The following is a 576,716-nucleotide window of genomic DNA, read 5'->3' as shown; positions in this document are numbered from 1 at the left end:
ATAAGAAAAACAATTCGAGGATGCCTGCATGCTTGGAAAGCAGTTCCCTTTGAATGATTTGTCTTTCTCTGTAAGAAAAATCATTACAAAAGACCGCAGCGCCCACGCCACAAAGTCAGTAGCTTGCACCGGAGATGCCCACTGGCCTTGCCTACACTAGTTTGATTTTTTTTGCACAGAAGCAGGATTTTTTTGTAAGGTTTAAACTTTCAGCACCCTGGACAGCTTTGTGGCTCGACATGGCGTCGGACTCGCCTAACATAAGCTCGCCTGGGGCTTCAGGCATAAAGCATTGCAAGAAGAGGCAAGAAAATGGTTCTTTCACTTCTTACTATACTATAACTCTCCAAGTGTTTATCCATAGGCTCAGCATACTGTGATTCTGAGCAAATCACTTACAGCCTGATTCATGTACAGGCCGTTTTGCGTGGCCCTAATAGCGAATCATAGCGACTCGCTATTGAGGACACGCAAAACGGCATTCATGTAGGAATTGCTAATGAAATAGCGATTCCTACATGTTCTTTATTTGCGAGTAGCAATTTGCTACTCGCAAAAACTCCCCATTCATTCCTATGGGCCAAGAGGCCCATAGGAATGAATGGGGAGTATCCCTTATTTGCGAGTAGCAATTTGCTACTCGCAAATAAGATAGCGATTTTAAGGGTGCCAGGGGTGTCCAAAGGACGCCCTGTAGCACCCCTAAAATGCACATTTGAACAGGTGTTGCGCACACACATGTCCAAAGGACATGTGTGTGTGCAACATGCAACTTAGAAAAATGCTTTTAAAAGCATTTCTCTGAGTTTTTGCTATTTACCGAGAGGTCAGACCTCTCGGTAAATAGCGGCCCCAAAAGTGCTAAATCGCAATTTCTTGATGTGTCATGAATAGCATTTGAGGAATCTCTAATAGAGATTCCTTAAATGCTATTCCTCGCATATTTGCGACTTCTTAAATAGCGATTTTTGCTTTTGGTATCATGAATACCAAATGCAAAAATCGCACTCGCAAATCTGGCCCTTTTGCGAGCGCTATTGGCTACATGAATCAGGCTGTTAATCTCCCCGTGCCTAACAAATTAACGTGTCCATCTGTAACGCAACTGCTGCTCGTGTAAAGCACTCTGATACAGTATGGGCTCGTATGCACCTTACACTGAGGGTACAAGTGCACCTCACAGTGAGGGCACATATTCACCTTATAGTAAGGGTAAAAGGGCACCTTACATCGGGAGTACATGTAAATGTTACTCCCAAACACCTTATAGCGAGAGCAAATATATATCTAATTTCCTGAGCATGTTACACGTCTGAGTGAGGCAGCATACACGGTGATCGACCTTGCACACCTGGTGACAAGGTACATAACATACCTTGCGAAGGCACACACTGATCCTATAACCACACCGTCGATACAACTCATAATGGTCGAACATACACACCTCATAGGTAGCACAAAGATATGAATGCTTTATAATGAGAAGGCACGCACCTTATACCCACACCAGCTATGCAACTCAGTGAGGGAATATATACATTTCAAAGTGAGAAGGCTGCCACACTTTGAGAGGACACGTGCATCTTATAAGGACACGCCCTAGACACCTTATGGCGAGAGAACATGTAACAGTCCAGGCATGAGACAGTGGGCACGCTTATCCACGTCATAATGAGAGCACCCGTCTCTTGTGCACCACACGTAAACCTAGCACTAGAGAGCACACGTATATCTAACATTGAGAGCATGTATACATCTTAATGCGAGGGGCACCCACACTCCTCAAAGAGGGGGGCGTTTACTGCTGGGAGTGGGGGCTCATACAAGGCCCCCCCCCCTCCCAACTGGCCACCCTTGAACGACGGATGTGCCACTTTCACAGAATAAAAGGCCCATGGCGGGCTCGGGGCCCCAATTATTTGTTATTGGCCTGAGTGCTGCAGGAGAGCAGACGCGGCCGATGACCTTCGACCCCTGTGGTTTCAGCAGAGGTCACGTAGTCACCCCGGCCACAAGATCAATAGTTTCTTCTGACCCAGGCAGGCGGCCTTAAAGGGACAGGCGCCCTTTGTTGTTTCACGGACAGGGGTCTCACACTGGGTGTGCAATGGCACACTCCGACCAGGCACACTCAGGCTCACTCCCTATGTATTGGGCACACTGCGCCATACCTCAATACTGGTGGTGGCACTAAAACCCTTCTACATTTCTATACATAGATACATCCGGGCGCTCTTTAGGCCACAATGACACGTCCGCGGGCATTCTGGCACAGCCGAGACCACTGTGTAACAGGCAGGGTCACAGGGCTAGTGTGGGAGGGTAACAGGCCGGGACACAAGGCTTGATTGGAGGGGTAACAGGCAGGACTCAAGGCTTGTTTGGAAGGGTAACAGGCAGGGACACAAGGCTTGCTTGGGAGGGTAACAGGCAGGGACACAAGGCTTGCTTGGAAGGGTAACAGGCAGGGACACAAGGCTTGCTTGGGAGGGTAACAGGCAGGGACACAAGGCATGATTGGAGGGGTAACAGGCAGGGACTCAAGGCTTGTTTGGAAGGGTAACAGGCAGGGACACAAGGCTTGCTTGGGAGGGTAACAGGCAGGGACACAAGGCTTGCTTGGAAGGGTAACAGGCAGGGACACAAGGCTTGTTTGGAAGGGTAACAGGCAGGGACACAATGCTTGTTTGGAAGGGTAACAGGCAGGGACACAAGGCTTGATTGGAGGGGTAACAGGCAGGGACACAAGGCTTGCTTGGGAGGGTAACAGGCAGGACTCAAGGCTTGTTTGGAAGGGTAACAGGCAGGGACACAAGGCTTGCTTGGGAGGGTAACAGGCAGGGACACACGGCTTGATTGGAGGGGTAACAGGCAGGACCCAAGGCTTGTTTGGAAGGGTAACAGGCAGGGACACAAGGCTTGCTTGGGAGGGTAACAGGCAGGGACACAAGGCATGATTGGAGGGGTAACAGGCAGGGACTCAAGGCTTGTTTGGAAGGGTAACAGGCAGGGACACAAAGCTTGCTTGGGAGGGTAACAGGCAGGGACACAAGGCTTGCTTGGAAGGGTAACAGGCAGGGACACAAGGCTTGTTTGGGAGGGTAACAGGCAGGGACACAATGCTTGTTTGGAAGGGTAACAGGCAGGGACACAAGGCTTGATTGGAGGGGTAACAGGCAGGGACACAAGGCGTGCTTGGGAGGGTAACAGGCAGGGACACAATGCTTGTTTGGAAGGGTAACAGGCAGGGACACAAGGCTTGATTGGAGGGGTAACAGGCAGGGACTCAAGGCTTGTTTGGAAGGGTAACAGGCAGGGACACAAGGCTTGCTTGGGAGGGTAACAGGCAGGGACACAAGGCTTGCTTGGAAGGGTAACAGGCAGGGACACAAGGCTTGCTTGGGAGGGTAACAGGCAGGGACACAATGCTTGTTTGGAAGGAATACAGGCAGCGACTGAAGGCTTGCTTGGGAGGGTAACAGGCAGGGACACAAGGCTTGTTTGGAAGGGTAACAGGCAGAGACTGAAGGCGTGCTTGGAAGGGTAACAGGCAGGGACACAAGGCTTGTTTGGTAGGATAACAGGCAGGGACACAAGGCGTGTTTGGAAGGGTAACAGGCAGGGACACAAGGCTTGTTTGGAAGGGTAACAGGCAGCGACTGAAGGCGTGCTTGGAGGGTAACAGGCAGGGACTCAAGGCTTGTTTGGAAGGGTAACAGGCAGCGACTGAAGGCGTGCTTGGAAGGGTAACAGGCAGGGACTCAAGACTTGCTTGGGAGGGTAACAGGCAGGGACACAAGGCTTGTTTGGAAGGGTAACAGGCAGCGACTGAAGGCGTGCTTGGAAGGGTAACAGGCAGGGACTCAAGGCTTGTTTGGGAGGGTAACAGGCAGGGACACAAGGCTTGTTTGGAAGGGTAACAGGCAGCGAATGAAGGCGCGCTTGGAAGGGTAACAGGCAGGGACTCAAGGTTTGCTTGGGAGGGTAACAGGCAGGGACACAAGGCTTGTTTCGAAGGGTAACAGGCAGCGACTGAAGGCGTGCTTGGAAGGGTAACAGGTAAGGACACAAGGCTTGTTTGGTAGGGTAACAGACAGGGACACAAGGCGTGTTTGGAAGGGTAACAGGCAGGGACACAAGGCTTGTTTGGAAGGGTAACAGGCAGGGACACAAGGCTTGCTTGGGAGGGTAACAGGCAGGGACACAAGGCTTGTTTGGAAGGGTAACAGGCAGCGACTGAAGGCGTGCTTGGAAGGGTAACAGGCAGGGACACAAGGCTTGATTGGAGGGGTAACAGGCAGGGACACAAGGCTTGTTTGGAAGGGTAACAGGCAGGGACACAAGGCTTGCTTGGGAGGGTAACAGGCATGGACACAAGGCTTGTTTGGAAGGGTAACAGGCAGCGACTGAAGGCGTGCTTGGAAGGGTAACAGGCAGGGAGACAAGGCTTGTTTGGTAGGGTAACAGGCAGGGACACAAGGCGTGTTTGGAAGGGTAACAGGCAGGGACACAAGGCTTGTTTGGAAGGGTAACAGGCAGGGACTCAAGGCTTGTTTGGAAGGGTAACAGGCAGGGACACAAGGCTTGCTTGGGAGGGTAACAGGCATGGACTCAAGGCTTGTTTGGGAGGGTAACAGGCAGGGACTCAAGGCTTGTTTGGAAGGGTAACAGGCAGGGACACAAGGCTTGCTTGGGAGGGTAACAGGCAGGGACACAAGGCTTGTTTGGAAGGGTAACAGGCAGCGAATGAAGGCTTGCTTGGGAGGGTAACAGGCAGGGACACAAGGCTTGCTTGGGAGGGTAACAGGCAGGGACACAAGGCTTGTTTGGAAGGGTAACAGGCAGGGACACAAGGCTTGCTTGGGAGGGTAACAGGCAGCGACTGAAGGCTTGCTTGGGAGGGTAACAGGCAGGGACACAAGGCTTTTTTGGGAGGGTAACAGACAGGGACACAAGGCTTGCTTGGGAGGGTAATAGGCAGGGACACAACGCTTGTTTAGAAGGGTAACAGGCAGCGACTGAAGGCTTGCTTGGGAGGGTAACAGGCAGGGACACAATGCTTGTTTGGAAGGTTAACAGGCAGGGACACAATGCTTGTTTGGGAGGGTAACAGGCAGGGACACAAGGCTTGCTTGGGAGGGTAACAGGCATGGACACAAGGCTTGTTTGGGAGGGTAACAGGCAGGGACACAAGGCTTGCTTGCGAGGGTAACAGGCAGGGACACAATGCTTGTTTGGAAGGGTAACAGGCAGCGACTGAAGGCTTGCTTGGGAGGATAACAGGCAGGGACTCAAGGCTTGCTTGGGAGGGTAACAGGCAGGGACACAAGGCTTGCTTGGGAGGGTAACAGGCAGGAACACAAGGCTTGCTTGGGAGGGTAACAGGCAGGGACACGAGGCGTGTTTGGAAGGGTAACAGGCAGGGACTCAAGGCTTGCTTGGGAGAGTAACAGGCAGGGACACGAGGCGTGTTTGGAAGGGTAACAGGCAGGGACACAAGACGTGTTTGGAAGGGTAACAGGCAGGGACACAAGGCTTGTTTGGGAGGGTAACAGGCATGGACTCAAGGCTTGTTTGGGAGGGTAACAGGCAGGGACACGAGGCGTGTTTGGAAGGGTAACAGGCAGGGACACAAGGCTTGCTTGGGAGGGTAATAGGCAGGGACACAAGGCTTGTTTGGGAGGGTAACAGGCAGGGACACAAGGCTTTCTTGGGAGGGTAACAGGCAGGGACACAAGGCTTGCTTGGGAGGGTAACAGGCAGGGACACAAGGCGTGTTTGGAAGGGTAACAGGCAGGGACACAAGGCTTGCTTGGAAGGGTAACAGGCAGGGACACAAGGCTTGCTTGGGAGGGTAACAGGCAGGGACACAAGGCTTGTTTGGAAGGGTAACAGGCAGGGACACAAGGCCTGCTTGGGAGGGTAACAGGCAGGGACACAAGGCTTGTTTGGAAGGGTAACAGGCAGGGGCACAAGGCTTGCTTGGGAGGGTAACATGCAGGGACTCAAGGCTTGCTTGGGAGGGTAACAGGCAGGGACACAAGGCTTGTTTGGAAGGGTAACAGGCAGGGACACAAGGCTTGCTTGGGAGGGTAACAGGCAGGGACTCAAGGCTTGCTTGGGAGGGCAACAAGCAGGCACACAAGGCTTGTTTGGAAAGGTAACAGGCAGGGACACAAGGCTTGCTTGGGCGGGTAACAGGCAGGGACTCAAGGCTTGCTTGGGAGGGTAACAGGCAGGGACACAAGGCTTGCTTGGGAGGGTAACAGGCAGGGACACGAGGCTTGTTTGGAAGGGTAACAGGCAGCGACTGAAGGCGTGCTTGGAAGGGTAACAGGTAGGGACACAAGGCTTGTTTGGTAGGGTAACAGGCAGGGACACAAGGCGTGTTTGGAAGGGTAACAGGCAGGGACACAAGGCTTGTTTGGAAGGGTAACAGGCAGGGACACAAGGCTTGTTTGGAAGGGTAACAGGCAGGGACACAAGGCTTGCTTGGGAGGGTAACAGGCAGGGACACAAGGCTTGTTTGGAAGGGTAACAGGCAGCGACTGAAGGCGTGCTTGGAAGGGTAACAGGCAGGGACACAAGGCTTGATTGGAAGGGTAACAGGCAGGGACACAAGGCTTGTTTGGAAGGGTAACAGGCAGGGACACAAGGCTTGCTTGGGAGGGTAACAGGCAGGGACACAAGGCTTGTTTGGAAGGGTAACAGGCAGAGACTGAAGGCGTGCTTGGAAGGGTAACAGGCAGGGACACAAGGCTTGTTTGGTAGGGTAACAGGCAGGGACACAAGGCGTGTTTGGAAGGGTAACAGGCAGTGACACAAGGCTTGTTTGGAAGGGTAACATGCAGGGACTCAAGGCTTGTTTGGAAGGATAACAGGCAGGGACCCAAGGCTTGTTTGGAAGGGTAACAGGCAGGGACACAAGGCTTGCTTGGGAGGGTAACAGGCAGGGACTCAAGGCTCGTTTGGGAGGGTAACAGGCAGGGACTCAAGGCTTGTTTGGAAGGGTAACAGGCAGGGACACAAGGCTTGCTTGGGAGGGTAACAGGCAGGGACACGAGGCTTGTTTGGAAGGGTAACAGGCAGCGACTTAAGGCTTTCTTGGGAGGGTAACAGGCAGGGACACAAGGCTTGCTTGGGAGGGTAACAGGCAGGGACACAAGGCTTGTTTGGAAGGGTAACAGGCATGGACACAAGGCTTGCTTGGGAGGGTAACAGGCAGCGACTGAAGGCTTGCTTGGGAGGGTAACAGGCAGGGACAGAAGGCTTGTTTGGGAGGGTAACAGGCAGGGACACAAGGCTTGCTTGGGAGGGTAATAGGCAGGGGCACAATGCTTGTTTAGAAGCGTAACAGGCAGCGACTGAAGGCTTGCTTGGGAGGGTAACAGGCAGGGACACAAGGCTTGTTTGGAAGGTTAACAGGCAGGGACACAAGGCTTGTTTGGGAGGGTAACAGGCAGGGACAGAAGGCTTGCTTGGGAGGGTAACAGGCAGGGACACAAGGCTTGTTTGGGAGAGTAACAGGCAGGGACACAAGGCTTGCTTGGGACGGTAACAGGCAGGGAACCAATGCTTGTTTGGAAGGGTAACAGGCAGCGACTGAAGGCTTGCTTGGGAGGGTAACAGGCAGGGACACAAGGCTTGCTTGGGATGGTAACAGGCAGGGACACGAGGCGTGTTTGGAAGGGTAACAGGCAGGGACTCAAGGCTTGCCTCGGAGGGTAACAGGCAGGGACACGAGGCGTGTTTGGAAGGGTAACAGGCAGGGACACAAGGTGTGTTTGGAAGGGTAACAGGCAGGGACACAAGGCTTGTTTGGGAGGGTAACAGGCAGGGACACAAGGCTTGTTTGGGAGGGTAACAGGCAGTGACTCAAGAATTGTTTGGGAGGGTAACAGGCAGGGACACGAGGCGTGTTTGGAAGGGTAACAGGCAGGGACACAAGGCTTGCTTGGGAGGGTAATAGGCAAAGACACAAGGCTTGTTTGGGAGGGTAACAGGCAGGGACACAAGGCTTGCTTGGGAGGGTAACAGGCAGGGACACAAGGCATGCTTGGGAGGGTAACAGGCAGGGACACAAGGCTTGATTGGGAGGGTAACAGGCAGGGACACAAGGCGTGTTTGGAAGGGTAACAGGCAGGGACACAAGGCTTGTTTGGAAGGGTAACAGGCAGGGACACAAGGCTTGCTTGGGAGGGTAACAGGCAGGGACACAAGGCTTGTTTGGAAGGGTAACAGGCAGGGACACAAGGCTTGCTTGGGAGGGTAACAGGCAGGGACACAAGGCTTGTTTGAAAGGGTAACATGCAGGGGCACAAGGCTTGCTTGGGAGGGTAACAGGCAGGGACATAAGGCTTGTTTGGAAGGGTAACAGGCAGGGACTCAAGGCTTGCTTGGGAGGGTAACAGGCAGGGACACAAGGCTTGTTTGGAAGGGTAACAGGCAGGGACACAAGGCTTGCTTGGGAGGGTAACAGGCAGGGACTCAAGGCTTGCTTGGGAGGGTAACAGGCAGGGACTGAAGGCGTGTTTGGAAGGGTAACAGGCCGGGACACAAGGCTTGTTTGGTAGGGTAACAGGCAGCGGCTGAAGGCTTGCTTGGGAGGGTAACAGTCAGGGACACAAGGCTTGTTTGGAAGGTTAACAGGCAGGGACACAAGGCTTGTTTGGGAGGGTAACAGGCAGGGGCACAAGGCTTGTTTGGGAGGGTAACAGGCAGGGACACAAGGCTTGCTTGGGAGGGTAACAGGCAGGGACACAATGCTGGTTTGGAAGGGTAACAGGCAGCGACTGAAGGCTTGCTTGGGAGGGTAACAGGCAGGGACACAAGGCTTGTTTGGAAGGGTAACAGGCAGCGACTGAAGGCGTGCTTGGAAGGGTAACAGGCAGGGACTCAAGGCTTGCTTGGGAGGGTAACAGGCAGGGACACAAGGCTTGTTTGGAAGGGTAACAGGCAGCGACTGAAGGCGTGCTTGGAAGGGTAACAGGCAGGGACACAAGGCTTGTTTGGTAGGATAACAGGTAGGGACACAAGGCGTGTTTGGAAGGGTAACAGGCAGGGACACAAGGCTTGTTTGGAAGGGTAACAGGCAGCGACTGAAGGCGTGCTTGGAAGGGTAACAGGCAGGGACTCAAGGCTTGTTTGGAAGGGTAACAGGCAGCGACTGAAGGCGTGCTTGGAAGGGTAACAGGCAGGGACTCAAGACTTGCTTGGGAGGGTAACAGGCAGGGACACAAGGCTTGTTTGGAAGGGTAACAGGCAGCGACTGAAGGCGTGCTTGGAAGGGTAACAGGCAGGGACTCAAGGCTTGCTTGGGAGGGTAACAGGCAGGGACACAAGGCTTGTTTGGAAGGGTAACAGGCAGCGAATGAAGGCGCGCTTGGAAGGGTAACAGGCAGGGACTCAAGGCTTGCTTGGGAGGGTAACAGGCAGGGACACAAGGCTTGTTTGGAAGGGTAACAGGCAGCGACTGAAGGCGTGCTTGGAAGGGTAACAGGTAGGGACACAAGGCTTGTTTGGTAGGGTAACAGGCAGGGACCCAAGGCGTGTTTGGAAGGGTAACAGGCAGGGACACAAGGCTTGTTTGGAAGGGTAACAGGCAGGGACACAAGGCTTGCTTGGGAGGGTAACAGGCAGGGACACAAGGCTTGTTTGGAAGGGTAACAGGCAGCGACTGAAGGCGTGCTTGGAAGGGTAACAGGCAGGGACACAAGGCTTGATTGGAGGGGTAACAGGCAGGGACACAAGGCTTGTTTAGAAGGGTAACAGGCAGGGACACAAGGCTTGCTTGGGAGGGTAACAGGCATGGACACAAGGCTTGTTTGGAAGGGTAACAGGCAGCGACTGAAGGCGTGCTTGGAAGGGTAACAGGCAGGGAGACAAGGCTTGTTTGGTAGGGTAACAGGCAGGGACACAAGGCGTGTTTGGATGGGTAACAGGCAGGGACACAAGGCTTGTTTGGAAGGGTAACAGGCAGGGACTCAAGGCTTGTTTGGAAGCGTAACAGGCAGGGACACAAGGCTTGCTTGGGAGGGTAACAGGCAGCGACTGAAGGCTTGCTTGGGAGGGTAACAGGCAGGGACACAAGGCTTGTTTGGAAGGGTAACAGGCAGCGACTGAAGGCGTGCTTGGAAGGGTAACAGGCAGGGACACAAGGCTTGTTTGGTAGGATAACAGGTAGGGACACAAGGCGTGTTTGGAAGGGTAACAGGCAGGGACACAAGGCTTGTTTGGAAGGGTAACAGGCAGCGACTGAAGGCGTGCTTGGAAGGGTAACAGGCAGGGACTCAAGGCTTGTTTGGAAGGGTAACAGGCAGCGACTGAAGGCGTGCTTGGAAGGGTAACAGGCAGGGACTCAAGACTTGCTTGGGAGGGTAACAGGCAGGGACACAAGGCTTGTTTGGAAGGGTAACAGGCAGCGACTGAAGGCGTGCTTGGAAGGGTAACAGGCAGGGACTCAAGGCTTGCTTGGGAGGGTAACAGGCAGGGACACAAGGCTTGTTTGGAAGGGTAACAGGCAGCGAATGAAGGCGCGCTTGGAAGGGTAACAGGCAGGGACTCAAGGCTTGCTTGGGAGGGTAACAGGCAGGGACACAAGGCTTGTTTGGAAGGGTAACAGGCAGCGACTGAAGGCGTGCTTGGAAGGGTAACAGGTAGGGACACAAGGCTTGTTTGGTAGGGTAACAGGCAGGGACCCAAGGCGTGTTTGGAAGGGTAACAGGCAGGGACACAAGGCTTGTTTGGAAGGGTAACAGGCAGGGACACAAGGCTTGCTTGGGAGGGTAACAGGCAGGGACACAAGGCTTGTTTGGAAGGGTAACAGGCAGCGACTGAAGGCGTGCTTGGAAGGGTAACAGGCAGGGACACAAGGCTTGATTGGAGGGGTAACAGGCAGGGACACAAGGCTTGTTTAGAAGGGTAACAGGCAGGGACACAAGGCTTGCTTGGGAGGGTAACAGGCATGGACACAAGGCTTGTTTGGAAGGGTAACAGGCAGCGACTGAAGGCGTGCTTGGAAGGGTAACAGGCAGGGAGACAAGGCTTGTTTGGTAGGGTAACAGGCAGGGACACAAGGCGTGTTTGGATGGGTAACAGGCAGGGACACAAGGCTTGTTTGGAAGGGTAACAGGCAGGGACTCAAGGCTTGTTTGGAAGCGTAACAGGCAGGGACACAAGGCTTGCTTGGGAGGGTAACAGGCATGGACTCAAGGCTTGTTTGGGAGGGTAACAGGCAGGGACTCAAGGCTTGTTTGGAAGGGTAACAGGCAGGGACACAAGGCTTGCTTGGGAGGGTAACAGGCAGGGACACAAGGCTTGTTTGGAAGGGTAACAGGCAGCGACTGAAGGCTTGCTTGGGAGGGTAACAGGCAGGGACACAAGGCTTGCTTGGGAGGGTAACAGGCAGGGACACAAGGCTTGTTTGGAAGGATAACAGGCAGGGACACAAGGCTTGCTTGGGAGGGTAACAGGCAGCGACTGAAGGCTTGCTTGGGAGGGTAACAGGCAGGGACACAAGGCTTGTTTGGGAGGGTAACAGACAGGGACACAAGGCTTGCTTGGGAGGGTAATAGGCAGGGAAACAATGCTTGTTTAGAAGGGTAACAGGCAGCGACTGAAGGCTTGCTTGGGAGGGTAACAGGCAGGGACACAATGCTTGTTTGGAAGGTTAACAGGCAGGGACACAAGGCTTGTTTGGGACGGTAACAGGCAGGGACACAAGGCTTGCTTGGGAGGGTAACAGGCATGGACACAAGGCTTGTTTGGGAGGGTAACAGGCAGGGACACAAGGCTTGCTTGCGAGGGTAACAGGCAGGGACACAATGCTTGTTTGGAAGGGTAACAGGCAGAGACTGAAGGCTTGCTTGGGAGGGTAACAGGCAGGGACTCAAGGCTTGCTTGGGAGGGTAACAGGCAGGGACACAAGGCTTGCTTGGGAGGGTAACAGGCAGGAACACAAGGCTTGCTTGGGAGGGTAACAGGCAGGGACACAAGGCGTGTTTGGAAGGGTAACAGGCAGGGACTCAAGGCTTGCTTGGGAGAGTAACAGGCAGGGACACGAGGCATGTTTGGAAGGGTAACAGGCAGGGACACAAGACGTGTTTGGAAGGGTAACAGGCAGGGACACAAGGCTTGTTTGGGAGGGTAACAGGCAGGGACACAAGGCTTGTTTGGGAGGGTAACAGGCATGGACTCAAGGCTTGTTTGGGAGGGTAACAGGCAGGGACACGAGGCGGGTTTGGAAGGGTAACAGGCAGGGACACAAGGCTTGCTTGGGAGGGTAATAGGCAGGGACACAAGGCTTGTTTGGGAGGGTAACAGGCAGGGACACAAGGCTTTCTTGGGAGGGTAACAGGCAGGGACACAAGGCTTGCTTGGGAGGGTTACAGGCAGGGACACAAGGCTTGCTTGGGAGGGTAACAGGCAGGGACACAAGGCTTGCTTGGGAGGGTAACAGGCAGGAACACAAGGCTTGCTTGGGAGGGTAACAGGCAGGGACACAAGGCGTGTTTGGAAGGGTAACAGGCAGGGACTCAAGGCTTGCTTGGGAGAGTAACAGGCAGGGACACGAGGCGTGTTTGGAAGGGTAACAGGCAGGGACACAAGACGTGTTTGGAAGGGTAACAGGCAGGGACACAAGGCTTGTTTGGGAGGGTAACAGGCAGGGACACAAGGCTTGTTTGGGAGGGTAACAGGCATGGACTCAAGGCTTGTTTGGGAGGGTAACAGGCAGGGACACGAGGCGTGTTTGGAAGGGTAATAGGCAGGGACACAAGGCTTGCTTGGGAGGGTAATAGGCAGGGAAACAAGGCTTGTTTGGGAGGGTAACAGGCAGGGACACAAGGCTTTCTTGGGAGGGTAACAGGCAGGGACACAAGGCTTGCTTGGGAGGGTAACAGGCAGGGACACAAGGCTTGCTTGGGAGGGTAACAGGCAGGGACACAAGGCGTGTTTGGAAGGGTAACAGGCAGGGACACAAGGCTTGTTTGGTAGGGGACATGTTTGGGCCCTCAGTTACCTCGTTACATGTAATACCCCCAAGCAGCATTGTCTCCCCACCCGCTTTCCACAGTGACACCCTGAGACCACAGGTAATTTCGGCTGTTACCGACCGGTATTAGGATTCCTACATCTGGCCCTGAATCCCTTCTGCACTACGGAGACATTACACCTCAAAATATGTCCATGATTTTTACACAGATCCCTTGTGTTTCCATAGCCAGATATCCAGTCACCCATCCCCCACTACCTCCCGGAGCAGAACATTCAGAGGGCTCATGGTTGGCCTGCGACCCTGGTCCCTCCTGGCACCTCAGCATCTTTAGGTGAGGGACCCTGTCAAGGGTCTGTCCCACCCTAGCGAAATTCTGGTTCAAAGCTCTTATGCCAGGTCTGGTGGTTCAGTGGACTAATGCATTTACTGTGTTTGACCTCATGGTCACAGGTTCAAATCCCGGAGGGTCCACTCAGCCTTTCATCCTTCTGAGATCAATAAAATGAGCACCATTGAGTTGGGTAAAGATAAACATCTATTATTCAGCGCCAAAATACCCTTGGCTGAACGTGCAGTTTACAAAATACACACGTTACGCAAGCATCCTTGCGCTCCTGCCTCTACCTGTGGACAATCAACCTCACAGGAAGTCTTTGTTCTAAAAAATCATGCAGAAGGCCTGCTCACTCCAGAGCAACTCAACCTGGGCCACCCCCCACACCATCGAAGAGCCAGTCTGGGCAACTGGGCCATGCATTGGTCTCTTCGCACAGACTGCATCGTCCAACCCACAAAGGGTCAATTTCCCAAAAGCACCAATGGGCATTTGTAGAGGTGGGTAATGGGCCATGGAGAGCGGCTGTCCCAACCCCCACTAATTGCACTTCTATAACGAAAGCTACAAGCATCCCCGTTGAGGTACCAATGACACTGTTTTCGTATATATAGAGGTGTTCCCGCCAACCATTAACTCACCCCACCCGAATACGACAAAAGGGGCTTGTTATACTTGACAACTCGTGCAAGACAGAAAGAAAGTTAAAACTCAGCAACCACATTATCCTAAAAAGAAAATACTCTGCATCTAAAAGAGGGCTGGGTGGGTGTGACAAAGCCAGCATTCCCACCTGAAGCAACCGCTGTCCTGTGCTGCGGGTCTCCGGCAACCTGGGGCAGCAACGGCGTCTTCAGGCGAGGAGACAGGCAAAAGCACGAGCCTCGCCCATCTCATGTTTAGTCGCACCTGCGGCCACGACCATCGACACCCCACACCATCGCGAGATCACCACACGACCGGGTGGTGAAGAACCAGGTTATTTAAGACCCGGCGGCGCCAGGGGCACGCCCAAAGTCTTCGGGTATCACCTGTCTTAGAAAACAGAGACACCGAAACTTCTTGGTGGCGTCAAAGATCGAATTTATTGGCTGCAGCCAGTAACAGAAGTCCTAGAAGTCAACACGGTATGAGTTCTCAGGAGACTGCTCAACTTTACAAAGCAAGTCATCCCTTTTTATGCCAAAAATCACATTCCAGACAAATACCTTACATTTACAAACTGTCCAATCACATGTATCCACACCAGAGGTATCGCATGACGGTAAAACCCACTTTTCAGTTGTCCAGCCCATGATCAATCATCAGTCAAACCCAACATTCTTTTTCGGACAGGTCGAACGAACCCATAATAAAAAAGGCACATCCCCATCGTAAATAGATCATAAAGAAAGGAGCAGAAACAGGTGAGAGTAGGATAAGGCATATTTGTGTGCAATAAAGTTTTACGATGTCCTGTGCTTTGCGCCTCAATCTTGATCAGCTACTGGGAAAGGAACTGGCCTAACAAGGTTGGCTTCAGGCAAGAGGGTCAGTTCGCTCAGGTCATTCAGAAGTCAGCTAAAGTGTACGTGTTCTAAAGACTCGTTCGGCCGTAGTCATCGGCCTATGTGAGGGCAACCACAAAATGGCTGCCATACACAAAATGGAACCCAAGGGTTCAGAACGAAATCCCTAAATACGTAGTGAATCCATCGGTCTAACGTGATGAAAACACTCATACTTGTCGTACTAACTAGTTACGGTTCGCTACTATCAAATTCGTAACGAAACCATGATCTTTATGGAACGGGTTCAGAATTCACGGAACCTCAGACCCTCCTTTTGCCCTTACATAGGCAATAACCTACACTCACGTCAATCTGAGTCCAGGTCTATATTCATCAGATCATCGAGATGTTGCTGGAGCATAATCCTATTACTTAGTACCCCTCTTGGGACAGGTCTCCTTACACACGTAGTAGCACAGAGGCCACATATAGCAGGAGCGCACTGCACACAAAGACAGAACAGGAAAAGAATCACTAAAGCCATCCCAATGATCATCAGAATCTTCCATCCCCAGGTCGATAACAGTTCCCAGAACCATCCAATCAACGACCAATCTCCTTTATCCACATGTATAGATTCAGAGATCTTATGCAACTTGGAAATGGCCTGGTATACCGTAGGAGCATTGTCTGGTATGAAAACGCAGCAACTTGATTGGATAACTTTACATACCCCACCTCGATCTGCAAGTATGACATCTAACGCAACTCTGTTCTGGAGCTCAGCAGTCAAGTTACTAAGGGCACCGGCAGTTTCAACTACGGTGGACTCAACCACTCTCGTCAATTGCCGTAGGTTCCTGCTGTTAGCCATAGGTCCCCAAAACGGCAGAAAACCCTTCAAAAAATCTCCTAATTCTTGTCTTGCAGTATCTTCCTTACTGAATACACCTCTAACAATTCTCGTCTTGTGGTAATCTGCCGCAGCTGTATATGTAGGAGGCAACAAGAACGAAACAAAACATGTGCCCGAGAAATCAGGGGGCAACCATGTGTACGCTCTATCGTAACAGACAAAATAGGTACCCTTAGCTGCTAGAAACGATGGGGAAGTCTGGGACGCAAAGACATACGTCTCAGTGCAGATACTCTTCCCTAACTGAGCTCTCGGATTCTTGCCATTACCTTGCAGACAAAGATGACCCTGATGGGGTACGATCCAAATCGGAGAGGATCTTTTCGCTCGCTGGTTCTCACTCAGACTAACTCCATATCCAGTTACGTTCCATCCAATATACGCTAGTGTCTCATCTCTCGGGATTGTCTCATAGGAACCAACTCCTCTAATCATATCGACTATTCCCTTAACTAGAGCACTATTCTTTGGATTGTCTTTCACAGAACGTAGAGGATAGACTTCACGAGCATAGATGAACATCAATTCAATTCAATTTATTTATTATGTTTTGGCTCTCAAAAGAGGGCCACATAAAATACATAATACAAATACACAAATGGAAATAGATTAGAATACATAGAAAACCCAAAGACAGTTTACAACAATTAACATCGGACAAGATAATCAGCAGCAAACACCTCCATATTTCATTAATAAATAGCTAAAAAACCTTTAAAAAAATTAAAAATTTGGAAGCAAAACATTTCATTAGGGGGGAAATACAAAGCCTGTAAAAAGATATTCGCATTAAAAATGCCTAGTTGAAGACAAATCGACTTTAACCATTTCAACCGCAAAGAGCACAATGCAGGACATAAAAACAACACATGAGTTCGATCCTGTACGGCCATATTACATAGATTACATGTCGAAGAAGATCCATACCATTTTGATAAAAGGAGATTTAAAGGTAATAAATCATGTCTTAGGAGAAACCATAGTCTTCGAACTCCATGTGGAATATTCCATGTCACATACGGTTGAGCAAGCTTTATAGAATAAGTACTAAGAAGGAGATCACATCCCCTCTTTTTTTGAAGGGCATTCTTATCCAATTTAAAACAGAGTTCCCACGAAGCCTGTTTCAGCAGGGATTTTAGCTGAGTCTGGGAATTTGTAAAAAGAGTACTTTCATCCAACTCTAAAAGTATCACAGCTTTTCTAAAATTCCTAACTATTTGAGAAAACTCTTTAAAGTTGCCCAACAATTCTCCTTTAAGAAGAGCTCTCAATGATCCCGGTTCTCCTCTGGCCAAACTGGCCACCCATCTAACTAAAGCACACAATCCCTGAACCCAGCTACTCCTAAGGCCGAATTCAAGCCTACATGCCGCCAGCGAACAAGCTGTGTCAAGAGTAGATAAAGATCTTAGTAATTTTCCTTCAACTGTGTGACAGAAACCCCAATGCTTCAGCTCTACAAGTTCTATTCCATATAGAAGCGTTGCAGGAATTTTTGCCCTAAACACCTCCAGTAAACACGCAAAATGTCTTTTCCCTGTAGCAAAGTAAAGGGAACACAAACCTTTGCCATGTGCAAGTGCTTTACGTGAGTTATGATCAATATGGGGCTTCTCACTCAAATTGGCCGAAATTATTTTACCTAAAAAAGTATAAGATCTAACTACCTCTAATTTCTGACCACCAATGGACCATCCAAAATTTTCTGACCTGGATTTCTTCTTTCCTGAAATGCACATAATTTTGCTTTTAGAAGCATTTATCCTCATAAAATGGGACTCAGCGAATAAATGTAGAGCCTGCAGACGATTAGCCAAACCCTTAGGTGTTAGATCAAGTATGAAGATATCGTCTGCATACAGCAAACAGGAGATAGAAGAGCCCCCCACAACCGGGGCAATGCCCGCACAAGCAGACAGAGAAGCTTGGAGATCAGCAATGTACAGGGAGAACAATAGTGGGGCCAAAAGGCAACCCTGTTTAAGTCCATTCAAAGATGGGATTAGTTGAGAAAGACCCTTTTCTCCACCTTGAAGCACACGACACCAGGTATCCGTATGAAGAGACCGTACAAGATCCAATAAATGAGACGGCATACCCAGTGCTGCTAATTTTCTCCACAGTGTAAGACGATCTACTTTGTCAAACGCTGTGGAGAAATCAATAAAAGCCGCAAACACCCCCCCCCCCCTCGAACATGTATGTATTTGTCCGAGATCACCTGAAGGGCGGTGAGATTATCTAGTGTGCCGTGCCCTTTGCGGAAACCAGTCTGTTCCAATGGTAAAATGTTATTTATTTCAACCCAGTCATTAATTAATATTAAAAGACACTTTGCAAAAACTTTTCCGATTGAATCAAGGAGGGCTATCAAACGGTAATTCGTAGGCTTGTCCCTATCTCCCTTCTTAAATAGTGGGACCAGTATGTTTCCCCTCCAAGAAGCAGGCACCATTTTAGAGATGAAGCAAGATCTAAACAATGGGAAAAGTATCTTACTCCATAGAGTCGGATCCTGCTTCAGAACCGATATGGGTAACTCATCAGGTCCCATTGCTCCCGAGGAGCGCATGTTCTTAATAGCCATTGCGATAGTTTTCTCCGAAGGGGAGTCAATAGGAAGCTCAACTTCTTGAACAAACCCACTATCCTCTACCATTGTGCCATTCACAGCATATAGCTTTGAGATAAAAGAGGTCCATACCTCTTCAGAAATGGGGATAGGAAGAGGGCTAGCTCTTACTCCACATCCCTTGCCAATTATAGACCAAAATTCTCTAGCCTTACCATGCACAACGGCCTCCCTTAAACTTATCCACAGTGAGTCTTCTTTTTCTTTTTTAAGTTTCATTCTCAGTCTACTTCTCCTTCTTTTTACCAGAGATATTTTATTTGCTAATTCACTAGATCTACATAGAAATTGCTCCCGCACTAATTTATTTATTTCCTTATTTAGGGGGAGCATTGCACTAGGATAAGAGAACTTTTTCCTAGGAGGACAAGACTTTTTTGCAACCAAGGTAATCTCCCTCATAAATTTTTCAAAGTGCATAATTTCAGAACCCTGCCAGTCACTTAATTCTAGTATGGTTTTACGAAGAATATTCTGCACACCCTTCTTGGCACTTGGATTCCAAAAACATCTACCCGAGACTTTATGAAAATTAACACCTTTGTTATAAAATGACCAGGTATCAGAGGGAGGAGGTTGTAAAGAGATGCTTATACTAATCACATTGTGGTCACTCAATGTTGTTGGTGATACCATTAGATCCTGGACAAGCGAGTCAATACCATAATCAGAAATCACATAATCTAGAATTGACTCGCTATGAGCGGACCTATGAGTAAATTTAGCAGGGAAATCAGAGGGGAGCCTACCGTTTAAAATAAGCCCCTCCACCGCAAACAGTTCTTCCAACAATATCTTCCCTCTTTTGTTAGTTTTTATTTTATCTGGGAAGAGTGATTGTGGAATGAGGTAGGCCTCTTCTTTAGATCTGTTTCTAAATAAATCCATGCTTGAATTAGAAACTTTACAATTCAAATCCCCAACTAATATTACTTCAGGGGATGGATATACCTCTTTAATCTGTTTAATATAAAGAAACACTTGCTTCAATAAAATATTTAAAAAACACAGTTGATGGACAGAATGTAGAACAATGTCATACATTCACCCCAGTACAAGGATCTGGGCCTAAATCCATCGTTTTTTTGCACTCCACACCACCCTGGGTTAGACACTGGCTATATGCAAATCAGCTCTGACCCTGTGCCTCATGGGAACAGTCCAGTCCGAACTACCAAGCCATGTCTTTCCCAGACCGGAATCAAGCATCCAAGGACCGGTTTCTGGCTATCAGCCTTCATCAGCCTGGATAGCTTGACTCCAGTGGTGTGGAGAGCCTGGGACTCACGTCTGAGCATCCCCAGCACACTCAGGGTGAAATTGCAAAAAACACAGTTGATGGACGGAATGTAGAACAATGTCATACATTCACCCCAGTACAAGGATCTGGGCCTAAATCCATCGTTTTTTGCACTCCACACCACCCTGGGTTAGACACTGGCTATATGCAAATCAGCTCTGACCCTGTGCCTCATGGGAACAGTCCAGTCCGAACTACCAAGCCATGTCTTTCCCAGACCGGAATCAAGCATCCAAGGACCGGTTTCTGGCTATCAGCCTTCATCAGCCTGGATAGCTTGACTCCAGTGGTGTGGAGAGCCTGGGACTCACGTCTGAGCATCCCCAGCACACTCAGGGTGAAATTGCAAAAAACACAGTTGATGGACAGAATGTAGAACAATGTCATACATTCACCCCAGTACAAGGATCTGGGCCTAAATCCATCGTTTTTTTGCACTCCACACCACCCTGGGTTAGACACTGGCTATATGCAAATCAGCTCTGACCCTGTGCCTCATGGGAACAGTCCAGTCCGAACTACCAGACCGGAATCAAGCATCCAAGGACCGGTTTCTGGCTATCAGCCTTCATCAGCCTGGATAGCTTGACTCCAGTGGTGTGGAGAGCCTGGGAGGTCCTTGGATGCAAAAAAACGATGGATTTAGGCCCAGATCCTTGTACTGGGGAGAATGTATGACATTGTTCTACATTCTGTCCATCAACTGTGTTTTTTGCAATTTTCACCCCGAGTGGGCTGGGTATGCTCAGACGTGAGTCCCAGGCTCTCCACACCACTGGAGTCAAGCTATCCAGGCTGATGAAGGCTGATAGCCAGAAACCGGTCCTTGGATGCTTGATTCCGGTCTGGGAAAGACATGGCTTGGTAGTTCGGACTGGACTGTTCCCATGAGGCACAGGGTCAGAGCTGATTTGCATATAGCCAGTGTCTAACCCAGGGTGGTGTGGAGTGCAAAAAAACGATGGATTTAGGCCCAGATCCTTGTACTGGGGAGAATGTATGACATTGTTCTACATTCTGTCCATCAACTGTGTTTTTTGCAATTTTCACCCCGAGTGGGCTGGGTATGCTCAGACGTGAGTCCCAGGCTCTCCACACCACTGGAGTCAAGCTATCCAGGCTGATGAAGGCTGATAGCCAGAAACCGGTCCTTGGATGCTTGATTCCGGTCTGGGAAAGACATGGCTTGGTAGTTCGGACTGGACTGTTCCCATGAGGCACAGGGTCAGAGCTGATTTGCATATAGCCAGTGTCTAACCCAGGGTGGTGTGGAGTGCAAAAAAACGATGGATTTAGGCCCAGATCCTTGTACTGGGGAGAATGTATGACATTGTTCTACATTCTGTCCATCAACTGTGTTTTTTGCAATTTTCACCCCGAGTGGGATGGGTATGCTCAGACGTGAGTCCCAGGCTCTCCACACCACTGGAGTCAAGCTATCCAGGCTGATGAAGGCTGATAGCCAGAAACCGGTCCTTGGATGCTTGATTCCGGTCTGGGAAAGACATGGCTTGGTAGTTCGGACTGGACTGTTCCCATGAGGCACAGGGTCAGAGCTGATTTGCATATAGCCAGTGTCTAACCCAGGGTGGTGTGGAGTGCAAAAAAACGATGGATTTAGGCCCAGATCCTTGTACTGGGGAGAATGTATGACATTGTTCTACATTCTGTCCATCAACTGTGTTTTTTGCAATTTTCACCCCGAGTGGGTTGGGTATGCTCAGACGTGAGTCTGTGGTAAATAAATAATTAATTACCGGTTCTATTTTTGACTATAATCAATAAACAGGTAGCTCAATAAATAAGAGTCAAGATTCGAGGTAGCTGGAGTTAACAGGCTTTAATCAGGCATAAAAGGACTGGAACAGGACAGTCTGCATGGGAATGGGATGGCAGGGCCCGGCAGCTGCCGGGGCAGGATCTGGGAATGGCTAGCAAACTTTAATAACAGTGCACAATATTTATAGTTAAACAAATACATTGTATTCAATACAGTAGGTGTAGCAGTAGGCGGAGTTTGTAGCAGTCGCGAAAGATAAGGGCAGAAATGATGTAACAAGAAGGCGTGTACAGGGCGTATACATAGACATGTGATGCAAACGTAACAGAATATGTCATAAACGGGGCGGAAACATGGAGGGGGCTACCTGAGCAGCTGGGACCTCTAACCTAGTGGTGCGCGCAAACTGACAATGACGTGTTACTAGGGAGAACTGGGGGCTATGACTTCTGTGCTAGAAGAGGAGACTAAAGTCTGGAGTGTCAGAGCGACATGTACCTAAAGCCTATCTAGTATCTCGTGTTTAGAGAACATGTTGATAGAATCCAAGAGTTATCAGGGCAAAGGCTAACAGACACTAAGACTGGTGCATGCATAATTCTACATGTAGTGTGTGTGCGAGGAATATTCTATGAATATTAATACAGTATTTCTCTTACATGGAGACATAAAGGCTAGACCATGACGGAAACTATTGATGTGATTCAGTAGCTTAGGAATGCAGAGAAGGAGGGCTGGACTGATAACTAGAATCATAACATACTCTTGGCAGACTGGGAGGCAGAGCCAGGCCGAGCCGGGCACTGCGAGGCATGAAGTAAGTGAAGGGTCAGGGATACAGGTGGGGGCTGTATCGCTCCTCGGAGAGTGTTCAGGAGACAGGAGCTGAATCTGAGTCCGGGCCCTTTTGAGGCCTAGAAACGGGGACAATTCAATGAATTAACGTGCACACTGTAAAACGTGGCAACGTAGCTTTACATAGGCCTGATATTCGTTGCTTTCACGAAGACTGGAAACTGGCATACTAGAGATGGACACAACTGTAATTGCGTCTTTAATCGATCAGAGGGGAATACATGCATATCGATCATGCACATATGGCATAACATGGGGAACACGTAGGCACATACAACATGGCAAAATTTACTTTTCCACATTCCCTCCTTGTGCCCTACGTTTCCATCAGGAAACATCTATATTCATGATACCATCTATCATTTCATATAGCATCATTTGCTCGTCTCGAATTGTCTTGGAACGGGACTTAGGACTAGGAATACAAGAGGTAGCACAAATGCCGCAAATCGCATGGCCACATTGTATACAGAGGCAGCAACTGAATATGATCATTACTGCAATACCTAGAAATGACAATACTTTCCATCCCCAGGCAGATATATTACTCCAGAGCCAACCGGACCATGTCCAGGTGCCTGGATTCTGGTGTAACTGATGGGCAATTTTATGAAGTCTGGTTATAGCTGAATAAACAGACGGCGCGTTATTAGGAATGAAAATGCAGCAACTAGATCCGATGACTCTACATGCTCCTCCTCTATCGGCCAGTATGACGTCAAGAACGAGACGATTTTGGAGCACGACAAATCTCATAGCAGATTGCTCTTCGGTTAAGTTACCTAGAGCAGAAGTAGTCTCATTCACTACTGCTTCAAGGGTTCTGGTTAATCTACGTATTAACTTACTATTCTGGACAGGTCCTATAAAGAAGAAGAAACCTTTATTGAAATCTTGATATTGTTCTAGAGCAGTTTCAGTTTGATCGACAATTGGGGACTCGATCTCCCTTCTATGTCTGACGTGTACTAGATGCGTGTTTCTGTGATAATCTGATGGGGCTAGAAAAACTGGTGGCAGTAGGAAGGCAATGTAACATGTTCCATCCCAATCGAGGGGCAGACGAACATATGCGGTCTGACCACAAACAAAATAAGAATGACGTGAGGTTTTGAAAATAGATTTCCCACTGTCACTGTACTCGACAGTAGTAGTACAATCACTATGTCCTACATGTGCGGAACCATTCTTTCTGACACATAATTCGCCTTTGACTGGTAGTACTGAAATAGCAGGCAAATCTGGAGTAGTATCAGACTGAACATTCAGGACCATAAAATTCGAAGAATAATTACCTAAATTATAAACTTCATTTTCTAGATCTAACCCTGTTCTATGGGAGAGACCGTGCTTGTCTGGAAAACATGTTCTATTCAGAAGGGACATATCATTTGAGGAGGACGTTAAAGTGGACCATGCTCCACACGAACCATTATGTGAAAACGGATAAGGAAAGAGTGGCAGAACTCCCTTCGGTGTCTGGAAAGGGGGGAGTCGACCACACACCCAACAATTAGTGGCATTGCTGGTCTGGTGTGAATAGTGTAACATTCTGATGAATGTGTTATTTCTCATAGCAAGACGATAGGATAACTCGTGAGGAGGCAGATCACTAAATGTGTGCTCTACTGTAGCATTAGCAAACTTATTTACATGAGAAATTGGAAAACATAAATGCAATGCATAACTTGTGCAGGTAACCATCAAACTTAGAAACAATAGAAAACTTAGAAAAATGATACATCTGATAGAGTTTTGACTAACTCTCTCACTATGGGGGTCTATCTCATACATGTCAGATACCTGTCTAACCGTTTCACCCGAGGGGGACTTAGACAATTAAACTGGCTGACTTATTTTACTAGACCGGAGTTTTAATTTATACTCCTGCTGCGGAGTTTTCTCTAACAGAGGAACTTTTAATTCGGGATTGAGAATACTGTCTGAATTAGAATCTGGTTCCAGGCAGTCTTTAATGATGGAACAGTCTTTGGAATTGTCATTAAAAGTCTTTTTCCGGACTCCATGAAATTTCTTGATATGCGACAGATGGACCCAACCCTTGCGGCCTTCCAACTTCACGGCCGTACGGGTGGTCAGAAGGACTAGTCTCGGCTCCTTCCAGCGAGGCTCCAGCGGACTTGAACGATCAAAATTCCGGACCAACACGAGGTCGCCTGGAATGACCTCATGTGGTTTCACTTCAGTATTGTCTGGAAATGCAGCGGCAACCTGTGAACGACAAGAGTGTAGGGCAGACATCAAGGAAGCTAGGTAATCTGTCAACATATTACTGGAAACATCTGTAATACTGCGGGGTCTAGGTGTACCCCACATATTTGGGGGGCGGCCGAATACGACCTCATAAGGGGACAGACCTGATCTGGAATGTGCAACCATCCGCATGAAGAATAGAGCAACTGGCAGGGCAACTAGCCAGTCTACACCTTTCTCTTTACATGTCTTAGCAATACGGACTTTCAGAGTTTGATTATGTCTCTCTACGAGACCGGCTGCTTCTGGATGGCGCACACAATGGAACTTCCACTGGTACCCTAACAAAAGGGAAACATGCTTCATTAACTCGGATGAGAATGGCTGGCCGTTATCAGAATACACGACCCTAGGGAGTCCATAACGGGGGAAGAATTCACGAACCAACTGCTTGGCAGTTGTCGCTGCTGTGTAATCTGGAACTGGATATGCTTCTGTCCACCTGGACAAAGCGCATACAACTACAAGAACATACTTGAAACCTCGACATCGCTCCATCTGAATATAATCCATCTGGAGGACTTCAAAAGGGTGGTCAGGGGGCTGGAATCCACCTTGTTCCACCGGGACACTTTTACCTGGATTGAACTGACAACATATCATACAGGTACGGACTTTCTGCTTGGCTGCAGCTCGTAAGTGCTTGTTGAACCAGAGGTTCTGTATACTGTCTAACATGGATTTTTCTCCTAGATGTGCTGGACTATGTGCGGTATTGATAATGACTTGAACCATAGAGTCGGGGAGAAACCATGTGGCTTTTCCCTTCGTCACCCATCCCTGATCTGTCTGGACCCCTCCTTGTTCGGACCATTTCTTGATTTCTTCGGGAGTAGCATGTAACTGTATGTCTATGACATCTTGTGTAGGGTCCTTAACTGTCATACAAGTAGTCGGATCTGGAGTGAGTGTCTGTGTCGTGTTAACTGGAATGTCTGGAGTCTGAGCTGTAAGCTTGGCTGTTCGATCTGCTAGATCGTTACCTTGGGAAATAATATCAGTAACTTTCGTATGTGCCTTGCACTTCATGATAGCGATGGCTGTCGGTAAATGTATTGCATCTAACAGAGCTTGAATGAGGAGACCATGCTGAATCTTGGTTCCATGAGAAGTCATGAAACCTCTCTCCTGCCAGAGCACTCCGAAGTCGTGTACAACTCCGAATGCGTAACGTGAATCTGTGTATATGTTTACTTTCAGGTTCTTGGCACGTATGCAGGCTTGGGTCAGAGCGACTAGCTCTGCTGCTTGAGCAGACAGGGTGTCAATACGGTGTGTTTCAATAACTTCGGTGTCAGTAGTCACTGCATACGCGGCTACTAGTTCTCCTGTACTAGTTCTCATACATGAACCATCCACATAAAGTGTCAGGTCGGGATTAGGTAATGCAATGTCTGTCAGGTCTTGTCTTGGCTTGGTCATAGTGTTAATGACTTCCACACAGTCATGTGTGGCAGGATTTGGAGTAACTGACGGTAACAGTGTAGCAGGATTTAGAACGTTGCAGCGTCTGATTTCTATGTGTGGCTGGAACAGTGTCAGTTCATAACCTGTTAAACGTGCAATGGTCAAATGCTGAGTCTGTGTTCGGTTTAAAAGAACTTCCACGGAGTGTGGAACTTGTACTGTCAGGGAGTGTCCTAATACTATGGAATCACTTTGTCTGATTGCTAGAGCTGTGGCTGCAACTGACTTGAGGCATGCAGGCAAAGCCTGGGCTACTGGATCTAATGTGCTCGAAAAATAAGCACAGGGCTTGTACTGTCCTGCTTGATCTTGTGTGAGAACAGATAATGCAGTACCATCACGTTCTGTGACAAAAAGTGTAAAAGGCTTACTGTAGTTCGGTGTAGCCAGAACAGGTGCTTGGCATAAGGCTTTGTTTAATTCATTAAAACTAAGTGTATGTTCCTGGGTCCAAGGGAGGACAGTCGATACGGCTGCCTCCTGTGTCGTTAACTGTATCAGTGGCTTGGCTAGAAATGCATACTGAGGAATCCATTGTCTGCAATAAGAAGTGAGGCCAATAAAAGCACGTACCTCCTTCTGTGTCTTGGGCTGTGGAAGACTCGCTATTAACTGGATACAGTCTGGTGTCAACTGCCTACCCCACTTGGACAGTAAGTGGCCTAAGTAGATCACTTGCTGGACACAGAACTGGAGCTTCGAAGGGGACACCTTGTGCCCCATCTCGGCTAGGAAATACAGAACTGTAAGTGACGCTCGCTCGCAGTCACGTTCAGAACGGGCTGTGATCAGTAGATCATCGACATACTGGAGCAGGGCAGTGTCAGTTGGCATGTGAATATTGTCTAGTTGTCTTTTAAGTGCTTGACTATAAATACTAGGACTCTCTGTGAAACCTTGAGGAGCTCGTGTGAATTTATAGCTCCTTCCATTTAAACAAAAACCAAAAAGGTACTGGCTGTCTGGATGAATGGGAACACTGAAAAATTCATTCTTGAGGTCTATTACAGTAAAAAATGTAGCTTCAGAATCAATAGCTGTCAATAAGGATGAAATATCTGGGACTACTGGATACTGGGGTATGATACATTTATTAAGTTCTCGAAGGTCAATCACTAATCGATATACTGGAGGTGCATTTGGATCAGTACGTTTCATGACTGGAATGATAGGAGAATTACATACATTGGAGTCAGTTTCTACAACCACTCCTTGAGCAATAAGCTCGTCAATAATTTTGGATAAGGCTGCTACAGCCTCAGGTGGCAATCTGTACTGTCTGATTCGTGGCAAGACTATACCTTGCTTGAGAGTCACACGATGGGGTGTGATTCGCATAAAACCTACATCAGTTGGACCTTGCGCCCATAAATGCTGTGGAACATTCAGTAATCTTGGATCAAAATCACGTAATACATAGTGACCTTTAAAGTCTCTCAAAAACAATCGGACTCCTTCTGGAGAACAGCAAATTACTGCACCTAATTCCTTCAATGTTTTAATGCCTAACAGATTTTCTGGACATGATTTCGTAAGTAACAAATCAGTAGTTCGGGACAATGGACCAACTTCTAGGGAAACTGGCTTTGAAAATTCGTTAATAATAGGCTTTCCTGAAAATCCAAGAGAAACATTTTTAGAGCCTGAGAGCGGAGCCCCTGGAACCTCGTCATGACTGATAGTAGTCCTACTTGCCCCTGTATCAATCAAAAACTTTCTGTCTTTCCCTAATACTTGACTGTGCACATAGGGACCCTCTTGATCTACAGGTATCTCGATGAGAGGCAAGCCTACCTCCCTCTCTAGGCTGTTTCATGAATACTGTTGATACTCTGGATACTCTGTCTGGGCATACTGGTACATCTGTTGTGAAACATGCTGTGTTGCAGCAATAGGCTGCGGTACTGGAACTGTCTGTTGTGCATTCTGTGGTGGCTGAGAAGTCTGTGAAACTTGCTCTTGTCTAGGCGGACGTGGTCTTTCTTTAGTCTTACCAGTTGCTATGTTGTGTTTCAGAACTGCACACTCGTTTATAAAATGACCTGGCTGTTTACAATAATTGCATGTCCCCTTAACGGGAGCTGCAGGATGACTGGCTTGATTCGGACCCCTCTTCTGACTGTCTTGTGGAACAGATTGTGCAACTAGTACCTTCATTTTCGTATCTTTCATACGTCTCCTTTCGTGTTCTTGCTCTTCCCTGATTCTATTCTGGTGATACTGGAGCATCTGAAGCATTTGTGACGGGGTACTAGCTTGCCAGGTACTTTCGACTTTCAAAACTCGATTTTTAACTTGTGGACTTGAATTCTCGACTAGTTTAGTAACAAAAAGATGAGGGTATGACTCGCTACCTGTCTTTAAACCACTGTTGATAATGAACATTTTTTCGAATCTAGAATAAAAATCACTAGTATCTTCATCCTGTTTCTGTTTGCATGCTGAGATTGTATCCCAATCTTCCTTTTTCGTGGCTAGTAACCGTGGCAAAACTTGAATCAATAACTCTGGTAATTCTTTACATTTGTCCCCAAGACCGGTACCTGGTACTCGTATTTTATCTTCAGCTTCTAGAGCTGTCCAATCAATCTTTTTCTCTCCCACCTCCCATTCTTTTTCCTTGAGTTTTTCATATACCCCTGCGGGCAACAGGACCTTTAACATTTTAATGATATCTGGATACGTGTATTCTCCCATACGGAGCATGTCTTTTAATTCGCGATGGAACCCTGCTGGATCTTTGTCATGACAGGGAATTAATTTCTTCATCTCTAAGAGTTCCATCTTTGTGATAGGGGTGTAAACAAATACTCGTTGCATTTCACCACCCGCTGTCCTAACTGGGTGTACTTCTCGTAACGGATGCTGTCTATCTATGTAAAATGGTTTACTTTCTGGAGGTGAGACGTGAACAAAATGCGGATTCAGAAACGTTCTATATTTGTGGCGCTGTTCTAGAATGACACTAATTAAATCGGTACCAAGACCTCTCCATCTATACTGGAGTAACTCGTTCAGAACATCATGTAACGGACCTGGATCAGAATGTTGTCCCTCATACAGTGTAATGAGGTGCTGGATCATATACATACCCACCAGTCGCTGCTCGGCTGGGGGCAGTTTCAGAAACATTTGTGCCACTATTTCGTCTGGAAAAGTGGTAGAATCAGTAATCCATCGGACTGCTGATCGGGCTAGTTCTTGTTCATGCATGGTACTAAGTTCACTATAACCGATTCGTGATTTCAGAATGTGATCGGTAGCTTGAAATACTTGCTCGAGAGAACCTTGTTCTGGTGCTGGAGGAGGAAAAACTTTCTTGTGTTCTAGGCGTGAATGTCGGTCGGGAAGTCTAGTTCTACCTACATACGCTATTCTGGCGGTATTTTCGTCTTCTACCTCTTCAGTATCAGTGTTGTCTTCTTTCTCGCTTACTTGTGCTGCTTTACGATTGTCGTGTAACCTTATTATTTCCTTACGAATTTTCTTGTACATACTCTCTATACTACTGAGTGTCTTGTGTCTACCCTCGGCTATATTATCACTCCACCTTGTCAGAACTTTCATTTCGGTCGGATCTTTAGTCGGACAATCTTGTTCCCTTATTAAACAATTAATTAAAAATTTTAATAGCATGAGCTGAGTCTCAGCTTTCCTTAGAGACATGATTTCGCCAATACTTTCTGGATCGTCTCCTGTACGGATGAAACGATATATTCTGTCCAGATCTTCTTTCATATTCGGTAGGGTGTCCAAATACTCGGTCACCCGTCTTACGCGCAATGAATATATAACCATATTATCATCGCCTGGGACTGGATCATAACGGCATTCGGTAAGAGCTCGCTTGATATCTGCAACGGACTGATGTTTGGGCGTACGCTGTAACGCACGTTCATGTAACTCGACTAATGTTACACGTTTGTGTGGCGGCGGGGTACCAGGAGGACCTCCCCCCGCGGCCCCTAAACTGGAATCGTCGACTGATACTCTTCGTGCTGGCAGAGTGACCGATGTAGCGGGAATTTGTACTATGGGCTGGACCGGGGGTACCGTAACAGGTGCTGTAACAGGTGCCCCGGTGGCTGGAAGAACAGGAATTACATTATTTACAGGAGCTGGCGGAGCAGGATTTGCATATTCTGGGACTGTGTCGTCCAAATAGGACGAGAGAAAAATATCAGCTGCGGTCGGTTTGTGACGTAGCTTAATCGGAACTAATGGCGGCGGAAAATTACATGGTGCTTCCGGGGTTGCTTTCGGCAAGCCCTCGGCAAGAAGAGGATACATACCCTTAATGAGGGCATTTCTCTGTCTGTCTGACTGTTCGGCTTTAACTCGTTCACCTACTTCGATCAATTCCCTTTCTTGGGCTCTTTCTGAGGATTCTCTACTTAATTCTGACTTTCTGATTTCTTTTTCGGTTCTTTTGTGAGATTCTTTGCGCCATAACTCGATGGCATCTTTCTGGGACTGTCTTGATTTCTTTTTCCATAATGCTTCTTCTACTCGCATGATGCACTCGGCATCCCATGTACCTGACACGGGCCATCTATACTTTTCTTCTAATTCCTTGGTGTACTCTACCCATAAATCTAGATATAATATGCCATGCTTATGATACATAAAATGACCTGGACTGTCCCTAGGCGGGACAGGAACTGCTTCCTCGAGCAGACCTTTTCTAGTTCTTAACTGACGTAACTTCGTGAACAGAGGCATAACTAAGGCTGGAGTCTGGACACAATTACAATACACGATAAACACAATAATAATAACTGAAACAAATCACTCATACCACGACATTGAAAACACATGAAATAACATTTAAAAATAACGGTTCGGACAGAATACTACCTGAAATACTGAGAACAGAACACATGGAAATACTGAGAACAGAACACATGAATTTCTCGAGAACAGAACAGAACCTACTGGAATGACTAGATGCACTGTTAAAACAGTACGAAACTTACCGGTCCCATAAAGAGACACGTCAGGACCCGCATCCACCTAAGTGGACACTTCGTGTTGGATCTGTGTACCCAAACCCACGGACCAGAGACAAATTAATTGACCCTGTCTAGATACTACCCCAGCAACGGTACTCACCGGGCAGCAAGAACGGAAGGCCTCGGACTGGACTGGACTGCTACGACGACGGACGGACGAACTTCGGACTTCAGTTACAGGTGGGCCTCCGGATACCTCGGACCTTGGACTCTCGGCTTGGGCTCTGGTCGGGACTCGCCGCGTTCCTCCACCGCCTCGTCTGGACGCTGGACCGCAACCTCCGTCTCCTCCGTGGGCCTGAGGGATACTTGAAGCAGAAATATCTGCACGTGCACGGTATGGTTCCGTCACGGCTGCAGAGGATCAGGGGGCCTGCGTGGCTTCTCCGGCGCGTGGTGAAAGGGCAAGTCCCTATTCGGGCGCCATTATGTGGTAAATAAATAATTAATTACCGGTTCTATTTTTGACTATAATCAATAAACAGGTAGCTCAATAAATAAGAGTCAAGATTCGAGGTAGCTGGAGTTAACAGGCTTTAATCAGGCATAAAAGGACTGGAACAGGACAGCCTGCATGGGAATGGGATGGCAGGGCCCGGCAGCTGCCGGGGCAGGATCTGGGAATGGCTAGCAAACTTTAATAACAGTGCACAATATTTATAGTTAAACAAATACATTGTATTCAATACAGTAGGTGTAGCAGTAGGCGGAGTTTGTAGCAGTCGCGAAAGATAAGGGCAGAAATGATGTAACAAGAAGGCGTGTACAGGGCGTATACATAGACATGTGATGCAAACGTAACAGAATATGTCATAAACGGGGCGGAAACATGGAGGGGGCTACCTGAGCAGCTGGGACCTCTAACCTAGTGGTGCGCGCAAACTGACAATGACGTGTTACTAGGGAGAACTGGGGGCTATGACTTCTGTGCTAGAAGAGGAGACTAAAGTCTGGAGTGTCAGAGCGACATGTACCTAAAGCCTATCTAGTATCTCGTGTTTAGAGAACATGTTGATAGAATCCAAGAGTTATCAGGGCAAAGGCTAACAGACACTAAGACTGGTGCATGCATAATTCTACATGTAGTGTGTGTGCGAGGAATATTCTATGAATATTAATACAGTATTTCTCTTACATGGAGACATAAAGGCTAGACCATGACGGAAACTATTGATGTGATTCAGTAGCTTAGGAATGCAGAGAAGGAGGGCTGGACTGATAACTAGAATCATAACATACTCTTGGCAGACTGGGAGGCAGAGCCAGGCCGAGCCGGGCACTGCGAGGCATGAAGTAAGTGAAGGGTCAGGGATACAGGTGGGGGCTGTATCGCTCCTCGGAGAGTGTTCAGGAGACAGGTGCTGAATCTGAGTCCGGGCCCTTTTGAGGCCTAGAAACGGGGACAATTCAATGAATTAACGTGCACACTGTAAAACGTGGCAACGTAGCTTTACATAGGCCTGATATTCGTTGCTTTCACGAAGACTGGAAACTGGCATACTAGAGATGGACACAACTGTAATTGCGTCTTTAATCGATCAGAGGGGAATACATGCATATCGATCATGCACATATGGCATAACATGGGGAACACGTAGGCACATACAACATGGCAAAATTTACTTTTCCACAAGTCCCAGGCTCTCCACACCACTGGAGTCAAGCTATCCAGGCTGATGAAGGCTGATAGCCAGAAACCGGTCCTTGGATGCTTGATTCCGGTCTGGGAAAGACATGGCTTGGTAGTTCGGACTGGACTGTTCCCATGAGGCACAGGGTCAGAGCTGATTTGCATATAGCCAGTGTCTAACCCAGGGTGGTGTGGAGTGCAAAAAAACGATGGATTTAGGCCCAGATCCTTGTACTGGGGAGAATGTATGACATTGTTCTACATTCTGTCCATCAACTGTGTTTTTTGCAATTTTCACCCCGAGTGGGCTGGGTATGCTCAGACGTGAGTCCCAGGCTCTCCACACCACTGGAGTCAAGCTATCCAGGCTGATGAAGGCTGATAGCCAGAAACCGGTCCTTGGATGCTTGATTCCGGTCTGGGAAACACATGGCTTGGTAGTTCGGACTGGACTGTTCCCATGAGGCACAGGGTCAGAGCTGATTTGCATATAGCCAGTGTCTAACCCAGGGTGGTGTGGAGTGCAAAAAAACGATGGATTTAGGCCCAGATCCTTGTACTGGGGAGAATGTATGACATTGTTCTACATTCTGTCCATCAACTGTGTTTTTTGCAATTTTCACCCCGAGTGGGCTGGGTATGCTCAGACGTGAGTCCCAGGCTCTCCACACCACTGGAGTCAAGCTATCCAGGCTGATGAAGGCTGATAGCCAGAAACCGGTCCTTGGATGCTTGATTCCGGTCTGGGAAAGACATGGCTTGGTAGTTCGGACTGGACTGTTCCCATGAGGCACAGGGTCAGAGCTGATTTGCATATAGCCAGTGTCTAACCCAGGGTGGTGTGGAGTGCAAAAAAACGATGGATTTAGGCCCAGATCCTTGTACTGGGGAGAATGTATGACATTGTTCTACATTCTGTCCATCAACTGTGTTTTTTGCAATTTTCACCCCGGGTGGGCTGGGTATGCTCAGACGTGAGTCCCAGGCTCTCCACACCACTGGAGTCAAGCTATCCAGGCTGATGAAGGCTGATAGTCAGAAACCGGTCCTTGGATGCTTGATTCCGGTCTGGGAAAGACATGGCTTGGTAGTTCGGACTGGACTGTTCCCATGAGGCACAGGGTCAGAGCTGATTTGCATATAGCCAGTGTCTAACCCAGGGTGGTGTAGGGTGCAAAAAAACGATGGATTTAGGCCCAGATCCTTGTACTGGGGAGAATGTATGACATTGTTCTACATTCTGTCCATCAACTGTGTTTTTTGCAATTTTCACCCCGAGTGGGCTGGGTATGCTCAGACGTGAGTCCCAGGCTCTCCACACCACTGGAGTCAAGCTATCCAGGCTGATGAAGGCTGATAGCCAGAAACCGGTCCTTGGATGCTTGATTCCGGTCTGGGAAAGACATGGCTTGGTAGTTCGGACTGGACTGTTCCCACGAGGCACAGGGTCAGAGCTGATTTGCATATAGCCAGTGTCTAACCCAGGGTGGCGTGGAGTGCAAAAAAACGATGGATTTCGGCCCAGATCCTTGTACTGGGGAGAATGTATGACATTGTTCTACATTCTGTCCATCAACTGTGTTTTTTGCAATTTTCACCCCGAGTAGGCTGGGTATGCTCAGACGTGAGTCCCAGGCTCTCCACACCACTGGAGTCAAGCTATCCAGGCTGATGAAGGCTGATAGCCAGAAACCGGTCCTTGGATGCTTGATTCCGGTCTGGGAAAGACATGGCTTGGTAGTTCGGACTGGACTGTTCCCATGAGGCACAGGGTCAGAGCTGATTTGCATATAGCCAGTGTCTAACCCAGGGTGGTGTGGAGTGCAAAAAAACGATGGATTTAGGCCCAGATCCTTGTACTGGGGAGAATGTATGACATTGTTCTACATTCTGTCCATCAACTGTGTTTTTTGCAATTTTCACCCCGAGTGGGCTGGGTATGCTCAGACGTGAGTCCCAGGCTCTCCACACCACTGGAGTCAAGCTATCCAGGCTGATGAAGGCTGATAGCCAGAAACCGGTCCTTGGATGCTTGATTCCGGTCTGGGAAAGACATGGCTTGGTAGTTCGGACTGGACTGTTCCCATGAGGCACAGGGTCAGAGCTGATTTGCATATAGCCAGTGTCTAACCCAGGGTGGTGTGGAGTACAAAAAAACGATGGATTTAGGCCCAGATCCTTGTACTGGGGAGAATGTATGACATTGTTCTACATTCTGTCCATCAACTGTGTTTTTTGCAATTTTCAGTAAAATATTAAAACATTCTTCGGGGGGAATGTAAGCATTAATAATTACAATAGAATGCTTATTGCCAATACTATCAAGATTACCTATTGTAATTGCTTGACAGAGATTAATTTGATCAACATAATGGGAAAATTTCCACTGCAATCTATTAGACAAAAAACAAGCAATTCCCCCTTTTGCGTGCCCTTTCTTTGACGGGGAGGCCGCAGCCTCAAGCACAAAATAGTCTTTCCCTGCACATAAATTATTAACACACCATGTTTCTTGGATGCAGATCACGTTAGCCTCCAGAGAAAACAAAAACTCTAGTTTCTCTGGGCTATTATGTATCCCGGCTGCATTCCAAGATATAATTTTCAATTTATTGTTAAAGATGTTGAAACAATTTGGGGTTGTCTGTGATTTTATTTGACAAGGCACCAGGAAGCCAATTCCACCGTTGAATGTCCTCTACAACAAGAGAATTCTGATTTAACGGAGGTGGCAAAACCTGGGAAACCAAACGTTTGCCTTTTGACACCCAGATCTTTAAGTCATAGAAAGAAGGAAGGGTCCCGTCTTGCCCATTGCCCTGTTGAGCAAACCCATTTTGGGGTAAATTAACCTTTCCTAAAGAGAAGATAGGTAAAACATCAATTCCTCTACATTGGAAATTCTCAACCTGTTGTAGTATAAGGTTTACAATAATTATAGAATAGAATTTCACCCTTATACTTGACACATTGTCTCCACCTAACAAGGTAAACAAATCAATATCGCTCGATTGAATACGTTTTAAACTCTCGAAATCTTTAAAACAATTGAGCAACCATGTCCTGTTTAAATGCAGGTCAGAATCAAACAATGGCAAAAAGTCCACAATCAGAGTATCAACATAGATCTTTGATACTTTTGTCAGAGAATGTTGAGAACATACAGCAACATCTTCTGGTAACAAGAAAGGAGAAGCTCGAGGGTTAAGAGCCCCTGATACAACCGGAATAGGTCCTATCACCTCCGCTGTTGGAGGAAAAAACAACCTTCCTCCACCATCAGGGGGATGGACTCCCACAGAAGCGAGAGATCCATTAGAAAGAACTCTTTCTCCCAAGGCAGAGGCGAGAATATCAGCATCCGGAATCAGGGACCCCGTTATAGACTCACTAACAATATCATCGTTACCAGCTAAAGCATTAGGATCTTGAAAAATTATTTGCCTCTGTCTTTTCTTCCTGTATTTGCGCACTGGTTTCCTTTTTTTTTCCTTTGTTCTTTCTATGCCTATCACTTTTTTCTTTTTCTTCTTTTTCTTTTATTTATTTATTTTATTTTGAAAGTTTTATATAGCGCGAACAAGATCTTTGCAGATAACAGAGCGCTTTACACAGGCAGGTGGAAGGGTAGGGGAACAAGGGGCATAGTAGGGAGGTAGATCATCAAATTAATGTACATAGCAAAAATATTACATATAGTACAAGTATGAGGTAGCATGACATAGTTGGAGCGTAGGTCATCAAAACAATGTAAATAATACAGAAATAGAGAAAAATACAGATATGAGGGAGAAAGAATCTAAGCACTTTAGTCTAATACAAGTCAAAAACACACGTGTATAGGCATATATAGGCTATATAATAGTATAATACTGGTAATACTGATCAACGCATTGTAAATCAAACGTAATTGTTCAAGTGTATTTAGCCATAAGGATATTTTTGACTTCTTTCTTAAAAAGAAGGGAGGAGGAGATGAGCCTGGTTTCAGGAGGAAGTGCGTTCCAGATCCTAGGCGCCATTCCTGAGAAGGAGCGTTTGTAAGTTTTTTCCTTCCGGAATCTTCGCGGTGTCAGCAGAAGATTGTTTGTACTTCTGGTAGTTCTGGACCCGCCGGAAATTGTCAACTTATGAGTGAGGTAGCTGGGTGATTTCAGGTGTATAGCCTTGTGTGTCATGCAGGCAATTTTCAACTGAATTCTGGCTTCAAGAGGCAGCCAGTTCAAGGATTTAAAGTCAGGGGAGATATGCGAATGTTTTTTTGATCCAGTGATGAGTCTTGCTGCCGCGTTTAGTGATGCTCTGAGGGGTGCAGTTGTAGTTAGGGGGAGGCCGCAGAGGGCCACGCTGCCGTAGTCTATGCGAGGGATGACTAGTGCTTGTACTGCGGTTTGGAAGTCTTTTTCTGGGAGGAAGGGTTTGAGTTTCCACAAGGTATTTATTTGGAAGTTCGCCCCCTTAGTTGCCTTGCTGATATGCTCCTGCATGTTGAGGTTGGTGTCAAGTGTTATGCCTAAGGATTTTGCTGAGTCCACGATGGTCGGTTGGACATTGAGTGCTGTTAGGTGCTTAAGCCATGTTTGTGCGGAAGATATTTTCGTGGGAGGTGAGATTAGGAGGAACTCAGTCTTCATAGCATTGAGTTTGAGGTGGTTATTGGCCAGCCAAGATTGGTTGCTTCTGATCGTTGAATTCAGACTCAGAATGTCTTTGGGGGATTGTAACTTGAGATATAATTGAGTGTCATCGGCGTACATGTGAAAGTGTACATTGGATGCTTGTAGCAGGGTGGTGAGAGGTTCCATAACTAGGTTGAACAGAGTAGGTGATAGGCATGATCCTTGAGGGACACCTAACGATACCGGTACTGGGGAGGACATCAAGTTTTTGCTCTTGAATTTTTGAGACCGGTTGTGTAGAAAGGAAGTGAACCAACGAAGCACAGTCCCAGAGAAGCCCATTCTTGTCTTTAGGAGTTCGAGTAAGTTCTCATGTTTCACTGTTTCGAATGTTTCTTTTCCTTTTTCATTTTCTTCATCCTGAGGCCCTTTTTTTCTGGCACAAAAATTGGGAATAACTCATTTCCAGCTTTTAAATCTGGAACAATCATACTTTCTTCCTCTATTTCGAGGTCGGAAACCTTTACACAATTAAATGCGGAAGAAGTAGGTATTCCAGTGGAATCATTTTCTTGGACTACCACTGGAATATTTAGGCCTGAATTTCCCGCAGGAGCTTTACCTGAATTTCCCGCAGGAGCTTTACCACCCTCCATTGCCCCCTGCGAACCCGCCTCAGAAGCCGGATCAGAAACCTTTTCCGGGGCTTTTAGCAACATAGCATGCAATATTTTTGTAACTGAATCCAGAATGCAATCAGAGCTTCCAACAAATTTGCCCAATAATAGTAGTATAGAAGCCAATAAGTGTTCCAGAGCAATCAAGGATTCAGAAATAGGTTTTTCATCTGTATGATACCCAGAGGGAGCAAGAGGGCAAATGCCTGACAAATTGAGCACAGGGGTCCTAGAGACATTAAGTAGTGAAGACATGTCTTGAGAGTTTATGGAGGGAGTACTACTGTACAATAATAGTCCAGAGGGAGTAGCGCCTGCTGGAGACTTAATAGCCTCTGATAGTTTCAGACTACCACCATCCAAGTAACGACCACAGAGCTCTAGGTCAATACTTGACAAAGAAGATTCACCCTTAGCACCCACCTCAGGACGCAAACCTCCAATCGGAACATTAGGCACAGTAACTTTAAGAGCTGGTGTCGTATTATTATATTGCTCTCCCTCAGAATTTGGTACACAGTGCCTAATGTCCCTATTTATCTCAGAGTGCACAGGGCAATTCTTCACAACAGACCGTGCATGGGTGGAATCCTTCACAACCAGAGAGGATTCCATTTTATCTACCACCATTGCAGGACCCACAGGTGGAAGTGTATCAAAGCCTACAGTTGCATCAGCCGGCAAAACCTTATCAATGGGTTTTACCCACAATTTCAAAAGCTGGCATTGTCCCTTCAATAGAAAGTTATTAGCAGACTTATTTCTCAGGGGGTTGGATCTTGTCTTTACACAAGACCTTCCCCCCAATAATCTTCCAGAGCGAAGTTTCTTTGCCGTCATCCTTAACAAATACAAAAATGAGCAATTAAGACTTAAAAACCACAAAGAATGTAAATATCAATAAGATTAGTCCATAAAAAAAATAAAAAAAGAAACAATGAATTTGAATTTGAATTTTAAATTATTTATATAGCGCACGTTCACCAGCGGTTTCATGACGCTACAACTTACAGATATCAGGGCGAGAGTGGCAGAAACTAAGTTAAGAGAAATCAGGACTGCTAGTATACTAATTAAAAGATTTAGTAAACAGATGAGCTTTGAGCTGTTTCCGGAATTGCGGATAGAGAGTTAGGGCTCTAAGCTCTGGAGGGAGGGAATTCCAAATGAGTGGAGCAAGGGTCGCAAACTTCGATCCTCCCCATTTCTTCCTCCGGAACCGCGGGACTGTGAGAAGAGCTTTAGTGGATGAGCGCAGTTCCCTAGTAGGTACATAAGGGATGATCTCAGATGAGATAAAAGCCGGTGCCGTGCCCAGTCGTGCCTGGAAGGTAATAGAGGCAAGCTTGAACTGGACACGTTCACGTACTGGGAGCCAATGTAAAGATTTGAGGAGGGGAGTGACATGGTGGAACTTTGGCAATTTAAACACCAGCCGTGCCGCCTGGTTCTGGATCTGCTGCAAACGCCTTAAACTATATGCAGGTATACTTGCATATAGTGCGTTGCCGTAATCCAGGCGGGAAATGACCATTGCCAGGGTGATCAGTTTCAGAGCGTCAAAAGAAAAAAAACGGGACACCTTGCGTATAGTGCGCAATGAAAGAAAAGAAGAAGACACCACAGAACTAACCTGGGAGTGAAGGGTGAGCTGGGAATTAAGTTTAATGCCTAATGTTTTTACTGAGGTGGAGGGGACAGGTGGGGAACCTAAGGAAGGGGGCCAAAACAAAGAAGACCAGGGATGGATGAACCACCCGTCAACACCAGCTCGGTCTTGTCTGGGTTGAGTTTCAGATGGTTGTGGTTCATCCAGTCCCGGATATGAATCATAATAGATTGGAAATTAAGAACAGAAGCAGGGGAAGAGGACAGATTGAAGACAAGTTGGAGGTCATCCGCGTAATTAAATACGTTGACCTCCATTTGCTGCAGTGAAAAAATAAGAGGGGCGATGTAGAGGTTAAACAAAAGGGGTGAAAGGGAAGAGCCTTGGGGGACCCCGCACTGAACTTTCCGGAAGTCCGCAGAAAAATCACCCAGGCGAACCGCCTGGGTGCGGTCCCTCAGGAAGGAGGATAACCATACCAGGGCGGTACCCCCGATCCCCGCCGCCTTGATACGGGATAGTAAGATGGTATGATCAACCGTGTCAAAGGCGGCTGAGAGATCGAGGAGGACCAAAGCCTGGGTCTGGTTAGTGTCCATTCCCTCCCTGAGGTTGTCAAGGACCGAAAGTACCACGGACTCCGTAGAGTGTGCGGGGCGGAAACCGGCCTGGCGGGGAGCTAACACCCCATACATCTCCACGAAAGAGCTCAAAGCGCAGGTGACATGGCGCTCGAGCACTTTTGCCAAGAATGGCAGGAGGGAAATGGGGCGATAGTTGGCGGGGACTGAGGGGTCTGCGCCCGGCTTCTTCAGGATAGGGACAATAACTGCTGTTTTAAGTGAGATGGGTACAAAACCCTGAGAGAGAGAGCTATTGAGGAGATGAAGGGGGGGGGTCTGGGCAAGTGATAAAAATGTGACGGAGGATGTGAGCAGGGCAAGGGTCTAAGGGGGAGCCGGATTTAACAAGGGGGATTATTGAAGCCAGGGATTCCTTGGTCAAGGGAGGGAGGGCACCGAGTTGTCCCTTGGGAGGAGGACACTGAGGATCTACAAAAGTAGGAGAAGGAAGAGGAATGTTGGCTTTGATGGTGGCGATTTTCTGGATGAAAAAGTTGTTTAGGGAGTGACAGAGTTCCTGGGAGGGGGTGGGCTTCAGGGTAGTTCTGTCAGAGAATGCCAGGTTATGCACAATCGAGAAAATTTCCCTTGATTGGTTCTCAGCTGCGAGAACATTAGAGGAGAAATAGGCTGTTTTAGCCGCCAAGATAGCCTTTTTATATTGAGTCAAGATGTTAATGAACTCCAATCGGAGTGAGGGGCAATAGTTTCTCCTCCAGGCACGCTCCGCTCGGCGTACCGCTAATTTGGTGGTCTTGAGCTCTTCATTGAACCACAGGTTAGCATCCTTCTCCCGCTTTGAGGTGACCTGCTTCAGAGGGGCAATGGAGTCGCAACCTGAAGAAAGCCACTGATCAATGAACGTAGCCTGGGAGAGAGTGGATAAACCTTGTAGGGAGGGGTAGGAAGCGGTGAGTAAGGCGGATAAGTTGTCGGGGTATACTCGCCCCCAAGCACGGACCCAGACATTCTTAGGAAGTGAGGGCTTAACCGGGGGGTGGGTGGGAAGGGCAAATGAAATCAGATGATGGTCCGACCACGTGCAGGGTGAAATGGAAAGGGATTTTACGGGACAATTCAAGGACCAAATCTGGTCCAGGATATGTCCTTTGACATGGGTAGGGGAGTGAATATGGGATATAAAGTTGAGAGATTGAAGGGTGTCTGAAAAATCTTTTGAGGAAGGGCATTCAGTGGGGTCTGAAGGCCAAAAATTGAAATCACCCAAAAGCAAAATGGAGGAGTTATTGACCGTGATTGTGGCCAATACATCCAAAAAATTGGGGAGAAACGATAAAGGGGATTGAGGGGGACGGTAGATAAGTACGCAGGTGAGAGGGGGCGTAATAGCAGTGGTGCGGATAGCCAGGTATTCCGTAGTGGCAATATCTGGCAGAGAGAGACTTTGAAAAGGGAAGTCAGCCCGGGCGATGACCGCTACGCCACCTCCAGCCCTACCATTAAGGCGATCCGCACGTATAGCATAATATGGGGCTGGAAGAGTGGCCAATAGAACGGGGAGAGAGTGTTCGGAAAACCAGGTTTCTGTTAAAAAGAGAAGGTCTGGTGCATGAAGTTCCAGCAGTACCGACAGTTCATGCAAGTGGGCTACTGCGGACCGGGTGTTCAGATAGTAGACCGAAAGGGCTATAGTGGTTCCAAGATTGACATCACCCCCAAGGGGGTTGGGGGGAATGTGATGAGGGGGGGGGGGGTGGCGGAAGAGAGGGCAGGAGACAGGCCAAGGGAAAAAATGCGGGAACAGGTAGTGGAGGCTAGAGGCCATGGGCCCTGGAGACAGTGGAGTTGAGCGGGGGAATAGGTGATGCCTTGGGCAGAGTAACGTGCCCCTAGCCCCGGCAGGCCGCGGACGGGCGCAGACGGGCTTGACTTGTGCGCGACTTTGGCGCGAAGTCGGCGCTCCCGCTGCGCTCGTCCGCTGCGCTTGCTCCAGGTCGTCATTTATGTCGGCTTGCCGTGAGCCACTAGTCCGCTGACCTGCACGGGGGAGAGGCAGGGCGGAAGTGGTGCAGGACCAGACAGGAAGTGTCGCTCATGGGCTGACCCTCCGCTCAAACGGTGAAGGTGTATCTGGAGAAGTAATCCTGCCAGAGACAATGTCGAATCCGTCAATATATACCACATGAAGTGCAGCTTCAAAACATATAGCATTAAATTGTTCGAATTAAAAAGACAATAACTTGGCCCAGCCCAGTCTACCTCAGTCACCGAGGGCCACAGAGGGCCCGCCCTTTGCCCGGGCTTCGCCCCGGGCGTCCCGCGAGGGAGTGGTGACGTAGTTTATATGCGCCTCCTGGCGCTTGCAGGTATCGCGCACCCCAGCAGGGCTGCTGGGAAATGCAGTCCAGCCCCTCGCCGGTCTCCACTCGGCGGCTCCCGCTTAGGTTGACAAAAAAGCGGCAGAGCGGCGGGAGACTGGCGGGCGGGTTCACAAAAAGCTGCAAGGGACACTGTAAATTACTGGAAGCAGTTGGCAACACAGGCAGCAGTTCGGTGCTTCGACAAACAGGAAGAAGGTAACCCACTTACAGCAGTGGTGACGTAGTTTATATGCGCCTCCTGGCGCTTGCAGGTATCGCGCACCCCAGCAGGGCTGCTGGGAAATGCAGTTCAGCCCCTCGCCGGTCTCCACTCGGCGGCTCCCGCTTAGGTTGACATAAAAGCGGCAGAGCGGCGGGAGACTGGCGGGCGGGTTCACAAAAAGCTGCAAGGGACACTGTAAATTACTGGAAGCAGTTGGCAACACAGGCAGCAGTTCGGTGCTTCGACAAACAGGAAGAAGGTAACCCACTTACAGCAGTGGTGACGTAGTTTATATGCGCCACCTGGCGCTTGCAGGTATCGCGCACCCCAGCAGGGCTGCTGGGAAATGCAGTCCAACCCCTCGCCGGTCTCCACTCGGCGGCTCCCGCTTAGGTTGACAAAAAAGCGGCAGAGCGGCGGGAGACTGGCGGGCGGGTTCACAAAAAGCTGCAAGGGACACTGTAAATTACTGGAAGCAGTTGGCAACACAGGCAGCAGTTCGGTGCTTCGACAAACAGGAAGAAGGTAACCCGACTAACTGTTGAACATCGTTCTGTATGCCCACACAGAACCATTATAGCTGAATGGCAGGACCAGATAAGGAATACCTTTATCAGTATTATGAGGCATAAGGCCACATACCCAACAGTTAGTCGTGTTCACTACCAGCTGGTGTTGGTGCAAAAGCTGAACAAAGGAGTTATTAACAAATTCCAATCTTCTAACGGATTCATGTTCAGGCAGAGGATGAAAAGAATGCGAAGAAACAGTAGAAGAAGGTATGGGTTGTGTAGTGGGTGCAAACGTCACTTGAAAAGAGAATACAATATATCCCATCAAAAACATCATCAAGCTAAGTAACATAAGACATAATATTAGGAAACACTTTCTACTCATAATTCGACACATTTTGCTCTTAAAACTCATTTCTTGAACAGGTCTCTCCATCTTGAAAAACTCCATCCTCTAACCGTGCTGTTCGCGGTGGTTGGGTGTTCCGTGCTCAGGAATGCATCTGCCAGTCCAGGGAATGCCCTAGGACCAACCAGAACCTCAACCTTGTGTCTTCGGTTTGCACTCCTAAGTCTTTGCACCGCGACCTTACAGCTGAACCCAGATGGCGGTTCGAAAAAACAAAAATCGGTCAAAACAGTTTCTCAGATGGGAGAGCTGAATTTTCAAAAGTAGCAAAGAAAATAATTTTACTTTGGTAGTCCCACGACTCTTGGTCGCAAATTATAACGGCCTTTACCAGGCAATGTCTGATCACGAAACAAGAGTTCAGGCTCAGTAGTGTCTAATCTTTGAGACACAGGCACAGCTTCTTGAAGGACATTGTCATTTTCTTTCTCGGAGCCTTTCCACACCAATTCAGCGTCGCTAAATGGTGCGAACTTCGGCACCCTTTCAGTCTCTGAATCTGCAATACCTTCACGGACCCACTGGTCGTACGGCAGAGGCAACGGCACCCTCTTACAATGTACGCCGTGGATCCAGTTCTTTTTCCCGAAAACTTTCACTGGGGTCCTTGTAGACAGCAGGACTTGGTGTGGGCCGGTCCAGCGGGGCTGCTCATTCTTGGTTCGCTGAAAGTTCTTTATCGTAATCTAGTCACCAGGATTGAGGGTGTGACCTGGATCCACAGAAGCTGGCGGCAATTTATCATGAACCTGTTGATGTAAGACACGTAATTTAGTCGTCAAGTCATACAGGTAGTCCACTAACATAGGGTATTCAATGTCACTAAACTTCGTTGGCCTCGGCTCTCTCCAAATATTCGCCGGACGGCCAAAAACTATCTCATAGGGACTAAGGCCAATCCGGGAATGCACTGTAGTTCTAGTTGACAAAAGTGCCAACGGCAAAGCATCTGGCCATTGAAGACCAGAACTCGCCTGAATCTTAGCCAGTTTTAACTTTAACGTGCCATTATAGCACTCAACTAAACCAGCTGATTGGGGATGATTTGCAGCGTGACATTTTTGGTGAATTCCCAACCCTTCACACACTCTCTTCATCACCTTCCCCACAAACTCACTTCCATTATCACTCCACACCATCCTTGGCAACCCGAACCTAGGGAAATATTCTTTGACCAGGACTTTAGCGGTGGACGAGGCAGTATTATCTTTTAGGGGGTATGCTTCTACCCATCTAGAAAAGGCGCAAACAACTACAAGGACATACTTTAAATTATTGCACCTTTCCATGTGGATGAAATCCAATTGCAAAACCTCGAACGGATACGTCGGAAGAGCAAAGTGACCAGCTGGAGTTGGAGTTCCCTTGCCAGGATTATACATCAGACACACCATGCAATTCTTGACCACATTCTCCGCACACTTGGGAATTCCAGCATTCTGCCACACTGGAGCCAACAACTTACAAATCTCTTTCACACTGATGTGAGACAGACCATGCGCCATAGTAACCACTGCAAGCACGTACGCATCTGGCAACATCCATCTTTGGTGTTCTTACAATTCCACCCAACAACCAGTCGCATCCAATCTACCCGTAGTTTCTCTCCATACGCTCTTCTCACTTTCAGTAGCTTCTGCCTGTATCGATTTCACACTCTCAATCGTATCTTCGCACATTCCACCAGCCATAACCCATCTCGCTGGTCCTGCAACATACAGACGGCTCATCATATCCTTCACTGTTTCCTTCGCAACTTCATCCGCAAATGCATTACCACGGCCAACATCATCCGTAACCTTCCGATGAGCGCTACACTTCACAATCGCAACTTGCTTCGGCAAAGTAAGTGACTCGAGAAGCTCATTCACCAATTGTCCATGCTGAATCTTAGTCCCATGGGATGTGAGGAATCCCCTTTCTTTCCACAAACGTCCGAAACTGTGAGCAACACCAAACGCATACTGACTATCGGTATACACGTTCACTCTCTTTCCTTCCGACAACACACACGCTCTAGTCAATGCAATCAACTCTGCTGCTTGCGCAGAATTCTGTGGTATACGTGCTGTCTCGACAACTGTATTTAAAGTTGTGATAGCATACGCTGCAGTCGTCTCACCATTCGGAAGCTTAAAACACGAACCATCAACCCACAGCGTACCATCCACATTCTCAAAAGGAGAGTCTTTAAGATCCACTCTAGCTTTTGTTTCTTCCTCTGTGCGAAGAAAACAATCATGCTGTTCTTGGACATCCGTCTCTGTAGAGATCGGCAATAACGTAGCTGGGTTCAACACGTTACATCTTCCGATATGAACGTGGCTAGCCAACAGTGTCAACTCGTAACCTGAAAGACGTGCACTAGTAAGGTGCTGTGTCTTGGTCCTGTTTAATAAGGTATCCACTGCATGTGGAACCATCCCAATCAGCGTATTATCCAACACCAAACCAGCAGACTGTCGAATAGAAACGGCAGCTGCGGCTGTAGCTCTCAAACAACTCGGCAGTGCTTTAGCAACTGGATCTAACGTTGATGAGAAATACGCGCATGGACGCTGCTTGTCTCCAAAAGATTGTGTCAACACTGATAACGCACATCCCTCTCTCTCGTGCACATACAACGTAAAAGGCTTGCTATAGTCTGGAGTACCCAACACAGGAGCCGAACACAATGCATCACGTAATTCTGAAAAACTTTTCTGACAATCGTCAGACCACGGGAGAGGATTCGGTGTATCTTTACAAGTCAATGCCAACAGAGGTTTGGCCAGCAAAGAAAAATTCGGTATCCACTGTCTACAATATGACGTGATACCCAAGAAAGCACGCACCTCTCTCTGCGTATTTGGCACAGTCATTCGCGCAATCGCTTGAATTCGTTCTGGGGTCAACCTTCTTCCCTCCTTTGACAAGAGATGACCTAAGTAGGTCACTTCTTGTCGACAATACTGCAACTTAGAAGGTGACACTTTATGATGCAAGTCCGACAAATGTCGCAACAAAGAAATAGTAGCTTCTTTACAAGTTTTCTCATCATCAGCGGCCACTAACAGATCATCCACATACTGAATAAGAGCAGCACCAGCAGGCAACACAAGAGTATCAAGCTGAGTCTTTAAAGCTTGGCTATAAATAGAAGGACTTTCACAATAGCCTTGGGGAGCTCTCTTAAACCGGAAGCTTCGGCCTCCTAAAGAGAAGCCAAAAATATCTCTACTTTCCTCAGCAATTGGAATACTGAAGAAAGCATTTTTCAAGTCGATGACTGAAAACCAAGCAGCTGAAGCAGGAATCAAAGTCCCAAAGCAGTAATATCCGGAACAACTGGAAACTGTGGTACGACGATCTTGTTAACCTCTCTAAGATCGATCACAAACCTGTAAACAGGCGGCTGAGAAGAGTCAGTACGTTTCAAGACAGGCAAAACAGGACTGTTACACACATTACCTCTCGTTTCTTCAATCACATCTTTCTCAATCAAATCCTAGATGATCGCTAAAAGCGCTCTTTCACCATCGCTAGAAATCCGATATTGGGTAATACGTGGCAATTTGACGTTCGCTTTAAGCGTTACAACGTAAGGTGGGATCTCCAAAAGACCCACATCATTAGGACCAGTAGCCCAAAGAGTATCAGGGAGAGAACATAATTCCGGTGGAAGCCTATCTTTAGACAAATACATCGGAGAGATCACTCTCTTACCCAATGTAAGCTGTACTCCCGCAGGAGAACAACGTAATGTTGCATGCATCCTTTTCAACAAATCCAACCCCAACAAATTCTCGCCACAACCTGTTGTTAAAATGAGGGGTGCTTCTAATTCACAAGGCCCTATAGAAAGAGACAAAGGACTAGAAACTGGATAACGAACTGGGGCGCCAGAGAATCCTACCGAAACATTCGTTAAGCCAGACAAAGGTGCGCCAGGGAGTTTAGAGTGCATGATAGAACTCTTCGCTGCACCAGTATCCAAACGAAAAGGCTCTACCACACCCAATGTGGCTACTGCAACATAAGGCCCACTCTGATCTACTGGAACCGACACTACTCCCTCTCTTTGTCTATGGCTGTCCTAGCAATCATTATAATCAGCATTCTCACTCTCAACATAATAGTCATCAGCATAGTACTGAGTCGACCGACAGGATGCAATTTTCTGTTGGTCAAAGCAATTCATAGAATTTTGCGGAGGAAAGGAACGTTCGTTCTGAGGAAAAGTACCACGTCCTCTACCCCTAGAAGTTTGCTGAAAACCACCATGACCTCTCGGGGCCGGCATACCACTCGCACGTTGTCGCAAAACAGGGCACTCATTTTTATAATGACCTTCCTCCTTAAATACGCACACTGATTCAAACCCAAGGGTGGTCTTGGAGGGAAATACCCAACGTTCTGTTGCGACCTCTGAAATGGCGGAGGTTGCTGAAATTGTGGGCGTTGCTGTGAATCTTGCTGATTCGAGCGAGGCGGGTACGCCTGCTGCAAAAGAACCTTTGTCTTTAAGGGGCAGATTTATGAAGGCCTTGCGCCGCTGGTGCGTCACTTTTTCCCATGTTAAAAATGACGCACCGGCGGCGCAAGGCCTTTATAAATCTACCCCTAAGTCTTTAGTCTTTTTCTCTACTCTATCTTTCTCATCCTTATCCCTATTCTCATAGTACTGTGCAGTCGCCAATATCTGGGCCGACGAAGAAACAGCCCAAGAACTTTCAGAATCTTTCAACTTATTACACAGTTCAGGAAGTAAGTTAAAGACGAACTTATCTACGAACAATCTTTGCCCACCTTCCGTACTCATATCCTGGCCACTATGATCGATAAACGTCTCTTCAAACCTAGTGAAGAAGTCAGATACACTCTCGTCCTTCTTCTGCTTACATGCTGCTAACTTGTCCCAATTGACTCGCAACGCAGGCATCATCGTCTTCATAAGATTTATAATTTTGCCAGGTAGTTCTGCCACTAGAGCCTCAGGCTTAACACCACCAACCTGTCTAGCATCTGCAGCAGCGATATTCACCCATGAATCACCTAACTCAATCGCATGATCCTCATGACGAATTTTCGCCCACAGAGGTTGAGGTACCACGTTACCCAACAACATATCTATATCGGCTAAATTCATGATGCATGCGTCAACTGTCTGAGACAACTCCTTGTAATAACCAGCCGGATTTTTACGGGGGTCAGGTAAAGACTGCTTAAGAGCCAAAACCTCTGCTCTCTTCCAAGGCACATGTACCCATACTCTTTGAAAATGAGCCGGTACGGCATCAATGTTAAGAGCGGCATCAGCCTGAACTGCTTCCTTCCATACAGGAGGAACTGTCTCGCTTTTCGTCTAACAGAGGAATCAGGTTCGTACAATGTCTGAGACGGAAGGCTAGATCTAAAAGCTAGTATAGTCTCTACGGCATCCGTAATATCAGATTCCACTATCATCCCTTTAGAAAAATCCGACTGAACATCGAGTAGTTCCTGCAGGATCAAACCCAAATCATTATCCTCCCATTCCTGACGCAGAAACATACACATCATATTAAAAACATACCTCTGCTTAGGCGGTTCCCACTGAAAGAAAACATCCATAACCGCTGGCAAACTATACCTTGAGGCATTTATAATCCATTTACGGGCCAACAAATCCAACACTGTCCGTTCCTTCGGAAATAGGAAGCGGACTACGACTCTGTTTACGTTCCGAAACAGGGGTCATATTCAGTGACCCAAACAAAGGAGACAAGAGATTAGAAACAGTCTCTGTCATTCGTTTTCGAACAGAAGGAGAAGAAGCAGTCATAAGAACAGGAGAATAAGTATTTTGAGGCAAAGAAGGTGTAGGAAGAAGAACAGTAGGAGTCTCAGATGCCGAAACGGAAGGCAAAGGAGTTTGAGGCAAAGCTGGTAGTAAAGCTGGTGACCCTAGAGCGGGTTGCGCAGGAGGAGGTAAAACCACCTGTGGAGTACCAGGTGGCTGAGCAACAGCAGGAGGTTGAACAACAAAGGGTGGAACAACCGGTGGTAATGGAGGCGCAGTAGCACCTTGTACATAAGGAGGTGGTAATCTCAGTAAATGAGACATCAAAGGATCTTTTTCAAGCTCTTCAGTCACTTTCGGAGGAGAAGACGACAAGGCCGGATAACATTTATCTATGGCCATGCAACGTTGCCTATCTGACACCTCAATTGCATTATCTTCTTCATTTTCCTTAAACTGCGTAGCAGCTTGCATTATCGATAACCCCTTTTCTTTCTTATCTCTTTTAGCTTGTTTTATTTCTCGTTGTCTGGCTTCTTTACGCCAAAGGCGAAAGGAGTCAAACATTGCCGGCCGGGCTTTCTTCTTAAACAATTTCGTTTCTAAATTATCTAAAATCTCGGTATCAAAACTACCATGCTGGGGCCATCTTAAGACACCATCTTTCCTAGTGTAGCAAACCCATACTTCATTAAACGTAATGGGGCCCACGCCGTGTTTAGAATAGAGCTCATAAGTCGGAGTTCCAACCGGAGGTATCAAACATGAATCCTCCAATCGGGAATCCCTATTGCAACCACAACCAAACCAAGTACCAAATTTGCTACGATTAGGCATCTTTGCTCACTAATCGAGCTTCAAACTTCAAGGGATTATCTCTTACCGATACACTCGTAAATATACAAGACCCTCGGCTTTGGAAATTGCAATTTTCAAATCAAAACTAAGGACCAAACAAACTAAGAACCAAAGAACCAAAAACTAAGGACTGGGAGCGACCCACTTATACTTAACTGAGGTATCAGTCACGCCACCAGAAGATCCGTCTATCGTCTCGCCATACAAAGCATCACAAATGGGTCCAAGACAGGGCGACAGTCAGGGCAGCAGTCCTTCGTAGCCGTCAGGAAAGCGGGAAGCCTCGCAGAAAAGACCTTCAGTCCACATTCGACATGCCGGGGTCGATGAAGTGGTGGCCGTCCTCCAGAATTTCCTCACGAAGCTCCTCACGATCTTCAGGCTTGGACCGGTACCGCTGAAGTCGCCCAACGTTGGGCGCCAACTGAAGAACCGGGTTATTTAAGACCCGGCGGCGCCAGGGGCACGCCCAAAGTCTTCGGGTATCACCTGTCTTAGAACACAGAGACACGGAAACTTCTTGGTGGCGTCAAAGATCGAATTTATTGGCTGCAGCCAGTAACAGAAGTCCTAGAAGTCAACACGGTATGAGTTCTCAGGAGACTGCTCAACTTTACAAAGCAAGTCATCCCTTTTTATGCCAAAAATCACATTCCAGACAAATACCTTACATTTACAAACTGTCCAATCACATGTATCCACACCAGAGGTATCGCATGACGGTAAAACCCACTTTTCAGTTGTCCAGCCCATGATCAATCATCGGTCAAACCCAACATTCTTTTTCGGACAGGTCGAACGAACCCATAATAAAAAAGGCACATCCCCATCGTAAATAGACCATAAAGAAAGGAGCAGAAACATGTGAGAGTAGGATAAGGCATATTTGTGTGCAATAAAGTTTTACGATGTCCTGTGCTTTGCGCCTCAATCTTGATCAGCTACTGGGAAAGGAACTGGCCTAACAAGGTTGGCTTCAGGCAAGAGGGTCAGTTCGCTCAGGTCATTCAGAAGTCAGCTAAAGTGTACGTGTGCTAAAGACTCGTTCGGCCGTAGTCATCGGCCTATGTGAGGGCAGCCACAAAATGGCTGCCATACACAAAATGGAACCCAAGGGTTCAGAACGAAATCCCTAAATACGTAGTGAATACATCAGTCTAACGTGATGAAAACACTCATACTTGTTGTACTAACTAGTTACGGTTCGCTACTATCAAATTCGTAACGAAACCATGACCTTTATGGAACGGGTTCAGAATTCACAGAACCTCAGACCCTCCTTTTGCCCTTACATAGGCAATAACCTACACTCACGTCAATCTGATTCCAGGTCTATATTCATCAGATCATCGAGATGTTGCTGGAGCATAATCCTATTACTTAGTACCTCTCTTGGGACAGGTCTCCTTACACACGTAGTAGCACAGAGGCCACATATATGTCAGTGGGGAAAGGGATAGACAAGATAACTGGCCACACCTCCCTAAGAGGGGATGTTTAGCTCAGTGGCCTGTCATCTTGCAAGACGCCCGGCCTGCAATGGCTCCCCCATAAATGTCAGCTCCCACCATATGGGGGCGAGCCTCAGGATCAAGGCCGGACTGGCCATACCAGGCATCAGGGGTTTCCCTGTGAGGCTGGAAGGGTCGGGGGCTGTGCAGTAGTTTTAAGAGCACTGCAACGTTCTTGTATATCCAGCAATTTTCAGGCCACAATAAAAGTGCCAAGTTAACTCTGGTGATTAATGCACTGCCTGGAGAGAGATGGGAGTTTTGTCTAGTGGCGGTTTTGACTCGTCTAAAGTAGCGCAGAGGGTTAATATGCCTGCTGCAAAGAACATGTACCATGCACATGAAAGAACAATATTTTATGTGCATAGCTCAGTGGGGGACTGCTTTTGTCACAACAATTATTTTGTTACTGTGGGGTTCATAAGTTACAATCGTAATCTAGCACAGTGAGCTATGAACTGCCATCAAAGAGCTGCATGTAAGCTGCATGGTACAGGTTAAAAAGTTATGTTTTGTTTGCCCAGTCTTTCATTATCCTAATGTTCCTAAAAACGTTTGTTTGGGTATAAATAAAATCTAATTATTAAAGTCAGCCCTAACCGCTGTGTTATATTCTGAATCCTGAGTTTGTGCATCTCCAGACCAAACACTCTTAAAAAAAGCCTACTAGTATTGATGAAGTGAATCTTACACCGTAGTCCTCTTTGACTTATGTACCATTTTCTATACAATGATTTACACACATATGATTCATGTATGTGTGTGTGATGTAAAATGCTTCGGCACCCTCCGCTGGTATGAGAGGGGCTGGGAAAAAAATGAAATACATGTGAGAGAGGGGCTGTGGAGAGATCAGAGGCACTGTTGGGGGGTAATAGTGAGGGGATCTTTGAAGAGCTCCAATAAAGATTGTTGTATCCTGGTGCACAGTAAGGTCATCATTTACTATGCTTTAAAAGCTAATACATTTGAATATATAATGACAAATGTGTTGTAGAATGCAGCATTTTCCCCCAAATTTTCTTGGGGGGAGAATACCCCAAACCCTACTTTGTAGTGGTCAGGCTCGCTCACTGCACTCGCTATGCATCATACAGGGACTGGTCTGACAAGATTTGCCAGGCTGCTTTGGGATACCAGTCTGACCCTGCCGTAGACACTCATTCACGACATTGAACTCTCTGGCACAGGCTGACACTCCGATGAAGACTGTGGCTTCCTTTATATAACTCCGGCTGTCTAAACACATAGTATCCTGGCCCTCCAGGAACACCCTGGAATTTTCCCGCCCACTATGGAAGGAAATCGCCAAACACACTTGGTACAATTCCTATAGTGCTCATTACCATCCTACGTCTCCCCAGGCACTGAAGGAGAAGGGGAGAGATAAGAACGAGGCCCCACGAAAATAAAGGGTGGAAAAAAGAAAAAGGGTAAGAAGCCAGCATTGTGCCTGGGGACTGATTTGCATATGGCTGGGTTCACACTGGAATGGCACGGGGAGCAAAAAAACAATGGATGTAGGCCCAGATCTCTGTACTGGTGTGAATGTATGACATTGTTCTGCATTCTGTCCATCAGCTGTTCTTTTTACAAAGGGGTAAGAAGCCAGCATTGTGCCTGTGGTAAGAAGCCAGCATTGTGCTTGAGGTAAGAAGACAGCATTGTGCCTGTGGTAAGAAGCCAACATTGTGCCTGGGGTAAGAAGCCAGCATTGTGCCTGGGGTAAGAAGCCAGCATTGTGCCTGGGGTAAGAAGCCCGCATTGTGCCTGGGGACTGATTTGCATATGGCTGGGTTCACACTGGAATGGCATGGGGAGCAAAAAAACAATGGATGTAGGCCCAGATCTCTGTACTGGTGTGAATGTATGACATTGTTCTGCATTCTGTCCATCAGCTGTTCTTTTTGCAAAGGGGTAAGAAGCCAGCATTGTGCCTGTGGTAAGAAGCCAGCATTGTGCTTGGGGTAAGAAACCAGCATTGTGCCTGGGGTAAGAAGCCAGCATTATGCTTGGGGTAGGAAGCCAGCATAGTGCCTGGGGTAAGAAGCCAGCATTGTGCTTGGGACAGGAAGCCAGCATTGTGCTTGGGGTAAGAAGCCAGCATTGTGCATGTGGTTAGAAACCAGCATTGTGCCTGGGGAAGAAGCCAGAATTGTGCCTGGGGAATAAGCCAGAATTGTGCCTGGGGTAAGAAGCCAGAATTGTGCCTGTGGTAAGAAGCCAGCAGTGTGCTTGGGGTAAGAAGCCATAATTGTGCTTGGGACAGGAAGCCAGCATTGTGCTTGGGGTAAGAAGCCAGCATTGTGCATGTGGTAAGAAGCCAGCATTGTGCTTGGGGTAAGAAGCCAGCAGTGTGCCTGGGGTAAAAAGCCAGCATTGTGCTTGGGGTAAGGAGCCAGAATTGTGCCTGGGGTTAGAAGCCAGCATTATACTTTGAGTAATAAGCCGGCATTGTGCTTGGGGTAAGAAGCCAGCATTGTGCTTGAAGTAAGAAGCCGGCATTGTGCCTGGGGTAAAAAGCCAGCATTATGCTTGGGGTAAGAAGCCGGCATTGTGCTTGGGGTAAGAAGCAAGCATTGTGCCTGGGGTAAGGAGCGGGCATTGTGCCTGGGGTAAGAAGCCAGCATTATACTTGGGGTAAGAACCCGGCATTGTGCTTGGGGTAAGAAGCCAGATTGTGCTTGGGGTAAGAAGCCGGCATTGTGCCTGGGGTAAGAAGCCAGCATTGTGCTTGGGGTAAGAAGCCGGCATTGTGCTTGGGGTAAGAAGCCAGCATTGTGGCTGGGGTAAGAAGCCGGCATTGTACCTGGGGTAAGAAGCCGGCTTTGTGCTTGGGGTAAGAAGCCAGCATTGTGCTTGGGGTAAGAAGCCAACATTGTGCTTGGGGTAAGAAACCAGCATTGTGCTTGGGGTAAGAAGCCAACAGTGTGCCTGGGGTAAGAAGCCAGAATTGTGCCTGTGGTAAGAAGCCAGCAGTGTGCTTGGGGTAAGAAGCCATCATTGTGCTTGGGACAGGAAGCCAGCATTGTGCTTGGGGTAAGAAGCCAGCATTGTGCCTGTGATAAGAAGCCGGCATTGTGCTTGGGGTAAGAAGCCAGCATTGTGCCTGGGGTAAGAAGCCAGCATTGTGCTTGGGGTAAGAAGCCAGCATTGTGGCTGGGGTAAGAAGCCGGCATTGTACCTGGGGTAAGAAGCCGGCTTTGTGCTTGGGGTAAGAAGCCAGCATTGTACCTGGGGTAAGAAGCCGGCTTTGTGCTTGGGGTAAGAAGCCAGCATTGTGCTTGGGGTAAGAAGCCAACATTGTGCCTGGGGTAAGAAGCCAGAATTGTGCCTGTGGTAAGAAGCCAGCAGTGTGCTTGGGGTAAGAAGCCATCATTGTGCTTGGGACAGGAAGCCAGCATTGTGCTTGGGGTAAGAAGCCAGCATTGTGCCTGTGGTAAGAAGCCGGCATTGTGCTTGGGGTAAGAAGCCAGCATTGTGCCTGGGGTAAGAAGCCAGCATTGTGCTTGGTGTAAGCAGCCAGAATTGTGCCTGGGGTTAGAAGCCAGCATTATACTTTGAGTAATAAGCCGGCATTGTGCTTGGAGTAAGAAGCCAGCATTGTGCTTGAGGTAAGAAGCTGGCATTGTGCCTGGGGTGAAAAGCCAGGATTATGCTTGGGGTAAGAAGCCGGCATTGTGCTTGGGGTAAGAAGCAACCATTGTGCCTGGGGTAAGGAGCGGGCATTGTGCCTGGGGTAAGAAGCCAGCATTATACTTGGGGTAAGAAGCCGGCATTGTGCTTGGGGTAAGAAGCCAGATTGTGCTTGGGGTAAGAAGCCGGCATTGTGCCTGGGGTAAGAAGCCAGCATTGTGCTTGGGGTAAGAAGCCGGCATTGTGCTTGGGGTAAGAAGCCAGCATTGTGGCTGGGGTAAGAAGCCAGCATTGTACCTGGGGTAAGAAGCCGGCTTTGTGCTTGGGGTAAGAAGCCAGCATTGTGCTTGGGGTAAGAAGCCAACATTGTGCTTGGGGTAAGAAACCAGCATTGTGCTTGGGGTAAGAAGCCGGCATTGTGCTTGGGGTAAGGAGCCGGCATAGTGCCTGGGGTAAGAAGCTGGCATTATGCCTGGGGTAAGAATCCGGCTTTGTGATTGATGTAAGAAGCCAGCATTGTGCCTGGGGTAAGAAGCCGGCATTGTGCCTTTGGTAAGAAGCCGGCATTGTGCCTGGGGTAAGAAGCCGGCATTATGACTGGGGTAAGAAGCCAGCATTGTGCCAGGGGTAAGAAGACAGCATTGTGCTTGGGGTAAGAAGCCAGCATTGTGTCTGGGGTAAGAAGCCAGCATTGTGCCAGGGGTAAGAAGCCAGCATTGTGCTTGGGTTAAGAAGCCAGCATTGTGCTTGGGGTAAGAAGCCAACATTGTGCCTGGGGTAAGAAGCCAGAATTGTGCTTGGGGTAAGAAGCCATCATTGTGCTTGGGGTAAGAAGCCAGCATTGTACCTGGGGTATGAAGCCTGCAATGTGCTTGAGGTAAGAAGCCAGCATTGTGCCTGATGTAAGAAGCCAGTATTGTGCCAGGGGTAAGAAGCCAGCATTGTGCTGGGGTAAGAAGCCAGCATTGTACCTGAGGTAAGAAGCCAGCATTTTGCCTGGATTAAGAAGCCGGCGTTGTGCCTGTGGTAAGATGCCGTTATTGTGCGTGGGGTAAGAAGCTGGCATTGTGCCTGGGGTGGGAAGCCAGCATTGTGCCTGGGGTAAGAAGCCAGCATTGTGCTTGGGGTAACAAGCCAGCATTGTGCTTGGGGTAAGAAGCTTTTTTTTTTTTATTATTTTTAGAAAAACAAGTGCCACCCCCACCAATTTTCAGTGCTCTTTACTGCGAGCAAACAAATCAAGAAATGAATCACCGATCTGTTTGGTATATTTATTTTTACCTGTTGTTCAAGAAGTTCAACGTATAAGCGTAAACGAGTTGTCCGAGGAAGACACTCAACATATAACCAATACTAGACAAAAAAGAATATATATAACAAAATTCACGAAAACAATTTCGAACAAGGGAAAACACACAATTAGTGTAATACATATTTCATAGTGAATGGTCATTTAGCAACATTCATTTCATAGTGAATGATCATTTAACATTCATTAGATTGATCGGAACATTTGCTCATCCAAAAACAATATGTACTCAATGAAGGAGACACGTTCAAGGAAAACAATGGAAGAATGCAGACGAATTAATCAAATAGCCAGTGGAACCAAGAAAACAATTATGTATTCTCTGTGCATTCCTCCAATGATGCCGACGCGTTTCGAGACCGTGAGACAAGTTAACGGACTCTCATCAGGGCTCATTCAATCTGGATCTAAAAGTGTGTGTTAAAAACAAAAACAAAAAAGAGAGCGACATGTCACCATTGTGTTCAGTACCCGGGTGACTGCCCCCACTGCCCCTCTAGGCCCTTTTAATACCTGAAAGTGGCTCCGGAGGCCTGATCTCGGGGATCTGTGTACACCAAAACTTGTAGTGGGACCTTGTTATCTGTAAGATAACATAGAACTTAAAATGCCGTCAGGCATTGCATATTCATTAAATACACACGCGGGGAGACCCGCGAAACATCAAGAAAGAAATCATCGTATTCATACCTAGGACAGTGCCGAGATTACTCCCTGCCCCTTTCTTATTTCAAACGTCCCGTCATTCCTTCTTTGGACCTGTGGAGTGCGAACCAAAGTAGCCGCATTAGGCTATTGTACCAACTCACAAATTAAGGTAGCGCAAACGATATTTACAAAAACAAAGATTTAGCAGCCGCCTACCTGGAGACTCAGCGTTTTGTCAGTGGTCTCAGGTAAATGGGCGTGCTGTTCGTTCTGGTGGAGGCAAGAGAGCGTAGCATTGTATTAAAAGCCTGCCAGTAGTCATACTGTTTGTGTTTCAGGCGGGGTGAGTTTTTAAATCTAAGATGTTAAGTGCAAGTTTACCTTAGCTTCAGTTTCTGTGGATCTCAACCAAATCAATAATCCTTCGTGCGTTAAGGTGAAGCAGGTAGTGGCAAAGTGGCATTTAATCCCATATATATGTCTGTAGCCTGTCAAACAAAGGCGGAAGACTCGTCAGTAAACGTCTCCATTTGCGCATATAAAGCGTAACATTGAGTGTTGTGTGGAGCACTCACCAGCTCAGTAGGCGCTCCGTTGTCAGTCTATTCAGGTTCGATTCCGAATCAGTACTGCCATGTTTGGGGCGGAGTTATAAACCTTTATTTAGCGCTTAGAATTCTGGGACATGTAGTTTGAAAGAGGTAAACAGGATTAAAGCCTCGATACTTCAGACATGGTGTTTAATCCAGTTTGGGCACTGTTAAATCGCATAATTAAGTACGCCTCCTTTCGCAGGAGGGTTTCCTCGATATCAACAAGACCTTTTTTAGTGGGCATTGTATACAACACAGTCCAGGAGAAATCAGTTTCTGTATGTGATTTGTCAAGAAAGTGTTGGACCATTGGGGCACTGAGCACTTTATTTTTGATACGAGATCGATGCTGTGTTATCCTGGTGTTCACCTGCTGGTTGGTCTTCCCTATGTACAATTTAGGGCAACCGCAGGTGATGGCGTACACAACATTTTTGGTCCTGCAGTTGGAGAACCCTTTATTGGTCCATTTTACCTGCTTGTGTTGAAATTCAGAACCTTCTAGGCAGGACCCACAGGACACGCAATTACCACATTTGTGGTGCCCCTCAACTGGTTTGAGGCCCCATTTGGATAAGAGGTCTTGCTTGGGTTTGGATGTGGCAATGTCGGCACGTACCAAGTGTTGGCCGATACTTCTGTTTTTTCTGTAGGCAAAAATCGGCCTGGGGAAGGGACACTCCAGTTCTTCCAATAGGTGCCAATTCTTTAGGACCATTTGTCTGACGCGATGTGTGTCAGGACCAAAAGTTGTGACACAGACCATCTGTTCTAGTTCATTTTTTGTTTTATTCTGCAGTAAGCTTTCTCTTGGTGTATATCGAGCCCTTTTATATGAATGTTTGAGCATCTTTTTGGGGTACCCACGAGTAATCATTTCATCACAGAACTTTTCAGCGTGATGGTCAAAATCCTCCAGACTTGAACAGTTTCTCCGTATGCGGAGTAGTTGTCCGTATGGTAGGTTACTTTTCAAATTGCGCGGGTGGGCACTCCGGTGATGGAGGATGGTGTTTTTGTCCGTTTTTTTGCGATAGAGTGAGGATTTAAGGCGCCCCTCTGGACAGGTGATTTGGACGTCCAAAAACGTCATCACAGTTTTGCTCTGTTCAAGGGAAAATGTAATATCCTGGTGTTTATTATTAAGCCAATGGTGGAAGGACATCAACTCGGCGTGGCTCCCCTGCCACAGGAGCCACACGTCGTCGATGTACCGTAGCCACTGCTTAATGTGTTTCTGGAAGGGATTGTTGTTTTCAATGAACATTTGTTCATATTGTGCCATGTACAGAATGGCTACCTCCGGCGCATAAGGACAGCCCATGGCTGTCCCTTTGATTTGCATGTAGAATTGGTCATTGAATCGGAAGTAGTTCTTTTTCAATGTCAATTCAGCCAGTTTTACAATGAATTGAGTTGGTACTCTATGGGGTCGTTCTCTGGTGTCCAAATACATCTCTATCACCTCAAGCGCCTCGTCTTGAGGGATCTGTGTATATAAGGACGTCACGTCCATTGTGACCATAATTTCAGATTCGGAATCGAATTCCATGCCCTCAACTTTAGCTAAAAAATCCGTAGTGTCCTTGAGATAGGACCTTACCCCACTGACAAAGGGTTTTAAGAAAAAATCAATGTATTTGGAAATAGGCTCCAAACACGAGTCACAGCCCGAGACGATCGGTCGTCCCGGGGGGTCAGTCAGGTTTTTATGGATCTTCGGGAGGAGGTACAAGACAGGGGTTCTAGGGAACTTCTTCCCTGTGACTCGTGTTTGGAGCCTATTTCCAAATACATTGATTTTTTCTTAAAACCCTTTGTCAGTGGGGTAAGGTCCTATCTCAAGGACACTACGGATTTTTTAGCTAAAGTTGAGGGCATGGAATTCGATTCCGAATCTGAAATTATGGTCACAATGGACGTGACGTCCTTATATACACAGATCCCTCAAGACGAGGCGCTTGAGGTGATAGAGATGTATTTGGACACCAGAGAACGACCCCATAGAGTACCAACTCAATTCATTGTAAAACTGGCTGAATTGACATTGAAAAAGAACTACTTCCGATTCAATGACCAATTCTACATGCAAATCAAAGGGACAGCCATGGGCTGTCCTTATGCGCCGGAGGTAGCCATTCTGTACATGGCACAATATGAACAAATGTTCATTGAAAACAACAATCCCTTCCAGAAACACATTAAGCAGTGGCTACGGTACATCGACGACGTGTGGCTCCTGTGGCAGGGGAGCCACGCCGAGTTGATGTCCTTCCACCATTGGCTTAATAATAAACACCAGGATATTACATTTTCCCTTGAACAGAGCAAAACTGTGATGACGTTTTTGGACGTCCAAATCACCTGTCCAGAGGGGCGCCTTAAATCCTCACTCTATCGCAAAAAAACGGACAAAAACACCATCCTCCATCACCGGAGTGCCCACCCGCGCAATTTGAAAAGTAACCTACCATACGGACAACTACTCCGCATACGGAGAAACTGTTCAAGTCTGGAGGATTTTGACCATCACGCTGAAAAGTTCTGTGATGAAATGATTACTCGTGGGTACCCCAAAAAGATGCTCAAACATTCATATAAAAGGGCTCGATATACACCAAGAGAAAGCTTACTGCAGAATAAAACAAAAAATGAACTAGAACAGATGGTCTGTGTCACAACTTTTGGTCCTGACACACATCGCGTCAGACAAATGGTCCTAAAGAATTGGCACCTATTGGAAGAACTGGAGTGTCCCTTCCCCAGGCCGATTTTTGCCTACAGAAAAAACAGAAGTATCGGCCAACACTTGGTACGTGCCGACATTGCCACATCCAAACCCAAGCAAGACCTCTTATCCAAATGGGGCCTCAAACCAGTTGAGGGGCACCACAAATGTGGTAATTGCGTGTCCTGTGGGTCCTGCCTAGAAGGTTCTGAATTTCAACACAAGCAGGTAAAATGGACCAATAAAGGGTTCTCCAACTGCAGGACCAAAAATGTTGTGTACGCCATCACCTGCGGTTGCCCTAAATTGTACATAGGGAAGACCAACCAGCAGGTGAACACCAGGATAACACAGCATCGATCTCGTATCAAAAATAAAGTGCTCAGTGCCCCAATGGTCCAACACTTTCTTGACAAATCACATACAGAAACTGATTTCTCCTGGACTGTGTTGTATACAATGCCCACTAAAAAAGGTCTTGTTGATATCGAGGAAACCCTCCTGCGAAAGGAGGCGTACTTAATTATGCGATTTAACAGTGCCCAAACTGGATTAAACACCATGTCTGAAGTATCGAGGCTTTAATCCTGTTTACCTCTTTCAAACTACATGTCCCAGAATTCTAAGCGCTAAATAAAGGTTTATAACTCCGCCCCAAACATGGCAGTACTGATTCGGAATCGAACCTGAATAGACTGACAACGGAGCGCCTACTGAGCTGGTGAGTGCTCCACACAACACTCAATGTTACGCTTTATATGCGCAAATGGAGACGTTTACTGACGAGTCTTCCGCCTTTGTTTGACAGGCTACAGACATATATATGGGATTAAATGCCACTTTGCCACTACCTGCTTCACCTTAACGCACGAAGGATTATTGATTTGGTTGAGATCCACAGAAACTGAAGCTAAGGTAAACTTGCACTTAACATCTTAGATTTAAAAACTCACCCCGCCTGAAACACAAACAGTATGACTACTGGCAGGCTTTTAATACAATGCTACGCTCTCTTGCCTCCACCAGAACGAACAGCACGCCCATTTACCTGAGACCACTGACAAAACGCTGAGTCTCCAGGTAGGCGGCTGCTAAATCTTTGTTTTTGTAAATATCGTTTGCGCTACCTTAATTTGTGAGTTGGTACAATAGCCTAATGCGGCTACTTTGGTTCGCACTCCACAGGTCCAAAGAAGGAATGACGGGACGTTTGAAATAAGAAAGGGGCAGGGAGTAATCTCGGCACTGTCCTAGGTATGAATACGATGATTTCTTTCTTGATGTTTCGCGGGTCTCCCCGCGTGTGTATTTAATGAATATGCAATGCCTGACGGCATTTTAAGTTCTATGTTATCTTACAGATAACAAGGTCCCACTACAAGTTTTGGTGTACACAGATCCCCGAGATCAGGCCTCCGGAGCCACTTTCAGGTATTAAAAGGGCCTAGAGGGGCAGTGGGGGCAGTCACCCGGGTACTGAACACAATGGTGACATGTCGCTCTCTTTTTTGTTTTTGTTTTTAACACACACTTTTAGATCCAGATTGAATGAGCCCTGATGAGAGTCCGTTAACTTGTCTCACGGTCTCGAAACGCGTCGGCATCATTGGAGGAATGCACAGAGAATACATAATTGTTTTCTTGGTTCCATTGGCTATTTGATTAATTCGTCTGCATTCTTCCATTGTTTTCCTTGAACGTGTCTCCTTCATTGAGTACATATTGTTTTTGGATGAGCAAATGTTCCGATCAATCTAATGAATGTTAAATGATCATTCACTATGAAATGAATGTTGCTAAATGACCATTCACTATGAAATATGTATTACACTAATTGTGTGTTTTCCCTTGTTCGAAATTGTTTTCGTGAATTTTGTTATATATATTCTTTTTTGTCTAGTATTGGTTATATGTTGAGTGTCTTCCTCGGACAACTCGTTTACGCTTATACGTTGAACTTCTTGAACAACAGGTAAAAATAAATATACCAAACAGATCGGTGATTCATTTCTTGATTTGTTTGCTCGCAGTAAAGAGCACTGAAAATTGGTGGGGGTGGCACTTGTTTTTCTAAAAATATACACGGTCCAGCCTACCCCACGTCCCGGGACCTATCTCCTTAACTTTCAACATGGGGTAAGAAGCTGGCATTATGCGTGGGATAAGAAGCCAGCATTATGCTTGGGGTAAGAAGCCAGCATTGTGCCTGGATGAAGAAGCCGGCATTGTGCGTGTAGTAAGATGCAGTTATTGTGCTTGGGGTAAGAAGTCTGCATGGATGTATGATGTTACAACGCATGCTTTTACCACGCATGCTGTTACAACGCAAGTATTACAACGCAAACCTTTACAACGCATAGCGCTTTGGGGTGCTGGATAGTGAATAGTTTAATTCACTATTTCAACTCCAGTCCCCGTGGACACTAGGGAAGGTGTTGGATAGTAAATTAAATCTATTCCCTATCCTAGAGCGCCCCCCCCAGCGCAATGCGTTGTAATGGTTTTTGTTGTAAAACCTGCGTTGTAAAAGCACTGCGTTGTAAAAGTTTCGTTGTAAAGGATGTTTCCCAGTCTGCATTGTGCCTGGGGTAAGAAGCTGGCATTGTGTCTTGGGTAAGAAGCTGGCATTGCACCTGGGGTAAGCAGTCAGCATTGTGCCTGGGGTAAGAAACCAGCATTGTGCTTGGGGTAAGAAGCCACTGGATTCAAGATAGCTTGGCTGATGAGGGTTATGAACCCAAAACCGGTCCCAGGATGTTTGTTTCCAGGCCAGGGAGAGTGTGGCTCAAATGGTTAGAGCGGCAGACCCTAATGCAGAGGTCTGGCCCGGGACCAGGGTTCAATACCCGCCTCGGCGGGTCTTGGGCTCAATTTCCTCGGACCTGATAATTCTCTCCTCGGTGCCTATTCTAATCATGGGTCCCACTCTGCGACTCTGGGCAATAGCTTGTTTAATCTCCACAACAGCCCCAAAAGCGCTGGGATGCCTGGTTTCACCCTGGGGGTGCCCAGGATTGGACACTCACAGGGAAAACCAGGAAGGGTTCCTAAGCGGTATACGGACAGCACCGGGACACTACCTCAGGGAAGTAGCTCTGCGCTCTATAAATACTGGTACATTACCATTTACATTTACATTTGGGCGGGACTGTTCCCATGAGGCACAGGGTCAGACTGATTTGCATATGGCCATGTCTGAACTGGGGTGGTGGAGTGAGCTAAAGAATGATGATGGATTAAACCCAGATCAGTTGACTGGGGGTGAGTGTTTGATTTGCTCAAACGCTCCGTCCATCATCCCCTTCGGTATCGTGGGGTAAGAAGCCAGCATTGTGCTTGGGGTGGTCTGCAGCAAATCACTATTATTAACATGGAAGGAGGAAAGATTAGGCTTTGGGGGCTGGGTTCAAGGCACAGAAGAAGGGGTTTGGGAAACATGAGAATTCAAAGTGAGAGCAGCAACATCTTGAAGGAATATGCAGGGGCGGCTCCTCCGAAATGGTGGAGGAGTGTTGCACCAATAGTCAGCGAAAAAAATTAAATGATAATAAAACAATATTGTCTTGGGTGAGGCAGGACCGGATAATGGCAGGGAGGAGTGGTAGGTGCACTGTAAAGTGCCCATGTCGATTTCTCTGGGTGTCTTAGGCCGGCCAGACAGACATGCGCACTTAGGTTTCTCCAACCCAACTGTGGAGAAACAGTACAGATGCCCAGGTACTGCTTGAGCGGCAAACCAGGCCACTCAGACCAATTCCGGCACCCTCTCATGCTATGGAGAGCAGCACTGGAATTGAGTGGGTAGCCTCTGCTGATGTCCTATGGACTGCTGGGACACCGTCAGGCGCGCGCGAGCAGAAGAGCACCCAAGCAGCCGGCAGCGGCAGAACTGGTTCATTTTTTTTCTCATTTTATTGTTTTCCTAATCCCCGTCCCCACCCTTCCCCCACTTGAGTTTTGCGGCGCACACCGCTGGAAATATGGCTCAACAGAGAATTCAAAATCATGATAGGCAGTTCGCGATACGCCCGGACAGAGGGATCACACCCAGCACACCACCACCTGAAAAAAACACTTTCCTATGCCACCCTTCCAGTGCAGGTCCTCCACCTAGGCGGGAGTCGAGGAGAGGCCTCTGACGTCCCATTTGTGCAAGAAGTGTGCACTGCAGGGGGTTGCCCACATAATTTTTGATCTATACAACTGGCTGGCAAGGTCTGGAATTGGAACCGGTTGCCACGATACAGATTCACAAGCATCCGACATGAGCAGGACCTAACTGAAGACTCACTCCATTCCAACAGTCCCGACCTCCACCTAGGACGTCCAAGGCACCTGCCCTATGATTAGAATCCAACCAAGTCTGCTCAGAACCAAGCCATAGCCACCCTGTTGACTGAAGCACAAGCCTGCAATGGACGCGCACACCCAGAAGACCAGAAAATCATGCCCATGACTGTGGGAGCTGCCAAGGCAAGAACCTGTTTCCTAGTCTCTCATACTAACCACCAGGTGCCTCATGGTCTAGCGGCATCAGAACATCAAATCAACTAATGCATCCACTCCAAGGATCTTTATTTTTTTTTTATAACTCTTTTTATTGAAAAGAAAGAGAGACATTACAAAAAGGAAAGAAAATTAAATCTCAGGTGAGCACATTACATTTCCAACACATGAGTTATGAGGCAAAGTACAAATTAAATATGACAACATTTAGCGCAGGGATCATAGAGGGTCTTGTGCCTCTGGGACTAGTATTGGCATAGGTGGTTCACAGATCTCCCCTCTATAACTGTTCCAAGGGGTCCAGATTTTACCCCACTTCTTAGGGCATCCCCATGCCACATAAACCGCTTTTTCTCTGATCATGCACCAGTCATGGTCCTCTCCCCATTTGGTGACTCGGGCGGCTGACTAGCTCCACAGAGCTGAGCTATATTCCGTTTAGCCACCATATATGCCAACGTCACCCACTGTTTCTGATATGCATTGAAATCTGTAGGCTCCCACACGTTCAACAAACACCTCCGGGCCTCCGGTCGTATCTCCACACCCATAGCTCCTCTCAGCTCATCATGGATCTTCGTCCAGTATAACTGTATCTCAACACAATGCCAGAGAGTATGCATTAGAGTGCCGATTTCTCCACACTTTCTCTTGCACTCTCAGCTATCAGCCTGTCCCATTCGCACCAAACTGGGTCCAGCTATATAGGACCTAAGGAGTATCTTCAGTTGCACCAGGCGAAGTCGCATCTGGCTGGCAACTACTTTAGGAGAGGAGGCCGCCTCCGTCCAATCCTCATCATCTAGTTCTAAACCATGTGCACACCATTGAGGTCTAATCCGCACCAGCGGGTTCTCCATATTGTTAATCAGTTTCCTGTATATCAGGGAAATGGTTTTTTGGGGAATAAACCCATCCCCAAGGATCTGGTTTTAAACCCAAGATCACAGGTTTGAATCCCGGCTGTCCACACAGCATTTCGTCTTGCTGAGGATGGTACAATGAGTACCACTGAGTTGGGGAACAATAAACCTCTGTTATCTGTTAAGAGATTCCAGAGACCCCTGGGTGAATGTGTACTCTTTACTCGCCTGTTCTGGCAGAAAATTGGCAATTTAGACCACAGGTGGCCCTTATACCCGAGCTATTGAAGGACCCCAAAGCCAGGTGAAAAACTTGGCCGCAATAGACGGCCTTGAAAATTATGTCAAGTTTTATCCCACCACATTCACTCACATTATCCAGTATGCACTATTCAAGATTGTTCTGTGAAAGACTTAGGTGAGACTCACTATGGAAGCTCAGATGAAGATGCAGGCGGGGATGTTCTTCTGTAGGGATCCAGCAGAGGTGTTAGGGAAAAGGATGTCCCACAATGTGACATTGGACAGGAGTTGCCGGCCTGAATGTTCTCTAAGTTACTGTACGCAGGATGGTCTGTGGTTTGGGCTTCACTATTGTTGGACAAGGGAGTTATGGGAACAAAACTGTTGACTGTCCAGAGGAAGCGGCACTGGGATTATATCCTCCTTGCGAGAATCTCTAGTCCCTCATAATCTTGGGGCTCGACTATCGTTGTCAGAAAATTTGTTTGGACTTCTGTATTATGTCTGTTTAGGACTTGGCAGATAGAGCTGGCGGCGAGGGTGAACTTGGCCATAAGAAAGGGTTTTGAGGAGGGCCCAGTAGGACCTCCTCCCTTCATGTAGAGTTGGCCTTCTGGGGCAGCCGGGCCATAGGCCCTGATCTGGAAATCTTTACTAAAAATAATGGCAATGAGCTCTACAGTCGCGATGCCACCTTTAGCAGTCTCTGAACAGTGCACGGTCCGACAGGCCCAGTGGCACCTGTGTTAATAGGGCCTCCCTTTCAAAACTAAGTTCACCTTAATGCAGGGAAGTGAGCTCACCAGGCAGAATGTCCACCCATGCATTTATCCTTGTTAAGAACTTATACTTCTCTGCTTGTACCTCCACAAGCCATCTCAGCTCTGCCCAACTGACCCTGGCCACCGTCCCATGGATCTACAAGACCACGGCCGGAGGAAGATCCTTCTCCAACTCGCTGCGAAGACCTGGAACTCCCTGCCTCTGCACCTCAGGCAATCACTGTCACTGCCGCAATTCAGGGAGGACCTCAAGACCTGGATCTTCGAATAAACCGCAACTCCCCCTCAACCCAGTGCCTTTAGCCGCTGTACCCTTGACGTACATATCAAATCAGCATAGTGTTCACCAGGAGCTAGGTTAGGGTGGGAACTCCCTTTGGATAAAAGGAGGAGCCTTCATCAGGCAGAGACTGGCATACTGCGATGTAGCGCTACTATCAGAACTGGCACCTGCTCAGAAGTGGAGCAGGAACCCTTTCATGAGGAACAATAATAAAATAAAATAAACTCGGGGGGGGGGGGGCGATAGAGTGCTACGTGCCAATGTAATCACATCCAGGCATATAGCTGGTAAATGAGGACACTCCATGGCACACACGCGCCCACTCTCCCCACCAAGCCAGCACACACCACCAAGCTGCCATGTGTTTGCAACCACCCTACGGAGCCTTGCCACTCTTGTGGCACCCATTGGCACGCTCTGCCATCCACTAAACTCCCTCCAGCACTCCTGATCTTGAAATTACACACTGCTGCCGCCTGGTTTTCTCTGGCAAAAAATAACACTCTCTAGCCTCCACGCCTCAGCTTGGATGTTTGAGTGAGGATGTAATACACTTTACCTCTACAGGTACCGAACCCATCTGAGTATTTTACTCGGCCCTTTCCTGCCACCACAGTCATCCAATAAATTGCAGCAGGGGCCAATGCGACAGGGGACAGGCGATGAGACTCAATTCAGCGCAAACCACACAATTCATTGTTACAACGACACGGCACAATAACCCTGACATTGCAAAGCCAATACATAGGCACATTGCCAGAAAGATGAGTGGCTAATATCACCGGCGAGGCTCGTGACAGGCCACACCCCCAGAAATGCCAATGGGGTCAGATTGATCAATGCCAGCCTCTACCCCAGCCTCACTGGTGTTTCCGAGATGCCAGCCTGTAGAAATATTCCCCCTGTAGCGCCAGCCTTCAGTTCAGCCTCTGTGCCCAGGGCTGGGGGCCTCTTCACCCACCCCTGAGCCTCACCGTCCTCGCCTGGGCACCTCACTGTCAGGAAGTTCAAAGCGTCTCGCGGTCGGAGCGGAGCCCACATTAGCGGCTCTCTTGAAGGCCATCTTGAGCGGAGATGCTTTCAGCCGCCGCATTAGGCCTGGTGCTTGTTAGTGGGGCTCGAAGCACTTCCCTCGCCTGCACGCGCTGCTTCAGACTTCTAGCGGGAAAGGAGCACGAGGCCCGGCCTGTGTTCAGACAAAGGAAAGTCGTCGCCACTGAAGTTACCGCGACTCTAAGACAGGACTCCAGGCTATTAGCGGCATAAAAAAAGGCCCACCGACCTTAGAAAAAAAAGTATCAACTACTTGAGAACCAGTGGCTCAAGTGCTGTCAAAAGCAACACTGACTCGAGCACAAAGGAAACTGCAACTGACTCATTACATCACTAATGTATGGATGATTTTCACTGGGGCTAGACCCTTTTGGAACCACTGAAGTTCACACAGACTCGCTGAGAGCGCAAGGCTCGCGACTCCATTAAAAGGCTGGTTCGGGCCTAGAGGCTGTGGGCGCTATTAAAAGCCTCAGCCACGCAAGTCTTATAGATGCTTGTGTCAAATATTTCAAGAACACTTGTTCAGCCATAAATGTTGTCAGCACCATTAGGTTCCAGCGACTACGTACGGGCTTAGATATGGCCTGGGCATCATTAAGAGTCCAAGCGATGCTCGCTTGGGCCTCCATAAGCACTTGCAATGCAGGATCTAAGGCTCCCTTCGAGGCGCAGCGGAACACCTTAATGAAGAGGCTGCTCTTTGTGCCTTGGTGGCAGCTCCGTGCCACTGGAGGGGTGATGATAGCCCTTCAAGCCTGCTAAGAGGCAGATCCATGGCATGCTATACCTTTCCATCAGGCCTCCTTCAACTCTTGCATCCTGGAGTGGCTTTTAGCTGAGAAGCCCATTATTGCCTTTAATCTGGCGGCTGGATGACTTGGGAGAGGCCATTAATGGTCTAATGATGCCTTCCGCCCCTTCCTTCCCAGGTAAGTGGCCAGCATCGAAGACCTCAGTCACCAGCCCGCCATACCTTGAGAGTACCAGCGACAGCCGAGTCCCAGAGGTTCTTTTCAGTGCCGCAGGACTCTCTTCTCTGAGTGATTCAGAGGATGGCTTTCAAAGTCCTATAGGATGGATATTATATCTGGACTCAAGCCGCAAGAGATAGAATTCCACCCTGGCCACAGTTAGTCTCCCTATAGTTTATTGTACAGCAGAGGAAAAGGCCAAGATTTGATCCCTTGAGCGGTATTGTTGGTCCTCCCTCCTTTGGCAGCTCTTCTGCATGTCCTGTAGGTGAGGCCATCACTTGCCTACAGCTGCAGAGACCTCCTTGCTAGTCGCGGCTTACTATGAGGTGAGGCACTGCACAATGCATGTCCTGATGGATGAGGGTTCCCCTGTGAAGATGGCGATATTCGGTGCCTATAACGGGCTGTGCCCCTCACATAACTTCTCTAAAGGAGACAGCAGGGCCTCGGGCCTGTGTACATGTGCACGGTTGGACAGGACGTAAGGCGAATCTTCCTTAAATGTGTCACCCTGCTTTCTACATTAATTGCTCAGATTAGCTAGTTATCCCAATCTGGGCCTTGTGTAACAAGCATTTGCAATGCAATAGGTCTCGCATTAGGAAAGTTTGAGCCATTGGTATTGTAAATTACATTTTTTTTATTTATGTGTTGGTTGTGAAAATAGCTAAAGTAATAGCTTTGTCATTTACAATGCCAATAGTTTTAAGTTTCACAAATGTGACACCTATAGCATTTGTAATGCAATATGTGTTGTATTTTCACGAAACTCCAAGAACAGAAGTGAAATATTAACTTTTTTTGTGACATTTATAAGACAGACGTCATTGTTGTTCGAGTACTTTACGCTGGCACACCTCTTAAAATTATGCAGAGTACGCATGATCTGTATTAGCCGCAGTAAGATTGTTTTTAATGAAAAGTGAAATCGAACTATTGTAAATAGCAGCTTTTGAAACTGAATAAAATTGTTAAATACATAATGGTTGGACAAGACCCTCTGCAGCGTTTTAAATCATATTTACTAACATAGAACTGGAAGATGCTGCCAGAAAGAGCATTTGAAACCAACACCTACAAATTATAATGTAACCTGAATGTATTGCCTTAAATCATTCAGTGCCAGGGGCCACTTTGGCAATGTGTGCTTTTTGAGACCAAACATTTTTGGGGGTTTTAGCTCTTTTTTTTACGTCGGTGAGGGTCTGACATCTCCCGCAACATCATAAGACAACATGACAAAACAACACAGGCATTGACAAGGCCAAAACGCCAGACCTGCTGGCTTTGCCAATGATTGTTTATTACAAGGCACCCTAAAAAATAACAGGTATAACTTTTAATGTATCCCCTGAAAAATGGTTTTGTTAAGCAACAAACCCCAAATACAAACCACACTATTCTGAACCAACATAAGTAACCCGCCGAGGTATTAGATTGCATAAATCAGCTTTCAGAATCTCGGGTCCCTCCTTGGTGACGTTGAGTACCCGATTCAAGCAAGCAGAAAATAAAATGATGCATTCAAACACCTAGTTGCTAGATTCAAATGGACATGTGGTTTCTCCCTATGGTTAATCCCACTCTATTTAAACTTATAAGGGTCTTTGTGCAACACATTTAAGATGAAATGTGAGCCCCACGCGAATATACATTAACAATGGAGTACATACCGTCCTCCGTGCTGTACGGTACCGGGCCTCGCCCTCGAGCCTGCAAATTATAACTGTGTGACCCGCCCCCGCCCCCCATATTACAATGAAAGCTACTCAACGTAATTAAAAGCTGATGCTTCCAGAAAGCTTTTTAATCTGGGCATTTGAATAAAAAACAAGGTTGGCGAGACGCGCAAACACTTCCCTGTGCAGTTGCCATGGAAATACAAGCCAGGAAGCCAGGGATCTCATAATGCGTCGTGAAATAAAAATATATATTCGGGGGAGGGGGCTTCCTCGGGAGAATTCCAGTGTCCAGCTGCTGCTTGCCTTTGTTAATCCAGTCGTTTATTGTTCTGACGGCGCCTCTGCGTTAATCACACAAAAAACATATAAAGCCGCGAGGCCTCGGGTCCTCCCACACAAAAGCTGTCAGTATAGCGAGACTGCGAATTGAGAGGCGGGTGAAGAAACACTGACATCAAATGTATGCCCGAAAGAGATATAGGCAAGAGGCTCCGTGCGCGAGGCCCATTGAAAAAAATACATAAATAAATAAATAGCACCTTCGGGTAAAGTCCGCGCTATATAAAAATGCATAACTAACTTAAAATATAAATAACGCAAATCACCGCCGTCACTTTGCCGGCCTGCGACCAGGAAGTCAGGCAGGCTGGCGCGACAACCGGAAACAGGAAGTAGGAGGGCGGGAGCCTACCCCGCCTCCCACGGAAGAGCCGGAAGAGCCGCGATTGGTTGCAGCACCGGAGCAGGCAGGAGCCTACCCTGCGCCCCGGTGCCGAAGAATGGAGGAAGAGTCCTGCTGCCGGTGAGTGGGGCTTCGCTTTGTGGCTGGCCTGCGAGGGCGGGAGGGGGGCATGTGTGGGCGCGCGCGCGGCGGCGGCCTGTGTATGTGTGTGAGCGTGCGTGTGTCTTGGAGTCTGTGTGTATGCGTGTGTGACTGTGGGGGAGGAGGAGGAGGGGGTTGCCTGTCTGGGTGCCTGCGTGTCTGTGTAAGTGTAAGTGCGAGTGCGCGCGCGTGTGTGTGTGTGTGTGTGTGTCTGTGTCTGTCTGTGTGCATGCATGCATGCGCGTTAGGCTGGGAGTATGGGAGGGCGGCGCAGGACGGAACGTGCGCGTTCGCGCACACCAATCCAGCCTGGACAAACTCGTGCACCTTCTCGTCCGTCCTTCCCTCGAGACAGCTAACTATACGTCTCCAACCCTGGACGCATCCTTTGGATGCTAATTCCAGGGCAAGACCTAAAAAGGAGTTTAAAAAAGGCGGGATTTTGCACCCAAAACCCCTTCGTGCACAGGTCCATGATGGAGCAGCAATGCAGTTCTCCATTTTCCCTCAGGCTAAGCACAGTTCTCTATGGCACCTCAGAACTGATGACTGCAACCTATAGTCATGAAGCTTATGCCACCCTTTTTGAGGGTCTCACTCCTCGCTGGGGAGTTCAAACCACATCCAGGCGGAGAAAAGGGACTGTGCTCTGACTCGCGTGTTCTCCGGCTCTAGCTCCTCAGTCCAGAGGCGGCTCGGGGTGTGCTAGCCCTTTGTTATGAATACTGAGGTTCAGGAGATATTCCAGTCGTAATGCTGACTACTCTTGGGGTGAGACCAGAACTAGCAAAATGCTGGTCAAAATACGACAATGTCCCTACTATCTAAGAATGTACTGGGCATGCGTTAATACTTCGCGGTCTCCGCCTGTACATCTCTTTCCTCTTGGTCTCAATGTACTGAGGTAGGACATTTCATTCATAGGATCTGAGTCTGAGTTACATCTCCATGGTCTCTCTGTACAGCACACCTCTATGACCCTGGAATCAATATACGGAAGTAGCCCATTGCATTCATAAGGTCCAAGTGTTACATCTCTACGGCCTCCTTTGTGTATACTTGTGTGACTTGGCCCTTTCCCCCCCCCAACTTTTTTGCTTTTTGCCCCCCCTAATTTGAAATGTCTCCCCCATGGTAATAAACCTGTATAGGCCATGTGTGGTGTGAGACACCTTGTTAATATGTAATGTCATGCAATGGTGTGAGCGCTTGGCAATTTCCCCCATTGTAAAATGTACCCTGGTGAAATGTTGTGTTTTTAAAATGGCTGCCATGGCTGTGCGTTGTGCCACCTGACTGCAGGAGGTTAGCAGTCTAGTTGTTAGGTACCCAGCCACCCCTGCATTTGGAGGGAAATCCTGGCACCCAGGGTGCTCTACTCCTCCCTCTGAGCCAGTTAGAACTAGTTCGCCTGTCTGAGGTGGGTTAGCGGTCTAGTTGTCTGGTACCCAGCAATCCCAGCATTTGGAGGGACCTTCTAGAAGCTTCCAGCCTTTCTGGTACAGGGAGAGCAGTAGAGATGTGATGAGGAGAGACAGACCTGGGACAGGAATGTGAGGGGACCTGCTGCCAGGGGATACCGCCACTTGGGCCTGTGTGCTGGACCCTGCACCCATCCAGAACCCCCCTACTGTCCCCAGGGCTAGTGGAACCTCACTGCAGGAGTTCAGGCTGCTGTGTAGGAGGAGGGCCACGCTGCAGTGGGGATGGTGAAAGCCTACCACCCTGTTTTGATGATGCCCCCACTACCTGCTGACCTGGCCCAGTAGTGCCTACTGCTCTGTCCCCGGGACCTTGAAGAAGGAGGGCCCTCCTAGGTCCCTGAAGCTGCCGGGACCTTGCGCCACGCAAGCGCTGCACCCAGAAGCGCCTGGAAGGGAAGGAGCACCTTGGACCCCCCAGGAGGTGAGAAGAGTTACCCTGGGGCTTGCTGCTTGGACTGTCCGCCCCCCTTTCGCTGTGCGCCTGGAAGTGTTGTACCTAGGGGAAGCGCTGTGTGCTAAAGCGCTGTGCCTGGAAGAAGCGTTGTGTGCCTGCAAAGAGCTAACCTTGCCCAGGACTGTTGCAGCCTGCTGTGCCCTTGAAAGCGCTAGCCTGAAGGAGACTGCTTGTGTCCCCAGAGCGCTGTGACCAAGACTGCCCTGCTGATTGCCTACTAAGCGCTATAATCTGGGAGCGATGTACCTGCTAAGCACTGTGTTGCATGATCCTACAGCGCTGTGTGAGGAAGATTGTGCCCTCAAGGAGCTGCGGGCCGGGAGAGTTTCTGCCTGTTGTGCCCCTGTCAAGCGCTATACTGCCTGGGACTGCAAGAAGCATTGAGCCTCCAAGCGCTGGGGCTTGAGAAGCTGCTTGCCCCCACCTCCAAGGAGAAACCTGCCAAAACAGCCGAAGCCCGGTGAGTGTGGGCGACGTTAGACTGTGGGGAGGGTGGAAAGGGCAAAGGGGCACAGGGTCGGTGCTCGCCCCCCCCCCGACTGACCGGAACTCTGTGGGCCCTTAATTCTTGAAAGTAGAGTCCCAGGATACAGGGACTCCGAAGGTGGAACTGCGATGGTGGGGCATTAAGGGCGCCTATTAGGTACTGTGGATCTTGCCCTTCATGCCAGTGTGGAGTGCCCTAGGGAGTCCATTAGAGGCCTGTAGGTACTCCTAGTGCAGGGTGGGGATGCCTATGCCCCCCCCTGGTTTTGCACCTAATGTAGGGGCCGGATGGTGCCCATGGAAAATGTGATACAGGCCTGGTTCATATGTTAATGATGACAATGCACTGCCTGATGTTTGTGTTGCAGGTTGGGGGCTAAGGAGTCATGTTCCCCAGGTTACCTTTGATGCCTAGTGTGTATACCTAAGGTTTTATTGAATGCAAGGTGCCTACTTACCTGATGAAATGGTTATCTTCCTGGCCTAATGTGGTGTTGCCGGTTGCTATTTTTATTGATGCCCCTGGAAGAGTTCAAGCATCACAAGCTCCGCCTGATGTTTTATGCCCGCAGGTTGAGGGTGGAGTAAAACCCTGATGTGCCCTTTTAGTACAGGTGTCCTGCCCCTATGCTGGCCTGACGTGTCATTCCAGGCCCCTGGTTATATCCTATGTTAAAGAGCAAGCCATGCTGCTTTATTACAGGTGCTCCTGTCTGTGATCATGTGCTGTGGTGCTATGAAGTTTTTCCCTTACAGGGGTCGGGTTGGAGTTATAGTGCACAGTGTGTACTTATGCTAATGTTGTATTTTGCAAATTATAGCCTACTACTAAGGATGAGAGCCTGAGTTGGCCCCGTCGTATTGTCCCCAGGTTTAATGTCAATTCAATCACATTCTTTTCATTCCAGCCATGGACTTACGGACTGAACCTCTTTCCCATTGTCCCCCTTGTAAATAATCCTCCTTGATACACTTGGCTCTGGCGCCAATTGGCGCCCTGTTGTGATTACCACTGTTTTGCATTTTTTGCCTTGCAGGTTGGAGAGATACTAAACTACTTAATTTTCCAACTCAAACTGGTGTCCTGCCTCTTTTGTGGTGTGCCTGGTGTGTCGTCTGTGGGTACTGTGTGAGTGCTTCACATGTCCTCCAAAGTTTGGCCTGCCCGCTTGGTTCCGTGCTACCCCCCCTGGAGATTTGGTAACCCCATTTCTTACACACACCTCTTTCAACTTGGTCCCAAAGTACTGATGTGGCCCATTTCACCATGGTCTGGGTAGTTGTCAAGTCTCTATGGGGCATATGTAGGTTGGCGTTTGCGAACCGCAAACGGCGTTTTGGTATGTAGGTGCACATTAGCAAAATAAGGAATCGCAAAAATTGTGATTCCTTATTTTGCTCAAGCATTTAAGGAATTGCAATTTTGCGATTCCTTAAATGCTATGTAGGAGTGAATTTTAAAATGCGATTTTGGCTTAAGGAATCGCAAAATTCCACCTACTCCAAGTAGCTGGTATTTTGCGATTTCCTTTCAAAATGCATTTTAAAAAAAAATTCAAAGTGCCATGTGGCGCACAGACATGCCCTCTTGTCCTTTGGACACCCTGGCACCCTTGGAATTGCGATTCTCAAATTGCGATTTTCTCATAGAAAATCGCAATTTGAGAATGTATCTCCATTCATTTCTATAGGCCTCTTAGCCCAGAGGAATGAATGGGACACTCATTACTTAATTGTGATTCACAATTTGCTAATCGCAATTAAGGAATGTTAGAGATTTGCAAAAAAACTGCGAATTTTTACCTACATTCCATTTTGCTATTCTCAAATAGAGATTCCTTAAAAATCGCTATTCGGGAATCGCAAAATGGAAATTACCTACATATGCCCCTAAGTCTCCTCTCTGTACAACACCTCCATTTGAGCTTGGTCCCAATGTACTGATGTAGGCCATTTCAGCGTGATGATGTGAGTAAGTTTACATCTCTGCTGTCTTCTCGCTGTAGAATACATCTCTTTGTACTTGATCTCAATGTACGGGTGAAGCTCAATTCAAGGGTATATCCTGAGTAAGTTGTAAGTCTCTGTGGTCTTCGTTCACTGCCTACACCTCATTCATCATCATCTCAAAGTACTGACGTAGCCCATTTTACTGTGTTATGTGTCCAAGGTCTCCGTCCATACAATGTACCTCTCCGTGGTCAAGGGTTGGATTGGGTTTAGAAATCGGCACGGGCTTGCAAAAAAAAAGTTGGCCCACATTTGCATATTGCCTTCCCGCAAAACACTGCTTCAGCGAAGTTTTATATACACCTGAAAACAAGTCAGGACACTTCTGCTCAGGCCCCCTGCCCCCGCTCAGTATGCACACATTAATTGGCCGGCCCAGCGAGAGAAAAGGAGTGACACCTCTGCCTGTTTATAAAATGGAGGTAATGGATGCCAGTCTGCCTCCAGAAAGGCCACTCAGAGCCCCACTGGGCCGCTGGCCTCATCTGAACACACCAGACACAGCCCAAATCGGCCCCCAGGCTGCCAAAAAAAGCAGCCCACAGCTGGAACTTTGATACCGGGCCCTCGGCCATTGCTCGAGTGCCCGCCTTACCAATCCGACCCTGCTGTGGTCTCTATTTAGTCAAGTAGCCTGCTTTACTGGAATAGTCTGGGAAGGTGTTACACCTCTAAGGTCTCAACTCTGGACAATACATCTCTTTGCCTTTGGTCTCTATGTACTGATGTTGCTCATTTCACTGGTAGAGTCTTACTAGGGGTCCAGCCTCATCTCCATAACATATATCGCTGTCAACTAGGTCTCTGTGCATTTTGTCGCTTGTATTTTCTGTGTACACGTTACATCTTGACTCTGTACAATACACCTCCATTGTCTAAGGGCCATATGTATCAAGCCTTTTTCCCGTTTGCAGATGGGCAGATTTTCAGAATCAGCCAGTTTGCGAATTGGAAAAAGCCTTTTGGGATGTATCATCCCAAAAGTCCATTGCAAAATAGATAATTGCAAAATTTGCGATTCTCTATTTTGCGAATGCAATTAAGGAATTGCAAATTGCGATTCCTTAAATGCAGTTCTGGAAGCACCAGAAATTTGCTATTTGGCCTTAAGGAATTGCAAATTGCCACCAACTTCAAGTTGGTGGTATTTGCGATTTTCTTTAAAAAAGCACTTTTTGATTTTTTTAAAGTGCCATATGTCGCAAATACATGCCCTTAGGTCATGTATGTGCGCAAAATGTGCACACATGCATATTTCAGGGGTGCAACAGGGTGTCCTCTAAGCATCCTTGCAACCTTGAAATTGCATTCTCAATTTGCGATTTTCTATTTGGTAATCGCAAATTGAGAAGGTCTTCCCATTCATTCCTATGGGCCTCCTAGCCCTTAGGAATGAATGGGAAGGTATTCCTTAATTGCAAATCTCAATTTGTGATTCGCAAATAAGGAATATTTAGGATTCGCAAAATTTTTAGCAAATCCTAAATACATTGCATTTTGTGATTCTCTAATTGCGATTTGCTAACAATCGCAATTTGAGAATCGCAAAACTCTTTTTTGATACATATGGCCCTAAGTCTTTATGTATGGAGCCTCTGGCATCACCTTTCTATGCACTCTCCCCCACATGCATCATTGTAGGATTTTGCACTTCCTAAATTGCGAAAATTAAGGAATCGCAATTTAGGAAATGCAAAATCCTATGCATCAAGAAATCCTAAAAGTTTTTAGGATTTCTTAATTTTCGGAAATTGCGATTCCTTAATTGCGAATCGCAATTAAGGAATGGCATTACATTGATTCCTATGGGCCTAGAGGCCCATAGGAATCAATGCCTTTTTGCTAATTTTTATTTTGCTAATGCAATTTTGATGATGCATTGCAAGGGTGCAGAGGGGGGTCCAAAGGACCCCCCCCCCCCTGCACCCCTGAAATGTATTTTAAAGTGCATGTTTCACACACACATGTCCTAAGGACATGTGTGTGTGTGTAACATGACACTTTCAAAAATGCATTTTTGTGCTTTTTTAAAGATTTTCGCAAATTAACACGAGGGTCAACCTCGTGTTAATTTGCACTTCCTATTTCAAAATTCACATTTTTAAAAAAATGGATGCATTGCATTTAAGGAATTGCACAAATGCGATTCCTTAAATGCAATTGCATTTTTAAGAAATGCAAAAAAAGCGAATTTTGACAAATAGTTTAATGCATCCCAAAAATGTATTTAGGAAGCGCAAACGGCCGAATTTACCGATTCGCACCGTTTGCACTTCCTAAATAGGTTGATGCATGTGCCCGTATGTCTCTATGGTAACTGCCCTCTGGAAAATACACATCTTCTCACCTAGATATATATCTGATTTCAGTCTATGGTGTTATTTATATATGTCAGCATAGATGGAGACACCTTATTTGTATCTGTGATAAGTATTTGTAGTCCCATTTCTGTACAATGTCTTTCTGTCCCCTGTGTATATATGTATTGAATCTCCAATGTAAGTGCTAAGTCTATGGAATCATCATCCCGTAGAATACATCGCTGTCCCATACGTCTTATTGTAGTGTCTCCCTGCTCTCGTCTGTGTAGTCTTGTCTAGCTGTACAATACATCTCTGTGATCTTAGTCACTGTATATTAGGCATGGGTGTTATCTGTTTAAGTTATATGTATATCTGGTATCCCCCTGAAAATACCTCTCTGTTTTAAATATTTTAAATGTTTTATGACTTTAGGTTGAAATGCCTGTATATTTTCTGTTAATTGTCTTTTAAGTTACATTTTTCCTTGTAAATTGCATGTATGACATGGATTTGTGTGTTGGTTTTCAAGGAGGCTGCATTCAAATCTTCAAGGTCCCTCTATTTGCTCATGTCATGTGCTCTCTGTGTATTAAACCTTTAGGGTATTCTGGGAAAGCTCTAATGTAAGGATTCCGCACACGGTGAATAAAACAATGAGGGATGTATACTCAAAAGACATATAGCAATGTAAGAGAGGGACACCAGGCAGCAAAATCGGTGCACGTCACTTTCCTGCGAATTACAATTAAAAAGAACATTAAAGCACAATCCAATGGTTTGCATTGCTCGGAGCCAATATGGAATAATATACAATTCATTTAATAATGAGGCCTCCACCACAGAATTATTTTTGATATTTTAATGATTCTCTTGCCAGATGTTCTTATTTGTCGTTTCTTAGGGATTCAACATTTATTTAGCTATCACATGAATTTCCATACTTGTCTAGCAACACAAGTTGTACTGGAACCACCATAGATTTGTCCTATACATTTCCATTAGACAACCTGAAAAACACACAATGGATGGAAAACCTAGACAACACCTTCCTTACGCAACTAGGTTTTTCTCTAGTACCAGATCTCGATCTTCAAAAGTAAATTTGCGCATGTTTCTAGACATATCAATGTTTTTTACCTAGACAACATTTTTTCAACACGCCTCTTTACCTTAGTTTTGAGTACCATTCACACACTCTCGCCGACTTGTACAGCGTCTCTTCTATTGGGCCATGAGGAGTCCTCCAATATATCCAAAACAACTTCTGGTTTGCAAACTTCCAATCCGATCTTTCACTTAATGCCAAAAGAATGACCTCCTTCAATACCCGACTCCACCTTTCCATTGCCTTTGGGGTTTTACACTCAGCACTTGGTGTGGCATCCTTTTAGAAGGGATTTGCAATTGATTACTATTGGTATTTTCAAATTTGTGAATATCAATGGGAGGGGCAATTAAAAAGGAGAGAGGCAAAAAGTGTTCAGTGCTAACAAGTTTGCAAATGTGTGATGAACTGGCATAACATTTGTCAGATGTTAGGAAGGATCAGTTTTCTATTCGTATTATAAGTTTTGTGCCATTCCAAAATAGGGGGTATGGGTAAGATGTGGTACGAGGGTAGGCATCATTAAAGCTGCTTGATACATCTATGGCAAGTGTGGCAGGTAGTTAGGAAGTAATACCCAGTGCAGGTATATTACGTTAAAAATATGTTTGATGTACCAATAACTTTCACGTTGTTTTAGGGATATGCATAACGTCTGATGGGGATATACCACATTTAACCTTCTTTTAGTATTTTAAGTTTGTGCAGATCCTCCAAGGTGGGCAGAGTTAAAAACGGGGGTGCAAAAAGTGTTCGTTTTCTAATATGACTGGTACTGTGTGACGAATCTGCACAGCATGTAGCGGAAGCCTGGAAGGGTTGGCTTTGACTGGTATGTCAATTTTTGTGCCAGTCCATCACGTGGGTGGGCAATAACATTTTCATTTGCTTATAACTGTAGCATTGTTTGATGAATCTACATCACATGTGGTGGGCAGTTGGCAAATTACACCCAGTGCAGGTATTTCTAGTTTTGTGCAGATCCAATCGGAGAGTGGGATTTAAAGAGGGATCGCCAGAGTTATGTCGAATCACTCTTTATCCCAAAGAATTTAAAGACCAGTTCGTAAATTTTTATTTAGGTGCTTAAACAAGATTAGAGATCAGCCACATATGTCCTCTCCGAGCTCAGGACAATTCCCAAATGGGATACAACAGTTCTTGTAAATTCACTGAAGTACAATAAGGAGTCCTTCTAGTAATTAGCAATTCTTCAATGTGCTCATCTTTATTCCATTCTTTAAAAGTGAAGTCTTCAATCAGATTGATCTAACCAACTTTAGCCGACACGTTTCCTCAGGCGTAGTATCGTCTTGACTTCCTCAGGGCTAGAAAATAGTACAACCATTCCGTAGGTCAATTTCCTTCATAACATGTGGGTATTATTCCACAACACCAATACAGAAGAGAAAATTGAAGCAATACTAGAAGGACCCATCATTATGATTCGGTGTGATTGAAGAACTGTTTTCTTTGAGATAAAGAGGGGGTAAAAACATTTTTCACTTACTAATAACTTAGGCACCGCCTGATGGATTTGAAAGAAATTTGGCCAATACATATCATGTTTATCTTACTCCTGGTTTTGTCACTTTCAAGCAGGCCGATTGTGGGGGGTAAGATTTTAAGAGTGGGTTAAAGAAGTCCTTAACTGCTAATACATTTGGCACTGGTTGATCAATCCACACACAATTTTGCAGGCATGTAGAGGTTTTAGTTAACTGTTGGTTTTTTCAAGATTTGAAGTTTTGAGCATATCTGTCTTGGTGGGGGCAAAGATAAAAGGGAGTTTCATTCTCTACAAACTTTATCAGTGTTAAATTAATCTGGATGAAATTTGGGAGCTGAGAAATTAAGCCCGGTGCAAGGCCTGGCAGGCCTTGCAACCAACCCAGCAGTATACAGTCGAAGGTGGCAGGGTACGGGGCCCGACCGAAGGCTGTACACAGAGAAGAATGGGTACAAGGGGCGACACGGGCAATGCAGGTTGTGCTGCTTGGATAAGGCGTGTACAGGGCCTAGCCATGCAACCAAAGGTTGTGCATTGAATGGTTGGGAGGGATGCCAGGCTGCAAGCCCAGCTGCACATGGCCTCTGGGGTTGAAATTCAGATACATCTTAAAAAAAGAAAATTCACTGGAGAAAAACTAAAGATAATATGTTTCTGGCTTAAATTCGACAAACAACTGAAATTCACCAGATAGGGTTAGCAATGCACACAGCACATGGCATAACATGGCATCCACCATGCTCAAGAGAACAACATGGCACCAGGGCAGGTGATGAGAGTTCTGGTATATGTCGCATTCATAGTTAACCACAGCAGGCAAATTTCAGTTTAGAATACATACATTTAGAAAGGTTGATTAAAAAAAATATTCTGCCATTAACTGTTAAAACAGAACTTGAAGTTCAAAGCTCCTTTTTTCAGCCAAACAAAAGTGGATCTCAAAGTCAATATCTGGATGGTATATGAATGCATTTCTGCATTGTTGCTACAAGTGAATAGTTTGTGGTGTTCAGTTACAGGTGGTATAGAAAGACAGTTAATGAAGTGTCCTGTTTGTATAGTTGCAAAACTTGTATAGTTACACAGTGTAATTTGTATAGGTATGCTGTAGCACTACCCAGTATGAACACACTTGAGTGCACAGTATAGGTACATAGTTTGTAGAATCACACAGTTGGTACAGTTGCAGAGGTGGTATAGTAACACAATCGGTAACAAAAGTGGGGTGCTTTATGAAAAGGGACTAGTTTATATATGCATGTGCCAGGTGTGTCGGCCACTGGGTGGTACAAGGCGTGGTGTAGGTACAGGTAGAGTGGTTTGAATAGTAACATTGTTTAGGTATAGTTAGTTAGTGTCGACATACTCTGCATACTTTACATAGTTTAATTACTCTTTATGTCCGGTTACACAGCTGTGCCTGCGAGTGTAGTTATGCAGTGAGTACAGGCGCACACCTTGCACTGTTAACACAGTTTACTTACGCTTTATAACGGTTACACAGCTATGCTTGAGAGTATAGTTATGCAGTGAGTACAGGCGAACACCTTCTACAGTTACACAGTTTACTTACGCTTTATACATGGTTACATTGCTGTGCCTGCGAGTATAGTTATGTAGTGAGTACTGGCGCACACCTTGCACTGTTACACAGTTTACTTAGGCTTTATACACAGTTTTGCCTGCGAGTGTAGTTATGAAGTGAGTACAGGCGCACACCTTGCACAGTTATAGAGTTTACTTATGCTTTATACACAATTACACAGCTGTGCCTGCGAGTGCAGTCATGCAGTGAGTACAGACATCGCTAGCATGGGAGACCCTAGTCCAAGAGCTGAGGGACAGTGCAGACACAAGAGAAGATGACGACGAAATGCTACATGGGGAGCCCTCAGGAGAGACAAGGGCGGACGCCGCACAAACACCGGACACACACACCTAAGCACGGTTTCCAAGATCCTACTTATTCCAACTCGACTGCGATCACGAACATGACACGTTGGCACAGACACCAGGGACACGGGGAGGGAAATGGGAGAAAACAGTTAAAATGAATCGTTACTGCGAAGGGAACTACTACACCACCGCGGGAGGAGGGGATGCAGTGGGAGCAACTCACACAAAAGCGGAGGGGGTTGAATCACTATGGCACCTGTGACTAATGGTTGAACACCATGATACGTGTCTATACGCCGCCCAGCCTCCGGGATGTGAGTTGTAAGGCAGTGTACATAGTGGGTGGAGATACGGACGTGGATTACGACCCTAAGATCTGACTGAAATGTGTGTGAAGTGACCCGAATTACCTCTGCAATAAAAATTATTTTACAAAAAAAATGCAGTGAGTACAGACACACCCCTTACACAGTTACAGAGTTTCACACAGCGTCGGATTAGTAAGGCGGGCACTCGGGCAATGCCCGAGGGGCCGGTGCCCGAGCTCCAGCTGTGGGCTTTTTTTTAGCAGCCTGTGGGGTCGATTTGGGCAGTTTCTGCATTGTTCAATGCCGCCATAGGCCCAGTGGATGCCTGAGTGGCCTGTGAAGTGAGTACAGGCGGACTTCTTGCACAGTTACAGAGTTTACTTACGCTTTATATCCGGTTACACAGCCGTGCCTGCGAGTGTAGTTATGAAGTGAGTTCAGGCGGACCCCTTGCACAGTTACAGAGTTTACTTACGCATTATATACGGTTACACAGTCGTGCCTGCAAGTGTAGTTATGAAGTGAGTACAAGCGCACACCTTTCACAGTTACAGAGTTTACTTACGCTTTACATATGGTTACACAGCCGTGCCTGCGAGTGTAGTTATGAAGTGAGTACAGGCGCACACCTTGCATTGTTACAGAGTTTACTTATGCTTTATATACAGTTACACAGCCGTGCCTGCGAGTGTAGACATGCAGTGAGTACAGTCGCACCCTTTGCACAGTTACACAGTTTACTTTTGCTTTAAATCCGGTTCTACGGCTGTGCCTGTCAATATAGTTATGCAGTGAGTACATGCGCACACCTTGCATAGTTACACAGTTTACTTACGCTTTATATCCGGTTACACAGCTGTGCCTGCGAGTGTAGTAATGCAGTGAGTACAGTCACAAACCTTGCACAGTTACACAGCTTACTTTCGCTTTAAATCTGTTACACAGCTGTGCCTGTGAATATAGTTATGCAGTGAGTACAGTCGCACACCTTGCACAGTTACACAGCTTATTTTCGCTTTATATCCGGTTACACGGCTGTGCCTGTGAATATAGTTATGCAGGGAGTACAGGTGCACACCTTGCATAGTTACACAGCATAGGCGGACAGCAGTGATTTGCGGTTACTATAACTGGTCAGTAAGCACAGTTACAGATGGGGTAGCTATCCTTGTGACGCCGGCACAGTTACAGATGGGGTAGCTATCCTTGTGACGTCGGCACAGTTACAGATGGGGTAGCTATCCTTGTGACGTTGGCACAGTTACAGCTAAGGTAGCTATGCTTGTGATGTCGGCACATTTACAGATGGGGTAGCTATCCTTGTGACGTCGGCCCAGTCACACATGGGGTAGCTATCCTTGTGACGTTGGCACAGTCACAGACGGGGTAAATATCCTTGTGATGTCGGCACATTCACGGATGGGGTAGCTATCCTTGTGACATCGGCACAGTCACAGACGGGGTAGCTATCCTTGTGACGTCGGCACAGTCACAGATGTGGTAGCTATCCTTGTGACGTTGGCACAGTTTCAGATGGGGTAGCTATCCTTGTGATGTCAGCACAGTCACAGACGGGGTAGCTATCCTTGTGATGCCGGCACAGTTACAAATGGGGTAGCTATCCTTGTGACACCGGCACAGTTACAGATGGGGTAGCTATCCTTGTGACGCCGGCACAGTCACAGATGGGGTAGCTCTCCTTGTCACGTCAGCACAGTTACAGATGGGGTAGCTCTCCTTGTGTTGCCAGCACAGTCACAGATGGGGTAGCTATCCTTGTGACGTCGGCATAGTTACAGATGGGGTAGCTATCATTGTGACGTCGGCACAGTCACAGATGGGGTAGCTATCCTTGTGACGTCAGCACAGTCACAGATGGGGCAGCTAACCTTGTGACGTCGACACAGTCACAGATGGTGTAGCTATCCTTGTGACGTTGGCACAGTCACAGATGGAGTAGCTATCCTTGTGTCGTTGGCACAGTCACAGATGGGGTAGCTATCCTTGTGACGTCGGCACAGTCACAGATGGGGTAGCTATCCTTGTGACGTCAGCATAGTCACAGATGGGGTAGCTGTCCTTGTGACGTCGGCACAGTTACAGAAGGGGTAGCTATCCTTGTGACGTCGGCACAGGTACAGATGGGGTCGCTATACTTTTGACGTCAGCACAGTTACAGATGGGGAGCTATCCTTGTGATGTCGGCACAGTTACAGGTGGGGTAGCTATCCTTGTGACGTCAGCACAGTTACAGATGGAGTAGCTATCCTTGTGACGTCGGCACAGTTACAGATGGGGTAGCTATCCTTGTGATGTCAGCACAGTTACAGCTGGGGTAGCTATCCTTGTGACGTCGGCACAGTTACAGATGGGGTAGCTATCCTTGTAACGTCAGTACAGTTACAGACGGGGTAGCTATCCTTGTGACGTCGGCACAGTTACAGATGGGGTAGCTATCGTTGTGACGTCAGCACAGTTACAGACAGGGTAGCTATCCTCGTGACGTCGACACAGTTACAGATGGGGTAGCTATCCTCGTGACGTCAGCACAGTCACAGACGGGTTAGCTATCCTCATGACGTCGGCACAGTTACAGATGGGGTAGCTATCGTTGTGACGTCGGCACAGATACAGATGAGGTAGCTATGCTTGTGACGTCAGCACAGTTACAGATGGGTAGCTATCCTTGTGGCGTCAGCACAGTTACAGATGGGGTAGCTATCCTTGTGACATTAGCTCAGTTACAGATGGGGTAGCTATCCTTGTGACGTCGGCACAGCTACAGATGCGATTGCTATCCTTGTGACGTCCGCACAGTTACAGATGGTGTAACTACTCATGTAGCATCAACACAGTTACAGATGGGGTAGATATCCTTGTGACATGTTAATGTTAACGTTATTTTGGAATTTATAAAGCGCAAACTATCGCTCCGAAAGGAGCATCCTGGCGCTATAGAGAGGGGGAGGTCAACAGAAGTGAGATCTATATGGCAACGAGTACATAAGCATCTGACAGATTAAAAAGCCAAGTTTTAAGTTGGTTGCGAAAAGACGTTTCCTGATCAAGTAGCTTTAGCTCCTTTGGCATCCCATTCCATGCCCTAGAGGCCAAGACACTGAGGGTTTTTCCCCCTTTAGTTTTAAGGTGAAAGGCGGGGACATTGGCTAAGTTACAGCCTGCTGATCTCAGAACTCTTGTGGGACAATAGTGGGAGTATCTTTTAATAAGATATTTGGGGATATTTTGTTACAGATGGGGTAGCTATCCTTGTGACGTCGGCACAGTTACAGATGGGGTAGCTATCCTTGTGACGTAGGTACAGTTACAGATGGGGTAGCTATGCTTGTGACGTCAGCACAGTTACAGACGGAGTAGCTATCCTTGTGACGTCGGCACAGTTACAGATGGGGTAGCTATCCTTGTGACTCAGCACAATTACATATGGGGTAGCTATCCTTGGGACGTCGGCACAGTTACAGACGGGGTAGCTATCCAGTTACAGACGGGGTAGCTATGCTAGTGATGTCAGCACAGTTACAGACGTGGTAGCTATCATTGTGACATCAGCACAGTTACAGACGGAGTAGCTATCCTTGTGACATCGGCACAGTTACAGATGGGGTAGCTATCCTTGTGACTCAGCATAGTTACATATGGGGTAGCTATCCTTGTGACGTCGGCACAGTTACAGACGGGGTAGCTATCCTTGTGACGTCGTCACAGTTACAGACGGGGTAGCTATCCTTGTGACGTTGGCACAGTTACAGACGGGGTAGCTATCCTTGTGACGTCAGCACAGTTACAGACGGGGTAGCTATCCTTGTGACGTCTGCACAGTTACAGACGGGGTAGCTATCCTTGTGACGTCGGCACAGTCACAGATGGGGTACCTATCCTTGTGACGTCGGCACAGTCACAGATGGAGTAGCTATCCTTGTGACGTCGGCACAGTCACAGATGGAGTAGCTATCCTTGTGACGTCGCCACAGTCACAGATGGAGTAGCTATCCTTGTGACGTCGGCACAGTCACAGATGGAGTAGCTATCCTTGTGACGTCGCCACAGTCACAGATGGAGTAGCTATCCTTGTGACGTCTGCACAGTTACAGATGGGGTAGCTATCCTTGTGACGTCGGCACAGTTACAGATGGGGTAGTTATCCTTGTGACGTCAGCACGGTTACAGATGGGGTAGATATCCTTGTGATGTCAGCACAGTTACAGATGGAGTAGCTATCCTTGTGACGTTGTCACAGTTACTGATGGGGTAGCTATCCTTGTGACGTCGGCACAGTCACAGATGGAGTAGCTATCCTTGTGACGCCACCACAGTTACAGATGGGGTAGCTATCCTTGTGATGTCGGCACAGTTACAGATGGGGTGGCTATCCTTGTGAGGTCGGCACAGTTACAGATGGGGTCGCTATCCTTGTGAGGTCGGCACAGTTACAGATGGGGTCGCTATCCTTGTGAGGTCAGCACAGTTACAGATGGGGCCGCTATCCTTGTGACGTCGGCACAGTTACAGATAGGGTAGCTATCCTTGTGACATCGGCACAGTTACAGATGGGGTAGCTATCCTTGTGACGTCGGCACAGTAACAGATGGGGTAGCTATCCTTGTGACGTCTTCACAGTTACAGATGGGGTAGATATCCCTGTGACGCCGGCACAGTTACAGATGCGGTAGCTATCCTTGTGACGTCAGCACAGTTACAGATGGGGTAGCTATCCTTGTGACGTCGGCACAGTTACAGATGGGGTAGCTATCCTTGTGACGTCTTCACAGTTACAGATGGGGTAGCTATCCTTTTGACTTCGGCACAGTTACAGATGCGGTAGCTATCCTTGTGACGTCAGCACAGTTACTGATGGGGTAGCTATCCTTGTGACGTCGGCACAGTCACAGATGGAGTAGCTATCCTTGTGACGTCAGCACAGTTACAGATGGGGTAGCTATCCTTTTGACTTCGGCACAGTTACAGATGGGGTAGCTATCCTTGTGACGTCAGCACGGTTACAGATGGGGTAGATATTCCTGTGACCTCGGCACAGTTACAGATGGGGTAGCTCTCCTTGTGACGTCAGCACGGTTACAGATGGGCTAGATATCCCTGTGACGTGGGCACAGTCACAGATGGTGTAGCTATCCTTGTGACGTCAGCACAGTTACACAGATAGTACAGTCACTCGTCCTCCTCCGGCCTGGAGCTCCTTAAAGGGCCAGGTGCAGTCAGTGGAGCCTCTAACCTCACAGGAGATCAACCCAGCATCCCCAGGCTTCCCTTAACTATGATGTGTTTGTCAAATATATCTTCAGAAACAATTTATTGAGAGGGAAACACTTTGAAAACGTATCACGGTCCATTTGCGATGCATTATTCAGCCCAGCAAGAGCAAATTAGCCCTAATGTAACTCCGTTAATCTGCATACAGATGAATGCGAGTCATATATAATGTTATCAGAGTGATTAACGGGCTGTGGGCACTGACAGGCGCTCAGGGAGCAGGAGGGGAGGGATGTGAGCTGCAAGAAGGAGCCAGAGATCCTTCGATGCAAACACCTCCCTCTCTGGCTTAGGGCAAAGCAAGGACCCCCTGTGCTACTGAGAATATTTCCTCCATTCTTAGAGCACCACAGGCCGCCTTCACCCCGAGTTTATTCATGCATTTGTGTATAGCGCAAACTTTACCCGAATGTGTCAGAGTGCTTTACCATAGAGCAGGGCCGGACTGGCCATAGCGGGCACTGGGCAATCCCCCGGTGGGCTGCACGGGCGGGGGCCGGTTTTGGGCCCCTGGGGGCCGTTTTTGTTACAGGACCGTTTTTGCAGCAAAAACGGCCGAAAACCGGCCCAGCAAAGAGCTCGGCGGCACCTCCAACCCCCCCGAGGGGGGAGGGGGTGCCGGCCGAGCACTTTGCCAGGGCCGGTTGTTGTTCCCAGTCCGGCCTGCCATAGAGCCAGTTACATTACAAAAGGATTTCAGAGTACATAAATAACATAAAAGATACAAACAGATAAACTCTAAAATCACATAGGAATGGTTGTGAGTACATAAGTCCACTACAGATACTAGTGGTTAGAGTTAAATATATACAAGTTGCAAATTCGCTCAAGATTACTTTTTAAGAACCAATTATGGTTGGACAATTATATATTACATATTTACAGAGCATGATCTTCTCGCCGTCGTTCAGCCAGGCCTTCAGGGTGCTGTTACACTCACAGGTGGTGATCTTGGGCCTGGAGCTGGGGATGGCTGTAGGGGTAGGAGGCAGGGCCGGACTGGCATTAGCGGGCACCTGCGTTTTCACCGGTAGGCTGCAAGGGTGGGGCCCAGTGGGGGCTGTTTTCGTTAACAGGGTTCGGCAATATCGGCCCCCTGTAACAAAATAGGCCTTAATCGGCCCTCGCAAAAACTGCTCGGCTGCACCCCCTCACCCCAAGTGGGGGCAGCTGAGCAGTTTGCCAGGGCCGGTTTCTGTTCCCGGTCCGGCCTGGTAGAAGGTCGGTGGTGGTGGATGGAGGTGGCAAGCAGGATCCCGGGGCTGAGCTTGAGCTCGTGCTGGGCTACAGCTGTGGGAAGGAGGAGGACCCTCATGGCAGGCGGATCCGTGCCACAAGTTCGGTCTTACGCCGGGCTCAAGCACCCACTGCGCCCTGGGTCCTGACCTCCACGCCACAGGGTCAGTCCTCGAGGCACCCCTGAGGGGGGTCTCTTGCTACTCCATCGCTCCTGCCACTAGTCTCAGGCTCCGGGCCTCTCTCGGCAGCAAGTCTTCAGTGACGATGGGTCTCGCTCTGCCGCTAGTCACAGCCCTTCTCCGCCAACTTAAGGGCCGCACTTGTCTCCGTGGCCGTCGGATGCTGACTGCCCAAACCAAGCAAACACAAGGAGATGATGGACAGAGCGCTGAAACTTTTCAGACACTCACCACTAGTCACAGATCTTGGTTGAATCCATCATCGATCTTTAGCTCACTTCGCCACCCCAGTTCAGACCCAGCCATATGCAAATCAGTCTTGTGCCTAGGCCTCATGGGAACAGTCCAGCCCGAACTGCCAAGCCAGGTCTTCCCTGGACCGGAAACTAGCATCCTGGGACTGCCCAAACCAGCACTGTTTGTTGCTCTGGACATGGCACTGAGCACTGGGGGTCCAGAGCGGTTCCATCGGAGCTCACCAGTGCTCCCTGTGCCCTTATCGCCCGCGGTATTGCATCGGATGGGGGACTCCAGAAGGAGCTCTCCCTGTGAACCTCCCGCCGGAGCACCGGAAGCTCATCTATGCAGTGAAACAGGGCACCCTGGTATATGGCTTTTTACTGTGCAGTAAATTCCAGTGTTAGATTTCATGGCCAACCATGGTTGTGAACAGTGCACTGATTGCCACAGTAAGGGTCTAGGAGGAGCCATGGATGCATACAGGGTACTAGGAGGAACCATGGATGCATACAGGGTATAGGAGGAACCATGCATGCATACAGGGTATAGGAGGAACCATGCATGCATACAGGGTATAGGAGGAACCATGGATGCATACAGGGTATAGGGGGAACCATGGATGCATACAGGGTATAGGGGGAACCATGGATGCATACAGGGTATAGGGGGAACCATGGATGCATACAGGGTATAGGAGGACCCATGGATGCATACATGGTATAGGTGGAACCATGGATGCATACAGGGTATTAGGAGGAACCATGGATGTGTACAGTGCAGTGAATCACTTCTTAAGTGTATGTGTTGAGCCGCTTTTGTGAGTAGTACGCTCACTCCCAGAGTCACTGCCTTATTTTACAGAATCAACGTCTGTGACTTTTGTAAAGACTTTACGTTTTTAATCCCCTTGAATGATGTAGATAGCGCGGGGACATTCCGTTGGAGTAACCAGGTGCTCTATAAGCTGTATAATAATAATAATATACCACCCTGCACGATAGAGGGTTAAGTTGACATCTCGGAATGCACTGCTATCTCTTTACCGCCCCTTGTCTGTACCCTTCGAGTGTACAACCCTAGTGTTATCTCTCTTGTCCTCCTCCCCTGTAGCTTTCAGGTCAGCCTTCCTCCCACTTTTCACCTTCCTGAATAGCACTGTTGCTGAGGCAAAGCTGGTTGTATTCAGCCATGGCTGTGTCAATGGCTCTGACCTATGCTCTGGTTGTTATAGGTTTGTACCACAATTTGGGCAAGCTTGTCTTCCTATGCTCCTCTTCTTACTCCTTTAGTTACGACTCAAGGTTCGCACGCATAGAAGTTCTAACACTAGAAAGTTTGGAGAAGGCAGATAGAAGACGGACTCTTCACCGCCCTCAGGTCACCCCACCACAAATCATCATCCACGTAGCCCTTGTCATTCTCTACCAGAAATGTCCTACTCTGTTCCTCCAGGTCCTTGCTAATTGAGGTGGAATGGATCAACCTTCCCTTTAGTTTCGTTGTTTTGATGGGGACGTAGAGCCGGGGGTCTTCTGGATCACAAATACTGGGGCGAATCCCCCATGCTATGTGACTCATTTTGGTGCCAGTCACCTTCGACATCAGCGAGAACCCCACCAACAAATGGTCCAATCTGGTATAAAATGTATGCACAGTGGAATGGAATGTGAAGTCCAGAACATCCGGGTGATGAACTCACCAGGCGTCCACCAGATCTACAGAGGAGAGCCATTGTTTACTGTCTTCGCTGAGGGATCCTGAGCTGTCCACCCGCAACAACAACCTATCTTTGACGATTATCGATTACAATATTTGGGATGCCCGTCCCCTACATCTATAACATAACATGTGTATTTGTAAAGAGCACGTTCACCCAAGGGTATCTTGGCACTGAAAAACAGATGTTTATTGTTATCCGACTCAATGGTACTCATTTTATCGACCTCCGAAGGATGAAAGCCTGAGTGGACCCACCGGGATGTTAACCTGTGACCATGAGGTTGTACACAGGCCCCTGCAGTAGATGCATTAGTCCACTGAGCCACCAGACCCGGCTCATGTATCTCATAGGATGACTAGAATATCCCCAACAGTGGTACAAACTCACTTCTCCAGGCCTGAGTTGGGGGCATAAATGCTTTATAGAGGGCTGTTTCTTCTTGGTATCCCCCAGAGTTTCTACTCTTCCAATAACCTGAACATGTTCTGTCTTCATCTTACAAGCTTAGCTCACTTCCTTGCACTGTTCCCCCAGCACTCCCTGAAATCTTATGCTTCTGTGCTGTTACTTCTCACTCTTCCCTGCTGCTTTTTGCCTACTGCTGGCCCTTCTCGACCACTTCTTGCAGTGTGAATTTCTTGCCACTTCTCTCCTCTTGCTTGATGCTTCGCCTTGCACACCAGCCCTTTTCTCATCAGTGTTTTTAACCACTGCCTTCCCTTCCTCTTTTCAGCATCTGTTTCTTCAACCTTCAGCTTTTCCTCCCAACTACTCTACCTACCTTAACTCCCAACCTTCCTATATCTCTGCCATTCTACTTTTGCTGTCTGCACTCCTGAGTTTCCCCTGCTGCCCTCCTGATGGCATTAGTTAGCCAAGAGAGGAACTTCTGACATGTTGGCCTCAACCCTGAGTTAGCTTCCTGTTTCGCTTGGCAGGTATGATGCCTATTCCGGAATGTGCCTCCTTTTAACCTTGAAGATATAAATATATATTGTCATGGTACATATATGTGGAGCTATATATGTTGTATTTAGGGGAATTTTATATAGCGCAAACTAGACCCGATATATTGGGTATCAGAGCACTTTAAATAGCACCAGTTTCCTAAAACAAGCACACATTCATTTTTCTTAGGCACGGGGAGATTAAGGGCCCGATGTAGGCAATTTCGATTTACCTACTCTTAAATACCGAATCATACCGATTCGGTATTTAAGAGTAGGTAAATTTGAAGTAGGCAGATGTAGGCAATTTTTCTTTTTAAATTACCGAATCTGTATGATTCGGTATTTACCGATTCGGTAAATACCGAATCAGTATTTGCCATTGATTCCTATGGGCCTTGAAGCCCATAGGAATCAATGACAAATACCGATTCGGTAATTACCGAATCGGTAAATACCGAATCCTGCCAGGGGGAACGGGGTGTCACTTTGACACCCTGTAGCACCCCAATGTCAGGCTTGTGTGCCATGTGGCACACATACATGCCCTAAGGGCATGTCTGTGTGTCACATGGCACAGGTGTACATGCACAGATGTGCATGTACACCTGAATTCGTTATTTACCATGCAATAGTATTACATGGTAAATAACGAATTCTGAGGGGCCTGTGGCACTGTTTAAAGCGCCACCTACATCTGCCTTTACAGATTCGGTATTTTTACCGAGTCTGTATTTACCAATTCGGTAATTTTACAGATTCGGTAAATACAGATTCGGTAAAAATACAGATTCTGTAAATACATGCCCCCTACATTGGAAAAGGCATTTACCGGTCGGTAACGGCCGAATTCGGCCGATACCGACCGGTAAATGACTACCTACATCGGGCCCCAAGTGATTTGCCCAGAATCGCAGGATGTTGAGCGTCGTAGTCGAGATTCGGACCCGGTTCCCTTGCTTCGACGTCGACAGCTGTAACCGTAAGGCAGCATCCTCGCCCCACATATAGAAGCTTACCTTCACTATATATTTTTCCTCTATATTTTCGACATGATAGTTTGTCCCATGATATTCGTGTTTTCGATATTCTGTCTAAATACTGCATCACTGTTCCTATTTTTTATTCCTACCCACCTGAAACCCTTGTCATTGTACTATCCGGGAATTAGATGAGACTGCACGCTGCTGTTCATCAACTATGAGGGTATAGTGCCATGAAGCAGAGCATACCAGCTTTAAAGCTTTGACTGTATCGGTTGCTCATTTTATAAGAACCTCAACTTTAGTTTTAGTTCTATACTGTAGATGGGCTGGGCCGCCAGGATAGCTGGACAGCCTGTCTTCCCCTCCGCCACTACCACAGGGTTGCTAGCTGGGCGAGGTTGGTAGTCGAGTGTGGTTGCTACTCTAGTCACAGGATCTGCTCACTATGTGATCTTGAGAGAGTTGCAATGCTTGGCTCAAATGAAGAGTGAAGATTATGTCCTTACACACATGGTGCAATAATACATAATAAGTCCATATCAGAAACACTACAGCGCCTAGAGGATAAGGCGGTAGATACCATTAATGACCAATTTTAAAAGTTTATGCAATGGAGGTTTGCTGTTCCTCAACAGGGTGATGCCTAGAAGATACCCGCCAACACCATGGATAATGGTATGGGAGTCAGGCACTGTTAAGAGGAGGAGAGGGGATCGAGTAGGATCCCACTCAGTCGGAACTAGGGTCCTCACCCACCCAGCGAGCTAGGCGTCTTGCTTCATCATATGGACCTGCTCCTTGTTGAGTCGGCGCTGCAATAAACATGTTGACCTTAGGAGATGAGCATAGCTTGTACTGAACCTAGAAGCCAGGAAAGCTGCAACTCCACACGTTTTTAGTCAAGGGGATAACCGACCTGAATAAAAGTATTATTTGGATTATCCGACTTGTTTTAACCACACACTTCACTGTATCTACACTTCACGGGACACACATCCCCACTTCATCATATGGCTAGGAACAAAAGATCTCCGATAAAGAGCCCATTTATGGGAGCCCGTTGGGTATCGCAGCGTCGACCCAACGAGGAGCAGGTCCATAAAAAGGCATAATATTGGGAATTATCTTGTATACATAAATGTAGGCTCATTTAGCAGAGGACTAGAGTGAACAACTAACACTAAAGCATCCTTTACAAAACAATTTTACAAGTAGATACTAACAGGTCGTCAAAGCACCTTTAGTTAGGAAACCCACAGACCCACACCTCCTGGGATGAGCAAAGCAGGTATCACTGATTGGACGAGAGCCATTGCAGGGGCCCATTGGCCCATTTCAGTAACTTAAGTCTCAGTTGGAGGACCCGTATGGGAAAAATCTACTCTGAATGTATGCACAGAATGAATTGTGTCCAAAATCTGTTTCTAATGTGTCCATGGAAGGAACTAACAAAAACAATGTCAGTTTCACTTCTGAGTACATATTTATTTATTTTATTTAATGCAATATTATATAGTACGAACATTACCTGAAGGTGTCAGAGCGCTTTACAAAAGAACCAGTTGCATTACTTAAGGACTTTGGAGTACATGAGTTACATAAAAGATACAGACAGAAAAAATTGCAAATGTACAAGTTGTAAAGTAACTCAAGGAAGAGATACAAACAGATAAACTCTAAAATCACATAGTAAGTACAAAGGTCTACTACATATACTAGGGGTTAGAGTTATACATATATATACAAATTGCAAATTCACTCAGGATTACATTTTAACAGCGATTAGGCTTGGACAATTATATGTAACATATTTACAGAGCAGGAAGCTCTTGCCATCGTTCAGCCAGGTGTTCAGAAGGTGTTGCACTCAAGGGTGTTGGTCTTGGGTCTAGTGGGAACCCCGAGTTGGAGATGTCCATAGGGGTAGGAGGCCGGATGGTTGTTGGGGAAGCAGCATGCTGGATCTACGGACTGATCTTGAGGTCATGCTGGGCGCTCAAGGGCAGGCGGAACTATGCCATGAAGTCAGGTCTCCCGCCTGGCTCAAGCACCCGCAGTGAGGCCCCGGCAGGCCCAGCACGCGAAAACCACATATAGGCATTGTAAGCTGCTGGCGCCATGTTTAAGTCAGGCAGATCGTGTCTAGGCACCCCCGCTGCAATTCTCAGCTCCCCAGGCTCCTAAACCTCAATTATGGGAATTTTGCCTCCAGACTGTCCTCTTCACTAAAAGGGGGTCACTCGCGCTGGCAATCTGCAAGCTCCTACTAGCAGGATTACACGAGGCATCAGGCGGGCGCGAACACCAACACAGTCGTTCTGCCGCCCGCACCTACGGATTCCATGATTTCTCCTTACCGCCATCCTCCGCTATTCCAAATCTGAAGAGGCTCTTTGATGCAGTCGGGCAGCCTCACCCCTTTCAATTATGCTATCTTCTACAGCGTGTCTGCCGCCATTTTGGAGTCAGGCACGGCCAGGCATGAGTCCGTATTACCGCCGTTGTAAGCTTGGGGCTGGTTGACCTGTCTAGTAAATTGCTCCCGCTGCCGCTTGCTCAAATCAAGACTATGACGTGCGTCCCCTCCTCACCGGTTGTACAGTATTGCGCTCTCCCTAGGACCATGTGAGCGCGCCAAAGACTCTCCACGAGCTCCACCAGACACGGTCAGAAGCTGCTCCGATCCTGAAGCATAGCCTCCCGCACATAGCTCCTCCTGAGAGACCCGAAAGGATTGCGAGCGCCACAGGATTTTTCCCCTTTGCTCCGGTAATGCGCCTGGGGAATTAGAGACTCCTCCGTCCTCCGGACTCAGCAGTCGCCATTTTGCGTCGCACAGACGCAACTCTTACGGAGCCCCAGGGAGTCTCCAAAAGGGGTCTTTCCCTAGCTTGGATGGCCCTCGCTCAGCCTCATGTGGACGTAATGCACATTAAGGTTGACATTTTAACACTTTGTGGCGGGTTTGCGCCACAAAAGTGACAAAATCCCGGCACAAAGTGTTGTCTTCGGATTTATTTTCATAGTGTGTTCCAAATGAGAATCTCCATGAATTGGTTAACTTGAAAGACTTGGCCACTGGAATTACTCTGCATTGACACATTTGTTCAAATGTATTTGCATTAAAGCATGTTTTATTAAAACCTCTGTTGTGCCTTACCAAAGTAACGCCTGGATGTACGAAGTTTGAAGAGTGAAACTTTAAACAGGCCACTGGGGACCCCACTGTCTGTAGGGCCAAATCTGACTGAGAGAACAGAATGGGAACACATAGTCATTATCATTACAGATACCAATGTAAATGGACAATGCAATCAATCAAATAAAGTTTAAGAGATAAACTGTCCACACGAAACTAACAATAAAGATACATGTCATTGTTAGTAACAAAAACAAAATGTTATAATCCAGTAAGATATTGTAAGATGTAATTGTGGGAGGGAGCACTTACCCAACCTGGAAGTCCTGTGGTGAGCTGGCTGGGAGCAGAGGGCAGTGGAGGCCCTAGAGAGAAGAAAGGCAAAACCAGCAAAGGAAGGAAAGGGAGGAAAGAATAGAAAACAGTGGGAGAAATAAAAGAGGGAGGAATAAATGAGGAAGAGGAGGGACCAATGAGAAGGAATTTTCCCAGGGCTGAGGGACGTCACATAGAGCAGAAGAGAAAAGGAGAGGATCTTGGGACACATGGCAAGCAATGAGAAAGAAGATCTACAAAAAACATCCAAGCAGCAACCAGTGCAGAGGAGTGGGAAGCTGCAGACGAGAAGAACTTGGAAGGTCCCGCATAGTCGAGGAAGGCTGTGGCTTTACTGGGTAGGTGTCTGGGCCAGGCAACAATGCATGGCTTCAGAAAGCATCATGGGAGAAATGGGGAAGTGGCATACTGGAATCCAAAACGAGTCAACGGGAAGGCCTGGTTGTCTCCTTAGAGTCTAGAGGTGGCATGGTTGAAACAAAAACAAGGGGGCATATTAACAAGAGAAGCCCAGGTTAGATGTCCTGCACATCTAACCTGGGTTTTTTTGGAATTCTATAACGCATATCAGCAAGCCCATTATCGGCGTTTTAGCAGCAGTTTCCTAACCCTAAAAAGGCGATCATTTTAACGAGGTTCTTGCTAATATGCCCCAAGGTTACCTAGATCAACGCCCTGATACAGTCACAGGTTTTGAGGATGAGACAAAAGATTGACACGTGTTGGTAAAGGAATAAGTAAATCAACAAGAATCAGAGATTATATTTAAATTCCTTTATTTTTGGGTGTGCATTAAACTACAGTTATCTTTTTCTTTTGGGGATCTTTGCAAGACTAGAGCCCAGAAGTAGAAGCTTCTCAGATTATATGGAAATACAAGAAAAGATAAGCGCGGACAGTCTTTAAGACAGAAGTAGGGGGGAGATGAGAAGTATAAAAAGTAATTTCTAGAATTCACTTAGGCACATACTTACCCACTTTTTTTTCCTTTAGGAACATCGGCTCAAAGAATGAGAGAGAAGTCATACCTACAAGGAGAGACAAATACGTGTCTTTAGATCTCAGGACAACATGGACATATACCACTGAAATACAAGTAATGTTCAATGCAATGGACCTAACGGATAATAAAAAAGTGTCTGCTGATAATGTCTAGAACTGACCAATTTTGTATATCCAACCTTTTAATCATTAAACGTTATTATACTAAAATCATAAGACTGAAAACAAGAGGATAAATCAAATCAAGTCCATCCTACAAGCATTTACAAAAAAGAATAATAAAGCAATCTCTAAGACTACTCCTTCTAAGTTCAGTTAACTTAAGAATCTAAATGCAGAACTAACAGTGACGAGAAAAAACGGTCCCAAATGTTTTACCCTACAACATTTTAAAGGGAGGACAGAGCAGCACCACCATCATTAAATAATTTAAGAGCAAGTAAAAGTAGACCACATACAGTGTTAAATTTCATAAGATTAAGAGAGACATGTTAAAACCTCTAAAAATAGGTATTAAGAGACATCTGTATGATAACAGAATCTTTCAATAATAAGACAGTACCTTTATAGGACGTAATATGCAATTTAAAACAGCATGTACAAAGGTTTCTTTTCCCAAGCAGTGCAAATAAGTAAAGGCCGCGGCATGAGATCTTATTTTTAATGCTAGTAGTATAGGACGAAGAAATCGCACTCTTTGTGCAGTGTAAAATGTGCAAAAAGGGCAAAGTGCTTTGTTCTGCTGGAAATTCACAGTGACAGCGAGGGAGAGACAAGAACCACATGACTTTTACTGAAAAGGCTATCAGAAAGTGTATAGTTTGGGGACTAAACTGTGTCAGAAGGAACTTGTGCCTCTCCTTTACAATGACCTGTAAGTAAAGTGCAGAGCATACCGGAAAAACCCTAAGGGTGTTGTCTAACCCTCTCACTCTAATCTCTGCCCGTGACCTTTGTACTTTTTGATTAAAGAGCGCTTTCGTTTGAGTTCAGGGAATAGTCGCCAAATTATCTGGGTTAAGATAAAATGTTGGGGCACCAAGTCTTCAAAACTCTTTTTAATGTACTTAAGCCATGGAATATCCAGAGATTTGTCCAGCTTCAGAAAATCGTGTACGTTTGTTCTGCATACATGGGCTTCTGGGTTTTCCTAGATTCTGTGCCATAACAAAAGTGGTTGTAGCTTGATATGTTCTTCTATATATTCAAGCCCAACTTCTTCATGGCAAAAGGCAGTCTGGGTAGAAGGTGGAACTGCCAGGAGTCTTCTTATAAACGTATTCTCCATAATTTGCAGAGATTTTCCACTCATATACCCCATAAGCCCATGCCGAATGTGGCGATAGACTGGCATTTACTTTGAAAAATACAAAGCATTTCTCTAGGTGGATTATGCCCTAAAAACTGCTTCCACTGCTCTTTGGAATTGCATGGCTCTTACATTCAGGAGAAATTTCCAGTTAACATCTATGTCGATCAGAATTACTAAATATGTAAAATGTACAGTTTTCATGATTTCTTCCCCAACAAGTAAAAACTTTTTGGTCTTGGCTAGTTTGGGGCCGCATTTCATTACAAAGGACTTAGTTTGATTTGTTTTTAGCCCTAAACTACTCATAAAACTATTAAAAGCATATAGTAAAATCTGGAGACCATTAGCAGTTCGTGCAATGAGAATGGCATCGTCTGCATAAAGCAGCACAGGAATTTCTCTCTCGTTAATCTTTGGCAGGTCCTTCCCAGCTGTTAACAGGTGCCCACGCAGAGAATTAAAATAAATTAGAAAGAGAAAAGGTGCCAAGACACAGCAGTGTCTAACCCCATTAATTGATGGGAAGTCCTCAGATAAATCTCCGTACCTACGGTATCATACTCTGGCTGTAGTATGTTCATGTAGCCTACTGAGTAGGGAGGTTATTGTGTTGTCAATGCCTAATTGGAGCATTATGGACCACAACATTGGGCGGTCTACCATATCAAAGGCACATGTTAGGTCCATGAATGTGAGATGGTCACATTTTTTTGAGAAAAGGTTGTGCTGGGGCTTGAAGGTTTGAATGTTAATTCTTTGGAATAATTCCAATAAATTCCCATAAGTTAGTGCGGAACATATTTATTGACACATCAAAGTGAACAGCCAACACGTGTTTCACCTGGCCTGGGGCTTCTTCAGGGCTGTATTGTTCAGTGCAAGTTAAAACAAAGTGTTATGGTGGTGTAGTAGAGTGAGAAAGAGTATAGAACAGACGTGAGTCGTTGTGTGAGGGCAGATAGACAGTAGAGACAGGAGAAGGGAAAAAGGACGGAGAAAAAGGAAAAAGGAGAAGTGACAAAAGAAGAGAAAGAGAAAAGGGGACAAAGAAAGGAAGTGGGTGAGAGGATGGAAAGGAAGTGGAATGGAGAAGGGAAAAGACACGAAAAAGTGTGAGGAGGGTTGAGGAGGTTTTGGATGTGAGGGAGATGTTCAGAATGATTTAGGGTGAAATGGAGATGATCAAGGAGAGAGTGAGATGGATTGTAGTGTTAGCAGAAGTGAATTTATAAAAGTATACATATGTACAATAATTTGATTAACATAATTCAAGAGGCACAGTTGACAGATTTGGCATATTGGAAAAAATGAATTCCAAGGAAACCATGAGTGAATAACACATTAAAAATGGCAAGCAATTGAATATATACAACAAAAGTAAAAAGCATAATAGTATACACCGTACAATATTAATTGCCACCAAAAGACGAAAAAGCCCAATAATTTAAAGAAAACAGGTAATCAATAATTAATCCAAGAGTGATAAACCAATAGTCAAATCATCCAAATATATATCAATATAAGTATATAGATAGTGAAATCATTATATGTTAAGAATGCACATTAGAATGAGGTCAATTGAATATAATAAAAGTTCAGACAATCATACAAAACATTTTATAAATAGGTATTGATCAATTCGAAAACATGTATCACATTTATTTTGGCCTTGTATACATTTGGACGATCAGGGAAAAATGTAAAGATTGTTCAACGTTGTCCAGGCCTGAATGAAAACCAAACTTCTAGGTCTCAGAGCCCGCGTGACTCTATAGTCACTCTATAGTCCAACTTTCCAATTTGGGCAATAATATCCTTCCTAGGATCTCAACTGTGCTATCTAGGAGGGATATCGGGCAATAGCAGTGGGGCCGACTCCTATCGCCTTTCTTTTTTTAAAATTGGGACGGTAATAGCCTCCTGCCAGGTCTTAACCAGAGGTCCTGTAATTGCGCTTCTTATAACACGTGTTATTGAGGGTGCCCAGAGCAACACCATTTGTACACGTATGCTGGGTTTGCAATGGAAGCACTGGCTCTTAGATAATAAGTGTTCCCCAGCCCTTCAACACTTAATCAGAGCAAAGTGAGTTGTCAAAGCAAATTAAGGCTTTGGGCCATTGTTAAAACTGTGAACATTTTCAGAACATACCTAGGTTTGTGCAAGTGCTGCAAAGGTATATTATTTTAAATATATATGATGTCTGCCTCAAATCCCAGTGTTCTTGCTCACTGCTTAAATAACCCCCCAGTACCTGATAGTGGCCGTCTTTAGACAATCTGATCAAATTAAGAGAGATTCCATAAATATAACATAATTCAGCCAACTTAATCCTTGTCTGGTTCACAAATGTTAACTGCATATACAATGATAAAACATGAAGAATACTTTTACAATTATATATTTTATGAAGTTTTTAAGAATAATGTAACTTTTATGCAATTTTCCCTTTTTCTAAATAGTGTATGTAATATTGTTATGGTTTTAACTAACTGAACAATAAATACATAAATAAATAAAAGAACTGCATTTACATACGTTTAGTGAAATGATCTGAGTCGAAAAAGTTAGTTTCGGGGTTCAATAAACTGGAGATATATTTGACTGTAGATGATTCATTCAAGTGTGACAAGGAACTCAAGCTTAACTCCTGGGGTAAACGCTCCAACACACACTGTGCTGGACATATATTCAGAGTCTGTGATAGTGTGTGTCCTTCAAATGTTTTACAAACTACAGGAGGCTCCAAGAATAAAGTAGGATATGCAACATGTTGCAATAAGAATCAACTTTACATGGTATGCCATCAAAAGTTGTGCGATTGTACAACCACTGTATTAATGATTAAATCAAACCACTGAAAGGTGATTGGAAGAATGCTTACACTAAGTCTAACCACTGGCAATCACTCAGGGTAGCATTCTTTTGTCCACCATGCCACCTCAATTTGGACCCAGCCATATGCAAATCAGCCTTGGCCCTGTTTCAATCGGAACAGTCCAGTCTGATCTAGCAGGCCAGGTCCTCACTGAACCAGAAAGCAAGCAGCCCAAGACCAGTTTTGCCCTGATTGGGGTTCGTCAGTCGGATGTAGTTTGATTTCAGCGACATAGTGAGCACTGGACCCATGTCTGGTCATGTCCATGCAAATTAGAGCGATTCAGCAAACACACGAAAGATGATGTGAGGAATACTTGCAATAAGGCGAACCACTGGTAACCGCTCGGGCAGCATTCCAACCCATCATTCTTTTGCTCATCATAGCACTTCAGTTTGGACCCACCCATTCAGTGGGAGCTGGTTCCTACCTATCAAGTAGGAAACCTCAAAGCAGATTAAGAATTTCCCACTGGCCTAAACATAAAAAAATAAGTAGTCAAAAGGTGGTTTAAATCATCTTCTAGTAAAAATCCTTCTAACTGGTTGTTCTTGTGAAAACTGGAGATTTTACATCTTTAATTGAAAATTATGGAAGCAAATTCCGACAGAAATACCCCTCTTATCAGTTAAACAACTAATAAAGCTTCACTGAGAGGCTTCTTGATACAAGTGTGGTGCTGGTACTGCTAACCCGTAACACAAATTCTCCGAATTCGCTTTCTGCCTTTGTCCTACACTACTAAGAAGCAGACAAGGCTGTCATAGAGAAACAACATTTGCCTATAAGCTAGATTTGCAGGCTGTGGGAGAATGTTCTCTTCTGTTCAGACTGGCTTCCTACAGGTCCACATAGGTTTCTGATTGATGGGATGTCCAAACAGTGTCTTTGGTCTCCATTTATGAAAACCACAGAGTGTCCTTCCTTTGAGGTCTGTATTATACACATGAGGCAACAGGGAGTGCACCGGTTTTGAAATCCGCTTAGTATCACTTGGTGGAGGTGGTATATTATTGCATGGAAAAACTGATCGAAACCCTGTTTGAGTCTGAAATCCAGGTCAAGTGAGCACTCTGCGGCTGTGTAGCTTTTTCATGATTATTTGGTTGATTCTGATGGCTACCGAGATTTGTATTTCCTTACTCCTGGTGTTACTTCTCTGGATACCATGACAAGTGTTAGAGTAGTTCTACCAGTGTTGTTTTGACATCAGCTTAGAAGACTTAAGCTGTCCAGTTTGAATTTGTCCCTCACATTGCCCAAAACTTATTTACCATATTCTTCAAGAAAACAAGCCTTTAAATCTTCTTCTTAACTTGTCACATTTCCTGTGTGTTAGACCTGTAGGCCCTTTGGGTGGTCCCTCCTATTATTTATTTATTTTGTCCCTTTTAGTGTTGTCCTAGGGGGTGGGTGCTACCTTGCCCCCATAATTTTATTGAGGCCTAGATGGTGGCTGGAAACTGCCACAACTGATTACCTCAGGGACTGGCCCATAGACTTATATGTGGGATCTAGAACCTTCTGGCCAATTCTGGACACTTGGGACTAGGGGTATAAAAGGCCAACTTGAGGGCGGCCATTTTGTCATACAGTGAGAGAGCTAGGTGGAGTATTGGCTGAGGCGCCAGGGGGGTAGGATACTCAGAGGGTTGACTTCCTTTTTAAGGGTTGCCTCCTTACTGTTGTCACCGCTCCCCCTTCCTGCAGACCTGACCCTGCTTAGATTGCGCACCTGATGACCCTGGACAGGAAGTCCTCTCGAGTTAAGAAGGACTAACCCCTAGCCTGGGGTGAACTTGAGAGACTTTAGGGGAGTTGAGTTGAGTGGAAGTCAGCCCCGCTGTTCAGTACCTGAGAACTGACTAGAACCTTGAGAAACTCTGCAAGGTTAGAGAAGGGACTGAGGGAACTAGCTACCCCCCCCCCTTCGTGTCCACCTACCGCCTGCGCTTGCCTCACCTGACCTCCCCTCACCTGTGTTTAGGAGTGCGGCTGGGAAGTCTTCTTCCACACTTGGAAAACCTGGTGGAGAGCAGCGTGACCACCGGGGTGTGATCCGCCTGTCCCACAGCCCAACTCTGACTGAGTGACCAGGGACAGTGGTGGTTCCTGGCTGTGGAGGTGGGAAGTTGGCCGGTGACGGAGACGGCCGGAGGCTGCTGAGGTAGCGTGGCAGAGCAAGTGGCAGGGTGAAACTGAGGAGGAGCGATTCTGCGCAAGCCTGGTGCAGCGTTCACTATCCTAGAAAGGGGGCAGAGTGGTAACGAGAAAATAACTGCGAACACGCAGGTCCGGATGAGGGCCACTGGCTGCCTGAGGAGAAGGGGGCGGCATCTGTCTAAAGCCGCTACTCTCCCGCGCCTGCTCAGTGTCGCAGTTTGCCAGGGAGTCGACGGAAGCGGCCCGAAGTAAAGCTAGGCGGAAGAGAAACCAGCGGAGCCACTAACCCAGTGTGACCTCCCCTCGGTGCCGGCTTGGTTGTAATTCGGCCTGGCATGCGAGAGAGGCGATGCTGGGGAGAGAGAGACTGGCGGAGAGCTCCGGTCTTCTGCAACTGCAAGGGGACGGCTGAAACAATCCAAAACACTGTCGGCCACAAGTAAGGAGGGAACTAGGGGCTGCTGAGGGACCTGGGATCATCAGCTAAAGGTCCTGGAAGGGAGACCGCCCCCCCCCCCCCCATTTGGATACTGGAAGCACTGTCGTGCTGGCCGGGGAAGCCGAACTGGCAAGTCAGGGAAACTGAGACTAGGAAGCCACCTGGTCTCGTACTAATGTTGAACAAGTAAAGTAAAGTAGGGTGTAAAAGCGGAATCGAGACAATTGAACCATTATAATCCTGATACTGACTGAGTTTGATGCTTATCCTTTTTCTTTCAGAGGGGGAAGGGGAAAAAAATCTGGCATTTCCGTGACAATCACCTGATTCAATTTAATTAAGCAAGTTGTAGTAGTTGATCTTCCATCTGAATACGTGGGAATACTACCCTGTTCCTTTGAAGGTGAAAGAGTCTTTCTTCTTAGGGTGCCATTTCAAAGCAACCAAGAAACTGCCTTAGTGTAAAGAACATAATGCACTTGTTGAACCCATTGAGTTTGAGGAACGATGTATTGTTGAGTTAACTGTGGGAAAGGTACTTGATGTAAGCAGCGCCAAACAGACTGATGGAATAAGAAAGCGTAAAAAGAACTTTTATAAAAGTGAACCGTATTTTTCTAAAATTGGTGTAGCGTGATTTTTGAGTGGATGGGCGCTGGGTTCCTGTGAGGGTGCGACGCAAGCTTAACACTTTTGTCTTTGGAAGGATCTTCCTACTCTGTGTCAGGCTACCCTATGTGGACTGGTAATCCCAGGTCCAACACTGTGCATTCAAAGACGGGGGTCAAATGTCAAGCTATCTTCCGAGGGAGCTTGATGTTTACTTTTCTTTCTCTAGCTTCAAAGAGATGATTCCATTTTGCTCTACTAAAATCCATTCAATATACTCCACTCCAATCTATCCCACTCCACTACAATCTACCTCACTCCACCCCACTCTTTCCCAATCTACCTCACTCCAATCTACTTCAATATTTCCCACTCCACTCTACCCAAATATATCCTACTTCACTCTACCCCAATCTACCTCGATCTACCCTACCCCTGTCTACCCCACTCCAATCTACCCCAATTCAATCTACCCCAATCTACTCTGCCCTACACCACTAACTTTTAGCCATGCTGAGCAGCAGCCACAATGGTGTAAACCATGGCTAAAACACCTTGCCAAAGAAAATAGCTCTTTAGGCGAAACATGTTGGCTTTACCAATGCTTGTGTTCCAATATGATCCTGGCTGGGTGCTGACTTGAGTCTCCCGCTTAGATGCAAATGCAATGGAAGGGAAACAAAGACACACAGCTTGTTATCACTTCACATGTACTTGAGAGAGGCATGATTTCAACGTTGTTCAGTCCCATTATATTAAAGATATGAATGCACTGTAAGAATGTCAGATGTGTTGGTCTGTTCCAATATTTCATCAAGCAAGTTAAATATCACAATTGTATTTCTTTTATAGTGCTACTCATCCCAATGCAGGGTGTCAGAATGTTTTACATAACATACATTGAGAATAAATCATGTAAGTGTGTAAATCAATGCACAAGATGTGTTACATATGAGAAGGTGTAGGAGCCCCATGTCTTTCACAGCTCACTGTGCTGCTATATTAGAAGGATTACAATTTATGAACTGCAAGTAACAAAAAGATCTCTGTGTTAAAAGCAGTAACCCATTTACCTATCTACATAAAATTAAAACCTGCCATGTACATGTTATATGATGTGCTTTGTAGGTGACACATTAACCTTCTATACTACTTAGATTCAAATTTGGGACTAGAAAACACAGATCATTCGAGAAAAAGTCTTAACTTCTAGAGTTATCATACCATTAATATTACTTCCTGAGATTTACTGAGCACACAAAGATCTCTGCAGCAGGTGCCTTAACCCCATTAGATATTTTAAAACGAAGACTTTGCAACCAAGTAAGCAGAACAGATCTGCTGCCATGTTTCTCCTTGTTGCCAATTTCTTTGTGGCAGAGTTTTAAAAAAATGTATTCGTTGAGGCCCAGATTTTGGGTTGGAGTTGCGCCACATTTTTGTCTCAACCCCAAAAGAAAAATCTCATTTGTTAAATCTCAATGCACTTAAATGTACTCATGATAGACCTGCTAAACATATGTGTGAGGTCTTAGTAGCTTCACTCGCAAAAAGTGGGGCGGGGCCAATTTCTCTACCCTGGCTCCAACCTTTTGGAACTCACTCCCTGACCACCTCCGCTCTGCCACTCAGTATCTCCCCTTTCGCAGAGATCTGAAAACGTTCCTCTTCAGCCAGGCTTTCCTCACTTAATCTCCCTCAAAATTCCCTTCACCTCTCCCTGGTCTTTCCCCCTCAGCTGCCGATCCCCCCAGCGCCAAGAAACCGCAAGGTGTACGCTGCGCTCTAGAAGTATTTTAAATTAGAAATTAGAAATTAGTAACTGATGCCACTTCTTGTGAGGTCACTTCCTGTGAGGCCATGTGCGATGTCACGTGCTGTTATGTCACATGCCCTGATGTCATTTGCATACTGCCTAACTTTGTTAGTCCCCCCACTTCTTTTTGTAGGCCTTGTACCTTGCACAAGACTCTTCCGAGTTTTACTTAGAGTATGGATTATCAGACGTGCTAGACAAATTCTGTTCAGCAATCAGTAAATAGAGCACTGACAGTCACCTTCTTTTTTATTTACTAGGCAGTTAAAGCGTAACGTGCAAATCCTAGATGAAGCTAAGCCCTCTGGTTCAGGCCCTACTCACCGGAGTTGGGGACGAAACCGCGAGACGCTAAAGCCAAATCAGACAAATAGCCACATGTGGATGCCAAGGGGAAGTTATCTAAAAAATACTTACAAGACCATGCTTGCAGTGCTGTAAATACCAAGCCCAGCAAATTGCCTCACAATGTCGACATGAGTACAGATATCGATAATGACACCGATCTATAGCATCACTCTCATGGTCATAAGTCAAAATCACAAAATCGGAAAACAACAAGGGATATTGAACAATGGGGCATATTATCAAGAACTGCGATAAAATTATCGCTGCTTTAGCGGCAGGAAACTGACGCTAAAACGGCAATAATGGGCTTGATAATATGTCCTTGTGAATTCCCATAGCAGCCCAGGTTCTGGTGTTAACCTGGGCTGCGGGAATTCACAAGGGCATATTATCAAGCCCATTATCGCCGTTTTAGCGGCAATTTCCTGTCGCTAAAGTGGCGATAATTTTTATCGCAGTTCTTGATAATATGCCCCAATATTCTGTAGAGAAATTGAACCATATTCTGAAGAGACCAATTCCAATCAAAATCCTTTAACAATTGATTCACATGTAATAATGAATCTGAGATCATCAGATTGTACCAAGTCTAGAGTACGTCCACTCCTGCCTGCAGAAAGTGTTCAACAAGGTGGTTCGGAATCACTTTCGAGCAGAAGGACTGAGTCGAAGTTGCGGAAACCCCGAATATTGACCCACACATGCTGACATTCGTTTAAAAATATGCACGTGACCTGAAAAAGGGCATAGATAGATCTTGGCATGCACGCCAAGATAAATTATTGGACATCTCGGGCCCACTCACCAAAATCTTGGAAATAGCCCTTCAAGTAAAAGAGACGGGAACAGTAATAGAATCTGACCTTCTAGCTGGATTTTTGCCAGTTGGAGAATGCTGAGAGCACTGCTCAGTACTAATGAAGATTAGTTCTAAAGAAGATTTTGCACCAGTAGGTCCCATTGCAAGGAGTCTACTGTATGGGATGGTTTTGTTAAGGACCTGAACATATTTGTGAATGCATTCACAGCCCTAGACAAGGCCCAGCTGTCTCTAAAGAGTGTTTTCCAACCTGGCCTTTTTTTCAGGGCCGGGCAAAGCAGGGGACATTCGCTGGGTTGACAGTAATATGAAGGTCTTCAGAGACGCTAGGCTCCAGAAAGAGAGGCAGCGGCCAAGATGAATCCAGATGGGGAGCTTTCTTCACCATCAGATTGACAGACAACCAAGGTAAATACAGTAGAGGAGGTTACTGGGGAAACTATCAACCCACTATGGGAATTTAATTTACAGGTACAAATATTTCCCGTATCAAAGATGATGGGGGCGGGTAAGATGTTTTCTTCACGACTAGATGAAGTTATCTCAAGATGCATGAGTTATAGACACTGTTCAGGGTTTCAAATTGGAATTCTATCAAACCCTGTATCAGAGGTGGGTACCCACACAGCTGTATTTTTTGCAACAAGAGACAAATTGATGTCAATAGATGTCAAGATGCAGGAACTGTGGCACAAATACACTTTAAGCCTCATTAACTCACGCCACAGAGGCTTTTACAGCAACATATTTCAGATCAAACAGAAACGTGCAGGTTACAGGGCAGTATTGAACCTCAAAGATTTCGGTCACTTGGTATTCTACAGACATTTCAAGATGGAGAGTATCCATCTTTTGAAAAAACAAGACTGGACTGTACATTTGGACCTCAAAAACGCCTACTTAACAGTACATATTTTTGTGCCCCAAATGCGATTCCTATAGTTTCAATGGATACATCAATGGTACAAATATTTAGTACTGCTGTCGGCCTCTCGTCAGCGCTTAGGTGTTTCACCAAGATAATGAGGCCCGTAGTAGAAAGGTGGGCTTTCACCCGATAGTGAACCTAGATGATCTGATTATCATGGCAAAAGAGCAGTCACAAGTGCTGCCTCATCCTACATGGACATTACATCTGTTGCAAGACTGGGGTTTGTCATAAACAAAAACAAAATCTGTTTTGAGTCCAGCTCAGTGAATAGAGTTTCTGTGGTTTCAAGCGGATTCCCACAAAGAGCAACCAAAACTACCAAAACAGAAGATAAAACACATTAAGAGACAGTTACGGTCTGCTTTGAACATTCAGACTGTGACTTTGAGATTAATAGAGTGGATAGAGGGGCTTTTGGCATCCTCAATCCATGCTATATTCTCAGGTCCGCTTCATTAAAGAGTTCAACAGCAGCTAAACATTCAACACCCATGCAAAGGATTAGCGTACACAGATCAAATCTCGAGCAAGGCCAAAGCAGGAATGATGCGGTGGATGGAACACATGGAAGCCTGGAATGACAAAGCCATCTACGGCTTCCAATCAGAGGTTGTGATCAAATTTGACGCCAGCATATGGGGTTGGGGAGCCATATGCGGCAATATATCTACAAGAGGTTGATGATCGCAAATAGAGTTAGAGCTCCCCACCACTGTTTGGAACTATTAGCATGGTCCTTTGTTGCCTCAGAAGACAATTGCTGTATACTGCTCCGGATGAATATTATCTCAGAAGTGAAATATATCAACAAGTGGAGGGGAACACCAACACGAATTTTCAGCACTTTCGCCTGCAACACAGGATCTCTGTAGTGGCAGAATACATTCTAGGACGAAGGAATGTAGTAGCGGTTTGTAATTGCAGGTTCCTGCTGGATCCCAGAGACAGTAGGTTGCATCTGCAAGTATTTCAATCTATACAACAGAAACAGGGTCCATGCAGAAAAGATCTTTTGCATTCCAGTTAAACAGACAGGTGGGGCAGTTTTACAGCTGGAGACCAGCTCTGTTAGCAAAGGCAACATATGCGTTCATGCAAGACTGGACTACAAGTCTTCACTATGCCTTTACCTCGTTCATCATAATCCCTCGGGTAGGGGCTCAATTGAGTAGACAAAAAGAGAATCTAGTGGTAGTGGCTCAGATTTGGAGAGCAAACCACGGTTCCCAGTACTATTGGAAATGTCTTGGTATTTTCTGATTGCATTGCCGGTGTGTCTGGAAATCCTGGGAGACCCACAGAGGGAATCGCATCCGTAGGTTATAAAGATCAGATGGCACTTGTGGCATGGAAATTTCCAGTCAGTGATAGCAAGTGCCAAGATTTTCAAGCCAAACTATGTTTTACATCAAAAAGGTTTGGGCATCCTCCACTCAAAAGAGAGATTCTGCTTCATGGACAAGGTGGATGTGTTGGTGCAATGAACTGTATGTGGATCCCATGAGGGAAGACTGCATTAGATAAACAATGTTTTATCCCAGTTGGCTTTGGACAGACTGGCTAACATTTTGGTAAACAATTTTTGATCAGCCATTTCTACAGGACATAAGCTGATAGAATGTAATCCGTCTGAATATCATCCATTAATATGGAAATTGAAGAAAGAGATCAGATTAATCCAGTGGTTAATTTGTAAAAAAAAAAAGTGCTAGAGCTCTCGTCAGGAGACAGAAAGCACCAGTCCATTTCTCCTGTAAGCACCGCCTAAAACAGAGCCATTAAAGTGAGAAGAGGATGTGGTGTAATGGCTAGAGCCAGATATCAACTGGGGGGTGGATCATTTGTCCTGCGTAACAGATTTTAACACCAACTCTGAACCCAGATCTATTAAAGTAATTTTTCAATCTGGATACACGCGTTTTTTATAAAGAAACCCCTCTGTGAGATTCACCATGAAACCCCCAGGATTACTGATCACTACTGCTCTAACCAGGGGTTACCTCCGGGTGGAGGAAGCATAACCACTAACCCAATGATGATGCTGTCACGTCCCTAAGGGGTAAGGCGGAGAATCAAGATATACCGACACCACCGACCTCCGTACGTGAATGAGGGTTTTTTTATCGGTGCAGAGCACGAAAACTGAAAAAACCCTAGTTACGCAGGACAAGTGATCCACCCCCCAGTTGATATTTGGATATACAAACGAGGAAGCCGTGTGGATCACATTTTCTTCCTTCTCCCTCCTTTTGATTTGGTAATGGCTAGAGCTGCTGATTTTGGAGCTGGGGAACCAGGTTCGAGTCTCAGCATTGACTGAACACCCTGAGATTCTGGGTAAATCACTAAATCTCCCCATGCCTACCATAAATAAATGTGCTGTTAACTGGTGCTCATGAAAAGGATGTATGACATTACAACGCATGCTTTTACCACGCATGCCTTTACAACGTGGTTTTTACAACGCATAGTGCTTTGGGGCGCTGGATAGTGAATTGTTTAATTTACTATTCCAACTCCAGTCCCCGTGGATAGTTGGGAAGGTGTTGGATAGTAAATTAAACCTATTCCCTATCCTAGAGCGCCCCCCAGTGCAATGCGTTGTAATGGTTTGCGTTGTAAAAGTTGCGTCGTAAAGGCACTGCGTGGTAAAAGTTGCGTTGTAAAGGATGTTTCCCTCATGAAAAGCATCGGTGTTGATGATTATGTGCCAGTGCTGAGCACCGGAAACCACTGGCTTCAATTAGGCAGTAGGTTAACCAATCTGTCAAAACCAAGATACAATATTCTGTGGGATATAAATATTGCAATTTTTAGAACAATTGACAGATAATTCGGATTTAGCAAAAAAAAGCTGTTGGCTAAGTTGATTATATATCTGAACGCTGTATTTAGCAGGCATAGTATACTCTACTGAGGGAATTTCTTTCCGCATTTTCAATTGTACAAAGACCCTTTTTAAATGTATCTTTTAGCTGGCTTTCTCAGAAGATTCTAGGTTGTGCGTAGCGAAATGTTTGAAAGCATATGAGGATAGTTCTAGGGAATTTTGATAGTCTATGAGTCAATTACTCATTGCTTTACAGAATCAATTTAAACAGGTTATTTAAGCCACACGTTCCAGGTTGGTTAAATGGAGCATGTCAGAACCTGGCATAGATGTCAGCAGGTTTGGAGCATATTTGGCAAGAGGAGGCATTGCTTCCATGTCCTATTTGTCGAGTTCGAAACTGGAGGATATCATGAAGGATGTGGATTAGTCTTCAGACTCAATTTTTTTTTGGAATGTTATTATAATCTAATTGTTATTGTGGCAACTGTAAAGGTGGAACACCTTTAAACAAGTATAATCCGAGCTTCCAGTCCTGCCAGAGAATAAAAAATGTCCTAACTACTGCATCAAGAATTTTCAATTGTTTTAAGGACAAGCAGGAAAGGATTATCCGACACGAGAAGTGCTTACTGCGGTTGATAACGTTGTCAATAGCATAGATTGATGAATATATTTATAGAAGTGTCTATAAAAGATATTCTTAACCACCCTTACTGATGCAAAGTGAGACGTAGCTTAGGAACAACTTCTGTTTTTTCTAGTCAAGATCTGAACAGAATCTGAACAGGAAGAAAACTGAGAGAAAAAGAAACAGATACACAGCTCCAGAAGGCGTCTATGTAAGTTCAGGACTCGTAAGTAATCCCTCAAAAGTTATACGCTGTTAGAAATTGAAGAGTTATTAAACAAGGAAATTGACTTAGTCAAAACTTCATGTTAAAAAGAAAGAGGCAGCAAGAGGGTGGCTCTCAGTTTTGGGGGTACAGATCCACAGAGATTGATGGACAGACTGATGATGGGTTATTAGTATTTATGCAACATGGATTTTGTGTTTATTTACTTTGTTTTTGGCTGCTGTTTTGAAGTCAGTTATGAAAACGAAGCATAATCATCACATCTGTGCCCTTAATAGAATTGAAAATTCTTGACAAGATAGCTCGATATTGTTAGGCCTGGCATCTTTTGCTGTGTTTTCCTTTTTGCTTTCTGACCTCCTGGTTTTGATCTGCTTTTGCTGTTTTAGTGTCTCTGTGCACTTTCCCACTGCTGTTTAGTGTTAAAGTGCAAGTGCTCCTATTGTAAATAGTGGTATGGATTGGTGTTTCCATGATTGGCATATTTGATTTACTAGTAAGTCCCTAGTAAAGTGCAGTGAGGGTGCCGGGGCCAGTAATCAAATGCTGCTAGTTGTGCCACCCACACAAACAGCCCTGTAAAGGCTTCTCAGACCTGCCACAGCAGTGTCTGCACGCAGTTTGTAACTGCCATGTTGACCTGGCAAGTGCACCCACTTGCCAGATCATAATCTTCCCTTTTCTTTCATGTAAGTCACCCTTAAGGTAGGCCCAAGGTACCCCTGAGGGCAGGGTGCTGTGCATATTAAAGGTAGGACATGTACTGGTGTGTGTAACATGTCCTGGTAGTGAAATACTGTGTATTTCGTTTTTCACTAAATACAGATTATCTGTCCCTTAGGACAGAATGGGAGTTTACTTATAACATCTTATAAGCATAACTTCCCATTGGGACAAGATAGGGAAATGGAGTATAGTATGCCTGGACTCAGAATGCAAAAATGCATCTTTTAGTAAAGATGATTTTTATGTTCTGTGTTTGAAATTACAATTTTTAGAAAGTAGGTATTTTCTTACTGAGCCGTCCTGTGTGCCTCTGCTGGGTTTGTGCATTCACTGTCTGGCTTTGGAGTGACAGGAGCTGTGAAGTGCATTCAATTCAGACAGCCACTTGGGGTGGTGTTGAGGTGTGTCCTGCCTTTGCTGGATGAGTCAGGGCTGGGCTGAATAGACCTGGGCTGCATTTAGAGTAGTGAGAGGAGATTTCCTTGCACTTGAATGGGCCTGGCCTGCTTTATTTGTATTTGTATTGAATTTATGAATTGCCACAATCACCCCCAGAGGGGTATCTCCGTGCTGCAAGAGAAGAGTGTGCCAAGTCAGGGCGATCAGCAACAGAAGAGTTCTGTCTTCAGGAGTTTCCCAAAGAGAAGAAGGTTGTTGCACTTACGCAGCTCCAGTGAGTTCCAGTATTTCGGAGTCAAAAAGGCAAAGGTTTTGCCCCCAGTGCGAAGTTTTCTATAGCGGGGGACAACAAGCAGACCTTTTCCCTCAGAGCGGAGAGATCTGCCTGGATGGTAGAACTTACGTTTATCCGCCAGATAGCTAGGGCTTCCACCATGAAGTGCTTTGTAGGCTAAACAGTAAACCTTAAACTTAATTCTCTAGAGAATGGGAATCCAATGATGCTTCCTCAGCCGTAGTCGAGAAGAAGTTCTAAGAGGCATGTTGAGAGCGAGGCGAGCTGCTGTATTCTGAATCACCTGTAATTTATTCAGAAGGGATTCATTGGCCAAAGCAAGGAAAGCATTGCAATAATCAAGATGGCTAACAACCAAGGCCTGGATCAGGGTTCTACGGACTGATAAAAGAAGCATCTGGAACACTTTGCGGAGAAAACTCAGCATATGGTAGCAGGTGCCTGAGGTGGCCAAGACTTGATCTTTCATAGAAAGCTAGTCGTCAAGTCGAATGCCGAGGTTTTTACTATCCGCTTCGGAATAGGAACTGGACCCAACACAACAGGCCACCAGTTGGGGGACCAGTTAATTTGAGCGGTGCCAAATAGAAGAATCTTGTTTTTGGCAGAATTCAACCGGAGGAACTTTTCAGTCATCCAATCAGATATGGCTAGCATGCCCTCCGTGAAGAGATGTTTGGTCGAATCTATCTCATTATCAAAGGAGAGGAGCAGTTGGGTGTCGTCTGCATAGGAATAGGGGGTAAACCCATATTCTCTTATGATTTTTGCAAGGGGAGGCCACATAAATATTGAACAGGGTGGGGCTAAGGCAAGACCCTTGTGTGATCCCTTTAGTGAGCTTCAGAGTGCGAGACCGGAAGTGATCCAGATTGACAGTTTGAGTACACAGAACCAGAAAGTTAGCAAGCCACTTCAGCGCTTGACCTTGTATTCCAATCTCACTCAGTCTGTGGATAAGCTTCTGGTGAGAGACGGTATCAAAGGCAGCTGTCAAGTCCAACAGAACAAGCAGCACTGCCTTGTTATTATCCAGGGCCAGTTTATTGTGGTCTGTAACTCCTATGAGAGTGGTTTCAGTAGAGTGGTAGGGTCTGAAACCCGACTGAGAGGGATCAAGTTTGCCTTGCAATTCGAGATATCCCATAAGCTTATAGTTTATGTACCCTTCTAACAGTTTGCTCATGAGTGAGAGGAGCGAGATAGGACCGTAATTGGCCAGCATTTCGGCGGGTGCCTGTGCTTTTTTCCGAATCTGTAGCACTTGTGCCGCCTTCCATTCAAGTGGAAGGTCCCTTCACTCATAGAGGCATTTAAGATGGAGCAGATGGAGGGGGCTTGTTGTTTGGCAAGTGAGGCAAACAAATAGGCTAGAAAGATGTCAAGTAGAGAACCAGATTTAGCAGTTCTCAGCATTGCTTCGACTTGAGGTATCTGCAGAGTAGGAAAATGCCCCAAGCAGGCATCCTTCATTCCCAGGGAGGAAGACAGAAGGTTAGGGTCCTCCAATGGTATTGGATCGTTGGGAAATTGGCCATATATTAATTCGATTTTTTTCTTCGAAATAATCAGCAATATTGCAGCAAAGCACCTGGGAGGGAGGAATTTGCTGGGTACAGGCTGAAGGATTAGTAAAGGGATTGAGAACTTAGTAAAGTTCCTTAGTTGAGTTGTCAGCCTGATTTAGACTTAAAATAATGCGGGCTTTCTGCGCCTTGTTAATATTCTTGTGGTAGCTTGCAAGGGCTGCATTATGGGTGGATTTATCATTCCCCATTTGATTTGTGTGCCATATTTTTTCCAATTTTTTCCAATTCGATTTTTCTCTTCACAAATCAGGGGAGTACCAGGCAGCATGTTTCTTCTGAGTAAGAACATGTTGTTGCTTAAGCGATGCTAGTGTGTCAGTAACTGAAGTGATGGCCTCATAGAAAACCCTAAGTCTCGTGTCCATATCCATAGGTTCTTCAAATGAGGGGGGTACAAAGCCTTTTCCAAAGATATCAGGCGTAATCTTGTGCCGTTGTCTTCTGAAGTTACGTGGATAATAGGAGGAGCGGCAACTCACCTGGAGGCCATTAATCTGAAAATAAATCAGGGAGTGATCTGACTAGATTACTTGGCTGGGGGGATCTCGGCGGATATTCGTGGCAAATTGGTAAGAATGATGTCCAAGGTATGGCCGGCTGAGTGGGTAGGTCCTGCATTAATCTTTACTGGACCTAGTGAGGCCATATCCGCATCGATATCTGCACTGTCTTCATAATGAATGTTAACATCCCCTAGCAACAGAAAGTGTTTGGAAGAAATGGTGTGAGGGGCAAGTTTCTCCATCATTTTGAGGGTAAGATCTTTGAGAGGGCCCGGGGGCCAATAGATGAGTGCGCCCTTTACGCAATGCTGGGGAGTAAGTTCAATCTTAAAAAGACATAGGGGCATATTATCAAGGACGGGCGATACATTATCGCAGCTTTTATCGGCAGGAAACTGCCGATAAAGGGGCGATAATGGGCTTGATAATATGCTCTATGAATCCCTATCGAAGCCCATGTTAGATGTGAAGACATCTAACATGGGCTTCGATAGGAATTCATAGAGTATATTATCAAGCCCATTATCGCCGCTTTATCGGCAGTTTCCTGCCGATAAAAGCGGCGATAATGTATCGCCCGTCCTTGATAATATGCCCCATAGTTCCATGCCTCTGTCAGAGGTGGAGTCAATGATGGATGCTTTCAATGCTTCTTTATATATGATAGCAACACCTACTCCCACTTTACTTTCCCTGTCCCGTCTGAGTGTACAGTACTTTTCTGGGAGGTCTAAGGTGATAGCTGGTGTAGAGGAGGGTTTCAGCCACGTTTCCATTGGGAAGCCTAAATCAGGAGAATCGAAGTGTATTAGGTCCCACAGATCAGTAGCGTGCTTAGGCAGGAATCTAACATTAGCTAGAAGCCCACTCCAACTGGGAGTATAGTTTGAGGTTTTAGGACTAATAAGGTGATGGGGAGGGGTGTCCCCCAGTGACTGCTTGTTGTTACTATTGTTGCAGGCCCTTAACTCTAGAGCAAACTGACTTTCCAGGCAGCTGTGGAAGTGGCAGCATTTACAAGAAAATGGTCCCTCGAGATTTAAAAAGGGAATCATTGTATGGCATGGGACAAGCCTGGAAGTGACCAACTGCCCGACCTGTTTGAGTTGAGCAGCCGAGTAGGTAAGCCTGGAAACACTAGCTGGATCGCGATGGGCAGGGTTCCTGGCTCCTGGCGACGACTGGGCGCGGACGGGCGCAGATGGGTTTGCCTTTAGACAATGCTGTCTCCACCTCCTGCCGGGAACCTGGGCCAGAGAGGACAAAACTTGTTTGGACTAGGTAAAGACACTCTCTGCCTAAGAGAACAAAGAGAAACTGAGTACAAATATTGGAGCCCAGAACTCACTGGAATCAAGGAACCTGTCAAGAAGAAGAGCTGGAAGAGCTGCCAGGAGCAGTACTGCCCCTTTACTGTGTTGTTGCTTTGTTGGGTTGGCCTGCAGTTGCTGCCTCTGCCTTGGGCAGTGAAAGTGAGTTTACAACGGGGTATACCCTAAGAACTCTCTGACCTGGGTCAGTTAAGGTAAGTATATATGCAGTGGTCAGGGTCTATAGATTATAACAAAGAATGTATCATGGAAACCATTAAATTAATAAATTATTTTAAGATTGCTTCTGTGCAGTACAGAACCATTTATTCAAACATTTTGATGGTCGATGTACTCGATAATATTAAAAAAAAGTTCAATATACAAAAAGACCAATTGCTTTATTGGGTCAAACACATATTGAGGGACAGAAGTCTCAGTAGAAATGTTATAGAAACTTTCTTGTGGGTTCAATTCACATATATTATCTACACAGTAACATTACGACGCGCTCAAAGTGACAAGGAAAGGAGACAGTTAAGTGGGATGGGTGTGGTTGGGTCAAGGTGAGGACTGGGTAAAGGATATTGTGACCTTACTACAATCACAGTGGTATTCAATGCAACCTTTACAGACTAATTTTGTTCATTAGTTCCAAATGACTCTTTAACATAGGATCTGTGTTAATCCATGGGTTGCTTCCTATGTTAAGAGAATAAGTGCAATCCGGTCTACGTTTCGACCCCTGGATTAAGGGTTGATTGAAGCCTCATGCTGGGGTCTTCTTCAGGACTTAAAGGTGCAGGAGCGCTTATTGTTGGGCCGTCCAGTGGCCTAACGGGGTAGGACCATCATCGGTTCCTCTGCGATTAGAATTGACTGGGACATCTGGGGCTTTCCAACTGATCAGTACATTTTTATTTCCGCTTCTTGGCTCCTCCAAATGCGTTAAATATTCGTGGGGTCTGCTTTAGTTCCTCAGGACTCCATCAGAGCGGGTGCATTCAGCAGCTCTGCCCGGCCGCGAGTGAGCTACTAATGAACAAAATGAAGCAATTGGTCTTTTTGTATATTGAACTTTTTTTGAATATTATCGAGTACATCGACCATCAAAATGTTTGAATAAATGGTTCTGTACTGCACAGAAGCAATCTTAAAATAATTTATTAATTTAATGGTTTCCATGATACATTCTTTGTTATAATCTATAGACCCTGACCACTGCATATATACTTAATGGGCAGTGAAAGGACTGGACTGAACTTTCTGTGCTTGAAGTAGAGCTCGCCTCCTGTTCTAAATTCTCAGGGACCGCAAAGACTTCACCGACCTCTGGGTACCGCCTCTGGAAGCGTGGTTTTAGTTGCCATGGAGGGGGGGAAGCAGCCAACTTCGTCAGCGACTCTATCACTAGCTCTGTGTTCTGAAAGCACCGCAGAGGGCACCACCGCATCTCGCAATGCAACCCTGGTCTCACCGACGACCAACGCCACTGCCAGCCGCTGCTTCCACCATGACTTGCGGGCACCGCACTCCGCACTGTTTACAAGTCTGCCGACACCACGACCGAGGCGGTCAGACGGAACTGTTGGATTCTGTTGTTTTCAGTATCGCAGTAAAACCAGACGGAGCCACCGACTCCAAGGAAATGCATTTTCAGTGTCGTTCTTGCAAAGTGCATATTTTTAAGTATTGTATGTTGGATTTTTATCATTCTGGTCTTGTTTTAAATATACAAAGTATTGGATATGTTTCTAAACTGTGTGGTGTCCTTTTGTAGTGTTTTCACTGTATCACTGTTGGTTACGTGCAAATGCTTTACAGACTGCCTCTGAGATAAGCCTGGCTGCTCGTGCCAAGCTACCAAGGGGGGGAGCACGGGTTATTTTCTCTTACTGCGACTAGGAAGAAGGGTCCCTACTTGGACACAGGTGCAAACCATTGCCAAACTAGAGACTCCCATTTCTATCAGATGTTTTTTTATTTGTGGTTGATAATTCTCACACTTAAGACTGCTGAATAGGTGCAATAAAACAGGAACACTAGAAAGTTAAAAAGATATACACAAAACCAGTACAAGCGATGGAAACTGAAATAACACGGATCCCGGTGCGTTCAAAGATCAAAGGCCAGGCAGACTGAGCTCCACTCATATCTGGTTTAGAAATAATTGCCCGAATTGACAAATTCCCCCATTGCCTTCGTGATTATCATTTATTTTCATTAGCTGCTGAAGGATGATGGGGGAAGGGGAGAAAGAAGACCTTTTTTTCCCTTCTGATTGAATCTATTGATTAGTATCTGTTCTCATTAACATGTTGATTAACCAGTGAGAGAGAAAACAGAGGGTTGCAGAGCAGCGAGCGCACAGACGATGGCGGAGGGAGAGGCCCCGGTCGCAGAGGATCCGGCCGCGGAGGTAGGTGAGGGGAACCGCCGGGGAGCGACCGTCCAAGCACGGGGGACAGATCAGGCTGGGGTGGGAGGATTTGAACATCCCGGGGACGGGAATAAACAGCACAGAGGGTGTGGATGGATGGATGGATAAACATTAGTGCACGAGGCAGGGCTGGAGGAGAGGGAATCCAAGCCCTGGGACGCGCGACCCGTAGAGAGATGAGGCCGTGGGGTGGAGAGGGCGCGGAGAGGACCACGGGGCATCCCTGGAGGTCACAGGAGAGGGGACAGGCCCGGCATGACCTGGACGCACAACACTGGAAAGTGCACAGAGAGGGAATGGACCAAGGGGCTGAGAGGATCATATCGGCCCCGAGAGAGGCGAGATCAGAGCACAGCACAGCATGGCACAGAAACACAGCATCGCAGGGACCTGGCACAGAGAAGAGCAGAGCACAGCCGGGAAGACAGCCCTGGTACCCACAGGAAAGCAGCGCAGCACGGCACATAAACACAGCATCACAGGGGCCTGGCACAGACAAGAGCAGAGCACAGCCAGGAAGACAGTCCTGGTACCCAGAGGGGCCTCTGGGACAGAGATGGACAACACAATCCCGGAACAGAGCTCGACGAGGAGCAAAGCGCCACGAAGCCGAAGGCGGCCCCGAGCAAGAGAAGAGGATACAGAGTCAAAGCACTGCCAAGTAACAGAGTCCGGCTCTGTCACGTGACACGAGGGCAGAGTGTCTGAGAGGGCCCAGTACCAAAGCGCAGCACAAGCCCAGGACACACAGGAAGGGTCCGAGGAGCCCAGGGAGAGGCGCAGCGACGTCTATTAGGGTCGCAGGAACGCGCATGGGAACATGAGCAAGGCTCAGGCTGCCTCCACAACAGAGCATGGAGAGAAGGACCTGGGAAGAAGAACAGGGCAAAGGAGGGCCCATGGAAGGAGCATAGCAGTGGCCGGGAACAGAGCACAGCAGGGGCCGGGAACAGACAACAGCAGGGCACGGGCCTAGGAACAGACAACAGCAGGGCCCATGGACAGAGCACAGCAGGGCCTGGGAACAGAGCACAGCAGGGGCCGGGAACAGACAACAGCAGGGCACGGGCCTAGGAACAGAGCACAGCAGGGCCCATGGACAGAGCACAGCAGGGCCTGGGAACGGAGCACAGCAGGGGCCGGGAACAGACAACAGCAGGGCACGGGCCTAGGAACAGAGCACAGCAGGGCCCATGGACAGAGCACAGCAGGGCCTGGGAACAGAGCACAGCAGGGGCCGGGAACAGACAACAGCAGGGCACGGGCCTAGGAACAGAGCACAGCAGGGCCCATGGACAGAGCACAGCAGGGCCTGGGAACGGAGCACAGCAGGGGCCGGGAACAGACAACAGCAGGGCACGGGCCTAGGAACAGAGCACAGCAGGGCCCATGGACAGAGCACAGCAGGGCCTGGGAACAGAGCACAGCAGGGGCCGGGAACAGACAACAGCAGGGCACGGGCCTAGGAACAGAGCACAGCAGGGCCCATGGACAGAGCACAGCAGGGCCTGGGAACAGAGCACAGCAGGGGCCGGGAACGGAGCACAGCAGGGCCCATGGACAGAGCACAGCAGGGCCTGGGAACGGAGCACAGCAGTGGCCGGGAACAGAGCACAGCAGGGCACGGGCCTAGGAACAGAGCACAGCAGGGCCCATGGACAGAGCACAGCAGGGCCTGGGAACAGAGCACAGCAGGGGCCGGGAACAGACAACAGCAGGGCACGGGCCTAGGAACAGACAACAGCAGGGCCCATGGACAGAGCACAGCAGGGCCTGGGAACAGAGCACAGCAGGGGCCGGGAACAGACAACAGCAGGGCACGGGCCTAGGAACAGAGCACAGCAGGGCCCATGGACAGAGCACAGCAGGGCCTGGGAACAGAGCACAGCAGGGGCCGGGAACAGACAACAGCAGGGCACGGGCCTAGGAACAGAGCAGAGCAGGGCCCATGGACAGAGCACAGCAGGGCCTGGGAACGGAGCACAGCAGGGGCCGGGAACAGACAACAGCAGGGCACGGGCCTAGGAACAGAGCACAGCAGGGCCCATGGACAGAGCACAGCAGGGCCTGGGAACAGAGCACAGCAGGGTCCGGGAACAGACAACAGCAGGGCACGGGCCTAGGAACAGAGCACAGCAGGGCCCATGGACAGAGCACAGCAGGGCCTGGGAACAGAGCACAGCAGGGGCCGGGAACGGAGCACAGCAGGGCCCATGGACAGAGCACAGCAGGGCCTGGGAACGGAGCATGGCAGGACCAGTGAACAGAGCACAGCAGGGCCTCGGAACGGAGCACAGCAGGGCCTGAGAACAGAGCACAGCAGGGCCCATGGACAGAGCACAGCAGGGCCTGGGAACGGAGCACGGCAGGACCAGTGAACAGAGCACAGCAGGGCCTGGGAACGGAGCACAGCAGGGCCTGGGAACAGAGCAAAGCAGGGCCCATGGACAGAGCACAGCAGGGCCTGGGAACGGAGCACGGCAGGGCCCATGGACAGAGCACAGCAGGGCCGGGGAACGGAGCACAGCAGGGCCTGGGAACAGAGCACCGCAGGGCCTGGGAACAGAGCACAGCAGGGCCTGGGAACGGAGCACAGCAGGGCCTGGGAACAGAGCACCGCAGGGCCTGGGAACAGAGCACAGCAGGGCCTGGGAACGGAGCACAGGAGGGCCCATGGACAGAGCACAGCAGGGCCTGGGAACGGAGCACAGCAGGGCCTGGGAACAGAGCACCGCAGGGCCTGGGAACAGAGCACAGCAAGGCCTGGGAACAGAGCACAGCAGGGCCTGGGAACAGAGCACAGCAGGCCTGGGAACCGAGCACAGCAGGGGCCGGGAACGGAGCACAGTGGGTCCTGTGAACAGAGCACAGCGGGGCCTGTGAACAGAGCACAGCGGGGCCTGGGAACAAAGCACAGCAGGGCCTGTGAACAGAGCACAGCGGGGCCTGGGAACAGAGCACAGCAGGGCCTGGGAACAGAGCACAGCAGGGCCTGGGAACAGAGCACAGCAGTACCCATGGACAGAGCACAGCAGGGCCTGGGAACGGAGCACACCGGGGCCTGGGAACAGAGCACAGCAGGGTCCATGGACAGAGCACAGCAAGGCCCGGGCCTGGGAACAGAGCACAGCAGGGCCTGGGAACAGAACACAGCAGGGTCCATGGACAGAGCACAGCAGTGCCTGGGAAGAGAGCACAACAGGGCCTAGGAGCAGAGCACGCAGGGCTGGGAACAGAGCACCGCAGGGCCTGGGGGCAGAGCACTACAGGGCCTGGGAACAGAGCACAGCAGGGCCTGGGAACAGAGCACTGCAGGCAGGGGCGGCCTAGGCATGTGCAAGCTGTGCACCTGCACAGGGCCACCAAACCCCAGGGGCCACCATGCCAATATACATCCCTAATATAATAATCCTCTGAGGATGGATACATATTTGCCTGGCGGCCCCTGCCAGGGATTTGGCGGCCTCCAGCTCTGTTCCACTTCCAAGCACCCTGACCCCCCCCCACCCCTCTTCAATGGCCTCCGCGCTCCACCCTGCCCGGACCCCCTCTTCCGGGGCCCCCTACCTATGCTCCTTGCCCAGGGCCGCCATGAGCCTAGAGCCGCCCCTGCTGCAGGGCCCATGGACAGATCACAGAAGGACCCAGGCCTAGGTACAGAGCACAGCAGGGCCTGGGTACAGAGCTGAGGAAGGTACAAGAACAAAGCACTGCAGGGCCTGTGAATAGAGCACAGCAGGCCCGGGCCTGGGAACAGAGCACAGCAAGGTCCATGGACAGAGCACAGCAAGGCCCGGGCGTGGCAACAGAGCACAGCAGGGTCCATGGACAGAGCACAGCAGGGCCTGGGAACAGAACACAGCAGGGCCTGGGAACAGAACACAGCAGGGTCCATGGACAGAGCACAGCAGTGCCTGGGAACGGAGCACAGCGGGGCCTGTGAACAGAGCACAACGGGGCCTGGGAATAGAGCAAAGCGGGGCCTGGGAACAGAGCACAGCAGGGCCATGGACAGAGCACAGCAGTGCCTGGGAACGGAGCACAGCGGGGCCTGTGAACAGAGCACAACGGGGCTTGGGAATAGAGCAAAGCGGGGCCTGGGAACAGAGCACAGCAGGGCCATGGACAGAGCACAGCAGGGCCTGGGAACAGAACACAGCAGGGCCTGTGAACAGAGCACAGCAGGGCCTGGGAACAGAGCACAGCAGGGCCCATGGACAGAGCACAGCAGGGCCTGGGAACGTAGCACAGCAGGGCCTGGGAACAGAGCACCGCAGGGCCATGGACAGAGCACAGCAGGGCCTGGGACCAAAACACAGCAGGGCCTGTGAACAGAGCACAGCAGGGCCTGGGAACAGAGCACAGCAGGGCCCATGGACAGAGCACAGCAGGGCCTGGGAACGGAGCACAGCAGGGCCTGGGAACAGAGCACAGCAGGGCCTGGGAACAGAACACAGCAGGGCCTGTGAACAGAGCACAGCAGGGCCTGGGAACAGAGCACAGCAGGGCCCATGGACAGAGCACAGCAGGGCCTGGGAACGGAGCACAGCAGGGCCTGGGAACGGAGCACAGCAGGGCCTGGGAACAGAGCACCGCAGGGCCTGGGAACAGAGTACAGCAGGGCCTGGGAAGAGAGCACAACAGGGCCTGGGAGCAGAGCACCGCAGGGCTGGGAACAGAGCACAGCAGGGCCTGGGAACAGAGCACAGTGGGGCCTGTGAACAGAGCACAGCGGGGCCTGGGAACAGATCACAGCGGGCCTGGGAACAGAGCAAAGCAGGGCCCATGGACAGAGCACAGCAGGGCCTGGGAACAGAGCACAGCAGGGCCTGGGAACAGAACACAGCAGGGCCTGTGAACAGAGCACAGCAGGGCCTGGGAACAGAGCACAGCAGGGCCCATGGACAGAGCACAGCAGGGCCTGGGAACGGAGCACAGCAGGGCCTGGGAACAGAGCACAGCAGGGCCTGGGAACAGAACACAGCAGGGCCTGTGAACAGAGCACAGCAGGGCCTGGGAACAGAGCACAGCAGGGCCCATGGACAGAGCACAGCAGGGCCTGGGAACGGAGCACAGCAGGGCCTGGGAACGGAGCACAGCAGGGCCTGGGAACAGAGCACCGCAGGGCCTGGGAACAGAGTACAGCAGGGCCTGGGAAGAGAGCACAACAGGGCCTGGGAGCAGAGCACCGCAGGGCTGGGAACAGAGCACAGCAGGGCCTGGGAACAGAGCACAGTGGGGCCTGTGAACAGAGCACAGCGGGCCTGGGAACAGAGCAAAGCAGGGCCCATGGACAGAGCACAGCAGGGCCTGGGAACGGAGCACAGCAGGGCCTGGGAACGGAGCACAGCAGGGCCTGTGAACAGAGCACAGCGGAGCCTGGGAACAGTGCACAGCAGGGCCTGAGAACAGAGCAAAGGAGGGCCTAGGAACAGAGAACACCAGGGCCCGTGAACAGAGCACAACAGGGCCCGGAACAGAGCACAGCAGGGCCCGGAAACAGAGCACAGCAGGGCCTGGGAACAGAACACAGCAGGGTCTGGGATCAGAGCACAGCAGGGTCTGGGATCAGAGCACAGCAGGGCCTGGGAACAGAACACAGCAGGGTCTGGGATCAGAGCACAGCAGGGTCTGGGATCAGAGCACAGCAGGGCCTGGGGACAGAGAACACCCGGGCCAGTGAACAGAGCACAGCAGAGCCCGAGAAAAGAGCACAGCAAGGCCCTGGAACAGAGCAGAGCAAGGCCCTGAAATAGAGCACAGCAGGGCCTGAGAACAGAGCACAGCAAGGATGTGGAACAGAGCACAGCAAGGCCTGGGAACGGAGCACAGCAGGGCCTGAGAACAGAGCACAGCAAGGCCCTGGGACAGAGCACAGCAATGCCCAGGATCAGAGCACAGGAGGGTACAAGAACAGAGCACTGAAAGGCCCAAGAAGCACAGAGCACGGCAGGGCCAGGAAACAGAGCACTGTAGGGTGTCTGGACAGAGCACAGCAGGGCACAGAGCACAGCAGGGCCAGGGAACGGAGCACAGCAGGGCCTGAGAACAGAGCACAGCAGGGCCAAGAAACAGAGCACCATCGGGCCCGGGAACAGAGCACCACAGTGCCCATGTACAGAGCACAGCAGGGCCCTGGAACAGAGCACAGTAGGACCTGGGAACAAAGTACGGCAGAGCCCGGGAACAGAGCACCGCAGGACCCGAGAACAGAGCACAGCAGGGCCTGAAACTGAGCACAGCAGGGCCTGGGAACAGAGCAAACCAGGGCCTGGGAACAGAGCATAGCAGATCCTGGGAGCAGAGCACAGCAGGGCCTGAGAACAGTGCCCAGGAGGGCACTGGACTAGAGAATACCAGGGCCCAGGAACAGAGCACAGCAGGGCCTGGGAACAGAGCACAGCAGGGCCTGGGAACAGAACACAGCAGGGTCTGGGATAAGAGCACAGCAGGGCCTGAGAACAGAGCACAGGTGGGCCTGGGAACAGAGAACACCAGGGCCCGTGAACAGAGCACAACAAGGCCCGGAACAGAGCACAGCAGGGCCCGGAAACGGAGCACAGCAGGGTCTGGGATCAGAGCACAGCAGGGCCTGGGAACAGAGCACAGCAGGGCCTGGGAACAGAGCACAGCAGGGCCTGTGAACAGAGAACAGCACAGCAGGGCCTGGGAACAGAGCACAGCAGGGCCCGTGAACAGAGAACAGCAGGGACCCAGAACAGAGAACAGCAGGGCCTGAGAACAGAGCAAGGCAGAGCCTGGAAACAGAGCACAGCAGGGCCTGAGAACAGAGCCCAGGAGGGCACTGGAACAGGGAATACCAGGGCCCAAGAACAGAGCACGGCAGAGCCCGGGCCTGGGGACAGAGCACAGCAGGGCCTGGGAACAGAGCACAGCAGGGTCTGGGAACAGAGCACAGCGGGGCCTGGGAACAGAGCACAGCGGGCCTGGGAACAGAGCAAAGGAGGGCCTGGGAACAGAGAACACCAGGGCCCGTGAACAGAGCACAACAGGGCCCGGAAACAGAGCACAGCAGGGTCTGGGATCAGAGCACAGCAGGGTCTGGGATCAGAGCACAGCAGGGTCTGGGATCAGAGCACAGCAGGGTCTGGGATCAGAGCACAGCCGGGCCTGGGAACAGAGCACAGCCAGGCCTGGGAACAGAGCACAGCAGGGTCTGGGATCAGAGCACAGCAGGGTCTGGGATCAGAGCACAGCAGGGCCTGGGAACAGAGAACACCAGGGCCCGTGAACAGAGCACAGCAGGGACCCAGAACAGAGCACAGCAGTGCCTGGGAACAGAGCACAGCAGTGCCTGGGAACAGAGCACAGCAAGGCCCTGGAACAGAGTACAGCAGGGCCTGAGAACAGAGAACTGCAAGGCCCTGGAACAGAGCACAGCAGGGCCTGAGAACAGAGCACAGCAGGGCCCTGGAACAGAGCACAGCAGGGCCTGGGAACAGAGTACAGCAGGGCCCATGGACAGAGCACAGCAGGGCCTGGGAACAGAGCACAGCAGGGCCCATGGACAGAGCACAGCAGGGCCTGGGAACAGAGCACAGCAGGGCCTGGGAACAGAGCACAGCAGGGCCCATGGACAGAGCCCTGCAGGGCCTGGGAACAGAGCACAGCAGGGCCCATGGACAGAGCTCAGCAGGGCCTGGGAACAGAGCACAGCAGGGCCCGGGAACAGAGCACAGCAGGGCCCGGGAACAGAGCACAGCAGGGCCCGGGAACAGAGCACAGCAGGTCCTGGGATCAGAGCACAGCAGGGCCCAGGAACAGAGCCGAGCATGGCCAGGGAACAGAGCACAGCAAGGCTTGAGAACAGAGCACAGCGGGGCCTGGGAACAGAGCACAACAGGGCCCAGGAACAGAGCCCAGCAGAGTCCAGCAACAGAGTCCAGCAAGGCCCAGGAAAATAGACTAGAAGGGCACAGGAACAAAGCAGGGCCCAGACACAGGGCACAGGAGGCAGAGGAAAGGAACACGAGGGGGCAGAGGGACAGATCACGAGGGCAGAAGAACAGATCAAAAGAGGACAGAGAAACAGATCCTAGCAGCGCCCAGGAACAGATCACAGCAGGGCCCAGGAGCAGAGCCCAGCAGGACCGGAGTAACCAGCTTGCCAGAGCCCAGGAACAGAAGGCAGCAGAGCTCATGAAAGGGGCACCGCAGAGCCCAGGCAGAAAAGGCTGCGGTACCCAGGGGCATGGCTCAGCAAGGTCCAGGGAGAGAGCACAGCAGGGCACAACAAAGGGGGGACACTGGCGAGGCCCAGAGCTCAAAGGGCCCAGGAACAGAGGGCGAGGGCCCCAGATCACAGCACTGCAGGCCCCAAACCTTCATTTGACAATAAATGTTCCAAAGTTGTCTGAGGTGAGTGAGTGAGTGGAATGGGTGGCTCGTGTGATGAAGCAGCGAGTGTGGGTACCGTGATCACTCGCTGGGGGCATGAGATGTCCTCCAGGAGCAGAGGAGGTGAGGCTGTGGGGTGTTTATAGGTAGGAAGTGTAATTTAAGAGGTGAAGTGCTGTAGTGTTGGGCAGTGCTGGGGTGGTGGGTGGATAGGAGGGGTCTGTTTTATGTACTGGGCCTCCCTTGGGAGTACAGTTTTCATGGGCTGTCTGGGGTCAATGTATGAGGGGTGCTTCTGAAGCAGAATGGGGGGAGTGTTCATTTGTACTCCTGGCGCTCTGGGGCAGGTAGTGCCAGAGCTGTGGCGTGGCGGTGCGTGTGGGTGAAGGCGTCAGCTTTGGATGCAGAAGAGTGATTTACCGGGGTGCTTTGAGGAGTGTGAGAGAAAGGAGGGTGTGGAATACGAGCTTGTGTGAGGATGAGCTGTGCTTTGTGGCAGGGGGTGAAGGAGGCCGAGTGTCTGTGCGTGAGATGTCTGCTGCCTGTGCAGGGGGGTGGGGGCGTCAGAATAGAGCTGGCAGTGGCTGAGGAGAAGCTTACTTGGAGGCAGCGTGTGGGAGGGTGGGAATTATCGATGTGTGTATGTGGCTGTCTGTAAGGAGATGTGTGGAGGGTGTCTGAATGTGGGGGCGTGGCTTGGAGCAGCAGAAGTGCTGGCAGAGACTGTGAGGCTGCCATCCTGACACTCATATATCGCGTCGTGAAATCAGAACTACAAGTCCCAGACGCAGAGCATAAGTCCTCCACTAGACGAGCTGCTCAACCTCCAGGGAATCTGGAGAGCTCGAATGTTGGCTGTGTATGGTATTGTATTGTATTGTATTGTATTGTAATTGCATTTATTTAGCGCTTACTACCCCTGATGAGGTGTTGTAGCGCTTTTCGGCGAGTAGCACATAGACCCATATTAATCAATCAATCATGCCATTTGTATAGCGCACTACTCACCCGGGAGGGTCTCAAGGCGCTTGGGGGGAGGGGTATGCTACTGCTCGAACAGCCAGGTCTTGAGTTGTTTCCTGAAGGCGAGATGGTCCTGGGTCAGCCGAAGGTGGATGGGGAGGGAGTTCCAAGTCTTGGCAGCCAGGTAAGAGAAAGATCTTCCTCCGGCGGTGGCTCTTCGGATGCGTGGTACGGCTGCGAGGGCGAGGCTGGTGGACCGTAGCTGGCGGGTGGGCGTGTAGAAGGTCAGGCGGTCGTTGAGGTACTTGGGGCCCAGGTCATGGAGAGACTTGTGTGCGTGGGTGAGGAGCCGAAACGTGATCCTCTTGTTGACGGGGAGCCAGTGCAGGTTCATCAGGTGGCTGGAGATGTGGCTGCGTCGGGGGACATCCAGGATGAGTCGGGCGGAGGCGTTCTGGATGCGCTGGAGTCTTTTCTGTAGCTTGGCTGTGGTTCTGGCGTAGAGGGCATTTCCGTAGTCCAGTCGGCTGGTGACGAGTGCCTGGGTGACAGTCTTCCTGGTCTCGGTCGGGATCCAGCGGAAGATCTTGCGAAGCATACGCAGGGTGTTGAAGCACGATGAGGAGACGGCGTTGACTTGTCTGGTCATCGAGAGGGAGGGGTCCAGGATGAAGCCCAGGTTGCGTGCGTGGTCGGTTGGCTTGGCTGCGGTGCCCAGGGCTGGGGGCCACCAGGAGTCGTCCCAGGCGGAGGGCGAAGATCCCAGGATGAGGACTTCCGTCTTGTCCGAGTTCAGTTTCAGGCGGCTGTCCTTCATCCACTCGGCGACGTCTTTCATCCCTTCGTGTAGGCATGTTCTGGCGGTGTCGGGGTCTCTGGTGAGGGAGAGGATCAGCTGGGTGTCGTCGGCATAAGAGATGATGTTGAGGTTGTGCTGGCGTGCGATGGCTGCGAGAGGTTTCATGTAGATGTTGAAGAGGGTGGGGCTGAGTGAAGATCCTTGCGGGACGCCGCAGATGACTTCGGTGGCCTCGGAGCGAAACGGGGGGAGGCGGACTCTTTGTGTTCTTCCGGCGAGGAACGAGATGATCCACTCCAGTGCCTTCTCTTGGATACCGATGTTGCTGAGGCGCTGGACTAGGGTGCGGTGGCAGACCGTGTCGAACGCAGCGGAGAGGTCCAGGAGGATGAGGGCCACTGTTTCCCCCTTGTCGAGCAGGGTCCGGATGTCGCCGGTGGCTGCGATGAGGGCGGTCTCGGTGCTGTGGTTGGCTCTGAAGCCGGACTGCGAGGGGTCGAGGGATCCGTTCGTCTCGAGGAAGGCGGTCAGCTGTCTGTTGACGATCTTCTCGATGACTTTAGCAGGAAAAGGGAGGAGCGAGATGGGGCGGAAGTTTTTGAGGTCGGTGGGGTCCGCTGTAGGTTTCTTCAGGAGGGCGCTGATCTCGGCGTGCTTCCAGCTCTCCGGGAAGGTGGCGGTGTTGAAGGAGGCGTTGATGATGTTCCGGAGTTGGGGTGCGATGGTGGAGTCGGCCTTGTTGAAGACGTGGTGTGGGCAGGGGTCGGTCGGTGATCCGGAATGGATGGTGTTCATCGTGCGGGCTGTGTCTTCGGTGGTCACCGTGGTCCATGTGCGAAGGGTGGCGGTGGGGGGCGTTGGTTCGACGGTTGGGTGCGTGGGTGGGGCGCCGAAGCTGTTGTGGATGTCGGCGATCTTGCGGTGGAAGAACGAGGCGAGGGAGTCGCAGAGGTCTTGTGACGGAGTGATGTCGTTGGTGCCGGTGCTGGGGTTGGAGAACTCCTTGACGATAGTGAAGAGCTCTTTGCTGTCGTGGGCGTTGTTGTCCAGTCGTTCCTTCAGGGATTTCTTCTTGGTGGTGCGGATGAGCTGGTGGTTCTTGCGGGTATCGTGTTTGAGGGCGGTCATGTTGTCGGTGGTCCGGTCGAGGAGCCAGGCTTTCTCGAGGGTGCGGCAGGTCTTCTTGGAGTCCTTGAGGTCGTCGGTGAACCAGGATGCCTTATTGCTTCTGGGTCTGCTGGGAGGGTTCTTTAGTGGCGCGAGGTCGTCGGCGCAGGCGGTCAGCCACTGTGTGAAGTTGCGGACTGCTTTGTTGGGGTCCGTAGTGTTGGCGGGTGGGCTCTGGCTGAGGGAGGTGGTGAGCTGGTCTGCGGTGATCTTGCTCCAATTCCTGTGAGGTACCTGTTGCGGGTGGTGGTGGGTCGTGGATTTTTTGAAGCTGAAGTGGACGCAGCTGTGGTCGGTCCAGTGGAGTCCGGTGGCGTGGCTGAAGGTGATGTACTTGCTGGAAGAGAAGACGGGATCAAGCGTGTGGCCGGCGTAGTGGGTGGGGGTGTTGACCAGTTGCTTGAGTCCGAGGTTGGCGAGGTTTTCCAGCAGGGCGGTGGTGTTGCAGTCCTTGTTGTTCTCCAGGTGGAAGTTGAGGTCCCCGAGGAGGATGTAGTCAGTGGAGGGGAGGGCGTGCGGGCTGATGAAGTCTGTGATGTCTTCGCTGAATTGTGTGCGTGGTCCCGGGGGTCTGGAGACAAGGGTGCCTCTGAGGGTCGTCTTAGGGTCGGTGTGAATCTGGAAGTGAAGATGTTCGGCTGCGGCGAAGGAGTCGTTGGCGTCGGTCGTGATGCGGATGGTGTTCCTGTGGACGATGGCGATGCCACCTCCGGTCTGGTTGATGCGGTCCCTCCTGATGATCTTGTACCCGTCCGGGATGGCGATGTCGGGTGCAGAGGAGGCGTTCATCCAGGTTTCCGTGAGGAAGGCGACGTCCGGTAATGTAGCGTCGAGGAGGTTCCAGAGTTCCACGGCGTGTCTGTGGACGGAGCGGGTGTTGATCAGGATGCACTTGAGGTGGTTGCTGCTGGTGTTTGTCTTGGCGGGTGCGGGGCAGGTTCGGAGGCAGGTGAACTTGCAGGTGCAGCAGGTGAAGGGTCCGTGGGTGCGTCTCGGGGTGGCTCGGCAGCAGGCGTGGGTCCTGCCGGCATTGAGTGCATTGAGAGTGGCGGCGTCGTAGGTCAGTCGGGTCGTCTTGCCTCGGCGGGGAGGGCCAGGGGTCCTGGCGCTGGGCGTGGGCCAGGCGCGGACGGGCGCAGACAGGCTTACCTTTGGCGCACCTTCGGCGCTCAATCGGTGCTCCCGTTGCACGTGTCCGCTGCGCGGTCGCTCTGGGGGCGTCTTAAGTAGGGAGCCGGGAGGGAGGAGCAGCTGGGTGGCGGGAGCGGGGCGGCGAATGGAATCACAGGGGGGCGGGGCCGCAGGGAGGCAGCGGCGGGAAATTCCAAGAAGCAGCGGGCAGCGGGAAATTCCCAGGAGCAGCGGGAAATTCCCAGGAGCAGCGGGCAGCGAGCGAAGGAATCTGCAGGCAGGAGGCGGCAAAGGCAGGCAGGAGCGGCAGCAGTGAGTGGGGCGACCAAGCCCTGTGGAGGGCTGAGCGGTCACCCATAGAGGATTAGTGTTGAATTAGTATCGGGAAATGTCCCTTATGAGGTTGTGTGACTGGTCCATGCAGATGTGGTCCACTTGGGAAGCTCAGCTGTGAAAGTTGTGAGGTCACGCCTCTGTTTTGTTTGCTTTGCGGTGCCCTTTTAGAGCCGATGGGTGAGTATTTGAAATGCCTCTAGGATGTGTGGATGGAAAGCAGAGTGGCTGTGAGGTGTGAGGTGTTTTCCCATCTGAGGTGTGCTTCTGGAGCAGGGGTAGGAGTGACCAGGTGTCTCTGCACGTGGTGGCTTTGAGTGTAGAGGAGCACAGGTCACGTGCCCCTGTGTGTGTGAAACGAGATGCCCTCTAGGGGCAGTGCGAGGGGGCAGGAAAGGGTGCTCAGGGGGCAGAAGGACTCTGCGAGGTGCCTGTGTGTATGAGATGGACCCTAACAGCAGACGGGGTGAAGGCTGCGGGGTCCTGTTCTGAACATCAGTGGGGTTGGGGTGGTGAGGGTTCCTTGCATGTGGGTGCTTTGAAGCAGCAGCCTGTGAGATGACTGTCTGATGTTGATGTATTTTGGGTTAGAGGAGGAAGCTATGAGGTGTCTGCAGAAGGGAACAGGGACTAGTGGCAGCGAAACTGTGTAGGAGATTCTAGAGCCTGTGAGGTGCAGTTATGTGTGTGGTTGTTGGAAACAGAGAGGGGAAGAGGTCTTGTGTATGAATGTGATCTGAGTGGAGAGATGCTAGAGTCTGTGAGGTGTGTGTGAGTTGTTCTTTGAAAGCAGAGAGGGTTAGAGGTGTTGTGTATGAATGTGATCTGAGTGGAGAGATGGTAGAGTCTGTGGAGTGTGTGTGAGTGTGCGTGTGAGTTGTTCTTTGGAAGCAGAGAGGGGTAGAGGTGTTGTATATGAATGTGATCTGAGTGGAGAGATGGTAGAGTCTGTGGGGTGTGTGTGAGTGTGCGTGTGAGTTGTTCTTTGGAAGCAGAGAGGGGTAGAGGCGTTGTGTATGAATGTGATCTGAGTGGAGAGATGCTAGAGTCTGTGAGGTGTGTGTGAGTGTGCGTGTGTGTGTGTGTGTGTTGTTCTTTGGAAGCAGAGAGAGGTAGAGGTGTTGTGTATGAATCAGATCTGAGTGGAGAGATGCTAGAGTCTTTGAGGTGTGTGTGAATGTGAGGGTGTGTGTGTGTGTGAGTTGTTCTTTGGAAGCAGAGATGGGAGAGGTGTTGTGTATGAATGTGATCTGAGTGGAGAGATGCTAGAGTCTGTGAGGTATGTGTGAGTGTGCGTGTGAGTTGTTCTTTAGAAGCAGAGAGGGATAGAGGTGTTGTGTATGAATGTGATCTGAGTGGAGAGATGGTAGAGTCTGTGGGGTGTGTGTGAGTGTGCGTGTGAGTTGTTCTTTAGAAGCAGAGAGGGATAGAGGTGTTGTGTATGAATGTGATCTGAGTGGAGAGATGGTAGAGTCTGTGGGGTGTGTGTGAGTGTGCGTGTGAGTTGTTCTTTGGAAGCAGAGAGGGGTAGAGGTGTTGTGTATGAATGTGATCTGAGTGGAGAGATGCTAGAGTCTGTGAGGTGTGTGTGAGTGTGCGTGTGTGTGTGTGTGTGTGTGTTGTTCTTTGGAAGCAGAGAGGTAGAGGTGTTGTGTATGAATCTGATCTCAGTGGAGAGATGCTAGAGTCTTTGAGGTGTGTGTGAATGTGAGGGTGTGTGTGTGTGTGTGTGTGTGTGTGTGTGTGTGTGTGTGTGAGTTGTTCTTTGGAAGAAGAGAGGGGTAGAGGTGTTGTGTATGAATATGATCTGAGTGGAGAGATGCTAAAGTCTGTGAGGTGTGTGTGAGTGTGAGTGTGTGTGTGTGTGAGTTGTTCTTCGGAAGCAGAGAGGAGTAGAGGTGTTGTGTATGAATGTGATCTGAGTGGAGAGATGGTAGAGTCTGTGGGGTGTGTGTGAGTGTGCGTGTGTGTTGTTCGTTGGAAGCAGAGATGGGAGAGGTGTTGTGTATGAATGTGATCTGAGTGGAGAGATGGTAGAGTCTGTGGGGTGTGTGTGAGTGTGCATGTGTGTTGTTCGTTGGAAGCAGAGAGGGGAGAGGTGTTGTGTATGAATGTGATCTGAGTGGAGAGATGGTAGAATCTGTGGAATGTGTGTGTGAGTGTGCGTGTGAGTTGTTCGTTGGAAGCAGAGAGGGGTAGAGGTGTTGTGTATGAATGTGATCTGAGTGGAGAGATGCTAGAGTCTGTGAGGTGTGTGTGAGTGTGAGTGTGTGTGTGTGTGAGTTGTTCTTCGGAAGCAGAGAGGAGTAGAGGTGTTGTGTATGAATGTGATCTGAGTGGAGAGATGGTAGAGTCTGTGGGGTGTGTGTGAGTGTGCGTGTGTGTTGTTCGTTGGAAGCAGAGATGGGAGAGGTGTTGTGTATGAATGTGATCTGAGTGGAGAGATGGTAGAGTCTGTGGGGTGTGTGTGAGTGTGCATGTGTGTTGTTCGTTGGAAGCAGAGAGGGGAGAGGTGTTGTGTATGAATGTGATCTGAGTGGAGAGATGGTAGAATCTGTGGAATGTGTGTGTGAGTGTGCGTGTGAGTTGTTCTTTGGAAGCAGAGAGGGGTAGAAGTGTTGTGTATGAATGTGATCTGAGTGGAGAGATGTTAGAGTCTGTGAGGTGTGTGTGTGAGTGTGTGTGTGTGTGTGTTGTTCGTTGGAAGCAGAGAGGGGAGAGGTGTTGTGTATGAATGTGATCTGAGTGGAGAGATGTTAGAGTCTGTGAGGTGTGTGTGTGAGTGTGTGTGTGTGTGAGTTGTTCTTTGGAAGCAGAGAGGGGTAGAGGTGTTGTGTATGAATGTGATCTGAGTGGAGAGATGTTAGAGTCTGTGAGGTGTGTGTGTGAGTGTGTGTGTGTGTGAGTTGTTCTTTGGAAGCAGAGAGGGGTAGAGGTGTTGTGTATGAATGTGATCTGAGTGGAGAGGTTGCTCTTTGGAAGCAGAGAGGGTAGAGGTGTTGTGTATGAATGTGATCTGAGTGGAGAGATGGTAGAGTCTGTGGGGTGTGTGTGAGTGTGCGTGTGTGTTGTTCGTTGGAAGCAAAGATGGGAGAGGTGTTGTGTATGAATGTAATCTGAGTGGAGAGATGGTAGAGTCTGTGGGGTGTGTGTGAGTGTGCGTGTGTGTTGTTCATTGGAAGCAGAGAGGGGAGAGGTGTTGTGTATGAATGTGATCTGAGTGGAGAGATGGTAGAATCTGGAAAGTGTGTGTGAAATTGCGTGTTAGTTGTTCTTTGGAAGCAGAGAGGGGTAGAGGTGTTGTGTATGAATGTGATCTGAGTGGAGAGATGCTAGAGTCTGTGAGGGGTGTGTGTGAGAGTTGTTCTTTGGAAGCAGAGAGGGGTAGAGGTGTTGTGTATGAATGTGATATGAGTGGAGAGATGGTAGAGTCTGTTAGGTGTGTGTGTGAGTGTGCGTGTGAGTTGTTCTTTGGAAGCAGAGAGGGGTAGAGGTGTTGTGTATGAATGTGATCTGAGTGGAGAGGTTGCTCTTTGGAAGCAGAGAGGGTAGAGGTGTTGTGTATGAATGTGATATGAGTGGAGAGATGGTAGAGTCTGTGGGGTGTGTGTGAGTGTGCGTGTGTGTGTGTGTGTGTGTGTGTGTTGTTCTTTGGGAGCATAGAGGGTAGAGGTGTTATGTATGAATGTGACCTGAGTGGAGAAAGGGTAGAGTCTGTGAGGTGTGTGTGTGTGAGTGTGTGTGTGTGTTGCTCTTTGGAAGCAGAGAGGGTAGAGGTGTTGTGTATGAATGTAATCTGAGTGGAGAGATGGTAGAGTCTGTGAGGTGTGAGTGTGCGTGTGAGTTGTTCTTTGGAAGCAGAGAGGGGTAGAGTTGTTGTGTATGAATGTGATCTGAGTGGAGAGGTTGCTCTTTGGAAGCAGAGAGGGTAGAGGTGTTGTGTATGAATGTGATCTGCTAGGAGAGGTTGCTCTTTGGAAGCAGAGAGGGTAGAGGTGTGTATGAATGTGATCTGAGGGGAGAGATGGTAGAGTCTGTGGGGTGTGTGTGTGTGTGTGTGTGTGTGTTTGTGTGTTGTTCTTTGGGAGCAGAGAGGGGTAGAGGTGTTGTGTATGAATGTGACCTGAGTGGAGAAAGGGTAGAGTCTGTGAGGTGTGTGTGTGAGTGTGTGTGTGTGTTGCTCTTTGGAAACAGAGAGGGGAGAGGTGTTGTGTATGAATGTGATATGAGTGGGGAGATGGTAGAGTCTGTGAGGTGTGTGTCTGAGTGTGCGTGTGAGTTGTTCTTTGGAAGCAGAGAGGGGTAGATGTGTTGTGTATGAATGTGATCTGAGTGGAGAGATGCTAGAGTCTGTGAGGGGTGTGTGAGTTGTTCTTTGAAAGCAGAGAGGGTTAGAGGTGTTGTGTATGAATGTGATCTGAGTGGAGAGATGCTAGAGTCTGTGAGGGGTGTGTGTGAGAGTTGTTCTTTGGAAGCAGAGAGGGGAGAGGTGTTGTGTATGAATGTGATATGAGTGGAGAGATGCTAGAGTCTGTGAGGTGTGTGTGTGAGTGTGTGTGTGTGTTGCCCTTCGGAAGCAGAGAGGGGAGAGGTGTGTGTATGAATGTGATTTGAGTGGAGAGATGCTAGTCTGTGAGGTGTGTGTGAGTGTGTGTGTGTGTGTGTGTGTGTTGTTCGTTGGAAGCAGAGCGGGGAGAGGTGTGTGTATGAATGTGATCGGAGTGGAGAGATGCTGGAGTCTATAAGGTGCAGCTGAGTGTGTACAGAGGTGGGCTGGGGCACTGAGCTGTGTCTGTGTACTCTGGCAGGAGAGAGGGGAAGAGGCTGTGAGGCGTCAGGTAGAGGAGGAGCTGGAGACACTCATCTGCTTGTGCGTGAGGTGTACTCTATGGGCATTGAGCAGGACTCTGTCAGACGTCTGTTTAAGTTTGTTCTTTGTGAGGGCTCTTAGTTTTGGAGCAGAGAGAGAGGCTGAAGTTGGCAGGCGTCTGCACAATACCCGCTCTGGTAGCAGAGGCGACTTGAGGCTAAGGGGTGTCTTTAGGTGGAGTGCTATTGGGGCTCAAGGGTCGCAGTTGTGGGGGATCTGTATAGGGTGCACTTTCAGTGTATGAGGTATTTAACGTATAGGGCTGTGCGTACTCTCCTCTCACCACCCACACCCCGGGCACACTTTCCTTTCACTGTCCCCTCTCCCTCCCTACATCCTATTACTGACCACCTCTCCTGTCATTGTGGACCTCTTCTGTCACTCGCCCCCTAACCTGTGACTGTCCACCTTGCACGTCACAGCTGACCTCTCCCGTCACTGATGATTGCCACCAATCCAATTCTGTCACTCAACAAATAAACAATCACTGGCCATCTCCTATTGGTCGCCACCTATAGGGCTCATGTCAACAATCTTTCCCAAACCACAGAATCATTGGATCTGTTTTAGTTCTGTTTAGCTCCAGCCGTGATGGATTCATCGAGCTGGCTATCTGATCCCAGCAAAAACCGAGGTTAACTGAGGACGGGTCAGAACCAGGCGTAAGTGAGAATACCAGCTGGGTGTCAGCCGTGTAGGTGGTTATTGATAATCCAAAAGGCATGCTAATGGTTGCAGGTAGATGTTAAATAAGATGGGGCTGATTGAGAACCCCTGCGGGACCCCGAAAGAGACAGGCCAAATGTTCAATACACAGTCTATATCAAAAACCTGAAATGTATGCCCCTTTAGAACAGGAAACATCCTTTACAACGCAACTTTTACCACGCAGTGCTATTACAATGCAGGTTTTACAACGAAAACCATTACAACGCATTGCGCTGAGGGGCGCTCTAGGATAGGGAATAGATTTAATTTACTATCCAACACCTTCCCTAGTGTCCACGGGGACTGGAGTTGGAATAGTAAATAAAACTATTCACTATCCAGCACCCCAAAGCGCTATGCGTTGTAATGGTATGCGTTGTAAAAACTGCATTGTAACAGCATGCGTGGTAAAAGCATGCGTTGTAACGTCATACATCCCTTTAGAATGGAACCAACCCCGTCCAAGGCGTGCCCTCTGACACCAGCCTTACCAACCCTGGCCAGAGTCCAGAAGTGTGGGGTGGGCAACAGTGTCAAAGGCTGCACTGAGATCCTGGAGGCCTCTTCCACCACCCCCAAAAAGATGGTCGCCGTGACTTGTCTGGGACAAAAGCCAGTTTGCGTTTGGTGAAAAAAAGAGTTGGTTTCCATAAAGTCAGAAAGACCTCTATTGACCTGTATTTCTGCCCCCTTACTAAAAGCTGGTAGAAGTGAGATAGGGCGGAAGTTTCCCGAGCTGGTAGGGTCCAGGTTGAGTTTCTTTAAGATGGCTTTGAACATGGCATGCTTGCAGGGCTGAGGCACAATTCCCCATTCCAGACACAAGTTCACCATTTCAAGCAGAATGGGGGGATATTATGATGCTCAAGAGCAATGAACCTGGGAAGAGCCGGGTCGAGGGAAGATCATGATTTGATTTTGCTAAAAATGGCAGTCACTTCCTCGAATGAGAGGGGAGGGAATTGGGAAAGGATAGAAGGACAACTTTCCCTGCTGTTGTTGTAAAAGGTGACATTTTCACATCCAAGATTGTATTCAAAGGACTGATAGATATCAATAATGTTTGAGTCAAAGAAAGAGGCCAGAGCATTTCACCTATTGGTTGAAGGTTCAGCTACAGGTGCCTAGGAAGAGGAGTCTAAAAACATTTTGGTTATTTCAAACATTTCTCTGGGGGAGTTACTGGCCTTATTTATTCTGGTTTCAAAATGGGATGCCTGGGAGAGACATATTCTGGAGTAGTCAACCCTAACTTTCTCACTATATATGTTTTTTAGTTTTATTGATGATAATATCCAACACTCTGGCACCCTACATTTATCCCAGACTACACCAAAGAGTTAAAGACTATGTCTTCAGTACTCCAATCCCAATACAGCTGCACTCCGCTTCCATGCAAACCTGCATCATCTCCACTACTAGCTTCATCGCCAACCTCGCTTCATCACCAACCTCGGCTCTTCCTCTGTCCATCAGTCTGCCACAGACTGGCTTCTTCTGAGCCCTGGTCTGTGCTGCAAAGAGGACTCCCCTGTCCCTCCTTCTTGGTCCTTTTTCTGACCCTCACTTTTGTAAATGGTCTTGAAATATTTTATAATGCATTGCATCATTTCGGATGCACTTTCCTATATATTGTCAAAGACCCAAAACTTTGCGAACCAGGTGAATGGCTCTGATTGTGCAGTGCATGGGCGAAAGAAGGGTGTTGGCAGTTGTGTCATCTATTACATGTTGCCTCTCATAACCCTTGTATGAATGTTTAACTTTATGGTCAAGTGGCAGCTGGCCATTTGAGGGGGGCAACATTCCAGAAGGGTAGTGACTAGACTGGGAAGTGCAATCCTCTTGAAAACCTGGCTGCCTCTTCCTTTAGTAGCTCATCTATTACAGCTTCATGTCGAGCGGGATGCCCAGATAGTGTGCTGCACACATTTAGCAGGAAACCATGATCGTGCTTATGAAAAGCAACGGATAGATTTGCAAGCAGCCTTAAGCGAACCAGTTGGGGTTGTATCTTTAGCGGTACTGGCGTTGTAGATTACGGAAAGAGGCAGAACGTCATGGCTCTTATGAACTGCAAATGACTGCTGATGGGTCGCATTTTCTTTGGCGATCACATGTACAACACTCCGCTCCTTCTTCAGTACGCCTTCAAGGACATCTGTACATGCATGCATTGTTCAGGGTGCTGGTGCTGGGGCACCGTGAGCTACCAGAGCTCCAATTTTATGCTATTTTTCTCAGGCCCGTGACTGGGTGGTGAGGAGGATGTGCGTGCCTTGCAGCAGTAACTCATCCTATTTTTCTCTCTTAGAACCAATTAGCCTGCGTGTGATTAAGGCTGCTCCCTAAGAGCCTCATTTTCTACCTTTGATAAAGACAAAGACAAGGAATCCAAGTGGATTTATCGGCTTTGACGCCTCTACCAGAGGGATGGAGGCTCTCTCTGTGCTGGATGGGCAGAGCAGGGGTTAGCAAAGCGGCTGAGGGAACTGGGCCTTCTGTGGCAATAGTGTGGGGAAAAGCCCCGCACAGAAGCACCGCGGGCACCATCAGAGGTAACCGCTAAGATCACGGAAGGCATTTCCACAGGCTGAGTTAAGGCTGCAGCCACAGGGCTCCACATTCTGACAATGATATTGCAGAAGGTAGGCATGCACAAAGTATACACATGCAGGGATTTGGAAAGTGCTTGTTTGAGCCACCTTGTTGTTACAAGAGGCTTTCAGGTTTCAATTTTCAAAGTCTTGGAAATTGTAATTCTTCAAAAGATCAAGCTGTTTGTTAGCGTATTTTCTGCATTAATGTCTTCTTTACAGCACCTGCATGTTGTACACTTCAGGGCAGGTTTGCAACAGGAGGGGTGGGGTGTTTGCTAGGTGCAACCCTCACAACAGTCTAATAAGAAGGCACATAAGAGAAGAATCCAGGAAGAGGGGAAATATAGTAGCCCACCTATGATGTGGTAGTTACCTGAAGCTTTGTGTATCGAAAGCATTACTCAGTTCCATCTTGAAGAGATAGGGGTTAGTTTGTGCTGGCAATTGGCCAAGACTACTGTAGAGTAAAGGCCCCTAGCACAGGGGTGGCCTTAGGCATGTGCAAGCTGTGCACCTGCACAGGGCTGCCAAACCCCAGGGGCCGCCACGCCAATATATATCCTTAATATAATAATCAGCTGAGGATGGATACATATGTGCGTGGCGGCCCCTGGCAGGGATTTGGCTGCCTCCGGCTCTGTTCCACTTCCAAACACCCAGACCCCCCCCCCTCTTCCAGGGCCCCGCCCGGACCCCCTCTTCCGGGGCCCCCTACCTATGCTCCCTGCCCAGGGACGCCATGAGCCTAGAGCCACCCCTGCCCGGCACCTTGAATAAATGAATGAATAAAGGCATTTAATATAGCGCACAGCTACTCAGAAGAGTCTCCCGGCGCATCAAAGGCCCCTGGAATAAACCTTAGTGATGTGTATCCTTGTTGGTTACCTCTAAACTGGCTGGACAGTTTGGAAGGTTTGATTTGACCTCAAACATCTGGTAGATTTGGAGTGACGAGTCCGCTTACATTAGTATCCTGCTTCTTAGACACAGTAGGCCTTATGCCTGGCGTACCGTGTTTTGTAAGCTGTAAGTTCTGAAAGGTTCTACGACTCATTCCGAATCACAGATAGAGAGTGGCGTAAAAGGGGAATCGCCTCCTGTGACACTAGCTATAATTCTAGATGTTCTTTTATTCGCATTTAATGCATTGTTTGTGTCCCAATTATTTATTGTGATTTTTTTTTCTCTACAAACATTGTAAAGATTTTAATTAATCGTACAATAAAAGTACTCATGAGTATGATCGTGAGTAACTGCTTCCTAATAGCGAGTTGCAATGGCATGTATAGGTGGTTTGTGACCTGCAAGTGTGGTCACAAACCACTGACCAGATGCAGGCGCCCAGGTAGGAATGGGATCTGACTTGCAAAGTGGGGGCTGTCCCGATGAATTGTTTCCGGCAGACAGCCTCGTGGGGTGCACTCAGTATTCTGAACAACGACATGCTACCCCCACAGTCTTCCCAAAAGGTAAACTTTGTTGTCAAAGGCAGTGCCTTTCCCTTTAAGAGATACAGGCTTTTTTGTTGTGTTTTTTAACCCCTTGGGCGCGGCCGCAATTCTGCGCCTGTGCGGCCATTTTAATGAGTGGGCGGGATCATGATGGCCCCCAGCCGTCATCAGCACACGCCCACCGTGATGCATGACGGACGGGGGGCGTTATCAGCATGGAAGGGGTTAAGAAGCTTTCTGTTTGGTAGTGCCAAAGCAGCAGGTATGGAAATCCACTGTCGCTTGAAGGCCAATATCTCTCAAGAAGCCACAAATAGCAACACACCTAATTAATATTCTTCAGATAAATTGTGAAGCTACCTCTTCGTACATAGGCCAGAACACCAGCTACATCAGTGTTCGCAAACCAGTCGCTGTGGAATATGAACATCTGGGTTTGCGAACAATGATTAGTACATCAGGGCTCTCTCCTGGGCAGAATGTAATCTGGTCAGATGTAGCTGTCATTTCTGCCCGGAAGGCCACAATCCTTTGACTTGTAGATTGGGCAGAAGGGAGGAGATGTTGGCAGCACATTTTAAATCTGGAAAGGCCCTGAAACTGACACCCACAGGAGCAATATATTATCTCAAAGCAGGAAATGAGTAGCTAAAGGAAGGTAGAGCAATGACCTTGGCAGCCCGACTCAGAGCCCTCCTTCATCTAGGGTAGCCATACAGGACGCAGTCCCAAAATAGATTCCGCCCTGCACTCAGACGCGCACACAGTCACACACCATACACAAAGTATATGTGCTCGCTCTTCCACACATAATCCATTTGTGTGGAAATGAGGTTCAGGGTGCCTGATAGGCCTTTCACAAATAGGAGTCTGGTAGCTATCTGCAGATAATAGATAAAAGAAAAGTTTGCCTCTTGGTGCCAGTGTCTTTATACCCGGACATGGGGGCAGTAGCCAGTCTTTTAATGAATAGTGCACTGTGGGATAGTTTGCAGTAAGGCAAGCATGATGTGCTGCAAAAGGATGTAGGTTTGCCCTTGGGAACTTTTTCCTTATTGGTTGAGGAGTGTCCAGGAGCTGGCTAGTGGATGCTACACAAGTGGCACCTCATAGCCCGCTCATCAGAACATATTTGGACCTGTGAATGAGGGGAAGAGGACTGAACCACTGTGACCTGTGTCGAGACCTCGTGGGCTGGACCTGCACCCAATTGTACCCAGAGCTGAGACGTGGACTCCAGCATCAGTTGCCTGACCTCCTTTGTGGCGAAAGTGTGGCAACAAGCTGCAAGAGGTCTTTTTCATGGTGTGAGCCACTGGCAGGTAGCAGCTGGACCTGGACTGGACACTGCTCAGGGCCGGACTGGCCGTAGCGGGCACTGGGCGTTTCCCCAGTGGGTCGCCAGGGAGGGGGGCGGGTTTTTGTCCCCTGGGGGCCATTTTTGTTACCGGGGGTCGGCAATATCGGCCCCATGTAACAAAACCGGCCAAAACCGGCTGTAGCAAACAGCTTGGCCACACCTCCTCCCCCCTGGAGGGGGGGCGAGCAGTTTGCCAGGGCAGGTTTCAGTTCCCAGTCCAGCCCTGCTCATGGCCTCTGGTGAATTAATTCTGAGCCACTAAATGCTGTCCCCAAGGTCTTTGGAGCCTTGGAAGAGACCACGAGGAACTGCTCCAGAAAATCTAAATAGTTGGCACATTTTTGGTCTTTCAAGATCCTTGGAGCTTCAGTATGAACCTCTGAGAAAAAATGTCCGATTTCGAGTGCGCTTTGTTAGTTACGGCATCCAGGCTTGCCCAGCTGGAGGATGTTGAGCTCCAAGAAAGAGAGTAAGTCCAAAGGTAGAAAGCTTGACCTGGCAAAGGCATGAAGAGTATCTGATGGACGAGAGGCCTTCTGTGGGCATGAAATTAAAATTGCCCCGCTCATGGTTTTTCATGCCAAAACCTACAGCCTCAGCCGGACCTTGGCCAACAACTATCAGATTTCCAGAGGACGTGACCCGATACAATTTGCAACCCTGCCTGCCTGAAGTATTTTGACATCTATAAATTAAGACTAAGCCAGAAGGCAAAGATTTTCCATGAGACGACCAGCATGGCATCTCTGACCACAGCTCCATCGCGTTTGGTCTGAAATTGCACCTAGGCCCCAGTCAGATTTTGAAGCGGGAGAGGTCCTGACACCACTACCCACAGGAACACTATATCATCTCAAAGCAGAACTGGGGAGAGGAAGGAATGGACAAAGGGCACCGAACAGCAGTGACCTGGGCAGCCTGGCTTAGAACCCACCTTCATCTAGTGTAGCTATATACACATGCAATCCCAAAACAGATTCCACCCTGCACTCAAAGAGTCGTGTACACAGCAACCGGCCATAGACAAACTATGCGTACTTGCTCTTCTCCACATAACGCATTTATATGGGAACCCGGTTCAGGGGGTCCGTTAGGCCTTTCAAAAGAAGCTGCAGGTAGCCATTTGAAGATGACTGATAAAAAAAATGTGGCCCTTCATCATAATCCGTGCTGCTAAACTCTTTAAGCCCAGACATGGAAGTCAGTAGCCGCTCCCTTAAGAAAGGGAGGACGTGTTCTTTGGATCCACCAGTGACATTGACAATTGGCTTTATTCATTTTGATCCATTTAACAAGGAAGTCTCTCAGTGAACATGCATGATTGTCAGACTCACTGGGAGTGTAAAATCCTAAACCTGCTACTGCTGTTCTGGGAATAAGATAGGGCAGGGGTGCACGCTCCACACTCTAATGGTGTACTGCCTACTAGTGTACCTAGATCCACGGTAGACAGCTTGTCAGTCTGGTAGTTGGTGGTACCATGCGGCCAAACAGCTAGAGCGTTGGACCTCGAAGATGGGAACGGGTTCGAGTCTCGCAGGGACACTCAAAATTCTGTGATTTTGGGCACATCAATTACTCTCCCCGCTCTTAACAAAATGGATGTGTCCATCTGTAACGCAACTGATGCTCATGAAAAGCGCTCTGATACCTTCTGGTCTAGTTTGCGCTATATAGAACTTCCAACAAGACAAAACTGATGCAGCTGGCTTTGAATATGGTGAGGGATGGCAAAGGGCGGAAGTTGCGTTCCCTCAAGGTAGAATGATGTGATGATGTCTCTTTAGGCCCTTGATGAGGTGTGTCTGCAGCGCGTAGGATATCCATTCATAGGAACCCGAGTGGAGCCCGGGCTGAAGGGAGCAGGTCATAGCTACCAACAACATGCGGGAGTACAAGACTTAAGAAGCAGCTCTAAAATTGCTTTCTGGAAGGAATAGTTCACCTTCTTCGGTAGGGCTGGCATCTGACCATCTTGGTATTTTTTGGGGGGTGTTGCTTAGGGTAAGGTTGGTGTGCCTGGTGAATCGAAGTGACTTGAAGTTAGAGAACGTTGAGGGTTTCACGTTGAGGGTTTCAATCTGTCCAGGTTCCTTTCATTGAGCCTGGTTAGACAGGTTCTCGCTTGTTGTTTTTGGTGAACATCAGGAATGCTGAGTTTCATTTGGTGCTGCATGTCCACGTCTGGGTGAGGGGCAGGCAGTGTTTGGGTGATCTAAAGCTGTGCTCGTTAGCATCAGTGATAAGTAAGCAATTTAATTAACAGGTATGATGCTGGTTTTAGAAATTACATGTTATTTATTTACTCAGTGCCTCTTCTGTGATCCTATGTTGATGAGAGCTGTCATTCTGCCCCGCTCCATGGTTGTAAAATTGCAGTCCTTCTTGTATTTTTGCAAAATGTCCCGGTTTTTGATTCTCTAGATCTGGGGTCACCCCAGGCTGCTGTTCCAAGGGGGCTAAATCAAGCCTTCTGCACTGAGGATGCTATTTGTGGCTATAAATGGCTGCCTTCCTATGCGCTGCTCCACCCTGCAGTACCAGGCCTGAAGTTCGTGCCGTGTCTGCGCCTGACATATTATATTATTGGATAAAGAGGAGCGGGCCTCTCCATTTTTCTCTCCACCCCCAGCAGAAGTCGCTCCACGCCGTTTCTTTCATCCCAGCAGGGCTCGCCTCCTCCCGGCTGAGGGTGGGTGCTGGACACGGCCCGTGTTTGGGGTTTCCGTGGGCTTGTTCTCCGGGTCTGGGCCCCCGCGGCCCCTGCAGGGGCGGGAGGGCTCTCTCTCGGCCTGCACGGACGTGGCTTGTGGTTTCGCCTCGACTCACACACACCGCCGTGAGGCCGCCCGCGCCGGGCCGCATCTGTTGATCTCTGCTTGGAAATCGATCCCCGGGCAGCGGATCGATAAGGAGCTAGAGGGGGCGCGGGGACAGGGGCGGCCGGATGAGACCGACCGGGGCTGGGAGCCCAGACAGGCACCGCCGCGGGCCCTAGTTAAAGGACTGAGGGCCCCACGGAGCCTGGGGGAGGATGGATGTGACCTAACGGCCAGAGCTGCGGACCTGGGAGCAGGGGAACCGGGTTCGAGCCTCGGCTCAGCATCCTGTGATTCTGGGCGAATCACTTCATTTCCCCTGCCAAAAAATGAACGTGTCCTTCTGTAACGTAACTGGTGCTCTCGTAAAGCGCTCGAATACCTTCGGGTCGAGTTGGCGCTATATTAATCTGCAAAAAAAAAAAAACTCTTCCCACAGAGGCAGCTATGTGGGCTCCACGCCCCACGACCTCATTATGAGGCCGAGGGCCCCTCAAAGTCTCTTCAAAAAGAGCCCCTGGAGTTTATCGGGAACCCCTTAAAGCGGCTACAGAGACAGCGGATGAGCCCGGGCGACTCGGATTTAATGCCGAGCACAGCCCTTTTTTGCGTGGACATTCGGGCCCTCAAAGCAGCTGCAGACACAACCAGCTCAGGGGAAACAGTCCAGGCCCGCAGACTTCATGATTAGGTATTGGGGGCTCTCGTAGGAGCCGCAGAGACAGGGGCCCTCCAGAGATGGGGGGCGGGCATGTCAGGACCTCCACCCCATAGGGTCTTGAAGCCCTCAGAACGGACGGTCCTGACGGGGTGGGGCACACCGACTTCCTTATAGGTCTGGGGGCCCTCGGGCAGGCAGGAGCTCCAGGCAGGTGCGACCCTCGGTCCTTGGCATCCGGCCATTGAACCCTCAAAGCAGCTCGAGGGGGCCCTCTGGAGCTGGGGGGCCAGGCACGGGCGAGCCCCGCCCTCATTGAGCGGCCTCGGGACCCTCAGCAGCTGCAGAGAGAGGCCGCTCTGCTCCAGGGGCCCCTGTGGAGTGTGGGGGGCCAGGCACGGGCGAGGCTAGTGCCCAGTGTTGTAACGAAACTTGAAGGGGATGGGGGGCTGCAAGGCAGGTGCCCCCCCCCCTCCAGACACACTCACGAGCTCTCAAGCCAGGGCACTGTACTGAGCCCCCCCCCCCCAGCTCCCCCACCCTTCGCGGGAGCCTATGTTACTCACTGCTGGTGCCTCTCATGTTAGTTTCTTCGTGTCCCGCCCCCCGGGACCACCTCTAAGATCCTACAAAAGATGCCGGATCAGAGGGGCTCTGTTACCGGCCCCCTGGGGACCCCCAGCCTGGGCGCAGCCCTCCGGCCTGAGGGCCTGGGCTGCGCGTCTCACTCGGGAGTCTATTTAAAGGATCGCTCCTTTAATCCTCCCTCTGTCGCCGCCTTTAACTCGTCACGCGGAATTACTGGGGTTATTACAACGCACGATAGGCTTATAATACAACGCACCACAGGCGTATAATACAACGCACCACAGGCTTATAATACAACGCACCACAGGCTTATAATACAACGCACCACAGGCTTATAATACAACGCACCACAGGCTTATAATACAACGCACGACAGGCTTCTATTTCCCTAAAAAAAATGGTGCTGTATTTATGTGTAAAAAGCAAAAACAATCAGCGCCACGGAGGGCGCTACATCCCTCTAGGCGCTGGGAACGAACAGTGCCCGGAATTTTCTTTCTCGAGCACGAACCCTGATGTACAGGTGCCCAGCGGGCTTTCACCGACTGTACTGAAGCACGGACCAGCCGTGCCCCCCCCCCAACCCCCCTGCCAAGCAGTAACACAAGCACTGCACACCAACTCTGTGGTGCACTCACAGTGCTGTGCGTACTGTGTAACACGTGCTGTGCTCTCTCATACAACCTTCTCTGCTGTTATACTGTGCTCGGCTGTGCGCGCTCTGAGTGTGCACTGCCTGCTTGTATTCTGTGCACCGTCACACGTCTTGTGTTGAGGAATCTGTACTGCACATAAAACACCACACTGTAAGTAGAGTTTTGCATAATGATAAGGAGTGCGGCTTGTGCATGTGATGTGTTTCGTGGATTGTATGCGTGCTTTGTATTTTATATGACGTTGTATTGTGTTCTATTGTGGTGCACTGCCTGCTCTGTGTGTATTGTGCTGCCTTCCCTGGGATGAACATTGAACTTTGTGGTGCAATGAAAAATTAAAGTGTGCCGGTTTGTGCTGCCTTCCGCCGGTCCCCGCTCGCACCAGGTAAAGGGCTTTACATTTCACGCCCCCTACAGCCCCTTCAATAAGAGTCCCCCCGTAGGCGTCGCCACAACCCTACGTCTCAATGTGTGTTTCACTCACTCTGATGCCTTTACCCGCAGAACCGGAGATCCCGCCTCTTATCCAGTACCTACGCACACAGTGAGATTTCGGAAAAAGGCCAAAATATATATTTTTCTTATTTCGTATAAAAAATAATAATTTTGAAAAGGCTCCCTTATCCGCTCGAATCGGGACTTGTGCGAGCAGGGCCTTGTTTCACAATCATCCCTTCACTGTGACGAGCCGCCGGGTGCCTCTGCCGGGCCCTACTCGTGTGATCGCATCTCACGGCGGTAGGAGAGAGGCTCACACGGTTGAGGGGATTCGTGCCGCTGCAGCAGCCGTGTGTACCCTCCAGGCTACCCTGCCTCCCGTCCCTCCGAGTCCGAGGGCGGGTGATAAACTACCCCCGTATTCATACTTCGATTTAAGCCTCAAGTCTGAGTCATCAAGCGCTATGGTATAATCACGGCGCTATAGTCACTGCGCGCTCTAGTTCTAAAACAAATGGAAAACCGGGCTTTTCAGGGTCCTTTTTTCTGCGGGGCCTGAATTGTAAGGACAAAAACGCCACGAAACCCCATAAAGGCGCAGGAAACCAACCATCGCCACAAATAACCCTAGTCAAGAACAGCTATGCCCGAAAGCAAATCGGTACCCAAAAAGAAACTTTACAGAATAACACCCTCAAAATAAGGACAGCCATAAAACACCATAATATAGAATATTCTTTACCTCAGATCCTCAAAGAAAGGTATGCGCGCGAAAGTAACACCTCTAGAAACGTGTCAGACCCCCCCCCCCCCCCCCCACCCCCTGATAAACTGCTGAGTCTTAACCCGCAGAACGCCAGACCCAGAAACAAAAAATACGGAATCCCCACCCGAGCAAAAAAAAAAACCTCTAAATACATGATCTTTAAATAAAGCACTCCAAAAATATTACAAGGTTCTGGTAAATAAAGATTTAAAGACTGCCTAAAATAAGAACACGGCAAAATACCCCCCCCCCCGAAAAAAATATGAATCACCCAAAACAATACATTGCCAAATAACTATCCGAAATTGTCCTAAGAAACGACTGAGAAAGGGACATTAAAAAGGCCACAGAACAGTTCTGAAGACGAACCGCCCACAATACCCTGCAAGAGGGCTTGAAACATAAGATTAGAAAAAACAGGAGACTCCACGTAAAAATTAGAAAGAGCTAAAAAAGAAACCCCTAAGCAAGAACAGCCCGAAAAAGACTTATTAAGAACTGCTAAAAGATAAAGGCCCCAAAAAGCGTCGATAAAAACTACTCGCGCAAATAAATACTCAAAATGGATCAACAACAAAACACCTCGTTAAAAAGTACTGGCAAAGAAAGAAATCGGGACAGCCATGCAAAGAACACCTCTCCCAAAAAATAAAACGCCCAAAGACAATACTCGCTTTATAGAGAACCCTGAAAAATAATAAAACCCAAATGGGAACCGCCAAAAAAAGGCCCCCAGAAAGAGCGCCCAAAACCCAGCCTCCACGTAAAAAAAAAACCGATTTTCCCCTTAAACAGTCACATCAAAGTCAAAACATATATGGGAACCCCGGGTCCCCATAAACCCGGCAGAATACGAGCCCCCACCACCAGGGAAAATACATGGGCTGGTGACGTGTCTGGCCGGCACATTATTATCCGGGACTTTATTACAATATTCTGTTCATCCCGTCATAGTAAATTGAAGAGCTCTTGGCCAAACCTAATCCCGACCAATTTGGAGCGGATAATGTCCGTTCTATTTATTAAGAAGGATAAAGGGCGGGAAGTGACGCCGCTCGCACTTCCGCCGTCAGGAACCCGACCCGCGCCGGGAAAGGGGCTTTAATCCGATTTTCCCGCTGCCATTTCCTTCTTGTGCGAGGTGAAGGGTGCGGGGGTTCGACTTAAATAATGTTTATTGCGCCAAATCGTGTTAGCGGGGCCTGGCTCGGCCCCTCCCAGGGAGGGCACCTTATCATATCTGTGAGATCTCTCACCGGCCCGGGCGAATCCAAGGCCTTTCATTAGCGCTGATGGAGGCCGCTGCCCGGGAGGGAGCGACAGGCAGTGATGGAGGAGGCAGGCATGCCTGATGCCGCCAGGGCACATACATGACGTGGAGGGTGTGCATGTGATGAGGACTCTCTACTGCCCACAGTGCACACATATAATGTGGTACATGTGTATGCATGTGATCAGACATGTCTGCCACCAGTGCACACATATGACGTGGTGTGTGTGTATGCATGTGATCATGCCTGTCTCCTGCCACCAGTGCACACATATGACGTGGTGGGTGTGTATGTGATCAGGCCTGTCTGCTGCCACCAGTGCACACATATGACGTGTGGGTGTGTATATGATCTGGCATGTCTGCTGCCACCAGTGCACACATATGACGTGGTGGGTGTGTATGTATGTGATCATGCCTGTCTCCTGCCACCAGTGCACACATATGACGTGGTGGTTGTGTATGCATGTGATCAGACTTGTCTGCTGCCGCCAGTGCACACATATGACGTGGTGGGTGTGTATATGATCTGGCATGTTTGCTGCCACCAGTGCACACATATGACGTCGTGGGTGTGTATGTATGTGATCAGGCATGTCTGCCACCAGTGCACACATATGTCGTGGTGAGTGTGTATGCATGTGATCTGGCATGTCTGCTGCCACCAGTGCACACATATGATGTGGTGGGTGTGTATGTGATCTGGCATGTCTGCTGCCACCAGTGCACACATATGACGTGGTGGGTGTGTATATGATCTGGCATGTCTGCTGCCACCAGTGCACACATATGACGTGGTGGGTGTGTATATGATCTGGCATGTCTGCTGCCACCAGTGCACACATATGACGTGGTGGGTGTGTATATGATCTGGCATGTCTGCTGCAGCCAGTGCACACATATGATGTGGTGGGTGTGTATGTGAACTGGCATGTCTGCTGCCACCAGTGCACACATATGATGTGGTGGGTGTGTATGGGATCTGGCATGTCTGCTGCCACCAGTGCACACATATGACGTGGTGAGTGTGTATGCATGTGATCTGGCATGTCTGCTGCCACCAGTGCACACATATGATGTGGTGGGTGTGTATGTGATCTGGCATGTCTGCTGCCACCAGTGCACACATATGATGTGGTGGGTGTGTATGTGATCTGGCATGTCTGCTGCCACCAGTGCACACATATGACGTGGTGAGTGGGTATGCATGTGATCTGGCATGTCTGCTGCCACCAGTGCACATATATGATGTGGTGGGTGTGTATGTGATCTGGCATGCCTGCTGCCACCAGTGCACACATATGATGTGGTGGGTGTGTATATGATCTGGCATGTCTGCTGCCACCAGTGCACATATATGATGTGGTGGGTGTGTATGTGATCTGGCATGTCTGCTGCCACCAGTGCACACGTATGATGTGGTGGGTGTGTATGTATGTGATCAGGCATGTCTGCTGCCACCAGTGCACACATATGATGTGGTGGGTGTGTATGTATGTGATCAGGCCTGTCTGCTGCCACCAGTGCACACATTTGAAGTGGTGGGTGTGTATATGATCTGGCATGTCTGCTGCCACCAGTGCACACAAATGACGTGGTGGGTGTGTATATGATCTGGCATGTCTGCTGCCACCAGTGCACACATATGACGTGGTGGGTGTGTATGTATGTGATCAGGCTTGTCTGCTGCAGCCAGTGCACACATATGATGTGGTGCGTGTGTATGCATGTGATCTGGCATGTCTGCTGCCACCAGTGCACACATATGAAGTGGTGGGTGTGTATGTGATCTGGCATGTCTGCTGCCACCAGTGCACACATATGACGTGGTGGGTGTGTATGTATGTGATCTGGCATGTCTGCTGCCACCAGTGCACACATATGAAGTGGTGGGTGTGTATATGATCAGGCCTTTCTGCTGCAGCCAGTGCACACATATGACGTGGTGGGTGTGTAAATGATCTGGCCTGTCTGCTGCAGCCAGTGCACACATATGACGTGGTGGGTGTGTATATGATCTGGCATGTCTGCTGCCACCAGTGCACACATATGACGTGGTGGGTGTGTATGTATGTGATCAGGCCTGTCTGCTGCAGCCAGTGCACACATATGACGTGGTGGGTGTGTATATTGAGGTACTGGGTTTTTCAGAACCGGTACTTAACCGGTAACCCAGTGGTGTCAGGGAAACACACCCAGAGACCTCGAGTCCTTTTCCCTATTCAGACCACAGAAACTCAGAGTCTTCTAGGTGAAGTCAAGGATCGATTTTATTGGCTGCAACCAAGGTAACACGTGTCCTAGAAGTACAACACACAGGAAGTATATTCTCAGGAGACTGCTTCAATTTACAAAGTCAGGCTTCTCTTCTTATACAGATTTTTAAGCTTCAGGCAAACATTCTTGGCTTTTACGGTATATCATTGACATATTTTAAATACAAAAGGAAAGCAGAGTCATGATGACATGTCCATATTTCACTTCGTCCAGCCCACAACAAATCACCCGGCAAGGCCCAACATTTCATCAGATATCGTCGGACCCCTAATAAAAACGGGCACCTCCCCATCATAAAGCAAGTGAAGCAAAAAGAGCAAAGACAGATGCGAGCAAGATACGGCAGGTGTGTGTGCGATGGAAAGGTTTTATGGCTTGTTGAGCCTTGATGCTATCTTGTTCGGCCACTGGGAGGGGAACTGACCTAACAGGTCCGGCCTGGGGCAATGGTTCTAACTTGCACGGGTCATAGGAAAGTCGATTAAGGTGTACGTGTCCTTCTGGGATCGAATTCAGCTGGATTATAAGCCTATGTAAAGGGCAACTCACAAAATAGCTGCCATACATAAAATGGAAGCCGAGGGTTCTGAACGAAAATGACGATTTCGAGGTGAAATCGTCACTTGAATATGCTGAAAATGCTTGTACATGATGTGCTCGTCATTCTCGGTCTTTTGATACTAAATTCGTCATGTTACGATGAAGTTTTATTCTCGAGTCCAGAATAATTACACGAGTCCAGAATTTTCAGAACCACAAACCCTCCTTTTGCCCTTACATAGGCAATTAATCTATCCTCATGCTAATCTGAGTCCAGATCTATATCCCTAAAGTCATTGAGATGTTGCTGTAACATCATTCTAGTACTTAGTTCATCTCTTGATACAGGCTTCCTTACACACGATGTAACACAGAGGCCACATATTGCAGGAGCACACTGTACGCACAGACAGAACAGGAAAAGAATGGCTAAGACCATCCCAATGACCATCAGAATTTTCCATCCCCAACTGGATATCAGTTCCCAGAACCATCCCATTAACGACCAATCTCCTTTATCCACATGAATAGATTTGGATATCTTATGCAGTTTGGAGATGGCCTGGTACACTGTTGGAGCGTTATCTGGGATGAAAACACAGCAACTTGATTGGATCAATCTACATACCCCACCTCGGTCTGCAAGTATGACATCTAGAGCGACCCTATTCTGAATGGTCATAAGTCGATCCGACTGGAGCTCAGCAGTCAGGTTACTAAGGGCACCAGCAGTTTCAATCACGGTGGACTCAACTACCCTTGTCAATTGCCTTATGTTCCTGCTGTTAGCCATGGATCCCCAGAACGGCAGAAAACCCTTTGCAAAGTCCCCAAACTCTTGACCTGCAGTGTCTTCTTTGCTCAAAGACACCTCTAACTACCCTTGTCCTGTGGTAGTCTGCCGCTGCTGTGTAGGTGGGAGGCAACAGGAATGAGACAAAACATGAGCCCGAAAAGTCAGGGGGCAACCATGTATAGGCTCTATCATGGCAGATGAAATAAGTACCCTTAGCGGCTAAAAACGCAGGGGAAGTCTGAGACCCAAAAACATACGTTTCTGTACAGACACTCTTCCCTAACTGAGCTCTGGGATTCTTGCCAGTACCTTGCAGACATAGGTGACCCTGATGGGGTACAATCCAGATCGGGGGCGGTCCCTTAGCTTGCTGTTTCTCACTCAGAGTAGCTTCATATCCGGTCACGTTCCAATTTATATACGCAAATACCTCATCGTCCGGGGTATTTTCATAAGAGATTTCTCCCTTAATCATGTCGACTATACCCTTAACCAGAGCACTATTCTTGGGATTATCCTTTACAGAACGTAGGGGGTGGACTTCACGTGCGTATATGAACATTGTTCTGTATGCCCACACAGAACCATTATGGCTGAAAGGCAGAACCAGATAAGGGATACCTTTATCTGTTGTGTGAGGCATAAGGCCACACACCCAACAGTTAGTCGTGTTCATTACTAGTTGGTGTTGGTGCAGCAGCTGAACAAAGGAGTTATTAATGAACTCTAACCTTCTATTGGATTCATGGTCGGGAAGAAGGTGGAAAGAATGAGAGGAAACAGTAGGAGGAGGTATGGGCGATGCAGTGGGTGCAAATGTTACACGAAAGGAGAATAAAACATAACTTATCAAAAATATCATCATACTCAGTAACATACAAATGCACAATATTAAGAAGCTTTTCTTTGTCATCACTTTACATAATTTGTGTTTAAAGTTCGTTGGTTTGGCAGGTCTCTCCACATCGGGAAACTCCGTCCTCTCTAAAGTGCTGCCCCCGATGGCAGATTGATTCTGCTAAAGAATGCTTCTGTCAGTCTAGGGCAACTCCCTTGGACCAACCAGAACCGCCGACCTAACGTCGTCAGCTGCACTCCAAAGACTTTAAGCAATCGCGGCCCTAGCAGCGGAACCCGGATGGCGGTTCGAAAAACAAAAATAAGCAAGTTTCTCAGATGGAAGAGCTGCACTTTCAAAAATAGTACTTGGGAGGAAAAAGATGTATTTATTTGTCCATAGGTCTTGGTCTTAAATTGTAAAAAAGGAAAAAGAAATCACTTTTATTAGTTCGTATTTCTCGGTCTCAAATTGTATCTTTGTTTTCCCGGTACTGTTTGGTCGAGGAACAAGAGTTCAGGTTCTGTAGTGTCTACTCGCTTGGATGGTGATACTGCTGATTGTAAAATACCATCACTCTCTTGTTCAGTCAGTGTTCCTTTTACACGTGCATCGCTGAAAGGTAGGAAACGAGGCACGAGTTCTGTTTCTGAGTCCCCAACACCCTCCTGGACCCACTGGTCATACGGCAGAGAAAAAGGGATTCTTTTACAATGGACCCCGTGGATCCAGTGCTTCTTCCCCTCCACTCGGACAGCCGATCTTGTGGAGAGAAGAACGAGGTGCGGTCCGGTCCACCTGGGCTGGTCGTTCTTTGTCCTCTGGAAGTTTCTTACCAGCACCCAGGATCCAGGATTTATAGCATGTCCTGGAGTCTCAGAGAACGGAGGCAGGGTGTCGTGTACCTGTTGATGCAAAACACGCCATTTAGCCGTCAATTCGTACAGGTAGTCAAGCAAAACAGGGTGTTCGAGCTCGCTGAACTTAGTGGGTCTAGGCACTCCCCATATATTGGCCGGGCGGCCAAAGACAATTTCGTAAGAGCTAAGTTTCACTCGCGAATGCACAGTCATTCTGGTGGATAGGAGTGCTAAAGGGAGAGCGTCAGGCCATTTAAGACCTGTGCTCGCTTGGATTTTGGCCAATTTAAGTTTAAGCGTGCCATTGTAACATTCTACTAGTCCAGCTGATTGGGGGTGATTTGCAGCGTGGAACTTCTGCCGCATGCCTAGCCCTCCACATACATTCTTCATCACACGACCCACAAATTCACTTCCATTATCAGACCAGACCATTCTAGGCATTCCGAATCTAGGGAAGTACTCTTTCACAAGGGCTTTCGCTGTGGATAAGGCAGTATTGTCTTTTAAGGGATATGCTTCTACCCATTTTGAGAAAGCACAAACAACAACGAGTACGTATTTTTAATTGTTGCACCTCTCCATGTGGATGAAATCTAGCTGCAAAACCTCAAACGGATACGTAGGAGGTGCAAAATGACCAGCTGGAGTTGGGGTTCCCCTACCGGGATTGTGTTGCAGACACACCATGCAATTCTTGACCAGATTCTCTGCACACTTGGGAATTCCTGAATTTTGCCATACTGGAGCCAACAACTTGCAAATCCCTTTCACGCTGATGTGAGCCATTCCATGAGCCATTGTAACTACTGCAAGCACGTACGCATCGGGTAACAACCATCTCTGATGCTCTGACAATTCAATCCAACAACCATTTGCATCCATTCTACCCGTACTTTCTCTCCACACGCTCAACTCCTTCTCCGTAGCCTCAGCTTGAATAGACTTCACACTCTCTATCGTGTCTTCACACATTCCAATATCACCAATCCATCTTGCAGGGCCTGCAACATACATTCGGCTCATTACATTTCTTGCAGTTTCTTTCGCGATTTCGTCAGCAAATGCATTTCCACGACCAACATCATTGGTCACTTTCTTGTGCGCACTACATTTCACAATCGTCACTTGCAAAGGCAAGGTCAGTGATTCAAGAAGCTCATTCACCAACTGACCATGCTGAATCTTAGCTCCATGCGAAGTCAGGAACCCACGTTCTTTCCACAATCGTCCAAAACTGTGAGCCACTCCAAATGCATACTGACTGTCGGTATAGACAGTCACTTTCATTCCTTTTGACAACACACACGCTCTTGTAAGCGCAATCAATTCTGCTGCTTGAGCTGAATTATGTGGAATACGTGCAGCTTCAACAATTGTGTGCAAAGTCGTGACAGCATATGCTGCAGTCGTATCACCATTCGGGAGCTTGAAACATGAACCATCCACCCACAACGTACCATCACATTCGGCAAGAGGAGTGTCTAGGAGATCTATTCTCCCTTTCGTTTCTTCTTCTGTCTTAAGGAAACAATCATGCTGTTCTGAAGCATCTAATTCCTCTACAATTGGCAACAACGTAGCTGGGTTAAGTGTATTGCATCTCTGTATGTGCACATGACTTGCTAATAATGTTAATTCGTAACCTGACAATCGAGCACTAGTTAAGTGCTGTGTCTTGGTTCTATTTAACAATATGTCTACTGCATGCGGAACCATAACGATCAAGGTGTTATTCATCACTAAACCAGCAGACTGTCGAATAGAAGCAGCTGCCGCCACTGTGGCTCTTAAACAACTTGGCAATGATTTAGCTACCGGATCCAAAGTTGACGAAAAATACGCACATGGACGCTGTTTGTCTCCAAACAACTGTGTCAGTACTGATAATGCACAACCTTGTCTCTCGTGGACATACAATGTAAAGGGCTTACTGTAGTTGGGGGTACCTAACACAGGAGCCGGACATAGTGCATCACGCAGTTCAGAAAAACTTTTCTGGCACTCTTCAGACCAAGGAACGGGCTTGGGTGTATCTTTACACGTTAATGCCACCAAAGGATTGGCCAATAACGAAAAATTTGGAATCCACTGTCTACAGTATGATGTAATACCCAAGAAAGCATGTACTTCTCTCTGGGTTCTTGGCACACTCAATTTCGCTATTGCCTGAATTCTTTCTGGGGTCAGTTTCCTTCCCTCCTTCGACAAGAGATGACCTAAGTAGGTCACATCTTGTCGACAATATTGCAGTTTGGAAAGTGACACCTTGTGATGCAAATCACACAGATGATGCAACAATGACAACGTGGCTTTCTTACATATTTCCTCAGTATCTGCAGCGACAAGTAAATCATCCACATATTGGATAAGAGTAGCACCATCAGGTAAAACAATCGTATCAAGTTGTGTCTTTAAAGCTTGACTGTATATGGATGGACTTTCACAGTAGCCCTGGGCAGCGCGTTTAAAGCAGAAGCTTCGTCCTCTATCCCTGCTTTCCTCAGCAATGGGGATGCTGAAGAAAGCATTCTTCACGTCAATCACCGAAAACCATGTTGCAGAAGCTGGAATCATAGTCAACAATGCAGTAATGTCGGGGACAACTGGAAATTGTGGCACAACTATTTTGTTCACCTCTCTCAGATCGATCACAAATCTGTACACAGGTGGCTGTGAGGGATCAGTTCGTTTTAAAACAGGCAGAATGGGACTATTGCAAACGTTACCTTTTGTCTCTTCAATGACATCTTTTTCAATCAGATCGTAAACGATCGCTAGCAAAGCTTTTTCACCTTCACTAGAGATTCTGTGTTGGGGAATTCGTGGCATTTTAACGTTGGCTTTCAATGTTACAACATATGGTGGTATTTCTAAAAGACCCACATCATTAGGACCAGTAGCCCAAAGAATATCTGCCGGAAGTTTATCCCTCGCCGAATACATTGGAGAAACCACTTTCTTACCTAGAGTAAGTTGTACTCCTGAAGGAGAACAATACAAAGTCGCATACAATCTTTTTAACAGATCTAATCCCAACAAGTTTTCACCACAACCTGTTCTCAGAATAAGGGGTGCTTCTAATTCACAAGGACCAACAGAAAGAGTCAAAGGGTCAGAAATCGGATTTCTAACTGGGGCGCCAGAAAAACCTACAGAAACATTCGTTTCGCCAGACAAAGGTGCGCCAGGGAGTTTGGAGTGCATAATAGAACTCTTTGTAGCACCAGTATCCAACAGAAAAGGTTCTGACACACCTGATGTAATCACCTCAACGTATGGTCCACTCTGATCTACTGGAACTGAAACAACTCCCTCTCTTTGTCCATGGCTGTCCTAGCAATCATTACCTTCCCAATGCTCATCTTCTGTATAGTAATCATCAACATAGTATTGAGCTGTCCTGTCAGATGCGTTATTCTGCTGATCGAATTTATTCATAGAATTTGGGGGTGGAAGGGGACGTGCGTTCTGGGGGACGTTTCCACGTCCTCTACCTCGAGGCGCTTGCTGAACACCACGACCTCTTGTGTTTGAACCACCATTTGCGCGCTGTAATAAAATAGGGCAATTATACTTGAAATGACCCTCTTCTTTGCAATATGAACATTGGTTGGGGCCTACAGGGACACGTGGCTGAGTATACTCGGCTCTTTGTGAGTTTCTCTGGTACTGTTGAGGCTGCTGAAAATTACTCTGATAGTTATTCTGACCACCATTGTTTTGACCACCACCACCACGTGGCGGATATGCTTGCTGTAACAAAACCTTCGTTTTCAGCTCTTCAGTTTTCTTCTCCGCTCTATCTTTCTCATCTTTGTCTCTATTTTCGTAATACTGGGCAGTAGCCAATATCTGTGCAGAAGAGGAAACTGCCCAAGAACTTTCCGAATCTTTTAACTTTTTACACAACTCTGAAAGCAGATTGTGCACGAATGTATCGACAAATAAACGCTGACCACCTTCTGTGGTCATATCTTGACCACTGTGGTCGACAAAAGTTTCTTCAAAAATTGTGAAGAAATTAGACACCGTTTCATCTTTCTTCTGCTTACATGCAGACAATTTATCCCAGTTTACGCGTATTGCAGGCATTATCGTTTTCATGTAATTAATAATCCTACCGGGGAGTTCTGCTACTAAAGGCTCAGGCTTAGCACCACCAATTTGTAAGGCATCTGCAGCAGTAATATTAGCCCATGAATCACCTAACTCCTGATCATGATCTGTATGACGAATCTTTCCCCATAAGGGCTGTGGAACAACGTTCCCAAATAACATATCGATGTCGGCTAAATTCATTATACATGACCCAGCAGTTTGTGACAACTCTTTGTAATACCCTGCAGGATTTTTACGCGGATCAGGTAATGTCTGTTTAAGGGCCAAAACTTCAGATCGCTTCCAAGGGACATGTACCCACACACGCTGAAAGTGTGGCAGAATAGGTGGGTTGGCAGTTGCGTCACCCTCTCTCCATTGAGGGGGAACCTCTCTCATGGGGTACTGCCGCGCCTTTTTCCTACCGGATGTATCGCGCTCAGATTGTGATCCAGAAGTGTTCCCTTTACTTCGATATGACAGCAATATCTCAACTGCTCTCTCGACATCGAGACCTACAATCATGCCCTCTCCAAACTTGAACCGTACACGACATAACTCTTGCGGGTTGCATTCCAGATCATTGTCTTCCAAATCCTCACAGAGGAAAACACACATTTGTTCAAAAACATATCTCTGCGTCGGTGCTTCCCACTGACGGAAGACTTCCATGACAGACTCTACATCATACTTTACAGTATCCATAATCCATTTGTGCGCTAATCGATTCAGTAAATCTCTCTCTCTATAATCAGGCAGTTGACTCCGCAACTGTCTTCGTTTCGGGTTAGGGGTCGTATCAGGCGACCCAAGAAAAGGTGAGAAAAGATTAGTGACAGTGCTGGTCATTCTCTGTCGAATGGAAGGAGAAACTGAAGGAAGAACAGGTGGAAAAACAGGGTGAGATAAGGCAGAAGTTGAGGCAATAGCAGAGGGAGCATTAGGAGAAATAGAAGGTGCATTAGGCAGAATCGTAGAGGGAGCATTAGGAGAAGTAGATTTGTTCGGTGTGCCTTGAGGAGGCTGCACCAGAGGGACAGAAGCCAGCTGAATAGTAGCTGGTGAGTGCTGTAGAGGAGCAGGCATGACAACTACAGGGGGCGCAACTAAAGGTTGCGGAGGTGCTGTGGCATTTTGTGCATAGGGCGGTGGCGAACTTAACAAGTGTGCCATTAACGGATCTTTTTCAGGCTCTTTCGCTGCATCTTGCTTAAGAGGCGGCAAAACTGGATAACATTTATCTACCACCATTTTACGTTGCCTGTGCAACTGCTCACTCATCTGTTCTTCTTCATTGTCTTTAAACTGCATAGCAGCTTGCATTACCGAAATACCTCTTTCTCTCTTATTTTTCTTCTCCAATTTAATTTCCTTTTGTTTGGCCTCCTTACGCCATAGGCGGAAAGAGTCAAACATTGCCGGCCGGGCTTTCTTCTTGAAAAGTTTAACTTCAAGGTTATCTAAGATTTCGGTATCAAAGCTACCATATTGGGGCCATTTTAAAACACCATCTTTTCTGGTGTATTTGATCCATACTTCATTGTATGTGATGGGGCCTACTCCATGTTTCACGTATAATTCATATGTTGGAGTTCCAATCGGAGGAACCGGACACGAGTCCTCCAATCAGGAGTCCCTATTATTACAACCAAGACAAAACAAATTTCCAAGTCTAAGACCAGGCATCTTCGCTCTCTAGTCTAGTTCCAAACTTCAAAGGATTTATCGATTACGATGTTTCTCGTGAATACACGAGTCCCTCGGTTTTGGTGCTTGCAAGTACCAAACAAAACGATCCCAAAGGATACCCAAGACTAAGACCAACTAAGGACTGGGAGACGCTCCACTTATACTTAACTGAGATATCGATGACGTCACCAGAAGACTCGTCTCAGTGTTTCGCTCTACCAAACTTCAAGGGGTCCAAATCAGGGCGATAGCCAGGGCAGCAGTCTTCTGTAGCCATCGGGAAGCGGGGAACCTCGCAGCAAAGACCTTCGGACCACGTCGACATGCAGGGGTCGATGAAGTGGTTGGCCGTCCTCCGGAATTTTCACACGAAGCTCCTCACGAACCTCTGGCTGGACTGGTACCGCTGGAATCGCCCCAGACGTTGGGTGCCAACTGAGGTACTGGGTTTTTCAGAACCGGTACTTATCCGGTAACCCAGTGATGTCAGGGAAACACACCCAGAGACCTCGAGTCCTTTTCCTGATTCAGACCACAGAAACTCAGAGTCTTCTAGGTGAAGTCAAGGATCGATTTTTTTGGCTGCAACCAAGGTAACAAGTGTCCTAGAAGTACAACACACGGGAAGTATATTCTCAGGAGACTGCTTCAATTTACAAAGTCAGGCTTCTCTTCTTATACAGATTTTTAAGCTTCAGGCAAACATTCTTGGCTTTTACGGTATATCATTGACATATTTTAAATACAAAAGGAAAGCAGAGTCATGATGACATGTCCATATTTCACTACGTCCAGCCCACAACAAATCACCCGGCAAGGCCCAACATTTCATCAGATATCGTCGGACCCCTATTAAAAACGGGCACCTCCCCATCATAAAGAAAGTGAAGCAAAAAGAGCAAAGACAGATGCGAGCAAGATACGGCAGGTGTGTGTGCGATGGAAAGGTTTTATGGCTTGTTAAGCCTTGATGCTATCTTGTTCGGCCACTGGGAGGGGAACTGACCTAACAAGTCCGGCCTGGGGCAATGGTTCTAACTTGCACGGGTCATAGGAAAGTTGATTAAGGTGTACGTGTCCTTCTGGGATCGAATTCAGCTGGATTATAAGCCTATGTAAAGGGCAACTCACAAAATGGCTGCCATACATAAAATGGAAGCCGAGGGTTCTGAACGAAAATGACGATTTCGAGGTGAAATCGTCACTTGAATATGCTGAAAATGCTTGTACATGATGTACTCATCATTCTCGGTCTTTTGATACTAAATTCGTCATGTTATGATGAAGTTTTATTCTCGAGTCCAGAATTTTCAGAACCACAATATGATCTGGCATGTCTGCTGCCACCAGTGCACACATATGACGTGGTGGGTGTGTATGTATGTGCTCAGGCCTGTCTGCTGCAGCCAGTGCACACATATGATGTGGTGGGTGTGTATGCATGTGATCAGGTGCAGCCAGTGCACACCACATGTATGAAGTGGTGTGTATGGATGTGATCAGATATGTCTACTGCCGCCAGTGCACACATAGAGGAAAACAGGCGGTGGCTGCTGCTGCAGTGCACATGTGACATTCCAGTTTCTACTGCTGCTGTCAGTGCAACAATGAGTACAGAGTATCTGTTACTAGTACAGAAGTATATAATTTGCAGTCTCTGCTGCTGTCAGTACTGAAGTAAGTAACTTGTCTCTTTCTATACTCACTCCAGCAGAAGAGAATAAAATTACTTCTTTGTGTACTGACAGCAGCGGCAAAATAACTTAAGTCTCTGCTGCTGTCAGTACCTAAAAAAGTAACAAAGTCTCAGCTGCTGGTGTCAGCACAGAAATAAGTAACTGAGTGTCTACTACTGCTGTTGGTACAGCAAAAGCTGGCAGTCTCTGCTGTCAGTGCAGAAAAAAGTAACTGACTGTGTCTGCTGCTGTCAGTACAGAAATGAGTAACTGACAGTCTCTGCTGTCAGTACAGAAATGAGTAACTAACAGTCTCGGCTGCTGCTCTCAGTACAGAAATGAGTAACCAGCAGTCTCTGCTGTCAGTGCAGAAATGAGTAACTGACAGTCTCTGCTCTCAGTACCGAAATGAGTAACTGACAGTCTCTGCTCTCAATACAGAAATGAGTAACTGACAGTCTCTGCTCTCAGTACAGAAATGAGTCACTGACAGTCTCTGCTGTCAGTACAGAAATGAGAAACTGACAGTCTCTGCTGCTGTCAGCGCAGAAATGAGTAACTGACAGTCTCTGCTCTCAGGAAGGAAATGAGTAACTGACAGTCTGCTGTCAGTACAGAAATGAGTAACTGACAGTCTCTGCTGCTGTCAGTACAGAAATGAGTAACTGACAGTCTCTGCTCTCAGTACAGAAATGAGTAACTGACAGTCTATGCTCTCAGTACAGAAATGAGTAACTGACAGTCTCTGCTGTCAGTACAGAAATGAGTAACTGACAGTCTCTGCTGCTGTTAGTACAGAAATGAGTAACTGACAGTCTCTGCTCTCAGTACAGAAATGAGTAACTGACAGTTTCTGCTCTCAGTACAGAAATGAGTAACTGACAGTCTCTGCTGCTGTCAGTACAGAAATGAGTAACTGACAGTCTCTGCTCTCAGTACAGAAATGAGTAACTGACAGTCTCTGCTGTCAGTACAGAAATGAGTAACTGACAGTCTCTGCTGCTGTCAGTACAGAGATGAGTAACTGACAGTCTCTGCTGTCAGTACAGAGATGAGTAACTGACAGTCTCTGCTGACATTAAAGAGATGAGTAACTGACAGGCTGACAGTATAGAGATGAGTAACTGACAGTCTCTGCTGACATTACAGAGATGAGTAACTGACAGTCTCTGCTGACATTAAAGAGCTGAGTAACTGACAGTCTCTGCTGACAGTACAGAGATAAGTAACTGACAGTCTCTGCTGACATTACAGAGATGAGTAACTGACAGTCTCTGCTGACATTACAGAGATGAGTAACTGACAGTCTCTGCTGACAGTACAGAGATGAGTAACTGACAGTCTCTGCTGTCAGTAAACAAATGAGTAACTGACAGTCTCAGCTGTCAGTACAGAACTGAGTAAATGACAGTAAATGACAGTCTCTGCTGACAGTACAGAGATGAGTAACTGACAGTCTCTGCTGTCAGTACAGAAATGAGTAACTGACAGTCTCTGCTCTCAGTACAGAAATGAGTAACTGACAGTCTCTGCTGCTGTCAGTACAGAAATGAGTAACTGACAGTCTCTGCTCTCAGTACAGAAATGAGTAACTGACAGTCTCTGCTGTCAGTACAGAAATGAGTAACTGACAGTCTCTGCTGCTGTCAGTACAGAGATGAGTAACTGACAGTCTCTGCTGTCAGTACAGAGATGAGTAACTGACAGTCTCTGCTGACATTAAAGAGATGAGTAACTGACAGGCTGACAGTATAGAGATGAGTAACTGACAGTCTCTGCTGACATTACAGAGATGAGTAACTGACAGTCTCTGCTGACATTACAGAGCTGAGTAACTGACAGTCTCTGCTGACAGTACAGAGATAAGTAACTGACAGTCTCTGCTGACATTACAGAGATGAGTAACTGACAGTCTCTGCTGACATTGCAGAGATGAGTAACTGACAGTCTCTGCTGACAGTACAGAGATGAGTAACTGACAGTCTCTGCTGTCAGTAAACAAATGAGTAACTGACAGTCTCAGCTGTCAGTACAGAACTGAGTAAATGACAGTAAATGACAGTCTCTGCTGACAGTACAGAGATGAGTAACTGACAGTCTCTGCTGTCAGTACAGAAATGAGAAACTGACAGTCTCAGCTGTCAGTACAGAAATGAGTAACTGACAGTCTCTGCTGTCAGTATAGAGATGAGTAACTGACAGTCTCTGCTGTCAGTAAAGAAATGAGTAACTGACAGTACAGAGATGAGTAACTGACAGTACAGAGATGAGTTACTGACAGTCTGATGACATTACCGAGATGAGTAACTGACAGTCTCTGCTGACAGTACAGAGATGAGTAACTGACAGTCTCTGCTGACATTACAGAGATGAGTAACTGACAGTCTCTGCTGACAGTACAGAGATGAGTAACTGACAGGCTGTGCTGACAGTACAGAGATGAGTAACTGACAGTCTCTGCTGACAGTACAGAGATGAGTAACTGACAATCTCTGCTGACATTACAGAGATGAGTAACTGACAGTCTCTGCTGACATTACAGAGATGAGTAACTGACAGTCTCTGCTGACATTACAGAGCTGAGTAACTGACAGTCTCTGCTGACAGTACAGAGATGAGTAACTGCCAGTCTCTGCTGTCAGAAAACAAATGAGCAACTGACAGTCTCTGCTGCTGTCAGTACCGAAAAAAAGTAGCTGAGTCACTGCTGCTGCGGTCAGTACAGAGATGAGTAACTGACAGTCCCTGCTGCTGCATCAGGGCAGAAATACTACTAACTCTGCTTCGGCCATAGAGAAATAAATGAATGTGTCAGTCTGTTGCTGTCAGTGCAGAAATACGTCTTTGACACCTAGTCTGTGCTGCTGGTACAGAAGCAAGGGGCAGTCTCTGCTGGTAACATCCAGACGGTACTGCTGCTGTCGGTACAGAAACAATGAACTGCTGCCAGTACATAAATAAACAAGTCACGAACGCTGCTGCGGTCATTCCAGGGATGAGTGACCCGGAGGTGAGAGGGTGCTGGGGTCAGATGGGAACAGAGCCTGGAGCCGCCGATAGTAACATGCGTCCTCGCGCTCGGAGTGACATACATATCGCGATAGCAACGTGACTGGGAGCGCACTGGGGACACTGACCCTTCATCTCTGGGATTCCAGCAATGCCCCAGAACTGTCAGTTACCTCAATATTAATCTACAGACACCCGGAAGTTAGAATGTGTGTGGATCCGCAGAGCCAGCTACACCCCCCAAGATAAGTCCAGTGTTAGGGGCGGTGAGTGGACTGGTTCCAGGGGGAATCATGTCACCGCTCGGATACCTATGGATATACACATACTTCACATGTGTGCGCATGGACACGCGTAACTCCGGGGCTGGGGCACAGAAGCACTCACCGAGGCAGGAGGCGTGACGTGCTGGGCCCGGGATCGATCACATCGACCCTGGATTTCTATCGATCCTGGTTTTCCGCTTCCGCCCGTGACGTGTTGATTTGTGTCCCTGTAAACCGAATTATCGATCACGCGTGTGCGTGGTATGAACACACAGGCCTGCAGACACGAGGGTGGCGACAGAGAAAACGGACAAAGAGCCAGGTGAAGACGGACAAGGGCAGGGGGGGGGTGGATACATACAGAAAACCGAGTAGAGCAGAGACTGGCAGGGAAAGAAAGGGCAGCACAGACAGATGGACGGACAGGGACAGACAGACTGAAAGGGAGGAGCAGGGAGTGGGGAAGAGAGGACGAGTGCCGGGTGGGGCCAGCGCCAGGTCGAAGGGCCACAAAGGTCACGTCTATAGGTGCACCATTATAGAAACTATAGAATGAGACCCGAACTTGCGGCTGTGTCGCGAGGAAAGACAGAATGCCTTGGCCAACAGGTGTGTAGTGTCCTAGCATGGACACGTTCTAGTGTTCAAGTGTCTGTATTACACTTTACACCCACCCACCACAGACGTCATGGTGTCACATGACGCTGGCAATAAAAGGGGCCGAGCGCACGTGCTCGGGGCCATTCCCACTACCCTCATCTGGTGTCTGTGTCAGGTCATTGCTGCGCCTAGCATGCGGGCCCAGGGCCCTCCACCACAAATCCTACAATGGCGACGAGGCCGGTAGTGCAGCCCATGCGTGCCACTACCCTCGGCTAAACGAAAAGGAAAAGGGGAAGAGAGCTGCCCGTCTAGAGGGCATCCCCTGTGGCGAGGCGCAACGCGCCGTGAGGCCGGTAGGCACGTCGGCGCCATACAGCAAGCCGACCGGAGCCCACCCGCGTCGACCGCCACCACCGAGTGCCACCAAGCAGCTGCGGACCGCCCAGAGCCCACCTGCGACGGCCGCGAGGCTTACGACCCCCACCGGAGAGGTACCCGGGCCGGGCGGAGCCCACCCGCCGCGACCGCGACGGAGCATCTGGCCTGCCGGCCGAAGGTGAGCCCCACGGGCGAAGTGCCCGCAATAAACTGTGCCACTGAATAAGCAGGACCAGCGGAGCCTACCCGCGGCCTGCCCGAGTCGTCCCCCGCCCCCGCCGCGTGTGTGCTTGGAAGCGGCAGGGGCTCACAGACTAATGACCGCGTGAAAACAAGGGCGGCCGGACCCGCAATCACCGAAGACTACGAGGGGGAGGGAGCGGAGTAGCTAACCGCCTCCCAACCCCCCTCGCAACGTCATCCGGGCCAGCGGAGCCCACCCGTGGCCCGCCGGTAGTGCCCACCCCGAAGGGAGACTCTGCGGCGCCGGCGGAGCCCACCCGCGGCACCCACAACAAAGGAGAGACTCTGCAGCGCCAGCGGAGCCCACCCGCGGCCTGCCGGCTGCACCCCCAATGACGAAGAACACTGCGGAGCCAGCGGAGCCTACCCGCGGCCTGCGAGGGAAATTGCAAGTCTCCGCCGCGCAGCGTGTGGGAGGAAAAGCTGCTGCGGCGGGAGACCGGAAAGTGGAGCCTGCAGCAGCCGGTAAATAAGCAGAGCCGGCGGAGCCTACCCGCGGCCTGCCTCAAGTGACCGGAGCCTCATCAGCATTTCCAACACGGGCAGAGCCGACGGAGCCTACCCGCGGTCTGCCTCAGGCGCCCCCCGCTCAGGGAAGAGTGACCGGAGCATCGCGCTCTCCCACCAGAGCGAGAAGCATCAATGCACACCCCCCCCCCCCCCCCCCCCCGCCCGAGCGAGGACTGCAGAAAGCTGCCGCTTTTGAAAAGGAAGGAAGAAAAGGAGAGATCTGAGTGGCACGTTTGCCACCGTGGAAAAGAAGGAAGCATATCCATGTGGCCTGTTGCCACAGTTAAGAGTAGAAGGAGAAGTCAGTGCGAAGCAACGTCCTCACAGAGAAACAACTAAGGAAAGACAGAGAGGACTGCAGAAAGCTGCCGCGGGCCGGGAGGGCTGAGGAAAGTGAAGGCAGGACAGGCGCCGGCAACAGGAGTGTGCCCCCACCTCCTCGTTTCCCCGGCGGGACAATAAAATGCCTATAAATGGCCAGCGCTGCCAAAATGCCTATAAACTGCCAGCGCTGCCAAAGTGAAGCTCACACCCCAAACTGGGCAAAGCACTGAGCCGTCTTCCCTGCACACCACTTGCCCAGTTGGACACTGAAAGCCTGCCACCCACTCCCTGAACAAACAAACTAAAACAAGGAAGGGACTCACCTGGAAGACAGCATGAGGCCAGGGTCCCAGCAACAGCTCCAGCTTCCCCTGTGCACTGAGAGACTGAAACAGTAGAGTGCACCTTAGGGAAGACAAGCCCACAAGACAGGCTGCTACCAAGAATCCAGCTTCACCGCCACCCAGTGGCCAAAAGCTAAAAGTGCACCTGCCTCCACAAAGACTAAAACAAGCATTGCACAACGCAAGAAAACTCACGCAGCAAGTAAGTTCTCCACAGCGCAAGTGACAGCGAAAGCGTCTAAACTTCCGCAGCAAGAAAGCATCCAACCTCTCACTCAGCATTTAACTGCGCAACAGCGCCAGCGACACCCACACACACCAGCAAGGAGTCGGCGACTGCCACTTCCAACGCGACGTGGGAAAAGGCACCAATGCCTCACAAAGCATCCAAGCACTGACGTCTGGAGGAAACGACTGCCAAGCACTAAAAGAACGTCCAGGGAAACGACTGCCGCGACCAAAGGACGGAGAGAGCAGCGACGCCTTGTGGCCACAGGCGCTCACCGCATCATCAACTACTCCCGCCAACGGTCCAAAGCATCAAGTACCCGACGACAGCCAAAGCAGCAAGTACCCAACGTCACGCCACAGGCGTCCCAGAACCCTGAACAGTAAGTGCGCAAACAACGCGCCACGTGGCGACGCACAGCCACCGCAAGCAGAAAGAAGAATGCATGCAGCGCCATCGCCCAGAACAATCTTCGCGAGCGGTCGCCCATCAAGTGCCGACCCGCGACAGATCCATGGCGCCTCCCAGGGGCCGATCCCCAGAATGATCGCCCATCAAGTGCTGACCCACAACGGGTCCCCCAGGAACTGTTGTGGCGCAAAGTCCGACAGGACGACCGAAAGCAACCTGCCAGGCATCGGCAGAAGTGGACCACCAACCGGTCCAGGACGTTCAACCATGAACAGGTCTCCAAACATGGACCCCCGAACGTCACCCACAACCATCAAGAAAAGAAAGCATCAAGAAAAGAAGGTTCGCGACACCAACTCTGGCTGCTGAGGAAGAAGGAGAAAGTGTCCCCGACGAGGACAAGACCAGGGGTACACATGCAGGGTGCGCGCACTGCATGGAGGACCCAGGCCAGAAGAGAAGACACAAGTTTGGTCCAAGTGATGTCGCGATGCAGAAGGAAGAAAAGGTGAGATCTGAGTGGCACGTTTGCCACCGTGAAAAGGAAAGAAGAAAAGGAGAGATCTGAGTGGCACGTTTGCCACTGCGAAAAGGAAGGAAGGAAAGGAGAGATCTGAGTGGCACATATGCCACTGTGAAAAGGAAGGAAGAAAAGGAGAGATCTGAGTGGCACGTTTGCCACCGTGAAAAGGAAGGAAGAAAAGGAGAGATCTGAGTGGCACGTTTGCCACCGTGAAAAGGAAGGAAGAAAAGGAGAGATCTGAGTGGCACGTTTGCCACCGTGGAAAAGAAGGAAGCATATCCATGTGGCCTGTTGCCACAGTTAAGAGTAGAAGGAGAAGTCAGTGCGAAGCAACGTCCTCACAGAGAAACAACTAAGGAAAGACAGAGAGGAGTGCAGGAAGACGAAGACCGCTCACTCCCGAAGAGAAGTAAGGTGACCAGTGCCAGGACAACGGTGAGAGGAACACGAGGCCGGAAGAACACCAGTGGCAAAGAAGACCAGCTGACAGGCGATGTTTCCGCACACTCTGGGTCTGCGGAGAGGAGCAAGCGAGACCGTTAGTGACATCCACCTTTGGGGTCACACGGACACTGGACACATGCCAGCCGTGGTGACCCAGGGGCAGAGGCCTCTGGGACGCAGTCCCCGCGACGAGAGACGGTCCTCCGACGCCCATCCGTAAGGTCCGGGGAGGGCGAAGACGTCGCAAACAAAGACAGAAACCAACAGCTACCTTGGGACGAGGCTGCGGAATCTGAGGTGAGACACATCGTCTCTTCCATACCCCCACTGACGGCGGCGCAGGAACAACTGATGTGGACACATCCAGCCCAGCGCGAATCCGAGAAGAGGACCTCAAGGATATCCCGTGGCAGGGGAACACCGACGAGAGGGGTCATCCTAGTGAGAGGGATGCCTTGCAACGGATCTGCCTTTTGCCAAGTAGGACACAGACTACAAATAAAGCTAAGGCCAAGGCCGGAAATCGTGCATCATTCCCCGGCGAACCACAAGAACTCTAACTGCACCCGTCGCCATGGAAGTGACAAAAGAAGGACTGTGAGGACAATTTGGTCGCAGAGTCATCAACAGACTGTTTCCATCGAGCACCACAAACCGGTGCCACTGTGAACTGATGTTACCCGCAACAGGTTGAACACCATCTGTGATTACAAGCAGCGGCGGATTGAAAGACACTGCGGCAGCTGAACGCTTTACTGCATCCTGATACGTGTTATTTTCCCCACAGGTTGATTTCTGAATGTGGGTCTTTGCAATTAAAAAATGGGAGGGATGTAGTGTCCTAGCATGGACACGTTCTAGTGTTCAAGTGTCTGTATTACACTTTACACCCACCCACCACAGACGTCATGGTGTCACATGACGCTGGCAATAAAAGGGGCCGAGCGCACGTGCTCGGGGCCATTCCCACTACCCTCATCTGGTGTCTGTGTCAGGTCATTGCTGCGCCTAGCATGCGGGCCCAGGGCCCTCCACCACAAATCCTACAAGGTGCACGCGAACCATGCCAGTGACCCGAAATGTATGGCAGGCTGTAGGGTGTGCCGGGGGCCACAGTCCGGGCCTTACACCCTATGGGCGGTTATCACAGGGTGTGTTGTGCTCCTGTTCTTGTTTTTCGTGCATTTTAACAAACCGCGTTTAAGGATACTTCACTGCATAGGGCTGCATTTTACTGTTTTGCACTTTCATTAACTTCCCGTACCTAGTGAGTGTTCTGCCGCAGTGTTGCTTCTGTACCGAGAATGTGTCGTGCTGTACTCTGTGTAACCTGCTGTATATCTTCCGTGTGGCCTTCCACGGCACAGGGTTGTGTTTCACGTGGTGTGTGTGTCACTGTCGCACTCCCCAGCACTGCGCTCCTCTGCATTGTGATGCTTGGTGTTCAGTTTTCCTGCGTGTTTTGTTTTTCCAGCGTGTCCCGCTTTGCGCGGTTGTACTGGTTTTAAATGATTCTGTTGCACTCTGTGGGGGCTGTGTCTTCGGATGTTTGTCCCTGTGGGGACTGTGTCTTCGGATGTTTGTCCCTGTGGGGGCTGTGTCTTCAGATGTTTGTCCCTGTGGGGACTGTGTCTTCGGTTGTTTGTCCCTGTGGGGGCTGTGTCTTCGGATGTTTGTCCCTGTGGGGGCTGTGTCTTCAGATGTTTGTCCCTGTGGGGGCTGTGTCTTCGGTTGTTTGTCCCTGTGGGGGTTGTTTGTCCCTGTGGGGACTGTGTCTTCGGTTGTTTGTCCCTGTGGGGGCTGTGTCTTCAGATGTTTGTCCCTGTGGGGGCTGTGTCTTCGGATGTTTTCCCTGTGGGGGCTGTGTCTTCGGTTGTTTGTCCCTGTGGGGACTGTGTCTTCGGATGTTTGTCCCTGTGGGGGCTGTGTCTTCAGATGTTTGTCCCTGTGGGGACTGTGTCTTCGGTTGTTTGTCCCTGTGGGGGCTGTGTCTTCGGATGTTTGTCCCTGTGGGGGCTGTGTCTTCAGATGTTTGTCCCTGTGGGGGCTGTGTCTTCGGTTGTTTGTCCCTGTGGGGGTTGTTTGTCCCTGTGGGGGCTGTGTCTTCGGTTGTTTGTCCCTGTGGGGGCTGTGTCTTCGGATGTTTGTCCCTGTGGGGGCTGTGTCTTCAGATGTTTGTCCCTGTGGGGACTGTGTCTTCGGATGTTTGTCCCTGTGGGGGCTGTGTCTTCGGATGTTTGTCCCTGTGGGGGCTGTGTCTTCAGATGTTTGTCCCTGTGGGGGCTGTGTCTTCGGATGTTTTCCCTGTGGGGGCTGTGTCTTCGGTTGTTTGTCCCTGTGGGGGCTGTGTCTTCAGATGTTTGTCCCTGTGGGGGCTGTGTCTTCGGATGTTTTCCCTGTGGGGGCTGTGTCTTCGGTTGTTTGTCCCTGTGGGGGTTGTTTGTCCCTGTGGGGGCTGTGTCTTCGGTTGTTTGTCCCTGTGGGGGCTGTGTCTTCGGATGTTTGTCCCTGTGGGGGCTGTGTCTTCGGATGTTTGTCTGGCAGTGAACGGGGCCCTGTTCTCAGACACGGGGTCTGTTGTGTGCTGATGACGCAACGAAGGGTCTGTGTACACTACAGACGTGTGCCCATGTGCGCAGCTTCTTTTGTACAAATCTTCGAATCCAAATCATGTCAGGGGTGTCTCGTGAAGCACTCGGCAGCCCCACCTGTCTCGAGGGTCCCCCACATGACGTTGGTGTAAAGCGCCTCGGGTCAGTTTCAAGCAGATCACAAGGCCCCTTTAAAAAGACCTGTATTGGCAAGTAGCCATGTACGTGAAATGACTCGGGGCCTTCGGTGTGTGTGTTTGTGTTTCTGTGTGTGGGTGTTTTTAGCCGAGAGTGCCATGTCTTCCCACTGTGAGGGTTGGGAGGAAGGGGGCAAACAGCCATGGACACGTTGGAGGGGAGTGGGGTGCGTGAGTAGAGAAACACCCACGTAAATGCCCCAAGGGGGACCCATACCTTCACAACATTTAAGAACTGTAAAGACTCCAAGCCTTCCAAAATCACCAAAAATGTGACCCCATGATATACAAAAAAAAAATAATTTTTACCCCGTCTGTTTTCGGAAGAAATTGATTGTGCGCGGAGGTCATCACAGCCAGGCGATTTTCTTATATTAAAAAAAACGCCTTTTTGTTCACATTTACAGTGAACCTCTGCCATTTCACTGCGCCGTGTTAGAACTTTAGTGAAACGTGTAATTTCCTTTTCGTAGTGTTGGGAGAGACTGGCGGCAGAGAAGGAAACGCAGGTTTCGAGTGCGTTTTTAACATTGTTGAACAGATCACGGTGTATCTTACCTTCGAAACCCAACGCGAAAATCAGCTGGACTTGAAAAATAGCGTTTCTAAAAAAAATAATATTAATAACAGGCTTGTTAAAGGTACCTGCTCGCCCCCCTTGCCGCTATGAAATTATTTTGTAATTGACATTTAATCTGTTGAAATTATAAATTGTATCCCATAGGCAAAAACATTACTTTATTCGATGTATATATATATATATATATATATATATATATATATATATATATATATATATATATATATATATATATATATATATATATATATATATATATATATTAACAATTATATGTTATATACCCGTAGGATTGAGAAGCAGCAGAAAAGAAGTTCCTGCTTTTGCTGGACAGTTTGGAGTACAAATGTGTGTTTTTATCAGGGAGGGTCCTGCCCCCCCCCCCCTCGCCCTCTCAACTTATATTCCACTTAAAAAAAATTCCGAGCAGAGGCATCATTGAAATAAATAGTATTTCAGAGAAATCTGCGGAATGTCCAATCTCTTTAATACAATTGGCACTTTAAATGAAATTAAAAGCTAATGTCCCATTTCCTCCTCGCCTCCCATAAGACACCGGTCACACCTAATGCCCCCCACCCTCCCCACGGGCACCTACACACTCAAGGCGCCCCGGTGTACTGTTTCTTTTAATGGCAGCGAAATGTATTTAAATGTATTCAGCGGAGGGACCCGTGTCGCTGCCAAACAGCAAATGAATCAATAAAAAGCGATTAATCAACTAAGGGGTGTTTTAAACTCTGCTCAGAAGGGGCTAAAAAGCAAATTAATGAGGGGAAATGCGTTAAGTATTTTAATATGCTCATATACAGTGTCTCAATAAGTGCGGGGGTGGAGGGGGGGCAAATCAGGCAACATCCTTCTCTTTCCGCCCCGTGACATTTACAAATACATATTTACGTATTTATTAATGTTGCATTTCTCCAAATCATTCCCAGACATCGCAATTGGATTTTTTTTCTGCTCCCGAGAAGGAATTATGATGAATAATCAGAATATATCCATTTCTGTCTTTGGTCCTTTCAGGCATCTTTCATTATTATAATGTTAGCGTGTCCGGGCGGGATGGGATTTGAATCGATTTCTTTTAAGCACGCGCCGGGACGCCGAGCGCCTCGATGTTTCTGAATATGTCTGGGAGCGGGGAACGTCGTTAGCAAAAGTTCGGCCCCATTTTGCGGTGTGGACAAATGCCCTCGCCTTTCCCGGGCGACTTCGGATCGTTGCGCGGACGGGGCAGAGGCCCCAACAATTTGTAAAAATAGATACATATATATGTATGAAAACCTGAAAGTTGACGAACCTAACCTTCTCTGCCGAGAGACTCGGGGAAATGGGACCTTCCGGTGATTTAATATATATAAACCCATTAAAAATAAGGATTTGGGGCGCTTGCCGAAGCGAATGCAAATTCAATCATTTATTTTGGACCTCTCTAGCGGTTGAGGCATTTTAGTAGAATTGGGTACTCTCAATTAGATCATCAGAGACTCTTAAAAATAATTTTACCGGCCTATTAGTACTACCGTAAAACGTTTTTTGTTTATTTTTTTAAGACGAGGGTATTACAAAAATATATATATATATTTAATTGGGTATGGAAATGTTTGCAGCACTTTTGGTTATTTCTTTGTTGAAGATACTCCGCGGGCACTGTCTCTTCTGCTCAGATTTGTAGTGTGGACTTTTCGTTTTACGCCGAACTCCCTGTTTTGTGCCCCTGTGCCGGTTATTTTTAAGTGTGTCATTGAATACGCTTTTCGGCCTCTCGGCTGCCTCCCCCGCCAGTACATTCAAGCACATTGGAGACCTCGGGGTCTTCTCGGCGCTGCCAGGGCCCTGAGATGTTTCCCTGAATCGGCGGCACCCGGACGCGTGTATTTAAAGTCCCCCCTCAGCACCACACTGAGCGGACAGCTCCTTGGAGACACACGCTCGCACCCACAGGCGTGTAAAAGTGACATGTGTCTGTACACGACGGACTCACCCACAGGCGTGTAAAGGTGACATGTGTCTGTACACGACGGACGCACCCACAGGCGTGTAAAGGTGACATGTGTCTGTACACGACGGACGCACCCACAGACGTGTAAAGGTGACATGTGTCTGTACACGACGGCCACACCCACAATCGTGTAAAGGTGACATGTGTCTGTACACGACGGCCGCACCCACAGGCGTGTAAAGGTGACATGTGTCTGTACACGACGGCCGCACCCACAGACGTGTAAAGGTGACATGTGTCTGTACACGACAGCCGCACCCACAATCGTGTAAAGGTGACATGTGTCTGTACACGACGGCCGCACCCACAGACGTGTAAAGGTGACATGTGTCTGTACACGACGGCCGCACCCACAGGCGTGTAAAGGTGACATGTGTCTGTACACGACGGCCACACCCACAATCGTGTAAAGGTGACATGTGTCTGTACACGACGGCCGCACCCACAGGCGTGTAAAGGTGACATGTGTCTGTACACGACGGCCGCACCCACAGGCGTGTAAAGGTGACATGTGTCTGTACACGACGGCCGCACCCACAATCGTGTAAAGGTGACATGTGTCTGTACACGACGGCCGCACCCACAGGCGTGTAAAGGTGACATGTGTCTGTACACGACGGCCGCACCCACAATCGTGTAAAGGTGACATGTGTCTGTACACGACGGCCGCACCCACAGGCGTGTAAAGGTGACATGTGTCTGTACACGACGGCCGCACCCACAGGCGTGTAAAGGTGACATGTGTCTGTACACGACGGCCGCACCCACAATCGTGTAAAGGTGACATGTGTCTGTACACGACGGCCGCACCCACAGGCGTGTAAAGGTGACATGTGTCTGTACACGACGGCCGCACCCACAATCGTGTAAAGGTGACATGTGTCTGTACACGACGGCCGCACCCACAGGCGTGTAAAGGTGACATGTGTCTGTACACGACGGCCGCACCCACAATCGTGTAAAGGTGACATGTGTCTGTACACGACGGCCGCACCCACAGACGTGTAAAGGTGACATGTGTCTGTACACGACGGCCGCACCCACAATCGTGTAAAGGTGACATGTGTCTGTACACGACGGCCGCACCCACAGACGTGTAAAGGTGACATGTGTCTGTACACGACGGACGCACCCACAGGCGTGTAAAGGTGACATGTGTCTGTACACGACGGCCGCACCCACAATCATGTAAAGGTGACATGTGTCTGTACACGACGGCCGCACCCACAGACGTGTAAAGGTGACATGTGTCTGTACACGACGGCCGCACCCACAGGCGTGTAAAGGTGACATGTGTCTGTACACGACGGCCGCACCCACAGGCGTGTAAAGGTGACATGTGTCTGTACACGACGGCCGCACCCACAGGCGTGTAAAGGTGACATGTGTCTGTACACGACGGCCGCACCCACAGGCGTGTAAAGGTGACATGTGTCTGTACACGACGGCCGCACCCACAGGCGTGTAAAGGTGACATGTGTCTGTACACGACGGCCGCACCCACAATCATGTAAAGGTGACATGTGTCTGTACACGACGGCCGCACCCACAGACGTGTAAAGGTGACATGTGTCTGTACACGACGGCCGCACCCACAGGCGTGTAAAGGTGACATGTGTCTGTACACGACGGCCGCACCCACAATCGTGTAAAAGTGACATGCTTCACACTGGCGCGAGCAGGGTGTGTGTGAGGTCAGCTTCACACAGTCCTGGTCAAGTTGTGAAGCCAAGATAGAAAATAACAGCTTTCTTGGCTACCAGGACTATAAACCGGAACACACAGGGCCAGAATATCCCCTCCCCTAGCATCAACTACTGACAAACAGAGGGCCTGCACCCCCGCTGGACAGATGGGGCAAAAAGACCCGCCACCACCCGCGTGGATAACCGGCACCACCACGAGGTCCTGGCTTTGCATATGGCTGGGTCCCAACTGAAATGGCATGGGGAGCAAAAAAAACATGATGGATTTAGGCCCAGATCTCTGTACTGGGGTGAATGTTTGACATTGTTCTGCATTCTGTCCATCAATCGTTCTTTTTGCATGTGTCGCCCCGAGTGGGACGGGTATGCCCAGATGTGGGTCCCCTGCTGTCCTGGCTGATGAGGGCTGAAAGCCCGAAAATGGTCCTAGGATGCTTGTTTCCAGTCCAGGGAGGACCTGGCCTGGTTGTTTGGGCTGGACTGTTCCCATTGGGCGCAGGATCAATACTGATTTGCATATGGCTGGGTCCAAACTGGAATGGCATTTTGAGCAAACTGGGGTGAATATATGACATTGCTCTGCATTCTGTCCATCAATTGTTCTTTTTGCATTTGTCACCCCGAGTGAGATCCGTGCTCTCCATGCCACTGGAGTCAGGCTATCCTGGCTGATGAGGGGTGTAAGCCCAAAACCGGTCCTAGGATGCTTGTTTCCAAACTAGGGAGGGCCTGGCCTGGCAGTTCGGTCTGGACTGTTCGCATTGGGCACAGGGTCTAAACTGATTTGCATATGGCTGGGTCCAAACTGGAATGGCATGGGGAGCAAAAACACATGATGATTTAGGCCCAGATCTCTGTACTGGGGTGAATGTATGACATTGTTCTGCATTCTCTCCATGAATTGTTCTTTTTGCATTCTGGTGAAGTAGGCGTGGTCTTGAGGTGGAGAAGATGTGCTCTTGAGGAAGAGATGTGACCCAAAGGGGGAAATGTTGTCTAGTGGAGCAGATGTGATCAGTGCTGGAGGTGTGACCTAACAGGGGAGGTGTTCTTTATCGGCGTAGATGTGGTCTAGCGGTGGAGGGGAGATCGTGAAGCGGCACACTCTGATGAACATGTGATCTAGTTGAAAAGGGGTGGGTTAGTGGTGAAGGAGACTGGTGGGGGAAGCTTTCCCTGGTGTAGTCATGCAGATGCGGTCTGTATAAGAAGTATTTTAGATCTGTATAGCACTTACCTATTCCGACAGAGCGAGTAAGTAGCAACTCTGCTTGTTAGGCATGGCTGGTAGAGTATTGGTTGAGGTATAGCAATCAGTAGCCTGTTTTGGTGTCGTGTCCGAGTTTTGTTAAATTGCTCCAGTCATTTTGTTGCGGGCGTGGAACAGCGCAGTGTGCATGAAGTGGGTGAGAGGATGTGGCGTAACGACCCGAGCTTCTGACTTCGGAGCCGGGGGAACCAGGTTTGACTCTGGGTGTTGGCATCAACGTCCTGTGATTCTGGGCCAATCGTTTCATCTCTCTGAGCCTACAATTCAGCGCCTTGAGACACTCACAGGGGATTTGACACGCTTTACAAATTGTTGATTTATATATTTATTTTATGTAAGTGATAGACCCAATTTGTACACACACCAGCAACTCTCGGAGCTCAAACCAAGTGAATCGCGTTTAACAGAACAGCAACGCCTTCTATGTGTCTGGTTATGGGTGACTTCTGATTACCCCTATTGTCTTCTTCGTGGAGATGCGCTTCAATGGTAGAAGCATTATTTCTTGGGGGGACGTGGACGAATGCAATTGGCATGGATGGAGGCGGTAGACATGGTTCGTCATTGAGGTAAGGGGAGATGCAGTCTTGTTCCGTTCCGTCTACCGTTGAAGAAGTGATCTAGTTAAGGTCTGGCCAGCAGCTCCTCATTGTCCCAGTTGCTGGGCAGGCTTGGCGTGTTTCAGTTCATGGTGCTGGGTGTGTTTTCTTTGAGTCCATGGTGAGGGGTGTTGGGGAGCTCCTGCTGGTTTCAGTTCATGGGACTAGGTACTCAGCTGGTCCTGTTTGTTACACACTATGCCCCAAGGTGATGAACAGTTCGAGTGTGTTTCAGTCTGTGGTCTTAGGTGCTGGGCACTTCCTGTTTGCTGCACACCTTGGTCCTAGTTGCCGAGCAGATCTTGTGAATTTCAGGCCATGATAAGGCCACAGTTTCAGTATGGCGCCGATGTGGTCACCATAGGGGGCAAAAAGATTTGGGACCTAAAAGAAGGAAGGTGTAGAGAAAGATTACTCTCTCTGGGAAATAGCGTTTACAACGCTGTCTCCACAACGCGATACCATTACAACGTGGTCGTTACAACGAGAGCATTGTTATCACGCATATCATTACAAGTCATTACTACGACTTAATGTAGGGGGCACACTGGTGTTGGATTTAGAATCCAATACCTTCCCTGCTGTTGCACAAACTGGAATAGGAGTAGTAAATAATACTATTCCTAAATCCAGCCGCCCCCTACAGCAAGTCGTAGTAATGACTTGCGATGTATTGGTATGGGTTCTAACAAAGTGGTTGTAACAACCAGTTGTAAGGTCATGCGATGTATTCGCATGCGGTGTTACCGTATATATTCCTCTCTCTCCCATCTTCTTCTGTGGTGCAGGCAGTTAAAGTGGAAATGGGTCTGACGAGGTAGACGCACTTAGCTCGTGCAGAGATAATACAATTTTGGATACAAATAGATAGTGTGGAAATCTCTAAAATCTCTCTGTTATGTGAAAGGGAGATATTGCAAAGTGAGCTAACCTTGGCCCATGGACTTAGAGGGAGGATCCTAACTTGTTGCATGGAATCAAATATAAAAATAAAAGACGGTATTACCCTGATTATCCTCTTCTATGCTCATGACGAGCTCAGCTCGTCATGAGCTATGGCGCTCCGGTGCTCATGACGAGCTGAGCTCGTCATGACCGCGCCCGTTACTTGGAACGCTCGCATGCTGGGCTGATTCCCCTGCAGTGCTGAGCGTTCCATTGGAACGGGTGTGGCCATGACGAGCACCGGAGCGGCGTAGCTCATGACGAGCTGACCTCGTCATGAGCATGGGGGCGCTGTGGGCGCTGTGCGCGCCCCCCCCGCCCCCCAGCACCGCGGGGGGGAAACAGCCCCGCAGCGAAGGGGTTATAGAGTAAGTAAGGAGGAGTTGAGAAGAATAACAAAGCAGGTCTCGCAGGGAGGAGGTTCTTATATATTTGTGGAAGAAACAATCTGTCTCCCACTTGATAAATTCATGGATGGGAGGTGAGACCTTTCCCTATCTGGAGAGACTTCCTAACATCAAGATGTATCAAAGGGTCCTGAGATTTAGATGTGGGTTAAATCAAGTTCTGACGTCAGAAAGACACAGTATTCTGCTAAATGAAGGAAAAATGTGTAAATGTGGCCTCAACATGAAAGGAGATTTAATCCACACCCTTGTGGATTGTGTGGCTTTTAGCCCATCGGAAGTCCTTTTTAAAACCCATTTTTCAAAGAATATGATATTAAGGATTAAACTATGGGTCGAAATGAGATTTCTTGATGTGACGTGTGCAATGGGGTGATTTTTACTGTCTGTTGATACATTTTTAGTCAGACTGAGATACTTTTATTGAATTCAGTGGAGTTCTTCTTTTAATCCTCTATGATGTTTTAAGAGATGTAGATTCGTAGAGCTATTCTAAAGAAAATCGCCACAGGAAATTCTTAGTTCTACAGCAACTATTAGTTATGCCATGTTATTCGCCGACCATAACAGCGTGGTATGCACACATTGTATTGTATGTTTATCCCGACTGTAACTAACCCTCTTCCTCGGTGTTTTTAATTATATAATTGTAGTCATTTTAATTCGGAATTTTAACATTTCATTTCAAATATTTATTAGATAAAGACAAAAGGGGCATATTATCAAGGACGGGCGATACATTATTGCCGCTTTTATCGGCAGGAAACTGCCGATAAAGCGACAATAATGGACTTGATAATATGCTCTAGGAATTCCTATCGAAGCCCATGTTAGATGTCTTCACATCTAACATGGGCTTCGATAGGAATTCATAGAGCATATTATCAAGCCCATTCTCGCCGCTTTATCGGCAGTTTCCTGCCGATAAAAGCGGCGATAATGTATCGCCCGTCCTTGATAATATGCCCCAAAGTTTTTAGTACCAAAAAAGGTGTTTTAACCCTCAATGAAATAGTCATTCGCTATAATATGTGCCATTGCTCCCCAATCTCGTACCCAATGTAGAAATTATATATTTTTTTGTACATTGCACTATATCCTGCCATAGAACTCTGAGCAGGTATGAGGGAGTCAATCGAAAAATGCAGTCAAAGTTTGCACATTCAGCCTGGGTGCACGATGAAACACTACAAGATCTGGAAGAGGTGGGCGGTTTATGGGGGCTTGGATTTGGAGCCCCCGTTGTGAGAGATGTGGCACTTGAGGGATAAGCTGGACAGGAGTTGTGGCTCTGGGCGTGTTGGGTCCTGTGAATGGTGTTCTCTATGCGCGGGCGACAGTGTTCAACCATTGGTGGTGCATAACGACAGTGCGGGGGGGGGGGGTAATGTTTTCTTATATTTTCAGTTTTCTTTTGTATGTTTATGTAAAATGTCAATGCACTATGCCCTGAGCATTAAGTGGCAGACTGTCTCTGGGTTACAGAGCTCTGCATTGTATGTGACTATTGACAAAATAAAAATTGTTGTTACATTTTTTTTTGCCCATTCAAAGTCTTTTAACTAAAAAACACAGAAATATATAGCTTTTATGATGATATACTGTATTGTCTTTTGCTAAAATGTATAGTACTGTTTTTACATGCTTTTATGGCCTGTATGGCCGAAATAAAGTTTCTTTGACTGACTGACTGACTGATGTAGATTTTATTGATTGAATGAATTGTGTTTTAATTGTATTTTATACTGTGTTTTATATTGAGTGTTTTGTGACGGATTTTAGTTGCTACATTCTGTTTTTAAGAATTTCTGTTTATAAGGTCTAAATAAAGATATATTTTGACTGACAGACTTGATCATTTCAGGCTTTGGTCCTAGGTGCTGTTTGTTTAATTTGAAGTGCTAGGTGGGTCCTCTGTTTTTGTTCAGGGTCCTCTGTACTGGGCAGGTCATTTGTATCAGTTTGCTGTACCAGGAACCAGCTGGTCCTGCTGGTTTACTTTGTGGTTCAAGGTGTTCTGCATGTTGTTTGTTGTGGCCCTGTTGCTGGGCAGGTCCTGATTTTTGTCAACTTCGGTGTTATGTGCTGCGCAGGGCCTGCTTGTTGTCCATGGTGGTCCTATGTGTTGGACCGGTCCTCTTGTTGTCAAAGTCGGGCCTCGATCTGGCCAGGACCGGTTTCTTACACAGTAGTCCAAGGTGGTAGGAAGCTCCTGCTTGTTGCTAATGTTGGTTCTGGGTATTCAGGAGGTCCTGTATTTTTTGTCTCTTGGTTTCAGTTTATGGTCCTAGATGTTGCCAGCCATGTTGTTTCAGTTCATAACCGCGAGCACAACCCACTTGCTTCTGTTTATGATCCTAAGTGTGGGCAGATCATGTTTGTTTCAGTTTATGATCCTGTGTGCTGGGCAGGTTGTATTTGTTTCCCACGTTTGTTACTAAATGGTCTGCAGCTCCTGTTTGTTGCCCAGATTGTTCCTTGGTTCTGGACATGTCCTGCTTGTTCTTATCGTTGGGCCAGAGTCCTGGGTACGTCTGGTTTGTTGCATGCGCTGGTGCTAGATGGTGGTCTTGCTTGTTCTTCTCGTTGGGCCAGAGTCCTGGGTATGTCTGGTTTGTTGCATGCGCTGGTGCTAGATGGTGGGCAGGTCTTGCTTGTTGTTCTCGTTGGATTAGGGTGCTGGATTGGTCTCGTTTGTTGCATACGCTGGTGCTAGATGGTGGGCAGGTCTTGCTTGTAGTTCTCGTTGGATCAGGGTGCTGGGTTGGTCTCCTTTGTTGCATACGCTGGTGCAAGATGGTGGGCAGGTCTTGCTTGTTGTTCTCGTTGGATCAGGGTGCTGGGTTGGTCTCGTTTGTTGCATACGCTGGTGCTAGATGGTGGGCAGGTCTTGCTTGTTGTTCTCGTTGGATCAGGGTGCTGGGTTGGTCTCGTTTGTTGCATGCGCTGGTGCTAGATGGTGGGCAGGTCTTGCTTGTTCTTCTCGTTGGGCCAGAGTCCTGGGTAGGTCTGGTTTGTTGCATGCGCTGGTGCTAGATGGTGGGCAGGTCTTGCTTGTTCTCGTTGGATCAGGGTGCTGGGTAGGTCTGGTTTGTTGCATACGCTGGTGCTAGATGGTAGGCAGGTCTTGCTTGTTGTTCTAGTTGGATCCGGGTTCTGGGTTGGTCTCGTTTGTTGCATGCGCTGGTGCTAGATGGTGGGCAGGTCTTGCTTGTTCTCGTTGGATCAGGGTGCTGGGTAGGTCTGGTTTGTTGCATGCGCTGGTGCGAGATGGTGGGCAGGTCTTGCTTGTTGATCTCGTTGGCTCGGGTTCTGGGTAGGTCTGGTTTGTTGCATACGCTGGTGCTAGATGGTAGGCAGGTCTTGCTTGTTGTTCTCGTTGGATCAGGGTGCTGGGTTTGTCTCGTTTGTTGCATACGCTGGTGCAAGATGGTGGGCAGGTCTTGCTTGTTGTTCTCGTTGGATCAGGGTGCTGGGTTGGTCTCGTTTGTTGCATACGCTGGTGCTAGATGGTGGACTGGTCTTGCTTGTTCTCGTTGGATCAGGGTGCTGGGTAGGTCTGGTTTGTTGCATGCGCTGGTGCGAGATGGTGGGCAGGTCTTGCTTGTTGTTCTCGTTGGATCGGGTGCTGGGTAGGTCTGGTTTGTTGCATACGCTGGTGCAAGATGATGGGCAGGTCTTGTTGTTGTTCTCGTTGGATCAGGGTGCTGGGTAGGTCTCATTTGTTGCATAGGCTGGTGCTAGATGGTGGGCAGGTCTTGCTTGTTGATCTCGTTGGCTCGGGTTCTGGGTAGGTCTGGTTTGTTGCATACGCTGGTGCTAGATGGTAGGCAGGTCTTGCTTGTTGTTCTCGTTGGATCAGGGTGCTGGGTTTGTCTCGTTTGTTGCATACGCTGGTGCAAGATGGTGGGCAGGTCTTGCTTGTTGTTCTCGTTGGATCAGGGTGCTGGGTTGGTCTCGTTTGTTGCATACGCTGGTGCTAGATGGTGGACTGGTCTTGCTTGTTCTCGTTGGATCAGGGTGCTGGGTAGGTCTGGTTTGTTGCATGCGCTGGTGCGAGATGGTGGGCAGGTCTTGCTTGTTGTTCTCGTTGGATCGGGTGCTGGGTAGGTCTGGTTTGTTGCATACGCTGGTGCAAGATGATGGGCAGGTCTTGTTGTTGTTCTCGTTGGATCAGGGTGCTGGGTAGGTCTCATTTGTTGCATAGGCTGGTGCTAGATGGTGGGCAGGTCTTGCTTGTTGTTCTCGTTGGATCAGGGTGCTGGTTCGGTCTCGTTTGTTGCATACGCTGGTGCTAGATGGTGGGCAGGTCTTGCTTGTTGTTTTCGTTGGATCAGGGTGCTAGGTTGGTCTCGTTTGTTGCATACGCTGGTGCTAGATGGTGGGCAGGTCTTGCTTGTTGTTCTCGTTGGATCAGGTTGCTGGGTACGTCTGGTTTGTTGCATACGCTGGTGCTAGATGGTGGACTGGTCTTGCTTGTTCTCGTTGGATCAGGGTGCTGGGTAGGTCTGGTTTGTTGCATACGCTGGTGCTAGATGGTGGGCAGGTCTTGCTTGTTGTTTTAGTTGGATCAGGGTGCTAGGTTGGTCTCGTTTGTTGCATACGCTGGTGCTAGATGGTGGGCAGGTCTTGCTTGTTGTTCTCGTTGGATCAGGTTGCTGGGTTGGTCTCGTTTGTTGCATACGCTGGTGCAAGATGATGGGCAGATCTTGCTTGTTGTTCTCGTTGGATCAGGGTGCTGGATTGGTCTCGTTTGTTGCATACGCTGGTGCTAGATGGTGGGCAGGTCTTGCTTGTAGTTCTCGTTGGATCAGGGTGCTGGGTTGGTCTCCTTTGTTGCATACGCTGGTGCAAGATGGTGGGCAGGTCTTGATTGTTGTTCTCGTTGGATCAGGGTGCTGGGTTGGTCTCGTTTGTTGCATACGCTGGTGCTAGATGGTGGGCAGGTCTTGCTTGTTGTTTTCGTTGGATCAGGTTGCTGGGTACGTCTGGTTTGTTGCATACGCTGGTGCTAGATGGTAGGCAGGTCTTGCTTGTAGTTGTCGTTGGATCAGGGTGCTGGGTTGGTCTCGTTTGTTGCATACGCTGGTGCAAGATGGTGGGCAGGTCTTGCTTGTTGTTCTCGTTGGATCAGGGTGCTGGGTTGGTCTCGTTTGTTGCATACGCTGGTGCTAGATGGTGGGCAGGTCTTGCTTGTTGTTCTCGTTGGATCAGGTTGCTGGGTACGTCTGGTTTGTTGCATACGCTGGTGCTAGATGGTGGGCAGGTCTTGCTTGTTGTTCTCGTTGGATTGGGTGCTGGGTAGGTCTGGTTTGTTGCATACGCTGGTGCTAGATGGTGGGCAGGTCTTGCTTGTTCTCTCTGGATCAGGTGCTGGGTAGGTCTGGTTTGTTGCATACGCTGGTGCTAGATGGTGGGCAGGTCTTGCTTGTTGTTCTCGTTGGATCAGGGTGCTGGGTTGGTCTCGTTTGTTGCATATGCTGGTGCTAGATGGTGGGCAGGTCTTGCTTGTTGTTCTCGTTGGATCAGGGTGCTGGGTTGGTCTCGTTTGTTGCATATGCTGGTGCTAGATGGTGGGCAGGTCTTGCTTGTTGTTCTCGTTGGATCAAGGTGCTGGATTGGTCTCGTTTGTTGCATACGCTGGTGCTAGATGGTGGGCAGGTCTTGCTTGTTCTCGTTGGATCAGGGTGCTGGGTAGGTCTCATGTGTTGCATATGCTGGTGCAAGATGATGGGCAGGTCTTGCTTGTTGTTCTCGTTGGATCAGGGTACTGGGTAGGTCTCATTTGTTGCATACGCTGGTGCTAGATGATGGACAGGTCTTGTTTTTGTTCTCGTTGGATTAGGGTGCTGGGTAGGTCTCGTTTGTTGCATACGCTGGTGCTAGATGGTGGGCAGGTCTTGCTTGTTGTTCTCGTTGGATCCGGGTGCTGGGTTGGTCTCGTTTGTTGCATATGCTGGTGCTAGACGGTCTAGCACCAGCATATGCAACAAACGAGACCAACCCAGCACGGTTGGCTGGTCCTGGTTGTTGCCAAGGTTTTTCGAAGATGCTGGGCCAGTCCTGTTTCTTTTACATGTTGGGCCCAAAAGCTGGGGCACGTTCATCTTGTTTTAGAGGCTTGTCATCTGTCCGGGGGAAGATCCACCCATTCCCACATTGATCCTAGGTAATGGAAGGTCATGTTTGCTTATTGGTCCTGTTTGGTTCAAATGGTGGGCCTTGGTGCCACGGCGGTGCTCTTTGTTTCGGTCTGTGATCCAAGTCTCATTTCAGAATTTGGTCCTTGATCCGGATGCAGATCTTTTTGTATTTAAAGAGAACGTTAAACACGATTAAGGAGCTAATCAATCCGCGGGTTAGCTTGCCAGTGACTATCCCACAGGTTGACAGAGAAGGAGAGGTACCCCGACAGCACTTGGGTCACACAGAATAAGCATAGTACAATTATTAGACAGAACCTCAGCAACCAGGACTTCTAAGAGCTACACCACGAAGGCCCGCGTTGATCTGAGGAGTGACACTGGATTGTTGATGGTGCTTGCTGCCAACTCCCCTACAGCTGGGGCTAAGTTTTGCCTTCCTGAAATACGTCAATGGGAAACAGAGGCTCCCACCGGCAAGAATAGGACATGGACCCTAGTCCGGGACCTGCCTGCCTTCGGTGCACGGTGCTACCACTACAGCCACAAGCGTGGTAGCAGATGTGACAAGCAGATGATGCACAAGGCAACACTACAGTTGGGGTCAATTGTGCTGAATCCCATTTGCTAAACAGGCAGTGCTACAAATTTCATGCCTGAGTTACGTTTGCACATGACCGCATGAAACCACATACATGTGCATTACAGGCCTATAGACTGTATCCTAGCAGTAACAATAGTGACGTTCTTGCAAACCTGAAGACTCTCTGGGGTACATGCATCAAGAAATGCTTTTAAGAGTTCTTAATTGCGATTATTAAGGAATCGCAATTAGGGACTCTCAAAAGCCTATGCATGTAGGAATCGCTATAAAAATAGCGATTCCTAAACATTCCTGAATTGTGACTCGCAAATTGCGAGTCGCAATTAAGGAATGGCTTCCCATTCATTCCTATGGGCCTACAGACCCATAGGAATGAATGAATGAATGGGAAATTGCTTGCGTAATTTCAAAGGTGCCAATAGGTACTCGCAAATTGCGAATGCTATTTCAAGGGTGCAAAGGTGTCAAAATGACACCCTGTAACACCCCTGAAATTGTGCTGTGCACCCATGTTGCGCACACACATGCCCCAAGGGCATGTGTGTGTGTAAACTGATACCTTGAAAATTGCACTTTAGTGCATTTTTCAAAGTTTATTTGCAAAATACAGACCATAGTAATTTCTCTGTATTTTGCGGCCCGAATAGCGAATTCACTATTTTTAAGTGCTTCTAGCATTGCATTTAAGGAATCGCAAATTGTGTTTCCTTAAATGCAATCGCGATTTAAGAAATTGCAATAAATTGCGATTTCTTAAATTGCGAGTACCTAACACTTTAATGTATCGCAAAAGGCGTATTTGCGGGCGCAAACAGCCGATTTTTGCAAATCGCACCGTTTGCCCACGCAAAAAGCTTTGTTGCACGTGCCTGAAAGTTTCTAAGAAGCTCAGAACTGAAGTGTCTCCAGGGCGGGAAACTGCCTGTCACTGGAATAACACTGTCACCATCTACTAGCCAGAAGTCACCCTATTTGTTTGTATTATATTATGTAATGTATGATTTGACTGGGGTCATGCCTCATGAATCAATGTGATAGGGAATTCTAGTTTCCATAAGAAATGATTGTTTTTACTGGTATATTATCTATTCATTTATGCGTAGAATGAAGGCACATAATTCGTGAAAGTAATCTATCTGTCTGGAAATGACTTTTATAGACTTGCTACTTGCTGTTTTGCTCTCAGGATCCACGTCGTGCACCCTGCTCTGGTGTGTCTGCTGGGCGGAGGCGGCTTCCGTGAACAACTCGCCGGACCCGCTCCGCGGGTCCCGCAGCGCGCCTGAGGCAGAGGAGGCGGTTGGGCACAGGCTGCTGAGAGTGCTGGGAGGAGCGCGAGAGAGGCGTTGGGACCAGCGGGGTTGCGAGTGCCAAGCAGGGACTCCAGTATCCAGGAGCCCCTGCGCGCCCAATCAGTGACACCTGGGCTGCTCTCCCCGCTGGCCACGCCCCCCCGCCGAGGAAGTGAAAATCGGCATCCTCCCTCACCCACCTGGGACCCTTGCTACTTGCTGTTTTGCTCTCAGGATCCACGTCGTGCACCCTGCTCTGGTGTGTCTGCTGGGCGGAGGCGGCTTCCGTGAACAACTCGCCGGACCCGCTCCGCGGGTCCCGCAGCGCGCCTGAGGCAGAGGAGGCGGTTGGGCACAGGCTGCTGAGAGTGCTGGGAGGAGCGCGAGAGAGGCGTTGGGACCAGCGGGGTTGCGAGTGCCAAGCAGGGACTCCAGTATCCAGGAGCCCCTGCGCGCCCAATCAGTGACACCTGGGCTGCTCTCCCCGCTGGCCACGCCCCCCCGCCGAGGAAGTGAAAATCGGCATCCTCCCTCACCCACCTGGGACCCTTGCTACTTGCTGTTTTGCTCTCAGGATCCACGTCGTGCACCCTGCTCTGGTGTGTCTGCTGGGCGGAGGCGGCTTCCGTGAACAACTCGCCGGACCCGCTCCGCGGGTCCCGCAGCGCGCCTGAGGCAGAGGAGGCGGTTGGGCACAGGCTGCTGAGAGTGCTGGGAGGAGCGCGAGAGAGGCGTTGGGACCAGCGGGGTTGCGAGTGCCAAGCAGGGACTCCAGTATCCAGGAGCCCCTGCGCGCCCAATCAGTGACACCTGGGCTGCTCTCCCCGCTGGCCACGCCCCCCCGCCTATCAGCCAACCAACAAACAGGCCCTGTGTACTTTGGCCTGCGTAGTAGCCGCTACGCGGGAGCGTGCGGGAGCGCGCCGGGAGAAGCCCGGGACAAGGGCGGGACCGTCTGTGGCCGTCCGGGGCCGTAGGAGGCCGGGCTGGGCCACGTCCCTTGCCCCTCAAAGGCGGTGCATCACACGGCCTGGGTGAGGCCCTGTACCGATCCTCAAACCATGTCTACCCGCTCTGGCAAACTCATCAGGAGTGAAGGCGAGAGAGGATCTACTGCTGGGAGCCCTGTGATTGGAACAATGGACCGCTTCATTACCAGGGTAGCAGCGGTGATAGAAAAGGAGATAGCGATGTCCGAGCGGCGCCTATCTGAGATCTATCTCCCCTCAAGACGATCATCATTGGGGGCTGCTGCCCAGTCGCTCACACCGACTAGTAAGAAGGCTCACTCTGTTCCCCTACCCGGTGCTTCAGGTGTTACTATAGACACTATAGATACGCCCCAGTTGGAGGAAATAGGGCAAAATATAACTAGGTTGGAAAATCTGGCTACGTCCATCCCCTCTGTTTCTGTAGAAGATGGTGACCTTAATTCCCTGTATCCAACTGTAATATTTAAATCCTTTAGTGATGCTATTAGTGTCCCTTCTTCACCAGAATCTCCTACCCCCACACTAGTCACATCAGACGGGGTCCCAGAAGGTGCTTCTGTCAACATCCAATCTCCCGAAACTAGGCAGGACAATAGTCCTAAAAGTAAAAAGGCAAGAAAACGTAAAAAGGGTAGGCTTGTTAGGCAGGCCGCACTTTACCAAAGAGTAAGAAGGCATACTGGACAAGGTATGAGAATCACAAAGGCTGGGCTGTTAGAGAGTGAGGGCGGCATAGAAGGGCCTGCTGTGGACTCCCCTACGGGGACTTGCACAGATGTCAATATTACTAACGTTCCTGCCCTTGCTGACCCTGTAACGCTTGAAAATATCCTAGAGAAGGTAAATAGTCTCCTGAGGCCTCTTTTAGCCCAGGTTAAGGGCCTGGGGGTGAGGATTGACAAATTAGAGCAATCAACCCTTGACGGATTCCACTCACTCAAAACTACAATTAAGCAAATAGTTAGAGTGGGTGAAAACCGGGACATTGGTGCAAAGGGGAAGGAACCACCTCCTCAGAGAGACCCTAAGCCCCTAAACTGTTCAAAGAAGGTTGATCCTAATAATATAATAACTTCATCTTCTAAAACTTCTCCTCCTCCCAAAGTAGGGCTAAACCGTAAGGACTCTCCAGCATGCTCTGTGCATGTCGCAAGTAAACCCAACCCTATCCCACAAAAGCAGCCACTGACAACCAGAGGCAAAGTGGAAGATCCACAAGTGGCTGGTACATGTAATAAAACTCAAGGCCCAGTGATAGGGAAAACTCCCAGATCTAGGGTTAAGTCTACAGTCCCGGCTCCCACTCCATTGGTCCCCAGAAATCCTGTGCGTCGGATCCCGCCTGTAAACCTCCCGCCAGACTGTCAACCTTTTGTTGCTGTGATGGTAAATGTCCCCCCTCTAAAGGAAGGCCAGATGGAAAATCACCAATCACTTAAGAACAAGTGTATCCACTGGCTGAAGGCATATAAGCCTATTCCCTTGGACGTAGATGGGATTATTTTAAGCGTTCGTAGAGTTGGGTGGGTAGGGCAGGGGAGAAAAACACAGGAAGGGGACTGTATAATTATAAATTTTCAAGACCCTAGAGTAGTGCCCTCCATTTGTTCTCCTATTAAAAACATGGGGGCTCCAGGGATTAAAGTGGTAGACTTATCTTATTTTTACCCTAGGCAAGTTGTAAAACTAACTGGAGAAAGCCAAATCTCCCCTGGGCTGGGACACATTGGGGAGGTTTCCTGGGCAGGGAAAATGGGAGGCACGAGGGCTAATCACGTGTGGGCGCCAAGCTCGAACTGACTGGAACTTGGGAGTAGAGCGTACCCAACAGGAGAATTGCCCTCTCAAATCCTTTTGACTAGCGGGACGCTAGCCACTAAAACTAGCATCCATGGCCCCTGCTCCCCTAAGATATCCATGGCGAGGCCCATAGACGAGAATACTCTTGCACCCAGAGACATTCCAGCTGTGACGGACCTGGCTTTTAAGGTTTTCAGCTGGAATGTCGCAGGGATTGCAAGAAAGTTGGCCCAACCGGATTTTGCTGCTTGGGTTGATGAGCACTCTGTGTGTATTTTTCAAGAGACATGGAGTTTGGCCCCGGCCCATAGGGTGGGATTCTCCTCCCATTCTGTCCCCGCTCAAACCTCGGAAACAGGGAGAGGGCGTCCCTTGGGTGGCCTCCTTATCTGGGTTGCTGCCTCTCTAGATTGTAGAGTAGAGGAGTTCCCCACAGGCTGCCCGGATATTCAAAACATCACCTTAACAGACCAAAGGGGGAGACTGGTCCTAAATATTTATAATGTTTATGCTCGTGGGACCAAGGGTGGACGGAAGTCTCCTGTAATATCTCTTCTTGAGACCATCCTAAAAAATACTCCTCACAAGATGCGTACATTGGTTGCAGGAGATATGAATTGTACTTTCGAGCCCTTGGGCTCGGACGTAGCCCTTGACCAAGATGAGGAGGATGCTAGAAGGGGGATTCCTGTATTGGAAATTTCTCCGATCAGGAGGTGGTCAGAAGTGGCGCTCCAGCTATATTCCTTGTGTCTCGAATTAAACTTACGGGCAGCAAATGGGAGGACAAATTCGGACAGGGTGGGGGCCCACACTTATAATAGACCAGGGCACACCTCGAGGATCGATTATTTGTTGATAGACGTACACCTATGGCCCCATGTAAGGGACATGCTGGTGGTCCCTGCGACTGAAAGCGATCATAATTCGCTTTCCCTAAAAATGGACCAGTGGTGGCGCCCTAGAGAAAAGGGATATATTACCCCGGTACCTGCTCCTCCCGACGAGTCTGAAGTCTCCCCTTGTGGGAGAAGAATAAAATGGGCGAAATTGGTCCTCTCTGAGGCAAGGGTAGGGGAAATTTCATCTCTCCTAAACCTCGCAGTGGCAACCCTTGGGTCCCCTATTGAAGGAGTGGGCAGAGCGAGTGGGCTGTTTGTCGCCCTGATAGAGGCGTTGACTAATGTGTTTACCCCATACTCTAGTAAGCCGGGCAATAAAAGATCTATAAAGCCCGCTGATGGATGGTATACCCAATCATGTAGGGCGTATAAGTCAAAATTAGTGGAGGCTGTAAAGTTTAAATCCCCCAGTGAGATTCAGGTCGCAAGGAAGACCTATAATAAAGCCCTTAAAAATGCTAGGAGGGAGTGGGAAGATAAGTTCTGGGAAGACCTGCTCTTAGCGAGTAAAAGTAGGGACACAAGGGCTTTCTGGAATCTTATAGCTTCACGGAATAAACCCGCTGAAACTATGAGACCCTGTAATATTCCGCCCCAAAATTGGGTAAATCATTTTGGGGCGTTATACCTCCCTCCAGACGGGGACATGAACATGGGGGTGAACTTCTCACTAGTAATTGAACCTCAGTCCTATGATTTCTTCACCCCTGTAGAAATTGAGGGGGTCATAGGGTGGGTAGCTCCCCGCAAGGCAGCGGGCCCAGATGGCCTCCCGGGGGACTTAATGAAGGCTTATCCCGTAGAATGGGGAAGGGTGATAGCTGCTCTCCTCAATGACATCATGATGGGAGGAGCAGTACCAGAATCTTGGAAAGGGGCAGTGGTGGTCCCAATTTACAAAAAAGGCTGCAGGGAAACCCCGGGGAACTACCGCCCAATAAGTTTGATAGACTCCACCCAAAAGATAGCTGGTAAAGCTATTCTCGGAAGGATCCTCCACTGGGTGGAGGAAAATAAAATCCTATCAGACTTCCAGGCAGGCTTCCGGGCAGGAATGGGGACAATAGAGCAGGTGTTTAGGTTGGCACTATTGGGATGGAAGGTGGTGGATCTAGGTAGGGGTAGTCTTTACTTGGCCTTTATAGACCTGAAGACTGCCTTTGACCTGGTCCCCCGGGAAGAACTATGGAGGGTACTTTACAAACTGGGATTGCCCGATTATATCTTGTCCCTCCTCATTAGCCTCCATGCCAATACCTATGCACAGGTTCGTTGGGGTAAAAACGGAGAGGTCACTGAAAAAATACCGGTGTCTAGGGGAGTAAGACAGGGTTGCGTCTTGGCGCCCACCCTATTCTCACTTTATCTAAATGGGGTGGTGGAATATCTCCAACAAGAACCAGCCGACGCCCCCTGTCTCGGAGGAGTCCGGATCCCCACCCTGCTTTTTGCGGATGACACGCTTTTGATCTCGAAGACTCCCCAAGGCCTCCAGAAACTCCTAACGCGCTTCCAGGAGTTTTGTGCTGCAAAAGGGCTAATAATAAACGTGGACAAAACTAAATACTTAGTCCTAAACCCCCCACGGAAATTGGGCCGCCCACCTATGCTTAACTCTGTTGCCCTAGAAAAAGTATCCGAATTCGATTATCTCGGAATTCGGATCACGGATAGAATGTCCTGGGGAAATCACATAGATAAAATGGTCCTTAACCATAAGAGAGTAGGAGGAGCTCTTATGAGGGAGTACCGGGCCTCACCGAGGAGATCGCTTACCCCGGTAATTGAAATTTACAAGACCAAGGTAGTGACATCAGCCTTGTACGGGGCTGAATTGTGGGGCCACTCCCGATTGGACACTCTGGTAACAGCTGAGACCAAGCTTCTGAAATCAATCATTGCCATCCCCCTGAGCACCCCATCTGTACCTGTGCTGTTGGACACAGGCTGCAGAAGCATTAAGGATCAAGCTCTGCTTCGCCCTCTTCTTTTATGGACCCGAATCTGGAGGGGCGAGGAGTTAAAATCCTATGCTGACGGCCTGAGGGAAATTATGAGCCTGGGGGGTTGGGCAAAGATAAGATGGCTAAGGGATACCAAAAACCTGATGGAGAAAATTGGTTTGGGAGACTACTGGTCATCGCGTTCAGCTCCGCCGAAAGATGTTGTAAAGGCCCTTTTCTGGAAATGGGTCGCGGAGCAACTCATTACAAACTCGAACCATTGTAAATCTACTGCCGCCTTTTTACTTGTTAAAGACATCGTGGCATTTGAACCCTATTTGGATTTAATTACTCTTCCCCTTGATCGTGCCCTTTATTTTAAATTTAGAGTTGGTTCTCTACCTCTTGGTGCTCTGGTATCTAACTGGAGCTCCACGGCCCGTAAGTCCCCGAATTGTGCCTGTTGCCCAAGTAAGATAGAGTCCGTTGCGCATGTACTGTTTGAATGCCCGGATTATGCAAGGCCTAGGGGCACTTGGTTGAAGCCCCTTTGCCGAAATATGGGCACACGTAGCCACTTAACAGCTCTACGTATCCTAACCACGGACACATCCCCCCTGATTGTATGTGGAACTGCAAAATTTTTAAAACAGTTTTGGCTTATTCGTTGCAAGAGATTGTCAGTAGCGATTTAATTCTGTTTAGCTAATTTATCAGCGGACAATCTATGTCCTTTTATCCCTTTTAAATGTGCTTTTTATACTGACTTCTTTAAGTGATGCTTTTTGTATAATTGAAAATGTTTGTATTGCATGTGTGCTTATAAGATATCTTGCATATCGAATAAAAGCTTTTTGACTGACTGACTGACTTTTATAGACTTTTCATCGTTTTGTGTGATATTGTAGTTAGCACCAACCTTCCGATCACCACCATTGAGTTTGGCATGACTGCTCACCCACAGTCGTTACTGGAGAGGTAAAGAAGTTTAGAGTATTTTCTAACATGTCTAGTGACAGTTACTATCTAGAGTTAAAGTCTCACCAGTGCAGCCTGCTGTAAAAGGTACGAGTGTACAACCAATACTCTCAACTCATAGGGCAGCGACATGAGATAAGATGGGATCGCTGTACATAGTGACACACACATACATACATGTTCGCAAACACATTTTGAGCCTGTACACACAGACCAGGTAAAACACACATGTGCATGAACATTTGTAAAAACAGATACACATACATATGAATACAATAAAAACGAACACACACAAAAACGTGAATATATATATATTACCTACTGGCAGTCGCCAGTAGACAGAGTTGGGACCAAAGTTTCCATAGGAAAAGCGTTTTTTGGTTTGCCAATAGCTTTGGCGCCGCTTGACGAATCTTCACCAAATTTTCAAAAACGTCCCTGTTTTGATTCAGCTGTTTGATTGAAAGTTTTGGGGTGATCTGTCAAGCAGGGGCCGAGAAAAAAGTGGGGTCCCAAAATGTGTTCTGCCCATGTTATGTCTATAGGGATTTTTTATTTTTATATACATATATAAGTGCGGTCGTCCTTGTTTGAGAGACGAGGTGGGAGCTGATATATGTATGTATATATATTATATATATATATATATATATATATATATATATATATATATATAACGCTCAAAGTCCCTTCAGATGCTCTCAGAAAGGACGACACAGCACTCGAGGGTAGGGTTAACAGACACGCTTGATTTTATTCAGCGGAGGGGGTGCACACAGACGCGTTTCGGCGGTCTGCCTTCGTCAGTGTGTGATGCACTGTCATGAAACCCGACATAGTTTTAAACATTGCAATTTCAGTTCACTCCCACACATCTAATGGCATCGACATCGAGAGGGGACTATTACCATGCCTAGAATAGTATCGGCCATCTTTGAATGGTGATTTATCGTGACGCTAGTTAATATCACTCGCCGCAATAATGCAACAAAATTACACAAGCGCTCAAATGGGCTGCCTCTTAATTCGCAGCATGATATATCACATATTTACAGTCTGGATTAGACAAAAACATTTAGCCGTGGATCGGCTGGTGTCCCCTCATAAGAAAGTTGATCAAAGTGTCAATGACCAAAATTAAAGAAAATACACATGTTCATTCAAATGCCAAAAAAGCTTTCAAGTGGAGTGAACAATATTTACAGTGAAGTGCGTTACGTACAGCAGCAAAGTTCATAAAGAAATAATCATGTAAGGATACATATGGGCTACCATCCACATCTCATTTCAGGGATTGGCAGCAGTCCGCATTTCATTCCATAAATCACTCTAAGAAAGGATGTGATGAATTACTCTCTTGTATATACATATATACATATATCACCGTTAATAAAAGTCCTACTACAAATATATATACAATGGAGGAATAACCCTTCCATGAGTGCCTCTCATGGTAAGCATGTTATCATCGGTCCAGGTCCTGTTAAGCATTATATAGCTCTATAGCACCAAATAACATGCCAAATTCATGATCACTTAATATGCATGCAAGTGTTGTTAATCAAAGTAAGTGCTATGGTTCATATAGTATAAACGGTCTCTCACACCATTGTGTCTATATAACTTGGATCGTACATGCTTGTGGAATTATTCCAGCTTTTAGAGATATATTGGAGTTTCAGGATTTTGGAGTGCTCCAGAGCTAATATATACAGAAGTGCTCAAGTCTGGTAACACAAAGTAATGGTAACAGATCTAATTACAGTATTAAGAAAAAGCCATCACCTTGGAATTATACCAGACTATTGTTCTTATCCTGCCTTCTAAACTATTTCCCTAGATGGAAAGCCATCTCCTCCCCACTATTTAGACCTTTAGGATGTTTCGTGGAAAGGTCTATAATATATCGAGACTCCAGTCTCCTTAGTCTGCGAAGGCGGTCACCACCACGTATATTGGGTGGTACAACGTCTAGGCCAAAGTACTGGAGTTTGTTCCTGTCTCGATTGTGGGCCTCTGCAAAGTGGCGAGCCACCGGATATGCCTGATCAACTTTATCGATGGCTCTCATGTGCTCGAGTATTCTGAGCTTGATTTCTTTAATCGTGCTCCCAATGTAGCGTAAGCCACACGGGCACTGTAGGCAATATACTGCGTATTGGGTACTACAGGTAATGAATTTGTTTATATACATTTTCTTACCAGTGTCCTTGATAACATAGGAAAGAACCCTTTTGCTCCCTGCGCACGCTTTACAGCGGCCACAGGGATAAAAGCCTCTTTGCTCTCTTAAGGTGTTACTTTTTTGGGGCATTTTCTCAAGATGGCTTTTCACCAGTATATCGCCTATCGATCTAGCTTTGCTGAAGGTGAGGAGTGGCTGGGTAGGTAGGTCTGCCTTGAGTACATTATCTGTAAGAAGAATAGGCCAATTCTTCTTGAGCATAGCTCTCAAAGTTTCTGCTCCTGATGAGTAGGGAGTTATTAGTCTAAACTTGCCCTTGTTATCACCTGGCGTGCCTCTGCGATTCCCTTGTGTAGGGTTATTGGTCAGAAGAGATAGTCTATCTACTTTCCTCACTCTCTTGAGGGTGTTTTTCAGTAGTTTCTCTCCGTACCCTCTAACCCTAAACCGGGATATGCATTCCGAAGCAGCCGCTTCGAAATCAGATGGCTTGGAACAATTCCTACGAAGTCTCAGCAGTTCCCCATAGGGGATACTGTTGATCAATTGTGGGGGATGGCTACTGCTGGCATATAGTGTCGAGTTGCCGGCTGTCTGTTTCCTGAAAAGACTAGTGTGGAGTTGTCCTTCTTCTACATATATTCTCAGGTCCAGATAGTCCGCTGCCACCGGACTTACTGTCCCAGAGAAATGCAGATTTATGTTGTTTCTATTCAGGACATTGATATATTCATAGGCTGTTGCAGAATTGCCTTTCCACACAAGGAAAAGATCATCGATATATCGATGCCAGCATATGACCTTTCCTTCGTCCTCTCCTGATACACAGCTCCTGGGCACCTGCTCCTCCCACCAGCCAACGAACAAGTTCGCGTAGCTGGGGGCAAAGCAGGTACCCATCGCCGTCCCAGACTTCTGAATATACAATTGTTCCTCAAACAGAAAAATATTGTGTGTCAGGCAAAACTCTACGAACTCGAGAATCATTGCATTGTGTCTCGAAAATCGTAGCTGGCGTTGATCTAGTGCCCATTCTACAGCCTCAAGTCCTTGATGATGTTGGATAACAGTATAGAGGCTAGTGATATCTAATACCACTAATAGATATCCCTGTTCCCACACAAGATTCTGTAACTTCATCAGGAAGTCTTTAGTGTCTCGCACATAGGAATCCAAATTTGATACCAAAGGAAAAAGGGTATGATCCACAAAGCGAGACATGTTTTCTGTAAGGCTTCCAATTGAAGAAATAATAGGGCGGCCAGGTGGACATTCACGGTTTTTATGTAGTTTAGGGAGGTGGTAGAAGGTTGGAGTCATGGGGCAGTTTGTGCGTAAAAACAAATGTTCATCGCTGCTCAACATATGTTGATCATACCATTTCGCAATGAGTATATCATAGTCTTTGATACTCTGCTGGTAGACGTCGTTGGTGCATTTGTTATAAAAGTTCTCATCAGAGAGCTGCCTCAACGCTTCCTGTTTGTAAAACTCCCGTGTCATCAGAACTACATTCCCGCCCTTATCTGAGGGCTTCACAATTAAATTCGTGTCAGTCATTAATGTTTTCAGGGCAAGTCTTTGTGACTCCGTGATGTTATGGTTGATATTCTGGTGGTTGGCTTTCCGGTATTTGAGTAGATCCTCGTTCATAGCTTCAGAAAACACGTCTATAGCATCCCAAGGGGACTGGGGCACGAAAGTCGACACAGGTCTAAATCCGCTCGTGTCTCTTTCTTGTTCTATTCCCTGGATTTCTGCTCTCTGGGCTGTATCCAGTGATATCAGGTTTTGTGATTGCTCCAGTTCCAGGTCGCTCATTATTTCTACTGAGCGCAGATCTCTGCAACTTAGTAAGTCAGTTGCTGTTATCCTCAACCCTTGGTTCTCCTTGTTCTGAAGGTGTGGGCGCAATTTGAAGTGTTTGTGTAGCTTCAATTTGCGGGTGAAGCGGAACAGATCTATCTTCGTTTGGGTATATTCCAACTCATTGTTGGGGCAAAAAGTTAGTCCGAGGCTTAAGACATGTTCTTCCTCTGTCGTGATTTTCCTTGCGGTTAAATTAACCACTGTTAAATTAATTTCCTCGCTCCTGGCATTGCAAGGTTGAGAGGTGCAGATGGTATAATTAGTATCTGTGAAGTTGGTAGCTGGCAATGTTATTGTTGCTGTTTCTTGTTGGTGCGTTTTCGATTTGCCCAACGAGATGATGTTGCATTGCCTCTTCCTCTGCCTCTTGTTCCCCCCTCCTGCTCTTCTGGTTCTCCTGCCTTTCCTGCCCCTTGGGTACTTGCTTCCGGTGGTTTGTTCTTCCCGCCCCGGAGCCATGAGCTTTTTATTACCTCGTACTCCTCCTGAAAAGGGGTCTTCTTTGTTTTTTCGGCAGGTCTTGGCCCTCTGTTGATTCTGCGTTCCTCTGCATCTGACTGATTACCCTCTGATTCATTTTCAGTGATGTCAGATTCTGATGTTGCTTCCGCAGTACCGTTCGTGGCGCCTGTGCCTTCTTTTCTGCTTTTCTGGAGGGCCTTGCGTGGTGCGTCGAACTTCTTTGCAATAGTGTGTGTGTGTGTGTGTGTGTGTGTGTGTATATATACACAAGCACACACACACACACTATTGGAACAGGCACTCTCTGTGGACAAATCCTAATCAATCACCCTCCCCCTCCCGAGAGAGAGCACCCTTATGTGGTGCCACAGGCTGCCCACACCAGGTCTACCCTAGCAATCCTGGTAATATAATCCCGCACAGTTATAGGATACTCCTGGGTCACAAAGATATGTACAACCATGAAATTAGAACACTTTTTTGCAGCACTGCAGGGTGGAGCTGCATGGGTAAACCCAATGTATTGTGCTTTTGGCATGAAATCAAAGTATAAAGCTGCACTGCTGGCCAGTGTTGTGAATTGCAGGTGGTCTGTAGGCAGCGAGTGGATCGGTCTGCTGACTGTGTTGCTATTCAGCCAACAACACTAGGGAATCCCGAGAGTCGATGCTGTTAAATACCAACCCAAATTGGGTTGGTCATCCAATCACAGGTACCACACTACAGGTGTGTTAGGTGGCTTATCAAGGACACTTCACCAGACATCCACCTGTTGTGTAGATAGATTCACTTATTCTGGTCTTGATGAATCACCACTAGATCAAAGGACAATTAGGCGAGAAACATGTTAACCACTTGATAGAGCGCCTTATCCTGAAACATTATTTCAGTGGTGCGCCACCTTGTTTTTAATCAGGTTGGAAGCACTACTGATTAAAATTGTTTTCTCTGGTACTTGCAATTCCTGTTTTAAACTTCCCTTGGTTCATACACCTTCACTCCTTGCATCTACACATTCAGGCCCTTCACTCCCACGGCACCAAACGGGTAATTGGAATAAAAGATCTCCGTCAAAGAGCCCCTCATAGGGAGCCCATCGGGTATTGCAGCGCCGACCTGACGAGGAGCAAGCCCTATGATGAAGCATGACACCTAGCTGGGTGTGTGAGGGCCGTAATTCCAACAGGAAGAACTCCCCATTCCCCCTGTAACCAGTGAGGACTTATGACCACCTAGCACACTTGTCCACCCGAACCAGTAAGCAACTGCATACTTTTTTGAATTTACTATGTTGGGGCATGTATGCTGAACCTCAGAAAAAACCCATAGTCCCTCCTTTTGAGTTGTTGGTCTGCAGAGTATCACTCCTACTCACACACGATCACTCCGAACCACTACACAGTGCGACAGGTATCAGCGCAGTCCGTACGAAATGCTCTTGCACACATACACACTAGGCACCCTAATTCAGTGCTACTGGTACCCAGCAGGTTAATGGATAACACCCTGCAGACTCTGTGGCCCCAGCCTCCCGCCACCCTCTAGTTCACCCTGTCTGTCCTATACCCCCGGAAAGAAGATACTCAGCTCCTCCTCCCGGATACTAGGCTACACGCGGCTGAAGTCACGCTTAGTCTGGGTCCTTGGAAAGCAGGTGAGGATATGTAGCATGTTTTAATTAGGAGGTAGAAGTAAACAAGGGGAGTTTAGCAACCACTCGGGAAGTTCTCCCACCAGTCTCAAAACACAATGGAGTCACGCAGTACCTTGAGCCGCTTCCAAACTGTCTCGGGAGCGCTCCTTCAACCCAGTCAATCTCTCTAACAGATTGAGACAACGAAGTCAGTTGTATGGGGTGTTTCAATTCTCTATTCTGTTGACACTTGTTTTTTATTCATTCACTGTTTCCGTTTTTTATCTATTTAATTTATGCTGTGTCATTCTGTTTATCTATTTTGTTTATTTTTGTTTGTATATGTGATATTTTCTGCACATATGGTTTGAAGTAGGTGAAATTCAGTGTGGGGTGCATGGGAGGAGGGTGGATATTGGTGCATGCGTAGTGTCATGGGTTGAATTGAGACAGCATTTGTTTTAAGAAATCACGTTGGAAGCTGTTTCTTTAAGTGTTTGAATTTCCATTGGATTAGGTCACGGGGCTAAAACCCACCTGTGTCTTTGAGTGCACATGTTTATAAAACAACATTTGGAAAGGCTTGAGTTAGACTGAATGCTGTCTTTGACCAATGGAGTTGTACGTTAGGATGAGCCTGCTGGCATCGGCTTTGAAGGTGATTTACTAGCTTACAAGTCATATTGCACTAAAGGGGTCTGTACCAGTCAAAGTGGGAGCTTTATGGATGGCTTTATTACGGGATGTTGCTTATGTAAGTACGGGTAAGGTCTTGGGATGATTATTTAGTTTATACGTGCTTGATTAATTCGAGTTTCTGTTAGAAATCATGGGGTGGAGTGATAGCATTAGTATTTGGATTTTAGGTTTATGATTGTCAGCAAAGGTTAACACAGGGCTAAATGATTGGGGCGTGAAGTTTTATTCACTTTTTCATTTCTATTTTTTTGTGTTAATGTAGATATCTTGTTTTGCATATATATCTTGTTTTGTATAGATGGTTGAGACTTCTGTTTCATTATCGTTTCAGTGACCCCTGACGAAGGGCCCTTGTGACCTGAAATGCATTGGGTGATTAGACATAAATATCTTTGATGAGCCAACTTGTCGTGCATGATTTATTTCAACGTGTTGCTGTTGAAGGCCCGGAGGGCATGCAGGAGACTTTTGAAAAAGTAAAACAAATGAATCATGCTGCAATTACGCTGTTTTCGTCGTGAAGCTGGAAGTTTGGATGAACTTTGGATGAAGGTTTTGATTACAGTTTGGTTTACCTTGAATATGAAGAATATTAAAAAAGAAGAGATGAAAAAAGTTGTTTATGAACTGGAAATATTCTTGTTTTCGCAGTGCGACAGGCAGGAGCGCAAGCGCGCTCCTTTTTGGTAACTCTTTCATACAACAGTGATCGTTGGGACAGATCACCGACTGATCGCACGCATTAATTCACAACAATGTCGACATCAAGTTTGACTTAATTGCTACTAACAAAGAGAAGGGGTGCATTCTTTCATCTTTGCTGTTGTTACATATTCTATAAGTGCCATTTCTACATGAATTTTGCCAAAACCCCCTTTACCACTAGAAAGGGTTTGACATGGCGAATCCATTGAAAGAAAACATCACAAGGCTACTCCACAACAATCTACTATTGCAACCACTTCCCCATGTTAACCTATGGGAAGAGCAAGCCACATAGGCAGTGAAAACACACACAGGTATTCCTCACTACCTGGGCGCACGTGAGCTAGTGCACACACAGACCTGCAATGGCAGGTTGGAAACATAGTCCCTAGCAGCAGGGGTGCAAGTGCGCCCGCCTGAGTCTGCTACAGCAAACTGGACACGGGTTTACTAATATGGGTGTCAGTGTGCAGGCACATGCCTGTGATGGCAGGCTGCACACGCAATCACCGTCACCAAAGGTGTGGTACACGCACACAACGGCCTGCAATGGCAGGCTGCTCATGAGTTTAATCCTGATAGATGCCAGTGTGCACGATGGCTGACCGGCCCATGTTTCAGAACATCGAGTAAGCGCCACTTCCCAAAACGGGTAGGAAGCGCATGTGCACTTTAATACTGTATTTACAGTGGGAAAGTGCCCAGAGCCTGGAGGCCACACAAGAGATTCAGCAAAACCCAGGCAGAAAAAGCTAAAAGTTTAGGGAAATGCTACCTGACAGGTATTAGGCCCAACATATACACACATGTATATATGATCACAGATACACAGCTATACTTAAAGAAATGTACAAATATGTATACATACATTGTAAATAGCACACAAAAGTATAAACCAATACAAATATGCGCAACACCACACACTCCGGCATATATACATATATATATATATATATATATATATATATATATATATTAGAACCTACTCACAAGAGGCTTATGAATAAAAATAACGAAAAATATGAAATGGTTATTGGTAGAATATAATGTACGCTTTTATATATGCACAACCCGAATTGTGAATAGACATGTGGTGTGCTTACTTCTGCTCAAATTTTTGATTCCTTTTGCGTTGCGCCTTGGTGGAATGAGCAGTAGGATACATAATATTTTTCTCATTGCATATACCTTGTATTATTTTCCTATCTATAATTCTAAAGCTATGAATTCTTATCTCGACAAAGATGAAAGTAAATTATTTATTATTTTGATGGCCTTAATTAAATATTTTTTTCGATTCAGAAATCTTTGTGTTTTTTATCACACTTGGTGGGAATGTGTAAATTTATAAAAAAGTGGTATGAACCTTATCTCAGCTCCGTTAAACAATACAAACGTTCGCGCTTTGTCTTTGCACTAACCACTATATGATTGTAACAACAATGCATTGTGATTGAGTTTGTAGTTTTTTTCCCTACTACCCTCCCTCCTCACGCCCTCAATGTGTGTATTACTTTCTACTATAGCTGGCTTTGCTTTTATTCTTGAATGATTCATTTTGTAAAACAAAAACCACGAAAAAAGCATAATATTAAGAACTAAAGACACGTGTTTCAGCAGTTAACACATGTTTGAAATGTCAATTCACCTAAATACAAATGTATATCAAAATTAGTAAAATATTTTTAGCCACATGCCATTGATGAAATCCAGTCTTTCTCTAAGCTATATAAGACTCTTTCAAAGTAGCTAGTTTGGAATTTCTCTGATCTGGTCATTCATGTTAGTGTAACTGACTATCCCAATTCCTTTACAGATGATCAACTGGTCGGTTGTCAGTATCACTTTTTGCTCTCACATAATTTAGTAAAAGAGTCTTCAGTGACAAGACTGGATACATCATTAAAAGCAGCCAGTTTTCCTGAATTGTTTATCTATTCTCCTAGAATAATTCTTCAAACCTACTGAGAGCACTCACTACGTAATACCATCCCATAACACTCACTATTCATACCTATTTAGAACATTCTCTACTTCATTCTTACTCAGAATGCTTACTATTTTATATCAACTCGGAGGGCTCTGTTGCTCCGTATTATTAATTCATGTGATCCAGCAACCGGCGTCACATACTTCTAATAACCGACTGTTCACTCCATAGATCGCATCAATTGGGTTGGTTGCGCTGAATGATGACCCCATAAAACGCATCACTTTGATTGCGCTCAGTGATGACCCTCCATTCATGACTTATTATGTGATTGACACAGGGTGTGTGTTGTCCCCCGTATTCGCAGCACTCATATGCCATGACTGATTTTCCGTATATACACATTATGATTTATACTTTCCTTATTCATAGGCTGCCATTCCCCTCCCCCACACTTGTCCTGATGAAGATCCACCTTGACTTCTTAATTTAGCATTGTTTGGGTTGAAACGTTGACAATATCCTAAGGTCCAGATTTATCAAGGCTCTGGGTGTAAATAATTGAATAATGTGTATGAGCATCCGAGCTATTGTTTGTTGTAAATATTCTGGCCCTCAACATTCCTTCCCTTGTATATACTGGGGTTTTAATCACCTTGTACATAATATATGCACCATGTTCTATCACTTGGCACAAATGTCACTTTAGTACACAGCACTGTAAACTTCAACCTGTTTTGACAGCCTGTTTTTCAAACTTGTGAGTACATATAAATGCTTTAATTTATACATAAAAACACCAAAATACTCACTAATTTGTGCCAGTGTTCCTTGCTATGTGTTCCATAATATTTTGATATCAATAATGATGGCTGTATAATAATAGAAATATATTCTCTCAAAAAGAAATATTGCGTATGCCTGCAAGAACCACTGTTTTGTTTATGTATCACAGATGTGGACACATGTGCACCGCACTCATTTACGCGCACAGACAAGCACACATGCTCTCTCATTTGAGCCACAGTCTAAATCCTTACTTTCCTGATTTAAACATGTGTCTTTCCCTCTTCACACTCACACCCAGGGCAACCTGGAGTCCTCCTACTTTAAATTTGAAGTGAAAGTCCTGCACCCCCTAAGTGCAAAGACACCCTAGGACTTATTTCCAGTCTTGGGGGCATGGCTGAAGCCAACTACCTAGGCTTCTTCTCTCCCCAAAGATAGGGCGGCCGCTGCTTTGCCAATCAAGGGGTAGTCCGGGCACATCCTTCACCCCCAAAAGAGTACTGGGATTTTGTTAATCGTGTTAACAACTGTATACCCCTCGCCACTCCTTTATTAAATGATCCACAGAATAAAAAGAGCTTACTGGGGTGGAAAAAGCTTAATCGCAGGAACAGCTAAACAGTGGATCTCGCTCCCTATCACGCTAAGGGGCAGTCCGGCCTATGGCCCTTCAGGAAAGCCCTACAAACTTGGCTTTTCAGCAACTAACTGAATTTTTTCTATACTTTTCAGAAGCAGCGGCAAAACGCCTATGGTAATGGAGCACTTTATAAAATTAAAATCAAATCAAATTGAATGGAGTCCCCACCTTTTTTTATATTCATGAAGAAATGAATACCCTCATCGCAGTTAGCAAGGTGTCAGCTTGTCCAGTTTTAGTCGGGTCTCCTTTACCCCAGTAGTAGCCATGTCACTGCTGCTCTTTGGTGTTATAAAGCACAACTTCAGCCCAGTTATATTCTTGGTGGCTTCCTTTCCCGTGCCAGAAGTCAGTGCTGGTCTCTCTTCTACCCCAACGCTAGCACGAGTGTGTGGTTTCCAATATCCCACGGTTCAGTATTTGGAATCCTTTACCCAGACGACAATCCAGTTGTCTCCTCTTCAGTTTTGTGGTCATCACTGATAAATCTTTACCGCGATTCTGGTCTTTTTGCATTGTTTTCAATGTTGAAGTCAATCCTGTCTCGTCCACCCAATGCTAGCCTGCTGGCTTTGTTTCCATTGGGTTCAATACTGGATCATTTGACTTCAATGATAGATTGTTGTCTCCTCTTCAGTTTTGGGCATCATCGATACATCTTCACCACAATTCTAGTTTTTTTGTAATCTTTTCAACGTTGGGGGTCAATACTGTTGGCGTTCAGTTGTGGCTCCGTCACCCCAAGGATAGCATAGTTCCCGCATCTTCTGTGTTGACTCTGTGGTTGTCGCGGTGATCGTCTAGTCGCCTCCTCTTCAGGGTTGGGGTCAGTGCTGGGCCTCCTTTACTCCAATAGTCAGGTGGCCTCTTGTTTGGGGGTGCTTCAAGTCTGGCTCTTCTTTCCCCAGTGATGATCTAGTGGCCTCTTCTTGAGTGTTGTGGTCAGTACCGCAGCGTCTTTATCCCAAAGATAGGCCTACTTCCCAATGTTGCGGCCAGGACCGCCCCTTGAACCTAATGCTAGCAAGGCTGCTTCATTTCCAGCATTGCGGTTCAGTCCTGGGTCTCGTTTGAGCCAGCGGCATTCCTTGTGTCCCCCGTCAGTGGTAGGGGTATCACTGGGGTAAAGGCGAGCCGGTGCTGGGCCCCTCCCTGAACCGGAGGCATCAGTACTCCTCGAGTCGCTTTCTCTCCGGGGCTTTGGGTCAGGTCTGACTCTCCTTTCCCTCAGTGATGGTCCGGTTGATCTCCCTTCAGGGGTTCGGTTGAACCCGGCTCCTCTTTACCCCAGAGATACTCTAGTTGCCCCCTCCTTGTGTCTTGGGTTCCTTTCCCCCAGTTTTGGTCAGATATCCTCCTCCCTGAGGCAGGCATTCAGTACCGCCTCGCCATATGTCAGTGAGAGTCTCCTCCTCTTGGTGCCTGAGGTTCAGTACTGGCACTCATGTACCCCAATAGCACGTACTTCCTCCTCGTAGTTCAGTACTGTCTCTCCTGTACCTCAGCGTTACTCTAGTTGCCCCCCCTCTCGGGGTAGGGTTCAGTACTGTCTCTCCTGTACCTCAGCGTTACTCTAGTTGCCCCCCCCTCTTCGGGTTAGGGTTCAGTACTGTTTCTCCTGTACCTCAGCGTTACTCTAGTTGCCCCCCCTCTTGGGGTAGGGTTCAGTACTGTCTCTCCTGTACCTCAGCGTTACTCTAGTTGCCCCCCCTCTTCGGGTTGGGTTCAGTACGGTCTCTCCTTCAACTCAGTGGTTGTCTAGACGTCTCCTCTTCAGATTCAGGTCACCGTTGCATCCCCTCTGCCACACTGAGTACATATTTACAAGGAAGTGGCAGCACGTGTCATTAGCCTCCTTGGCTTAACGCCTCTCTCCTCCACTTCTGAAACATAAGGCTGCACCATATTTACAAGAATATGGTGCAGCCTTGGCTTCCCCCTGAGCTGGCACTAGGTTTAGCAACTTAGCGCCAGCGCAGACACCCTTGCACCAGAGTGCAAGGGTGTCTGTGTGCAGGGGAAGATCGGTGTCCCTTCCTGCACATAAACAATCCTAGAAATGCCTTCCTGTCACTTTCATGTGTGCTGCTTCATACAGCACACATGAAGGTGACAAAATGGCATTTTTTTTAAAGTTTGTTTATGTACAGGAAGGGACACCTTCCTGTACATAAACAAACCTGGCGCTTTGCTTTTTCCATGTATACTGCACAATGCAGCACACATGGGAAAAGCAAAAAAACGAGGATAAATAGTGCATTTTTCCTTGTTTCGGCGATAGGGGCTTGTACATATGCCCTACAGAATCTAGACGCTATCTGTTCGGGGATGGACGTGACCCGTGCGGCCTCTCCTCTCCTGGGCGAAGCGCTCACACTCCCAGCTCTGCCCGGCCCTGTCCTTTCACCCCTGTCCAGAGGGAGGAGGCCGCCCCCAGCCTGTACTGATGCTCACATGCATTGCGGGAGTGAAGGTTTCTTCCCGACCCCATTAATATTGCACCCTCCTCCCATAGCACGGGCCACTTCAAACTACATCTTAGACTCAAATAAAAACAAAAAATCGAATGCTAATTTGCAAAGTTGTTGACATGGTTAACTGAATGCACGCGCGCGCGTAGCTCGCGAGGTCCCAAGAAGTGCACAGTTGTAGGCGTATGCTACTGTGCTCCGGCCTGAACGGGGACCCCGGGCCCCTGTCAGCCGTGCACTGCGCGGCCTCTCGCCCCTCCCCCTCCACGGCGGGTCCATTAGCGCTAGATGTAATTAACAGGGGGCAGGGGTCACCCCGACCCTTCTGTCTCGGATGCGAGCCGCTGTCCAAGGCAGGGGTGCGCGCCCCAGATGTGCCAACGCTGGCGTCACAAGGACCGGACAGCAAACGCCGCACAACCACGCTTGTAGTCAATAGTCAACACCGCATAATGCCCGACACCGCATAACACCCCTGGGGCAAGATACAAACAGCACACATTGCCTCTTGTGCGGGATAACCCATAGCACACACAATTGCTTGTGCACCTTCGCCTTTCACGCATAGTTCCTCTTGTACTTAACATAGTTATTTATTTATTTAATGAATGTATTTATATATTTATTTATGTATGTATGTGAGAGTTTTATGTAGCGCTGACTAGACCCGGGGGTATCAGAGCGCTTTCCAAGACACAGCATTAAAAGAAGGATTCGTCGTTGACAGTAATACAAGAGGGTAAAAAACAGAACAGCGCAACATCACAGGTGCAAATAGATCAAATTAACGCGCAGAATACTCTGTTATATGACGACGTGAATTACTGTAATACGTAGAAAAATATCATCTTGCAGAATTGAATGAAGAGAATTGAATAAGCAGAATGTATTACACAAACTGGGTTTAATGTTCCCCTCCCCTTTAAGCGTTAGTAAATGCCATAAATCTACTATAGATGTACCAAATTAAATACATTATTTCAGGGTGTGTGCGCTGTATTAATAGCTTTCCAGTTGATTTAAGTTATTTTAATAGCGCACAGCGCACTCGGCACATATAAAGACACACACATGTGAGAGCAGGCTGAAACACAGCGCCGTATTAACGCCGACAGCAATCCCAGGCTCGGGCCTATGTAATTAATATACATCCACATACATGCACAATGTCACACATGCGAACACGTGTATACATGCACACACACATATATATATTGAGAAACATGCTAGCCACCCACTACTGTATGTTCGATCCATAACCCCCCACCAGCTTCACTTCCACTCACCCCCCCCCCCCCCCCTCCACACACACCCCCCGCCCAGCCTCCGGCAGTGAAAGGGTTACTCCAGGTCGGCTCTGACTGCACATCTGTCAGATTTTAGGCTGGTGACGTGTGAAGAGGAGAGGGGGGTGTGAGGTCCGAAAATCGATGCGCCTCGCGGAGGCTGCAAGAAGCAGCAGAGCGGCGGCGGGAGAGGAGAGGAGGCCGGGCCTGCGAGAGGCAGAGGAAGGAGGCAGGGGCACAGGCAGGGCAGCAGGAGAGCCGGAGCCGCAGCCAGGCTGAAGTGCAGGCAGGACAGGCGGATGGAGGAAGAGGCTTGACCGGGGGTGGGCAGCAAAGAGGGTTAGGAAAGGAGACGGTGAGACAGCAAGGGCAAAGGAGCAGAGAGACGCCAGGCACTGCCAGCAAGAAGAGACAGCCTCGGAGGAGCAGGCAGAGACAGAGACCCACATGCCTCAGCATCCTACGACCACTCTACCTGCGAGCCCCCCGTGAGCCTCTCGGCTGCAGCCCCCGCAGGACCTTACTGCCGCTGAGCATCCCCACAGCATCCTGTCTGGAGACCAGACTGTCAACACCACGCGGACCCGTGGCCCCGCAGCATCCCCTGGACCACGCGGGGACCTGTGAGTCCCGCAGCATCCTCTGGACCACGCGGGGACCCGTGCAGCATCCTTTGGGCGACGCAGCGACCGGGTTGTCCCGCAGCATCCCTGGACCACGCGTCGACCCGTGAACCCGTGCAGCATCCTCTGGACCACGCGGCGACCTGTGAGCCCTGGCAGCCCTGGACCACTCAGCGACCTGTGAGCCCTGGCAGCATCCCCTGGACCACGCGTCGACCCGTGAGTCCCGCAGCATCCCTGGACCACTCAGCGACCTGTGAGTCCCGCAGCATCCCTGGACCACGCGTCGACCCGTGAGTCCCGCAGCATCCCCTGGACCACGCGGCGACCCTTGAACCCGTGCAGCATCCTCTGGGCCCGAGCAGTTCCCGGCAGCGTCTCACGCGGGCGCGTCAGCCCCGTGAGCACCTTCAGGAACACTCGAGCTGCATCAATCTCTGAGACACCTGCGCGTGGGAAGCGCTTGGCAGCATCCCGCCCGAAGCGCCTCCAGGAGCATCCCGCCTCTGAGCACTAACCTGGGAGCAGCTAGAAGAGACGAGTGTCTACCGCCCCCCGGCGCGGGTTCTCTGGCAGCGTCCTGCCCGCAGCTCAGATAAGAGCCTCTCCTTACAGCGCCAGCATGGGCCTCTGCCCGTGAGTGTCCGACGGTCACAGTCACGAGCACCCCGCCTGCAGCGACCCCGGAGCCGGTGAGCACCGCCGGAACGCCCCCGTCTGGAGATCACGGCCATTCCCGAGGGGCGCCCAGAGGCGCATCGTATGTGGGGAGCGGCCAGGTGTGTGCACAATCCAGCCTCAGGCACTGTCCCAGGAGGATAGCAGATCACACCTGGTGTGTGCACTCTCCGCCCTCAGACACTGTCCCAGGAGGATAGCAGATCACACCTGGTGCGTGCACTCTCCACCCTCAGACACTGTCCCAGGAGGATAGCAGATCCCAGCTAGTGTGTGCACTTTCTGCCCCCAGACACTGTCCCAGGAGGATAGCAGATCACACCTGGTGTGTGCACTCTCCACCCTCAGACACTGTCCCAGGAGGATAGCAGATCACACCTGGTGTGTGCACTCTCCACCCTCAGACACTGTCCCAGGAGGATAGCAGATCCCAGCTAGTGTGTGCACTTTCTGCCCCCAGACACTGTCCCAGGGAGAGAGCTCATCACACCTGGTGTGTGCACTCTCCACCCTCAGACACTGTCCCAGGAGAAGAGTAGACCACCCCTGTTTCAGACAATCTCTAACCTCAGACACTGTCCTGGGAGCAAATCAACACTAGTGTGCACTCTCTCAGCCCCCAGACACTGTCCCAGGAGTAGTGCAGAGCTTCAGACAACCTCTACCCTCAGACACTGTCCGAGAAAGTGTGCAGATCACAGCTTCAGACAATCTCTACCCTCAGACACCGTCCTGGGAGCGGATCACCCCTAGTGTGCACACTACTAGCCCCCAGAAACTGCCCCATGCGTAGTGCAGACAACCAAAGCTCCAGACAATCTCTACCCTCAGACACTGTCCGAGGAAGTGCACAGATCACCCCCCCCCCCCGTGCACCTGCCGGGCCTGGTGTAATGCGGGCCACCAAACCACAGCAGAAGCAAGCAGACTGGAGCACGTCTAGTTTGTGTATTGTGAGGCTGCTGGGTTGAACCCATTGTGTTTACAGATACAAGTGGGTGTGTCTGGATGCACCCGAGCTGTACCCTCCGTGCACGCCCCACAGCAGGACACAAGAGGCGATAGTGGGGGCAGGGCGCCAGAATTCACACCAAGGGGTCCCCCTATGCATGGGCAGTCAGAACTCCCACCAAGTCCTACCTCTGTCTTCATCAGAAACTAAAACTGAGTCTATCAGGCGTTTCTTCAGACCCACTCCTCTGACCCCATACATGACTCCCCTCCTTGCCACCAGGTGACTCGCCCAGACCCCCCGCTGCCAGTCACCTCTCCAGAATCCCTCCTCAGTCCCATCCACCCACCCTCCCCTCTCCTCACACAGACCCAGGGAGGTTCAAGGCACTGGCGGTTCATGGGACCATGCTGTAGCTGAGGCCATGAACATGCATCTGGGCCTGGATGGGGCCGGCGGGGACATGTGCAGCCATGAGCAAGAAATGCTGCACGGCCAGGGCCGGGGGCTGCACCGGGGCCCTTCCCTGCTGGGCAGCATGGCCTCAGTGCTGGAGGCCGGGGACTACCACCGCTCCGAGCACCCCATGCACCCAGGTCTTGGCTTTGGGGGTGACTCGCCCACGGGTGGCGTCAACAGCTACACAACTCTGACCCCGCTACAGCCGCACCAGCATCACCAGTGCCTGCCCGTCGGCAACGTCATTGGCAGTTTCACCTTGATGAGAGAAGAGAGGGGTCTGGGTCACCCGGGTGGCTTCTACAGCCCCTATCATAAGGACATAGGCTTGGGTCAAAGCCCCAACCTCAACCCTATGCACAGTTATGGACATTCTGGGGGCCACCTCTCTGGGGACAAGATGTCATCGGCAGGCGGCTTCGAAGCCCACTCGGCCATGTTTGGCAGGATGGACCAGCACTACTCCAGGGACCTCTCTCCTCCGCCGAGCTCTGGCATGGGATCTCCAGGGGGCATGAGCCAGCACCCATATGGACCACCCAGGCCAGATATGGCTTGCAGGGGTATGCCTTCGGTGGCGCCACAGAACTCTGCACTGACTGGCCCAATGGAGGAGATCAACACCAGGGAAGTCGCCCAGCGCATCATCGCTGAGCTCAAGAGGTACAGCATCCCTCAGGCTATCTTTGCTGAGCGGGTGCTTTGTCGTTCACAAGGAACCCTTTCTGACCTGCTCAGAAACCCCAAGCCCTGGAGCAAGCTCAAGTCTGGCCGCGAGACCTTCAAGCGGATGTGGAGATGGCTGCAAGAGCCCGAGTTCCAGAGGATGGCGGCTTTAAGGTTAGAAGGTAAGATACTTAGAGCATGTGGAACTGAGCATGAACAACACAGGGAGATGCAGCACAGAGACACAACATCCTCAGGCTTCAGCAACACCTGGAGTCCACAGAATTGACCACCGCCCACCAAAATTAAAGCTCCCAGAGGGTACATCACACTCAAATCACACAACCCATAGCACAAAGCGCCCAAACCACATTTAACCTGAATCCTTAACTAAAAACATTCAACCTGAAACTCAGATCCCAAGACATTCAACACATTTTTATATACTGGTCATGGCATTGAAACTTCAGCATTGAGCATGGGATGGTGAGACCAAAACAATCAAAATGACATTGTCTCTAAAATAACAAATCTAACACTAACAAATCTAACACATTCATCCCCAAGACACTCAACCAAAAAGATAAGAGTTCCAGAAAAGGAGCCTGAGAAACTGAGTCTAACACAGAGAGCCCAGGACATTGCACGTGAGATATTAAGCCTAAGTGAACGAACCAGAGAAATTGAGTAAAAAAAAATCTAGGGCTGACATTGAGCTAAAACAATAATGGACCTAAAAAACCAAGTCCAAGATATTCAGTCAACTATAGTGAACAAAAGACATGTTGCCGCCAAGGTCACTCAGCCAAAGACAAGGAAATCAAGATATTGAAAAATACGTAGAGTGCAAGATATAATACTAAAAGCACAGAATCCATGATTTTAAGGCAAATACATTGAGATCAGTACATTGAACTCACTATCCTGAAGGCAAGACATTGTGCCCCAGCCAATGAGCTCAAAATACTGAGCCCAAGACACTATGGCATAGATAATCACCCCAAGTCACTGAGACCAAAACAACAATACCATGACATTCTATCAAAGACGTACACCCAAAGACTTTGAACGTAAGATATCAAAACCAAGATTAAAAATCCAGGACTTTGAATCGAAGAGACTATTCCCAAAAAAGAGCTCAAAACATGAGACATAGGCATTCAACCCAAGTCAGAGAGACTAAGACAACAGAATCCTGAGACTATACTCAAGACACTGAATCCGAGTCTTTAAAACCTTCATTACTAGTGGTGGAATTTCACCTGGCGTGATCCCTCCAGATAAAATGTTGCAACTAGCAAATTAGAGTGTCAGCGAGTCTGGAATTATGGAGTCCTCAAACATCAAACCCAGTAGGCGATCGACCTTTACAACGAGGTTGTTACACCCCAATACATTTACATTGCGGTCATTACAACGCAAGTTGTTACAACTACTTGAGCTGGATGGTGCTCTAAGCTAAGGAATAGTATGATTTACTATTCCAACACCTTCCCTACTGTTACACACACTGGAGTTGGAATAGTAAATCTTACTATTCCTAAGTCCAGCGCATCTAGCGCAAGTCGTTGTAACGACTTGCGTTGTAATAACCACGATGTAACGTACCGCGATGTAAATGATCGCGTTGTAACGTCATATATTCAACCCAATAATTCTGGGCTTGAAAACCCTCTGGACCCTGTTTAATGCTGCAGGAGTGGGAGCAGTGGGCAGCCCCATAGACTGACCAACACCTTACGAGTGAAACAAAACGCAAAGAGCAGACATTGCTCCTTCCACACACTGAAGCCTGGCGTAAGACACAGCTCCTACCACTGACCCTCCCGCTGCCATTGTCCACCTGCTTATAGCAGATTGAAAATATTGTTTTTTTCCACAAAATCAGGGAAAACTGCACGGAAAAGTAACCGTTATCTCTAGATCCACGTTATTCTCCATTTTAGGGATCCAAGCAATAATCACTGTTTTTTTGGTGCATAGAAACCAGCTAAATCTGAAATTCCAGTATTGCGGTCTCCACGCAACAAAAACTGGCACACTCCTTGTGAGGGCTCAAGGGCCAGATATACAAGGCCATTTTTGTGGTCACAAACTCTGGGATTTGCAAAATAACAGCAAAAGGTGTTTTTACAATGTAAAAAACCCTACAGGGTGTAAAAGTCTTTCAGATTCATAAACAGCTTTTCAGACTATTTTGAACAACCAATAGGAGAGGGCGTAAAAGAAATCTACCCCTTCTATATGCAATTCAGCAAGGACTGTATCACTGGTTTGTACTGATAATTGTGGTGCAAATTATTGATCCGTTACCTCGCTCTCCCCTGGTTTGGTGCGGAAACTAATTTTTAATGAAGACAGGATCCCGTGGGAAGCTTCCCCTTTGGGTCTCGTGTTGGCGGTCTAGGGGAGAAGCAGATTTCTTCTCAAAAAGGATTTTTTTTTTTTAAAGCAGCACCTGCCTCTCTAATGAGAACGTGCTGCCTTTTCTCTTCTTTTTGTTTTTCCCGTTTGTAGAAGCAAATGCGGGTACAGAGGTCTACCTGTGCCTTGCAGGCCTCACTCCCTGCATTTAGAACCCATCTTTGGGGGTCTTAAACTGCAACTTATTAATTAAGTAGGTCATTTTGCGACCACCTTGAAATGGACGATTTGCAACGCGGCCTATTAGAACACGGATGGCAAACGGAAATTGAATTCCTCTTCTCAAAGCCGGCTGTGTGCAAATTGCGTATTCCTGGATTTGAGCATGGGAACAGGTTATTAGGACCTATATCTAAATACTGAATCAAAGACATCCAAGACATAGTGTGCATGACATTAATTCCAAAACCTTGGAAGGAAAAAAAAAATCAACATTAAAAATAAGACATTCTTTCTCAGATATAAACCCAATACAGTGAGCAGAATACCTTGAGCCACCACTACAATTTCAAGACAGTAAACCCATGGCAATGCTACCAAGGTGAAGGGCATGATTTACTGTACACGATGCAGCAAACGCTAGACGTGCAACGCAAGGTTTACAACCAACGACATGCAGTTTAAGATGTTGAGTCGAAGGTATGGAACTCTACACGTCATTGACCTAAAGGCTGGATCCCCAGACACTGATTGCATAACAATCCAACCCCATAAATATGAAATATACCTTCTGCTTGCCCACCGTTGATCTGGGGGTGGTTGTGATACTGTTTTATTTTATCTAGAAAAGTCATGCAGTCCATGTCCATTATGCTTCCTAGGCGCTCTATATCTACTTCCTAGCCGCACGCATTCAGCACGTAGACACGCTCCCCTGGGACACCATCACGACAAGTGCTCTCCTCCTCTCTGTATTGTTCTTGGTGAGTTTCAGACACGCAATACAGCTCTCTATTTGTTGTGTTACACACGCCTCCGCTTCTCCGGCACCATTTTCACAAATTTTAAAGTCACAGTAGCTTATCTCTTCATACCGAACCATGAGCGTTCCCTTTCCATGGGTGGAGTGATTGCACTGTGGTGGGCTTTAAGTAACTAGCCCTTAGGCCGGCCAAAGCAGAATGAGGGGGACATAGCTTTACCCATCGCAGATGATGCTGTGTCGGCCATTCCATCCACAGAGCTCGTCTCTCTGGGGGGGATAACCTGGCTTTTGGGATTCTCCTCTCAGAAAATAATTTTTCTTTCCAGAGTCTCTCTGAGAGAAACACAAACCTCTGCACTAACCACTAAATACTCCAAATTAAATAATTAAATACATTTTGCACCATACACAGAACTGGATAATGGTTCTGTTTGAGTAGCCACACTTGCCAAGTAAAGTTAGGTGTGGCTAAATTGCCTTTGCAGATACAGGCACCAAAGTAGTAATTAAGGGCTATTAAAATGAGACTTTATTAGACTCCATAAGGGATTAATTGACAGTTTTACTAGCAAGCATGCTCTTCGCAAAGCTCTTTGTAAAGCACATTACATACGAGTTTCTGTTCTAGAACTTCCATGCCACCTAAGTGGATTGAAAATATCAGGGCTGCCCCTTTGTGGTGCACATTTGGAAAGCTGTAGAAAATATCCAACTTGGACTATGCCAATTCCTTGCAGCCTTTGACTTGCACCTCCTTTACCATCAAAATCTAGTGAGGTCCTGAAATTCATAACAAAACTCATAAAATAATGAAATATTCTTGGAATGTCTACAAACTTGTCACAACTCTTATAACATCAATAAAAAAAAGTTGTGCCATAAAACTCATGACAAACTTCAAAACACCTTCAAAAAGTCTGCCAGTGTCCTCAATCGCATGACAGATATCAAAACCAGTGTGAATGTCCTTCAACTCATGGCGAGCCTCCTCTCTGCATTAACAGGTTCTTTTTCATCTTCATGCTCACAAGCCGCATCATACGTCAATCTTGACCCATCTTCCAACTAATGAAAGTGTCCTCATATTATTAAAGTGTCCAAGGATGTCATCAAGAGAATGATAAAGCTCATAATAATATTAGACTGCTTTAAACGTTTGATGAGCCCAATCACATCACTACCAAATGTAGTGATATCAACAAACTTTTGATGTGTCCTTTTTATCATGAAAAATAACTAAAGTCCTCAAACTCCTGACAACTCTCAGGACATTAAAAAAATCTATTTGACATATTCAAACGCAGAATGCCTTCATGCCCTCAAAATAATTCTCATAAAGTCATTCATTTCTTGATAAATGGCAGAGTACTGAAAATTCGAGTAATGTCAATTTACAAAAATTCTCATAAATGTATCCAAATATGTTTGAGCTCTTCAGACATATGACAGTTCTCATGACATTATTAAACAATTCAATGAGAGTCTTAAACTTATCAAAAGCACTACGGCATCATCAAACGTTTCATGCAGTTTCATCAAATACAAGATGTTTCATAACATTAATCATTCTTGTCACATTTTCAAGATCATGAATTTTTCATTCCAATTTGAAAAGATTCTGTCACAGTGTCAAATTCTTGACAAGCCTTATCACCTCATCAAAAATCCTTGTAACTTTCTAGAACTCCAGACACGCCTGATCCCATCTTTACAATTTTTGTGACATCCTTTAACAGAAGAGAAGTCTCATAACATCGCGAACAACTCTTTGTACATAATCAAACTAATGCAAAAACTCTTAACATTGTTAAATAAATTACCATAATCGAACCCAGAAAACACGTAATCACATCATTAAAATATTTATTATGCTCTCAAACAACATTAAAAAAAAATCAGCTTCAGTCAAGACTCTTCTAGTACAACAAAGCAAAACTGCACTTTCAATTCATTTTATTCATCTCATGTTGTTTCAGCGACAGGCTTCTGTCCCTAGCTAGGAACATGTTTTGCTAGTGATCGAAGTTATAGCTGAAGGGCAGTAAGTATCAGTAATGTGAATGTGCATGAGGTGTTTGACTGCTGGTGAGACATGTCAACATATCTGGAAGTCTTTCTTCACTGTTCATTATAACATATGCCAGCTTTGTGCTGGGCTTCAGACCATTGCAACTTCTTTTGTGGGTAATACACTGCTCATCCGTCCATGACAGCAGCGTTTGTGGCCACAGAAACAACTGTTGTGTGCACCATATCAAAGAAGGACACATGTATTGTTCCAGTTATAAAGAGACACGTTGGGAGACTTCTGGCCCACCCTTGAATTGTGTATCATCCCGCCATGGCGCTGGTGCCCCTTCAGACAGCCTGTGGGGCATCTCTACGTGTCCTTACCTGCCTAGTTTCCTGCTGATAGTTGTATTAGAATAGGCAGATAGAGGGGGCACATCCATTCCGGGACCCACTAACGAGGAGACAGTAATTAAAAAGTGGGATGCGTTATGACTTTTGTGATAACTATAGGCTTTCTATAAATCGGTTGCTAAATGGCCTTTTTGGGCGTTTGATATTGTTTGCAAACTCACTGTTATGTTATTTTAATTTATAACGCGCACGAATCATCCCTCGGCTCAGCTCTGGGCACAGCTGCAGTTACAGACGTCATAAACGTATTTCTCGTTTCTGTCATATTTCCTGTTCCATGAACCCTGGGCTCCCTTGGAAGGGGAGGTATGGTTTAATGTATGGATAGCAGTAAGTCGAACTACAGTGCGCCGTGCCATCGCCCGCCCCCTGCAAAGCAGCGCGTGCATTACAAAGGAAAGAGCGCCATTTTTACACTCATCAGAGAACTATTTTGCCTGGTCCATCTGGGGACAGCATTGGTGATTGCGCATGGAAAAGACATGAGAGCTTCGGAAAACGTGCAAAGATGTTCGCAGAAGGAGAGGCGAGGCGACGGGTCTTTGGGGAATAATTGAAATAAAAGACTGGAGACATCTATGCATCAGTAATAAGGGACCGGAAGGGGAGTTGGCGAGGAACGCACATACATTAAGTATATATATATATATATATATATATATATATATACATACATATATATATATACACACATATATATATATATATATATATATATATATATATATATATATATATATATATATATATATATATATATATATATATCTGCCTAGGGAGCCAGATGTTTGCGTTCTGGAGTAGGGATAGTGCAGGCTCGTGCTTTATATGGGCCGGTGCTGTCCGGTACTGAGGCAGGTACTCTGCCACAGAGTGCCTGTACTTCTATTTTTCCATTTCAAGCGCTGGAGCAGGCACAAAGTTTCCAGGCACATGTTGGAAGAGGCGCGTTCCTTCATTTGAATGGGACGTGACACCTGCAGATGAGGAACGCTTTGCCTGTGCGGCCACAGTCCTAGTACAGAAGCCAGTCCAGGGGCACGAACATGCACAATGTCTGCATACGCAGAGCGTCCCTTCAAGGCACCCTTAGCGGAAGGGTACCAAAAATGTGTGCACGCCTGTGGTTGTACGCGTTTGCGTATTAAAGCGCGAGCCCCGCTTGGTCAGTGTCTTTGAAACTGGAGGGATTTGATTGACAGCCCGAGAATTTCTGGATCCTTCGTTTTTGTTGGTCCAGGGCTTATTCTTACGGATATTCGTGACCCACGCTGCGTTTTGTGCTTGGTTCTTAGAACCAGGTCGACCCTGGGTTGCAAAGATATCTTTATGATGCTCTTGTTTTTGTAAACATCCTCAGGGAAATTCTGAAAAAGCAGCGAATCAGAAGGCTGCTGTATTTGGTGCATGTGATGCAAGGGCAGCATTCTGCCTCCGCAGGCATTGTGTGCAAAGCCCCATTTGTTTTCTGCATTTGTCACTTCTTGCCCTTTAACCCTGGCCACGTATCGACCAAATAGGAGGTTGTTTAGCGGCTAAGGATGGGGACACGGATCAGCCTTGTGATGTCAGCATCATCAGTCCAAGAATCTATCATGCAGCTTCCGCTTCCCATCAGTTTGCTGAATTGACGCTGATGATGGAACCTTCTGGAAGGGTAGTGCCGATATTGCTAAAGTAGACAGCACATTCTGCATAACATGGAATTGTGTCTCCAGCTGTCTATGTAACAGGAAATGTGCACACTGGTGCCAGGTGAAACTTGAGTGAGTGAGAAAACACTGCCAGAGGCGAACTGGCCCACATTAAAACAAGCAGTTTTCCTGTAGGAAGATAAGTCTGGGGTAGAGTGAGTAAGTTGCATTTAAAGTTAGTCATGGGGTTGACTCTGTTGTATTGCGATGGAGCCATGAGGCGGCGTTGGAGCGTTTACGCCAGGCAGCACGCTGCTCCAGAACCCACTGTATGTGGTCAGTCCAGTGTTATTGGGATCCGTCTTGTTCGCAGAAGCAAACCATTGCACGCATTCGCTAAAGCGTCTCTGTGACAGAAGACATCCAAAGGAATGAGGTGGGATCATTGGTGAGGAGTACGTGAGTTCATGCAGATGTTTGGTGTGGTTGATAGATAAGCTGGAGCAGGGGTCGCCAACCTTTTCTGTAATAAGAGCTATTGATGTTCAATGAAAATAATCCTGAGCTACTAATATTATGAATGAGGTTATATTGACCACAAGTGATCAGATAAGGTTACATTACTGGCCACCGTATGCAAGATTTCCAGGAGTAATTATGCCAGTGCATCGGGCAGGGTTGGTACGACTTTGTCAATTTGGAATGCCATTCCTGCGTAATACATAACAGCCGTAGCAATGCCCCTGGCACCAACGTAGTAAAGTTGGGAATAAGTCTCCCCAACACCACATGACTCGTCGCTCAAATATCAGCTTTAAATATATTTTAGAAATTCAAGCATTGTTCACCAAACATCAGTTTATGAGTTCTGGAAATACACGCGTCTCAATTTTGATATACCAATATTAATTCATCCAAACAAAAGCTTCTAATTTATTACACCGGACAGCACACGGGAGAGCTACTTACAGGAAGCTGGAGAGCTACAAGTAGAGTAGCTCACAAGCTACTCGTTGGAGAAGCCTAGCAAGAGATTCGGTACGGTTAGGTTTGTGGCTTTATGACTTTCATAAAAGGCGGGATTGAGATCTTCAAAATGGGTTATCGGCATGTTCTAGAAATACATTTATAGAGATTAAGGCAGACATGCTGGTCCCTTAGAGAAGGTTGTGGTCAGAGAGAGGAGGCCAGCAGAGGATGGAAGGGAAGCAGAGAGCCAGTTAAAAGAAAAAACAGGAGAGGCGACTTTCAAAGTTTAGAGTAAAGGTCAGTTTTCCATGTTGGATTTTGGGAATATATTGGACACTTTTTGAGAAGCAAGCAATTTGATGATGCAAGTCTGTACAAAGAAACAAGATTATTTGAATGTGAAGAGAGTGGTATATTAGGTACATTTAATAGGTGCAATAATCATGTGAACCGTCTGTGCACTGCAAGGCGACCACTAGGCCATCACTGCAGCAGGGACAGCTGATCAGCTCAAGGGTTGGAAGTGTAAAGTAATGGCTGGATGCAAAAACTGAAATACTCAGCTTCAAATGCTGAGTATTTTAATGTTCATCCTTAACTCCTTTGATGCTGATGACGGAACCGCTCCGTCATCAGCTGCGGTGGCGCTGTGCTGATGACGGAGCGGTTCCATCATGGCCCGCTTGCCGCACCTGCGCTGGGCGTTCCATTGAGCGAGCGGGGCCATGACGGAACCGCTCCGTCATGAGCACAGCTCAACCGAGGCTGGTGACGGACCGGTTCCGTCACCAGCATGGGCGCGCCGCGCAGCTGCCCCGCCCCCTTAGTGCTGCGGCGGAATAGCCGCCCCAGCGAAGGTGTTAAGCGTGGCTTACAGAATTAATAACAAAACAAAGTGGGATCCATTTTGGATGCCTCTGGTTTGGCATGGCACAAGATGAGGTCGAGGACATCTTCCCCAGACAGTGGACGTGGGAGGAGATCTGGCCTAGTGGCTCAATCTGCCGCTTTAAAACCTAGGATCCAGGTTCGAATCCCAGCCTCTGCATCTAGACTCCACATTGTGCGATTCTATGTAAATCACTTGATCTTCCTTTGCCAAAATAATTGTAAAAAGTGATTGTTTAATTCCAACTTGATGTACACAATCTTATAGACGGTTTCCCAATCCCTTATATAATGTACTGCACTCAGTTGCTTCACAGCCAGGTTCTCACCATTTAAATGACAATACATGCTTATAGTGAAAGTGTATTGCCTACATTCCTGTGACTGGAGGTCTAGACATTGAGGTGAGGAGGATGGTGGCAGGCTCCCCTTGGAAACTCAATGAAGATAGTGTTAGCAAGGGGCTCCTGGTTAGACTTCCTGAGGCACTGCTTTTTGGTAGACCGTAGAGGGGAATCTAGAACAATCTTGAATTGAAAAACATGAAGACATACTGGTGTGTTGTGAACCTGCAAAAGCAACTCTTCCCTGGAATCCAAAAGCAACTAAATAGAAGCCGACAGCAAGTTATCAGTATGATGAAGGCACCAATCTACTTGATAACAGCATACATCCCATTACTTTGCGCTGTTCTCTTGATGTAGAGATTTGTACACCCAGGTTTCCAGATTATTATTATTTTTTTTAATCAGTTCTGAATGGTTCAACTGTCAAACCCCGTAGATCTTCAATCCACCCTGGGCGATCTTGAAAAGCATCTGCAACTTTGTCTCTGTGCTTTGAAGTCTTGGCTCTAACACAATTCTACTCGCCTTTTTAAGACAACTTTGCTAGCTTGTTATTTTGATTTCAGATGTTTGGGACCAGTAGGTGTGATTAAGTCTATCCCTCCCTTTCAGTGACAGGTTTTTCTGCCATGGGTCTGGCTCGGTCTCTGCCCAAGTAGCTGTTTGTGAGCATTGGTCTCCTATGCAATTTGCGGATCCCAAGCCGATGCTGCCTCTCAAACGCACTAAACGTTCTGGTGGGCTCCATATATCTAAGGTTATACCAGGATATAAGACTCAGTCAGCAGAGAAGAAGGGCCTGGCTTTATACACTACTCGTAGAGATTGTGTTTGTGCCCTGAATGACCACCCTTGTGCTTGGAATGGGTGCGTCTCACTTTAGCCTCGGACCAGGGCCGGCCCACTATATTATATTCCTTATTTTTTTCGGTGATGGAAGCGACTAGGCTTGTGGTCTGCCTTCAAGTTATTGCATTGTTAGATGTAAGGCCCACTTGCGTTCTTTAAGGGGCGCCACTTGGAAATTTCCAAAAGGAAAAAGTAGAGAATTTCCCTTCAACAAACCACACATGAACCATTCACACAAAATTGACTTAAACAAAACCCACATTGCATTAAGGCCACTAATGAACGGTGATGCAACCAAGGTGAACAGTCATCTAAAGCAGAGCGATTAATAACTGAGCTCCCCAGCAGAGCACAACCATCAGCAACGTCTTTAAGTGCATATATCCACATACATGATGTTCCGAGCAGATCCACAATAGGATGCAGAAGAGCACCCTGAAATATCATCCATTACTAAACAATAGTCTATTCTAACCTTTTCAGACTATCCAAAGCAGTGATGATCAAACGTGTTAATGCTGTGCCCTCCCAGTGGAAAACATAATAATCGGGAACGCCCTTCAGAATTTTTCACAATTCTCCTATTAAATTGGCAATGTTTAAATATGTCTAGATTTATTTAAACATTGCAATGAAGTTCTGTTAGCATTTAAAAAATACAATCAAATACATGATTGCCAAACATACTATTCTAGTAAGGCAGGCTACTAACGTGTAAAAGTATCCGCAGGGTGGTTATTAGAATCGAGGGGAGGTTTGAAGAATATTTGGAGTCCCTTCCCTTTTGACACATACTCCCAGCTCGGATATAAATAACAAATGATGTTAGTGATGGCCCAGAGGCTTACTCCCGCTCATTTTATTCCGCTTAAAACAAAGCACTGTTATCAACATAATGTTTCTTTTGGCCAGAGCCTGGCACCCCCCCCCCCCTCCTGGGGGTCACTTGAGGCCCCCTGGGGGGAGGGGGCAACCCCAGATGGAAGACCCATGCTCTAAAGTGACTAATATCCAAACAATATTAAACACAACCTAATAAAATGTATACAGACCACATGGACCACTTGAAACTGGTGAACCAGAAATGCTCAGATTCTAAAACCACTACAAGACCCCTTTATAAATGACAAAGCTTTCTGTGGCGTGCTTCTGGACACTTACAACTCTGCACAAAATCGTACCACTTACTCCAATTCCATTTGTAAAGACGCTTAGCTCGTCAGAATTAGATTACGGTAATGCTAATTATCTTGACCTGCACAACTATATGATGAACCTCATTCAAATGCTTCAAAATATGGCTGCTCATCCTAATTGAGGTCTTGCTAGGCCTACTCACACCTCAGGTCTCATCTGCCACAATGCCTTAACCAGGACTGGACCGAAGTTTATCAGATCCGGAATTATCTGGTATATTCCCTCACCACCTTTACACTTGGCATCCTCTATTTTTCTGGTGCTTCCTAACTTCTAACATTCTGGGTTGGGGGACAACACTTGCTCCTTTCTGATAGGAAAAGCATGGAATAATCTTACACTTTCTATCAGCTGCATCTCTAATCCTCTTGCTTTTAGAAAAGACTTGAAAACTTGGCCCCGAAGCTCCATGTTGTCTCGCGATAGCTTCAAAGTAAATCGTTGAGGTCACTGTTGTTCTTTATATGTTCTTCATTCAAGTAACATAACATAACATAATATAGGGGTGAGGCTAATCAACTTTCTTGGCTTCTAGAAGACACCAGTACAGCTGGCGGGATGGCACATCATTTTGTACTTACAGACTACAGAAAATGACCCAGATGCTACAACAGCCCAATCAGAATTCAGCTCACATCCTTCTACCTTGTGTACCCCTCTATCAGGTCCAATCCTACCTCATAAGAGCTAAAACATTAGCCAGTGATACTCGGGTCATGATTGCCAATGCAGTCAAGGGAGTAGCAAAGGAAGGTGAAGGGTAGGGGGGTGACTATTTTCTGACCAGACTATTTGTAAAAGATGATGAGAGATACTTCTCATTGCAACCCTTCCAAGCTAGTACAGAATGTGCTGCAACAAAAAATGAAATTGCTTTTGTACCCTTTTCATGATAAAAAAAAGTCCCATAGGTTAGTACATTACATGTATTTATGTATGTCTTCTTGTGGTCATATATCTGTAACCTAGGTACAAAGCAATGATGCGCTTTACAACAGAGGAGGACATACAGACAGGGCTTGAAACTGAGTTGGTGTTGGTAACAGGTCTTAGCAAGGGTGGGAGGTGGTGGAATGACAGCATGAGATGGTAGTATGGAACGTCAAGTGTTGGGTGCATCCTGTAAGGAGGAGGTTAACGTGCGGAGAGGTGTCCCTTGAAGAGCAGCGTTTCTAGTTATTTTCTAACACAGTAGAAAGATGGGGCCTGGTCGGTATCACCAGAGATGGAGTTCGACCACTTTGGATTGTAGCTGGAGAAGGTAGGACATCTGGTCTTTCCCTTATTTGACACTACTTCTTACAGTATGACACACTCACAGAGGCTGGACTGAAGGTCACTGCCCTCCTCAGCACTTTTAAATACACCATTAAAAGGGCAAAAACAAATTATCCTTTCCCTTAAACCTGAATTTAAAAAACGGTTATTTTGTACTCGCCCTCATAATTTCTGTTCTCAGTAAGTATGCAACTAGCACTGAAGAACGCTTCCTAGTACCACTTGGGTATCCAAAGATATTGGAGTAGACGCCTCACTCACTTTATCATGATATGCTTCATCATTGGCACCTATCCACACACTGGTAGGGTTGTACTACCAGGGTGGACTCAACCAAGAGAATGGGAGCTCCTAAGTAACATCTGGTTGGATAAGCAGGGGTCCAGAAAGAGAGTAGAAAGTTACAAATACCTACAGGTATACCCAAAAAGTTTCTTTATTTAGAGGGTACCTGGGGTATGAATACAACGTTTATTCAGGGTTTATGTTGATTGAATTGTTCAATTAACCCAAATATGTAAAAGCCAACATGTTTCTGTCCGTACTAAGAGCCCGTCTGGGTCTGGGGCCTTCATCAGAGCTGTTTGATGTATTCCTTCCTTGCTATGCATGCATACCATGCACACATGTGATGCCTTCGTCTCTCACCTGACCTGGCTATCCGTCCTCGGGGGAATACCCTTATTCTGGCTTTTTATGGATCATGTGTGTCTGGAGCATAGTGTTGTCCTATAGTCACACTTTTGCCAAGGATCGGACACCACCAGTACACCTACGTGTTCCCACATTTCAGACCACCGCCAAGCTTTAGCCCCAGACCCAGACAGGATCTTAGTGCAGCCTGACACATGTTGGGTTTCACATATTCGGGTTAACTAAACAATTAGATTCAACATAAACCCATAAAAACCTGTCTACTCATGCCCCAGGTACCCTATAAATAAATAAACTCTTTGGGTATACCTGTAGATATTCCTAACTTTCTACTCTCTTTCTGAATCCCTGCTTATCCAGCCAGAATTTATTTAGGAACTCCCACTCTTTTGGTCAAGTCTGTCCTGGTGGTACAACCCTACGAGGGCATGGATAGGCGCCAATGATGAAGCATGTTACAATAAAGTGAGTGAGTCGTCTACTCCAATATTTTGGTGGGGTGGCCAAACATGACTTCAAGAATGTGGACAGGCGATTGCAATGTATAGTGCCAGCAACATTGAAGTCGTCAGACCGCTAGCTACGGGAATTATAAAATGTCCCACTGTAAATGAGAAACCAAAGCAAGATGGTGGCACGTACGAATAATACGTGTTGTAGATTCCAGGCATGTGCATGCTCCAAAAGTCGTTGGACATCCCACGTTCCTGGATGGCAAAAGAAAGGTGCCGCTGCTCGACCCTCAGCACCTTCACGCGACCCCAGACAATGGTGAGGGTATGCGCACACCCACTAGGCCTACTCACGTGATAGAACATTGGCGGCTCGTGCATCCAAATCCAAGCCAGGCAGTGCTCGCGCACAAGGAAAGGCTCACTAGACTTCACAGCAGGCCAGTTATAAAAAATAAACACACAACAGTGGATTTTTGCCACCTGATGGTCCCCTCTGGCCGCTAGTTCCGGATGTATGACGTTACAACGCACACTTTTACAACGCATACCATTACAACGCATTTTTTACAACGCAACATCCATTACAACGCATACCATTACAACGCATACCATTACAACGCATACTTTAAAACTACCTTTGCAACGCATTCCACTACAACGCATAGTACATTTACAACGCATACCATTACAACGCATTACACTACTTTGCATATAAGGTAAGTGTTGGATAGTGTAGGGGTTAAAATTACTATTCTAACTCCAGGGGGTGCAACAGTAGGGTAAGTGTTGGATAGTGTAGGGGTTGAAATTACTATTCTAACTCCAGGGGGTGCAACAGTAGGGTAAGTGTTGGATGGTAAGTTATGCGTTGTAATGGTATGCGTTGTAATGACTGCGTTGTAATGGTATGCGTTGTAGTAGTGTGCGTTGTAGTGTCATGCGTTGTAATGACTGCGTTGTAAATGTATGCGTTGTAATGGATTTTGCGTTGTAAAAGTTTTGTTGTAATGGTAGTGCGTTGTAAAAATTGCGTTGTAAACGTTACATACCACTAGTTCCGTAACCAGATAATAAAACAGGGTGGTGCAAGTCTCAATTCTAAAGTACACGCAATGTTGACGAGCTGCGAGCATAGTCCATCTTGTTAGCACTGCCAGATTCCGTGAGGAAAAAGCTGCCAGTTTCTTCCATCGAAACGCTGACAGATCTTTGAAAACACAAAGTTGCTGGTCATGCACAGAACACTGCAGGTTGTCTCCATTCACATGATTACTAGTTCATGTAACTAACAGAGGCTCCCACTGGCTGGGGCCGGCCGATATATAGGACGCTCGAGGGGTTGCAGCACGTTCTGTTTCTGTGAGAATTCATATTTCTCTGGGCACTTAGTTACATCAGTATTTCTATCTTCAGTTTCCTTGAAATGTTTCAGTAGGTACACGCCTTGCTCTTTCTTCAGATCATCGCCAAAATGTTGTAATCAAAATGTCCGGTAGCAGAAGTGTAGTTTTAGAAGATTTATTTTTCTTAGTTGCCGATAAGTACATCCATAGCTAGAACAGCTCCACCAGGAGCAGCCTCCCTGATGCTCAGCCCATACTCCAACTGACACTCCTCACCTCACGGCACCCAAAAATTCCAGTGCATCACCACCACTCCAACATTCCACACAGCACATTCACTTTGGCTGAACAGCAAGGGCCAAAGAACCAGGGAAGATGCATAGATAAGTGCACAAGATATAAAAAAAGTTCTTCAACTCTTTTCCATTTTATCTAAAATATATACATTGTGTGATGGTAAAGAAACTATTTTTTAATGCTATCCTGATGGTGTAATAAATATGGCCTGAGAACTGTTTTCTGTAACTAAAAATTTGGCTTTCTCAGGCCAATCCTTGGCCTTTGTATACTCGGGGTGGCTCGTAATTTGGGCCTGGAGGGTTTCTTGGCTCCTCACAATGACCCGGACCCTATTGCGGTCCTCTACTTGTATAGAACACAAAGGCTAGCCCACTGCCCTAGTATCCTAGGGTAACAGGCCAGTCTTTGTGTCCTCTATCACCTTAGGTTCTAACATAGGTTTACGTGATCTGGATGGCGATTTTCTATGGGGACAGTTATGTTGCACAGGTTTATAAGAGGGCTGATGGATGGATTCTCTTTTATTGAATAAAGCCCAACTGATTCCTGCATCGCTGGCGCTTTGTACCTTCTTTGGACACCACAACAGAAAGTTCCAAATATGTGGGCCTGATTTATTCTGCCTTTTTTTAACTTAACTTTGTAAGTGGAAGGGCATGCAAACTGAGCAAAATTGGAAAGCATCCAGCCTCACAACTTAGTATAGCCCTTTGTCTTGTCTGTTTTTCTACTTTCTCACTATGTGGGAGCAATGATCCAAGTGGAATATTCTTCTATCCACTACACAAAAATCCAGAGAGGATTACATTTCAGAATACAGGGCATGGATCAGGAGTCCCTCCACATTCTCTTGTAAAGAGAAACACCAGGTCTGCATGGTGTACCAGGCTGCTGGATCTAAAAAATAATGAAAGTCACTTAGAAACCTTGCCAGCTGAGTTGACCTTTCTTGCTGCTCTGTGGAGATCTCACTGAATCTAGCAATATCATCTACTGGAGGGATCCCAGTCCAAATAGAACACTTCTCATATGTCAAGGAATAAACTGATGTCTCAGCATTGGCTGCTGTTTATTCCAAGATGTTGAGAAAATGGATCCCACGAATGCCTCGGATCTCAAACATCCTCACAGGTATTCAAAGTTTTGTTCTATTCTTTCACAAATATGTTTATTAACAAAATGCAGAGAGAATGTGGTTCAACTTTACAGATGGTCATATTTGAGAAGCAATGTGAAACAAACATTGTCAAAGAAAATGGGTCGCGTCTACAGGGGATACTGGCTTTGTCAGTATTTTTTTAGTCATGTTGTACAGCAGGCGGCTGCTGTGCAGCATGGTTAACAGTTAAAATAAATTGCTATGACGAAACTGATGCTGGCCTTGTTATAGCACTTTTTAGGTTTCGCCTGCACAGTGCTTGTGCTGTGCTTGGGAAATCTCTTGAAATAAAAAAAATCTTAAAAGGGGCTTACAGCCCACCCATTATATACCATTCTTAGGTTTCTCATTGTCTGGCTTCTCACTGGTCAGCAACATCAGGGTCACATCATCTGGTTTCTTTTCTTCTTCCTTCGGCTGTTCCCTGGAGCTTGGACCAAATATTGTTTCCGGCTGGCGGCCAGTGACCTTCCACTGGCCGTGCGCTTCCGAGGTACTTTAAAAAAAAAACTGCTGTCCCAACACTCCATAAGAATGCATATGTTTGTACTCAGTTGCCTCTTTTTTTTAAAATGTGTGCAATTTTATATAGAGCGCACTCAACCCAAAGGTATTGGAGCACTTTTCATGATCCCCAGTTGCATTACAGACAGACACATTCATTTTTATGTACGGAAAGATTAGGTGAATTGCCCAGAGTCACAGGATGTTGAGCCTCCCGCTGAGACACGAACCCTGTTCCCTAGCTTCAACGTCTGCCAATCTAGCCATTAGGTCACCCCCTCTCTCATCCTCTTCACTGACACCCCACCCATCTGTTGTTTCTCACTCGTGTTCAACAACACTTATGTCCACCTCCCCCGCTGACCGTTCTCTTCCTCCTTCCTCCCCCGCATCTTCCTCGGTGTGGTTTATGCAGCACATGGTTTGAAAAACAAAAAAAAGCACTATTACGCAGTTAATGCTAGCCATGTCATAGTGTTGTTTTTAAAAAAACTTTAAGCCCTGTGAACCTGAACAGATATCTGTTATTAGGATGAATGGTAATACTGAAGAATGCATTCTTCAAGTCAATGACAGAGAAGAATTTAGCAAAAGAAGGAATCATTGTCAAGAGAGTCGTGATGGCAGGGACCAACGGAAACCGGGGAATCACTATTTTATTAACTTCACACAAGTCAGTCACAAAGCGATAAACATTTTCTCAGTGGCATACCTGGGGGGGGGGGGGGGCGGTGGGGGAAGACCCCCCCAGGCAGCACGACTTTTGGGGGCGGCAGCAGGCCCCCTCCCCCGCTGTCACTTGTGGCTGTCGCAGACCCAGCCCTCGGTCTTAATTGTAGCCGTTGCGGCCGCATGAATAGCCATCACTCACCCCCCTCTCTTCCATCGCACCTCCTTGGGTGGCAATCGCAGGGACCGCCAAGAGCGGTCTAAGGCTTAGCTACGCCACAGCATCTTCTGGATACTCAGAGGGACCTGAAGGTGTCTGTTTGAAAATGGGAATAGGGCTGTTACAAACATTAGCAGTCGTCTCCTCAACCACTCCTTTCTCAATCAAATCCTGCACAATTTGTATCAAAGCTTGCTCACCTGTCTGCTGTATTTTATACTGAGGGCTAATGGGTAAAATAGCACCTTCCTTGACAAGTATCAAAACAGGCGATATCTGCAACAAACCCACATCTGTGTTGCCCGGTGCCCACAGTGTGGGTGGCACATCCTTAAATTCAGCAGGGAGGGGCGCATCTTTGGATACACACTACTTAGCACACACCACATCAGGACCCATCATTATATAGAAACCTGCTGGGGAGCAATAAATCATAGCATGCAATTTCTTCAACAAATCCAAACCCATTAAATACTCAAATGATGAATCCACAGTGAAAGGACCAATAGTCATTGGAAGGGGGTTCTCAACCGGTACACCAGAAAAACCTACCAAAACATAATTATGGCCATACAGAGCTGCCCCAGGTGCCAAGGAACGAGAAATAGAGCTGTTTGTTGCACCTGTATCCACCAAAAACTCCTGAGCCGAAACATACACATCCTCACTAATATATGGACCGTGTTGATCTACAGGTATCGGAACTGGTCCCTCACTCTATCCCTGGCTGTCCCAGCTATAAGACATTGCTGTCACCTCATCCATATCATAACCATCATGATAATACTGTCCACCCCGAGCGTCATCGAAATAGTTCTGATCTAAGCGACCCTGAGAGGCCACTGCATTCTGAACCCTGTCCTGTCCACCAGCTCCACGAATAGCCCTGGGCGAAGTACTACGCTACGCTTGCGTAGTTTGTGAAGTTTGCCCTACTTCGCACTATGCGAATTGCACTTAGCAAAGTGCAAACACACATAGCATAGCAGTCATTTTTTGCTTGCTCACGGTCCTCAACGTCAAGTTGGCGACCGCGAGCGAGCAAAATGAAATCCCGACAAGACATTTTCCTTGTTCGCGATCAGCAACCGCGAGGGTGGAAAATTAACCTCCTGGCGAGATTCTCAACGCGGGGAGGTCAGGATTCTCATTGCGAGTGGTCGCATATGCTCGCGACCGCTTGCAATGAGAAACTACCAGTCTGCCGCCCGAGTAGAAATCTACTAGAGCGGCAGAAAACGACCGCTTGCACGGTGAAAGATGCGGTTTGCGCTGATTGCACAGTGCAGACAAGCATCCGGCACTTTGCAATCAGTGCAAACAGCATTTTGCACAGTGCACTATGCAGTTCACGTAGCTACGCGTAGCTCGCGTAGGGTGAAGTGCACTTCGGGTAGCTACGCGTAGTGCTACTATGCAAACTACGCCCAGGGTTATCCACGACCTCGTCCACGAGAACCTCGTCCTCTAGGGGCCACGACCTTCTGCAACAGCACCGGACACTGGCTACGCCAGTGTCCCTCCTCTTTACAGTATGCACACTGATTCGCCCCTAAAGGCGTGGTATTTACGGGCCTGCTAGTGCGTGGAAGCTGTCTGGCCGAACCACCACGTCCTCTACCATTTCCCCTAGAAGCTTGCTGCATCAACACCTTCGCCTTCAAATCCATATGCTTCTTTTCTGACCTCTCCTTATCCTCAATTTCCCTATGTTCATAATACTGTGCCATATTCAGAATAACGGAAGGGGAAGAGGTGGACCAGGTGCTTTCGGAGCTTGCAATCAGGTCGCAATCTCAGGAAGCATATTGGAAACAAACCTATTAACAAACAGTCGCACACTACCTTCAATCAACAAGTCTTGTCCACTATAATCTAGAAACACACCTTCAAACCGAGTAAAAAAATCAGACACGCTCTCATCCTTCTTCTGAGGACAAGCTGATAACTTGTCCCAATCAACCATCCTCAGAGGAATAAGAGAATGCATATACGTAATGATACGGCCGGGCAAAGCAAGTATCTCGGCTCTAGGCTTGTCACCTGGCTTTGGTTCCTGATCCCATGCTTTAATTTGATCCTAGGTACCACCCAATTCCGCAACGTGATCCTGTGTGTGCACTTGTCTCCAAATATCTACAGGAACTAGCAGACCAAAAAACATGTCAATATCAGCAAGTGTCATTACTATTTAAGAGGCTGCTTCAGTCAAGTTCTTATAATAAGCAGTAGGAATTTTCCTAGGGTCAGGAAACTGAGTCTTAAGAGACAAGATTTCACTCCTTTTCCATGGAGAATAAAGCCATTTTTCTTGGAAACTGGCATCTACCCTTGGCCTAGTCAGATGGTCATGCTGAACCCTTAGCTCTGGTATCTCAGGATGGTATATAGGATGAACCTCTTGCATCGGAAACTGAGGTCCGGGGTGGGGCTCTTCTCCAGCAGCCTTCCCCAATAAGCAACCAATGTCGCAACATTACCAAAGACATGAGCAGGATCCATATCAGTAACGTACGCATGATCCCTATATCGTATATGATCTGCGGTGCTGCACCCTTGAAATACTGCTCCCACAGACTGATCAAAGTAGCCGACATGTGCTTAAGGGCATGTTGCTGTACGAAAGAATCATAATCTTTCATCACACTCCACACGTCTTCCACACTGTAAATGGGGTTACGAGCCCACTGTGCAGCCTGATTAGCCACCACCTGTTTCTCTGCATCTCCCATATCAGATCGGACCAACATCCGCCCCATAAGTTCCTTAAATTTCATCCAATCTATATACCCAGGGCCGCGTACCGGTGTCTCACTACTCAGTAATGTCTGGGAATGGAGGAACACAGTGGGGGTAACAACAGAGGGAGCGGGCACAAACGTAATTGTCGGCTGTGTCGTGGGTGTAAGAGCTAGAGAGAAAAATGCAGAAGCAATAGGCGCTGCAGGAGTACTAACAGTCACAGTTGCCACAGACGGCGAGGGCAAGGAAAGGACAGGAGGTGTCGTGGCCAAGGCAGTCTCATCAACAACAACAGAAGCAGAAACAGCAGGGACAGTAAACCGGGTAGTTGGGCCTGTGAGGGAAGAGCGTGATATACCCTCTGTGGGGCATACGGAGGTGGGGTTCGAGTATCTAACAATTTTTCAACAAACGTATCATTTTCGTCTTGGGCCACATAAGATTTATCAATCTGTAACCGGAATCTCCTATCTTCACGTTCAATCCCTATCTCCTGCTACTCTCTATCATGCACTACTGCTTTCTGAGTCAATGTTTGCATTCTCCCCTCTGGACCTCTTTCTCTGCTTTCATTCGCCTCTGTTTAACCTCCTTTTTCCATGTTCTGAGGGAATCAAACATAGACTGCCTACTTCTTCTTGCACAAAACTTCTCCTGTAAGAAAGCCACTTTTTGTTCATCAAAGGTGCCTGTCAACGGCAACCGCAACTCAGCATTGTCCCTCGTATATTTGTGCTATAGTGTACTAAGCAGAATAGGGCCAAGGCCTTGCTTCACATACATATCAAAGTTCGGAGTGCCTTCCGGAAGCGCTGGCTGACTTTCTTCCAGTCAAGCATCAGCAGAACAACAACAGGAAACCAAAAGCCGGCTGAACCCAGGCATTTTTAAAAGTATGTCAAATTCGTTATGTTTCCTGGCAAAGTGTTCACAAACACTGTGTATTCAAATTGGTCCTCAGACCGTACCAAATGCAAACCAAAATCGGTCCTCAGACCATACCAAAGACAAACCAAAATGGTACAATATCCACAAAGAACCAAAACAAACTCACCTGGTGCAAACAAATGTATTCTCCACTGCTGACTCTTTGTACCAAATAGCCAGATCCAAGGGTTTTGCCGTTCAGGACCCCAGTCGGGATAACTACTGGGCAAGGCACCGACATGCCATTCAGACGGGACAGCTGCGAGTTCAAGAACTCTTTCATGCAGGGATCCCTGTTCTGCCCGTCCGACCCGACGATGGCCCCAACCTCCGCACCCTTCCGCGGGCGAGGATGGGTCACTCGATGGAGTTCCTGTTCAGGCGCCAACTGAAGGAAGTGCCCGGATTCGGGCCACCCAGGTCACTCGCGACCATCTGTCAGCCTTCCATACAAATGAAGAGTTGGTCAGACAGTAGAGAATACAAACCAAGTATATTTAGTCAAGTACAGTTGAGCGGAGTCCAGTTTTACCAGCCTCCTGAGATTGCTGCAGAGGAACTGGCTTCAGCAAACATAGAGATACATTATGTGCATTTCTGAACCAAGGAAGTCCCGCCCATGATGGAATTCTACCAGTAGGTGCAGCTAAAACAAATAAGTACAGTAGGATGAATTTCGACTCTGGGCCGGGCACAGATTATCTCTATGCCAAAGTCGTTCTGTCCGTGCCTACCGCTAGACTAGTGGGAGAAGGCCTCTATCTATGGGAAAGGTATGCGTTAATAAGAACACTGTATTCATTAGCAGAGCAAGGCCTAACCTTGGAGAAATGGAACTTTCCACAGCCTGCTTTTTGAAGAGGGAATACGCAGTTGATGACGTGATTCAAAATGGCGGTTACACATAAAATGGGGCCGCAAATGTTAACTTAACTTAAGAACAATGCACAAACAAAATAGCAAAAACATATTAATTTCATCAGATGAGCATGGTGGAGGGGTAAAAAAACACTAAGATGCGGTCAGCGGTGTATGAGTCAAAGTGCTTTTTTCTGTTATAGCATTTGGGGAGGAAAGACAGACAACAGAGGAAGGGGTGATGGTTGGGAGGTGCAAAACGAACAACAGGAGGCAGAGTGGGTGAAAAGCACTATTGCACGCCAGTGGTGACCACATTATAGTATTATTTCTTTGTTATGATGGGTGGGTCACAACACGGACAACAGAGAGAGGACGGATGGATAGGCTAGGCAACATGGGCAAAGAAAGTAGGGAGGAAGGAAAAAAGCACTCTGATGCAGCCACGAGTGTCTGCGTCATAGCACTTTTTCTAATGACGGGTGCGTGAGCACAAACAATGGGAGTTAGGATGAGGACAAGCCAACACAGACATTGGGAGAGAGGGTGTAGCCAACATGGACATTGGGGAGGGTGAGGCCAACACAGACATTGGGAGAAAGGGTGGGGCCAACACAGACATTGGGAGGGAGGGTGGGGCCAACACGGACATCGGGAGGTAGAGTGGAGGAAAGCCAACATAGACATCAGGAGGGAGGGTAGGGTAGCCAACACAGACATCAGGAGGGCGGGTAGGGGAAAGCCAACACCAACATCGGGAGGGAGGGTGTGGGAAAGCCAACTTGGATATTGGAAGGGAGGGTGGGGGAAAGCCAACTCGGACATCAGGAGGGAGGGTGGGGGAAAGCAAACACGGACATCGGGAGGAAGGGTGGGGGAAAGTCAACATGGACATCGGGAGGGAGAGTGGGGGAAAGTCAACACGGACATCGGGAGGGAGGGTGGAAGAAAGCCAACATGGACATCGGGAGGGAGGGTGGGGGAAAGCCAACATGGACATCGGGAGGGAGGGTGGGTAATAGTCAATACACACATCATGAGGGATGGTGGGGAGCCAATACGGACAATGGGAGGGCGGGGAGAGCCAATACAGACAACGGGAGGGAGTGTGAGGGCAAGGCAACATGGACAATAGGAAAGATGGTGGAAGCAAGTCAACATGTTCAATGAAAGGAGGAAGGGTGGGTCGTGGCAAGCAAACACAGACAGGAGAGGAACATGAAGGGTGGGAGAGTACATGGGGGAGTCATCTGAAAAAGAAGCAACAGGTACAGTGCTTTAACACAATGAAAAATATAGCCCATAAATAAATGAGCAGTGAAAGGGCTCAAAAGATGCGTGCATGCTCCAGGGGAGGGACAAACACACGAAGAGGAAGAAAGCCTCGGCAGCTGACCAATTAGAAGCAAGCAGATGAGGTTGACAATGCAGCCAACCAATTATAAGAAATGGGCAGTATCTAAATCCACTGGTAGACAACTAATGGTCTCGAAGAGAGAGAGTATATGCTTCCTAGGCAAACCTAAAAAGACTCAATTTTTCGACAAAAATGGAGCTTGTAATTTTTTTTTTATCATTCGATGGCCTATGATTGCAATTAAGTATAAGTGTATAACACCTTCAGTCTTACACCTACACACCCGCTCCAGCGCCTGGATACCCATACAGGTGATTATATGTGCTACACAAATCCACATAACATAGCATATGTGGACCTTCTATAGTGCAAACCTCGCCAAGAGGCAGCAAAATGCTTTACAGGGTCAATAACAAGTATAAAGTTAACCTGTCATTTGAGCGGTAGCGTTGTACAAAGATTGGACCACTGACAGTAAACACATTTGTATACCCCAACGTATTATTTAAAGCATCTTGAAGGCATGTGGAAGACAGGGGCAGGGTTGTTATTGGCGCACAAAGACCGTACCCTTTCTACCAGTATTTCTGTGAATACCTACCATAGGATTGTTGGCAGGATATACATTTGCGGGAAACCTCAAACAGAGAGGCAAGCATGATGCCACATAGTGGCGGGGATAATTACTTGGTTTTAAACCCCATCAACAACTGCCAATCCCTCTCAACCACATGGAGCTAAGTCAAGGACTTTCTGACAATGCTGAATTAATATGTTCGCCAACGGTTGTCAAGCGTGCTAATTGATCGTGAATTGATGACTAATTTATGGCTTCTCCAGGAAGACAATTCCACTTCATTATTGATAGGTAAAATGGTGATGATTGAAAGCACATTATCTTCCCTGGTAGCAGTAATCGTTAACCCTTACGTGGAAAGGGAGGCGACCAGGCACTGCCTACATAGCTCGTTGATAAAGCATCTTTGCAGGGGGCCTTAAGAGGACAGTGCTGTCATCCAGGAGCAGCCAGAGGTGATAACAATTGGAGACCACTATGTTTCTGCTTGACATCCTGTGATTTAATCAATCAGGCGACCATTTTTTCGAGCAAGATTGTTTTGAGTTTTCCTTAGCTTTAATAATGGTTAGCTTGTATTTGTTTTTTTTTAAAACTTGTATTAAACAGCTTATACTGTAGTTTCTCAATAAAACCAATGTAATTTCTATGGCCGTCTTCCAGGTCAGTAGTAACATGTTGTCACTTCTTATGAAACTGAAGTTCAAGGTTGGATTATTTAACTCCTCTACCTCAATGATTGCACTGCAACTGAAAATGGGGGGCTTCTATCTCAAAGTCTGGGGCTATTTGTTCATAATATCCCATGCCTTTCTCAAAAGAGGACAAGAAATATGTGCAATATACACTGCACAAAAAAAGAAATCCGGCCATTCAGGGGATGTCATAAGCAATGGTACATACAGGGGTGGCTCCTTCGTAATGGCGGAGGAGCATCGCCCCACTGACACAGAGTCAGCAGGTAAAAAATAAAACGATGTTCTATAATTTTTTTATTTTTCGTTTGCCGGCTCTGAGACAGCGCATATGGGGAAGGCGGGCCGGGCCATGGGAGAAGGGAGGAGGAGTGCTATGTGCACTTCTAATGCACATGTGTGTTTGGCCGGCCGCCTTAGGCCGGCCAAACACACATGCGCACTTAGGTTTCTCCAACCAGTCTGTATTGAACAGCTAGGCTGAAGAAACAGTACAGACTTCCTGTCCTGGGCGGAGCGTCTTTTCACCCTGCTCAGGCCAATCCTGTGCTGCTTTCATAGCATGCGAGCAGCGTGGGATTGCACAGGGAGCCTTATGCTGCCCGGTGCCTGCTGGGACCATGAAGACAGAGGCGTGACACAGGAGGCGGCCAGCAGCTCCAGGTAACTGGTGTTATCTTTTAATTATTAATCCCCCCCCAGCGCTCCCCAGCACCACCTCCACCCTCTCTTCATTGTGTCGGCCGCCACTGGGTACATAGTACATTTCATTTAGATGTCTAATTTACCCATTTACATAAAATAAACATCTGTCATCTGCACACTAAATGATGTGCTATACAGGAGACATATTAACCCTTTATGCTACTTTGATTCAAAACTGAAACTAGACAAAACACAGATATCTCCAGCAAATGCGTTAACTTCCAGAGTTATCTCACCATTATTATTACTCCCTGAGAGTTAGTTGGCACACAAAGATCTCTGCAGCAAGTGCCTTAACCCCACAAGATAATTTGAAATGCAGACTTTGCAACCAATTAAGCAGAACATATTTACTGCCACGTTTCTTCTTGTTGCCAATTTCTTTGTGGCGGGGTTTAAAAAAACATAAATGTATTAGTTGAATCTCAAATTTTGCGTTTGGGTTGCGTGACTTTTTTGGCACAACTCCAACACAAAATCTTATTTGTTAAAGATTGCAATGCGCTCAAGTGTGGTCATAAGAGACCTGTTAAACGTATGTGTGAGGTCTTAAGATCTGATGTCACTTCTTGTGATGTCACTTGCTGTGAGGTCATGGGTTGTGATGCCACTTCCTGTGATGCCATGTGCGATGTCACGCGCTGTGATGTCACATGCCCTGATGTCACCTGCATACTACCTAACTTGGGGGTCGATTAGGATGGCGGACATATTGCCCCCGCCGGGCTGGCGGTAGCCACCGCCGGCTCGGCGGGGGCAATCCGTCCGCCATCCTCACAGAAATGACCCTCCGCCACATTAGGATGGCTGGGGGGTCCGCGGCGGACGGGAAGACCGTCCCCCACTTTTCCACCGCGGTCGCCTTGCGACCGTGGCGCAAAAGGTCTAATATGGTGGTGGTGTCTATCAGACACCGCTAGCCATATTAGGATGTGCCTTGGGGAATGCTTTTCCGTGGCGGCACGGAAAGGCATACGGTCTTTGCTTTGGGCGCCCGTTGCGGGCCCCCATGGTGAAGGGAGGGGGGTCACATGGGGGGTACCTATGGTACCCCCCTGCGTTTCAAAGTATAACATGGCAGGCACCACGCGGTGCCTGTCATGTTGTGCTTTGAAACGCACAACATGCATTTTTGGCATTGCGGCGGATGGTGCTTTCAGCCACTGTGGCGGGTGCATCCTAATTCGAGGCACGGGACCACCTCCGCCCTTATGGTGGATGGTCCCTGCCCATGACAGGATGGTGGACGGACAAAGTCCGTCCACCCATCCTAATGACCCCCTTGGTTAGTTCCCCCACTTTTTTTTTTTTTAAGGACTTGTGCCCTGCGCATAATTCGAATGTACCATCTTTAGGGTGAGCCAAAAACAAACTGGGTTTAGAAAACGGAACAAACCACTGATGGGTAGGTATACACACGCACAAGGGCGAGGAAGACACATATACAGGTGTGATGAAATAGACACGTCTCACCGACTGAGGAAGATATACACTATTTGAGGAGAAGAGTAAAGCTGTTAAGGCCAGGACAAGATGCTGCCCTCAGCCCATTTCAACGTAGCTTTGCACGGGTTGTCAAAAGCGCGCCAGCTTCACTTAGAGAGGAGGTTTCCTGGTCAGAAGGGACCGGATCGATAGAAGAGCTTTAATGGGTCAGCAGAATTGAGCAGCAGCCTCTGCAGGGAAATAACCCGAGGAAGGCGAGCTGCTGGAAATCAGCAGCAAATACCACAGCCCGAGCAGTCGCAGACAATCAAGTGGGGACACGAATGCATGAATTAATGAATGCTAAACTTGTACAGCGATGATCTGCTAAGCCCGCCGTGGGGATGAGACAAACATCTTCATCACAACGGAATGGGCTGAATCCTTCAACTTCTTTAGGAGCGGAAAACACTTTTCCTATTAAGGAAAGTTGGTTTTCAAGCTCCTGAAAGGATTTAGTGGCTCAAAGATTTAGGTGCAACTGAATCTCCCTCTGTTGCCGAATTCCCTTTACAACTTTGTGAATACACAGAAAGAAAAGTTTTTAGGGATTGAAAAACTCGAGTCTAAAGCCCTCCTGGTCAGAGATGTACAGTTACTTCTGTAAAAAGCAGGAGTAAGCCACTCCCAAATGTGCGATGAGAATATTCACCCAAATCTGTGCGGCGGAGGGAAGGATTTGGAAAATATTTGCTTTCCGTCTAGCAAAAAAAAATGTTAGAAAGTGCCTTTGTATAGGCACTTCCTATTTTCTCATACAAAAACTATGCACTTATGTTCAGCGTATGAGAAAATTAAGTTCACAAAAGTTTTCCAGGAGTAAATCTAGAGCATTTTCACCATTTCTAAGCGCTGAAAGCGGACATAAATCAGATGATGAGGCTGTTCCATTGAAAAGCAAGAAGAGGCATGGGTTTACCATCCTGATTGCAAGTTAAGCTCCTTCGATGCATCTTTGAACACTGGTCTAGAGCCAGAGAGGATGTGCACAACCCAATGAGATATGGGCAGCCGCGGTCCGTGCAGGTAACAGCGGTGGGCCGCCTGGGGAGGTTTTCGAGGGATGATGCCAAGGGGAAATTAAATAAATAATTCATTTTCCCTCTGCATCGTCCCTCGAAATCCACCCCAGGCGGCCCCATCACCCCACCGCTGTTACCTGCACAGACAGCGGCTGTATATGGGAATGAAAACAATATGTAGGTAGTGATCCCCCATCCTCAGGCTGTTCTGGCTATCAAGACAACAACATGTTCCAGGATGAGTACAGAGGGATTTATGGAAGACTAAGGGAGGGAGGGACAAACACCCACCCACAAAAGAGTCCATAGTTACTCACTTCTAACTAGCATTACCACAGCCAAGAAGGACTCAAAACATTTAGTAAAAGTGCTGCAGCTCAGACCCAAAGTAAGTCCAGCGCTATGCATGGCCAGGCAATGTAAGAAAACTCCCTCCATAAAAAAGAATGGAGAAAGGGTCTTAAATAGAACCCCACAGAATATGATGTTAACCTACATGTACTCTTTTTGAATAAAAAAAAGTATATATTTTGTTTTATGTTAAAAAAGAATATGTATAATTAAAAAAACATTATTTTATGATAAAATAAATGCTTTTTAAAATTCAACCATAAAAGTAATTTTTTTTAAAATAGTTATATCAATTTCATATAATTCTAGGGACAACTTTTTGTAACGTTCAAACATAAAAAATATAAATATTTTACCTGAAACAGGATTTATTTTAAATAAAGCGTAAAAAATATATTTAATTTTAATATTAGAAATACTAAAACAAATTGAAATAGATTAATTTAATATATTTAAAACAATTTAATATTTCATTTAGTTAAGTTACTAATGCTGTCATTTTTAAAATGTTCTATGTGTAAATAAAATACCAACAAATTAATTTATGTTAGTAAATAACATTAAAAAATTTACAATTTTTTTAAAAAGTTCAATAAACATGACTGCTGGCCTACCATTTATAACCTGGTTGTTGCAGTTTTATTTATTTGACCTGCCAAAATAACCCCTTCTGAGAGGTAAAAACATTTCTTTGAAACATTTAGAAGTCACCCCTATGTAGGCCTTATTGCCAATAAGGTAGGGTGCCGGATATCTAAACGTAGAAAATGTAAGAATATTGGGGCACATTACGATGACAGAGGGACCACCACTGACAGGCCGTCAATGGTGGTCCCAGTGAAAAACAACTCTTCGGGCCGACCGCCACATTTGGATGCAGGCGGTCGGACCCTTGTCTGTCAGGGGATGGACCGTCGCCTCCGCCAGGATCTATTGATCCTGACGGGGTGGCGGTCGGAATCTTGATCCTATATGGAGGCACTGCCGGCTCAGGCACTCCCGTCAGGATCACGATGTCCATTTCCCACAGTCTTTTCATGGCGGTCCCACCACCATGAAAAGAAGGGTGTCGAAAAGGGACTTTGGGGGCCCCAAGCAGGAACCGCAGACTCCTTGTCGGGTGGTCTCAATCCCATTTCGATGGCGGTTGTACGATCGCCCGAACACCATCGTAATGAGCCACTTAATGTTAAACATGTTCTTTCAGTGAACAATTCTGAAAGCTATTTTCTCTGTAACAAGGCTGGATGTTCCATAGGAAAACACTAGCTTACATCAGTGCATTTAATAATGCATAATTTGGTTGGAGAACAGTTAGAAAAATAAACAACTATTTTTTAATAGTTATTAACAGTTCAATTCAATGGTAAAGTTGGAGTCAAAATTTTGTTAAATATTAAGGAATGGGTATTTCTAGAAAGTTACTTTTTCCTAATCTAAAGCCTCCGTAGGCTCATTTGCATTTACTCTCCCACTTCCACAAGCAATTAGTATTTGAATAGGTTGAATGGGTGTGAAATGCATACCAAGAGCAAAACATAGTCGGACCTGAATGAGCAGGGATGAGCCCGGTGAACTTGACAGAATATGCTTGGCTGTAGATGTGAGCACCCTTTTTGACATTACAATTGTCAAATCCTACTTGCATGTCAAAACCTGCTTGACAGGTCTGATGAGGTTTTACATATAAAACATGAGGCACATTTCTAGGGCACACTTCAGAGGGTGGACAAGATGCCCAAACAATTCTTGTGTATCAACTGTATGGTTGCTGGAAAACCCAGATTTGTTCCACCTGACTTCTGTCTCTAGGTTTATTGGAGGTTCAGTGACTATCCTGAAGTTGATTTTAGTGTTTGATGTGGGAGGAAACTAGGATTTCCGTAGTATACTTCTTACACACATCCTGTGACTCCAGAGTCCAAGTTTAGTGTGGCAAAGACTTTCACCATCTTGAAAATGCCCTTCGTGGGAATGGTGGGCACCAGGAACTTTTGCTTGATTGGTTAGGATGTGTCAGGTGTAATTCCCACCCACTAGCTCATGCTAGGCATAAATATGGCATATCCAGGCGCCACTTCATAACACTCCTGGACTGGTGAAAGATCAGAAGAGGACTGAACCTGCTGTCTGAGACCTTAGCAGAGTCTTGAACACTGGACATGATCTCCCTCTTGTACTCAGGACAAAGAAGTGGATTCCAAGAGACATATGGCTGACATCCTGTTCAAGCTACAGGGACACAACAAGCTACAAGAGGCCTTTCCCGTCATTGCCCAGCTGATCACTGGCAGTAGACCTGGTATGGACCACGCTGTTTGGCCTCTGTCTGACATCCTGGGAGTCTTTAAGTGCCTCCCCAGAGGTCCTAAGGACTTTTCATGACTCCTGCGGTGGATTGTGGTGGATTAATTGACTAAGTCAGAAGAACAAACATTTGACCAGGATGAACCTGGTTGGTGTGTCTGATCAGCGCTCCATCTCCATCAGTCGTGAACTCGTGTCAAGGTGCCGGTCTACCGTGACCTTGACAATCATTGGAACTTTATGCTTCCTGGTGCTTTCTCTACTTAAAACTTCAAAATTCTTAACTCCACTGCCGCATTTTGGATTTTTGTAATTTTTTTGTCTATTTAATTTTCCTTTTTTTGCTGAATTCGGCTTGTGATTTTAATATTTTGCACTTTGACTTTAGTACAGTTTTGGTACTAGATAAATACTTTACACATTGCCCTAAGTTAAGCTGGTCTGCTCTGTACCACAACTACTGGGCGTTCAGCTCAATTTAATTTAGTGACTTTGAGGGCTCATCCTGACAAGGGTTGTAATTATTCCTTGAGGTGGATAGTCTCCCATCACAAATAAAACTCCAATTTCTTACTGTATGAAAGTACAGAGACGTCTAGATGTACTCAATGCAATGTTACCTATCTGGACAGGCACCTCACACTCTTGGCGCTGTGAATTGTAATTTATAGTAATTAGTACTACTGAAAAAAATAATTTAATTATTGCAAAATGCAGTTTATGAATCAGGCTGCTAGAGAGTATTCTGTTCAACCTTAAATAAAAATTATCAACAGGTAAAAAATACTGGAAATTATGTATTTAATATATCTTTAAAAAGACAACTAAGAAGTAAAAATGTTAACATACGTACAAATTACCACATTTTGAAAACAGAATGTGGATGGAAATATTAATATATTTTCTCTTTATGCCCTGCTTAAAAAGTACCTTGAATGATGAATGGTAAAGAGGAGCAGGTAGAGGCCTCTTATCTATAAGCCATCGCTGACATATGGGTTTGTTTGTATACTTAGAAGTTTTATGTTGTTCAATCATGCTTAAGATTGGCTGAGCCCTTTACATGAAAACAATTTCTACAGTATGCAATAGGACACTTTCAAAGTCCAACACAAAATTGAGTTTCATAAACACAATAAACAAATAATATATTCCTCCCACTGTTGGTGGAGAGCTGTAAAATAAAAAATGGTTAAAAAGAAAGTTAAGCATTGTAATACTCGAGTTGAAAGTATATACTAGCATCTATTACCCACAAGTCACTTCAGAATCTACAGTGGAGCTCCCCATATTCCACTGTTAAAATTATAACATTCTAATCTAACAAACTCCTTATGCTTACGACTTTGATGAGTATACCCCTAGAAGAGAACTAGGATTACAGGTAAGTAACCTATCCTTCTCTTCCAGGGGATACTCATCAATAGTCATAAGCACTGAATAGAGTAGCAAGCCCATCCCATACCCTGCGGACGAATACCAGACTCTCTAAACAGTACACTAATATATATATTACCCAAACAAATTCCTCAGGGATGCTTGACCAACTTGAGCATCCGCCTGAGTATCAGAATCAAGGCAGTAATGGCGAGCAAAGGTATGAACCGAACGCCACGTATCTGCCTTACAAATTTCATGAACAGGAAAAATTTTAAGCATTGCTATAGTAGCAGCCTTTCCTCTAGTGGAATGCGCTCTCGGTTTGCCCGGGAGCTGTTTCCGTGCCAACTGATAAGATAGCGTAATGCATGACACAATCCATCTAGAAATGGACCTCTTAGACGCAGGCAAGCCCGTATTCAGAGGACCGTAGTTCACAAACAAATGATCAGTCTTTCTAACACTAATAGTTTTATCAAGATAAAATTTCAAAACTCTTTTTAAATCCAAAGAGTGTAGAGCTGGAGTGTTTGGATTAGCAAAAAACGTAGGCAGTGTAACGGACTGGTTAATGTGAAAATCTGAGACTACCTTAGGAAGGAATCTTGGATGAGTCCGAAGCACCACTCTATTCGCATGGAAAACGAGATAGGGTTCTGTAGCACAAAAGGCCTGAATCTCGCTCACCCTGCGCGCAGAAGTGATAGCTACAAGGAAGGACACCTTCCACAACAGATGTTGAAGGGAGGCCTTATGAATAGGTTCGAATGGAGGACCCATCAATTTAGACAAAACCACATTAAGCTCCCAAGGAGGAGAGGGAGCCCTCACGGGAGGATACACTTTCTTGAGACCCTCCAGAAAATCCTTCACAACTGGCATTTGAAAGAAAGAAACCTGGGTAGGGGACTTTTGATATGCTGTTATTGCTGCCAGATGGACCTTTATAGAGGAATATTGTAAACCTGCTTTGACCAAAGAAAGTAAGTATGGTAACAGTACCTGTTCCTGACCTCGAATAGGGTCATGCCCTTCAGCAGCACCCCACATGAAAAACCGCTTCCACTTGAAAGCATATGATTTTCTTGTAGAAGCTCTCCTCGCCTGTCTTAAAATTTGCATACAGTCCTGCAAGAGGCCTAGATGTCCATACTGGACGAACTCAGGAACCATACTGCTAGCTTCAGGGATGGCAGGTTGGGATGGAACACCCTGCCGTTCTCTCTGGTCAGCAGATCCGGACAGCAAGGAAGCCTCCTGTGCGGTACTTTGGATAGATACAGGAGATCCGGGTACCACCATTGGCGAGGCCAATCCGGAGCCACCAGGATCATGTCTGTCTTGGACTTGTACAGCTTCTTGATCACCAAGGGAATGAGTGGAATCGGTGGAAAAGCGTAGAATAATGTCTCTGACCAGTCCATCCATAGAGCATTCCCCTTGGACCCTCGTTGTGGGTACCTGGACGCGAAGACGTGGCATTTTGCGTTTTCGGCGTCCGCAAAGAGATCGATTTCTGGTGACCCCCAGGCCTGGAAGACATCTCTTATCACTTCGTCTTTTAAGACCCAGTCGTGTGCTTCTGCGAAGTGTCTGCTTAGGTCGTCTGCTTGGATGTTGAGGGCACCTGGCAGATGGATAGCTGAAATTTTCATACCCCGAGCCAGAAGCCACTTCCAGATTGCTTGCGCTTCCAGCGACAGAGGTCCGGATCTCGTTCCGCCCTGCTTGTTCAGATAGTACATCGTTGTTGTGTTGTCCGTTTGAACAAGCAGGGAGGATGTCTTGATCGCGGGAAAGAAAGCCTTGAGAGCTAGATGGACAGCTCTGAGTTCCAACATGTTTATATGATACAGTCTTTCTTTCTCTGATCACACTCCTTGAACTTGAAGGGATCCCAGATGGGCGCCCCATCCCTGAAGGATTAATTTACAACAAGGGGTGGTGATGGACAGAGTCTCTGAATTAAGCAGAAAACTCTCACCCAGTCAAGAGATCAGGGCTAGATCCAACACCGTTTTTTAGCTCACTGAAGGGACGCATCTGTCACCAGCGATCGTCTGGGCATGTCCTCATGGAAAGGCACTCCCACTACCAGATGACTGCGCTGCATCCACCATCGAATGGAGATCCGCACTGACAGGGGTAGTGACAGTTTGTCCTCCCAACGGTTTGAACACTGGGACCACTGATCCTCCAGAGACTGCTGCAGAGGTCTCATGTGCAGCCTGGCGTTCGGAACGAGGAAAATGCAAGACGCCATGGACCCTAGCAGAGACGAGATCTGTCTGGCCGTTGGTCGAGGAATCTTTAGTAAGGTTTGTCACTTGAGGAGAATGGAGGATAGTCTCTCCTCCGAAGGATACACTTTTGCGTCCTTTGAATCCAGAAGTGTGCCCAGATAGTGTATCCTCTGCGTGGGATTGAGGATAGACTTTTTGAAGTTTATGTGTAGGCCAAGCCTCCGCAGCTGATGTATGCAGAACGTGAGATGTTGCTGAAGCAGAATCGGAGACGCACTCTTTAGCAGCCAATCGTCTAGATAGGGATTGACGAAAATATGTCTCTTCCTTAGGAAAGCCGCTAAGACTGCCATGCACTTTGAGAAGGTGCGAGGAGCTGACTTTAGCCCGAAGGGCAAGACTGTGAACTGGTAATGGCTGGTTTGTATGCAAAACCTTAGAAACTTCCGATTCTTTGGGGCGATGGGGATGTGGAAATAAGCATCTTGAAGATCTATAGAGCACATCCAATCCCCTTGATGCAACAGTGGAATTATTTGAAGTAACGCCAGCATTCTGAATTTTTCTTGCCGAATGAATTGATTGAGGCGCTTGAGATCTAGTATGGGCCTGAACTCCTTGTTTGGACCTTTCTTTGGAACTAGAAAATATCGGGAGTAAATGCCTTGTCGACGCTGTGTCCTCGGGACCTCCTCGATGGCCTTCTTTAGGATTAATGCAGACACCTCCTGCTTCAAAAGATGAAGTCGATGTATCACAGTCTTTTGAGGAGGAATGGAAGGTGGAGGAGACTTGAACCTGATTGTATATCCATTTTTTACAATATTCAGCACCCGGGAAACATCCTTAACAACGCAGTCAGCACACCGCAATGCTGTTACATCGTGGTTGTTACAACGACCGCATGTAACAACGCTATGCCATTACAACGCAAGTCTTTACATCGACTTGCGCTAGATGGCGTGCTAACATTAAAAATGGTGTAGTTTACTATCCCAACACCTTCCCTACTGATAAGTGGACTGGAGTTGGAATAGTAAATTACACTTTTTTAATGTTTGCACGCCACTTAGCGCACGTCGATATAAAGACTTGCGTTGTAAAGGCATAGCGTGGTAAAATGCAGTCGTTGTAACGACTGCGATGTAACAGCACGCGTTGTAATAACACGCGTTGTTACATCATACAACCTTCAGCACCCATTTGTCGATTGTGATGTTTGTTCACTCTTCCAGGCAAAAACGAACACTTCCCCCCACCGGAGTGGGTAACGGGCTCAGGGGAAGCAAAAACTCACTGTTTTTGTTGCTGCTGCTTGTTTCCAGGTGCAGACTGTCTGGAAATGCCACCCCTTCCTCTACCAGGACGACGCTGGGAGAACTGAGATCTTCCCTGATTCTGCTGTGATGACCATTGACGGGTTTGAACCCTCTGTTGGTTCTGTCTCCGATCGTAAGGACGGTATTTTTTCTTAAAGTCCTTTCTCTTTTCGAGACCAACAGCTCTCACAGTATCAAGCTCCGTCTTCATTCTCGACATCTCATCGTCAGCATGAGAGCCAAGGAGCGATTTTCCATTAAACAGCAGATTAAGTATTCGGTGTTGCGCTTCAGACTTAAGACCCGTAAGCCTTAGCCAAGCTGAGCGCCTGGCACAGAGTCCATGAGCGTAACCATGTGTAGACAGGTCGGAAGCATCAGCAGCTGCACTAATCACCTGGTTAGCCACTAGCCCACCTTCATGAAGAATTTCAAGAAAATCATGCTTGTCTTCTTTGGGAAGTTTGTCCGTAAACCGAGACAAGGAATCCCAGAGTGCGCGGTCATAGCGACCCAGTAAAGCGGAGGCGCTGGCGACCTTCATGTAGGAAGCAGAGGTGGCACACATTCTCTTCCCTACTGAGTCCATAGCTTTGCTGTCTTTATCAGGAGGCACAGAGGATGATGCGCTCCTGTCTGATTCTTACGTGCTGCTGAGACGATGACCGAATCAGGTTGTGGCTCAGACCTCAGAAATAACGGATCATTGTCCGGAGCCTTATACTTCTTTGCGATCCGAGAAGGAACCGCTCCCAAAGATGCAGGAGTTAAGAACTTGTGCTCCGCAGGCTCCAACAGACCTGGAACCAGAGGAAGTAAAGGCCTTGATGATAATTTCTGATGTAACGTTTCAAAAATGACCGTTGTCTTGGCAGTAGAGACCGGCATCTCGATATTAAGTTTCGCTGCTCCACGACAGAGAACTTCATTAAAGGTAATCACGTCATCAATCGGTGATATCCTACTTGGAGGGGTTGATGACAGTGTCGGTGAGTAGTCCCTCTTCGAATTTGTAGACCTTGTCGAGGATCTATCATCGCGTCTCCTAGAAGAACGGTGACGCGAAGACCTAGGAGAGGGTGAAGTCCGCCTCCTCTCTGATGGAGACTTTCTCAGAGGAGTACGCTCACGTCTTCTCGGAGAGTGCACCAGCTGTATTATGGGCGATCTTGATCTCGAAGTAGGTCTTACCGACACAGGAGACCTGAAATAAGACCTTGGAAGGTTAATCCTCCTTATCTTCCAGTCTCTGTTCTCCCCCAGCCATCGTGGCGAGATATTAGCCCCTGTAGGTGAAGGCGCTCTTGAGGGCTCTGGAGAGATTTGCACAATCCGCAGCCCAGGGGAGGAAGAGGAACTCCCAGAAGACACAATAGAAACCTTAGATCGGTCTTTGGACACCGTTCTAGGCCTCTTAGCTGCAGGAGACGTCGACGACAGCCTCCTCGACGTCAACTTTTCCAACGGCAATCTCCTCGACGGGGACCTTCTCGGCTGCGACTTCCTCGGTGGCGACCTCCTCGCGGCGACCTCCTCGGCGGCGACCTCCTCGACGACGATGGTTTCTTCGGCGTCGACGTCATGCGCCTCGACGGCGATGATTTTCTCGGCGTCGTGTGCCTCGACGCCACATGACTTGGGCTCTTCGACGTCAAAACCTCTGCTGCCCGGTTCGACCTCGACGTCATGGCACCTCTCGACGGCGACCTTGACTGATGTTTCGAGCCTCTCGGCGGCGACCGTCGGCATCGATGAGACGACGTCGAGTCCCGCCCTCTCACAGTCGTAGGGGAGCCAGACCTGGACCGCCTACGCTCATGTCGCTTCTCACCTTGCTTCAACGGCGAATTCTTTTTCGACGGCGAGGGATGTTTCGACGTCGACGGACACCGCAACGGTGATTTCGATGCTGATTTTGAGCACACAGGTACCTTAGAAGAAGATCTATCCCTCGAAGTTGAAGGAGACCGATGTTTTCTCTTCTCCCCTCTGTCCTTGCGCTCTTTGTGCTGAGAAGAAGGCTTCCTGGAATGAAATTCTTCTCTTCCACTCACAGTTTCTCCTCTGTCATGCCGGGACTGAAGCTTGCTCTTCTCTCTCTCTCTCAAAGTTCTATTTGACAACTTGCTGCAGTGGTAGCAGAGTTCTGGCTTGTGAGAAGATGGTAGACAAGCTACAAAGACCGAATGTGGGTCTGTCTTGGCCATTTTTTTACCACAGGCCGGACACTTAACAAATAAGGCCGGCATTATGACTGGAAAAATAGCCAAAAAACAGCAAAAAATTGGTGGATTAGTCAGATAATGACTAAAGACGTCGAGTAAAGACGAAAAAATTTGAGAAATACCAGAAGAAAGTGAAAAAATATCACCAACTGGCGAGCTCAATGCTCCAGGATCCTCACAGAAGGAGCTGGAAAAAAGAACTGACCTAACTGTCACCTGTGGTGCATGATGGGAGCCTGGAGGCTCACAGAGGTCTTAAAGGCACGGCGCCAGATTTTTCTGTTGTTACTGTGCAGCCTATCTAGGCTAAAGCTGCCTCTATGATCCTGCCTGTTTTACCTTTGAAAATAAAGGTTGTGTGTTTCAAAGAAAACCAGGGCAGTGTTTTCTTCTTTGCATTGTCATATAATGTAATTTATATGTCTTTATTTAGCAAATGTAAAGATTTTACAGGCAATAATGGCAGTTTTTGAGCCAAGTATGGTGTATATTGGGCTGCATATGTATATGTATATGCATATTATCTATATATATATATGGTTATTTTATGCGTATTTATATATATATGTAGATATATGCATATTATTGGCTATTGCTCCGGGGTCCCGCACGTGGGTGGGACTATTCAGTGCTTATGACTATTGATGAGTATCCCCTGGAAGAGAACTAGGATTTCCTAAGTATACTTCTTACACACATCCTGTGACTCCAGAGTCCAGGTTTAGTGTGGCAAAGACTTTCGCCATCTTGAAAATGCCCTTCGTGGGAATGGTGGGCACCAGAAACTTTTGCTTGATTGGTTAGGATGTGTCAGGTGTAATTCCCACCCACTAGCTCATGCTAGGCATAACTTTGGCATCTCCAGGAGCCACTTCATAACACTCCTGGACAGGTGACAGATCAGAAGAGGACTGAACCTGCTGTCTGAGACCTTAGCAGAGTCTTGAACACTGGACATGCTCTCCCTCTTGTACTCAGGACAAAGAAGTGGATTCCAAGAGAAATATGGCTGACATCCTGTTCAAGCTACAGGGACACAACAAGCTACACGAGGCCTTTCCCGTCATTGCCCAGCTGATCACTGGCAGTAGACCTGGTATGGACCACGCTGTTTGGCCTCTGTCTGACATCCTGGGAGTCTCTAAGTGCCTCCCCAGAGGTCCTAAGGACTTTTCATGACTCCTGCGGTGGATTGTGGTGGATTAATTGACTAAGTCAGAAGAACAAACATTTGACCAGGATGAACCTGGTTGGTGTGTCTGATCAGCGCTCCATCTCCATCAGTCGTGAACTTGTGTCAAGGTGCCGGTCTACCGTGACCTTGACAATCATTGGAACTTTATGCTTCCTGGTGCTTTCTCTACTTAAAACTTCAAAATTCTTAACTCCACTGCCACTTTTTGGATTTTTGTAATTTTTTTGTCTATTTAATTTTCTTTTTTTTGCTGAATTCGGCTTGTGATTTTAATATTTTGCATTTTGACTTTAGTACAGTTTTGGTACTAGATAAATACTTTACACATTGCCCTAAGTTAAGCTGGTCTGCTCTGTACCACAACTACTGGGCGTTCAGCTCAATTTAATTTAGTGACTTTGAGGGCTCATCCTGACAAGGGTTGTAATTATTCCTTGAGGTGGATAGTCTCCCATCACAAATAAAACTCCAATTTCTTACTGTATGAAAGTACATAGACGTCTAGATGTACTCAATGCAATGTTACCTATCTGGACAGGCACCTCACACTCTTGGCGCTGTGAATTGTAATTTATAGTAATTAGTACTACTGAAAATACTAATTTAATTATTGCAAAATGCAGTTTATGAATCAGGCTGCTAGAGAGTATTCTGTTCAACCTTAAATAAAAATTATCAACAGGTAAAAAATACTGGAAATTATGTATTTAATATATCTTTAAAAAGACAACTAAGAAGTAAAAATGTTAACATACGTACAAAGTACCACATTTTGAAAACAGAATGTGGATGGAAATATTAATATATATTTCTCTTTATGCCCTGCTTAAAAAGTACCTTGAATGATGAATGGTAAAGAGGAGCAGGTAGAGGCCTCTTATCTATAAGCCATCGCTGACATATGGGTTTGTTTGTATATTTAGAAGTTTTATGTTGTTCAATCATGCTTAAGATTGGCTGAGCCCTTTACATGAAAACAATTTCTACAGTATGCAATAGGACACTTTCAAAGTCCAACACAAAATTGAGTTTCATAACCACAATAAACAAATAATATATTCCTCCCACTGTTGGTGGAGAGCTGTAAAATAAAAAATGGTTAAAAAGAAAGTTAAGCATTGTAATACTCGATTTGAAAGTATATACTAGCGCCTATTACCCACGAGCCACTTCAGAATCTACAGGGGAGCTCCCCATATTCCACTGTTAAAATGATAACATTCTAATCTAACAAACTCCTTATGAATGCCTACAGACTGACCTTTTCTGGGGTGACAAAAGCCATCCTAAATAAATGTCTGTCAAGGCCTCTAACTACAGCTGCCTTTTTAGGCTAAAACTATGGTCATGTGCTTAAGTATTGTCTTATTACTATGTTTTGCATTTAAGCGCCTATAATACTAATAAAGACGAATAAAAATAAAAATAACAACACTCATAATTCGTCTGTGGACTTGGCTTACTTAAAAGACTGAAAATTACTTACTACACTAGAGTACCACTGTGAGCCAAATCTAAAGTTCTGACCAATAAGACCCATTTTGTTACCACAAAGTTCCTGCCCATTCAAGTAAATCATCGACAATTCAGTAAAAAACGAATAATGTATAATGTAATTGGAAAGGAATAGCCTTCTAGAATACCTAAAGACTAATTCACACTATAATACCAGGGACCTGATAGTTCTGGCTTTTTACACAACATTATTTTAGCTCAAAACATGAAAACACTGTGGGCTGCTCATTCCCTTAAAACACACCATTAACAAATCAGAAAAATAATTATTATATACGGGATAAAGTACCCCTGCTGTACAGTATAAAGATATTGCAAGTCACCAAGGAGTTTCATAACCATATAGAGGAACGAGGCCACATCATCCCTTTCCCACAAACCACTTAAAACCTTGGGAGTAGCAAGCACATTTGCAAACATGAAGAATAGAAATAAAACGTCTAGTGTAAAATTTAAACACATCAAAAACCTATTAGATATTTGTGGCAAACAGATATTAGTAAAAGTTCAATACAAGCCAGATAACACAAAAAAAGTAGTAGCTCGGAATGTGTAGAAACATGCAGAAAGATTCTAGTTTTTTTCTATCTAAGGAGTGCCAAAAATAAACATTCTCTCTGCTTGTTATTGTAAACTAGAAAAATAGAGCAGAAGAAAAGCAACAATCTGTTTTTGTTGCTTTAAACAGCTGCTTCAATTATGCTCCATGACCTGATCTGCCTTCCACCTCGGGTGCTCGCTCTGGCAGCAGGCATTGTGACATCAAACTCAACTGTAATAACGTATAATAGTCAAGTTCTGACGTCTTTTCTTTATAATGGGCGACTGGGTGCGTCACAATACGCCCATTATAAAGAACCACGACTGCTAAACTAGGGACACCATCAAGCTACTGTTCTACATGACAGATTCCTCGTGGCACAACTGGATTTGCAAAATGACCAGCCCTATCACCACAGTGACAACAATCACAGGTGACTGCAAGATGGCTCAGACGTGTGCACTAATAACGCAAAGCTCATTTCCAATCCGAACAGCTGGGTGGTGAATTTAAAAAAACACACTTATCTGCATCTACAAAAAGCACACCCCCCACACATCCGAACAGAGTACATTCGGTCTCTCCATTGCATTCTGCAATAAACTCATGATATATGATACTATCGAAATATCATTGATTTAGACTTTCTTCCCAGCAACTTCACCCACCAAAGTTCCAAGTAACACAGCACTCCTCCAAGTTCACACCAGTCTGAACATTGTAAACTTCAAAGATCCTGCCAGATTTAAAAAAGCATGCATGTCCACATCGAAATCTGCAAAACACAAGACACTAATATGGCTATGGTTCGTTCCTTTTCAGAAACTAGCTGGTTAAAAATATGCTTTACAAGCTAATATGACAAAAAAAAACAATATGGCATCGCATCCATCATAACCAAACTTGCTTTCCACTGAAGTCCCTGGAAAAACTGACGCTACAGGAAATAACACATACTAGTTCCTAGCATTTTGTTAAACTAAGAGCTACTTTGTGGGCTTGCTGAACATTATCTATGTAGTTAGATTGGGCCACGGTATGCCAGGTGGTGCAGCTTTGTACACTGCACATGCCTGCCAAATACTTGATGCCTAAGAGCATTACTGGTAGACATATGTATATGCATTTGTGCAACTAACCATGGAAAAGTAACTGTTAGGTTTTCTAGGTGCAGACCATGCCCAATGTAGTAAGTGTAGTGTTGTGCTGCAAGTTGGGTTTTCCCAAGTGGTGCGGGAGTATATTGTGACCAGCAAGCAAAATCTGGTGGTTTGCCTGGGCAGGTTCAACCCCGGTTAAACTTTTGCTTCAAGGGGTGCAAATGTATTTGTTTAGGGCTCATTAAAGTGTTCCTGCGAGTGAGTGAGGTGCATGAGACAGACTGCTCTGCTGAACGTGTTTATTTTGATTCTCATATCGGCCTGCTTGGTTTGTGATTTGTGCATGTTATGTTATCTAGTTTTATAAAGCGCACATTCAACGAAAGGTCTCTTGGCGTTAAAGCTACAGAATCAGACCTACACTTATACACTCTTATTGGTTAATCATAAGCCACCCTGAACAGCCAGGTCTTCAGGAGTTTCCTAAACTTGAGATAGCAGGAGGCAAACCTAATATCAGATGGTAAGGTGTTCCAGATCCGGGGGCACTGTAGAAAAGCTGAAACCACCCAACGTCTTTTTATTTAAGAAGGGGGTGGGTAAAAACTCAAATTAGAAGATCTTAAGTTACGACCAGGTCTATATTTGTGAATGCAAGCTGAGATAAAGGCCGGGCTACAATTTTGTAAAGATTTAAAGACAATGTAGCAGGCCTTGAAGATTGAGCGTTGCTCAACTGGTAGCCAATGCAATTTCCACAGCAGGTGTGTTATATGACGCTTCAGGGGTGTTTGATGCAAAAGCCTGGCAGCTTGATTCTGCATCAATTGATGTCTGCCAACTAGACCCTTAGGAAGCTCCAAGTAAAGGGAATTAGCACAGGCAACTCTAGAAATAACGATTCCGAAGAGTTATCTATGGAGAAAATCTATTGTAGATCATCCGCATAACTGTACACCTTGACTTACATTTCGTCCAGGGCACACACTAAAGGACAAATATAGGTATGGGGAAGGGACGATCCCTGAGGAACTCTGCAGGCTAAGTTAACCTTCTGAGAATGAAAGGAAGAAAGCTGGACTGACTATGTGTGATCCTTCAGGAACAAGATAACCCATTCCAGAGTGTTGCCTTTGAGCCCTCCGGCCCCGACGCGATCCACCAAAACCCCATGGTCCACCATGTCATAGCTCGTCGTCAAGGAGTACCAAGGCCTGGGTGGTCCCTTTGTCAACAGCCCCCGTAGATCATCCACCACGACAGGAGGACTGACTCCGTAGTGTGAGACGGTCTAAAACTGGCTTGGTGGGGATTAAGGAAATTGGTTTCTTTAAAAAAAGAACACATACAGCCTGCCACATGTGCGTCAAGTACTTTAGCCAAGTACGGAAAAAGTGAAATGGGGTGATAGTTTTTCAATATGGAGTGATCATCCCCAACTTTCTTCAACAAAGGTACCACTGTGTCCTCTTTAAAGGCAAAAGGAACGGAACCAAAGCTCAGGGCCTGATTTAGAAGAGTTAAAGCTACTTCAGGAATCCGGCTGAAAACCGTTCTTAACACCAGCAGAGGACACCGTTCATCTGGTGATCCTGATTTCACTTTGGTTAATAATTCCCGAAGGCGCTCCTTGCTAATGGCAGGCAGTTAATACATTGTCACCGGGTTGTGACCTCCCACTGATGTCATCAGTGATGTCATTTGAGATGTCATCAGTGATGTCATGAGTCATGTCACTGACCATGTCATGAGTGATATAATATGTGACGTCATCAGCAGTGCACTGCGGGCGCGCGAGTTATAGTAAGCTGAACTAACTATAATGGGGGCATTTCTATGGTTTTGTACAAAAGAAATGTCCAACTAACTATAACGCCCCTGAAACCTATGTTTTTTTCTGTGAATGTCTAAGGTTTTTTAAATGCTAATTCCTAACTATAACGTGTCTGAAACCTATGTTTTTTTCAGTGTATATATATATATATATACATATATATATATATATATATTCTTTTTTTTATGTGCACCACATTTGCCCGAGAGATCAACATTCTGCTGAGGTATAGTGAGGGCAGCTCGCCAAAAAAGTGTAAGGATGCACTGATAGGGGAATGTCCTATCAGGGTCACTGGCTAGGCCAGTAACCGACGAGACACTGCAGGTTATGGACTATACCACTAGCCCCACTGCTCTGCTGGGAAGGAAGATACTGCGGTTATAGATTCAAAACAGAGCAGAAGCAATGCTCCATGGATTGAAGCAAGTAGAAACAAGACATACACCATAAGTAGGTGTCTGTGTGAAGTGGAAAATCATGTGCACAAACTCCCCAAGGGGTCATAATGTAAAGTCCCTATAAGTGAAATGAAATTACCATAATATACCAGGTAATGCCTATAAGGCATACAGAAGAGGGTCAACTTGACAAATGCTTTTTTTTTGTAAAAGCGCCTCATACTGCGCTTTCACTTTAATGGTATACGCGCCCCTTTCTTTATACGCGGCTCATCTAAAGAAGGAGGTGCGCCCTCTATTAACGTGAAAGCGCGGCATGGGGCGCTTGCGGACAACAACAAATATTTGCAATGCAATAGGTCTAGCATTTGCAAGAATTTAAGCTATTGTCATTTACAATGTCAATAGCTCAAACACTCGTAAATGCGAGACCTATTGCATTGCAAATGCTTGCTTAACTTTATCATGTATTTAACCATTATTTAGTAAGAAACTGGTAATTCATAGATAATTTTGAATTACTTTGACCAATCTAACCATCCTACACTTCTGCTACTTTCCAAGGGGTTTTGCCCAACTAATCCTAGTGATCTACAAATGGAAGATAAAAAGAACTCCAATAAAGAGCTCTAGAAGCTCCCCCACCCATGATGAGGCAGAACCCTATGATGAAGCATGCCACCTTGGTGGGTGATGGTCTGGGCACCCTGAGGATCTAACATGGCTGACCAATGCCTTTCAAATGCCTTTTCTCTTGCAGAATGACACATCTTTTTCTTGTAGTACTTGAATTGAGAGGACTTTTGAAAGACCACTTCCATCCTTTTGTTCCATCTCCGAAGTAGAGATTCCAGTGTAGATGTACCCTCTCTTGTGCATACAAATCCCCTGCATTGCCATCACACTTGTTTATTGTTTTAGGGTTCAACAGTGTCATGCAAGGTCACAGACCTCTCATCTGTGTGTGCTCCTAATAGAAGGATTTCAATAGTATGGCCAAGGTATTGACAGTGTGTTGTTGTCACAGCTGGGCCCGGTCTTACACCACAGTAATGAGTGGTGTAGCGCACAAAACGATGGGCAGACTGGCTACATATGTTAAAAAGAGACACTTCATATGCTTTCCCAGGTGTGTGACGCTCTCACGTCCACCTAAGTGTGTGTCAAAGCAAGTTTTGGCCTGAGGACGTTTGAAAGAGCCTCTGTGTGGACTACAGAGATATACAACGCCACGTCCAAAGCAGTTACAGCAGTAATATTTATTTATTTATAGAGCGCAACATTCATCCATTAGGATATCACGGCGCTAGGTAGCAGAACTCATGGGTGATATTAGGGTGTGGATGGATCATCCAGTATTAAGTCTTACGGAACAAATACGTTTAGAGTTCTTTCTGAATACTAGGTAGTCAGATGTAAGGCGAAGATCTTGTGGTAATTCATTCCAATGCTTGGCCGCCAGATATGAGAAGGTACGTCCTCCTGCCCTTACTTTCTTTATGCGTCTTGTTCTGGCTTGCGCTGGAAAGCGTGACCTTAAGCTCCTTGTTGGTGCGTAAAATTCAACTTTGTTCTGTAGGATTAAAGGCCCGCGTTGGTGCAGGGCCTTGTGTGTGTGACTGAGCAGCTTAAATCTTGCTCTTTGCTGCATAGGTAACCAATGGAGCTGTTTCATACACTCAGACGCTGAACTAAATCGACTTTTGTTGCACACCAGCTTGGAGGCAGCATTTTGTACCACCTGCAGGCGTGTAAAGAAGTAGTCTGCCATGCCTACAAATAGTGCATTTCCGTAGTCTAACCTACTGATAAGCAGAGCTTGCGTGATTGTTCTTCTGCATTCCAGTGGGATCCAGGGAAATAGCCTTTTTAGGAGATTCAAAATCGCAAAGCTACTTTTTTTCCATGTTTCTGGGAATACCGCAGTATCTAGTGACTTATTAAGTAGCTGAGTGACATATGGACATATAATGGACGCGATCCGAGCAAAAATTAAGTGAGGGCATGGATCATGGGGGGGACCCAAACGTATCCCCCATTGCTTTTGCGACCTCTTCCTCTTAGAAGGGGGAGAAACTACCCATACAGGCTGATGTGTCTAGGTGGGAGGTTGGAAGTTCCCAATTGGATGTGACTAACGGGGTGTTGGTGCTAAATAAGGAATACATTTAGCTAATTTTGTCAGAGAAAAACTTGCTGATATGAGAGCGCAACGTGCTTATTTCCTACCTACAGTGCACTTCCCTTACACAAGAGTTCACAGATGTTTGTGATGCATCTTCTGTAATAAAACGGGTACCGATTTTGAGCCGGTGCAATCTCAGTATGGAGGGTAATTAATTTGGATGCAAATTAGGAATAACCCTTGCCTCCTGAGCTCCAGCCTTACTGTTGCTGAGAGTGAAGGGCAAACAAGCTAGGGAAAGGTGCGCTGAATGCGCATCATCTAGGAAGGAAGGATGCACTGTTGGGGTGCCAGTGAGAATACCGCCCCAGGCAGGGCACAAGTCCTAAAAAAAGAAGTGGGGGGATGCTGTCACCGGAAGTGACATCACGACAGGAAGTGACGTCACGAAATGTGGCTCCGATCTCGTCCCAAAGAGGCCAAAAAGGTGAAGTCCAGTTGTTTGGCAGGGGGGGACGGCGTCCACCCTGTAAAATAAGTGGGGGGACGCCGTCCACCCACGTGGTACCCCGACTCGAGCCAGGGCGTCCCAAGCACCCCCTCAACCACTGGTGAAGTTGCTTGCAGGTGGAATCCCCGCTTGGCTGGTTCTTGAACTCCTGCCAGCCCCTCTGTGGCTGCCCATGGCCCACGCAGGGGGCCCCATAGGAGGGCGGCCGCCTTAGTGCCACACGGCGTGCAGCATAGCCAGGAAAGAGGGTGCCAGGTGTGCAGGAGAGGCACTTATATCTGGCTCCCCGCCCCCGCTCCGGAAATGATGGTGGTCCCTACACACTGGACTGTCGCTGTATGTGTGATGGGGAGTGTGTTGCCGATATTGGCACTATGCACAGGCTTCAAACTGCCAGTCTGTCTTTCCAGGGTGCGCTGTACCCAGGGAATCTCTTCTCCCCCCTCCCCCCTAATATTTCTCAACATGGCCCCTCTTTGTACCACCTGCGCAAAATGAAGGCGCGCACCCCGCAGACGGGACCCTGCCCGGTTTTACAGTGGTACGGCCCGCAGTGAGATGTATTTCCTGTTTCAGTGTACATGGGCTTGCGTCATCACGGTCCGCCATTTTGAGACTTTGTCCAGCTGCAGCTCCCATGTATAGATCGCATCTGTCTCTTGCTGTTAGATGCCCCTCTACGTCCTGGAATAATCCATACATCACCCCTCGCCCCCGCGGTCACGGGGGCGCGGTAATGGCCAGGGCAAGGCCTCGGAGGGGGAGCAGATGCAGAGTTTTAGCTGCTACTCGCCCTTGGACAGAGGGATGCGCACAGAAGCTGCGTGCTGAATGTCTGGCTGTATGCGGCCTTCCCCCAGGGCGCCTGATTTAAAGGAAAACATCGATTTTCGCAGCTAGTCAGACAGACAGTCAGTGACAGTCCCACGCGCACCAGCCAGTGGTGAGCTACCCACAATTCCCCGCTTCCGATCCCCCAGGGGTCTGCTCTGCGAGGGAGCGATTGATTTTGGATTTGCCAAAATTAGCCCTTTCTTCAAAGCCTCCGTGCAGCGTCGTCATTAATGCAGCCGGAACGCACCCAGTCGTGAATTGTTAAGTCGAGGGCGATGGTGAAATGAAGGTCCGCTGAGGACCAGAAATCTAGGCCTGGGGCAAAGTTCAGAAATATTTTGGGCGAAATGGAGTAGGGGCAGCTTCATGGAGGTCCAATGCGGTGCTGTGCCCCCCTAGAATATCCAGATCTATGCACCCTTTGCCCGCAGAGACTGGCTTGAGAATGACGACCACCCCAAGCCCCTGTAGAGCCGATCAACTAACCAGTGGCAAACACAAGCCACCATCCTTTCAACCAGAAGGCAGCGCTGTTGTCAGAGGTGCAAACTGCGGCTTCAAAAACTCAGGACAAAAAAATAGGTTTTCATCAGAAAGTTTTGGAGAATTTTGAAATTGCTCTTCCCACAACGTCAGGGAAAGAGTGCCTTTAAAATGACTACACTGAAAGCAAAATGTATTAATCACAGAGTAATTTATGATGTTTTATGTATGGGTTTCCTGAGACACCCGGATGTCCTGTTGTACAGAGACCCCAAAGTGGTTTGAGACCGCAGTGGGATAAGGCGAGAGGTAACATTCAAAGCAGCAGAAATTAATCAGGAGGAAGGCCATCACAGGACATGGTATAACACCTAGTGCGAGCACGCTGCTTAAGAGGCGGGAGTTGAGGTGCCTTTCCCACATTTTCTGAAGTCTATCTTGTGATGAAGATCGAGGGAAGAAATCCTGTCTGGTAGAGCCTTGCGATTGAAGGGATCTTGCCCTGTAACATTTGAAAGTAGCCGCAAGAACAACACAAAGGTTTCTTAAGTCGACCATGGATGTCCTTATAGGTGTCATGGGCGTATAATTTTATGCATGGTAGGGGCTCATCTGTGCAGCCCTTTCTGAATAAGGTAAAGCGTTTAAAATTACATTTCTTCGTGATCGGCAATCAGTGGCGAGATATCAGTGCTTGGTAAAGTAAGTTGCAATTGTTTCTGCTATTAGCAGCTTCTTCTTTATTATGCCTGAAAGCCCTCTATAGACTGCATTGCGATAGCTGGCCTAAGAAAAGGCAACTGAGAGGGCGAGAAGAAACCGACAATGGGGAACCAAGTGAAGCCAATGGTGGAGACGAAAGTGGTGACAGACATTTCTGAAGAATAGCATCTGTTACCAAGCATGTCAAACCCATGCAGGGCTATACAACACAGTCAGGGCCTTAAGTGGGCTGGGTCTGAGCACCAGCAGTTATTTTCAGGGGGCCTCGAAACAGGTCTCTATCGGGCTCTATTTTCGGGCCTCGCAGAGGTAGTCAGTTTTTTTTTTTTTTTCTTGCACCATACTTATTTTGCTCTAGCTGGAATTGCCAGGCTAGATCCTGAGGCTGATGACCTTTGTGCACGCTGTAGAGCCTTTCATGCAGATTTTCATGCTATGATGCGGGCTGTGGGGAAGTATCACAGTTTAGGACAGACGGTCCTCCCTTTAATTAATGGCTTTTCAGGCACCTATCTCCGAGTCATTCTGAGTAAAGCTTTGTTTGTTGGGTAAGTTACCTAGAACTAAGGATAATACAAAAACTTGTAATTTCATAGACTTAGCACCTTATTTTTGGTAATATTGCGAGCCTGCAACCAGCCTCCAAACACACACAGCCGCACCCAAGTACTTCACAGGTCTTTAAAAGACCATTTGCTTGTTAACAAGCCATTGTTGTTTTTCACCCCTTTGTAGAACCCCTGCAGCTCCACTCTGCCTATTGCTTAAAGAATTAGTCCTCCGAAATGTTTTCTTAGCCCCCCCATCCAAATTTGGCTCTACTTGCGCCTCTGGGGAGGGTGTATGGCGTTATCCATACATATCTTAATTTAGACCATGCCCCTACTTGAAGAGGCCACACATCTTTAGGAGGTTTGCCTCACCCCTTTTAGAGCACCCCCAGTTTTTCCCCCACTTAAAGCCCTGAACACAGTCCATACCACGACTGATTCGTTACCACGAGTTCCATTACAACACAAGTCATTACAACGACATGCTTTAGGGAAGCGCTGGACTTTGGAATAGTTTAAATTACTATTCCAACTCCAGTCGGTGTATCAGTAGGGAAGGTGTTGGACTTAAAATCCAACATCAGTCAAACACAGTATTCCCTAAAGCAAGTCGTTGTAATGACTTGCGTTGTAATGGAACTCGCAGTAACATAGTAGTCGTGGGGCTCACAGCGTTGATAAAGGCACTACGTTGTAATGCCTGTGTTGTAATAGATGTTTCCCATGTCTAAACATGTTATTGACCTGAGAGGTGACTGACTACTTAGACTCAAAAGGAAATCCCAAATCATGAACTGAATTATCTGTTGCTGTAGGGAGATCCATAGGAGGAGCACTGTTGTAACAAAAATGTCAAGTGTAAGATATCTGTTTGTGTTCCATTTCGACAGTCAGGTGAGACCAATCCACTGTTGCGCGAGTAAGACATCCATGCCATTTCGATGATCTCTCACATCCTTAGATTGTGCAATTGATTCCGAGTGTCATCAGCATATATGTCATATCAAAGGTTGTAAGAGGAGAGAACAGTAGCAAAGTGAATGATATGGAGCTGAGGGGAAGCTGTGACACTGATGACTCTTAAGGACCTGCCGGCATCTTGGACAATATAAGGGCCATCCAGCAATATAAATGGTAAGGCCCCATGTTTTTCCCACTTACCAAGGTGATGGTATGGGATCTCAATCAATCGGGATTTATAAAGCATGGCTAATCACCCGATAGGGTATCCAGGTGCTTGCAGGCACCGGAGGCGTATTTGAACAGTCAGGTCTTAAGGCCCAATCTGAATCCCGGAAGTGAGGTGGTGGTCCGGAGGTGCGTGGAGTGGCTGTTCCAGGTCTTTGCAGCGATGTGGGAGAAGGAGCATCCTCCACTTCTGCTTCGGTAGATGCGGGGAGTATGGACAGGTGAAAGGGAGGCGGAGTGTAGTCTTGTCGATGGTTGGTGGAAGTTCAGACGTGTTAATGTAGGCAGGTCCTTGGTTCTGTAGAGCCTTGTGCGCATGGGTAGCAGCTTGAATTGGCATCTCTTCTGTACGGGGAGCCATTGCAGTTTCCTGCAGTGGGGTGTGATGTGGGTTGACGGGGAGGCCAAGGATGAGCCTGGCTGTGGCTTTCTGTATGGTCTGAAGTCTCTGTAGAAGGTGTGCTGACATGAAAATTTCAATCTCTTCCACTTTTCTGGGCAGCTCAAGAGAAGTGGTGTGACAGGTGAGCTACATACAGAGTAATACAGTTATTACACAGACAATAAATAGGACATCCAGTCAAGACTAGTACTTGAAAATTAGCAATACTCTACTCAATACTTTGAAATTATAAAACAAAACCACAGAGTATTATTATTTGTAGTTGCAAGTATCTAGCCCCAATACTTCCACTTGGAGTGAGCGAAATTGATAAATTACCGTTGACAGATGTCCACAGCAAGAAGACACAGCAGATTTCAAGCTTCTACGAAGAGTTTCTTCTGTAGTATCACAATTTCATTTTAGAGATAGTCTTACATAACTTCATTACAATGATCTAGTCTTGAAGCAACAAAATGATACAGAACCCTTTTGGCCCAGATCCATTTGAGGTCGTTCTCTGAACATCAGCAATGACGCCAAAATGCTAACGAAGCTCTATAAATCTGCACTCTGGAGGTGCCTCTTAATCAAAGACTCCAAAGTGCTTTTGGGGCCTTATCTTGGATACGAGCTGCTATAGGAACTCTTCTTTGCGATATAACACAGCGCTGACTTTATGTGGGAAAGCCAGAAAAAAGGAAGAACTCTTCTCATAATGTAGTTGGTAAGACCAGTTCTTGGTCAGAGCAGTAATCTGGACAAGTAGATATAATGAGTCAAAAAAACATGGATAAGCTTAGAACCTGCTTTACCAAGATGGGGCCTGGGCTAAGGGTGGGAAGCCAACACTGAGTGGACTGGTCTGATGAAACATCAGGTCCTCTCTTTTGGCGCGGTGGAGTTTCAGTATATTTCTTTCTATCCGCACACTGACCACGCAGTGTTGAAATTCTTCTTATCAACCCCTTCAGTCATAAGACTGATATTAGAAAATGTAAGACAAGGAGAAACACCATATCTCATCACAGATGTGTGCCAGAATAGGCTGGCGTCATTTGCAGTGAAGGCTGCACACATCTGCAAATAATAGAAAAGGTCACATATGATGATAGTTACAAAATAAGATACAATGTTGAATAGTATTGGGATCAGGTGCAGATGTTGGGGTCTGACACCACTTGTGTGGGGGACTCTAAAATGCCAGAAGAAGTCTAATAGTGTAGGCTGCTTGACTCTGAAAACGATACACATTGGTTTTAAAGCAGTTCACCTAATTTAAAACATGGAAAACGACAGGATTGCATAGCACCGAAAATGATACACACTAAATTACTAACTCGAACCCCCAGCGTAATGTTTTCATTATATCAGACCTAAACCCTAATCCTTGTTACTTCGCAATTCTTTCCATATGCTATGCTTTTCTAAATGTGATTTTGTGTGAAATATATTTTGTATGTTTTAAAGTAGGTGCTTTGTAAGCTAACCCAAACATCTACTCGTAAACCCCCCATGGAGAGTTTCACTTTAAAAACAAAAACACATGTCAAAACTGTAAAGCAAGTATCACAATAAATAATTAATAAGAAAAAAGCTAGAAGAAAGAAAACAGTAGTACAATTCTCTAGGCTCCGTCAAGTGTCAGTCCTCTATGAACAGCTATTGTCTGTTTGATAGGCTGACGGTGAATGCAGAGCAGCACGGTAGGCCATCTCTCACCTGCCAGCACAGTTCTGGATGTTTTTCTGGCTTCCACTAGCCAACATTTCGATTAGCAGGGGATAGATTGTTTATTTTTCATTTTATTTTCCAAAAAAATGTTTAGATCAATTCTATGTGGATATTATGTTCATTAATATGACATATTGTTATGCTATTTATGTTATGTAAATTAGTTCTAGTAGTGTGTGCAACTGCTACTGGCAGGGCGTCATAGTCATAGGATTTTGTTGAGCGAAACAAACCGCTGGCCTAAACCATAGATCGGGAAGGAAAGAGAGCGGAGGGAGCTAGCAGGGAGAAGGAAAGATCAGAGCAGCCAGATTTTTAGATTTTTACAAAATTGTCTGTGGTTGGTTTCCGTAAAGTAGCTGCAATGGGAGCGAATTCAACAGAGATGGGGCAAGGTATGAAAAGGATCTGCCACCGTTCCTGGCGGTGCGTATCTTAAAGGGGGTGAGAAGATATTTGGTTAAGAGTGTTCTGGAAGGTTGATACCAGATGAGTTTTTTGGCAAGATATCATGGTCCATTCCCATAGATGGTTTTGTGGACCAGGCAATTGATATTAAAATGGATGCGTTTCCTGATGTGAAGCCAGTGGAGAGCTCTCCGACTTGGTGCCGACGGGGACCGTGAAGGTAGATTAAATACAAGTCTGGCGGCTGTGTTTTGTGGCACCTGGAGTTTGGTAAGAGGCTCTGCATTAATGGAAGCCATCAGAACGTTTCCGTAATCAAGCCGACTGATGATTAGTCCTTGGACCAGCGGCATCCTAGATGCAATTGGGATCCATTGGAAGATCTTACGAAGCCTACGCATTAGTCAATAGCAAATGCCAGTCACATGATTAACATGGTCTGTCATAGACAGGTTGTTGTCTATCATCACGCCAAGGTTACAGACCACAGGTTTGGGAGATAGACAGGGGCAGAGATTCGGAGGTCACCAATCGTTGGACCACAGAGTTTGAGCTTTCCCAAAAAAGAATGATCTCCGTCTTGCTGGCATTGAGTTGCAGGTGATTAGTTTGCATCCAGATGTTAATGTCGGTCATGCACTTCATGAATCGGTGTTTGGTGTCCTTTAGATCTGGGCCGAGGGTAATCAGTAATTGCGTGTCGTCTGCGTATGACACGTCAAAACCATGCGCTTTAGGTGCTTTATCTGGCTCTTCTGCTTCGGGCTTGTAGCACAAGAAGTCGTAGCATGATTAAAGTATTGTTCAGTAGTATGTTGGTTTCTCTTTAGCGTTAAGTTTGATTTGGGTGACTGCTCCTATTGCATTCTTAATAAAAAACAATGTTCAGTTCCTGCCACACTCTGGGTTTGGAGAATTAGCAGTCCATTCTTTACAATTTTAGTGGCAAGGTTGTATATTGATGCAAGTTAAGTCCCCCTACACAAGAGCTATAGGCTTTGTCAATGTCTTTTTGCCATGTTGTACAGCAGCTCGGCTGAAAGAAAAAATGGGCAATGACTCAGAGAGCAATGGCTGATTCGGGGAACATCCATGACAACGCGGTCAAAACACCGCGCTGCCATTACCACGCGTCTTTTACAACGCAAGTCGTTACCACGACTTGCGCTGGAGGGCGCTCTAGACAAAGGAATAGTAGATTTACTATTCCAACACCTTCCCTACTATAAGTAGGCTGGAGTTGGAATAGTAAATCTTACTATTCCTAAGTCCAGCACCCTACAGTGCAAGTCGTGGTAACGACTTGCGTTGTAAAAGAAGCGTTGTGATGTACCGCGATCTAAAAGATCGCGTTGTAACATCATACAACCGGCTGATTCAGGGTGATTTTTTTTCTTGGCAGCATCCCAGGCAAGCAACAACAAGGAAAGGGCAAGAAACACATGGTGGGTGAGGAGGGGGCAAGCAACACAGGGAGGGAGAGGATGGGACAAGCAACACAGGGTGGAAGGGATAGGGACGCAAGGCTTGTTCATGTTTCTTGCCCTGCACTGTGCCCTCAAGGCAGCAGTGGCGTGGTGTACATTGAAAGGTCAAATTTAGTATTTTAACTCCAGCTCTAGAATATTTGGGGAAAGAGCAACTTTCCCCCAAATATTCCAGGAAGCGTATTTACTATTCTAATTCCACTCCTAGAATATTTGGGGTAAGTTCCCCAACTATTTTTAGGAAGAGTTGAATAGTTGCAATTTTCAGTGGGAGCAAGTTGTGCCCTCAGGGTGCAGTTCAGCGCAAAAAAACTAGGAATACCGCAAGGAACAACAACAATGCAGAGGGGTGATGCAAGCATCAACAAAGCTGAAAGAGCGGAGAGGTACGTGGGCAAGCAACAACAACTAGGAAGGTGGGCGGCAGGGACGGGGCAAGCAACAACAGGTCGGAATGAACGGAGGGGGCAAGCAACAGCAAGAACCATACAGGAGGGGCGGAAGGGACGAGGCAAGCAACAACAATGACAAAGGAGGGGCGTGAGGGATGGGGCAAGCAACAACTGCAATGCTGGAGGGACGGGGCAAGCAACAACAACGCAGGGATGGAGGGGCAAGCAACATTTGTGTTAGTTGCTCTGGAAAATGTTCCTTGAACATTAGTAGCATTTTCTTTACAGACTGGAGATTCCTGACCTATATTTTTCTGTTCTTATGCAGTAAATAGATCTAAGACTTAGGGCCAGATGTAGGTAAATATATTTTACCGACTCATAAATACCGAATTTTACCGATTCGGTATTTATGAATCGGTAAAATATAAGGAGGGAGATGTAGGTAAATCCAGATGTGGATTTACCGAATCTGTAAAAGTCGGTATTTACCGATTCGGTAAATACCGACCGGTAATGCCCATTCATTCCTATGGGCTTTGAAGCCCATAGGAATGAATGGGCATTACCGATTCGGTATTTACCGAATCGGTAAATACCGAATTTCACAAGGGTGCAGGGGGTGTCACTTTGACACCCTCTAGCACCCTCAAAACAGGTTCGGGTGCCATGTGGCAGGCATACCTGCCCTAAGGGCAGGTCTGCTTGTCATATGGCACAGGTGTGCATGCACACATGTGCATGCACACCGGAATCGGTATTTTACCATCAAATTGAATTTGATGGTAAAATACCGATTCTGTAAGGCTTGGGGACTCAGAAGAGTCCCACCTACATATCAATTTTACCGAATCGGTAAAAATACCGATTCGGTATTTTACAGAATCGGTAAATTTACCGATCAGTAAATTTACCGATTCTGTAAAATAAGGGCCCTACATACCATTTCTCAAATACCGGTCGGTAACGGACGAAAAGACCGATTTTCGGCCGTTACCGACCGACCTACATCTGGCCCCAAATGTCTGGTTCACAAGGCAAAAAAGAATGTGAATTTTGGATTATAACTTGGGTTCCCAGTTTTCTGTTTTTACTGATTTTTACAGATAAATACAAACAGAAAACTATTTTCCTGTCTGTATTTATTTTTAACCCCTTCCGTGCTCCCGTCGGCTGTTGGCCGTCGTGAGCACTACCTGGCTGGTGCTGCGAACGGCCAACGGCCGACGCGGCCCCACCAACTCCTTAAAACGCCCGCACTGCGCCAAAATAACGGCTGCGGTAAACGGGTTAAACACAGAAAAATACGGAAAAACTGCTTTAGTTGGATGATTTTGTCTACTGTCAATCATGAGTGCCAGGTCAGTAGGTGTACAGATTGAGAGGTTAGGGAGATGAAAAAAGAAAGTAGATTTCCTAATTAAGCTCAATTAAGTGAAGATCTACAGTTACTTTTGCTATTCTACAACGGACATGTTTTCAGATAATGCTATTGCACTGTGTACTGCTGAAACCTTTTGGATATTCAAATGTGAGTAAACATTAATCAGTTATATAGATTTGGAAAAATACCCATTAGGGCTTAATTTATACATAAAATACAAAATAAATGTGGATAAATAAAGAAAAAATAGCAAAAAAGAAATATGGATAAATACAGACGGAAATGGTGAAAAAATAAATACCGTAAAACTGGGAGCCCTAATTATAACATTGGATTTATTGAATTATTTTAGCGACATTCCAGCTATAACAGAGCAAAAGAGCAATTTCTACTCTTATAACACATTGGGCTGTTCCTGCATTTATTGAGATGATGTTTCTGAACTTATAAAATAGGCAGGAGTTTCAGCACCTAGGAAGGGCTGTTTGTGCAAGTATTGACCATGGTGTTCCAGCTGGATGTATGACGGTACGACGCGTACCGTCACAACGCGTGCTTTTACAACGCGTCTTTTACAACGCAAGTCGTAACTACGACTTGCGTTGGGGGCGCGGATAGTAAATAATATAATTTACTATTCCAACACCAGTCCCCGTGGATACTACGGAAGGTGTTGGAATAGTAAATTTATTATTCTTTATCCTCTAGCGCCCTCCAGCGCAAGTCGTGGTTACGACTTGCGTTGTAAAGGACGCGTTCTAAAAGTACTGCGGTGTAAAATCCGCGTCAAAAAGGATGTTCCCCGTTCCAGCCCATCATGTCGAGCAGATGTTTCCGCATACATGAACGCCCCGCCCCGTTCCTGTATGAATCTAGGGAACACACAAACATTACGTTTGATGATTCTGCTAAGTGTCCATAATGTCGTAATTGGACAATGAGGAGCAGAAGGATCTACCAAGGATATATAAGCGGTGCTGCCTATCGCTTTATGTCATAAGGGTCACCTCCAAACACTCCCGTCTTTTTAGTTGACAACATTTTCGATGCGTAGGTGTTTACTACACAAACAAAATGGGCTAAAGGTAGCTCTCATGACATGTGAAGAGTTGGCAGCTATGCAATAGTCTGTTTAAGAATCAATATTTGTTCAACTGTGGGGTCTTCTTTGAAGTCCTCGCAATAGCGTATTGGCTAACTCGATGGATCACAGCAATGGAGACAGTAAGTGAAAGAAGGGGGAAGGTATCAAAGGTGTCTGACCTTTAGATTGGTTGTGGGTTTCTGTTGCTTTGACTATCCATGATAATTTACAATTTGCTTGAACATTTGGCATACTGAGTGAAAGTGGGATGGTTTTGGACACTGCTCCAGGTTATGACCAGCATGGGATTTGCTCTTGGCCATGTCTATGCTCTCCTAAAATTATGTAAAGTAGAAAATGGCAGAAAACTGTGCTAAGTGAGCAATCCACACTCTGCAGTTTTACTATTAAAGGCACATTCTTTACATTCACTTCTTCAAGTGAGAGCATTGTAGTGCATGATGTTACAGAGAATCTGCTCATGATATTACAAGTATTAGGTGTCCATAAAAACAAACTGATGAAATTAACACTTATTTGGTCATCCATGAGACAAAGCATTAACCTCTTGCTCGATTGCTAGGAAGGTCAAAGATGAAAGTGAATCAGTTTTTAGTAAAAGGATTGTATGAAATATGGAGCATTTAAGATTTGCAGAAACATTAGAGGAAGGCTCTTCTTAACAAGAACAAAAAATCAGCCGAAGGAAACCCAACGCAACCATCAGGGGAGAGAGCAAATACAACCCAGTAATAAAGAACATGTTCTCATTTTCTGCTTATATCAATATCAGAATAATAATAAAGGGCTTTTGGCTGGGGAGCGATGTGAATGCAAAAAAAAGAAAAACAACAACCTCAAAGAGACTCTATGAGTAGCATACCAAAATGTCTTTCAACATGTAAAACCAGGTTATGGTGTTCTTATGCCTCAGTAGGTTTGTATTGAGGGAGATGAAGGCAACAGTATTGATCACTGTACATTGAGAACTCACTTAAATATCTTTCAGAATCGGAAATGTATTTCAGCTATTTAAAACCATTCAGTTGATAACAAAAATGGCAATTAATATTATTATTTAAAGCAAAAAAGATACAGAATCAAGTAAAACGACATATAAAAGACAGAGTGTCAGAAAAGGTGCAGGCTAGTCAATCTAAAACCTTATGTAAAATCGTTAAAAAATATTCAGGAAAGCAATAGAAGAGCTAACATGGCAGCATATTTACATCTGTATGTGACTGACTCTAGAGTGCAAGACATAACCTTTCAGTGTTAAAATATTATACAAAGCTTAAAACACTAATTTGGTTGGCTTGCACTGAAAATATATGTATTGTGAAAGATACTAGTAAGAGAGTTTTGCAAATGACTAGGTTAAATTTAAAGTAAAAGTACTGGGAACATTTCCAAAATGTGCCTTGTACTTTATATTAGAAATCACACATACATCAACTAGTTAGGATAGACTATTACCCTGGGTTGTTTAAGAGCTGTTCTGCACCTGTCATATATTCGATAAACCTTGCTACTAGCTGAGGGTGCTTGCCCTTGAGGCATAAGATGACCGCATGGCGACAGAAGTCGAATTATGCAAAATAAAAGAGGTCCCTAGCCATTGTTTCCGCTCTCCTATTAACGCTAGGCTGGAATAGAACTTTTGTATCGTTAGTTTAGTCTTTATTCGTCTATCAAAAGATAGTCATACAAGTACATCATACAAAGAATAAACATGTATAGAATATACATGCAATCCAATTGATAAAATCTTTTCATTTCATCTTTTGTATCAATGCCTCAGTTTTATTTTTATAAAGCCTGCATTCATTAGGAAGCGGTTATGACTCCAACAACAGTAAAAGGCCTAATGTTGGGATTTGCCCAAACCCCAGAAACATTAGCCCTAGTTTGTAAAATTCTGGATAGGGCTCACCTAAATATTTTTGTGGACAAAGCTATTTTTAACTGTTGATAATAAGCCAAGCATGGTCCGAAAGGCCTGTTTGTGATTTTTCAATGTTAACATTTTAGTATTTTTGTTTATAACAAGCATATAACAGATTTTTTTCCAACTGATTACTTAAATATCTTTACTCTGGTAGGATACTGCCACTAGCTCAGTGCGAAGAAAGCTGCTACACTTTAAGCCGCCTGTAGCTACAAAAATGTAACCTACTATTAAGGCGAAAAGTCAATTCACATAGTTGCGTCCTCCAGCTTTCATCCGACAACCCTATGTTCCTCATTTACTCCTGTTCGCAATACCAATAACAGACGAGATATAGCCATCTATGTGTGGTCGTTCGCCGCTTAAAGTGCTCCTCTTCTAGAATCCCATCCACCGTGCCAGAGAGCAGCTGACGCACAAATCACCACCTCGATGAAGTTGTCGCTGGATCAATCGAGCCCCGTGGCTTCCCCTGATCATTACTATGGCAACTCTCATTGGTCTAAAAGGCGGAGGAACGTGTGTCAGCGGCTGATTCACAACCAATTTAGCATCCAATTTGCTCTCATTATAAGCATTTGTTTCATAGGCTGAGGAGCTTTAGCCGGCCTCTCGCGCTCTTGCTACAACCTACAGTGTCTGCTGCCAACATCTACCAAGGTTTAGGACAGCGGCTGTTGCCCTCAGCTCTGTGGACACACAGGGAGTCAGCATGTAGGCTCTAAGGGCACAAAGAGGACATTCGGTAGGGCCCTCAAGTCTACGCTTACGAGCAAGGGCAAGGGCTAGCACTGTCAGCTCTACATATACGAAGAAGGGCGAAGGAGACTTTTCATGAGCTTTATGTGAACCAGAGGCCTGAAAAGTCTCTGCCTACAATCTATATAGGGTACAGAGAAAAGCAAATGAAAATGCTATCAGCTCTATGAGAATTCATTAGGACAGTGGCCACTCTTAGGAGCTCTACTGGAAGTCTAGAAGGATGAAGGTATAACTGTTGGTGCTCTAGAACCAAAGGCAGGACGGTGGGTACTGCCTCAAGCTCCAGGGACAGAAAAGGAGCAATGAAATGTCACCTTAGCTCTTAGTGCCCCAAAAAAAGGGCAGCAGTTGAGGGATTTGGAGGAATGACTTCAAGTCTAAAGAGCGAGAAGAGGTCAGTCAGATGCAGTCATCAGCCAAATTAACACAACGAAGAGCAGCGAGTACTGCCATCCGCAGAAGAGGAAAACACTAGATATGGTCCAGCGGGGACAGACTCATATATAGGGCGACAGATATAACCCTCAGCATGTTAAGTGGCAGGCACTGCCATCAGCATGCTCGCACAATGTTCGACCATGCCCACATCTCAGAAAAGGTCGAGGATAGGAAGATTAACATGAGGAGAGATGACTGAAAAAGCAAAAGTTAAAAAGAAACAGTTCAAAAAAAAGAAACAGAAGAAAACATTAAAAAAAACACAATATAGAAAGACAATGAGAAATACAAATGAAAGCAACACTGTCCATTACTTGAAAAGAACCTAAATCGTTACCACCTACCAGACTCATAGTAAAACAGCTTCAATATGCTATCAGAAAACAAAGGCAGACTTGTAAAATTTCACAAGCCGAAGGATAGTAAAGACGTACCCTAACAGGTAGGATGCTAGCCTGCAACTGATTAGTTTTGATGTGGTGGCTTGCTATTGATTTTTAATGGCCAAGGACAAAATATGTTCCCAGTGCACAAGTCTCAAGAATAACAAATCATATGGATTGTCACAAAAAAAGCAAAGACAGCAGGGTGCTGCACTATATTAGAACCACTTTTATTTGCTCGATAGATAGATAGATAGATAGATAGATAGATAGATAGATAGATAGATAGATAGATAGATAGATAGATAGATAGATAGACAGACAGACGATGGATAGATAGATACCCTTTCAGGCTTAGAGTGCGGCATAAACTAAGAAAAAAAAACTGAAGCACAGAACTCTAAGTAGTCCCCAAATTTACATGGAGAGCAGAGCCTTTATATGAATCTGCTCACCTCTAGTGTCTTTCTCTAGCAAAGCTTTTAAGCATAGGATTAGCACAGTGCCATCCACACCGAGGTAGAGAGTGACAAAGCCTTTTGCCATTTTTACAACAAAGTCTTTAGGCATAACATTAGCCCAGTGCCATCCAAGCAGAGCTGAAAAAGACAAAAGTATTTTTCTGCTCAGGGCACAGTATTACATCTTTGGATTGATAAAATACATTTCAAGCCAACCAGGAATGAATTAAAACAACACTGGCACCTGTTTCGCTCTAATTAGAGCTCATCAGAGAGGTACAGCTTTGTAAAGACACAAGGGAGCATCCAGTATAAGTTAAGACAATACCTTTTCAGGATTAGAGTGCTGCATACATTATGCAAAAGTGGAAGCAGAGAACTAAGGGTTGTTCCAAAGTTTAGGTGGAGAGTAGCTGCATTTCTGCCAGAGAAACAGACATTTGAGGTGAGCAGATTCAGAGTGTCAGTGGTGTCGTACGGTGCTCCATATAAAGGAGCTACTCTCCACCTAATCTTTGGAACTACCCATAGTTCCCTGCTTTTTTTTGCATATATATTCTTCTTTTACACAATAATAGCTGTATACATTACTCTCTCTCTCTGCACACACACACACACATATATCTATCTATCTATCTATCTATCTATTTATCTATTTATCTATCTATTTATCTATTTATCTATTTATCTATTTATCTATTTATCTATATATATATATCGCTCATTGAAAATATCCCATACGGGGAATTTCTCCGGATACGCAGAATATGCAGTGAGGAGAATGAATGGCTGAAACATAGCAAAAAATCAATACAAAGACTCCAAAATCGGAAATATAGTGCCAAAACAGTGGGAAATTGTTGGAAAAGAGCAAACGAAAAATCAAGAACTGATTGTCTAATAACGAACAAAAAGGAAGCAACGAACCCACAAGAAATAAGATTCATCACAGATTTTACCCAAAATTCCAAAAGGATAAACTCAATCCTCAAAAAGAATTGGAAGATTCTGAAATTAGACTGCAGCATTGGAACTATGGTGGGAGATCACCCAGTGGTAACTTATCGCAGAGCCACAAATCTGAAGGATCGATTAATACAAAGCCATTTCGATCCCCAAACAAAAAACACTGATTGGCTGAAAACAAAGGGGTTTGTTAAATGTTATAATTGTAAGACCTGCCAAATAGCAAAGCCAACATCTGAAATCCAAATGGCAAACAACAAAATGTGGAAAATTGAAAAACTTATTACCTGCAAAAGCAGGTATGTGGTGTACGTGGTTGAATGCCCCTGTAGGTTGAAGTATATAGGGAGCACAACATGTGAATTAAAAAAAAGAATTCTTGAGCATACACGTGCAACCACAAATAAGGACAAAAATAATGCCATAGCCAGACATATGGAAACAACTCATAATGGGGACTGGAAACTACTGAAATTCTATGGTATTGACCTAGTATCAGAGAACAAACGAGGAGGAAATATGGAAAAAATACTGCGCCAAAAAGAATCACGACACATTTTAAATTTCAGGACAATGACTCCATTCGGCTTGAACCAGTCCGAAGAATTATATGTGCACATTAAGTAAATAATGACTGAAATATACAGAAACAAAAAGCTAAGAACAAAAAATAATAATTTTTTGTATTGATGACAACCTGGAAATCAGATATCATTTTGAATTTCTTTTGAGTCATAAAATTTGCACTATATATATTGTAACGATAAGAACAACTGGAAAAATTAAGAAATGTGTCAGATAATAACTTTGCCAATCACGGACAAATCCTCTGAAAATGTTTTGTGCAAATACATACCATGTATAGACATCATTGTGGATATAAACTACATGTCCCAGAAGCCCAGGGGGTGGGTTGACACTATGACAGGAAATGATGCAAAGGGTCGGGTTTTTCAAACATGCTTTAAACGGAGAAAAAAATACTGTGTGTGTAGACGCCGTGATCAAGCAGCGGCTGCTGCGAAACGCGTCGGCTTTTGTTTGCCATACTTTGGAATATTTAATGCAACATCAAATGAAATAATAAAAAAGGCAAAGTCAAGATAACGAGTACCTTTGTTGAGTGCGACCCTTATTTCTGGTAATCCAGGATTTTTGACGATATATATATATATATATATATATATATATATATATATATATATATGTATATATCAAATCAGTGTATATACTCAATTGCTTAAACAACAGGACTATGTTAACTGATAATCCGTTAACATCCTCTGATTCACACCACCATATGCTAACCGGGCAGTGAAAGCTATTGACATGTGTATTTGCTATTATATTAGTGTCATGTTGGCACAGAAAATAAGTCCCTCTGGTGTCTGCTTTAGGGAGATCTGTTTTGTCCTGCTGATTCCATGGTAGTGTCCTGGGCTATTTTTGTCTAGTTAAGACCAAGTATAATCCTAGTGTTGTTGCTCTAGCATTCTGCTGGTGAAGACAGTTATCACCCTGCATATATGACTCGTGTAGGGTGCCCCTACTAGGCGGCACATGAGGGCTGATGTGGTGCCCATCTTGCATTTAGTGAGGGCTATTTTGACCTCACTCTTGTTCCAGGCCTCTGGGGAGTGAGGGCTGTAAATGTGTCCTCCTGACAGTGCTTAATTTGTACAAAAAAAGGGCCAGGCCTCTCGTCAGGAGGCCACTGCAGCTTGCACCACACATTGCCACTGCTCTGCCGCCAATGATAGTAACAACACAACATCTAACCCTCACACTCCTAGAAGTGTGACAATTCGGACAATTTCAGACCCCCAAAGCTATAAGAATGGTTTGGGCGGCAGGTAATAGTCATTTTTAATGTATACTGAATTAATAATTAACTGTTGTTGTGGTCATCTCTAATATAGCCAAACAGCACCACCTTGTGCAAGTGCCGGTGTTGACAATTAAGTACTGGTGCCGGGCACCGGAAACCACCGGCTCAAATTAAGCACTGCCTCCTGGCATCTGCCCCAGGAGGGATGCGGTGACAGAAAATTGACAACAGAAACCTTCAAACCTTCTTCCCGCATCAACACAAAGGTTGGTATCTGGCCAATGTTTATTGACTGAGGTCAGTTATGCGCAGCCAATACCAGGAGCTGCAGTGTCTGGCCTGCCATTTCATATTCGTGTCACTCTTGGTTAGTAGACTATCAAGAAAATAAAAAGGAGATTGTTATGCGTGAAGGTTGAGGCAAGGGTTCAACCCTCCAATGTAATTGGGGTTGTGATACAACTTTTATTTTTGTCAATTGACACCCTTGCACGAATAATACACAGATCTTTGCTCCATTATCCAATTGCTTCCAAAGACAAAAATATTTCTGAGGAGTGGTGATCTTTCCATATCAACCTATGTAATTATGCTTCTGTCGCGCCATTTTGGTATCGTGGATCAACCCCAAAAACAGCCTTCATGCTGGAATGTTTAGACTGTAGCGCTGTCTTATAAAATACTTTGAAAGTGATACTTCTAAAAACATGTTAAGAATCGGGTTACTCCCGACTATTAATGCTCATAAAAACAGGAAGATGACATATATAGGCTGAGGATGAAAATGACACAGTTGTGTGGAAGCGAACAGAAGAGAAGGGGAGGGCACCCGGGAGTATGGTAGCTTCTCCATTTAAGAAACATAAAAGTACAAAAAAATTGCTGCTGAAAATTGTGAAATTCAATACAAAAAAAGTGCAAGAAATGCAACCAAAACGTATGGCCACTAGAGGAAAAAGACAGACCAGCGAAGAAAAAAGCAGAGGCCAGAGAAGATAAAAAGTGGAACAAACGGGGGTTTCCAAAAACAGTAATAACAAACCACATTTTGCAGAAAATAAGATGAAAGGAGGAAAATGTAGTGAAGTAAAAAGGTAATTCAAAGAAAATAGATATTAACAACCTACGTGTCCTACATTGGAAAAAACGTTATCTCAGAATGAGAAAGTTTGTCGCAATGCCTCACCACCGACTTAAAATATAACACATATTCGCAGACACCCAGCTACTAAATAGAAAAGTGACTGTCGTCTTTGCGCATTAAGTTGCATCAGCTATTCCTAGATTAAGTTTTACAGAGAGCTTTTCACCAAGAAGCTTTGCATAATTTCCACGTTATGATAGTACAGGAGGATACATTATTAAAAAAATAAAAAGGGCCAAATGAAGAGAAGCGGCTTGCACAGGCCAAGCCTGGGATGTATTTTTAGGTTTCGCCTTCCAGGCCGTGCAAACTGTCAGTTAGCAAAAACAGCCTATTGTCCGTTTATAGTGGGCTTAGATCCCGCCTACTGCTTACTATTGGTTGGTTTTATTGCCACTGGCATATGCTGTTTTATCAGTGGGCTTGTTTGGGTTTTACTTCCTCCTTTAGACGCACTACTCTTTTTCTCATGCCGGTTCCTCGTGCATACACTGCCGGGCCGTACTCGGGCAAAGGTTATGTTGCGTGAATTCCATGATATTGGAAATGAGTGAACAATTACAGGTCTTGAATATTGAAGTCCGACTTGAACAGAATCTGATATCCGGAAGAAATATTATTCCACTTATTGGTCAAACTCCTTAAGAAATTAGCACAACTGCAAACTAGCTATAGCCCTAAAGAAGTCTGTAGCGAGAACCACAACAGACGAAACACGTGTTGGTGGCTAGACTGTGTCTTGGAAGATTACACATTGTGAATAAAAGAAGAAACAAATAATTTCAGAAATTGTGTATATGACTGTATTTATTATTTAAGTTCTAGCTCAGGATATATTGTGAATTTGTTGTCTAAACGTTTTTATTTATGAATACACGTGTTTCTGGTTGATGGTGGATGGCCATCTCCTTATCCTTAGAGCTGGTTTGATTGTACACATAGGGACTTCCTTTTCACTACCTAGCGCAAATTATCACACGACCATCCGATTCTTTTTCTTCCCTTTTTCTTTAAGCACACCACAATATGCATTGGTTTTCCACACATCTCCCTCGTGTACTGCTCTTCCCCACTCCGAAGAGCTCTGTGTTGCTCTCTCAGCTACGTGCTTTTCCCCACCCACTCCGTGTTGCACTCGCCTTCGTGGCCTTCTCCCCTGCTTTGCATTCTGGCCCATCTGCTTCCGCCAGCAGCTGCAGGTTCCTTTTCTAGTCCGATATGCTTCTCATTCCCCCACGCTCTAGGTTTCGCTCTTTCTCCCATGTTGCTTCCACCATGACCGCCATATTGCTTTCCCCTACTCGTGATCATCATGTTGCTTTTGCCACCATATTGTTTTCTTCCGCTCCCAAACCTCCGGCTCCTCCCCCACCCGTGCCTTCCAAAAATGCTTTTGCACATAATTTTAATTTTTTTTAAATAAGGGAACAAAACGCCCCCGTCATGTTGTACACTTGTGAATGCGTGTTTAGAGCAGGGCCAGAATGGCTGTAGCGGGCATCGGGAGGTTGGAAGGGTGGGGGACGGTTTTTATTACTGGGGGCGGTTTTGGATCGATCCTGCAATATCGGCCTCCAGTAACAAAAGCAGCAGTGCCTCACACAATCCAAATAACTGACTAACCTGTAACTGACTAACCTTTCCACCACTTTAAAATGTACTTGCATGTTTCACTATACTAATTCAACATTAATCCTCTACGGGGCCCGGAGTAGCGTGCTACTCGCCAAAAAAGCAATTTGACACCTCGTCAATGTTAGTAAGTGCTATATAAACGCAATTACAATACAATACAATACAATACACTTGTACACCACCCATCCCCCACCCCCGTCGGTGTCTGATCCAACACAATTTTCAGGTCTGCTTGGGTTCCCAATCCGGCCCTGGTTAAGAGCCCCTACAAAATGAGGCAGGTGGACGTGTCATAGTGCCTTTTGTTGATTGTTTACTTTTTAGCCATGCTGCATACCATTGGGGATATTGTACAAAATTCACAAAAAATCATTGGCACATCCAATAGGTCCTGAAGGCGACACCTATCGGCTTTGCCATGGTTTGTTAGGACTTCAGATTAGGAAGGGAGTAAAGTAATTGAGAAAGGATTCCAAAAAGAGTGAGCAGTTAAAGGAGAATTAGCAGAGGCAAGATGTGGACGAGGATCAACAAGGAAAATTGGTGAGCATGTGCTCAAAGAGTCAAGTGAAAGATGGAAACCGACATGGGTGAGAAGAAGGAGGGGGCAAGACCGTATATACTTTTGTAGCCGATGCATAAATAACGAATGTGAAAGTGAGTTGATTTCTTGGGTTGTGAATGTATACTAGTAGATAACCTTATTTTCATTTGATTTCAATTTAAAGTTAATTTTGTTTGCAAAACCATATCAACTAGAAAAGATTATTAAAAATACCGAAAAATGCCAAAGAATAGATCACAACAATTTACATTAATTTCTAAATTGATCTTTGATTGCCAAATTCGTCTTAATAGAAAACTGCTCTAAGACTAATAATGTTCCTAATAGTTTCTGTAAGGGCAGGGTTATTGCATGCAACAAACTCCTTTCAGCACTTAAAAAATATTAATGTCTGGGTTTGGGTGGGTGAAGGAGAAATTACCAGTTACCAACTGCAAGGCCTACATTCTTCAATCATACAAACAACTTGAGTTTCAAAATTTGTTTACATAGATTATTTGGAATGGTAGGACTACAATATAGTTTACATAATGTTCACATTGAAAGATGCATCTGTACAAATTTGTAACCCTCGAATATTGGACATCATTATAGACTGCTAAACACAGAAGCATGATGCAAAGTGAAAAGAAGGGTGCAAAGGAAGCCTTCCAGCATTAAAAGGGCAACCCAAAATTAAAAAAGAAAAACAAATCTTCTTTTCTCACAGTTCTAATCATTTCAAAGAATTGTGGTTAACCACAACATCTACACGTCAACGGTACATGGCACAGTCAAATTAATAAATTAGTCGCAATTTAAGAACGAGGTATTAAAACACAGAGCCAATTTAAGCTTGGCAAAGACCAGTGTGCTGCTTACATTTGTCATTATGCAATGGCAGACTCCTGAGTGGAGAAGACGCGTCAGTCATATTGCGCTTCGCACCCGGGGCGTCAGGGGCACAAACCAAATCAAATGCAGCCTGAGAAGCGTACTTGGAGGATGCTTTCTCAACACAGAGAGCAGATTGCGATTAGCCTTTGGCTCCTTTAAGGCTCAAACTGTGTCCAACTTCTTGGGGGACCCTGAAACAATAAGATCCTCAGTATGCAAAGAACTTGGTGAGATATCAAGCTGGTGCTCCCTGAGAGTGGCAAAGGCCACAGAAGGTAGCACAATGTGATGGCATGCTTTCAGAATTTGGATAGAACACACAAGCATTGTTGTGGCATCATAAGGCACTCTCAATCTTGGCTCCCCTTTCATGTGACCTCAGAAGACCATGAATCGATTCTATTTGTTTTCTGTTGGTATTTGATTGCCTGACACATCCACACCTAATAAATGAAACATAAGAAGATGCTATCGCTGCATACCTTCATGCTCCTCCTCTTCCTGGAATACAGTTTTCGAGCCAGCATTGTGTACATTTCATTTCAATAAAAATGCTGGTTTTAGAACCTAGGGGCTTCAAAGCTCTGATGCCTTCCCATTTTCAGATGGCAGGCAGGAAAAAAGGGAGGACCAGATATACTGGGAGATAATTGAGCTCAGTGACAAAATAGTGCTGATGAGATGATGTAGACCCATGCAAAGGTTTGATCAAACAAACATAAGTGCCTTTCAGTTCCTTTTGTTAGTGCCCCTGAATGTACATCCATTGAATTTGAAATCTCCGCAAGATATGGTCTCCATATTTTGCCAAAAATTCAACATTGCAAAATCCTAAGGGGACAATCTCCCCCTTGTGAGTACTTCCATTGGTCACCTGGGAAGGAGCAGTGAGGATCATCGCTTGTTGGCATTGTGGTACCAATGTTCTTACGATACTCTATCCAAACATGGACAATCGCACATACCGCCCGTCAGTCGTCCCGGATATGTGCTCCAACATCACACTGCCGCTGTTGTCCAAATCAGCGATGCTGTTTACGGCATGTAACCTTTATAATGCTCTTTCTTACTGTACCATGGTGCACTGTGGTCAGCAGGGAATAACAGATCTTTTATTTTGTGACATTAACATCGTAAATGATAATAAAGCAACTACGGACAAGAAAAGAATCCCTTTGTTGGAACCTCCCCAAAAAGTTTTTTTTGCAATATTTGTTTAAATATTTCTAAGGATAAAATGATGACTTCTTACAGCATTCTGTAAAAGCAGTGACATTGCATTACACAACTCTTTCCCACACATGCATCAAGGTAGGTTTTTGCGATTCCTTAATTGCGATTCTTAAGGAATCGCAATTAAGGATTCGCAAAAGCCTATGTATGTAGGAATCGCAAAAAAATAGCGATTCCTACACATTCCTAAATTGCGAGTCGCATTAAGGAATGGCTTCCCATTCATTCCTATGGGCCTACAGGCCCATAGGAATGAATGGAAGATTGCATTCGCAATTCGCGAGTACCCATTAGGTACTCACAAATTGTGCATGCAATTTCAAGGGTGCAAGGGTGCCAAAAGGTCACCCTGTTGCACCCCTGAATTTGTAATGTGCACCCATGTTGTGCACACACATGCCCCAAGGACATGTGTGTAACATATAACTTTGAAAAATGCACTTTAGTGCTTTTTTCAAAGTTTTCGCAAATTACTGCCCTGTTTCATTTGGTGGTAATTCGTGACTCCTAATAGCGAAATCGAAATTTTAAATTTCATCTTGCATTGCATTTAAGGAATAGCAATTTAAGTAATCGCAAATTTTACGATTACTTACATTGCGATTTTTGCATTTGGGATGATGCATCCCAAATGCAAAAGTACCAGTCGCAAAGGGGCAGATTCTGAGAATCTGCCCGTTTGCAACCGGTTTCTCCTTTGACGCATGTGCCCCTATGCCCTATGAATTTATGAAGTTAGGATGCATGGCTGCTGGGTCCAGCCTTTTTCTTCAAGAGTTGAACAACTTCACTCACAGGAGACAATATTTCCCTCGAATTTGCCTTTCTAGTTAGTTTTTTAAATTGTAGATTTTCTAACTGGGCCAGAAGGTGCCACTAAACAGAGTCGCAAAAACAAGCCAGAGGAAAGTGTGTCTTCCTCATACGTGGATGCTTTGGTCTTCATCTGAGGCATACCCTGCCCTATCGAGACCAAAACTGAGTAAAATAAGTGAGGAGGAATCTTATTTTTAATGGAGCACTTGCTACTACAAGTTCTCAGCGTATTGGCATTGTAATTACCTGGTGGGTTTATTAAACAACTCAATACTACTCGTTTCATCAGCCTAGATGTTACTAATGCTCCTGCAAGTTTAGAACATGTGTCTTTTCAATTTAATCCACACGTCTGCATTAGGTACATTAATCCAGCGCAATATTTCATTATTTCATTAGCTTATATACTGTTTTGACTGGATTTCAAGGTAAATCGACATGGCTAATTAAAATAACACACACAAACAGGCATGTGCAGGGCTCTCGCTTCTCGCCAGTGTTGTCAATATTTGCCATGGGCAAGGGCACGAGACAATAGATTCCCCATCCTGCCCAGGCTGCCTGCCTCGCCTCCAGTGCCGATGGGGTTAAACAGAAATCTCCTGCAGTTTGCAGCCTGCACTGTTAAAATCTGATCAATATTTTCTATCAGTGCGGAGTCCCAGACAAGGCGCGGGGGTGGGGGGAGGGGAGAAGGCAGGCATGGGGCTGGGTGCAGAGAGTGGAGGTGAGGACGAAGGGGGGAAGGGGGGAGATTTAAGAAACCACAGCATGTCTCCACCACCAGCTTTTGTTGCAAGATCTGTCACCCCCACATTTTAAGAGACTTTGCGACATCCCAGTGTTCAGTGGGTGGTTGGAGATGGCAGACAACCCTAGAGCGGAGGAGTGGCTAGATAGGTACTGGGAAGCAGGTCTCTTCCCCCTCACCGCAGACATATAATGTCTTTAAGCATGGAGACATCCACCCCTCACAAACCCCGGGGGACCTTCACGTCTTCTAGGCCACCTCCTGCGGCTTGTGACATCCAGTTGTTTTTATTAATAGCTTTGATGACCGGAATGATCTGCCTTGGCCTGTTGTCATATGAATAATTTACAATTTCTCTCCAGCCTTCTTTAAAAATAATTCTTCCAGGTTTAATAGCTCTGGGGGGCGCCAGGAAGCTTGCAGCAAAGGCGCAGACTTACTGCTACCACTGGCTGTTGCTATGGGCACATCACTGATCCCGCCAGACGCTCCAGATACCAGCTGGAGCCAATGCGTAAGCGCAAACGTGGCGCTCCCAACCACCATCGATCGAATGTCGATTGGTGGGAGGTCACCGACTGCTACCTGAGATAAGCAGCCTGTATTTTATTTGGAGTTTCAATAGAGGGTGGTCTAACACCACCCGACCCCCACCTCCATCCCGTCAACATTATACAGGTAATTTATAAAAACGAAGAACCCGGGTAGTTGGTCAAAGAAGAACAATGGGATCATCGCTCCACCAAATTCTGCGCGTCATTGATATTTAACTACCTAAAACAGACGGTGACCAAAGGCAACTTCCAACAAAAATGTGTTGTTAAATATGTATTGCGTACTGTGGAATTTTTTTCCCTTACATTTCTTTTACAGCGACAAGGATAAAAAAGTAGACCCATCAGTTCAACCCATCAAGGAAATGAGTGAATTTGATACATACTTCTGGCTCCAACCTTCTATGAAAAGGTCCTAATTTCACTAAAGATGTTAAATAAAAAATACATTGTGGTAAAAGTGCGTAAAACAACAGCTTCATGATACAAACCACCAGCAAATTGTTGTATTGGCGGGGTTTTCAAGACATATCTTACTCATCACATTCCTAAAGTTTTAGGAGTCAAAAATGGTAACAATGGACCATAAGAGGGCTACCTTAGTGTACCTATTTGCTTAATTAGCACAACATCCTCTTTCTGGTTGTAGTATTTATTTATTTTTGAGTTTTATATAGTGCTAACTAGACATAACCAGCTATAGGTTTAAGCTGTCCTTAAGAATGCAGAGGATTGCCTAGCTTCAAAAAAGCAGAGCCATTTTCCATTTTTATTTTAAATTTTGCCTTTAATGCAATAATTGTTACTGTGGTACCTGCGAGTCCAAGGCTTGTTGTTGTCACACACAGGTGAATTGACCCTCTTCAGCATTAGAACTCCATTAGGGCACCCTGGCAGTGCTGTGATCCAGCACACAGAACTCTCAGTGGCCTAACTCAGGACCATGGCCAACCCCAGCAAAATCTCACGGAGGAGCCCGAGACGCCATAACACAGATATTTTTTGGTGTTAGGTTGGATGGGGGAGCAGGGGCATTTTAAGGATTTTGGGGGCCCTGGGGGGAAATGTATTTGGGGGCGGGCCTGTTAGGAAAAGCTTTGAATTTATGATCCAATTTCAGCTCTTTCATGCCCTCTTTGGCCGGATCACTGACAGTGCACAGGCAAACTGGTCCAAATTTTAAATGTGTTTACATCTAATATTCAGGGATAGTGACGTGTGTTTCAGTATTGTAACACAGCAGCAGTTCCCTAATCTTACTGCAAATACTCTTGGTGGCACCCTCCCATTTCTCATATAAGAGGTCCTGGTTTGATCTAAAATAAGCTTTTTTTATGGATGTTGAATGAATCCTTAACATAACATTTCTCTGCAAAATTTCTGTAAAAGACTCTCACACATCAGCCACATTAAGCCTTTGGCTCGGGCCTTTAACGCTGCAGCGGGCCTTTAATAGCCGGTATAGCCCGCTACGGGCTATAAGGCTATATTCAAGGTCATCAGGGCAGGACTCTCTGCAGAACAGAGCTGGCCCTATCAGGGGCCCCCTGAAAGGCTGGGGCCGTGGGCGAGAGCCCACTTTGCCCATGACCTAAAACGTCTCTGTGGGGGAGTCCTGTGAATGATGGGGTCACCCCCATGCACCGCAAAGACTGCTGGGACCGGCGCTACGCCCCTGGTTCAGAACCCTCTCATCCTTCCACATCTGCAAGTTTAGGGACCGCATTAATGGGTGAGTATTTAATGGAATTAAGAGGACCCGATTTATATAATGATTCACTTTTATATAGCGTGGATGCAAATTATTTGGGTCGCCCTTCCACAAAAACGTGTCTAAATAGTATTTCATGAATGAAACAAAAATAAAAGTATGGCTCTGTTTGCCATGATTTAAGCATTTTTTGGTGTAGAGTGCAAGAGAAAATGTTGCCCTAAAAGGTGGATTTTAATGCTGCGCTCGGATACGGATTTGAATCCGTTTTAAATGCTGTGCTACACTTCGTAACACGTGCCGCGTACCACAGCAGGGCCACGCGGATGAAGGGTATATGGGGTCTATACTGAGAGGCGGCTGAAAGCCAGAGTCTGAGCTGAGACCGACATGATCAAAGTCCTTCTGGGTTTGTCCAGAGGGGGGCCCCATGCACCATTTTGCCTCAGTTTTCCAGGTCACTCAGAGGCGCTGTCCTGGCCGGCAGTCTCCCTGGTTGCAGAGGAACTGTCCTGACAGGGGAAACAGCCATTACAACGCAACTTTCACAACGCACTACCATTACAACAAACCTTTTACAATGCAGGATCCATTACAACGCATGCCATTACAACGCAGATGCTATTACAACGCATGCCATTACAACGTAAGTATGGGTAAGTATTTAATTTAATTTTAACCCCTACACTATCCAACACTTACCCTACTATTACACCCCCTGGAGTTAGAATAGTAATTTTAACCCCTATACTATCCAACTCTTACCCTACTATTACACCCCCCTGGAGTTAGAATAGTAATTTTAACCCCTACACTATCCAACATTTATACTACTATTACATTCCCATTAATTAAAATAAAAAAAATACTTACGTTGTAATGGCATGCGTTGTAATAGCATCTACGTTGTAATGGCATGCGTTGTAATGGCATGCATTGTAATGGATCCTGCGTTGTAAAAGTTTTGTTGTAATGGTATGCGTTGTGAATGTATGCGTTGTAACGTCATACATTCTCCTGACAGGCAGTGTCCTGTCCGGCAGTCTCCCCGGGTGCAGAGGCACTGTCCTGACAGGAAGTCTCCCCGGTTGCAGAGGCACTGTCCTGACAGGCAGTGTCCTGTTAGGCAGTCTCCCCGGTTGCAGAGGCACTGTCCTGTCCGGCAGTCTCCCCGTTTGCAGAGGCACTGTCCTGACAGGCAGTCTCCCTGGTTGCAGAGGCACTGTCCTGTCCGGCAGTCTCCCCGGTTTCAGAGGCACTGTCCCGATAGGCAGTCTCCCCGGTTGTAGAGGCACTGTCTTGTCAGGCAGTCTCTACGGTTGCAGAGGCACTGTCCTGATAGGCAGTCTCCTAGGTTTCAGAGGCACTGTCTTGTCTGGTAGCCTCTCCGGTTGCAGAGGCACTGTCCTGACAGGCAGTGTCCCAGGTTGCAGAGGCGCTGTCCTGACAGGCAGTGTCCCAAGTGTCAGATGCACTGTCCTGTCAGGCAGTGTCCCAGGTTGCAGAGGCACTGTCCTGACAGGCAGTCTCCCAAGTGTGAGCGGCATTGTCCTGCAGGGGTGGCTCCTCCATATGGGCGGATGAGCATTGCCCCAATGCTTTCTCGCAGTGCGAGAAGCAAAAATATAAAATGGTATATAAATACCATTTCATGTTTCTGCTTCTCACACTGCGCGAAAGCAGAAGGGTTTGATTGGGGTGGGCGGGGCTGCTCTAGGGCAGGGGAGGAATGGCTTGCCCACTGCTGAGGGCGCTGACTTTTTTGTCGGGCCTCTGGGGCCGACCAAACCAGTCATGCGCACTCTGCCTTTTCTTCATGTAGGCTGCATGCAGCCTACATGGAGAAAATGGCCTCCCCATAGGTGCCTGGCTGGTCTGCGTCCCGACCAATCACAACACTGCCATTGCAGCGTTGTGATTGGCTTAGGGGAGGGGAGGGAGGCTACCTGCTTCCTGTTCAGGAGAGAAGCAGAGACGACACAGGACCTGGCCGGCGAAGGCAAGTTAACTTTTTCTTCATTTTTAAATGAAACCTCGGCCCCCCCCCCACCCACCCACCTACGAGTCATGCTGGCTGCGACTGCTGTCCTATCAGGGAGTATCCAGGTTTCTAGAAGGGCATTCTGCCAATGGCGTCAATGTGCTACAGTTACAAGCTGGTGTTTACTAGTTTAAGTGCAGGCAGTGTTGGAGTCATGGGGCAGATATGTGTATTTGGAATCTGGTGTGTGTCACTGTATGTGACAGGGACAGTCCTGCATATGTGATATGGTGATGATGCGTGAGATGGTGTGGCTGTGATAATTTGTGTATTTAAACCAAGTGTGATGTCGTAACGCTCAGAAACTCAGTGCCTTCAATAAACATATACAATCTTAGGCCCCCATTAGGATGGCGGGGGGATTGCCCCCGCCTGGCCGGCGGTAGCCACCGCCGGCCTGGCGGGGACAATCTGCCCGCCATCCTAGCCGGAATGACCCCCCGCCATATTAGTATGGCTGGGGGGGTCCGTGGCGGACGGAAAGACCGTCCGCCGCTTTTCCGCCCCGGTCGTAAGAAAAGGGTTTATATGGTGGCGGTGTCTATCAGACACCGACAGCCACATTACAATGGGCTTTTTCAGATGCCTTTCCGTGGCGGCATTAAGGCATGCGGAGTCTGCTTTGGGGGCGCAATGCGGGTCCCCATGAACTCTGGGGGGTGCACATGGGGGGAAGTTCCATGCACCGCACGGTGCCTGCCATGCTGTGCATGGAAGTGCACAGCATGCCTTCCTGCCACTGTGGCGGGCGGTGCTGAGTGCACCGCCCGCCACAATGGTAGGAATGCAGGATGCGCCCGCCACTGTGGCGGGCGCATCCTAATGCTAGCCACGGGACCCCCGCCCTTATGGCGGGCGGTCCCTTTCCCGGGTAGGATGACCCGTCATCCTAATGGCCCCCCTAAATATCTAGAAATACATCAACACAATCCAGAAGCAGACATGATAAAACCCACAGAAGTGAACTGCTGTAGAGATTTCTGCATACCTTTTGAAGAGCACACTAGTAAGCCCTTTTCACATTCTCTCCTTCACACAATATATTTTGAAGTGAACTATAAATAGACATTTAATTATGCCATTTTCTGTTCTCTGCTGGAAGGATAATTGAACAACTACTACCACTTCCTCTTCAGTACTGTTACCCTCTGCCCCACCCCCCAGACTGGGCACATTGAGGAAAAATAAACAATACTAAATTAGGTTTTAAACCAGTTTTGTTATAATTTTATTTTTCATGTTTTTGAAGGTGCCAGCAGGGTGGGTGACGCTGCTCCGCCATAGCGGAGGAGCCGCCGCTGGACTCCCCTTATTTTAATAGGTGGTGTAGTAAAACATGTCTAACCGCTGCATCACTGAGCTATGTCGAGTCCAGATAATAATGCTGCGTGAATATATACACACTCTTCCATGTCTTCTCCTGAGGCACATCCGCACACAAAGTGGTTAAGCAGTTGAGGTGGAAACTGCCCTAGTTGAGTACCCCTGGTTTTCGCTGCCACAGGGGTTAGGCAGTAGGTAAAAATGCAGGAAGCTGATATGAATCCAAATGGGGGAACTTTGATGGGTGGGTGGGAATGCGGAAGTATGAATCCTGTAAATTCAGAACTGTCATGTGGTGATGGAGAGGGTAACCATGTAAAAGGATTGTTTCTGGAAATACTGGTTTAATTTTCGGAGGTTTATGATGATGGATCTCCACTTCTCTGTTTTTGTGTCTAGGAGGAAGAAACAAGAATAGTAGCCAATTCCTTGCTGAGAATGTGGGCCTTTCTTTATGGAAGCGTTTGTTAGCGTAGCTAGCATTCCCTTCCGAAGCAGATGGCGATGAGGGGGGCACCCTCGTTTTGGTGGAGTGGTGGGCGGAATCTGGGTGAACTCTATAATCTAACCATATGTGAAGAGATCCAGGACTTAATTGTCCAATGCTAATTTCCGCCATAGATGCCACAATTTTGGAATTTCGTGGGTCCCTCTAAAGGGCGTTTCTTTCCAAATTGTAATGTGCCTAAAGATCTTGTGGTGTCAGAGTTGCTTGCCAAACAGAACCTCGCCATGGTACGGTAAAATATTAGATATATTTTCACCTCAGATTCTAAATGCTTTGGCCTTCAACCAACCATGGAGTCGTAACAACCACTGACCCTGCCAGTTGTGGGAATCCTATCTAAGCTATATCTATAGCTTAAATAGGATCTTTTTGTCCCCCAAATCTTTTTTTGTTTCTGCCCCTTCTGTCTTCCGGCAGAAATTCTATGTATGTGGCAATGTCTGACCACATAAGGGACCATGGTGTGGTGCAGTGGCCAGGTCAGCTGACATGGTTAGATCCCCGGCTCCGGTGGCAGATCATCTTAGCATCATGTGACTCTGGGCAATAGCTCACTTAATTTCCACAAGGGTCCCAGTGCCTTGAGACCTGTAAGGGTGAGTAGGTTGCGCTTTACAAATACTGGATTTATGATTTATATATTATACATGTAGCACATTTTCCTGGATAGCTCTGGGCGCACCTTTCAAAAGGTGCGCCCAGCGCAATCCAATAAAATGTGCTGCATTATGGTGAATGCGCTGCCCCCAGGGCAGCCGCGAACTCAAGGTGTCCTGCGGACAGCGCATTCATGTGAAAAATGGAGAGGCTGCTTTAAAGCTGCTCTGTATTTTCACTGTGCAGGCGGAAACCGGCTTGCACTTTGAAGGGGGATTAGAGACCCCCTTGCAGGCGGGTGGAGTCAGTGACTGCACCAGCCAGCAAGAGGATATCAAGGGGGTCCATGGGCCTCTCTTGCCCCCGCCCAGAGGGCTGCCTTCAGGGGGGATACTGACAGTGCACCTACTTTTGGGTGGCGCACTTGCAGTGAGGCTCCTGAGAGCTTCTTTGCCTCTGCGCCCACGTCTGTAATATGTATTACATAACAAGGGAACCCTAATCTTTGAACCTGGGGTGTTAGATCGTTTTGTGAAAGGAACAATGGTTCATACAAGGCCAATAGGTCCTAGAGGAGATAAATAATCTCAAGAAAACGAAAATCAATCAAATAGCCTATGGCATAATGCACTTTTCTAGACAAATTTAGGAAGGGACACAAGTGAACATTTTAAGGTAGTTCATTTATTTAACAATATTCACTTTATCAGTACAAGTGAATTATAGATCCAGTGCTCACAAAATAGTGAAAAGGAACGTGGCGTGGTGAGTGAAGGAAATCTTTTTTAAAACATACATCGCATTGACAACAAGAGAAAACTCCTTACAACAAATTTCTAAGAATAAAGTAGTTTAGTTGTAACAGGGTCGACGGTGTTTCGATCTCAATAATTAGAGATCTTTAACAGGACAGAGTTGTGAGCATGTAGTACCTATAAGATAAAGACAATGCAAGGTTCAGAATTCATGAGGTAGTCCTAAAATAAGGCAGCTAACAATGTAGATCAACATTTTCATTTCACAGTCGGATAGTTAAAGGACAGCTATGTAGGGTAAAAATTGCCAAAAGGACAGAGTAAGAATATATCACGTTTTGAATGAATGAATCACATGAGACCGAGAGGTATAGAGCTGAAGGTCCCGGAAGAATGCTAAGTGCCTAATGGATGAAGGCTGAAGCACCAAGGTAGTCATGAATAGACAGCACAGAGCTTTTCACAATCTGTGATTGACTCAACACCTCCCAACCAGATCTGAAGTTCACATACCAATATAACAATAAACAAATTGACTACCTGTATGTTACGGTAAAAACCCAAGAAGGAGAAGTATACACCACAGTGTTTCGAAAACCCATGGAACGTAACACTCTTCTCCAATGCACCGGCTCACACCCCAGGGCCCTAAGGGATGGCCCTCCCTATGGTCAGTTCTTGAGGATTCGACGTAATTCCAAATTTAAGGAGGATTATTTTAGAGAATGGGAAGTACTCTACAAGAAACTCATAGACAGGGGCTACCTGAGTCACCTTATAAAATGCTCACTTAAGCACGCTTGGTATTCCCATTGAGAGTTCCTGTTACAACCCAAACAAAGAACACTTATGTCCAGAGTCACATGTGTAACTACTTCCTGTCCCATCAATAATAAATTGACCAAAAGCATCAAAAACATTGGTCAGTTCTCACAGCGGGTAATATCACGAGCAATGCCCCGTCTTTTCTTCCAAAAGAGATCGCAACATTAGAGACCATCTAGTTTTGAGCACACAAGCCCAAACATTCTGAGACTACTATCCACTCTTACCTAGGTCTTCCCCCAGTCCAGGGCCATTATAAATTCTGCAACTGTTTGTCCTGTGTTTCTACCACAAATACCAAAATCTTTGAGCATGGCAACATCAAACACACGCTCAATTGTTTCTCCAATTGCAATTCATGTAATGTTATTCATTGTATTCGTTGTCCTTGTGACTTGCTATACAAAGGCCAGAGCACTCCGAAAATCAAAGCAGGAATATCTCAACATAAAAGCAGAATCCGTTGCAAAGTCATCACAGCCCCTCTGGTGGAACACTTCTTGGAAAAAGAACATTCTGAAAATGACTTCACCTGGCAAGTTATTGACATTCTGCGTCCACAACCCAGAGGCTGCGACAACCAACAGTTCCTGAACAGGCTGGAATGCAAATGGATTTTCAATTGCCAATCTATCAGTCATGGGTTGAACAAAGAAGAGGAGTGGAGCACAATTCTTTGAATCTTTTGTCTTCTTCCTCTCCCAACGTTGTTCTTAATGTATATAAAACCATAACACAACAGAATGTATGAGCGCTTGAACCATACAGAGTCTCTAAATACTCCTATAGCATTAGCTTTGTGTTTGTCTTATTTAAATTAATTGTGTTTATGCTCCTGTTTTTAAATCGCCCGACCCTTCACATCTTTGACTACGTATACGTATACTATCTGGGGAATTTGCCCGTCACATAGCTTGTATCACCTGATTAAGTTTGCATTCTCTTATACCTTGTATCTGTACTCTTCCTTAATTTGCCTTCCTTCCTCCTGTCACTCTACAGGATAGTTGTGTGAATGAGGTTAACTATTCCTCTCTCCACGCTCCACTGTATTCGATATGGCTCTCCTCCCTGAGGTTCTCCAGAATTTAAGCATAGCATTAGGACAATTTAGCACTAGCCAATCAATTTGCACACGTGTGCATTACCGCACACATGCTCCTTGCAGCGCTCAAGTCAGCGGTCTAGTGGTTCATCCCCGTACCACACTTGCGGGTCAATGTCTTCACCGGTACTGTCCTCGTAGCACAGCTATCTTTGGAGACAGACAGAGCTCTGGCCCGTCCTCATGCTCTTCCGACTTCGCGGTACAAGTAATTCCTCTGCACAACCACGATATTGGCCCTTTAACTAATTTTACACCATTTCTTTAATTTTCTGATGGAGAAATCCCTTCTCCCCTTAGATGAATTCCTATAACTCAGACTTCGCGTAGTTTGTCTTGCAATTTGCTGCCCAGGTGCTTAACTGCCCTCCTGCCTAAATTCCAAATCTAACCCTCCGGCCATCGGAGCTCCTTGACCTATCAACGGGGTCCCACAGATGATACCAACAGTAGGTGTCCTTTGACCAACTAGTCCGTGATGCCTACACGTGCACATTTCTACGATTAGACTATTCACAATTTTTTCACTTTTTTAGGACTTGTGCCCATTAGGCATTGACCTCCAATATCGCACCCTACCAGGATTTGTCTCGCCACCTTAGGGTCTTTTGAGTTAGTTATTCAAATATTGCACGGGCAATTCCCATTTGAGACCACTTTCTCTAGCTGCCCTGGCATGACTCACCCACGCTTGTTTATTCATGACCACCTTGGTGCCACAGCCTTCATCCGTTAGGCACTTAGCATTCTTCCAGGATCTTCTGCTCTATCCCTCTCGGTCTCGTGTGATTCACTCATTCAAAACTTGATATATTCTTACTCTGTACTTTTGGCAATTTTTATCCTACATAGCTGTCCTTTTACTATCCTACTGTGAAATGAAAATGTTGATCTACATTGTTAGCTGGCATTAATTTGGGAGCACTTCATGAATTATGAACATTGCATTGTCTTTATCTTATAGGTACTACATGCTCACAACTCTGTCATGATGAAGATCTCTAATTATTGAGATCGAAACACAGTTGACACTTTTACAACTGAACTCTTTTATTCGTAAACATTTTTTAGGAGTTTTCTTTTGTTGTCAATGCGATGCATGTTTTTAAAAAGAATTCCTTCACTCACCACATCACGTAACTGTTTACTATTTTGTGAGCACTGGATCTATAATCCTCTTGTACGGATGAAGTGAATATTGTTAAATAAATGAACTGCCTTACAATGTTCACCTGTGGCCCTTCCTAAATTTGTCTAGAAAAGTGCATTTTGCAATAGGGTATTTGATAATTGTTTTTTTTTTTTAGATAATTTATCTCCTCTAGGACCTATTGTTTCTTTCACAAAACACGTCTGTAATACGGCGCAGAGGCAAAGGGATTCCCTCATTTACAAGGGAACGCCCCCATGCGAATAAGGGCACGCCCCCTGAAGATAGCAGTGGCGCTTTATGTGTGCCAGCGCTATCCCTATTACAGAAGGGGCCGCACAGGCACCTACGGCCCCTTCTGTAATACCAAATGGCCCAAGGGGCGTGAAAAGCCAGTGCAACCCCTGCTGTGCCCCCGGGGCACCTTGTGTAGTAAGACCCCTTGTGGTTATACCTGCCCTGTATTGCCAGTGAATTGGCAGCACGAACAGTAGCACCGTACATAGTTGAGAACGTCTCTTTGTAAATCAGGCGGGGTTATGAGTGACAGGGTTTTCTATGATTGCAATTCCTCCCGGATACATCAACAATTTGAATAGGTCTCACAGCTTTTCTATTTAAAATCATAAAGAAAACAAACTGATTGCTTGTTTGCTATTGAAAGTTCGAAGCATTTGGCCGCTCTTTCCTTAAGGGTATGGAAACCACCAAAAAACATCTGGTGGGGAATCCACTAGTTGTGGGCCTTCTCTCTATCATAACCAGATGTGAACGGCCTGTTCCCAGGAAGAATAGCAATATTTGACACAGGGATCATTCTTGGAGTGCCAGGAGCTTCGGAGGATGCTGACATATCGGACACAATGTGACCTTGCAGGTTCGGGAAAGTGTTTGTGGTAGTCCTGTAACATGCCCTGTAGGTCTAGTACTAGAGCTACATGGACCTGACCCATGCTCTGAAATTGGGGGCAGAGCGAAGTGGTGACATTGGCAATGCTTTACATATTGCCTCTCCATATCTTGCTCACTGTTGCAGACATGCTCATATTAGTCCCCTTAATTCTTGACATTAAGTTATTCTAGATAATGTGTCTTTTGTTCTTGTTGACGACTACGGTGCTCTCGCCGCCGTTTATATTGTCATAGAGATAGATCATCGTTGACGAGGTGGCCGTAGATGACTAAGTTGACATTGACAATGTTTGTCATCGACGAGGCGCTCTTTGTGGCGATGCAGTCATAGACGAGGCTGCAGCAGACGATGCCATTGTAGTGTCATGTCCTTTAGGATAGTACCGTGATGTATGCCCCGTTTAGATACATTGTCCCATCCACACGACAATAACGGTTCTGAATAGGTGACCTTTTACCTAGTAGCTTGCTCCTGTCTCTTCGACACCAGGCTCTCATTATTTTATCATAATACCTGTACCTGACGCACCTAAACATGTCCTCAGGCACTGCATAATTATTCTATTTAAGGGTAACCACTTTTTTCATACTTGGCCAACAAGCCCACTGTGCATGATCGCATTTGTTTGGAAAAACATTTATGATTGTTTTCAAAACAGTTATGATTGTTTTTAAAACACATTGATTCTAGAAGAAACCCTAGAGTGAGACCACTCTCATATATAAGACCCTTATTCCTGCCTACAATTTAGAGGAGAATTCTTTCCACGTTGACACGGGGTCCTGCATGCTGAATCTTCGACACGCAGCAGTCTGACATCCCTTGCGGGGTGTCATCCTCGGAGCAGAGATGGGATCCTTCATTCTCTACGATCAGGTGAGGGTGTTGGTTCTTCCCTAGGGGTTTCTTGGCTACACACACATATATAGCTATACACGTACATGCTACACCTAAATATCCAGGCTAGGTACATGTAGTTAAATTATGCAGTGCGGACATTATAGGAGTATGCAAGTGCTATTGTCTTATCTGAACTGTATATGTTTATCTTCTTAGCGCTATAGTAGGAATGTACCTACTGTTTACTATATTGGTACTTGTGATTTCTTTCGTATGCTTCTGTCTCCTTATTGTCTAGGCAAATATGTTTTACACTAGACTGACGCAGGAATAATAAATACCTATTGAAACGTCCTAACCGCCATCTGTGTATTTTTTGTGAAGAAGTAAGCACAAGTGACTGAGTGAAAAGTAATGAACTGTTTTCCACAATCCCTGAGGAATCAGGGTTATCATGGTCAGTGGTAGCCAGAAACTACCTACACCACTATAATATACGGGGGGCAGTGGCACTGTAGAGGTAGCTGGTCTAACGGCTGACATATCCTGTGGGGGTGTCCGGAAGCAGTTTGTACACCAAGCCGTCAGTTTAGGTCATCCATAATGCGCAGGTCCCGGGGATTCCTAGGAACTACACAACAGTAGACGTGGTTATCGTAGACGACCATCATAGACGAGGCTGTCATAGCTGACCGTCATAGATGAGGCTGTCGTGGACGATGGACATAGATGCGGCTGTGGTAGACAACCATCACAGCCGAGTCTATCGTAAACGATCATCAAAGATGAGGCCATCGTAGACCACTGTCGTAGACAACCAACATAGATGAGGCTGTCGTAAAGGACCTTCATAGATGAGACCGGTGTAGACAAGTTAGTTGAGGCCATCGTAAATGATGCCATTCTAGATGAGGCCTTCATAGAGGAGGCAATCGTAGATGATGTAGAAGGCTGGCTCAGTTTATGGTGTACACCTAATGGTGAGGCACTGTGTACCGAGACCAGACAACCCATATTGATAGTAGTAGTGGTCCCTGATAACCAAAGCTCTCAAGGGGTAGCTGTGAAGATCAGCTAAGGCTTATTCAGGAGGGAGTAAAGTCAGTACATAACCACATAGTAAGTGAAGTTTACACATAAGTATTCGAAAAATACTTCTATATTTATTAAACACAACACTAAAACTACTTTGGTACATCTCCTTACCTGAGATATCAATACACATAAAAATATACTTTAAAACAGGTAAGTAAAGCATAGAAAACACACAAGCCCCTACGGGAGAGCCAAACCATATCCTAAGAAAATGGAATGTGACGTGAGTACCAAGCCAGGACTGATACCTAAAGATAAAGAAGGCAGTAGAAGCACGGAACCACCAACAGAAAGTAGTCAGGGCCCCAAAGGCTCCCGGGTGCAGAGGTGTTACACCGGGTCAAACGTCCATAGTATAACACTGGGAAAGTTGTGGTTGCTATTTAATGATTTCATGACCGTTCCCAAAGGACCCAGAGGGAACCAGTTAGATCATGGAAGGTTGGATAGACACTCCACCCATGGATACCCAGGGAATCAGGATACATACCTACACCAGGGATCCCAGGTGCGACGGTGCGAAGTGCTGTCAGAACTGTCTGTTGATGTCAATGGAGGATCTTGGAAGTCTGGCGGCTAAAGTGTATTGTGGACCAGGTCGGTGGGACACAATCATGGATTCTGGACAAGAAGTACCTGAAAGCAGAGGGGGCATTGTTTAAACTACCCAGAGATGTCCAGGAGGAGCAGGAGCACAATGTCATCCGTTGTCGGAGGTGCTTGCTTTAGCACGGAGCTCTTGATGTAGCAGCTGTGGAACCCAGGCAATGATGCAGAACACAGCAGCAGTCCACGAGCTGTCCCACGACGGTTGAAGACAGCAAGATGTTCAGTGGCCGGCAGGATCACCAGCAAGTCTTGGCAAAGACAACAGTTGTGTTGCAGGAAACAATGTTTGATGCAGACCAGCAAAGTCTGTGGGATTAACCCTGCAAGGGTTAGTCTGGATCAGCCCTCAGCAAGCAGGAGAGTCAGCAGGAATCAATGGAAACCCCAGGAAGACCCTCTGGCAGCAGGCACAGAGAATTGCAAGGAGGCCTCAGCAGCATACGGAAGATGGACAACCGCGTCGCAGGAGATGCAGGGAGGATGACACTCAGAGCTGTGCGATGCTAGAGGCAAGGGCTTCTTGGAGCTCAAAGATCTTCAGTCAGGAGCGTCGACAGGCCTTGATAATGGCAAACAAACGCGGTGCACAAGGATGTGGTTCAATTTGGCTGGAGGGGGATTACAATCTCCCAAGTTGTAGGGAAGACTGGTCAGGCCTGTGGAAGCCAACAACACCACCACCTGTGTTGCAGAGCCAGGAGGTGTCCATGGGGCAGGAGCAGCAGACCAGTCATTAATGTTGAGGTACCTGTGGATGTAGAGGAGACTCCTTCACTCCAAGGAAGATTCCTTCTTGCTTGGATGCATGCAGAGCCATGGGAGACCCGGGGTATGTACGATCACGGACTTGCAGAAAACTTGGAAGAGCACAGAGACGAAGTTGCAATAGGAATTTTCTTACAAGGAGCAGTCTTGTTTTTCTTCCTGGCTTGATCCAGCAGCAAAGTCCATTGTCCAGCAGCATAAGTGTATTCAGACAGGTCTTGACAAATCCTGACAGTGTAAAGGATACATTGAAGGAGCCACCCTCGGGGAGCCCCTAAGTAACACAAAAAGGGGGAAGGACGGGAAACATCCTTTACAACGCAACTTTTACCACGCAGCGCCTTTACGACGCAACTTTTACAACACAAACCATTACAACGCATTGCGCTTGGGGGCGCTCTAGGATAGGGAATAAGTTTAATTTACTGTCCAACACCTTCCCTAGTGTCCACGGAGACTGGAGTTGGAATAGTAAATTAAACTATTCACTATCCAGCACCCCAAAGCGCTATGCGTTGTAAAGATATGCGATGTAAAAACCACGTTGTAAAGGCATGCGATGTAAAAGTATGCGTTGTAACATCATACATCCGGGAAGGACACCTACTGCAGTGACCCACCTATCAGAGGGGGTCAGGGAAGCAACTCTGAAGACCTAACCAGTGAGTTGCTCCCAGGGGCCAAGATTCAAGATAGTAGAATCAAGCAGCCACCTGGAGGAGCTCTGGGCACATCCCAGGAGAGGAGCTGTCTTTTGTGTAGTTGTGCACCAAAGTAAGAGCTAAGGGCTCCTGTATTGGTGGAAACTGGTTTATGCAAGGAGAGCACCAAATGTGCCCTTCAAAGCAGTCTGGGGGCGCTCGAGAGAACCCCCAGCCCAGCCTAAGACACCAAATTCTAAAGGAGAGGTGGCTACACCTCTCCTCTACAGGAAATCCTTTGTTCTGCCTTCCCCTGCCCGAGTTAAGTTCAGCAGCAAGAGGACAGAACAGTGTCTGGGGTTGGCAGCAGGACTAGCTTGTACACATACCCTGCAAGGCTACACAGGTAGACATGGGCGTCGTCAAAGTAGCCCCCCAGTACATGGTATTATGCAACTAACACTAGAGTTGCATGATTCCAACATGTTTGATACCAAACATGATTGGGTTCGGTGAAGTCATTATGTAGTTTGACATCTCGTCTTTGCCAGTGTCCACTGCATACCTTAAAATGTCTTCTCCACACTTACAAAACCAGAGAATAGACTCCGGGGGTTGTAGGGGTGTCTCTGCTCATGCAGGGACACCCTCACATTTAGAACCATGCACCCTGCCTGTGGCCTGTAAGGCCTACCTAAGAGGCAACATAAGTTTTAAGTGCAGTGACCGGGATATAAGTAAAGCCTTATATCATTGGCGAAAGGTGAATGCACCATTTCACGCAGGCTGCAATGGCAGACCTGGAGCAGCCGCGATATCGCGGTACCGTGAGTAGCAAGCGGTCCTGAAAAATACTTCTCTCCCACTTGGTGCACGGCTGGGAGAGAGTTGGGGAGTGGGTGCCGTGAGTGAAGAGTGGTCCTGCAAGCACCCCCCCTCCTATTGGTGCACAGGAGCGACATTTCATACTACCCTTTCAGTGCATGGTGCCACAGCGTTTGAGAGCCCCTGCCAGTTCTGTCATTGCAGCAAACAAGCTGTGGAGAGACAGAGTGAGGAGGGGCGTGGTGGAGTGCAGCCCGGAGAGAGCAGCCTTGGGTGCTGTGAGAGGAGGTGAGCAGCTGTGGGCGCCGCAAGAAAGGGACAAAGTGCAGCCAAGTGAGTATTTCCAAAAGTCACTACAGCCTTACCTGCGTGGAAGAGGATCGAGGCACAAGAGGAGCACATTGCCAGCAGACCAACAACCGGGGAATACAGACACCGCTTCCATCAGGCGCGTCCGCCGCCCCGGGACTCCATATCCCGGCAGCCTTTGCGGCGGCGCGTTCCCTGACGCGGAATACGCGCCAGGAGGGGCTAGATAAACAGCAAGCCCTCGGTGGAGCGGGAGGACCCAAAAGTCACTACAGCCTTACCTGCGTGGAAGAGGATCGAGGCACAAGAGGAGCACATTGCCAGCAGACCAACAACCGGGGAATACAGACACCGCTTCCATCAGGCGCGTCCGCCGCCCCGGGACTCCATATCCCGGCAGCCTTTGCGGCGGCGCGTTCCCTGACGCGGAATACGCGCCAGGAGGGGCTAGATAAACAGCAAGCCCTCAGCCTCGTGGGATGCGAGCGGGACACCCGGGGCTTAAGCCCGGGCAAAGGGCGGGCCCTCTGTGGCCCTCAGAGGCCTGAGGAGCCTGGGCCATAACCCCTGCCTGATTTTCCTCAGCCTAAAATAACCATTTTCCACAGAAACTGTAAGTTGGAGACTTATTTAACACAAGTTTCACAAGATATAGGGTCGCTAGAGGTTATGCATTGTTAAGCCCTAAGTACACGCCCCTTATTACATCACTATTATTTACTAGGTCATTTTGTGATTAACATAGGCGTGCCATGAACTGCCGGGAAACCAGAAGCATGGCCGTAGCAGGAGCAAAAAAACTAACCGGGACTCTGGACGATTTTATTGTCCGCACTCATGCATTAATTGATGAGGGAATAATATTAATGGACAGGAGAGTATCCCAGGACCTAGCTGCGGCCAAGAGATCCTCGTTGGGCCTCATTGCTCAGGCACATACGCCCAAAACTGACTCCCGCCCTAATACTCACGCCTTAGTTCATTATACTGGGGTTACCGGGGAACTTGATGTTTCCATCTCACAACAGGACTTGGAAGCTACCCCTAATCTTAACCTTTTGACAGAGAGTGGATCACACAGAAATGAGCCAGATAATTCTCCTGCGGCAACTACCATAAATCAAAGGGGTTTGAAAGAAGGGGCAATCCCTAAACAGAAGGTTAATAAATCCACCACCCTTAAAGGGAAAAAAGCTCAAACTGCCCAAAATCAACACGCTATCACTGTAGACTCGGCAATTGTTAATAATAACCTGCCAGTCTGCACAAATGATACAGGGGGGGTGCATCCTACAAAAATTGGCTTACCTTTTAGTCTTCCAGATGATACCATTATTGACAACAGTCTGGAGGAAATTCTGGAGCTTAGTGGGGAAGTCACTAATCTAGCAATACTGAACCAAGATGGGAATGGATCAAGTACGGCTAATAATAATATCTTTAATACGCTAAAAACCCTACTTGAACCCATAGAGGCTAGATTACGTTGCCTGGAGACCATCTTGAAGAATATCCATAAGGGTATAAGTGCCCCAAGCTTTACCATGAATGCCAAGACACCTCATGCTGCGAATACAGCTAATAAGTCATCTTTGGCTGGTAAAAGTGTGACTGTGCCCAAAATTAATCCTCCTAAGAACCCTAGCAATACTCAAAACCGGGGAGGTACTAAAGCAAAGACCCCTGTTTCAAAACAACCTGAGAATACAACTAATACTAAACCAACCCCCCAAGTTACATCAAATGATCCCACTCCATCAATCTCAAATCTTGACCAGGCCCCAAGAGCTAAGGTAGCGGCTCGCAGAAATATCCATCTTCCACCAGACGCCTGTCCCTACGTAGTGATTCTTACTGGAGTCACTGAAATCTCACCATCGGAAGTAGAATCCCACCAGGCCCTCAAAAATAAGGTGTGTCACTGGCTCTCTAAAAACCATCCCCTACCGCCGAACATTCCTTGTAATATCTTAATGGTAGAGAGAACCCCATGGGTGGGAGGAAATAGAAAAAATCTACAAGGAGACTGTGTTGTGGTCACTTTTGAGAATACTCAGGTCGTAGAATATATATGTAGTGGAGCACCTAGATATCAAGCTAGCACTGTTACGGCTAGGCCCCTCTCTTATTTCTACCTACCGGGGATTCAAGCAGATAAAAGATGGAGCTGGCTAAGGGGTCCACAGGATCAAAAATCTAGACAGAGGTTTACCCCCCCATGGGAAGTGCAACCCTATGGATGGGAGGAGGGTGAAGATGTAGGATGGAACTTAGTTAGGAGAAGAAGAGGTAGACCGCTCCAAGGAGGTTGTGTCGTAGGGCCCCAAAATAGTCACCCACATCATTATCATCAGATTGCAAATGGGCAAGATAACTATTATAATTTCCCAATTGCTAACCGTTACGACTGTTTGTCAACCACGGACTGGGTTGACTGACAAATACAGGGTTTACTAAGGGGACAGCGGCGCCATACCTCCCCCACTCTTCTGCTAAAAGAGGATAGTATCGTGGACTTGCAGAAGTCAAACCTAACTCTATCTCCTGATAAGGGTCCTGTAGTCATTGAGGACAGGGGAGCGCATAACTCGCATAATTCCAATAAGCCAATTTGTAAAATCCTCACCTGGAATGTAGCGGGTATTACCGCTAAGGCTTCAGATTCTATCTGGCAGGGGTTTGTTAAACAACACGATATACTGGCTTTTCAAGAAACATGGGATACATCAACCTGTTTCTCATTGGATGGCTTTCATAGTTTTTCCACCCCAGCAGTATCGGGTGTGAGAGGGAGAGCCAAGGGTGGCCTACTCACACTGTTCTCATTGAATCTGGCTGGGACTTTTAAAAAAATAGAACCTGCTCCTATGAACACGTTAATAATTGAGTGGGCTATTTCGGACCATCAATCCTTTTTACTTATTAATTTTTATAATTCTAGGGATGGCTCTTTTGTGAATGAGCATCTGACTGCCCTGTCAGACTTTTTGTCAGTCTATAGACACGATTGCACTTCCGTCCCAGAGATGGTTATCCTGGGTGATTTTAATATTCACCCCTGTGAGGGGGATTGTTATAATGATAGATACGGAGGATCACCGGTTGAAGGGATTCCTCATTTTGAACATACTAAGGAGGGTGAGGGGCTTGAGAGCCTTCTTGCCAACTCAAATTTATTCGAACTAGGCCATGGCAAAAATGAGATTAGAGCGCCCACATTCATCGGGAGAGATGCAAATACCATCATTGACTACATCTTTGTATCATCGGGGGTGTTAGTAAAGGCACGGGAATACAGGGTTGTGACCACTACCTTTAGCGACCACAATCCTGTCCTACTGACTATGGATTTAGAGTGTTTCCGGAATGGGAGGGAGATAGGTGTGGCAGCCCCAAGAGATCTCTCATCTAAGGAGCAGGGTAGGAGGATAAAGTGGGAGAAGATTGTTCCCGAAAACTTCTTCCAAACATTAGCGCAGGAAACAGAGGCAAAGATGGCAGTCTGCTTAGATCCCACTTCCTTAGGGCCTGATGTTGTGGCCGCCTATGTTGAGATATGTTCAAGGATCTCCAAGAACTTGGAGTCCAGGAATGGCCCACAAGGCAATAAGAACATACACAAATGGTTCGATAAGGAATGCTCGAAAAAACACAGCGCCTTACTGAAAGCACTCAAACAGAGACCTAGAGATAGGACTCTAGTGGCAACCCTGCGAAAGGATTACAAATCCGCACTTGCCAAACGCAAGACACAAATCAAGGAGGAAGCTTGGGACAGTTTATTATCCGTAGATGTAATGAGAGACAGTAAAAAATTTTGGGCCATCGTTAATCAGTCTTTCTTCACCGAGGATGGGAAATCAGACATGGATTGTGTGATTGAAGACGAAAGATGGCTTAACCATTTTAAACAAATCTATGAAACCGAGGTTCCAATCCCCCCAGCTAGTGCCCCTTCGCGAAATATCATGATCATCGATTTTAACACTTCTGAGGTGGAAAGGGCGATTAAAGACACAAGTAAACATAAGGCCCCTGGACCTGACGGGGTACCTGCCGATCTTTACATTCAGTATCCGCAATTTTGGTCCAAAATACTGACCAACGTCTTTAATGCGATACCTTCGGCAGGCTTCCCGTCCTCCTGGTCCACCTCCATAATTGTCCCGATTTTTAAGAAGGGGAACAGGGGGGACCCTGCTTGCTACAGGCCAATCTCCTTGTTGGACTCTGCTGTTAAAATCTTGGGCAGAGTCATTCTACAAAGACTCGGGGATTGGCTTGAGGGAAGTGGGGTTCTCTCTGACCTTCAGTAAGGTTTTAGAGCACACAGGGGGACCATGAACCAATGTTTAAACCTTCACCTCATTATTAGTAAATACACTGTGGTGAAGGAGGGGTTTTTATATTTAGGATTTATGGACTTATCCTCCGCTTTTGATTTGGTTAATCGCTCTAAACTTTGGCTTATTTTGCGGGATTTGGGTTTGGACACTACCTTGGTGAATTTTTTACATGATCTCCATCAGAATTTGCTCGCTTCTGTTAGGGTAACAAGGGAAGGCAGGTGTACCGAAAAATTTAGATCAGGGAGAGGGGTCAGACAAGGCTGTATTCTGGCCCCTCTTCTATTTACACTCTACATTAATTCCCTTGGTAAATCATTAAATTTAGCCACCTTGGACGTCCCGCGTATGGGAGGGTCACCCATTCCGGTCCTCCTGTACGCGGACGACGCCGTCCTACTAGCACGTACAGGCACGGGCTTACAAAGACTGCTAGACCATTTTGGATCTTTTATGGAAGCTCTGGATTTAAAGATCAACATATCAAAATCCCATGTCATGGTAACTGGCTCACGCAGGAAAAGAATGAAGATTAAAACTTTTAGATGCAACGAAACACCAATCTCCAGGGTACCTTTCTTTTGCTATTTAGGCATCACTTTTGACGAAAGAGGATCCTGGGGACCTCAGCTAAAACTGAAGGGCAACGGAGTTGCAAGATCTACTACAGGCCTTATGAACTTTTCTAAAAGACTAGGTTCTAGACCCATGGAGGCCATGATCCGCATCTATAAATCCAAATGCCTAGCAATCGCATCCTATGGGGCTGATATTTGGGGCTATATTTCATCTCCAGGCATCCAAATTATAGAAAATAATTTTATACGAGCTTTGTTGTCACTCCCAAAGTCATCTCCTACATACTCAATTCATAGTGAAGTGGGTTTGGGACATATTACCGACCTTCTAAAAATGTCCCCCCTGCTATGCTGGGTCAAAACCTGGACAAATGAGGAGATCACGTTGAACCACCTCATACTCAAAGACTGTATGGCCTTAGATAAAGCGGACAGTATTCCCTGGCTTGCGTATGTTAGAGCGGCATGCGTGAAGCTGGGGTGTCCGGATATGTACTCTTTACCACAGGGCCTCAAGAAAGAGGATGTAGGGTGGGTCAAGTTGCATCTCCGGAATCTGTTGGAGTTAGAAAGGGAGGAGGTTGAACTTAATAAACCAATGGTGAGAACAATATATCAACTATCTATCTCCCCAGTCATGGAACCCTACCTAAAATACGTGACTAAACCATACCATCGTTTTCTTCTATTGAGATTTAGGTTCAACCTCATTCATTTAGTGCTTGGTACCCATATAAAGTGGGGGACCTTAGAAAACACCCCACCTTGTACATGTGACAGCTTTTCAATACAGGATACGCTTCACTTTGTGATGTTTTGCGAACACTATCTGGCGCCCCGAAAATTTTTTTTATATCCAATCCTGCAGGAACTCAATTTTGTCCAGGTGAGGCCTGCACTTTTACACTTGCAAATGCTTAACTCTGTGCAGGTCACATATGGTGTAGCCAGTTTTTTGGTAGCGGCAGCTCGATTAAATAAAATAAGAGTTACCCAGACAAATACACAACTAGGTTGATATTTTGTCAACTTTGTTCTGGGAAACTGCACCAAGATTAGTGGGATACAGAGGTGCCTGTTTTTCTTGGACCTTATTTTGTATTGTATCTATTCTTTGTATCAAAACCTTTTAAATTGTTTTAGGAATGAACTTAGGAACTGCAATCAGGTGTACATTTGTTTAATTGTAAATTTTTCAATGTATGGATATTTTACAATGAATTGTGTATTGCTTTTATGGTTTTAACTAACCGAATAAAGATATTTGACTGACTGACTGGCAGACCTGGATTTGCATGGGTTGCCATGGGTGGCACAATATATTCTGCAGCCCAAGGGAAAACTCTGTGGTACCAATGCCCTGGGTACCTCAGTACCACATATTAGGGACTTACAGGGGTACACCAGTATACCAATTGTGGGGTGTACAAAGTATTTACCAGCAAATTGAGTACAGAGAGCACAGACACTGGGGTCATGATTAGCAGGGTCCCAGTGTATTACAGTCAAAACACACTGACACCCAGCAAAAGTGGGGGTAACTATGCCAGAAAGATCCTACTTTCCTACAGATGAGACCATTCGTTGATAAGGCCATTCATAGATGGGGCCATTCGTAGACAAGGCCATTAATAGATGAGGCCATCATTGACTAGGTCATCATAGACGAGGCCATCGTAGACGAGGCAGTAATAGTCTAATAGTCGACATGTTTGTGGTCGTCGACGTTGTCATCGTAATTGTTGTTAACGATGATTTTGTCAGCGTTTTTTCCATAGACGCCTTATTGTCAGTTATGAGGATTTCCCTGATGTAGTGTCAGGGCTGAAGAGGGAGTTGTATAGTCTGCCTCTGAGGTAGTTTTTCCAATTTTCTCTCTCAGGGAGAAGTGCTTTATGAAGACTCATGTTCATGGTAAGTTTTTTATGGTGTTTCTGCGCGCCTTCTGGAGACCCTTAGCGCAACCTCTCTGTTTGACCTCTCCTGTTAGGTAAAGAAATCCTTACTGTCCTCATCAGAAGGGACAGATTTAAATTTCTCTTCTCCCAATGATAGCCTCATCTCTCTGAACATGAGAGTTATTAAGGAAAAGGTTAGACATATTTTGTAGTCCTTTATCTTGTTTTCTGCTATTTGACATCTTAGTGCCAGGGTTAGAGAAATGAAACATGAACTATAATCTTGGATGATCCAAAAAGAACTAATAGCTGAAGAAAATGAGCAGAGCTCAGGGAGACCCTGTTCACACTACATGTGGTAGAAAATCTGTGGGATTCAGCCTCTGTTGGGAGTGTTCTAGAGGGTGCTGTCGCCTGATTGGTTATAGTTCAAGTTTGGTCCTTTTTAAAAAAGGACTTAGGCTATTAAAACTAACTTTTTCATTGCTAGGTATAGTGATACATACTGCTTTATTATGATACTGTGGGACTCCCACTTCGACGACGGGGAATGATTCAAGCATGTGAATCTATGAAAAATCCAATACTGGAGAAACTAAGCTATTTTGTAGTCGCAAACCCTGTGGTTTAAAAACAAAATCAAAAGCTTTGGAATCACAAAATATCTTTTTTGTATGTATGAAGCACATTTTGCAAGTGGGAAATACATTTCTGATTTGCAAAATGCTTTTACCGACCCATTGCCCATTGCAAATAGGAAGGGGCGTTAGAGAAATACAGACTGCCCTGAATTTTTTTTTCCTGTTTGGGAATGAATACATTGGGGTGGTTTCCTGCTAATCATTGCAGGTCACCATCCCTCTGTATGATGAAAATAACAGCGGGTCGCAAATAGCCACCTGCCTAATTAAGGGGGGAGAGGAGGGTACAGCTATAGGGTCTTTCAAAGACTGCCTGTAGGTAAGACTGGAAAGGGCGAGCAAAGAAATGAGATATCTTCCTCGGATTTCATTGGAAAAAAAAACTGAGATTAGTGGTACAAAATAAAATATAACAACAAGCTCTAATCTTATTAGTCTTAAAGAAAGCGCCAGGAAACACTGAGGATTACTATTACTGATTATGTGTATGAAACGGGGGGCCTCATTTATGAAAAGTGACGCATCGCGGCGAGAAAACAGCGATGCGTAACTTTTCATTGCGCCCTCCTTGCGACACCAATGATGCGTCATATTTACAGTATGGCGCATCATGTCGCAAGGAGTTACAGATACGTCAGTATATATGACGTATCTGTAGGCGCAAAAATGACGCATTGCTGGAGTGTGTCATAAAAGTGACGCAACTCCAGCAATGGGTCATTACACATGGGCAAGTCCCATGTGAAATGTGCCTGCCTCAGTCTTACGCCAGGTGTAAGATATTGACGCATTTGCGTCCTAGAAGTGGCGCAGTGAAATCTTATAGATTTCACTGCGTCACTTCTACAATCCTTTCTTGCATCGGAAAGCCCACCCTGCATACATTATACCTGGCGCAGGTATAATGTGGCGCAGGGGTTTACAAAGTGACGCATCTACCTAGATGCGTCACTTTGTAAATATGGTGCAACAAGGCTAATTTTTTACGTCGCTGGTGCGTCATAAAAAGAGATGCACCGGCGATGCAAAAGTGACGCATGGGCTCATAAATAAGCCCCAAGGTTATTAATTGAGGGGGTAAGTACCACTCAGGTTATATTCACAATCCTTGTCAGGGTGTAGCACTACAGTCACTAAATAAACCTGAACTCAACCCCCTGGTAGTAGTGGCCTGTGCAGAAAGGCTTAATTTAGAGGCACTGTGTAAAGTATTCATACAGTACCAAAACAGTAATAGTTGCACTATAAAATGATAAAAATCCCAAAGTAAATTAGAAAAATAGACTCAAATTTAATAAACAAAATTACACCAAAATGACAAAAATTCAAAGCAGGTATCCGGCGATATACATTTTTATAGTTCTATGTAGAACCAGCACAAAAAAGCACAAGCTGCCAAAGATAGTAGTCTCAGTAGAACAGGACTTAAGACACAATTTGACACTCTCTACGACGGGGCGTGGATCTGATACACCAACCAGGCTCCTCTTGGGCAAAAGATTTTACCTTCTAACTTTAGTCCTTTAAGTTCACAACCACAGGAGTACGCTTTAAAGGTCACAGGACTTTAGGGGAGTCACTTAAAGACTAGCAGGGTGGTAGGTAGAGCCCATTCCAGGTCCAAATACAGGAAAGCCTCTTGAGGCTTGTGGTATCCTTGTACCTTGAACAGGAGCTCAGCCATATGAGTGAGAGAGAGAGTGGGTTCAATCCTAAAGGGCTCTTCTCAGGTCTCAGGCAGCAGGTTCAGACCTTCTCAGGTCCAAGAGTGTTCTGAAGTGGATGTCGGCAGACCCACAATTATGCCTAAGTAAGGAAACAGGATTTAGTGCAGGATCCCCCAACCCCCCACACTTTTTGCCCCATTTGGACTATTAGCTGCTTTTTTTTTTACTTTGAAAGTGCACTGATGCCAGCTGTCCAGACCTCAGTGCTCTCACCCATTACGCAAGGACTGACTTACTTATAAGTCCCTAGAATATGGTTCCCAGGTACCTAGGGCATGGAAGACAGAGTGTTCACCCAGGGCTGCAGCACTAAAATGGACCCCAGCCTGCTACTGCAGACTGACAGGGCAGTCTGTGGCACTGCTAGTTCAACTTGGCCATTACACCTAAAGGCAAGTCCACCACTTCCCTTAAGGATATATATAAGTATCCCTTAACGAAGGCCTATGAAGCACTATGGCAGGGAGCTATATACACTTAAGTAAGACGTATCATTTTAAATATTTTTGGCAGCAAAACTTCTAAATTGTCATTATGCTGTGGAAAGGTTAGGTGCCCCATTGGATTATACAGGGTTAATCTGTTGACACCCCAACAAATATAACTCCTGAATGGAATCACCTAACAGGGTGTAGCACTTGAAGAATGACAAGGAGAGGTATAGAGGCTAAACGGCAAACTTTACTGTTCCACAAGTTTACAGCATGCGGTCTCTATTGTCGGCTGTTCTGTCCTTGGGTGTGGGGAGCTTTGACCTTCCGTGTCCAACGCAAGGGCTGGTCCCTCAGGAGAAAACAGAGAGAGACTCTTTAGGACAAACTGTCCATGAGTTAGTGAATTTTGAGGGGAAAGGAGTGGGGGTTGACAAAATATAACACCACCCGGTTCCCGGTTTCACTACCACCAGTGTCGCGCCTGGTTTAAAAGTATTACGTCGACTTCTGAAAAAAGAAACCATGTGCGCTGCTCCTGTTCTGCAAAGTGCCTTCAACGCCTTCCCTTCTCCAATTCAAATGGCCTAGCGTCTGAACCCCCCCTTATAGAGCAACCCCATGAGGCGTTCACGTACCTCAGTGAGCCAGGCTCTGCCAGGAACGCGACTGGGTCTCTTGTGTTGTCGGTTTGGGTCCGGCTCACTTCTTGTTACTTGGGGCCGAAGACTCGGTCCGACGTCCCAAGCTGAAGTCTTCCCTCCTGGGTCCGTGGTGGTTACCTCCTTCCTCCTATGGATCTCTGGGTTGGCCGTGTTGCGGAAGTTCGAGCTCCTCGAGTCGTCTGTGCTGGGATAATTAAGTGCACTCGGGATCCGTATTCCTCCTGATGGAAGCCGGATACGTAGTCCTTTGCAGGGTTGTCAGGGCTTTCGATTTGCCCATGTGATACTGTCACATGGGAAGGCTTGTATTTCAGAAAGTCGAGTCGATTAAAGGCATCGTCCAGTTCACCCACAGGCGCATCTATGGGAGACTGAAAATAGAGGAGAGGAGAGACGTAAGGGGGGGAAACACATCCTCACTCTCCTCCTCACCCTGGACCTGACCAGGCAAGTTTTGACACAGGGTCAAGAAAGGTGTCTAACATTTGGGACATTAAATCCGACAGCATGCCCAGGTCAAATTTAAAGTTACTATTAAAGTTAAGCAACTTTTAGAAGTTTGTCACTCTGTACTCCAGCTAATCCCGTAGCCTCAGAAAGGCACTGAAACAGACAGGTTTCTGACTGCCTAGAGAGACCTGTAAATGACTCCCAGGCCCGGAAACAAAGGCAATTGCAGGAGAGCGAGGTGTAACCTCCTCTCCCAGGATGGCCACTCAGGGTGTTAGCCCAAAAGGCAGGCTTCTAACCTGAAGCCGCCTTTGAAGGAAGGGTTGTGACAACATCCCTGAGTAGGATGCCTTTTGTTCTTGCAGACAATTCAGCTGAAAAAGCCCAAGTCTCATCTCTGGTAGCCACCGAAGAAATTTTGCTGCTACCACATGCCAGGCAACCCAAAGGACAATTCGGAAATTGCCAAAAGGTTCACCCATATCTGCTGGACCCGTGGGTGTTTGCGACTGGATTTGTCACCCAAGAGGGACACCATCTTCCAACATAGATTTGCACTGTGACCGCTGTGTTGCAAAATCGCAAGGTCTGCATTGGCAGCCCATTGAACCCTGCACAGAGGACAAGATCCCGGGACATAGTCACCCTCACTCCCCTATGGACCAACGACTCGACCGGACCTCACCCCCAGTGACCACGCAGCTTCAGGAGCATCCTTTGCCTGCATCGAATCACTGACAGAATATCGACTACAGAAATATCTACGTCAAAAATATCTGAGGCGACATATCGATGTCAACCATATGGAAGTCCTATCTACATTATGGTAAGTACAAAAATATTTGGGAAAACAATATCTGGAAAAATATTGTTTCTTTAAATTGTTTAAAAAATAATGTAAAATAAAGTAAATAATACATATAATTAAAAGAAACATAGTTGAAAATATTTTACAATGTTTAAAATGATAACTAATACATATAATTTAAAAATAAATTAAACATATACATATAAAATGTAATATATACACTTACTTAATAATATTTATAAATAATTATTGTAATAACTTATAAATTGTTAAAAAACATTTTATAAATTATAAATACATACATACACATACAACAATAATATAAATAAAAATATAAAAAATATATAACAAATAAAAAAATTTTTTAAAATAAATTATACACTATATTAACTAAAACAGTAAATATTGGATAGCTTAGGGGTAAAAATTACTATTCCCACTCCAGAGAGTGCAAAAGTAGGGCAAGTCTTGGATAGCATAGGGGGAAAATTATATTCCAACTCCAGAGAGTGCAACAGTAGGGCAAGTGTTGGATAGCGTAGGGGTAACAATTACTATTTCCACTCCAGAGAGTGCAAAATTAGGGAAAGTGTTGGATAGCGAAGGGGTAAAAATTACTATTCTCACTCCAGAGAGTGCAAAAGTAGGGAAAGTGTTGGATAGCGTAGGGGTTAAAATTACTATTCCCACTCCAGAGTGTGCAACAGTAGGGAAAGTGTTGGATAGTGTAGGGGTATAAATTACTATTCCAACTCCAGAGAGTGCAACAGTAGGGAAAGTGTTGGATAGCGTAGGGGTAAAAATTACAATTCCAACTCCAGAGAGTACAACAGTAGGGAAAGTGTTGGATAGCGTAGGGGTAAACATTTCTATTCCCACTCCAGAGATTGCAACAGTAGGGAAAGTGTTGGTTGGCGTAGGGGTAAAAATTACTATTCCCACTCCAGAGAGTACAACAGTAGGGAAAGTGTTGGATAGTGTAGGGGTAAAAATTACTATTCCCACTCCAGAGAGTGCAACAGTAGGGAAAGTGTTGGATAGCGTAGGGGTAAAAATTACTATTCCCACTCCAGAGAGTGCAACAGTAGGGAAAGTGTTGAATAGCTTAGGGGTAAAAATTACTATTCCAACTCCAGAGAGTGCAACAGTAGGGAAAGTGTTGGATAGCGTAGGGGTAACAATTACTATTCCAACTCCAGAGAGTGCAACAGTAGGGAAAGTGTTGGATAGCGTAGGGGTAAAAATGTCTATTCCCACTACAGAGATTGCAACAGTAGGGAAAGTGTTGGTTGGCGTAGGGGTAAAAATTACTATTTCCACTCCAGAGAGAGCAACAGTAGGGAAGGTATTGGATAGGGTAGGGGTAAAAATTACTAATCCCACTCCAGTGAGTGCAACAGTAGGGAAAGTGTTGGATAGCGTAGAAGTAAAAAGTACTATTCCCACTCCAGTGAGTGCTACAGTAAGGAAATTGTTGGATAGCATAGGGGTAAAAATAACATACACATATTTAAAAAACATTTTTCAAACAAATGATGTAATTATTAAATAACAATGAATTATCAATACCAATACCTAATTATTAAAAAATAATTACCAAATAATAATTAATTAACAATTAAAGTAATGATAAATACCAATAAATAATAATCAAAAATTAATTACCAAATAAAATTGATTAACAATAAATTCATTTTCAATACCAAAAACAATACTTATTAAAACATATTTACCAATTAATAATTAACAATACATTATTGATAAATACCAATAATTAATTAATAGTAAAAATCCATTACCAATTAATAATTAATGAACAAGAAATTAATTTTCAAAACCAAAAACTATTCATTATTTAAAGTTGATTCCCAATTAATAATTAATTTTCAATAAATTAGTTATCACTAACCAACAATAAAAGTAATAATTACTTAATTAGAATTAAATTACTTCCCACCCTATTCCCCAATAAACTCACAACACACTCCCATAATAATTAATACACCTAATATAATTACCAATTAATCAATTAATAGAATTAATCACAAATTAATAAAAATTAATTACCAATTAATAATTATTCAACAATAAATTAATTATCAATACCAATAAATAAAAATAAATAATTACTTAATTGCAATTAAATTACTTCCCACCCTATTCCCCTATAACCCCACAACCCGGTACAGAACTAAAATGCAAAATTTACATTAAAATAATTACTAATTCCTCCATTTTTAAAATACATTTACTATAATTAAATTACTTCCCACCCTATTCCCCTACAAACCCACAACCAGCTACAGAACTAAAACGCATAATTTACTTTAAAAAGCCATTACTAACTTCTAGAAATGTTATACATATATTCAAAAACCATTAAAATACTTAACAAAAAATATAAACACAAACATATAAAATACATAATAAAATACATAACACTAATATAAATATTGATATTAGTAACATTGATATTTTAGCTATCGATATTACTAACTTCGATATTAACAAAAACAATATTTCTTACCTTCAGGTCGATATTCTGGTCGTCAATATTCTTGATTTTCGATATTCTGTCCCTACGATATTTACAACTCGATACAACTATAGGTCGATATTTAAAACTCGATATTTAGACTGCGCACCACCTGCATCCCTCAGCATCAGGATCACTCCACTGAAGTCTAGGGTGGTCATCCTGTAAAGTTGATAACTTGCTTCCAAAATGCTTTGGGGCCAAGTAATTGTCTAATGTATCCTTTCTGGTCACTAGACCTTATCCCTGCTGGATTTGGCCACCCAAGTCAGGTTGGCATACTTGCATCAACTATTCCAAACATTTCAAAAGTTTACCTTTGCCAGTGCTTGTTTCAGTTGCATTTAAAAGTGATAAAAAGTTATAAAATCTGTATCTCCAGAACCCTCAGGTGGATTTTAATGATCAAGGTCTCTAAAAATTCATAAAAATACCTTCTAGTTCTATACATTGTTGTTGCGGTCCTGCATGTACAATTAGGATGCGCCCTCCACATTGGCGGGCGTATTCCGCAGTTTTTTGCATTGCGGCGGGAGGTGCTGTCAGCAGCACCCGCCGCAATGCAAAAAAGGCATCTGTGCATTTGCATGCACAACGTGGCAGGCACCGTGCGGTGCCGGCCACGTCGTCCATGCAAATGCAGGGGGTACCAGAGTGCCCCCCCACCCCCCAACATCCCGGGGCCCGCAACGGGCCCCCAACTGAGGAATACGCATACGCCGCCACAGAAAGGCTGCTTCCCGCTAACATTGTAATATGGATGGCAGTGTCTAGCAGACACCGCCACCATATTCAACCCTTTTCGAGTCGACCGGGCGGAAAAGCGGAAGTCGTCTTCTCGTCCGCCGCTATACCCCCCGCCATCATAATATGGATGGGGAGAAACGGGAGGCGGGCGGGGAATGATGTCGGGAGGATCGCCACCGCCAGAATGGTGGTGGCGATCTGCCCAAAATCATATTAGACCCCTAAATTCCTTTGCCAAGCCTTACTGCTCGCAGCCACAGCGACTCAGGGTTGAGCTTAAGGTTAAGTAAGCAATATTAACTGGACCCAAGAAAGTGTCTAAGTGTACTCCACAATAAGGCCACACAGCCATATCATATCCTACACCTAGATCCTCACACCCTGGTATAAGCTAGTGTGTGGTAAGTACACCTAGGGGCGCCCTAACCATTGGTATAAACTTTCCTGGGTTAATCTTATACACTTAGGGCATTTTCATGATAGCTGAAGTCTTTGTGCACACTAAACCTTGGCTATGTGATTGGGCAATGTACTATGGTAATGTTAATTTACTCCTGCATCTAACACTAAGAATTCAGTTTTAGGCAGTCCCTGTACCCTCAAACAAATTAAGAGACAGAGGTCTGAAAGAAAAAACCTTTCATCAACCAGACCGTGGATATATACAAATTGTTCTGGAATTCTGTTTCCCTCCTTTGAAGTGTGCCCCAAATGTCATATGAAAAACCGTAGAAAAAAGTTCAAGCAGGCCTCGACACTCCAGCAGGATCTGAGACTCCGATGTCAACAAGAGGCTCACGGCTAAGGAGGCCACTCTGGCTGAGACAATTGAAGGGTGCCTGCCTGGGTGTTAGCTAAATAGACTTGTGACAGGGTAGGGCTCTTTAAAGTTAATAAAGTCCTTGCACTCAGCCCACAGGTCATTCTGTCAAGGGCACAAAAACACCTCCCCCCACCCTATCCTTGGAGCAAGTACACACCATTTTCACACTTACTAAAATTATATTTGCTGGCTGTCAAGATGGACAGCAATACAAAGATTTAGCTTCGAGGGACTTTGGGCAGGGCAAAAGTAACTCTCTAAAAGTCATCTTTCCAAAATATTTATTACACATCCAACATCACCAGTAAATTGGGCTTGAATAAACATTTCAAACAGTAAAAACATTAAACTTGTAGGCTTTCTAGGTGGAGATACTATTTATCAAACATAATATTGTATCCCAATGCCTTCTTATGGAACAGCCAACCCTGCTACAGTGAAAATAGCTTTTAGGGATTTTTTAATGTAAAGACATGTTTAACATTAAGGGGCCGATTCCGGTTCGGGAAAATGCCTTCCGAATAGCCGTACGGAGCTTTTTTCCCGTATGATTCGTATGTAGAACCGTATGTACAAAGTAGTATGATGTGTACCCAAAGCAGTTCTCCGTACGAATTGTACCGAATACCGTACAACTCACTGATCCGTACGAATCGCAATCGGAACGCGCAGTACGCGATGTCCGTACGGATCGAAGCTGCATTTTCTGACCCATCAAGTACGAATCGTATCGACAACACTCCGTACGACTCTTTTTCTACGGGAGCTTAAAACGTCCGTAAAAGCAGATTTTGCCTCGAAATGCGTACAAAACGCACCCCCCTGGGTATGGTGCATACACCCCATGATTGCAGGGGTACGGTGCGTCGAGGTACAGTGCGTACACCCCTGGATTTCAGGGGTACGGTGCATATGTCTCCGTGCGTACCCCCCAATGATGTAGGTGTACGGACCGTAGGGGTACGTTCGTACACCCCAAGGTCGTAGGTGTACGGTGCGTACACCCAGTGCGTGCACCCCTTGAGTTTAGGGGTACGTGTGTATGTGAATGTGTGGCTCTCCGTACGAATTGCCTATAAGCGACTTGTTCCGTACGAATCGCGTATTCATTACCCGGTCTGGATCGTACTTGGCGGGTCGTACGGCATGTTTACGAATCGTATGGTTCACTGTGAGAGTCTAAGTCGTATGAATTTAGCCTTGTTTTTCGTACGGTTCGCACGGATTCGGACGTATTTCTAACCTACTTATCGTAGTACGCGATTCGGATGGATTTGTACGATTCGTACGGAAACGGCTACAAATACGAATCGTCGTACGGATTCGTTTCCCGAATCGGAATCGACCCCTAAATGTTTACATGCTCTACTTTTAAATAACATGAACCCTGCTTTATGGGCATTAAGGCCTACTCAGGGGTGACTTGCTATAATTTAAAAGGAAGGTTTGGGTCTGTTAAAAGGGGTTCTTTTGACAGGTTGAATTTTCAGTTTTAAAACTGCACAACCAGGCTACAATGGTAGACATGGGAACGTGCTTTACAGTTTCACTGCAATAGATGGCACAATGAGCACTGCAGTCCACTTGAAGCATTACATTTACAGGCCATGGGTACACTCAGTCCCATATACTAGGGACGTATGACTAAATTAAGTATACACATTTCACAATGTTGAAAGAAGGAGCACAAGCATTTTACCACAAGCACTAAAGTGCCCAGAATTCTATAGGCAGATTAAATAGGGTTGAGCTAAAAGGCAAAAAAATCTGGGGTGAACCTACAGAAAGGGCAGTTTGCTAAGAATATGATATTAAATACTGCAAACATCACATTCAAAGTCTGGCTTCCTCACTGTAAGAAAATGGCTCAACTCTCGGCAGCCAGATTCCTCCTCAATCACCCACACAGAAATTACATCACACCACACCTCAGAGAAACACAAATGTGTTAATTTCAAACTCTTCACACACATTCACAGGACTACACAACTTAGGACGCCCCTACCTGAACAGTTGCATCTCCTTTCACCAACCACCCAGACACCCTTGCTTCACAGAACTCCTATTCACTCATATCCCATGCATACAAGGAACAAGATCAGGAAAATGGGTGCTCACTTACATAGCGCCTAAAGCTTGTAACAAACTCCCACTCCACATCAGAGCCTTTTCCTCTCCTTGAATTCCACAAGAAACACAATACCAGGTTTTTCAATAAATCAACCTACCATATGCAGTACTTGGCACACGCTCCTGCTCAGCACCAGGATACCCTTGAGGATGATAGTGTGCTTTACAAATACACATAACATATCTTCTGAATTTCATAGGCGCATGTATACCTGCACCCAAAAGTCCAACACAAGTAATCACTGCTTCATTATTGATTATGGTGGGATTTCCAGCTGGCCATTGTCTCTTTCAGCCGACAGACACTCTGTGCAACATACAGATATTTTTGGGTGTAGATACAGGTTGTCTGCAAAAAATGATACAAAATGGCTGCACCCCAAGAAGAAAAAACACGCACTGTGAAAACCTAATACGTCGAACCTATGAGAGCTATTGGCATTGGCAAAATTTGTGGACTTTCTGTACAGCAACACGAAAATATTGTTTTTTTTTTATAAGCACGGATGACACAGCTAGCGCTAATGTGCTTTTCAAAACGTATTAGCGCTAGCCATGTCATTGCACTTTTAAAAATTATTTTTAGAAGTATACTCTCCCATTCCCTCTTGCCTGCCTTTTCCACCACCCGGGTTCTTCTCTCCTGCTTACCTTCCCTCCATCTTGCCTCATCTTCTCAGAGGAGTGGGTTAGGGAACGAGGCAAGATGGAAGGAGGACGGGTGAGAACGTGGGTTGGGGAATGCGTCAACCCGGAGGGAAGACTAGAGCGAAGGATGGAGGGAAGGATGCAGGCGAGAGGAGATGGAACGGAACACTGACGACAGAGGGTGGGATTGAATGGCTGGAGCAAGCACACAGACAATGAAGGGTGGGTGGAAGGGGCTGGGGCAAGCACACAGACAACAGAAAGTGGGCAAGAGGGGGGCTTGGGCCAGCGGACAGATAACAGAGGGTTGGCTTGGGAAGAATACGGACACTGGAGGGTGGGCAGTAAGCAAATGGGAAGGATCATGGAGGGTGGAGAACTACAAGAGTAAGACACCTGGAAATCATATGCACCCTCATTTTTTTTTCCAACCAGATTTTATTGTTTTTTTATGACATAATTGATAAACATACACACAGTTCACTGTTCATGTCGTATCCAGCACGTGTTGCACGTATTACACACAATCATCACTCTCTGGCATGCTTAACGTAACATTCCCGTATAAAAAAACATCCCCCTTCGCCCCTTGAGTTGTGCTTGAGTGGATATTTGCAATCCCTGCGTGTTATTGGGTTCCTGTGGGTTGGGCTCCCAGTCTCAGTGTGTGTTGCAGTGTTAGCCAGAGTCAAATTAGGCGTTCTCCTCATCCGCTCCCTTGTTCTAGTTCCGCTGGCTGCGGAATGCTTGCCCCACTACCATTATCCGGCCTGCTGGCTCGCTCACCAGTCCTTCCACGCTCTGGCCCTGTCTATTTTACCTATCCCCCTGCTGGCTTCCCTGAGCAATAACCTGCCTTCTGCTCCTGCCCATTTCTCTCTTTTAGCCAGCACATAGGCCAGGTCCTGGAACTTCCCAGTCATCCTATTCTTGGCCGTATGGGGGAACCACCCTAACAGGAAGTGTTCTGGAGTGCGCGGGAGCTCCTTATCTATGAGATCGCCTACTACTTGCCCTACCTCCTCCCAGAAGGGTTGTATCGTGGGGCAGCCCCAGAACATGTGGATTATGTATGCCTCTCTCTATCCGCATAGTGGACACGCTGCCATGTCTGTGCCCAAGTATCTCCTGATTCGAGACGAGGTGAGGTACGCTCTATACACTACATAAAAAATAATTAATTTTAAATGCGCATTCCTGGATGCCTTTAGGGTTCGCTCTAGAATCTTATCCCACTCCACCTCTGGTATCTGCTTACTGAGGTCTTCCTCCCATTGTGATCGCAAGCACTCTAGCGGCTGTTGCATGTCTTGCCTCATAGCCTTGTAGATGCAAGACACACCATGCCAGTGCCCACGGCTCCGTACCTTCCACCCCCCAATGGCGTCCAATCCTACTAGTGAGGGGCCCATGTTTCAGGAAGTGGCCTCCCGACAAGCTGTGTGCGGCTTGTAGCTCGTCAAATGGTAGTAGTGTGGAATCTAGGTACAGGTGCCCCATCGCTTTCAGTCCTGACTTTACCCAGGCCTCTAGCTCTGCCCAGCACTCTCCCTGTGGCAGATAGCGCAGCAATGTGATGGTTATATCTGGGGAATAGGGGGTCTTGACCCCTACTCGTCTCAAGTATCTAGCCCAGCAGAGCACCACCACCTTGGTCTTCATTGTGTCTTCGGACATGTTCTGCTGCACTCGTAGCAGGATCTTCGCGAGGGTTGCAGCATCGGGCGCAGCCAGATACTGTTCCCGTCACGGGTCGCGATCCGCCGCCAACCACTGAATCAGCCAGTTCAGCTGAGCAGCTGTGTAATAGCCCTCAAAGTCAGGGACCGATAAGCCCCCCTCTGCTGTGGAGCGCTGCAAGGAGGTCAAGGCTACTCTCCTACGTCACCCCCTCAGACGAATGACGTGATTATTGAGTCAAGATCTTTGAATGTGGCTCGCGGGATACACACCAGGAGGGCCCCAAAGTAGTATAATAGGCGCAGCAGTGCTATCATCTTCAAAATGGCTACTCGCCCAGCCACAGACAGCTGCAGCGTTTCCCAGAAGTCCATTGCAGTCTTCACTGATCTGATTGCTCTAACCACATTGCCTTCTAGTAAATCTGCCGATCCGTGGTATATTTTGACTCCAAGGTACTGCAGGCAACTAGGCTCTCATTTCAGGTGCTCTAGTTCGGGCAGTGGGGGGTATTGGACGTCAGAGGGTATAAACTAGATTTTCGCCAGCTAACTTTGAGGCCGGACAACGTACCAAATCAGACCGGCATGTGCATCGCGCCTCTCAGTTCGTCCGCCGTATTCCTGAGGAATAGTAAAAGGTTGTCCACGTACAAAGCTATAAAGTGCTGCTCTGCACCTGCCCTCAGGCCACAAAAGTCCTGTCCACTCCTGGCCCTGCACATCAGTGGCTCCATGGCTAGTGCAAACAGGATCGGGGAGAGGGGGCATACCTGCCTCGCGCCTCTCTCCACTTCCTGCCTGGGTGAGATGGTCTTACCAGTGAGCACCCAGTCCTTGGGGGGCGTGTACAGTAGATGTACCCACACCAGAAAACCTCCCCCCAAACCCAACTTAGCAGGGACTTCATAGAGATAGGGCCACTCAAGGCTGTCAAAGGCCTTCTCAATGTGCACTGCAAACACTGCCGCCTCCCGCTTGCTGTACCCATATGAACCCATTACAGCCAGGAGTCGCCGAATGTTTATGGTCGTGTTCTGTCCTGGGATGAACCCTGCCTGGTCTGTGTGGACCAGACCTGGCATATGGCAAGGATTTTGCTTAGGTTTTTCTAATCCATGTTCAGCATGGATAGTGGCCTGTACGGCGTATAGTCGTGCGGTTCTTTCCCAGGTTTGGGCACTTGTATGATAAGGGCCTCCCTAGCACTCTCCGACAATACGCCCGCTTACCAGGCCTCCTGGTACATTGTGACCAGTCGGTGTGCCAATTCTTCCCAATAGGTCGCATAGAAGTCGTCCGGCAGTCCGTCTGTACCAGGGGTCTTATTCCTAGCCATACCCCTAAAGGCAACTCGCATCTCCCGTTGTGTAATATCCATTCCAAACTCCTCTGACTCCTCTGGATTCAGCCACTCCATCTGCAGGTCTTCAAAATATTCCCTTGCGTCTGTGGAATCATCTTCTTACGATTTCCTGTATAGCCTTGTGGAATAACGGGCAAAGACTTCATTAATCGTTGCCTGTGTGTAATGCCTGACACCCTTCTTATCCTCTATTTAAACTAGAGGCTAGCTCCTACTAACCGGGTTTGCCAGCCACACCACAAGTGACCCCGATTTGTCTCGCTCAGCATGCATGCACTCCAAGTATTTCTTGTAGTCAAAGCATCTAAGCCTCTCTGTCTGCTTTTCCACTTCCTCCTTGGCCCCAAAGAGTAGCTGCTGAAGCTCCCGGTGCCCTGGCCTTCTGCATTCTAGCCCTCTAAGGGTTGCCTCTGCCCCTGCTATTTCTCCCAGAAGGACACGCCTGACCCCCGTGGTAAGCGTTATACACTGCCCCTCAGGACCACCTTGAAGGCATCCATTCCGCGTTCGTCGAAGAGGCCTTCCCTTCATTGGCCGCAAAGTAGTGCGCTATTTCTCCCCTGATCTCTTCCCGGAACACCTGGCCCTCCAGGGTGTCTGGGCGGAGCTGCCATGTAGGGAACGCTGACAGAGGGTGTCCCCATTTCAAAGACAGGATGAGAGGCAGAGGGTGTCCCCATTTCAAAGACAGGACGAGTGGGTTGTGATCGGATATTGTTTGCGCGAGGTATTCCGCGGCCTTAACATGACGCTGTGTATCTACAGAGCTTAGGAAGGCGTCTAATTGAGTATGCACCTCATGAACCGCTGAAGAGTAGGAGTAGTCCCTATCTTAGGGGTGCAAGGTCCTCCAGGCGTCTATCAGTCCCCAGCTTGGTCTCCAGGTAGTGAATGCGTGTGAGGCACGCGCTGCTTGGGAGTTTCTGAGTGGTGGGTGGGACCGGTCTAGGTGCGTATTGTCCACACTGTTAAAGTGGCCCCCCATTAGGGTAGTGCCCGTCAGGTAATGCGGTAAGCAGTGACTCAGCCTCGCGAAAAAGACTGGCTGTTCCGCATTAGGGGCGTAGATGCTAATTATACTTATTTCCCGGCCCTCTAATCGCCCCTTGGCTTGGCTTGGCTATGGCTACGTGGCAACCCTCCGGCTCCACCATAGAAACTGTCGATTGGAATGGAACTCCCGCCTGGATCCATATTGGCACCCCCGTACAAATGCCGAGCAGGTAATGTAAAAGAGCTCACCCCTCCATTATCATATGAACCCTCATAGAGTGCTTAAACAAAAAGAAAAAGTAGCCTCTGAAAAACCGATCAGTGGAATGACAGAGTTATGAGTCCATACTCAAGGGAGAGAGGCAAACACAAGAGCCTATGGAATCTGACGCATAACAAGCAAATAAAATGGGTTTGACAACAAAGCTATTCAATAGTAAGCTATGGGCTGCTCTGAGCCCACTTAAAGCTACCAAAAGGTCTCACAAAAGGCAGTGCATATGCAAACCTAAAAACCCTTACGTCTCCCAGTGCAGAATTGTAGTTCGCGCACAAGTCCTCATTAGGGAAAAAGCGATATCAAAAAAACAATAATAAAACCACATGGCTTTCTCACTAGTCCATCAGGAAAGGTGCAGCTGGGTAGCATAGACACACTTTAAAGATTTCTAAATCCAGAAAAACTGAAAATCTGCAGACGTGCCCACGAGTAGTCGTCTCACGTGGCAGATTTCAGTTTCTTTTTGAGTCTCGGGCACTGTTGTGTTGGAGGAATGTATTGCTTGCTAGGCGCTGGCCACCTACTTATTGTGAGCTACAAACTACCCCTTGATTTCAACATGGAGAATCCTTTAGAAAATAGATCGTGGTCAAATGAAAAAGGGCTCTTAGAAGAAAAAAAACTGAAGGATATAGCTCGGGAAAGTCAAAATGGGGCAATCACGTAACAAACTCATGTTCTATTGTTTTTGCAGCTCGGAAAGGACTTGGAAGAGCATACGTTGCTATTTTTCATATGTAAAAGCTATATGTGTCTATTTTAAGTAGTTGTGTTACTGAACAGTGCACTTTAAGCTGATTATGTACAATGCATACCATCATAGCTCCTAGGTAGTCTAGGGAAGCCAAGCTAACTTTGAAAGCAAAATTTAGTTTAATACTAAGAAGGTCTGAAGCCAACTGCTTTAAAAAAAAAACACCGGTTTATCACATGAACAGTGAGCCACTGGAGCAGCCCCATAAGTTAAGAGTGCATAAGTGAAGAGTGAATAAGTGAAAAATGCACAAGTGAAGAGTGCATAAGTGAAGAGTGCATAAGCGAAGAGTGCATAAGTGAAGAGTGCATAAGTGAGGGGTGAATAAGTGAAGAGTGCATAAGTGAAGAGTGCATAAGTGAAGAGTGCATAAGTGAAGAGTGAATAAGTGAAGAGTGCATAAGTGAAGAGTGCATAAGCGAAGAGTGCATAAGTGAAGAGTGCATAAGTGAGGGGTGCATAAGTGAAGAGTGCATAAGCGAAGAGTGCATAAGTGAGGGGTGCATAAGTGAAGAGTGCATAAGTGAAGAGTGCATAAGTGAAGAGTGAATAAGTGAAGAGTGCATAAGTGAAGAGTGCATAAGCGAAGAGTGCATAAGTGAAGAGTGCATAAGTGAGGGGTGAATAAGTGAAGAGTGCATAAGGGAAGAGTTTGTAGTGTTATACTACAAAGGGTAGGAAGGCACTGGAGGGTTTCACACGGAGCATCTCTGTTGAGATTAAGAGCATCACAGACATACCAGAGCTGCAAGTTGCCAGATGAGGATGTGGACATGATAATTGACGGCGGCCTCCCGTTCCCATCTCATTCTGCAGCCCTCGCAGAATCCTCTCTTGATTAAAGAGATGTGCTGGGTGCCAAAGTGCTGAGCAGGGAGGATGCTGAGTGCACGGTCCACACTGCTGTCGCTTCTGGCACACGGAAGTATGGTTTACGCTGGGGCCAGTCGGTGCCAGGCGCCGTTTGATTAGTATGCTGTACGTGCTCCTCAAGGCAGAAGCTGCTAATGAAGGAAACTCATCACCTAAGCTGCTCCATTCAACGTGGTACAGGACCGTGCCAAGCCCTCCCTAGATCCCTACCTACCAGGAGTTTTGGAAGCCCGACTTCAGACCAAGTACGCCTGGCTTTGCTCCCTTCTTTTCAGGAAACCAGCCGAGCCTCAGAGAGAGGGAGAAAAACTGACAGATATGTGAAGGTGGACATCATTTAGCTTGTAAAATTTCCACCCCAATAGTTTTTTTTTAAAATTTATTTCTTTTTATTAAACAATTATGACAAAATCACATCAATTGTTTACAAGCAGGGGACTTCATCATTCCTCAGTACCATTGTAAACATTGCAAGTTAGATCACAGTTATTGTATCGATTAAATCAAGGGGTTTCAAAAGTTTCAGTGTTAATCTGCAGACAAGGTGGGTGACAGATGTCACCTCTGTAGTGATTCCATGCTCCTCACACCCTACTCCATTTCCCAGGGCACCCTCTGGCCACGTATACTGATTTTTCTCTGTACAAGCACCAGTCTAGATCCTCTTCAATCAATCAATCAATCACGGCATTTGTAAAGCGTGCTACTCACCCGGGAGGGTCTCAAGGCGCTGGGGGAGAGGGGTATGTTACTGCTCGAACAGCCAGGTCTTGAGCTGCTTCCTGAAGGAGAGATGGTCTTGGGTTCGCCGAAGGTGGGTGGGGAGGGAGTTCCAAGTCTTGGCTGCCAGGTAGGAGAAGGATCTTCCTCCGGCGGTGGCTCTGCGGATGCGTGGTACGGTGGCGAGGGCGTGGCTGGTCGATCGTAGCTGGCGGGTGGGCGTGTAGAAGGTCATGCGGTCGTTGAGGTACTTGGGGCCCAGGTTGTGGAGAGCCTTGTGTGCGTGGGTGAGGAGTCTGAACGTGATTCTCTTGCTGACGGGGAGCCAGTGCAGGTTTCTCAGGTGTCCGGTGATGTGGCTGTGTCGGGGATGTCCAGGATGAGTCGTGCGGAGGCGTTCTGGATGCGTTGGAGTCTTTTTTGAAGTTTGGCTGTGGTTCCGGCGTAGAGGGTGTTCCCGTAGTCCAGTCGGCTGGTGACGAGTGCCTGGGTGACGGTCTTCCTGGTTTCAGTGGAGATCCATCTGAAGATCTTGCGGAGCATGCGCAGGGTGTTGAAGCAGTGCCTCGATTGGGGCGGCTGACTTGCGACCCACTGCTGTGCGATGTTCCTTTTTGCTATCATGTATGCTAACGTTGCCCATTGTGTAGTATACTTGTTCAGATCTGTAGGCTCCCAGACATTTAGTATACATTTCCGAGCCTCTGGCTGAATGTCAACCCCCAGTACTGCCCGCAGTGTGTGGTGGATGTCTCTCCAATACAATTGTATCTGCTGACAGTTCCACAGTATGTGGATGAAGGTCCCTACTTCCCCACACCCTCATCTACACTCTCCGCTCTCTGCCTTTCCCATCTGAACCAGGCAAGGCCCCGTTACATAGATCTTATGCAATATTTTAAGCTGCACTAATCTCAGCCTGGCCTGGATTGCAACTACCCGCGGGGAGGAGATTGCCTCTTGCCAGTCCTCGTCATTGAGATCGAAGCCATCACTGTTCCATTGTCCCTTGAGGGCATGTAGTGGATCTTCCATGTTATTGATCAGTTTCCTATAGATGAGAGAAATGGTCTTTTCCGGGAGGTGTTCGTCCAGCACTCTATCCTCCAGGGGGAGGCTTCCAGGAGTGTTGTGTTACTTGGTATCTGAGTGAGTAATGCATGTCGGAGTTGAAGATAACGATAATACTCAGTGTCTGTCAAGCTGTACTGTACTTTAAGTGAATTGAATGGGAGAACCGTTCCCTCCCCCCAGACGTCTTTGATTTGCGAGATCCACCCCAATAGATCTTTGAGGTTCCCTGTTGTCTACCCAATCTGCAGTCGTGGTGTATAGCTAGCGATGCCATGTGGTTCCCACCTATTAGGGAAGGTGGACTGCCCAGTGGAGCAATGGAACTGACACTCTCAGGTGGCGAGAACTGGCAGAAAAGACTCTCTGCCTGCTCTGGCCTAGCTCTGGGGGTGTTCTGAGGAAGATAATAGAGGCATTGGTGGCAACCTTCGTTACATAGACCACACCCAAGTCAGGGACGGGGGCCAACCAGTGCTTAATTTGAGCCTGTGTTTTCCGGTGCTCAGCACTGGGTCTTAATCATCTACACCGGAACTTTTCATGAGCACCAGTTAAGGGCATCTTCATTTTTGGTGATTTGCCCAGAATCACAGGAGCCAACGCCGAGACTCGAACCTGGTTTCCCAGCACCAAAGTAGGCTCCTCTGGCAATTACGCCACATCCTCTCCCCACTTTCATGGTTAGTAGTTGGTTCTGTTTTAGGCGGCGCTAACAGGAGTATTGGGCTGGGGCAAGCTCTCCTGTCAAGAGCCCCGGCACTTCTTTTTTTACAGATTAACCACTTGGGCCAACATAGGTGGCACTGGCATTGGTGAAGATGAAGAGGCCCAGGGAGTGCACAGCAGGAGAAGCACAGTGAAACTGGGATGCCAGCAGCCTGCAGACAAACCACCAGTTTGTGGGTGGCAAATGGGGGGCAAACTATACCCCCATTGCCATTAACTGACAGCCTTGTAACAAGGAAGGAGAAGAAGGCTGCGTAGAAAGTATGCAGGCGGCCCTGCCCTCCTTCCAGCATCTATGTAAGGGCTCTTCTCTAGTCTCAAGACCTGTATTAACGGAGGGGAGGCCCTAGGGCGGATTTTGGACAGTGGAGAATAAGAGCAGGCGTGTTGTGTCGCTGTCTAAACCCTGCCATGGCAAGCAATAAGGGAGGGAATGAGGACTATTTCGCCCTAAGATACTCACATGGGGCATAAGGCCTTCGGAGATCCTTAGAGGAATCCAAAATGACAGAAGTTGAACTTATGCCTTTGCAATGACCATGGTTTCCATTACATTTGACCTTAGGGACTGCATTGCCTGCCTTGTCTCGTGTCTTGGCACAGAATGCACTCAAAAAAGTTAAATTTTTTTACGGATGCCCCAGCTAATATGACCGCCACACAATCTTAATGTAATTTGGCACGTATGGGTGGAGCTTAAACATGAGTGCTTCATTGATGTACCAAGAAATACCAACACCATAGCAATTGTTTCCCCATTTCCCATGGGAGGGAATCTAGGACTGGGATGAGGAAGACTATGACTCGGAGTAATGAGGATTACAGCTGAGTAACCAAGTCATCACCTACCTCGTCGGTCTTCCTCATCGATGTACTAATAAAGCGAGCGCATACCCAAGCTATTTGCCAAACGTTGCTCACGTAGGCAAAAGTAATGTAATATGAATACAACAGTGGAGAGAGAGAGAGAGGGGAGCAACCTGGTCATCTCCTCCAGGCCCGGACTGGCCATAGCGGGCACCGGGCAATCCCCCGCTGCACCGCACGGGTGGGGGCCGGTTTTGGGCCCCTGGGGGCCGTTTCGGTCACAGGGCCGTTTTTACAGCATAGCTTCAAAATCGTCCGTGTACCGAATTCGGCCGAAAACCGGCCCGGCAAAGAGCTCGGCGGCACCTCCAACCCCCCCCCCCCCCCCCCCCCCCCCCGAGTGGGGAGGGGGGCCGGCCGAGCATTTTGCCGGGGCCGGTTTTGGTTCCCAGTCCGGACCTGATACCTTCCCTCATCAAACATCAACACACTTATGGATGGCCCACTGAAAATCGTAATTTGGTTGTCCTGTGAAATAATCTAATAGATTTTGGAGAAATCACCTCTCCCACAACTTGTCATGGCATGCTTCATCATTGGTGAATATCCACAATACAGTAGGTAAATACCACCATGGCGGACTCAGCAATTTCTGGCAGTTCTTAGATAAATGAGAACTGGATTATAACAGGGATTCAGAAAGAAGATAAAAAATATCTTAGAGTATGCTCAAGGAATTCCCTTTAGTGTTAAGTACCCTAGATATAGTTCGAAATTATATTAATATTGGGAATATAATGAGGTATAATAGCTCTACTAACCATTCTGTTGTGCCAACCTGTTTTGGTCTTCCTTGAGGGCTGTTATAACCTCTGTCTTCCTACACATTCGTACCATGTGATTCAAAATGAAGCCTAATGCTCTCACCTATTCACAGTTTCTTCTTAGAGACATTAACATAAAGTTTACGCAAAGGGAGAGAATCGCACGGGAACCATCAGACTGCATTTATTCAAATATATAAGTCACTCACCCAACACATGTAGATACTGTTTGATTCAAACTAGTTGAATATGCTTGAGCAGTAGAATAACCTCAATCTCTGTGGAATCAACTATGTGAAACACGTGAATAAAGTGCACAGGACTGCAAATCCACTACAAACGCAGTCCATGATGCTGAGGAGGAATTAGTATTTCTTTAGTTCTCTTACCAGTTTTAGACGCTACTAGTGGATAGGGTGGTGGATTCTTAAACAGGAATAGGATGTCCTAGTCTGGTGAGCTTCGCTCCAGATTCAAGTTTTGGAATGCACCAGAATTTACTAGGCTTTAATGTCCGACCCGGTGAGCATATGAGCAAATCTTTCCCAGTAAGTGACAGGAAGTAGCAGAAGCAGAAGCGGATTATCAAGGAACTAAAAACAGGCATGAAATTGAACCAGACATGGTATATGGGTTTCACCGGAAAGGCGTTGGCCACTGTCACAACTGACAGTCAGGACATGGTGTGAATGGATAGAACATATTTTTTTTAAAACAGGGACCCCTGCTATAAATAAGTTAATAGGGCAGGGAAGTCAGTATCATTTACACATGAAGGACCCCCTGCCTAACCTCCCGAATTAAACGGCATAGTCCTAAAAATAGAATAAGTGTCCAAAGGCTCAGGATTTTAGATATTTTATTTAGTCAATCCATATTCTTCATAACTTCCTTATCTGATCAGACAATATGGGAAACATCTCCCTAAACTGTCATCCAAGAAATATATCATGAAATAGCAAGTGTCTGGAATAGTGCAAACAATGTTAAAAAATGAAGAACTATATCATCTCATTTACTCACATGCATATCTCTCACACACTTATTCATATCAAACCACTCTATAATTTCACAAATATATCTGCAAAAAAAAGCTTTTGATCAGTATTCAAGGGTCTTTGCTTTACACAAATATTACTAAAAACATGAATGGCAATTCATAATATTACAACTGCCATATGTCATCCAACTCTGCATTGACTATTGCATTGGGCCGTCATAACCTCTGTCTTCCTACACATTCGTACCATGTGATTCAAAATGAAGCCTAATGCTTATATATATAACCCTATATAGTATTCAGCTATCCACTCCATTCTTATACTCTTGTTTATTTCGTACGGTGGCTTTTATTTTCTACATTGATTGAAATTGTGGTTTAATGAAAAATCCTCAACGCACGTTTCGGCTAAAACACCTTTCTATGGAATGCCACAAATTAGACCCCACATAACATCCAGGTACAAATGGGAAATGGAATCGGGCGTACTATTGTATCGCAGAAAATTACCAACATTTCTACAACAAGAACAATTGTAGAATACTCCCACTTATCAGCCAGGTGGGCTTGGCTCTCGTATTTCCTAACACTCTGCCATAAGCTCGTAGTTTGAGTTTCCTTGATTCAAGAACAAGAACAAGGAGGAGGGAATAGCCTCATCCACATGGGTTTTTCCAAACATTCATTGGTCGAGCTATGTGAACTCCGCCCAAGATCAACTTCAGTATGTAGAATGGATAGTCCAGGAGAAAAACGAGAAACCTGAATCTTGTTTTAGGGGATTGTCCATCAGAAATCTGAGGACCCGGAATCACATTTTGGGAACAGAGTATCAATATGAAAATTTCTAACAGGTGTAAGGGTGAGTGTTGTTGGGCATCTTTAGACTATGTAAGAATTTTGGTTGACAGGTTCTTGGATAGTGTTTAAGCATTCTGGTGAGAGGTTTATATGCCCTAGACTGGGGTTGAGGACATCTGTTATGTGAATTAAGCCATCTGCTCTGGGTTTCAGAACGTTGATATGTAAGTGCTTTGCATGTAGTATTATAGGACATCAAGGGTGTTAGGTATCCTTCGAAAGTATTATGTACGTTCCTTGTATGCAGTATTAGAGGACATCAAGGATGTTATCTACTCCCTTAAAGTATTATGGCACTGCCTTGTAGTTAGTATTAGAACACTGAAGGGATGTTAGGTACTCTCCACAAGTATTATGTTCTTGTATGTAGTATTAGAGGAACCTAAGAATATTTGGTACCCTCTGAAATTATTACGGGTCATTTATGTAGTGTTAGAGAAAAGCAAGGAGATCAGGCACTCTCCGAAAGTATATGATAGTTCCTTGCGTGTAGTATTAGCAAACGCCAACGATGTTAGATTCTCCATGAGAGTAATGGAGGACAAGGAAAGCTCTTGCATGCTCTCTCAACATTATCAGAGAAACAAAGAATGTTGGAAAGTATCCAGCAGTATCAGACTCTGTGTATTATGGATTCCCATGTGGTGTCAGAAACCAGAATTTGTTAAGGAGATGCCTTCATTTTTATTACAGTATTTTACTTTGGTGAGTATTACCCGTACTTTAGGAAATGCAATCTCTAAAGACATGAACCAGAGAGACGGCAGTTAAGAACCGAACAAAAGATGGGATTATGGAGAGATGAATAACTGTATGGCATTAAGATACAAGTCAGGCGTTTTCAGTCAATGCAGGGCATAAGGGACTTATAGCGAGAATCCAGAAAATCAAGAAATTGGCACTGTATATCCAGCCTTAAATGCCATCCCTGCCTACACATTAATTCCCTTCAGATTCATTCTTTCTCCCTTATTATTATTTATTTTTTATTTATAGGTTTTGTATAGCACTAGCTAAACCCAAGGGTATCAGAGCGCTTTACATAAAAATTAAAAAAATTGAATAAAGTCGCTTTATTTAAAGTGCGAGACACTTAGATTTGAGTACAAGCATAAATAGAGAGAAAAAGAATTGTTAGGCAATTAGGGTGGTTACTGTATGCAGACAATTAGAACTGTATGAGTTAAGGGAGTAAATGACACAATAGACAGCAGAAGCAATCAAACAACCGACTATCTCAGAGGTTCTAACCCTAGAAAGAGAGATAGAGGTAATGGAACACAGTTCAGTTAGCTTGCGTGTTAAAGTATTTGTTGAGGAGAATACGTTTCAGGCAACAGGAGAAGGAGGGTTGCATCGTTGATCTCTAGGGACTAAGTTCCATATGCTGGGTGCATTTCCAGAAAAAGAGCAAGTCTGGGCGGATTGACATTTAAGTTTGGGAGGTATCAGAAGAAGTGATTTGGAGATTCTCAGAGTTCTGGTTCTTCCTGCTTTCTTAAGTTTGTTATCTAAATAGTTGTGGTAAGTGTGTGAAGGGCTTTGTGGGTGATGCAAGCAGTCTTGTAAATACATCTTCCTTCGATGGGAAACCAGTTGAGGTTCTTGAGGGCTGGTATGATGTGTTCAAACCATTTAACACCTGTTATGAGCCGGGACACCATGTTTAGAACTGATCTAAGGGGGGGCAAGGTGAATTTTCAGTGTCCCTGTAAAAATGGCGTTCCCATAGTCCAGTTTGGAGAGGACTAGAAATCATATTACCGTCTTGAAATCATCGGATGGAATGAATGGTTTAATTTTCTTGAGGTGTTTTAGTGGGTAAAGCACTTCTTTGGCTAAGTTTTTGATGGGATCCTTCATTGACATGTTGTTGTCCAGAGCGATGCCTAAGGGCTTTATCGGGTTGGACAGAGTGAGAGAGCAATGTAGTGCATCCATGTTCTTGAGCCAGTCTTGGATTGGTAGGGGGTCACTTTTAGGGGAGAACAGTATTAGGTCTGGTTTTTTTGGGTTAAACTTTAGGTGGTTGGAATTGAACCAAGATTGTATCTTGCTTAGTGTGGCGTTGAGATGTAGGATGTCACTGGTTGATTCGAATTTGTAGTAGAGTTGAGTGTCTTCAACATATATGTGATATTTGATTCCTGCTTGCTTCAGGATTATTGTAAGGGTGCCATGAAGAGATTGGAAAGGGATGGGGAGAGAATTGATCACTGGGGTACACCAAGAGTAACTAGTGTGGGTTTGGAGAGGCAAGAGTTGATTTGATTTGTTGCGATTGGTGTTGTGGGTAAGATGTGAACCATTTTAATACTGTGCTATTGATACCAACGCGGATCTTAAGTGTCTCAAGTAAGGCTGGGTGATTTACAGCATCAAAAGCAGCTGATAAGTCAAGTAGGATAAGTACGCATACGTCACCTTCATCTAAGGATCTGTGGATGCCATCGGAGATATTGAGCATAGCTGTTTCTGTGCTACAGTCTTTCCTGAGCCCTGATTGGAAGATGTCATCGAGGTTGAATTCACCTATATGTTGGTTTAGTTGTTGTAGAACATACTTCTTCATAGTTTTGGCTAGGAAGGGGAGGTTGGAGGTAGGTCTGAGGTGGTTGAGATTAATGGGGTCTGCCCCTGGTTTTTTGAGTATTGGTGTGATTTGTCCTAGTTGGAGGAAGTCAGGTACAAAGCCTGAGGCGAGAGAAGTATTGATGATTTTTGTCCCGAACAGAGCAATGATATGGTTAAGATTTTGTACTAGTGTGGATGGGAGAGGATCCTTAGTGTCTGAAGTAGGCTTTAAGTTCGCAATTATATTGAAGAGTTAATTTTCTGTCATGGGTTTGAAGTAAGACTAATTGGTATTGTTTTTCAGTTGAGTGAGATCATCGTTGCCATTAGTTTTTTGGGGGGCCATTTGGTCATTAGTAAGTTCTGGTGGTGGGTCTATCACCAAGGGAGGTGAGTCAGTGGGGACACTTAGGAGGGATTGCAGATTTGTGACTTGAAAGAAGGATTGCTCAATTTTTGCGACTTTTTCAGTGAAGAAGCTGGCAATTTCTTCACAGCGTTCTTTAGGGGCAGTTATTTAGTGTGGTGATGTGAGGGTGGTTTGTCGTTTAACAATGTTGAAGAGCTCCCTCGGTCTATTCTTCGTACGGTCAAGTTGGTTGCAAAAGAAAGAGGCTTTTTCTCTAAAAATTAGCTTCGTAAATGAAAGCAGTGCAGTTCTAAGTAGTGCTAGGTGCATTGTCGAGGGGTTCTGTCTTCATGTCCTTTCTGCCTGTCTGAGTTGTCTCCTCTAGGTGTTAAGATCTGAGTTGAACCAAGATTTTGACTGGATTGATCTCAGTTGTTTGAGTTTGAGCAGTGCCACTTGGTTGAGAACTCCCGTCATCGTTGTATTATAGTGGGCAGTGAGGTTATCAATAGTATGAGTGAGAGAGTGACACTGTAGTTGGGCACAAATCCTGGATTCCAGTTCAGTTATTGGGACCTGTTTGATGTTCCTGGTCCAGTGCTTAGGTTTATCTGTTAAGTCTGGGTGGGATCTGAAGTGGGTATCGATATTAAACAATATGAGATGGTGGTCGGACCAGTCGATAGGTGGGATGGATCTAAGTGAGACCAGCTCAGTTTTAATGATAATCACATCTTGAGTGGAGCCTTTAATATGTGTAGGTTCATTGCAGAGTTGTTTAAGGTCATATATTTCAAGAAGGTTGGTGAGGTGCCGGACTGTGGTGTCTTCTGAGTTGTTCCAGTGAATATATTGAAGTTGCCCCAGAACACGTCCTTCGTGTCAGTTAGGGAGAAACGAGTTACTAGGTCTGTTCACTCTTTTGTGAAGACGGCACGATCACCAGGAGGGTGGCAGTTGGCGTGTTTAGTTTGATTGGAGGGGAGCCTTTGCCTTTAAGTTCAACTCCGAGGTATTGAAAAGTCGAGTATTCTGCATGTTTTAAGATGGAAAGATGTATTCTTTCTTTGTGAATTATAGCTATTCCTTCATTTCTGTCCCTAAACAATGTATTTTGAGGACAACAGTGAAATGAAAATAACAGTCTGGAGCAGGGGTAGTTGAGCAAAAATCTAGAATATGATGGTTAAAAAACGATTAGAATGAGGGGAGGGCAGAAAAGAAATCAAATCTGCAGAATGTGTGTTTCTGAGTGGAGGGCTGGTGGGACATGAATGGAAGACCCAGCACAACAGCTCATCCCTGGGCCACCTACAGTGACCTGACTCGAGCACCTTTCCCATTGCACAGCTTGGTGGCAGGCCATCAGAAATCCACAGTTGCCAATCCGTATAGGATACGCGAATGGCTTGTTATTTAAGGGCTGTGACAACAGCTTCTGGGAAGAGACCCGAAGCAGAATACTTTTAATGTTAAACACACAATTACATGCTCAATTAGAGCAGATAGAAACACTGCAGCTTTATAAAGCTGTTAAAAGTCACTGCGCCTGTTTTTAGTCAAGACTGTTAGACTAAAGTTAACTAATGCACAGATTAACTGAGCGTGATAGTTTGCTGGTCTGAGTGAGCTGTTCGAGGGAGAGAAATACAAGACAATTCAGAGAGTGCGAGCTGGCTGGTCCAGGTTGGCCATTTGCCATTTCTAGAGTTTCTCATTTTACTTTCTCTAATTTCATTTTAATTTATGCCTGGAATTAATTCCAAGGGCTGCTCAGATCATTTATTGTGCACGGTTCTGTGGTGAGTCGCCTTTGGATTGTGTGCATCAGCACTTAGAGGCCACTCTCGCCCAGCATTTAGCGCATAATAAACTACTTCCGTGAATCAATCTCGAAGTAAGGGAGGAAGCTTGATAAATGGAATATCCCTTTTCCTATATCTCTTAGGATGTCGTTTGCAGTGCTGGATTAAGCCCTGTGGGGGACCCTAGGCCGTCGAAATTTCAGGTCCCCCCTCGCAAATTATCTGCTAATACCCAATGCACCAGACTTTTTTTTACAAACTGACAGCTGACAGAAGATGAGCTTTAAAGAGACAAACTGTTGTGTGAATCTGATGTATCTGGTTTATGTACTTTAAGTAGTCAATGGGTGCATTACATTAATACGGCATTTTCTCTGTAGAATCTTTAATGTAAAGTTTTCGTTTCTTTGAGTTGATTAATTTTTTTCTATTTTTTGGAAACAATATTTAAGAAAGCTTGATTGTAAATTTCTTTTAAGAACAAATTCAATATTATTTCGAACCGTTGTCAAGGGGCCCTAAAAGGAGGGGTGCCCTTAGGCCGGTGCCTACTTTGCCTATTTGGTGACTGGTACTGGACATTTGTATTGGATCAGGCACTCAGACATATGGATGGACTGATATAAAAACAAGCAACACATAAAGAAACAAGGTGATAGGCAGAGATCCACATAGAGATGACTGAATGACTAGATTATTAATTCAGAGCACAATTATTAACCTGCACCTTTCAATAACGTTTCTCTTTTCATGTCTGTCTTGAATTTCTTCCTGTAGCTTGCAAAAGGAAAGAGCAAGAGCAAGGCAAAGCCGAAAGAAATCACGTGCCGAAGCGGCACCGCCTGGTCTTCACTGACATCCAACGCCGGACGCTGCACGCCATCTTTCACGAGAACCAGCGCCCGTCCAAGGAGCTCCAGGTCACCATCGCCCAGCAGCTCGGCCTGGAGCTGTCCACGGTCAGCAACTTCTTCATGAACGCCCGGCGTCGCAGCCTGGACAAGTGGATGGACGAGGGCTCCGGGCGCCCGGGCTCGTCCCACACCCCAAATGTGTCGTCGGCCATAGCGTGCACCAAAGCATGAACAGTGACTTCAGAGCTAGGTACCAAAGAGATAGGCTGCTTTGCTTGGCATTTGCAGATCCTTCATTTACTACAGAGTTCAAGTATATTAGCACAGGGAGTTCTTATATTGGATGCAAGAGGCGACATGATCTACGTTAGATTAGACGCTTCACCTTCGAGGAAGGCCGGTGGTACAGTGTCCAGAAGCAAGACCATAGGAGCTCGACAGCGGAGACCGCAAGTCTGGTCTTTCCTTTCGTGCATCAGCAGGGCTGAAGGGTTTGTGAGCTAGACTGGTTTTTGGGCATGGTAGGCTTCTCTTGTGTCAATGAGCACCCCGCTTCTCAGCTGCAAAAGGAAGTGTGAAGATGTGAACCCGGTGAGGCGTGTCAAGGGTTTCATACTAGTTAATAAAGCATCTGTGCATAGAAACCAAATGGGACAAGATGAAGCGAAGGGGCACATTCACTCCTAAACATAACGCAAGGTGTGTCTTCAAGCAAATCTTTCCAGGCAAAAAGATGGAGGATTCCCAATGCTAGGTCTCAAGGGAAAACATCAGTGTAGCAAATTCCCTATCCCAACCCAAAAAAAAAACATCCAGCATTGGCTGCACTCCTAACATGGTTCACCAAGGACACACGTCACATTTTTAGTGTGCACAGTATACATGCTTTTGAAGTAGACGATGAGATTATGGATCAGAGTGCGTGAAGCCTTGCATACTCATTGTTTAACTGCGTCTAGTCGAGGCTGTTGTGTTTTAAAACCTCGGCTTATGGATCGCAGCCAGTAAGGTTAGAAATAGTGAAAAATGGATGTCCAGGGGGGTGCGGGGAGTCATTCAAATACGCAAGAGTATCCACAACGTGAATAATCACATCATGCTCATGGGGAAAAGCTGTTCCAATTCTGTTTTATTGTTTCAGGACACTTCTAAAACATGTTTCTCCTCTGTTTTCAATCAGTATGAAATATCCAGGCTTTGTCGCACCTGAGCCAATGTTTGGCTCAAGGTGTATACTCAAGCCGATAATGTCCCTAAAACATTGCTCTGTGGGAGATTCAAAACAGACCGGTAAACTGAGCTGAATGATTTTTTACACACTTTGATTTCACCCAAATACATCCTTGTTCCTTCAAGGAGTTCTGAGTAACCATATAGCTCACAATGTGGTGACCCCACTCCAGGTCATTATGGACACACTCTCCAGTCCTGAACTATTCAGCTACAAATCACTACTTTGAAGTGTATTAGCCTAACTAGTAAAAGTGAAGCAAAACAAGACTACAACACCATGGATGTTTTAGGTTATCACACAAAAGGCTAAGACGGGAAAGAGTGTCCATAAGGACCTGGAGGACGGAGATCACCTTCATCTCTCAGGAGTGTGAAACCCATGATTAGGTGATCACTTCAGCTGCTTTTAGTGCAGTAAATACATTAACCCGACACTGTGAAGGGAATTTGCACACATGTCACCGAATAAACGCACGCATTTGTTCTACTGATGTAAATTTTCACAAGTCCAACGTTTGTCTAACACTGGCACAAATGAATTACTCGTCTACCCCTCATGGGGATTTTCAGTCCAACATTTGCTTGCCCGGCCAATGTCCTCTACACTTGTTTGGTGATGTGCTTCTCATTCAAGAGGCCTAAGGTGGGATGTGTTGAGCTGTGAAAGCAATGGAGAGTAGAGACCCTGATGAAATTTAAACCTCTCAAAGTGCTGAGCTCATGTTCAATGCGGGCTGCTTCTCTTCACCTATGACCTAGGAACTGCACAGTGTGAAAGGCGAGAGGACCATTTCATAGAATCTTTCCCCAACAGCTGGTCATGTTGGACTAGGGAAACCCAGTGATTAAATATTTAAAGCGTTTATGACGTGGGTCTGCTCAGTCTGTAACTAAGACGGCGCAGGACAAGGTTGTTGCAGTGGGTCTCCTGGAGCCTACCTTCTTCAGTGCATTTATATTACAAGGGCCACACCTACAAGAACGCACTTTGACTTTTTCCACCAAATCAAGAGATACCGTTCAACACATTTCCTCACACGCCATAGCAGATGTTGGGAAAGCCTCACACCAAAGAAAGGACAAAGCAGGTAAACAAATGTGCCGCACTGTTGACATCGCAATCATAACTTTATGTCTAGCTGTCTCAAAAAGTGGTCAAGAGGGCTGGAGGTCCACACTGCATCCAGTAGCATAGCACAAGAGTGTGAACCCACAAAACAAAACTGTATCATCCTCCACACCACTGGTCCATGCTGGATCAGTAACAGGTGTAAGAGCAATTCCTGAAGCCCATCTCCTTCCCTATTTATATTTTCAGTAAAAGGAGTTTTGAGTATGGCTTGGTGCCTCCTGTACTGTCAACACCCCACTTTTTTCTGGAGGGCTTTCCCATTAGTTTGCATATTCTGGGAATTCCTCAAAAACACATGAATTTTGTTTCACTGTGACAGAAAAAGTGCATTGTCCCTGCACAACCCTCAGGCGATGCCAGATGTTAGGAAATGTCCCTAGCCAGCCAATGGCTACCAAACCCTCACAGGGTCGAAGAAATATGCACGGCACTTAATGCCTTCAGACATCATTTATTTTATTTTATTTATTTATAAAGTTTTATAGAGCGTGAACATGACCCTTGCGGGTATCAGAGCGCTTTACCATGTTTAATGAGATGGGATACAAGCTGAAATAAGGTAAACTGACCCCAAGGAAAAGAAAGCACAGACATAATGGAGCGAGGGGGAAGGTTCCCACTTTCCTGTGGAATATCTGCTTTGCACATGTTTGAATTAGTAAGCAGATAAAACCGTGAACAATTATAAGGCACTTCACAGAAAACGACTTCCCTCACCTCTATCGCTGGGCAAGGGCAAAGGAAGGGTTTAAACGTGGGGGCATTGAAGCATGAAATATAACATGGTAAACCAACAGAGAATAATAACAGACTTAGAAAAATGAACACCTGAAATTGTTTTTGATTTTCGAAAGATAACATTCGGATTTTTACTGGAATACTGAAGGCAGGGGCACCTGGAATTGAGAGTCCGAGAGCACAGTCAGACATCAGAGCGGTAACCTTAAGGGGAAACTGGAGCTCAGCGGGAGCAGACCAAACAAGGTGCCCTTTCACGCTGACAAAGCTCCAGCCGCCACCGCCGCGCGGCCCCTCCTGCGGCTCCCGCCCTCTCCCCTTGACCCCTCTGCTGCTACAGGCCCATATGCTCTTAACTTTCCACATTAGGAGAGCGGACATCAGTGCGGATTCAAAGGCTCGCTGGGACTTTGAAGATCCAATGACCTTTTGGCCTTCAAAGACTGAGAGAAAAGGCGCCAGGCCAGCCTAAAGCTCGGCACAGAAGCCCGTCTCTCGTCCAGAGAGACAGCGCAAGAGATGTTCTGCGTTTATGTCACGCAACAAATGGACGGAATGCTGAATAAATTACACATTCACCCCCAGTCAAGAGATCTGGGTTAAATCCATCGTTCTTTTGCTCACCAAGCCACCCCAGGTTGGACCCAGCCATATGCAAATCAGTCTTGACCCTGCGCCCAATGGGAAAAATCTTGAACTGCCAAGCCGGGTCCTCCTTGGACCAGAAACAAGCATCCTAGGACCGATTTCTGGGTATTAACCTTCATCCGCCAGGCTTGCTTGAATCCAGTGGCACAGTGAGCAAGGGACCCACGCCTGGGCATACCCATCCCACATGGGGTGAAAAGTGCTGCGTTTATGCCAGGCACACAAACTGGCCACCTTTGCACAAGGGGCAAGACCTGCTCTGAGATCAGACAGGGTGGATATGCCCATTTCGGAGAAAACATGCCAGGCATTGCTCTAGGGTCGGCCTGGCTGGCTGAGCCAGTTTTGTGTACTAGAGAGTCTGCGAGGCCAGCACGGATCTGAGCCTGGGCGATTGGACTCTATGTATTTGTGAGACATTTGCTAGAAGTGGCATTCACTCAGACTGGCTGGAAGGCCCGGTTACTCCTAATGAGTGAGTGGCATATAGGATAGTCAATTTACTACACGGTGGCATAGCCGGTGTATCATGGGTCCTAGATCAAGGAAGGAAATGGGTCTCTGGCCCCTGTTGGAAATAAAGCAATAATCAGGTTTCAGTGGGCCCCACAGGTCTCTGGGCCCAGATCCACTGCACATGCTGCACCAATGCAAGCCATGCCACTGAATTTACCCACAGAGCTGCCACCATTTGCAGGGTCACACTGGAACAAGTGCTCGAGTACAGATCTGAGACTTCAGGCTGTCCGAATGGGCCTACTTCCTAACCAAGAAATTAAGGGGAAAGTTAACAGGAAACTCAGGGCTCAATTCCAGTCCCTAAATTCTTTGAAAAGTATGATAGGAGCACAATCTTTTTCGGCAGGGTGTGATGGCATGCACAAGAGAAGCATAAAAAGATCAAAATCATGAAGGAATTCTATCTTTACCATTGACAGAGTTTCCGTATCAAATACCATTGCTTTGTACTGCAGTCTGTAAGTAGAATGCGATGCTGAAGGTAGGACTAGCATTTTACCATGCAGAGTTACATCGATAGTTATAACTAGGCTACAAGACACCTAGTAAATAGTTTCTAGCTCATACGGTTCAAAAGATACTAAAAATCCATACACGTGTTGCTGCACAGTGTAAGGCTCTTTAAAAGCTGGACTGGCCACTTTTCTGTTGCTTGTTGCTATATGTGGGTGTTAAACTGGTACTAATGAGGTGCAATCAATGCCCAGACAGTGTTGCCAAGTTTAAAAATAACGAAATAAAAAAGTAACACTACTACAAAATATACTGCATTATGCCACATAATTTGGCTTTTCTTGCTGCATAATTCACTTAACCCTGCCACATAATTCCCCCAGCCGCATAATTCCAGTGGCCCTCCCTAAAAGCCTCTGCCTTATGGAATAATAACCCAGCAGCGCAGACATGTTGGTAAACAGCTCCCTGATGAGGATGCTTTGGTGTCTTACAGATTAAGCAATAGCCCAGTGGTCTGCTTGTAGAAAATAAAAAACCCTTAAAAGGAACGCAGGCTCTATTGTACAAAAACAAAACCTATAAGCGAAGCCTGAAGCTAAATCTGCAAAATGGGTGGGATGGTATTTATAATACTTCTTTGCTACCCTTTTATGCATTTTACGCCAGCGCCAAGAGACCTCCGGGTATTTGTGCACTTTTATAAATTCCGTTAACATTAACATGAAAAGAATACGTCAGTTGGCAGTAGATTGGATATAATCAGTCATAGGTTCAAGAGCTTACGGTCCATAGGCCAAAACGATTAAGCACACATTATAGGTTGTTTTTGTTCGCAAATCTGACAGGTGCCAGGGCACTTACCTGAAAGGTTTAACCAATCGTTAAAATCAAGTTCCTGTACATTAAACAAACTACAACGTGCACAAAAGATAACGGTTTTCTACAGGACCCAGTTTGCTTCTAAGCATGGGGAATTTGACAGCAAGAGACAACAGCTTTCATGAGCTATAGGAAGTGTCCTTGCAGGGCCCTCGGTTGACCCAGACTAAACGGTATCTTATAAGAGACTAACAGTCCAAACAAAGCCCAAAGGGTTGCTGCCGCGCCCAGTTACAGCGTCTGATTTAATTCATCCCTACCTGTCCATTCTACCCTTTATCTTGGTTTCCACTCCATTGCATGATTTTAAAAAACATACATGCGCTCTGGGAAAATGCAGACCCCTGTCTACCTCACATAGCCTCTTTACACCAAAGATCCCAAAGGTTTTTCAAGTGGTCATGTGTGTGTCTCAATTTGTATGCTTTGCTAATATTTGCCCAACAAAAACTCTCCATGCTTTGAGAAACTGGAGCTATGCACTATTTAAAATATATCATAAAACACGTGCTAGATGGTTGATAATTCCCAATTTGAAATGACCACCAGTAAAAGACAGGCCTACTCCAGAGGCATGAGTTTTGGAAGCTGTCAGCAATGGAGTTGGATCCCAGAATCCATTAAGATGGCAACTGAATGATCTAACAGTCGATAAAGTCGTAAGAACGATTTCTTGCTTCAACGCCAAACTATGTGAAACTCATTTTCTGCAAATATTGTTTTAATCCAGTGCACAAAACACAGCTCAGAAGACCTTCTCCCTTCAGGTTAACGCGAGGTCGAGCAGCTTTAACTGAGACTCAATAGAGGTCTCTTGCAGGCAAAGCTCCATCCAAGTTTAATTTTCTTTCTTTACTGTGTTTTTACAGTCCCCCCAAGTATCATTATCCCACCGATAGCCTATGGCTGGAGGTGATCCAATACAATCAGAAGCTAGGACACTCTGAAACCTTACAAAGTGCCGTACACGCACTCATGCCAGGGCTTATAGTTAAGAAACAGAATCAAGCGCAAGGTACTCAGTGCTTTAGCTGAAGAATGCCTCTTTAAGAACAAAACATCGCACAATATGACTTATTACCTCTTGTCACATCTAAAGATAATACGGCTGGAAGACCACCACAACCCATGTATGAGACGCACCAAAGACAATGTGATAAAACCTTGAAAAACTGCTATTGCACTATGGCAATTTACTACTTTAAAAGGGTAAGTTGGTAGTGCAATATGCCTACTATCAGTTCTATACAGTTCAAGGAAGAGGTAATATATTTATGGTTCAAGAAAAACCTAAGAAACAAGTCTTAATGTAAACACTGTAAACAATTTCAACCACAAATATAGGGACTGAGGACCTTTCAAATGAACATTTACAGGCTTCAACTACCTTCAACCTTGATGTAACATTAACACCTGGTGATTTATCATACCCCAATATCCTTTGTTTTGCACATACATATAAATATTTCTTGACTCAACCAACTTTTTCAATGTGGCAAAAATTGTTCATGGGAACAAATTAGACTACTGAATCTGATGCTCTGCTATGCTTTAACTCAAAAGTAAAATAATTACCCCGTGCATGTTGGCCAATATCTGCGTCCGGTCTGGTTCCTTGCATACATGCAGCGCAGACCTCTGGTTTGGAGGAGGTGTAGTCCTCTGGCCCATACGCTGACCAAAGTTTTAGATGATTCACAGGGTAGCAGTGTGTGTGGGTCCACTTGGGTTTTTACAAGTAATTTACTAACAATTTCGCTTCAGGAAACCACTGCCTTCTTTATCAAGAAATGCAATGAAAAGCTTTGATTTGTATAAAATCCAATTTCAAATCTGTTTACTAGCATCCAGTGTGGTCATCATCTAACATTTGTACTTCTGCCACCCTGAATGTTCCTAAAACCAAAGAAAAACACAAATAGTCTTATAAGATATTGTGCCATTGGTAAATATCTTATTTGTATTTTAGTGCATTACTCAATTTCAATTTTTATTTCAATTTTTATTTTTCATTTTGATATGGAACTCCAACGGAGGTCCACAAAAGTGCACAAATAGATTAAAAAAGGAATACTTTATGTACAATGCAAAATTCTTCCATATTCAACCAACAGATATTACAATGTGGAAAAATATCATTCAAAATGATCTAATAAATCACCAGAAATGTTTTTAAAAATTGATATATCTTAAAACAAACCATTTCATTTGGAGGGGCCAGAACAAATGAACGGGCCACCTGGGTAGAATGAATATTATATTCGATGAAAACAGGTCTTAAAAACATATGCCCGGCCTTTTGTAACTTCGTACAAACATGATTAAAATCTTGAATTTGCGAATGGCACATTTCACAGATTCTCTCCTCACTAGGAATTTTGTCCCAAATACCGGTAACATCTCTTAAGGGCAACACATTAATTCTTAATAAAAGAATTAGCCTTCTGATTCCATGAGGAAGATTCCATGTTAAATAAAGCTGTGGTACTCAAACAGGGGTGCATCCCTCCAGCAGGGGCACTGAGCGGATTCAGATGTTGCAGGTGCTTCTGGAGATCCATGCACCATCCCTGACATTGTCTCCCTCTAACCAGTAGCAGAGGATTCTGACATGGTCCCTGGTAATAATCCAAGTTTTGAACCAGAAATGAAATCCCACCTGATCCACTGTTGGCCTATCCCACATCTAGATGTATTCTACTCATAGATGTCATCTTAAGAGACATTAGTTGAGTTACAAATCGCCCACTCTGAGATTCTGCCTTCTTTACATTGTTGGATCACTAGCCAATGACAAAAAAGCCAACTTGCTTCAGTATTTCCTCATTTGTTTCTACATTTTGGTCTTCAAAAAACTGCACCTGCTGTAGAACTAGAAAGCCCTCAGAGAACACTGTGCACCACCAGGAAGCGAGCCGACAAGCTGGAGAAAATGTGCCTACCTCAGTGTCCATAGAGCGTCACCACATTGAGACCCAACTACCGTTTAAAACATCCAACAACTAAAAGAACGTTTACATTTTTTTTTTGTTAACGCGACTACCAAAGAGGCACCTGCCCAGAAATGAACTGAAGTGTGGGTGCCCTAAGAGAGCAAAGAAGTCCAAAGTATCCCAGGAAGGGATATTTGATGGTTTTCATGTACAGATATGCTGTGTCCTGTAAGATGTAAGAGGAAGTGCATTATTATAACTGGAGTGTTACTCTGTCCTTTGATTGTGCTAATTAACCAAAGTCTTTTTGCCTGTATACATTTAAGAAAGAAATGTACATTTTATACCAAAGTTTTCTCTGATACCTCATCTTGTGACTGTTTGTGGTGATGTTGTACTGAAAGTAAATGTCCTTCAGCGAAGAGAGCATCAGCTTTCTCTTTCAGAAGTTTTTTTTATTGTCTTTTGGTTATTCGGTGTCTTTATTCATCTTTTTTTCCACAGGTGCGTTTGGGGTGAGACTGGCATCACTGTGGGAGCAGGAGGTGTGTGTGCACTGCTTGTGTGTTCTGCAGAATGATTACACCTGGCATTTCTAAACATTTTGGTTTAAAAAGTGCAGGTAACAGTGAAAACCGTGAAGCGAGCTGATCGGCTGGTGGATTTCCCTAATGTGCTCTTCTGGTTTTCTCGAAAATGAATCACTAGCAGTATTTTTCAAACCTGCTCTCTACATACAGGTTGTAACCTACAACATAACCTTTGGTGTGGTTACGTCTGTGCTTTTGAGTCGGTATATAACGAAGAACTAAAGTGGGCACTGAAGAACCATAACGACTGTTGGGAGTCTGTAGAAACATACGGCTACTAGACCTGGGTGTGAAATTCCGCTCTACTCGTGGAGTTTTTCCCACTCCACATTCCGTGTAGAGCGCAAAGACACGGAGTAAAGTTTTTTCCTCGCAAACGTTAAATTGGCGAGTGCGAGGGAGGAAAATCTTACTCCAGACCACCTCCCAGTGAGATTTCTCAACGTGGGCGGACGTGGATGGTCACTACCGCTCACGTTGAGAAACATTCCATTCGCGTTGAGGAAGCTGCTGCTCGAGTAGAACATCTACACGAGTGTCAGAAAGAAGCAGCGTCCGCTTGGGCTGCACGTGGTGCCACTCACACTGATTTTACAGCATTGGAAAAACACTCGGTGCTAAAAATCAGCGTGAACGGCACGATAAAACACACTCCGCCACTTGCGGAACTTCGTGCAGCGCAGCAGATTTTTGGTGGTCACTTTGCGAACTCCGCCCAGGCCTAATGACTACACAACATCTTCCTGTAGACAAACACGGTCTTCGCTTCCCTGGCATTTAACTTGCTGCAGAGTAGGGATGGTGGAATTTCCAAATGGTCCTACATTTTACAACCTACCCTCCATATCAAAGAAGTTTACCAGCAACTGAAAAGGAATCTTACTCTGTGAAGCATCTTCTGGTAGCAGGGCTTTTTTTGCTGGAACTAGAGTCAAGGAGATACTCTTCTTTTTAGTGTTGTTAATGGTGGCGTCATCAGTGGATGCATCGTCAACACAATACAGAGGGGGTCAAAAACAACGGTGGCTTTGTTGTCAACTGAGTGGATTATACTGCTCATGTCCTCACCAGTATTACTGAAGGCAATCGAGTCGGCATCGAAGAGAAGCTGATATCGTTAACATCAGGATGGGAAGAGCAGTGTAAGTGGTCGAGGGGATTGATGTTGACAATTTAATAGATTCTTTGGCTTTGTGATGTACCCCAGGAAACTATTTTGACATCCAATCCGTTTTTTTCCAGATTTGTTTAATGACCTTTATATGAAGGTTATTCAAATGATGATAGTGGATTAATCTCAGACTATGCTTTAAGAGACACCTTTTTCCGCTCAATATATTGTTGTTTTACGTCTAGAAGTTGTTCTTTGAGAAGACTACATTTGGTCACTGTGTACCTTTTTCAGGAGACATCCAAGTGAGCTCTTCCCAGATGTTCAGGCTTTTTTTAGAGAGATGTTTTGGCAAATGTTGCATTCCTGTGGTTTATGCTGCGTGTGAGGTCTGTGCATGCAGCCAGTATGTGAATCATACACAAGCACTTTTTCACACATAAGGCACCTACCCTGAAGAGGGCTTTCATTGGGGATTCAGACACTGTCTTGACTCGAAAAGATGTTCCCGAAAATCACCAAGAAAAAGACTCCATAGGCCCAGATGTCAAATGGGCCAAATAAGTAGTAAAGCAGAGAAACAAGGATGGGCAAAAGTTTGTGTTTAGAATGATCTTTGGCCAAACTATGAGAGGGACTGCTCACCTCATGAAATACGGTAGATATCTGAAGTATCTGGGGGCAGTGGAGGTCACTGCATTATCAAGTCAGTGACTGAAGTTTGGGTCTTTTCTGATGAGGTGAAAGGGTTACTAAACTATATGGCTTTCATATTGTTTCTAAAATAATTTGCGCTGTACAGATAAGGAAATGTTACTGTGGGAGTTCAACCTTGACGACGTGGGATGATTCAAGCATGTGAATCTATAAAAGATCCTGTGCTAGAGATGTGAAATTACAGATGATTTTGTGGCTGCATTCGGAGAACTAGTTCTATATGTAATATGGGTGCTTATTTATCTGTGGCTTTGAAGGATCAGTTTACAGTCTATACAAATAAAATCATAGAGGGAATGTTGTGGATCCGGAAAGACTGAACCCAGGATGAGGATACTAGTATAGCAAATGCTACAGAGAGTCTCCTAAAAGTGTAAAAACAGCCTTTAGTGAAAGGGTGCATAGCACTGGTCTTGGGACTATGCAGTGAGGAGTGTGTGAGAACCACTACAGAGAAAAAAATGCTAAAACAAATGGTGCTATACTTGCTGCCGTAGTACACATTTTGCCAATTTTAAATGCTATCTTGTTCTAGGAAGGTGCCATTTTCCTTAGGTGTGCAGAGATGGGAAGAAAGGAAACGTGAACTAGAATATGCCAAAAGTTGCAGTGGTTGGAAATAACGAACAACGGAACATGGAGCAAACAGGTACTTTACAAGTCATGTTAAAAAACAGAACCACCCACTGCTCAAAGGTTTCACAGGACTCCCTACACATCATTCAGACAAGAAGAAAAGAATATCTGGGACAAGTGTCCTAACTAATTTGAAGAACTGAAAGCACCTTATGTAAAAATAGATGGTGCACAGAAAGGAACCACCCTTCTAGAAATGCAAATACAGCCATCCGTTTGATAACTTTGTAAGATAAAGTAACACTAACTAAAAAAAAGCAGAAACAAACTTCAAATCACCGAAGACAAAGATTCAAACAAATACAACAAATTGCAAAAGCAACATTCAAATCCTAAACGAGATGAGGATCATGAAGTGTGGCACCGAAACTGATTAACATCTTGCCCAGCAAATGCATTTTACAGAGAAAAACATTCACATTTTACGTTCCACACTTGCCACCAAAAAGACCTTGCGGATCCTTAATGAATATCACAATTTAGCAAATAGGAAACGGAAGAATGGACATTTCCCATGGAACAATGGAACTATTAACACACACTGTTTGTTCTATGGCAAACAGAAACTAGCCATGTATTAAAGAGTTGTGCTTTCTAGTTGATGAGTTTCGGCATTGTTTAGAAACCTGGTCCTTTCTAAAATAAGAGATGTTTAGGCGCAGTTTCAAAACCTAGTTCTTTCTACAAAAACAGATGAGGAGTTTGGGCTCAGTTTCAAAACAAGGTCGTTTAGGGGCACTAGTTAGAATGTCGGGCACACGGAAGGGGTGAGTTGTTAATGACCAGGTAATTCAGTCATAGATTGAGACTGGTAATGAACAATCCTCAGAAACTGGATCAGAAGAAAAATGAGAAATGTGTGCTTTGACTAGATTCTGTGAATAGCAAAATTGACTCAGGATCAGTAGGCTAACAAGCATTGGCAATGCCAATAGATCTGGCTTATAAATGCAAGTGCCTTTTCAGCCCCTGATGAGTTTAGGCACTCAACAAGAAATCAGACATGCACCCTGTCACTCATGCTTACACTCATACATCCATTCACCCACCCCAGCAGCGGCCCATTCAGGGCAGAGCGGTGGGGTGGGGGGGAGGGCGGAAGTCGACAGACCATGACGAGGGAAAATAAAATCATTTAAAAAAGAAAAACACTTACCTTGTGCTCACCGCATCAACGATGCGGTGATGCGGCAAGTGCAAGGTAAGTGTTTTTTTTAATTATTATTTTATTTTCCCTCGTCGTTGTCAGTCAACACCTCCCCACCACACCCCCCTGCTCTTACCTGTACGGGCTGCAGCTGATCCACCTACTAACTGCTTCTAACTTTCACACAATTACCCATCAGCAACAAAACAGACACACAAACCACATGGTAGGCAAATGAAGACTAACAGTAGAAAAAACACCACCTAAAATTGGTGTACATGTACCTACAATACAAATATAAAATTAAACATAGCGGCAGGCCACCATTTTGGAATGGTATTTTATATATTGTGTCCAACTCCTAGGCATAAAGTAAGAAAGCTATAGATACATATGCAAAATTACAGTTGGCAAAAAACAACACAACCGAACAGGGTAAACAAGAAAATTATGAGGGTGCAAATCTTCTACGAGCAGGGTTTGGCAGAGCGGGAAACCATAGAGGGAAGCCAACATCAAAATATTTGCCTACTACAGTAATAAGCTAGAAACAAGATTACAGTTTGTAAAAGAAAATAAAACCCTTCCTAAAAGGCATAACAATGAATTACAAAGTCCAAATCTTAAACCCGAGGGTTTGTTACATAGGTAACCAACACCAAACCCTGGGGTAAGAGTCGCTGAAACAAAATACCTACTAACAAGTTTTAACACATTGTAAAGGCAATCTGCTCTTTAAGGCACATTGGCTTTCCAATACTCTTGAAGGCACATTGACTTTACAATATGATTTTCACAATTAAAAAAAAAACAGGTCCACTGCCTTTTTGCAATAAGCAAATCAGTCTGAAGCCCTGATCAATGCTTGTTAATATAATCATCTCTGTTTTGGTTTTTTTTGCAGTTTTTATATAGCAGGAACTTGGCCCGAAGGTATTAGAGAACTTTCCATGAGCACTGGTTGCATTACACAAGGACACATTTGCTTTCGGAAGCCAAAGGAAGATTAAATGATTTGCCCAGAATCACAGGATGTTGAGCGGACACTAAGAATCGAACCCTGGTTACCCAGCTCCAAAGTCGGCAGCAAGTTCTTCCACAAGGCAAAAAAAGTGGAGCACAATAACTTTAACATTGGAAGAACACAACCTCTGCCCCATTATAATCTCTATTCAATGGAATCAGTTTCGAGAAGAGTCACAGCCCCAATTTTTGAAGTCATAAAACTACAAATATACAAAATATACATAATTATATCTGGCAAAACAATATGCAACTCCGTAAATGCCACAATAAGTGTTGGAAATGGGATTCCCCGTTGGCTGAGGGTTGCCCCAAGGCCAAGTAGGAACCCCACTCCCACATAACAGAGGGGAGGGTCCTCCCCAAAATAACACCTGATCCCATTGTAGTACTATAGCCATGGCAGACAGGCTTACTTCCTAGATAGTGTGCCAAGCATTTATGACCATGTACAGTGATGGGAGAGACCCACTACAGGCGGACGCTACACAGAGGTCATGTAAAAATATCTGATTCTTTATATACATTTATCACAAGACCAATAACAATAACAGTCCACAGTATTACTTTCAAACGAGGCTTAGGTGACTTTTTACAAAGGCTGAGGCTGGTGTGTGTGCGGAGTACGAGGCGTACTCTATGCTGGTACTTGCGATTCGATGAGGAAGACGGGCTTGAGCCGCGACAAAGTCAGCAGTGCTCTTGAAGTGGCGAGGTCTGGAGCCCCAACCAGGTCAGCAGGGCTCTTGAAGAAGCTGTGTGATCTGGAGCCGCGACGAGGTCAGCAGGGCTCTTGAAGAAGTTGCATAGTCTGGAGCCGCAACGAGGTCAGCAGGGCTCCTGAAGCAGTTGCGTTCTATGCTTCCACTCTGCCGTGACGAGGGGTCACTGGAAAGTAACTCCAGCGGCGGCTGTCACTCCAAACCCCCAGCAAGGGGTTTCAGGGGAAGGCAGAAAGGTGAAGTCTACTGCTCCTGAAACTTCAGTCAGGGGGCCAGCTCAGTTCCAGGCTCTTGGAGATCTTCCTTTCCTCAAGTCTTGAAGTAAAAGTCTTTTTTCCTTAAAGTTCTCTCCTCCTGCAGTCTCGCAGGCGTCTTGAGTTTTTCACAAGGTAGTCTGCCCCTCTAGTGTCAAGGCCTTTCCTTTATACCCAAAATTGCCTTTTATGTCTTTGATGTTAGCAGGGAGTTCCTCTTCCCAGATCCTGGTTGTGGGTGTCGCCCGTCATGGGACACCTAACTCTTTGAAGCAGGAAGGCAGGGTCATCAACCGCCCAGCAGGACAGGGCGTCAGCATTGTGGAGGACAGGACACAGCCCAGAAACCACTCCTCCCCCCTAATCAAACCTGCCCCTTCTGGCCTAGGGGAGGCAGGTATCCTTACAGTCATAAAACGAAAATGGTTGTAACTCATTACTAGGTCATGCCACACACATCAGGGCATGACCTACCATCAGCTGCCAATGCACCCTGCTCAAGGTCTGACCATAGGGTCGTCTGATATGTAGCAAAGGAACCCAAATAGGTTAGAGAAAGGGGTAATGTCTTGCAAAGTTTATGGGTTAGCCTTTAAAAGAGGGCCAGGTCCAACACATAAGTCACAAGGAGCAATCTGTAACAGAAATACCTTTCTACAGGTTTTGACACACCATAATGGCAATTAAAGGGGTCTTGGCTTTCACATATGCTTTCCACAATATTTAAGTCAGTCTTCTTGCTTTGTTATATCTTTTCATAATGAGTGTATCAAGCCTGTAGCTTTAATCGATGGCTTGTCACTATACCAAATTCAGTCGTGCTGTGTTTAAGTGGAGGGGATGTAGTCTCACTGCTAGACTGCTGAACTCAGAGCTAGGAAACCAAAGGGCATATCAACAAGGGCCTCGTCTATGCTTTTTTGGCTTTAAAAGCAAAAAAAGTGGAGATAAAACTATTGCCCTATTTACAAGTGGGTGCTAACATGCATTAGCGCATGTTAGCACCCGTTTTCTCGACGCCGCGCTTTGCATCTCTAATGAGATGCAAAGTGGGCGTCACTGGGCAGTACTGCATGTAAATTATCGCTGATGTGCACATCGCAATATTAACAAGGAGACCAACGCATTTTAGCAGACTCGAAAATGCTGCTTTATGTATACTTAACATTGGGGGTGGATTATGCTGATACAACCACAGGGTCGTATCAGCAAGGTTATTGCCGTTTTCCATGGCACATCGCTGGAACACCAGCGATGTTCCATGGAAAACACCGCTATCGCTCGAATAATTATTGCCATTGCGCTATGCGTTGTTAATACAGCGCTAGCATGGCACTAATTTCCAGCGATAGCCGGCAAAACATTTTTTCGAGCAAGGTGCGCCCAGCGACAATTATAGCTGCCGCTTAATAATATGCCCCCAAGTTTCTAGTTTCGGGGTCGATTCCACATCCTGTGATTCTGGACAAATCACTTAATCTCTGTGCCTACCAAAAAATGAATGCATCCTTGTGTTATGTACCTGGTGCTAATGTAAAGCGCTCCACTATCTTTGGGTCGAGTTCGTGCTATATAAATCTGCAAAAAAAATAATAAAGTGTGAACTTTCCCAGAAAGCAAAAAGTGCAATATAAGCAATCTTTTTCAGAAGAAAACTTTTGACCAATCAAAATCTACTCAGGAAAATCATTACATAGGTGGAGGCCCAGGGACTCTCTTAATGGTGCTTCTTAAAACTCGTTCTGTTGATGACGTAAGAAAGAGTAAGCGATGCTGTCTGCCAGACTAAGCCTGACTATGGAGAAGAACGACTGTTATCCGCGAAGTAGTTTGTGAATCGGATCCAAGGAAATATTACAGACGCATAAAAACTCCAACACTGCCATCTAGTGGAAAAGTAGACACCCGCACATCGACTGGCTTTCCCGTAGCAATAGTATTTATTTTAATTTTGTCCTTTAGACACAATTTTTCTTCTTTTTTCGCTCAAAAGCACTAATCTAATGCATACGCTCTTTTAACATATAATATAGAGCGATATTAAAAGTATACAAGTTCAAAAAGAAGAGGGATTAAGGACCCAGGAATTAAAATAAAAGTACATTGCTTTATACATTTAAATCGTCACGAAAAAAGTAGCTGTTCTCAGAAATCCGCTGAACAACCTTAAGATATTACAAACGCCTTAAATGTGTTTGAAATAACTATATGCACTGGCCATCGACCTTATGTTCAACGCTCGTCGATCAACATTTCCAACAACTATGGAAGAAAGACAAACCTGAAAGGTTTCACAGGTTGGGGACAAAGGGTCCGATTCATAAAATAGTTTAAAAGAACAATAGTGAGAAATGCTATTTGTTTTGGTATTTGGAACCATGTGTCACATACACCAGCCAGAGAACGAGTGCCCTGCTGTGAAAAACTCACATTGAGCGGCATTCGAGTTTATTGTACAAAAATCTTTCTCCAGTTTCATTACTATCACCAGAATGGACGTGACAGAAATCTGTCACTTACCTGTAACTGCAGTTCTCCAGCATTGGTATCTTTGATATATTTACATGCTTGAATCTATCTGTCAGTCAGTCAAACCACTTTATATCGGTTAATAAAAACCATAAAAGTAAAACACATACAACATTTTACACAACACAATAAAAACCTCATACAATATAATTCATTAATAAATATGGGCGGCCTAAAAAACATTACAAAATTTAATTTCATTAATTCGTAGTGTGGTAACAAATAACTGATATACATGATTAAAAAACTGTTCACGATTAAAAAGCCAGCATTAAAATGCTTGAACCTATAGTAAACTTAAATAGCAGTAAACAGTGTTAAAATAGCCATAGGCCTCAACAACAGTGTTTGTTTAGTGGAATATCCACCTCATTTGAAACAACCTGAACCTCAGCTAATTAGGTGGCAACGCCAGCTCTCTTCATTCTAGAAGCCACCATAGTTCAGATTTCATAGCACTAAGCACTAGTGTGAGGAGAATATATAATAAATTAGCCTCTGACCTGAGACGATGGAGGGTTGATTGTGAATACAAGAAACATACGTACATATGAGAACTGAAGTTACAGGTAAGTAACTAGTTTCTTCTCCAGCATTGGATCTTTCATAGATTCACATACTTGAATCAGATAAGTAAGCAGTAGATGGCACTCATAGCAAATACAAAACAAGCATTGACATAGCCAATAGGTCTCGCCTTTGGGACCTTATAAGTGTTTAGCCATGCAACAGTTGATGTTGTTGCACCAAGAATATTGTGCTGCATAACTAAATATTGATAAGGTCCCAAAGGCGAGACTTATTGGCTATGCCAATCCTTGTCTGACTAGGCAACCTTGATGGCTGTCTCTTAGATGCTGGAGACATTTGACTTGAAAAGGAACAGGAAACCCTTACAAACCTGCCCTAAGCTATCAGAATTTTCAGTTTCACTTTATTGGAATATCATGCAGAATTCATTTGTTGAGTTTAATGCTATATTGTTATGATTTGCAAAGTTGTTTCTTATCTCACGTTTGCACCAGTAATGGCCCTATTGCATATTTCTATGTAGATGTTGCACTGTGTTGGAAATGGCAGCAGCAGCCACGGGTTCCCAGGTGTAAGCCTAGAATACCTCCTGCATTCCAAAAATCTGAAAATGTACTCTGAACATAATTTAAAACCAAAAGGAGTAAATTGTTTTTCTAATAATAATCGGGCTCTGTAAGAGGTGTATTAGGCAGTGAAAGGCTCATTATGATGACACATATCCGAACTTGCACAGAAATAGACAGAAATTGTGATAATGACTGGGCATCATTATTGTTGCAATGATCATCGACAATGTGTGGTTTCCTACTGGGAGTCAAGGGAAGGCACAAGAACAAATGGTGCCAAAAATTAGTCATGGGAAGTAAACACATGCATTCATCCACCGTTGCAACTATTGTCGCCAACTGTCTTGAGGAACTTTTTTTTTTAATCAAGGGCAGTATAGATATAACATATAGTACCATATTTTGCATGAGTTTTGTAAACCTCGAAAATTTGAGATAGTATTTTAACAAACATGCTATAGTCATACAAATAACAATGCATGCGCAAGTATGGGCTCAAAAGCACCAAACAATACTACTAAGTTCAAGGCCCGTCATATCGCGGAAAAAAATCTGCTAGCCTCTTCCCATTATGTTGAGCTTGGTCATTTTCAGCTTCATAACATACAAAGCATGATGTTTTAATTCCATCATGTGGCCACTTTTGATATTGCAAGCATCGGTATAAACACACCGGCATGTTAATGCTTGCACTCGTGCTTGCGCTGGCATCCACAAAAGCGAGCAGCGGCGCGCAGACCATAGGTTTTAAATTAGCACGCGTGCCGCTGCTCGCTCCCGCAAGGTGGATGCCAGCACAAAGCAGTCCGAGCAGTCAGAGTGAAAGACAAACAAAAACAGAGAAGGAAACAGTTAAAAACAATGTCCAATGTCCGGCTGGGTAGGTATCAGCCGAGCAGGTTGAACCAGAGCCAGACTCCTCTGTAGCTGAAAAGGACAGCTCCATCGGGCAACGGCCAATGGTTCTCAGGCTCCTCTAAACGCTAGCACTGATTAGACCAAGAGATTTTAGCACTAAGAAAAACTAACAGTAAGCAAGTCGGACAAAATCGGAGAGGGTCCAGGTTTCTGCAACAGCCAAAGCCGGAATTTAAAACTGGGTCAGGTAGGGGAGGAGCTGAGCCGGCGACCAAAATGGCCGCCTGAAGACCGCTCCGGCCGGCCTCACTCCACCGGCTCACGATCCTGCCGTTTTTCCTGTCCCCCAGCCCGTGATTCAGGCGGGGGAATTTAAGCGGAGCCCGCGGAGGCTTCCCCGGTCTCTCCTGGTGCCCCGGCGACCGCGCTGCGCCGCCCGCAAGATCGCGGCCTGCGGCGGCTGGAAGCCGGGGCTGATCAACATCGGCCGCCGGGACGGCCTAGTGCCGGTCCGATCGGCGGTCGCGGGGGTTGCTGGCTGCTGCCCTCTTGCTGCCTCGCCTGCCTCTCTGGGCCCCCCCCCCTGGTGGAGGGGGGTCCCTTGAACTATATTCCAGATGTGTAGTGGCCCCCCAGCACGCCCGTGGCACCGGTCTTGTGTTGCTGTCGACCCCTGTGGTGGCTGCTGGGGCCGGATTTGGGGCTACTGAGGCCTGTCTGGGGGTGCCCTGAAGACGTCTCGGCTGAGGTGATAACGCCGGTTTCAAAGGTGGTGGAGGCGGGGGACGATCGGTCCCATCCTGCGTGCTGGGGATCCCGGGGGTGACTCACGGGCTGGTGGAGGTGCCCGTTGGACCTCGGAGGGCGTTTGCGAGGATGCCGGGTCTCCGAGGCTGTAGTGGAGTGCTGCAGGTGTGAGAGACTGCACTGAGGCAGTCCTGCGTCCCCGGAGGGCTTCCGCCTGGATCGTCTGGAGGGGCTGATTGCGACGTAAGTGGTCCTGGTGGACGTTCGCCCCGAGGGTATCGGCTGCTGTGCCACTGAACCTGGGACATTGGATTGGGCCGGGCCTCTGTTGGAGTGGCGGTTTATGCACTGATCGGTTGGGTGCCCACCAGGCTTCATTCCAGACCTCGACGGTGGTCGCCTGGAGTGCGACGAGATGGTGACAAAGACGGACTCGGATAAACAGCTGCTTAAGACCGGCAGGGGAGGCAGGCAGGTGCAGTCTAACAAGCTGGATAGATATACCTTGCCTAAGGGGTCTCCTCAGGAGTCTAAGAAGTGACCGGGAGGCGGCGCCGACAATCGCTCCGCTGCGGAAGAACCAACCTAAACAGATCTCATGGCGGCAATCAATGGGGTCCGGACGTCCCTGGGCCAGAAGATGGAGACTCTGGATACCAAGCTTGACACCGTGTCATTGGAAATGGGGCTGATCAGGGCAGACCTCTCGAAGGCGAACGAGAAGGTTAAATCGCTAGAGGTGAAAACAGCGCGTCTTATTGACGATGTGAGCCAGCTGCAGCAGGAGGCACGTGATCTTCGGACTTCTAGGGATAGTACAGAACGGCGGCTGGATGAATACGAAGGACGGGCCTGACGCAACAATGTACGCATCCTGGGTGTCCCGGAGAAGGCGGAAGGGCAGGCCATGGATCTTTTTGTGGAGAACCTTATCCTTAACTACCTCAAACCAAAGGGCCTCAGTACGTTTTTCACGGTGGAAAGGGCCCATAGTGTGCCGGGCGGCAAGCCCCGTGTTGGGGCGAATGCCAGACCGATTATTGCCCGAGTCCTTAATTTTCATGACAGAGACGCTATCCTGCAGGCGGCTCGTGTGGCTGATCCTTTGGAATTTGAGAATGCAACGCTCCTTTTCTTTCCGGATTTTACTCAGGCGGTGCAGAAACATAGGCAGAGGTTCGTCTCCATCAAGAAGAAACTGAGAGACAAAGGCATGAGGTACGCCATAATGTTTCCTGCACGTCTTCGAGTGGAACTTGATGGGAAGGCATGGTTCTTCGATAATACTGATGTGGCCGCGGACTAGTTGGATAGTGTGCAGCGGCCGGACAAGGAATCCAGCGATCAGGAGGAAGCTGAGGAACAATGACTTGGTGTAGCGTGAGTTCAGCAGGGGGCTTCGGACAGTTGTCCCAGGGGGAGAATTGGCGGGCTTCGAATTTGGACTTCCTGCACATTTGTCTGTATGATGTTGTTGAGGATTTTAGGGTGCAGGGGGGTCCGTAAGGAGTCGGGGGGGATGGTGGGTCGATTTGTAGGCCCTCCTCTGTGTTCTACTTTTAGATTTTTGTAGGTTAGTTGGGGGCGACAGGCACACTGCTAGTTGGGGATGAGTGAAAGCAGTATTCATGGGTGCAGGGAGGGGGGTTGGAGGGGGGGTTCTGGGTGGATTTGCATTTCATTGTATTTTGTTTTATTGTATGTTATTTTTTTTTACACTGGGTGTCAACATGCTATCCTGTTCTTTCTTGGAATGGCTATGTCCTCCGTTAAAGGGGTGGTGGGGATCTCCGCATTAAGTTGGAATGTGAATGGATTGGGGGACAAGATTAAGAGGGGTATGGTTGGCCAATTGATCCGGAGACACTCCCCAGATGTGGTGTTATTGCAGGAAACTCACCTTATGGGAAAGAGGTGCATGGCTCTCCACAGAGGGGGCTATAAGTTGGTTGCACATGCTGGTTTTACGACTGGGTTGAGAGGGGTCGGGATTTTAATTAAAAACTCCTTCCTGCTGGCCATACAGGCCACATGGACTGATAATAGGGGTAGATATGCTGGCATTTCGGGCTTGTGGGAGGGGAGAATTGTAACTTTTCTGTCTGTTTATGTACCTCCGGCCCTTCAGATTGATACATTTCACGACCTGTGCAAGATCTTTTTGACGTTGCCTGTTGGGGTGTTGATTGTTGGTGGTGACTTCAATGCAGTTATGGATGGGTATGTTGATAGATGCCCGGCTCGGGAGTTGTTGCCGTCCCGGAGGTGGTTGGCTGATTTTGTGGACACTACTGGTCTAGTTGATGGGTGGAGGCTTAGGAACCCCGGTGATTCTCAATACACGCACGTCTTGGCGGCACACAAGTCCCTTTCCAGGATAGATTACGTACTGGTGCCTGTGGCTCAGGCTGCGTGGCTCCGGGAGGTGCGGCACTTGGCTAGGGGGGTATTGGATCACTCACCTATTTGGATCAGTTTAGACCTTGGCGGGCGTGATGTGGCCCGGGTTGCACCTATCAGCGCTTGGAGGTTCCGTGACCCAGTGGCAAAAAAGGAGATTGTACGTGTGGCTGACAGATATTTTGTGAGAGAACGTTATCTAGGTGGACTCCAAGTGTTCCCTATGGGAAGCATATAAAACTGTCCTTAGAGAGGAACTGCTATCGTATATTTCCGGTAAGAAGAAGGAGGAGCGTGCTGAGATTGACAGGGTGGAATCAGAGTTGTTTGCGCCAGAGCGGGAGGTGTTGCGTGCTTCTACGCCGGAGGGGCTGCATCGTCTGAGCCTCCTTAAGGATGAGTACCGGAGCCTGGCCCGGGAAAACGCAAAGTCACAACTGGCAGATACCCAGAGTAGGGTGTACGAACACGGGGACAAGGCCGGGAAACTGATTGCCTGGTTGGAGAGAGGGGATTGGGCGTCGCGGTTGGTTCCGGTGCTGCAGCCCGCTGGATCAGATAAAATTACGAACTCGCAGGAGATTGTGGACACGTTTGCTGGCTATTATAAGAAGGTGTATGCGGCTGAATGTAAATACCCGGAGTCCAGGAATTCGGACTTGATCCGCGACATCCCGATGCCCACTCTTTCGGATGAGGACAGGGAGTTCCTTGACTCTACCCTTACAAATGATGAAGTGGCGCAGGCGATTAGAGGGGTTCATTCTGGTAAGGCATCTGGCCCTAATGGGCTCCCTGTTGAGCTCTACAAAGTAAACGCGAATAAGTTAGCTCCTTTCGTCAGGGAAATGTTTGTGGAGAGTAGGGAGAGGGGTCTGCTTCCGTATGATCAGCGGGTTGCAAACATTATAGTCTTGCATAAGGAAGGTAAGCCGAAGAGCGAGTGTTCCTCCTACCTCCCGATCTCCTTGTTAAATGCCGAACCAAAAGTCTTGCAAAACTGTTGGCGACTCGCCTGGTAAAGGTCATTACGACACTGGTTCACCCGGATCAGTCAGGTTTTATGCCCCTCCGGAATACGTCTCTTAATTTGCGCAGGCTGCATGGGGTTCTTGGAGGGGTATCACAAATACACGAGCCGACGATGTTGTTATCCTTGGATGCCACCATGGCATTTGACAGAGTCGAATGGCCCTATCTTTTTGCCGTTTTGGGCAAGATGGGCATAGGCTCGGAGTTTGTTTCTTGGGTCCGCCTTTTATACTCCTGTCCCCTGGCCCGAGTAGTTGTCAATAACCATAGATCGGCTGACTTTGCGTTGGGGAGGGGCACCAGACAGGGATGTCCTCTTTCCCCGCTGTTATTTGCGTTGGCGCTTGAGCCGCTCGCGGCTTGGGTCCGTTGGGACAGGTCAATTAGGGGGCTCAGATGGACAATCGACTGGGAGGACAAGATATCCCTTTATGCGGATGATATTTTGTTGTATCTGACCTCTCCTCGGACTTCGCTTATTGCATTTTTAGACGTTCTGGGGGTGTTTGGAAGATACTTAGGCTTCGCCATTAACTTGAAGAAGTCGGTCCTTTTTGTTTTGAGTGGCGATCCACCAGAGGTTCCTCCGAGTTGCCCGGTTAAACTGGAAATGGAGGGATTCAAATATCTTGGTATTTTTATATCCTTGGACCCTCAGAGCAGATACTCCAATAACCTGTTGCCGCCCCTGGTCCGACTTAGACGCGATGTGGCTCGTTGGAAATCGCTTCTGCTCTCTCTTCTTGGTCGTGCCGTTCTGTTCAAAATGATGGCTCTTTCTCGTTTCCTATACGCGCTCCAGAACTCCATGGACCCGGTTCCTACGAGGTTGAGTCTCTCCAGAGACAGCTTCTTTGGGGCGGTAGGCCCAGAATTGCGTTTGCAAAATTGACGCTGCCGTGGTATGACGGGGGGATCGGCCTGCCTAATATCCGTAAATATTATTGGGCGTCACAATTGGCGGCGGTTAATCAGGCCATTTATGGCTCGCCTTTGGATCCCGGATATGTCATGGACCGCGGTCAGGTTCCTGGGGGAGAATTTACTAGGGCACTGTACCCGAGGCGTGGAAGTTTTCCCCTGGTGGGGCCAGCGGCAGTCGCTGTTCAGGTCTGGCACGAGGGGAACTGCTCCCTTAAATGGGAGGGGAAGATCACACTGGCTACACCTCTTTGGAATTCTGAACGCCTGGGCAGCTTATGGAAGTCCAAGGGCTTTGACAAATGGGACCTCATAGGGATTTCCCGGGTAGGAGATCTCTGGGGTAGGGATGGAATCCTCCCGTTTGAAACTTTGCAGGAACGATATCAATTGCAAGGGAGTGAGAAGTTTCGTTACCTCCAGATCAGGCATGCGTTGCTTGCTAGTATTCCCCGGGAAACGACGATCCCGGAGGCTTCCCCGTTGGAGGATCGAGTGTTGGATGGTCATCTTCCCACGAAGACGATCTCCTTGATTTATAAAAAACTAGTTAATCACACGGAGGATCCTCTCGTGGTACTTAGAGACCTGTGGACAGTTGTTGGACTGATTCTAGATGATGAGGACTGGAGGGATTCCGTGGCCTCTCCGAGGGTCGTTGCAATTCAAATGAGGCTCCGTCTGGTTCAATTGAAGATCCTCCACCGCTACTATGTGACTGGCCCACGGATGGTGAGAATGGGTTTGGCTGCAAGTGATGCGTGCAGGAGAGGATGTGGCGAGGTTGGAACGTTCTTTCATATGTTGTGGGACTGTGCTCTCATTCGGGGGTACTGGTCTGCTATTCACGCCAAGGTACATGAGGTATGGGGAGTGAGCTTTGAGCTGGAGGCACGGCGGTGCCTCCTGAATGTTTGGGACCCAAATGACCTCTCGTCCCATGGGAAGGTGTGGGCTACGTTGGCATGCGGTATTGCCAAGAGTAATATCACTCAATTGTGGGGGGCGAATCAGCCGCCTACTGTTGGGAAATGGATGGAAGACTTGGATTGGTGCATGTTTAGAGAACGTGCGGTGTATGTGGACAGGGGGACACCCAAGAAATGGGGCAAGATCTGGGGGCCCTGGAATACATATATGGGTGATATATGCGCTTCTCCCGCCAAAACCGATGATCAAGTAATGTCGGAGGACCCCTGAACCCATATGTTGTTAATTCTGCTGTATTTTTTTTTAATCAGGAGGACGTATGTATATGTTATGCGTGTGAGATGTAACCCAGTGTATTTAATGTATGTGTTTTATGATTTCTTTTATGTGCATTAATAAAAAGATGTTAAAAAAATTTAAAAACTGGGTCAGGTAAAGGTAGGGGTGGAGAGGGGTGCATCACCAAATCCAATGAGAAGGGAGAGGTGTTGGTGGCTCCAACGGGATTGGTGAAGGGCGTTGGTCGCTCCGGCAGTAACAGGCATCATGGGGACAGTCAAAACCGCAAAATGGAGGACTGTGTCCAATCAAGTCCGTTCAGATCATCTAGAGTGTGGGCGCCATTTTGAGTTTGAGCTTGAGCTTGTTGTGGCAGAAGGTGATGCAGTCTAATACCCAATGTGCTATTCCCTGTTTGGAGAGAGGCTGGCCTAATCTAGACTGGCTGATGGACACAACAGTAGTACGAATATCTTTTGTTCTGTCAACGTAAAACTTACTGCACCTGTATACATCAGGTGAGTGCGAAGACCTCTACGCTGAGGATGAGGGATTTAGAAAAAAGACTTCAGAATAATGGGTTTATTGAGATGCAATTCAGTAGGATCATTTGGAATGAACTTCGGAACAGTCCATAAGAGGACTTTCTTCTGTGCAAAATGGAGGTAGAGTTCTTTTACAGTACATGCACGCGTTTCTCCTACTCGTGGCACTGATAAAAGGACCAACAGAAGCAACGTTTTCTAGGAAAAGAACCTCAAATGTGCTTTATGGATGGGTTTGAAAGGAGGCAACAGGAGTTGGGTCAGGACAGTATGTAGTTCCCAGGATACTGGTGAACATCATAACGGGAGGAAGAATCTGAAAAGTCCCTTCATAAAATGGTTTATGATTCTTTGTGAGAAAAGCATGGGTGACTTGTCTTCTGTTCTCCGGAACCGTGAGATTGCTGCCAGATGAATTCATATTGAGGAATATTTTCAACCATTCTTTTCAGACTGTACAGATAAGGAAGTATCTGATGAGGAGTTAATGTTTTTAGGGGGAATCCCTTGGTGTTGCACCAGACACAGAATGATTTCCATTTGACATTGTAAGGTCTTGTGGTAGTCCCAGCAGGTACTATGATGTGAAACTCAATGACTGAAGGTCGTGATACAGAATGCATTCGTTGTGCCTGCACAGTAGCTTGGGATGTATCTTCAATGGTATTGAAGGGCATGTTGAAAGTTTCATGAGCTCTGTCAATCAATACTGCCAAGGCTAGGGAAAGGAGAATCAGGGTACAAAGGCCTGTTTTCACTTTTACCAAGATCCCGGGGATCAGGGCAAACAATGGAAAGCATAGGCAAAGGTGGTGGACTATCTGATCATAAAAAGGCATTACTCCAAGATCCTGGTTGCAAAAACTGCTGGCATAACATGACATTTCCAGTTGTACTTGGTGTCAAACAAACCCAGCTGTGGTTGACCCCATTTGTGAAAGATGTAATCCACTTCGTCTTGATGGAGCTCTCATTCGTGACAGTCCGATAACGTTCAACTGAGTTCATCGGTTTGATTGTTGCTCCATCCAGGGGGATGCTCTATGGCAATATCCTTGTGATGGGAGATGGCCCAGTCCACAGTGACTATGCCTCCTCTGACAGGGTGCAGGACTTGTTCCTTCTTGTTTAGTGACGTAAAGCATCGATGTTGTGTAGTCTATTCTTATGAGGAGAATGCTTGACCTGCCAGCCTTGTGAAAACCGCTGGGAGAGCCGGCCTTATGGCTTACAGCTTCAGGATGTGGAGCTTCTTTTCTACATCTGACCGTAGGCCTTTGGGCGAGAGCCCGTGCCTGTGCCTTCCGAGGACACATCTGTTAGGACCCCTCTGTGCAATGAAGGATGAAATGAAAGTCCTGCATTGAGATTTGTAAGAATACGCCACCATAATACTTCTTATTTTAAACGTCTCGTAACTTGGACAGTGTCGCCCCCCCCACACCATGAACTTGCCTCCATTGGCAGTTCTTGTAAGACAGGTCTCATTCTGAGTCTGCAATAGGGTATAACACCTCTGCATAAGGACATCAGGCCCTGCAGGGATTTCGTTTGCCTGACTGTGACCATCTATTTGACAGAGACGATCTTTGCCATGGACTGAAGGAATCTTAGCCATTCCATTCAGGAACAAACCTCTCCCCACATGTTTATCCAGTATCGCACTTGAGAACTGCAGATTTATGTAAAGTTCTGTGGATGACTTGTCAATGTTCAGTGTAAGTCCTAGTCTTTGTAAGAAAGATATACAGGCGACCGTTGAAGCATTTGACTTTTCCTTTGATGGAGCTTTGACAAGCAGTTGTGTAAATACAGATAGATTTGGTGACCCTGATGCCTGTGACAAGCAGCCGTCAGTGCTAGGTAGGGGGTGAAAATGCATGGAGCTGATCTGAGGGCGAAGGGGAGCACCTTGAATTGGTATTGCTGCCCTGTCACTGCAATCCGGAGATATTTTCTGTGCTTTCAGTGTATTGGAATGTTAAAATACGCACCATGAAAATCCAGGGACGTCAAGTAGTCATTCTTCTGGAGCATCAGAAGAACTTCTTGGAGCGTTATCATATGGAAGGTCTGCTTTTTGAGAAACTTGTTGAGTTCCCTAAGGTTTATGATTGGTCTCCATTGACCTGTCTTCTTTTTCACTGGAGTAGAATCGTTGATTCCACCGGGCCTTTTGAGCTGCCTCAATTTCTCCACTGAGAAGGTGTATTTCCTGTTGCAGCTCCCTCAAATGAAGGTGATGTTCTTTGCTGGGTGGGCAGACTGAACGTTTTTGACGAAACTCAAGATATGTCCCAATCAAACAATCTGCCTCACCCTGCAGTTCGTTGTTATGGACTCCCATGTAAGGTGCAATGATGCAGTGTTATGGACGCACCTGAGAGAAGTCAGATATGTTTTCGGTTGTCAAACAGGGGGGATTCATCAAAGGTCTAAAATCTTAGGTTGTACTTCTGGATGGAAAGTAGTGGACAGTCATCAAAAGAGCCGTCTCAAAATGGCATCGTCTACCATGTGGTGAAAGTCTGTATTAGATACGTCCATTGCTGTGTCAATAACAGCCAATGACATTTTCTTTGACTATTGTCTTAGTAATGTCTCCTATATCTTTCAGTATGAGTTCATTTAGCAGCAAGATGTCATGCCACATCTGGCATTCATTGTGGTCTAGAGTTGCTAAGGCGTTAGCGCACGGGTACTCATAGTACGGCCCGCGGGCCACCAGCGGCCCGGCAAGCCTTCCTTTTTTAAAAAAAAATTTATTGATTTTTCAAATAATATGCATAATATTGCTGCAACACGAGGTATAACAATAACAAACCTTACAACCACGTTGTGATCCACCGAGTATCAAGTAACGCATAACTGATATACATCTTATCTCTATCATGACCCACCCGACAGTCCAGCATCATGCCTATTACTCCAGAAGTTCCTCATTCGGCCTGTGGGATGATGTCACCTTGCTGAAGAAGGTATTGCCTAAGTGGTTCCCATATGTCTCTCGGCCTAAATGTCACAGGCAGTTCCTCTGCATACAGTACCAATTGCTCATTACAATCCACCATGTCTTTAATCCACATCTTGATGGTCGGGATAGTACACTTTCCCAATGCATCACTACGCTGCGCTTAGCCAACAGTAATGCAATACGTACAAACTTACCCAGCGCTCCCTTCAGCTGGGGCACAAAACTCAACAAGCAGACTGTAGGTGTACACTGTAAGGTAGTCCCTATCATTTCTTGTAATCGTTGCACTACACCCTCCCAATACAAAGAGTCACGTCTGCACCCCCAAGCAAGGTGAAGAAAGTCAGCATCAGGATGGCTACATCGTTTACAATTACGTGTGTCCCTAAGGCCGTATCTATGCAACCTAGCCGGGGTATGGTAGGACTAGTGGATGTATTTGAAATTATTTATACGCAAATTTCCGTTGGGCGTAAGGGACCCAGTCAGCCTACAAATATGCTCCCAGTCCTTGTCTGATAGTGGAGGAGTTACACTTTGGTTCCAACGAGCTAAACTGCTGTCTGGAGCAAAGACTCTTCCTTCTCTTATTTCCCTGTACAAATTGGTAATCAATTTGTGCGTAGATGGCGTTATCAACAACATCTGTAGAGCTCTTAGTGTCAGGGGTTCGTCTGGGTATGTGTGGTAATGATCCCTAATCGCGCGCCTCAATCTGAAGATGGCAAATTGAAACAGTAGTGAGGGATTTGTTATGTAGGATAAGTGTTCAGCCGTAAGAAAGCGCCCCTCGGGAAATATATCCCGCATGCACACTAGACCAACATCCCTCATGGCTTTCATGGCGCCTTCCTCTTGTGTGACAGAAAGGGCTGCATGGTGTGCTATGGGCAGTGCAGGAGCATATATGGGCAGTCTGTTAGTAAGTTTACCTATTGCCTGCCACGCTCCTATAGTTGTGTCTACTGAGTAAATTTCAGCGCTGGGCGTGTTCCTACGGGTATGTGTGAGAACTCCCGCCAGCGAAACCGGGTGCGAGTCCCCATCTTCCACCGCAACATGCGGTGTGAAAGCATGCGGTCTGAACCAGCAATATGCGTATTGTGCTTGTGCACATAAATAGTAAAGATATAGATCCGGTGCACTGAATCCACCCCTAGCATAACCTAGCGTCAGTGTAGCCCAGCTCACTCTGGCCTGCTTACCTCCCCATATCAAACGAAGCAGCAAGGATTGCACTTCCCTAAAGAATTGACGGGTTAGTTTACTCAGGGTGTTGGTGAACAAATAGAGGAAACGCGACAATGCCACCATTTTGACAATCGCTACTCGATCAGCTAGGGAAAGGGGCAACCTGTTCCATCTGTCCACCTGCTGCTCCAATGTCGTGCATGCACTGCCATAGTTTTCTCTGACCACTAGGTCAGGGTCACAGTGTACCCAGACCCCCAAGTACTTTACCAGTTCAGTGGTCCACACCAATGGGTATTCCATACAGGGGGGTACCGTTTTGGTCGTGAATGGTATAATAATCGATTTATCCCAGTTGATCTGCAGCCCTGAATAAAGACCAAATCGTATGTATTCTCACAACACCTCTACTAGATATCGACTGGGCATCCTTAAGAATAGCACCATGTCATCAGCATGGAGCGATATGCCAATCGGCCGATGTAGAAAGTTTAGTGCTGAGTCCCTGTGTCGCTGGCGAATGACACATGCCAACAGCTCTAGAGCCAGTGCAAATAGTAACGATGATAGGGGGCATTCTAAATGGTTGGGACGTCAGTCCTCCAACTCGCACCAGTGCTGAGGGATCAGCATATAGAAGCTGCACCCAACCCAGAAATAGTGGCAGAAATCCCATTCTCTTCAATATATGGAGCATATAATCCCATTCAATGGAGTTGAACGCCTTTGCCGCGTCCAGTAGGACCGCGGCAGCGGGCAGCTCAGGATCCAACACATGAAATATAGCAAAAATTGTTTGCAAGTTATATGACGTTGACCTTTCTAGGATGAAGCCCGACTGATCTGGAAGGACCAGCATAGGCATTAATGGCTGTAATCTGGTGGCCAATATATTTGCCAACATTTTGGCATCAAGATTTATTAACGACAACGGCCGGTAAGAGTCGCAAGCGTCAGGGGGTTTGTCCTTTTTCAATAGCGTGATAATCAATGCCTGGCGATGAGTCGGCGGCAACAAGCCCAATTCATGTGCCTCCGCATACATCTCAAGTATGTGGGGGGTGACCAAATCGATATAAGCTTTGTTGAATTCGGCCGTGAGCCCATCAGGCCCTGGTGCCTTCTGATTGGGCAATGACTGTATCCCCGCTTTGATATCTGCCTCATCAATGGGTTGGTCTAAATATTGATGATGATGGTCCGCTAGCCACGCACAGGCTGTCTGCCAAGTAGGCATCCAACTCCGGCTCCGCCGTGGTTCCCCGCGATGTATAGAGTGCAGAGTAAAAGCTGCGAAACTGTTCAACTATCGCCTCCGGGGAGTGGTGGACCACCCCTTGAGCGTCTGTAATTTTTGTGACATGGTGAAAGTCCTCCTGAACTTTGATTTTTGTGGCCAGAGTAGGGCCTGGACGACCGCCATCCCCATAGGCCCGCGCAACTCGCCGGCGTGCAATATATCGAATCTCAGATTCCACCAGAGAATCATAATTTTGTAACAGATCGTGAATGCTTGCCAATACGTCAGGATTGGGAGTAAGTGTATATTGTCGTTCGGCCTCCGCTAGCTTACGCTCAACCTGCTTGAGCTGCCCACCGATATCTTTTAAAATACCAGCCGTGGTGCTAATGCAAACCCCTCTGATGGTTACTTTAAATGCTACCAGAGCCCACTGTCCACAATACCCACATTGATTTCAAAATATTGCTCTATGGCCAATCGTATCGTTTCATTATAAAAAGGGTCTAATAGTGCCTGCGCCCGAAAACGTCACAAATAGGGTCTGCACTTTTTAGTCTCTATTCTAAGTGTAAGCAGCACCGGATTATGATTTGAAAGGGTGCAAGGGAGTATTTCCACGTCCGTAACCCAGTTATTTGCCTCACCATTTAGAAGCCAATAGTCGAGACGAGACTAACTATTATGCGCGGGCGTGGCATGCGTGCCCACTTTGGCCGAGCCATTACGTAGTCTCCAAACATCCACTAGACCGAATTCCAGCATAGCGTCATTGATACTCCGTGCAATTTTAGGTGTGCATAGGCCTTGCGGCTTTGATTTATCTAGCCTAGGATCTAAATATGTGTTAAGGTCTCCTCCCCACACCGTGGCACCCTCAGGCCATTAACGCATTGTGTTGTATAGTCGTGTGAAGGTCTCTACGTCGTCTGCTTTGGGGTCATAAATGTTGATCAGGGTAATGAAAGAAGTGCCTAATTTACCGTGTACCATGGTGCATCGCCCATCTTTATCTGTGTATGTAATGATTGGGGTAAAGGGGATACCCCGTTTCACCAGAATGACCACCCCCCCCTAGCATATGAGGAATAGGATGAAGCTAACATATTCCGCACATCGGAGTGCAATAGTAGCCTCCGAAGCCACGGTGAGATGCATCTCCTGTAGGAGAGCGAACTGAACATCATGGCGATTTAAATAAGCAAATACTTGCCTGATTTTTTTAGGGGTGTTGAGACCGCGGATATTCCATGTTATACATTTGTATTTCCCACCCGCGTTCGTACTTGTGTAACTGAGTCGTCAAAGTCAGTGTTGTATTATTATCCACAACACGTGTAGTCGACCAGTGGCTTATCTGTGTAGTCAGTGTGGTCACAGCAAACAATCTTAACTTTAAACAACACCCTCCCCCACCCGCCACCCACTTCAGCAGACCCAATTTACCAAAGCCATCCCTTAAAAATACCTGCCCCCTCCTCCCACCTCCCTCAAACAATCCCCATACGAATCAAACATTTGGTGTGGTTTACACTCGGGGGCAGGAGTAGCCAGCCAAGCGTCCCAGCAACCCATGTCACATGGGGGTCGCCTTAAATGTACAATAACGCCAACCCCGCCTTCCCATGCCTGCCATGAATACTCTCCAAATCTACCGCCGTGTGCAACTTCTCACCCTCTGCGAAAGTCCTCCACCCAACAGTTCCGAACATTACTGAAAGTACACAGCATGAGTTTGGGTTGAGCACTTATCTGCGTCCATATGGTCTACTGCCAGAGCGCTTCAGGAATCCACAACTCTCCCCAGAGCTCGACACAGGATACACCACCGTTATTCCACATCAGATGCGTGCTCCTGCGATTCTTGCTCACCCCTGGGCGATTGTCTGCGCGGTGCCTGTGGGCCTCTTTGTTTCAAGAATTTATGCACTTCCTTAGAGTCGTTGTAAAGTCTGCTTTTGCCCCCCTCCGTAATATCGGAGACGAGCAGGGTAGATCATTGCATATGGAATATTTTGATCGCGTAGCGCTTTCTTGACATCCAGGAACTTTTACCGCACCTCTTGTACTTGTTGCTTGAAGTCTGGGTAGATAGAAATAGACATACATTCGTGTGACAGGGCACCCAGTTCCCTAGCTTTTCGAAGTGCCGCATCCCGATCTCTATAGTTTAGAAGTTTTGCTATAATGGGGAGTGGTCTCGCTCCAGGTGGCGGGAGCGGTGCCAATGACCTATGTGCCCTTTCAACAATAAAGACGGGTGAAAAAGTATCCTTACTCAGCAGTGTAATCAGTAGGGTCTCTATATAGCGTTCCATAGGACCTGTATTGGTCGATTCCGCTATGCCCATTAAGCGTAGATTGTTGCGATGAGACCTCGCTTCCAAGTCCTCTGATTTCGCCATAAGCGTCGCCAGCACTTTTTCTGTCTTTTCCTGTTTCGTTTCCGTTTGGCGTTGTGCGTCCTCGGCATCAGAAATCTGCCTCTCTGCCATATCGATCCGTTCTGTGTGTCGATCCAGCCTCTCGGACATGCGGTCCACTCTATAGGTCAACGTAACAATCTTCCCATCTATATTGGTTAGCGTTGCCTGGATTGCTGTGAACATAGACTGGAAGTCCACTGCTGTAGTGGGTTGTGTTGCCGCCGCGGGTGATGTTGCTTGGTCTGTTTCAGGGTTGTCCGCCACCTTTTTTGCCTGCTCAAAATTCAGTCTGGGCTGATTACGGTCCGGCTTGCCCATTTTCGCTGTTCTTCAGTCGCTGATGCCCCAATCCGATGTTAAGCCACACCCAGGCAGAGGAACCAGAGTCTAATGATTGGCAGAGTACCTGCTCACGTTTAGCGTCTGTCTGTGGGAGTGACTGAATGCAATGGGTAGACTTGGAGCAATGGAGCGCTTTAGGGGGGCATCAGGTGTACATTGAGCCCAGGCTCCGCCATGTCATAAGCCCCTTGACCAGCGTGTGTAACTTCGCTGATAACACAGGCTGCTTCAGTGGTTATGTTCCGTAGGTGGTCCCGGGGGCAATAAAAGATGGTGGAATGGCAGTATTGGCGCAAAGCACATGAACCTCTTCACCTTATAGACCTCTGACAAGGCCTCCAATCACAGGTCGCTGGCTGGCTTTCACTATGTGCCCTAACCACCACTCCAGCAAGACCTCAAGGTGCCTGTAGTTCTTACCAGGACGTTGACCCTGAGAGCAATGTCTGACGGCAGGCTGGGGGGCACAGATTCACAACCCGCAGCCTATGTGGGACTCGCATCGATATGTGTGCTCTGCAGGGGAGCTGTATAGAGCCAGGCTGCACAGGTCGGGTCCAGGCCGCTGCACCGTCAACACGCCGAGTAGAGGCACACTTCCTCCGGTCACGGTCTGCAGCGCTGCATGGTATCGCTGCAGCCCGCAGCACTCTCACCGCAGCAGGGCCTCCGATCCAGCGCACGTCGCACCGCCCCTACCTCGACTTCATCCTGCGACCATGGTCCCCACTGAGATGTCACAGCCAGCCGCACGGCCCCCTCAGCGGCGTCCCCCAAGCAGGGGAGAGATCGCACCGGCACCGTACCTCGGCCTCCTGGATACCGTCACTCTGAGGCCGCACAGGCGCACCTCACAGGCCCTGCTCTATCGGCACTGTTGTCGCTGTAATTAATGGCCTCCCAGGTGATGACTAGCTCAAGTTTCGGCGGCGGCGAGTGTTACAATGCTCCGGATCGTGGATCTGTGGAGTCTAGGGCATAGAACAGGCTGGAGATGGAGGATATTAACAGGATTATTCAGGTGACCTCAAGGAGCTCGCCTACAACGCGGCCATCTTGCAGGCTGGGCTAGCTCAGTCCCACGGCAAGCCTTCCTTGGCGGCCCGCGGACCTTGCAGACATTGTACCTGTGTTTTTTTTTAAATGGGAAAGAGTGTCAGCAAATATCGCCGAAGCAGCGCGGACTCCGAGACACTCTGCTCTTTGGGGGCCGGGCGATTCACAACAAAGCCTCATTAACAAGTAAGGAGTAGTTTCTGTCCTGTAACTCCAGTTCTGTAGTAGGGGTATCTCTGTTATAGTCATAATCTAGTGAATAGTCCCGCCCATGTGCGTGGACCCCGGAGCAATCAAAAATAATCTCTTACAGTGTCAAAAAATGCAGAAATGCAGAGACACTTAAGAGAGAATTTAAAGACAGATAATGGAGCCTAAAAGGCTACACTGTCCAGTACTTCAACTAGAAATTCCACCATAAAATCCACAAAACAGCAAAAGCCTGTGCAGATTTCCATTGCTTTAACAGCAAACTCCCTCAGGAATGATAGAGAGAAGAACCTGGACAGACAAGCCCCATAGGCTGCCATTATGTGGCTCAGAACAGGATACTGTGCCTTTAAGAGAATCTTCCAGAACCTTCTCCCAGTATCCCAGAATGCATAGCAGGTCCAACTTACTTTCAGTTCTTTTTGAAGGCGTAACACGCCAGACCTGTAGCATTCCTTAAAGGAATATGTCTCTCTACACCGGGGAGGAGGGAGGGCGCTTATGACTATAACAGAGATACCCCTACTACAGAACTGGAGTTACAGGACAGAAACTACTCCTTCTGTAGTAGGGGATCTCTGTGTATAGTCATAATCTAGTGAATAGAATGGCAAGCCCATCCCCACACCAAAGCGGCGGTGGAGAAAAGAGAATCAACACCATTATTTTGCGAACAGATTTCGCAGAGAAGCCTGTCCAACCTGAGCATCTGCCCTAGCATCAGTGTCCAGGCAGTAATGCTTAGCAAAGGTATGAACTGACTTCCAAGTGGCCGCCTTGCAGATTTCTGCAATCGGAACATTACGGAGCAATGCCGTCGTAGCAGCCTTGCCCCTGGTGGAATGAGCCTTAGGCTTACCTCCTAAGGTCTTATTAGCTTTTTGGTAACACAGCTGTATGCAGGACACAATCCACCTAGAGATAGACTGCTTAGAGGTCGCAAGACCCGTCCTGACTGACCCATAATTGATGAACAATTGGTCCGACCTAAGAACATCACTGGTTTTATCCAGATAAAATTTCAGCACCCTCCTAACATCCAGGGAATGCAAAGACCTTTCCACTGGAGATGAAGGATTCTGAAAGAACGTAGGTAAAGTTATAGTCTGGTTGATATGAAAATCAGAAACAACCTTGGGAAGAAACTTAGGGTGAGTACGCATAACAACCTTAGCAGCATGAAAGACAGTATAAGGTTCTTGGCAACACAACGCCTGAATTTCACTCACCCTGCGGGCCGATGTAATGGCCACGAGGAACGCCGCCTTCCAGGACAGGTGCTGCAACGAAGCCTTATGAATAGGTTCAAAGGGCTCCTTCATCAACCTGGACAGCACCACATTCAAGTCCCAGGAAGGCGAAGGAAGCCTGACAGGAGGGAATACTTTCTTCAAGCCTTCTAGAAAATCCTTGATCACAGGGATCTGGAAGAAGGAAGTCTGTGAAGGGCATTTCCTGTAGGCAGTCAAAGCAGCCAGATGAACCTTAATGGAATGGACATTAAGGCCGGACTGCGCCAGATGTAGCAGATATGGAAGGATGACATCTTCCTTGCATGTCGTAGGGTCATAGTTCTTAGACGAGCACCAGATGCAAAACCTCTTCCACTTGTAAGCATAAGAGGTCCTAGTGGAAGGTCGCTTAGCCTCCTTCAGTATGTCCATACAATCCTCTGGGAGATTCAAATGGCCATATTGCACTATTTCAGGAGCCATGCCGCCAAACTCAAAGACGAGAGGTTGGGGTGCACCATCCGCCCCCCGAACTTCGTGAGAAGGTCCGGCCTGCACGGCAGCTTCATGTGAGGAAGGAGAGACCGGTGAAGCAGGTCCGTGAACCACCACTGTCTGGGCCACTCCGGGGCAATCAGAATCATCTTCGCCCTGGAATGGGAGAGCTTGATGAGAACCGCTGGAATCAGGGGAATGGGTGGAAAAGCATACAGAAAGCTGTTCGACCAGTTGATCCATAACGCGTTCCCCAGCGTCCCCGGCTGGTAGTACCTGGAGGCGAAGTCTCGGCATTTGCTGTTTTCGGCGGTGGCGAACAGATCTACGTCTGGAGTTCCCCACCTTGCGAAGACTTCTCCTAGGACTTCGTCGTTTATGACCCATTCGTGGTTTTCCTGAATCAGTCTGCTCAGCTCGTCTGCCTGAACATTCTGCACACCTGGCAGATGAGTGGCCGTTATCGAGAGTCCTCGAGCCAGAAGCCAATGCCAGATCGCCTGCGCCTCCTGAGACAGAGTGCGTGATCTCGAGCCCCCCTGCTTGTTGAGGTAATACATCGTGGTCGTATTGTCCGTCTGTACAAGCAAAGAGTTGGTCCGGAAGGACGGTTGAAAGGCCTTCAGCGCCAAGTGGACAGCCCTGAGTTCCAGGAAATTGATGTGGTACGTGGACTCCGACGGGGACCACGTCCCTTGAATCTGCAGGTCTCCGGAGTGCGCTCCCCATCCCAGGAGAGAAGCATCCGTCACGATAGTCTGAGTGGGAATGTCCTTGTGGAATGGAACCCCTCTGAGGAGATTCTCCGCTGAACACCACCACTTCAGAGACTGAAGAGCATGTAGAGACAGTCGTATCTTGTCGTCCCAAGAGCCTCTCCTCTGGTCCCACTGATCTTCCAAGCACTCCTGCAGCGGTCTCATGTGCAGTCGCGCATGTGATGTCAGGAAGATGCAAGAGGCCATCGATCCCAGCAGAGAAGACACCGTCCTCACTGTCGTGGATGGAGTGGACATGAGAGCCTGAGCCTTCCGAAGGAGTGATAAACGTCGCTCTTCCGAAGGAGACACGCTTGCCGACAGCGTATCGATGGAGGCTCCCAAGTACTGGATGCGCTGGACCGGAGTCGGGACAGACTTGGACATGTTGATGTGCAACCCCAGCTTGTTCAAGAGAACGCACGTCTTCTGGAAGTGTGCTTGAGCTTCCGATCAACCAATCGTCCAGGTAGGGGTAGACAAACACCTTGTTCTTCCTCAGGTGTGCGCTACCACTGCCATGCACTTCGAGAACGTCCGGGGCGCAGACTTCAGCCCGAACGGAAGTACCGTGTACTGATAGTGATTGGCGCCGACTTGAAATCGCAGGAACTTCCTGTGTTTGTGTACAATGGGCACATGGAAGTACGCATCCTGTAGGTCTATGGCGCAAAGCCAGTCTCCCCGCTGCAGCTGAGGATAAATCTGATGCAACGACAGCATGCGAAACTTTTCTCTGCGAATCCATTTGTTTGCCTGTCGCAAGTCCAGAATGGGCCTGAACTCGTTCTTGTCCTTCTTGCGGACCAGAAAGAACCGGGAGTACAGGCCTCTTCCTCTTTGAGACAGAGGTACATCTTCTATCGCCCTTTTCCTTAAAAGGATGTCGGCCTCCGCCTGGAGCTCGTGCAGTTGATACTGCGAGCTGACCGGAGGAATCGATGGAGGAGGGCTGATGAACCGAAGACTGTATCCATTGCAAACAATATTCAGCACCCACTTGTCCTGAGTAATTTTTCTCCACTCTGCCAGAAAAAATTGAACGCTTCCCCCCACCGGAGTGGGTAACGGACGAAGGGGAAGTAACCGCTCAGGGTTGAGACCCAGCCGGGCCCTTGTTCGCGGTAGAGGACTGCTGTCCACCTCTACCCCTTCTTTGGGCTTCTCCAAGCCCACGGCCTTCAGGGTTTCAGCCTCGGCCTTCATCCTGGCCATTTCGTCATCTGCATGTTTCCCGAAGAGGGTGTCGCCGGAAAACGGCAGATTTGCCACTCGCTGTTGCGCTTCAGGCTTGAGCGACGTCAGCCGGAGCCAAGCATGGCGTCTCTGATTGATAACGTGGCAGTATCCATGTGCGGCCAACAGGGAGATATCGCCGCGTCGCTGATGGCTTGGTTCGAAACCAGCATCCCTTCCTGGACGATCTTCATGAAGTCCTCTTTCCTGTCCCGCGGGACAAGGTCTGCAAACTGTTCAATGGAATCCCACAGCGCACGGTCGTACCGCCCCAGCAACGCCGAGTCGCTGGAGGCCTTCATCGTCGTGGAAGACGTCCCACACGCCTTCTTTCCAGCTGAGTCAATCCAGCGGCTCTCCCTATCCGGAGGCACAGTGGAGGATGGGGAGGTAGCATGTAGTTTCCTAGCCGCCGTCACAATCACCGAATCAGGCACTGGGTCCATCCGTAAGAAGGCCGGGTCCGACTCTGGCGCCCTGTACTTCTTGACAAGCCTGGAGGGAGCGGCTTTCTCCACCGCCGGCGTAAGGAAGAGCTGTTCAGCAGGCTCAACCAGTCCTGGCACCAAAGGCAGTAGGGGGCGAGACAGGTGCTTCTTGTGCAAAGTCTCGAAGATCACAGAAGTCGTCGGCATAGGGGCCGTCACCTTGATCCCCAACTTCGCCGCCCCCCTCAGGAGAACCTCCTGGAACGTGCCAATGTCATCTATCGGAGACACCCTCGTCTCTGGTGAATCCGACAATGTAGGTGAATATGAACGGGTCCTAGAGGTCGAACGGGACCTGGACCTATGCCTCCTATGGCGATGTCTGGATCTAGAGGAGGATCCGTGTCTACTCCGAGATCTGTCTCTCCTCCCTGAGCGCGACCTCGATCTCCTGGGTCTGGGCCGCTCCGCCGGCTTCCCCGGGACGGACGTCTTGGGTTTAGGAGGAACCTTCGACTTAGGAGTCTTCTTCGGAGGTGTCGGAAGTCTGGGCATTGACACCGATCTCGGTGGAACCGGAGGAGGAGCACCAGGCACAGGGGCCTGTGGTCCTGACGGAAGAGCAGGTAGAGGAGGCAATGGAGGAGGGGTTGGAGCCCTCGGAGGAGGACCTCTAGGCAAAGGAGGAGGAGGAGGAGGTGTAATAGTCTTCCTCGGGGTATACACCTCGGAGTACACCGTTCCCGGCGACCCACCATCCTTCCCTGACTGAGGGGAGCCCCCCACAGTCCTCGGCCTGTCCTTACGACACCCTGACGTCGAAGACCGGTGTCCAGACGTCGAACGTGGTCCCCTCGACGTCGAGCGGCCCTTCGGCGTCGACCGTTTAACACGCCTCGGCGTCGACCGGCTTCTATGCCTCGACGTCGATCCTGACCAGATGGACGATCCTCTATACCTCGACGGCGAGCGCTTACGCCTCGACGGCGACCTCTTCGATCGCCTCGACCTCGATCGCCTCGACGTCGACTGCTTCTGCGCCGGAGACCTCTTCTGCCTCGACGGCGACCTTGTCCGCTTCAACGGCGGCCTCGACGACGAGGATCCCTTCGACGACGACGATGTCCTCGCCCTTGACGGCGAACGGCGGTGTCGCCTCGACGGCGAGCGCCGACGCCGGGTCCTTCGATGCCGTCCACTCGACGCCGACGACGAAGAAATCGACACTGGGTTCGACGGCGGCCTGTGTAAGTCCCTCGACGTCGACGGGCGACGTTTCCTCGACCCAGAGCCCTGGGGAGACCGGGAACTGTCCGTGGACCTTCCTCTCGACCGACCCAGACGGAGACAGTGGACGTTTGCTGGACTTCCTGCCCCTGGGGAGCCTCCCAGAGGCCTGAGCAATAGAAAAAACCCTCCAGACCCACCTTGAGCCTTCAGTCTTCTCTCTTCAAGGCCCTGAAGTCTGATCTTCCTCCTGTCCTTCAGGGTCCTGCCAGAGAAGCCTTTACAGATCTCACACTCCTCTGGGATGTGGGAAGAGGGAAGGCAGAGGATACACACCTCATGGGGATCTGACTTGGCCTTCTTCCTGGAGCACTCCGGGCATTTGTCAAATAATGCAGGCATTATGGACAACAAAAGGGTGCAGAAAACCAAGAAGAAGGTCACCAGAGTACTTTAAAAGTACTCAAATCGAATTTAGTGAAAAAACACCAACAAAAACCCTTGAAAAGGGAGAGCTCAATGCTCCAGGGTCCTGCTTGCAGTGGAAATCTGCACAGGCTTTTGCTGTTTTGTGGATTTTATGGTGGAATTTCTAGTTGAAGTACTGGACAGTGTAGCCTTTTAGGCTGCATTATCTGTCTTTAAATTCTCTCTTAAGTGTTTCTGCATTTCTGCATTTTTTGACACTGTAAGAGAATATTTTTGATTGCTCCGGGGTCCACGCACATGGGCGGGACTATTCACTAGGTTATGACTATACACAGAGATCCCCTACTACAGAAATGGTCTTTCAAAGACCTGTGAAGTACTCAGTGTGTCTGTGTGTGTGCCCGGGAAGCGGGGGTGAGATGACAGAGGGTGACAGACAGAGGGGGACAAACAGAGGGAGACGGAGGGAGGTAGACAGAGGGAGGGAGACGGAGGGAGGGAGACAGAGTCAGACAGAGGGAGACAGAGAGAGAGGGAGACAGAGGAAGATAGACAGAGAGGGAGACAGAGGGTGACAGACAGAGGGAGGGAGACAGATCGAGGGAGGAGGGTGACAGGGAGGGAGACAGACAGAGGGAGACAGAGGAAGGGAGACAGAGGGTGGAATGGTGCAAAACGGACACCCTGTTGCACCTATGAAATATGCATGTGTGCACGTGTTGCGCAAATACATGCCCTAAGCGCATGCATGTACACCGTGGCACTAAGAAAAATGCTAAATTGTGCATTTTTCTAGGGATTTGCAATTTATCACCAATTTGAAGTTGGTGGTAAATTGCGATTCTTTAAAGCAGGGTCGCAATTTAAAAAGCCTTCCTGCTGCGTATTTAGAGAATCGCAAATTCCGATTCTCTAAATGCATTAGCAAAATAGGTAATCGCAAAAATTGCGATTCCCTATTTTCCAATTGCCTTTTGGGATGATACATCCCAAAAGTCTGTTTTCCCGTTCGCAAACGGGCCAAGAATTGGCCCGTTTGTGAACAGGAAAACGCTTGATACATCTGGCGCCAAATGTCCGGGATCCCTGCCAAGAAAGATAAATATTAACTGAAGCTAACCAACATTGCTCATTATTGTGATATAATGCCAAACGTTCTTTGAAAACAAATGAGGGGAAATAGTTTCACACAGCACAACTCTGTGTGTCCTCATGTAACGTAACTGGTGCTATGTAAAGCGCTCTGATACCTGATTCAGTTCGGGTCAAGTTTGCGCTATATAAAACTCCAAAAACTGTGCTCTAAAGTGAAGTAAAATTTGGAGGAAATCTAATAATGCCTAAATGGACATTGTCTGTGACTTTTGGAAAGACGTTTAATTTAATTACAAGTGTATTTCCAGAAAGGTCGACATGTTATTGTTTATAAAGCTCCCTTCTCAATTCTGGGTTAACAGAACCAAGGAATAAAAAAGGTTATTACCAGCAGCCTGCTTTGCCTGGATCAGTGGTCTATGGAATGCCGCTTCCTTCCTTTCGATATAAATATAAATCAAATATCAAACTACCCAGGTGACTTAGTCAACAGGAGAAGCCATATAGGAAGGTGCAGTAATCAGCCAGATCCAAGCCAGTCTTATGTATTTGCCTTCTCATCCGGTGAGCCTCTTTTGGGCTTTAAACTGCTAAAGTGCGCCAATAAAGAGACAACTCGGGTTCTGTGGTATTAAAACATTTTGGAATAATAGTAGACATTTTGTTTTCCTTTTGGCTGAACGACCTTCTTTCTCTCAAATTAAAATCTGATACCACCCATCCCTCACCACTAAGACCCCTCATGATGCACTATCCCCATTTCCCCTACTGTGTTACCAGGATAATTCTTATGACCACAATCAATGGTCTGCATTGGCACATAAGAAAACAAGTTACTTACCTGTAACTTTAGTTCTCCAGTATTGGAATCTTTCATAGATTCACATGCATTAATCATTCCCCCTCATCGAGACGGGAGTCTCCGGTATATAAAAAAGCAGTGCTTTGTAGTATAGCAAACTGAAGAGAGGCCTAGGCCCATTTCCCTTTTGCAACCCATAGCCTTTGTTATGTAAAAAAGGCCCAAACTTTTCTCTGAACCAATCAGAGCTCCTCACCCTCTAGAACACTCCTGAGAGAACCTTCTGCCCCTCAGATTTTTCGCGCACATGTGCGTATAACACACTTCTTGTGCTAAATCCGAGGTGAGCCTCTCAGGGGAGGAGGGTGGGTGCATGTGAATCTATGAAAGATTCCAATACTGGAGAACTAAAGTTACAGGTAAGTAACTTGTTTTCTTACTCCAGTATTGGAACTTTCATAGATTCACATGCCTGAATCAGAATAGCGAGCAGTGAAAAAACAAATCACATTTTCCTGATACATTACATAATCATGCAATACCCTTAGAAAATGAAGCATAATCTCATATACATATATGCATACTTATCTAAAATGTGACTTTGTAAACAAGATAACTTATGGATGGAGGGATGCAAGAAAGGCTCACCGTTACTGGATGATGTTCCGCAGTACTGCCTCTCCCACCGCCGCATCCGATTCTGCGGCTGCCTCCAAGCAGTAGTGCCTGGTGAAGGTGTGCGTAGATGCCCAGGTTGCTGCTCTGCAGATATCCTGGATTGGCACTCCTCCAAACAATGCAGTGGATGTGGCCACTGCCCTCGTGGAATGGGCACGGACTCGTGCATTCAAAGGCTTTCCAGCACCTTGATGACAGTAGATAATTGCACTGGAAATCCATCTGGCAATTCCCCTCTTTGACAGCGGGAAACCTTTCCTGGGCGCGCTGAAGGCGACGAATAATTGGGAAGACTTGCGAAACACCTTAGTTTCTTTCAAGTAAAATTTAATACATCTCTGAACGTCCAGCAAGTGTAATACTCTTTCTGCCGCTGTCGATGGATGAGGAAAGAAACGCTTCAGCACCAATGGTTCGTTCAAATGAAAATCAGTTGGTACCTTCGGAATGAACTTCGGGTTTGTCCTGAGAATCATCTTATCCTCTTGAAATTGCAAGAACGGCTCCTGAATCGTGAGCGCTTGTAGTTCCCCTACTCTTCTCGCAGAAGTCAATGCAATGAGAAGAGCCACGTTCCAGGACAAGAACTTCAGGTCTGCCCTGTGTATCGGTTCAAATGGTGGCTTCATCAATTGAGAGAGTACAATATTCAGATTCCATAAAGGTGGTGGAGGCTTTACTGGTGGAAAGACTCTGAATATTCCTTTCATGAATTGTTTAATAATCCTTGAGGACCATAAAGATGGGCCTGACGATGACCTCCTGTAGCGGGATATCGCAGCCAAATGCACCTTGATGGAGGCGTGTGCTAATCCTGACTTTGCTAACAGCAGAATGTAAGGTATAATTTGATGAGGTGCAGCAGTAAGAGGGTGAACACCATTTTTCTTACACCACAGACAAAACCTCTTCCATTTCATCCTGTAGGTTTTGTTGGTACTCTCCGCTCTGGCCTTGGACAGGATCTCCCTACATTCATGTGAGATGTTCAGATGGCTAAACTCACAGTGTTCAGGAGAAAGGCTGCTAATCGCAAGGATTTCGGGTCCGGATGGCCCACCTGCCCCTTGGACATTGTCAGCAGCGATGGAATCAGGCGCAACTGAACTGGACGGTCCTCCGACAGTAGCAGCAGTTCAGTGAACCAGTGCTGTCTGGGCCACCACGGGGCAATTAGGATCAGCCTGCACGGTTCTTTCTTGATCTTCACCAGTATGCGGGGGAGAAGAGGAATTGGAGGAAAACCGTAGGCAAAGATGCCAGACCATGCCATGGAAAATGCATTCCCCCAAGATCCCTTCTGGGGAAGCCAGCTTGCGAAGTACTGGCATTTTCTGTTTTCCTTCGTAGCGAAGAGGTCTACCATCGGTGTTCCCCATCTTCGAAAGATGCTGTCCAGGATCTCCTGGTCCAACTCCCATTCGTGGCAGGACGATTTTAGTCTGCTGAGAGTATCCGCCTTGATGTTTTGCCCCCCGGGAGGTGTTCTGCTGTCAATGATATTTCCTGCTGAATCGCCCACTCCCAAATCTCCTGGGCTTCCTGAGACAGGGAGAGAGATCTTGTTCCCCCTTGCTTGTTTACATAATGCATCGCCGTGGTGTTGTCTGTTCTTATCAACACCGGCGCACCTTTTATCCGTGGCAGAAAAGCCAATAAAGCCAAGCGGATCGCTCTGAGCGCCAGCAGATTTATATGTAATTGCTGTTCCTCTGCCTTCCAACGGCCGCTGACCTGAAGGTCCTGAAGGAAAGCTCCCCATCCTTCTAACGACGCATCCGTCGTTACCACTAGCGGAGCTGCTCTTGCTAGAAAAGTCAGTCCTTGAGACACATTTGCCTTTTGCGTCCACCACGTTGCTGCCTGCAGCATGACTGGTGTCACTTTTATTGTGTCGTCGAAGGATCCCTCCGCCTGACGCCATTGGAGATCGATCTGTTCCTGCCATGGTCTCATCCTTAGCTGCAGCAAGGTACCAGTGGAATACAAGAGAACATTGTGCCCAGTAAGGATTTGTACCTGCGGACTGAAAGAGACTTTCTTTTTCCCAAGTCTTGGAAGAGGGGCACAATCCTCAGTTGTCTTTCCTCGGAGGGAAACGCTTTGTTGCATTCGTGTTTAATATTGCTCCCAGGAATGTGATCACTCTTGCTGGGTGGAGGTTTGACTTTCCCTCGTTTAGAGTCAATCCTAAATTGGCGAATAAGTCTATGCAAGCTTGCGTTGACGCTCTGGCCTGTGTCTTTGATGGTGCTTTGACTAGCCAGTCGTCGAGGTACGGAAATATTTGATGTCTTTGTTTCCTCAACACAGCCGCCACTGGAGCCAGGCATTTCGTGAAAACTCTTGGCGCTGACTTCAAGCCGAATGGCAGTACCCTGAATTGGTAATGTCTTTCGGCTACCCAGAACAGAAGGTACTGTCTGTGTGCGGGATGTATCGGCACGTGGAAATACGCGTCCTGTAGGTCCAATGTGGTCATATGATCTCCTAGGTTCAATAACGGAAGGATGTCTTGCAAGGATACCATCCTGAAAGATTGCTTCTTGAGATAGGTGTTTAAGGATCTGAGATCCAGAATGGGGCGCCACTGGAGTTTGTTCTTCTTGATAAGAAAAAACCGGGAGTAAAACCCCTTGTTTTCCTGGGATTTCGGTACCGGTTCTATTGCTCCCTTTCGGAGCATTGTCCGAATCTCCTGCCGGAGTTGATGCAGATGGTTGGCTCTCTGATGCATCGGTGGCGTACAAGGGGGCGTCTGAAGGAATTCTAGGGTGTGACCGAATTGAACAATTTTTAAGACCCATTGGTCCGTTGTTATTTTCCGCCAATTTTGAAGATGGTGACCAATCTTTCCACCCAGGGGAGCATCTGACAGAGCCGGAAGATGGAGGTTGTCATTGCCGACGTGTGTTGTCCTTTCCTCGGCCACCACGTCCTCTTGGAGTAGATTTTGGGTATCCTCCTGACTGACGCTGGTTATATTGCTGACGGTACGGCTGCGATGAGGACTGATAAGAAGATGAATATCTCCCTTGTTGGTATCCTCCTCTATACGAGGATTGACCTCTACCCCTGGAGCCACGAAAAGGGTTTTTTCTGTACTGCAGTGTTCCAAGAGCCTTTGCCGTACTTCCAGCGTATCATCTATATGCTTCCCAAATAACTCTTCTCCATTGAAAGGGAGGTCTAATATCTTGTTTTGTACCTCCGGCCTAAATGCTGTTGCTCGCAGCCAACCCTGCCTGCGCAGGACAGCCGCTCCCCCCAGGGATCTAAAAGCCGTGGTCGCTATATCCATAGCGCAGTCTATGACTTCAGCCGAATTCCTCTCTCCTTCCATGAGAATTTTCTTCGCCTCCTGCTTCTCTGGATCTGGCACCAAGTCCACGTAGGGAGACAGGTCGCACCACATCTGCCTGTCATACCTCCCCAATATTGCAAGGGCATTAGCCGCTCGTACAAGCAGAGCCGACATTAATGAGAAACGCTTCCCTGCGTTATCCAACCTTCTGCCCTCCTTGTCTGGAGGTGTTGCAATAGGAGCAGATGGGTTCCTGGATTTCTGTTGTGCCGCCTGCGTGATAACAGAATCAGGTTTGGGATGACCTAAAAGGCAAGCTGGAGCATCGACTGGTGCTTTATACTTTTTATCCAGTCTGGCCAGAACCGGTGTTACCGTCGCTGGCGTCTCCATAACTTTCAAACCTTCTTTCCAGATATGAGACACTAAGGGTAGAGATCGTACAGATCTTCGATACGAGTCTTTAAAGTCATATAGAAAACATTCAGTTTTCTCCTCTGTCATGGTCAATGCAAACCTCTTAGTAGCTCTCTCCATCAAACTATGAAATCCACCAATGCCCTCCGTGGAGAGCTCACTGGTCTCTGCGGCGGAGTTGCAGGTGATGGGGCGATATAATCATGCCATTCTGCATTTGTGTCCGCAATCTCACCCTCCTCCTGATCTTCATCGGAGGTATCGTGGTGTGTTGTCGGTGGTGGTGACCTAACAGTAGGTTCCGGCACAATTTCTCTCCTACGAATCAGAGTTCCCGGAATTGACCGTGGACTTGGAGTAGCCTCCATGGTCTGTTGAGCGACTGGAGCCACTGGGTATCTATTCCTATAATCCTCCAACATTCCCTGGAGATCCTTCAACAAAGAGGATGGTACACTGGTCATCTCCTCTCGTTGCTGCTGTCTATATCGGTGTTGTTCCTGGGGTTGTTCTTGATAACCCCCATATTCTTCCTCGGAATCGTATTCCTGGCACTTGACCTGTAGTTGCGAAGGGCTACTGGCAATACCATACTCATCTTCCTCCGAATCTTCTTCCTCAAGTAAGCGAGACGGTAGCAATGGGGAGACCTTGCTTGGAGATGTAACCTCGGGTGTTATAGGTTTTCTCCAAGGCACCAAACCTTTTTCTGGCGTTTTTTCCCTCGTCGACGAGCCCGTCGACGAGATTCCCATCGCCGTCGTCGACCAAGTCATTGTCATCGACGCTACCGTCGACGTTGTAGTGACCGTCGACGCTGTCCTCGTCGACGTCGTCGTCCTCGTCGACGCTGCCATCGACGCTACCGTCGTCGGCACAGTCCCCGTCGGCACTGCCGTCGTCGACGCTGCCGTAGACACAGCCGTCGAAGCCTTCGTCGACGGTGAAATCGTCGACGCCTTCGTCGACGGTGAAATCGTCGACGGTGAAATCGTCTACGCTGTTTTCTCACCAGCTTTCTCCTTCTTCGTCGACGACTGAGGTGTTTTCGTCGTCGTCGATGGCACCTTTTTAGTCGACGGTCCCGTTGACGGAGTTGATTTCTCCTCAGAAGGCGCAGAAGAAGATCGTTTGATGGTTATCTTGATCTTCTGAGGTGACTGTGGTAGATATGAGGTGGATTTTGTTCCTTTCACCTCACCAGCAGCTCTCTTCTTCCCCTTAGATGAGACTGAAGGGAATTTGAGGGACTGCGCCCTGAAGACCCTGGGGTGGTCTTTTTTAGGGCCTTCTCAGGTCTTTCCCCTGAGGAATGTGTCTGAGGAGATCTACTTCTCTTCTGAGATCTCTTAGACGCCACAGATTCCTCCTCACTCTCACTTGAGAGGATTTCCTTCCTGGCTTTGACTTTCTGAAGCCAGATCAGTAGCCTTCCCTCACGATCCCTCAAGGTCTTAATGGAAAAGGTACGACATACCTTACAATCTGCTGCCTTGTGGTCTGGGTAGAGACAGTAGATGCAGTCCTTGTGAGGGTCATCTGTATAAAGCCTCTTCTTGGAGCAGGTTGAACAAGCTCTAAATAATCCTTTTCTCTCTTTATCAGACATGGTTGATGTAAAAACCTCAAATTCAAGTCAAAATACTGTAGAAGTAAAGAGTTTGAGCAGAGCTCAAAAGAGACTCCCTAGCACAACGTGCGGTAGAAAAATCTGAGGGGCAGAAGGTTCTCTCAGGAGTGTTCTAGAGGGTGAGGAGCTCTCATTGGTTCAGAGAAAAGTTTGGGCCTTTTTTACATAACAAAGGCTATGGGTTGCAAAAGGAAATGGGCCTAGGTCTCTTTTCAGTTTGCTATACTACTAAGCACTGCTTTTTTATATACCGGAGACTCCCGTCTCGACGACGGGGAATGATTCAGGCATGTGAATCTATGAAAGTTCCAATACTGGAGTAAATGACTACATCTGGCGACGTGGCATGATATGGCAAAGCAGAGCACTGCCGATGTGCCAAAAAAGGTGTTGTAACATCTCGAACTTACAACTCAGCAGGGAAAGCTAAGCGAATTAACTTCGTAAGTGGACAAAAAGGAAACATTTTAAGCTGCAGAGATCTGCGCATCCGTAAAGGTGCATGTGGCCCTATGAAGCGTCTCATTGCGGGCATTAGAGTTTGCAGAGGAATCATCATGCAGTCAATGCGAACTCTAAAGAACAGTTTCTTCTAGGATTAATGGCTTCACTCTCCTAGGACCAGGGCCGGCTTTAGGCATGTGCAAGCTGTGCACCTGCACAGGGCCACCAAACCCCAGGGGCCACCATGCCAATATATATCCTTAATATATTAATCCTCTGAGGATGGATACATATTTGCGTGGCGGCCCCTGGCAGGGATTTGGCGGCCTCCGGCTCTGTTCCACTTCTAAACACCCTGACCCCCTCCCCTCTTTACTGGCCTGCGCGCTCCGCCCCGCTTCCGGGCCCCCTACCTACGCTCCCTGCCCAGGGCCACCATGAACCTAGAGGCGGCCCTGCTAGGACAGAGGATCTTCTATGGAAGTCCCAGGCCTTTCAAGACATTCTGATAGGCTTCAAGCCTTTGCTAGGCATGGTTATCCTTTCTGTAAAGAACATTTTATAATTTGACACAAGAGTCTCACAAACCCCCAAGAAAGACTTTTCAAATGAGATGATGGTTCCTGCGTCTATTATTAATTTTTCTGTCAAATGAGTTACTTCAACGTCTATGGACCAGATGTTTGAAGCGTTTTTCCCGTTCGCAAACGGGCCGATTCTCAGAATCGACCCGTTTGCAAACGGAAAAAATCCTTTTGGGATGTATCATCCCAAAAGGCATTCTCAAAATCGAGAATCTCAAAAATTGTGATTCCCTATTTTGCGAATGCATTTAAGGAATCGCAATTTGCAATTTCTCAAATGAAATGCAGGAAGCCAAAATAATTTGCGACCAGCCTTTAAGGAATCGCAAATTACCATGGCACCAACTTCAAGTTGGTGGTAATCTGCGATTTCCATGACAAGTGAACTTTTTTGCATTTTTCAAGGTGCCATGTGGCGCATATACATGCTCTTAGGGCATGTATGTGCGCCACATGTGCACGCTTACCTTTTAGGGGGTGCAATAAGGTGGCCTTTTGGCCCCCTATCACTCTTGTAATTGCATTCGCAATTTCCGAGTACCTATTTGGTACTCGCAAATTGTGAATGTCTTCCCATTCATTCCTATGGGCCTCTATGCCCATAGGAATGAAAGGGAATGTATTCCTTAATAGTGAATTGCAATTTGCGATTCACAATTAAGGAATATGTAGGAATTGCAATTATTATTGCAAAACCTACATACATTGCATTTTGGGCCATATGTATCATTCAAAATTGCGATCGCAAATGCCGAAATTCGCAGAATTTCTGCGTTTGCAATCGCTATTTAGCTAAGTGGGATGTATGAATGGAAAACAGCCTTGCAAAATAAGGAATCGCAAATTTGCGATTCCCTATTTTGCGATTGCATTTAAGGAATCACAAATTGCTTAAATGAAATGTAAGAGGCCCAGAAACAGTGCAATTTGGCCATAAGGAATCGCAAATTACCACCAACTTCAAGTTGGTGGTAATTTGCGATTTCTTGGAAAAATTCACTTTTTTGCATTTTTCAGAGTGCTATGTGGCGCCGCACATACATGCCCTGAGGGCATGTATGTGTGCCACATGTGCACACATGCACATCTCAGGGATGCAACAGGTGTCCTTTTGACACCCTGAAATTGCATTCTCAAATTGCGTTTCTCTAACTGAGAATCGCAAATTGAGAATGTCTTCCCATTCAGTCCTATGGGCCTATAGGCCCATAGGAATGAATGGGGAGGTATTCCAATGAATGGGGAGGTATTCCTTAATTGCTAATCGCAATTCGCAATTAAGGAACATGTAGGATTTGCAAAATTATTTGCAAATCCTACATATATAGCGTTTTGCGATTCTCAAATAGCGATTCGTAAAAAAACGCTATTTGAGAATCGCAAAACCAAAGTTTCATACATACGGCCCTTTGTGATTCCATATTAGCGAATCTGTAAAATTCGCATTTATGGAATCGCAACATCCAATATTGATACATCTCGCCCTATATTCCTTAATCCTGGCCCATCTATTTAAAAGAACGCAGAAAAATACTTATTTCTGCAGCGTATACACCTGGAATGTGTGACGTCTTACCTGTTCATAATAAGAAAAGGTGGCCAACAGAGCTACACTAATTGTACCAGATTAATTTTTTCAGAACTTGCATGAACATATTCCGATCTTCCATTTCACTTCTAGTGGCATCTTGGTGAGCAGAGAACCTAATATATATACAAAAAAGGAGAGAAGTAAATGAACCAATGCACAGAACTGGGTGCTATTCCAACCACCAAAAGCAAACATAGAATAAGCTCGGAGATACACATGGCCCATCACATTCTTAACCTACTTTAGACTAGAATAACCTCCTCACTGCTTCAAACAAATGGATCATTCCTTTGTGCTGCATCCATGCACAAATCCCATCGTTGACTTTGTAATATTCATTCAGCACTGTTTTGACAGTAGTAATCAAGTCAAAGCAGCTTTATTCAGTTTTCAGTATACAAACTGTTGGACCTGGCCCTTTTGGCAGGTTCACCCCGCAACTTTTTGCTTTTGCCTAGCCTGTTTCTGTAACCTGTGTTAGTGATTTTTGGGTCTCTGCACACTTTTTCCCTGTGTCCCAGAGTAAAGTGCGTGCGTGTAGTATGGCTGGCCTGCCCTCCCATAGGAATGCATGGGGAATGTGTGTGTCCCTGGTAGTTCCTGATGCGTGGGGAGTGCAGGCTCGAGTTTAGTATGTGTGAACTCGTGAGAGTGAATGCTGCGAGATGGTGTATGCGGTATGTATGTGTCTAGAAGAGAAGTGCTACTTCTGGACATTGATGTGTGTGTGCAGTGAGGGTGCTGGAGCGTGATTGGCTGGGGCTGGCTGGCATGCCATGCTCCAGGAAGTCTGGATGGGTCTGCCCGGTGGTGAGTGTGAGATTAGCATGAGTGATGTGTGGGAGGAGTGTACCTGTGTCCTGAATGGGCTGGGTTTTTCCCCACACAATGCTGGCTCCGCCCCCCTGTGGTGTGTCTAATGACCCTAGCCTCCCCAGTGAATGAAAGGGGTGGTTGGGCCATCAAGGGTGCTGCAAGACCAGCTGCGACTGGTCTCCCCCCACCCTGCACCTCCAAACAAAGGAGTTATGAGTATAAGAAGGGGCTGTGTCCCCACAGAGGTTGTTCTTGTTTCTGACACTTGAATCTGCCAGGGGGTGCTGCTGCTTGGGCCCAGGGGATGGCTTGCCTCCCTGGGCCCTGCCCAGCCCCTGGACTGCTGATGCCCTGCCTCCCTAAGGACTTTGCTGGAACTCTGCTCTGCTGAGGGCACCTGGGAGTGCTGTGCTTGTGTTCCCAGCGCCTGGGAGCGCTTTATTTTCCCCTAAGCGCCTGGGAGCGCTGGTGATTGCCTTTAGCGCTGGGGAGCGTTTGTGCTTTGGTGGATTTTGAGCGCTCTGTTGCCCCGCATTTTGCGTGGGGGAAGGCAGGTGCCCACCCTGCGTGTTGTGGCGTGATCGCGGCTGCCCGCGCCGCACCTGTGGCCGTTTTCATTGCCCCGAGCAAGTGCCTACCTCGCTTTATATTTAAAATGCCGTTCTGCCCGTGAAAATCACCGCCGCAGCCCTGGGGCCGCGGAGAAGCCGAGGAACCACCGCTGAAGGTCACCCGGGAGCCGCGCTGCCATTGGTTCAGGCTGCGGGAGGCTCGCCGGGCGACCTGCGCGGTGATTGGCTGCCGAGGAGTTTGGAGAAACCAGGAAGCGGACGGGAGGCCACCCCGCGCTCCTGCCGGGAAGAAGAAAGAACCATCCTCCGGCGAGGCTCTCCCGAGGAGAGAGCCCTGCCACTGCCAAGCAGAAGAGCCCAGCGGAGAGGAGCTGACGCCGCGAGGAGCCGCCGCCTCAGACAGCTGGTGAGTGCGGGCGGGCTCCGGGTCACTCCGCTACGCAGAGAAGTGCTGTGGGCAGGTGGGTGTGCTCAGAGCGGCCCCGGTTGGCAGAGGGCCGCTCCCATGACCCAGAGGGCATCCAGGGAGATCGAGTCCCACAGGGAGGGACTCCCACAGTGGCCATTATTGTTTAGAGCCCCAGAGAGGCTCGTGGGCATTGCATGTTCTGAGCCCAGTGAGGCTCCAACGACGGGCGCATTTCCTGTTTGACGAGCCAGAGAGGCTCGTGAGGGCATTTTTCAATTCGAGCCTAAAAGAGGTTCCAACGACGGGGCAAGTTGGTCTTCGAGCCCCGAGGCTCCAAAAGGCGGCATTTTCTTGTGAAGAGTCCTGAGAAGGCTCTGGGGGCATTGGTTAATTAGGAGCCCCGAGGCTCCAGGGCCCACACAGTTGTTTTAGAGCCCAGAGAGGCTCAGGGGCAGTTATTTGTGTTGAGAGCCCAGCGAGGCTCCAAGAGGGGACAATCAGTTGTCCAGAGCCTGTGAGGCTCCCCCATCTGCGTTGGCCCATCAGTGATGATTTAGCTGCCTAGCACTTCGTGGGCAGTTGCTACGTTTAGGCCCTGACACTGGGACACAGGGCGTCCTAGCCCCAACAAGGCCAGAGGGCCTAGGGACTGCCACAGGTTGTGGCTCATGTGAGTTTTGCGCAATTGCACCTCTGAATGTGTTTTGATGCATCATGTGTTTTTCCTTGTTTTTACACCGCTGAATGTAGGTTCTGCATCATGTGTTTCCTTCCTTACACCTCTGAGTGTGTTTTGATACATCATGTGTTTTCTTTCCCTACACCGCTGAATGTTAATGCATCATGTGTAATGTTCCTATGCTTATACCCCTAAATGTTGGTGATACTTAGGTGGTTGTTTTTCTCCTAGTACATGTGTTGCTAGTGAGGTCTTGGTTCCCTGCGCAATATTCCTAAGGTGGTTAGGGTTGTGTAGGAGGTACTTACCCTATACCAGTAATTACTGGTTGTGTGCTACATTTTCTAAATTTGTTCTAAAAGTGTTCTATGTGCATATTACTATTCCTAAAAAGTGATGATTCCTGACAGTGGTCCATGTGGCCCTGTCTTGTACATATCCCCTGTAAATTCTGCCCGTGCCTGTTGGCACATTGTAAAATGTGTGTTCTTATCTAATGTGTTTTTGGTATAATACAAAGGCTATTTTTATATAACCTTGTGTGGAGTTTCCTTTGTGGTGGGCCTGGGAGTTGTTGCTGGGTGCGCGCGCAAACACTTAACCTACATAGCCTCCAAGTTTAGCCTGGCTGCTCGCGTCACGTTACCTAGAGGGTGAGCAGGGGTTATCTTGGTGTGTGACTCCCTTGCCCTGACGTGGAAGTGGTGGTCTCTGACTGACGTTGGCGCAAGCCTTGGCCAGCCAGAGATCCCGTTTCTAACACAAACCATAAAACCAGGAAAGTACAATAAATACATACAACTGTTAAAATCACAATAAATACAAATAAAAAAACATTGTATAAAACATCAGTAGTACTCAACTGCTTCCAATGACTGGCTAATATCTGGAGGGAAATGCTTTCTTGTTTGGGGCAATATTGTAACAAATTGAATAATCATAAAAGGGTGCCCAGAAATATGAAACTGAGATACCCATTACCAGGTCTCCGGTAATTTCAATTTGGGCAGAAACAGGAGTTAATGCCTGACTGGCTTTAGGAAGAATGCTACAACATGTCCCTCGTGGGGCTTTCCACAAACACATTTCACCAGTGAAAACGTGACAGAAATTAATAAGTCTACGGTAAACTTACCGGAAAGTGGGGAAAACATGGCGAAATAAGAGAAGAAATTCATATTTCCTCATGACACAGGCTTAAAATTTACAACGGTCCAGGACTACTGCATGGAGATTACGGAACATAGAAGAGTGCCATAATGAAGCCTTTGATCATCAAAATACCTTATTCGGGCTACTCGCCCATAAAAGTAACCAGACAAATAAAATACAGTGCAATTTATAAAATACACAAAGACAAAAGAATAAGACATTGTGCTATGTTCATTCAAGATGATATCAGAAAGCCATTCTGGGATATTCAAGACACATGAATTATATTAATTTAAAATACATTGGTTAAAAGGGACAAAATAGGCATAATGTACCAATAACCTCTAGGAAATAAAACCTGGAAAATATATTTTTTGACAGATTAAAATGGGCTAATATGTTAGTTAAAATTACTTCAATTGCTAGAGACATCTTTATCAGGTACCCAAATCTATAAAATAGTACAGTAATAAAATCAAGAGGCGTTCTCCATACCACCTGTAGCGGGGTTTTGAAAGAGAGGATCGGTGCACAGATTCGCGACACAAAGGACGCATTCACACATGCACAGGGAGCGGTCATGTAGTCCTTCGCTAATAATGATCCTTTGGGAAAGGACAGTGTCTCACAGTCAACCAACTGCGTAGAACATCAAAGCAAGCATAAAGCGGCTTCAGTCACCACAAAGCATCTGCTTTTCTTTTCAAATAGTAGGCCATGAACTGAACATAATAATAAGCAGTGGCGTAGGAAGGAGGGTGCGGTGGCAAAAGTATGTGTTTTAAACTCATATTTTTGCCATTTTGTCAAGCCGAGGGTGACAAGAAATTTTCCGCACCAGGTACCACCTGACCTTGCTACGCCACTGATCAGACCCTCCAGTTTATCGCGATTTCGCGATTCACGAAAAAATCGCGAAATCGGCAGATTACCGCGATGGCCGCGATAATAACCATATTGGACAGATAGTCAGACTAAGCCTCATTAACAAGTGAAAGGTCTTTAAATGACCTGTGAAGTACTCGGGTGCGGCTGGCAGTTCAAAGCTGCCAGCCGCACCCGAGTACTTCACAGGTCATTTAAAGACCTTTCACTTGTTAATGAGGCTTAGTTTTTCACGCCCCCGCCTGTTATCCTCGGCTCTGGCAGGTGTCAGGGGCTTGCGGTGGTGCAAGCTTTCATCAGACAGTACAAATTCAGAACACGCAGCAAATGTGTAAAGTTCATTACACATATGAGAGGGAGAATGGTCAAGAGTTCTGCACGCTTCTCACACGCATACAAAAGGCGCAGCTAAGGCTTTGTCACTGCAAGCTTATTCTTTTCCTTAGACACAGCTGAGCTCTGGAGTTTCCCAGGTTCATTCAATCGAGTCTTTCTTTGGACTAGATGAGCAACTTAAGTGCAAGGTCATTTGCAGCCTCGCAAGAGCCTGCAGAACATTCAGATGTTTTTATCTGACAAGTGGGAGATGTTGGTTACTTAGCACCTGCGACCCCAGCGCATGTAAAAGTGTAGCTGTCATCACAAACTATTAAATCTCATTTTATTCAAGTTGCGTTGTGTAATGCACTGAGTGGCAGAAAATATAGGGAAACTCAGGGGCACAATCTCCCAAGGTTTTTTGCATATAAACATAGTGCTGTCTCGCGCTAATGATGCTTGAATTATAGCTGTCGAAAGTTAGAACTTCTTCACTTAGATATTACATTTCGTCAGGGCTAGCTGTAGGGCAGTGCAACTGGTGCTATCGCACTGGGCGCTTACCTCAGGGAAGGGGCGCTGTATTTAGAAATAACTTATGAGTTAAGAATACTTGTGGCAGAGTTCCTTGGGGGTCAAGTTTTCAGACAGCATTAAAAATGTCCAGATAACGCTTGTGATTATTGTTCCTGCTAAACGGAGAGGGAGAGCAGATTTTTTTTTCTAAATTAGAAAAAAAATCTGTTTTTCTTTTTTCTTGCTCTAGTACTGCGAGACCCCGGGGTTTCTCTCCGGAGGATGCGAGCGACAGTTACCATCGGCTTCCTGCACGGAGGATCACAGACAGGAGGGAGTGAGAAAGAGGGGTTGGAGGTACGTGTGAGGAGAAGAAAGGGGTGAAAGAAAGGAAGAGTGGCTGGGGGCACATGTGTGAGAAGAGGAGAGGGGTGAAAGCAAGGGAGAGTGGGGCGTTTAGAAGGAAAGGGTAGGGGTAAAAGAAAATGGGAGGATAAAGGTGAAAGGTGGAGCGCAAAGGTAAAGAGGGGGAGCAAGAATGAAAACTGAGGGTATGGGGCAGGTGAGACGAGAAAGAAGGGGTGAAAGAGAGGGGGGTGAGCAAAGAAGTCATAGAGGTGGGAAAGAAGGAAAGGGTAGTAGGGGGTGAGAGAAACTGGGCAAATGAAACTGAAAGGTGGAGAAAAGTAGAGAGGAGTGAGCAGGAGAGAAAGAGGGAGGGTGAATGCGCGAGAAAGAGGGCGAGAGAGGAAGGGGAAGAAAGACAGTGTCTGGAAGAACGAAAGTATGAGAGTTATAGAGAGAAGAGAGGGCGAGGAAGGCAGAGAGGGAGACAAGAGAGAACTAGAGAGGCAGGGTGCTAGAGAGATCCGAAGATGGAAAGAGAGAGGGACAGGGGATAAGAGACTGGGCTGATGAGAGAGATATCGATAAGGAGAGAAAGATGTGTGTGTGTGAGAGAGGATGAGTGAATGAGGCACAGAAAGGAAGGGGCATGAGAAACAGAAAGCTGAATGGGACAGTGGAAAGAGTGTAACAGGAAGGAAGATAGAGGAGCTAAAAGCGGCAAAACACAACTAAGAGCGGGAGAATTGGGAGGCAGAAAGAGTGTAAGGAAGGACGGGTGACGGATGGGGTCACTGGAGGCCGCTTTATCAAGGTCCAGGGCCAAATAAAATGCCGCAAAATTGCCGCTAAATTTCCATTTTTGTGCTGCTAAATTTCCATTTTTGTGCCGCTAAATTTGCTAATCCATGCCGCTATATCCTGGGGGGTCTGACTGATAATAAGTCCCATGTGGGAACCATAAGGACAGAATTAGAGCTGGCCCTTCTGTAAAACAGACTGAATGAAAGACTAAAACCAGTCCCTTCTGCTGGTACTTTATCAGTTCAAAAGATATGGGCAGACCAACACAAAAGCCTTTTTCTGTCTCTGCAGTTGCATGATATTATGCCATAAGTGAAACAGGGAAGGCAGTGCTGTTGAAAGCTGCCTAACAGATCAACCTGCAAATGACTTTCTTCTTCTCAACACAGAGCACATTGTGAACAGTGAAGCGGGTAGCAGTTTTAGGTTGTATCTGCACTGAAAGCCCATGAATGCCCAAACACCGCCCATTTTAAGATAAAGACATAAGAAAAGCCATGGATCATTCACAGAAGCTCTAAAACAGGTCAGATTCTTCTCTCCCTAAAGAAACATCTATGACCAGTTACCCTTGACAACTTCCACCTTATTACCCGCCTTCTATTCATAAAAGAAATCATTAGGAAAGCAGTTTCCACCCAGCTATAGGAGCACATAATCAACAATAATCTTCAACAGGTCGACTAATCTTAAAGTCACAGTTACATCTACTTCACCTTACTTCGGAAAGCCCAGGAAACATATGTGACAGGCATATTAAATTTGTGCAGCCTTAAAAACAAGCTATAATTACTTCCCGACAGAAGAGATAATACATGTATACTAATGATTCGCTCACCAAAAAGAACTGAGTAAACTGTCATCTACAGGGTATGATGGGACACTGGAGTTCAGAAGACCCTTTAAGGAGTAGAGTCCTTTTTACATTGTTTCAATGATGCAGCCGATACAGGCTACATTGCTATATATTATTCCGTAGCTTTCTTAGAAATAAAAAAGCGTTTGCGAAAGAGGCATTTAAAGGATCACTTTTCCTTTTTTGCTTAAGCAATTTTTAAGGCTATGACCCTTTTTTCCTTCAAATATTTCAAGGTAATTCAATGAATACTGGCAATATAGACTGTTTTTAAGGCTGCAAAAATGTAATATGTCTGTCACATATGTGTTTCCTGGCCTTCCCGAAGGAAGGTGAGTAGATGTGACTGAATTTGAAAGAACTGCCCCGGGATTCCCACATGAACTATTCAGTGCTTATAATTATCAATGGAGATCCCCTGAGAGGGCTCTGTTAGTTAAAAGTAATGATCAAACCCATTTTGTTGTTCATGGTAATTTTTGGTTATAATTGTTTGACCACCTCCACAAACTCCAGGAATGACTGATGCTTCCTGGTCCTGACTGACCTCTCTGAAGCTTTCAAAAACATTTGGCCAATAATCTCTGATCAACACCATGAAAACATGCATGGGATTTTGGCGCACTATCATGAAAGGTTGTATGATGTTACTACGCATTCCGTTGTAACGCATGCCTTTTCCATGCATGCGTTACAATAGAATGCCTTTCCCACGCATAACCTTTACCACGAATATTCCTTTACCGCGCATACTTTTACAACAATTTTCGTTGTAAATTCATGCATGGTAAGGGCATACTCTTGGTAAAGGTTATTCCCCCACCCTAAACCCTTTTTACAAATACCCCTCCTCTGCCTTTAACCCTTTAATCGGACCCTCTTTTTTTTTACTTAAATCTAATATTCCCCTTCCCTCTCCTTGTCGGCTCTTCTCAATGTTCTCCCTGTTGACGTAGCACGTTGTTCCCTCTAACGACACAGATTGCCTCTGCATAGAAACTGAAACCGGTCCGTTTTTTATTGGGGGGGAAACCCCCCCAAGCCCCCTTTTATTTCACGCTTTATTTTTTTGGGGGGGGGGGCAGACCCCCGCAAGCCACTTTTTTTTATTTTTAGCCTTTATCACACATGCCTTTACTACGTATTTCGTAGTAAAGGTATGCGTGGTAAAGGTTACTCGTTGTAACCACGCATGCGTTGTAATGCATGCGTGGTTAAGTTATGCGTGGAAACGGCCGCGTTGTAGTGGCTGTTTCCCATCATGAAACAGTTCACCTCCAACCAGTGCCAGCACATACAAATATGTTGCACATGTTCACAGACACCCCGGTCTTCCGCGGAGTACCCCACAACTCTCCTATCACCTTTAACTTCTGCATGGAACCCCCACAGATTCATTCTAGCAGACTGCAGCATCAAGATGCAGCCAAACATATGTGTTACCCAACAGCGGCGCAAATTGTACTTCAAACTCATCCAATTTAGCTGCCAACTACCTGAAGCTAACACTACAAAGAGCTAATTTCTCATGCTAGCCAACAGCACTAAACAACCTTAGATTCAAGCGTGGCTCTCCTACTCAAACCAAACCTAGCTGGCTTCACCACCCAGTTGCAGACCATGCAAAATGTATGGAATTCACGGTCAACACAAACCTTTCATTCAAGCTGCCGCCAGGTAGACCAGTACAGCTAAGGTCCAACTCCCTCTTGAAAAACGTGAAGCAGTGTCTCCTGGAAAACCATTTCCGAACAACTATGCAAGCCCTAGTCCTCTCCCATTTGGATAGAGGCAACGCCCTCTTCAGTAGTGTCCCCGGAATTTCAAGATAGCCGCCAACTCGGATTACGAGTTAGCGGTCTAGTTGTTGTTATGATTTCAGGTGTGGAACTCTAGGTGAAGCGCGCAAGCCAATACTGCTGCGCACTTCACCTGATAATCCTGAGGGACAAGGTTGTCCGTTAGCGCTCCTGTCACCAGAGTTAGTTAGAAGCTTGCGTTGCATTTATTATTTTGAGTAGAGAGTGTTTTTCTATAACGGACACTTCCCTAGTTACCTGTGAAGCCTGAACCGTGAGAGGTGCGTGCTAAGTGACTTCTCACCAAGTTCCATCTGTCGGAGCCTTGAGGTCGGAGGTTCGAGGTGAAACTTCACCGCTGTGTAGCTCCTGCAAGAATAAGTTAAGAATACAGATAAGTCAATACAGTGAATTTATATAAAAAGAATGAGACAGTAAATGTGCTGGCAGTAAATATCTGAGAGAAAGAAACTAAGTAGTTAAAAGACAGTACAATTTTAGTCTCCCCGCTGAAAAAATAAGAATAGAGACAAGAAGGTACTTACACAGAATAAATTGTAACGACTTCTGGATACCTGAAAGACAAGAGAACAATTGTTTAATGTTAAAGAATTTATTAACATCTAGAAAAAGATAAATAAGACATCAGGAAGCATTGCAAGATCTCAGAGCTCATAATAGGAGGTAAGAATAGGAGTAGAGAGAAAAATAGAAAGATTGGAAACGCTAATCATAGACAACTAAGCTATATATATATATATATATATATATATATATATATATATATATATATATATATATATATATATATATATATATATATATATATATATATATATATATATATATATATTTTACAGACAAATCCTGGAGCTAAGAGTAGAAAAGACAAGCTAGTAAGAGAAGAAGAGTAGCACAGCTATTGGTCTGTTAGGTAAGGAAACTGATAAATAGAATTTAAGTTATTAGAAGAGCTAGGGAGGTTGTTTAATCTTTCTTCATATTTGCATTAGGACTTCTACGATTCGCCAGAACGACAGACGGATTGGAAGAAGCAGAAAAGAAACAGATCCAGAGCAGCCTCTTCTTTGTTTGTTATTTTATCCAATTCCCCCTTCCCCCTTTGGGATCCTAGAGAGTCAAGTTTTCTGATAACGGACTCTGAGTCTCCTGGAGGTGGAGTTGGGAAAAGAGAAACCAGCCTGTTCCTGTACAAGTCATGGCAAGAGAACACCATATCCTTTGACAATACCTGAATATAGCCCGCCTGAAGCCCAGGTCATGACTGGCAACCTGGGGAAAGGGGGAATTTTTCATATCTACCGCTCCCTCACGAACAACACCCCCAATACGCTAACACGGCTCAGGGAAAGATGAGAGGAATGGCATGGGTCTCTAGAAGAAGATGATTGGAGGGATGCACTAATGGCCCCCAAAACAATCACCGCCTCAGCGCAGCTTCGCCTGGTCCAAATATACTACTTACACGCTGCTTATCTCACACCGCTGCGCCTCCACCGTGCTGGGCTCCGCCCCGGGGCATCCTGTCCACATTGTAACCACCCACAGGCCGATTTCTTCGATATGGTATGGCTTTGCCCTGTGATCGCACGCTTCTGGGAATCAGTGGTAGGGGAACTTTTTTTTATAATCAAATTTAGTAGCATTTGAGGAAAACAAAACATACAGAGATAGCATAGGCGTATACAATGTATCAAATACCATCACCAGTAGACAACAGGAGACCCAGCTCAAGTGTAAGGCCCTCGAACAAGCCATCTCGTGGGAAAGGGCAATGTAGCAAGACAGGAGAAGAAAATTCACAGCAATCAGAACAGTAAGTTTAGCCACTTGCCCCAATCCTTTTCAAATGTTTCAGGACAACCCCGGGCGTCAAAGAGGGGTTCTTCTTAGGCCGCACACCAGTCTACCCCGGTCGCCACTTACGTACAGTAGGGGGTTTGGCCTGTGACCAAGCCGCTGCAATATGTCGCTTGGCCACGGCAACCTCATTGCCCAGGAAGCGTTTATCGGCTCTAGAGCAGTCAAGGCCATCAAATACTCCCAGGAGAAGGCGTATGGGATCATGGGGGACAAGCCACCCCAAAGTCTGCATGAGCTCTGATTCCACACGGGCCCAGAATGAATCGAGAACAGGGCACAACCATACCAAGTGATAAAAGTCAGCCGAGGCGTGGCCACATCGTGCACAGTCAGGGGAAGGATTTAGTCATGCCCTGTATAGGTGCGTGGGGGTGAGGTATTCCGTGTGAAGATAGTAGAATTGGATGAGGCGTAGCTTAGAGGAGGTCAGAGTTTTGGGAGCCATGAGAGCGTCTTGCCAGTCTGCTTCCTCTAGGGGACCCAGCCATCCCTCCCAGGGGGTGCGCAGCGAGTCTAGGGTTGAATTCAGGAAGGGAGGCGTTTGGTGGGATATGCACGGTGAGGGCGTGTCAAAGTGGTAGGGGAACTTAGTGAGGTCCTAGGCTGGGAAGTACCTCAGAACCCATTGAATGTACTCCTGAGAATCACTGAAGGGCTGGACGGCTCTAGAGCTGACAAACTTTTTCTGAATACAGCCATGATGGTGGCCAAGAGAGACATTGCGGTGAATTGGCTGCATTTAACGGCCCCCGCCATATCACGGTGTTGTAGGGGGGTGGACTGGTGAGCAGCGCAGGAGCGGCCCCTGTATGAGGCCAGGGAATGTCAGAAGAAGTATTGCAAGATGTGGGGTAAATGGGTGGGGGTGATAGAAGACTAGAGCTCTCTTTGGTCACTTGCGAGATGTGGTGGGTGCTATGCTGCTTCTTATTGTTCACCAAGGTCATGTATAATGCCGTCAGGACACTATGTCTCTCATATGCGCTGAGATCTGAACCTGCTGTTGATCTTTTGTCTTCTTGCGAATGTCTCTTACGAAAATCAACAAAGTTGGTTATCAAAAAAAACGCCCAGGGCATCGGTTAGGGTCAATGGATACTCTTCCAGACTTTTCCTTATAAGCAAGGGAACTCGACAGGGGTGCCCGCTCTCCCCCCCTTCTATTTGCTCTTTATATGGAGCCAATGGCCCAAAGAGTCAGAGATAATGCATTGATCTCCGGGATTCGCTTGGGGGTCAATACACATACTAATAGTCTATATGCTGATGTTGTGATACTGTCCCTGACAAACCCTGTGACCTCACTCTCGGCCTTGGTGGGCTAGTTCTCCAGATTCAGTGAGGTGTCAGGATTCAAACTCAACCTGCACAAGTCACAAATATTAAACCTATCTACTGCCCCTGCTACAGTGGAGGCCCTGGTTGGACAATTCCCAATCTCAAGGGCTAACAATCACATAACACATCTGGGTATTTTCTTAGCGCGCACACCGGCTAACACACTGAAAGCTAACTATAGTCCACTTCTAGAGCAGACTAACAAAACTCCAGACATTTGGGCACGGGCGGATCTTTCTTGGGCAGGTCGTATTGTTGCAGTCAAAATGACAATCTTGCTACGTATACTGTACATCTTTCAAACTATTCCCGTAACCCCACCTCTGGCCACATTGCAGAACTTCAGCGTGCTATCAATCGCTTCATTTGGGGTGGGAAACAACCGCGACTTCGCTTAACGCAAATAACAAAATTCAAAACTGTGGGGGAACTGGGGGTCCTGGTCATTTCACAATACTTTCAGGCATCGCAATTATGGTTCATACTGGAATAGATGTGGCCCCTCTCGGAGAAACACTGGTCATTTATGGATCAAACTGTCGCAGGACTCAACATTTGGCGAGAGATTTGGCTCCCGCGCAAGCACAGGGCATGGGGCCAAGACTCCTCCCCCGTAACGGTGACAACTCTGAGGGTCTGGGATGCCACGGTGACTCGCCTTGGTGTCACATCCTTTCCCTCCCCGATGACCCCTCTGGTTGATTACCCAGATTTCCCTCCAGGGTGTAAATCGGAGCCGTTGCAAAGGTGGCGCGAGCAGGGATGCAAAAGGGTGGGCTCCCTATTTGATCGGAACAAAATCATTCCTTTTGATCAGCTTAGGAAAGACTACGAGATCCCCGACATCTGATTACTTTTTATACAATCAAATACAACACTGGGTAACCTCACCAGAGATGAAAGCAGGGGCTTCCCGACACCTAACACAGTTTGAAAAGTGGCTCATTACTAAAGACGACGACACAAACCTGATAACAGAACTGTACGCCTTCCTCTCAGAGGACTCTTCTCACACGAGAACTAAAGGGCAACTTAGATGGGAGTTGGAGCTGGGCAGAACCCACACAGACAAGGAGTGGCAGGACATATAATTCAGCTCTCACCATACAGTACACGACATTCCGGGCATGGAGGCAGCATACAAGGTAGCTACATACTGGTATCTAACACCCGCCAGATTAAATCAATGGAACAAAGACCGCCCAGCCTATTCTTGCCGGGGATGTGGGCAGACAGGCTCACTAGTGCATCTTCTACGGCACTGCCCCAAATTAGTGAGATATTGGGACAAGATACTCCAAGACATAAATTACGCTTTTAACACTTATATCCCACGCTTCCCTGCCGACACTCTCATAGGGCTTCCCAACCCTCTAACATTTCCCTTGCGCTCTCCAAGAGGAAGGCAGATAGCTTTAGCCCTGAACGCCGCACGAATGGAGCTGTTGGACCACTGGGGCACAGACAGAGTCACAGATTACGCAGCTTGGCTGAGACGACTGTGGTCGGTACTGGGTATGGCGTGTCTATCTATGATAGCAGAGAATAAAGCAGATGCATACCCTGATTTATGGAAGCCTTTTATCACTATACTCAGCAAAGAGTTTAGAGAAGTGACCAGCCCTAAGCTCTTGAAAATGTTTCGCCTTACAGATACCACCCATCACAATGGCACCTAATAAAGATGATAACAAACAAACTGCAGCGCCTTCCGAAAGTGCGTAAGGGGAAAACTACAATGGTGCGGAGGAGTTAGGGGGGGTGGGAGGGTTTCCTTTTAGTGGACTTTTTCTCCTTTTTTATTTTCAAGTTCTTTGCTTATGTTGGTAAATGTATTCGACTGATGTTCATTCTTCCTTTCATTTCACAAGATTTGGCCCAAAGAGGCTGAGATATTAATGCATACTCTGGATAAATAGCCTTTTACTGCTTACTGTTCTCGCTGCCAGCCTCTGGGTTGTAGGCATTCAGCATGTGTCTATCATATACAACTGCTAAATTTTCTCTTGGCTATTGTGGACAGGACTAATATGATATCTTGCCAATGAGAAATGTGTAAACCCAACTAGAAAGAGTTATTCCATAAAGATATGAACAGTCGGGGTGCTAGAGAGCTCATGGCAAGATGGCTGCACCCTAGTGCAGCTCTGCTGACTAGGCACAGTAATCCGACGATTATCCGCACTACAGACCACCATCTGCAGCCTTATTACGGAGCACACAGGAGACAATTAGTGGTGAGCGCATGGTGTTCAAACTGACACCAGTGGATGTTGCACAAATGACTAACATGTCGAAGCCGGCAGGCTACACTAGATTACTAACATAGAATGTGTGAGGACTCAATAATCCCAAGAAGGTGAGGTAGGTGCTGGCATACTTAGCCCGCCATTGCATACAGTTAGCATTGCTGCAAGAAGCACACTTCTCGAAATGGCAGACGCTACCTCTGAACCCCATGGGGAGAATTGCATTGTATAAAATGATGATTCTTCCAAGGTTCCTCTACGTCCTTCAAAATAACCCCCTCTGCTTCCCCAGGAACTGGTTCCGAGAGCTAGACAGTATGGCCTCTAAATTCCTATGGGGGAAAGGGAGGGCTCGCCTTGCCCTAAACACTTGTAGGATACCATCCTTACATGGAGGCCTGGGGATGACTCACTTTTATCTGTATTACCTGGCAACATGGTTATTTTTCGTACATGATTAGTTTAATGGGGGGTGGTCTGACCCGGCCTACAGGCTTCAACTGCACATGTTGCCACTGACTGACATCCAAGCCATGCTTCATGGGGACCCCATTCCATCCCGACTGCCGGACGTGACGTGCTCAGTGCTCCTTGCCTGGCGGGCCATGCTGCGGCACACTCAGTGGACACACAAGTTGACCAGGTGCACCTCCCTCTGGTATGGCACCTGGCTTAAGGAGGTAAGTGGCCTACATGGCTTTCGCTCCTGGGATCTTATAGGGATCTCTCAACCGGGCGACGTGTGGGCGAGCGACCATATGCGTTCCTTTGCGGACCTACGGACCCGGTATTCCCTGCACCAGTCCTAATTCTACAAATATTTGCAGCTGCGTCACGCCCTCCATGTACACCTCTCTGTGGGCACACGGATCCCTGATCACAACCCGCCTGAGGCGCAGGGGATCTGGGGAAGGGGGCAGTCTCCCGTATCTACTGCATACTAATTAAAAATACCCCGACCACGCTCGACCGACTCCGACACCAATGGGTGGGAACTCTGGATGAGGTGGATTGGCGTGATGCCCTGATGGCCTCCAGGGGACTATTACTGCTTCCGCCAGACTTCGCTTGGTCCAGCTATACTACTTGCATGCTGCCTACCTGACTCCAGCCCACCTTCATTGGGCTGGACTCCGCCCCTACCCTGCATGCACCAGGTACGCACATAATCCTGCCGACTTCTTCCACATGGTGTGGGCTTGCCCCAAATTGACGCGGTTCTGGGGTGACATTGAAGAAGAGCTTACGGAGGTGCTGGTGTGGGTGGTCCCCCATGATCCTAGGCACACACTTCTGGGGATTATGGATGGGCTGGACGGGTCCAGGAATGAAAAACTGTTTGTCACAACTGCATTGGCTGTGGCGAAAAGGGACATAGCTGCCCCCTGGATATGTCCGTATTCGCAGAGTGTTGGACGATGGCGGAGCGGGGTTGACTGGTGCGCCGCGCAGGAGAAAACATTGTATGAAGCACGTGGTTGTCCTAAGAAATATCGCAGGGTGTGGGGGAAGTGGCTGAGGGGACTGATTTAGAGTTATGGAAATGTTCACCTATACTATTTTGTAACCTGCCAGATTTGTACATCGGGAAAGTCTTACCTTTTGTATATACCTTTGCTTTATGCTTTGCAATATGTGGCTGAATTTGAGTGTGAAAACAATAAAAGTTGCTTATAAAAAAAAAAAGAAGCACACTGCTACCGAACTGAAGATAGGTGCGAGACGGGCAGGGGGCAGGTGGCCTCATCCTACTCCTCTTCTTCTAGGGGAGTACTGTTGCGGGTCAAAAAGGGTACACCATTCACACTTACACACTGCGAAAGAGATGACATGGGAAGGTATATTATAGTGCAGGGAATATTTAGAGGCACCAGTGTGACTAAAATCAATGTATATGAACCCAACCCCGGATTTATGTCAATCTCCGGGGAGGCCTGTATAAAATGTACCCTACGGTGGTGATCTGGAGGGGGAGACCTCAATACATATTTAGATACCGCAATGGATCGGTCCGCCTCCACAGGCTGGCATGGTAAACCCTCAGCACAAGTCACTAGACAAAATATGACAGAATACAGGATTGCAGATATACGGAGGACGCTGCACCCTCATGCGAAGGAAGGAACGGATATTTATCTCATCAGTACACAGCTCATGGTCCCACCTGGATTACTGGCTGGTGTCACGGGAGGTGTGTACATGGACTCCAGCAGTACAGTATTTACCATACATATTGTCAGACCATAAACCGGGCCTTTAAGAACTAGGGGCCCGATGTAGGTAATTCTTATTTACCACTTCTTAAATACCGAATTTTACCGATTCGGTATTTAAGAAGTGGTAAATATGAAGGGGGGAGATGTAGGTATTTCCAGATGTGTAAATACCGAATCTTTAAGATTCGGTATTTACCGAATCTGGAAATACCGAATCGGTATTTCCTATTGATTCCTATGGGCTGTGAAGCCCATAGGAATCAATGGGCAATACCGATTCTGTAATTACAGAATCGGTAATTACCGATTTTAGCAAGGGTGCAGGGGGTGTCACTTTGACACCCTCTGGCACCCCAAAAATAGGCTCGGGTGCCATGTGACAGGCATACATGCCCCAAGGGCAGGTCTGCCTGTCATATGGCAGAGGTGTGCATGCACACATGTGCATGCACACCGGAATCGGTATTTTACCATCAAATTGGATTTGATGGTAAAATACCGATTCTGTAAGGCTTGTGGGACTCAGAAGAGTCCCACCTACATCTCAAATATACCGAATCGGTAAAAATACCGATTCGGTATTTTACAGATTCTGTAAATTTACCGATCGGTAAATTTACCGATTCTGTAAAATTCAGGGCCCTACATACCATTTCTCAATTACCGGTCGGTAACGGCCGAAAATACCAATTTTCGCCCGTTACCGACCGACCTACATCTGGCCCTAGGTCTCCTTGCACAAGTATACCGACCATTTCAGTGGTGACTGCAGCCCACTTCTTTACTAGACCCTGTTTTTAGAGACGTTGTACGAACAGAAATTATAAGATATTTTCAGGAAAATGAGGGCTCATGGAGGAGAGGTGAACATTGTGGGAAGCATTTATGATCACTATTCATTGAGAGTGTATGGAGCTAGAGGCCAGGGTGCTCCGTTCACTCTGCTCTCAACTGAAAAACATAGAAAGTAAATTGGCACAGTTGGAGAAAGGCTACGAAGTGCGACATGAACCGAGTATGTTAGAGATGAGAGGGCACATTTTTTAGTATAATGAACTAGCAGAGCAAGAAGTGAAACATATGTCTAGACACTGGATAGCAAGGTCCTATGGAGAGGGAGTCAGACCAGGTGCACATTAGCATCTATTATACAAGAGCGGATGCAGCACCAACTGAAATTGCAGCCTATCTCGAGGATGTGACGCTGGCATGGCTTTCCCCAGGACAGAGGGAATTCCTGGTCCAACCAAAAACGCTTAAGGAGGCGAAAGAAGCAATACGCACATTGCCAAACAGCAAGGCAGCGGGGCTGGGCAGAATTCCCTGTGAATTCAATAAAACATATGCTGACCTATTAGCATCACACCTCCATGATATGTATGTGGAAGCATACAACAAACAAAAGCTGCCCCGATTGATGGTGTTGAAACCAGAGAAGAACCCATCAAGCTGTGAATCCTATAGGCCATTATCACTCGTAAATATTGACACTAAAATCCTGGCGAAAATAGTGGTGGCTGGACTACAACCCCTACTTCCAAGCCTGGTGTTGCCAGCACGCTCGACTTCTCACAATCTGCGTATGCTATTCTCAGTATTACATCAAATTGACCCCACACTCAAGGCAGGGGCTGTAGTATTGGATTAAGAAGTGTGGAAATGGGTCTAAACACAGACCACAAATTACACTACTTTTTGGGGGACTAGCATTTACGGTCCCCACATGAGGTGTAATGTTACCAAATTGAAACAGTATCTATTTACTCAGTACCATAATCTCCATGTGGTCTTCTGACTTGTTTGTGATGTGATCTCTACCTTACTACTACTGTTGAGTTTGAACCGAAGTTTTGAAGTCTGCTTCCATACGCTTACCTAGGACTACACATCCTAATATGGTTTTGATTTACTTATCACTATAGGCTGTCACTTGAGGAGCTCAATTGTTCATTAACCATCTATCATGCGCCTTATGTCTGTTCTCCTGTCGCCTCGAATTTAGGATTCTACTATCAAAACCTCTCTTCTTTACTCTTGAACCGATATGCTTACTCTGGCACCAATGTACTTACTGTGTATGTTTAACTATCTTAAGGTGACCCACAAGATTGTATATGTAGATTCTGTGGGCATATAATATGTGTTATTTAGATTTATGATAACTATTATTCTGTACTGTTCTACTTAGACGGTTGTAGCACACACTGAACTCAGGAATCCCTTTCCCCTGACTCTCCTTTAATGTTGCCTCAGAACTCTACCTCTAGAAACACCCTTTTTTCTTGGATTCAAATATTTAAAAATGTATTGTTTCAGGTAACTTATATCCAGATGGATTTGTTTCCCTAGGGATGGTTCATCCACGTTCCGTTTATTACGTTTTATTACATTTTTCTCTTTTATATTCCTAAACTTGCTGTGGACACACCATTACATGGGGGCATCAGCATTGTTTTCCTTGTACAAACCTTTCTCTGTATGCACATAGCCGTAATTGAAATTATATTTTCAGATTATTATTGGATGCACCCAGCTACAAATCGCTTTAATTTGATATGTTCTTTACTCCTTCTCGGGCCGTTATTTGCCCATCAGGATCTCTGGTATTAAGCCAGATGCGGAGATTACACACTCCAAGATGGCCAACGGCATTTGTTTTACTACTATGCATTAGCCCATCGAGCATAATGCTGATCAATAAACCACGACCCTTGAGCTCTACATTAACACACCTCGGGGCTGATGAATTGCCCACTTTTAACCTCTATTTTAAGCGGGGTACTGAATTTATCGTTCCAAGATGGCCGATGTCTTTCGAGCGGGTACATTCCTACAACGGTTTCCGCTCCCAGGCCTATATAAAAGTGTGTTCTTCTGCAGGCCATTAGGTCTCCAGCGTACACGCCGAAAGGAGCTCTGTTCAATACAGAGATAAGCGCACGTAACTAACTGAATGTTCTGCTGCAATTAGCGGTACAGTGCCAATTACGCTAGGTACGAGCATCTGCGTTTGTGGGCATCTTTTAAATACTCACCACGGGGTATGTCTACTCACTTGTTATGACACACTTTCCTTTGATCCTTTTTATTAGGCAAAGGTATCTTATTAATACCGGCAAGGATATGGCTGCCAGTTATTTTCTTTAACACTACCTGCATCGAGAGGGTGCAATGTACCACGGATTTCATGTCTGAATAAACTTGCACTACCACTAAATCCTTGTTTAAGGTACGTCGGACCACATTACCAGTATATAGAATATGCCCCTGCCATTTTTCCTTCGGGTGTATTCTTATAGGTAATTTGGAAGTTTTCCTTTATTTACCCATCCTCAGGGACTCCTCTTTGGGAAACACATCCAGGATACATATACTGTGAATTGCAGGGATTATTTCTGGACACAAGATATGTGCAGTCTTAACTGTATGTCGAACATTGGACTCTATTGAATCCCATTCGGGACGGAATTACAACTGGATTTAAGATTGGTTTCCTGGTCAGATTTGGCACGATAAACTTGCTCTTACACGGCTTGTATACTTAGCATTATTTTTCTTTCTTTTTTACTCGTCTCTTTTCCCCTAGGATCTTCGCGTATTGAGTATAGGTATTTTGTTTTTTATTACATACCTTCAGGTACCAGGCAACATTTAGGGGGTGTTGTTATGTTAAATTCAGTTTAGCAAAGTCACGTTGACTGTTTAGGTTCATATGTCACAACTGGACTCACAAGGAACAAGCATGCCTTAACTCCGGACCAGTTTATTTTATCTAAGAGTGTTATTATAATTTTTCTTAAATTACACTAGTGTGTCACTAAACAACGAGGTGACACATTTAAGACAGCATGGGTTTCCACAGGCTCGAGTAGGCAACATGAGCCAATCCTTCAAAGTTAGTCTGTCACAATGGAAAACTGACATTGGATGCTATCGTTGCATACCTTTCATTCCCAATTCTGCACTATTGTTTGTTTCTTAGCCCTGAAGAAGTCGCTGCGCACAACCGTAAGCGCGTCAAAACAGGTGTTGGCTAAGGCTGTTGTGAATACACTGAAGAGCATGTTCCAGCAAAGACTCAAGCTTTTGTCACACTGTTATTGATATAATTGATTTACTGTTAGCGTGTGCAAGGGACTGTTGTTCTGTCAACACATAGGTATGCCACTAGTATTTCTGCGGTGGATCTGCTTACAATATACAGATCCAGTGATACGGATAAGAATCAACTGTACTGTTTCGGATACAGTCCAGATAGGCAGGGGACAAGGCAGGGATGCCCTCTGTCACCAATATTATTCAACCTCGCATTAGAGCCACTGGCGTGTATGATCAGACAGAGATACACAGCGGCTGCATTACGGTTTAGGCAGCGCTCACTTGTCATATTACTATATGCAGATGATATGGTGTTATATGTACAAGACCCAGAGGAACAACTTGTGCCTCTCATCCATGAATATATTAAATATGAATGGTATTCAGGCTTATGTATTAATTGGGACAAATCCACTGTTTTCCCTTGCACACCAGCCACTGAGCCTCATGCTCCGGAGTTCCCATTTGAGTGGTATGAATAACCTGTTAAATACCTTGGGATATGGGTACATGGAGACCCAGAAGTGGACATTAAGCAGAATTACGGGCTGGATATTACAAAATTGGAGGGGCGAGTGGCTAGATGGGTGAGACTGCCGTTGTCACTAGCAGATAGAATAGCAAAAATGAAAATGTTATACTGCCTCGCTTTCTATATAAGTTTGTGAACAACCCCATTCTCTTTACAAATGCGTTTTTCAAGACCCTTAAAACCTGTATTATTAAATTGGCCTGGGTAGGGAAACAACCATGCTGCAACTGGGATACATTAACAAAGCCCTATGAGCGGCGGGGGGGGGGGGGGGGGTGTCTGAAGCACTGGTTTCCTCTACTATCTATGTGCACTATCTGGTGCGCTGTTCACCACACTTAGAGATAGAGACCAATGACGTCCAACCAATCTTTCTCAGGGCCATCCTCACATATGACCTCGTGAAGGTCCCACAATTGGAAATAAACACCATACGTAGTACTTCAAAGGCATGGCATAAATTGAGTGTGAGAGCGAATAAGGCCCCAATGTATGCAATAGCGCTGCCCTTACAATGCCACCCAGCAATCTCCGTTACACAGGAACCATTCACGTTAACCATGTTAGCTGAGGTGGGGCTGACAACCCTGGGGCATCTGTACTGGGAAGGGCAGTTTTGAACACTATGGGCATTCGAGTCGACACATCGCCCCACCCCCCTGATGACATTTGTATGTTTGAGATTACAGGTGGCTTTCAGAACTCTATACCATAGCTTCCCAGAAGAACCTGCGACACAGGGGGCATTGCAGACAATGTTAACAAATAGTTTAAATAGACGGCTCATAACACGATTATATAATGCTTTGCAGAAAGAAGGGTCGAATAGTTTGACTGCACCGATGGAACGGTGGAATGCAGTCCTTGATACACCACTCTAGCGGGAGGATTGGGAGACATCCTGTGCACTCATGCCTAGGCTCACAGCCAGCTGTAATTTAATATTTATACACTTTACATTTTTACAGCAAATACATTATATTCCTTACAACTGTAGAAATACTCTCTCCGAGCTGGCTCTCAAAGTATTAGATGTGGAGAAATAGAGGCAGGCTATATGCATCTAGCGTGATCATGTGCGTTAATATATCAATTGTGGGAACAGGTATTGAGGGCACTGGCAGACATGGTAATGGAAAGAGTGAATTGTACACCACAGATCTGCCTGCTGGGATTGGTTAAATCCTTGCAAGCATGCAATATAAACTGATGACGAATACCACACTACTGGCCAACCGACGTGTAGCCATGAACCTTGGGGAAAAAATCTGTACCTCAGTTGGAGCAATTGCTACGAGATATAGTGTATTGCAGAGATCATCTGGATATAGATGTGGAGGAGCTTCCTGCTGCCTCTATACCCAAAAAATATATGAGCACTGGTCACAGTCTACTGAATGTCAAATCCAGATGTATGCAAGTCATGAAGCCTACTAGGTTGATTAGAGAGGCCTAGTTACACTGGTTTTGCAATGTGAAGCTATCTGGGAATATACTCCCTGCTACATAAAAGGATATCTAAATGTACAAATAGTTGACATGCTGTACTGTAATAAGGCTGCATTGTTGCATGTATGGTGTTGGAACTGACAAAATGAACAATAAATAAGCAATACAAAAAAAGATATGAGCAGTTGCACATCACTGGACTCATGGAATGAAGGAGTTGTAGAGAGCTCAGCTTTTTGCATGGGACACTGCTTTATCACATTAAATAAGTACACAATAACTTTTGACTCAGAGCATGCTTCGGGCTAAGCTCAGCGTACCCATTCACTGACCTACAAAAGATGGAGACTTTGTAAAACTGGAACTGGGCGAAGAAACACAGAATAGGGCCACTGAAATCCATAAAAGGAGAAAGAAGGCATAGAGAACACCATCCCCAGTGCTCTTGCTATGACCCTCTGTATTCCTTTTGAATTCCCTATAGAGCACTGTATTACTGCAGCGGGCCTGATGAGAAGTATAGAGTGTGCTAGGTTTGTGGTGAACAAGCCTATGTCTGGTTGCCAGAACAATGGTCTACAATTTTCCTCGTTGCCTATGTGGTTCCTGCCATTCGCTGCTCTCCTGATCGAATCCATCATCAGCAGATTCTTCTACATCCTTTTACCCCTTTACAGAAGAGGATAGACCAGCTATGACGGGCAGGTTCGAGTCAAAGTCCTCAAGAAGGAAGACATAGGAACTGCAACAGCAATGAGTCTTATTTCTGATAAGTTAGACTGCCAAATACCTGTCCTTTTGCACAATAAAAGCATCTCTAGCTTTTGTCCTGGTTGGCAAGGGTGGTATCTGTACCATAGTTGGCTCTGAATGTTGTACATATATCCCCAATACCTCTGTTTTCTAAGAAAATAGACAACCCAGGAGAAAGGTCTTAAGGGGCTTAATAGAAAAACACAATTGGATTCCATGGATGGTAGTAGTATTGGGTACTGGCTAAGAGGTATTTTTTGTGAAGAGGTAATGAAGATTTCATAGCTATTTGTTACTCTAATTTTTTATTAGTCGCGTATATCTTTATGTGAATTTGTTCATGCATAATTGATTGTCTCAGCAGCAATAAAGGTTCTGCCCATTACTTTCCACTGACCATTCCCGAAGGCGGTAATAATAAAGGAAGTAGCCATGGAATTCTCATGGGAAAATTTGATGAAAGTGATAACTTCAAAGATGAAATGCACAGACTCATGGAACGGGATCTGCTTTAGTTTTGCATCGAAAGATGCAAAAGGGAGAACATAATGAGTATATGTAATTTTTGTTTAAGTATATAGAATATAGCCGAGGCCATGTTGTTTCACCTGAAGCCATTTTGCATGCCATGCTACACCAGGATACTTGGGTTGTCTCACTTCTGACGTGCACACACCTCATTTTCACGTCTGGCACACCGAAGCAAGGATTCCTAATGAAACAAGCTCATGAACTGAAACCCTTGCTGCTACAACTTTTCTCAAGGTCTTTTTGCACTCTTATAATGAGAAAAGAATGCACCTAACAACATAAACTAAAGTTTTGGGGGCAGTGTGTACCTTCCTTTGATGCCCACTGTGAAGAAAATATACAAATGCTGCGGCAATTTGGGAAGAGGCTAGCATGATAGGTTCATCAGCTTAGGGATGCAAAGCTCGGTTTCTGTACTATCACTAGTTTTGCTTATTTTTGGAAAAAAACGGTTTCAGACTTCAAGTAGACTTGTAACTGCTTTTCCTACCACAGGTGGTACTAAATTCCTTCAAATGTTTTTGAAAGTTCCCTCTTACCTGATCCCAAAAGTGGGCGCATCTGATAAAGCCTGGAAGCACTCAAGCAAAGATTTTGCATACACCCAAGTGAGGTTCAGTCCAATTCAAATTACGGCAGACCTATCAAGAGGTCATGATCTGTGGAGTGTCCTTTAAAAAAATAGATTCCCTTCTGAGAAGCGGACGTGTCAGACTTCCTAATAGAGTAACTGTATTTTCTATGGGTGTTAAAGGGAGTTCAGGCCTGCATGGCCATTCTAGCTCTTATTGTATTAGCTAAGAACATCTGTTATGGCTGTCCCAAATCCTCATGCTTCCTTAAGAATTTGATGCACTTACCAACCATATCACTAGAATCCCTGAGTGTCATGTGTAGTGCAGTGCCAAGAATTTCATTTGAGTCAGTTGGGAGTTGCCTTTCCTGTGACTAGTTGGTGCTTTGCTGATCTACATCCAAAACTTATTAAACTGCTTAAAGACTTACCTGATGTGTACTCTACGTCTTCTATTGAGCCAGAACACTTTTGAGAAGACAGAGAAGTCACCAATACCCCAGATGCTGCAGAAACCACAAAGGAGGTTTTCTGTGGTACGGATTCCATTTAACATAACAATCTTAAAGAGACCTTGAGACCTACATGAAACAATGGAACCTGGGGAAAATTGGAAATGACCACAAATTACTAATGCCAGCTAGAAGCTGAACATTAAATGATTGTCATGTACGCTGAGCAAGAGTCTGTTGCAGTTTATCTAGAGCTGCGTTTGGAGTTGCAATCAACCTCATTGAGGCATTATTGTTTTTGGCCTCCTGTACTCAAGCCTAATAGATGATAGACTCTCTCCAAATTAGACATCATGGGTGCTACCAGTCCAAACTGTGCAGCAGGGTGACCATGTAGCGGCCTACAAGCGTGTGTACTACACTTCTTCATTGGCAGCATGAGATTGCCATTGACTATTTAGGTAGCACCTAGGCTCCGGGACGGTCATATCTTTCAAAGCACTCCTCTGATATCATGCTCAGGAGTCAGAAATCTAGCGATGCTTCGCTACGGCCACTTTAGACTGGGGCCATGTGTTACCGATACACATAATTAGGTATCCTGATCAACTGAAGAAAAACAATGCACTGAAATTAATAGGACAGAAACAGTATCAAGCACTGAGTTGGCTCTGAAGAAAAAATTATAAATGTGAGATTAGCAATTTAATCATGCGCTAACCTGGTTTTGGAAGTAAGTGAGAAGTTTATGTACAATAAATGTATTATACATCACGTCTAAGAATCATCATGTACTATCCGCAATGAATTGCTACTACTACACACTTTTAATATATTTTGGCCTGATTCCTGAGGGAGTCTATAATCCCTGAATTAGGAGAAAATAACTTGCTGTTGCCTGTTAATAACTATCATCAACTTTTATTTAAATTCATGATGGCAGTGGTGGGTATTTCTTAACTATCCTCATTTCCTTCAGAGAAAGAAGACCCAATTCCACAATGGATTTAGTAGAAAAAGAACGGGTTGCTTCATATCGTATTGCCATTTGGGATCAGACATACTCTCCACCCCGGGGGGGGGCGGGGGGGGCCGGGGGGTACTCTTGCACAATTTGAGAGTTAAGGGAAGAAACATTTATGAAAGCACAGATATACTACTTATTGTCAGGGCCACTAGAATTATGCGGCAGGAGAGGCCCAAATTATGAGGCAAGGGTGACTAAATTAAGCGACAAGAAAAGGCAAAATATTCGCAGCACACTTAGTATTATTGCATTCTTTTGTCATTTTTACACTTGTAAACACTCCAGGCTTAGGATGCACCTCACCTCGTTGGTACCAGTTTAACACCTAAATATAGCAACAACCAATAGAAACATGATCAGTCAGCCTTTCCCAAAGGGCCTTCTACAGCACAGCAACTCGTGTTCCTGCGTTTTTAGTAACCTTTAAACCGACTGAGCTAGAAACAAAATTTGTTTTTGGTAAAATCTGCAGATTATGCAACAGATGATGAATCATGTGGCAAATGCGAAAAACGCGGCAGCCGCACAATCGCATAATTCCAGTGGCCCTATCTATTGGGAATTGTGGGGAAGAATTAAGAGATGTGTTTGAAATGTCAGTTAAAAATGTTAGCGGGGCACTTTGGAATTCTGTCATTGTTGTTCTCGAATGCCATAAATCTTTTGTAAAGTTACACGGTAAAATGGAAAAAGAGGGGAGCTATGTGGCACGTTTAAATAACCTATGTGTCAGGCACAGGGTGACCTCTGTAGTCCCCGAGAGTTTGGTAAGATATGAATATATATGCTGAAAAATATTACATCAGTATCTCTGATTAATTAATGGCTATGAAATCTTTATCCATTAAGAGATTTTGTATCTTTCCCAAAAGAGTACCTTAGCAATTCCTGATTAATGGAGATTTACCAATAGTCCAAGAGTTTACGAAAAGCTTTTGGGGAAAAAAACTATTCTCAATAAAGCAACAGAGATTTTTCAAGGTATGGAAAGCACAACAGGATGGGTACGAGGAATGCATAAGGGCTGTAAGGATGATAGTATTGTAGTGAATGAAGTGGCTTGGAGACGAACACTTGGTGAAAATGAAAGTGATTGTGTGAGAATTAAATCTGAGAAGAGGAATTTTCAAGCTGCCAAATAATATAGAGAACAAGTGAAATGCTACAGACATGGCCAACTAGGACATGCATCAACGAGCTGAGGATGTTTGCCAAAAACTCTACCTGTAGGAAGTGTAGGAAGAAGGGATATTGCAGACATGCGGTCCAGGCTGTATATCAGGAGCAGTGAAAGTGATTCTATGAGTTGGAGAAGATGGACATGTGGATAGCTATGCAGTGATTATGCCTGAATTGGAGGATAGAGGGAAACACATGAGAATATGTGTCGACCTCTGAGAGTTAAACAAGCAAATATGAGTAGACTGTCATCCCCTCTTTCTAACATTTCCGAAACACTATGTTGGAACCAGCACTTTCTGGCTGGCCGAAGGGATGTCCCTAGACAAAGAGAACCTACCGTTCCCATCAAGGGCGGGTGATTACACTCGCTGTATAATCTGTGGTCACCCTTGGGTAGTTTGGCACTGAGTAGTCAGGCTTATCACAAAGGCTAAAGCAAAAGTATAGAAGTCAGTCGCCATAAATGAACTGAGCATCACAAAAGAGACTTCACACAGGACGTTTGTAAATGGCGTTTGTATTCAGCAGACATATTCAATCATTACAACATGAACATCATGTACTTTTGGGCATAAAACACATTTGGAAATATTACTAGCAGTACTAGACCCACTCGTATTGTTATGATATCAACAGTATGTACACTGTGGACAATTCCTAATCTACCCCTCCCCTCCCCCAGAGAGAGAGCACCCTTAGGAGGTACAAAAATCTGTCCACCCCAGTCCACCCTAGCAATCCTGATAATACAATCCCACATAGGATACACCCCAGGCCACAGCGATATCAAAGATATGTACATACATGAAATTAGAACACTTTTTATCAGCACCGCAGGCCGGAACCACATGGGTAAAGCCAATGTCAAATGTATTGTGCTTTTGGCGTGAAATCAATGTATAAAGCGGCACCACCGGCCACAATTTTATGAATCACAGGCGGTCCGCAGACTATCACTCCCACACACTCACTTCACACCCCTACACGGTGCAACAGGTATCAGCCCAGCGCCAATGGAACGTTCTTGCACACATATGCACTCAGCACCCTAAAGCGTTGCCACTGGTACCCAGCAAGTCAATGGATAACACCCTGCAGACTCCATGGTCCCAGCCTCCCTCCGCCCTGTAGGTCACCCTCTCCTATACCCCCGGATGGAAGATAGCCAGCCCCTTCTCCCGGATACTAGGCCGTAAACGGCAGAAGTCACATTTAGTCTGGGTCCTCTGGAGGCAGATGGAGATATGTAGCAAGTTTTAATTAGGAGGTAGACGTAAACAAGGAGAGTTTTGCAGCCACTCGGGAAGTTCACCCACAGGTCTCATAACACAATGAAGTCACACAGTCTCCCGACCAGCTTCCGACTGTCCGGAAGCGTTCCTCCAACTCAGCCAATCTCCTCGCTACTAGCTGACACCAAGATTTTCTTCGGGAGGAGCCAGATATGGAGAGGACAGTTGGTCACACGAGACGAGGGTCAAAGGGGGAACAACCGATGAATGGGGAGTAACACAGGGGAGCCTCTTGATAGGAGGCGGCACCCCAATCGGTACACGTTGATCAGGGTCGTGCCCAGGCAATCCGGGCATAGCGTCTGGTGCGCGTTGGTATGGGTCGCACGAGACACTTCAGGTCTAAAACACAAAGAGTTGCAAATTCCGACCCTCCCTGGAAATGAGGCACAGTGACCAGTGTACGTTGATATGGGTTGCCCCAGGAAATTCCGGTCACACCCAGTGAAGAGTTGAAAATTCCGTACCTCCCTGGAAATGAGGCACAACGTCCGGTGCATGACAATACAGGTTACACGAGACCAGTCCGGTCACACACACACAAGCGCAAGTTCAGCAGAGCCACATGAGGTAGAATGAGGCACTACTATGAGTACAACCACCCTCCAAGAGTCACACCTGGTGAATTGGACAGCACACGCAATGAGCATGCCATCGGTGTGACGCACGAGAGAGATGCAGCACGACCGACAAAACAGGCCAAGCAAAGTCCCACAACCGGGGAATCTGCTCACCACCAACAATGCGCTTATGAGTGTTGGGTCCCTGCGGTACAGGAACCACACACCTTAGATGCGGGCAAGATTCCTAGGGCTCCACAATAAACAATCTGGCCTGAAGGCACAAGTCTTAGTTCCACTCTCACACTGCGCTACCGGTTGGGATTCAGTAGCTGATGTGGGCACTTGAGAGGGCACCGCTCTCCAGATGTCACAGGTATATGGTGTAGGCTCTTCACAGGAGAACGTTGATGCCCTTGAGATCTCCGGGAGAACAGTAGCCCCCCGCTAATCCAAGAGGTAGCAATTTCACAAACATATTGAATAAACGAGAATGCAGGTGGATACATTTACTAGACACTATTGCACGAGGCCTGAACAAGTTTGAGGAAATCAGTAAACAGGTGTTTGTACTGAGCAATGGCTAACCCCGCCATTACCATTCAGTAGAGGACTGGACATGCTTTACTCTTATGCGCTTGCGACACAAGGCGCACTCTAGTTGGTACTTGCCCCTTAAACACTAAGTACATGGATGCACACAACCATCTAGTGCTATTGATCTGTAATGATACGATGTTGTTTAGCATACATGTTGACAGTCAATCACCTTGGATGTCCAACCAAATGGTCAACATGTCACTATACCATGTATGAATACTGTTTGTAAGCCAGCATGTTAATCTGTAATGCTATGATGTTTTTTAACACGCATATTGACAGTCATTCACCTTGGACATATGGCCAACGTGTCACTATACTATGTATGAATACTGTTTATAAGCATGCACGAGTCACATGTGTGTGCCCTTATTCTAAAACCATGTCTCCAAATGTAGGTACAACTGACAGTTCTTATGTGCCTTCTTTTAACTCCAGTCAACCATAACATGTGTCCTACACAACTGCCCACATATGGGCGTGACTGATGACTGCCACTGTAGCCACTGTACTAGCGGTTTTAATAACGTTGTTAATTTCACTATGTACAGTATTAATGCAACTTGTATCACTGTGTATATTTTCACTATGTCCATTCTAATTTATTAATAATATCTGCAGTACTCTACATGTACTATGAGCTAACCACCGGGTTTTACCACTTTATGATTTACTGCTAAATGTGTTTACAATGTCACTCCTTGCTTTCGTCGATGGTTATATACAGCACAATTCCTCTTTTGATGACACACCCTTGCCTTCACCACACGATGTAAGTCTTTCATTCATTTCCCAGACATGCGCTACCAGCGTGAGTTTCACGGCAGCAGGACTTCATAAGGAACGTCTTTGCGGCAGCCGTGTTCAGTTTCCAGCCGACTTGTGCGGAATACGGAAGCCGGATCTGCCGATTCAAGGTAATTAACCCCTGTAGTCTTGGCAATTCCCGTATGCTGGCATACGAGCGTTCTACTTAAGTAGGGTTCAATCCTAACTCTCCCCCACTATTCTTTTCAGTTTTTGCATTCATTGCATGGGATTGAACATACGACCTTCACATATCAATGATCGCGCCCATTATGACAAAAAATTCCCATGGATTCCACTGAAAGCTAGAAGGACCCTTATCCAGTCGCTCCTTATGAGCCGCCTCGACTACGGCAATTCCTTGTTGGTAGGAATCAGGGAAGACCTGCTATCTAAGCTGCAGGTGGTGCAGAATACCGCAGCCCGTCTGGCCCTCAATAAACCAGCACAAACCCCTTCTCTCCCTCTCCTGTGCTTTTTACAATGGCTTCCTGTTAGGAAGCGCGCCATCTTCAAATTACTTTGCATGGTCTATAAATCTCTACACGGGCTGGGCCCGGTCTATCTGACGAACAAAATCGCACGCTACCAACCTGCGCGACAACTTAGATCCAGCAATTGCAGCCTGCTCTGTGGTAGGAGAATTAGGAAAGTTAAAATGGGAGGCCGGGCATTTTCTTATCTGGCCGCAAACATTGGAATGAGCTTCCCGTGCCTGCCCTAACTTTGCACAATTTAAAAAGCTCCTCAAGACCTGGCTATTCTAAAGATGGACCAGTCACCTCTCCTCCATCTGCCTTCTTCTCTGGGCGCCGAGAGATCCCCTTGGGGATGATTTGTGCGCCTTACAAATGAGTAAAATAAATAAATAAATTAAGTGAGGAATCTACACCCCGCAAGCATCTGCAGGTAAGCTAGGACCATTATTGGCCTTTGCCTGTGTGAAATAAATTAGTGCAACAACCTGACCCTTTCCCCCTCACACCATAGGTGTGTGACAGGGCCTCATACCTACTCAGGTTGCCCCAGACACTCCTGAAGAAGACCCGCATGGCCGAGGTCCTGAATCACCCTCGTAGCCCTAAGTCGGGTCGAAACATCGATGCCCCCATAAGTAGCCTGGACCACGAGCCTAGCCCCAACATGCCACATAAGGATACATTTCTGTGTAAATTTAAATTGTACAAAAAGAAATTTGATTACTTTTACGTGGCCAGGCCAGAAAAGACTGTGATTTGTAACCAGTCCAACATTTGAATGTTTCTAACTATCCTCTATCCCACTGCCTTGAATTTCTTATTCATCCTCTCCACACCAGAGCACTTCTTCTCCTGCACGTTCCCCCTGGAGCAACCTACCTTCCCTACTTCTCCTTAATTGATACAGTCATCCTATTTACTATTCACCATATGATATGAGAATAAATTATTGGTGAAGAATACCTTGGCTGTTGCATTTCTTTAGTTTAAAACAATGTATTGATTACTGTGAGCTTAAAAATCTTTGTTGATGATCATGAAATTGTTTCTAAATACTTTTTTAAATAGAAGTCTAGGACCATTGTTTTTTGTATCACATTGTACCAAGGTCCGTGACCATTATTGGGTAACCCCATTTTTGTAATGCCCCCGCCCCCCCCCCCCCCAACGGTCCCTTGTAGAGCACACTTCAGCAGTTCTTCAGCCCAGGCAAGCCACTATTCAGATAGGGCATGCAGTCCCCTTCAATTACAGTAATCCTTCATGTGCACAACAGAGTCCTTTGGCAAAGTGCACCAGGTCCCATGTCCCCACAAGCATATCTCACCCATTGTTATACTGTTGTGTGTCTTTGAAGTTATGGGTGGTTTAAGGGGGTTCTCTTTCAACCACAGATGTCTCCCCTAAAATGTACGCCTCTCTGCCATGGGACTGTGGAATGTAGATCTTAATCTTTAATGGGGCCATGATCTGGACCCTAGAGGCCAAGTTTCAAAACCTCTCTCTCCAATCTATTCTATCCGGCCCTCAAATGGCAGAGGTCTGTCGTTCTAGTGGTATGTCTATAGTTTATGGCTATCACTGGGGAATGCACAGATGTGCTCCCCCGACCTCTGGTGTCCACTGGAGCGAAGCACCACAGCACACACGACTCGAAGAGCATAGAAATCCCCATATTCTACAAATGGCATTTCTATTCGAGTTATGTTAAAACCACTGGAAAGGGCTCAACCAATCAAACAGCTTTTATAAAGCGCAATACTGTCACCCCTAGGGGTATCTGGGAGCTGTGTCCGTCAAAGAGCCTGGGACTTCATTCTCTTTCTGAAGTCTACAAGCAAGGAGGCTGTGCGGAGTTGGAGAGGTAGGTCGTTCCAGGTCTTCGCAGTGTTGTAGGAGAAGGAAAGTCCACCGCAGCCGCTGCGACAGATGTGAGGTGTATGTGCGATAGCGAGTGTAGAGGAGCACAGGTGTCTGGAGGGTTGGTGGAAGTTCAATCGATGGTTGATGTAAGTAGGTCCGAGGTCATGGAGGGCTTTATAGGCGTGTGTGAGGATCTTGAACTGGCATCTCTTCTGGATGGGGAGTCTTTGGAGGTCTCTCAGGTGGGGGATGGAGATGTGGGTTTGTTTGGGGAGGTCCAGGACGAGTCTGGCTGCAGTATTCTGTACAGTTGGGAGTCTTCGAGGAGCTGGGTGGAGATGCCGGCGTAGAGGGAATTTCCATAGTCAAGTCAGCTGATGGCAAGGGATTGAGTGGCGGTCTTTCTGGTGTTTGTTTGGATTCATCTGAAAATTCTACAGAGCATGCGAAGTGTGTGGAAGCAGGAGGAGGAGACTCCATTGACTTGTTCTTTCATGGCCAGTTGGCTGTCGAGGATATTGCAGAGGTTGTGTGCATGGAGGTCCGAGATCTGCAGGCCATCAGCTGTGGTTTCATGCAGAGGTGTTCTTCCTGAAGATCAGTACTTCAGTTTTGTCTGAGTCGAGTTGGAGGCAGTTGTATCTCATCCATTTGGCTACTTTGGTCATGGCGTTGCAGAATTTGGTTTTGGCATTGGAAGGGGTCTTCGGTGAGCGAGAAGATCAGTTGAATGTCGTCTGCGTAAGAGATTATGTTGAGTCTGTGGGATCTGATGACGTCTGTGAGGGGGTTGTGTAGATGTTGAAGAGGGTGGGGCTGAAGGATGATCCTTGTGGAGTGCTGCATATGATGACTTTGGGTGCGGAGGTAAAGGGAGGAAGTTTATTTATTTATTTTGGCAGTTTTGTATAGCGCGAACAAGACCCTTGCGGGTATCAGAGCGCTTTACAGATCAAGTATAGGTAATGGCATATAACAAATATAAATATAGATACAGTAAAACATATAGATACATATATGAATACAGTAAGACCTGGGAACAATTAAAGATTAGTACATAGCTGTAGTAATGTCTAGGACAAGTTCAAGTGAATTTGGCCATGAGAATTGATTTCACTTCTTTTTTTAAATAGGCCGTAGATGAGTTAAGTCTCGTTTCTAGGGGTAGAGCGTTCCAAATCCTGGGTGCCATTCCTGAGAAGGTACGATTGTATGTTTTTTTCTTGGAGAAGCGTTGAGGTTTCAGAAGAAGATTGTTAGAGCTCCTGGTAGACCTGTTGCCTCCTGAGAGAACTAGTTTCTCCGCTAGGTATTTCGGGGTTTTGTGATGAAGTGCCTTATGTGTCATACAGGCGAATTTTAACTGGATTTTGGCCTCAAAAGGTAGCCAGTTGAGGGCCTGAAGGTCAGGGGAGATATGGCAGTTGCGTTTGGTGCCTGTGATGAGCCTAGCGGCTGTATTGATAGAGGCTCTGAGAGGAGCGGTTGTTGATTTGGGTAGACCACAGAGTGCGACACTCCCATAGTCAATTCTGGGAATTACTAGAAATTGAACTGCCTGTTTGAAGTAATTTGTGGGAATTAAGGGTTTCAGTTTTCTTAGTGTGTTAATCTGAAAAGTTGCACCCTTTGTTGCAGCGCTGATGTGTTTCAGCATGTTTAGTTTTTCGTCTAGGGTTATTCCCTGAGATTTAGCAGAATCAATGATGAGAGGTTGACCGTCTAGTGCCGTTAGGTGTTCCATCCACTCGCGGATGATCGTTGATTGGTTGGGAGGTGCAATCAAGAGAAATTCTGTTTTTAGTGTATTTAGTTTTAAATGGTTCTTAGCTAGCCAGATCTGTGTATCTTTGAGCGTTGAGTTAAGGGACTTGATGTCTTCAAGAGATTTGACCTTAATGTAGAGTTGTGTATCGTCTGCCAACATGTGATATTGGATATTTGCAGAATTGAGAAGCTCTGTGAGAGGTTCCATAAACAGATTGAAGAGTGTTGGGGAGAGAGAAGATCCCTGAGGTACTCCTAGAGTGACAGGGGTGGAATTAGATAATGATTGGTTGATCTTGAATCTTTGTGTTCTGTTTTGGAGGAAAGAGGTGAACCAGTTTAATACTGTTCCAGATAGCCCCATTCTATGCTTCAGGAGGTCCAGTAGGTTGACGTGTTTGACTGTATCGAAAGCTGAGGATAGGTCAAGGAGGATAAGAAGGCAGGCTTTGTTTTGATCCATTATTTGTAGTGCATCATCAATTATGTGGGTCATGGCTGATTCAGTGCTGTGTCCTGATCGAAAGCCTGATTGGAATTGGTCTAGCAGGTTGAAGCGGTCTATGTGGATACTCAGCTGTGTGTGGACACACTTTTCAAGTAGTTTGGCAAGGGTTGAGATGTTAGATATTGGGCGATAGTTATTTAAGTCAGTTGGGTCTGCTGAAACTTTCTTAAGGAGGGGGGATACCTGACCAGCTTTGAGGATGTCAGGGATGGATCCTTGCATGAGAGTGGAATTTATGATCCTCGTCCATAGGGGCACTAGCAGTGGCATGAAGGTCTTTAGGTTTGATGCTGGTAGGGGGGTCAGTGAAATGGTTAGAGGGATTCAGAGAACTGAGCATGTTGAGGATAGTTTCTTCATTGTAGAGGTTGATGGTGGACCAGGAGGCATTGTTTTTGAGGTCGGGAGTTGTGATGCAGTTGTACGGGGGCTCCGCTGTGGTCCGAGAGGAGATTGTGGGAGTAACGGGAAGTGATACTAGATCGTTAAGTAGGTCAGCCTTTAGCTTTTCAGTCTTTCTTGCGAAAAAGGAGGCAAGATCCTCACATTTGGGGAGTGTAACCTGGTTGGCTTGGGGGAGTAGTGGACTCCCTTAGACTGAGCTTTGATTATTTCGAAGAGTTTTTTGGGGCGATTCTTAGCATGGTCTAGTTGAGTACGTATGTATTCCGCTTTAGATCGTCTAATCCTTTTGTAGTAGGCATTTCTGGTGCTCCTCAGTAATTTCAGGTGAGCAGTGGACGGGACGGCTCTCCATTGTCTTTCAATAGCTCCTAATGATCTCCTATCTTCATTTAGTCTACCATCATACCAGGGGTTTGAGTTCTTTGTGTTGACTCTTTTTAGTTGTAGGGGGGCTATGGTGTCAAGAACCTTGTTCATCGAGTGGAAGTAGTGATTTGTCAAAGCCTGAACATCGGTTGATCCATCAGGTAGGGGCGCGAGGGTGTGACTAGCCGATGAAAAATTGAAAGGATTGATGTTTTCTAGGTTCCTCTTCCAGATTTGTGTTTTCGTGGGTTGGACCGAGAGCAGTTTGACTACTTCCTTGATATGAAAAGTGATAATGTGATGGTCGGACCAATCGCACGGGAGGATCGATTCCAGTTGGGTAGAGTTTGATTTGGAAATTATTAGATCAAGGATTGATCCTTTTTCATGCGTGGGGCTGTCGCAAATTTGGGTCAGATTGAGGTCGGATAGGAAAACTTTGAGGCTATTTACCTCTGGGTCGTCAAGATTGTTCCAGTGGAGGTTAAAGTCCCCCAGGAAGATCTGTGTATTCTGTTGCCCTACGTTCGTCGCTAAAATATCCATCAAATGTTCGATGAAGGAGAGGTTATTGCCAGGAGGATGGTAGAAAGAGTGTAGTGTGCATATTGGCTTGCTATTACTAGTAATGAGCAGGCAAAGGTATTCACAGGAAGAGAACATTGGGGTCTTAGAGCGGACCACAGCGATGTTGTTCCTGTGAATGCAGGCAATACCACCGCCTATCTTAATGGGTCTGTCTAGTCTTGTGATGTAGTAGTTTGGGGGAACTAATATGTCTAGAATGGGTGTGGATGACTCAGTTAGCCAGGTTTACGTTAAAATTATAAGGTCGGGTTCATTGGTTAAGGTTAGCTATGTCAGAGGAATGACGTACAGCCGATCTACAATTTAATAAAATGCATTTTAACTGGGCCTTGGTCGAGGTGGTGTTCTGGTCATGGGAGATGGGTACTCTTGTGAGGTTGCTTTCAACAATACCTCTGGGAGTGTGTCTTGTCCATCTTGAGGCATTGGGGAGGATGGGTTGGATTAAGGACAGTTTCTGTGTAGTCTCTAAGTGAACTGGCCCACCAGGTAGGAATGGAGATTCGTATGAGTGAAGTAGGGAAGTAATGTCCTTTGATGATAGTGTTCTCCTTTCCCTTGTTGGCCTGGATGAAGCATTGGGGTAAGGTACTGTTTTCCATTTGGGGAGCTGCTGAGGTGAGGGATTAGAGCAAGGCTGCAGAGGAGGTTTCGCTTTGGGTTTGGGTGGTTGCCTGATCAGATTGTGAAGAGTTTGGATGTCTTCCTTTATTTGTCGTAGGGATAGTATTATCTCATCTAGTTTGGGGTCAGGTGTTAGGGTTGTCATATTGATGGTCTGGACTGTGGTAAAAAGGGGCGGTGATGTAGTTTGTGTGGTGTCCTGGGGTGAGACTTGTGATGGATCGACGGGTGGTGGGTTTACAGTGACGAGTTCCATGGGGACGAGAGGGGAGGAGAGTGCTTTAGGAGTATCTGAATTCTTATATGGTATTGTTGTGGGAGGGGAGACATTAGGCAGGGGGAGGGTGAAGCGTGGCAGTGCAGGTGTAATGTTATGTGTTGTAATTTTCAAAAAAGTTTCCTTTCTGTGTTATTAGGCTTTTGTGTTAGTGACCAACAGGCCAAAAAAGTTATGTGTAGGGAGCTACCCTTTCTGTCAGGAAAAGGACTGGGTCAATAACTCTAAGAAAAAACAGGGTGCCTTTTCCTGATTCTTATGCCTTGTAGGTATGCCACTCCTACTGGAGGTGGCAACCTATGTATGAACAGGAATCGTGCAGTCTTATTAAGGTTACCAAATTTACAACCATGAATTAACAACCTTTCAGTGTTGTACGGGACCACATATAAAGCATGGAAAGCATAGAAATGTTTAAAATTTGTAGTGCATTTATTCAAAAGAATTTATTGTTTAAAAAGTCATAGTATCACAAAACTGTTTCATTAAAAAATCGTTACACGGTATATATTCAATGTATATAAACAATATTAATAACACATTTCTTAAAAGACAATATCAATTATTTTTAAAAAAAGTTCTCCTTTATACAGTATTGTTTCCAAAAAACATATTTGTAAAAAGATAATAAAACACAAATGTTAGGAACAAAAATGTCGACGCGGCGTTTCGGTGCCCCTGATGTTCTTGCACCTTCTTCAGGACTTGTTCCCTGATTGGTCACATCTACAAAGACATATATCATAATATGTTTCATTAGGTCCCATCTACTAGTTTCAGTTACATATACTCAATACAGCATTTGATAAACCTAACATTTGGTAACCTCTAAAGTCTCTTATGCACATCCCACCTTAAGATTTGTCACAACGCTGTTGTTATACTTTCTGCATTTATCTGTAAATTGATTAACTTCTAGGCTTGGTGGTGGTATGGTGATATTATTTTACACCAGTAGTAGATGACTAACTCAGTTTCATATTTCCTCTGCTGGACAGTCCCTTATCCCACCCACTTCTGAGATCTTTCTGTTGGTCATTTTCATATAGCCCTGAGGTCTGACATAGGATTCATTTCCCTTTTGCTCTGTGGTAATTTTTCAATTTTATCCCACTGTCGGTCATTTAAATGTAACCCTAAGGTCTGGAATGAGATTTCTTTCCCTTTTCCTCCCAACCAGTTTCGTTATCCAACTTACCCAGGTGGTATTCCCTGGACCCTTTTGATCATATGAGTCTGTTTAACATCTGCTCATACTTTCGTTCCCTTTAGCTATATGGGATTTCTTCTCAATCACTGTTCTTAGTTATTCCTTGGAGACTTTGGAAATTAACCACTTCAGTACTATAAAGTAAAGAGAAAATATTTATATATCTTCACTTTTTTCTTTTTTATGACTAACTCCTGTTCAGTCTAAAAGTTAAATATATGCTCCTCACCGGTTTTTATTTCCAATTCTTACTTTAGTTGTAAGGAGGATGCCTCTGGGAGCTCCCGTTCTTATGGGTTCAATACTTCACGCCCCGTCTAGGGATGGGATAATCTTTGTTAGTGTATCTTGATTGCTCCTTCATTTCATCTGAATTATCCCCTTCCTATTATTTTCCTTACCTTATTAGATATTTTGGAGTTATCAGTAGTTTACCTCACTCATGGGGATGTTGATCTTTTGGTAGAAGCCTTTTGACTTGGCCTGTATTTAATAGGAAGGGATACATTTTAAGGCTGAGTTAGAACAGTCTGTTTCCTTTAAAGAAAACATTCTTCTACTAGCAGCGCTAACAGAGCCCTGTTTTTACTTACTTGGTGAAGGGAGCTGAGCTGCGTGGCGTCCTCCTTGTCTCTTGAGTCTTTTCCATATACTGAAACTACCTTGTGTCTGATATTTATACTTGTCACAGATTGGTTCATTTTGACTAATCACTAACACCTGTTTGCTGTTAGTAGGTGCTGGTACACGGTGACCCGATTATGGCCGCCATCTTGTAGTGGGTTAAAACCCTAGTTCTCTATTTGCTTTTTTTACAAAGATTATTTCTGTTCTATCTCTCTGGGCATTTTATCGGTTTCCTCAATGTATACCTCCTTCTACTTATTTGCCGGATTCTGCTATGTTTTTCCGCTGTTAATTTCATATTTTATTTTTCTTTTTTAAGTGTTATGTTCGTTCCGCGTTTATTTTCCGCTGGGTCATCGCTAGCTCTTTTTTCTATTTTAGCGGGCACACCTCTATAGATCGAGGGGTTTACAACCTGATTCACCTCCGCTCGTACTGCGAGCGCCATTTTGGATTGGGAGTATTCGTGGTTTACTAAACTCCAGAGTGGTTATCTGTTTAGGTCCCTTGTTTTTACTCGAATGTTCAGAGTCATGGTATTTTATGTTTGGTCCTCGCCTGCTGTTATTTATAATTTAGCAAGCACATATCCATGGCATGTTTGTAACCCGATGAGTTTACAACCTAATTGTGTTCCGCTCATACTGTGGGCGCCATTTTGGGTTGGGAGTACTCGTGATTTACTAAACCCCTTAGTGGTTATATATTTGGGTCCCTTATTATCACTAGAATCACATCGCCTGCTATTATTTCTATTTTAGCGAGCACACATCTTTCGCACATTTATAACTTGATCAGTTGACACCCTTATTAAACTCCGCTTTTACTGTGAGTGCCATTTTGGATTGGGAGTACTCGTGATTTACTAAACCCCTTGGTGGTCATTTATTTGGGACCATTATTATAATTAGAATATTATGAGTCCTGATGTTTGTGAGGGCTCCCTCTTCCTGTTTATGCATATGGCAAAATAGCCCACATTGTGTATACTAATACCTAATAGTCTCCGCATTTTTAGAATGGAAACTGAAGACCCTTTTCGGTATTTCAATTTAAATAGTCCCGTCTATCTATCATTATAGCTATGTATTAGGATCTCCTAATCATTATTGTGTAAGGCATTATCTGTATACATAAGTACACAGTCTATCGTCCAGCCTTTTCTAAAGTGGATCAAGGATCCCCTGTTTCAAGGTGTGTGCGCTTACCCTACTGCTTTAGAGTTTCTACATACATATTACCCTATTCCTACCTTACCTATTCCTGTTTTTTAGGTTTTCTCTAATACTTATTTACAGTCCAAAAATTTTTTCTACAGTATTCTCTCCCAGTCTTCTTTGTTGTTCAGACCTATTTTATGGGAGTTGAACTTGGACATGTAGTATTGTTCTCTTTGTCTTCGTTTTTTAGTTAAATCTCCTCCTCTTTTATTTATCCTAACTTGTTCCACCACACACCATCGTATGTCTTCCACTGTGTGGCCCCTTTCTATCCAGTGGGCTACCAGGGGAGCTGTCAATTTCTTAGTACGGATGGCTGACTTGTGTTCTGTTATCCTTGTCCTGATTTCTCGTTGGGTTTCTCCTATGTATACTTTGCCACAAGGGCAATTGATCATTGACAACAAGGCACCGAGCCTCCCATTAAATGCACGACAGAGGACAGCATAAATAACGGGCACGCTGCCACTGGGAAGTGCACAGATCGACGGTATGTATGGGTGTACCTAAGCGGCTAGGCACCAGTGTGTTCGACAATACCCTAGCAAATCAAATTTGAATATCTATGCACTGTCTATCCAATACAGGCATCAAGAAACTGATGAAATTGGCGCTTAAATTCACAGCCCGACCCAAAAACAACGCTATAACCTTAATGGTATGTATTCATACTTACCAATCAGATGATAAGTCATAGCATTACCATAGAATAAGGTTTCTCATGATGATGTTCTGTGTATCCATACAGACATCAGTGAGACTGATAGTACCTGTGCGCAAATTGAAAGATGCCGTCTTGGTGAAAATATAGACCATTGATCAATTGTCTCCCCGGTTTTACAGTAAGTTGCAAATATGCAAACTCTACCATAATAACAGGCCGACGACAAGAGTTTGAGTTAACCCCAATCTCTCCTAGAAAATTTAAAAAGGAATCTCTTTCTTCCTTTTTTTGTACTTTAGATTGCGTGACTTACGACAAGTGGTTGCACAACAAAAAGATCAAAATTGATGATATAGGTGTCCTGATTATTAAGAACAGGAACTGTACCCCAACAATTCAAGTAAGTTGGCTTGTTAAGTATTGATAAATAGCCGAGACAGTGACAAAAAATTAGAGGTGCCCACAACTAGAACAATTTCTCTCCACTCACAACAAATGAAAATGAATGGTATGCATTTCTTTTTAGAAAGAAGACAACATTGGGTTTTAATTCGTCTGTCCTGAAGAAGGTGCCACTATACTCCTAAGCACCGAAACGCGTCGACAAAGGACTTAGTTTTTATTATAAGTGTATATTGAAGTAATATGCCCATTAAGTAACTTGTGAACTTCTTGTTTTATTTAATATTTAAGTTTGATGCATAACCATCAGGGACTCTGTGCTAGAATACCGTAACACGGAATTGTTAGAAAAAGGTGCCAATTTTGTACCACAGCACTGTTCGAAGATATTCGCAAAATGTTTTTAATGATGAATGAATATGTTTTATGAAAATAAATTTTGAGAGATTCAAATCTAAACTAGTGTGGTGCAATTAGAACTCTTAGTGTCACGGCTAAAAACAAAAGTTATTTGATATGCATGTAGGCCTGTTGGTCACTAACACAAAAGCCTAATAACACAGAAAGGAAACTTTTTTGAAAATTATTGTATACCCGGTCCTTTCTGGTCTCTGGGAAACTCTCTTTTTTGCAAGATGTTATGTGCTGTGACAGGACTGATGTTGGGATTTCGATTGCAGGGAGCGAGGGGGGATGGGGTAGAAACTGGAATAGAGTTAGTGGAAGGGGTGAGTGTGGGGGGTGAGGTGGAAAAGAAATGGGTGAGGAGATGGGGAGTGGTAGTGATGGGCAAGGGAGTGTGTGGGAAGTAGTAGGAATATTGGTGTTATTGGGGGGGAGCATATATACTGTGGGTGAGTATTATTCAGTGGAGTGACAGATGGACTTGTGGTGGATGTATTTGTGCTATGGGATGGCGAGGGAGAGTGACTAGCGGGGGGATTAGATAGAGAGACCCTCAGAGGATTAGGAGAGTCGGGATGGGGTCTTGTAGCCTTAGCTTTGATGATTGGGAAGATATTATCCAGTAGATTAAGGTTATGGTCTGATGCCTGCATGAGGATGATCCCATTGTGATAAATGGTAATTGTGACCGTTGCGTTGTAGAACGGGGAGGGGATGATGGATAGTGTAATACAGTGTGCAGTTTTCTTAGTAGATGCAGTTGCGAATAGGGTGAGAAAGGCTTTCCGCCATTGTGCTCTCCTTTTGGTGTAGAATATAATGTCATTCGTTATGTGTCCTGTGTTATTTGAGAAATAAGTGTCGGAGATTGGGGTTTCTGGGTGTGCTTTTAGGAGGTTATGTTTGAAGCTTTTTGCTGACTTTTTTGAGAGGGTAGGGGGGTATTTGATGTAGCAGGTGTGTTGGCCCTTCGGCTCCATAGTATATGATCCGATTGTTGGGGGGGTGGGAAGGTCAAATAGTTAGGGGGTTGGAGTGGGAAGGTATCTAAACAGGGCGTATGTGAGGTAATGGGCCTCCCTATTTGTTACAGCGCCTCATAAGGGGTCTAGTAGTTCTGAGGATTAATCAGTCAGAGATTATCTTCCTGGGTGAATGCTCTGTGTGCATCCTGTGAGGAAGGAGGCAATACACTTGAGGGCATCTTGTCTATGTTATAGAGTCTGGTGATGAGGGTGTGTGGGAGACAGTGTTGAACGCTGCAGAGAGGTCAAGGAGGATCAGGGCCACAGTTTCTCTACGGTTGAGGAGTCTTCTGATGTTGTTTGTGGCGGCAATCAGCACAGTCTCAGTGCTGATTGTGAGGTGGTAGGTAGTTATGTTCCACAAATCCGGTGAGCTGCTGGTTGATGTCTTTCTCAAGTACTTTGGCAGGGTAGGGGAGCAGGTAGATCGGACAAAAATTTTTGTTGATCGTTGGGATAGGTGAAGGCTTTCTCTAGGGGGGGGGGTCTGATGTCTGCATGTTTCCTTCTGTCCAGGAAGGTTCCTGTGGAGATAGAGGTATTAGGACACTGGTGATTTGAGTGCTAATTTGGTTCATTGCGAGGTTGTAGAAGTGGTGGGGGAAGGGGTTGGTGGGCGCCCGGAGTGGATGAAAGACATGATGGCTGAGGTGGTCAAGGTGGTGAGTGGAGACCAGGCAGCAATGGTTTGGCTGTTGTTCGCTGGTTGGTTGAGGATGTTGTGGTTGAGGGTGATGGGTTGGTGGTTGAAATTTTTGAAGGTGTTGGTGATCTAGCTGTGAAAGTAGTTTGAGAGGGAGTTGCAGAGTTCTGGGGAGGGATAGGATAGTGTTTTCTGTAGCTGTCTGGTTGGAGAATTCTTTGGACATTTTCAAGAGTTGCTTTGTAGTGGTTGGCTGTGGAGTCGATGCTGGAGGTGATGGCTACTTTCTTGGCTACCTTTATGTGCTGGTGATAGTTGCTATGGACTGTTTTGTGAGCTGCTCTTTCGGTGGAGTTCTTGGTGGTGCGCCATTGTTTCTGCAGTTGATGGCAGTTGGGCTTAGTGGGTCTTAATTTCCAGCTGGCATGTTTGGATGTCTTGTTGGTAATGTATGTTTCAGTGGGCTAGCTGTTGGTGCTGTCAGTGATCCAGGCTGCGAAGTTCTGGATGGCCTGGTCGAGGTCTGTTGAGGCCTGGGGTTGAGAGGTGGTGAATGTAACCACTGAGTTTCGCTGACCTCGCTGCAGCTGCGGTGAGAGGAAGTCTGAAGACTTGTGATGGTGTGCTGGGCATCAATAATGGTGAAGCGACCGCTGAGCCTGTAACCAGGCGAGGTCGCCCCCACACACCCCTGCTACTGCCTCCATCAGCCCTCTGATGCCCTTGGTGCCCCTGCTGCCTTTGTTTAAGCTGCCTTAGTCTTTATTTTATTTTACTCGTTTTTACTCGTTTTTTCCCGTTTTTCCTCGTTTTTCTCTGGTTATTTTTCTCACTCTACGGTTTGCCTCCTCCTTCTCTCTTGTCATCTGCTGCCCTTGGTGCCCTCTGCTGCCTTCATTTCTGCTGCCCTGCTTTGTTTTCACTCATTTGTCCCACAGGGCGACCCAGCCGCCGCTGAGCCGCCCTCTGCCCTCCTTTCCCGCCGCTGCCTCTCTGCGGCCCCGCCCCCCTCCTGCCCATTCGCCGCCCCGCTCCCGCCACCCAGCTGCTCCTCCCTCCCGGCTCCTTCTTATGTTGCCCCCACGCCCGCGCAGCGGGCGCGCCGATTGTGCGCCGAAGGCGCGCCAAAGGCAAGCCCGTCTGCGCCCGTCCGTGTCTGGCCCGTGCCCAGCGCCAGGACCCCTGGCCCCCGCCGCTGCAAGACGACCCGACGGACCTACGATGCCGCCAGCCTCAACGCACTCAACGCCGGACGGTCCCCCGCCTGCTACCGAGCCACCCCGAAACGCACCCACGGACCCTTCACCTGCAAAAGCTGCAAGTTCACCTGCCTCCGAACCTGCACCGCACCCGCCAAGCCAAACACCAGCAGCAACCACCTGAAGTGCATCCTGCTCAACACCCGCTCCGTCCACAGACACGCCGTGGAACTCTGGGACCTCCTCGACTCAACATCACCCGACATCGCCTTCCTCACGGAAACCTGGATGAACGTCTCCTCAGCCCCCGACATCGCCATCGCCATCCCGGACGGGTACAAGATCATCAGGAGGGACCGCATCAACCAGACCGGAGGAGGCATCGCCATCGTCCACAAGAACACCATCCGCATCACGACCGACTCCGACGACACCTTCGCCACCGCGGAACACCTCCACTTCCAGATACACACCGACCCCAAGACCACCCTCAGAGGCACCCTCATCTACAGACCCCCGGGACCACGCACACATTTCAGCGAAGACATCGCCGACTTCATCAGCCTACATGCCATCCCCTCCGCCGACTACATCCTCCTAGGAGACCTCAACTTCCACCTGGAGAACAACAAGGACCGCAACACCGCCGCCCTGCTGGAAAACCTCGCCAACCTCGGACTCAAGCAACTGGTGAACACCCCCACCCACTACGCCGGCCACACGCTTGATCCTGTCTTCTCTTCCAGCAAGTACATCACCTTCAGCCACGCCACCGGACTCCACTGGACCGACCACAGCTGCGTCCACTTCAGCTTCAAAAGAACCACGACCCACCACCACCCGCAACAGGTACCTCACAGAAGCTGGAGCAAGATCACCGCCGACCAGCTCACAACCTCCCTCAGCCAGAGCCCACCCGCCAGCACAACGGACCCCAACGAAGCAGCCCGCAATTTCACACAGTGGCTGACCGCCTGCACCGACGACCTCGCACCACTGAAGAACCCTCCCAGCAGAACGAGAAGCAAGAAGGCCTCCTGGTTCACCGACGAACTCAAGGACTCCAAGAAGAACTGCCGCACCCTCGAGAAAGCCTGGCTCCTCGACCAGACCACAGACAACATGACCGCCCTCAAACAAGCCACCCGCAAGCACCACCAGCTCATCCGCACCACCAAGAAGAAATCACTAAAGGATCGACTGGACAACAACGCCCGCGACAGCAAGGAACTCTTCAGCATCGTCAAGGAGTTCTCCAACCCCAGCACCGGCAACAACGACATCACTCCCTCACAAGATCTCTGCGACTCTCTCGCCTCGTTCTTCCACCGCAAGATCGCCGACATCTACAACAGTTTCGGCGCACCACCCACGCACCCAACCGTCAAACCAACGCCTCCCACCACCACCCTCCGCACCTGGACCACAGTGACCACCGAAGACACAGCCCGCACGATGAACACCATCGACTCCGGATTACCCACCGACCCGTGCCCCCACCACGTCTTCAACAAGGCCGACTCCACCATCGCACCCCAACTCCGGAACATCATCAACTCCTCCTTCAACACCGCCACCTTCCCGGAGTGCTGGAAGCATGCCGAGCTCAGCGCCCTACTGAAGAAACCAACAGCGGACCCCACCGACCTCAAGAACTTCCGCCCCTTCTCGCTCCTCCCTTTTCCTGCTAAAGTCATCGAGAAGATCGTCAACAGACAGCTGGCCTCCTTCCTCGAGACGAACGGATCCCTCAACCTCTCGCAGTCCGGTTTCAGAGCCAACCACAGCACCGAAACCGCCCTCATCGCAGCCACTGATGACATCCGAGCCCTGCTCGACAATGGGAAACAGCGGCACTCATCCTCCTGGACCTCTCTGCAGCGTTCGACACTGCCTGCCACCGCACCCTAGTTCAACGCCTCAGCAACATCAGCATCCAGGAGAAGGCACTGGAGTGGATCGTCTCGTTCCTCGCCGGAAGAACACAGAGAGTTCGCCTCCCCCCGTTTTGATCCGAGGCCACTGAAGTCATCTGCGGCGTACCACAAGGATCATCACTCAGCCCCACCCTCTTCAACGTCTACATGAGACCTCTTGCAGCCATCGCACGCCAACACAACCTCAACATCATCTCCTACGCCGACGACACACAGCTGATCCTCTCCCTCACCAGAGACCCTGACACCGCCAGAACTAGCCTACACGAAGGGATGAAAGACGTCGCCGAGTGGATGAAGAACAGCCGCCTGAAACTGAACTCAGACAAGACGGAAGTCCTCATCCTGGGACCATCACCCTCCGCCTGGGACGACTCCTGGTGGCCCCCCGCCCTGGGCACCGCTCCCAAACCAACAGACCACGCACGCAACCTGGGCTTCATCCTGGACTCCTCCCTCTCGATGACCAGACAAGTCAACGCCGTCTCATCATCTTGCTTCCACACCCTACGCATGCTCCGCAAGACCTTCCGATGGATCCCGACCGAAACCAGGAAGACAGTCACCCAGGCACTCGTCACCAGCCGACTGGACTACGGAAACACCCTCTACGCCGGAACAACAGCCAAGCTACAGAGAAGACTCCAACGCATCCAGAACGCATCCGCCCGACTCATCCTGAACATCCCCCGACGCTGCCACATCACCAGCCACCTGAAGGACCTGCACTGGCTCCCCGTCAACAAGAGGATCACGTTCAGGCTCCTCACCCACGCACACAAGTCTCTCCACGACCTGGGACCCAAGTACCTCAACGACCGCCTGACCTTCTACACACCCACCCGCCAGCTACGATCGACCAGCCACGCCCTCGCCGCCGTTCCACGCATCCGAAGAGCCACCGCCGGAGGAAGATCCTTCTCCTACCTGGCGGCCAAAACATGGAACTCCCTCCCCATCCACCTTCGACTGACCCAGGACCATCTCGCCTTCAGAAGACAACTCAAGACCTGGCTGTTCGAACAGTAGCAGACCCCTTCCCCCAAGCGCCTTGAGACCCTCCCGGGTGAGTGCGCGCTATACAAGTGGTATGATCGATTGATTGATTGAAGTGTACAATGGTGTGGTCAGTCTAGGTGATTTCTGTGGTGTGACTGAATTTTGATTCTGTCGCTGGAGGTGAAAATATGTGTCCAGCTTTGTGCATGGGTTCGGTGACCAGTTGGGTGAGGCCAATATGATTCTCCAGGAGGGCGGTGGAGTTGGGGTCCTCGATATGGAAGTTGAGGTCGCAGAGTAGGACATATTGGTGAGAGTTGATTGCTAGGGGGGCAATGAGGTTGGAGATGGTGCAGCAGTCAGTTGCTCAGGTCCCGGGGGTCTGTAGACGAGAGTGCCTTTTATCGTGGTCTTGGCATCAGTTCGTAGTAGGAAGTTGAGCATTTCCAAGAGAGATGTGGGGTCATAGTTGGTGATGGTGCATCTGATGGTTTCCTTGAAGATGATGGCAATGCCTCTGTCTGTTTGTTGGCACTATCTCTGTGTATCATCTGGTAGCCTTCAGGAATGGTGGCAGTGATGTCTGAGTTCAACGAGGGGTTGAGCCACATGTTGGTAATGAAGGAAACGTCCATGGAGAGGGTGGTGATGGTGTCCAAAATGTCCTTGGTATGTTTGCAGAGTGAGCAGGCATTGAGCAAGATGCAATGGAGAGGTTGCAGGCGTTCTTGGTCTTGTGGGCAGGCGTGGTGCAGGATCTTTAGTAGGTTGTGTTACAGGAGAAGTGGCGGTGACAGCAGGTGAAGGGTCCTTTGGTGGATCAAGAGGAGGAGGGGACACAACTGTTGCTTCAGCATCCGGGGTCCTGTTCTAGAATTCCTTGACAGTGTACCGATCGGTGGCGAGAGGGCCGGAGGTCCTGGTACTGGGCGTTGCCCAACTGGCAGTGCATTGGCATTATGCCTGCTGTATTTGTCTGCTGTGTGCCAAGCTGCGGCCTCCATTAGAGGTCCTGGGAGCCAGACAATGACCAGGACCTTGCAGGAGAAGGCAAGAGAAGGTAGAACAAATGAGGCCAATACACCCAAGAAAAGCAAGTTTTTACGAATGTTGTGTTGGTTTTAGGAACGACACAAACATAAACAAATTGGCAGCGAGGGGTGGAATTAAACCCCACCTTCCGAACACAGCATGCCTCGCAGAGCAGTGCGTTTGCGCTGCTAGGCTCAAGCTAAAAAAGTAGTGCTTGAAAAGGATGCAACAGGAGGACACAAGAAATGAATGCATTGATGGTCCAATGGAGGTACAATCACCAGAAATGGAATGAAAGCCTACACATACTAAAGGATTAAGAAACGTGCAGAAGAGTGTGATAATTAATCCAACCAATGGCAAGCAAGAGGTGAACTCTAAGCTGAATGAGCACCGCAAGAACCCCAGTAATGGTGAGGCCATGCTCTGTAAATGTGTAATATATATACATTTGTCCAACCATAATCGCTTCTACTTTTCTTAAAATGTAATCGAGTGAATTTGAAAGTTATATATATATGTAACTCTAACCACAAGTATCTGTAGTAGACATGTTTACTTACTACCATTCTTTTTGATTTTAGAGTCTATCTGTTTCGTACCTTTTATATAATTCATGTACTCTGAAGTACTTATGTAATGTAACTTGTTCTAGTGTAAAGCGCTCGGACACCTTCGGTGTAGGCGAGCAAGGGGGACTGGGAATGGGTGATATCATAGGAACAGGCTGAAGACCAGTATGTTTCCTCAAACTGGGTTTTATTTTTAAAGTACGCCTGGTTCTAAATGTCAGTCTCTCCCTGGCAAACTCCAGCTTGTCCGTGGTGGTAGTGTTCTTCGGTTGGGGTGATGTCACGTGGCTGTTTTCTCCGTTGCAGCGTCTCCAGACCCCAAGGAAAAAGGAGACCAACAGAGGGAGCCCTTAGTTTGCAACCTGATAGCGCCTTTCCCCATACAGGACCGAGTGGTGGTGAGGGGGCACCCGTGATATGTACAGCTCAAACGTGCTCGTGCTCAGTAGGGAGGAATGGTGTGAGGAACGTGGGAAGGGTAGGGGGTTCGGAGGGTAACGCTAAGGACACAGGAAAGGCACGCACCGGGAAATATACACTAATTACACAGGGGTTTTCTTTCTCCCCACCCAGGCCGCCCAACGCAGCCGTACCTGGGAAAGCCACACTCCTACCTCGGGAGTGTGGCACGGCGGTGCACAGGGTCGTTGGCCTCCTGGCTCTCCTCCGCTCTCGCTTCTTCCGTCCTTTTCGTCTTCACCTCGCTCCGCTCTCGGTCTCACTTCTCCGGCTCCTCCGTTCTCCTCCTCGGTGATCTCACACCCCGCATAAAGGATTTCCTGTCCTTTCACCAATCCAGCACTTCCTACGTCACTCGGGGGCGGGGTTTCCTCGTAATCCTCATACTCCCAGTTAAAGGCACCGGTGTCTTTCTCCACGTCCTGATCCGACATGGTTCCCCATTCAGCCCTCGATGAGTCAGTCTGTGGGGAAGGAGGGGAGTTAGGGTCAGGGGTCCACCAGTCCTCTAGGCCTCCCGTCCCAACTCCGTTACATTCGGGTAAAGTTTGCACTATATAAAAATATATAAATACATAACCTAACAATATGTCTGACAACTGAGAGCACTGTCTAGTAGGTAAGACCTGATAGCAGATGACACCCACCAAATGCGGGAGTAGACCGGTATGCACAAGCATTTTAGGTATGCACATGCAATTTGTATAGCTGCCAACTCACATGGTGCCACAGTGAGATACATGATATCGGCTCCCATCACACAGTCTCCCGGTGAGGAGCCAATATCACACTGTGGCAGGAAAGAAGAGCTGAGAGGCTTTGAACTGCTGAAGTACATTAACAGGTGGTTTCAAAAGTGCCTCCTAGGTTCTTTTCCATTATAGGAAATGGGGTAACCCAATCAAAATCCTTGGACCTGAGTATCAAGTGGTATAGAAAACAATTGGTCCTGGACCTTTCTTTTCACAAAAAACACTTTCTGAAAGAATTGTTACTTCCAAATTTATTCAGTGCATGCATACAATCAGTTCAAGATCAATTAAATCAAATAAAGAATATTCTTTGATGTGCAACAGCCTGATTCTTCCCTTAAAAAGACATATATTTATTATTCATAAACTTATTACCAAACACTGGTAGACACTCTACCATGCATATAACTTAAGGAAAAAGGGGGGGTTGCTTCAATGGAAAAGTGCATTGGAGGGGTGCTTGGGTGTGGAGTGAGTGAGGATAAGGAAAGAATCCAAAAGGCGTCAGAAAACAAACAATACCGTAGATCATATAACTGATAACAAAAATCAGTCTGTTCTGGCCTGTCCAACAGAATATTTGTATATATTCAGTTCATAAGTTCATTTTGAGGTACAAACAAAACAGAGGGGCAAAGGGAGAAGCAACCTATACATGGTTGAAAGTAGACCTGGCTACCGTGATGGCCACCTGCATACAAGTTGCGGTTTCTTAATGGCCAACGAAAAATGTAATCCTCAAAAATCCATATGAGGGATAGGTGAAAGGATCGTCATCTGCACTAGTGCTGTGGTGTGCATCCACAATTAAAGTGAATCCTGTTCCAGTAGTGACCCTTATTTAAGATGCGAGTCGATCAGCAACTAATCCTTCAGCGTTAACGGAGCGCAGTCCTTACTCGACTGACACCACTGTGCCTTGTATAGGTTGCTTCTCCCTTGCCGCTTGTCCTGAAGAAGACCCGCAGGCTGAGGTTACAGTTACCCTCTATGTCCCTAAGCCGGGTCGAAACGTCGACGCATATCCCAAAAAGGCCTGGACCACGTCTCCCCCTTACTGCCTTTTTACAGATGATATTTCTCTGTTGTGTTTATAAATTATATTGAACTTATGAACTGTATATAAATATACTGTTGGGCAGGCCAGAACAGACTCATTTGTTATCAGTTATATGAATTACAGTAATGTTTGTTGTCTGACGCCTTTTGGAGTCTTTCCTTTTCTTATCCTCACTCCACACCCGAGCACCCCTCCTATGCACTTTTCCATTGAGGCAACCCCCTCCTCCCTTTTTAGGTTTCGTCCTGGCGTTGCAACTGCGTAGCAGTTGCTCCGCCCAGGCGAAATCTAATGTTATCTCTATAGTGGGGACTTGAAACCGCCCCTTCTTCCATTGGCTAGCTCCATAAATGGAGGCTAGCCATTGGAAGAGATTGGCTGTCAATCACGTTTTCCCGTGAAAACGCGATTCGGGGGCGTTTCTGGGTCTTTTTTTAAGCCCCGCCCCTTGTTGCCGTGTGTCCCGGGCTGCGCTGTGATTGGCTGCAGGCCCGGGGCACCCCAGTGACGTCATTTTCCGGGCCGCGCTGTGATTGGCTGCCGGTCCGGGACACCCCCGTGACGTCAGCCAATCACAGCATGGCCCGGGACGTGACTTGTTTTACTTGCGTTCGCTCTTCACTTTGCCATATTTATATATCTTTACCATTATCGTGACCTGTCTTTTACTCCCACACACCATATATTTAATCTATTCCTTCAACGTGTAGTTTGGTCTGCCATCAGTCAGACATGGGTCGAGAAAGTGCCTGGCGGGGTTGGATGGGGGTGGAGGGAAGAGCGGCTGATCTCCCACAGTTATGCCCTGTTTTTAAAATATATCATCTGATGTTCTTTGGGTATGGAGATGATGGTGCCAGATTATAAGGTCCCACCAGCCAGCCACGCTGCTTCTGGCAAGAATCTTCAGTCCCTGCCAGCATCAAAGCAGGCTCTCTGCGGCCACGAAGGGGTTAAGTCTGTGCTCCTGCTACAATGAGCAGACAGCAGACGCCTGCCTTACTCTGTCAGCCCAAAGCCCCACAGGTGGCAAAACACCCAAAAAGTTGGCACAAAAAAACGGTCTTTTTTTGCTATGGGAAAGGGAGCGTCTCACAGGCAAAATGTCATTTTGCCCGGAGCTCCAACAATCCTTATATTAAGTGTTTGTTACTCTGTGCCTCTGAGCTTTAATGTTCACAATCACGAAAGCAAATCGAAAGAATTCATGGACTGTAATAGACTTGGGGAAATGCACACGGCAGGCCCCAGATGTTTACCTCTGTCTGGAGGCGAGTTTCAGTGAATGATGCAGGCTAAACCCTCACTCCGTGACTGACCCCGAGGTGCGCGTGAAACACGACTCATGGGGCGGGAAGGACACATTATATGAGCCAGCCAGCCAGTGACGTCAGGTTATAATGTCGTCACAGGGGCATGCTGCGGGTGTGACCTCGAGGATGTTATAAATGTACTGCTTGACAAAGACCAGCCCCCTTTAAAAGGACGGTAGCGCTGGGGCGGAGTCTGCCAGATGCTGGAGTGAAAGGCCATTAAAGGGACACACGCTGGGCCAGTTCCCCTGAAAGGACAGTGGGTTGGGAGGGAAGACGCCCTGTGATCGTTAAATACCTCTGACAGGCGAGGCCAGGGTCTGCAGGTCGTATGTGGACACATCGCTGCCGGTGGGGCTGGGGAAGAGTCTGTCAGGTGTCAGGCTGGTGCTTCTGTAAGATGCTTCCTGACGCACGAGTGTCTCTGCCCCAGCCCCTCCAGCCTCGGAAAGGGCCTGGCCTGCCTGTAACCCCCTGGTGTCCATCCTGTTTGTGATTGGCCGCCGCAGCCCCCACCCAGCCCGCATCTGGGAGCCCTGGGGGCAGGCGGGTGTGGGTCCAGCTCTCGTCCCACTCCTCTCTGCCCCCTCCCTCTCTCTCTTCCCCTCTGCCCCCTCCCTCTCTCCCTCTCTTCCCCTGTCCCCCCCCCCCCTCCTCATCGGGCTGCCTCTGCTTCTGTCTCACATGAGCCCGTGGAGTTCACTTTCCCCTGGAAGCCCCTGCGGCTCTCGCGCTCCCGATGGCCGACTCCATCCTCAACCACTCGTGGCCCTCCTTCTCCCGGCTGTGGATGAAGAGATGGTCCTTCAAGCGAGGTAAGTCCCGGGGGAGGGAGGGGCGCCGCTGGGGGGGCGCCCGGGACCCCCGGGGACGGCCCCCTGGACACTAAAGGCAGGGTGTGCACTTGCACAGGCAGCTCTGCCACGGAAGAGCTCCTCCAGTGGTCCATGTCGCGATAGGGAAAGATATCACGAGAGGCGACGTTTAGTGAATGATGTCACGATAGAGCACATCTGATGATTGAGTCACAGTGCGACTTTTATGATGTAATATCTCAGGGTGTATGATGTCACGATAGGTCTCAGCTTGATATGTCATACGGTCTAGTCTGGTGAATGATGTCACATCGGGGCTGACGTAGAAAATGATGTCAGAATTGCCCTCATCTCTGTGAATTGTTTACCACTAGTTAATAGGGCCATAATAGTGAATGACGTCACAGCAAGAATCGTCTGGTGAATGATGTCGCGATAGAGCACGTCTGATGGTAGTGTCATAGTAAAGCTTTTATGATGAGTGATATCTTAGTTGGGCTCAGGGTGAATGACGTCACAATCAGTCTCATATAGTGAATGAATGCTTTGACAATGGCTCTTATCGGGTTATTGACACCACACGTTTCATCTAGTGGATAATATTGCAATAGGTCGCTGAGGATGAATGATGTCACGATATGTCTCTGATGTCACAACTGAGCACATCTGCTGAATGTTGTCCTCAGAGGTCTTACATGTTGAAGGATGTGAGATGAGGCCACATGTGGTGCGTGATATCACAGCCAGACCCATCGCTCAATGATGTCACAATGTCACAGTAGGACTCACCTGATGTAAAAGAGGCGCTCTTCTAATGAGTGATGTCATAACAGGACTCATATAGTGAAGGATGTCACAAAAGTCTCACCTTATGAATTATGTCACAATGTGTCTCATCTGGGGAATGATGTCACAGTAGGGCTCACCTGATGTAACAGTAGCGCTCTCATAAGGAGTGATGTCATAACAGGACTCATATAGTGAAGGATGTCCCAAAAGTCTCACCTTATGAATGACGTCACATTGGTGCTGACAAAGAGAATGATGTAAAATTTGGCCTCAGCTCTGATTGATTTGCTCCTAGGGCCCATCTGTTGAGTGACGTCACAGTAGTGCTCTTTTAAAGAATGAGGTGATGTCATATCCGTTGAGTGATGTCACAGTACAGCTCATCTGATGACTGATGTTACTGTAAAGCTCTTATAAGGAATGGTGTCATAATAGATCTCATATCGTGATTGATATTGCAATAGGGCAAAGATTCGGAATGACTTTAGGTCACTTATGGTTTATGATGTCAGAAACCCTTAACTTAAAGAGTGCACATTCGCTACTTGCTATACTTGTGGTCTTGAGGGTACAGGTGTATTTGGATTTGTAAATTACCCCTATTCCACCCCCTCTGCCAGTAGGTCTGTTCTGAACACTTATGCAGTAACCTGGGGGGAGAGCCAGGGCTAAGGAAGCCGAGGAGTCCTCAGATGACCATGTTTCTGTCAGAACAGAGCGTCGGGACTCTCATCTGAGAGAAGCTCATGGACATCCTTGTGATGTTTCACAAGGGATCTACAGTTCAGGCTCAATATATGTAACTTAGAGGCGCTAGAGGCTGTTGCGGCTGAGGAGGGTGGCGGTGGACAGGCCTCAGAGGCCTTGAAGCCACACTGGTTGCAGTATAAAATAGGAGAGCCAGGGAGCCACCCATGCGCCGTGCAATCAGCCTGATGTCTAAAAGCAAGAAACTCGTCCCGAGCATAGGGCACCATTGCCTAGTCAAAAGACCAGGGGTCTGGGCGACAGGCGACGGACCAGCGCGGACGGGCGCAGACGGGCTCGCCTTTGTGTGTGTGGTGCACGCAGCTGAAATCAGCGCCGGCGCTAGGCTGAGGCTAGGAGCGAGACACATCTCTGTACATATGGTGCTGTCCTGCGGCCTCCCTGTCACACAATGCAGCAATTGAATTTGCCTTGATCGGGATGCCGGAACGGAATACAGGTCCGGTCCGGTCGAAGTCCAGGTGAGTGCTCCCCTCCCCTCCCGCTGTCCGTGTGCCCGTTCCCGCCCCCCTCCCGCTGTCCGTGTGCCCGTTCCCGCCACCCCTCCCGCTGTCCGTGTCTCCGGCCCCACTTGTAAATGCTTGTTTTATGCTGCAAGCAGACTTGTCCTCGGCCTACCCGGGCTTTCATTGGGTCACGTGTTCTTGGTGAGAAGGTACTGATAATACACAATTGCCTGGTCTCAGTTTTATGCTGTATTTTAATTGTCAGCAAGGTATGAGCCTGTATTTACTTACACAGCTCATGTGTTATTTCAATACATTAGAATCATATAAGTCATTACTTCATTTACTTACATGAGGTTCAAACACGATCAAAACTTAAATATACATTCTAGACATTAAATCATATTATGCAAAAACATATACAACATATAAATGCACAATTTCATGGTTAGGTTAACTTGGTGAGAAGGTGACATCCTCATAGACCTTTCAACCCTCGAGACCCTCCCTCTCCATCTGGATGCGAAAGTGAGACCTGCCGTGCAATGGATAAAGAGGAAAAGTACAAAGCATATTTCACAAAAGTCACAGTCTACATTTTTTTCATCAATGCTTGCTTAATTTTCTTCTTACACTGGCAGCACTAAGTTAAAGGTTGAACTTGTTGAAGTAGGTGTTTAATTGACATCACTACCTGCAGGTTTGGGGTTTGTTTGTGTTTTTGTGCGCACCTTTCACTTGATCTGCTGTACATTCAAAGATGGCCGCTTGATTCACGTGGTCCGCTTTCTCTTTCCACCGTTTGACCAGTGGCACTGTTTATGCCTCGGTCACGTGACCAGCATCCAGTGGGGTGGCGGAGTAGAGAATTTCGAACCGAGCTTGGGGTACCGGAGCTCTGCGGGCGAGAGAGGCCGGTTAAGAGCCTGCGTCTGTGGGAGAGGAGGGGTGGACAGGCCGGTGAGTAGAGTGGAGGGGGAGCGCAGTGATGCACGGGAGGAGTGTAGGGGTTTTAAATCCATCTGCGGCTGAACCCTGTGAGCATTTCTCGCAGGACAAGGCCATGCCTGCCGGTACCGGGCTCTGCACCCACCGCCCGCGGCCCTCCGGGTTGAGTAGCAGCTGCCCTGGGCCGGTAATATGACCCCCCCTCACTCCCACCCAGAGCGGCAGTGAGGCGAGCGGGCCCGCCCCTCCTCTTCCTGAGAACAGAGTTGCAGAATCATGCTTATTACACCTGCTTTGTAAATGTGGGCTCCACCTGGTGGCTTACAGACCTCAGACCCACCCAACCCGCAAGCAAGAAACCTCATCTCATCATAGACAACACTCTGGACATGTACACCCAAGTGGCTTTCAGGCAGCACCAGGAAAATGGGCACCCAAGCCCTCCTCACCATCAGACCAGACTATGAGGCAGTCTGTCCTCAGGAATAACCAACCATTTCATAAGACTTCAGACCATAAAGACCTCAGCTGCCAGACCAGTCCTTAATCTCCAATGCCGAGCCCATAACACACTCCACTTTAAGCAGCTCTACTGACTCCTAATACACTTTGTGTGCTTCACACTTTAAGCTCCTCACCCACGCCTACAAAGTGGTCCAAAACATAGGCCTTACCTATTTGAACAACTACATCCAATTCCACCTATCTCTCATACATGTGCTCTACCCACTCTCACTAGCACTCACCCCATCATACACAAATGCAGATCAGGCTTCGCCTTCCCATACATGGCTCCTAAAGCATGTAACAACCTGTCACAACACATCAGAGCCTCCTTCTCCCTTCTTGAGTTCCACTATGAGCGCAAAATTGGTTCTTCAAGGAAGCCTACCGGGGCCAGACTCACTCATCTGCTACAGTGCCAGAGTACTTTTGCGGGTGATTAGCGTGCTTTAAAAATGCAGCTGACATAATATCAATCTCTCCATCCTCTTTTTCCCCTTGGCCACCCATTCATGCCTCCCCCACCCATTCTTGATTCCATCCACCCATGAATCCTTCTTTCACCCTTCCGTTCTGTCTTTCTTTCTCTCCATTCCACTATCTCTCATCATTACATTCATCATCCTTCTCTCCAGCCTACATTCCATTTTTCCTTCTCTCCATCATTCCATACACCTTTCATCTTTCCTTTCATCCACCCATCCTTCTCCCCCTCCTTTCTTTCACGCCTTCTTTTCGCATTTTTCTCCTACACACAGCTCCACCCGCTGTGCTTGCTTCCCTGCCCCCTCGCTGTGCTTGCTTCCCTGCCCCCTCGCTGTGCTTGCTTCCCTGCCCCCTTGCTGTGCTTGCTTCCCTGCCCCCTCGCTGTGCTTGCTTCCCTGCCCCCTCGCTGTGCTTGCTTCCCTGCCCCCTCGCTGTGCTTGCCTCCTCGCTGTGCTTGCTCTCCTGAGTGTGTGTGTGGCTCTGGGTGGGTGGGTGTGGCTCTGGGTGGGTGTGTGTGGCTTCTGGGTGGGTGTGTGTGTGTGTGGCTCTGGGTGTGTGTGTGTGTGTGTGTGTGGCTCTGGGTGTGTGTGTGTGGCTCTGGGGGGGTGTGTGTGTGGCTCTGGGTGGGTGTGTGTGGCTCTAGGTGTGTGTGTGTGTGGCTCTGGGTGTGTGTGGCTGTGTGTGTGTGTGTGTGTGTGTGTGGCTCTGGGTGTGTGTGTGTGGCTCTGGGTGGGGGTGTGTGTGGCTCTGGGTGTGTGTGTGGCTCTGGATGTGTGTGTGTGTGTGGTGCTCTGGGGGTGTGTGTGGCTGGCTCTGGGTGTGTGTGTGTGGTAGTAATTGCTGTCTGCTGAGCTCGTCCAGTAGGGTGCAATAGGTCTTACATTTGCGAGAGATTAAGCTATTGGCAATGTAAATGACAATGCCATTTATTTATCTGTTTTCAAAACCAACACATAATTACAAATTTTGTCATTTACAATGCCAATAGCTCTAACTTTTCCAAAGGCGAAACCGTTGCATTTTAAATGCTTGTTGCTCAAGTTATATACATGGCAGAGTGTCTATCAGGCTGTTGCACATCAAAGAATATTCTTTATTTGGATGTAATCTATCGTGTGCTGATTGAATGCATGCACTGAATCATTTTGGAAGTAACATTTTTTTCAGAAAGTGTTTTTTGTAAAAAAGAAAGGTCCACTCCAGGACCAATTGTTTTCTATACCCCTAGGTTCTCCTCGGCACGAGGCCCCGCCCCTAATCACACTGTGAGATTGTTCTACAAGTTGGCAGGTATGCATTTTGAAACGCTCAAAATAAGCCATTTTGCTTGTAGGAAATTGCATTTGGATACAAACATGTTTTTTCAGTCGGAATTTCCAGAACTGGTCGAGTTGGTAAACAATGTAATAAGGATAATCGACAAACTTGTCCTCGCTACCAGAAAATTAACACAATAGCTGACAATGTATTTTAAACACAAACCATTATTACAGGGCATGACGGACCGAGACATGGAGTTAGGCGGTCGCGCTGACTTACTGCGCAGCACCACCACTCCGCTACCGAGCAGAGCCCCAGGGACATCGGGCCGTTAGCCCTCCAGCGGCAGTAACAGGAAATGAAATGCGTCACAGGCACACAGTGAGCCTGAGGTCGACCGTCTCGTTCAGAACAGCAGTCTCGAGACCCCAAAGCCCGCCGATTGGCTGCTTTGAATCTTCTGCGGACCCGCCTTGGTGTCAAATATACCCCCTATTATTACATAGGACGATCAGTCACAGCTAGACAGCCCGCCTTTCCCTTACTGCCGTTGGATAGTAATGATGTCATTCCCGCCAGTTTCTGATCGCTGATTGGTTGTATGGAACTGTCGGTCTTGGCTGAGGAATCCTCTGAGTGACGTCGCCGCCGCCATTTTGGATGAGAGGAGAGCAGGCGATTTGTCAGTCGGAGCGCCCGGTTGAGCGTGCGAAACCCCAGGATGTCAGCGGACAAGCTGGAGAGCGCTGGGAGCCACGGCGAAGACGATGAGGCTGGGGAGGAGAAGCAGGTATATGAAGACCCCGCCCTCCCCCGTTTATTCCCAACGTAGCACGTTGCTTGCCTTGCCAGCATTTGGAAAAGGCCAATCAGGATACGCATTGGTGCTGACAACAAGCATCTCCAATTAGAAAGCGAGCGCCATTCGATTGGCATCTAGCTCGGCCAATAAGAATAGAGAGTGACTCTTAGGGGGTACTATGCATCTTTTCCGTCTCCAAGACCCGCCTTTTTTGATCCAATATGACGCCCTAGCTGTTTTCAGGCATCTTCTTTTCTTGACAGTTTTTGTTATTTGTTAGTTTCACAGGGAATCTACAGAGCAGCGTTGGGTGTCTCTCCAGTCTCTTGTCTTCTAAGATATACGAGTTATACCTAGAATATGCTCTGCCCTCCTTGACCGAATGTTCTATTTCAAAGTCTGTCGAGCAGTCATTGTGTTAGATGTAATCAGTGGCTTTTGGCACGATTGGCAGCCAGGTGTTGCTGTGTTATGGATAACTAACAGGTGTTTTTTTCGGTGGTTATGCATATTTACTTCCAGCAATGAATATAGTTCCGTTGCTCCTTTTGGTGTTTCATAAAGTGGCATTTTAGTGACACTTGTTCTTTTTGGGAATAATCTAGGTGAAATAGGTATAAAGTGCATTGTCAAAATATCTGCCCCTGGTTCTTAGTGTCTATATTATTGTCCCTGCTCAATGTACGGTGTTCCCAGATTAGCAGCCGTCAAATGAAGGGTATATACATTGCTGTACAGTCAGGAATAACAAACGTGACTCAGAACCCATGGGACTTGGTGGTGCAGGTGGGTGGGAGGAATATTATCAGAAGGCACGGCATTTCAGGAAGAAGCGAGTGTGCTCTTATGCTTCACTCAGTGATCTCTTCAGCTCTCAAGCTAAACTGACTTGATGAATTGGGGCAATTATTGAAGGCTAGTTCCAGACAGCCGATGATGACTGCGAAATCAGTCAAGGTTGAGAGTGATGTAGAGCGAGTGCACGCGGTCATATGGTTTGCATTTAACCCATGTCAATAATCTTATCATAGTATTTCAATCGGTATTTGTAGAGTGCTTCGCAGTCACTCCTCGGGGTATCTTGACACTTGAGGTCTACATCGAAAAGCCAGGTCTTGAGCTTCCTTTGAAGTGAGGGAGGGAGTAGTCCGGAGGTGGAGGGGCAGGTGGTTCCCGGTCTTAGAGGCGATGTAGGAGAAGAACCCCCCCCCCCCCGCCCCCCCACCGATGTGGTGGGTGTGCGCAAGTAGGTGTCTTGTGGGTTGATGGAAATGAGTTGGTGGTTGATGTGGCCGGCCCTTGATTGTATAAGGCTTTGTAGGCGTGCATGAGAACCTTGATCTGGCATCTCTTCTGGATGCCAGATCGGAGGTAGAACACTTGGCACGGGTGATTCTCGGCGCCCCAAACAGCTCTTGTAGTATATTTAACATCCTGAATAGTCTCACTAGCCCAGAGTGTGTCAAGAACGACTCCACCCCCCCCCCCCCTCCCCCTCTCAGGAACTCTGTGACAATCTAGCAAGGTTTTTGCAGGAGAAAATCAGGTTGATTATTGATGACCTGGGGTGGAGCAGCAACAATCTTTGGAAAAAGTTGATTGTGACAGCCTGCCGACCCCCGGCGCTGCCTATGTACTGGAAGGAGTTGAACCTCTTGCAGTCTTTCCCCAGATGTCTGTAGAGGAGTTCAGGTAAGTAGGCTCTGGCATTACATCTGGGTCCCCGCTTGATTCGCTACCTTTAAAAATCTGGAAGGAGTATGAGTCTGAGCTCTTCCCTGTGCTGCGGCGGGGGTGCAACCAGTCGCTTGCTACGGGAGCGGTTCCACCTCAGTGGAAACAAGCGGTGGTTACCCCCCTATTGAAAAAGCCCTCCCTTGATCCGGATTGCCTAAAGAATTTTAGGCCAATCTCGCTCCTACCATATCCTGCAAAAATTGTAGAGAGGGTGGTGGCAGGCACCCTTCCTAGGCATCTTGAACATCACAAGCTCTTGGAGGACGTTCAATTTGGCTTCCGTCCAGCTCACGGCACCGAGACGGCCCTTGTGACCGTGCTGGATGAACTACGCTGGCAGGCAGACAGGGGACAGGTGGGGGTTCTGATCCTGCTTGAACTGTCTGCCGCCTTTGATACGGTGAACCATGATATTTTGCTGGACAGGCTGAGAGAGGTGGGAGTTGCAGGGAAAGCCCTTGGATGGTTTGAGTCCTTCCTCCAGGGTAGGGAACAGGCTGTCACTCCCTCCCTTTCAATCTGCCTTCTCTACCATCTCGCATGGTGTCCCTCAAGGATCGGCTACCAGTCCAATACTCTTTAATGTTTATATGAAGCCCTTAATAGCGATCATTAAATAGTTTAAGATCAAAACTGTTAATTATGTGGACGACACGCAGCTGATCCTGTCCTGGGAGGGGAATGAGTCCCTCCTGGGAGGAATTCCACAACTGTTTGAGAGCCACTGTGGAATGGCTGAAAGCCAATTCCTTGTAATTCAACACAGGGAAGACTGAAGTGCTTTATTGCCCTAGGATACATTCTCCTCTACCTAGTACTTTCTGGCCGAAGGATTTCTCGCCCCAGATCCAGCCTGTGAAGGTAGTCCGGAATCTGGGTGTGATGTTCAATAGTGACCTTTCCTTGGAGGCTCAGGTTTCTAAGGTGGTAGCCAGTTGTATGGCCATCCTTCGCCTCATGAATAAAATCTTACCTCTGCTACCGTCCCTGGCAAGGATAAAGGTGGTGCGTTGCACCGTGCTCAATAGGATAGACTATTGTAACGCCCTACTGCTGGAGTCTCCCAGCTATCTACTGGACAGACTCCAGAGACTCCATTCGGCAGCTGCAAAACTCGCCTTAGATTGGTCAACCAGATCCTCCTCCTCGGGGGCCCTGGCTCAGTTGCACTGGCTCCCTCTGAGACAACGGGTGATGTTTAAGTCACTTTGTCTGATCTTTAAAGCCCTTCATGGGTAAGGCCCGGCTTGCTTTCAAAGGAAATTTTCATGGCATGTGCCGGCCCGCAATCTACGCTCCGCTTCGGCTAGGGTGGTGACTGTTCAGAGATTTAGCAGATCCAGAGCAGGTGGCAGGTCATTTAGCGTGGCTGCGGCCAAGCTCTGGAACTCCCTGCCTATTGATTTGAGGAAGATCAACTGCCTTCTCATTTTTAGAAGACAGTTAAAAACCTTGCTCTTTCCCACCCGGGCTTAATCTGTAGTCTGTGGCTGCGGCCAAGCTCTGGAACTCGCTGCCTATTGATTTGAGGAAGATCAACTGCCTTCTCATTTTTAGAAGACAGTTAAAAACCTTGCTCTTTCCCACCCGGGCTTAATCTGTAGTCTGTAACTAATCACACCTTTCCCATGGGTTCTCCAGCGCCAGGATGCCTCTCGAGGTGGTAGTATGCTTTATAAGTATAATAAATTAATTAATTAATAAATAAATGGGGAGCCAGTGGAGTCTTCTGGAGTGTGGGGGGGGATGATGTGGGTCCATCTGGGGAGGTACAGGAAAAGTCTGGCTAAGATTACCGAACGGTCTGGAGTCTAATGAGGTGCTGGGTGGGGATCCCGGTGTAGAGTGTGTATCTGTAGTCAATGCAGCTTGTGACGAGGGCCTGAGTGGCAGTCTTTCTGGTGTTGACTGAGATCCATCTGAAGATTCTGCGGAGGGTGTGGAAGCAGAAGGAGGCAACAGTGTTGACTTGTTTCATGGTCAGTTCGCTGTCTAGGATGATGCGTGCATGGTCTGTTGGCACAGGTCAGAGTTCATCTGGTCACCAGCCGTGGTCCCATTTGGATGTATTCTTCCAGAAGATCAGTACTTCTGTCTTGTCAGAGTTGAGGGGGTTGGTTCTCATCCAGTTGGCTCCATTGGTCATGGTGTCCCAGAAGTTTGTTCTGGTGGTGGCGGGGCCTTCAGTGAGCGAGTGGATGAGTTGAGTGTCGTCTCTTAAGGCCGTGGGATCTGACTAAGTCTGTGAGGGGGAGTCATGTAGGTGTTGAACAACGTGGGGTTGAGGGAAGATCCTTGGGGTGCGCTGCATATGTTGTCTTTGGGTTCAGAGGTGAAAGGCAGCAGCCAGATGCACTGTGCGTGTCTTATAAGGAAGGAGGCGATTCCCCTTGAGGGCATTTTGCTGTATGCCGATGTTGTGGAGTCTGTTGATGAGAGTATGTTGGGATACAGTGTCGAACGCAGCAGTGAGATTGAGGAGGATCAAGGCTACTGTCTCCCTGCGGTTGAGGAGGGTTCTGATGTCGTCCGTGGCAGCGATCAGCTCGGTCTCCATGCTGTGGTTGGCGCTGAATCCTGATTGGGAAGCATCAAGCAGGTGGTTTTGTTCCAAAGTATTCAGTGAGCTGTTGGTTGATGGGTTTCTTGAATACTGTGGCCAGGTAAGGGAGCAAGCAGATAGGTCAATTATTTTTGAGTCTGCTGGGACCGAAGTAGGTTTGCTTTAGGAGGGGTCTGACCTTTGCGTGTTTCTGTCGGTCTGGAAAGGCTGCTGTGGAGAAGCAGCTGTTGATGCTGGTGAGTTCCGCGTTGATTTGTTCGGTTCCGAGGTTGTAAAGACAGCAAAGCAGGGGTGGTGGGTGCCCCTGAGTGGATGGATGGCATGATGGATGTGGTGGTCTGAGCGGTGTGGAGACCATGTGGTGATCATTCAGCTGGTGTGCGCTGGTTCCTTTCCTGCCTAGGTGATGTGCAGACCTATGCCAGAGCTATTTTGAAAGTACTGCTGTAGCAGTTTTCCAGTCTACTCTTGTACACACAAACTGTATAGGTGTGTGTGTATATTAATGTGTATGTATATGTGTGTGTGTGTGTATATATATATGTGTGTGTGTGTATGTATGTATATGTGTATATGTGTGTGTGTGTGTATATATATATATATATGTTCCGGGATGGCTCCTAGTTCGCAGGACCCCTGGCGCTTCTGGTATCCGGTGCCGTACTCCTCGGCTGAGCCCAGCCTTAATTTATCTCGCACACCCCCTCAGAATTGAAGGATTGAGTACGCACTCACAAAGGTTTAAAGTTTTCCCAATTTTCAATTTATTTCCAAAATCCAGCAAATCAGTCACAAGAACCGACGCGTTTCGCTGCTCGCACACGCAGCTTGCTCACGGTTAAACATTTGATTATTACAGACCCCTCCTATTTCTACCGGGTAAACGCCAAACAAGTCCATTTTTTAGAGCATCACTTCCTGTCTCTTAACCGGAAGTGACTTGGGGATTGTAGTTTTTTACTTACTTAAAAACTACCAATTCACGTTATTGTGGTATGCATACAGTTAAATTCATTCATTGCGCATAATCAGAATTCGCATAATTCATGATTATTGTACTACTCATTTTGAGGCTCACTTCTCATATGTGTACATCCTATCATGGTCATTTTGCGTGCTATTGGTCATTTTATCATTTTAACGCTGTTATGCCCTCCAGTGGGCCTAGCATCACAGGGTTTCACAATCCAATTTGCATATTAATCAATACATTTTTCTATGTGCTACGCACTATTTCATCATTAATTTAAACAATCCTGTTAGCCCTCTAGTGGGCTGTTACCATGTGTCTTTTAAATGAAGGTCACGCATATGTACCACATTACTAATCTCTAACTTGTACATATGATTTATGTAATTTCAAACGTGTGTTTAACCACAATTCATTTCAAATCCCCTCTTAATTACATAATGTAGTCCTTCTTGAATAATGTTCTCTGTTATTCAAACCATATTTCTGATAAGTCATACTGACCCACAGTCTTATTCACACGCGTCACAGGTGTACATATAGTTCTTCACTCTGATTAAGCCCCATCGGGGTCATCGTCCTGAAATTTAAAATTTGACGCGATTCTCTACATCTCAAAGTTTTTTCTCTATCCCCCCCCCTCTCATGTGGGAGGATTTGTTCCAAAGCATAGAATTTCAACAATGTCCAATCACTGTTGTGGGCGGTCTCCATATGCTTTGCCACAGCATTGTTTCTGTCCTTATTCACTGTCGCCCTTACATGCTCTAAAATTCTTTTTTTCAGTTCATTTTTCGTGCTACCAATGTATTTCAGTGCACATGGACATTCAATTACGTATACCACATGTGTACTCAGACAGTTGATTAGTTCTTTGATTTGCCACATTTTGTTATTCAGCATTGCCACTTCCTTTTTATTTACAGCGATTTGGCACACCTTACAGTGTTGACATTTTATGAACCCTTTGGTTTTCATCCATTGTATTCCTTTTGGTTTCTTAGTCCGGTCCTTGTAATGGCTTTGAATGAGTCTATCTTTCAGATTTCTCGCCCTTCTATATGTTATCTCAGGATGTTTGCCCATAATTGTGTTTATTGTTGGGTCCAATTGTAGCAGTTTCCAGTTTTTTCTGATGATGCTCACGATTTGTTTGGATTCTCATGTATAATCCAAAATCAATCTTATTTTCTTATCTTCTGATTTTTTGGTGGATTCTGTGTTTTTTCGTTTGGAAGTCAGTGCATCCTTTCTTTCTTTAGCGTTTGCTCTATTCCACCCTCTTTTGATGACTTCTTTGTTGTAGCCCCGATTTTTGAACCTTTGTGCCATGGCATAGCTCGTGGTTTTCCATTCCCTCTCCTCTGAGCAGATCCTACGCACTCTTAAAAATTCTCCATACGGAATATTTTCCTTCACTGAAGCTTTATGGAAACTGCTTGCGTGTAAAGTTGAGTTTGTTGCGGTTTCCTTCCTGTGTAAAGTTGTTTCCACACGATCATTTCGAATATATATTTCTGTGTCAAGAAATATAGCTTTAGTTTGGCTGATGTTGTATGTGAATTTGAGATTGGTACTGCAACAAATTGCGTGGCACCCGGACAATGACTTCTATGTTAACAAAATTGCAAAATGGGTCAGATACATTTTGCACTTTTGTTAACATAGAAGTCATTGTCCGGGTGCCACGCAATTTGTTGCAGTACCAATCTCAAATTCACATACAACATCAGCCAAACTAAAGCTATATTTCTTGACACAGAAATATATATTCGAAATGATCGTGTGGAAACAACTTTACACAGGAAGGAAACCGCAACAAACTCAACTTTACACGCAAGCAGTTTCCATAAAGCTTCAGTGAAGGAAAATATTCCGTATGGAGAATTTTTAAGAGTGCGTAGGATCTGCTCAGAGGAGAGGGAATGGAAAACCACGAGCTATGCCATGGCACAAAGGTTCAAAAATCGGGGCTACAACAAAGAAGTCATCAAAAGAGGGTGGAATAGAGCAAACGCTAAAGAAAGAAAGGATGCACTGACTTCCAAACGAAAAAACACAGAATCCACCCAAAAATCAGAAGATAAGAAAATAAGATTGATTTTGGATTATACACGAGAATCCAAACAAATCGTGAGCATCATCAGAAAAAACTGGAAACTGCTACAATTGGACCCAACAATAAACAAAATTATGGGCAAACATCCTGAGATAACATATAGAAGGGCGAGAAATCTGAAAGATAGACTCATTCAAAGCCATTACAAGGACCGGACTAAGAAACCAAAAGGAATACAATGGATGAAAACCAAAGGGTTCATAAAATGTCAACACTGTAAGGTGTGCCAAATCGCTGTAAATAAAAAGGAAGTGGCAATGCCGAATAACAAAATGTGGCAAATCAAAGAACTAATCAACTGTCTGAGTACACATGTGGTATACGTAATTGAATGTCCATGTGCACTGAAATACATTGGTAGCACGAAAAATGAACTGAAAAAAAGAATTTTAGAGCATGTAAGGGCGACAGTGAATAAGGACAGAAACAATGCTGTGGCAAAGCATATGGAGACCGCCCACAACAGTGATTGGACATTGTTGAAATTCTATGCTTTGGAACAAATCCTCCCACATGAGAGGGGGGGGATAGAGAAAAAACTTTGAGATGTAGAGAATCGCGTCAAATTTTAAATTTCAGGACGATGACCCCGATGGGGCTTAATCAGAGTGAAGAACTATATGTACACCTGTGACGCGTGTGAATAAGACTGTGGGTCAGTATGACTTATCAGAAATATGGTTCGAATAACAGAGAACATTATTCAAGAAGGACTACATTATGTAATTAAGAGGGGATTTGAAATGAATTGTGGTTAAACACACGTTTGAAATGACATAAATCATATGTATAAGTTAGAGATTAGTAATGTGGTACATATGCGTGACCTTCATTTAAAAGACACATGGTAACAGCCCACTAGAGGGCTAACAGGATTGTTTAAATTAATGATGAAATAGTGCGTAGCACATAGAAAAATGTATTGATTAATATGCAAATTGGATTGTGAAACCCTGTGATGCTAGGCCCACTGGAGGGCATAACAGCGTTAAAATGATAAAATGACCAATAGCACGCAAAATGACCATGATAGGATGTACACATATGAGAAGTGAGCCTCAAAATGAGTAGTACAATAATCATGAATTATGCGAATTCTGATTATGCGCAATGAATGAATTTAACTGTATGCATACCACAATAACGTGAATTGGTAGTTTTTAAGTAAGTAAAAAACTACAATCCCCAAGTCACTTCCGGTTAAGAGACAGGAAGTGATGCTCTAAAAAATGGACTTGTTTGGCGTTTACCCGGTAGAAATAGGAGGGGTCTGTAATAATCAAATGTTTAACCGTGAGCAAGCTGCGTGTGCGAGCAGCGAAACGCGTCGGTTCTTGTGACTGATTTGCTGGATTTTGGAAATAAATTGGGAAAACTTTAAACCTTTGTGAGTGCGTACTCAATCCTTCAATTCTGAGGGGGTGTGCGAGATATATATATATATATATATATATATATATATATATATATATATATATATATACACACACCTTTTAAAGATTCTGTGAGCAAGATACCCTACTCATCCCATTCGGCTCTCGGGGAAGCTAGGGTCTTAAGCCTAGTGCTTCATAAAGCCTGATGGGCCAGTGTAATAAAATGCCTGCCATTCCCCATGGTCTACAGTGTGCTGGTCAATGGATCCACCAGTATTTGTTCACCGCCCGCCCACCCACCCATGTATATGTCATTGCCACATACGTCAGGAGCTGCTCTAGGGGGAGATAATGTGCTTGCTTGAATATTTAAAAGGGCATGAGATAGCCAGTCACATAGGATGACGATTGTTGTTATTCCTGCTCTAACCCAGATGCATCTGTTCGCCCTGGTGATCAACAGAGCAAAGCAGGGCAAGGACCATAATGGGACCACTGGAGCATATGGGTTCGTGCTGAACTATTTTAAGTAGCGATGCTGGTGGTATTGCCCCTCCCTCAACAGAATGGACTCAGGCTGGGGAACACAACAGTTGCCAAATACATATTCTCTAATGTCCTCAAGACGAAGTCTGCCATTCAGGTATGTAAACTCAAAGGAGGAGTTGGGGCTGAGCCATCTTGCCATCCCCTGGAGCTCAGCGTCCAGGTAGTAAGACTCAAAGTCCAGGCCTCAAAGCCACCACCGTCCAGTGGAGATATATAATGTGCCTAGAGCACAGTGTGGTCCCTACCAGTTCCATCAACAACGTGGCTAGCTTGCAGAAAAAGATGCCTATCAGTTGTGAATGCATATTGGCAAAGAATTACAAGAACCAGGGTATGTGTACCATTTTGGCCCGGGCCACCCGGCCCATCACCAATAATGGGAGCTTGCCCCAGAAGCCTATGGAGGCCTTAACCAAGATACGCGTCCTTGCAAGGTTGCCCTGCACATTGTCTTGGTGACCTCTATAGACGCTCACACCCAAGTATCTTATCATAGTGCACTCCAACTGGAATCCTCCAAACATGGGTACGGTCAAGCTGGTGGCCATACTCTCCGTCAACAGGAAAAGGCATGATTTGTCTCCGTTTACTCATATACGTGAATATTTCTCGTACAGATGTAGCTTGCAACAGCAGGCCAGAGATGTACTCTTGCATGAACAACAAGATGTCATCCGCATGCAACGAGATGTGTGTGTGTGTGCCCATAGATTAGGATAACAACCTGGAGACCATGCCGTCGGATGTGTTGCACTAGAGCTTCCATGTTTACAGAGAACAATAGCGGGGAGAGGGGGCAGTCATGCATGTCTCATGCTGTACCGGCCAGGCGACGAGAGACCACATGTCCAGTCTGGACGCGTGCTGAGAGTAAAGCTGCATCCATTTAATGATATTGCTACCAAACACCATGCTATGCATTGTTGCCCAAAGAAAGCTCCACTTCAATCGAAGGCCTTCTCCATATCTATAGAGGCTGCCGCCAAGACATCACAGTCAGGGTCAAAAATACTTAAAACATGAAAGAATCAGCTGATTAGGGACCATGCTGCGCTCTGGAAAAAAACATTCTGGTCTTGATGAACCAGATGAGGCAAAACCCTGAGAATCGTGTTTACTAGGACCGTTACTAGGACCTTGCAATCAAGGTTAAAGAGTGAAAAGGGTCCGTAAGAGACTTATCCAGCATGTCTTGGTCTTCTTTCGACCGTGTCGCCACAACCGCTTTATTCGTGGGCTGGGGCAGTGACCCATAGCATATTCTGTTATAACGGGTTAATAATTGAGCGATTGATCAGTCTTGAAATGCCTTACAGTACGCCATAGATAGCCCGTCCCTGTCCAGTGTTTTGACAATGTGGAACTGTTATCAGGCCAATGCAAGCTCTTCTGGCTGTAGAGGAAGCACTCTCTAAATCAGTCATCTGTTTGCTCATCAACCAAGTCAAAGTTGCCTCCTGTAGATTGGCACTTCTATAGTTGTTCATGATTGGAGTTTCATAGTTGATTGTGATTTGAGTGTAGGCTTCTCTGGTTGTCATACCAGAGTGGCTCAGGTTCTTATTAGTGTGATTATTTGTTTGAAGGGTGAAAGTGGGCTGACTAAAGCTTGGAGGCATTAGTTGACCAATCTTGTATAGGGGGGGCAGGCTGCAATGGTTAGTACTTGGAATAGAGATGTGGTTTATAATTTAGTTAGGTGTCTTTGTGTGAGCATCATAGATATCCTTACAGGTGGTGGCTAGGCTGAAGTGGTTTTTAAAAGTGTCTTGTGACCCTTCTGTACAAGTGGAATCTAGGCGGTTGAGTGACTTTGGTTGGAAGCCTTTTGAGACTTTTGAGTGTAGGTTGTAAGAGTTAATAAATAGTCTTTAGAGGGGTTAGTGGCACGCTTCAACTCTCTTCACCCATGTATTGTGGAGTCAGGTTAGTGTACAGGTGTCATGGTTTGTATTAATATTAGTATGCTTGCAGGTGGCATATTTGACTTGGTCTCCAGGATTATGTAATGATATTGCTTAGTTTGATATGTTTGTTCAGAAGCTGTAGTGTCAGATAAAGGGAGGTTTCAATATTGTGGTAGTAGTGTGTTAGATGTGAAAATCAACATTAAATGAAGACTGAGTGAAAGGAAGACGGACTGTTGTGCAGTTTGATGTCTGAGGACTGGAGCATTATGTTGCCATTAATGAACTGATGTGGAGTTCACACCTCAGAATATTGATCCTGATATTGTGAAGTTGAGAGTTTATAATCTTGTTAAATTATTGTTTCCTTTGTCTCAGTAACGAAATTTAAAACCAACTATTCACGACTGGTTGTCTTTAATAAAGAAGATTAAGGGAAATCAGTTATTCCAAATCAAAGGGCTCTGGCATAGCGGACCCCCCCAATTCTACTCACAAAGAATTAAGTGAGTAATGTAGGTTTTTTTATGGACAACATCCCTTATAAAATATTTGGGGGGGTTTCTAACGGCCAAGCACAAAGTTTACAACACATGCAACATCAACCCTCTGCTAACTATTTTATTCAAAAGCATTAGGAAAGCTAAAAATGTCATGCTCTCTCTGGACTCCTAGTCAATCTAAATATGAACTTCATACTACGCTTGCTTCTTGTTGCGCATACCTTGCCACTCTTCTTCCCCCCCCCCCCCCCCCCCCCACACACGGACATTAGCACATATACATGAGAAATAGCTCAAGTTGTTTGGCAATCAAGTAAGTAGTTAAAATAGGGTGGGTGATGTGCAAATTTGAAAAATCAGTTCTTTACGCGTTTAGGTGTGAGTGCGCTGTGTGTCTTGCTTTGCAGGCCTGTATTCTTTGTAATTATAACAGTGTTTGAGAAGTGGTGCTCATATTTTGGGTTGATCTGTGTCAATTTGTACAAGTATGAGGTGCAATTGTGTTTCAGTTTAATATCTTCTTTTTCCTATTATGATATTAATTTTTGCATAGAAGTGGTACATTATCATGTTTTACATTATGTAACTAGGATTAAGGAGCCTAGTTATATGTTGGCGGTGTGAGTATTCCATTGCATCAGTATACACACTAGCAACATAATAGTCCGCCCGCCCATTTAATTGTGGGTGGACCATAGGTAGGGCTAGGGCGGTGACTACTCTGTCACTGCCATAGCCAAACCTTTCTGGCAGCCCGGCGGAATAAAGGCTGCTGGAGCAATGGCTACATGTCCTCCCACCCAATTCTCTTTTACAAAATAAAACTGTTTGGTACAGGGTTGCGTCATGCAATAATAAGGTAGATAATCCCTCTGTTTTCCCACAATACGGAACTTGCGATATATACCTCTCCGTTTTTTTCCCCCCGTAACTGTAGTTGAGATCCTATCCATCACACCCAAATTGTCTCATCACATCCTTTCCGGTGTTTTATATTATTTAGGGTGGCCCACATTCTGCAAGTTTATGTAGTACCGTCTGGATTGGACTCCATTTCCCTAATATTTCTTGTCTCTCCTTCTGGGTTATGAATGCGTGTGCTATTAAGCATTCCGGTCCTGCTTGTTTCCAAATTTCCTTCTACCATACTTTCTTTCCTGGTACTGTTGGGGACTTCTGTGTGATCGCAGTGCTGCATTTCGCTGAACTTGGAGGCAGGTCTGTAAATTTACACTCCTCACATTTGCTTGTACTGGCCATCAGTCCCGCTAAGAACTCCTTTTGTTTGTAACTCACTAGCTCATTTATCAGCGTTGTGATCTGGTTTATCACCGTTCTCCAGAATAGACTCAAGAGTTGGCAGTTTCAGAACATGCAGAGGAAGTAAGCATCTATTTACTCTGCATCATGTTAGCGTTCATCTTATGTATCCGTTGCCTGAGCAAACAATATTGTGGCCTCAGACTGCCTTGCCTGGTACCTCTATCTGCTGTCAGTCTTTAGCCTGGTGGCCGGGTCTGTGTTCAGTAGTCTTATCCAGCCCTTCATCTCGACACCAGAGTTCATATACTTCATCACCCAGCATAAATAGTTCTATCGAAAGGTATCAAACACGTTCTCCTTCTCTAATGATGCCACTGTTGAAGCTTGTGTGGCTTCTTGCTCAGATGGAACAGCTTTCCAAAGTTGGGTGATGTGATACGCCTTGTGAAGCAGGCATTCTTGTCAGTAGTGTTTGCCAATATTTTGCTTAAAAGTTTGTAATCTAAATTCAACATAGATAGGGACCTATTTGTTTTATCTTGGCCTGATTTCAATATTCAATCAATCAATCAATCACTGCATTTCTAAAGCGCGCTACATACCCGTGAGGGTCTCAAGGCGCTGGGGAGCGCTACTGATCGAAGAATGCTTCTCTAATCGTTAGAGGAAGCCACCCTGTTCTCGAGCTGAGTCGTAAATTTTTGGTAACTTAGAGTGCCTCTGAATGTGTTAGATATATCTTATTTGCATCTCTTGTTCTTTAATGGGCACTTCTTGGTCTTTCTTCTGCTCCTCATTTAATTTCCGTCTTTATGAATGTAATCTTCCAAATGTTCTTTGCTTAAGCCCTGTGGGGTTGCATGTAGTGCCCTTTAGTCAGCAAATATTTGCGTTACTTCTGTATGTGTATGGTGTAGTACCAAATCATCTGGCAGTGTTGAGGCCACTGCTGTCATCAGTTGTAACATGAGTCTGCCCAGTTACTGCCCTTCCAATGCTGCTTAGCAGTAAACTACCAGTAGTCCAACCTCGGAAATCTCCGCAGAGCCTCTCCACGTTTCTATCTTCTTTCTAAGAGCTCATCCTTATGATCCGGAGCGTCCACCACTAACTTTCCAGGTTCCACACAGTCTGCTTGAGCTTGATCACTTGAGTCATCAGTGCCTCTGTAGCCCCTTTTGTTGTTCTGGTGGATGCTCCTTCTAATGACTGCTTTGAATGCCTTGCATGCTGTTCTCATACTCGCTTCTGGCCTCTCATTGTGTTTATAATAGACTGCTATGGCTTCCATGATCTCTTCTGTGATTTGTAGAGCTTGTTTTTTCAGCCTCTGTGTGGAGATGCATGTGGTTGCTTTCCCTCATCTTGTCAGCCGTCTAGGGCTGTGGTCAGATAATGTTTTACCTAAATACTCCACGTCATTTGGTATCTCGTGCCGCAGCTGTGCTAATCTATCTGTTTGGGTGTCAAGCTTATACAGACTGTGAGAAATAGGACTATTCTTGTTTATTTGGAAACATCTGTCGCTAGGCTTCACATATTTTCCAATTAGTCATCCTTTGGGCCCCTTCATTTGCCATTTTCCAGTTAGTTGTATTGTGCAGCTGTATGCATGATCTCTCCAAGACATTTTTCACTGTACAGTAATAGTGCCTTCTTCCTCAAACATTACAGGTGTGTTGAGATCTAGCAGAGTGCTTACAGTTTTTTTTTTATTCCATCAGTGAACAAAATTGGTGATCAAATTGGCGATTTTACACACAGGTTGTAGTATTTTACCATTTAGTCACCCTGTTACTGCCGCACATCCACTGTCCGGCTTTGGAGCTGTAACCTTCTATAAGCGCGCACCTGGGCTCACACTGAGCCCGCCCACCTCATTAAAATAATTTTGTCCTCTATATATGCTATATCTTTTATGTGAATTTCTTAAAGAAACACATTCTGCACACCATTGTGGCTAATGAATGACTTCACTATTGTGATTTCCACTGGGTTGGATGTTCCCCCTTATATTCCATGTCATGTCTATGATTTTTGTATCGGAGAATTTCTGATTTAATCGGGTGCTGTCCCTATGTGTATGTAGTGTGGAACCTAACTATCCAGCAATTCTTTCAATGCTCTTGATTGATGTACATCTGAACGTTGATTCCTCTCTCATTCTTACTGTTAAGCAGAAAAAAACAGATCTTATCTGTTTATCTGTGGCAAAAGCTATGTTCCAGTCTGCTGCAAAAATCTCAGTACTTCTCTCTGTTCATAAGTCTTTCGGCTCGCTATTATTTGTTTTACTATTGGATGTTTGAATATAACTGTTTTGGTGCTGGAAAAACCATGTAGCATTGCCCTGGGGCCCTCCTAACTCGACAGCACTACCTTTTAGAAAACCCTTTTCCAAGAAGGTTCCTACTTGGGGATTATGTTAGGAGCAAAATCCCATGCCCTGAAATTTCACTGGATCCCAGATGTCAGAATACAGGAGAATGTCTCAATTTCTGCTTTACAGACATCTCCAGCTGTCAGAAGTCCTGTACCATCACAACAGATTGACTTCCATAAAGTGAAACAAAATGAGAATGATTTACAAGATAGGAACATAATCTGATGCTCTGACATGGATCTTGCCATCAAAGGACAACGTTGGCCAGCCCTGGATGATAGGCATTAGTGCCCATAGACTCATGTAAAGATTGATCTCCGAACGAGAGCCAAGCTTAACTGGGTAGACCTGGCTCACTAGGATGTTTATTGGATATGCTCCACACTTGGACCTAGCAGAAGATGTCTAGAGATTAAGTTCAGAAATAATTAACTAAATGTACGTACAAGTGAATTAAATTTTGAATATGGTTTAATACGGGTCGTACTATTTGCCATGAACCGGCAGAAATCCCAAGTGTGATTTAAAAAAAATTGGCAAATGGCAACTTTGAAATAAGTGTTAAACACTTGCAGTGATGGTTGTTTGAAGTCTTATCGGAAGAAAAAAAGTTTTTGAAAAGATACATTGCCTTTTTCAGGATTTTGTTACTGAGCATGGAATGGCGGAGACCAGGCTGATTAGGGACAGAAGTTAGTCCAGCTGGCTACATTTATTTCAGATTTAGTTGATTTTTTTTTTTGATTTTTTTTTTTTACAGAAGATGCTCTGTCGTGTGTGTGTGTGTATGTATATGTATGTGTGTATATGTATGTATGTGTGTGTGTGTGTGTATATATATATATATATATATATATATATATATATATATATATATATATATATATACTGTATTCAGATTTTTAAAAACTTTTTATTGTTTTCATCCCGTCAGTAAGTTGAATCACTCATATACATAGCAAATCCATAACACATCTCAATTCAGCAATACACAATTCTGTACAGACCGTACATATAGAATCCCCCCATTGTTTACTGTTTCCGTCCAGTCTCGTCCCACCACCCTTCACTCCTCATCCAGTCCCGAGCTATCACTTTCATTGTCTGCTGGTGGATCACTAATACCCCCCCCCCCCCCTGTAGTCATTCCATGCCCCCCCCAGATTTTAGACCATTTTCTGGAGCATCCTCTATTACTAAACACTGCCCGCTCTGTTATCATAGCTTCATTCATGTTTATGCTCCATGCTGATAAAGAAGGCACCTCTACCCCTCCCCACCTCTGCTCTATTCCTCTTAGCTATCATCATTCCGAACGTAACCCAAGTTTGCCCATGGCGCGTAAGATCATTGGGCTCCCATATATTTAATAGACATCTGCGTGGTTCTGGTATAAGCGACACCCCTTGTACCTGTGACACAGTACGCAGCACCTGGGTCCAGTATGTCGCAATTCTGGGACATTCCCATATAGTGTGAAATAATGTCCCTTCCTCTCCGCAGCCTCGGAGACAAAAGGGGTGGTCTATTCGTTTCATCTTGTGTAAAACCAGTCTGGTGTAATAGGAGCAGTGCAGAATTTTAAGTTGTACAAATCTAAGGCGTGAGGGTATTCCTACCTCCCTCTGGGATGCCAACGCCTCCTGCCACTCAGAATCATCCCTCTCGCCTATGTCCTGTGTCCACTTAACTTTCAGGGGGCCTGTGGGATCAGGCACGTTGTTTATTAATTTACGATATATGAAAGAGGTAGCCCTCTTCTGCATGAAATCTGTCAGTAGTCTATCCTCCATAGGGGACGCTTCAGGGATCTCAGAGCCAGGGGTTATCGCCGACATCAGGGCATGTCCAATTTGTGTATATCTATACAGTTCAGAGGGCGCCATGTCGTATAATTGTCGGAGATGTTCGAACGACACCATTTCCCCTCCCTGCCACAAGTCCCCCACTGTTGATATTCCTATGTCATCCCAGTGAGCGAAGCCCTTACTGTTTCGGAGCTTTCCCAGTTTTTTTTTGTCCCATAGTGGTGTGAGTTGTGTCAGCACCCCCCTCCATCCCAGTTTTGTCTGCACAGCATGCCACAAGAGAAGCGTATGTCGCAATGGGCCGAACATTGTCAAGGCTCATTTTTTATCATATAGGGGAGAGAGCATAGTACTGGTGCCAGGTTGCGCTCTATCTGCCTTATACGCTGGATCAGTGTGGGACATGTAGCCAGTGATTAATCACCTTGAGTTGTTCTGCCCAGTAAGAGAGCTGTACATCAGGGAGCGCTATTCCACCGTCGTACCACCCTCTCACCAGTTTGAACTGCGCGATGCGCGGCGGTTTATTACCCCATAGGAGGCTAGAGACCTGCGCTGTGATAGCTTTCTGTATTCAGATTTTTAAATGATATCCTATAGTAAGAAAAACTGTGGATACTCGGTATAATAATAATAATCCACATTTGTAAAGCGCGAACCATCACCCGTTAGGGTCTCTAGGCGCTGGGGGCCGTCGGGAAGATTAAGCAAGCTATTGCCCAGAGTCACATGGTGCTGGGCAAATCCGCCGCCGGCCCCGGAGATCGAATCGTGATCCCCAGGTTCCGGAGTCAGTCACCCTGGCCGCGGCGCCACACCTCTCCCAGATTATTATATCAAACAAAAAGGCTCGGGGGAAGAAGGAAAGTAAGAAATAATAAAATATGGAAAAATATCCAATATGTGATATAGAGAAGCCCTTCACAACAGCCTCATGGTATCAAAAAATATACATTTATTTACTTCAACAATTCAGAAAGTTTTATGGCAACATATAAATAATCTCAAGCAAAAAGAAGGGAAAGCCGGTATACAAAAAACAATACATATAAACCAGACAAGTGGCGACAACAATACACATAACAGAGGAAAAAGGAACACCCTATACATAAATGCTGTGTCCTTATAATAATTCAAGCCACAGAGAAGCGTCGACGGCGTTTCGACCAATACATTATTTAACGGTCATCTTCAGGACTGGAGATTGTTCTTGTGCAAGAGATCTTCAGCCTTTCAATTCAAGGGAATTGATCAGTTAAAAAATCCAGGTGCTCGAAAATCAATGTTCGGACACGCAAAAAGATAGTTAATTGCACGCTAAGTTCTGGCTACTCAATAGCAAAATGTGGACATCATCAACACATTCGTATGGACACCAAATGATCCCAGTGGTGAAGTTGGAGTTAGTTCACCAATTCATTGTCATCTTGTAGAAATCAAGACCGCCAACTCGTTTCAACGTACACCTCTCCCAGATACATCGGATGTTGCTTAATAGCAAGCGGTGAGGGATACAAAGAATTGCGCTGTATACCCTGCAAGAGAGCACGAGGTTAGATACAAGTTTCATACAATTATATGCAAGAAAGATAAAACATGGCTTATCTACTTCCGACAACAATGGGCCAGAAACACCATCTTTCAGGGTGCCTTCCCCTTTGTCAAATCCGATCTGTCCTCCTCGTCTTTCATTTCCAGGCCATAATACTCTAACCATGTGTCCAAATCTTTTGGAATTTCCTGGGGCACCCCCTCGTCTTGTATGTTATCTTTTCCACCACCATGTATAAATCTAGGCACGTCCTCCATTCCGAGAGTGGGAAGTTGTTGGACACCCCAGTATCTTGCTATGTCCCTCTTGGCCACAACCAACCTCAAATTTGCAAGCGTGAGTTTATTACGCGGCAGATCAACCTCTGTAGGGATTCCCAGTAGGGAGCGTATCTAGCGTCCAACTCAAGTTGAGCTTCCAGTATATTATTAAGTTCCCTCAGTATCTTAACCCAATACGTTTTGATCAAGCTACACTCCCACAGGGTATGTATGAATGTGCTGCGTTCTCTATGGCACATAAGACACTCCAGGGTGTCTGCTCTTCCCATATTGTGCAGCCTAGCTCGGTCAAAATAAGTCCTGTGGAGAATTTTATACTGAATAAGTCATCGTCTCTGTTTTATCACCACTTCGCGTCGGTGCATGAGGGCAGCATTCCATTCAATGTCTTCCAGTGGAACTGTGGTGGGTTCCCATTTGGTCTGGAGTGGACCTAGTTTGTCGGGCATGTTATTAAGTAATGTCTTGTACGTCAGCGAGATAGTCTTGGTAGGCATCTCTTGCAATAATCTGCCCTCTAGGGGGGAATATTCCGGCAATGTAGCCGTGTCTAATCCTTCCACCCGCCAAGCATGGTGTAACCTAAGATGGGATTTTTTTGCCTTGTGTTTAGCTGGTTTTCGACTTGGCCTGGGGCCCTGATTAGCAGGTTCCCAGGCCAACTATCTGCTCTCTCTATAAAATGGACTCCATGTACCTTAGGTACATACCTAATTGGATATTGGGTCACCTTATGAGCCCCTGTATAGTGTACTATAGGTACCCAGGGCATAGGTGCACCCAAGGCCTATCACAACACGGAATACCTGGGGGTCAAAATCATAAGTCAAACAGGAAGGATCACAACACCGATAATACACCAATAACACCCGTGAGGATAATTTGTGTATTAAGGAAGCCAGGCCAAATCAAGGCTCAAGAGCGTATGGAGAAAATGATTCCCATCAGAAGCCACACTGTACCGCCCTCTTTCTCATCATTTGGGTTCTCCTTACCCAGGAGACAAAAAACGGCTGGTCAGTTGTTACCGTAGCCGAAAAATGTGACAAGGGGGAGGTATATTGTGCAAAAATTAAAGAGGCTCCTGAATAAAGCAGTGTATAGTGATAGTGATAATTGTGAAGTGAAAGGTAATCTTAAAATTAGGTGAATTGGGTAGAGAAACAGAATTTATTAGTATCTCCCAATCCCTAAGGTTAAAAAGCAAGTGTAAGTGCGGGTTTGAAATAATAACCGTACTTAATAGTGGTCAACATGTTTCTGCATGTAAGTGGAACAAAGTTTCCAATGCATTCGTCAGGACCAATTGGTGGTAAACACTACTGCTTATTGTAAATAATGAAAAAAATATCACCTGAAAGTCCCAGGTGTGTACTCAACCATGTACTGTCATTGCGTTGCATCACATGGTATTGGATCCAAACAGAAAGACAAAGACACAAAAACAGAAAAACATGAATAAATCATATTCTCAGGGGTTTTTTTGCAGTACAAACCCAGTATGACGGAGACCCATTCACACCTGTTCGGAAATCACATTCCAAATTACACTCACCCATGGTTGTTGGTTGAGAGGCTTCACCCCACCTGGCTGCAGCTCAGGTTGAAGGAGCACCGCTCTAAAAGTAATGTTATTTTGCTTTTAGAGTTGATAAAACAACAATATAAAAAAGTTTAAAAGGTTTAGGCAGAGGTCAGGTGTGGCTATTGTCACTCCATCACTATTTTCCGTGGGCGCCCCACCACCACAAACACTCAGCAATCGTATCCGGGGGACAATATTCCACCAAAGTACCCAATCGGGCAGAATCAAGTGGCAGATTGTGAATGCGATGACAGTACGCGGAAATGCTCTCAAGGTCAAGCACTGTTTATTAATATTTGCTTTGGTTTTAGATTTAATGCGCGTGTTAATAGATGCTAAGCGCGCTGTCAAATCAAAGCGGAACGAGCAGAGAAAAGCCGCCGCCCGCGATGCAAAGATAGAAGCAGAAAGCCAGCCGCCCGCGATATGCAGAGAGCGAAGGCATAACCGCTCCCTTGCATGCGCGGGTGCGTTCTAGCGGGCAAAGCGGCCGCCTACCTTTCCGTCGGTGTCTCCGGGCAGTCGTCTGTACTGTCTGGGGGGGCACCGGCGAGCAGCAACAACAGATGTTTGTAACCTTGGATTCTGCTGAAGCGCATCACGTGATGAGAGAGCAGTCACGTGATGCAGGGCATGATGGGACATGTAGTTCCAACTGTGTTTTTTGCAAATAGTAAAATAAATATGTCCAGATTGTTACCGGGACATATTATATATAGTAGTATTGTGCAAAAAAGTTGTATTATTCGCAAAAATCACCACGACCTCCAATACAAGAGGATATTACAAAGTGATTATAAGTAAAGTTTATTTGTTAAGCACAGGGAACTGTAGAGAGGTCTGGATAGAGCTCTAGTCTATCTATGTGTAAGGTTCATTAGGAGTGATACTGTTGGTCATTGTAAGGCTTAATGAGAACTAGAGAGAACTCCAGGGAATTGGCTCGTTCAAACCCTCCTTATCGCAGTTCAATCGATAGACCCATTTTTGTTCTATTTTGAAAAGGAAGCGACTGATGTCAGTACAAGACTCCGGAATATGAGGTTGTTCCAAGACTGTCCAGCAGAAATCATCCGGGCCGTGCCCTTTTTCCAGGAAGTGTGCCGTGAGGCGGGTGGCTTGCTTACGGCAACGCACTGTGCTTTTATGCTCTTGTATGCGTGTCCTTATCTTCCTAGTCGTCATCCCAACATATCGTAATGGGCACGGACATGTTATCTGATAGATAAGGTTGCTGCTGTTGCAGTTCGTAAATCTATTTTGGGTCCATGGGCGATTTGTCCCTATGTCCACCACAGTTGATTTACAAGTTTGGGGACAGACTGTACACGATCCACAAGGGTGGTGTCCAACCACAGGAGGTAAGTCCCACAGTGTGCCAACTTGTCTGGGTTCCTTGTTTCGTGGGCGTGTATGAATTAACCGGTCTTTTATATTTTGTCCTCTCTTGAAGGCAAAGATTGGGAAAGCTATGTCGTCCCCGCCGGTTTTCAAGATAGACCAGTGTTTCTTAATAATCCTCTGCACTTGGTTAGATCGACTGTTGAAAGTATTAACAAAGGCAATACGGTTAGTCTTCTCTTTGGGAGGATGTATCTCCAGAAGGGACTCCCTGTTATTATTGGAGGCCCGCTTCTTAGACTGGCGGATAATCTTTTTTGGATAGCTTTTCTCAATCAATTGACATTCCAGATTTTGTGAATGGGTCTTAAAGGCTTCCTTACTGGAGCAATTCCTTTGGACTCTGAGGAACTGCCCGAAGGGCAAATTGTCCCTCAGAGCACGCGGGTGGCAACTATCATATCGCAATAGGGCGTTTCTTGCCATAGGCTTCCGATAGAGCTCAGATTCGATTCCAGTTGGAGTTGCGTGTAACCTTAGGTCGAGGAAAGCCAGAGATGTGCGACTATACTCGATGGTGAATTTAAGGTAGGCGTTCTTACTATTCAACCAGCCGTGGAAAGACATAAGATCTTCTTCTGTCCCTCGCCACACCACCAGGATATCGTCGATGTAACGTTTCCATACGTGTAGTGATGGTAAATAAGGGTTGGCGGGTGTCAGAACTACTTGCTGTTCAAAATTATGGACGTAGAGATTCGCCAGGCTCGGCGCAAAAACGCTGCCCATGCTGGTCCCGGACACCTGCAGGTAAGTGGTGTCCTCAAAGCGAAAATAGTTCTCCTTATCGCAATTTCTGCTAGATGCATAATGAAGCGTGTTGGAGTGATAGATTGATGATCACTCTGCTCCAGCAGAGCACCTACCACCTCCAAGGTTTCAGTTTGCGGAATTGACGTATATAGGGACTCTACGTCGAAAGATACAAGGATATCCCTATCAGTATCAAATTGTACAGTTGGCAGTAGTCTTAGCACATCTTTTGTGTCTTGTAAGAACGTGGGCATGGCTTTGACCATGGGGTTCAAAAAGTAATCGACAAAGGTCGACAAAGGTTCCAACACTGAACCAATCCCGGAGATAATGGGCCTGCCGGGTGGGGGCCTCTGAGGTTTGTGTACTTTCGGAAGACAGTAAAAGTACGGGATCGTCGGGTGTTCAGTTATTAGGTATTGTCCTTCCTGGGGTGTGATCCAGCCCTCGGCGGTTGCTTCCTCGACCAAACCTCTTATTTTAGTTTGTATTCCTTCAGTGGGGTCTTCTTTTAATGGCAGATATGATTTCTGATCACCCAGCTGGCGTAGACACTCATTTCTGTAGACTTCGGTGTCCATGATCACTGTGGCACCGCCTTTGTCGGCTTGTTTGATGGTAATTCTATCGTTAGCTGATAATGCACGGAGAGCCAATTGTTCATCTCGTGCGAGGTTCATGAAGGGCTTAGTTTCTGTTTTATACAGGCGTGCAATATCGTTTTCAACGGCTGTTTCAAAAGTCAAGACCTTCGAAGGTAGTCCAGCACTGGGTGGATTGAACGTAGAAGGTTTCTTCAATCCGGTATTTTTGTCTTTATCCTCAGTGATTGTATCAATGTTTCTTGGTCTAGAAAAGAAATAATGGAGCCTTATTTTCCTAAAAAGCTTCGCCAATTCAATTTGGGCTACGAAAGGGTCCCCTTTCTGAGTAGCCACAAAACCTAGGCCTTTATTCAGAAGGCGCTCCTCATTTGGGGAGAGTACATGTGAACTGAGGTTCATCACGAGGCTGTCTGATTGCTTGTCCCTGCGGTCTCTGGCGGGACTTTCTTCCCGCTGCGAAGGTCCATTCCTGATTGCGGTGGAATATTCGTATTCCAATGGACTTGTGATGGCGTTGTTCCTTGTCGCCTCCTGCCCCTGCCCCGTCTCGGGCCAAACCCTAAAAAAGGAAAAGATCCAGGGCCTTGTTGCATTTGGGGAGGACCAAAGGGGCCCATTTGTGGCGGACCTTGGGGTCCATACATCCAGGGGTTTATCGGCCACCATGGTTGAAAGTTGTTGAAGTCCTGTTGTTGATGGCCGCTCTTCCAATTTCTTCTGTTACCACGGCCTCTGGGCATTTGGCCAGTAGACCCATTTTGTGAAGTGTCTGAATCGCTCGATGCTCCATCCGAGCTTGATGTGCCATATGTCGAGCCACCCTTCTTTCCACCTCGGTTGTATGTTGGTGCCGTATATGTATCACTAGTATACCTACCAGGGGCTGAAGCATATCTTTTGCCACCCCTGGCTGGCCATCCAAACTGACACAACTGGCTGATCACTCAGCTGGGGCAAGGTTGTGTAATCACCCCTTGCTTAGATATAGTATTCCTATGTCTAACCTTATATCTGGACACATATACACCTATAAGTCACTCCTATGGCAGGCCTTAACAATCCTGGAGGCAGAGTGCTTGGTTTTATGTGAGATGGTGCTCTAGCATGAGCTGAGCCTGTCTGCAGCTTTCGGAACCATGTCCTTATAGCTGTTCTAGGATATTGCCATACCATATACTCCTAAGTGCATTATGTACCTCGCGGTCAGATGCTAACTTTGCTTTGGCTTTATCAAAACATGTCGTGTAAGGTGTCATACGCTTTGGAATACTACCCCCTTGCCAGTCCTGGCGACGGGGGTAGCATTCCTCCCTTCTAGAGGGAGAAGACATGTTACTTCCATTAATCCCGGTTAAAGTTAAACAGAGCCTCAGCATCACAAAATGGATGCTGCTGCCACACACACAAGTCTGACCTCCTGCTGCTGGGAGTCCTTCCAGCGAGGGAGGCTTGGACAATAGGTTTCCTGTCACAGGGAGGTGCTAGCACCACCCCAGACAGGCTATAGTGTATTGGGGCAGGGACGGCTGAATGAAATGAGACACTGCCTGGGGCACACAAGGTGTCCCGTGCATAGTCCAGTTCAAACCGGTGCTGGGGCACTCCAGCCCCAGCTATGGCGTGAAACTGGACAAAGGGAAAGGGGTGTAACCACCCCCTTCCTGGGTCCCACCCATAGGAGGGACCTAGCAGGTAATCCAGCTTAGAGTTGGTATATAGGTAGGAGCTGAGTCCCAAGACTTTAGATTTATCCTGACTTAATCTCTGATACGAAACTCTGGACCTTTGTCATCCTACTCGACGTAGAAGACTGAAGAATCTCCCTTGTGGTCAAGGAGTGACCACCCTGCACAAGCAGGCACCATCAAGCGATCAACGGAGCCGGAGCACAGAGCCTCACAAGACCTGGACTTCCAGACTTCCTTCAGCCCGAGCCACAGCAAAGCTGAGACCCGTGGAGGAGACGCGGGACCGGCCATCTTGGAAAGCCAGCGAATTGCTTTCCGTGCAACTTCTGAGGCACCCTCGAAGTTGTGCATTGGGGATTGAGAAGCCCCAGCCCTGAGCACCAACTGCACCGAAGATCAGCCCTCCACACTCCACGAGTTCTGCGTGGGGCCCTTCTGCATTTTCCTGCTCGACGCGTCTGTCCGGTCACTTGCCCGTTGGCTAGTGGCCTCTGTGACAACGAAACCTTGAATTTCCAACGCTGGTCTGGTTGCTCCAGACTGGCCCTTGCTCCCCTGAAAAGGAGCAGCCCATCAGACCTTGCTGGTCTGACCCAGAAGCCATCTTCGATTCCTGCGTGGGTTGCATTTGCCAAGGCCTGTTGATTCCGAATCGAGAACCGACACCGCCAACAGCGAGAGCCTTCATGGGACAGTCCGTGCCCAGCTCCTGGTCGTCGTCGACACCTCCTGGTCCACGTGGCAGCGGAGACGAGCTTCACGACAGCACCTGATTGCTTCCCGACATCGCCTGGTTCCTTCCTGGTCACTGGCTAGTGACCCAGACTCTATCCCCTCTGCTTTCAGGTACTCTTCATCCTCTATCCACCCTTGGATCCAACCAGACTCTTCTCTCCTGGTCGCCTGCAGCATCTTTTCTCGAAGGCTCCATAGAACTCCACGACGAAACCGGACACACTTTGGGACCTATGCACCCGCTTCCTGTGGGTGAGGTAACGCGAGTACTGCGGTGCTCCTGTGAAGAGTAACTCTCCTAGTGTCCTAGTTTCAAGTGGTTAGCTTCTAGTCCAGTCGGAAGACTCCTAAACCTTTAACTTTCTAACTTTACGCACCCATTGACTTTTATGTGTGCACGCGTGTGCATTTAGACACTGCACCCGCATCCCGTGGGCCTCCTGCTCCCTAACAACTGTTAATCCAGTGTAGCCCCAGCGATTCCCAAGGCCCTAGGCCTTTCCATTGTTCGTGACGTGGTTCTTATACCACTATTTTAGTATATGGTTTAGTGGGCCACCAGGGCCTATCCATATTTGTGCAACTTATTGAATGTCATATTAAGTTACTTGTTATGTGCTTGGGCCTCTGCCCTCAAAGAGTTCAGAGGATTGTTTTAGAAATAAATACATATATATTTTGAATATATAACCTGTGTGGTGTCCTTTCATTTGGTATTAAAGGAATTGCATATGGTAAAACAGCTGGCTTCACATGCCCTCTTGAGTTTTGCCTAAGACTGCTTTTGTCCATGCTACCACTAGGATAGCTGGTCTATAAGGTTGACTTTACAACCATCACCATAAGGGTTGTTTGGACTGGTGCAAGGTGCTCACTAGAATAGTGACCATCATATACCAGGCCAACTTCTCACAAATGGTGCCAAAGTACCTTTCTCCATATTATCCCCCAATTTGGAGATCCCTGTCAGGTCCCACTGCCTAAAGCCTCTAAGCTTCCTGATTTCAGTTAATTTCGTTCCTTCCAACAAAGGGGTTTCCCTCGTAGGCTTCTTTTCCCAATTAATGATCTTTTCCGCACTTTTCCACGACTCCCGTACCCTTTGAGTGGCAGGCAAAAGGCGACTACTACCCTTGCCTTCATAGATGTAGTGCAAGGGTGAATGATCTCGGAATTGAAGTCGCTCCAGTGCATACGTGGGATGGTCTTGCGTGGCATGGGTTCATTCATTAATTACAATGAGATGGGCCGCTCAATAATAGGCTCTAATATCAGGGAGGGCCAGGCCCCCATTGTACAGATTGCGCTGCAGCGTTTGCAACAATATACGTGAATGGGCTCCGTCCCAGAGAAGTAGACATAACCCGTCATTGAGAGATGCGAAAACAGTCTCTGGTATTTTACAGTAGGTGTTCTGTAACACATAAAGTAGCTGCAGGAGTGTGACCATCTTGTACATGGCGGCCCTACCCATGATTGTCAATGGGAGTTTCCTCCACCTCTTGACATCCTCCTTAAAGTTTAAAAGGACTTGTTTAATATTATTCTCCAGGCTGGTGGCCACCTCAGTAGTGATATAGAGCCCAAGATAAGTGAACCCCCCCCTGTTGAGGTCTGTAGGCAGGTCAGGTAAGTCTGGGAAGCCTTGACCCTGCCCACTGGGTATAGGACAGATTTACTCCAATTGATCTTATAGCCAGAGTGTTGACCATGGTCTTAAAATATTTGCACAACTTTGGTGAGTGTCTTGGTTGGTTCCGTAACATACAGGAGGATATCATCCGTATATAAGGATATGCGTTCCTCATCTAGGAGGTGGGACTCGTCCACAAAACTGCCAACGGTTCCAGTATTAGGGCAAACAACAAGGGCGACAGAGGACATCCTTGTCTAGTACCTCTCCGGACAGGCCAGCTCGTCGACATGACCCCATTGACCCGGACTTTCGCCTCAGGGGCATTATATAGGAGCGCCAGCCATTCCCGGTAGACTGGACCAAATCCAAATTTTCCAGAATAGGTCGCATGGAAGGCTATTGTACCGCATCGAATGCCTTTTCGGCATCAAGTGAGAGGACGACGTGTGGACTGTCCCTACCCTGGACCGTGTCTAACCAGTTAGCAAACCGTCTTAGATTCAAACGTGTGGCCCGCTTCGGCATGGAACCTGATTGATCTTTATGTATGAGGGGGTAATAATTGCCAGAAGGCATGTTGCGAGAATACTGGCCAATATTTTGGTTTCAATATTAAGCAACGATAAGGGTCGATAGGACCCTCCGTCCTCTGGGGTTTTCCCCGCTTTATGAATCACTACCACTGCAGCCATTCAAAGATCTTTGGGGCGAATCCCTTCGTCTTTTGCCATGTTGAACATGCGTAAAAGATACAGGGCCAGCAGGACGCTATTTAGTTAAAAATAAATCCACCTTTAAGCCAATAGAGCCCGGGGTTTTCCCCGACTTCTTCTGGCCAATGGCCTCCAGCACTTCGAGGGTCAAATCCTCATCTAGCCTATCCCTCTCCTCTTGGGAGAGTAAGGGAGTTTCAATTGCATCTAGGTACTGAGTTACTTGTGCTTCACTCGCCTACATTTTGGCTTCATAGAGTTCTGCGTAACAAAGGCCCCCGCTATATCTTTGGGGGCGGTGTATGTGTGACCTCGGTCCTGTATGTCTGGCGTCCATTACCTTTTTACTCAACCACGTGAGCAATTTGCCCGCTCTGTCGCCTGTTTCGTATAATCGGTGCTGAACGGCTAACTGGCGAGCGTGACTCGTGCCTGATATTCTCTTTTTTTATGGCTCTTTGGCGGAGGGTAAGACTATTTATGGCAAGGGGATCGTTAGTCTCCAAACTGAGCAGAGTACATTCTAGGGCCTCTATCTCTTGAGTGTCTTGTCTTTTTCTTGTGGACAATGATATTTTGCGCTCTATCACGAATTACTGCCTTGAAGGCCTCTCATAGGGTGACCGCAGATTGCACTGAGCCGTCAATTTCCTTTAAAATATAGTTCCGAGTCCACTCGAAGTTCCCCGGCCACAGCCTGGTCTTGCAGGGCCCAGGAGCACAGTCTCAATTGAACTTCCCTATCTCTAGATTTGTCTCCAAACCGTCAGTAAGAGCGGTGAGTGATCAGAAATGCCTCTATCCAGATATTCCACCATATCGATATTTCCAATCTCACCCGCTGGAGCAAAGAGATAATCATGTCGAGAAAAAACACCCCATGGGCCCCAGAGAAATAGGAATAGGCTCTCATGGTTGGATGATGGCGTCGCCACAGGTCAGTCAGTCCCAGGGTAGCCTGAAATTTGGCTAGATGTGAGTCCATACATCTCGGATCGTGTCTGGGATCGGTCTAGTGAAGGTTCTAGCACATTGTTGAAGTCTCCTTCTAGAATGTGTATATCTGACTCAGAATGTAGTAGGAGCTCAGCCAATGTGTCTAGTGTACGTTGTTGCAATCGTGGGGGAGCATAGGCACTGATAAGTAAATAAAATTACGATTCCAGGTCCCCTGTACTGCCACGTGTCTCGCCCTGGTCCACCCATTGTTTCGTAACCTAAAAAGGAGGAGATTTCTTAATTAAAATTGCCAACCCTTTAGAACCTTTAGTGAACCCTACCTGCGCCAAGGTGAGATATTGATCTCTTCCCCGGAAGGAACAATGAGAGCCCATCAGATGCGTCTCCTGCAAGAAGACTATATCAAGTTTAAGGCTCTTGAGATAGCTAGTTACTAAACCACGTTTTATTTTGTTGCCTAACCCATTGACCTTCCATGTCATTACTGTTTATCTAATCTCGGCCATGGTGAAAAACCCAACGGGTCATGACGGTTACAACCCTCTTCAGCGGCACAAACATCACAATTCCGGTATCCACATGTAGTAAATGAAAAAAACAATCCCTCCTCCCCTCAATTGACCTTGTCCTAAAACAATTAACCGCGTTCCATACACATACTGTCCTGGGTATCAAAGCCCACCCCATCTCCTCAGACCGTCAGTCCACGTTGCAACCACTCCTGGGGGTATTTCCATGCGGTTATGAGGGTCGGCTCAGCTTGTCGCTTGTCACCCGCACCCGCCATCACAGCCGCTGGTAGCTGGAGAGGGGTGGAGGCAATAAATCTAGTGCGGTAGTGGGTCACTGCCCCGCGCTCCAGCCGTCTTTGGTGTCTTGCCCGGACACAGCAAGCCAGACCGCCCTCCGAGGCTTCTCTCTGGTAGGTCTGCTCCACCTCAGGGCAACCGGGCCAGCGCTTCCGCCGGCCGGGCATACTCTGCTCCACATAACCTCAGCAGGATATGGATCACACCCCGCAGCGAGGTAGCATCTCGGCGATCTGTGAGAACCAACTTCACCATTGGAGCCGCAGGTCACATCGCGGAGTCCTCTTCAGTCCGCTCCGGCGCCATCTTGGGAGACGCCGCGCGGGCCTGGTCAGGAGTCAAAGAAGCTCTAATCTCGCCCGAACTCCTCCGCAACTGCTTCCCCGGGCACGTTTCATCCTCAGCCAAGCATCCGATCCTAATTGGTATCATCGGACAGCGTCAGTGAACCGGATCAAAAGCAAGATTTGGTCGGGACCGGAGGAGCCGACGAGAAACGCCGCTACTCGGCCATAGTGCAGGCCTCGCCGCACCGCTAGTCTATATATTTAGTCCTGAGAGTGTTCCCACCTGGCCTGCCACCAGGTTTTACTTCATGATTCCTAGACACAGAGGGGTTTTTCTTTTGTTGTAATTTACTCCTGCAAATCTTCTCTCAACCTGCAAAATGTTCTATTGTTAGATTGCAAAAATAAAGCAAACTTTAAGACCAGATGATTGTAGGTGTCAACATTTTGTATTTAGGTTTCGCCTGAGGCAGTGCATCTGCTTCTGTTGTGAAATCACTTGTAAACAAATAAAATTGGTGTAGAGCCTGACAATAGCTTACTGTTAGTTAGCTTTGTCACTTGCTTCCTTGCTTATGATAGGTTTAGCGCCTTCTTGCTTCGATTTCACTTATTTAGGTGTTGTCCACTGCGTGGAGCTTCCTGCGGCCAGTGTCCTAACACTGCGTACTTCTGCAGATGGTACTTGTGTTTTAAAAAAATTTTGCACTCAGAGTGCATACGTCTGACGTCCGTCCACATCTCACCACTGTCCGTTGTCTTGCCCCAACCTTCTCCCACCCCCATCTTTGTGTTGCTTGCCTGCCATTTTTTGCCCCATGCTACAATTTCTTTGCTACGTCACAACGCCCTTGACATCCTCATCCAGCTGTAGCTTGCTCCCTTTCACCATCCATCATCTTGCCCCAACCCCTTCCTCCCTCGTAGGTTATTTGTTCCACCCTCCTTTCTCCATCAGTCATTTGTGTTCTCCATGTTGCCACCTTCCAACCTATCCCACCACACAATAAAAAAACAACATTGACAATGACACACAGCTGCCGCTTACATGAGAGCTGGTTGGCTTTGTCAGTTTTCTAGGCATGTTACACAGCAGCTTGGCTGATAGTAAAGAAAACAGGCATTGGCATAGCCAATAGGTCTCGCCTTTGGGACCTTTTAAGTGTTTAGCCATGCAACAGTTTTTGTTGCACCAAGAATATTGTGCTGCATCCAAAAGTGAGACCTATTGGCTATGCCAATGCTTGGTTTTTGTGGCAGTCATCTTATGCCCCTTCTGACATGACATTTAGACTCCTGTTATGCCTATTAGTTTTGGTGCGTTGGTTGTCTTGAGTATGGTAGCTTTCTCCAGCACTGGTGGAAAGGAAACCTTGGGGGTAAATGATCGCCGAACAAAAGACACATCACACATTGCCGTCAGGAGTCGGTGGTCACGGAAGCCTGTATTAAGGCCGGTTCCTTCCGCAGCCTGAATAACTGCTTTGTGTTTGCTGCAGCCTGCTCTTGACAGGTATTCTAAAAGGGAAGGGTTTAGTTGGTTGTGCAACAAAGTGCTGCTAGCTAGATGCAGCATCGTAACTTGTGTTATAAGATTTTATCAATGAATCCTGCATCTCTGTCGGGGTTTGGCAGACTGTTTCAATGACAGTTCTGTGGCGGAAGATGATGTCTCGATACAGCTCCGGAAGAGCGCAGGGTGAAAGGGAGCAAGTGAACGAGAAAGACCCAGAGAGAGAGAGAGAGAGAGCGAGAGACAGGAGAAAGATGGAGACAGGAGAAGAGAGAGGGAGAACGGACCGACAGATGAGAGGGGGGCCAGAGGGAAAGAGATGGCGATAAAAGACAAAGCGATAAAGAATGCAGGGTGGTGTGCATGCGTTGATGGAAATGGAGCCCACGAGTGGTATGTTAGAAAACCAAGAGCGACGGGTGGGTGGCGGTGGGGGTACGACACAGAGAGGGGATGGGGAGGGGATGGGGTCGACCCAGATTTCCATCGAGAACTGACACTAGCATGAAGCATGCAATCAACACAAGCGCTAAAACATAAGCGGGCCCCGCAATCATGTGTTTGCTGGCCCGGGAGTGGTGCGTGCATGTATGCATGCGGGCACAGTCTGCTCTTTTTCAAAGCACATACTCGTGCCTGTGGCACGCCGCTGCGCACTCCCACAAGGCGTATGCCGTCATAAGCACGAGTATGTGCTTTGAAAAAGAGCTGTACGACGGCTAAAGGTCTCCTATGCAGTGCATGCGCACTGCGTAGGCGAGACCTAAAAAGCACTGCAAAGTGGTTAGCATTTTTTTAGCGCCAAGATGAAAAGCAGCCATGCTTCTGTACAACATGGCAAAAAAATTTGACAAAACCAATATGTCTCACAATTGCGAGACCCGTTGTCTTTGCAGTGCTTCTTTTGTTGGCTGTCATCCCATGTTGTCTGTTCTGTACACAATAACATAATCCAGAATCAGTGGTAGATATAATCTCCCCACCACTTAAGTTGTACACAGGGCAAGACCTAAGCACACTTGTTGACAATGACAACATTGCTTCCAGGACCTACAAATGCAGGCTGTCCGATGTTTGGTTACATTATTTTTGGGGGATTTATTTATTTTCTACGATAGTTGAGAAGCTGGACTGCGGAGTAAATGCTGGCTCCCTAAACAGATCTGTGTGTTTTCAGTATAAAGTAGGGTGCATCTGATTGAATTTTTCTTTCAATGTTTTTCTCAGTCTTGACTGTTGCAGTCATTGAAATGTTGAGCTATATGCACACATCCGGGGGCTTATCCGGCCTTGCCATGGATTTGTGAAGGTTTCTAGTTTGGCATTTCTTGGACTGCATGAAGGATTCCAACCTTCCATAATAATCATGGAAGTAATTGCTTCCAACTGCAACACTTCTCCTCTCTTTATATCTGACCTGCATCTCCTTAAGAAGTCAGTAAGAAAAACATTCGAAACCAATAATGCAGAGCGGCAAGAGCTAAGTATTTTGTTCCCTTTCTCAATAGGTTTGTAGCCAGACCTCAAACTCCAAGTGGTTAGGAGAAAGGGAAGATGAACGAGGAGCAGGAAGAAAGGAGCAGGCAATATTTATCTGAAACCTGAGGGAAACGTTTTGGGGATAAGAAAGAGACTGTATCTGGGGATATTAAGCAAGCTTAAGGATAACCGTTTATTGACTAGTTTAAAGCCGTTTGGCCTGGGTAGTGGCTCTGCACCTGTTCAGAGACACTATCTTGCACTTGCAAGGTCTCACTTCAGCAATGAAGAAACCTATTTTGTGTTCCAGGGTTGAGTATTACTTGTGTTTGCTAGAATGAATTTGTGACAATCCCAACTCGGACCTTCTCTCTCTTTGGCAAGGCCGTTAGGCACAATCTGTAGGTTAGGTATGAAATCACCACAAGTAAAAATCCTCGACAGCTAAAAAAAACAAAATTGCTCAAGCCCTCAATTTACCTGGGATTTCTGCGCTAGTCAGAAATTCATGAATGTTTCTTTTCTTGTATCTTTAAAACACATAAGTGTATGTTAATTTATTGGAGATATATATATTAATATGCTCCAAGAGGTAAACTGAATCTACAGAAACCAGCATTGAAAATGCAATAGGTATCGCCTTTTATTAAGTTAAAGCCATTTGCTTTGCTAATGGTATTGTATAGCAAAGTAAACGGCTTTAACTTAATTAAAGGCCAGACCTATTGCATTTTTAATGCTCGGTTTTTTTTTTAAGGTCGCGTTGAGCTCTGGCAGGAGCCAGGGCATCACCATCGAATAGTTTAAAGCCCTGACCGGTGGGGACCTGCATCATTTAACCCCTTCCACGCTGATGACGAGCTGGGCTCGTCATGAGGTAGCCTCCTGCTACGCTGATGACGAGCCCAGCTCGTCACGTAACATGCGCTTTCGGAAATCTCCGCGTACGAGCGGAATTCCGACTGCACGCACGCGGTTAAAGAGCTATGGGACTGATGTGCACTCTGGGGCAAAGCAGCTGCTTCACCTCTGGTCGGTTGGCCCTCCTGCCTGCAGACATAAATGGTAACTGCGTAGTTGGAATGAAGTGCGCAAACGTAAACTATTCAGAGGATGGCACGGATGAGACTCTTCCCAGGTGGTGATGTCACCACTGACTGTTAGCAGCATCACGTAAACAAATGCCTTGTTCTGTGTGGACAGCGACAGGCCTCTAGGGTTGAGTGGTAGCCACGAGCTTCAGTAGATGTAAGCCTGCCTTTCTTGTGTACCCTTAGGTGTACCAGTCGGACTTTTGTTTTAAAGCTTGCAGCAGAATACAGCTCCGATCGCCAGAAAGGAGCGCCGGTGGGTGCACCGGCTCAAGTTAACCAGCGCATATGAACCGTGCGATCTCTAGACTCTGAAACCAGTCCGACCCCCTCTCAACACACTGCTGATCCCCGCGCACCGGTGTATGCAAAATGATGGCTCGTGCTAAACAAGCGTCAGGAGCCATTCAGCTCGCCCATACCTGCATCCGAGAAGAGGTGGCTTGGCGCAAATTATGAGCCTGCTTGTTCAACCAGGCCCCATGGGGGGCTCTCTCAACACAGGGTGGGGGGGGGGGGGGGCGACGAGGAGTGGCCCACCAGGAGTTGTGTGTAACCCTAGCCCTACACGGGGACAGGAGATGTGCATGTGTACGGAGTGTCCTGACGCACATTGCCGGTCCAGGCGCGCACATGGTTTGTGTCCCTTCGCAAACCAAAGCGACGGCAATAGTCTTGCCAAGGCGAGATCTAAAAAGGACCATCAACAATGCATTTCCTATCATCATCTTTGTATAACCCTGACATTCAGGTGCATAAATATTATACGGGTGCAGTTAAAATATCTTCCTTCATGCCGAGTTGTAGTCAGGGGTGTTGATTATCTTATTCAAGTGTGCCTTTGTATATAGATATGTAAAATTCTGTATTGCTCCTGTTTATTTGTTTTTTTAATGTTTTTTTTTTTTTTTAAGGGTGCCCAAAAGATTTTTTTAATTGCTAGCTTGTCTTGTACAGCACTAGCAGTGCTTAAAAATTTGACTATTACCTGTCGACAGAAATAATTGCGATGCCAATTCAGTTGGTACAGACGGGTGTCCCAAGAGTCTCTAGCGTAGGGACTACTGTTGGAAAATAAATTCCTGATTGACAGTCTGTTTAGGTTGAGTGCTTTCCCTACATCAAGACACGCCAGTTGCTTTTCCATATGTATGAAGAAGTATGTTTGATCTGCTTTCTTTGTTTATTTTAGGACACACAGGAGAAGGAAGCTGTCCCCCCAGAAAAGGCAGAAGAGCAGAAATTAAAAGCCAAATATCCCAGCTTGGGACAGAAGCCAGGTGGATCAGACTTCTTGATGAAAAGGCTTCAAAAAGGGGTACGTGTGGAGTAATCCGGCTGTAAGAAAGACTCCGTTTATCATGTTAGACCGTAAATGTTCCTAGACCACATAACTGCGTGACAAACTCTGCTATTTGATCCATTGGTTAGCGAAAGTGGTAAGGGAGGAAGAAGTAATTAAATGCGCAATTACACTTAATTATTTTTAGTTTATTTTGCCCCATTAGAAAGTTGCCTGTTTGGGTCACTTTCAGATATAATTGGGTCAGTAGAGAATGAAGTGTAAGTGTTCATTATTGTCCTTCTACTGATTATGTCTTGAAATCTTTACAAAAAATTCAGAACCAACTACTGTGACTGGAGAGATGCACAGATTTTTATTTTTTACGGACTTTAGATATCCCTTATTTTGCTGTTTAAGTTGCACAATTGCTGTATGCCTGGAAAAATAACCTTTTTATTTCCACTTGCCCATCATAGCACATGTATGCTTGCGTAACCTTCTAAAATCCATTGTTGGTGGGATTGCTCCAGTAAAACTATCGTAACTTAGACCCCTAATACCTGTTATTGTGACCAAATTAAAATCCCACAGGTTAGGTTCAGGACACTGTAACTTTGAATTAGACTGATCAGAAAAACAGATGGACAATAAAGCGAGGAACTTTTAACAAGCATGCGCAACCTGAGAGTCATAAAAATGTATGCTCTTTTTAAAAAAAAAAAAATTGACTATTCCTAAGAAACTAATTATTTGTTGAGTAAGTACCTACCTCAGGTAATAATCACACCATTGACTGGGTGAACCACTAAAGTCACTTAATTAACCAGAGTGCAACCCCTAGTAGCTATGGCACAGAACGGACAGGCTTAACTTAGAAGCAATGTCTAAAGTATTTATGCAGTCCTAAAATGGTAATAAAGCTGAATTGCAAAACAATAAGAATCTCAAAACGAATTACAAAAATGGAGTAAAAGTTGATACAATAACCCCAAAATGTCACAAAATCCAATAAGGGAAACCGGAGAAATGAATTTTAAAGTTTAAGTAGAAATAGTGGCAAGAAGAACAAAGTGCAAATGATAATAAATGGTCAGGGTAGAACCAGACGTATGGGCAGTTTGACGCTGACCATGGTGGCACACGAGTTGTATACACTAACCAGTTTAGTCCTGGTCAAAGAATGTACCTTCTGACTTTAATACTCAGAGGAGTACACTTCTAAATTCTCACAGGAGGGACCTGGGGACTCGCAGGGGTCCAAGTTAAGGTGCCACCGGGCAGTTGCTGGAAAAGGTGTCTTGTCGCTTGAACAGGAAGTCAGCCTTATGACCATTAAAGTCCACTTTTTGTCCCGAATACAAGAGGAAGAGCTGATCTAGCCTTCGCAGGTCTCAGATAGCGGTTTCAGACCTCTTCTGGTAATCTACAGGTCCAGCAGTGTTTTTGAAGTAGGTGCCAAGTTTATGCGTAGCACAAGCTTGTGGGTGGGAATGACCCGGGCTAATCCTGCTGACTTTGGGCGTTTTCAAGATAGCCAAAGTTTTCGGACACACTAAACCTGGGCTCTTGGGGGGCGAGGCGGGGGACGTGGGGGGTAGGGAGGGGGTTGTAGGTAGAAGTCTGGTATAATAAAGCTGAGCTTTGAGCAAGCATATTTCTTCCCAGTGTTTTCCCACGGAACAGCCAAACCAGCTACAGTGAAAATAGTTTTAAGGGCATTTTCAGTGCAGGACATGATTAACAGTAAATCTTTATACGTCTTAATTTTAAATACCATACTCCTACCTTTATAGTCAATAGGGGCTACCGAGGGGTGTCTTAATATAAATATTTAAAAGGGAAGATACGGCCGGTCAAATGAGGTTATGTTAGACAGGTCGAATTTATGCAGTGAAAACGTGCACAGCCCGGTTACTGGTGGCAGGCTGGCAGCCATGTTTACTTTGCCACTCAAGTGGATGGTACAGGGGTTGCTTCAGTTCAGTTGTGACACTTAATTTTCTGGCACCAAGTACACTTTGGTACCACACACACTAGAGACTTGTAGGCAAGCTAAATAAGCCAGCCAGGATTTTACCAGTTGTACTATGCTGAAAGGAGGAGCACAAGCACTTTACCATTAGTTGGCACTGGTAAAGTGCACTGAGATCTATTACTAACAAAAATAGGGTTCAGCAAAAAGGCAAAAAATTACAGGGTGACCCAACAAAGAGGAAATTTCCAAAACCATTCATAACTCTGTCCCTCTCACCCTTTGCGGTGCTCTGCCGTAGAACACACATTTGTTATGTGCAGGCTCTCAGGGCTGATTTAAAATGTGTGCAAACATTATGATAGATGGCACTTTACTGTGGTATTCAGAATATTTTCCATTGTAAAATATCAAAGTGAATGTATTATTTAATAAATTCTTCTGGTGGCACCAGTAGTGAAGCATTCACAGAGCACCTCAAAGGGCACAGATACAAGCAACTGTTTAGTTTTTGACGGTGGTAGCTATAAACGTAATGGCTTATAATATTGTTGTTACACGACAGTGGATAATAACACATTATCAGGTTGTGTTGTTTTAAACCACTCTGTGCCTTGCTCTGAGATACAAAGAACTTTGAAAACTTAATTGATCTGTTTAAATATTAAACAATTTTGATAAATAGCTGCAAGAATTTGATGTTGAGGCTTGGTCTGGGGGCATTATTTCGACCCGTAGGCAAGGACAAAGACCCAATTGTAGGACTTCAAAAGAGCAGCATCCAGAATTAACTCATTAAGAGTCTTTTTTTGTTTTTAACCTAAGTCCAATCCTCTGTATAGCACACATGAACATTGTTTTTAGTATGTGCAGTATTCAGTTGGTAGAGCATTGATATTTTAAATAAATATATTTGATGATAAGCAAATGAAGTAAATAGGTTGTTGGAGACAGTCCTGCAGAGCTTGATAAGTATCCGATCATGTTGGCTAATCCAGATGAATTGATTGAATACTTAATGAAAGTAACCAAAGTACTAAAACCGTTCTGGTTGCCAAACACACGCTGTTCAGGCACCTAAATTAAATGGGCAATAGTGTGTTGATAAATATCACTAACTCAACATGAGATGTAAAGGCCCGAGATCACAACAATAATCTTATGATATATCTCATGAAAATGTTGTTTAACATTTCATTCCTTCAATTTTTGGTTCACTGCCAGTAAGGTGGTGGTAAACGACATAGGGGAGAAAAAAAGTTGTCATTGTGGGTGGAGGCAATAAAGAATACAGGAGTGTGTTTTGGCTGCAGCAAACCTACACCATAACCCATTCAAATTCCAAAGGAGACATCAACACAGATGCACAGTTTAATAATTGCAATGAGTTCTCCTATTTAAAACAAATCCCACATCTGAACTTGAAAAAGTAGTCTACTGACTTATAAGTGGCTGCATTGGGTGGGAAAGGGAGTGGCAACATCTCAGAAGCAGAGCTTGTCTCAGAGAATCTTGAAAACATTTAGTTAGGGAACAGTGCTTTTGGGGCTCATAATCTTCCACATCACTTCTCATCTAGACCTTGTGGTAGTGCATTTATTTTATAAAAATTGTTGCTCACTCCGGGTGTGGCAGGTTACCTTCCTGATTTTTTTACGGTGCCCTGTGTCGGCAAGATCTGTTTGAAATCATTTATAACCTTTTATACAGTAAACGAGCCATTCCTCTACCCATTTTTTACAGCAGAAGTATTTTGATTCTGGCGATTACAATATGGCCAAGGCGAAGATGAAGAACAAGCAGCTGCCAAGTGCTGGGCCGGACAAGAACTTGGTGACAGGAGATCATATCCCCACGCCGCAGGATCTGCCCCAGCGAAAGTCCTCCCTTGTGACCAGCAAGTTGGCTGGATAATGTGCTTTCCTGCTTGTCAGAAGAAACGCCTGTCGAACTTAAGTGTATCCTAGGGCTGGGATGGACGGATTTCACTTACTCCAACACTTCTCATACTTTAATGAAGCAGGATGTTGTGTTAAGTCCTAGCCATATGCTCAGATTTTTACAGTTGGTGATCAATATGTTTAACAAGTCCTTGTTGTTCTCGAAAGATCTGCATCTCTCGGTGTGGCTAACTCATGGATAAACTTCAGTATTAAGCTGAGGCTTTCACTAAGGCCAGCTTGAGATGAAGTTTTCAAGTCGGGATCAACATAACTGACATCTAGGAAAAGCCACCTTTAGCTGATTGGCAGTGGGGGCCAGTGGGAACCAACCCTTAACTGGGGTCAGTCAGCTTTAGCAAATTTTCAGTCAAGTTCCACTTCACAAGATGTTCGCAGATGGGAGCTTCAACTAATTACTAATGAGGGCTGCTACAGCTAAAACTCACTTAGCACCAGCGTGAGCCTATATATGTTGAGGGCCAGCCTGAATCGGTCATGGCAACCTAAGTTGTTGGGATGTTCTGGCCAATGGGAGTTGGTGTTCAGTAATGGCTGCCTTTGGCATATATACAATAAGAGGTGGTATTAGCTGCCTTATCAAGAAGTCTGCCTCAGCAAATCTCCTCTTTGGGCCAGCCTTAGCTAATGTTTACTGAGAGCTGGCTTCACCGTACTCACTTAGTTAGCTTTAGCTAGCTATCGGTAAGGGACGGTTTCTGCTAACTCTCAGCGATGGCCAACTTTAGCTGAGATTCACTGGGGTCTGCCTTTAGCTGATCTGCAATATGGGCCAGATTCAGCTGACTGTTGTGTCCAACTTCAACTGACAAAAAAGTGAGCTCAGACTTCAGCTGATGATCCGTGAGGGCCCACTTCTTTTCTTTAGCTGACTTTCACTGATGGTCAACATGGGTTTGAGCAGACATTGAGTGAAAGCCACCATGAGCAGATGTCCTCTCATAAAGATACCTTATCATGAAGCTCTCCATTGAAGGTAGGCTGATGGTCTTGAAGTATGGCATACAATCAAGTCTTCGTTTTAAGGCTTTCGAGTGCCTAGGGTTTTAATGTTTGACTGATGAGTGGAGCTCTCAAAGACGTGACCAGTCTTGGTCACCTTTCAGTAGTGACGATAAACAGGCTAGGAAGAATCCTGACTGTCGATAGCACAGAAGATGGAAATTTTCCCTGTAGAATCCAAGCCAGAAAATTTACAAGACAAAGAGGAAGTGAGGTGATGAAAAAGTGCCCTACTATGGATGTTGAATATAATTGCACATCGAACATGAAGATATGTACCGAAATTTATTTTTGTAGCTGTGAAAGAACTGCTAATAGCTGGGTAACATTTTCTGCTGCAGTTTTGTTTGTGTAAAAATCAGTGTGCTGAATTTAAGAGGCATACTGAATTTAAGAACTTGTGAAAAGACATGTGAAGTTGCTTGTAGGTTCCATGTCAGCAGGCTCGGAAATGTCCCCAGCTCTCTGTAGTGACATCCGACTTAATGCTGCCGATCATAGGGCTAAAGTATGTAGTGTATGGGTTCGCAAATTGACTTTAAACAAAACAATTAACGTAAATGCTTCCTCCCCTGTTTTTTTTAAGATCTGTGCAGTTGTGTGATTGAGGGCCTGAAAATAGGTGTCTGCATTTTTAGTGGCTTGGATTGCTATACGAGATTCTCTTAAGGTTTCAAAAAACAGGCTCGTTAACATTGATGTTGCTGTGAATCAGAAGAAAGTCAAAAGCATCTACTTAGTAACAGCAAGTTCTAAATTGACACTTTAAAAACAAAGTGTACTTTTCAGGTTGATAAATTGTTTTCACACAATGGGAGTCCTTGGACGCCCAAAGACATGATGAGAAGTCCTTGCTCACAGTCTAACATTGTTCACCACTCCCTACTTCGGAGTCTCCGAGCTCTGCTGCTCAGGCCTACGCAACCTTTAGTTTACATTGAGTTAGCCTGCGATGTTTGTAGTGGTAAAAATAATTCTTTATATTGTTAGCTCCAGTGCCGTGACCGTTCTCTGTGGTTCTTGTAGAGTGAGTGATTTTTTTTGTTGTTTTTTTTTGTTTTTGTTTTGATCGCGAGGTTGGTTTGAGAAGATGGAATTGTTCACTTCAAGCACACACCACAATATTAAAACAGGTGATCACCAGACTGTAAAAATGCCAGATTGGGAAATATGTACAGAGAAAAGCAGTGCGACCCTTGGGAAGGAAAACCAGATAACCCTCTCGCACAGCGGTCGAGACACATTCATAATCTGTGCTCTGCTATATGCATGCATCTCTGCTATAAAGCTCTGGCTGCTTTCCCTGAGGCAGTATGCTTTCTCTCCAGAGTTACTGCATGCAAGTACAGTCTGGGCAGGGCCAGAAGTTGCAGTGCTTCATTCTAAAGGTCAGGGAATGTGCAGATCTCTGCCTGCAAACAGTGTTTAGACACTTTGCTGCTGTAGAACCCAGAGATCTAAATTGACAAGCCTCAGCCTATCTGAAGGGGATTCCAAATTTTCGCAGAATCAGACCGGTTTTCCGGCTGTTGTCTGCACCGTGGGGATGGTGAGCTTTTTCTTACTGCTATAAACAATAGTGGCATTTGTGTAATACTTTACTATGGGCGTTATGTGGGAACTTTTGCACTCGCACAAATACAGCAAAGCAGATGTAAAAAGTTTTATTGTTCATTAGTGGTGTATTTGACAGTAAATGAGTTTTTAATATTCCATAGTGCAGCTGAAGTGCAGAGACAGTCATCCACTGAAATCAGTGAGTGTACAATGACAGAGGCTATTCCCTTTTGGCGAATGGAGAGCACACATTTGGGAATCATGCTAAATGTTCTGACATGTCGTGATTAATGAAACCTAAAAAGACGAACTATGTGTTGATCGTTGATTGAAAGTTATCAAATGAATATGAGAAAGTTATGTTTTTGAGGGTGAAAGTCACCCACCTCATGTATCCCTTCCTCAAATCTTTTGCTTACGAGTAGAACTCCATTATTTGAGCCCTCAGCTTTATTTACCAGATGGCAACATGAGCTCCTTGTGTACAGTGGATGGTGTGACCTCAACTATGTGAAACAGTTCTTCCCAGTTAGAAAGTCCTCTAGAGCTGCTGCCTTGAGACACGTGTCCGAGTAATGTTGTGTGTATTTTTGGCTACAGGTGAATTTCCACCTGACACTTTGCTGATTTCACAAACAGCTTGGGGCGGCTGCTGTCAATCCGAGGTGGGGGGGGGGGGGGTAGGGACGGAAAATAAAATGGAAACTTAACTTTCCTGTCGGCCTCCGCAATTGTCTCCTCCCGCAGAGCTCCACTGCTCCCATTCCGACAACACTGCATTTCATATGGGCACAGGCTCCCAAACCTCAGCCAATCCCAGCGCTTCTCCCAGCATGAGAGAAACAATGGGATTGGGCAAAGCGGGCCCGTTTTGCGCTCCAGCAGGGTCTTGGAGCCTGTGCCCCTGAACACTAGGATATCTCCAAGGGAGCAGCCTGAAGATATCAAAGTGTGCATGTGGGTTTTCCGGCCGTGGACGGCCAGCCAAACCCATATGCGCACTTTTAGTGCCTGCCTACCACCACTCCCCTTGTTGTATGACGTTGCTGCCTGGCGCTGCCCACCCCCGACGCTGCGGAGTGGAAGTAAAAATAAAAAAACAATATATTAGTTTTATTGTCATTTAATTTTTCTTCTTACTGCTGCGTTTTAGCAGTGGGGCCCATACTCCTCTGCCATAGCAGAAGAGCCCTGCCTGCAGACATCAACGTATTAACTGGATATTCTAAAATGAATCCCTTCTAAAGAATATTACTAGAGGTCAAACGTCGGATTAATGAAGCAATCTTGCAAATGTTTAACACTGGGTTTCAAATTACAGTGTCATACGAACTCTGAATTAATACAGTTGATTTAAAATGTGTTACATTAAGGCGGTTCAGTAATTGAGGACACCTCATATATCCTGAAAGCAGAAACATCTCCGCCATAGGGGCCAGGAGTTTATACACTTGACAGCCATTTTGGGAAAGAAACGTATTCTACCTCCACATATTCCTGGAGCTCATATTCAATAATCACACAAGTAAAGTCTACGGTAACTCAGCTAACATGATTTCTTGCTCGTGTTGCAGCGAAGCTCAGTAGAATAACGATGATTTTTGTAGTCTGTTTAAGGTGCTTGACTTTTGCATTTTGTAGCTACTTGGAACACACAATTCTAGATTCATCCAAGAAGTTGTTGGAATGAAGCATATTCAGCAAGATCTAATCCGAGGAAAAAAAGCAAAATGAAACAAAACTTGGAATACTTGATTGGTGTGATGTTGTAGACTACCTTTGTACAGGCCAAGTGAGGCATTCTACTGCACTGAATTCTACATATCCACTGATCTGCTAGTGGCCTCTTTTTTTTCTGTTTCCATAACATCCACTAAATACATGGTTTTAGATGTGGCTTTTGCATAGCATCACGAGGAGAAAAATAGTTCTGTCGAGCTTTACTGTTGATAATCAAAAGTTGTAACATAAATCGAAAAGGCTCAAAGCAAATGTTGAACTTTGCAGTCGAGTGTTGGTGAGCTTCGCACTGCGGGGGGCCGCTGAACCTTAAGAGTTGGACTTTCTGGCAGGTAGTGGGAAACAAACTCACACAGAGCATGTCCTTGGTATATACACATTTACATTATCCCTATTAAACCTGACTCATTCTTTGTAGTTGGGTTTCTACCCGAACTGTAAACTAGCATGAAACATTAATGTGAACATATAAATGCAACTCCTCCTGCCGATGTTTGTGACTTGTGTTTGAGTATATTATATGGTCTTACCAGTGGCAGTTGAATTAAAATCATAGTGCACATCTGGGGGTGACATCTGCTTAAACGTAATTTGTGTGCAAAATAAGAAGCCCACATTGAGAAAGTTCAACCTAAGGGAATGCTGCGCAGCTCACCAGTACTCCGATGTAATGCACATTTTATTTATGAAAGAGCTTGTGTGGCTGTTAACCAATCTGCCAATTGACAATCTGTTTCACCAAGTGGCAGTTGACATATTAAGATATTTGCAGTCTGGGTTGAACAAATTCCACCTACTTTCAATTGGAGGCAGTGCTTCTTTTTCAGCAGGAAACTTCTGAGATCGTATCCAGGTAGCCATTCTCCTTGTACCCATCTGTACTGGATGGTGGCTGACCTGGTGTTTTTAAATATGTTGTGCTACTGAAACATGTTTTCAATGTTCTGCTCTTCCGCACAGGTGTGCTTGAATTTATAGCAGCTTGATTATTGTTTAGAATCATTAGGGCTGAACATTTCAATACAACCTAAACTAAACATTTGCACGTGTATTCCAACAACACACTGGATATCTTTAAAAGAATTCCGAATGAATTCTGTACCAGTTCCATAAAACGCATGTCCTATGGATGATCTTTTGCTTATTGAAAGGTGGGTGAAAATGCCAATCGCCCTGACAGTCACTGAGTGGAGTAGTGCCACCTTGGGCTTTAAACAAATGTCAGGACTCTGCAGCCTAGCGCAATCCTAAACCATGGGATTTGGGCAGGTTTAGGCCCTAGCTAAGGGATATGGGTGGAACGTGTGGCTCTAATGGTTCATAGTTGCAGGGAAATGGGTAAACTGGAACAATCTTGCCTTTACAGAGAAATTAATTAGCAGTCTGGGTGTGTCTTGTTTGTCCCGGTGGATGTAGGTAACATCCAGAATGCACCTTATCTGTCTGTAGAGAGGTGGGCAGACTGGATGAGCAGCCAGTCTTTATCTGCAGTATAATTCAAACTTTAAACTTATTTTTGAGAAATGGAATGAACCTGACAGTCCTTAAATGGAATTGAAGAGGCAGGCTGAAAATGCCTGTGGTTCTTTTAAAATGGACCGCCTGGATGGCCCTGAGGATGCATATCGGCAGGGACTCTGTCCATGGAAATGGAGTGCTAGATTATATTCTGTAGAGATCTGTGTGGATTGCATTGATCTGTGGCGTTCAATTGCAAGGCTGTGGGCGCACTATATGTGGCTGCTAGGCCTTTATGGATGAAGGCATTGCTCCATAGAAACAGAATCTGTATAACCTTTTCCTATGTAAGCCTCTTTATTAGTACTCTTTCTTTGTTGGTACCTTCTCAGTGACAATTGCTTTTATGGCTAATCAATGTCTGCTGCTCTGCAGGATTCAACTGTTATCAGGTACGTCCAGATATGAATAATCATTCATGTCTTTCGAAATTTATTTGACCCCTATTTTAATATCCAGGTTTTTTTTTACGCACCTTATTGTTTTGTTTCGTAGGACATTTGATTTAACCCATTGCATACGTCGGACGGCACCCAGCTGTCTGACTTTCCGGTGGGTATGTGTGTCGGACGGCCAAGGGCTGTCCTGTTTGCGCACACGTGGAATTTGCCCGCACAGCGGGGGAATTCCAGCCGCGCCTAAAGGGTTAAAGGCAATGAGGCACGGGACTAAATGGCTATAAGGTGAGAAACCTTAGCCAGAAGAGAGAGGCTCGAGTCAGACCTTGTATTTTGTTCCCTCCAATGGATTGGTGTGTTCCTTAGATCATGTTGCCCTTTTTGGTCTTCACAAACTTATTTTTCATTAGAGTTTCATTTCAAGGGTTTTTTAAATTATTGAAAGTTCTTCAGGTCAGCGCTGGAATCTATAGATTAAAGGGGCAATGTTGGTAATAACTTAATGCCGGAGAGGTCTTTTAATACATTCACTTGAATATTCTTAGTAAGTAAGATGCTATTGCTCACCTTACCTCTTGAAAGCTAGAAAACGATACTCTTCTCATTACAATTTTCATTCTTGATAACTTCTAGCTTTCCAGTTCACCGGAGACACATATATATTGTTCATGACATCAAATGGAAAGGTCTTTATTTTAAGGCTGGATCAAAGGGATCAATTTGCAGTTTTGTTACAGTTCTCTGTAAAGTTTATGGGTATGGTGTTTGACCATGCACAGGTTGTGTAAGAGCAGTACTACGAGAAGGTCTTTCATGGTTGTCTCCACTAAATCTATAACTTTTTCTTAGTGAAAACTGTGAAGATATTCAGCTAAAAATGTCAGTGAATGACCCATTACAAGAATGCCCTTCACATAGATAACAAATGATGGTCGTTCTTGTCAAATGTCCTTTTTCCCATTGAACAATTTGATTTATTGGTGACTTTTGTACTGGCTAAACGTGTGAGTGCCTAAGCCCAAACTATGGCAATTTGCTGTTGTTTATCTGGTTACAGCAGAATTTCAGATTTTCTAGGAAGCTTTTCCCATCTTTGGGACAAACCACAATTAAAACATTAGCTCATGCTGCTTGAGATATATAGATTTTTATCTTCTGTTCTGATTCCAGAAATAGTACCGTGTTTCATAATGGCATAGTCAGGTGTATAGTCTTCTCGTGTTTTACTTCCGATGTATGGAAATTTTGACAGTTTTTCAGGCTAATTCACACTTGACCACATTATTTGCAGCTTAAAAACTGCTGCTCACAATGTTTGTTCAAATGAAATAAGGCAACATACTACTGGTAAGTTGTCCTTACACATCACTTTCTGAGGTATGTTGCCCACAATTACATATTTTTTTAAAGAAAAAGACAACACTTGCACAAGTCACTGGTTAGTTTTTCTGTTAACTGGTATCCCAAGGGTACATGTATATTACTTCCTAGTCTGTTTTACTGTAGCAACAATTCATTAAACACTGGAACATTATGGTCTTATTTTACACACCTGTTACCCAAGTTCTGAATCCTTTTTCCAGGCCATATGGAAATTAAAACTACACGTGGTTTTTTTTTAAAATTAATCTCTGAATGTTTCTATTGGGGGATGTTTAAAAGTTTTTACAAATGTATCGGTCAAGATATTTACGCAATTTTTGGTTGGTAATTTCCTGAAGTGAAGAAGTTCTGCGCATACACAGCCCAAGTAGATGTTAAGGAGCTGTATCTTGCACTGTTTGAAGCATTGGCCCTTATTGCTAGTAGGTGGAACCATGTTGAGTAACTGCTAGTTGCACAGAACAAAATGAATTCTCATATTTTTGATTGCTGGAATCCAATGTGTAGGATGTAAAATCTCTGCTTTTTAACTGTTTAACTTCAATTTTATCCTATGTCGTGTCACGTTTGCACTTGGATTGAAATAATGTACAGTCTGCTCTGTTGTTCTGTTTATCCCAGCCACACTGTAAATAGATATGACTCGTAAATACATATAAATATATATAATTTTTTACATCCTCATCTTTTAACCTCTAGTGTTCTTTGACGTATATTTTTTTTCAAATGTACTAACATTCCAAAGTTGCGATTCAAGAAATAACCTCCAGGTTTGTCAGATCCGTAAGTAAATGTACTGGTCTGCACAACTACTTCAGTTCAGTTCACAGTGAACAAAATAATGGTTAACAGGAAAAGCTTCCACCAAAACGTATTCAGCATTCATGCCAACATACCAGATTCAGGCGTGAGACTCCCGATTTTTGGAGCAACAATAGCTTTATTTTAACTGTCTCCGGCCTAAAATTGATTTTTTCCCAATTTATTTCTACGTGGAGAATGCATTCTTCTAAAAAAAAAAAAATCTAAATCTTCCACTGTGGATTGTATGATTCAATGATAGATAACCTACTATGTTTCGTGCTGCATCTCTGGTGATCAACATTGGAACTATCCATCATATGCAATAGGAAGAACATTGTCTCTCATTTGCTACAGCCAGCAAAGCTCTCCTTTCCTTACACGGAACTACAAAAAGATAAGCAAATATGAAACCACACCTAGAACCATACACTCCAGGTGAGAAACTGACAATCCACAAACGCCAAACTAGAATGACTGACTTGCAAATGCCTAGGTTGTTTGAAAGGGCATATGGACCATTTACCCCACATCACAACACTGTGGTATCTTACACAAGTTATTCAACCAGCTCTAAGACCTGAACCACCACACAGACCGCGCGGGCAAAAAACAAAATTGGAAGGCTGTAAGACACTCGCACCTACTAGCATAATCAACACCCTTTACACAACCTACCCCAGCCACTGTTTGAAAATAAATGTTCTACTGTAGAACCTTTGCTGAATGCTTCAAGTCTGTAGTAAGCGTTACAAGCCAAAGAAATGGCGCATGCCAATGGGGTAGTTCGAAGAATCTTCATAAATTCAAACAAGATAGTGACCGAATGCAGCTTTTGAAAATAATTTAAACGGTGTCATTAATTTTGCAGCTAAACCAGAAGCAATCTTAATAATATCAGGCCAGAAATGTGTCCCCGTTTTTAACGTGGTATTGGCCCATCTGTCGAATACTCATTAACCCCCGGCTCATCTACTCTGCCTTTTTCAAGAGCTCTCCTAGACAACGATAAAACTTCAGCATTGGGTTTTCCAAGTCAATGATGTGCCAAAGTCAAGAATTTCTCACCATTGTGAAAGTCTTCACTAGAAGCAGTTGATTTAATCTAGGGATTCCAACAGTAAGAGAGTTGTGACATTATAGATTTATCTTTGTGAACCAGAGGAGTCCTTTACCATGAGCTTCTCAATGTTGAAAAACAGTTTAAAAAGCCTGTTGGTTGTGGAGGGCTTTGTAGGCGTGGGTCAGAAACTTGAAATGGCATCTCTTCCGCACGGGGAGCCTGTAGAAATCTGTTATGTGCTGGATGATGTGTGTCCTCTTGGGTAGGTTAATGATCAGTCTGGCTGCTGCGTACTGGATTGTCTGGAGCATGAGTTTGGTGGTGGGGCATACATAGAATGCATTGCCGTTAGTCCAGTTGGCTGGTGAGGAGGGCCTGTGTCACGGTTTTCCTTGTGCTGATGGAGAGCCATCTGAAGATTTTGTGGATCGTGTGGAAGCAGGCCCGAGGAGACTGTGTTGGCCTGAAGTTTCATAGAGCGTTCGCTGTCCAGGATGATGCCATGGTTGTTGAGGTGGGTCCGAGCTCCACCGGCCACAAGGAGTAGTTCCAGAGGGAGGTGTGTCTGCAGAAGATCAGGACTTCTATTTTGTCCATGTTGAGTTTCAGGCAGTTGTCTATCATCCTTACAGCGATGTGCTTCATAGTTCTGGAAGTTGGTCTTTGTTGAAGTTGGGGTCCAGTGAGAGGACGAGCTGTGTATCATCGGCATAGGCGATGACATCGATGTCGTGCGATCTGATGATGTGTGCGAGACGTGCCATGTAGATGTTGAAAAGAGCTGGTCTGAGGAATGAGCCTTGAGGGATACGCTGAAGATGGTGTGCTTGGGTTGTGAAATTAAGGGAGGGAAGCAGACTGGGCGCGTCCCGTGTGGAAGGATGCTATCCACCTGAGCACGTGGTTTGTAATTCCAATCTGGCATAGTTGATAGATGAGTGTGTGGTGGGAGACCATGTTGAAAGCTACGGAGAGGTCCAGGAGGTTAAGAGTCACTGATTCTTCACTGTTTTTTTTTTTGTAAATCTTTTTATTATTATGGCACAAGAGGAAAATATACATAGACATAACGGGTGTCAATGAATGAAGTACAGCACATTCGTGGACGGGCAAATTAAGGTACGAAATAGTGTACAGTCATAAGCAACAGAAAAGCAAATGCAGCGTGAACCAAAAGCAAGCATTGGACAGCACCGACAGCCATCACCAATCAACAACACCCGCCCACCAGAAGTACAGGATATACGGAGCAAACATGGGACACCCGAATGCTCTGTAGGGAAAGAACAGGAGAATACGCACACATCTCTTGTGAAGAAGGAAAAGGGGGAATAGAAAGGTCATAGAAAATAACAAAGAAAAATAAAAAATCCCCCCACCCTACACCCCTGCCGATGGCTACGACCTAACCCCACTAGCAGCGTGCCTGTCGCCCCTTAAACTACACCCCAAGGAAGGGAAAAAAGATGGAGGAGGAGAACGTAACAAATCAATAAGAGCCCCCTGACTCCCATCCCCCGGCAAAGAGCAAACACCCCGTACCAGAACGTTAAGCAAATTATAGCAAATCGAGAGACATTTCGTAGGGGAATGGCAAGCAAAAAGGGGAACATCCCGCCCGATCCCCGGCACCACAGAAGCATCAAATCCGTCCCGCATACAGCAGACAAAGAAGTCAAACACTCAGAACCACGCCTGGTTCTCGCTCCCATAGATGTAACCCAACAAAAACAAAGGAAATATTGCTTCATTGTCCAATCAAATTCAACTCCAACCCGCACGGTCCATCACGGAGACCCCTTCAAGTACTAATGAGTTGTCGCAATTTTCACACTGAGCAAACTGGGGAATAATAAACAATTGATATACAATAATGCAAGTCACACAGTGCCACATGACGCTAGACGTAATACCATTATAAGCGTGTCCCACATTTTCACCGGCCAAACAAGCACTAGAAAGCACCAAAGCACTCAGCCCTGGCCCGTGCGATCAAGTGAAGAGACAGAGTCCAGCTGGCCATCCGCCATATTGGGTATTTCAGGAGACCAGGGTGACCAGGATAATCCGTGGGACCGCCCACGACAGCCGGGCTGGAAAAACAATGTGAAGGCAAAGTCAATGTGAAAATGCACCCTGCACGACTGTAAGTCCCCAATGCGTGATATCTGGTACAATAACACCAAGTCCGGGAGAAGAGGGAGAGGCATCCCATCAATCCACAGCTGAAATGGCGGCAGTTGTCTCACAGCATCTAGTGATCCGTCAATCAGGCCAAAAGCGTCACCACCTGAATGATCCTCCCGCACAATAGCATCCAGAGCGCTCCCCACGGTCTGCATCTGATGTTGCAAGGCAAAATGCAAGTCCGATATGGCCGCCATAACATCCCCTAGTCACAGTTCCCTCGTCTCGCCCCCAGTAGCGGCAGTCGCGCCCTCCAGCATAGCTCCGACACGCCAGGTCAACCCAAGGCAGGCGTCTGGGCGCACCATTTTCGTGGCCCCCGCAGGATAACACAGGATATATCCGTTCAGTACGGTTTGCGCAGGGCACACCGGCACAGAATCACATGCTCGTCACACGACCGCAAGAGGCAGCAGAGCAAGCATCACCATTGCTGCGGCAGCGTGCGGGAGTAGCCAGCAAAGATCGAGAAGATCCGAGACTCCATCTCCCCAGACCGGCACTTCCGGCGCACTACTTGCCGTTGTTGTTGCATTCAGGGCCGGGCGCATCATCACTCTAGACCCCGGCTTCAGGGAGGGGCGGGCCGCAAACATCGAGACGACGTATCTCCAGCTGGGAAGCCGTCAGAGCTCCAGGGCGCGCATGGATCCGCGCCGCTCCATCTCAGCCGTGCGGGAGGACTGCAAGGGCGCCGGTTAGGAAGCTGGTTGTGGTGACGGGGGACAGCGGCCGACAGAGCCGAGAGTCTGAGCGGCCATCTTGGTCCGCGACCTGGCTCCTCCCCTGATTCTTCACTGTTGAGTAGGGTTCGGATGTTGTCTGTTGGGGGATCAGGGCTGCCTCAGTGGTGTGGCTGTGGATGATGATGATGATGATGTCCCAACAACTCACTGAAGGAATACCAGGTGGAAATACAGAACATTCTTGACAAATGTGTGACCACAGAAGTGGTGCTCCCCAATAAGACTAGGGGGGCTGTGACCCCTAAAAAGTAGTGTGCATTGTTACAGACTGATCCTAAAAGTAAGACTTATTCTTGCCCTCCTGTGTCTATAATGACAGAGCACTGACTGCAGGGAATCCTGTATTGCTCTGATAAAGGCCTGAGACCCACTCTGCGCCAGTAGAGTGGCAGAAACATGTTGGCATTTTGTGTTTTAGAAAAGGATGACTAGACCAAATCTTGCAACTCCCATCCTAATGACTTTTTATTTCTGCCCTGTGTACACTCAAAATAAAGGAAACTCCTTTGGTTATAAAGTATATTCTGGATCTGCCATCTATCCTGTATCATTAATTCTGCTCTCTTTCAGTTCAAAACCATTAGAGGTAATACCCTACCTACCCTACCATAGTGGGACGTCTAGCCAATGATGAATCTTGCCACACAAATGCGGTTGAGGCTTTTCCATCAAATTTATTTATTTATATTTTTTTTTTGTCCCAATATGATAACATTTTCCAATTGGGATAAACATTTTTTCCCACTGCTGTATTCTTTGTGGATTAGAAATACATATATATTTGGAAGACATGCGGTAGTAAGTGATAACCTCGCTCAGGCTTGTTTTGGCACGTACCAATGACTTGTAACCCACTATCTGGTCTCGCAGTACACTATTGTTACAAGATGCTCATGTATGGGTAATATTTAAGGATGTGGGAAGAGTCTTTCCATTTTGTTTTTGAAGGCAACTGTTGGTTAGATATCTGATATTTTTAATGTTCAGGAATATGTTATGTTAGGTTATTTACATTTCTTGTCCTGGCGCTGCGTACTGCCTTCCGGTTGTCAAAGTGTAAAACACCTCCGAGGTGAAAAGCCAGGTTTTGAGTTCTTTCCTGAAAATTAGTAGTTCTGTGTTGTTCCTGAGGTAGAATGGAAGCTCATTCTAGGCCCTAGCGGCACAGAAAGGGAAGACTCTTCCCCCCCACCCCCTCCCATTTTACTTTTCTGAAGGAGGGTACTACCACTAATCTTGCTTTTGCGATCTCAGTGCTCTACTAGACACATAGCATTTAAAGCTTAATAGTAATAGTTTTAGGTGTTCCAGGCCACTTCCATGGAGGGCCTTAAACTGTGCATATGGATTTAAATTGAATCCGCTGTTTAACAGGGAGCCAATGCAGCTGTTTTAACCCTTTTTTTTTATTGAGGCAAATTTAGATGTTCCGGTCAGGAGTCTTGCTGCTGCATTCTGCACAAGTTGAAGCCTATTAAGATGTTTATTTTGGACGCCATCTTGGGCCCATCACGTCACAGACACGTGGTCCCGGACCAGCCGCGGCCACGGCCCCAGCGAGCCCGCCATCGAGGCACCAAGAGCCCTCCGGGTGGTAGAGTGGCCACTCAACCAGAGACAAGGAGAGGGGAGTTTCGATGGCTCCCCAACCATCCCCGGATGCCTGGTTTCGATCGCCCTCCGGCCTCCCTGGGCTCTGGCTCCACCCCCCTGCTGGGTGTCTGGACACCATCATCCCGGCCCCTCTGACCCCCAGGCGAGAGGGTCCGGACATCAAAGGACTCCAGACCTATATCTGGGCCAGCCCCGGAGTAGGACGGCAGTTGTATCCCGGAGTCGAGAAGCCCTGCTGACGCTGTCGCGGCTGACCCTGAGACGAACTCTCCTTGCTGTTCTACCTGGAACCTGCTGGCGCTGCCGCGGTCCATCTTTGCTGTAACCACTTTGGAGCCTGCTGCCGCTGCCGCGGTCCATCTTTACTGTAACCATCTTGGAGCCTGCTGGCGCTGCCGCGGTCCACACTCGCTGAACCATCTGGGAACCTGCTGGCGCTGCCGCGGTCCACACTCGCTGAACCATCTGGGAACCTGCTGGCGCTGCCGCGGTCCACACTCGCTGAACCATCTTGGAACCTGCTGGTGCTGCCGCGGTCCACACTCGCTGAACCCTCTTGGAACCTGCTGGCGCTGCCGCGGTCCACACTCGCTGAACCATCTTGGAACCTGCTGGCGCTGCCGCGGTCCACACTCGCTGAACCATCTTGGAGCCTGCTGGTGCTGCCGCGGCCCAACCTCCCGGAACTCCCCAGCTCGAGGATTGAGAGCTGTGCGTAGAGTCTCCTTGCAACCGACCATCTATAAGACTGTCCCGCTACCTCGCCCCTTTGTCACGAGACTTTCCAGATCTCGGGATCTGCTGTATATATTGAAACGATACTTATTGCCAGATAAAGATTGAAAACTCTATCTACGTGTGGTGTATATTTGTAGTGGTGTGGTTACTCTGCTGTACGATTCTAGGAGAGGGCCCTCCCGTCGGAGGCCTTTCGACATCGCTCGGTCCCTTCTCTGAAGGAGGGGTAGACCTAGGGGTGGTCAGTCAGACACCTTCTGCCTCCCCCGGGTTCGCCTTTCTAACATTGGTGGCAGGCGCTGCGATCCGAGCCAACGCAAAATCGTACAGAGAGTGATCTACCCGCTACGACGGAAAAACACACAGAGACCATGACGACCCAAGGAACCAACCTACCTGCCGAATTCCAGAAAGAGAAGATAGAAGAATAAAGCCACAAAGAACTAAAACAATTCTGTAAAGACATGGGTATCGCTACCACTGGCCTGAGCACAAAAAAGGACTTCAAATCGGCCCTACAAGCCTGGGTGGAAACCCGAGACAGACCACCCCAAGAGGAGAATAGCCCGAACGGGCAACAGGAAACCAGCGCACCCCCGACGGGGGAAAGAACCGCAACACTAAACGCGGACCTCATCTATGAAGACGCTCGAGAACGAGAGCGCAACCGGCTACACGAATTGGAGCTTGCACGACTCCGGCTAGACGGAGAACTCCAGCTAGCGGAGAGAAAGATAGCCCTCGAGCAACTACGGCTGGAGGGGGATCTAGAAGAGAAACGGAGACAACGTGACCTCGAAGAAAAACGACTAGCATATGAACACGAACGAGGCCTGAGAGAACTAGAAATCAAGGCCAAGAGCAACGAAGATAGCGCGGCCGGGGCCAAGACCTCGGCCCCTCCCGTGGACACCAAGGTTCACCTACCGAAAGATGTAGTCAAAGAATACTACAAGAACGATGATATCCAGCAATGGTTCAAAGCCTACGAGGTGGCCATGACCGCCCATCGGGTGCCCCTGAAGGATTGGGGCGCCGGCCTGTGGGGAAAGTTCGACAACAAAGGGAGGGATGCCCTGCTGGAACTCCCTGACACCGAAATGACCTCCTATGAACACATGAAAACGGCCCTACTCACGCGCTCCGGACTCACCCCCGAAATGTACCGGCAGAGGTTCCGAGACTGTAAAAAAATCCCCGGTACCACTTGGGTAGAATATGTGAACTTTTTTAGCAGAGCCTTCGAGGGGTGGGTCAAAGGCAGTCAGGTCACTACCTACCAGCAGTTGGTCGACCTTATGTTATGGGAGCACCTCTCCAACAACTGCTTCATTGAACTACGACAGCACCTCCTCGACAGCAAGTTGACCGAGCCGCGAAAACTAGCGGTCGAAGCAGATCGGTGGGCGAGCAACCGCGTCCACCGGAACACCACAGGAGAATACAGACGAGGGTCCCCGGGGAACCACCGGCCGCGAGGCGGCGGGTCTGGCATCAGCCGAGGCCGAGACCTTCCGCCGGGGTCTTCGCCCGCCTCCTCTACACCCGCCTCCAGCCCGAGGGGGGCCCATCCAGCCCGACCGGGGCCACGCCCCAACGTTACGTGCCACAGATGCCAGCGGCTGGGTCACTATGCCAATGATCCTCTCTGCCTCATGAACGAGCGGCCCGGCACCACCGGGCCCCCCGGTCGACAAATCACTGCAGCTGTTCTGAGCGAAGAAAAGGATGAAGAAGAAGAGGTCCCTATGGAACCAGAAGAATGGGAGTCCGCGGCCATGTGCCTCGCCTCCCTGGGCGACAAAGACATGATCCCCCGAGACCAGATTCCGATCAACACCCAGAAGTACCGCCAGTGGGTCACCATCAACGGACGCCGGGCCGAGGCCCTCCGTGACACAGGGGCCAGCGTAACCGCCGTCTGCTGCCATCTGGTGACCCCAGAACAAATCTTGCCCCACGTTCTGTGCCCTGTCCGGTCAGCGGACAATTCCGAGAGCCTGTGCCAGATGGCCCGCATCCCCTTCGAGTGGGGAGGAGTGTCCGGCATGCTGAAAGTCAGTCACCGTCCGAGACGATGCCCCGGTGGACTGCCTCCTAGGGAACGACCTGGAAAGTTCCCCCTGGGCACAGATCGAGCGAAGAGAGCATCTGGGGATGCTAGGCCTTCCTGAATGGGTTTGCGTAACCACCCGATCCATGTCCACCCGGGACGCCGTCCCAACCGAAGACAATCTGCCCGAAGAACCTGAATGGCCGGCACCGCCGCCACCCGCCACTGCCACGGCCGAACCCGAACTGGGGCCGCAGGGCCCCAGCCATGAAGAACTTCCCGAGCTCGGGCCCCTTCCCGAACTAGCCCAGTGGCGCCAAGAAGGGGGCCCCACCCGCGAGCAGTTCCGTCGGGAACAAAAGACATGTCCTTCCCTTGAGGGACTCCGACAACAAGCCGCCACGCAAGCCACAGGAGACTCCTCGGGGTCCCATTGGATCTATTGGGACCAGGACCTCCTGTACAGTGAACAAAAGATCGCCGAGCTGGGGGCCGGTCGAGTGCTAGTCGTCCCCCTCCACTTCAGAGACTTTCTCTTAAACCTGGCACATGACGTGCCCCTCGCCGGGCACCTGGGGCAGGACAAAACCTACAGCCGCCTGGTGACCCACTTTTATTGGCCGAAGATGAGCCGCGATGTGTACAACCACTGCCGAACCTGTCCGACCTGCCAAGCCAGCGGAAAGAGTGGGGGGAAAATCAAGGCCCCACTCCAACCGTTTCCCGTGGTGACCACCCCCTTCGAGCGAGTAGGGATCGACATGGTGGGGCCCCTGGATCCTCCCACCTCTCAGGGGCACCGCTTCATCCTCGTCCTGGTGGACCATGCCACCCGCTACCCAGAAGCTATCCCCCTCCGGACTGTCACAGCCCCCGTAGTGGGTCGGGCACTAATGGGGATCTTCTCCAGAGTCTGCTTCCCCCGAGAGGTCGTCAGTGATCGGGGCACAAACTTTATATCGAAATATATGCGGTCCCTGTGGCAACAGTGCGGGGTCGCGTATACGTTCACCACCCCGTATCACCCTCAAGGGAATGGACTAGTAGAGCGATTTAATAGGACCCTGAAAGGAATGATCAAGGGCCTAGAAGAGCACCTCCGGCGCAAATGGGACGTTCTGCTGCCATGCCTCCTGTTCGCCTACCGGGAGGTACCCCAGAAGTCCCTGGGGTTCAGCCCCTTTGAACATATGGACACCCGGTGCGAGGCCCCCTCAGCCTGGTCAAGGAAGGCTGGGAGCTGGCCGCCTCCGATACTCCGCCCGATGTTTTCCGATACCTCTTGACTCTCCGCAACCAGACTCGGAAGTTCCGGGAGCTGGTCGAAAACAACCTGAAGGCCAGTCAAGAGGAGATGAAGCGCTGGTATGATGAAAATGCCTTGTCCATTGAATTCGAGCCGGGCCAGCAGGTCTGGGTCATGTCCCCGGTCGACCCCGGCGCCCTCCAGGACAAATGGACGGGGCCCTTCAAAGTGGTGGAGCGCAAGAGCCCCGTCACCTACTTAGTGGACATGGAGTCCCCCCGGAACCCCCTCCGGGTCCTACACGCCAACCGGCTCAAGCCCCACTTTGTCCGCACCGAACTGAGCCTGTTGTTGGCTACCGATGACGGAGCAGAGGACGACTCCGAGCCTCTACCAGACCTCCTGGGCACCTCCGAGAAAGATGGCTCCGTCGAGGGAGTCTCCCTCTCTCCCGCGCTGACACCCAAACAGCGCCAGGACTGCCAGAAACTGCTGGGTCAATTTGCGAACTTATTTTCCCTCACCCCCGGAGTCACCCAGTGGTGTGTTCACGACGTCGACACCGGGGACAGTCCGCCCGTGCGGCACCGAGCCTACCGAGTCCCCGACCGAGTCCGGGCCTGCATCCAAGCCGAAGTTTCCAAGATGCTAGCCCTAGGGGTAGTCGAGCCCTCAGACAGTCCATCCATGGACCAGTCCCGTCGTCCTGGTCCCTAAGGCCGCTGCCCCCGGTGGACCCCCAATAAAAATGGGCACCTCCCCATCATAAAGCAAGTGAGAGAAAAGAGCAGGGACAGGTGTGAGCAAGATTCGGCAGGGTGTGTGCGATGAAATGGGTTTATGGCCTGTTGTGCCTTGATGCTATCTCATTCGGCCACTGGTAGAGGAACTGACCAAACAGGTTCGGCCTGGGGCAATGGTTTCAACCTGCCCAGGTCAGAGAAAAGTCAATTAAGGTGTACGTGTCCTTTGATATCGAATTTAGCTGTATCATGAGCCTATGTAAAGGGCAACTCACAAAATGGCTGCCGTACACAAAATGGAAGCCAAGGGTTCAAGGCGAAAATGACGATTTCGAGGTGAAATCGTCACTGGAATATGACGAAAATGCTTGTACATAGTGTACTAGCCATTTTCGGTCTTTTGATATAGAAATCGTCATGCTACGACGAAGTTTTATTCACGAGTTCAGATTTTTCAGAACCACAAACCCTCCTTTTGCCCTTACATAGGCAATTTAACCTAATCTCATGCTAATCTGAGTCCAGGTCTATATTCCTAAAGTCATTGAGATGTTGCTGTAACATCATTCTAGTATTTAGCTCGTCTCTTGATACAGGTTTCCTTACACATGATGCAGCACAGAGGCCACATATTGCAGGAGCACACTGCACGCACAGACAGAACAGGAAAAGAATGGCTAGGACCATCCCAATGACCATCAGAATTTTCCATCCCCAGGCGGATATCAGTTCCCAGAACCATCCCATTAAAGACCAATCTCCTTTATCCACATGAATAGATTCGGAAATCTTATGCAGTTTAGAGATGGCCTGGTACACTGTTGGAGCGTTATCTGGAATGAAAACACAGCAACTCGATTGGATCAATCTACATACCCCACCTCGGTCTGCAAGTATGACATCTAATGCAACCCTGTTCTGAAGGGTCATATGTCGATCCGACTGGAGCTCAGCAGTCAAGTTACTAAGGGCACCAGCAGTTTCAATCACGGTGGATTCAACCACCCTTGTCAATTGCCTTATGTTCCTGCTGTTAGCCATCGGTCCCCAGAACGGCAGAAAACCCTTTACGAAGTCCCCAAATTCCTGTCCTGCAGTGTCTTCTTGACTCAAGGCACCTCTAACTATCCTTGTGGTAATCTGCCGCTGCTGTGTAGGTGGGAGGCAACAGGAACGAAACAAAACATGAGCCCGAAAAATCAGGGGGCAACCATGTATAGGCTCTATCATGGCAGATGAAATAGGTACCCTTAGCTGCTAAAAACGAAGGGGAAGTCTGGGCTGCAAAAACATACGTTTTAGTGCAGATACTCTTCCCTAACTGGGCTCTGGGATTCGTGCCATTACCTTGCAGACACAGATGACCCTGATGGGGTACAATCCAAATCGGGAAAGATCTCTTAGCTTGCTGTTCCTCACTCAGAGTAGCTCCATATCCGGTTACGTTCCATCCTATGTATACTAGTGTCTCATCTCTCGGGATAGTCTCATAAGAAATACCTTCCTTAATCATGTCTACTATACCCTTAACTAGAGCACTATTTTTAGGATTGTCTGTTACAGAACGTAGGGGGTAGACTTCATGTGCGTATATGAACACTGTTCTGTATGCCCACACAGAACCATTGTGACTGAATGGTAGGACCAGATAAGGAATACCTTTATCCGTTGTGTGAGGCATAAGACCACACACCCAACAGTTAGTCGTGTTCATTACAAGTTGGTGTTGGTGCAAAAGCTGAACAAAGGAGTTATTAATAAACTCTAATCTCCTAGCTGATTCGTGTTCAGGAAGGGGTTGAAAAGAGTGTGGGGAAACAGTAGAAGGTGGAGGTATAGGCGATGCAGTGGGTGCAAATGTTACTCGAAAAGAGAGCAATACATAACTTATTAAAAATATCATCACACTGAATAGCATGAAAATGCACAATATCAAGAAGCTTTTCTTTGTCATTATTTTACAAATCTTGTGTTTAAAGTTCATTTCCTTGGCAGGTCTCTCTATCTCGAGAAACTCCATCCTCTCTAAAGTGCTGCCCGCGATGGGAGGTTGATTCTGCTAAGGAATGCTTCTGTCAGTCCAGGGCAACTCCCTTAGACCAACCAGAACTGCCGACCTAACGTCGTCAGCTGCACCCCAAAGACTTTGGGCAATCGCGGCCCTAGCAGCGGAACTCGGATGGCGGTTCGAAAAACAAAAATAAGCAAGTTTCTCAGATGGGAGAGCTGCACTTTCAAAAATAGTACTTGGAGGTGAAAAAAAGTTTTTTATTTGTCCATAGGTCTTGGCCTCAAATTATAGCGCTTTTTCCCCAGTACTGTTTGGTCTTTGAAAAGGAGTTCAGGTTCTGTAGTGTCCAATGGAATTGACGGTGATACAACTGGTTGCAAAAGGTTATCGCTCTCTTGTTCAGTAAGTGTTCCTTTTACTCGTGCATCACTGAAAGGCAGAAAGCGTGGTACAGTTTCAGTTTCTGAGTCGGCGACACCCTTGTGGACTTACTGGCCATACGGCAGAGGTAGGGTTACCCTTTTACAATGGACCCCGTGGATCCAGTGCTTCTTCCCTTCCACTCGAACAGCTGATCTCGTGGAAAGAAGGACGAGATGCGGTCCGGTCCACCTGGGCTGGTCGTTCTTGGTTCGCTGGAAATTCTTGACAAGGACCCAGGATCCAGGGTCGATTGCGTGACCTGGAGTTTCAGAGACCGGAGGCAGGGTGTCGTGAACCTGTTGATGCAAAACACGCAATTTAGCCGTCAATTCGTACAGATAGTCAAGCAAAACAGGGTGTTCGAGTTTGCTGAACTTAGTGGGCCTTGGCACTCCCCATATGTTGGCCGGGCGGTCGAAAACAATCTCATAGGGACTAAGTTTCACTTGTGAATGCACAGTCATTCTGGTGGATAGGAGTGCTAAGGGTAGAGCATCAGGCCATTTAAGACCTGTGTTCGCTTGAATTTTGGCTAGTTTTAACTTAAGCGTGCCATTATAACATTCTACTAATCCAACTGATTGGGGGTGATTTGCAGCGTGGAACCTTTGCTGAATGCCTAACCCTTCACATACTCTCTTCATCACTCGACCCACAAATTCACTCCCATTATCACTCCAGACCATTCTAGGCATTCCGAATCTGGGGAAGTACTCTTTCACAAGGGCTTTAGCTGTGGATAAGGCAGTATTGTCTTTTAGGGGGTATGCTTCTACCCATCTTGAGAAGGCACAAACAACAACGAGTACGTATTTTAGATTGTTGCACCTCTCCATGTGGATGAAATCTAGCTGCAAAACCTCAAACGGATACGTAGGAGGTGCAAAAGGACCAGCTGGAGTTGGGGTTCCCCTACCAGGATTGTGTTTCAGACACACCATGCAATTCTTGACGACATTCTCTGCACACTTGGGAATTCCTGAATTTGCCATACTGGAGCCAACAACTTACAAATCCCTTTCACACTGATGTGAGCCATTCCATGAGCCATTGTAACCACTGCAAGCACATATGCATCGGGTAACAACCATCTCTGATGCTCTGACAATTCAATCCAACAACCATTTGTATCCATTCTACCCGTACTTTCTCTCCACATGCTCAATTCTTTCTCTGTAGCTTCAGCTTGAATGGATTTCACACACTCTATCGTGTCTTCACACATTCCAACATCACCAACCCATCTTGCAGGGCCTGCAACATACATTCGGCTCATCACATTCCTTGCAGTTTCTTTCGCGATTTCGTCAGCAAATGCATTTCCACGACCAACATCATCAGTCACCTTCTTGTGGGCACTACTTTCACAATCGCCACTTGCAGAGGCATGGTCAGTGATTCAAGAAGCTCATTCACCAACTGACCATGCTGAATCTTAGCTCCATGCGAAGTCAGGAACCCACGTTCTTTCCACAATCCAAAACTGTGAGCCACACCAAATGCATACTGGCTATCGGTATAGATAGTCACTTTCATTCCTTTAGACAACACACATGCTCTTGTAAGTGCAATCAATTCTGCTGCTTGAGCTGAATTATGTGGAATACGTGCAGCTTCAACAATTGTATGCAAAGTCGTGACAGCATATGCTGCAGTCGTGTCACCATTCGGAAGCATGAACCGTCCACCCATAATGTACCATCATATTCAGCAAGAGGAGTGTCCCTAAGATCTATTCTCCCTTTCGTTTCTTCTTCTGTTCTAAGAAAACAATCATGCTGTTCTGAAGCATCTAATTCCTCTACAATTGGCAACAACGTAGCTAGGTTTAAAGTGTTGCACCTTTTTATGTGCACATGACTAGCTAACAATGTTAATTCGTAACCTGACAATCGAGCACTAGTTAAGTGCTGTGTCTTGGTTCTATTTAACAACGTGTCTACTGCATGTGGGACCATCACGACTAGCGTATTGTTCATTACTAGACCAGCAGACTGTCGAATAGAAACAGCTGCTGCCGCTGTGGCTCTTAAACAACTTGGCAACGCTCTAGCTACTGGATCCAAAGTCGACGAAAAATATGCACATGGACGCTGTTTGTCCCCAAACAACTGAGTCAACACTGACAATGCACAACCTTCCTTCTCATGGACATACAATGTAAAGGGCTTACTGTAGTTGGTGGTACCCAACACAGGAGCCGAACATAATCCTGTGCGCAATTCAGAAAAACTTTTCTGACACTCTTCAGACCTAGGAATGGGATTGGATGTATCTTTACACGTTAATGCCACCAAAGGTTTGGCTAATAACGAAAAATTTGGTATCCATTGCCTGCAATATGATGTAATGCCCAAGAAAGTACGCACTTCTCTCTGTGTCCTTGGCACACTCAATTTCGCTATTGCCTGAATTCTTTCTGGGGTCAGTTTCCTTCCCTCCTTCGATAAGAGATGACCTAAGTAGGTCACTTTTTGTCGACAATATTGCAATTTTGAGAGAGACACTTTGTGGTGCAAATCACACAAATGACGCAACAATGACAATGTGGCTTCTTTACAGATTTCCTCAGTATCTGCAGCAACAAGCAAATCATCCACATACTGAATAAGGGTAGCACCTTCAGGTAAAACAATTGTATCAAGCTGTGTTTTTAAAGCTTGACTATATATTGATGGACTTTCACAGTAGCCCTGTGGAGCTCGTTTAAAGCGGAAGCTTCGTCCTCCTAAACTGAAACCAAAAATATCCCTGCTCTCTTCAGCAATCGGGATGCTGAAGAAAGCGTTCTTCAAGTCAATCACCGAAAACCATGCTGCAGAAGCTGGGATCATAGTCAATAGGGCAGTAATGTCGGGGACAACTGGAAGTTGTGATAAAACTATTTTATTGACCTCTCTAAGATCAATCACAAATCTGTAAACAGGTGGCCGGGAAGGATCAGTTCGTTTTAGAACAGGCAGAACAGGGCTATTGCAAACGTTGCCTCTTGTCTCTTCAATGACATCTTTTTCAATTAGATTGTAAACGATCGCTAGCAAAGCTTTTTCACCTTCACTAGAAATTCTATATTGGGGAATTCTAGGTATTTTAATATTGGCTTTCAATGTTACAACATATGGTGGTATTTCCAAAAGACCTACATCATTAGGACCAGTAGCCCAAAGAATACTAGGGAGAGATGACAATTCTGTTGGAAGTTTGTCTCTTGACAAATACATTGGAGAAACCACTTTCTTACCCAGCGTAAGTTGTACTCCAGAAGGAGAACAGTACAAAGTCGCACACAATCTTTTTAGCAAATCTAATCCTTGCAAGTTTTCACCACACCTGTTGTCAGAATAAGGGGTGCTTCGAATTCGCAAGGTCCAACAGAAAGGGACAAAGGGTCAGAAATCGGATTTCTAACTGGGGCGTCAGAAAAACCTACAGATACATTCATTTCGCCAGACAAAGGTGCGCCAGGGAGTTTGGAGTGCATAATAGAACTCTTTGTAGCACCAGTATCCAACAGAAAAGGCTCTGACACACCTGATGTAATCACCTCAACGTAAGGTCCACTCTGATCTACTGGAACTGAAACAACTCCCTCTCTTTGTCTATGGCTGTCCTAGCAATCATTACCTTCCCAATGCTCATCTTCTGTATAGTAATCATCAGCATAGTACTGAGCTGTCCTACCAGATGCGTTATTCTGCTGATCAAACCTATTCATCGAATTTTGAGGTGGAAGAGACTGTGTGTTCTGGGGGAAATTTCCACGTTCTCTACCTCTAGACGCTTGCTGAACACCTCGACCTCTTACACCAGAAGCACCATTTGCACGCTGTAATAAAATAGGACAACTATACTTGAAATGACCCTCTTCCTTGCAATATGAACACTGACTGGGGCCTACAGGGACACGTGGTTGAGTATACTCGACTCTTTGCAAGTTCCTCTGATACTGTTGAGGCTGCTGATAATTATTCTGATAGTTACTCTGACCACTATTATTTTGATCACCACTATTCTGGCCACCACCACCATGCGGCGGATATGCTTGCTGTAACAAAACCTTTGTTTTCAACTCTTTAATTGTCTTTTCTGCTCTATCTTTCTCGTCTTTGTCTCGATTTTCGTAATACTGTGCAGTAGCCAATATCTGTGCTGAGGAGGAAACTGCCCATGAACTCTCTGAATCTTTTAACTTTTTACACAACTCGGGAAGCAGATTGTGCACGAATTTTTCGACGAACAAACGCTGACCACTTCTGTGCTCATATCTTGACCACTGTGGTCGACAAATGTTTCTTCAAACCTGGTGAAGAAATCTGACACTGTTTCATCTTTCTTCTGCTTACATGCAGACAACTTATCCCAATTTACACGTATTGCAGGCATTATCGTTTTCATGTAATCAATTATTTTACCAGGAAGTTCAGCTACTAAAGGCTCAGGCTTAGCACCACCAACTTGTCGAGCATCTGCAGCAGTAATATTAGCCCATGAGTCACCTAACTCCTGATCATGATCTGTATGACGAATCTTACCCCATAAAGGCTGTGGAACAACATTCCCAAATAACATATCGATATCGGCTAAATTCATAATACATGACCCTGCAGTCTGTGACAACTCTTTGTAATACCCTGCGGGATTTTTACGGGGATCAGGTAATGTCTGTTTAAGGGCTAAAACTTCGGCTCGCCTCCATGGGACATGTACCCACACCCGCTGGAAATGAGGCTGAATAGGTGGGTTAGCTTGTAGGTCCCCTTCCCTCCACTGTGGGGGAACCTCTCTCATGGGGTACTGTCACGCCTTTTTCCTACCGGATGTGCCATGCTCAAATAGCGACTGAGAAGTGCCCCCCTTACTCTGAAATGACAACAATGTCTCAACCGCTCTCTCGACATCTGGACCTACGACCATGCCCTCTGCGAACTCGAACCGCACACGACACAACTTGTATTCCAGATCATTGTCTTCCAAATCCTCACAGAGAAAAACGCACATTTGTTCAAAAACATATCTCTGCTTCGGTGCTTCCCATTGACGGAAGACTTCCATGACAGACTCCACATCATACCTTACAGTGTCCATAACCCATTTATGCGCTAAACGATTCAGTGAACCTCTCTCTTGATAGTCAGGCAGTTGACTTCACAACTGTCTTCGTTCCATGTTAGGGGTCGTATTAGGCGACCCGAAAAAAGGTGAGTAAAGATTAGTAACAGTGTTGGCCATTCTCTGTCGAACGGAAGGAGAAACTGACGGAAGAACGGGTGGAAAAACAGGGTGAGATAAGGCAGGAGCAGAAGGTGCACTAGGCAAAGTCGTAGAAAGCACAGGTGAAACAGATGTGATCGGTGGGCCTTGAGGAGGCTGCACCAAAGGAGCAGGAGCCAGCTGAAGAAGAGCTGGTGGGTGCTGTGGAGGAACAGGAGGCACAGGTTGCACAACTAAAGGTTGCGGAGGTGCCATGGCATTTTGCGCATAGGGGGGTGGCGAACTTAATAAATGCCACATTAAGGGATCTTTTTCAAGCCCTTTTGCTGCATCTTGCTGAGGAGGTGGCAAAACTGGATAGCATTTATCTATTACCATTTTACGTTGCCTGTGCAACTGCTCACTCATCTGTTCTTCTTCATTGTCTTTAAACTGCATAGCAGCTTGCATTATCGAAATTCCCCCTACTCTCTTATTTTTCTTCGCTAATTTAATTTCCTTCTGTTTGGCTTCTTTACGCCATAGGCGGAAAGAGTCAAACATCGCCGGCCGGGCTTTCTTCTTGAAAAGTTTAACTTCGAGGTTATCTAAGATTTCTGTATCAAAGCTACCATATTGGGGCCATTTTAAAACACCATCTTTTCTGGTGTATTTGATCCACACTTCGTTATATGTGATGGGGCCTTCTCCATGTTTTACATATAATTCGTAAGTTGGAGTTCCAATCGGAGGAACCGGACACGAGTCCTCCAATCGGGAGTCCCTATCATTACAACCAAGACAAAACAAATTTCCAAGTCTAAGACCAGGCATCTTCGCTCTCTAGTCTAGCTCCAAACTTCAAAGGATTATTGATTACGATATTTCTCGTGAATACACGAGACCTTCGGTTTTGGCACTTGCAAGTTCCAAAAATGATCCCAAAGGGAATACCCAAACTAAGACCAACTAAGGACTGGGAGACGCTCCACTTATACTTAACTGAGATATCGATGATGTCACCAGAAGACTCGTCTTATCGTTTCGCTCTACCAAACTTCAAGGGTCCAAATCAGGGCGATAGCCAGGGCAGCAGTCCTTTGTAGCCGTCGGGAAGCGGGGAACCTCGCAGCAAAGACTTTCGGACCACGTCGACATGCAGGGGTCGATGAAGTGGATGGCCTTCCTCCAGAATTTTCACACGAAGTTCCTCACGAACCTCTGGCTGGACCGGTACCGCTGGAATCGCCCCACGTTGGGCGCCAACTGAGGTACTGGGTTTTTCAGAACCGGTACCAAACCGGTAACCGAGCGGTGCCAGGGTACACCCAAAGACCTCGGGTACTTTCCTGATTCAGACCACAGAAACTCAGAGTCTTCTAGGTGAAGTCAAGGATCGATTTTATTGGCTGCAACCAAGAAACAAGCGTCCTAGAAGTACAACACACGGGATGTATATTCTCAGGAGACTGCTCAAACTTACAAAGTCAGGCTTCTCTTTTTATACAAAATATTGTGCTTTAGGCAAACATTCTTCGAATTTACAGTACACTATTCACATTCTTTGTTACAAAGGAAAAGCAGAGTCATGATGACATGTCTATATTTCAGTTCGTCCAGCCTACAACAAATCACCCGGCAAGGCCCAACATTTCATCAGATATCGGTGGACCCCCAATAAAAATGGGCACCTCCCCATCATAAAGCAAGTGAGAGAAAAGAGCAGGGACAGGTGTGAGCAAGATTCGGCAGGGTGTGTGCGATGAAATGGGTTTATGGCCTGTTGTGCCTTGATGCTATCTCATTCGGCCACTGGGAGAGGAACTGACCAAACAGGTTCGGCCTGGGGCAATGGTTCCAACCTGCCCAGGTCAGAGAAAAGTCAATTAAGGTGTACGTGTCCTTTGGAATCGAATTTAGCTGTATCATGAGCCTATGTAAAGGGCAACTCACAAAATGGCTGCCGTACACAAAATGGAAGCCAAGGGTTCAAGACGAAAATGACGATTTCGAGGTGAAATCGTCACTGGAATATGACGAAAATGCTTGTACATAGTGTACTAGCCATTTTCGGTCTTTTGATATAGAAATCGTCATGCTACGACGAAGTTTTATTCAAGAGTTCAGATTTTTCAGAACCACAGCGTGCAGTGGTGCAGAGTAGGTTGGCTTAGAATGGAATATCGTGCAGTAATATAGGGCGGCATAGAGTGCAATGGTGTAGAGAGTATAATGCTGTAGACTGGAATGATGCAGAGTAGAGTGCATTGGCAGAGAATGCAATAGTGCATAGTAGAGGGGTAGAGTGCAGTGGCACTAAGTACAGTGGTGTAGAGTAGAGTGTTGCAGGATATAGTGGTGTAGAGTGCAGCAGCGCAGAATGTTGTGGCGTAGATTAGAGGGGTCCATAGAGTGCAGTGGTGCACAGTAGAGTGGCATGGAATGCAGTGGCGTAGAATACTGTGACGCAAAGGGCAGTGGTGTAGAGTGAAGTGCTGCAGAGTGCAGTGATTGAGAGTGCATTGGCGTGAAGTAGATGGTTTCAGAGTAGAGTGAAATGGCGTAGAGTGGAGTGGTGCAGGGTAAAGTTGCATAGTGTAATGGCATAAAGTGGTATAGAGTGCAGTGCACAGTATACTGGCATAGAGTGCAGGGGCGTATAGTGGAGTGGTACAGAGTAGAGTGCATTGGCATAGAGTGCAGTAAAATGGAGCTGTGCAGAGTACAGTGGAGTGGCCTAGACTGGAGTGGTGCAGAGTGCAGTGGTGTAAAGTGGAGTTGTGCCGAGTAGAGTGCAGTGGAGTATGGATGGTGTGGAAGCACCCTGCCATTACAGACAACACATTTTCAATTGAAATTACCATTACATTTGCAAACATAGTTTTACTAATAAAACTATACGGCGCGCAAACAATAATGTGTGGAGATGGCATCACCTAGTGTATTGATTTGTTTTGATCATATTAAAGTATTTGTTTCCAACATACTTCAGAATTAACAAAAATATTAGCTTCATGTGTGCTTTCCTAATTATGATATATTCTGAAATACTTTCACAGTTCATTTAAATGTTGCTGTGTTCTAGAACAAACCTCCTTTCTTCTACCCCCAGTACCCAGTTAGATTGTCACATAAATCCTCTCACTTTGAAGCTACCTGGAAGACCGAGCCCGGCGTTTGACCTCTGTCTTTTAATGCACAGCAAATGTGACAAAGTAAGAGCAAGATTTACGGGCCTGTTTACAGAAAGAAGCACTCATGGAAGAATAAAAAGAGAGGTAGTGTAAAAAGGCTTTGCTCCTTGGGAGTATAAACTGAACCTGGACGGCCTAAAACAAATAAAGCCAGCAAATAGAAAGCCTGAAGCTGTGCGATACAACCCACAAAGCCATTTGTAAGCAATGGGTTGAATTCATTCCCTGGGAAAGTTTCTGAATGTCCCCAAGATGTCTTCAGCGGTCTGGTAAACTTCGACCAAAAATTAAAGGCATTTGGACAGGAAAATCTTGTAAGATGTAATAAAAACAGGTCACAGCCACAGATATTAAGTAAAGATTTTGAGGGAAGATTTGGAAAATGATTTGCTCAGAACATTTTCCACAGAAATCCAAAGGTGTGAAAACCTTGTGGTGGTCTGGGATCCTTCTCACAGCCAGAAAAACAGAACTGACTCTGAGAGGCAATGCCAGTATGATGCATTATGGATAGCGGAATCCCCTTGGAGCCCTAAAGCAAAAGAAATTTTACTTTCACAGTTTCCCATTGTAAGCTTATAAGGCCAAACGTTTCCCTCAATTGTAGATAGATTTTAACATTTTGCACATCTGATGCTGGAATGCAGTCTTGAAATAGACTTTTCTGGTGTCTGGCTGTCTACATTTTGGGATAAAACTTGACTTGGATTGCCTTTTGATGGGTGCAGCTCATCATACGGACAGCTGTACCCTATATTTTTACTATATAGAAAAATGTGTTGAGTGTATGTGTTGCAGGTTCCATGTATGCAGCACAAAATTATTCTAACCTTTGAAATTTCAGTGGAGATATGCACGAGGCACAATCAAAACCTCAAGTAAGTGACAATGAATTTCTTCTTCGATTTGTGCTTCCTCCATGCACAATTGGAATATGGAGTTGGACTCTTTCCTGCCCGCCATTCCTCTCCTTATTATCCATCTGTCCACTGAATACTATATCCGATCCGAGGTAGGTACTCATTCAGGAGAGATAATTCCAAGGAGAGTCTGTGTTCTCAACAACCTTGGATGGTTCCTCATTTGGAGACCCTCATCTCACTGAAGGTGTCACTAGCACCAGCTTAGAGACTGGCATCCATCCCACCGTTGGTGTCAGACCACTAAAAACCTAAGTCCAGCTTTAGGTGGATGCTCATGGACTCTTTGAGTGTCTATTCACTCAGAGACCACAATTCCCCAAAGGCTGTTATAAGAGAGACCTGCATCAAATTATACCTTGGTGTTTACTGTTGCAACAAAATGTAGAACTTATTAGTATTAACATTATTCTGTGTTGGAGATATCTCATGCCTACCTGGGTTCATACCATCCTGATGCACGCACGTGCTCAAGTACATTCTCATTTGTACCCAGTGGGGATCAGTGCTAATGTAAGCCAGCGTCTTCTGATGTGGAGTCCCTGTTGGAACCTGCAAACAAAGTCTATTTATCCTTACAGCTATATATCTCCCGAGAGAACTTGCTAAATTTGTTTTGGAGAAATATAATTCCCTTTGGGGGTTGGATGTCTCTAAGTTATGTTTTCTGTTTTTCTACAAAGATAAAAGTGCTGAGGGTTTTATTTGAACATTAAACCCTATCTTCGTTGCCTGACAACCAAAAGTGTTCTTCCTTTTAAGTTATGGATTGCAGACACAAATACTAATTAATAAGATGAACAATCAGGCACTGCAGGATTGTGTGAAGTTGATTAGAAATGCTTGTGGCATAGAAAATGAACATTGCATTTTTTAAGACTGCACCATTTGTCTAAGCAGAGATACATATGCTATTCAGAACTCATTTTTATGTACACAGAACACGAGAGAGAGTTTTTTGTAAAAATAAAGGTTGAGGAGTTGGCCTAACGGCTAGCGCTCTGATACCCGATTCGGGTCAAGTTCGCGCTCTATAAAACTCTGTGAAAAGAAAAAAAAGTTATCTTAATAACGTTATATAGATTAACTGTTTTCAAACCTTATATTCACACATTTATTTCAACATTTCAAACGTTCAATTACCATTATACTGCAAAACTGTAATGAGAAAAACAGTTTACTGCCTCACAGATTGCAAATGACAATTGCTTTAATCAGGGAAACAAGTCTCTGAATAGTCACGTGACCTCTTCAATGTGATTTTATCTTACTACACAAACTTACCCACTTGCATCATGGTTAAATACACTTTCTTAGAGCAAACACACATGAATAATTGCCACGTATTAAACCATATGATATATGCAGATCCTCATAGTCTAACATGCTATTTATTGCCTTTGTGGAGTGATTGGAGCCTCAAGACTAACTTGAGACTTCACCTCTCTTGAGTCAAGGCCCCTCCCTTACAAAACTATGGTAATAAATACCATGTTTATCTCCGCATATATACTATATCTTGTAATAGGGAAATAAAGAAATATTGTACTTAGTGAACAGGTAGATATATAACTTACCAAGTGAGGGAAATCAAAAATCCCATCTCAGGGGTTTGCACTAACACCTGATCCTTTAAAGCAGCATGAAAAAAGTTGGCACAGAATCTGTAATCAAGAGAAACATATTTATTAAATTACAACAAGTGAGGCCATGTCACACAGAAGCCGCAGCACTCTGTATGAGATGGTCTGAGGACTGAAGGCCACAGTATCTCTTATATACCCTCACAGGGGCCAAAAAAGGGCAGTACAAGTGCACATAAGAAGAGTTACACACATAGATGGTCATACAGAAAATGCACAGTCGACAAGTAGGAGGAGCTAACAGTTTTGCCAATGCTAGCAAGCACATCCTGACAGTTACAGAATATTAGCAGCTGCAAGCACAACTGAGCATGTGCAAAGTAGGAGGAAGAGGCTAAATATACCGAGCAGAGAACAGCAAGATAGGACTGAGTACATGGTGAGCACATGGCCATCTAAAATGGCTGCCAAATACAAAATGGATTCCATAAAAAGACAAGATAGTCTCTAAATACAGGATGTCTTCTGCTAATGCTTAATCTAATCGCTGCTAAATTACGACACAAGTAGTAGGGAAAAGAAACTTAGTTGAAGTGCCGCTTGTTGGGCATATTTTTCTTCGGATGTTTTGCGGTAAACGCCGTATGGTTATTTTAATGAAGCACATGGCATGCTACCTCACGCATCTGCTATATAGTATCTTGCCTAGAAACAGTCATATTGCATGCAAAATCAAAAATAGGTACAAAAATGTCCTTTTGCAGTTAATCTACATTTTAGCATCAAACTTAAAAATGCTAAACGGGCAAAGAAAACGTTTTTCAAAATTATACATGTGCGTATCAAGCCACAACTCCCCTCTTAAAGTTTCATATTGCAGTGACCCAGCCAAACATCTTACACGAAAAAAATTCAGACAGAGGTGCCATTGAATGCCTTGAATTCAAATCATCACCTGAACAAATTCTTCTCACCATCAGTGTCATGAACTCCTCCAGTGCCATTCTAGAGATTGACCTGAAAAATGTCATTGGAAGCACTGAGCCTTTGCCCTCCTTAACTGCCACCTTCCTTTGCCAAGAACATGTTGATGCCCCATTTCCTCTGACACGATGGAGTGTAGGCTTGATAGACTTAACAGGGTCGTCCTAGTCAAAGATTCTACCTTTTAAGTTCCATACCACCACAGGGCACTCTTCCTATACTCTCCCCAGAATCTCAGGGGAGATATTTAGAGGCTCAGAGGGTGGCAGGCAGATGCCAAATAAGTCTAGTCCAGGTGCCGCTGGCCAGTTGCAGGGAAAAAACTTCTTGTAGCATGCATCCAGAGGTCAGCCTTATGGCCCCAGGAGTTCACTTAGTTGCCCATGGTACACAAGAGAAAAGACCTAGTCTTAGCAGGTTGCGAACAGGAGGTTCAGTCATCTTCTTCATGTCCAAGAGTGTTTTGAAGTGGGTGCCTGGAGGTGCCACATTTATGCCTGGCACGAGCTAGTGGAATGGATTGAACCCTGGTAACGCCTTACCGAATGAGGTAAAGTTCCTGGGAGTACTACGACAACTCTGTTCATTTTCAAGATGAATAAAGAAGCAAAATGGAAAATTTATAATCTTTCTGTCATCGTATTTGAAAACGTAGGGTTTAAATGACGTTGGTATTCTCAAATGTATTTGTGGTAGCAGTGCATGTGCTTCAAACAGAACATAGTAGGGATTATGTGTGGCCTCAATTAAATTTAGATTTGTTTGGGAATTAAATAAAATATTTAATCATTTTATATTTTTTTGATGAATGCTTGTTTCTGTATTATCTTGCAGTTTAAATTATGAAATTGCTTGGCTGGAATCCCGGCTTCCAGTAATGACTCAGTTGGGGTCCTGAGATTCCAATAATGATTCATTTGCGGTTCCCAGATTCCAGAAATTATTAAGTGGGGTCCACAGAAGTCCAAAGGTTAAGAACCACTGGCATGGCAGACTAGCACCCAGCATTATCCACAGACATGGACATTTTCATCAATTAAGTAATGATGCTGCTGGGGTCCAAAAGGAGTTAGAAATGTTTTGGTTAAAACCAGCCATGGCTTGTGCAGGTAAGAGCGGGGGGGGGGGGGGGGGGGGGACGGATTTTGACAGGCAACGATGAGGAAAAATTAACTAATGAATCGTCGTCTGTCGAAATCCCCCCCCCCCCCAACCTGGCCCCACCACTCTTACATGCACGAGCCGTGGCTGGTTAAAGCTGGCAGCTTCAAGGCGAACCATCTGCTTTAGGAGGCACTGAGTGGCATTCCCCTTTTTTAAATAACATAAAAACCGCACCTTCCATTTGTTTATTTCCCCAACTCGCAAATACTGTTCTTGTCAAAGCCACGTGGCCAAATACAAAATGAAATAATGAAAAAGTCAATAGAAACATGCACATCTTGGGGTAGAGATTCCCCTCATGCGGTGGTGGCCTCTTTTGGACGTTCACCTGTATGTAGGTGAGGTACAACGTCACTCGGCCCCATGTTCCCTTGTCGGTTACATCAGACTTGTTGCCTTGGCGCGGATTCCCTGCCTCAGCATCCCTTGGGAACCTATAAACAAAGTCTGTTTATTCTTCCTACAGCATCTCCCTGGAGAACATGTTCAGATTGTTTTGGAAAAATTCAACCCTCTTCAGGGTTAGGCATCACTGAGTACATTTTGGTATGTTTTTTTCCTACACTAAATACGAATATTTTTTCGTATTCCGGTTTGGAGTTTTAAATTAATACCCTAACATTGTTTGCAAAACTAAAGGACTTTTTTTTTAATTACCTATCCTGTCTTTTTAACCTGTATCGTAAAATGTAACGAGTACATAAAATGAGCACTACTGGAGAAGATGTGGCCCAATGATCAGAGCTGCCAACTTTGAACGGGGGAACCGAGGGGCATAATACCAACAAAGTGGCGAAGAGAGGTGTTAGCCGCCTTGGCTTAACGCCTCTCTTCGCCACTTCGGAAATGCTAGGCTGCACCGTATTACCAAGGATATGGTGCAGCCTAGCGTTTCCCCCTGCGATGGCGATACGTTTTACAACTTAACGCCAGTGCAGGTAGGGAAGGTTTGTTTATGTACAGGAAGGTGTTCCTTCCTGCACATAAACAAAGCTTAAATGCCACATGTAAGTTACAAATTGGCATTTTTAAAAAGAGGTTTGGTTATGTACAGAAAGGGACACCTTCCTGTACATAAACAAACCTTGGCATTTTGCTTTTCCGTGTGTGCTGCACAAAGCAGCACACATGGAAAAAGCAAAAACGAGGAGAAATGAAGCATTTCTCCTCGTTTCGCCACCTCAAGAACAGGTCTTTCCTGTTCTTAAATTTGGCGCTGCCACCTATTATCGCCTCTCTTGATAATAGGTGGCAGCGTCGAAGTGAATGGGTGTTGCGATGGAACGCCCAGCGCAACACCCACTGCACGCCCCCTTTCACGATGAGTTTATCGTGAAAGGGGCCCTATTAACAAGGCAGCGTTAAGTCAATTAATTGACAACGCTGCCTTGATAATAGGGCGATGCAAATATCGCCGTGTTATCCGCAGAAAAGTGCCGATGATGCGGCAATAAGGAGCTTGATAATATGCCCCCAAGTCCGAGTCCCAGTGTCTGCTGAATATCCTGTGATTCTGCGCAATTCACTTAATTTTCCCGCGCTCCAGTGACCGTGGGCCGAGTTCACATTATATATGTAGCAATTGTACCCTTTCCAGGCACACGAGCGTAGTACACCTAGCTGACCACTAGAGGGCGATGAAACCCTTTAACGTTTTTCGCTGTTACTAATGTCCCTGAAAAGAAAACAAGCAGAGATCAACAGGCCTTGGGGAAACTGAGGTTCTGTTGGAATATATATATATATATATTTTTTTTTTTTTTGCGAACTTTATTTCATATATATCTTTACAGTTTGATGGCGGATTGCTAACTGATAGTCTGCTGTTTGCGTAAAATATTAATAGCGATATTTGATTAAAAAAGAACCAAGATTAAAAGTCCTTATTCCGCGCCCACCTGGGCAATACCCTTAATACCAACGTGACAATTATACTGTACATTAAAGGGGGTTTATAGGCAGCCTTTGTGTTGTAATCAGTGCTGTGTTACATGCAACCAATAAAAAGAGTGCAACATGAAATAGAGAATGAGCTTTCAAGGCCATTCGGGTTCATTCTTTAAATGTTCTAAGTCTAAATAAATAGAACGTTTTTAAATGCAGATCATTGTTGCAATTTTGTATTTAAGAGATTATTTCAATTATGCAGTTTTTTGTGTGCATTCTTTGAATGAAGAACCCTGCTGAGAGGTGCAGTCAGAGTTGCATTATGTAAGAGTTTTTATTGGCCATGCCTGGCTCCTTGCAACCAATCCACAGCACCGAATCTGTAGTCATGGTGACTCGCATCATCTCCCAGAAGCCGTCTCATATGGTGGCTAGATTGGTCTTAGACTACAATAGGGACTTGTGAGATCGATAGACTTGGGCTTGTGGCCCCTTCTACCTGGGGATGAACTAGGGCAGACATCAGACGAGCCCCCTCCCTGAACACCTTCAGGAAGACCCTCAAGACCTGGCTCTTCGGCTAAACAGTTCTACAGATATCCCCCTCCCCCCCAGCGCTTTGAGACCCTCACGGGTGAGTGGCGCGCTTTACAATTCCCTGATTGAGGGTTTCATATTCCTGAGTCTTTAGGGGATGACTTATACTGGAAACAGGTCTGGAGTAAAGTTCTTCATCAAAGTTGGTAGGGAGGCGGAAAGTCCTTAAATCCTTGAACAGTGGTTCAACGCATTTCAGATGCAGTGAACCTTGAACTCCTCTCTTTGTTTTACCACCATGAATAGCCTCTTCATCTTAGAGAGAGGTGGTGGGCATAAGAACTGGCATGTAGCATGTGGGTGAGTTCCTACAGACCTCGGAAAGCCATACGCAAGAATCTTGAGCTTAACTGAATGCTTGACCTGGATCCAAGGAAGGGTCTCAGAGCATGTGGGATATGGTCCCAGCTCCCCAAGTTCCGGCAGTGTCTGTGTATAGAGACGAGTCGTCTGGAATAAGCACACTTGCTTCTTGGAGAGACATTCAAGTACATTGTTGCAATAGTTTAATGAGGATATGACCTTGGGTTTGAAGGATTCTCAAGTGTAGGGAGAGGAATACTGCTCAGAGCATCCTTAAGCTGCAGGTTGGTGGTGTTGATGTTCATGGGTAAAGGGCGCATGCATTCGGTGTCAAGCCAGGTACACAGATTCTTTACTTTTGAAGATGGTGTTGATGTCCCAAAACGAAATGAAGGCGAACCCACTGAGGGCCTTATTTAGAGTCTGAGGGACGGGAAACTCAGTAAAAACGTGACAGATGTTCCATCCACCATATTACAAGCACCGCAGGCTATAGTGCACGTGTAATGCAATGGACGGGACATCTGCCCTGTCTTTCCAGAGTTTCCCATTCATCAAAATAAATAAGGCCCTAAATCCCCAATCTAATGAAATAAAACCAGCAGCTCAGTTTTCGACCCCCTTATGTGGAGGAAGTTTTACTTCGTCCAGAAGTAGCTGGTTGATGTAGTTATACTCTTCGTCGTTTCCTGGTCTTGAGTAAACTTGAGTATTGTCAGCATCCAGTATGAATTGAAGTTGGCATTACAAGACCTGTACTGTCAAAGGCCACAAGTGTACACTTTGGGGCAGGGGTGAGAATTGTGAGCCATGGACAACACCGATTTGCATCCCCTATACTCAAGACTTTGACATTTTACTTCTTGCACGATTCCTGATACTGTACACGACAGAGCACATGGGTTTCACGTCCCCCTGTCCGGTTCTAAAGCTGATTTTGGAGAGTTTATCACCCACCCGGTCATAAGCGGCAGAGGGAACGAGTAAGATTATAGCAGATGCCTGGCCTTCGTGGAAAGAGGATGAGAGCTCTTCCCGCGTTTTAATAAATCAGTCAATCAAAAAACATAAATTATTTAGAAATAGTTATGTTCAATGTAAATACCAATGCGCCTTCATTATGCACAGCACCGCAGCAAGGGTTTTATCTGTGTTCCCTTCTTCCATTCACCGGCTATGAAATGTGCCACCGACACACTCCATGAATGTTCTGAAGGGTCTGAGAGCTGCTCTATCAGCATTCCTGTCCACCGTTGGGTGTGTATATGGCCACTCTTAGAAAGCACCTCACAAAGGCTTTCTCAGAAATAAACCACCTGCAGCTAAACAGGCACCCACACTGGAACCCATACTGCACACTAGCTGTACGAGGGGGTGGGGGGTTATCCACACAAGTGCTCCAAACAGAGCACCTCCAAATCTCCTGCTGAAGAACAGCCACTGGTAGTGTGACTGCTCTTATCTACCTCTTTCCTCCTACCTGCATCTGGAGAAAACCCAGCCCTAAATAGTTAAATGTAACTTACATCACTCCGCTCAGAAGGGGGATCCCCCGTCTGTCCGGACTTCATGACTAAGAGAAGCATCGGTTTCATTTTTCAACTTACAACTGGAAGTATTTGTAACTCGAATGGTGGATCATTATATTCTTTTGACACATTGCCTCAAAATAAGGAATGCGGAGGAAGGATTCTGTACAGCACAGCGTGGACACGCATGATCTGTTTCACAATTTGAATGACTCTAGATCTGCCGGAAATAATAAATACCATACTGGAAATTCCCTGTTTTGCTAAAATAATACTTCCACATCTTGAAGTTATACCCCAACCACTCGCCTTTATTTGTTGTATTGGTGGTCCTGAAGAAGGTGGTCTAAAAGTGATAATATCCACCGAAACGTGTGTTGACCTGAATGTGAGACACCCGACCCACAACACTGTCACAGAGACTGTATTACAGCGGTCCTTTTGGTGACCATAATAATGTATGCGATCTTGGGAGGGTATGATATGGTTTGTTGAATAAATGAGTATGCAAGTGTGGTGAGTTTGCAGGGTACATACATATGTATATGAATGACGCAGATAGCATTGTCCATGTCAAAAAAGCAATATCTAAGCTGATCTTTTGAAAAAATGAAATTGTTGAATATCCATATGAAAGAAATGTGGAAGGAAATTATAGAAAAAATGAATGTTTTTACTCTTTTTGATACAAAATGATAAAATAATGATTTTTGAAGAAAATACATTTTATGTAAAAAAATAAAAAATATTGTATGCTTATTAAGTACTCATTGTGGATAGCCCCATAGAGGTATTGAACGCCTATATAAAAGCAATGTAGGTCTAGTGGGAGGTTCTTTTTTTGTTTTCAAAAACCTTTATTAAAGACACCAACATACGTTTCACATTACCGCTTACTGCCTACAACAGCATCTGGGCTGGCCTAGCGACATGGCGATTATATAAATCGGATGCGTTACGGGGGTAGGGAAGTACACAGCAAGCAGCCTACAACCCCATCGGGCCGGCCGCGTTAGTGGGAGTGTTTGATTATGAAGGCAGAATTGTCATTACAGACGTATTCAGTATTAATAACATTAACACATAACTAAGGCATCCTGCAGAGGAATTAACACATAACTAAGGCATCCTGCAGAGGAAGGTATCCAATTCCACTTGTGTGTCACATGTGAAGACAAAAAGGGAAGTATTCATCTCCATGGTGAGGAGATATTACGTCCTATAAATAACATAGCTATGACATTCAACATCCCAAAACCTGTCAGTGCACGGCAGGAGGATGTTTTGCTGGGGCAGACCACCAGATAGTGGGTGATACACGCTATGAGATTTCCGCGCTGTGATCTGCGGGGTAGGCTATTAAATAGGTTTGAAACGGGCCCCATATATCTCTTGGGCAGGATGAGGGGGGTTGGAGTTCTGCATAAGTGTGTAGTTGCTCCTGATAGTATATTAAGTCCTGGAGCCAGTCCTTGAATTTCGCCGCCCTCCCTCGCCCCCACCTGCATGCAATTTTTCTTTTGGCGATTCGTAGTGCCATGGAGGTGTACTTCCGCATTTTAGCAGCCATGGGTCCGGTATACCCCAGTAGGGCAGTAGGTGGGTCAGTAGGAACGTGCAAGCCAGCCAGTCATGATATCTAGAGCAGCAAGCACTTCCCTCCAGTAGCGTTGTATGGGCGGGCAGTCCCATGCCAGATGACGAAAGTTAGCACCCTCCCTCCCACATCGGTCACAGCGATCATTGTCACGTAGTTTCAGCTTGTGTAGTCTCGCTGGTGTGTAATATAAACGATGTAGGAATTTATAATGTATCTACTGCTGGAGGAAATTTCTCCTGTCTGTGCACAGCAGTATATCCATTGCTCCTCGGTTAGGGGGTGACCGAGTTCTGCTTCCCACTTGCCCTGGGCCAGTGGTGGGTCATACACTCTATTGGTTTAAACGGTGCGGTACAATTTTGACAATACATGTTCAGGGGCATCCTGTTGTAGCAGGACATGTAGCGAGGGCATCACTGGGGGCTCTAGAGGAAAAGAAGGTGTAGCAGCCCTCATGTCTTGCCGGAGTCTGATGTAATAAAATCGGTCTAAGGGAGTAGGGTCGACGTCTTTAAAGAATTCCTCGCTAGTGCTAAATTTCCCATTGGTATTTTGGTGTCCCCATGTAGACACAGAGAGTTTACAGTGGAGCTGATGACATCCACCCTCCTGTGTAACCGGGAGGTCCTGTCGCCCGTGAAGGAGAGGAGAATATAGGGGTGTGCAATTGGTCAATTTAGCTAGGTCATGCCATGCTCTAACTGTGCATTGAACAGTGGTAGCTGCAGTGTGCCTAGGGACCGGGGGGGACACTGATGTAAGCAGTACTAGGAGTGGGGCGCATATAATCATGCTCAATCGCCAGGTGAAGCATATGGGGGGGGGGGCTTCATCCAGTATGTAGCGAAGTGTGCCTGTGCGCAGCTGAAATATAATTCGATGTCCGGCACTGAGAACCCTCCTGCTTTGTGAGGGCGCATAAGTGTATCCCATCTGAGTCTGGCTTGCTTCCCATCCCACACTAGCTGTATTAGTTGGGTCCTCATGGCAGAGAAGAAGTGTCGGATGGGGGCGTAGGGAATATTAACAAATAAGTATAGGAGTTAAGATAGGATGACCATCTTAATTAAAGAAGCCCTGCCAGCCATGGACAGAGGCAGCGCAATCCACCGCGTGATTTTGTCGGTGATGGAGTCTAAAGCACGTCCGTAGTCGGCTGTCATAAGTTCGTCACGCGAGGGGGACACAATGATGCCCAGATAAGTGAGCGTGTCATCACACCACTTGAGGGGGAAGTCCGGGGTGAATTTCGTGGTGGAGTCAGTGGATAAATTTGGGACTTGGACCAGTTAATGTTGACCCCCGATAACTGCCCAAACAGGATAAATAAGCGCAAGATAGGGTTCAGGCTGACGTCAGGGTGTCGTAAATAAAAAGTGATGTCATCAGCGTATAATGATATGAGGATCTGCCGCTCTGGATAAGCGATAGCGTGGTCCCGATAATGTTGTCTGATTTTAGCAGCGAGGGGTTCGATAGCCAATGCAAATAGTAGAGGGGAAAGAGGACATCCCTGTCTGGTGCCTCTCGCAAGTGGGAAAGAGGAAGAGCGCAGTCCATTCACCATCACGGTGGCGAGCAGACCAGTGTACAATAAATTAATCCAGGTCAGGAAAGGGGGGGAACGCCCATGCGCACCAGCACAAAGGACAAGTAATCCCATTCTAGGGAGTCAAATGCCTTAGTGGCATTGAGAAAAATGGCAGCCGTGTTCTCCAAGGGGGTCAATGTCGTGAAGTAAGGCGAATAATGTCCTCAGGTTGTGCGCAGTGCTCCTAGTCGGGACAAAGCCCGATTGGTCCGGGAGGACCAGCACTGGCATAAGGGAGCTTATGCGATTGGCTATTAATTTGGCGAGGATTTTGGCATCAACGTTTATAAGAGAGAGGGGTCTGTACGAATCTAATTGCGTGGGTGGTTTATTTGGCTTGGGTAATGATATAAGGGCTTCTCGCATTGTACGGGGCAGGATGCCAGACTCGCGGGCCTCCTCGAACACTTTCCGTAGTACTGGAATAATGAGATGCTTATATAATTTATAGAATTCGGACAGAGGGCCGTCAGGCCCCGGGGCTTTTGCCAGATTGCAATTGCATGATAGCTGAGATGATTTCATCATCCTCATGGTGGGCTAGCAGGAATTCCCTCTGGCCATTTCCCAACCACGCTATGGCAGTGTCGTCAAAGAAGGACTCAAAATCTACTGAGGTGCTGCGGTGGGTGGAGTATAGGCCTTTATAAAAATTCTCTGAATGCCGCCAAAATGTCAGAGGAGTTTCTGGGTACCAGTCCGTCTTCGTCTTCAATTTCCAACACTGTGTTAGCAAACCGGGGGGGGGGGGGGGCGGACAGAGGAGGCTAGCACTCTACCGGGTCTTTCGCCCTCCCCATACTGCCGAGCCTTGTGGTACTTTCCCATGAATTTACACTTGCGCGCTGCAGTTTCTTGGTAGTCATTAAGGAGCTCACAGATTCGCGCCTGTAATGTGGGGGAGGGCGCCGACTGAAGATCAGACTCAGTTTGTTTCAGTTCCACCTCTAATTTGTGGAGTGTGTTTCTTATATCTTTCAAGACCCCGCCGCTCTTTGGGATACAGATGCCCCGTATGGTGACTTTAAAAGCTGTCCCTAATGTGATGTTATGTAATTGATGCCCTGCATCAGGATTGCACCCGCCGGTAAAGAAGGATTAAGAGACAGAGACTGGAAATAACGCATGAGTCCACACACAAGGATCAACACCGTGGTTCATTATAGACAGTGTTTAAAACGATTAGAAATGATTTTGCATGAATTATGGAACGAAAGTCAAAAATGCATGTCAAATACGCGGTTTTACATTGTGATCTACTATCGGATCACAGCAATGTTATTCACATATGCCGGTTGAGCCTAATCGAATTGCATCATGGGCAACAGAGTTTTTTAACAGAAAATGCACCTGAATAATTAAGTGGAACACGGGGATGGCGGCAGATTTGAATCAGTGGGCCAATGGGGTGCTTAGAAACACAGGTTAAGTAAGAGAGGGATTGTGGGATGTGTAAATGAGGGACCGGAAGCAGCAGCGAGAATGGAAGGTTTTTATCAGTATACGGCAGGTATGGACTAAATTGTTAGTTACAGTGTTATGGAAGGGTAAAGATTGAGTACGTGATTGAGGCATAACACAATGAGGGAAGACAAACGTGAAATCGCTGAATATAGCAATTTAGAGTGAGGAGTAAGCAAATAGATGGTGGGAAGGAGTTGAAAATACAAGGTTAAAAATCGGCGGAATACTGTTAAAAAATAGGGAAGGTGGCAGGTTGTCAAATAGGGAATACAGAGATGTTATGTGCAGATGGGGGAACTTAGATACTGAATGGGAAGCAGTGGCCCAATGTGAAATTTGTCGTTTTACCAGTACAATGTAAATTTTACTAATGAAATATTTAATTTGGTACAACACAATGGTGTATTTTAACAATTGGCATAGATTTATGAGATAGCAAATCATAGCGAAGTTAACAATTGGTAATTGCGTTTTTTTATGATTAATTACAGTGACCCCTGAAGAAGTGCAATGATGCACGAAGTGCATTGGGTTTGTTTTGGAATAAAAGCTGCCTGAAATGAATTATGCTTCAGTCATGTTCTTTCAAGAGGTCTGGACGGACACAGTCAGAACATTAGAAGTTTGGGAAATGGCATGAACACTCCGTGTGTGGATTTGAACTAAAATCTGAAAAATGTAATGAGAAACTATGGAATACAAGGAGCACACTGATCATTTTTCAATATCACGAATGAACACATTATTGCCACGATGGCATCATTAGCTGTGCGATTGTTATGGGGGCGAGAGCACGCTCCCTTTCACTTTTGTGGACTTTAAAAGCTTCCCATATGGTAGAATATAGGGGGACAGATCCAGTATTATGAAGGAAGAAGTCAGAGATTTCCTGTTCCACCTTGTCTTTGAAAACATGGGTCAAGTAAGGATTGCGGGTTCAGGCGCCATGTTGAATATGAGGGTTCCTCCTATGGCGGGGTGAGCGTAAGCAGTACCGGAGAATGGTCTGAATATGTGCGGGATAAGTAGGAGGTGTGTGACGTCCAAGTTGTCAACCCCCTATCAACCAACCAGTAATCTATGCGCGACCAGGAGGCCTGAGTGGAAGAGTAGCAAGATCCCTGTGGTGTCACCGGATGGTGGGTTCTCCATGGGTCTGCAAGGCCATGTTCCTCCACAATGTCCCTGAGGGTTCGCTATGCTGCTGTGTAATGGTGGATGTGACCTGTCCAGGCCAGGGTTAAGCGTGACATTAAAGTCTCCACCCCATATCAAGTGTGTGGTGTTTAAGTCTCTTATCTTACCCCACAACACCCTAAAGAACTCCGGGTCATCTGAATTTGGGCCATAACACGATACCATAGTAATAGACTGCCCCAACAACATGCCCCATAAGACAACATATCTCCATTGGGGATCTGTACAGGAGCCAATGGGAGTGTACGGGGAGAGTGTGTCGTACCAGCACAGCAGTACCGCAAGCATATGAGGAATAGCAGGAGAAACCTCTGTGGGCTGCCCAGCGGGCAGCGAAGGTAGGGGAGGAATTGGGAGGTAGGTGTGTTTCCTGCAGCATTACGCAGTGAACATTGTGGCGGTCCAGATAGGCCAGAATATGACGCAGTTTACGGGGGTCTCCTTAGCCGCGCACATTCCATGATAGAAAGTTATATTTGAGTGTATTGGGACGAATCTCTGTCATAGTCGTGAGAAAAGAAAGTGTGACGGGCCATGCTGTATGCAGCTACGGGAAGGTAGGACAAGCAGTGGAGTCGTGTCAAGTGCCAGAAAAAAAGGAACATGAAGAACAATGCCCAGACTAGTGGGAGGTTCTTGTATTGATTTTTGATTGTTGTCTCCCCCTTTTCTCCCAGACCTCAAAAATAACCCAAAGGGGGTACCCTTGATAGTGTGTTTATCTGTGTTCCCTTCTTCCATTCACTGGCTATGAAATGTGCCACCGACACACTCCATGAATGTTCTGAATGATCAAAATGAAGGGTCTGAAAGCTGTTCCTACGGCGTTCCTGTCCACCGTTGGGTGTGTATATGGCCATTCTTAGAAAGCACCTCACAAAGGCTTTCTCAGAAATAAACCACCTTCACAGCTAAACAGGCACCCACACTGGAACCCATACTGCACACTAGCTGTAGGGGGGGGTTTACCCACACAAGCTCTTGAAACAGAGCACCTCCAAATCTCCTGCTGAAGAACCTCCACTGGAAATGTGACTGCTCTTATCTAACTCGTTCCTCCTAACTCCATCTGGAGAAAAAACAGCCCTAAATAGTTATATGTAACTTACATCACTCCACATGCATCCCTTTCAAGATGGAACCCTCCTTGAACTTTGCCTATCAGTGTGGATTTCACAGTATGTGTACTCAAGCCCTTGTTCTCTCAGGGATATTCATTCTACGTTAGGGGTACTGTAAGAGCTCACCCTCTGTCGCCATACATCTCATACTTGTGACATCTACCATTACCCTGAAGGCTGGTTCATTTGTAAGTCGAGAATTTGTAAAGCACGGCAAATCACCCATGAGGGTCTGTAGGCGCTTAATTGTAGGCATCGGGAGATAAAGTGATTTGCCCAGAATCACAGGATGTGGACGCCGATGCCGAGACTCGTACCTGGTTCCCACCGGCTCTGAAGTCAGCAACTCAGGCTGTCACGCCACATCCTCTTATTTTATGTTCTTTCTTTATAAAGTTTTATATAGCGCGGACTTGATCCCGAAGGATATCAGAGCGCTTTACAATTTGAGGGAAATGAAGGTAACAGATCCGTACATGAATCAAATAGGGAATATGCCATTCGAACTACCCTTGCACGATTCCAGAGTTATCAGCATTAATAAAAGACTTGCTCTCAAAAAGTTGCATGGTCCTTGGGTGCAGGTTGAAAAGCAAAGGGTGGGAGGGGGCAGGCACGCAGAGACGAATCAACTGATCAAATACAATTGAATACTCATTCCCCCAGAATGTTCCAGGTAAACACACCACACCTAGGGCTGGTTTAGAATGGAGTGCAACCCCAAGAAGACAGTGACTCACCAAGCCAAACGCCTTGTGTTGACCTATGCGTTGTAAACGCAGCCCCCTCCCTTCTTTCCACAACATAGTCAACATCAGCTATCGATGCAAACTAGGGTGATACTGATATAAGGTTGTACGATAACATTCCCCTGACTCCTCAGTTTTAAAGCTGGAGTAAGGGATGCTTTAGGGTGAGATCCAGCCTTCCATGGCAAACGTCACTGCAGGCACCAGTGCAGAACCTGAAGCGAGGCACCCTGGCGGTGCATGGCCTTTAGCGGCTGGGATTCTTAGACAGAGGATCAGTGGCGGCTCGCCGAGGGAGTGCTGCAGGGCGGTGCGGCCGGGTGGGGGAGGAGCAGGGTGAGGGATAGTGGACTCCGACTTACGGCGGAACGGAGTTAAGTACGTAAATAAATAAATATAACAATTCACATTGCACGCGCTACATCCCCGATTTCGCGATGTAGCGCACGCAATTTAAATTGTTTTATTTATTTACTTACTTAACTCCGTTCCGCCATAAGTCAAAGTCCACTACCCCCAACCCTGCCCCTCCCCGCCTCACCGCCCCGCAACACTCCCTCATGCTTGCAACATTATAACTAAGGCTCCCAGTTTTCTGTTTTTACAGATTTTTTACTGATTAATACAGACAGTAAACAATGTTTCCTGTCTGCATCTGTTTTAAAAGCGGATAAATGCAGAAAATCGGGCATAGTTTGATTGACTCTCCATGTTGTCACTAAACAATTCCACCCCAATAGCTGTGCTGATTGACAGCATGAGGTGTTAATAATGGTATAAGATTTCGCTAAATAACTGCACATCACAACATGTGTTTGTACTATAATGGCAATATGTTCATGTGTTTCTTTTAAATTACATTTGGCTCCCCTATATGCTAAACCCTGATAGGCAGCAAAGTATGAGTGCACATTTATCGGTTAAATAAATATGGAAACATACGAATTATGACTTAATTAATTCAGAAAACAGAAAAAAAATATAGATCAATACTGGTAAGATGGCCAAAAAAATATGAAAAAATCGAGACCGAAATGTTCAAAAAAGAAATACCATAAAACCAGGAGCCCTAATTTAAATATGCACACCTGTCTTTGAAGATCTTTGTGCACTGCATCTACGTACTATACGTGGTAAATGCCTTTTCTGCACAGCAGCCTCATACTCTTACGACCTCGTTCATACAATAGAAGATGGAGGAGAAAAATTAAAATAACAACAAATGGCTCTTCGGATTTGCCTTCTTGTTGCTGCCTACTTCGCTGGAACGCAGGTAGAGTTATGTGTCTGTAATCCCATGATTGTCCAAAGAAGGCCCACGTGGGCCAGGGGCGTAGATAGGGGGGGCAGCACTGTTTTTGGGGTCCGTGGAGGTGAGAAAGTCATGTCTGTTGACTACCACCATCCCTCCGAGAACAAGTCGTCTATCGGACCGCCCCCCAGGGTAACAAGTCGCCCATCTGACCCGCTCTTACCTGCACCAGGCAGTAAACTTAGGATCCGCCCCGTGTGGTAGTAGGTCTAGCTATGCCACTGAAGAGGGCAGAATCTGAGCCGATGTTCAAATATTTCACAGAACAAAAATTAACATCCAATGAATATGGACTGTCCTGCTCTATATAGTCAGTGGTTAGCCAGACAATCTAGCATGGATCCAAATATGTTGAACACCCCTGTAGTAGCGAATAGTCCTATTGGGGGTGTTTGTCTGGTTTTAGGGTGTAAAACAGCGCAGTGCCCTTTTTATCTGGTGAACGAGAAGTACCAGTTGGAATGCCACCACGCTTTCCCCTACTTCGCTTATCGAAAAAGAAGTGAGAAAGCGGGTGATGCAGCAATGGAACAGGTGGAGCGGTGCCATGGCTCAAAAAAAAGGTGCATTGAGCTGTATGAAAACTGTGGCATGCATTCAGTGCCCCAGGTCACCCTCCATGCCGCACGGCTGCTCGTGACTGCCCGAGTCTCAGCCCTCTGCTCCGCCGCTGCCGAGGGTTCGCCCCTGGTATCCGGTATACTGTGTTTTTCCCCCTCTGTACTTGCTGTGAACCGTTTATTGTAATTTGTTTTTGTTGCATTGTATTCTCAGGCGCTCCTTGGGCCCCTGCCTTCTGTGCCCCCCCCCGCTCTCCGCTGCTGCTCCCCCGCGGCCCTGCCCCCTTTTTCCTTCTGTTTCTTCTGCCCTCGCCCATTGGCCGCCCCGCTCCCGCCTCCCAGCTGCTCCTCCCTCCCACTTCGCCTCTTATGGAGGCCACGCAGCGGCTGTGCCGCTGGTGCGCAGAAGGCGCGCGTGGCCCGCGCCCAGCGCCAGAACCCCTGGACCCACGCCCCCCGCAACACCAGACTGCACTACGACTCCAGCACCCTCCACGCACTCAACACCGAACTAGACCACCCCTGCTACCGGGCCACCCCGAAGCACACCCAAGGGCCCTTCGCCTGCCAGAACTGCTGATTCACCAGCATCCAGCCCACCAAACCACCAACCAGAGAACCCAACCACCTCCGCTGCATCCTCCTCAACACCCGTTCCGCTCGCAAGCACGCCATCGAACTCTGGGACCTCCTAGACTCCACCGCCCCCGACGTCGCCTTCATGACGGAGACCTGGCTGAACGCCACCTCAGCACCTGACATCGCCATAGCCATTCCACAGGGCTATAAGATCTCCCGCAGAGACCGCACCAACGGAGTGGGAGGGGGAATCGCCATCATCCACAAAGACTCCATCAGAATCTCGACCAACACCGACGACACCCTCACCACCGCCGAGCACATGCACTTCCAGATCCACACCGACCCCAACACCACCCTCAGAGGAAAACTCGTCTACAGACCTCCCAGACCACGACCGCAGTTCAGCGACACCATCGCCGACCTCGTCAGCACCCACGCCCTCGCCTCCACGGACTACATCCTCCTCGGGGACCTGAACTTCCACCTCGAGAACAACAACAACGCCAACTCCACCGCCCTGATCGACAACCTCGCAAACCTCGGACACAAACAGCTTGTGACGACACCCACCCACGCCGCTGGACACACGCTGGACCCCATCTTCTCCACAAGCACCCACGTCTCCTTCAGCCACACCACTGAACCCCACTGGACCGACCACAGATGTGTCCACTTCACCTTCAGGAAACCCACCACACACCACCGCACCCAGCAGCGGCCACGCCGCTGCTGGGGCAAGGTCACCAAGGACCAACTGACTACCACCCTCGCCCTGAGACCACCCGCCGACCCCACCGACCCAGACACCGCCGCGACCAACCTCAAACAGTGGATCAACGACTGCGCCAACACCCTCGCCCCTCTTAAGACCTCCACAACCAACCACACCAATAAGAAAGCCGCCTGGTTCACCGAAGACCTCCGAATCTCCAAGCACACCTGTCGGAAGCTGGAGAAGAAATGGCTCCACGACCGAACACCTGACAGCCACACAGCCCACAAGAGCGCCACCCGCAGACACCACCAACTCATCAGGGCCGCCAAGAGGACCGCCTTCAAGGACCGCTTAGACAACAACGCACACAAAACCAAAGAGCTCTTCAACATCGTGAAAGAACTCTCAAACCCCAGCTCCAACACCAACGACATCCCACCATCACAAGACTTGTGCAACTCCCTGGCCACCTTCTTTCACCGCAAGATCACCAACATCCACGACAGCTTCAACTCCGACACCCCCACACCCACCACCGAGTCCACCACCCCTGCGACCACCACCCGTACCAGCCGCCTGTCAGCCTGGTCCAACGTCAGCGACGAAGACACCATCAAAACCATGAACTCCATCCACTCCGGATCCCCATCTGACCCCTGCCCTCACCACATCTTCAACAAAGCCAGCACAACCATCGCGCCCCACCTCCGAAAAACAATCAACAGTTCCTTCGAGACAGTAACCTTCCCGGAAAGCTGGAAGCACGCCGAGATCAACGCCCTTCTGAAGAAGCCCAAGGCGGACCCCAAGGACCTCAAAAACTTCCGGCCCATCTCCTTGCTCCCGTTCCCGGCAAAAGTAACATAGAAGATTGTCAACAAACGGCTAACCCGTTACCTCGAAGACAACAACATCTTGGACCCTTCCCAATCCGGTTTTCGAAGCAACCACAGCACCGAGACCGCCCTCATCGCCGCCACTGACGACATCAGGATCCTGATGGACAAAGGAGAAACGGCCGCCCTCATTCTCCTGGACCTATCAGCAGCCTTCGACACAGTCTGCCACCACACCCTATCAGCACGCCTCCATGACGCCGGAATTCAAGAGAAGGCCCTGGCCTGGACCACATCCTTCCTCTCCGGCAGAACCCAAAGTGTCCGCCTCCCACCCTTCCGCTCGAAATCAACCGAGATCATCTGCGGCATCCCACAGGGATCCTCCCTCAGCCCGACGCTGTTCAATATCTACATGGCACCGCTCGCCCACGTCGCACGACAACATAACCTCAACATCATCTCCTACGCCGACGACACCCAGCTGATCATATCCCTCACAGAAGACCCCCACACCGCCAAAGCCAACGTCCACAGAGGAATGAAGGCCGTAGCCGACTGGATGAAGGACAGCAGACTGAAGCTGAACTCAGACAAGACGGAGGTCCTCATTCTCTGACCCACCCCATCAGCCTGGGACGACTCTTGGTGGCCCACATCTCTAGGCACAACCCCGGAACCCACAGACCACACACGCAACCTGGGGGTCACCCTCGACTCCACCCTCTCCATGACCAGGCAAGTCAACGCCGTCTCCGCGTCCTGCTTCAACACTCTCCGCATGCTCCACAGGATCTTCAAATGGATCCCTCACGACATGAGAAAAACCGTCACCCAGGCCCCCGTCACCAGCAGACTCGACTACGGGAACGCCCTCTACTCAGGAACAACAACCAAGCTCCTGAAACGACTACAACAAATCCAGAACGCCTCGGCCGACTGATCCTCAACGTCCCCCGACGCAGCCACATCACACCCCACCTGAGAGGCCTGCAATGGCTCCCTGTCAACAAGAGGATCACCTTCAAACTCCTCATCCACGCACACAAAGCCCTACAGAACACCGGACCTACATACCTCAACAACCGACTCAGCTTCCACACCCCCACCCGAAGCCTCCGCTCAGCCAACCTCGCCCTCGCCACAGTTCCTCGCATCCGGAAAACCACCGCCGGCGGCAGATCCTTTTCCTACCTCGCCGCCAAGACCTGGAACACTCTCCCCACCAGCCTACGACAGACTCAGGACCTACTGGCCTTCAGAAAACTCCTCAAGACCTGGCTCTTCAATCAGTAGTGCCCCCCCCCCGCGCCTTGAGACCCTCACGGGTATGTAGCACGCTTTACAAATGCAGTGATTGATTGATTGATTGATTGATTGTGCCTTTCCTCACTGCCACGAATGAATGAATGATAGATTTAAAAAGCGCATGGCTACTCCGTGGAGTGTTCCTCTACTAGCAGGAGATCCCAGGTGCACAACCCAATACCGTAAGAACCACTTCTCCCGAGAAAAAAACCAACTATCTTCAGACCTTGGCTTTAGTGATGCCCAGACATACATGTAACGTCTAGGCTACTTAGGACACACTTCTCACCCATCAAGTGCATCCTGAAAACACTCTGGTCTTGGGTCACTTTCAGATGACATGTTTTGATGCAGAGTCGTGAACAAACTGAGAGGGACATTACTCAAGCACCGGCTCTCTGGGGAACATCAAAGGCTGGTCTGCCTTTGAAGCTCCTGTTCCTCTGATCCTCCCCTGCCTTTTGTCTATTAAAAGAAAACACTGAATCAGATAACATGCTGAGAGTGCACCTTCATTGTCAGTAGGATGATAACAAGACATACATCTACTGTAGGGGTGGGTGCCTCACTCTCCCAGGATGTGTGCAAAGTTTTGGACCAGACGGCTTCGACTAACCATGGTGGTCAGTGAAGGATAGGCCAGTCATTTTAAGGGTATAACTTTTCGTTCATGCTACATTCTTAAAAAATTCAGCTGTTCATTATATAAGCTATATTTACGCTTAAATTAGTGTTCTCTTGCCACAAAACATGTAGTTTGACGTCTGATTTTGTAGATTTTGTCACAGACCGGAGTCAAATTTCCATGTCGTTGTGCTGGAGCACAAGTATTATTGGTGCGGTTCACGTGTGGCTTTTGAGTTTATGTTTTGTTGCATGTGTGTTACAGTGCCTAGTGGTGCTTGATGCATGTAGCAGGAGGGCTTTTACCATTTGAGAAGAGCCATATGTGCCTTGCCTGGGTGGGCTGTTGAGAGCATGGTGTCTAGCTAAGGACTGACAGTATCTCTTTTACCAGACAAACTCTGGTGTGTTGGGTGGGTGTTGGGTCTAGTGTGTTCTGCATTATTTTAAGTGGCAGATTGATGTTAGAGTAAGTAGGGTTAGGGTGCCGGGATACAGTCATTCACACGCCAGGCTTTCTTCTGTCCCTCCATAGCCAGTCCTTAATCGCGTCAGCCATGCTTCTGTGAGCCCCATACTTCTACTGGGGAGACACATTCAGGTGACTGTGGTGTTGTTGTTGGGGCAGGAGTGTCTGAGTTATGCCTAACTCTGACCAGCCCTCCCATCCTCTGGATACAATGATCTGTTGGAAAATGCTCTAATGCCTCGGTGTGTTACTTGTAGAGAATGGCCCTGCCCTTTTGCCTCCTTGGGCAGAGAATGTAAATAACTTCATTATCTGGCTGTGGTGGCCTTCTGTTTGGATTGCTCAAGGCGCGGTCGGTCTGTCCATGTGACTGTGGGCAGAAGGACACTCGTGAGGGTGCAGCGCACTGCGTGGGCCACCTGACCTTGGCTCCGGCTGTAAACACCCACGCCAGAGCTGGCTCTGCAGAACCCTGCAACAGGGAAGCTAGCCGGCAGCAGGTCCTTGCAGCAGTGTGGGCACAAACAAGGAGAAACGTGAATGCAGGAGAGTGCTGAGAAGTCCATCTGAGCGCTACAAGTGCGAGAAGGGAAGCCATGATCCGGCTACCTTTCCAAGCCACCAGACAGGCGTGTGCCTGGGGATGAGGCATGTATACTTTTTTCCAAATAATCACAGAGTGGCTGGTATTAAAGATGCTCACCACCCAACATGTCGCCCTGGTTCTCTGTTCCCATCATAGACTTTGCTACTGGAAAACATTATTATGAGGCAAAGAGTCTTTTGGTTCAACACGTGCAAATTGAGACTATATCTAAACCAAAAATGTGATGGGGGGGAATGCTTAATCTCGGCCAATTAATTGGGAATGCACGCCAGTCCATTCTTTTTTCCTACTATGCCACCCTAGACAGAGACCAGACATATATAAATCAGCCCTGGTCTGCTCCAGTAGGACTGGCCATCCCAAACTGCCTAGCCAGGTCCCTTCCCGAAGGGTACATAGGCAACGCCAGACCTGTTTCAGCCTATTTAGGCCTCATCAGTGAGACATACCGCGATTCCTATGACAAGAATGAGGTTGTTCAGGTTGTTAAATGAAAGATTTGGACTGGAAATAAAGCGCTTCTATGAAGGGTAGTGAGGTGGTAGTCCTAGTGGCCTTACATATTTGATTAGGTGGATTCCCTTCTGGTGCGCTCAGCTATAGACCCCATGCGGCAAAGTGTCTGCATTTCCAGTGGACAGGGTGCTCTCTTCATGCCAATCAGGTGGTTCATTGGGTTTGTCACCCGTTACAAAGACCTGTGTATACAACCTATGCGTGCATTATAGGTTTAAATCCAACGCTACTCGATGCTGGATGGTGCTCTCCGAGACCATCAATACGGTTGTGCTCTGAGGAATGTAGGACGTTACAATGCATACATTTACAACGCATGCCTGTACAATGCCGTTTTTACATCGCAACATCCTTTACAACGCATACATTTACATCGCATACCACTACAACAAATGTTTTTAAACTACATTTACGACGCATTCCATTACATCGCATTATACCTTTACAACGCATACCATTACACCGCATACCATTATATTGCATTTAAGGTAAGTGTTGGATAGTGTAGTGGTAAAAATTACTATTCTAACTCCAGGGGGTGCAGCAGTAGGGTAAGTGGTGGATAGTGTAGGGGTAAAAATTACTATTCTAACTCCAGGGGGTGCAACAGTAGGGTCAATGTTGGATAGTGTAGGGGTACTATGCGTTGCAATGGTATGCGTTGTAGTGACATGCAATGTAATGCCTGCATTCTAGTGACATGCGATGTAGTGTCATGCGCTGTAGTGACATGCAATGTAATGGATGCGTTGTAGTGACATGCGTTGTTAAGGATGTTGCGATGTAATGACTGCGTTGTAAGTGTAGTGCGATGTAATGGTTGTGTTGTAAAGCTTGTTTCCCGCTCTGAGTGAAAGCTACATTAATGTTACATTTATACAGCACACGCCACAAACACAGACCCCCTAACTCAAACGGTCACCCTGTGTGGAGCCTCTATCACAATGCAGAAGACTAGGTGAGCTGGAAAAATCTACTAAGAGTGGTTGTCCAGAATGTGTGAGGAGGCTTCACACAGCTGATGTCCTTTGGTGTTTTTGCAACCTCCCCAGGACATAGGCATCAGCCTCAGAAGCTTATGTTTTGTGGTGGTGAAAAACAGGAGTAGGTGTGACTCTTAACACACTGCTGAGCACAGAGCCACACCCCCTCTTCAAGGCCTGCGCAGCTGGATACTGAGCAATTGACTCGAGACCGCGCTCCCTCACCAGGCCCTGACCTCCTCAACACATTAAGGAGTTTTTAAAGTTGGCAGGTAAACAAACTGATCTGGCTGTCAGCACTTAAATAATCACTATTCTTATTACCCAGTTTATATTAACATTACCCATTGCAGTGATGCTCATTTTACCAGCAGTAGCAAGATATAAGGCATAGTCCGAGGTGTACGAAGAAATTTAGCATTTCTTAACGGGTGAATCGCTATTTCGGACCGATAAGAAATGGTAAATGGTCTTTTCAGATGTACAAAGGACCAAAACCGGTCGCAATTTGCAATTTCTACTTGGTTGAAATCTCAAATTGCGACCGCGATTTGGGAACCTCAAATATGGATTACCAATTTGCGATTTCTAAAGCAGATATACGTAGCATGTCCTAGATGCAAATCGCGCATTTAGGCAGTGCTATTACCATCAACTTGAAGTTGATGGTTACCATGTGCAAAATAAAAAAATACATTTAAAAATACCCTTTTTAATGTGACATGAAGTGCACATATACCACTAGGGCTTAAGAGCACTTACATGTGCACTAGAAAATACGCGGAACCTCCGGGGGGCTTAAGCCCAGAGCCACCCTTGGCTTTGCATTTTTTAAATTGCAGGAAATGGAAACCATTTCCTAGTTAGCCAATTGGCGGGAATGCAATGGCATTTCCTATTTGCGATTAACTAGGAATCGGTATTAGGTAATCACAAAGTTAGTACATATCCTTTTGCATTTCTTGAATAGCGATTCCTGCGGATTTGCTGTTTAAGAAATGCAAATGCGAAGCTTTGTACATCTGGGCCTAAGAACCTGATAGGGTTTTGCAGAAATGTACTCCATTACAAGCATTATGGATATCCCATCCACAGTAACACAAGTGCAGTATATGCTAATACATTTGTAGTAAGGCGGACGGGATATGCGTCTCATTTGTGAGGGAGTACCTATCCGTCAAACCCTAAATCAGGACCTAAGTTTCAGCAACAAAAAAGTGGGTTCTTCCTGTGAAGGTGGACACTAAGACTTGTGCGGATGGTACACAAGTCTGTCTCTGCACTGACCATCCGGTCCAATCAGCTGCTGAAATGCTCAGAACATTCCATTCAACCTAGATAAATGGATGTCAGCAACGGTGGACGGCGAGCATAAAACAGACATGAAATATGTACACATATAGCACAATATTGGGTCAAGTGAGTGTAGTGAGGGAGTCAGGCCATCTCCAGGAGCAGGAAGGTTTGGGACAGCAAATTGTACAGGTGTCAACAGCAAAATTGTGTTCGGCCCACAATGCCGCTTGCCAGGCCGGATAGTTTGAGGGTCCCTCTGTCCACCATTCTCTGAAAACAACCCAGTGGTCCTCAGCCTGTTGAGGGTTTTTCTTTTGCCCCAAATGCCCAGTTCTGCCTTCTAGGGTCAAGCAGATACCTGAGGCCTAATGGTGCTAATACTGAGATCTTCATCTGCGGGGTAAAGATCCGCTGGGATCAAAAAATTGACCTGAGACACTGGGCACCAGACCTGAAATGCCCCAATGTTGAGGAATATTTATCTTGAGAGAGGGAGGCTTTAATTCTCTCCCAAGCAGAAGGAGTCGCTGAGGCCAGCCATCACATGCTCGCATTCTGCACTGCATCTTGGTGACCCCCATAGAGCTTAACGTAAATGCGATCATTGCATTAGACTATTCCCTGAGGCCTCACTGGCTGGCAATATTAGAACACATGAAATCTAACAATAGGTCACTAGTGTTTGCTTTGTTCGCCCTAAGTTGGCAGGGTATCACCAGACGTGGGTCCCTTGCTCACTTTGTCACTGGATTCAAGCTAGCCTGGCTGATGGGGGCTGATTAGCCAGAAAACGGTCCCAGGATGCTTGTTTCCGGTCCAGGGAAGACATGGCTTGGCGGTTAGGGCTGGACTGTTCCCATGAAGCACAGGGTCGGACTGATTTGCATACGGTCATGTCTGAACTGGGGTGGCGGAGTGAGCTAAAGAATGATGATGGATTCAACCCAGATCAGTTGACTGGGGGTGAGTGCTTGCAATGTTTAACACTCCGTCCTTCATCCCCTTCAGTTTTACTAGTGTTGGAACACCAAAAAGGATTGGTCCAGCATTTTTAAGGAGGACCATGGGAGTACTACCTGAATATTGAGATTTAAATGTTGTGCTAACAGAACATCTGAGCCAGAATATCAACTAACAATATATTGTGAATGCTAAGCATATAGAGTAAGTATAGATCTGCCATACATAACTTCACATATATGTACTTTGACCACATATCTCTCTTTATGATATGTAGATGTGGACGCAAGAATAGTAAATCCTTACTGAAATGTGCTTACCTTCACAAAATTGTGGTGATTGATGTTCTGGCTGTGATTTTTTGGTAGAATGAAATTTTTGTCTTCGATATTCTGACATAAAAAAACATGATTTTCAACTACGTTCCAAATCGCAACCCGCCTTCTCCAAACAGTGTTTTACTTCAGACCGCTGTTTTTTTGCAAAACGTACCCTAGGGAAAGTACCAGGAGAGCTCCACCCTCACAGGCATAACATACACTTCCCCCAGGAGGACATATGCAGAACGATCAGATCAAATTGGCGGAAATGCAGAAAACTTGGTTGCTCATGCCATTAGAAAGGTTAACACACTGAGGACTATAGGTAATACCCTGCTGGTTGTGCTATTTTTCCTTAATATTAGGATCTATCAGGTCCATGAGGGTGCTGTAGAAATAAAATAATATAAGTACTACTCTGCCTAAATTGATGCTTTGGACACAGTTTCCTGCATAGGAACAAAAATAGAGAGGACTTTCGAATAGACTTCTAGCTGTCTATTTCTGGGTATATGCCCCAGCTGTATGTGTGAGCTGCTCTTCTTTTGATGTATGTAGAACTACAATTTCAATATACGACCTGGGCTTATGAGTGAAAGACAACCTGTATTTCTGTGCAGAATCTGAGTTTGTGTGTCTGTGATATGTACGGACGGGTGTGCAGAATAGGAGTTCCTGGTTAGGGTTTTTATTGGTACTTGCTTAGCGCAAATTCTATTTGATTTTAGTGTTTGAAGGACAAAGAGGGTTTACCGTTGGCTCACACATCGTAAAGGGTGGTAAACATGCCCACTGCCCAGGAAATATGGGCATATGTGTATGTCTAAGTCTGTCTCTCCGTCCATCCTTCCCACAGGTATGTATATGCAGAATTGCTCCAAGATAGGTCTAATTTGTGTAGGCTCTCAGCTTCCGGATATATATATATATATATATATATATATAGATCAAGCCTGCGTGGACCGGCGAAACGTATAACTGAATAATAAATCAACTGCTGGAGTGATAATCCCCTGAGTGATCGCTTTATTGGGACAATACTGGAATTTCATGTCCGGCACGCACCGCCGGCATCAAGCGATCCTACTGCCTCGGGCGGGGTGAGACAGAAGGAGCACAAAAAGTGATATATTTATATATATATTAAAAAAGGACGCATAAATTACTACAGACCCCAGCATGCTTTGTAAAAACAATGAGAATGCAAAGGCACACCGGAAGCCTGCAAAGGTATTTTTAGCATGCAGCAGGGGCGTGGTAGCTTTGAACAATTGACTCCTGACACTGGCCTCTGACGAGAAGCACACAGGCTTCGAAACGCGTAAGGCCGAGGGATGTACCAGAGAGATGTAAAGCTGCATGTTACAATAAAGTGGTTGGTTAACTACCTTCAAGCGGAGTGCGGCCTCGTTTCTGAGCACTTTTTGGAGAAAAAAAAAATATATATATATATATATATATATATATATATATATATGTATATATATATATATATCAATCAAAACAAAACTCTTTCAGGCATAGAGTGACGCATAAATTATGCAAAAAAGGAGAGAACTCTGGGTAGTTCTTCAGTTAAGGTGGAAAGCAGCTTCTGTTAGAGCACTCTCAACACCAGCGACACTCTAGATCTGCTCACCTCAAATGTCTGTTTTTCTATCAAAGTTTTTAAGCATAGGACTAGCACAGTGCCATCCATGCCAAGATAGAAAAGGACAAAGTCTTTTGCCATTTCTACAGCAAAGTCGTTAAGCATAGGACTACCACAGTGCTGTCCTTGCCGAGCTGTAAAATGACAAAAGCCATTTATCACTCCAGGCACAGTATTACAGCTTTGAATTGGTAAAATACGAACTCAAGCCAACCTGAAATGAGTAAAAGCAACCCCTGACACAGTGTTTCGCTCTAATTAGAGCTCTTCAGAGAGGTATAGCTTTGTCCAGACACAAGAGAGCACCCAGTATAAGTCAAAACAAAACCCTTTGAGGAATAGAGTGACACATAAATTATACAAAAACGAAGGAGAGAACTCTGGGTAGTTCTTCAGTTTAGGTGGATAGCAGCTCCTGTTAGAGCACTCTCAACACCAGCGACACTCTAGATCTGCTCACCTCAAATGTCTGCGCCGGTCTTTGTCAGCTGGCGCAGAGGTTCCGAGAGCATGGCCAGGTTCGGGATAAACCTCCCGCAGTATGTCACCATCCCAAGGAAGGTCCTGATTTCAGTAGGATTCTGTGGGCCTGGGGCGTTCCTGATGGCCTGTGCTTTGCGTGTGTCGACACGGAGTTCGTCCAGCAAGAAGACATGTCCAAAAAAGCCTATTGATCCTTGTTAGAAGGTGCATTTCTTTTTGTGTAGGGAAAGTCCACTGTCTGCCAACCTTTGTAGGGTCACTCTCAGCCGGATGTGATGTTCCTCCAGACTCTGTGAGTATATTAGAATGTTATAACTCAGATTTATCACTCTGACCAGGCCTGAGAGGGTCTCCTTGATGGCGTTTTGAAACATCTCTGTGGCGGAGGACACACCAAAGCTAAGCCGGGTATACCGTTTGAGGCCGACGTGCGTAGAAAAAGTGGTTATGTAGCGGCCTTCTGGCGCCAGCTCCAACTGATGGGACGCAGAGTTCAAATCCAGCTTGGAGAGCCATTGTGCCCCATTGAGGTCAGCCACTATGTCATCCAACGTTGGGGTTATGTGTCTCTTTCTCCGGATGGCCTGATTAGGAAGTCTCGTGTCGACACATAGTCGAATGGCGTCAGGTTGTTTCGGCTTCGGTGCGACTACCAGCGGGGACACCCATGGGGTGGGTCCCGACACCTTTTCGATGACCCCCAAGTCTTCCAGGTCTTGCAACTCCTCTTCCACAAGGGGGCGGAGATGAAAAGGAATGCGCCGGTGTCGAAGCGCTCTCAGCTGAATTGCTTTGTCTATGTGCAGTTTTACTTGGTGTCCCTTCAGTTTATCTAGGCCTTGGAAGAGGTATGGGAATTCACTCAGAATGTCCTCTGCCTGTGTGTTGTGAACCTGCTTGGCGAAACACACCAGCTCTAAGTCTTCCGCAGTGTGGCTCCCCAGCAGCGTTCCCTTTTTCCCATCTGTCACGTGGAATCTGGTTTTCACTGAGTGTTCAGACTTTGAGATCTCGACCTCAATCACTCCTTGTAGTGGTATGGGTGCCGTACCTCCGTAGGTGTAAATATTGGCCCAACTGGGTGCAAGGGGTGGCGTGGGCGACAGTCTTTCATATTGACCGGCGTCCATTATATTTACGGATGCACCCGGATCTATCAGTGCGCGCACTGAGGTCCTGTTGACTTGTACATCGAACATCGGAGGCGCTGCTTCTTGCAGCCTGGCCTTCCTGCAAACGAGATGAAAAAAGTGTTGTCATCATCCTCGTAGTAGGCTGTGGCTCTTTGCTCTTTTGGTGTTTCTGTGGTGTCGCTCTCTTTGAGCGTTAGGTGTCATAGGGCGTCCTCTGCATGCGCCTCCACGTGAGTGTCCTCCTTCACTTTGGCAGACGCTGGCGTAGTGATTGGCCTTGCCGTATTTTTAGCAGGTCTGCCCTCTCGCTGGGCATCGGTCTTGCGCTTTGTGGTCAAAACTGCAATGCCCACACTTCCTACCAGGCCGGCTCTCAGTGGCTCGCCCTTATCCAGGTCCGATCGCCGTAGCACCACCTCCACCATCTTGTCACGATTTAGTTAGTGATAGCGATCTCCTGGATGAATTGGTGTGAATGTTGGACTTCAACTCCCAGAATGCTTGGGCAGTGTGAGTTGGCCCTTCTCTCTTTCTCTTTGCCTACTTAGGCATTCCCTTTCCTGTGCTCCGGTGCTTGTCACCTGATTTCTGTGAGTGTCCGAGTCTTGGAGTTTCACACTCGTGTTCTGGAGCCTGTGAAGGAGAAGTTTGTTTTTCTACCTGATGCGGTAGCGCATGACGTGCTGGATTCATACCGCGAAGATTGTATCCGTGTTTGCTGCGCGGGGCTAACTTTTGTTGCTGCTGGAACCCGGAAGCGTGAGGAAACGCTTTTCCATGCGGAAAGACGGTCGCGCTGAACATTAAAGCGGGTCGCACAGAACCTTTGAAACTTTGTAGTTAGTTGTAGCGCATGCCGCGCTGGATTAGCGAGGCTCATACTCGTGACATAACGAGTGCATTAGCAGTTGGAAAGGCTACTGCTTCATTGGACACACAATCTGAATGGACACTCACGGGTGCAGGTAAGTACTAATGAATTGATGTTGTGGAGATTGTATCCCACTCACGTAATTACTCTCTGTCTATAAGATATTAGTAATTACCTCTGTCTTCACCTTTTTCTTTGCATTTTTCTTTAGTTTTTCTTTTGTGACTTTTTGAGTGATACCATCTGCAGCAGTGTATAATGTAAGTTAGTCACACACACATAGTTGATATCGTATTTCTGCAGTTGGTGTATGTGTGAGGTGACGTGTTCTTTCTTCCTCTGCAGGGTCCTTGGCTAGGAAGAAGTAATTCTGTAGTAGGGGATCTCTGTGTATAGTCATAATCTAGTGAATAGTCCCGCCCATGTGCGTGGACCCCGGAGCAATCAAAAATAATCTCTTACAGTGTCAAAAAATGCAGAAAATGCATAGACACTTAAGAGAGAATTTAAAGACAGATAATGCAGCCAAAAGGCTACACTGTCCAGTACTTCAACTAGAAATTTCCACCATAAAATCCACAAAACAGCAAAGCCTGTACAGATTTCCCTTGCTTAACAGCAAAATCCCTCAGGAATGATAGAGAGAAGAACCTGGACAGACAAGCCCCATAGGCTGCCATTATGTGGCTTAATTAGGATACTGTGCCTTTAAGAGAACCTTCCAGAACCTTCTCTCAGTATCCCAGAATGCATAGCAGGTCCAACTTAGCCTCAGTTCTTTTTTCCGGCTCCTGCAAGCAGGACCCTGGAGCATTGAGCTCTCCCTTTCAAGGGTTTTTTTGTTAGTGTTTTACACTGATTTCGATTTTTGGTACTTTTAAAGTACTCTGGTGACTTTCTTTCTGTGTTTCTGCACTCTTTTTTGTCCATAATGCCTGCATTATTCGACAAATGCCCTGAGTGCTCAAGAAAGAAGGCCAAGACAGACTCCCATGAGGTCTGTATTCTCTGCCTTCCCTCTTCCCACATCCCTGAGGAGTGTACGATCTGCAGAAGCTTCTCTGGGAGGACCCTGAAGGAGAGGAAGAAGATCAGGCTTCAGGGACTTGAGGAGAGAAAGCTGAAGGCACGAGGTGGGTCAGGAGGGGCTCCTTCTACCCATGCTGAGGCCTCTGGGGGGCTCCCCAGGGGCAGGAAGACCAGCCCTCGCCCAAGGTCTCCGTCTGGGTCAGTTGCGCTGACCACGACGTCGAGGGGACGGTCAACGGCCAGTTCCAGGTCTCCCCAGGGCTCTGGGTCGAGAAAACGTCGCCCGTCGACGTCGAGGAACGTGTTCCGGCCGCCGTCGAAGCCGGTGTCGATATCCTCGTCGTCGCTGTCGGCGTCGAGTGATCGACATCGGAGGGCCCGGCGTCGGCGCTCGCCGTCGAGGCGACACCGCCGTTCGCCGTCGAGGACGTCGTCGTCGAGGGGATCCTCGTCGTCGAGGTCGCCGTCGAGACGACAGGCATCTCCGGCGCCGAAGAGGTCGACGTCGAAGCATTCCAAAAGGCCGACGTCGAGACGGTCAAGGAGATCGACGTCGAGAAGGTCGGAGAGGTCGACGTCGAGAAGGTCCAAAGGGTCGCCGTCGAAGCGATCCAGGAAGTCGACGTCGAGACCGGCGAAGAGGTCGAGGTCGCCGTCGAGGCACCATCGCCCGTCGTCGAGGTTTCGTGGCTCGTCGATCTGGTCGGGGTCGACGTCGAGACGGAGACACGGTTCGACGTCGAGGAGTGTGATTCGGTCGACGCCGAAGGACCGTTCGACGTCGAGGGGACATCGGTCGTCGTCTGGACACCGGTCTTCAGCGTCTGGAGGTCCTAAGGACAGGCCCAGGACTGTGGGGGGCTCCCCACTCTCTGGTAGAGGTGATGGCTCGCCGGGACCGGCGCATTCCGGGGTGGATACTCCGATGAAGCCGTCTACGCCTCCTCCGCGGCCGGCTGTGCCGAAGGGTCCTCCTCCGAAGGCCCCTACCCCGCCTCCGAAGCCGGCTCCGCGGGACCCGCGTCCGGTTGCTCCTCCACCCCCGATCCCACCGAGGGAGGTGTCGATGCCTAAGTTCCCGACGCCTCCGAAGAAGACTCCTAAGAAGCCTGGAGCTCCTGACCCTGGGAGGCCGAAGGAGCGTCCGAGGCCCAAGAGGTCGAGGTCTCGCTCAGGGAGACGGGACAAGTCGAGGAGTGGCCGTGGATCTTCATCACGATCCAGGCATCGTCACAAGAGACGTCGTTCCAGGTCACGTTCTCCGTCTGGGACCCGTTCCTACTCGCCCACGCTGTCCGATTCGCCGGAGACTAGGGTGTCTCCGATAGACGATATTAGCACATTTCAGGAGGTTCTCCTGCGTGGTGCGGCGAAGTTGGGCATTGAGGTTGAAGCGCCTACGGCTTCTACCTCGGTAATCTTTGAGACTTTACACAAGAGGCACTTGTCTCGCCCCCTGTTACCTCTGGTGCCGGGGCTCCTTGAGCCCGCCGAGCAGCTATTCCTGACGCCGGCGACGGTGAGATCTGTACCTTCCAGGATACTGAAAAAGTACAGGGCTCCGGACTCAGACCCAGCCTTCTTGAGGAAGGACCCGGTACCGGATTCAGTCATCGTGACTGCTGCTCGAAAACTTCATGCCACCTCCCCTGCGTCCACGGTGCCTCCGGACAAGGAGAGCCGGTGGATCGATTCTGCTGGTCGCAAGGCGTGTGGGACATCCGCCTCGTCCATGAAGGCAGCCAGTGACTCGGCTTTGCTGGGACGTTACGACCGGTCCCTTTGGGACTCGATGGAGCAGTTCGCAGACCTCGTCCCTCGAGACCGCAAGGAGGACTTTGTGGAGATCGTCAAGGAGGGGATGTTGGTCTCTAATCAGGCCATCGGCGCCGCAGCAGACATATCGTTGCTGTCCGCGCACGGATATTGCCACGGGATTCACCAGAGACGCCATGCTTGGCTCAGGTTGACATCGTTGAAACCGGAGGCTCAGCAACGCGTGGCGAATCTCCCGTTTTCCGGAGATACCCTCTTCGGGAAGCACGCGGATGATGAGATGGCCAGGATGAAGGCCGAAGCGGAGACCCTGACGGCAGTGGGCCTGGAAAAGCCCAAGGAAAAGAAACCCTTCCGACAGTACCAACGTCGGTTTGGGGCGCAGGGTCGTGGAAGGGGGCAGTCTGCTGGTCAACATCAACAGCGGCAGCAGCAGCAGCAGTACAGGCAGCCCTTCCAGAAGCGACAGGGTGGTAGAGGTCGTCAACAGTCCTCTACCGCGACCAAGGGCCCGGCCGGGTCCCGTCCCTGAGCTGTTACTTCCCCCTCGTCCGTTACCCGCTCCGGTGGGGGGAAGCGTTCAATTTTTTCTGGCAGAGTGGAGAAAAATTACTCAGGACAAGTGGGTGCTGAATATTGTTTGCAATGGATACAGTCTACGTTTCACCAGCCCTCCTCCATCGATTCCTCCCGTCAGCTCGCAGTATCAACTGCGCGAGCTTCAGACGGAGGCGGACGTTCTGCTAAGGAAAAGGGCGATCGAAGACGTACCTCTGTCTCAAAGAGGAAGAGGTCTGTACTCTCGGTTCTTTCTTGTCCGCAAGAAGGACAAAAACGAGTTCAGGCCCATTCTGGATTTGCGGCAGGCAAACAAGTGGATTCGCAGAGAAAAGTTTCGCATGCTGTCGTTGCATCAGATCTACCCTCAGCTGCAACGGGGAGACTGGATGTGTGCCATAGATCTACAGGACGCATACTTCCACGTGCCCATTGCATGCAAACACAGAAAATTTCTGCGCTTTCAAGTCGGCACCAATCACTATCAGTACACGGTGCTACCCTTCGGACTGAAGTCTGCACCAAGGACATTCTCAAAATGTATGGCAGTGGTAGCGGCACACCTGAGGAAGAACAAGGTGTTTGTCTACCCGTACCTGGACGATTGGTTGATCAAAGCCTCCTCCTTCTCGGAAGCTCGAGCACACTTCCAGAAGACGTGCGTTCTCTTGAACAAGCTGGGGTTGCACATCAACATGTCCAAGTCGGTCCCGATTCCGGTGCAGTGCATCCAGTACTTGGGGGCCTCCATCAATACGCTGTCAGCAAGCGTGTCTCCTTCGGAAGAGCGACGTTTATCACTCGTTCGGAAGGCTCAGGCTCTCATGAAAACTCCGTCTACGACTGTGAGGACCGTGTCTTCTCTACTGGGATCGATGGCCTCTTGCATCTTTCTCACTCCTCACGCACGGCTACAGATGCGACCTCTGCAGGAGTGCTTGGAGGATCAGTGGGACCAGAGGAGAGGTTCTTGGGACGACAGGATACGACTGTCTCTACATGCTCTTCAGTCTCTGAAGTGGTGGTGCTCGAAGGAGAATCTCCTCAGAGGCGTTCCTTTCCACAAGGACATTCCCACACAGACCATCGTGACGGATGCGTCTCTCCAAGGTTGGGGGGCGCATTCCGGAGACCTGCAAATTCAAGGGACGTGGTCCCCGACGGAGTCCACGTACCACATCAATTTCCTGGAACTGAGAGCTGTTCACTTGGCACTGAAGGCCTTTCATCCGTCCTTTCAGACCAACTCTCTGCTTGTTCAGACGGACAACACGACAACGATGTATTACCTCAACAAGCAGGGGGGCTCGAGATCGCGCACTCTGTCGCAGGAGGCGCAGGCGATCTGGCACTGGCTTCTGGCTCGAGGACTATCGATAACGGCCACCCATCTGCCAGGTGTGCAGAATGTTCAGGCAGACGAACTGAGCAGAATCGTGCAGGAAAACCACGAATGGGTCATACACGACGAAGTACTAGGAGAAGTCTTCGCAAGGTGGGGAACTCCAGACGTAGATCTGTTTGCCACCGCCGAAAACAGCAAATGCCGAGGCTTCGCCTCCAGGTACTACCAACCAGGGACGCTGGGGAACGCGTTATGGATCAACTGGTCGAACAGCTTTCTGTACGCTTTTCCACCAATTCCCCTGATTCCGGCGGTTCTCATCAAGCTGTCCCAGTCCAGGGCGAGAATGATTCTGATTGCCCCGGAATGGCCCAGACAGTGGTGGTTCACGGACCTGCTTCACCGATCTCTCCTTCCTCACATGAAGCTGCCGTGCAGGCCGGACCTTCTCACGAAGTTCGGGGGGCGGATGGTGCACCCCAACCTCTCGTCTTTGAGTTTGGCGGCATGGCTCCTGAAATAGTGCAATATGGCCATCTGAATCTCCCAGAGGATTGTATGGGCATACTGAAGGAGGCTAAGCGACCTTCCACTAGGACTTCCTATGCTTACAAGTGGAAGAGGTTTTGTATCTGGTGCAAGTCTAAGAACTATGACCCTACGTCATGCAAGGAAGATGTCATCCTTCCATATCTGCTTCATCTGGCGCAGTCGGGCCTTAATGTCCATTCCATTAAGGTTCATCTGGCTGCTTTGACTGCCTACAGGAAAGGCCCTTCACAGACTTCCTTTTTCCAGATCCCTGTGATCAAAGATTTTTTGGAAGGTTTGAAGAAAGTGTTCCCTCCTGTCAGGCTTCCTTCGCCTTCATGGGACTTGAATGTGGTGCTGTCCAGATTGATGAAGGAGCCTTTTGAACCCATTCATAAGGCTTCGTTGCAGCACCTGTCCTGGAAGGCGGCGTTCCTGGTGGCCATTACATCGGCCCGCAGGGTGAGTGAGATTCAGGCATTGTGTTGCCAGGAACCTTATACTGTATTTCATAATGCTAAAGTTGTTATGCGTACTCACCCTAAGTTTCTTCCCAAGGTTGTTTCTGATTTTCATATCAATCAGACTATCACTTTGCCTACGTTCTTTCAGAACCCTTCCTCTCCGGCGGAGAGGTCTTTACATTCCCTGGATGTGCGGAGGGTGCTGAAGTTTTATCTTGATAAGACTAAAGATATTCGTAGGTCGGACCAATTGTTCATCAATTATGGCTCGGTCAGGACGGGTCTTGCTACCTCTAAACAGTCCATCTCTAGGTGGATCGTGTCCTGCATTCAGTTGTGTTACTGCAAAGCTAATAAGACCTTAGGGGGCAAACCTAAGGCTCATTCCACCAGGGGCAAGGCTGCTACGACAGCTATGCTCCGTAATGTTCCCATTGCAGAGATCTGCAAGGCGGCCACTTGGAAGTCGGTCCATACCTTTGCTAAGCATTACTGCCTGGACTCTGATGCCAGGGCAGACGCTCAGGTTGGGCAGGCTTCGCTGCGGAATCTGTTCGCACAGTAGTGGCGTTATTTTACTCTCCACCGCCGCTTGGTGTGGGGATGGGCTTGCCATTCTATTCACTAGATTATGACTATACACAGAGATCCCCTACTACAGAAGGAGTAGTTTCTGTCCTGTAACTCCAGTTCTGTAGTAGGGGTATCTCTGTTATAGTCATAAGCGCCCTCCCGCCTCCCCGGTGGAGTGTTGTTCATGATCATAATGCTACAGGTCTGGCGTTTTTCTACGCCTTCGAAAAGAACTGAGGCTAAGTTGGACCTGCTATGCATTCTGGGATACTGAGAGAAGGTTCTGGAAGGTTCTCTTAAAGGCACAGTATCCTAATTAAGCCACATAATGGCAGCCTATGGGGCTTGTCTGTCCAGGTTCTTCTCTCTATCATTCCTGAGGGATTTTGCTGTTAAGCAAGGGAAATCTGTACAGGCTTTGCTGTTTTGTGGATTTTATGGTGGAAATTTCTAGTTGAAGTACTGGACAGTGTAGCCTTTTGGCTGCATTATCTGTCTTTAAATTCTCTCTTAAGTGTCTATGCATTTTCTGCATTTTTTGACACTGTAAGAGATTATTTTTGATTGCTCCGGGGTCCACGCACATGGGCGGGACTATTCACTAGATTATGACTATAACAGAGATACCCCTACTACAGAACTGGAGTTACAGGACAGAAACTACTCCTTCTGTTGTCCTAACCTTCCCAGACCTGCTGATTTCCACTGCTGCATCTTTATGGTTTATGTATCCACTTTTCCCCTTCCCCTTTTGTGATACCCTTGTTGGAGTTAGATACTGCTACTCACGGGAGGTATTGCATATAGGGGAGGTCGGAATTAGGCGTCTGACATCGCTCCTGCTGTATCCCGCCTATAAGAGGTTAGTCTACTCATGTTTTGGTTTCTGACAGAGTGACAAGCCCACGGATTGTATACGGCCTGAGCGATGGATACTAACACCGTTCTAACCTCGGTGTTGGAAACTTTGACTGCCCTCCGGATGGAGGTAGACGCGTTTAGAGGGGAACATACTGATATGCGCAACGAGATGGTTACAGTAAGGAGGGAGGTCGCAGGCCTTTCACGGGGTGGTCCTACTGGTAATCATGGAGGTTCCTATATCAGGGGTTGGACGTTGCCCCCTCCCGTTACTAGGGATCCTCTACAGGGGCAGAGTCGGGGCGCTAGCCCTTCAACCATCCAGGTTATACAGCCTCTTCAGCTTCCTCTTTCACCCCCTGAACGATTTTTTGGGGATCCAAAAAAGTTTAACATCTTCCTGGGACAATGTAGGCTACACTTTATGTGTAAGCCGGCTGTCTTTCCAGATGATCAGTCCAAGACAGCGTTTGTTATGTCGTACTTGGGGGGCAACGCTGCTACATGTTCTTTCCCGTTGATGGAAAGGAATGACCCTGTTCTTTTCTAAGTTTTGTGATGAAATGAGGAAGCTTTTTGATAGGAGGGCTCATTCTCTATCCTTGTCAGGGAACTTATCACGTTGAGACAGGGCACGCAAGAATTGTTGCCTTACATAACGAATTTCAATAGATTAGTGGTAGAAACGGAGTGGCCTCAGGAAAAACGCACGTCACTATTTTATCAGGGGCTGCGCAGCGAATTAAAAGATGTTTTGGCTTCAGTTGTTCCTATGCCAGCCACTTGCGAGGCCCTGATTGATCTGACAGTCCAGCTGGATCATCGGTTGCAGGAGAGAAAGGGGGATAAACAACGTGGTGACTCTAAAATTCTGTACACTAGACCCAGGGTGTCGGCTGATGAAAATACTTCCACTTCAGATGGAACCGAACCAATGCAAGTTGGAGGCATAAGAGGGCCTATTAGTTCTGAAGAACGGCAAAGAAGAAGACAGTTGAAGCTGTGTATGTACTGTGGGAAGGCGGGCCATTTCATTAAGAACTGTTCTGTGAGAACCAAGCTCCCATATAAAGAGAGGCAAGTAGGGAAGAAGGTGCCTGTGGTGGAGTGGGCAGATGAGCCGGCGGAAAACTGATTACCTCAAACATGATGGAGACGCCTTGTTTGAGGTCAGAGAATATCGAAGTCTCTTCTTTTTTGATTAACACCATACAAAACACTGTGGCACACATGAATGTGTGTGTAACCTTGGAAGTATCTGCAGGAAAACAGGAATTGGTCCATGCTCTTCTGGACTGTGGAGCCACTGGGAACTTTATCGACCAGACATATGCTCATGACCTGGGTATTCCTTGTATCCGAAAGTTGAAGCCAGAACCGGTTAAAGCAGTTGATGGTACAGCATTGACTTCTGGGCCCGTGTGTTATCATACGCACCCCATTCTAATGCAAATGGGAACTACGCATTTCGAGAAAATTCAATTCGACCTTATTGATGCCCCGAACTTCAAATTGATATTGGGCATGCCTTGGCTAACTTCGCACGATCCTCACGTGCAATGGGCTGCTAGAACCATCAAAATGAATTCTATGTTCTGTGCTGAGCACTGTACAAAAGCACGATACGTAACAGAAAACTCGAATAAGGAGAATCCGGCGGTGTTATTGGCCTCTGGTTGTGGTTTACAGACGGTGTGCCTGGTGACAACTTTACCCGATGAATATGCGGCTTACCAAGACGTATTCTGTGAGAAGGAAGCGAGTCGACTACCTCCCCATCGGGAGTATGATTGCGTGATAGAATTGGAACCTGGCGCAAGCATACCGTGTAGTAGGATATACGCACTCACAGAGCCAGAGAATGTGTATTTACAATCGTACTTGCAAAAGATGTTGGCTTCAGGGTTTATCCGTCCTTCTACTTCGCCTGCCTCCTCACTGCTTTTTTTATTTCGAAAAAGGAAGGCGGATTGAGGGCATGTATTGATTATCGGTCGATAAATCGAGTCACGAAGAAGAACAGGTATCCCTTACCCTTGATACATGTGCTGATGGACCAGTTGAAGGGAGCCACTGTGTTTACGAAATTGGACCTCAGGGGAGCATACCATTTGGTGAGAATAAAAAGGGGCGATGAATGGAAGACTGCTTTCCGAACGAAATATGGCCTGTATGAATACCTTGTAATGCCTTTCGGCCTATGCAATGCCCATGCCGCCTTCCAGTTTTTTATGGATGAGGTATTATGAGGATTGTTGGATGTCTCATGTATGGTTTACATAGATGACATTTTAATATACTCCAAGACTAATGACCTCCATGTCCAGCATGTGAAGGCAGTGTTGCAACGTTTACAACAAAATACCTTGTTCGTGAAACTCGAAAAGTGCTTGTACCATGCGACAGAGGTGGAGTTTTTGGGATATGTGATCGGCCCAGGGGGTATATTCATGGACAAAAAGAAAACTGATGCCATCATTCGTTGGGAATCTCCTACCAGCGTGAAAAGTCTGCAGAGTTTCCTTGGATTCTCTCATTTTTATAGGAGATTTATCAAAGGATTCTCTTCCATCATACAACCTATGACGTTACTGTTGCGGAAAGGAATTACTTACTGTTGGAATGATGCAGCAGAGGCTGCTTTCCAGTCACTGAAGAGATGCTTTATTTGTGCTCCTGTTTTGCGTCATCCAGATCCGGAGCTACCGTTTGTGCTGGAAACAGATGCATCATACTACGCCTTGGGAGGAGTTCTTTCTCAAAGACATCCTGATACTGGGCAGATTCATCCAGTCGCTTTTTACTCTAAGAAATTGACTCCTTCTGAAATAAATTACAGCATTACAGATAAAGAACTGCTGGCAATAAAAAGAGCATGTGAAGAGTGGAGACATCATCTAATGGGGGCCAGACACACGGTGGAGATTTATACGGACCATCGTAATCTCCTCTTTCTGAAAAGTGCAAAGGCATTGACACCTCGACAACTTAGATGGTCCCTATTCTTCGCGGATTTTGAATTTCTAATCAAATATCGCCCAGGTCCCCAGAACGGGAAGGCTGATGCCCTGTCTAGACCCGTAATTCCTGTGGATGTTCATCTACGAGAAGAATACGAGGAGCCACCATCAATTCTGCATAAAGCATCCTATCAGAATGGAATAACAGCTGTGATTACATCTGAGAGTTTTTTGGATGATGTGAGGAGACAATGTGACATTCCGGATGCCCAGGTCTGGGTGGATGCAGACCCTCATCATCGGTGTAAGAAAGATGAGTTGCTGTTTTATGACAAGCAGTTGTACGTTCCCACTGGTCCATTAAGTCAACAAGCTCTACAATGGACTCATGATTCTTCGTTGGGGGGTCATTTAGGGCAAGAGAAAACATTGCAGAATATGTCTCGCTCTTTCTGGTGGGAATCGATGAGAAAAGACACTATGGAATATGTCTCCAAATGCTCCATTTGTGCTCAAGCCAAGTCTAGTCATCAATCTCCCTGTGGGTTGTTGCGGCCGATACCAGTGCCTCCATCTCCGTGGCACACGGTTTCAATGGATTTTATTGTTGAAATGCCCCCCTCCCACGTTAACACCACTATTTTAGTCATTATTGATCATCTGACTAAAATGGGACATTTTGTTGCTTTGACTAAGTTACCTACTTCAGGAGAATTGGCTATTACGTTCTTACAACAGGTGGTCAGATTGCATGGACTTCCTTCAGCTCTGATAACTGATAGAGGAACGCAATTTACATCTCAGTTCTGGAAAGGGTTGTGCACCAGTATGAAGATAGATGCCCGTCTGTCCACAAGTTACCACCCTCAGACAGACGGTAAAACGGAGAGGTTAAACCAAACTCTAAAACAATATCTTAGATGTTTCACCCTCCAGCATTGTGATGAATGGAGCACCCTATTATGGACTGCCGAATTTGCCTACAATAATGCCACCCACTCCTCTTTAGGTTGTTCTCCTTTCTTTTGTTTGCTAGGTTATCATCCCAATATGTTGCCTTTTGCCCATCCTGTCACTTCTTCTCATCCCTCGATACAAGGTCATCATGCACATTTACGAGCAGTATTGAGGGAAGCTAAGCAACACTTAGGAGAGGCTAGAGATAGAGACAAACATTATGCTGACAAAAGGAGAAAGGAAGAGCCTTCCTATCAAATTGGAGATAAAGTGTGGCTGAACACTAAGCATTTGAAGTTCAAGGGAAACACCAGATTGCAGCCTAAGTTCGTAGGGCCGTATGTTGTACACAGTATAATAAATCCTGTTGCCGTAAAGCTTACTCTTCCCCCTTTGTGGCACATACACCCTGTGTTCCATGTTTCCCTTTTGAAGGTGTGCACTCCTTGTACTAGGTTGCCTTTGAAACCTTGCCCCCTGGAAGTGGAAGGGGAGCTAGAGTATGAGGTGAGGGCCATTCTTGACTCCAAAAGGGTTCGAGGAAGGGTGCTGTACTTGGTGGATTGGAGGGGGTATGGTCCTGAAGATCGCTCTTGGAAACCTCGGTCAAATCTGCATTGTCCAGCACTTCTGCGGCGTTTCCAGGCGCGGTTTCCTGGGATGCCTGGTGGACCGCCGGGACGTCGGTCATTGTGAGGGGGTTCTGTCACGATTTAGTTAGTGATAGCGATCTCCTGGATGAATTGGTGTGAATGTTGGACTTCAACTCCCAGAATGCTTGGGCAGTGTGAGTTGGCCCTTCTCTCTTTCTCTTTGCCTACTTAGGCATTCCCTTTCCTGTGCTCCGGTGCTTGTCACCTGATTTCTGTGAGTGTCCGAGTCTTGGAGTTTCACACTCGTGTTCTGGAGCCTGTGAAGGAGAAGTTTGTTTTTCTACCTGATGCGGTAGCGCATGACGCGCTGGATTCATACCGCGAAGATTGTATCCGTGTTTGCTGCGCGGGGCTAACTTTTGTTGCTGCTGGAACCCGGAAGCGTGAGGAAACGCTTTTCCATGCGGAAAGACGGTCGCGCTGAACATTAAAGCGGGTCGCACAGAACCTTTGAAACTTTGTAGTTAGTTGTAGCGCATGCCGCGCTGGATTAGCGAGGCTCATACTCGTGACATAACGAGTGCATTAGCAGTTGGAAAGGCTACTGCTTCATTGGACACACAATCTGAATGGACACTCACGGGTGCAGATAAGTACTAACGAATTGATGTTGTGGAGATTGTATCGCACTCACGTAATTACTCTCTGTCTATAAGAGATTAGTAATTACCTCTGTCTTCACCTTTTTCTTTGCATTTTTCTTTATTTTTTCTTCTGTGACTTTTTGAGTGATACCATCTGCAGCAGTGTATAATGTAAGTTAGTCACTCACACATAGTTGATATCGTATTTCTGCAGTTGGTGTATGTGTGAGGTGACATGTTCTTTCTTCCTCTGCAGGGTCCTTGGCTAGGAAGAAGTAATTCTGTTGTCCTAACCTTCCCAGACCTGCTGATTTCCACTGCTGCATCTTTATGGTTTATTTATCCACTTTTCCCCTTCCCCTTTTGTGATACCCTTGTTGGAGTTAGATACTGCTACTCACTGGAGGTCTTGCATATAGGGGAGGTCGGAATTAGGCGTCTGACATCGCTCCTGCTGTATCCCGCCTATAAGAGGTTAGTCTACTCATGTTTTGGTTTCTGACACATCTCTTCCTTGATGTGGATCATTTTCTGCGTCGGAGCAGCCGGGGTGTTGCGAACTCGAATAGCCTCAATCTCTTCTGCCCATTTATCTGACAACTCATGGGAGCGGGCTAGGATGAGGATCTCATCCAGGGATATTCCGGGTTGGCGAAGCATCTGGTGCCTCAGCGTGACGGACTTGCATGACTGAATAATCTGTGTCCTAATTTCTTTCGTCTGGTCAATGTTCGTGCATGTGCACGCCAACTTCCTTAGCAGGGTGTAGAACATGTCTACCATTTCCGCCTCTGTCTGCCGGGCCTGGCGCCCCTTGAACTGCTCATAATACGGGTTCATTTATGGGTCGAAATATTTGTTGAGTGCAGTGATGGCTGAGTCATACTCATGAGCCGCCCCGGTATCAGGCAGCGTCTTGAACAGTTCATACAGTTTGTCGCCCCTGAAATGCATCAGCAGCGAGCGTTTTACTGTCCCATCTGTCTATTTAGTCCCTGTAAAATAGTGGTTCAGGTGACCTAGTAAAACACACTAGCCCTGGTTTGTAACCAGGGAAGGGAACTAGAGGCACTGGGCGCTAGGAGCTAGCCAGTTTCCAACATGAAATGTTAAACACAAGTGGGGCTGCTCCTAATGAGGTGATTTACAGGTGCTTAGAGATGCGTGATTGGTGGGGGCATCTTACAAAAAGTGAAGGACTGACCTCACACACCGCCTGGTGTCATGCTTCATCATTATCATTATGAGTGAGCTCGAGGTGGAGGTGCTGGTGGGTCATTCCGTTGGTACCGATCTTCCAGCTGCTGGGTATGACCGTCGCAGCCTGCCGGACCAATGTTGCAGCAGATAGGGGAGGGGGGAAGTGGGGGGAGCGAAGGTCCTTACTCACCTCGTCGCCAGTGTAGCGGGCGGGGCCCAGGTATGTCTAGTGCCCTGCACAGCGTGCTTTGGAGGCTTATACACACTCACTGGTGCTCCTGTCAGCCGGAAGTCACGTGCGACCTGGGCCCATTTATTTATACCCTCGGACCTAGCCAGGTCACGGGGGCAGTGCAGGGATACATTGTTGGGGAGCAGCCGGATGGCTCTCTACACACTCCTCTTGTGTACTTTCCCACAGTCTCTACTGCTGCCTCAGCCCTTAAAGCCCTTTACAGGTTTGTTGTTTCCTTACTCCTCAATATTAACGCTGACACCAGAGGCGTACCAAGGTTTAAGTAGAATTTTTTTCTCACTGACTGCTTTTTTGATTGTAAAATACATCAATAATCAGGATTCAGAGTGTCCCTCAGGCAGCTGGGCACTGGTGCCACTGCACAAGCTGCTCCGCATATAGGTACGTCTCCGGCATACAGTATATTAAAACTTGATGAGCCTTCGGCTCGGGCCTTTATCGCTGGAGCGGGCCTTTAATGGCCGGTAAAATCCGCTACGGCAGGCTCTATGGCTATATTGTAACATTGAAAATCTTGATTTCAAGGCCTGCCCCAGGTCAGATCCAAGCAGGATTTCCCACACTGAGCCCTTCCTGCCCCCACCAGGGGCAGACTGGCCTATAGGGCAATCAGGCAGTGCCCATCATGCTGGTCTTAGAGGTCATTGTGTGGGCCACTTTTGGGCTGTTTATGGGCCTGTTTTATGGTCTGCTGTTTTTTACCTTTGATCCCTGATATTAAAACAAACATTGTAGCAAATCCATGCAGTCTTCCATACCTTGCAAGTCACCTATACATCACGCCTTTACAAATTCAAAACTACCCCGATTTGAAACATGGGCCGCTTTTTAGGTTTTGCCTGGCGAAAAGATGCGCTCTGCGCATCTTTTTCGCGCAGGCGAAATCCTGATGAGATCTGTAGTGTGGCTTTGGGTCGGCCCTCGTCATTCATTGGCTGGCTCCATAAATGGAGCCTAGCCATTGGACGAGGGGCCTGTCCGTCAATGCCGGACCAGATTCGGGGGCGTTCCCGAGATTCTTTGGCTTTTGCCGACGTCATGCTACGTCAGCCGAAAGCCGATTCTCGGGAACGCCCCCGAATCTGGTAAGGCACTAGTGGCACCCCGAGCGCTCTGCCGCCTACTACTACGGTGCAAACGCTGCCTCCCTGATTGCCGCCGCTGCCCGGGGCCGAGAATAACAGGAGGACCTCGCCGGGGCCGCGGAGAGCAAGAACGAAGGAGCTGCCCTCCCATTGGCTGAGGCGGTCGAGCCCCCTCAGTGCCGCCGCGCTAGGAGTGGTTCTCGAGCCCCCGCGTCATCGCTGGAGCCGTGCTGCGATTGGCCGCAGCTTCGTTTCGTCAGCCTACACACAACGGATGTTTTCCCTTCATAAATAGAACTCCGCCTCCGCCCGCCTCCGACCGTCCCGCCGCAGCGGGGCCCTGCAGCAGCCTCGGCCGCCAGCACTACCATGGCGGGCGCTCTGCCAGGCTCCCGTGAGCTGCGGGAAACTTCGCCGCCCCCCCTGCCTGAGCTAGAGACGGGCCGCCGCGCTGCCCGCGGCGACCCGGAAGTGACTAGCCGGCCGGCCAATCCTAGCGCGGCCGGCCGGAAGTGCCGGAAGAAGGAAGACGGCAGCAGAAGAAGTATGGCGGCCCACGCGGGGCTCCCGTGGCCTGCCTGGAGGGAGCCCCGGGAGAAGCGGAGGACGTTGCCGGTCTCCCATGCTGAAGAGGGAGACCGGAGAAGTGCTCGCAGCCCACCGCCTATGTCCGCCCTTTGTATGGGGTCGTCACAGTCCTCTTTTTCACATCCCCCTCCTCTACACTCCCCCCTCTCGTTTCTCCTCTTTATTCTTTTCCTCTCCCCTCTTTGCTTCCGTTATTCTTGCCATTTCTTTCCTTCCGCCTTCACATCCTTTCATCTCCTTCACATCCTATTTTCTCTCCTCGTCCTTCTCCCCCTGTCTACCCCCCCCCCCTGTCCAAACAGGTTCTGCCAGGCTGGCTGGAGCTGGCATGGGAGGGTAAGTGGCTTGTGACCCACCCTCTGCTTTTGTGCCCTTTAGCCCCGCCCCCGGTCTCAGCAGATATTGCCCGGCTCCGCGGCCTCCGTGGACTCCACTCTCTCACCCTCGCCATGAAGATGCTCGCCCTCCTGTGCCTCGTGGCGGTCGCTGGTCTGGCCTCGGCGGTGCCCATCTCATCGTGAGTACTTTTACAATCACTTGCTTCTGGGATGGAAAGGGTCAGGTAGCCCGCTCGCTACTGGTAGTAGTCATTGAGTGGGCACGTGGGCCTATAAGTGAAATGCACCATGGTGGACCTGGGCGGCTGCCCCAGGAGACACCTCTGCGAGCCCCTGCCGCCCTGCTCTTTTATTTATTTTGCTGTTGTACGTTGTAGTAAACCTTCTTTCTTCCTTCTTATTCCCTCTTTTTTCACCATTCTATCCTCCCCATCCTTGTGTTTCCTTGCTTTCATATTTTCCTATCTTTTAATTGTTCATATCCCTCCTTTTCTTCCTTCATCGCCTCCCTCTTTACAGTCCCTCTAATACTTCACTCTTTCCATCCTTATCTCTTTACTCATCCACTTTGTTCCTTCTCCTATGTCCGACGTCATCCAGCAAACGTAGGTATTGGCTCTCATCTGGAGAATGTGCTAGCCTGGAAATCACCCGGGGGAAGCAAGAGGGGCGGGGGAGCAGCAGAACAAAACCTGTGATTTTGCTCATCTTCGCTTTTGCAGTAGGAAAGATGCTCTTTGCTTCAAACTGCCCCTTCCCTATTTCAGCCTGAAAAAGAATATGAATCTAAAAAATTTGACCTTTTCTATTTTCTTTTCTATCCCGCCTCCTCCCGCCCCCTGCTCCTTTCCCCGCCGACACCAAGGTGACTTAAACTTGGTAGAGTTGGAGAAGGGAAACTACGTTTTAAATATTGTTTGCAGACAAATTCTGGTTTTATGGTCCCGATGTCTAATGTGGCAACCCCGAGCCCAGTGACACTCCTCCAGGGCCGGCGGCGGCGACCAGTGCCGAGTGCTCAGCTTAGTGCGTTTTAATGACAACGGAGCTTGTTAATGGCCGAGGGCGGCTAGTTAGTAACCCGTGGTATTTAATGGCGCTGGAATCGCTGAACGTGGATGGTCTGTGAATTAACAGGAAGGCCTGGTATGTGGATGAATCTGGATTCGAGAATCATACGTTATAGGATTATTTAAGGCAGGGTCCTGCGTGAGAAGGGACATGAGTGAGGGGGTGCATGCAATAAGGATTGTTTTGTGCAGTGCCACAGGGGCACCCTGGAGCCACTCCGGTTCACCATTACTAGAGGTATTCTGCACATGGCCTGGGGGGGTTGCCAATGTGTACGTGTCTTTGGCTTTTTAAAAAAAAAAAAAAAAAGATGACTATTTCTGTCTATTAGCAGGCATGTCTAGCGAAAAATAGTGCTGCAAACATTCCAATCCGCGATCCATTTCCGAATGTCTTCGTTTTAGAGGTTCCTGCTGAGAAGTATTATTAGCCTCCAAAGGCACGCTGTCTTGTAAGTGATCAGCTGTCGGATACATGCTTGCATGCTCGCTTTCTGAGATTTAGAGATATAAAGGTATTTGTTTGAAATGTTAAGATTCATGATTCTCTCTCCCCTGCACAATGGCCTCTTTACTATCCTAACAGATTATGTTGTCGACGCCGAGACTCGACCCTGGCCCCCCAGCTCCATAATGTCCGTGTTCCCGTTCCTTCCCGCACCCCCCCCCCACCCCTTTTCCCGGTGTCCGTGTCTCCGGCCGTCTGTCCCACCTCATTTACATTAGAACATCTTCAGTCCTGCTCTTTAATAACCAGCTCCCGCAACAACTCCCCGTGCCAAGTCCTCGCACACACTCTTTACATAAAACACCTCTCTGTTGCCTGCGTGTGCCTCCGTGTGCCCCTGTTGCCTGCTTGTGCCTCCGTGTGCCCCTGTTGCCTGCTTGTGCCTCCGTGTGCCCCTGTTGCCTGCTTGTGCCTCCGTGTGCCCCTGTTGCCTGCTTGTGCCTCCGTGTGCCCCTGTTGCCTGCTTGTGCCTCCGTGAGCCCCTGTTGCCTGCTTGTGCCTCTGTGTGCCCCATTTTGCTTGCGCCCCTGTTGCCTGCTTGTGCCTCCGTTTTCGTGCCCCTGTTGCCTGCTTGTGCCTCCGTGTGCCCCTGTTGCCTGCTTGTGCCTCCGTGTGTCCCTGTTGCCTGCTTGTGCCTCCGTGTGTCCCTGTTGCCTGCTTGTGCTTCCGTGTGCCCCTGTTGCCTGCTTGTGCCTCCGTGTGCCCCTGTTGCCTGCTTGTGCCTCCGTGTGCCCCTGTTGCCTGCTTGTGCCTCCGTGTGCCCCTGTTGCCTGCTTGTGCCTCCGTGTGCCCCTGTTGCCTGCTTGTGCTGTGTGGGTGTGTGTGGAGGGCTCTGTGTGGCTGTGTGTGTGGGAAGCTTTGTGTGGCTGTGTGTGTGGGAAGCTTTGTGTGGCTGTGTGTGGGGGGCTTTGTGTGGCTGTGTGTGTGGGGGGGTTCTGTGTGGCTGTGTGTGTGGGGGGCTCTGTGTGGGGGGGCTTTGTGTGTGTTTGTGTGTGTCATTTGCGAGAGATAAAGCTAGTGGCATTGTAAATGACAATGCCATGTATTTATGTTAAAAAAAAACATAAATAAAAATAATGTCAAGAGCAATGCCAATAGCTCTAACTTTAACAAAGGCAAAACCATTGCATTGTAAATGCTTGTTTAGCTTTCTAATTCACTAAAGAGGGACACTTTTATTTTGGTGCCTGAGTCTTTTTTCCGGCCCAGTCCGAGCTCTGCTCTGCTTCTCCCGCATTCCTGAGTGTCTACAAATCCAGACAAGTTGAGACCGGGCAGACACAACAAAGCTGCATAATGGCCAACATTCTGTGAGAAGAAGAGGGAGGAATTTTTGGGATTTCAAAACCACTATTTAATTTTAGCACAATAATGTCGTCACCGTAAATGACATACCAAGACCTTAGGAACAGTGATGAGATTACAGGGCACGGATACCAAGATCTGATGATAGGGCCTGTGACTTTTGATCCACTTCACAACATGAAAGACAGACGGCGTGACTTCCCAAAACGCAGTAGGAGGAATTAAATGAATCTGTTGGCTGGAGTTTTGCAAAAAAACAGTAGCCTACTGCCTACGTCTGTAGAGTTTCCATGTGTAAAGGTGAAGGGCAGCCATGGGAGAGGACGCTGCGGCCAGAGCTGCCCACTTTACAGCTGGTGAACGAGGTTCGAATCTCAGCGTCGGCCCAACATCCTGTGATTCTGGGCAGATCACTTAATCTCCCTGCGCCTAAAAACAATGCATGTGTTGTCTAATGCAACTGGTGCTCATGTAAAGTGCTCAAATAACTTTGGGTCAAGTTTGTGCTATATATATATATATATATATATATATATATATATATATATGTAAATATATACTTGTAAAGCGCACTGTTACTCCATCTCGGAGTGTCCTGGCGCTGTATACCGCTGGGGAACCCGTCCTGGCTTTCCCTGTGAGATGGTCCCTCCTGGGCACCCCCAAGGTGAAGCCAGGCATCCCCGGCGCTGATAGGGCCGTTGTGGAGATTAAGCAAGCTATTGCCCAGAGTTGCAGAGTGGGACCCATGATTAGCTTAGGCACCTAGGCGAGAATTATCGAGTCCGCGGACATTGACCCAAGACCCTGCCGCGACGGGAATTGAACCCTGGTCCCGGGCCGACCTCTGCTTCAGGGTCTGCCGCTTCTAACCAGTGAGCCACACTTCTCCTATATATATATATATAAAAAAATTGAGAAAAAAATCTTAAGAGGTCTCCTTACTCAGGTGACTCAGGTGATGAGCACAGAACATTATCTTATGGCGACTGCTCCATACACATGAATCCATCCCCTTGAATTATAGATTCACGCTAGACATATGGCTGTCCTCAGCTAGGATGAAAACACAAATGTGACGGGTGGAATACTTCCAAAGATCTCAGCCACTGGCAATCAGGAGCTGCATTCTATTTCATTATTTTTTTGCCCGCTTGCCACAACCTGCCATATGAAAATCAGTCTTGGTCTTCCTCCAGTAGGAACCTTCTAGCCAGAACAACCTAAGATAGCGCACTATAAAAGGAAATGCGAGCACCTGAATAACAGTGGAAGGATTTATTGAGCTCCAGGTAAAATATATTTTGCCTTTCGGGCGTTCGCTTCACAATACCCACAGGGCCCTTTCTGAGGCCATCTGTTGCAATTTAGCACCTTGTTGTGGCCGTTTGAAATAACTTGGCAAAGCAGTTACCTTAGTCCATTAAATGGAAATATGTAAGTGCAGATGCTCACTATTTAGAGTACCTGTTTGCTCATGAGAAGTGCAGGTACTCTCCCATTAAATGGATTGCAGCAGGGCTGAGAAGTGCTGGTACCCTCCCATTAAATGCACAGCACCAGAGCTGAAAAGTACTGGTACGTTCCCATTAAATGTATAGCTGCAGTGCTGACAAGTGCCGGTACTCTCCCATTAAATGTGCTGCCGCTGTGCTGACAAGTGCCGGTACTCTCCCATTAAATGTATTGCCGCAGTGCTGAGAAGTGCTAATACTCTCCCATTAAATGTATTCCCGCAGTGCTGAGAAGTGCCAGTACTCTCCCATTAAATGAATTGCAGCACTGCTGAGAAGTACCGGTACGCTCCCTTTAAATGCACAGCACCTGTGCTGAGAAGTACCGGTATTTTCCCTTTCAATGAATTGCAGCACTGATGAGAAGTGCTGGTACTCTCCCATTAAATGTAGTGCCGCAGTGCTGAGAAGTGCCGGTACTCTCCCATTAAATGTATTGCCACAGTGCTGAGAAGTGCCATTACTCTCCCATTAAATGTATTGCCACAGTGCTGAGAAGTGCCGTTACTCTCCCATTAAATGTATTGCCACAGTGCTGAGAAGTGCCGTTACTCTCCCATTAAATGCATTGCCGCAGTGCTGAGCAGTGCCGGTACTCTCCCATTAAATGTATTGCCACAGTGCTGAGAAGTGCTGTTACTCTCCCATTAAATGTATTGCCACAGTGCTGAGAAGTGCCGTTACTCTCCCATTAAATGTATTGCCGCAGTGCTGAGAAGTGCCGGTACTCTCCCATTAAATGTATTGTCACAGTGCTGAGAAGTGCCGTTACTCTCCCATTAAATGTATTGGCACAGTGCTGAGAAGTGCCGTTACTCTCCCATTAAATGTATTGCCACAGTGCTGAGAAGTGCTGTTACTCTCCCATTAAATGTATTGCCGCAGTGCTGAGAAGTGCAGGTACTCTTCCTTTCAAATGAAAGAAGTGAAGGTATTCAGTATCGGACAGTACCTGCTCATTTAAAGCACTGAGTTACCTACTGTGGCCTTGATTGAGCACCAAAACTGAGGCTAGAAAGGACTACTGCGACATACTTTGTGAAGCTCTCCTATCTACCTGAATCCAGGCAGCAGGTCATACAAAGCATAATTGATTTTAGACCTCAAGAAGTTACCCTTCATTAACCCCTCCCCTGCTGATGACGGAACCGCTCCGTCATCAGCCGCGGTCGCGCTGTGCTGGTGACGGAGCGGTTCCGTCATGGCCCGCTCGACACGCCTGCACGGCGCGGTTTCCGCGCCTGCGCTGAGCGTTCTATTGAGCGGGGCGGGCCCTGATGGAACCGCTCCGTCATAAGCACAGCGCAACCGACGCTGGTGACGGAGCGGTTCCGTCACCAGCATGCGCCCGCCGCTCTTCCGCCCCGCCCCCATAGCACTGCGGCGGAATAGCCGCCGCAGTGAAGGGGTTAAAAAGGTTCCAATTCAATTGAATTGGTTGTCCTCCCGCTAAAGAAATGCCCCATCAGAGAAATACAAAAGTACAATTAAAGACCCAAAACTAGGAATATGAAAGCATTAAAAGTTGGCCAATAAGGTCTTTATGATATTGTTCCACAAAGGGTTGCCACCGGGGTGTTTTTTAAATGCATGACCAGTATTTTTATGTTCCAACCGCTCCAAAAATGCATGAAATACAGAAAATGTCTCAAAGCTGTTATTTTTCCTCCTTATCAGTAAATGCTTTAAACAGTACATATGAGATGAAAGCACTTTAAAATGAATTCTAGAACTGCCTTAATGAACCCTCACATATAGTTAAGTAAACAAAGACAGAAACGCCATGTGGGAAAAGAATGGCGACGATTTTGCATAAAGTTCCATTAATGTATGATGTCCAGGCCTTTGCAGAATCTTAAAATATGAACAAATGGCCATATTTGTTTCCCTGGGAAGGGTGTATATCCTGAGATGTGCATCATTTGGAAGGGCTTTGTTGCAGACCTCAACATGGTTTATGTTGCAGAGGTGAGGCATAACTGCCAAGTTTCCAAGGTCCATGTGTGACTAGTTAGACCTGTCCTTTTTTTCTGGGACATGTAGTCCTGTTTTTTTTAGTAAGTTAAACAAGACTACAAGTTCCAGAAATCTAGGGAAAAAACAAGACTGGCCTAGGTAATCATGCATGGACCTGGGAAATTTAGCAGCTATGGAGAGAGCAAGGCCACAAGCCACTCTGCAAAAGGGCATCCACTGCATGAATGTCACTGAAACATGTAAGAGAGCATGGTTCCAGAAACGTGGTGGCTTCCAGTGTGTGCAGCTCAACCTTTAAGGTAGTGCAGGAGCGCTTAAAGCTCTGGAGTAGTTACCAGCCACTAAATGTCTCTGGGTGCATTAGACGATTATTGTATGTATGGCAATTGCATTTATATAGTGCTGACTAGCACTGACGAGGTGTCGAAGCATTTACAGTGGGGCGACTACATCTCCAAAAACCCATGGCAATGGTAAATCTAGTGGTTATAGGTTACTTTTGGTTAGTGGGATTAGATTTGTGCTCTCAAATAAACTATTCCATGGATTTACTCTAGTTTCTTTGTGGTAGATTAAGTTAACAGGAGTAAGGTGTGAACTTTAGTGCGAGCTAAAACGAGTGATTAGCGAGATGAGAATATGTAAAAAGGCTTTTTAAGCTTACAGACACTCAGTCAGTTATTATTTGTTAATTTTGTTATTGAGCATGTATTGGAAAGTACCACTGCTCCATGAGCATTCTAAATGCGCCTGCCAAAGAGAGCGCATGTTCAACAATGGGGCGTCCATTGTCTGTTGACGTACTATCAAGTAATGCATTAGGAGACCCTTCCTAACTTTGTGATTTGTTGAGGAAGTCACAAATTGCTCAGATGAGTCCATGCTTATCGGGTTATGCTTATCGTTAGCTGGTGACTGTGTGGAAAAGTAAATTTTGCCATGTTCTGTGTCCCTACGTGTCATCCATCATATGTTATGTGTGCATGATTAAATATGCATATGCATTCCCTATGTTCGATTAATGACGCAATTACAGTTGTGTCCACCTCTAGTATGCCAGTTTCCAGTTCTCGTGAATACTACGAATATCAGGCCTATGTAAAGCTACGTTGCCACGTTTCTCAGTGTGCACGTTATTCTATTGAAAAGTCCCCGTTTCTAGGCCTCAAAAGGGCCTGGACACCAGATTCAGCTCCTGTCTCCTGAAGCCTCGCTGAGGAGCGATACAGCCCCCACCTGTATCCTCGACCCTTCACTTACTTCCTGCCTCGCAGTGCCCGGCTCACCCTGGCTCTGCCTCTGAGTCTGCCAAGAATATGTTATGATTCCAGTTATCAGTTCAGTCCTCCTTCTCTGCATTCCTAAAGCTACTGAATCGCATCGATAGTTTCCGTCATTGTCTAGCCTTCACGTCTCCACGTTAGAGAAATACTGCATTTAATGGTCATTTAATATTCTTCATCACGCACTACATGTAGAATAATGCATGGTCCAGTCTTAGAATCAAGTTAGCCTTTCCCCTCCTGACTTCTAGTTTATATCAACATGTTCTCTAAACATCGGATACTAGATACTGTTTAGGTACATGTCGCCCTGACTCTCCAGACTTCAGTCTCTGCTCCTAGCACAGAGTTCATAGCCCCCAGCTTCTCCTAGTAACACGTCATTGCTAGTTTGCGCGCACCATCAGGTTAGAGGTCCCGGCTCCTCAGGTAGCCCCCTCCATGGTTTCCGCCCCATTCATGACATATTCTGTTACGTTTGCATCACATGTCTATGTATACGCCCTGTTACACCTCTTTTCACCCTTATCTTTCGCGACTGCTACGCGTCACGCCTTTTGCTCCACCCACTGCTACGCCTATTGCAATGTAATGCTATGTGTTTGCGTTATGTATATATGCCCATGCACTGTTATTAAAAAAGTTGTTCCCCTTGTCCCGATCCTGACCCCGGCAGCGCTGCTGGGCCTTGCCATCCTGTATTGCTGTATTAAACCTGCAAAAACTCCTACTACCTCGAATCTTGACTCTTATTTATTGAGCTATCTGTTATTCATTTATGCATTCAAAAATAGGGTATTATTTATTTATTTACCACATAATGGCGCCCGAACAGGGACTTGCCCTTTCCCCACGCGTCGGTGAAGCCACGCCGACCCCCTGACCCTCTGCAGTCGTGACGGAACTCTTCTGCGCACCGGCAGATATTTCTGCTTCAAGTATCCCTCAGGCCCACGGAGGAGACGGAGGAGGCGGTCCAGCATCCAGACGAGACGGTGGAGGAACGCGGCGAGTCCCGACCAGAGCCCAAGCCGAGAGTTCAAG

At 46.8% G+C, this 576,716-nt stretch overlaps 3 protein-coding genes across 9 annotated transcripts; 2 read left to right on the top strand and 1 right to left on the bottom strand.

Annotated features, from left to right (window-relative positions):
• Positions 1-98,258: 98,258 nt before the first annotated feature.
• Positions 98,259-450,817, bottom strand: LOC144798592 (uncharacterized). Of its 6 annotated transcripts, XM_078669547.1 has the most exons (7): positions 450,672-450,811; positions 441,464-441,772; positions 401,039-401,068; positions 400,752-400,862; positions 391,328-391,455; positions 346,655-346,975; positions 98,259-98,595 (listed from the first exon to the last, which is right to left on the bottom strand). In XM_078669547.1, exons 1-4 carry the CDS (start codon positions 450,771-450,773, stop codon positions 400,794-400,796), a joined length of 510 nt encoding a protein of 169 aa, XP_078525673.1. In that variant the 5' UTR covers positions 450,774-450,811; the 3' UTR covers positions 98,259-98,595; positions 346,655-346,975; positions 391,328-391,455; positions 400,752-400,793. The 6 variants fall into 6 exon arrangements, 3 of the variants coding, with proteins under 3 accessions (XP_078525673.1, XP_078525674.1, XP_078525672.1); XM_078669548.1 differs by lacking the exon at positions 98,259-98,595 and having other exon boundaries at positions 344,961-346,975; positions 450,729-450,817; XM_078669546.1 differs by lacking the exon at positions 98,259-98,595 and having other exon boundaries at positions 344,961-346,975.
• Positions 214,131-339,705, top strand: LOC144798618 (hepatocyte nuclear factor 6-like). The gene is made up of 2 exons (XM_078669575.1): positions 214,131-215,013; positions 339,398-339,705. The coding sequence occupies exons 1-2, from the start codon at positions 214,131-214,133 to the stop codon at positions 339,703-339,705; spliced, it is 1,191 nt and encodes a 396-aa protein (XP_078525701.1).
• Positions 450,818-451,078: 261 nt separating the features above from the next.
• On the top strand, positions 451,079-493,604 carry ENSA (endosulfine alpha). 2 transcript variants are annotated; one of them, XM_078671283.1, is made up of 3 exons: positions 451,079-451,239; positions 486,710-486,835; positions 490,521-493,604. In XM_078671283.1, exons 1-3 carry the CDS (start codon positions 451,171-451,173, stop codon positions 490,686-490,688), a joined length of 363 nt encoding a protein of 120 aa, XP_078527409.1. In that variant the 5' UTR covers positions 451,079-451,170; the 3' UTR covers positions 490,689-493,604. The 2 variants fall into 2 exon arrangements, with proteins under 2 accessions (XP_078527409.1, XP_078527408.1); XM_078671282.1 differs by having other exon boundaries at positions 451,085-451,239; positions 490,518-493,604.
• The last annotated feature ends 83,112 nt before the right edge of the window (positions 493,605-576,716 follow it).

The sequence above is a fragment of the Lissotriton helveticus genome, chromosome 12 (assembly GCF_964261635.1).
Source record: "Lissotriton helveticus chromosome 12, aLisHel1.1, whole genome shotgun sequence".
In the NCBI taxonomy this organism is placed as follows: domain Eukaryota; kingdom Metazoa; phylum Chordata; class Amphibia; order Caudata; family Salamandridae; genus Lissotriton; species Lissotriton helveticus.
Note: the sequence above shows the minus strand (reverse complement) of the source record. Positions and strands in the feature narration are given on the sequence as shown.

Excerpts from the sequence above, each read along its gene's own strand:
- LOC144798618 (XM_078669575.1), top strand. The coding sequence starts at position 214,131 with ATGAACATGCATCTGGGCCTGGATGGGGCCGGCGGGGACATGTGCAGC. Across the intron at positions 215,014-339,397 it reads GGCGGCTTTAAGGTTAGAAG|CTTGCAAAAGGAAAGAGCAA; the intron begins GTAAGATACTTA and ends TTCTTCCTGTAG.
- LOC144798592 (XM_078669547.1), bottom strand. The coding sequence starts at position 450,773 with ATGTCCCTGGGGCTCTGCTCGGTAGCGGAGTGGTGGTGCTGCGCAGTA. Across the intron at positions 441,773-450,671 it reads CGTCATGCCCTGTAATAATG|ACTGACTCATCGAGGGCTGA; the intron begins GTTTGTGTTTAA and ends CCTTCCCCACAG. Across the intron at positions 401,069-441,463 it reads CGCCGTGCCACACTCCCGAG|GTATCCAGAAGTCGTTACAA; the intron begins GTAGGAGTGTGG and ends CTTGTCTTTCAG.
- ENSA (XM_078671282.1), top strand. The coding sequence starts at position 451,171 with ATGTCAGCGGACAAGCTGGAGAGCGCTGGGAGCCACGGCGAAGACGAT. Across the intron at positions 451,240-486,709 it reads AGGCTGGGGAGGAGAAGCAG|GACACACAGGAGAAGGAAGC; the intron begins GTATATGAAGAC and ends TGTTTATTTTAG. Across the intron at positions 486,836-490,517 it reads TGAAAAGGCTTCAAAAAGGG|CAGAAGTATTTTGATTCTGG; the intron begins GTACGTGTGGAG and ends CATTTTTTACAG.